The sequence below is a fragment of the Acomys minous genome (genome assembly GCF_964271855.1).
Source record: "Acomys minous genome assembly, chromosome: 6".
Classification (NCBI taxonomy): domain Eukaryota; kingdom Metazoa; phylum Chordata; class Mammalia; order Rodentia; family Muridae; genus Acomys; species Acomys minous.
The window spans coordinates 740,574-1,317,289 of NC_140487.1; the positions used below are offsets into that span (position 1 = coordinate 740,574).

The following is a 576,716-nucleotide window of genomic DNA, read 5'->3' on the forward strand; positions in this document are numbered from 1 at the left end:
CCAGGGCCGGAGAGGACAGCGGTCCCCGACCCCAGCTGAGAGTTCACGTGGGATATGGCCAAAAAGTAATCTTAAAGAGTTTTTCTGTGGGACTGAACGTGTGAAAGAGGAATTACTGAAATGTTTTTTTTTTAATCAATAGCAGCCTAATTGAGATAAATCCATGTCCCAGTACTTAACCCCAGGTGAACGCTTTACTGAGCCCTCCTTATTAGTCAGCTTTTCATAGCTGTAAGGAAGCACCGAAGGCCAGCCACTTTATAAAACGCAGAGGCTGAGGCTGGGGCGACAAAGGGCCCAATCAGTAAAGTACGTGTAGTGCAAACACAGGGCTCTGAGCAGCTCCCAGCACCCAAGTAAAAGCTGGCCATGGGACTTGTAATGCCAGTCCTGGCCGGGTAGAGACAGGGGGATCCCTGGAGCTCACTGGCCAGCCAGTCTAGCCAAATGCAAGAGCTTCCAGCTCACTGAGGGGTTTCCAGCTCTGGTGTGTAGCTGGGCCAAAAAATAGGGTGGAGGGTGACAGAGAAGGGCATCCAGCATCCACCTGCAGCCTCTGTGTGCACACATGCACACACGGCAGCACACATGAACAAATGAATGAACGAAGCAAAGATTGGAGTTTTCTCTGGGCTCGTGGCGCTGGAGGTACCCTGTTCAAACAGCAGGGCATGGGCCCTAGAGAGGCTCCCGCTGGGTTATGTCAGACCATGAGAGGCATGTTTGTGTAGATTAGTCTTGGGGACTCAATCCGAATGACCTAACCTACCCAAATGGTCCCCCAAAGGCCTCGCATGGCCGTACTGTGTGTGGACTAAGCCTCTACACGCCTCTCTAAGGATTCATTTATTTCATGTGTATACGTGTTTGCTTGTGTGTACTTGTGTGTACCGTGTGAATACCCTGAAGGCCAGAAGCGGGTGTCAGTTCCCCTGGAACAGGAATTGGTGTGGGCTGCCATGTCGGTGCTGGGAACCAAACCTGGGTCCTCTTTAAGAGCAGCAAGTGTTTTTGGCTGCAGAGCCATCTCTCTAGACCTCTTCTGCGCTCTCTCTCTCTCTCTCTCTCTCTCTCTCTCTCTCTCTCTCTCTCTCTCTCTCTCTAAAAAAATTGTATTTATTTATTTATTTAATGTGTTTGTGTATATGAGTGCTCTGTCTTCCTGCACCCCAGAAGAGGATACCCAATCTCATTACAGAGGTCATGAGCCACCATGTGGTTGCTGGGAATTGAACTCAGGACCTTTGGAAAAGCAGCCAATGCTCTTAACCACTAGACCATCTCTCCAGGCCTGCTCTCTTCTACTCTTTAATACCGCTAGCTTAAGACTGGGACTTCAACTTCTGTGGGAGTCTTGAGGGGTTGGGCTATATTCAAACTCACCTAGTGCTTTGATAATACTTTTCTCTGTAAGTAGTTTGGTTGTTGTTGTTGTTGCTTTGGTGGGTTCTCCAGGCTGACCTTGATCTATCAGTGTAGCTAAGGGCGACCTTGAACTCCTGACCTCCTTGAAGTCCATTTTCCAAGTGCTGGTATTATGAGCATGTACCACCACACCTTGCTTAAACTCGTGCTTTCAAGACAACACGTATTGCCTGCTCAGTGCCACCACAGGTCCTTTCAAGAGCCAGAGGCTCATGCTAGGATCTGACCTCTGTGGACCACAGGCCACTTTAAAAGAGAACCAGTCCAGGTGCTTGCTCCTTTAAATGAAGACTTATAGGTTCCAAGGGCCCAGCTCCAACACAGTGGTTTGGAATCCTTCATCAGCGACAGTCCCTACTCAGGGCTGACAGGAAGCAGCCTGGGGCTACATGGCCAAGTCAGGACTCACCAGGAGCCCTTGGGAGCCAGAGGGGCCTCACAATCTTTTCCTTCTCTCATCTAGGAGCCTGTGCTTCCCAACGCAGGCCACTCTGGCCATGCCTGAGGCAAAGCCATAGAGCAGACAGACACCTGCCTGGGCATGACGCTCCCTCAGCATGCCAAGCGATGTGGCCAGCAGTCAGGAAAGGAAGGCGCGGCTGCAGACAGCCTGCTTATTTTTAGCTCCCTTTATTGGCTGGAGCTCTGCAGACCAGGGCTCGGCTTGTGCTGCTCTTCACCGCTGATGCTGTTATTTCTCCCCACCAGGGCTGGGAATTTGTTTATTTTCTAGGCAGCCACCTCAGCAGCTGCCCGCTGTAGCACTGGGCCCCAGGCAGGCTGCAGCGTGTGTAGTATGTTTGATTGACTATCTTATGGAGCATGAAACCACCGGAAGCGGGTGGGCAGGCTTGGCGCTGCCCTCGATGCAGCTCCTGGAAGTGACTCCTTACACCATATCAGGGTGATTTTGGCCAAGGGTCTCAGGCTCCCCAGCATTCTCATACTGCTCTGTACTTCAGGCTCCTGTGGAGGTGCTGCAGAGGGCTAATGCTGTGAGGCGAGAGGCACGTGGCTTCTAGCCCCATGTTTGCTCTGGCTGATGCAGCCGTAGGACCCAGCCCGTCATGGCCAAGGCCTTTCTCTTTTCTGCAAAACGAGCAGTGTCATTGCTCCTGAGGGAAGGCTCTAGGGCACCATTCCTTGTTTCTTCTGGCTTCTGGCAAGTGCAGGCATGTATCTCTCGGCGCTTGTCTTGAAGACGTTGTTTCTTTGTGGCTCTGGGGCTCAAGTCTCCGGGCCCCTTCCTTTTTAAAAAAATTACAATACACTAGACTCAGGGCCCTCACAGAGCCCACAATGGTCTCATCTGAAGACCTTTCCCTTGGCTTCACTGTCCTTCTCTGGATGTTTCTGTCATTCACCACCAACCCCCCCCCCCCCCCCATGGAATCCTTCAACTCCAAACTAACTCCCAATACACTTGGGGAAGCTGTGGGAAGACAGGATCTTTAAGGGGGCAATTAGGTGAGAAGGGGGAGCTCTTATAAGAACCTAGAGGGTGCTCTTGCCCCTGTGGTCTGTGAGGACACAGGAAGAGGAGGCCACCCATGGAGCAGAGACCACATTTATCTTGGATTTCCAGCCTCTGGGTGTATGAGCGATCACTTTCTGTAATCTATAAGCCATCTGGTATACAGCACTGTTCCAACAGCTCAACCTAACTGCGCTTATAAGAACCCTACTTCCAGGGCTGAGGATATAGCTCAGTGATAGAGAGTGCTTGCCTGCCATAGGTGAGGCAAGGCACCGGTCAGACTTAGGCATAGCTTTTAGGGGACCATATTCAATCTACACAGCCAAGTCTTTATGGGCGCGCTTCTGGGTTCTCTTCTCTCGAGTAGTGTGACAGAGGCATGCAGTCAGAGGGCACGAGGCTTCTAGGAAAAGAAAAAAAGAAAAAGAAAAACTGATTTCCAGAAAGCAGCTCCTCCCCTGGGATGCTCAACCGGCCATCCCGACGTAAATGGGAAATGTGCCCGTCGTTGTCCTGAGGCACGCGCATGGAGCGAAGGAGGCCGTCACCCCGCCTCCTCCCTCCGTGAATGGCAGGAGATATGAAGACGTTTGAAGGATGAGGGCTTAAACGAAACCCAGTGCTGCAGATTGTGCACCACCTGGGCAGAGAAGGGGGACAGTAAACTGAGGCTCAGGAGAAGGCCTGGCACCTCTGAGGTGCTGCAGCCTTGCCCTGCCTGACCTGGGCAAGGAGCGAGTGGGGCGCTGGTTGGTACCTTGGGATCCAGCATCTCTGGAGAACTAGATGTTTGCCTTCAGCTCCCTGTCAGCAGCTAGAGCTCACATCCTGACGCTCTGCACTGGGAAGCTCGGCCCCTACCTGGCACCTGTGTCTCTGGGACACCCCTGCCTCTCCCGTCCTCTCACTTTCTTGCTCTACACAGATCTAGCAGTACCAGCTCATCCCTTAGGCTTGATTTTCTCAGTTTTCCAGGTGATAGGAGCTAATCTGCCAGACAAACAAACACAAACCCGCCTGGGAGCTAATGACGGAAACTGTTGAGACAGCCAACCACACAGGGGTGGAGGGGCGCATGTTTGCATTTTCAAGAGGAGAGGAATTGATGTCGGTGGGAATTCTCAACCCAAAGAGCTATACTTTTGATGTGAGGACCTTTATCACGGCTCTGGACCTCATCGCTGGTGTGTTGCTTCTATCCCCGAAGTGTGCAGGTGTGTGCACACATCACACCCCCAGCCCGTGCACACACATATGCACTCACACGGGGAGCCTGTTGGGGAGCCAGAGTCAGCCAGTCCAGGAAGTCTCTTCCCCTGTACACCTGGGGCCAGCAGCCACACACAGGGATTTATTTACTAGCAGTTCTTCTTATTTACAGGCTAAAATGACAGTGACATCCTTTACAAGGTCTCGTGGAGGGAGATTTGATGCGATGGGAATCCAGTACTCCTGAGCCCACCTCTCTTAGCTTGTCTCAGTCCACTGCCATCCCCCTCCCGTTCTTCTCCTTGGTGGACCTTTGCTGTTCTTAGACAAGGCCTCACTTTTAAATATGAAAAATAAGGTATGAATTATGAGATATAATAAATGTGCCACAGAAAAGATATGAGATGGAGGGAGAAGGAAGGGGGGCGCCTGAGAGAGAGAGAGAGAGAGAGAGACAGAGAGAGACAGAGAGAGAGAGAGACAGAGAGAGAGAGACAGAGAGAGAGAGAGACAGAGAGGCAGAGACAAAGGAAGAGAGAGAGAGAGAGAGAGAGAGAGAGAGACAGAGAGAGAGAGACAGAGACAGAGAGGCAGAGACAAAGGAAGAGAGAGAGAGAGAGAGACAGAGAGAGAGAGAGAGACAGAGAGAGAGAGAGAGAGAGACAGAGAGAGACAGAGAGAGAGACAGAGAGAGAGAGAGAGACAGAGACAGACAGAGAGAGAGAGAGAGAGAGACAGAGAGAGAGAGAGACAGAGAGACAGAGAGACAGAGAGAGACAGAGAGAGAGAGAGAGACAGAGACAGACAGAGAGAGAGAGAGACAGAGAGAGAGAGACAGAGAGAGAGAGAGACAGAGAGGCAGAGACAAAGGAAGAGAGAGAGACAGAGAGAGACAGAGAGAGAGAGAGAGAGAGAGAGAGAGAGACAGAGAGAGAGACAGAGAGAGAGACAGAGAGAGAGAGAGACAGAGACAGAGACAGAGACAGAGAGGCAGAGACAAAGGAAGAGAGAGAGAGAGAGACAGGTAAGAGAGCAAGAGAATAAGAGAGAGGTTTGTCCTTCTATATACTGGGTAGCTGACCTACCTAGTGGCAGACAGGTAATGATGTCATAACTTGCTGGGCAGACTGGGGGCAATATGCTAACACTCATATAGCCAAGGCTAGCCTCAAACTTGCTGTAGCCCAGGCTGGCCTTGGACTTGTGATTCTCCTGCGTTGGCTCCCCAGCTCCCTCTCTTATTTATTTATTAATGTACTGGTTTTTCAAGACAGGGTTTCTCTGTTTAGCTCTGGCTGTCCTGGACTCATTTTGTAGACCAGGCTGGCCTCGAACTCACAGCGATCTGCCTGCCTCCGCCTTCCATGAGCTAGGATTAAAGATGTGTGTCACCACGCCCGGCAGCTCCCTCTCTCAAAGTCAACTTCTCTAAAGTGTTTGGGTTTGTATGGACACCTGCAAACTGGTGTGTATGGGGTTTTTAATCTACTTGCTACTCGGGGCTGCTTTTAACTCTTCCACATACCCGGATGAGCAATTTCCCTCCCACTGTGCAGAGCCTGCTGTGTTTTGCATCTCATCCTGACTAGTCTCCTAGGCCTCCCCCACCACCACCACAAGAAACAGTGCCACAGCTGCCCTCAGAGCCAACCCCTCTGCGAGTGTTCATGAAGGTTCCTTCAAAGCACTTGCCACGAGCAGAAATAGCTACAGGGTTGTCCTGGCTCGTGTTGGCCTCAGCACAGCTACTTCCTGGAGAGCGGTTGCTTTGGTCAAACGCCCCACCTACACGACTGCGTAGCTTGTCTTTGTAATAGAATACCTAGAGGAATACGTTAATTGAGGAATGATTTATTCGGCTTGGGGCTCAGGGGACACAGCTGACGGTGGGGCTGAAGGCATGGTGGCAGGTAGATCATGGCTGTGGGAAACAGAGTGTGGAGTGGTTGGTTACATTGTGTCAGTATGTCTAGAAGGTTCTACAGGCTCTCAAAAAAAAATGTGTTCAGACACGTGAGTCTGGAGCGGACACAGCACACACAAAACTCAGTAATTGCCTCCAGGATTCCTCTCTACGTGGCCACATGGCCTCCCTGGTCATGAAACACAATGCCTTCTTATACTGAGGAAGTTGACCCTGAGGGTAAGTTCTGGTGGGCCAAAGAAGGAGGAGGGGAAGCCTGTGAAGTTGGCCTGAAGACATAAACAAGCATTGGCATGACAGCAGTTCGTTTTCAACAGATGGCCTTAAATCCATGGCTGGGCTGGTGCTGGGTTTCTTCTGTCTGCACCTGCTCCTCCCACCCCACCTGCTCCTCCCACCTCACCTGCTCCTCCCACTCCACCTGCTCCTCCCCCCACCTGCTCCTCCCACTCCACCTGCTCCTCCCCCCACCTGCTCCTCCCACTCCACCTGCTCCTCCCCCCACCTGCTCCTCCCACCTCACCTGCTCCTCCCACTCCACCTGCTCCTCCCCCCACCTGCTCCTCCCACTCCACCTGCTCCTCCCACCTCACCTGCTCCTCCCACTCCACCTGCTCCTCCCCCCACCTGCTCCTCCCACTCCACCTGCTCCTCCCCCCACCTGCTCCTCCCACTCCACCTCTCCTCCCACCACTCCACCTGCTCCTCCTGCTCTCCCTGTCATCCCTCCCCAGCCCTACTCCACCCGCTGAGCACTGCTTTCATCACCCTTCAGGCTCACCTGTGTGGGATGCTCACTTGGTTTTCTGCTTGGTTGTAGCACTAGGGACAGGTGGAGGGTGAGGTGGGGATTTACCTGTCTCACTGCTCTGTCATCACAGTGTCTCTAGATCCCTTAGGCCTTGTTTTCTCAATTTTGTTATTTTGGGTTTTTTTGTTTGTTTTGTTTTGGTGGCAGCAGTGCCTCTAGTCAGAATAGGCGACTGCAACATGGTTTCTCTAAACTCTGCTCACATTCCTTTACTGAAGGGATGGTGTGACCAGTTCCCCGGGAGACCTGGCTGATGGCACAGTGCTGAGTATTTGAAGTAATGTGCAATCACTTCTTGGCATCTTGGCTAAGATGGAGTGTTAAAAGGAGCATACAAAAATGATGGGCCAGTCTGGATGATACTTGAGCACAGAGCTAGCTCCTCCTCTGAGCCCGTAGTCAAACAATATGCAGAGACAGCTTCGGCTCCAAGCAACACTTAGCTTCATAGCACCTACTCTCTCATGTGTCTCCAGAGCCCAGAGCGGCCTTTTGGTCAGGACCACGGTCCACTCTGCATTCAGATCTCAAATCTCCTCTACCAAAGACTGGATTCTGCTGCCTGCATCCTAGCTGTCACAGGATTGTCAGCTCACCCTGACTGTCCTGCAACGCACTCTGTGGACCAAGGCTGGCTTTGAACTCAGAGTCAAAAAAAAAAAAAAAAAAAAAAAAAAAAGGCATCTCAGCCAAGTTTGAGCAGCCAGGTTCCTCTCTCAGTGTCTGGCCCAAAGCAGACTCTCAGAGGCCTTGGAGTGCATGCTGGCCCTGCGGCATTTCCCCCGAGTCCACCAATTGTGAACATTTACCTCACTCTGACTTGCCTGGGCCCACAGTTTGTCCCTCTTTTGGAAGGGACCAATGACGGATGCTGGAAGATGTAGTGCAGGGAACCTGGGGGCCAGAGGTCTGACACTTTAATTGCATAATTATTTCCACAGCAACGTTGGTGCCGGGGAAGATGAGGCCTGCTGCCTGTAAGATGGATGGGATGGGGAAGAGTGAGTTATATTTTCCCAGATAAAAGCACCGATTGCCTATAAACTCTGATTTTGCCTGATGTAAAAGCCACTTTATTGCACATCCAGAAATTACTACCCGTATAAAAGCACATTATTGTGATGTAAAAATAGATTTTTATATAATTTTTTTCATGCCACCACCTTGTAATTCCTCATTTCCAAGCACCCTGAGATTGCACTGAGGTTTATTTTTCTCTTTTAATTGTTTGCCATGGCATGCCAATTTATGGTGAGATATTCTGCCTAAGATCAGAGCAAGGATAAAACATAAATTTCGGCCATCATTTCTTGACAGGCAGGGTTCTGGGGCACAAGAGGCCATCAAACAAAACCAGGTTCCATATGACGCCACAGTCTGCGGTGTGGAGGGTTTCCATTTCATATTTATTTAAAGTCCTAAAATGGGTAGGAAGGGGAAGGGCCTGTTCCCTGTACATGTAATGCCCTGTGGGGCACGTTACCCCTCACGCCCTCCCTGGGCCCCTGCATGCTTGAATGCAGCCAAGGAAAGCTGGGCTCTGGTCTGTAGTTCTGACGCTACACTGGCCTGGCTAACCATCCACTAGTCCCTCATTATATGGGGACCACACATCCCATAAAAGCTTCTCTGCCAGAAAGTTGGTTTTTTCTTTGTCTTGGTCTCTTCTAAAGTTTAGAAGCCTACACAAGCTCTACCAGGGACACATGACTGTGTGGCCTCCCTTGTCAAAAGCTCTGCCCTGCCGTTAAGTGATGTTTGAATCCGCTCTGCTTCGAAAAGGAAGACTTCAAGAAGACTCTGGGGCCGGGCGTGGTGGCACACACCTTTAATCCCAGCACTGGGGAGGTAGAGGCAGGAGGATCGCTGTGAGTTCGAGGCCAGCCTGGTCTACGAAGTGAGTTTAGGACAGTCAAGGCTACACAGAGAAACCCTGTCTTGAAAAACCAAATCAAAACAAAACAACCAAAACAAAACCCAAAACAAACAAACAAACAACAATAACAAAAAGACTCCGGATGCCCCTGGTGTGTTCTGCATGGGTCAGTCATGGAAACTTGACTGGGAATGAAGAAACAACAGACACACATATAGAGAAGCTGGTGTGTGTGTGTGTGTGTGTGTGTGTGTGTGTGTGTGTGTGTACACACACGCATGCTCTCACTCTGCTCGAGGGCACCCATTCCCATTCCAAACCCCAGGAACTCAGCACAAGAAGGAGGGGTTTTAGGTGGGAGGTCTTTGTAGGGGAGAGTCTCCGCTTGCAAGCACTGAGAGAATGAGACTGTGGTGGATAGTTGATACACTGGTGTTAGCTGAAGATCAATCTTTAGTCAACAAACGTACGTGGATCAAAGAGGCTTTGGCATCTCATGTTGCCATTTCCATGGGTCGCATCACTGAGGTGGTGTTTGGTACACAGGTGCTCTGCCTGCATGTACACCTGCTGGCCAGAAGAGGGCACCAGATCTCATTGTAGATGGTTGTGAGCCACCATGTGGTTGCTGGGAATTGAACTCAGGACCTTTGCAAGAGCAGCCAGTGCTTTTAACCTCTGAGCCATCTCTTCCGCCTCCGCATTTGGGGGGGCGGGTCTTGACAGGGCTATGCCTGTGTCAACACTATGAGTATGAGTTCACTCAGGGCTTCATGCATGCCCCCCACCCCCCCATTCCCCCCACTCCCCCCCACCCCCATTTCCAGAGAGTGTCCTCCTATAAGGACCAAGCAGGGTTGCTTCCCTGTCTGTGTGGTTTTGAGGGTAGCAACTGAGTGCAAGCAAGAGGCAAAACCAGGCAGCTTCTTCTCATCCCGACAGAGTCCTTCCCTTCCAGCCATCCCCTTTCTTTTTTTTGTTTTATTTTTAGTTTTTGTTTTTTCGAGACAGGGTTTCTCTGTGTAGCCTTGGCTGTCCTGGACTCACATTGTAGACCAGGCTGGCCTCGAACTCACAGCGATCCACCTGCCTCTGCCTCCTGAGTGCTGGGATTAAAGGCGTACACCACCACCGCCCGGCGCCATCCCCTTTCTTAGTTTGCATCTGAGACCTACTCTCCGGTTCCAGATGCCGAGGTCGCATCGGACCAACCGTGTGCTAACCAAAAGCGACTAGATAGTCAGCCTGTGCGTGGGTCGCCCCTCCCCCATTGGCAATGCTGAGCGGACCAGTGAACACAGGGAGGAATGGGTGTGTGGATCGGTAGCCCTCAAACTTTAGCATGTCACAGAAACATCGTCTGGGCTCCTTAGGCTTTTCTTACAGAAGATCTGTAGTGGTCCCAGAACGTGACAGACACCGCCTAGGAACCTGCGTGCATCAAGGGCTGCTTGCTGAATTCAGGCCCGCGTATTTGCCAGTTGGAAAGTGTTGTGTGCAGGGTAGACCAACCGGATGGGGATCTGGCCGCATCCCAGCTCTTGATGTGAAAGAACGGTTGGTAGAAATTCCCAGAGATTAAGCAAGATTAGTGCGGAGACCAGGAGCTATAAGAAGTCCGATTCTGTGGCCTGCTACTCCAGGGCCTGTCAGCTTTCACCTGGTTGCTGCGTTTTTGGACCTCAGATTGCCCTGGTCAGAATCCTGGAGCCCTTGGCACTCCTCAACCATGTGGTGTGCGACATGCCTTTGTGAAAGGGGGCAAGAGCCGAATGTCCTTGGCTTAGAGTGGTTGGGCCTCCCAGCAGGAGATCCAGAGGTGGGTGGTGGAGGCCTCAGCCCTCGGGGGCGGAGGAGGGGGGTGAGGGGGGAGGGGCAGAGCACATGTAGTCAGGGGTGAACGCTGAATCCCCACAGGTGCACTGCTAGCGGAGGCTGCAAGGCCCCTCTGGACCAGAACGTGGTCCCTGGCAGTTAGCCCAGGGTGCTGAAATCAGACTCCTATAGGCGGGGAGACACTGTAGGAGGAAGTGGAAGGATTCCAGGCCCGCCCTGTCGCTAAGGATTCTGGGACGTTGGCCAAGTCACTTCCCCTACTACTCTATCTGTAAAATGGGAACTTGGTTGGGGTTGGGGCTTCATGGTCGTTAACTTCCGGGTCTGAAGCTCAGCAGAGACCAGCTGCGGTTGTCTTTAGAAGAGATTCACGACTCCCCTTCTTAGTGGCTCACTACAAGCAAGGCCTGCACAACCCACCCTCTGCTCCTGCTGCCTAGCCTGGACCTCTAGGGGGCGCTGTCTCCCGAGCATGGGCGTGGTTGCCTGGCTCGGAATTGGGTCTGGGACCTTGGACCAGATTACACACCCTGTACCACAGCAGGCTGGTGGTGGGATGCAGGCATGTGACGTGTTTGGCACAGAGTGCCGCATGGGGAAGAACCCTGTGGCTACAGCTATCTGGTCAGTGGGGAACCTAACCAGCCCTAAATTTCGCCAGGCTCTGTAGCAGACAAGTCTAGTATTTGCCAAAAGGATTTGGGAAAGCATCAACCTGGATCAACACAGGGCCAAAGGAGCATGCTTTTCCAACACGTGAAGGCTAGCCACAGGCTTCCAGGCCACCTGGTGCAGATCAAGTTCCTGCCTGGGTTTGGCGGAGAGGCGGGGAGGGTGACATCATGTCGGGGCACTTACTTCTTCTTTCTGCATCTGCCTGGACCAGTCACACACACTCATTCATAATCACTTGCTGCTAATGGACACTGTTCTGGTAACAGGAATACATAAATTTTTTTAAAAAGTGGCTCATCCTGTAGAATAATTATAAACCAAGCAAACAACAACAACAATCAAATAAAAAGCCAAACAGAAAACCAAAAACCAAAAGCAGACCCATGTCCCTTCTAGGAGCTGCCCATGGAGTGTTCAGCTCAGGGCACAGAGACTTTTAGTGGTCACTGCCATTATGGTCACAGGAAGGCTTGCAATCATTGAGCTTACCCTAGAACGTAGTTCTGCCACCACTCGGTGCTGTCCTGGTGCCTGAGCAGCACAGCCCTCTCCCAGGTGAGACTGTCTTGCAAAGCCAGGCCTGTGTCTGACCTTACACCTCGATTTCTGGCTCTGTGTAGGGAGTTTTGTTTGCTCTCAGCCTCCAAACTCAGGCCTGACTGACTGACTGACTCCCAGACTCCTCTACCTAGCCATTTCCTGCTTTTAGTTTCCGATCTGTGGGAGACCTAGAGGAGGACAACGCCTCCTAAGGTGGGCCGGGGTGGGGGGGCCCTCCAAGCACCCTCTGAGTTTAAGGCCAGCCTGGTCTACATAACGAGCTCCAGGCCAGTGGGGCTACATGGTGAGGCTGTGTCTCCAAAACAAAACACCCCCCAAATGAACAGCAATGGGCCCCTGAGCCCTGTAGCATCCTTTCTGTATCAGCATCTGTAGCTTAACAAGGGCCCTCTCTCCAGTGACTCCCAAGCCACTACAATGTGGGAAGCCATGGGAGGGCTGGCTGGAGAGGCCTGCCCCCACCAGACCCAACGCCCGGTGCTTGAAGAGCTCAGCCACCTCTATGTTCAGGGCCTTCATTCTTTCTGCTTCTTGTTGATTACTGATGGCCTACCAATGGCAGCTGCTGACAGGGCAAAAGCCTTGATGGGCTCAGCTGTGGGTTCTGGGTGCCCAGCACACCGTAGGTGCTTACTTATCCCGTGTATTTACCGAACTGATCCTGGCAAACAGTAACAGGCAGGGCAAGCGCTCTCTGGGTTGGCCAGCAGTGCTTTGAGATTTCCAGTCCTCTATTTCATAAGGCCCTGTTCTGCTGTCAGGATGCTGTGTGGTTTTTATCCTTTGGGGAGTAAATATCTTATTGTTATATATATTTATTATTATGCATATGTGTGGCCATGGGTGCTACAGCATTTGTGTGGAGGCAGAGGATGACTTGCAGGAGTCAGTCTCCCTTATGCCACGTGGGTCCTGGAGGCTGGACTCAAGTTGTTCAGCTTGAGGCTAAGTCTTCTCCCACCCACGGTGCAGTACTATGGCAGAATCCCGAAACCTCTGTCCGTGGACGAACAAAGACAAGGGCAGCAAATCCACGGGACCCATGCGACTGTCCCCCTTTCCTGCGCTCTGAGTAGACATCAATAATTGATGACAGCTGACTTTCTGGCATGACCTTCCAGTCCCTTCTCACAGCACCCCAGGGAACCACTATCAATTGATCAGACATGGCACTGTTTGTGATCTTTGCCTCAGGATTCCCTGCCGGGAGCTGCCCTCCACAGATCAGTTCAGATGAGACAAGGCAGTCAGGCTAGAGCCTAGGGACGCCCATGGCTGCCCACCCCCACTAAAGTGCCTATTGTGTGTGCGCGTGCTGCTGCACCCAGGGGGAGGTCCTCACAAACAACCTTCCCCGGGGTGCGTGCGGCTAGACTCACCTTTGCCACACAGGTCTCTCTATAGGTCAAGATCACACATGTAGTTCAGTATAGGCCTCCGGTAGCTTTCTCTATCCACATCGACTCTTCTCACGGGCTGTGTGTACCCTCACCGAGGCACAGACCTCTCCATGTCTGTCTGCTGTCCTGTCACATGGCAATGCTTCCAACCATCGTGAACTGTGGTGTCTCTCAACCCCCAGAGTTTTTGAGAACACCGGAGAGGAAAAAGTGTCCTTATGTGCGTGTCAACATTTTCTGCCTGGCATGGGACCTCAGTTTGTGCCTGGTGGGCTCCCTTTATATAACCGGAAGGCCATGCCAGAAAGACAGCTGCCATCAGTCATTGATGTCTACCCAGAATGTGGGAAGGGGGGGCAGTCACGTGGGTCCCTTGTATTTGCCGTCCTTAGACATGTCCTTTTCATAGCCAATGAGGCCTGTGTGTGTGCTGGGGCTGAGGTAGGAGTGTCGCTTCCCGAATTAGGGCTTTCTTAGAAATGACACCTGTGCCCGAGAGGGTTCATCAGCTGCAGGTGACCAGGGCTGCTAATGAGAACGGCAGTTCAAGACACAGCCAACCCTGCAGCAGCTTACCCTTTTGCCTCCTGAGTCTAGATTTTAGGCCCCAAGGAAGATGTCCTTGGGTGGGTTCTGAGTGGTTAGCATCTCTTTCTGCCAAGCAGAGTGTGGTGAGTGCTCTCAAGGACTCTGCTGTCCCTTGGGCACCTGGACTGTGCCTGCTAGTTCCAGACCACTAGTCTCAGTGGCTCAGCCAAGCAGCCTTGTTTCCTGACACTCTGCATCCCATCTGGCTTCGGCCATACTGTGCTGTCTGGCTGTCAAGAGCAGGGGTTTGCTCCCATGAGTTTGGATTTCATAACATCATTAGTTCCTCTCACTGGACAGTTCAGAGCTGTTTCACCACCCGCTCCCACCCCTGCCCCCTGTCCACCGCAAGCCAGGGACCGGTCACCTGGGTATAAGCACGGAGGCCCACACTGTTTTCCTCAGCTCTGAATCTGTGCTGGTTGCTTTGCGCAGGAACCAGCACCGATGTCTCATCAAATTCTTTTAGGTGTGTGTGTGTACTCATCAGGTAACTTGCAGGAGTGTGTTCTCTGCTTATACCACACGGGTCCTGGAGATGGAACTCAGGATGCCAAGTGTGGTGGCAAGCAAGCACCCTTTCCCACTGAGCCATCTGGCCCACACCTAAGAGTTTTGTCTTCAGCCTCAGAGAGGAAGGTTAACTGGGGTAAAGGTCCTCAGCTATACATGGCACGCAGAACACAGTCCAGTCTGTCATTAAGAGCAGTGTCCTCCAGCACCACGTAGCAAAGCTCCTTGAGGCAAATCTCATTTACAAGTTCTCAACTAGCGTGAACACACGTAGCCTGGCTGACATCTATCTGTATCAGTCTCTGTCTGCGGCCCGAGGCTCAGGAAGACATTCTTTGAAACTCAGATTCTTTGACCACTTGCTGTAGTACAGGCTGGAGAGGGCGGCCTGAGAGGAGGCTGACTCAGGCTGCTGCAGTGTGCTTTCTGTGATGAGACACTCCCGACCGTGACGGCGCTGAGCATATGTACACACAGCAAGGCCAAACATATTTACCACTTACATTAACCATAACTTTGGACTGTTCTTCTCCCCATAATTGAGAATAGGAAATGTTGATGAGACAGTGTCAGTCCCTGGGCCACATTCCTCTGGCCCACATCTATAGTATGCGGCTGGCTGAGGGAGAAGGCCTGTTTGCTAGATCCCAGCAAGTCAGATGGCGCCTATGGATTGAGATTGCCTGCTTACTGGTGTGCTGCATCAACAGCACCACTTCCTGGTACAGTCACTGTGGAGCCTGGATGATGGATCTGCACTGCCAGGCCCCTGGCAGGCCTCAGGGCCCATGTCCTGACAGTCTTGATGAAGGGCCCACCGACAGCTCTGTGAGGCTCTGAGGGTCCCTCCCTTATCCAGGGTCAGTTCCAGCCCTGGGCTCAGGGGCTCTGGCAAAGTTCCCATAGGGCTGTTTCAGGGGGAAATGTCTCTATTTAAATAAAGATTGACTTCCACAACATTTGAATGTGACCAAGGTTGAAAATCTTGACGGGAGCTGCTGGGATGCACTTCCTATGGGTTGATGGGAATTGTTGAAGTACAGAATTGTTGAAACCCACAAGATATAGACTTAAGATCTGTAAGCCCGGAACTACACTGCAGCCTGAGGAGGGAGTAGGAGTGTGCAAGCCTTCCAGCAGCCCCTAACATGGTTTCCTCCTGGTTGTGGCCACAGTGCACTGGGCTGTGGGCAGCATTCTCCAAGGAGAGCGCCCTTTCAGACTTACACTTCATCAGCTACTGCTGGGCCAAGCCCCCGCCCCTTGGAAGCAGCCAGAGCTCCTCAGAAGCGCTCCTTCCACCCCCATCTCCCAGCAAGCCTCCCTTCCTTTGAACTCCCACACAGCACGGACATGTATGATCTGTGTGTGGGCTTGCCAGACTCGACAGGTGGTTTCCAGTCTTCCCAGCATCTTTCTTTTCTCCTCTGCTTTCTTCAGTTTATTATCCATGGATAGGCCTCTAAATGCTCCCAAGTGGTGTCACAGTCTTGATCCAAACATGGACTTGAGTGCTGCCTTTCAACCCCAAAGACATTGCAATTTGGACAGCACGTGTCTAAGCAACACACCATTAAAAAAAAAATGATGTTAAATGTGATGAAGACCTCTGGATGCACTTTACTCAACATATCAAAGATTTCTCCACAGCGCCACACGGCCATGGCTGCGGGTGGCCATCTTTTTGTTGTTGGGAACAAGGCAATAATGCCCATTCTTGCGTGACTCTTTTTTTTTTTTTTTTTTTTTTGGTTTTTCCAGACAGGGTTTCTCTGTGTAGCCTTGGCTGTCCTGGACTTGCTTTGTAGACCATGCTGGCCTCGAACTCACAGCGATCCGCCTGCCTCTGCCTCCCGAGTGCTGGGATTAAAGGTGTGCGCCACCACGCTCGGCTCTTGCGTGACTCTTAACGAGGGAACTTCTAGGGCATCAGTGTCACCTTGAGGTAGTGCTTGCTCACCCACCTCACATCAGCCTCCCTTCATCTGCTCCCCCTTCCTGGGGAACCCCATGAAACTAGGGACCCCCTTAGAACAGTCCCTGCCTGCAACTAGCGGCACAGGAGATGCTAGTGCATAGGTAGACCCACCCCCAATCTCAGAGGAAAACCCTCCAAGACTCTGCTACTGGCCAGCAGCAAAAACAGCTGTGGTTTTTACATGTGCTGGTTTCCACAACAGCTCCACACAAGCTGCAGGTGCTCTGATTACGCTATAGACTGTTTGAGGGCTCCGGGTTTGCAGCAGGAAGAATTGCCTCCTTTGTATACAGACAAGGGCACCCCGGCAGTCCCAACTGAGCCAGGACCCCAGCTCACCCTGAAGGTCCCGGGGGGGGGGGGCAGTCAAGCTTGCTGAGATGGACAGCCACCAAAGGTGAGAGCCATGATGTAGAGGGAAAAAATCACAGGCCTGGGGCCAGGAGAGTTATTTTCTATTCCTGGGCCTGCCATTAATAAGCTGGGTGACCTTGGGCAAGTCACTTTGTCTCTTTTCTCATCTTGTAAAATGAGCCTGGACAGTGACGACTAATGCTTGAACTTGAGAACTCATGAGAACCACGGGGGAAGCACGTTAAAAGTATTTTCCCAGGTCTTATCCCCATACAGCTTGGGGCAGCAGTCCAGAGTGAAATGGGATCAGTACAATATTTGTATGATAATAAACTAAAAAACTGAGCCTCAGAAGCACTTGCCTACGGTTAAAAAATTCAATAGTGCTGCCCCCTCCCGTCCCCTCCCCATAGCTGATATCTACAGGCAACCTGTTTTAATCATTTGTTTTTGATCTTCTGGGGGCTACCATCTTATTGCTTAACAACATGCGGGCTCTTGTTTCATCAGCTTCCAACACTGCCCATTGTCTTCTTGCTCTGATAGATGAGGACTTAGCTCTTTGCCCTACCCCCACTCCCGATATAGTTCTGGCGCTACTTTTGGCAGCTGTATTTTAATACGGGCCCTAAGTGGTTCTGATACAGTGGGTCTGCCAGCCATGCTCTGAGAGCAGCTGCCCTGGGAGACTATGCAGTAGACACGCATGCTCTCTCATGCATCTTAACTGCAGGCTTCTTCCATTTCTTTAAAAATTGTTTTTCCTTTTTGCAGGGCTGGGATTTGAACCAGGGCTCTTGCCATGCCAGGTGAGCAATGCACTGCTGAACTACACACCCAGTTCTGACCCCTGATTCTGCTTGGCTTCGACATCTGCTGGTTGCGGGAACCACATTGCTCTGGGGCTGGGTGGAGCGTGGGACTGTCCTGCTCCTCATTCTGCTGCCTCTTTTTCAGTTGTCACCAGTCCTTCGGGTGCTGATGTTGAGGTCTCTGCTTTAGGGACCGGTGGTGCAGCCATGGCCCCGGCAGACAGCTGAGTTCTGCTTTCACTGTAACAACCAAGTGTGGTGTATTCAGGAAACTCACTCAAAGGAGAACGTAAACACAGATGCTTATGTCATGTCGTGGGTCTAAAATGTACCAAGCTGAAGACGTTAGCACACAGCAGTCGAAACAATGGGAGCCCGCTAAATGAAAACATCCCAACCAGGTGAAACTGAAAGGCAGAAGCACAAAACGGGGAAAGCCCATCCGTCATAGAGGGGTCACCCGTGGGTGGCTGGAAGGGGAGGAGCTGCTGATAGCTTCTAGCTGAGTGTGGTGCTGTTCCTGTGGCTTTGTTCATGCGTCAAGCGGTGCCCTTCTAACCAGTGAACTTTTCTGGCTATGTTCTTTATGTGTGTTGCCTGCTAAACAGGGACAGAACAATACCGAGCAGCTGCCCGTCCACCCTCCTAATGTTCATCGCCATCCACTCACACAGGCGCCTCCCTGGGACTGCTCAGGTAGGCAGAGAAGCCCTTGCTGGTGCGGGCTGGGAGGTGGGGGAGGCTTGGGTACAGCTGGAACTGAAGCGTGGAGCTGCTGCAGGTCTCCTGGACTTCAGAACCCCAGCACGGCAAGCCTGCAGCCTGCTGGGTCAAGGCAGGGGCTAAGCACGAAACCCAAGCATCGTCTCCAGGAAGGATGACAAGACACAGAGGACCAAGACTCACGTGCCATCTTCTCCACCTGCTAGTCAGCCGGGTAGAGGGTGGTGTATGGGCCCCCAGCCCGCCTCCCCCAGGCTGCTGGCCAACCTAGTGTAAATATTATTACACTCCCACGCATCCGAGGGACGTTAATTATTAAAACACATGCCACCCAGGGTAGTGCACTGTAATTAGGTTCAAATTAAATTAGCATCCTCTTGTAATTAGGACATCAATAACCACTCTTGAGGCTGTGGCTCTCTGGCCCCTCCCTATTGCTTCCCAACATGGGCTAATGCAGGAAAGGGGTCCATTTGACTAACTCTCCCCAGGATGTAGAAATAATCAAACCAATAAATAATGCGAGGCAGCCATGTGAGCCCTTTCCGCCACTGCCTGCCTTCTTTGCTGGCCCTATGCACAGCACAGAAAAGATGGTGGCCACCGAGAAGGGCCAGTATCTCCCTGTTGGCCACTAAGCTGCAGAGTTCTAGGAACTCCCAGTACCGAGAGGAGCATGCTGTGCCTACCATCTCTCAGGCCAGCTTTCTCCTCTTCCCCTGCTAAATCTAACTATTTGGGCCAGGGGCTTAGACCCTTGAAACTTCAGGGACTACTGGGCCTTGTTCTTGGATGGCGCGAGCTGCCTCCTTGCCTAGCCTAGGCCCTGACACTTGCTGGACTTTGTGTAGCAAAGGCAGGAAGGGAGAGAGCAACTGGGGACATAACTGGAAAGGCACAGCGAAGGTGCAGAATCCATGGTTCCAAACCCAAAGAGCAAGTCTAGCAGTCCAGATGCTCAGGGGCTCCTCTGGTGCTTCTGCTTGCGAGCATTGATGCTGGCCCAGCATGGACGGACACAGGGCATGCCAGTGCTCTCACACACCAGTGTCTCCTACAATCCTATACCCTTACCACAGGGCTTGCTTCACTCTGGTCTCAAGAGTCTCCTCAGCAGCTCAACAGACATGGTAGAGAGAGGCACAGCAGGCAGGAGCCTGCAGCAGAGCCTGCCCACCTGGTGACTGCTCTGACCTTTGTCTAAACCAGCCTTGGAAGAGAAAGGAAATAAGAAGTGGGAAGGCTCAGGCATAATTTCCACTGGAAAACTAAGGAAGGCTTATCCTTGGGTGCAGATGTAACCAAGGCAACTGTTACGACAGGGAGATGATTTCAGACCCTTCTACAAAGAGTGGGTTGGCATTTTGCCCCTCTGCCGACTGCACTCATTGTGAACGCACAGCGCCCTGCCTTGTGGCTTTACTGGGAGCACTGCAGAGGCAAAGAAATGAGTGAGCCAGGCATTCTCTTTCCTACGCACCAATGCAAAGTGAAGCCACAGTAAAAGTATGAGTGCCTGCTGGGAGCAATGGTGCCTCTAGGAGTGAGGTGACAGGGCCATATCTGGTGACTTGGCAATCCCCCCCCCCAGGGCTGCAGAGTCCTGGGAATGCTGTTCCCTCGACTGTAAATGGTTTGAGTCAAGGAGTGCAGGTGTTCTGAGCAGCCCTGAAGGGCTCAAGAGAGGAAGCAAGCACAGGGTTCTTAGAGCTGAACTTGCTCCATGTTTTTCCCTGACCTTGCTTCTCTTGTTCAAAGATGGATTATTATTGTTTTTCAAGACAGGCTTTCTCTGTGTAGCCCTGGCTGTCCTGGAACTTGTAGATCAGGCTGGCCTTGAACTCAGAGATCCACCTGCCTCTTCCTGCAGGGGACTAAAGGTGTGTGCCACCACCACCCAGCTCAAAGATGTATTATTTTGAATTGTGTGTATGTTTGTGTGGGGGTACATCCATCAGAGTGCAGGTGGCCTTGGAAGCCAGAGGCACCTGAACTTCCTGGAGCTGGAGTTTATAGATAGCTGTGAGCTGGGTGACCTGAGTGTTGGGAACTGAACTCAGATCCTCTGGAAGAACAGTGCAAGCTTTTAATTGCTGAGACATCTCTCCAGCTGTTCCTCCTTGGTTCTTGCCTCTCATCTTACACAGGTACCCCGAGACCATGAGAAGCACTTCCATCTAAAGATGTGTCCTGAACAGAAGCCCACATGATCCTGCCCACTGTGTTTGGATGGGACGTTTGGCTTACGAAGGAGAGCCAGCCCACTTTCACTGGTGTCTCACACTCAGGCCAAGGCAGCTTTGGGGTATCATCCTGGGTCAGAAAGGCAGAAGGTCATACCATCAGATTTCCTTAAAATATGTGTCCGGGAGGGGCAGGTCCACATGGATGAGATGGGTGGTTAGTGTCCAGGGTCTTGTTCTTTGGTCTTTGCCCATCCCTCAGAACTACCTGCAAGCGATGGACTTTTCACGGCCACCACAGGACTATTCTAAGCCTTTCCCAGCCCACAGTTATGGACTACAAGTGGCTTGGCCTTAAAGATTCTGAGACCACTTACTAGAGCTAGAGCTAGCTCACAGCAACAGGCCTTCCTCACTAGGTCTGGGATCCCTCTCAGAGGTGCCTGCTATTTCAGCCCTATTCTCTAAGAGATTGTCTGTGTGTGTGTGTGTGTGTGTGTGTGTGTGTATGTATGTATCTATCTGTCTATCTATCTAAATGGTATTGGAGCTTGAACCTAGGGCCTCATGTATGCTAGGAAAGCAACTATACCATGAAGCTACAGGCCCAGTCGTTTTTAAACTTATTACTTTTGAGACAAGGTCTAGGTTGCTCAGGCTGACCTTGAGCGTATTCTAGTCCAGGCTGGACTTAAATTCATGGTCTCCCTGCCTCAGTCTCCTGAACTACCAGGCCCACATTGCTCTTAATCCAATGTAAGCTCACAGCAGGAACTGGGGGGTCCTCACTGGGCTCATGCTGTGGACAAGGCTGAGAGGCACTGAGTGCTTTGGCTGCTGCTTGAACGCACACATCCTGGAGGATAGCCACAGGCAGTGAGTTGAAGATGTCTGCTCTCCTGCAGAATGGCTGTGGCATCTGCCAGGCCTCAGGGCTGCCTGAACCCTACGAGCAGCCTTGCTTTTAGGGACTGTCAGCATTCTTCCTCCTGGCTGGGGATAAGAACCCAGTATTCTGGCTCTACCATGACAGTAAGGGCTGCGGACAGCAGGTACTATTTTATTGGGTCTCAGAAGCTTTAAATACAGAACAGGCTGGTGTGTGTGTTGGGGGTAGGGGGCCGATGTGGACACATTGGAATTTGAGAATTAACATATCAGAAGTCACATAATCAACACTTGGACAGAGTTCTGGAAGAAGGGTGGTCTTGGGTAGAGGTGGGAGCCAGCTGATAGCCGCCTCTGTGTCACAATTATACCCTTCACTAAGACAGTCTTTCATGGTTCTTTCCTGATTTGAGGACAATTTAAAAAACAAACCACATACACCTCCAAATAAAAATACAAAATCATCTGGGAGAGACTGGCTGGCAGTGCCACTGTGACGGTCGGCCCCCAGCAAGCCTCAGACTCCCCACCCCCAGCTCCAATGCTACCAACCACACAGGAGGTTTCTGCACACTGAAGCAAAGCTGGACCCAATCTATGTTCCCCCAACCAGACCTCCTGGCAGAGGGAGAGGGTCTGGCATCAGTGGTGCTGGACACAGTCCTCCTTAGCGGCTGTAGCCAAACTCATCAGCATCATCAGCTCGGAAGTCTCCGTAGCGCCACAGGTTCAGCTGTGAGAGGGAGGGAGACAGAACAACATGACTCTTCAGGGATGTGTGGCCCCATGGGAGCCACAGGCCACACCTCTCAAACTCAAACCTCCAGAGACCCCAGGTAAGAACTCACTCACCCTGGCACTCTTGGCTGACTCCTGGGCGTTCAGGTATTCTGTGATCTGAGGGACACAAGAGGATGGGAGGCGGTCAAGATGGAGGTATTCCTGAATGAGTAGCCAGAAGCAACTAAAGATGCTGCTGCACGTCAGTGGCCCCTCTAAAGGAGCCTAGTACTCAGAGCAAACTGCCTTGCTCTCTGGGATTGCTCCACTTTGCACTGTCTATCCATGCGCCTAGTCTCTTCCCTTCATGTTGACCTGGATATTTATCCTACCCCCCAAGTCTCTGATAAAATACCGCCTTCTTCGTGCCACAATGCTACCATGACCCCTATTTAAAAGTAGGCACTGTACCCCTGATCCTCTAGATGTGTTTTCTCCTTTCCACCACAGTTATAATCCTGTGACATTTTATTCAATTCAATTATGTTCACTGTCTCATGCAGGAATGTATATGAGGCCCACAAAGTTAGGGTACGTCTGCCTATTCTCATTACCGATGGTGGGCAAGAGTGAACCTGTGGAAGGTGCTCATCTTCCTGAGGTGGGCACATCAGACACATTATGAATAGCTTCATGTGAGGACATTCACATTCAAGATAGCCAGTGCCTCTGACACACAAACCAACATGGCACTGTGTGGGCATCTGGAGTGGGGAACAGAAGGGCCTGGAAAGGGGACCAATGGACTGAGTGAAGAGATGAAAAATGGAGAAGCCGGTGCTCACAGACCATGTTTCTCATCGGGAAAGAAGTGGGTGCCACCTGTTTGTTGTCCAGTCAGGTCCAGCCTGAGAGCTATGGAGCTGTGTATCCTATAAGCACATGTATCTAGAAGGTTCATAAATTTGTGTCAGCTGGGGGGTGGGCAGACTGGCCTGCAATGAGGCCATGGCTAATGCTTGCAGGAGGCTAGGAGACACTCAGATATGCAAGGTGCCCAACGGGGGGCCTGGAAGTGATTCAGAATTCACACTTATCAGCCAATGGATGAAAAAATCAGGATGAACTCCAGGAGTCAAGTCTGCCGACTGTGGTCAGCTCCAGGGAGCAGGTTATAGTCTGTTCATCTCATGAGCAATCGGGCCCAGCTTCTTAAGGGTGAACTCCCGTCTCATCAAGTAACCTGGGCTTTCCAAGTCGGCTGGAGGAGTCTTAGGACAGTCTTGGAACACTTATGACTACCACATGGCTACAGGTGGTCCGGGATAACAGGACTTGGAGACTGTATGCTAGAGAAAAGCACTGGCAGGGAGACAGGTTTTGGCCCTCTGCATCACCCCTGGCAAAGCTCCCTAGCCTGCCGACTGGGGCACATGCAGAGGGAAACTTTCTGCTCTAGTTTGCAGCTGCATTCTCAGCCAAACCCGCAGCCAATTAATTTGTGCTTTAATTAGATTTTCTTTAAACCCCAACAAACCCAAATCCATTATCTTTCCCCAGCAGGACCAGGAGGCTGGTGGGCTCCCTGCTTTCTCACTGGCTCTGGGTGCGGTCCCCAGCTCCTCATCTGTGACACCGCTGATGGTGCAGCGTACATGCTAGGGGCCCGCTTCCAGGGTGGAGCCCCCTCGTATCACATACCACTTTCTGGAACTGCTTCTCCTTGCGGACCTCCACCATGACCAGCCCTTCCTTCACCAGGCCCAGCCCCACGTCACCTTTGGAATCTGCGAACTGCAGAGTGACGTGGGGGCAGCTGGCGCTCAGGTGCTCCACATTGAGCAGGCACTGAGTGTTCTGGATGTCCCGCACCACACTATCCACAGCATCTGTGCGTGCATCCTCCTGGACAGGAATGGAGCCGCGTTAGTGAGGGGGATGGACGAAGGGCAAACCACAGCTGCCTGGGTCTCAGGGTCTGTCCCTGGACCTCCAGCAGAGCCTGTGATGCTCCCTTTATGTCACTGTGAGTGACAAACATCTTGGGCATGAAGGGCCCCTTCCTCTACCCCAACCAACTGTACACAAACCATTCTTAAACTCACCTCCCTTCTGCTTCTGAGGAAAAGCGGCCTCGTCCCCTGACCCCTTTAAGCCTCTATAGTCTTCCTCAGCATGCTGTCCTTGTCACGTCTCTGCTGTCTCTACTATACTAGCATACTGCGTTCTCATCACACAGCCCCCCATCCTCACAGACACCTTCCAGCTCAGCCTGTGACCTGTGCGGTCTAGTGCCCTTTGGCACATCCTGTGAAAACGTAAGAAGTGAATGGTGATGGTCTCTACCTGACTCTGGAGGCAGCGCCACCCACGTTGCTCACGTACCTCTGCTCTGAGCACCAGGCACCTCCTTGAAGCTAAAGCCTCCGTCTCCTTGCTGGAGCTCCGCGAGGGAGTGGATGCTGCTGACTGGTTCTGTCTGAAAACTGAGGCCACTATGATTCTGAGCACAGGTCTGCTACCGTCCCTCCTCCTTCCTCTGGGTTCCCTGCCCTCGCCTGGGGAAACGCCAGCACCTCCCAAGTCTCTCTCCTCCTGCCACACCTTTCACTTGCACCATCAAATACTCTCGTGGGTCTAATGTTCAAATCCTAACTCTAGGTCTTAGTACCCTTCTCTACTGGGCCCTGCATACTACTGTGGAGAATCTACTCGCCCACAGTGTCCCTCCTTCCCTTGGCCAAGAGCGACATAACCATGTGCCAGGAATTCAGTGGCAACTTAGCTTCCTCTGCCCTGTCCCACTACTCTGATATTACCACATGTCTCTGAGCATTGTCCTCCCTAAGGCCTGGCTGCCCTCATCTCCAGCCTCGCCTGTTACGACTGTCTCCAGTAACTCCTTCCAAAGCTATCAGAAACAGACCTGACCACATCAGCTTTGGTGCAAAATGCTGCCACTTCCCTCCCCGCCTAGGGCACAGGGCAGACAAGACCCCAGTGTCCCGGCCCCACATTACCCTTCTCTCTTGCCGCGGCCTGCAACTCACTAGCATCCAGCTGTGGGGAAGGAGTCATTATTCCAGGGCACCTAACTCTGCAGGCCACGCCACTGCCCAAGAACTAACGGATCTGTGGCAGCTTCCCTGAGCTGACCACTCCCAACCCGGAGTCCTATCAGTGACAACAGACAATGTAACATGTTTCCATCTTCTCCTGCCATGCTGCAGCAATGGCCGTGCCGACGGTCAGCTGCTTCTGAAGAGGACAGAGTCTGTACTCACATCTTGGGGCACCTGGATGAAGGCGAAGGCATACTCTGTGGCTTGAGCTGGCAACACGCGAGTGCTGAAGGCAGGTGGTAGGGTGCCCAGGCGGCTAGATGGCAGGATCTCTCTCTGCAGAGGAAGCACCAGGACAGCGACATCACACACCCCGTGACCCAAGGACAACCCTCTGTGCCAGGCTGCCGGGGACGTCTAGCGTGACCCAAGGGCGACCCTCTGTGCCAGGCTGCCAGGAATGTCCACGTTGGGCCTCTCTTGCCTGCTCCTCGGCTCAGTTCCATTTTGCTAGTCTCATTGGTTTCCCTAGTTGGTAAAACCAGTGCTGGTGGGAAGCTGCTATCCGCACGCGCGCTCACTCTGGGCGCTGCGCTGGCATTCCTGGAGGCTCCCATTCCTCCTTCCTTCCGGTACCCTTCTTCCTGCCCACGGGCTTCCTGTCTACCTGACAGTGCTAGGTGTGCTTATGGTTCTAGCCCAACCTGGCAACACCTCTTCACTGTGTGCTCCTGGGTAACCAGGTGAGAGCACAGTCCCAGTTCTAGACTTTCTGCTAGCAGATCCTCATGTCTCATCCTTGAGGGATGGAAGGACAGCTGATAGCCACGGCACACCTCAAGTGTCCATCAGCGTTTGCAGGCCTCTGGCCACACTAACCTGTTTTATGAGGAGCAGAGGTACCCAATGCGTATGTCTTGTCAGTAAGCTTAGCAGGACTTTTGAAAGATGAAATGGACTTGACCAAGGGGGCTACGGTGCCCGGCGGTCCCTGCCTTGCCTGCTTTCCACCCTGGTCCCCAGCACTCACATTGCCGTAGTCGATGTAGAAGACGTGCACTTTGGCAGGGGACTCCACTTTTTCTACCCGGGCGCGATACCTGCAATGGCATCATGGTCAGAGCTCACAGGATAGCTCTAGGAACCCGACCTCCCTGGGGACACAGCACTTCCTGCCCAGGGTCTCAGGGTGTCACAGAGGACAGTTTTCAGACTATGGAGGCCCAGCCTCAGGGAGCTGTGGACAGCATCTATAGGAGTCGGAGCAGAGCTGGGAGCAAAGGAGGGGGGAGGGGAGCCTGTGGAGCAGATGAATGTGTCCTTGGGGCATAAAGCAACAAGAGTAATGACTAGATTGATGTCTGCTGTTTAAATCCAGCACACTAAACAGCGGCTGTAATTAGCCGGCAGATCTGTCTGGGAGGCCGCAGCAGGGAACACATCCAAGTCACTTCGTCACCCTGGGAAGGCCATGGGCTCTACCCTTGGTAGATCATATATGAGTGACCTTCTGGCCCGGAAGTGCTACTGCTTATATCCCAGACAGAAGAGGTGGAGGGCTGGATGGCTGGTTTGTGCTCACAGTGAGCACACCTCCAACTGACTGCTGACATCATCATCCTCCTGTGAGGGGTGAGGGCCAGGTTAGGGTGTCCTCAGGGAGGAGGGAGGGGCACCACGTTGTGAGGCTGGCTAGGTGACAGCCCCCACCCTCACCCCAGGGAAACCCTGCACATCTGGCAGAGGCTGTTACCAGCACCCCCCCCCCCCCCCAGAAAGCAGATGCTTGTGTGAAAGCCTGCCACCTAAGAGCAGCTTTGCAGGCCTGTGCCCCAGGAAATTTCTCCATCCCACTTAAGCCCGGTTGCCCTGCTGGTCCAAGTGGCTCACCATTCTCCATCTACAAATTTGGCAATGCAGAACTCTCCCCGGCGTGGGGCGTAAGAGCCCTCAACAGGGGGGTGGCTGGAGACGTCACTGCGCATGTTCTCCATAAGCTTTTCCAGCTGGGTGCCTGCAGGAAGACAGGGCAGGGAACCTGGAGCTCAGCATGCTGTGGCTGTCCACAGGACACCAAGCACTGGCTCCCTCAGCCCACGCAGGCCAGTCATCGAAGGTTCTCCCTCAAGAGGCCTCACACCGGCCATATTCAAAAGCAACCTTGCATGCACACACTTTTCTAATGTACTGATCTGGCTGCAGGGACCCGGAGGAATACGCCTGGGCCTCCTAAATTCTTTCCCAAGTACTGGAGATGGAACACAGGGCTTGCACATACTAGAAACTGTCCTACGACTGAGGTACATTTCTTGTGGCTAGGTCTTGACTGAGAAGGCAGGAAAATGGACACCTAGCAAGGTGGAGCAGCTTCTAGAATAAGAGCTGGTAACCTGGACTCTATTCTTACAAGAGACAGTTCCCAGGCTGGACCCATGATTGCAGGGGCCACTCTGCCAATGTCTCTTGTGGGCAAAAGGGTGGGAATCGCTTATAACACGGGCAGGAAAGGATCTCAGAATTAGAGCCTTGAAAGGTGAGTGGGGCCCAGAGGCCTCACCTACTCACAGGCACCCTGTAAAATTCATGGGGAATAGCACATCCAGTATGGCCAGCTTGGGCTCCCCTGTCCGACCTCTCCTCAGCCGCCCCACTTTCCTGCCTAGTGTCCCTGGCTGTGAAGCCCTGCCACAGGTAAGCTCCTGCTGCTCACCACTGTTGCCCTGACCAGCTCGGGCAGACCCATGGTCTCATTTTCCTTCTCTGGTTCCTTCCCTACCCTGCGCTTTGCTGGGCATCAGTCCCCTGGGGTCTGTCCTTTCTGCCCCTTTGGTCCAGATGCTAGTTCAGCCTCATAGCCTGTTTGCTCTCTTCTGCCTTATAGGTGAGGCCAGGGCCGGCGATGTGAAGCCTAAGTGTGGCATCCCTCTTTCCCTTCAGGGCTGAGGCCACCTTGTAACAGGTGCAGAATACACGTTTACTGTGGTTAAACTTGCCACCATCCGCCCTGTAAGTTCCTTGTCTGTGTTTATGTTCCCGCCATTACACAGTGAGCTCCTCCAGGGCACAGACCATAGCTCACTTGATTGTTTACTCGCACAGGCCTGGTAGGATCCCTGGTGCATGCAGGGTGCTTAATAATTCAACCATGCTGAAATGATCTCTGCATATGCAACACACGTCTTCTCCTTGGGCTGCTGTGCACCCACAGTCCTGGCACTAGGCCTCTGGGCTGCTACAGAGTGCTCCCTGCCCACAGATAACCAAACTCTGGGGACTGGGAAGTACCCTTTACATTGGCAGATGCTCCTGAAGTTGGTCTACTTTTGACTTATTGAATGTTTAGGTTCCTAGGCAACAGGAAGAAACAGGCTCGTGCCTCCTGCCAGGTCCTTATGTAGAGTCTGACTGGTCCCGTGCAGTTAATGTTTTTATCAGACCCTTCGTGAAGATGGGCTTCAGTGAAAGTGGACAGGGTGAGAGGGTGTGCCTTGAGAGGCCCAAAGGTTTAGAGAGGGAGGCTGCAGATGCTGGGTTTACTGTCATGGACTGGACAGAGCTATCTGAGCATTGCAGCGTCCTCTCTGGTACTTGCTAAGATGTCCTCCCCCAGGCTCTCTGATGGCCATGTTAGCTATCCTCTGCTCACACACAGACCCAATTTCTACTTAGACCCTGTGAGGCAAGACTCCTTTCCCATCATGCAACCTAGTCCTGAGGGCTGGCTGACCTCAGGAGAAGCCAACCTCCAAAGCTTATCAACCTTCACCCATCCTCCACTCTTTCCCTTCCCAAGCAGAACCAGCCAGGGTGAAGCCGTTCTCCTTGGTGAAATGACCACCAAAGCAGCTGCCTGGGAAAGATCATCAGAGGGGAAGTGGCTGAGATGGGCTGTGAGGGTAGGACTGAGCAAGCTGCCTGTGTCTGCACACCCCCCTGCCAGGATTTGGCTCCTTGGACCCAAAGGCAGCTGCTTGTCTCTCTCTCCCCAGTGAGATGGCTTCGCACCCAGAGCACAGTGAAGAGGAGGAGGCCAGAAGAAAGAAGTGAGAGTGGTGGATGCGACTGCTGCCAGAACGGGCTCTCCTGAGCTCTCTGTGTGGGGGGCCCTGGCCGCCGGGTGGTGGAGTGGCAAGCTGAAGACAGGAGATGGTTCCCCCACAAAGACTACCAGGGCATAGCTTCCCCTAGAGCCTGCTTGTTGCCATGGAAACTGGCCACTACACTCCTCTACTAACCTCTGTAGGAGAAACCCATGCCGAGAGAGGGACAGGCTCCCACCCTTCTGGTCCTTCCTAAGAAGAGGGCTCTCTAGCCACACCAGACAATCTGTTCAATGATTCCTCACACACTCAGGCAACAAATCCTCACGCCCAGCCCTGCCAGGGGTGTCTGGGAGTGAGAGCATTACCTAAGAGTCTCAGGGAACCACCCAGATGAATCTGTAATGTCACTGTCCTCAGAGGACCCGCCTGTGGGTTCCTGGGGGCAATCCTTAGGCCCAGTGAGATGGTAGACAGGGGCAGTAGCAGTTGTCAGTCCCTTGGGGGCCCACACCCACGCTGGGATCTGCGAGAAAGCAGCACACAGGCACTCACCGGTCTCTACATCTTGCACATAGAAGTGCAGGTCGTCTGTGATCTCGGTCACGAACACCGGCTTGTAGCTGGCGGAGCGCTCCTTCTCCTCCAGCACAGGCAGCACCTCCTCCACAGGCCGCTCCTCATAGTGGGCCCAGACCTGCCAGGGCGGGAGTGGGGACAGGGTGGCTGAGGACAGCAACTAGGGGCTCTGAGTGAGTGGTGTCACATGGGTTACGTCTGGGGTCACTGCAAGGCTGATCATGAGCAGGAGAGGTAGAGTCACTCAAGTTCTGGGTTAGAGGGTCATGATTCCAGCAGATACCAAATAGGCTCCAGGATCTCACGCCAGCCTTATTAAACTGGAGTCTAAGAAGCCAGGGGGAGAGTCACACAAAACCCAAGCCCAGTTCCAGGTGACCCGCATACACCTGAGCTGCCTGGGCCTTGGGTTGCCTGCTCGGCCCCTCTTGTTTCAGATCTTCATGTCCCTTCACATAGTGCTCTGCAGGGTCACTCTGCAGGCCACTCCTGTGGCCCCCTGTCCCCGAGGCACTCTAAGCTGCAGCTGGGGGAGGGGGACTTGTGTGTGCGCGCGTGCAGAACTGGAGCTCCTCTGCTCTGAGCTCCTCACCTCCAGCAGGTTGCTCTGACCTCAGCTCAGAAGCTGGGCCACCCTTCTCCACCCTTTCCTCTCCTCCTACCTTCCCCAAGCCCTGTGCCTGAGCTGCGGCAGCTCAGAAGCTGATTGGACGTGACAGCGTGTCAAGTCCAATCCTGCGGCCAGGAGATTAGCCAAGTAGTGAGGTCTGTCAGAGCAGGGGAGGGAGGTGGCCCTCCAGCTGAGCAGCAGGAAGTGGACCACACATGGCATCAAGAAGACATGCACAGAGGAAGAGGATGGCTTTTAGCCAGAGACCTGCATGCCCACTAGCGCCGTGAGCCTCGTAAACATTCTCCAGGTATCAATTCATTTGAGCCTCACAACAACCTTTTGAGTGGGGAAACTGAGGCACAGAGGTTTGCAGTCAGAAGCAGGTCCTTGGTGCTGATTGGGCGTCCTGGAGGCCACAGGCAACATGGGCTCCGGGAAAAGCTTAGAAAGCATGCCCCGGCACCCTTTATCTTGTGTGTGATGTTAACAAATGATCTCTGGGTCTGCTTCCTCTGATTAACATACAGTGACTGACTCAGCTAACAGTGAGCAGATTCCTGGGTGGCCCCTGGAAGGAGCTGAAGGGCAGCCTTGCTGCAATTATGGAACCCCCCTTGGGTCACCCCAAAGCGTACACTTCTGCCTTTCCCGTGGCATCAATGCATGTCTTTCTCCGGAAAGGAGAGGCAAACTATGTGGCCTTTCTGAGTTTAAAGGATGCCGAGAGGAGGGGCTAAGACCCACCTAGGCCTAAGTTTCCCACCATGCCACAAACACAAGTGGCTCCTGCAATGACACTTGTAGGGCTGTGCTCTGTGGCTGGCCTCCAGCTGCCAATAGCTGTCTCCATCACGACTATCAGCGCTCTCATCCCATCACCCAGACTTAAGACATACACGGAACCTCAGCCCTGCCTGTCCAGGAGAAGCCACAGAGTGAATGACCCTCTAAGGCCCACATACCTCTAGCTAGTCAGGTTCCTTATGCGAGGGCTTTGTGGGAAGTCACGGATGCTCTCACACAAGGCCTTAGGCTCTTTTCTTAGGCTTCTCTGGCTGGAAGGGTTCTAACTTAGCCAGCCATTCTTATCGATTGGGCTCCCAGGCCCTCTAGAGCCCTTGGAAACCCACAGATCAATAGGACCCACACTGCCTCTAAGACAAGCCTGTCATCACTGCCTTAAGTGGGCTGCAGGCCCCGCCAGCCACCTTCCCTGCCAGCACCCATGCTTCTCACCCTCCATCTCTCAGCACCCGGCGGTTCAGCTGTCTGCAGCGGCCCTGTGCTCCCCTCTCCTGCTCTGCCTACTCTGCTCTAGCTGCACAAGCTCACAGCTTGGTAAAGAGATGAGGCCTCTGTGTGGGCTGACAGAGAGGATCCTAGGTCTGGAAGCCATTCAGAGACCTATCTCCCCCACCCTACTTCCTGGGCTGTGTCTACTGGGGAGGGTTCTCCTCAGCTGCGTGGATGGATCTGGAGCAGACTGACAGGGTGAGAGCAGAAACTGCTAATGAGTCCTCAAGTGAGAGAGCCTCAGGCGACAGCATCAGGTTCCTTCCCTGGGGAGAGGGGGTGGAGCTTTGTTTCTCACAGGCTCAGGTGGGCAGCAGGCTGAGGTCACCAGTGATGCAAATCAAGGCCTGACAGATCCCCTCCCTCAGGTCCGCTAGCTCACCTGGTAGGCGAAGGGCTTACCACTGCCACCTGGGGCGAGAAGACAAGAAAAGCAAGGTGTCTATCTAGCTGTGGACCAGCAGGTGCCAGAGGCTGCTAAGAAGCACCCGGGGACAGAAGAGGATAGAAGCTGCTCCTCAGGGAAAGAACCTTGATTCTAAGAGAAGACTCTACTCTTTGCCTTTGGCTCTTCGGGCAGTGGAGACATGAGGGTTCCTTGTTTCTCTTGGGGGAGAGGAGCAGCTCAGCTCTACCTTGGGACTTGGCAGCCAGTGGTTCTAGGCAGACTGGTAAATGCCGAGGCCTTTTTGTGAACCCCTCTGCTGGGAGGGGTGTGGGCCTCACCCTTAGAATAAGCCTGTGTTGGCTGGTAATGAATGCCCTTGTACAAAGCCATCTTAGGAGGAGAGGCAGACACACTGGCAAGGCTCCTGCAGAACAGGTGCAACTTGCCCACAGGGTGAGCAAGCCTCCTGTGCTCATGCCCTGCGATACTCTTGTTTGGGGGAATCTGTGGCAGATGTCCTCTTCCCAGACCCATGAGGAGTTGATTAGGAAAAGTCAAAGACCTTTTCCAGAAAGTCTAACACAGAGTTAGAGCTTTGCCCCCAGGCTCGTGGCAGAGGTGGGGAGGGGGAAAAGACCCCTTATGGCCAAGATGCCACCTGAGGAAACATGAGTCCGGCCTCAGCAGCAGGGCCCAGGCATATGAGCAGCCTGGCAGAGTTACTCTCTTCTGCTTCAAAGCTAGGATCATGGCGGACCTGTGTTGGGGCAAGGCATTGCTGTGACCCTTCCCAGCTCTGGCTGCACACCTCACCCCTTCTCTCCCCGGATCCTGCTCCCCTCTGCCAAGCAAGTTTCCGATTTCCTCAGGTTCCTTGTATAGCTGGAGCTTTTCAGGGTTTCCTGTTGCTGCAGCTCCCGCCAGGGAAGGAACCATCATGCGGGTGCGCGTGTAAGTCAGAGCGGTCCGCAGCAGAGGCTTTTGCTTCTGCTTCCGTCTTCTTGCCCTCCACCATTCTGTCTTTATGCTTCTTCCTAGGGAGCCCCAGACCCTCCTCCTGCACAGGGAACCCACTGCCTGGAGTCTCCGATGTAAAGCCTATTTAATATCCCTACTCACTAGGCTCCACATGCGTGACTGGCGTGGAGCCAGGGTGGCAGAGGCCTTCAAATGCACAGCAGCGAGGCCCAGCTCAATACAAACCAATCAATGGGCAATCCAGCCCTGTTCAAGGCCCTGCTGCATTGAGAAGGAGGGAGGGAGAGGGAGATGGACGGAGTGCAGGAGCGGGGTAGAGAATACGTGTGTGTGCGTGCGCGTGTGCGTGTGTGCGTGTGCGCGCGCACGCCACCTCTGACTCCCTCCTTCTACACGTCCAGAACTCCAAAGTACAGAGGAAGCGGAGGGTCTTATAGGACACAGGGTGGAATTAAAGAGATCCAGCAGGGAGGCAGCACAATCAGGCCCCTCCAGATAAGACTGCTCTCACAGAGTCTCAGCACTCCCTTTCTTGGTTAGCCTGTACGTATAGACATTTGCACACTGTGAAGGGACCATGCGCTTTTATTCCTCAACAGGGGAAACAGTCGAGGCCATGAGTGGGACATGCCGGCTATGCCTGACAACCCAGGTTACTGCAGCCCAGTTGGCTTTCTGACTCTCTCATCAACTGCCAACTAAAAGAAGTCACCAAAGGCTCTGCAGACAAAGCGGTTCCCTAGAGTCAGCTCACTGGGAGGTGGAAGGCCACGCTGGTTCCTCTGGATGCTAAGTGGACGGGGATTTGCAGGAAAGGAAGGTGGCCCAGTACAGAGAGTGTGTGCTGCATTTTAATTAGGCTGGAATAAAACCATGCAGCTCATGTAAGTAATTAATCACTGGTAATTACTCCTTAGCATCATCAAGTGGCACCAACAGAATGACAACTTGGGTTCTTTCAGACAAGTCTGCTGTGCAGTAAAAAGGATGCCTCATGCTATACCTGGCAAAGACTCTAGCCAGCCCCTCAGCCAGATGCTACTCCTGTCCTTACCCAAGGCCCCCTTGGGTCTCCACTCTGAGTTAACAGACCCGAGGAGGCAACTTCCAGGCTTTGGTGAGTTTTTGTGTGTGGAGTAGTGGAGGGTTGTGCCCTAGGTTCCCAGCCGTGGCCCTCACGGGTGCCATACTGGCCCTCCGTGCATCTATTCTAGGACAGTTCAACCTTGGAACAGGAGACCCTACTCCACTGGGCTTCCAGTCCCCTGCCTCAGACAGATGACATAGGGATGGCAGTCTTAAATTTAGCTTTCATAAAGAATGTCTCTCCTGTGGAAGCTACTTCCCCTCCCACTCTCAGGAGACAGGGTTTAGCGTGAGCAGGAAGTGGAGCAAAGGAGGAGGGAACTTCCTCTGATGGCATGAAGCAGTGGCTCCCCTAGACCACAGACAGTCGCTTGTGCCCAACCTAGGTTTCTGGACCACATCTTTCTGAACTCTGTCCACCTGTGTTCTCCTGCCACCAAAGTGTGTGACACTTGTCCCAATTCCCAGAGGACGACTGAGGACAGAGATCCCAAGGGCCAGTCTGCAAGAGCAAGGAGGTAGCTGCTTTGGCCTGAGGAAGAGCATGGTGTGCTTAGGGCACCAAGCCCCCAATTCCTACTGGCAGGGTGTCTTGGCTTTGGGAAGTGAATCTCAAGCCAGATGGCTGTCCTATGGGGAAGGAAACATTTACTCTTGGAACAATTTATGGTTCAGCATGGCTGTCTCACGAAACCTCTTCAAGCACAGAGGAGCCCTGACAGATTGGTGGCCGGCTGATTTATCCCATTATTAGGCAGGCTGTAAGTCAATGGGGACAGGCTAGTGTGGGAGGGGCCAGCCCAGCTCCCACCCTTAAGCCAGAGTTCCTTAACAGTCAATTTGTTTCCAAAAGCTTCTTTGGATCCACCTCCCTTGTCTCTTCAATGCAGTGTCTGCAGATAGGCTATAAATCTGCCGTCCTGAGGGCATCTCGCTGGGCTGCTGCCCTCTAGGGCCGGGGGAAGGAAATTCAGGGGAGGGTTGCCCAGTCCCTTTGCTGGGCACTGATAGAGAAGGGCAGGCAGACCCCAAGCCCTTCATCAGTGGTGACCTGGTCATTTCTTCCACTACTCTGAGGTCATCTTCTAGACTCTCTGGCTGTTGGTCTGAGACACCACTGGCAATAGTCCAGGCTGACAATCCTGGCCCACGGTAGGTCTACAGTAGGCTTATGAGCACAGGTGCCTAAGCTGGCACCATGTTCTTGGCCCTTTGGTGTGTGGGAAGGGACAGGTAAGAAGAAGCACATGCCAGGGGATGGCTGGCACACTGCCATACTTGGTACCTTCTCTTTCCTCTGCTTGGCGGCTTCCTCGGCAGACAGGAGGGGCTTGTAGTAGGCGCTGCGCTCGGCAGTGAAGTGGACCTTGGAAAGCGCGTGCTCCACCAGCAGGACAGACAGGTTGGCCCCGTCCATGTGCAGCCAGCCAATGAAGTTGCCAGCCTTATCCATGCTCTCCACCTCTACTTCCACCTGGAGACAAAGGGCAGGGGAGGGGACGGTCAGCTTGTGGGCACAGCTCGGCATACTCAGGGGCTGAGAACGGCTGTCAAGCCTCAGCCACCTCTTCGCTCATTCTACGCAGCTGAGGCAGCTAGAACCAGAGAAGTCCTGAGTGAATGTTCTGTTGACATGGGTGCAGCCATGTCAAGGACCCCAATGCCTCAGCCTCGTGCAAGTGGCAAAACTTTCCCCCATAAGGCTCAGAGGGGCGGAGAAGCCCTCCTTGAGTCCGACGTGAAGGCTGACAGTGTCCAGAAAATCTCCTCTGTAGCTTTCTCCTCAACCCATGCTTACAGCTTAAAGACTGCTCCTACCGAGATGAGCTAAACCCGCCTCCTTGCTCAGCTGTGTCTAGCAATCCTGCCTGCCGCCCTGTTCAACTGTATAGAATTAAACAGCCCTGTTTCAGCCTCTCCACCAGAGCCCCGGCCGCCCGATCCCAGCTTGTCTGTGTCATGTGCTTGTCTTTTCTTCACGTCCTTGCTGACCCACTTAGGTCAACCCCTGCAGCCGTGCAGAGCGCAGCACTCAAGGCTCACCATTCTGCTTTCTCTCCCCCGCCCCTTCCATTTGGCAGGGAGCTACTGGGTGCACTTGACTCACTCAGGCTGACGAGGCCCTCTGCTTGGCTGTGCATGTGTGTGCAGCAGTGAGGTGAGAAGCAGGCTGAATGCACCCGGTGCGCCCTACCCTTCCTCATCCACCCCAGCTCCTGTGGGGAAGACAGGCGGCTCAGGAGCAAGAGAATCCCTGGGGAGAGGGAGACTGAATTCTTCTAGAAGAACTGAAAGGATTAATGTTTCATGGAGGCAATTAAGGAGGCATCCAGAAAGCCAGGGGAGGAGAGGGGAGGGCAGGTAAGGGTGGCAGAGGCTGTGGGTGGAGCTGCATTAGCATGTGGGACAGTATGGGGGAGCAGGAGGGTGGCTCCACAGAAGGTCAACCTTCAAATGGGGGACAGACAGTACATAGGTGGGGTCATGACCTCAGACCCTGGGTCAGAGTTTGAGGGGCCTTAGGCACTTTTCATGGACGGCTGTATCCCTAGGCCCTCAGAGCTGGCACACACTGTTCCTCCAAGAGGGTGCCTCAGGGTGGTGACTTTTGGGGAGGCCAAGCTGCCCCTCCCTCAGAAAAGCAATGGCCCACGATAAAAATCCTTCCTGATTCCCTCCCGACCCTCGTTCCTCCTCAGCTAAAGGGGCCCATAATAGCCTTTGCTGCTAAATGTAAAAACTTGTATTAATTTAAATGGCTTCAAGCTCGATTAAGCAATAAAATGGATGTCTAAATACCTGGGAATTCTCAAAGCCTGAGCCGGTGCCAGTGGCAGAGGGCTAGAAGGAATGACAGTGGGCAGTTGGGACATGTCTGGTGACCTTACTCTCCTAAAATAAACAAAGGTGCCAGGGCTGGGGAGGGGCAGAGACAGGATAATGGGGATAAAAGGCAACAGGGGCAGTGGCAGGGAGGAGTCCTGCCTTTATCCTAGTTGTCACCAGGGTCCTGGTCCTTAGGCCCACTCCTAATCCTCTGAGGAGAATGGCAGTTTAGATTGGGGAACGGCAATGAAGGGATATGCAGGCCCATGGGGGTCTCAAGAAAACACTGTTGTGCAGACTCCACCTGGCTCCACTGTCAGTCTGCAGGGAAACCAGGAGCGATGCAAGTGGAACTAAACGACGGTGGCTTGCCTTGTCTTTTTACACTGCCTGCAGCAGGCCGAGCTCACCCTCGCCCTGGGCTTGACCCAGGAGCAGCCCCTCCTCCTGCTGAGGTAATGCTGGCCCCTCCACAAGCCAGACTTAGGTCCTTGTAGCTCTTCAGCAGAGCCTACATGTCGTGGGAAGAGCCAGCAGTTAGCGTCTGCCAGGTGTACAGACAGGTTTCTCCTTTCTCCAAGTCTAGCAATTAACTTGTGAGGGTTGGGTGCTATGATCCACCTCGCAAAAGCCCAGGGCACTGCAAGCTTGAGTGCCCCGCAGGGAGAGGACTGGGTGGACTGCAGAGGCCACAGGATAAAAGCTGTGATGGGCAGGATGTCACTGTGGAAGACCACCTTTCCTGATTTGCCAAGTTTTACCAAACAGGCCAAGGCCAAGAAGCAGTAGGTCTCAGAGGAACTCGGGGGCGGCAGTGGGAAGAACAGACAGGCTGTTTGCCTTGTATTTCGAAGCTCGGGGGACAGGTGCCCAGCCAAAAGCAAATGAGGCTGGTTCGGTTCCCAGCCAACATGGAGCCCAAGCCCACACCAGTTTCCTCCTTCCCTGACCCGCAGTGTTCCGCAGTTCTAATAGCCAAGTGTTTCGTCCCCCTAAAACAGAGGATGGCTCCCCTACACAGCCACACAGCTTCCCTCCAAGCTCGGCAGGCCCCCAGGCAGCTTGCAGTGGGCCAGTGTGGTTTTTTTTGCAGTGGGTTGGGTTGTTGGCACTGATGTAAGGAGCTCAGAGATGGGTTGCTGAGGCAACCAGGCAGGAACAGTCTCTCTCATCCTACACAGTGCCACGCTCAGACCTCACTACACATGGCAAACCCCAACCTGACAACAACTTTTCTGAAGCCAGAATCCAGATGCTTCTTCAGGATTCGCCTGGGAGAACCTGCAAGCAGTGGACACACCTGGGGCCAATACACGAAGGAGCAATGGATTCTCCCTGGCAAGCAAGCCCAGACCTCACATGTATTCAGCTTCTTTCTGCCTGCAATCGATGTGCTAACTTGGGCTTGACAAGTCCCTAGGCCCAGCTAGCAGCAGAGGAAAGAAATCTCTGGCCTTGGGCAGTGTGCTGCCACTGGTTCCATCTGGGGCTGTAGAGGGAGATAAAGCTGTCGCCAGTGGGGCTCAGCTTCCTCTTTCATTACAGCTGCCAACGACATAGTAATTTCTCAATCAAACAAAGGCTCTCGGGGGAAGGCAGCTGGGCTACTGTTTCTGCAGGCTCCGGAGTTACTTGGCTCCTGGTCCCTGCAGTCAAGTTCCATGCTATAGGTCCACCGTCCTGCATGGGCGCTGGAAGTCTGTGAGTCTTTTCTGGCAGAGAGACCTTTGGGCCTCGTGAGGAGAGGCTAATGAGGGAGCTCCTGCGGTGGGCTGTTTGTCCAGCCCTCTCCACTTCTTTACACTGAGTGCCAGGCATCTGTGGTGTAACTGTAGCAGCATCTGCACCTATACAAATTCTACTCTCTGTTTAGCTCCAGGGCTCCAGCTTCTGACATTTCCTCCTCATTCCCCCAAAAGAGCCAAGCACGGCTGTGCGTATTTATAGTCCTAGCTCCTTAGAATATTTAGAAGACTGAGGCAGGGTGGTCATTTGAGCCCAGGAGTTCAAGGTCTAGCATAGGCAACACAGGCATCTGTGTGAAACAGACATGCTCACGGAGAGGGAGAGCAAAAAAGATGCTACACAGAGACCTTCTTTTGTTTAGAGGCAGGGGGTCTCATGTAGCCCAGGCTGGCCCCAAACTCACTTTGTTGCCGAGTGTGACCTTGAATTTTTGATTCTCTTGCCTCTATCTCCCAAGTGCTGGCATTACAAGAGTGTGCCATCATGTCTGGTTTATTCTTTCTTCTTATAGTGGTATGTGTATACTAGGCTGCTGCTCTACCACTGAGCTACGGCCACAGCCCACAAAGTCTATCCTTGCTATCCATGACAGTTCTATAAAGTGACCATGAACACTGAATTGAAACACCTAACTGCCACGTGTGGTGGCATATGCCTTTAGTCCCAGGACTCAGGAGGAAGAGGCAAGGGGAGGATATTTGTGAGTTCAAGGCCAGCCTGGTCTACAAAGCAAGTTCCAGGACAGCCAGGACCATACAGAGAAACCCTGTCTTGAAAAAAGCCAAACCAAGCCAAACAAAAAAGCAAAACAGAAAGGAAGAAAGGAAAAGGAAAGTACTGAACCATTATTCCCAGAGGGAACAAAAGCTTTAGAAACCTGGGAGCCCTTATTATTACCTGTTTGTCAAATGATTAATATCTAACCTTGCTCTAAATGTGTTTCTGTTTAAAGATATGTTATTTAATATATATCACTGATTCATTTACATTGAGCTCTCAGACAATAGCGCTGTAAGAGGTCAGGCCTGAATGACAGTTATGTAACATGTACTTTTTCTTTAAGCTTTCTTGAAGCATTCTCGATTGGGACTATTTTCTATGACCAAAAATAAATAAATAAAAAATAAATAAAAATAAAAAAATCACAAAGAAAAAGCATTGCCCACCCCCACCCCAACTCAAGACACTTAACAGATCACAAAGAGCTAAAACAAGGAGGTGAGATTGCCCAGGCATCCTACACTGCCTGCAAGTGGGAGGCAGAGGCAGACAGATCTCTTCTAGGCCACCCTAGTCTGCAAAAAGAGTTCCAGGCCAGCTACAGCCACAGTCTAAAAATAAATAGACAGATAAAAGGCTCAAAGTGCTAAGCATTGTGGTCTATGCCTGCACTCCTGGTACTTGGAAGGGAAGGTGCATCCAGGGGACCAGGAGCTCAAGGTTGGCCACCCCTCACACCCCTTCATGAGACCCTATGTCACCAAGAGAGCTGCAGTATTGTCTTGTTCCACCTGCCAAGTAACTCAAGCTTCTCGCCACTCTGCATGTTTACAAGCGCCTGCAGGAATTGCTCTTGGGGTTAGTGAGCATGCAAATTTGCAAACACAAAACCTACAAGTGATGAGGACTGAGTACATATGGACTTATCTAGGGAGAGCGATTCCTTACAAGTTGTCTCCAATTACAGACAGTAGCTCCTGGAGATTTATTCTTGTGAAGTATACAAGAAGCGTCTTCTTGCCCAACTGGCGACTGCAAGCATTAACTGGGATCTTACCCATGGAGTGCTGTGTAAACTGCAAAGAAAGCTATCTGTACAGTCTCTTCAGCACCTCAGAGTGTTCCTCAAGTGATGTGGACTCTAGTTTCTGAGAGAGGACACTTACAATGCAGGTGACATCAAGGAATTGAGATCGTAGGTGATGACCATGGGTAGTCATCCTCTGGGAGTGGGCATTTGCTGTTTTCACACATGGCTACTCATGGTCCTGGAGGTAGCTCAGGATATGTGTATGTTTATATATAAGCAGACAGATGGTGGCTCCTCAGTCTCTCGCTGTGAGTATGATAGAGCGGAGAGCTAAGGAAACACGGTACTTGAAGAGGTGAGGACTTCCTGGCAGACTCTGAGAGGCAGTGGCTTGGGGTAGCTAGCTAGGCGGATGAGCTGAAGGTCAGGTGTACCCCTCGGGAGTTGAGAGGCACTTCAGCTTGCCTTCCTGGTTCTGCCAGCACCTCTAGGCCTCTGCCCTCGATGGTGACAGAGTGACTGTGGGTTTTGTAGCTGCTAGATACCAGAGCTAGACCAGCCCCAGCGAGCTGTGCTCTGCTTGGTTTCAACATTACCTGCACCACCTGCAGAATGTCACCCTAGGAATGAATACATGGGGACTCATTCTGCTCCTTCTGGCTTTGAGGGTGCCAAGTGCTGCACGGCAGCTGAGAATGTGGACTGTGGAGATGGTAGGTGGCCAGAGTTCAAATCCACTCACTACTTGCTTGCACTTTGGTGAGTCGCTTAACCCCTCCGTGCCTACCCCATAGGGTTTGTTATCATCAGTAAATGAGTCCAGTATAAATAAATTAAATGCACAAAGGGTGTGGGTATGTAAATGTTTCTTCACGACCACTATCATCACCATTTTCTTTGCTGCCTGCTCAAGTGTCTTCATCCTGTAATTAGAACATCGGTTCCACCAGGGAATGAAGCTTTTTTACACTCAAACCCTCCCCAGAGCTTGGGAGCGCCTGCTGCTTGGGTTGGGAGGGGCTGGAAAGCGCATGCATTGGGGAGCTGAAGGGCAGTGGCTCAACCCTTAGCACTTGCTGAGAATTCTGGGGCAGGACAAAACTACTCTTCCAGATTTGTCTCCTTAACTGTAAGACAAGGAGAGGGAGTTCTGGGTACTAAGTGGGAAAACATGGAAATGCTTCTTCTCCATCACTAACGCCGAGAGCTCGTGGCTGGTTCTACATGTCTGGGTGGGTCACATGCAGAAGCAGCCCTGCTTGGTCAAGCTATGTACTGAGCTCTGCACAAAGAAACCTACTCTGGGGGTCCTTATGGAAGAGTGAAAGTAAGCCAAATGGGTTGACAGGAAGTGATGGGTGACTGTCCCCAAATCCACCTGAATAGACAGATGCCTACCTGCAGTGTGTGTGTGTGTGTGTGTGTGTGTGTGTGTGTGTGTGTGTGTGTGTGTGTGTGTGTTTTCCTTCATCATCAAGCTAAAGGGGGTGAGAGCTGAGAGCTAATCATGCCCAGGGGGACAAAAGGACACACTGGACCTGGCCTGTTTGTGGGCTGGGGCAGTCAGAGGGACCTTCTGCCTCACAGTGGGACACACCCTCCTGCTCCCAAGCACATTAATGTGCCACTAATGAAATTGTTCTGGCTTATTTACCAAATTAATAAAACGACACAGGCTGTTAATCTGCAAGTCTCCTAATTACCGAGGAAGAGCTCCTGGTGCCCAGGCAACGCACACACCTCAGTGCCCACCCAGCTGGGCTGTGTGCTCTTTCTTATTGGCAGAGGCTGGGTAAGGAAGGCAAGAAGAGGGAGGAGGAAAAGACAACCTGGGAGCGACCACCAGTGCTTGGAGCAGAGGGAGGATGGTGGTGGCCAGCAATCTGTGTCATTTTTACAGCTACTCTCTCAGTGGCCTCGGTGCCCTCACTTCCAGAAATATATACTCAGTTTCTGTCTCCGCCTCCAAGTTGTCCCCCTTTCCCCTCTGGTCTGGATTCTGCCCAACTCCTTAACACAGGGACTGCTTCAGCAGATAGGCAGTGGGCTGAGTCATTCTCCTGCTCTAAGCGGGAACATACGCCCTGCCTGGGGTGCAGTGCAGGCTAGGGAGCCACTTGGGGTTTGCCAAGGGTGTGGAGGAAGGGAGAGAAGAAAAGCCAGGCAAGCCTGATCGGTTCATAAACGCTAACACCTTCCCTTAACTTCTGGCCTTCCTAGCCACTTAGCTTCCCCATTCTATAATCTGTCCTAAAGTGAGGGAGGGGTGATGTGTGTGTGTGTGTGTGTGTGTGTGTATGCGTGTATGCGCGTTTGCTCCTAAGGTGGGAAACATTATAAAACTGCCCAGGTATTAAACCACAAAGGGAGCCCTAGCTCAGCCTGGGGGTTTGGTGTGTGCCCTGACTTCTATTGCAGACGCTGCTCTGGATGCCTAGAGTTACTAAAGGGCAGAGGGAGCCACATTCTCCTCCTGAAGCTCTTCCACGGGACCATGGGGGGAAAAAAAGAAAGTATTCATTAGAGATTGCCTCTGCTGAATTAAGTAAGGCAGGTAGGGCACCAAAGGTGAGAGGTGGAACCAGGGAAGGGCTGTGCAATGAATGTGGGCAGCCCAAGTAGATAGTCCCATGGGATTTAGTGCCTATGGGCAGAGGACCACACACATATAAACTAGCCTTTCCTGTGTTTGCCAGGAAGATGGGGCAACAGTAGTCTCTCCCACAGGGGACTGGCAAGCCTATGCCTAAGGCAGTACAGAAAATGGAGCCTCCAGTCAGCCTGAGCTCTAGGTAGGGCTTGGGAGAAGGCCTGGAACACAGCCCCCTGGGGTTGGAAAGGAAGTCTGACCTGCATAGTTCAAATGCAGGTTTCTCCACAGGGTGGGCCAGGAAACCTTGGGGCTAGCTCTGGGGAGATCATGTTGGGGGTTCCAATGACAGGCTTTAGAGGCAGAAATCCCCACCATTCCCATACTGGCCACACTCAGGCTTTCCACTCCCTCAAGTCATCAGGGACAGGCAGGGTATAAGGCCCAGATAACCAATGAGGGCTAGAGAGAAGCACTGGACGCCATGGTTAACAGAGCTCACTCTCCCATTGGTTGGTGCATCACCCCTGCTTTGGGCTCAGTGAAGCGAGAACTGAACCATTTCTGAGGTTCTCTTTGGTCTGGATGGTCTGAGGCTGCGGTAAGGGAGCAGACACGGAAGGTGCGAGTGTCAAGAGAAGAGCAATGGCTCACATGAGAAAGGAGGGCACGCAGGGAATGTCCCAGAGGGGAAATGATGGAAGGGAAGTGGGTAAGCGGAAAGATAGATTACGTCATAGCGTGAGCTCCGGGACTCTCCAGCTTCTTCCTCTATGGCTTGGCTATGGTTGGTTGTCAATAGGTTCATGTGGTGCAACCTTGGTCTGAAAGCCTGGGTGTATCCTAGGCATGGTAGTGGGAAAAGTGGGGAATCTTTACAACGAGGCTAAAGTGGGTATGGTAGTTCATACATGTAACCTCAGAACTTTGGAGGCTGAAGTAGGAGGACTGTGAGTCTAGCTTGGTTTACACAATGAGATCTTGTCTCAACACACCACCATCACCAAACCAACCAACCAACCAAAAAGTGGGAGCTGGTGGAAGGGTATCGGGTCACAGGGACACCACCGCTGGAAGGATCAGCTTGTTTTACAGCGGAGTAGGCCAGTCCCTCCCTTCTTCTCTAGTTTTCTGTTTGTATTTCATACATTGTTTTTCCTTTACAGGTGCTCCAGATATAATGTCACGCACCACTATGATGCCAGTGCTGGTAACAATGCGTCCTCTTGGGTTTCCCAAACTGTGATTCCAAATAAACTAATTAAAAAACAAACAAACAAACAAACAAACACAAAACAAATAAACCAAAAGACCCCCTCAACAAAATAATAAACTATCTGAGTCAATTATTCCGCTACATCATCACCAGTCAAAGACTCCAAGCCACTCATTCTGCCCAGCTTTTTGTGAGCAGAACTGAGATCCTTGTATGACACAGACAGGGAGCCATGCCATACAGCTGGGTTTTCCACTGTCACTGATGCTGCATGAAAGCTGTAGTGTTGCTGGCATGGCCGGAGTGTGAATGCGAAGAGACACTTCACCTTAATATAGTAGCAGTTTAACACGGCTAACTCAAGGCCTCCCCTCGCGGCCACACACATACCAACTTCTTTCAGAGACGATGAACATTAACACAATGCAATTAATAATTCAATGCTCTGGGAGCTGGGAGGCTGTGCCTATGAAAGGCCTCCTGGGTCTAATTACCGGCGGCAGCAGCGTGGTGCAGTGGGGAGTGGGCAGGCTGGAGGCAGGCAGCAGCAAGCTCTTTCACAGGCCGCTGGCACAGCATGGCTCCATCCCCACCAATGCCTCCTTGAGATGCCCTTTCACCTCCACACCACATAATCTCTCACTTCTAATTCATATTGATAATGGCTTTTCCAAACAATCTCTTTTCTGACATCTTAGCCCTGAGCCATGCCAAAGCCCTAGGAGTGCCCAGAAGTCCAGCCAGGGCGGCACAACAGCAAAAGGGGCCAAGGAGCTACTGGAAACGGTAGCAGGGAAAGCCTGGGTAGCAAGTGGGATGACTGGGGTAGAAGGCTCCCTTCTCTCCAGCCTCTACTGTGAGGGCAGGATGATGGGAGGGTGGGAACACACTTTCCATCCTGCCCGAGGCGGAGAGGCAGAAGCCAAGGCGGTCAGCATCGTTGGCGTCTGCTGGGAAATGGGAACCTGCTGACTCCAGGCCTTTGCAAGCGGTAACACAGTTTACAACTGACGCAATCTGTTCCTTTGGTGCAGACAATAAGGAAAGCAGACTGTTCATCTTCCCAGGAAAACCCCAGGCCGGAGGCCGGAGGGAGAGTTAACTCTTTCTTCCCCAAGCTTCCTGCAGGAGGTGTGACCGAGCAAGAGGCAGGCTTTGAGGTCTTTGGAATGGTCCAGTTCCTTCGGTGGCTTGCTAGCTGCTGTGGAGAGCGGTCCTAGTCAAAGGGAGGTGGGAAAGACTGCTTTCTATTGGGTGCCTCCAGACAGCTCTGTTGGAGGTTGGTCGGATGCATTTTGATGCTAATTACTGCTTGCAGGTCTCTGGCCCACCAGTACCTTACCTGAGAGCCTAACCTATTTGACCAATAAAAGGCCATCACACCTGGGCAGGGCAAATGGGATAGGTGTGGGTAAGGTTCCCAGGCTGGGGGAGGAGAGAGAATCTGGGGAGGAAGAGAGACCAGAAGAGAGGAGGGGAGAAGGAGGCTGCACCATCATAGGTTAGGTGGAGAAGCACATGGCTGGCGTGGATGGAGAATCTGGCCCAGATGAAGAGCATCATCAAGTATATGGGATTATGGATGGGAGGTAGCTTGATAGAAATTATTAGAACCAGATGGCATAGGATTGGGACAGGAATTCCATACCTGCCCTACTATGGGAAGTAGTTTAGGGGATTAATATCTGTCAAGTCCCAGGTTAACAAAGGCTATTTTAAAAGCCTAATAATAAACATTTAACCGCAACACAACACTCTGTTACAGACCTTGGCTTGGGCCATGAGGCCACTCCGAATGGCCTCGTCCAAGCCCAGCTAGTGTATTCTCTGGCTTCAAAGGTATATCTGCCTTGAAGGGACAGAGCTGGGCTTCAGCCTATTTTTGTAGTAGGAAAATCAATGTGTATATGATCTGTGGTGTAGCTGCCTGAGGCTGCAAATCTCTTGCATGGACATTAAGTAACTAAATGTCCTATCAGGTGGTCATATTCAATGTCAGCTTTCCACTGCAGGCCACAGTTCTCACACTCCTCCACCTGAGGCACAGTGGGCAATGCCACTGAGAGGACCTACGCTTTGCTTAGCTAGAAGAACCACTTAGATTGTCACCCGTGGCTATTTCTCTCCCTTTCATCCATTTTGAAGGGAAAAAGAAATCAGCCAGGCACTAGATCACACCCTCTTTCTGTTTCCTTGGACACTTGCTTCTGTCAGCTATCTTCTATACTGCCTTTCTGATTGCTTTCTATCACTGCCTACTAAATCTTACCTTTCAGGAAGCCTGGCCTGGCCACCCTTTTCTCTCCATCCAAAGAGCTTTCTGTACCTGCTTACTCCCTTCCCTCCCAATGGAGCCAGCTCCTGTGGTCACTATTTCCACTTGTCACTATTACTTCAAAAGGTCACCCAGGACCTCTTAATTGCCATTTTAATAATTTCTTTGTAGACTTTATCATTTCTGACCTTTCAAATGATCTGACCAAGCTAAGCAACCCCTATCTTTTTGAAAGGGTCTGTTTTTAGGTCTCTGGTTCTCAGTCTTGGCTTTTTCTTAATCTCAGCCAGGAGCATAGATATTCCCAGGGAACATTTCAAGCCGTGGCCAGTTCCTGCAGCCTCCTGCTCTAAGTGGCCAGATATACTGACAACCTACGCCTCACTACCAAATCCATCCCTGCCAGGCAGAGATGAACGGAATGACCCCGGTGCCGGTCTCTTACCTGCACTATGAAGCCCACTCCTCTCAGGTGTCAGCAAGGGGCACATCCTGGCCTCCACTGTCACAGAGGACCTCCACTCACACTGTTCTATTCACTGGGATTCTTCTTCCGTTTATTACTCTTGCTGTTCCACACTCTAGGCTGGGTCTTGGCTGTAGGTCACAACCCCCCTCATCAGCCCCTCTGCCTTCCCGAGGGCTGTGGCTTATTCTAGGCAATGTAGTACAGTGGTTGGGTGCAGGCTTTAGAGCAAGATGACCTGTTGCAAATCTTGTCTTACTGACTAGCAACATGGCTAAACGTAACATATTTAATCATTATGGGCTTAGAAAATCCTCTGTGTCAAATGAGCAAAGGGGCTTTGATGAAGAATATGTAAAACACTTAAAAAGAGCCTAGCTTAGAGTAAGTACTCAATCCATGTTAATTTTTTAAAAATCTGTATCTGTCGCCATTCTGCTAAAGTTCTTTCTTTATTCTCTGCTGAAATTCAAATTTCTCAACATAGTACAGTATTAAGCACCTTCATAACTACGACTGGCTAGGTCTTACGTCCCTCACTATTTTAATCTAATTATGCCAAGTGCCTCCTATTCCACACATGCTCTGCGGTTCCAGACCTCAGCACACGCAACTCCCTTGGGTTAGCATGTTCCTCCTACTACGTCAGCGGCAAACTCCTGCCCACTGGAGTTGGCAGTCCCCATTTCACATGAACCGTGTCAGCATACACTTAGGCTCATCTCACTCCACCACAGCAGAATGGACACTTCTGAACGGTCCCTGGTAAGCATCCAGTATGCAGATGGAAGAGAAAAGATCCTGTTTCCTCAGATCGCCACCAGCAGACTGGGAGGAAGTACTTAACCACTGTATGCACACAGTGTCATGAGATGACGAGAGACGCCACACGGAGACACGCCCTGTCACACGGAGACACACTCTGCCACACGGAGACACACTCTGCCACACAGGCTGGCCCACCGCTGCCTGCTGTAGCAGACCTGCCCATGGGAGGCCAGTGGGCCGAAGCCTGGCCTTGGTCAGGGCAGTCAGTGCTGATGACTCAGAAGCAGCCCACACATAGCAAGCAGAAGGGGCTCTTTCGTACTTGGCTTTGCCTGGGCTGAATATTAATTGGAGCGAGGATGGATTCCTCTATTTATCCAGGCATGAGTGCAGGCAGCAGCCGTGTAGACCTCCTCCTGGACTCCTGGTTACTGATCCCTCAGCAAGGAAGGGGTGAAGAGCAAGGCAGACATGACACACGAGGAACAGTGTGCAGGAGCTAAGAGGGTAAGGCAGATGCTGGCGTGAGGCCGCAGAGGTCAGTGCTAAATCTTCCAAGCAAGGAGTCAGGTGATATAGGTCAGGCCTGTCACTTAGGGAACAAGGACTGAGAAAGCTTTATGCTACAGGTCGCCTGTGAGTGCCAGGAGGTCTTAGGCCTCTGGGAGAATGCAGAATAAACTTGGGCTATGGCCATACGGTCTACTCACAAACTATCGGGGTGTTTTTCTCTACTACGACCTGACTTCTTAGCAAAAGGGACTCAGATACTCATTCCTCTTACGGACCATAAAAAGGGACACAGCAAAAAGCTTGACTGCCTGCTTCCCTTACCACCCATCCTCGCAGACCATCTAGAGGAAGCCCTGGTCCTGCATTCCTCCCTACCTTCTTTAATCCATCCTGCCTCTGTGTGCCAACCCATGCACTGTGCATGCAGTGTACACGGAAGGCACCCTTTACTGATCTGTGCTTGGTACATTAAGTTACAGTCCAGGAAAGTGTACACAAAAGAACAGAAAGTCCTAGGCTCGTCTTGGACCCCATAAAGGAGTTGCTTTTAGACCTAGGAAAGAAGAGATTGGAACACTTTTAAGGCTATGGCCCTGTCTGCTACATGCTTCCAAATGGTTTCAAATCCCTACCACAGAGAAGAGGAAACAGCCTTTGAGATGCTGCCGAGCCTGGAGGACTGGTCTTTGAGCCTAAGCAGTATCAGTGCTAGAGGGCTGTTCTGTGTCCACCCTTCTGCACAGAGAACGACTTGATTCTTGCTTTCTGTGACCCAAGAAGCGCATGATCTCTCTGGCCTTTCAGTAATGCACAGAAAAGCCCATGGGTAAAAGCCACCATTATAAGGTTTGAGCATGTACATGTGAAATAAGGATAAATGCAGCCTGCCAGAGGCCAGATTGGCCTGGTTAATGACTGGGCCCTGCCCTCATCTATGTGGAGAGGCTGGGCTTCCTTGCTGCTGACTTTTTATTGCTAATGACAATTAAAATATGGCATCACTTACCCTCTCAGATTGGAGCCCTAATTGGCTATAAGCCCTTCCAAACACTTAGTGTAGGCCTGGAGTTTACATTAAGACACTTCTGGATTACAGTCAGCAGTCCTGTCCTGAGCTCTGTCTGCCTTATTCTGTGGCAGGTCTCAGTGGTCCCTGCCCAGGGAGGGGACTGGAAGGAACAACGGGCAGGAGATACATTGTATGAGGAACCATATTCTTCCTTCATTGTGCACACAGCCCACGAATCAGGCTTTCAAGCTCTTCTTGGGCCTGATACTCGGCTTCTGAGAGTATTCAGGTTACTACAGTGAGACTAGATGCAAAACTAGGGAGCTGTTAGGGGCAGGAAAGACCATGTACAGAGTCACATCTTGGCCGCTGAGGGACTCTATCTTCCTGACATGAACCAGTGTTCCATTAGTCTCGGTTTTTTCCTTCCTTCTAATCTCAACCAAATGTCCCAAATACAATTCAGTATAACAAAGTCCCAGGAGCCACTTGGTGTCCCTTCGCCCTAATATATCTGTTCAGGCTGACTCTGCCCTGTTCCAAGACAGGGGTAGCTGGCTTCATTCACTCTGCTCCGCCTCCTGGCTCTGTGGTACTAGGCAGAATCTCATAGCTCTCTGCTCTCTGTGTGGAGGAGTGCCCTAAGGAAGGTGGGCTCTTAAACTGCAGAGAGGAAATAAGGATGTCAGTGTCTCCTAAGATCACCCAGAAGTCACAATTAGCATCTGAATCCTTTTGACCTGAAGGAGGTACAGTGAACTGACCTGTTGAGCTGCCTCTTCCTACAGAGGACACTTGGAAGCAGCCTCTGCTGTCACCACGGCTTCTCCTGCTGTGGCCTTCCTGCCGCGGTGGCCTGGACAAAGCTCTGAGACTCCTGCCACCGCACCACCACTCAGAGTAAAGACCATGTAAGCAATATGATTTCTTTCAATGCCTTCTGGGGGTGCTCTCTATGGCCCGCTGCCCCTGAGCTGCTGCTAAGAGCCAGTGGGGAGAGAGGAAGGGTCAGAGGCAGCAAGCAAGAAGGAAAAGGCCAACCCTAATCTCCATCTAAGCAGGGACTTACTGAGCCGCTGCAAGGAAGATGGGTTGGGGGTGGGGGGTGGGGGAGTAAGGGGATGCAGGGTGGGGTAAGCCTAGAGAGGCTCTCACCATCTTTACTTTCTCCAGATGAAGCGTGTTAGACTACGGGGCTGATGCGCCCACCCAACCAGCCTCATTTCTTCTGGTATTTCTTCACGGACGCTCTGCTCTGGGTCAGCTGGTTGCTTGCTGTGTGAGCTGCCCATTCCCATCTCTTACAGCTCTTCCCGTCTCAGGGCCACACACCCACATCAGGGTCGTGATGGGTGGGCGAGGAGTCTCCCTGCACAGCTAAGGGGAGATAAAACTCACTCTGAGGAAACTATCCATTTAGGACTGGTCCGGCTGTTCTGAAAGGCGCTAACCAGAATCTAGACTGAAACTATGGGCAGCAGTTTGCAAGGTGTCTTCCAGGAGGCTTTCCTTCACTTCCTGGTCAACTTGCTCGTGCTTCCCATGGCCTTCTGTTTATGTGCTCTGCCTTCTGAATGAGGTGGTGGTTCTCCTGTCTCTGTTTAACCCATCTGGGCCCCCAGAGCTTGCACAAACACAGCAGGATTCTAGGTAGTGCTGGAAGAGGCCTGAGGAAGAAAGAGCCTGCACTCCTTGGGGAGAGACCATGCTTGCCAGGGCTCTTCTGCTTCTGGGCAGTGCTTTCCATGTGGCTATACTCCTGTCATCCAGAGCTTTCTTTATACAGATAGCTTCCAAGGCCAGTCAGGCAGCAGTAAATACAGGTTCATAGTGTCACAGGGGCCTGAGTCTACTGCAGGGGAATCAGTGTGCCTCAGGAAGATACAGAAGAACTGCAGAAGCACCAGGGTTGCCCCGCTGAGCTGATGACAGTGATAACATCCAGCCATGACTATGGCTCTTCAAAATGAAAAGACAAATGCCAAGGAAACAGGACCATATAAAAGTCGCTAAGGATATATAAAGAGGCTGAGGGCTCGCTGTAATCAACCAACCAAGGAGAAGTTTTTTTGGCATTTGTCAAGTAGAAAAGCATGGCATAGGACTCTGCAGCTGATCTAAGCGGGGGAGGGGTCGGTTAAGAGCCTGAGATTTAGCTGAGAAGACACAATGAAGTCACATCATGTCAATTAGTGACAAAACGTCATGTAAAACACATAACAACTCACTGATATGGACAGCAAATGCTGGACAGGTTCAGGGGAGAGTCTCAGACAGCTTTGATGGAGGGAGAAGGAATCAGAGCATGCTTTAGAAAGGGGCGGGGTTTTAAAGGCCAGGGTTGACTTCTGATAGAGGAGAAAGACAACCCTGTTGTAGTCTAAGGCGCAGTTTTGAAAGCCATGTGTAACGGGCAGGGTAAGAAGGATGACAAGATCAGCAGGAACATAAGCAGATGTTAGCAGGAGGAAGAGAGGGACAGTGCAATGTGCAAGGGCCAGGGGCAAATGCAAGCAGACTGGAAGCAAAGCTCGGCAGGGCTGCCCTTCAGAGGAGGCCAACACCTCCTCACACAGATCTGACATGCATGAGTCAGAGGCTGGATTCTGGATGCCCCTAAGAAGGCAGGAAGGAAAGAAGGAAGCATGGGAACTCGGACAAGGTGCATAATTGTCCTGCTGTGATCATGATGGGGACAAAGGAATGAGAGGAAATGAAAATACACCATGGTCGCTTGTGAATGGACCATGGAGTACTCTCACCCCAAGTCAAAACGTACAGAACAAGATCAAAGAAGAGGGAGGGAGGAAAGAACAAATAAACAACAGTGCCGTGACAGTGACACAGCCAAGGCTAAAGGCCCAGGCACTGCTGGGCTGGAGAGTTAGCTCTAGTTTCCACTCCTTCCCTGCAGGAAGCACAAGCAGTGTGGTTGTCCTACCCGCCTGCCTCCGTTCCGCATATCTGTCTTTGGTGCTGGGATGCCTAATGACTGCCCCGGTTATCAGTAAGAGTTGCAGAGTCAGACTATTTGGGCTCAAATTCAGAGTCTGTCACTTCTAAATTCAAAGAAAGGCATTTCAAACCTTTGCTTACACTTAGTCAAGCTGTGACAAAAGAGTAAGGAAACAGAAAATCTCCATAATGTTTAAGTGAGCTAATGTATATTAAGCTCTTTGAACCATGTCACATATACAGTAAATGCTTAACAAATGCTGGTGGCTCTTCTTACTGACTGCGCACACACAGTAACAGAAACCTAATTCTGATACACAGGGCAACCAAGTTCTATAGCTTTCCATGGAAAAGGTCTTGGCTTCTGGCCAGCGTGTAGCCTGGCTTATGATGCTTTGGGCCTTGGCTTCTAGATTATGCAAGGAACTCCCCCTGAGAGGACAGTGCGACCTGGAGAGCTGTTTCTTGCCCACAGGAACTCTTGCTTGGCTGAATTAGCGGCAGACGTGAGGCTTAGCGGGAAGGCGTGGGGTGTGTCCCCTCCTCTAGTCTCATTTCTATCGCCTGCTACCCCCTCATGCCACATGGCCTCTGACCTGTCCTAAACACACCCTGCAGCCTGCGCCTTTCCGTCCTGCCACTTGTGGTAGAGATATCCCAAGAGCCTCCTTCCTTTCTATTCTCGTTATCTTGGCATTCACACGGTCAGCTCCAAGATTACGGCTCCCAGTCTCTCCTCTCTGTATTAACACTGGTGAGATTTAGCAGAGATCCTGGGGCAAGACTTGGAGCAAACAGTTGCTTCTTTGTGCTTTCTCCTCTTGACTCCCCGGCTAGGAAAAGCTGAATGGCCACAGTCCTTTGGAAAGCTTTTACCTTGAGAATGGCGGGTACAGAGCGGGGTAAAGGGACCTCTCTACACACACAGAGGAACACGCGCCCTGTTGACACTGGGAGACACTATACCTGGCCACCTGCCTCTGAGCTTCTTTTATGAGAATGCAAGACAGGTTTACTCACAGTTAAGCACATACTGCTTAGATCTGCACTGAGACACGCACGCGGTTAGATGAAATTCTGACTGTGTGTCGTAACCTCTCTGGAGTGCATGCCTTTCTCTCTCCCTGCTGAGAGCTAACACCTACTTGTCCTTACTGACTCCTGCAAGAAGTCTAACCCAGTCCGCTGTTGTGCTCCCACAGAATTCTGGACAACACACAGCACAGACCATCTTCTCTGACTGCGAGGTGCTCGTCAGCCCAAGGCTCCTGTATGGTGTCTGATCCGCACAGTAGGCCAACACAGGTAAAGTGAGTGGAACGAAAAGGACATACAAATGTCTACCACTGGCAGTTATCGATTTCTTTGCTTCTAAAGAATGTCTGGCTCAGAGAAACAGGCTCTTTTCTGTTTTATTAACTGATGAGAACTCAGAGCTGGGCCCATACTTAGTCCTGGGGCACAGTGTGGCACATCAAGGCTGTGTCTGGAGCGTAGGCTTTGACTAACAGCCGGGCTCAGCAGGGGCGGGTCATCAGTGTTCTAGGTAAGAGCTGTCAACTCCACATCTGAAGGGAAGATCTGGGAAAAGTGAAGGTGTGGAGGAATGCTGAGTGAGTGTATCAACCGGCAATAACAGCTGTTTAGCCAATCAGCTGGGCAGAAGGACAGGAAGTGGAAGGCTGGGCTTCCTGGAGGGAAGAGGGAGCATTTGACTGTTGGAGGAGACGGGGAAGAGGACTTGATAGGACCGGCCCAGGGATCACAGTGTCAAGTACTTGGAATATATGTATGTAATAAGGTTTAGAGTAGTTTGTTTATTTACGAGTAGATTAGAATCAGTTCAGGTTCTGCCTGGGGAAGTGCTGGCAGCATTAAAGTACTTTTCAGTCTCCCTGTGTCAGTTATTTGCTTTGTAGGCGGAATGGATACAAATTACTGCAACATGAAGGAAATCCACATTTCTTGAGATCTGGCTAGGAGAACCATTAGACACAACACAGACTAACGTAGTCCTAACAACCATTTATAAAGTATCTTTTTTATAGGCCCATTCTAATGATAAGGAATTGGAGGCTCACACAAGTTAAGCAGCTTGTTGAAAGGCTGATTACTGGATACTACTAGCCCGGGGACCATGCTCTATGGTAGAACACGTGCCTCGCAGGTACAAAGCCTTGTGTTAGAAGAGGCAGGAAAGGCGAGAAGAGAAGGGCGCTCTGAGGGTACTGTTATAGTTAGACAGAAGCAAGAAGTTCTCACACGCTGTTGCATAGTGGGATGACTATAGATAATAATGATGTGCTGTGCATTTCAGAAGGACGGGAGAAGGGACTTGGACAGCTTTCACCATAAAAATGATGTTTGAAGTTGGTCCTGGTGGCGCATGCCTTTAATCTCAACAGTTGAGAGGCAGAGGCATGTGGATCACTCTGAGTTCAAGGCCAGCCTGATCTATAGAGCTCTAGTACAGCCTGCCTCCAAGAAATGAAAATGTAAGTGATGTTTACATTGATTTAAAGACATTATAGTGTATACTGCATAGAAATATCACATGATGCCCTGGTTAGCATGCACTGGTTAAATTTAATATTTTTTTTTTTTGAAGGTCTGGTTTTTCAATACAGGGTTTCTCTGTGTAGCCTTCGCTGTCCTGGACTCACTTTGCAAACCAGGTTGGCCGTGAACTCACAGCAATCCGCCTGCCTCTGCCTCCCAGGTGCTGGGATTAAAGGCATGCACCACCACACATGGCTGGTTAAATTTAATTAAATGTGGATTTAAAAAAACAAAGATGAATCTGCCCAAGGTCATCTGGTGAGAGTAGAGGCCAGGATGTGAACTCAATTCTGTTTGCTCTTAGAACCTCCCTCTTGTCATTAACCTGTGGCCAGAATGATTCTGTGGGCTTCTGGAAGCATCACACTCCGAAATGCCTGAATTTCCTGAAGGAATTGAGGTGAGGCTCCGGCCAGCATGTGGGGAGAGGCATCTGTCTTCCTGCTGTCCTGGCTGCTTTGCTCTTGGCCTGGGTGACTCGTCCTTGGAAGCAAAGTCATTAGGAAAGGCGGGTCCCTCAGCAGGATCTGCCTGAGTGGCTCTCCAAAGGACCCCTGCAGAGCACTCCACTTAGCAGCTCTGGGCTCATTACCCTCTGGGACACTCCCTATCTTTTCTCTGCTTGCTGCTCAGCATGGGTCAAGCCCCAGAAATTCAGTCACCTCCTTGACAGCCTAGGAGCCACTGCAGCAGCCAGGTTTTCTTGGGTTTCTATCTGGAGGTGGCCAGCCAGGGTACCCCGTTCCTGGCCTGTCATTTCATGTCTCTCCAGCTTTTCTCCCTGTGTTGAAGCAACCCCCAGAGAGGGGCTTGACCTTGGTAACAGGGACTCCTTTAGATCCCTATGGGGAGACGGAACTGACAAAAGCAGAGGGAACTGGTCCCCACAGGGCTGCACAGGAGGGATGGAGAGGTTCATGCTCAGTGTGCCTGCCTCCTTCCTTCCCCAGCCCATACTCTGTCAGCTGCTTTTCACCTTGACCAAAACAAAATTCTTCCAGCTTCCCCAACTGAGAAGAAGTGAGTTTATAATTGAAAAGCCCAGAGAATTTATTGCTGTAGAGATGAGGAAATTTAAAACTCATAACTACCCTGCAGGCCGATACATCAGGTAGAAATCCATCCTATTAGAACAACTCGGCACTGTAGATATCCATCTTATTACACTAAATGGTTAAGAAAGCCTGGCCTCACATCACAGAGATGCTCCACATCGTTTTCTGCTCACTTCCCTGGGTACATTCATCAGGCCCGTTTTGTCTCCTCTGCTGAGATCGGCCTCAGAATCACAAACTGCTGAGAGGCAGCAGAAGTTTTAAATTAAGCATTCATGGGCGTAGGTGAGCTTGGGAAATGATGGTGGGTCGCAAGGCAGGCAGGCAAGATTTAGTGCCTCATGTGTGTGTGCGGGAAAGCCGAGGCTCATCAACATGTCTGGATCAAGTCTGGGGATAGAGAAGCCAGGGAGAGGGAGAGGAGAAAAAGGGCTAGGGAGAGGAGTCTAAAAGCTCCTCTGGTCAAAGGGTCAGACACGCTGTATGACAAAATGAGACTTATTGGAGACTTTGACCCACTGCTAATGCCATGTTCCGTGCAAGGCATAAATATCTGCTGCTCAGACCAATGCACGTGTGAGGTGGGACCTGGGTAGAGGCGCCAGGCAGGGCCAAGGCACTCTTCTTTGGCCTTTCCAGACTACACCTCTTCCAATGAGTTTTCTACCAGCACCTGCCATAGATACAGCGGCGACTCTGCGGACAGTGACTTCTGCTGTCCTTTGGGACTCTCTTGGGCAGGACTCCTCTCCTCTCCTCTCCTCTCCTCTCCTCTCCTCTCCTCTCTCCTCTCCCCTCCCCTCCTCTCTGGTTTCCCCTGCCCTTTTGCAGAATGTCATCTCCTGAGGCTGAATCCTGGAGGACACACCCAGACTGGTCTGTTCCCCTGCACAAGCTCTCCTGTGTCCACGCTGCAGCCGCAGCTCCTGCTGACCACTGGAAAGGAGGCCTGCGAGAAGCAGATGCCTCCCTGACAATAATCTTACAGGTGATGGGTGGTGGTGGGGAGACAGGCGGCAGCAGGCCCCGTTCTCTGGGGAGCTGCCCCCTGCACTAGCCATTCCCATTACCTTGTTTTATTTTCTTTTATTGCAGAGAGGCTCCAGTGTGCAGGCAATAAAGATTTGACTGCTGCACTCCACAGGCCTGGGGTGAGGAGAGTTCAGCTTGACAAAGTAGGGCAGTGCGGAGAGGAGGCCCAGGCAGGGGGCCCATTCCAGCAAGTGCATCCCCAGCACCCCCAGGGCAGTTATACCAGAGAATCCTGGCCTGCTTTGAAAGGCCCTTTGAGGGTGGGCAGGGAAAGGAGCCCTCTGGAACTGTGGCTTTTCCCTGGCCTGCCATTCAGCCAGAATCCCCATACTTGTGGGTTTTGCAAGGCAGCCCTTCTCCACCAGAGAAGCATCACCTCTCTCAGTTGCTCTGATCCACCCCCTGCTCCTGGACTGACCTCTTTCCTCTGCTGCCCAGATGGCCAGCCCACTTGTATCTGTCCAACAATTTTGTGTTCTGCTCTTCCAAGGAGGGAGAAAAAAAATACCACCTTGCTAAGAGCCAGGCCGCCTGCTGCACTTTCCTCTTGGATGCTAAGAACTGTTCAGACCCTGACAGGAGGGGAGGCGAACGGACAGAACCACCAGCTTAGCTTCAGACAGAGGTGGGACGGGCCCTGCTCTTCACTCAAGAGCCTGCAGTGGAGCAGCCTGGGGATGGGAGTGCTGGAGTGGCTGAGGGCCGGTGAGGGGCTCCTTGAAGGTTCAGGTACAGGCTTGCAGGGGATAAAAGAGGCTTTAGGGAAAGGAGAGAGGTAGTAGCTGGCTAGCTGCCAAGACACAGGGAGGCAGAGCTTTCTGCAGTCCCAAATGGTTTACAAACATAGAACCTTTGCCAAAGTGTGTCCCTGTCAAGTCTGAAAACCTTAAAGCCCCGTAATTGCCTCTCTAATTAGACTCTCCAAAGAGCCCCTTTCCTACCAATTGTCTACAACCTTTACATTAGCTATGTCCTACTCAATATAGGCTTGCAACTTAAAAAAAAAATGAAAAACTCATTTATGGTTTATCTTGTACCCGTTTAGGATGACTATGTCAGTTTTTATGCTCTGGACGTATAGCATCCATACAATGACACTAGCAGTGACAAAAGGGAAGTTGCTCCAGGGAGGGGGCTGGGAGTATTCACTGACTATAATTCTCCTGCCCAGGGGACCCACCAATAAAACACTGAAATTCCAAGAGCAATGGTTTTCAGGGCATGAACGCAGGATGGAGTATAGGACTGCATTCCAGGCACAGCCCGTCGGGATGCTCTTTGGACAAGAAGATGGATTTCGTCTGATTTCCCTTGACGGACGAGCTGTGTCCAGCAAACAGCCCGGCACGCAGCTGTCACTCTGATGCTGAGCTCTGACAGGCATCGATCAGGCTGCAGTGTGAGCATGCAGATCCACACACAGCCTCATCAACACGCCTGCTGGAAGACAGCTCTGTCTGGACCAGGATGTCTGTGCCCTCGCCTTCCTCCTGTGGATGCTTGGATGTTGATGACGGGGAGCCTGTACCAATGGAGGGAAGGAGGGGGGCGGAACTTCTTCAGAGAACCTATCCCTAGGTAGGAAGACAAGCTGTGGAAATGAAGCATAGTTAAAAACGGGAGGAGGGCAGATGTATCCTTGACAGACAAGCTGCCAGATGGATGCCTGTTCAGACAGTTGAGATGAGCGAACAGGGGCACTAGGCTAAAGCTGGGCATAAATGGCCTATAATCTGTAAGCTTGAGCAGGGAAAATGAACTGCTGGCAGCACGCTAGTGTTCTCTTCCTGCCTAGGGGCTATGCTTCATGCTACCTTCTTAAAGTCTTAGGGAATTCCAGAATATTCTCCGGGAACCCGAGGTCACCTTTCTCTCCCCCTCCTCCTGATGTGGACATCCCCATACCTCTGACAGATCAATTTCTATTAAGTGGTTCAGTACCTGGGAGCTTTCTTCTATAGGAGCCCATCTTGCTGTTAGGCCTCTTCCTCTTTCAGGCCCTCTAATCTCTCCAGTCTGAACTCCTAGTGGTCTAGGTTTTGTACTCCAGCACAACGTAGAACTAACAAGATTCCTTTTTCTTATTACCTGGACAGGTTCCCCGAATCCAAACTTGACTTAGCTTAGCTGCTTTTAGGACTGAAGGAGAAAACACAATGGAGTGGTCCTCACCCCACACACAGAATGCAACGTAGCACAGTACACACGGCACACAGAGTGTCCCTGCCCTGTCTCCTCCCACTGCAGAGCCACGCACTGGGAATGCTTGTTCTGCTCCCCTTTTCTCTCCCCTAGTGATTTCCAGTCCACGAGCAAGTCCTGTAAGTGACACCACTCGAACCCCTTCTTAGCAATGTCCTGAGTGTACTAAGAACTCTCTAGGAGGAAGGGGGCTGAAGAGATGCCTCAGTGGTTAGGGGCACACGCTGCTCTCAGAGGACCCGCATTCAACTCCCAGCTCAAAACAGCCTGTAATTCTAGGAGGACTTGATGTCTCTGGCCCCTGCTGCTACGGGCATTCATCTATCTCCATACATAGACCCACACACAGACATACAGCTAAGAATAATAAAATAAATCCTAAAAAAAAAAAGAACCTCCAGGGCTGGTGAGATGGTCCTGAGGACTGCTTGCAGAAGTCTCAAGATCTGATTGAGTTTAACCCCCAAAACCCACATAGGAGAAGGGAACTGGCTCCACAGAGTTGTCCTGTTATCACAGTAATGTTGTGGACCAACATATTACACACACACACAGAGTTATAACAGCAGTAGAATGATTTAAAAATGCAGCACTAGCTAACAAGAAAACACCGTGTCCCAGGCTTAACAGCGGGGAATAACTACCTCCTTCAACCCATGCTATTCCCCTGTCAATACAATTTTTATCAGTCACTTCATACTGTTGTTAGTGTACAGTTTACAGTACACAAACCCCCCGGGGTAATTTTCAGATGAACTGTTGTCAAGCTGGGTCACCTTCATCTTGTAATTGTGTAACTGATTTCTGAACTTAAACACAGGACTGGGCTTTGCTATGTATGGCAAATCGTGTTTCACATCTAAGTTGTAGTCCTTCTCTCTCCATCCTTGCCAGTGATGTCAAAGCTTAGTTTTCAGCCTAAAAGAAAATGATCTTGTTAGTGTCAAGTGACCTTCTAGGCCACTACCCAAGTCTTTAGAAGGGCAGGCTCAGGGTCGGAAACTTGCACGGTGGCTCCAAGATGCTCCATGGAGCAGAGCACACGGGGCAGGACTGGAAGGGCCAGGCTGCACTCACAGCAAAGCCACTGCTACCCACGGTCCTAGAGATGCACTTGCCGAGCTCAGACTTACAATGGAGGCGAGACAGAGCAGCTCAGAAGTATGGAGGAAAGAGCGGCCTTCCTCAGACAGCCTCCTCTCCTCCTCCTCCTCACAGCAGCGCCACCCACACAATGGACTGGCTGGATCACTGGTAGATGATGTGGGAACCAACAAAAGGGCCTCGGCAGAAGCACGGACACTAGAGTTACATGAGGAATGGAGACTGTGGGAGGGGCAGGGATGCCGAGATGGGAAGGAGCAGAGCTCAGCCAGGACCCAGAGGCCAAAGCGAGCTTTCGGAAGGATTGCTCCAGGGGTCAGAACTGCTGGGAATGTGAGCAGAACGTGGATCTTAGACAACACAGCAGCAGCAGGACACGCCTTGCTTCAGCGTGGTCACTGGCCTGTAGAAATCAGTCATGATGGGACTTGTAAGGGTCAGTGGGGACCCTGGGGGTCACCTGGGAACACAGGCAAGAGGGAGGTACATTAATGTGGAGCTCTTGGGATTTTCTTTTTTCAAGATCTATTTGATCCCATTTTTCCAAAATTATGAAAAATCGAGTTAAGACTGTCAAAACCCAGAGATTTTAGAAAAAAAAAAAAAACAGAACAAAAAACAAAACTTGTCTTCATGGGTGTTCAAATAAACATGGGAAAAAAGGAAGATGAGAAAGAAAAGGAAAAAAGAAGCAGGTAGATAACAGTGTTTTAGGTCTCTTCCTGTCAGTCCCTCCCCTGCAGCCTGCGCCCCACCCCCACACTGTCGGGGTCCCCTTGAGGTTATGGAACAGAGAGGCCTACCAGGGCCTATGGCTTTTGGTTCAGACAGCAGTGCTGTCTGGGACACACTTCCTCTTCAGCTTCAGCGAGGCTTTCAAGGGAAGGTTCCAAGACAATCACAAATCCTTCTCCTTGTCTCATTGCCCCAAGACCCACTGTGCCCTGGACCTTACCACTCCACTGCTCCCTGGCACACTTCCGACTGTATCCTGACTCTGTTAGCATCCCTGCTTTATGGGTGAACCTGGCTTTGAAGAAGTGAGGTGCCTGAGGTCTGAGACTGTAAGGAGTGGACAGGGCTAGTGTTCCTGACCCCACGCCTGTGTGTTGGATGGGAACGCCACCCTGGTGAATGGCTTGAATGCTGAATCATGCTTAGAATCGTGGTGGAGGTGGTGGGAGGGTTGGGTGAGAACAGAGAAGAAAGATGGAGCTGCTGGCCTTGTGTCCAAGTGACATCTGAAGAGAAAACTGTCCTTGCTGGGACGGCTGGGATACTTAGGTAAGGAGATGCAGGGGAGGGGAGGACCAGCGGGGCTTTGACAGGTGATCTATCAATCATGGAACCCTCTACAATATGGAAAGGCAGGCTGGGTAAAAAGGTGACAGCAAAGAGGAGGCAGCAGACTTCGTAGGCCTCGACCATGTGCACCCTACGCAGTACCCTGTGAGCCAGCGCAGGGACAGTGTCTGTAGTTGCCCATAAGGAGCTTCAAAACGCTCTGTGACGGCTCACAATCCCCCAAAGCTTCTGCTGTTTGGTAGGCAGGAAGACCATGGGCAAACAGTCATGTGAACAGCTGTGAGAAGCCCGAGGCAGAGGGCATTCTCTGTAGCCCGAGATCACGCTGTGCTGCACTGGCAGGGCAGGGAAGACACACAAGGGAGTGCTGACTGTTTGGAGAACTGACACTCTAGCAGCTGGGAGGAAGCACATACACCTCACCTCATTTGAGAACCTGATGTCACACCTCCCCTGGAGGCTGTCTGCTCTCCCATCTATCCCCAAACAAAAGACTGCTCTGGGTAACGCTGTCTCCTAGCCGAGCAGCTGGCCAAGCCACCGTGACCATTCTTAAGGGGAGGAATATTACCTTCCTCCTCCTCTGTTCCCAAGGCTGTTCCCAAATCAGCTGCGAGTTTCCCTAGTTTTTCCCACTCTTTCCAATCACAGCTAATTGAACCGCTTAGCTTAAAGACAGTAACATTTGTCGTTGTGAACCATTAAGACATGTTTCTGAATTGAGATGTAATATGTGTGGCCTGCTCCAAGGCTGGCAGCATGCACAGACACACAAATGTGCCCACCAAGGCCTGTAGGCACACTCACCACGTAAACACACAACTGACAGCCCAAGAAGAAATGTTGTAAAAGTGCAGCCCATCAGTGTCAACTGGCTCTTCTCTACAGGGTCGATGAATTAAAGACAACAACACAGGCTGGCCAGTTCTAACTCAGGACCTAGAATTACAGCTGGGGTGTCATCCCCTCCCCCACCCCACCCACAATGCTTTTGATCCCTGCGGTCAGAAAAAGGTGCAGAAAAGGAATGGGGATGAGACCTCAGATTTCATGTGGCAATCAAACATGTTCAGGGTAGAAGAGGTTGAAAAAAGGAGGGAAGGGGAAGCCCCTCCCCCACCGCTGCGACAGGGTTTCCACTCCATCTCCCAGAGGCCCCCACTAGTAAGCAAGCGCGTACAGGAGGGCAAGAAGCACAGGGCCACAAAGAACTCCTGTAGTGTCAGTATACAGCCCGATCAGGCCTGGGGGAGGTGTAGCTAAGGGAAGGACTGGGGCCAGGTGTTTGCCGCTTTAACCTTCATCAGCTCTGGTGAGGGAGAGACAGGCACAGTGAAGAGGGGTATAGTAGGAAGATGGAGGGATGGTTTTAATGCTTTGGCAGAAAGATGAAAGTGTGCCTCCCCCTGAGAGTGTCTTCACACAGTGAGTGGAAACAGCTCCAGGCAGCCCTTGGCCCTGCTACTAAGTGTGACTACGAGGAAAGCCACTTAGGTCTCTGTCTTTGCGGTACCTCACCTCTTGCTGGGGGATGGGAGTGAGCTCCAGCTTCCTTCCGCCTCTCAAGGGCCTAGTCTAATCCATCGGGCTGGTTTCTGGAGGCAACGGGTGCACGCTCTGGGGAGTGTTCCACACAGCTGCCCCCCACCCCCCCACCCCCGTCACAAGGCTCTCCCTTCATGTCACCTAGTAACACCAATCCTGTCAGTTAGCCAGTAGGCGCTGATCACAGCTGGCATGTGTTGGGGGGTCACTGAGATCAGACGAGACGCTGCTAGAAGGGAGGGTCAGATGTTAGCTTGACTTTTAAGAGGGAAAAAGGCGTGTGAGGGAAGCAAAGAAAATAAAGACATTCTATAGTCAGAGGTGAGGAAGCCCCAGACCAAATTTTGGAACCAGTAACTCAAACAGGTTTTTGTGAGCACAAAGAAGAGAAGAGAATCATTAAAAAATGATTCATGTGACTAAAAACTAAGTCACATGGATCTCCTTGGTGGGTGTGTGTGGGGGTCACTAATAGTTAAGACAGGGAGTGGATCATAAATCTGCTTTTGCCCACACACTGAATTATTTTAGGTAGGTCATTGACAGGGCACTAAATGGAGAACCACAAACTGAGTTACTCCATTTTCAATTATCTCTCAGCTCTGATTATATTAAGGAGCAAGTCCCAGTGTGCTGCTAATCTGTCTTTAGCATCTCCTTAACAAAAGAGGGGCAGAGCCTTGAGGGCAACTGGGATCACCAGAATTCGGTAATACGCTTCTTTATTCTATGCACTCTATTTGCTTTTTTAAAAAGGTTTTCTTTCACTTATGGTTAAGTGACACTTTTCTATTTAAGGAAATAAAAATTATTTTAGACAGACTGGAGTGGTTTTAAATGAAAATATTAAAGAGTTAACAGGTGGTGGCAGAGAGAGGACCATGCCGGTGGCACTTAGGCTACCTGATTCTGTGACAGCACGCAAAGGCCCACTGGTCACCCCTCCCCCCAATCCACAGCCATTTCCCCCTTTCCCACCATTAGCCCTGAGTGTGGATCAGGGAAGTGCTATGGACCTTCCACAGACAGGAAACTGATTGCACGTGTTTTCTAAAACCCTCCCAGATCCCGATTTAGTAAGAGCCCTTACCAATACACTGCATCAGGCCCCAAGCCCACCAATAGTTTGTAAAGCTTTTCATTAGTTTTCTTTTACTGTATGTATGTTTTTGTCTGTGTACCACATGCATGCCTGGGGCCTGCAGAGGCCAGAATAAAGTAATGTTCCCCTGGGACTGGAGTTACATTTGGTTGGGGGTGACTGTGTGGGTTCTGGGAACTGAACTCTGGTCCCCTGGAAGAGCAGCCAGTGCTAGGTGCTCTCAACTGTTGAGCCACATCTCTCCAGCTCCTTCCTAAACCATCATGATTTCAAAGAAGTAACAAGTCATAGCTGCAATACTATGATTTGTTGCTTACACTCATATTCAAATGAAATGCTAGTTATGGCTACTAAAAATAAGGATGTGTTTTTCCTAAACCCCAGCCTCAGCCACTCATTGCGTGCAGGAGGAGAATTCCCTTTCTGATTCCACAAATTGCTTTTGGGATATGTCATCCCGATCTGACCGATGCAGGTAAAAGGGGTCAGATGACAGCCTTTTATGAAGGGGTTTTGTTTTGATTAAAGAACAAAATAAAACAGGATTCTATACTTTTCCTGTGTCTGGAGATTGGTGTGTAAGCATGAAATTCCTGGAGCTACGGCAACCATCTTGCAGCCAAGAAAGACATGTGCGCTCACAGCAAACTAGAAAGGTGGAAGGAACCGGGAGCCAGATCCTGCTAAACTAGTCCATTCTGGAGGTGCTGTACTTTTCAGAGTGATTTTACATGAGATATGATTATCCTCACTGTTAAAGCTGCTTCAAAGTTTTCTTATTTGGATAAAACAGCTTACTGTGATGCATGGATTTTTAGCAGTTATGTATGACCTTTTCAACCCCTGGATCCCCCTAACAGCAGCAGGGGCTGTTGTACCCCATCTCTGTCCTTCCCAGTCTCTCTGGCTCTGCAGGGTAGAGAAGTGACAAGGTGGAGACCACAGGACTGCTGGCGACAAGGAGAGCTTGCATAGATGCCACCCACAGTGTGGGCGCTTGGCTCAGACTTCCACTCCTCCACTCTAGGGGCAACTGATGAGAGTGGGGGAGCGGGAGGGAGTGGACAGCTTGGCATAGTTCTGCAGTCATGCAGTCGGCGGCGGCGGCGGCGAGGTTTCAAGTTCTCAACTGGTTGTGATGCACACATCAAGGCGGGCACCAGTGCAGCTCTCCCTGAGAGTGCCTCTCCTTAGTTTGTCCCCAGTAGCCTGTATCTGGCCCTAGTTTCCTTCCTATCAGTGTGCAAAGTTCTCAATTCGTAGCCATAAATCAGATAGAAAGCTTGGAGAAGACATCAGACAGACCCTATAATCTCTGCTAATCCTGTAATCGGGAGCTAAACCTAGGACACAAATGGATTTGCAAAATAAGGATTTCAGAAACTCAAATGGCATTAGCAGGCCTCCGAGACAAATGCACGTAACAACCGAATGAAATCCATCAATATAGACACAGATAGAGTCCACACTAACCACCTGGAAAAAATAAAGGTGCGGATGCATGCCAGAGGTTGGCAGACCCAGAGCTGACAGCAAAGCCATCTCCTCTTTTGAGAGGCTTCTTTTCTCAGTTTGTATGCATTTTCAAATTTTAGCTTTCAATGAACATAATAATTGTATATATTTATTTTTATATGTGCATGCACTGTATAATGATCAGATCAGGGCAACAAGTACATCTACCACTTTACACATTCTACTTTGAAGTACACAATGTGACTGGAGAGGTGACTGAGTGGATACAGCACCTGCTGCCAAGCATGATGGCCTGAATTCCATCCCATAATCCACGGAAGGTAGGAGAGAACTGACTCCTCAAAGTTGCCCTCTGATCTCCACATGTTCTCCCTCGCATGCATCCCCAGCGTGCGCGTACACACACACACACACACACACATACACACACACACACACACACATGAACTACAGCCATTCTACCTTGCAACAGAAGTCCTCAGACTTACTCCACCACTGCTACTTGGCAGCTGCTGACCAACATCTGTCTGTTGCTCCCACCCAACACGGCCACTTTGGAAGACTGTCTTCAGTTGTTTGGGAATGGAAGAGCAGAGGGAGAAGGGAAAGAAAGCTCTTTGTAAAATTCTGAAACCCCTTTTTAATGATCATCTTTGGTGCAAAAAACTATGAATGATTCCAGCAAGGTGAAAACAAGGAAGGAGTTCAATGGCTGTGTTATAAATTTATTATTTATAAACTTTAATTTATTATTTATATTTATATTATTTATATTATTTACTTTATATATTATAAATATATAATATACAAATATATAATATATTATTATATAATATTTATATTTATAAATAATAAGAATTTATTATTTATAAACTATAAATTATTATTGAAATAAACTTTTAAGGCACTGGTTTCAGATTTGCTGCCACCACATCCTAGTGCGGGGGCAAAGGCCTCTAGGAAGCAGCAGGCTGGCTTACTCTACAAAATTTGCGTCTTTAGGAGCCCACTAGCCCCTGTGTGGAAGGGCCTGAGTATAGTTGTCTGTCCTACCCACCAGTGCGCTTATCAGAGCTGCAAAGCTGCCTGACTGCATGGGGCAGAGACACTACTATAACACACAGATCTTAAATACCAGGGGCCTCCAAGTACCTTGATGTTGAAAGCAACAGTACAAGGCATTGCCTTGACTTGGGTGACATCTTTGTTCCTTTCTGGGAGCAGATAATGTTTAGGAGAAAAGCACAAGCCAGTGCAGGGAGCCCTATTCTGCTGGCTTCCGTTACAAGGTGGCCTTCCTCAGGCCTGTAGTCCTCTCACCCCTCCCCTCCCCTCCCCCCCTCCCCTCCCCTCCGCTCCGCTCTGCTCTGCTCTGCTCTGCTTGACCCTTCTGTTGGTGGCTTCAAGAATAAAATAAGGGAATTTGGTCTGGTAGAAAAGAGAAAAGAGGGGGCTGGGGAGATGGCTCAGAGGTTAAGAACACTGCCTGTTCTTCTAAAGGTCCTGAGTTCAATTCCCAGCAACCACATGGTGACTCACAACCATCTATGAGATCTGGTGCCCCCTTCTGGTGTGCAGGTGTACATGCAGGCAAAGCACTGTATACTTAATAAGTAAATCTTAAAAAAAAACAAAAAACTTGAAAAAAAAAAAGGTAAAAGATTGTCTGATGATGCTGTCCTGTTCTCACATGTAGGCTGTGGGTGTCTGAGCTCATCTATGTGGTACATGGTGTCACTTGTCTTCCTCGGTCCTTCTCCACCTTCTCCACTGACACAAGGTCTCTCGTCGAGCCTGAAGCAGGCCAGCATGCTCGGGGGCTCTCTTTGCTTTCTACACTGAGATTAGAGACAGGTCACTATTCCTGCCCAGGCTTTATGTGAATCCCGGGTCCTCAAGGCTACACAGCAATCACTTTGTTCACTGAGCTGCCCATCTCTACAGCTCACTCCAGTTTAGCCCGTGTTTCTGTCTCTAGCAGACATCTGGGTCTTTGATCAACATATTCAAAATAATCAAGGCAAATACAATATATGGAGGCAGCAAATTGTGAAAGGTGAGGCCTGTAATGAGAAAACCAGTAATCTGAAGTGTAGGTTTAGGTTTGGCTGGTGTCAGTTGAGGTGGGCCACCCGAGCAGACAAAAGGCAGCCCCCTTCTGTGGCCGTCTCGGGAGGAGAGCAGATAGAGGGAGGTGAGGACCTGCAGGAGGCCAACCACTCAGAGCCACCCCTCCCTCCTCAGTCCTCTTGTCTTCCAGGCTCACAAGTGAGTGTGAGACAGTAGAAGACTCCTCAACACCCACTTAATTCTTTTCCTTCCTAGAAAACAGTACCTAATGCGGATGGTCTCGTTCACTGAAGCAAGTGAGTCGAGCTTATGTGTTTAGAAAACTCATTAATAACAGAGAACATCGAGAGAAGTGTCAGGTGGGGACGGTAGTGGCAGGAGCCAACTCCGTAAGAGGCATCAGGCACTGGGGCTGGTAGTCACTGGTGTCTGAGCCTGGCTGTGCTCGGCTCCTATCAGCACCAGGACGCTTCTTGGTGTTAGTTTGATGGAGTCTTATTCTGCAGCTGTCGGCTCATTTCTTTCCTTTTTCAGGCTTGGGGACAACAGGCAGCTTTAGCTGATTAGGAAATGGAATGGCTCAGGTCCTGTTGGAAGAAGTGATGGGCGAAAGTTCCTGAACAGTGTGGTTCTATCCCCCCCAGGGCTCTGGGGGTCCCACCAGAGAGAGGCTCCTGACTTTGCTGGTGGTTGGTCTGCTCAGTGACCTCCTGAACAGTTACTTCCTGCCCCTCATCTGCGCACAGACTCAGGCCTGAATAGATCCCACTGACTGGCACTTGGAGGCAGACTGCCAGAGCCTGGGCAGGAAGGACAGAGCTCAAGTGGCTTTATGTGTCTGGGATCCCAAGATGGTCTCTTTTGGGGGAGGGATCCCCACAAGTGCACTGTGCCAGAGCCAAAGCACCACCAAGTTGGCTGGCTAGAGAGGACACTGGCGGGGAGGGAGAGAGCCCTGTCCAGCTCACACGCTGCTCATTTGCACAAAGAGCCCTTTCAGAGTTATTGGCTGGCAGGGTTCCTCCTGGGCTTTTCTCAGTGCACGTGCACAGAATACCAATCAAGCAGTCTCACTGGGCTTCCACACAGACTAGCCACAGTTACCAGAACAAGGCACAGAATGGGGGCTCCTCTAGCCAGGTTCCCGGGAGGGAGCCAGGACCCTCAGCTGGGTGGGGCTTCACCGTGCTCACTAGAAGCAGAATCAACTCAGTCTGGTGTCCTACACTGGAAAAATGTAAATGGCCCCAGGCCAGGAGTTCCCAGTGCTTCTCACTTATAGTACCTGTGGCTGGCAGTAACACAGAAAAATGGAAAGATGAGGGTTTATGGTGGGGTATAGTATTCTGGGGGCAGGAAAGAGTAAATTTCAAAAACCCATGCTAGTTTAATTAGAAAGGAACAAATCTATCTATTGGCTCCAGTCAAACGCAGACTTTGTGGTGAGGTAGTAAGTAAATAGGAAAAAATACGTATGTGAAGAGCTCAGCTAACCAAGTGACCAGGGACAGCGCCCACCCCCACCTGTCTAAGCATGAATGAGGAGCTGAGGACTCCAGTTCCTTTATGTCATCAACACCCACACCCTCTGAACACAAAGGTCAGTCCCACCGGCCGCATTTGCAGGTAAAAGCTGCATCTGAGGAACATGAACCAAGAACAGACCAAACGCTGAGTGAACCCAACTCCCCCAATAGCTCATATCATAATAAAAAGGACAGAGCATCCAGGAACCTGGGTGCTAGCCAACCCACCCGTAGCTCATCTGATGACTCATGGGGAAGCCAGTGGTGTGGCTGGTTGTGGCACTCCTCTCCACCCTTTGGTTAAAGACAGGATGCAGACAGAGTGGTCACCCCAGACACTGAGAGATCACGCTGGCCCTATAGTTTGTGTCACTTGATCCCCACCCCGCAAAGCCCCTAGGATACGCCAATGAGTGCGCGGTGGAGGAAGCCGGGTTGCTAAATCAGTGCAGACTGACAAATGGAAGTTGCTCCATTTGCAGCTAGGAAACCCTAGCCATAGCTACAGCTGGCCGTGCAGGGCTGAAGGCAGTTGACGAATTATATAAAGCAGCCTGGTGGCCAGAAATGATGATCCAGCTATAGAAAAGAGGCAGGCAAATCAAGGCGGTTGGCAGAGTGAAGGCAGTGGCCATGGTACAGCTCTATAGACTGAGGGGTAAGCATGGCTGGGAGGCTGTGCAAGAAACACGTGAGAGGACTCGGCAGGCCAAGCTGGAGGGATTAGAAACACGCAAGTTCCAAATTTGATCAGACCTCTTAAACTTAGCCCAACATTGCAGAGAGAGAGTGTAGAAAAGTAGGCTGCCACTCACACATTCTAAATACTGAATTCTCAGTAAGGGCTTCTAGAATGTTCCTGGGAGAGTGGCCTTATCTTAGTGACTGTTTGTTTTTGTTAAAAACCACCCATGGTGGAGGGAACAAGATGAAACATCTTCCCTTAGGCAAGAGAAAGTCAAGGCAACAGAGAAGTATCCAGGGGGTCTGGGCTCCCAGTCAGACTTGATCCTCAGTTGTTTGGTACCTCCTCTGGAGTGTTTTATGTTAAATTAAGAGTTTGTTTATGGAATTGTTTGTTCTGTTGTCATGCAAAATTTAGGGACTGACATATCAGAGAAGGGACAGAAGGAGACAGCACTGGGACTCCTGTCACCCAGCCGCCCCCAACCGTGCCTAAACTCAGGAGCTCAGTGGGGTATTTATAGCTGCCTTTAAATTTCCCCAACTCACCATAGAGAGAGGTAATGGGGCGCCCTTTACTGCTGCTAGTGGTGATTGTCCTAACATTCTTTAATTAGCAAAAAGCGTTGGCACAGCCACTTTCAAAGCATTTGATCTCACTGTCCTGGTGTTCTCTATTTCAGGCTCAACAGCCTTCACTCCCTCAGCAGAAAATGCACTTTAGCAAAACTGAAAATGACAGGCACATGCAGATGTGAGCATGGGTATGTGTAGACACCTTTGGCTCACCCCTTTCCACTCACAGCTGCCAGGACCCTGCATGCCTTCATGTTGCCTCCACAGAACTGTCTCTCAGAAACCTGTCAGCAGGAGCTAGGAAAGTAAACAACTGAGAAGTGGAGAAATCTTGAGATCACTAGGATCCACTTTAATTTTTCTTGTATTAAAAAAAAAAGCTGATACATTCTCAATTACCTTTGCAGAGACTATAACAGAGCAGTTAGGACTAATGATGTCCATGGTGGGTGAGGGGTTTGAGTTCTTCCTCATAGGCCTAAGAGCAGTTCGTGTTACGAGATAGTTACTCACTAGTGAGATGAAGGGATGAAAACAAGGAAGGAAGGGCCAATACTGCTCTTCCATGGGGGTGTGCAATAAACACATAAACAAGTGCACAAACAGGATAATCTCTGAAAATAGTACAAAGTAAATAAAGTTGGTGAATGTGATTACAACTGGAAGGTCACTTTAAATCTCTATTGGGAGACCTGCTCAGGAAGCTGGGATGTGGGGAAGAACAATCTAGGAGGAGGACATAGCAACATCCTCAAGGAGAGAATCAAATTAAGAATATTCCAGCAAGCCTGTAATCCCAGCATTCAGGAGGCAGAGGCAGGTAGATCTCTGTGAGTTCAAGGCCAGCCTGGTCTACAGAGTGAGTTCAGGATAGCAAGGCCACAAAGAGAAACCCTGTCTTCAAAAAAACAGGAAAAAAAAATCCAGCATATGACAAGCAGTGTAACTGTCATGCTGGGAGTATGGAGGAGTCTGACGAGATGTCAAGGCAGGGGTTGAAGGGATGAGGGCTTAGGAGCTGTGGTAAGCAGTTTGGTTGCTATTCCACTTATGAGGTGGTTGGTTGGAACATTTTAAGCAAATCAATAACATAATCTGATGTAATGTCACCAAGATCACTTTGGTTGCTATGGAGAATAGAGTGTAAGTGGCACAGGTAAAAACTCATGCCTAAGATTACGTTAGCAGCTCTGAGTATATGTTCTGTAGGTCATGTGAGATGTTGACACACTGGTAAGCTAGGCAGACTACATCAAAATTTGTAAATATTTGAGACCTGTCTCAAAGTCTAGGATTACCTCAAATAAAGAAACAAAAGTATTAACTACTGGGTGTGGTGGCACCTTTGTGGCAGAGGCAGGCAGATGAGTTTGAGGCTAGCCTGGTTTACATAGAGAGTTCTAGGTAAGCCAGGGTTATAGAGTAAGATCATGTCTCAAAAAGTATTAACTGTTAGAAATAGAAAAACCACTTTAGACCTTGAATGAAGAATTAGATGTTCTAAATTAGGAGCAATGCTAAGAGCCGGTGATCCTAGATAATAAAAAGACAACAGAAAAAGATTTCAGTCAAAAACTGACTAAACAAAGCAACTCTATTCTATATTAGCTCCCATATTAAAAACAATAGATTCATCAGGTGGTGACGGCAGCGACACATGCCTTTAATCCTAACACTTGGGAGGTAGATGCAGGTAGATCTACAGAGGGAGTTCCAGGACAGTTAGAGCTGTAGAGAGAAACCCTGTTTAAAAACAACAAACAAACAAACACCCAAATCCACCACAACAAAACAAAACTGCTGGGCACGGTGGCGTACACTAGAGGCAAAGACAGGCAGATCTCTGTGAGCTTGAGGCCATCCTGGTCTACAAAGTGAGTCCAGGACAGCCAGGGCTGCACAGAAAAACTAAGTCTTGAAAAACCAAATAATCCCCCCAACCTTGCAAAAACCCCAAACAAACAATAGATGCTATTATTACTATTTGCTGAGACCAGTTATAAATCCCAAATTTTGCCTGTAACCCAATAAGGTGGGATAGTTAACCACTTTACACATGAGGAATCATAAATACACTTTATACTTCATAAGAAGCATATCTAAAAGTTAAGCCTAAGTGTGTGATTCCAGAGATAACTTCATAGTTACCTCTGTGCTCTAACTCTTGCTACATGCATGCATGTGCGCGCGCGCACACACACACACACACACACACACACACACACACACACACGCACACACTGTATGTGATATAGCTTGGGTACATGCATAATAGATACATCACATATGCATCTGTGAAGCAACTGTAGGTGTGGATCCCTGATTCATGACCTAGTTTGTACTAGGGGCACTTGATTAACCTGGTGGCTCCTAAATCCAACCATAAGTGTCTCTTTAAATTACACAGAGAAAGAGAAGAAAATGAGACAGTGTGACCGTGGAAGCACAGCCTGAAGCGATGCACTGACAAGGCAAGGGGTGCCTCCAGAAGTCAGGGCCGGTCAAGATTCTGGAAGGAGCAAAGTCTTGTTAGACTATGAGCTTTGAGCTTCTAGATCCCCAAGAGAATTTGCTGGCTGAAGTCACTGACTGTGTGGAAATGCTTTATACCAGCCACTCATTACTTCTGTAACTGTAACAAAACTTTTTAAGCCTACCTGCAAAATGGAGAAATCTAATAGTTTCCAGTTCACAGAGCTCTATGTGTTAACAGCCTAAGTACCTATCAACAACCAGGAAATGTTACTAAAGTTATTATTGCTGCATACAGGTGATTAAAGAAGGCAAGCTGCTGGGGCCTGGATGGGCCAGTGTGCCTGCAAAGGGCGGGCAGAGGGGGGAGGGTGGTTTATATTGCTGGCCCACATGTGTGATTGTGACAAGAATGGCACCCAAGCTCCCTTTCTCAAGAAAGGAAAAGGTTTTTCTCTTCACTCCAGCTTAGTAGCCTACCCACAAAGAAGCCACCAGCCCTGGTGAAACTAGTTACAGTGGAAAAAGTGGCCTTTGCATTCTGCATAGCTCCTTGTAGCTCCCCCTCCCCCACCCTTTTTTTTTTCTGGAGAGAGGGCCTCATATATGCCAGGCTGGCCTCACACTTGCTATGTAGCTGAGGATGACCTTGAACTCCTGAATGCTGGGGTTATAGGTGTGCTTCATCACACTGGGTTAATGCAGTGCTGGGGAGGGAGCCCAGAGCTTTTGTTTATGCTAGGTCTGTCAGAGCTACATCATAAGCCCACTTCTTTGTAACTGTTATTAGCTACCTTGTCTTATTTCAGCTGAGGTTTTAGAAAATCACTCCTGGTAGGCTGGGGACTGAATCCAAGGCACTGGGAATGCCATGTTAGACATAGACTACCAAGCTACACTCCTAGCCCACTCCCTGACGTCCCCTTCTTTAGTTTTAACACTTTCCACCAACTCTCTATGAAAGAACAGAGATTTTAGAGAAAACAACAGTGAAATCTGGGGCACTAGGGAAAACAGGTAACGTTTGGAGCGTCTGTGTTGCCCCGAGCCATCCACTCAAGGGTGTGTGGGGGGGTGCCGGGAGGGGGGGGAGCGGGGCGGCATTTTACTTATGATTGTGGGTAGTAACAACATAGCCTCATGGCAAGATCACAAGCAATTGAACGAACCTCCTCTTACAAGGAACAGAAACTTCCATGACCAGGTGGTCCTCGAGAGGTGTGTTTGTGCTTGGCAGACATGTGAGAACCATGGAATTCCATGTGCTCACTCATTGCTCTGGGCAGGAGGGCTGACTACGCCTACACAGAACATTCATTTATTATGTTTTAAAATCATTACAACTTCACCCACCAAGACCTTTCCTTGTCTCTTTGGAGAGTAATTTTCCTATTATTTTTCCTTCCTTCTTCCTGTCTCTGAAATCCCTTTCTTTTCTTTGCCTTTACTGAGTCTGTTCTTGTTGTTACCTCTCCAGAAGGGACCCAGAAGCTCACTGAAAGCAAGATGGTACCCTGCTATTCCTGGCAGACCCCATGAGGCAGCATGGACATCTAGTGGCTGCTTAGGATAATGCCTCAGGGACAGAGGTATTGTCAAAGTAGGGAGTGGGATAGTCGGACAGTCCAGGGCCCCTCTAAATGACCGGTTCTTATTGGAGATCCAAGTCCTTTGGAATGGCATATCAGTACTATCAAAACACACCCTTATCCCCAAAGTGGCAAAATATAAGACATCTGCTCACCAAGCCCAGAGTTTAAAGGGCAATTAGCCACTTTTCAGCATTGAAGGACTGGGCTCAGAAGGGACTGACTTTGATATTAACTAGTCATGTGATTTTAGGTAAGTCACTAGTCACTATTAAGTAGTCATGTGGTTTATCGTCAGTAAAGCAAGAGGCCAAACCAAGATGCTCTCCTTAAGGGTTCTTTAAGAGTAAGAACCCTGCTCTGCCAGCTCTCTTAGTGACCAGCGCTGCTGCAGTCCTGCGGGCGTCCACACTAAACTGAAGGAAGCATCTCTTCTCAACTCCACAGCTCATCTCCAAGGCTGGGCTACAATCCCAGAGGATCAGCCTGCTTCCCAAAGCTGTCTGTCTGAAAAGCAGTGAGGAAGCACCATGGGAATCGAAAAGAACGTTCTAGTCCATTTCCTTGATTTTATAAATGAAGAAATCAAGGTTTATTTTATGATCCATTGTGTCAAATCACTGACAGAAAAATCAATCAGAACCTAACCTCAGTACAGTGCCCATTCTTCAAAACCGAGATGCCAACCTAGGCCTGGCCCAGCCTCTTCAGCTTCCTTGGGCACTCCCTGTGAAGCTGCCCACGTCCTCAGCCCAGTGTTCCTTCTCATTTAAGTGTAAGTTGCCTTCTCTTATTTTTTGGTGGTACCGCTCCAAATCCAGGCACTAACTAGAAGCACCAGCTGTGAGGGGCAAAACATCACAGAACTCAGTTTATGAAGAGTAGAGGCTGCAGGGCCTTCAGGTCAGGGCTGTGTGCCGCGGTGCCACAGCATCTTCTTCAGTCTACTCTGCAGGTTCAAGGGATTTTAGCAGCCTAGCTGTCCCATAGAGGGCAAAGCAGTCCCACGTAAGAGCTCCACTGGGTTTGGGAATGATTGCCTTCCCCAACAGCAGCCACATTTACTCATTCCCATGTAGTGGTTTGATCCAGCTCAGCCCACCATCCCAACTACCTTCACAGTGTGGGGGCAGCAGCTGTCATCTGCTGGGCCTGCAGCTGAACAGATGGGGCCCCGAGTCTGCCTACACAGGCAGGAAACCACTTCAGGTGGAGCCCCCTCTTGTGCCCAAGGAAGGAGAGGCCCCGGACTCCCGCGTGCCACCTAGATTCTGGTGATAGCCCTTTCCCTGCTCTGTCGCAGCTGTGTCAAGGACAGACGCTTTCCCCCACAGATCCCCAGTGTCCCAGGCTCCTATCTCCTGGGTCCAGGACACAGTGGCATCTTGCTGACACATGGTCTTTAATGACGACTGCAAAGAAGGACTGGAGGCACAAGCAGGCTCATGCCTGGAATTCAAGCACCTGGCAGGCTAAGGCCAGAGGATTACTATGAGTTCAAGGCCAACCTGGGCTTTAAAATAAAACCCTGTCTCCACATGGGAATGGGGGGGTCGGTGAGGGGAAAGGGGAAGAGCCCCTACAGAGCCAAATGGAGTTATGCCTTGGCGTGAGGGTGTGACTTACCTCAACCTCTCCCCCTTATTTTCTTAGTCCCTCCTGTCACACTCTTTCTGATTTCTCATGTACCTTTCACTGAATGGTCAGTCTCTCCCCACCCCTGCTGCCACCCTTGGCCTATGTACTGGATACAGTGGATATTTTGTTAGTGATGAAATCACTGGTCTCATGAGCTCAAGACTGGCTTGAAAAGCTGACAGTCACTAACTGGCAGCAGGTTGGTAAGCAAGATATTGCTTGCCTGCCTGAGTGAAGTGCCTTCACGTGGAAAACGGAGACAGCAGGGGGCAATCATTTCACTGGGGGTAAATAAAGATTTCAGCAGAACAGACACACAGGTTCTTAGTATGGTGGGCAGGCACACAGACACCCTAACAAGGACTGGTGAGTGGGTGGGTAAAATCTGACTGCATTCCTCTGACACCAATCTCTGTGAGGCCTGTGAGGGCTCAAGACTTGGTGCTACAACTTACTATATGTGACCCTACTCACACATGTATTTTGTCCATTCATAAAATGAATGAACCATAAAGAAAGGGCTTTAAAAGATTGTCTTTCCTTGACAGCAAATGTAAACTTGAAGGTTGCCGACACTGGAACTTTCCAGGACTGAAAAAGGTTCAGATTTTTGGGCAGCAGGTAATAATGAGACTATGGCTGTGGTAAAGTTCAGGAAGTTGGGAAATCCTGGGCTTCCTCATTCTGAGGCAACAGCCCACCTGGGAACAATGGAGTTAAACAAGTAGGCTTGTTAGATAACAGAGCGGTAAGGAGTCGTCAAGGGGTGAGGCTGGAAGGAGGGCATGATAAACTCATGTCATATTCTCTGGACCTACATAGCGCTAACCTATGGATTGTTTCATCATCACCTAGCTGAGAAAGGAGGTTCTTTTATGAAGGGAATGGGGTGGCAAGTGATGATCTACGCTTTTTCATTAGCCTATCAAAGCAGGGTCCAAAATTCCCTTTCCAGCACACTGCTAATGCAATGCTCAGGGAGTCCCAGAGAGAGGTTGGTGCAGCTCCAGGGATTGGTTAGAAGGCATAAAGCACCCTACAGTGGAGGGAGAGGGGGCGACAGGGCGGCAGGGCTGGAGCTCCTTGAATGAACCATGGGTTGCGCCATGAGTTCTGGTGAGCTCACCTTAAACCTTGCCAGGTTGTCATTTCCCCAGCTCCTTGAATTTGGTCTTTCTTTCCACTGCTTCCCGCCCCCACAGCCCTCATTAAGAAAACTATCATTTAAAGCCCTAGTTACGGGGGCGGGGGTGGGGTCGGGTGGCGGACGGTAAGAAAGTGTGCGAGGGAGGGGACTGGAAGGACAGGAATAGAGTACGGCGAATCTTAAGAGGCTCGTGGTCTTCTGACTCTACGCAGTCCTTGCGTCGACTAGGCTAGCAGCCCCTGAGTCCCCACTATCCTGCAGCTCCAAACTCCTGGCCGCGCGGCCAGGCACCCCGTCAGCATTCAGCGGGGGTGCGGATGACGCGGGCGCTAGCAGGAGGCCGGCCAACTGCGGCAGCCCCACCGAGGGCCGCCGCACTCGGGCTCCTGAGCCCAGCACTCCAGGGCCGGAGGGTGCTGGGTGGCCCCGGGTGGGGGCCGCGCAGTCCCCCGCTGCAGCCCCGCACCGCTCCAGCCTATCAGCGGCCATCCAGCCGCTCGCTCAGACCTGACCAAAATAGCTTGCGAACGCCTGCGACTAGCGCGCAGCCCCTCACTTGACGCTCACTCCGACTCGCTCGCCCGGGCCGCTCCGTTCGTCTGGAGGGGGCGGGGAGGAAGCTGCCGGGGAGGGGGGAGGGGGGTGGGGAGCAAAGAGGAAGGGAGGAAGGAAGGAAGGAAGGAAGGAGGGAAGGAAGTAGTGAGGAAGGCAGGCAGCCCTACGCGACTCGGGGCTGCGCGGCGCGGGCCAGCGCGCGCTGGAAGGCGCGGCGTTAACCCCTTGAGGGCAGGCGGCAGAGGGGGAGCGGTGTTAATACATAAGAGCACTGCATCACGCTAATCTTCTCCCCAGAACAGTATGCGTCAGCAGTACATTCACGTTCTGACTGAAGGACAAAAGGATGAGAGAGCAGTCTGCGTGGCTGCCGCCTGCAACATCGCGAGCCCGGCGCGAGGAGGAGACGGTGGGAGCCGAGCGCAGGGGCCCCGCTGCTGCCGCCGTCGCCGTCGCCGCTAGCCAGTGGGGACCATGTTCACGGGCTCCGGAGCGTTTCCCGCAGCCGCGACCCCCACTGCTCACGCCGCCGTTGCCAGTGCTCCGGCCGCTGCAGCAGCCCGCTGGCAGCTCCGCCGCTGAAGGCTCCGGGAGCCCCAGCGGCGAACTCGCACTCTCCGCACAAAGCCGGGGCCGGCGGCGCGCCGGGAGCCCAGCAGTGGCGGGCGGCGGCGGGCGCTTGCGCGCTGCCGGGGGCTGCGGCCGCCGCCGCCGGACCCGCGCCCGCCCCCGGACTCCCTGAAGGGGCCTGCGGTGCGGGCGCGACCGCGGGCGTTGCGCGCTCCTCCGCTCGCCGACCGGGTCCCGAAGCCGCGTCCACGCCACTGCCCCTCCGGGGCCGGACGGATTACCGCTCCTTGCGCCAGCAGACGGCGGGACTGGAGAACTGAACCCAGTTTTTGTCTTTTTTTTTTTTAACCCTTCTGAGAACAGGCGAGGAGAAAAGGGGGTGTGTGCCTGGGGAGGGCGAAGGCGCAGCGAACACCTCTTAACTCTCGCAGCCCCGCGAGCTCACGACTGCAATCAGCTGCCGCCAGCTCGGAGCGGCCGACGCCGGGAAAGCGGAGCGGGGAGCAGCGCAGCAGCCAGCGAGCGCGGCCTGGGCGGCTTCGGGGCGCCCCCGCACCCCCATCCCCGGTGGCGGCCCAGGGAGAGGGCTGGGGGCGCCGGAGACACACTTTGGCGATGAAGCGCCTTCCCCCGCGGCTGGAGCAAGCTGGTGCCAGGGTCCAAGGACAAAACAGGGAAGCGCTGGTGGCGCCGCTCCTCGGGCTCTCGGGGGGGCATGCACCTGCATAGCCCGCCGGGCCTTGGCTCTCCCTGGCGCGCCTCAACTCCGCGGCTTCGCCGGCTCCGGATTTACTAGAAGCCATTTTGTCTCCCCTACCCCTCCCCTCCCCTCCCCTCTGCCCTCCCTGCCCCCACTACTTCCCCCTTTGTTAATTAAAACTAAAGTCAGAATGGGAACGACGTGCCCGGCTCCCGTGGAGAAAGCTTAAGGACACAGTGCTAATTCTTTCCTGCTTTCCCTCCGAGGTAGGTGACAGCGAATTGGGTGGGGATGGTTGCAACGTGGAAGAGAGTCTTAGCTTTCTATGGGCTGGCCTTGAGGGTGGGCTGGTGGATGAGGGGCCGCTCTGCTCTGTAGTTTGGCAGGATTTTTCTAGGCCGATCTGCTCGTCTCTAATCGCCCCCTCCCCACCTCCTTCTCCAGATGGAAAGAGGAGCTCCTAGCTCACTTAAGCCGGGGTAAGGCTGGTTCTCTTTTCCAAGCCAAAATCCCAGGCGATGGTGAATTATGAACGTGCCACACCATGAAGCTCTTGTGGCAGGTAACTGTGCACCACACCTGGAATGCCGTCCTGCTTCCCGTCGTCTACCTCACGGCGCAAGTGTGGATTCTGTGTGCAGCCATCGCTGCTGCCGCTTCAGCTGGGCCCCAGAACTGCCCCTCCGTCTGTTCCTGCAGTAACCAGTTCAGCAAGGTGGTGTGCACCCGCCGGGGACTTTCTGAAGTCCCGCAGGGTATTCCTTCCAACACCCGGTATCTCAACCTCATGGAAAACAACATCCAGATGATTCAGGCCGACACCTTCAGGCATCTCCACCACCTGGAGGTCCTGCAGCTGGGCAGGAACTCCATCAGGCAGATAGAGGTGGGGGCCTTTAACGGCCTCGCCAGTCTCAACACCCTGGAACTGTTTGACAACTGGCTGACTGTCATCCCCAGCGGGGCCTTTGAGTACCTGTCCAAACTGCGGGAGCTCTGGCTTCGCAACAACCCCATTGAGAGCATCCCCTCTTACGCCTTCAACCGGGTGCCCTCCCTGATGCGCCTGGACTTGGGGGAGCTCAAGAAGCTGGAGTATATCTCGGAGGGGGCTTTTGAGGGGCTGTTCAATCTCAAGTACCTGAACTTGGGCATGTGCAACATTAAAGATATGCCGAACCTCACACCCCTGGTGGGGCTGGAGGAGCTGGAGATGTCCGGGAACCACTTCCCCCAGATCAGGCCTGGGTCCTTCCATGGCCTGAGCTCCCTCAAAAAGCTGTGGGTGATGAACTCACAGGTCAGCTTGATCGAGCGCAATGCTTTTGACGGGCTGGCTTCCCTCGTGGAGCTCAACTTGGCCCACAACAACCTCTCATCTTTGCCCCATGACCTCTTCACTCCCCTGCGGTACCTAGTGGAGCTACATCTACACCACAACCCCTGGAACTGCGACTGTGACATTCTGTGGCTAGCCTGGTGGCTTCGGGAGTACATACCCACCAATTCCACCTGCTGTGGCCGTTGTCACGCTCCCATGCACATGCGAGGCCGCTACCTGGTGGAGGTGGACCAGGCCTCCTTTCAGTGCTCTGCCCCCTTCATCATGGATGCACCCCGGGACCTCAATATTTCTGAGGATCGGATGGCAGAACTTAAGTGTCGGACTCCCCCCATGTCCTCTGTGAAGTGGTTGCTGCCCAATGGGACAGTGCTCAGCCACGCCTCCCGGCACCCACGGATCTCTGTTCTTAATGATGGCACCTTGAACTTTTCTCGTGTGCTGCTCATAGACACTGGAGTATACACATGCATGGTGACCAACGTGGCAGGCAACTCCAATGCCTCGGCCTACCTCAATGTGAGCTCGGCCGAGCTCAACACCCCCAACTTCAGCTTCTTCACCACAGTGACAGTGGAGACCACAGAGACTGCGCCCGAGGACATGACACGGAAGTACAAGCCTATTCCCACCACATCCACTGGTTACCAGCCGGCATATACCACCTCTACCACGGTGCTCATTCAGACCACCCGTGTGCCCAAGCAGGTGCCAGTACCCTCGACAGACACCACTGACAAGATGCAGACCAGCCTGGATGAAGTCATGAAGACCACCAAGATCATCATCGGCTGCTTTGTGGCAGTGACTCTCCTGGCTGCTGCCATGTTGATTGTCTTCTATAAACTTCGCAAGCGGCACCAGCAGCGGAGTACAGTCACAGCTGCCAGGACAGTCGAGATTATCCAGGTGGATGAAGACATCCCAGCAGCACCTGCGGCAGCAACAGCAGCTCCATCCGGTGTATCAGGTGAGGGGGCAGTAGTGTTGCCCACAATACATGACCATATTAACTACAACACCTACAAACCAGCACACGGGGCCCACTGGACAGAAAACAGCCTGGGGAACTCTCTGCACCCCACAGTCACCACTATCTCTGAACCTTATATAATTCAGACCCATACCAAGGACAAGGTACAGGAAACTCAAATATGACTCCCCCTCCCTCAAAAAAACTTATAAAATGCAATAGAATGCACAAAAAAGAGCAACTTTTGTACAGAGTGGGGAGAGACTTTTTCTTGTATATGCTTATATATTAAATCTATGGGCTGGTTAAAAAAGATTATATTAAAATTTAAAAACAAAAAAAATCAAAACAAAACTATTTTCTAACTTGTAAGTTCTATTTAAAGGGGGAGGGGAGGGATCTTGGCAATGTTGTGGGTAGGAGCCTCAAGTCATCTGGTGTAAGGTGGGAACTGCTAAGCTAAGACAAGCTCAACCAACCGACACCCCGAAAGAGGAAGGTGTGGGCTGCAGGGGCAGGAAGGGTTTTCAGAAGATGCTCACAGGAGGAAGGAAGACCATTTCTACAGACATCGTTCTTACGCTGAGAGCTGTCTTTACAGATCTATCTTATTAAAATAATTTAAAAGAACATCACAAATTTGTACTATGCCAAAATGTTGAGAGGCAATAATTATTATTATTTCCTTCAGAGGCAAAGAGGAAGATAGATCTGTAAATATATTTAAAGTCGGAAACCCACCAGAGTTCAAATGAATCCTAAAGGGGCTGTTTCTTTGTCCATGTGCCCAAGCCCTCCCCTGTCAGTGCTTCAGGACAGCTAAGAAGGAAGGGAGCTGGCGTAGCTCTCAGTCAGATGCTTTCACATTGCACCAGATTCCTGCAGTTGGGCATAACCCACTCTGCAAGGCGTGTGTCTATTCAGGGTTTCCCGGGAGGAGGAGGCGGCCTGAAGGGGGTGCGGCCCTGGGGAAGGAGGAAGCAGAGCAGTAGAGGGATGATTCACAGGAGGCCATAAATTAGCATTGTGCCGTGTCCACCTGTTGTTCCGGGTATCTGACAAATGATTGTAGACAATGATGACATTTTATGATTTTTCAAAAAACGATCTTGTTTGTTTAAGGTGAAAAAGGAGGAGAGGCTGGGAGTGGGGGGACTTGGGAGTGGAAGCTTTTCTCCTGCTTGGGATTTGCTGACTATTCTAAATGCTGATTCATTAGGGATTATTGCAGCTGATGCCAACTGGTTGTGGTGATACAGTGGGGGCAGAACATGAGTACAGAGGAAAAAGGAGAGCTAAAAAAGGACACAGGCTCCATTTAAAGGAGCCTTTGACAACCAGGGTGTTTCTGGGGTTGGGTGGGGGTGCATGTGAAATGCACAGGTACAGCAAAAGTGACAATGGGGCACACACATGGAGTCCTGTGGAGTGAGGCCCCTGGAGGGAAGCTTCCCTCCCCTAGGCCTACCTCCAGTAGAGTTATGAGCAGGGGCAAGATCTGTTGTTCTGGTCCATTTAATGATGTAACTTTCAGTGATTATTTTAGCTTTAAGAGGAAATAAAGGGTTCAGATTTGAAAGGGGGTGGCACGGGTGGGGGGAATGCCAACAAAAGAACACTGATTGTAATGTGAGAAAAGTGTATTTTTGTATTTTAATAAATATTGTTCAATTTTTAATTCACTGTCCCCAAAGGGTTAAATTGAATAAGACCCTAAACCTATACAGTCATTTATATTTACATAAAGGGGGAGGGGGGAAGGAAGAGGCTCAACATGGGGAGGGAGACAATGTTAATTTTCTTTTAAGTGTGGGAAAATGCTGAAAGCTGTCAACCACCTTTCTTTAGTTTAAATAAATGCAGCCCAACTCCAGTGCATCTTCCTCAAGCTAAGTGTGTTAGTCCCTGGCTTTGTTGGGGATATGACCAAATTCCCCACGCCCTGGGAAGGCAGGGGAAATGGGTCAGCCTCAGCTCCTGGGACCTGGCCAGAAGCGAACCGCTGCCTCAGCAGAACCCTATGGTCAGGCAGTACCAGCTCAACCCAAGGACCCTGGGAGGCTTGGATTTAAGAGGGCTGCAGTAATGGAGTTTGGCTGCGAATTCCCACAGGCAGTGTTGCTTCCCCGAGTGCTGAATAGTCAGATGTGCTTTGGAGGAGATGGGGGGGGGGGGCCCTGGCTCTTGAGGCTCACAGAGCAATGACTTCCAGGGAGGTTCCACGAACAAGGGCCTGGTGTTTCTTCCGCACATATTCATACTGATGCGGGGAATGGGGGCTGAGTGGGTGTGATCTATCTGGCTCTGAGACGGGAGAGAGGCAGGCAGCACTTTGCAGCAGTCGGCTAAGAAATGACCAGTTTTGAATCTTCCTAGGCATACAGATCATTTCTGGCTATCAGTGCTATGGCCCCACATACACGCTGGTGTGCACTTACAATGCAGGCGACTATGGCTGGTTCTTTCTGTCATTCGTTTACAACTCTACCCCTAATAAAGAAAGAGAACTGCAGCAGTGCAAAGGGTGGGACTTGGCTAGGATCTGAAGAAAATCCAAGAAATGACTGTTTCCTAAAGCCACAGGACACAACTCAGGCTGTTGGGAACAGCTTCCTGGGTATACACTCTGAGGCAAGTGAGGACGAAGTTGCTGCCTCAGCACCACAAGGTGGGGCGCCGATTTCCAGTTTCCTAACATCCTCTCTTTTGGCTGCTGTCTGGGAAAGTCAGAAATGATGCAGTAGCTGCAATGACAAAGGGTCTCAGGCTAAACGAAGGTCTGATGGCAGAGGTAGAGAAACGGGAGGAATGCTGGGTAGGAATGAATGCCTTCGTCGACTCCGGTCTTGGAAGCCGAAGGGCGAGGGTGGGCTTATCCTCTGGCCTGGCACTGTTCTGGGCAGGTAGAGAGGTAGTGCTCTTTTGCCATAGAGCTGGGGGTAGATCCTGCCTAAGCAGGAGCTTGGGACAGTTTTTGGAAGAGCCCCATGAGCACTGGGAAGGCTGCGTTAGTGACTCACTCTCAAGCCTGGCCAAGCTGTAAGGCTGGTTACCTGGGAATGGGACGTGGGCTGGTAGCTCTTCAGGGGTAGTTATAGCAACACATTAGAGCAAAGACTGTGGCTGAGTATATGGGATTACAGAATTTTCATTATAGAATTAAGGTCATGAAAATTACTTAGCCTAATTAAAAAAAAATATTTTCTAGTCAAGGAAACTGAGTGCCACAGAACTGGAAAGACACCTCCAAGGTCACACTGACAGTGGAAGAGTGAGACTAAAACCTGGGTCTCCTGACTCCCAAGACAAATGTGTCTTTTTCCCCATGCTAATATGCGACTAAAATGGGACTTCCTACGGATACTTCTGTGTTCTCTTCTCCCACAAAAAGCTATTCACTTTCCATCCCAATGAGCTCGGCCACCCTGTAAGGCTTGACCACAATTCTGACATCCGGAGCCCCGCTCTGTAGGTGCATAAGAGGTTGGAGTCTCAGGAGTGCACATCCAGATTATGGATTCTTAGCCCAATGGCAGACAGAGACTGCAGAGTCCCACAGAGGGTGACAGCTACAGGAAAAAGATGACTTGGCTTCCTCTCAACCTAGACTGGAAAGCTTTGCGAAAGTAGATGACTGACAAGGTCTTCATCTCCTATTAGAGACAGTGTCCATAGGGAGTGGTGCCTGCCTACTTGGCCCAGCAATAGTAAGACTGGGATGGGAGAAGAGGAGCCCAGTTCCTCTCCCCTACTGCACATACTTACCTAGTCTTAGCTCTCTTAACATGTTCACATCTGTATTTAGTGGGGGCGGGGGCATGTGTGGCTTTCAGAGGACAGTTTGTGGGAGCTGCTCCTTCCCTTCCCTAAGGCCAGAAGCTCACTCAGGTCATTAGGCTTAGCAATGAGAGCCTTTACCTGCTGAACCATTTAGTTCTTTAAATGCCACACTGTGGTCACCATTTCTAAATCTACTGCAGGACTTCTCACCACCCTTTGGTGTAATGCTGTACCCTATTATCAATGGAGGTAGGCAGGCTCGTCTCTAAGGCTTAGAGACATTAGCTTTACCATGGCTATTTAACATGTACTGGGGCCAGCAACTTGCTGGGTGGAACAACATGCAGAGTCCCTCCTGCAAGACAATTCCTACTGTTGGCAGGAAAAAGGGCCAGAGTCAACTGCCTTTGCCTTCCTTCTCTGGCCGATGACTAGGGGCTGCAAGAGGGCGAGGTGGGTCTGTCTTACTCCAGGCTTTCTACCTCAAGAGGGAAGAGCTCAGAATTTAGGGTCTACCATTTCAGCACACCAGAGCAGCAAGGGCTTAGAATTGGAGGAGAGAAAGTAGAGAGAACACTTACTCTGAACATATGTCTGATTTTATCTCCTCTGCTGGCACTTAGCACACCATGCCATCGCCTAATGCAGGCGCTGTTCATGCCATTTCTAAAGCCTGTCTCAGCTAAACTGCAAGGCAGCTTTTGGCTCAGGGCGACTGTCTTTGGTCTCCATCCACACAGAAAGCACTCTTCCTTTGCAGGGGGAAGAATGGCTTGGGTACTGGATTGTTTCCATCTTCTCTTTAAATTCAAATAAGTAAATTACATCTTGAGCATATTTCAGGAGATAGAAAAGTAGGTCAGTATTGTTACCCCACCCCATCAGCGCGCGCGCACGCACACACACACACACACACACACACACACACACACACACACACACACAGAGTTTGCAAAGAGACTCTGGAGCCAGTGTCCTGGGCTGAATTCCGGCTCCATCATTTCCCAGTTTTGTGACTTACCAAGTACTTAGTGTCTACATCTGTAAAATGAAGACAATGTGAATTACTACCTCACTAACTTATAGGCTGCTGTAGATGTTGGTACATTTACCACACACTCTGTGGTGGCTGATGCTGTATAGTAGGCACTTTATTTGATGAACCTGAAGTCTACTCTCACTAGTCCAGAGAGAAAAAAAAGGTTTTGTAGGAGTTGGGAGGACAATACTACCTATAAGAACAAACATGAAGGAGAAGATGGTTATATTTTGTTTTGTACCTAACTGACTCTGCAGCTGGCCCACAACACTGTCTTCGTCTAGGAATGGATTAATTCTTTATGAAGGTGGTTCTGCTAATGGTGATGTAAAGACCGAGGGCCAGGCCAGGATATTTCTACCTAGAGAGCCGTGGTTTTTAACAAGATGGCGAGTGCCTTATGGACTCTTCATTTGTCTGTGGTTCTCCATCAGGGGTCTATGGAACCACTGTTATCCAGGTCCATGGTAAAAACACTTCCTTGTTGTAAAACCTCAGCAGGCCTGGAGGTGAAGGAGGAAACACGGAGATGGAGAAGGTTCTTGGCACAGAGAGAGCTGCTGGGCTCTTGGAGAGAGGGAGCCAGCACCGTGATTTTAACAAGGGAGAGAGAAACGAAGCCATGTGGAAAACACACAGGCAAGGGTCTGCAGTGCACTTAAGAAGGAAAGCCAGGGAGATTTTTTTTTTTTTATTAACTTAGTAAGCAAGATGCTGGTTGGACCCTGGATGGCAGAGGACAGGTAGTGACACTGATGGCATGAAGCCGAGGAGATGAAAAGCAGGGAAGTCAGCTAGTTTTCCAAGGGAGCCTAAAGGCCAATGCAGTTGCTTTCCTAATGAAAATCTAGAATTAGACTTCAGGATGATCATAGGTTCTGTCCTCTGGAACAAGCCAACTTTGCTGCCCAGGACTTGGGCCAAACCACATCTTCCCACAATAGTCCTGCTCCCTCTCCTACAGGCTGTCCACTGTTGGGAAAGCAAGCCAGTCTTCAGGTGGTATCTTAGCCTGGACTCTGACAGCTTCCTTGGGTCTGCTGTAAGCCCATCCCCTCATTTCTATTAAGGTACAGACAGTCACCAAAGGAGAATTAGAGGGCACAGTTTAGTATTTATCCACAAGGCAAGGTATTACAGAAATTATGATTACTGAGTTCACTGCATATAAAGACTTGTAGTGAGTCAGAGTGGGCCTACCCTGTGGGGAGATCCTGGAGGAGCTGTCTTGTCAAAGCAAGTTAGCACTTAAGAGGGCAGCAACATCTCAGAGAATCTAGAACCTCTGTCTGGGAAGCAAGGAGATGAGAGGCCACTCGCTAGCACCAGGTGTGAGGGCTGCTGGACCACACAGTAAGACTCAGCCTTTCAAGCTCACTCATTCTATGTCCCCAGTTATCGTTATTAATGGTCACATCATTAACAGAACAGTCCTTGATCTATTTGTTTCTTTAGTATCCACCTACCTTATATACCCACTAATAACGACACCCCTCATTACGACATCAGCTTTTCTTTCACAATCTCCATTGTGGTCTACGCATCTCCACAACAGAGCTTCAGGAACCCTGACTGATCCTTCCATGGGAGAATGATGGCTCTTTCTTACCTCTAACATGTGCATGCTATTGCCTCTCCAAGGCAGCTTCTTAAAATGCTAGCTCTTACAGTTCCTTTAAGGTCTCAACTCTGGTTTTCCCTGTCTCTGAGCTGGTGGTATTTTAGTCATTAGATAAGTCACTCGACCTGCTCAGTGAGTCAGAAAAGGAGGAGAAAGGCTTTCACACACTGTTCCTTGGGCAAAGTTTGGTTTTCTGGCCTCAGGCTACTTCTTCCCAGTCTTCAAGGTCTGGATTTCTTCCCTTATCTAGCCACTCATCTGGGTTCATTAATACCATTCAGACAGCTGCTCTAACTCAGGGACCCTCTCCTCCCCCATGGGTAAACTGAACGAGTTACAGAGGATCCTCTGCACAGGCAGTCTCTGTCAGCCTTTGGTCTTAACTGGAGGAATACTCACTGCAGCCCTCATAAGAGCTCCTGGGTAGAGTGGAGGCTTCAGACACCAGCAGCCTGCTCCTGCAGCCTGGCAGCCACACTGGTTACAAGTGATAATCTATTACCATTCCAAGAAGACTTAATTTCTGGACTTAAAGGAAGTCGGATAATACTTTATCCTATTAGTGTCTGCCTGTGTGAACTGACAATGGCTTCCTTCTGACATGACAGTATATTCTTCCAGTTCCTCTCTAAGGTTGGGGAGAGGGAAACCTGGAGTTTGAAAGGAAGGAGGAAAAGAAAAACATGGAAGAGACTGTTAGAGGGGCCAGGGAAAGGGAGACAATTTCCTCCTATTAAAAACAAGGACAAAGTAGTCAGGGCACAACTGAGGTCTCTCCAAACATCTACACCTGGCGTATGCATGCCAGACTGTCTCTGAAGCTATAGAGAAATATGACTATAACAAGACTAAAGTGTTGGCCATTACAAATCTGTATTTAATTCTACTGTGTCAGTTATAGCATTCCCTTTCTTTATCTCTCTTCCTCCTGCTTGTTCAGGTATACATCAGCTCCAGTTGGAATCATGGGGATTTTACCAAGGCTAGCTAGCCTTGGGGCAACAATGGCATGGAGACAGCATGGGTTTATTATGCTTTGTAATGTCAGGGACGGGAACACAGTCAACAGAGCCCTCCAAATGCATTAGAGAATTCTGCTGAACTACCCCAGTTAATATATGAAGAAGACGAGAATGTGATTTGCTAGTAATAGTGTAGACCAGATCTCTGGTCAATCCAGCAAGGTCACCATAATGTTTGACTCTAGGGGGTGCCACGTGTGCAAAGTAACTAGTGACTCTTGGCATTTGCAATTCTGTGCAGTCTCTAGTAGTTCCTTTGTAGGCGGAGAAGGACTTTCCATCCAGTTCTGACTTATGCTTAATGCTGAAACTAATGGTATCCACTCAAGATTTCATCCAGTTAAGAGTTGAGAAACCAGGCACCTCTGCTTTCTTTACAGCTCTAAGTGTTCCAGGGCATGTGGGTTTGATGGCAGTACAAAACAGATGATCAAAAGCGGCCTTTGTTGCCCAAGTACTCTTCCCCTTCTCTCCGAACTGGGGGAGGGCAGTAAGACAACACCTGCCTCTGTATAGGGAAGGCTAGATCATTTTTGGTTGTGAGCCTAGTCTTTAATGGCTGAGCCATCTCTCTAGCCCAGGAAGGCTAAATCATATTAGAGGCTTGTCGAAGTCACAAGCTATCGACTGTTCTGCTTCTCCCTCCCTGGCCTTTGCTGACTTGAGGGACCTACTCTGAACCACTGGGGCCAACAGTCCTATCTGGGGAAGCAGAGTGGCCCTAGCTATAATTTTATCACATATATTTAATCACAATGTGCCTCCTTCATGGTGGTTTCTCATGGAGTCCCAGGAGAAGCATTCTAAAAGAACAGAACTTTCAGCAAAGGCTCTCTCTTGACCAAGTTAATTTAGCAGACATTTGCTGTCTTGGATAGGGTGGAGTTGCTTCTCTTTTCAACTTCAAAGCTGAGAAGAGAGGGGAGGTGGCAAATGCAGAGAGATAAAGAGGAGGGCGGGGGCTTCGAGCAAATGACTTTCCATCTATTAGGGAGTGGTAATTTCTGTTGGTTCCCCTAGAGACCGGTCCCCTTCAATAATGGCCTGACTCTAGTGATTCCCACTCTTAAGCAACAGCCTATGTTATGCTGGTGTTGAGACAAACTGTGCCAGAGAATTCTCTTTCTCTCGGAGGAGCTGCTATCATTGTGCAGGCAAGATCAGCCAGCAAGGAGGAAGTGTTCTTGGTACTGAGCTGGGAGGATGAGCAGAGAGAAGGTTCTTCTCTGGAAGGCTTAGTACAGCTGACTAGAAGCAACCTGCCTCTCTGCCCCTCCCCCCCCCCAAAGTGGAGATAAGAAGATGGTAATAGGCAGAAGGGCTCCCTGTGGCGGTCAGATCAATGGACCAGGGGAGATGGCCTAGGAAAGCCTATGTACTTTGTTACAAGCTGGTGAATCTCAGGTGAGGAAAGCACTGGCTTATCGGTTAGGAGGTACAGGCAGGTTTTTGGGGGGTGAGGTGTTAGTGCAGGTAGCACAGTGGGTAAAAGCTGATGAGTACCTAAGTTATGAAAGGGGAGTAAGTTTTTTTGGGACTTTTAAAGGAACCTTTTCAGGTCCCTAAATCAGTCATATCCAGGGCAGATGCACATGGATGTATGTGGTCTAAAAACTCTGAAGTTAGGGCCACGGCTGTCACTGAGGCTGTAGAGACTGTGAGGGTGTGTGAGCTCATCTCTGTTCTAACAGACTGAAGTCTGGTGAGAGCTAATGTGGCTCCAGCTATTGTGGAAACCACTGCCAGCCAGTCTTGACCAGGGGAGCAGGGAGTCCCCCTCATTTCTGCCCCTATTGGCTTTCCTGTGATGGAGTCAGACTGCTTCCACAGGCTGCTTTGCCAGATGTGTCAGCAGGCAGCCTGGCCAGAGAGCCTGCGGTGCAGACAGATGCCCTGGGCTGTATTCAGGATGGCAAGACCCTTTATGGTACTGTGGCTGAGCTCTGGGGCAGCGCCAGATAGGCAGGGTAATTTTCCTCAGCCAGATCCATTCCCCCCCAAACCTCTTCAAATATGTGGGCCACGGAGGGAGGCAAATTTAATTAAATTACTGTGTCACGGACTGCCCTTCCTGGGCAAGAGCTAAAAATGGGCTCATGCTGACATGCAAACCGTGTGTGTACTGAGAGCATGTGTGTGTTCGTGCTGGGCTGTCGGCAGCTGGAAGGGGCTGGCAGTGCCTAGGGCTGCACAGTTAGCTGGCCCTTCTTTGCTGCAGCGAGGCAGAGACAACAATCCAACCTGGGCCCCACACAGCTCCACTCACCCTTTCCTTTTCCCTTCGATGGCTGAGTGGCACCCCCTTTCTGCATCAGTTCATTTCTCCTCAGACACCTCTGTAGTTGGCACTCGGGACTTTCCCGTAAGGCCGCATCCTGCACTGTGCTGCGAGAAAGGCATGGAACTGCTGGGAGATACTATTCATGAGCGCACAGGCAGGTTTGTTTGACTTGGCAGGAGATGGAGGGGTCTCCCGGGCGACTCTCAAGAGTGCTACTTCAGCAGTTCCCTACTGGCAGTGCTTTGCTGGATAGAGAAATCTTGTCAGGTGCCAAAGTACAGCACAAAGTTCCCCTCCTTTGCATGCACAAGTACCACTGTGTAGGGCCTGAGCATCAAAGTCGAGGAAGGCTGGGCATTTAACACATGGAAATCACCAACCCAAACAAGTGATAGCTTGGCTGGGCCTGTCAACCAGGCCTCACTGCTCCAGTCTGTGTACTCTACACGTATACAATGCTGCTGCGGGAGCTGGATGAGGGCTTCCCTCTGCTGGTGGGAACCAGCCTGTGGTGGATCCGTGTGGAAGCGTGAAAACAGACACACGGCAGCACAGTGGCTTTCCCAGCTGGGGGATCTTTTCTCAACTTCTCCCCAGAGAAAACAGCAGATACAGTATCTGGAGCATTGAGGGGTGGTCCTGTACCCGCTGTCAGGAGATCTTCCTGGGAGACTAGTTGTATTCACATCTCCTCGCTCGGGTCCAGGGCGTTCTGGCACCTAGACGGCTACAGTGTAGTGCAGGTGGCTGTGGAGGCGAAGGCAGGCTTATGGAAGGTTTTGTGACAAGAGAGGGAAGAACTTCCCTACTCGAAACTAGAAGCCTCTAAGATGGCAAGAAAAGAAGGCAGTGACTCTCCTGGAGCCTTGCTGTACTGACAGCGCACTGAGCGCTCCAGCCATTCCCTGAGACGTAATGGGCAGTGGATATGATGGTTCCTTTTAGGACCATGACAAATGCTGTCTTGGGATTCACCTCAAGAAGCTGGGCTATGCCTGTAGGTTGCCTGCAGTCCAGCATTTCCACACGACTAGACTTAATGGATTAAGAAGAACCAGTGGACCATGTTTCCTATAGTTAAAAGGGTAAATAACCATTGTAACAGAAAAGAGAATGACACCTCATTCCAGATAATAAGGTCCAAGCAGTCACAGGGAACACAGAAAGGACAACGCTGGTGAGACCTACTGTGTAGCGGCTCCTGAGTGTCCTACTATGACAAGGAATACTTCCTCTGTACCAAATGAGCGAGAAGATGCCAGACTGCAGCCCTCAGCTGCAGGTCACTATGGAATTTTAGCAGAACAAGGCCTGTTAAGCCCATGCCACTAGCGCAACCTCCTTCCACTTAGACCGAGAGCATACAGGTGAGCAGGACACAGGCTCATGCCTCTTCAGGCCTCTGTCTTTTTTAGTCAGGACGTTATTGGTCTTTAGATGCGCATGATCGATGACTCCAATGACCCAATGACTGAAATTAAGCTTGCCCTTCAGCAGACACTCCACGTTGTACAGGGTAAAGCACAGGAGAGGCTGGCCTGAGGTTTCTGATCCTCCTGACTTAAACAGCCTGGGTCTAGAAGACTCTCTAGTGCAGAGCAGCTGCCATGGCCCCCCTCCCTGAGCAGCCTGTTCCCAGAGATGACTGTGGGGCGTCACTCAGGTGGATTCTGGTACACTATGGCCTCCCATGGAGTTTACAGTCCAGCTGCCCAGCAGTGAGCCACCCTGAGAAAAGGCTGAGGGCTGTCCTGAGGTTGCTGCCTCATTTCTTCCTCTAAAAGGTCAGCCACAACCCTCCGCATGCTTGTTATTGGTGACTTGATGTCTGTTAGAAGGGGACAAGGTAAAGAGAAACTAATTGATCACACAAGTGTGCCACATCGTACTGCTACCTTCAACACATTAAAGTGCGCTGAGAAAATGAGCAGTGCTTTGAAATATCCCCAAAGTCTGTAATGATGGGGACAGGAAGGCAGCTTCTGATCCTGGCTCTTCCCTGGGTTCCCATCCGGCTCACACTAGTCCTGAGGAAGCTGAGTGGGCACTGCTAAGGCTATTTGCAAGTCACAAGCTAGAAAGTACGTCTCACAGAGCATGACCGTGAGCCTTGCCCTGTTCTTTGCCCCTTGGGTTCAGTTCATTTTGTCTTTAAGATCGCGCAGGAGGCTTAATGTGCTAGAACGTGAACTAACCATGTGTTGTCTTCATCTTGGCCCAGGCTGACTTGTAGGCAAGTCTGGTTCAGCCTGCCCCCTCATCTCAGCAAAGCAGGGCAGGAGAGGATGGATAGGAGTGGCAGACGTCTCTGGGTACGGCTGGGGCCATCTGCACTACTTTGAATCAAGGTTGGCTCAGACAGAAGGCGCGAGGGAGGAGGTACAGCTGCTGATGGCTCAGACAGCTTGGACCTGTCCAGGCAAACAAGCCGCTCAAGTGCAAGAACAGCCAGCCAAGTAGGCAGAGCACAGATACGGACTTAAAGCTTGAAATCTGACAAGGTACAGAGAGAGGGTAGGACGCAGTCTGGTATTTCTACAGTGCCCTGCCTTGCCTGTCTCTCACTGCTGTGGCAGGTTCCTTTGTCACTGCGGGGTAGGATGTGAGGCTGAGGAAGTAGGGGTTGGAGGCAGGTAGGCAACCCTTGAGCTAGAATTTTAAACTGTCTGGGGATTGTAGAGTCACCTCTGGATTATTCTTTCTCATCGGTATCTCTGAAAACAAACCCAAGCTCTTGTCCACAGACACATCCATCTCCTCCCTACTTCTGTGTTCAAAGTGAAACAGTGGGCACTGGGGATGCGCTGTCTATCTGCCATACTGCTGGCTACACAGTGTGAGGGACCTGTCTGAGAACCACCTAAGGAGAGAATGCAAGGGGGCTCGGTCCCCTTGTGTGGAGGGAGCCAACAGTAGGCTGTTCAGGGAATGAGGCGCTGTCTTGTTTCCTTCTACTGAAGACTCTCTAGGCAATGCTCCCTCTCTTAGGTGCACTTAGCTACACTGGGGGAGCATTAGGTACCAGTGTGTAGCCATTTTTCTCTTCAGGTGGTTTCTTCACTTTGTTTTAATCTACCTTTGCTATGAAAAAAAAAAAAAGAAGTACTAGCATTTAAACTTTAGGCCACACATCTCTAGGGGTGACAAACTTCAGTGTCTTTAAATCATCCAGGAGATTAGACACTTCTGCTCGAGATTTGAGAAGGCAAAGGGAAGACCAGTCAGACTGACAGCCCAGGCAGCCTTGCCACTGGCTGAGGACGCATGAGCTCCTACCCAAGCCTTCCCTCAGGTTCAGCAGGAGTCACCGCTCAGAGAGCTAGCTGGGTGTCGATGAGTGTCCTAGAAACTAAGAGAGAACCCATGACTGGTGTAGCACCGTCTTCTGAGGCCAAGTCAAGGGAGGAAAGATGGTTTGGACCAAAGACTAACAAACGGGAAGGACGGAGGCAGACCACCTTTTATTCTGCAGCAAGGAGGAGAACGAAACAGCTTGCTTCTCTGCAACTGTGTACACAGGAACCTTCCTAGTCAGCCACAGGCTCCTTTCCTGGTGATCAGGGCAATCTACATTGCCCCGTGGTTCAGGCCCACAGGCCCAGGAGAAGATGGACTAGTTTTCAATTGAGGCTTCTGGCTCAGTGCCACTGCACTCCTGGCCTTAGCACTTCCTTGGTATCCTACTTTGCTTTCCTGTTGCTGTGATAAAATATTATGCCCCCAAACAGACTAGACAAGGAGAGAGTTTATTTGCATATACTTCCAAGTTACAATGCATCGAGGGAGCCAGGGAAGGAGCTGAAGGCAGGAATGAGGAGGCAGGAACAGAAGCAGAGACCATGGAAGAAAGCTGCTTACGGACACACTCCCTACTGCTCTCTCAGCACGCCTTCTTATGTAACCGAGGAGCAGCTGCCCAAGGGTGGTCCTACTCGCAGGATTGTGCCTTTCCATGTTAATCTGTGATTAAGAAAATGTCCCATACAAGTGTCCACAAGACAATCTGATGTGGCAATTCCTCAAATGAGATTCCTTCTTTCCAGATATGCTTAGGTTTGTGTCAAGCTGACAAGAACTAACCAACACACCTGGCTTATTTATTTGTTTGTATGCTTTTGTGGAGCCAATTCTGCGGCCAGGGACAGGCCAAGCGCAAGGGAAGAATAAAGACTTGATCCATGCCCTTGAGGTTACTCAGCATAGCTGGGCTGGGAGGGATGACAGTAAGGGTGGGAGGTGACGGGCAAACATGGTAGAAATGTGTGCTTAGAGCAAGCCAGAGGCAGGAGAAATCTCAGCTTCCACCTGCTTAAAGAATTCTATGGAGAAACAGTGCAGGGTATGTAATGGGCTTGCAGCATACCCACTGCAGTGTACTTCAAGAAGAGGACAGGAGAAAATTCACCCAGTTTGGATTGTGAACACAGGCAATATGAGTGTGTTGTTAGGGCCAAGACTGCCTTTCAACCCTGTAGGGAGCCAGAGATGCCCCAGTCCTTTGGCACAGGCACAGGGTGGGTAGATGACCTCAACACTTCTCAGGCAGGCATCTGCTAAAAGGGCTGCCCTGGGAGTTGGAAGCTTGGCAGCCATGCTCTCAGTAAATACTCTGGTAAAACTGTATTTATTCTAGTCCGATAAGTGACCTAGATCGTCTGTAGTCTCACCCCCTCTGTAGGACCCTGTAGCAACTCAGAGATTAGCTTAATGCTTAGGTGTAGGTCACAAGGCCCCCTGAATAAAGATTAACCAACAGCTTGCCTCTGATGAAGGGGTGCTTAGGCAGTGTCCTCATCAAGGCCACAACGCGAATGTAGGCTAGAAGCTCCAGCCTGCCTCCAGAATCCATTTAATTTGGCTGTACAAGCTGCTATTGGTCTCACCTGCTAAGCAGCCAGAACAAAATAGCACTTGGGAGTTGGAACAATGTTGAGGACACAATGAGTGTGCCTGCACAAGCACGTCTCTCTCTCTCTCTCTCTCTCTCTCTCTCTCTCTCTTTCTCTCTCTCTCTCTCACACACACACACACACACACACACACTGGGGGTGGGGAGAGAGAGAGACAGACAGACAGGCAGAGAGAGAGAGAAAGACAGCTGAGAGTATGTGGATTTCTCGGAGTGTAGGGTTGGTACAAATTGCAGGTCACATCTTCTGTGGTCAAACATTGTTGGGTAAAGTGCTCCAAGGAAATGGGAACTTTCTTCTTCTACCGTGTGTCACAGCATAGGTGCGACTATCATTCACTTCCCTGAGGTGGCCAGAAAAGTTCTAAGGATGGAGCATGCAGCACTAGCAAGGGACAGGTTGGAGCCCCAAGGCACAGCAGCTCTCCATAATAGTTGTAGGGAATGCAGAAGACACGAAGCTGTCTACTCCTGATTCTAACCTAGAGGTAGAACTTAGTTGTTCTCTGTGCCCATCCTGTCCCCAGGCATGCACTGTATATTAGCAGAGAGATCAAGTCTATGCTGAGGGAAAACCAAAGTTATGAAATTAGCTAGGGTGTGGTGGTTGGAATTTAAATAAGCCAGTAGTTCTTAACCTTAGATGAAAACTGGCATTTTTGGGGGGAGTTAAAAAACAAAACAAAACAAAACCCCAACTTAATAAAAAACATTTTAATTATACAAAAACTCCTGTGAAATTAAAATTTTGAAACCCCCAGCGTGGAATACTATCAAGGACCCCACGAACCCGCCATGTGGAGTCCTACAGTCCTCATGGGGCTTCTATCGCTCCCTCTTTTCTTTGCTTCAGCGTTTTAAAGTATATCCTAGATGCCACTTCAGCTTTACATACTTCAGTATGCATCTCTAAAAATACGCGGTCATTTTCTTACATAACCACAATGCTATTATCACACCTACCAAAATTAACAAAGCTTCCCCTTGGTATCAGCTAATGCCCCTGGGGAACTTGGGGGGAACAAAGCTGGTGGTTGATGAAGCTAGGTTCTCTGCAGGGAGGCCTAAGCATCAGCTTTCCTATGCCTCCTTGACCCTTGGGTGTTGCCAGGGTGACGAGTCGCTGGCATGTCAATCCAGAATCCTGCCATGTCATCTGAAGCAAGTGCAGTGAATACCCTCTAGTCCTTGCTCAGTAAGACACAGGACAGTAAAACCCCCTATAGAAACCTCAAACACACACACACACACACACACACACACACACACACACACACACACACACACACCCCAAAACCAAGCCAAAAGACAGAAAAGGAGAGCACGACAAAGTCACAGGATAAAGATAAGGAAAATAAAAGCAGAGAACAAAACAACAAACAAAAACCCCAGCCCGCCCCCCCCCCCAGCAAGTCAAAGAACGGAATCCCAATCCCGCGCAGCACAAGGGTGCCTTCTGCTCAGGAGTGGAAGCCCACTCACTCGATGCAGCAGAGGCCCAAGCAGCCTGAACGGAGGGTGGTTCCCAGCTGCCCACGCTGCACCTCGACACTAGGCCAGACTGCATTATTCCTCCTCTTTGCTGGCTTTTCTTGCCTCCGTATGTGCTCTCTCTCTCTAATATTCTGACTAATACTGTGCCTCAGCACCTGGGTTTTAGGGAGAATTAATTACATGGGACGTGGTGAGGGGGTGCGCCCAAACTTCTTGGGTGTTGGCACTGGGGTATCCGTAGTACAGTCTTCAGTTTTACTTATTTGTTTCATTTAAGGAAGTAACCAAACAAAACACCCTGCAAAAGGATGAGGCTGTATAACTGTAGCTAAAAATACCTCCACTGAAGGCGGCCGCTCACCAGCTCCTCCATTAGAGATGCTACAGGGGCCTTTGTGAGCTGTGCAGGGTTGGCAGCTCCACAGGGGACAATCTCAGGAGCAGTGACTTTCTACCGCTGGGTGGAGAGGGACTGGTTAACAGCCCCGAGGCAGCATGGAGCCTGGAGACTGCAGGTAACTTGTATGTCCTTCTTGCTTCATGGACCTGAGCCAATGAGGCCAACTGATAAACCCGAGAATGACCCAGAGTCCTCAGGGTTGGCTGTTCTTGACTTCCTCGCAGGTTACATGTGTGCCATACCCAAAGCAGGCAACGGCGCCATCCAGCTCGCCTCAGCACGTCGGGTGCTGGACAGCAACCTGAAGTGTGTGCTCCAGGGTTACAGAACCCAGGTGAAGCCTCTTGCAGGGAGGGGCCTGAGGTGAATGCTGACACTTGAATAGGGATGCCATACAAAGGGACAGGGCTTTGCAAGCTTTTCTCTGGGTTTCTTTTCTTCATTGTCTAAATGTGTAAAGGTCATTTAGTCCAACAGTCATTTTTACTGGGGGAGACCAGTAAAACCTCATGGAGGTCAGAGTTGGATAATGCAGCATCCTGGAGTTTAAGAACATGGATTTCTGATTCTGAGTCTAGTGTTCCACTACATTGTATCACCCCAGTGAGTGGATTCTTAACTTTCAACAAGTTAATAGAGCTGTGGGGAAAGGTACCTGCAGTTCAGTTGTCAAGGGAAACCATGAACGCGAGAGCTGCCTGATGACCTGCACCCCAAAGGCCTGGGGAAGCACAGAGTCAGACACAGCAACTGAGTCGGGCCATTCCCTGCTTCTGCCTGGTGTAGGCATGATTAGCATCTGTCAGGAGAAGGGGGCAGAGGCAAGGCCAAGGCTGAGGAGGGGGCTGGAGAGACAGCTCGCATTTAAGAGCACTGGCTACTCCTGCAAAGGACCCAAGCTCAATTTCCAGCAACCGCATAGCAGTTCACAACTGCACTCTCCAACACTGTGACTACTAAAACTTAGTTGAAGATTCTGTTTCCCAGGTGAAGGTGAGGGTGTGTGTGTATGTTTGTGTGTGCCGGTGCACATAAACTAGTATCACATAAACTGTATTCTGTATCTCCATGTGCCTTCTGGCCACAATGCTGGACAGCACAGATAAAGAACCTTTCAGATACAGAAAATTGTGCTAGCATCACTTGACCCTGGTTGTCTTTCCTCATCTCTTGCTGGTAAGCAGTGGTTTCTGAAACTTCTATGAAGCAAGAACTGAACTTAGGAAAGCTAATGGGCTCTACAAGTCACTTTACAGCAAACCCAATAATCCTGGGCCCTTGAAGAAGCAGCTAACTGACCACACAGATCTGCCAGGGCAGTAGGCTCCCTAGGCCCTAACCCCTCATATCCTAGTGCCTGTCTACTTACTCACAGCTATTCTGACCTTTGCATATTTTGCTCAGTTGCTATTTTACACTATTTTAATTGATGTTTAATATAGCTTAACTCTGCATGGTGTTCCAAGCCCCTCACCAGGGGGCCGCTCACAGGCAGAGTCACAATTAATAGCAATCCCCAGAAAATTATGCCCTGTATCAAAGTTGTCATTGCACCGTATAAATGCTTATTATTACTATTGAATTCTCAAGCCCTGACACCTCCCTGTGTTTACTAGGTAGCAGATAAACCTCTCTGTTTGTGCCTTTCTACTCTACCACACCATCAGGACTAAATATAGTCCCTGTGTGTATGTTTAGCTCCATTTAGCTATGCTTTGAAAAGGGGGTGGGGGGGAGATAAGCTAATAAAATTAAATTGCTGGAAAATGGGATTTGTTCCTCCCCAACTTGAAAGACAAACTCCTTAAAAGACAAGCAAGAAGACTGAAAAGATGGGGCACGGGGTGTCTTAGCATGGAATGAGAAAGTCTTCCAGACTCTGGCAATGTGGCACAGCTCTCCAGAAGCCCTTCTGTGAGGACAGAGGAGCAAGACCCTGGACATATGATCCTGGGACATGGACGGGGCTATGTGCCAAACCTGTGCCAGGGACTTTAAGGACATTCTCAGCTAGGCAGGTTGAACTTACCCCTGTCTCTTAAACAAAAAGCCCAAATCAAACAACGTGCCTTCCTCCCACAAGAGATGGACGCTGCCTTCACCGGCAGCAGCCGAGTGCCCTCAGGTACTCACTTCGGCTACAGCTGTGTTTAGATTTTGGCCTGAACAGACAGCAGCTTCTCTACGACTGTTCACCAGGAGCGATGAGACAGTCCTGGTTCAGTGCCCTGTGTGCTGCTAGGGGCAGAGCCTCCTAGTGCCTTCTCTCTGGACTTAGTCTCCTGGCCTTGTCGCACTACAGTAATACGATCTGAAGAGAACCCTCCTGTTTACCTGTCTGTCTGCTTCAGGCACACACACCCACCCCTCTGTAGACACCACTGTCACATTCTTATGTTATTACTTGAACTTCAACTGGATGACTAGGGGATGGCGGCGGCCGCTGCCTCGGAGGTTCTGTGAAGGAGACGGCCGTGGGAAACTGCAGCTGCACCCTAATTCACTAAGGGGAATGTGCTCAAGTGATTAACTTCATGCTTCAGTTGTTTCACCTGCAACAAAATGCTTGGCTTGGGCTCCATAACCTCAGCGATTTTAGCTACAAAATGCTCTAAAATTCAGAATTATGAATCCTAGGCTCACGTCCTTGGAACTGAAAGGGTCACAATTACTTCTATTTATATATATATTTTTTGCACTCAATGCTCGATGGAGAAATGTAGATTTCTATTATAAAATTTTCTAGCCAACAAAGGGAAAGTTCTATTTTAGTTCGTTTGACATGGAAATGTCTAAAATGAGATTGAATTTCCTGTATTATATTTGCTTTGCCTTCTTCTTACATCTTTGCCTAAAAATGGAGTTTCTAAAAAACCAGAAATGCTTTCTGCACTCAGGCCTAGCAGGAATGAGACTGCCTTGGCTGGAAGAAGAAGATGGTGTGAGCCTCAGGCCCCGGTGGAGCAAGACGATGTGCCATCTGCTGCACTCGTCGTTCCGTCTCCAAACCATGCCCCTCCTGTAGTCTGCTGCCTGTAGTAGGAGTGGAGCCACCAGCATTTCCCACCCATGGCAAGCCTTGAACCTTTGTACTGTGGCTGCCAACAAGATGAGAAAGTGGCGGGGGTGAGGGGGCACTTTCCAGACTAGGAGAAAACAGTAAATAGAAATACAGCCATTTATAAGGCTTTGGCTCAGAGAGCAAAGTTGTTGAACAAAGCGGGGCGGGGGGGGGGGCAGGGGGAGGGAGATGGTGGGACTGCCAGGCTACTCCCATGCTTATTAATGATCCGTGGGAAAGAAGCAATCCTCCTTCACAGAGAGCTGGCTGCCTTTACAGATCTAGCACCCAGAACTACCTGATGCAGTCACGCTGGGCTTCTAGTGACATCTCCCTCCTGGAAAGAGGGATATTCAAAATGGTGACCTCAACCCACTAGGCGCTCAGGAAGTCCGTGAAGGTGGCACTGCTCTTCTCGAGAAGCCTGGCTGAGTGCTGGGCTACCACGAGAGACTGCAGCCCCTGAGAGCGACAAGCAGCCAGCCTCGGGAGCAGCGCTCTACATGAACTACATACTCAGGTAAGTAGCTATGCAGGGCTACCCTCCAGGAAGCCCCCAGTATCACTTCACACCAAAACTCAACCCAGGAAGATGTTTCTGGCAACTAGCCTTCTTTGCACAGCAGCAGTGAACCTCAGCATGGATGGAGGGGCGGACAGGAGAGCTGACGAGCTTGCATGAGAGCTCTGGGTAAGAGGCAACAAAATTCCTCTCCTCCTATCTCTAAAAGAGAAGCAGCAGCTGGGCTAGCCACCTGGGCTCTGCAGTCAGTGCGAACGTCCCGCTGTAGAGTCCTGGGATTAAAAACCAGTCTTTCCCCAGGTGAGTTGTCATTTGCAACACTGCACTTTAGAAACTGTTGTGAAATGGCCTTAGTCGTACACTTACCACTTGTTCTCCACCACTTCCCCAGTGACAGAAGACGTGACCAGGGAAGGTGAGCAGCGTGCACACGTACACACACACTCCTTCCGTGCTTGTTTCTAAGATGAAGATAAGCTGATGAGGACTGCCCCTGTGTTTGATCCCCAGCCTTAGCCATAAGAACCCTTCCTTCACGTCCCAAGCGTCCCTAGAGCCAACCCTGGCACCGCACGGTCTCCAAAGTTGAGCCCAGTCAGTACTGAAAAGCCACGGAGGAATAATAAGCTGTCACTTCAGCAGAAGTGGAACCACATACAAGGGTCATGTCCTTTTCATTCACCTCATTCCATTTACATTCTGTAGAAAACAGACAATAAAAGAACGCCACATACTTCTGGAAAATGAGAGGGGATACTGCTGAGTGACAGAGCAATGTTCACTAACTGATGCCAAGTTGTCTGTCTTTCATGGCACAGCACATGTGGTGTGCTCTTCAAATAAGCCATGAAGCCAAAGAGCAAGTCCCAAAGCATTTTTAAAAAAATCTGTCTGTCTGTCTATTCATCTATCTGCCTACCTAGATTTGTTGTTTCTTTTTGTGTCCACCTTTGATTAGAAGAGCCAAACACAGTGATTCTTTCATTTCCATTAAGGAAGCCTGGAAACACAAGTAATACACTTGCAGACCAGCAACCCAATAGGTGGTCAGTAGGTGGTGGCGCAGTAGGAAATGGATAACTTATGATAAGTGAACTGGTATTGCCTGCCATTTTTCCTTGCTATCACTTTAATCAATAAGGGAAAGAGTGAATTGCTATTGATCTCTTTAACACCCTTGGACGTTACTGTACAAATTACAGAAACACAAGGTGTAGGTAAAGAACTGAAAAGAGGAAGGACGGAAGGACAGAAGTCTGTGCTGTGCTGTACTTTTCTGAAACAGTCTTCTACTCACTGGGGTAGGCATGCTTGGGTGCCCTTGGGACTCTGGCATGAACAGCTCTCCCCCTGCCCCATCCTCATACCTTCACAGGCTAGCACAGAGCATCTCAGTGCCTCCACCTGCTTTTCACATGCTGCTGTGCTTCTGTAGGGCGGTGGGCTCCATAAACCACACAAGTGTTTTTGATGCAAAGCTAAAAGCCTATGCATTGAGACGTGATAGGGGTCCTAAGGTCTCATGAATTTCTGAAGTTGCCATACTTTATTGGTGTTGAGCTGGGGTTTCTCAGCCACTGACTACAACTTGGTATGGAAAAGCAGGAACCCACAGCATCAAGGACACTCTCTAGCAAGACCTTATTAACCCATTTCTGGGCCACATGCCAAGAAAACATAAGTAGGTATAAAAAATGTGAAGCCTATACTCACTAAGACCAAATAGCGTGGTTAAAGGGTTCTAGGTATTTTCTTAATTCGGAAGGGGACCTGATCATATGGAGACAGGGAAGAAGACAGATGTGCAAATATGGTCTTATCCAGACAACCAGAAAAAAAAGGAGTGTCAGATATTCATGGGCACAGCAACCCATAACAGGAAGATAAAATATTTAGTGGCTGCTTTTCATCTTCAGCCCAGAGCTTCATCCAACAAGTTAATTACAAGGGAGACTCTGAGACTTACTATATCCTTTGGATTGGATTATGCTAAGATACACTGCTTTAGCAGGACCCGACTAGTATCTTGCTCGTGTAGAAAACACGAAGACATCACAGATTTGATGTCAGAGAAAATGGAACACCCCCCCACACACACACACTTTAACCCAATAGGTCACAGCTCTGCTAGTCTATCTATTGGCCCTGATTATTGAGAAGTTGGTGAGAAGAAAACAAAAACAAAAGCAAAAAACACACACACTCACAACAAACAAACAAACAAACAAACAACTTTGGCCAGCATTCCCCTTTAAGGCCCCATAACATTCTCAGGATCACTGTGGGGACTAGGGTATAACTGCATAATTGTGAGAATGGTGACCCACAGCTCACCAGTGTCCCCCGCCTCCCCCCCACAAATACCTGAAAGCCCAAAACACGGAGCAAAATTAAATGCAAGTTCCAAAGCTGCTGATGTGCTGAGAGTGAGGTGCTGAGATTAGGAGGAAGAAGTGCTTAAGTGCACCCCAGGCATTTGGGAATGGCCACGTCTGCAGCCCTGGAAGCTGACGGGAGAGCAGGCTGAGAACTCGTCATACATTCAGGAGATGGGGCACACAGCTATGGGAGGGCAGGACAAGAAGAGGCAACTAGTCCCTCCTACAAGGAGTCCTCCTACTCTAAAACTGACCCTATTCTAAAATTACCAAGTGGCAGGTGGCCAGACCAAAAATCCATATCCAATCAGTGGTAATGGACTGTTTGTTGCATTTCCTCATATATGGTTACACACAAAAGCCCCAGGTCAGTATTTAAACTGAGCTAGAAGGTAACAGCACCCTCGTCCCATAAACTGGGGAGACTACAGAGCTACAGAGCTGTAGCAACCTGGAAAGGCAATGCAGACATGGCCCTCTGCGAAGAGATGGGAGGACCTGCAGTAGCTGTGCCATCTTCCTCCTCTAGCCAACGTCTTTCCTTACCAGCAATAATTCCACCATATCACGAGACAGAAGATGAAGAAAAGGAAAGCATGTTGTGAACCAGGGAAAACACAGGCACGGGGCACAGGCGCGGGGCACAGGCATGGGGCAGGCTTCCCCGGCACTCCTTCCTTCCTGCTTCAGTGACAGCGGTCACCTCGTAACGATGGTTCCACACGATGTTCCTGAAGGTTCTTTTCCTGTCCCTTTCTGTCTTAGGTAACACTTAGATCTTTCTTTAGGGCTCCTGCTGGCACTCTGCTAGTTCCAACTCTTCCAATTTAATACACATCAAGGACAAACATATGGCGACCTTAGACTGCTGTGACTATGGATACAGGGCTGGGCCAGCAGGAAAGCACAGCCCCCCATCTGAGAACAAGGAAGCCTGCGCTACCTGGAGTCTAGAAGCCATTCCTCTCTCACCCTCAAGTTGCTGTGACCTGAGGGGTCACAGAAGGCCAGGATTCTTATGTAAGTAGTGAAAAGCAGGGGACCGCATGGTAGCTGAGGCAGTAAGGACACTTAGCCATTATTTCTCAGACACCTACAACATGTCTGGCTTCAGACATGGATCAGAGGTTAAGAGCATCATCTGTTCTTCCAGAAGTCCCGAGTTCAATTCCCAACAACCACATGGTGGCTCAAGATCATTTGTAATGAGAGCTGGTAGTTGGGCAGGTGCACATTCAGGCAGAATACTGTATAAATAATAAATAAATCTTAAAAAGAGACAGAGACAGAGAGAGAGTGTGCGCACGAGAGAGAGAGAGAGAGAGAGAGAGAGAGAGAGAGAGAGAGAGAGAGAGAGAGAGAGATCTGCCTGCCAAGTGCTGGGATTAGAGATATATGCCACCAAGCTTGGCTCAACTGGTAGTGGTTTTGAAGAATAGGAAGAGGATCAGAGCCCTGGGCCAGAGCATGCCGTGTTTGACGAGCAGAGTCCGTCATAGCGTAAGACTGGATGAGGGGTAAGGGGTATATTTGCATTGCTGACATGGGCTTAAACAGGTTGGGGTTGAGGTAAACATTACTTGTGTTGACTCTAACGTGAACACCGATCACAGCACACGCACCTGTATCAAGCCTACCACCACACTGTGCGTATAGTGCTTATTCCACCTTGGAGTTTGAGTCCCACGTTAGCAAAACCAATAGAGAATTAGTGTCACTAATAAAGTAATGCTGCAAACTGCTGTTCGTGGAGTGTTTACTACCCACAGGTCCTGTGTTAAGCATTTACATAGACATTCCATTTTCATGTAGCCTTATGGAGAAGGTCCATTCTTTATACAAGTGAGGCAATTAAATGCAGCAGGATGGCCACAATGCTCACCGTGAACTGTGAACGGTGAGACTGCCTGGCTCAGAGGCCAGGGAGGAGACGGGCACGAGAATTCAGGTCTGACTCGTCACATGCTATTCAGCTTCTGTTCAGTGACCAAGAAGTAAAAGAAATGAAAAACCAAAAATAAAAAAAATAAAATGTAGAGGCCCCCCTGTGACTGTGAAACCCTGTTGTTTGGGCCAAGTTTAGGGTATCTCTTCTGTTAATTCTCAGCCTTGCTCATAATCTTATTTCATGCACGAAAGCATTTCATAACAGACCATTGGTCACTTTCATTTTCAAAACCCATTTAAGTTCAGCTGACCAGAAACTGTCACGGGTGGAGAGGCAAGTGGGAAGTTCGTCGGCAGAGCGGCGTCTGGGAACAGAGGCTCCATCGTCCTCGCTAACAGACTCAGGGAGCGGGTGAGAAGAAGGCAGAATTAAGGTCAGCTCATCCACCAGAACAGTTATGCCTGTGTCCTTGGGGGAGTCACACGTGGAACAGCAGGATGTTAGTGCTACCTGGAGAGCAAATGCAATCTACAATCTGCTTGTCCTCTGTTGGCGGTTCAGGCAGACTTGCTATTATGTATTATGAGCTGTGTTCTAAAACGGCATCAACTGAATTATGCAATGCCAAGGGGTGTGGGACATTCAGGCAGAGGGTGTGGCTTGGAATGCTTAAGACAAAGGAAACAGGGAGAGGCTGGGACTGAAGACATTAATCAGGCCAGCGTGACTGTGGCTGGTGTGGGTGAAGTGTTGGGGTCCTGCATGGAGCGCTCCTCACAAGCCAGGGGCAGTTCTGAGTGAGGTCACCCTCCTTGCCCTGGCAGCTCCACCTGTGGGTATTCATGATGACTGCAGGGCAAGAGAGTCCAGGAACTCTGCTCACGAGCATCTCCCCACCTCGGTTAAAACACATGGTACCCAGCTCCCTTGGCCCAAACCTTACTTTGGGAGCATTTAGCTGCCATACTTTTCTGTTTGTTCTGGGAGCCCATGTAGCTCCTGGTAGGCCAGGAAGACGAACATGGTGGGTAGCAGCTGTCTTCCACAAGGACTGCTCATAACGAGCATGTCCTGTCAGAACAGACAGTATCAAATTTGGTGAGGGGTAGGGGCTCCACTTGGTATGTCTCTGTGTGACACAGGTTTTCAGGACCCTGTGTCTGCACTAACGCTCTCAGAGCCAGCAAGTACACTAGGCTTGCTTGAGGTCTCACTTTAAATGACGTGCAAATGAACACCGTGGAAAGACGCAAGGAGAAGCCACGTTTGAGTCTTTCCGTCTTCACCCTGGGACTGATCTGGGTCAGGACTAAAGATGAAAAGAGAGCAAGGTGCCAGGAACGTCTTGGCATTGCCAAGGGTGCTGCTGCTTCTACTTGGAGAAGGAAAGTACAACGTCAAGTCCAAGCGCTATATTTCTTACTTAATTTTTGATGGAACAACAGTACAAGAAACAAGCTGACCTGGCAGAGAAAAGTACAAAAGTCTCTCAAAGAAGAGTTAGAGACAGTGGAGACCAGTTCCTGAGGGAACGGGAGGGCGTTTCTGCTGAGTAGGACTTTCCTTCCAGGGACAGAATCACGCCTCTGAGACCCTTTTCTGTGTCCCAAAGAGGCCACGTCTCTTCTGTTCTACACCACGCCTGTCCCATCCTCACTTCCAGCACTGGCAGAGACAGATGTGGGCAGCATTTTCTGGAGGGCACCGAGGCCTATCAAACCCACACTAGACAGCCCCTGTGACACACAGGCAATAGGATCTTGGCCAAGCCAATGACAAATTAGCCCCAGCAACTATTTCAGAAGATTGGATGTAATTCTATGCTTGACTGGCTATGAACGTTCTCAGCAGAACAGAGGAACAGCAGAGCCGAGCCAGCAGCTCCGCAGAAAGGGTCTCCACTGGAGCCAGCATGCAGGCTAAGCTCACTAAGGAAGGCCACTGGAAGCTGTCCTAAGAGTTAAAACTGATAGGGGGAGCCAGCAGGGGAAGGAGAAAGCAAATGAGCATTGTGACAGCAGCACTCACTTAAAACCTTTACCATAATCCTATACTCCCCCTTGAAACAAGGGCTCACTATGTAATGTAGCATCCTGCCTCTTTCTCCTCAATGCTCCAACTGAAGGTGTGCACCACCATGTCTGGCTTCTTGACATCTTCTTATGATACAGTTTCCATTTAGAAGCTGGGGTGGGGTTTGAGGTCTTGTCTCCCAGGGGATTTAGAAGCATCTGAGAAAAGCTTGAAGCCCAAAAGTGAAGGGCCAAATAACAGTTTGATATTCATGTAGTGTTTACAATTCATCCCGGAACAGGAAGTTGTGGGGGCCTAGACTTTAAAATGATCCATTGGGCTAACAGCAAAAGTAGAGGACAGAAACACACAAGGGAGGGAGACGAGGAGCTGTACTAGAAAACTGAAGGGACACTGGTGGCTTCTTTTAGACCACTGGAAGCTCTGTTGACTTTTGTGTAAGCATATGCCTAGAAGGACAGGGAAACCCAGAGAGGACCTTCTGCCGTAAGCACACAAGCTTGTGGGAAGTCTCTCGGTTAGAGGCCACACATTCAGCCTCAGAACTCCAATGCCGTCCCCTTCCTCGCCCACTGCGTGTAGGGCTTTCCTGGAGAAGCATAAGTAATAACAGAGCAGGTCTTCTTCCCAAGCCCTAACCCTGTGGAGGAATAAGTCACTTCACTGCATAAAAGCCAGAGCATCTCTCCCACACGGATACAGATGGGAACTACAAGCGTTAGAGGGCTGCTCTGATAAGGTGCAGACATGAAACCAGCGGTGACACCCATGGCTAGAGAAGCGGCTACGGAGATGTGCAAATCAGAGACGACACTTTATGCAGAAGCAGGAGAGCCATGTCTTCTTAAATAGATGCCTATCCAGCGTCAGACTTGCCTCCTAAGAGAAAGACTATAGACAGGAATATGGGCATACATTATCCAATGGAAGGAAGTGCTCACGTAGACAGCAAGGTGCAGAGAAGTTAGACAGCACATGAAGCAAGGAGTCAGATGGCCAGAAGGTGGAAGAACTACACAAGAGCAAACACCCAGGGAGGCAGGACTGCAGTAAATCGCTCAGGCCCAAGAGCAGAATCAGAATGGAACATTTCATGGAAGAGTAACAGTCAGTATCTGACCTTTGGGAAAATCCTTTAGTGCGAGACACTTTGGAGTTGGGGGTGGGAGGAAGATAAAAGTGATCTCTTTCTAAAAGGAAAATTAGCAATATTTTTGAGGAACAAAGCACTTGATATTTCTATTTTAGTATCTGTCTTAGCGCTAGCTATGAGAGGAACAGGTGTAACGGAGTTTCCTGGACTGCGAGATGGGGATAACATTTTTTTTTTTGCATACATTTGTTGTAAAATGTGTAAAGAGACTGAAAAAAAAAAAACCCACATAGAAATGGCTATAAAGTTAAGGATTTTTCCCTGAATCCTTTTCTATGAAAACAACAGTGAACTTTGGAGCCATCATTGGTATGCCCTGAACTGCCAAGGGTGGGCTAGCAAACCCTACTCTCCTCCCAACGAAAGGCTCTTAAGCACTTTGGGGGAAGAGAGCTGCTTAGAAATGGGTGCACATGCATCTCCCTTTCTCCTGGATGGTGGCTATGATAGTCTAGAATGAAGTAATTTCTGCACAAAAAATGAAGCACAGCTGAGCAGCCTGCTTTTTTTCCTAGCAGGCAATTATTAGTGGCTCATGAGGATTCCTAGTGGACATGTCAATCAGTGTGGGAGAGTAGCTCTCACTGGAATCACTCTCCTGGATTTCCCAGGACCCAGCTATCCTCACCACTGTGTGCTACCCCTCTTCCTCCACAACTCCTGGGCAGGGAGTAGGCTACACGAACAGATGGAACAGGAGGCTGAGAGAGCACGCTGCACAGTGCTGGTGGCGAACTGGGGGGCTAAGCCAGAGGGTGCAGAAGAGGCGCCGAGTTAGAGCAACCTTCAACCCCCTTTTCACACAAGAGGCAGTACAAGATGAACCCTAAATGAAGGAGATGGGGCCCATCTGTCTTTGTATGCTGAGCTTTCTTTCCTATGTATCCTGCAGTCCTCCTTAGACTGACTGTTATCAGGGTAGGGCTACATCCCCCACATACGCATTTTTTTCTCAACAGCAACAGTTGCTTATAATGCTTTAGTCTTTGCTTTGGGGGTCAGAGGAAAACTAGGGCTGTGCCAGGGTTACTGAAGCTGCAGTGAGTTCCCTAGGGGGAGATCTTCCCTTCTGCCAGCAAGGAGGGGAAATAGGTCAGGGCAGCAGCCTGAGTGTTCAGCTGGAGCTGTCCAGCATGACGGTGTCATTATCCAGGCATCATCAAAGAACAATGTGGAGGTCTTAGAGAGGATGAAGGGGTCCTCAAAACACACTGGCAATGATTACAAGCCCCTGTGCACTCTTCTTCCTCCAGAGCTATACCCAATACAGCCTGGAACTAGGAGAGAGTTGAATGTAAAGGTAGGAGGATCATCAAATCGGCCTGGGCTACATCTCAAGTTAGGACGTGACACTGAGCTTTTATTAATATCTTACAGCTCTTTCTTTAAAAGTCCAGGTTTCTCCACAACAGCAATAATCGGCATGCTGGCATGTTGGTGAGTATATGCTGGCTAGCTGGCCTTTTGGAAGATGATGTCAAAGGAGCACAAATGACCTGCATTCACGACAAAGGCCTCAAAAGGATGGTTAGATTGCTAGATCAATCTTTTAGACAGAAATACCAAGGCAAAGCGGCAAGAAAATCATATTCTCAGGACCACATGATAACCAGAGTGTGAAGCTCTGGGAGTTTGCACTTTTTAAGCCGGTTATCTACCCATTAGCTAATGCTGTCTCTCATCACTACTTCTGGGAAGACACTAGCAACAAGTGCAATTCCCTGTCTGGGAAATTACACCAGATCTTCCTGTCCTTGGCAGTGTCGCAGGGAGTTGCTTTAAAAAGGCAGCTGCATGGTGGGGGTGGGAGGGGATGAGCCATGTCAGGAAGCACAAGCTAGCCAGTGAGACGCAGAGCGCAGAGCCCACAGCTCACCTAAAACAACAATTTTATGTTGCGTGCCTCACAAGTAGCCCAGCGCCTCAAGGTCAGAGACTTCTTGAAGCTCCACGTGGCTATATGAGCCATTTAACCCAATTTAGCATAGTCTATAGTACAGGGACTGTAAGCAAACTTGTCTGCAGCCCACATGACTTCTGACACCATTACTTGACTCCATTACACTGACTTATGGTATAAAAGCAGTCACAGACAACACACAAAGAATCAGCATGGATACGTTTCAACAAAACTTTATTTGCAAAAAACTGGCAGAGGGCCAGATTTGCAGGGCCCGAGCGTGTGTATTTTGGTCAGGCTGGGAAGAGATGTTGAGGGCTTTGGATTTCCTTTGACTAAATTTAAATCCTCAGAGAAGCCCTGGTGATAGATAATCTGTCTTGGGGCTGGCAACAGCACCTGCATGCCGGCCCATCATCCAGGACCAGGATTCCTAGATCCAAGAAAACCAAGCCAGAGGGACCGGTGGCTAAAGGGGAAGCACCAGGTAGAAGACAGGAAAAGAAGTGGTGCGGTGAAAAGGACAAGAGAGCCATGTGGGAAAATAGGACTGAATGGTGACTGCAAATGTCAGTAGTTCTACTGTAAGGGAGGCACAGAAACAGCGCTCAGGGTATGCAAGGCCACGTGAGATGCTGAGGAAAGCCTTGTCTGCCCTTGTGGGTTCCACACAGGGATGAGGTGGAAAGGAAAACAGTTTTTTTATTCACTGAAAGCGGAGGGGAGATAGAAGTGCATCTGCGCTCTGCTCACCCAAGCCCAGGAAAATAGACTTAGCAAACAGGGCAGTGTTTTTCAGTGTTAGCACCTGGCAGCCAGCTGCCCATCCCTTCCTTGACTGCCTAGTGACAGTGACCATGATGCTTTTTCTCTCATTCTAGATCCTTCTCTGGTCATGCTGTGCTTCCTCCTATGGGGAATCCAGGGAAAACTCTGAAATGTGAACTGTGTTTCTTTTCCCTTACTAATGCAGATTTATAGTATCCGGGGGAAAGTGGGCCAAGGTAGAGAAATCCCAGGCCCAAATGAGATAATGTGAACAAAGGTTTAAAAACTTAAAAGGAGAGATGAGGCAGAGGCAAGGACAGTCGGATCTTCAAAATACCCAGTTATGCTTGATTATCAAAGGGAGAGAGACACAAGCACTGCACCAAAGCTCACTGCAACCCCTGCGGCAGCAGCGCAGCTCCTGAGGGCCGCATGGTGCTGCCCTTGGCTCCCAGGAAGCCACACAGTCCATTTCTTAACAGGCAGGGCACCTGCCTCCATGTCTGGAGGAGTGGAAGGCAAGAACTTCATTCTCTAAGATGTCCTCTGGAGTAGGTGAAGCCACTACACAGGCATAGTAAGTAAGCAACACTCTTGCTAAACAAAAACCTCCCTCAACTCTCACCATTAAGAAAACGGTTTTCCTCTATTCTATGAAGGGAAATGCCCAGGAGAGTTGCCTACAGCTGGTTCCCTTAGTCAACATCTTAAATTATTTGCAGTTTAGGCCACATCCCATTTCCTCTGAATAATGACCTTTCAAAACAGTTTGACCAAGTCATCATATCGACTGCTAAAACTATGCAGAATATTCATTACGGACAGGCCCTAAACAAAGGGCTATGGAAGATTGGGCCACTACAATCAAGAAAGATAAATATCAACTTTGGATTAGACTAAGGCTCTGCAAACTCATGTGGCATCGGTATCAATGAAAGTGAAGAAAAGTGCCACCCTTCCCCACCAGTAAGCATTAAAAACACACAGATAAAGGCCACAATGACCAGGAGGGGGTGAAAGAACACTTGGCCATTACTTTCAGCTGTCACTGTGGGGGGTGGGGTGGGGGTGGGGTAGAAACATGGCCAGGAAGAAAAGTACCAGGGAAACAAGATTTGAAAAGGAAAGAGAAAGTCACTTTTAAGTCAGCAGTTCTCAACCTGTGGGTTGTAACCCTTTGAGGGGTGAATGCCCCTTTCACTGAGGTCATCTGAGACCATTGGAAAACACAGATATTTATATCATGATTCTATTATTTTTTTTCTTGTTTTTCCAAGACAGGGTTTCTCTGTGTATCCCTGGCTGTCCTGGACTCCTTTTGTAGACCAGGCTGGCCTCAAACTCACAGAGATCCACCTGCCTCTGCCTCCCGCGTGCTGGGATTAAAGGCGTGTGCTACCACACCTGGCTTTACACTATGATTTTACATTATGATTCTTAACAGTAGTAAAATTACAGTTATGAAGTAGCAGTGAACATAATTTTATGGTTGGGGATCACCACAGCATGCGGAACTGTGTTAAGGAGTCGCAGCACTGGGAAGGGTGAGAACCACTGATCTAGATGTTAGTCAGAAGGAAAAGGAGGCAGGGGAGACATGTGATGTAGACAGTCCAACTTGTCACAAGTGTCTCAGGGTTCCCTCCCCTGTCTAAGCACAAGAAACCAGCAAGAACTTGCAGCTGTGTCAGGCTAGTGGCACGCGCCTTTAGTCCCAGTACTTACTTGGGAGGCCTCTTTCGAGGCCAGCCTGCTCTACACAGTGAATTCCAGGACAGCCAGAGGTACACAGTGAGACCTTGTCTCAAAGCGAGCCAGAAAAGAAAAGAGAAAGAAAAGTAACTGCTGCTACTTCCTCTGTGATGCCTTCAGGCCACAAACTACAATGGGCTCACCCGCTTCCCAGCTCCTTTGCAGCACAATCCTGAAAGGTCCACACAATCACAGAGTCTACAACATTTACTCGGTCCACCTCATCCTCAGGTGTCGCTAGACAATAGGGTGTGTGGATTCAAAGAGTAGTGGAGGCTGGGGGTGGACACTGCTATCCTTAAATGATGAAAATTCAGGCTTTATTGTGTGTCTACAGGACGTGTGTATGTGTAGGGGTAAGATGTGTGTCACCACCATGGGCGGCTGCTTTTCAGGGTAAGTGCAACTTAACAGTGAGGGCAGAGAGCAGTGTGAGGTTAATGAGATGACCAAGTGCTGCACACCCCAGCCACTGGATGTGCACAAGTAGCATTACTCAGGTAGCTGTAGTTGATGTTTGGGAAGTGGAACAAATATCACTTGAACAGAGGAGTCAGGATTTGTTTGGACAAATTAACTTCTTTTACTAAAACAAGAAGGCGAAATGTTTGGGAAATCCCAAAGTGGCAGCCATGGGTATGATGGGTATGAAGAGTACTGTTGAGTTAAAAAAAAAAAGGGGGGGGGGCGTGGACCTTGCAGAGCCTGGGTACCCCAACATAAACCTCTAGGGCTGACTTGTTCTTTTATAGCCCCCAATATTAATGTAATGGCTGATGGTTCAGAGGAAATGAGATGCTGAAGTTTCTACCCAGGTTTGTCCAACACTGAACATCTTGAAGCCCATACATCTGCTCTCAAGGATTGGAGTGAGCCGGGAGAGAAAGCCTCCAGACGCACAGAACCTGCAGCTCTGTGTGCACTCTCTAACTGCAGAGACCTGATACTCTGACTAAGGAGGAAGGAGGGACCAAGGCAGGTCCCCAATCCTAAGTCTAAGTGAGGCACACACATTCCACTGTTACTTCCTTATGCTCATCTAGCAGGACGAATGGCTGACCTACTCCTAGAAGGAAGATAGATCTGTTGACGAAGGCTGGAGTAAAACAAGCAGGTAGAAAGGCACCATGGCAGCAGAGAGTCTAACTCCTGCCTGCAAGAGTCAGCCCAACAGGCAGATACAGAAATACAATTAAATTAAGTCAGAAAACCCGCTACAGAAAATGCAATTACTCAAAGATACAAATAAATGTTCAAAGAAAATTGGCCCCTGACAGGGTTAGTCAAGCTTCTAAATCCAGCTGGAGGCAGGCAGCTCAGGCTAATTCGCCAAGGAGGAGGACTGCAGAGCTTAAGCTCTCTGCATCAGGATCCTGGCCGGGCTGGCCTCATGTGCCAGGTAACCAGTGAGTGGGAACAATTTGGGGGTGGCTGACCAATGTTGCAGGGCTCAAGGAAACAAGATGTGGGCAGACATAGGAATGGCTCATGGATGGCAAGGCTGGGCACAGAAAAGGCAACAACAGACTTCTCTCTGACATAGCAGGAGACTATAAGATCCGGGGAGCAGGGCTGTATGCCTCTCCCACACAAGAAGCTACCGGAAACCAGGAAACCACCCTACCTCTCGCTGCAGCACTAGTTCCTTGGTGAAAAGAGTGGCTTCCTCGCTGAATGGCTCTCCTTCCTGCACCAAGCCTGGGAGGTTTCGTGGTCCTCTGGGACATTCAATGCCTGTATCAGGAAAAAAGGAAAATGTGTGACAAAGTGTGCAGAGACACTTCCCACCCCACACTCCCAACCTGGGCCCCACTATGCTCCCCTTGGCCCGCTCAGACCCTTAGCCTCACTGCTTGTATAACTGGCTTTCCTCACCTAAATTACATGGCCAGCCCAGCCACTGTCGCTGGAGAACAACTGCAGCTGCTCCCAGGCATTTCCCTGTGTTATTTGACTTTATGCCAGAATCCAAAGTGTTAATGCAGTGTCAGTTTCCTTTTCAAATAAACACCCCCTCTGTCCTTAGGCTGTGCTTTGTATACCAGAACCATCAGCTTTCATTCAGAATGAGAGGCAGAAGAAAACAGAATACTGATGAAATAGTAGGTGTCTAGAGCCAGAGACAATGGCTTCACATCCTATTCTACCATTTATTATCTTCACGGCCTTGGCTGGATTACTGAACGAAGGCTCAGCTCCTTGTTTGTAGAAGAGACACAATACACCCACTTCTTAAAGGTGCTGTATCCGCCCAGGAGAGACCACGTGCGTAGACAGTGGAACAGTGCTAGCTACGCAGTGGTGCCCATCATCTTCATCACTAGCATTATCATGCTCAGCAATTCTCAATGTTGAAATCTCAAACATTTCTTTGACTCCCATAGTAAGCCTATAAGATTCATGAGCACAGAAACCTAGCCTGTATCCTTGTTTGTTTCCAATGATGGTACTTTGTGCAAAACACACATCCACTGACCAACCTAGACTGCTGGCTCTTTCTCTGATTCAAGCACTCATTTTGAAGATATACTTATTAGTAATAGTGGTCATATGTGATAGACCATAAAGTATGCTGCATTTTGATGTCTGGGTAAGATATAAATATTTCAAAGTGATTCAGATTGCAACTGTAATTATGAAGGAGAAACTTGACCCAGGCTAGAGACAGACAGGAACATAAAGTGCTGACAATTCCTGAAAAGAAAAGTGGTGAAACTGTGTCTCAGGGTCTGACCTCTGCTGGCCGCTGGTTCCCATCACCAGCAGAAGAGGTCTGCGTGCTTATGAGTAAAGCTGCGTGGCCAGTCACACTTCCAGGTAGATTCAAGATACCGAAGCCCAGAAGAAAAACAATAGGCCCCATGCTTGGTTCTCAGCAGATGCAGAACACAGCTTTCTCTCTGAGCCTCTTGGCCTCCAGTGGAACAGACTATGCAAAGTGTAGTTCTAGGTAGTGGTGGTGGTGGTGGTGGTCGGGCACAGCAGCGAGAGAGCCCACTGCAGCAGTGGGCAGCTTCGGCTGGCAGCAACCAACATTCTCTGACCCTCACAGAGATGGAGTAGCTGAAGGCTCTGTGCAAGCTCTGTGGCTGGAAGAACAACAGGGCTGCTTTCCCCAGGCGTCAGTGCCTACCACAGGTGTAGAACTCCATGTTCTAAGATAGCAAGAACTCAGGGGCCAAGAACCCGAGAGTAGCCCTGAAGGAAGAGATGGGCTACAGCGAAATGAGATGAAAGATAGCCTGTGCTTTTCACAACATCAATAGCCAAAAACACTTTTCATTTTAGATCTGCAAACTAAGCAAGAGGAGAATTGCCAGGGAGAAAAATAAACAATTTTGTTGAACTATTTTGCCACATACCCATAGATAAAGCATTGCTGCAGAGACAAGAATAGTGCAAAAACAAGTGTTTGGTCTGTTCCTGAGCCTCACAACAGAACTGGGGTGCTGGGGGGAGGGGGGGGCAGGCGCTGCTACGTACCAGGGACTAGAGCCAGCAAGGTAAAAAAGATCTGAAGGGTGGGAAGGATTTTTCCCCCTAGGTTACCCCAGGTCTCAGAGTCCCTATAGAAAAGTTCCAGCTTTAGCCCATGTCACTTTCTTTGTATTCTGAAATAGCAAGAAACAGGTCCAGCTGCCAGGACCTGGGTACACCCTAGGGGATCCAGACCACCAGATGACAGAGTCGAGGAACCATGACAGCTCCATGGGCCTAGGCAGGTAAGAAGACTTAGGAGACCTGCATCAGAAGAGCCTTTTTGGGCCTGTGAGACAAGTCCGTTCATTCTCTATGGACAAAGAAGAAAGTTCTTCGCAGTTGCTTATCCATTTCCTAGCAGCTGGGCTTCAGCTTACCTAGAGGAGGAAGCCTGTTCAGGGTGTTTCTCTCTTTGTGGGAACCTCTGGCCAAGGGGCCAGTGAGCCCTAGGTGGAAAACAAGCAAGGAGCAGACGGAGAAGCGGAGCCCGCTACGAGACCGAGATCCGCAGGTGGGCAGAGCTACGAGAGCAAGACAGTGACAGATGCAGGTAAAGGCTACTGTAGGCCCGAGGGATGGCTCAGAGAAGAGAGACGCTTGCTGCCAAGCCTGACAACCTGAGCTCAACCCCTGGACCTACCTGGTCATAGGAGAGACTTCTGCTCATAATTTTTTCTATGCTCATGCTGGGGCACACACAGATAAATCAACATGGAGGTCAGAGGACAACCTGGAGGAACTGGCTCTCTCAGTGCAGGTTGTCAGGCCTGGTGGCAAGCACTGTTACCCACTGAGCCATGACAGCAGCCCCACACGTGTACATAAGTATACATACTTACATATAACTAAATCCCCACACATGTACATAAGTATACATACTTACATATAACTAAATCCCCACACGTGTACATAAGTATACATACTTACATATAACTAAACCCCCCACACGTGTACATAAGTATGTATACTTACATATAACTAAATCCCCACACGTGTACATAAGTATACATACTTACATATAACTAAACCCCCCACACGTGTACATAAGTATGTATACTTACATATAACTAAATCCCCACACGTGTACATAAGTATACATACTTACATATAACTAAATCCCCACACGTGTACATAAGTATGTATACTTACATATAACTAAATCCCCACACGTGTACATAAGTATGTATACTTACATATAACTAAATCCCCACACGTGTACATAAGTATACATACTTACATATAACTAAATCCCCACACGTGTACATAAGTATGTATACTTACATATAACTAAATCTCCACAAATGGCTAATCTTGGCTAGATGCTTTACACGATAGTCTATTGTGCTGTAGTTCATTAACGACAATAGCTCAGATAGCCTTTGGCCACTGTAGTGAAGAACCGAGTGGGTGGCCACACACAGCTGCACAGCAACTGAAAGTGAGGTGTGAGGACAAGGCTGGAGGGTAGCCTCACAGCCTCGGAGTACCCAAACCCAGAGGTTTATGAGGCTCCAGACTTGCTTTTGTGTCCAAAAGGATCAAGAAACAAAGAGTATTCATCTGGTGGGGAACAGGGCATTGTGGTGATTCCGACCTGCAAGAGTCAGGAAGGACGTGGCTAGCCACGGCTGTAATCCAGGTGAGCACACGGTGCAGCACGGGCCCTGTGTCCCCTTCTGTAGAGGGTCCGTCCATGGAGCAAGGTGGCCCAGAGTGCACTGCACCTTGCCTCAAAGGTCTGTTGTGCTGCTGGGCCACTATCCCAACTGAGCCTTTTTTCCACCAATAAAAAAGAGAAAGAAAACAGACAGCAAGAAAGGTTGCTTTTCAGGAAGGCCGCAGCTGTCGGTCTGGGCCTGGTGACAGGCAGAAAAGAGAGAGTTCCAAGCTACGGAGTGCCTCAGACTAGAGACAGGGAGAGCGAGTCCTAGACGCTCTCTGGCCAGCGCCTGCAGTTCTGGACAGCACCAGTAAATGCTGCCTTCTCTGATAACAAGCTGGAATGGTACTGCCTGCTGATAAGGAGGTATAGACTCAGCTGTGCCTCCCATGTCGCAGGTCCAGGTACCGGGCTTACCAGTAACCGTGGCAAACTACTCAAGAAGCAAAGCTATTTCAACCTGAAAAAAAATTCCTATCATTCTCCTTCCCTGTGGTGTGCTGGTGCGGTGATGTGGTGATGTGCGACTTCTGCTACCTCAGCTCAGAGGCTGGGGAGTCGCACACAGTCCCTCCAGCTCGTACAGACCTTAAGGCCCATTTGCCTAAAGGCAAAACCCACTGTTCTTCATGCTTCTCACGGGCTTTCAAGCATATGAGTGGCCGGACAAAAGTACTTCAGATAAAGCACAACATCAAAGAACACTTGCTTGACTCTTTGGAGGGCTCAGGAAGGGATGTCAGGACATCGTGACTCTGGCTTCCACGTTGCCACTGGAACTGTTCAATGTCACTGGGCTCACCATCTCTGTCACTGACAGGAAGGGTCTACAAGGTCTAGAATGGCCATAAAAATCCTACAATTTGGTATGTCCTTTTGAGCACCCAAGGCCTGAGTTTAGGAGTACAGAGTGCTTCATTTGAAAGTTAAAAGGATGGATTGTGGAATAACCAATCTATTAAAAAATTATACATTTATAGACACTGACTAACTGGCTCAATTAACAACAACAACAACAACAAAAAAAAAACCACACTGATCAGTCAGTTTTGGAACAAGAAGAACAAATTCTTGCTAATGACAATATAATGGCCATATGAGAGACTCCACTGATGGTCAAGTCAGGGTTATGTACCACTCTGAATATTTCAGGATGTAGGTTGAATTTTGTGATAATTAAGCTTCCGGACTCAAAGTGTATCTGTTCTTTCCTGCATGGCCTAGCAGGAACTGAGGGGAAACACGGCCAGTTTGCTTTGCCTAGAAGTGACAGCTTCGCAATGACCATGAGTCCAGCAAACAAGCCAAGCATTAGCAGAAGCAGAGAGAGCTAGTGGAAACGAAAACCAATCTGAAAGGTTAGCCAGTGGTGCTGACAGCATGTCCAGTGTGCGCTCTCTGCTGCCCTGCCCACCAGAGGGAGGAGAGCAGCAGCACCTCGTTACACGTGCATGGGACACTGAAAACAAACAAACAGACAAACAAAACAACTCTCAGTTCTCTCAAGTCTTCCTCCTTCTATTTCACTAATGCCATCTAGCCCAGGCAGGGGCATCAGCATGGGAAAGACTGTGCTCAAACACCTAAGTTAGTTAGTTAACAGAAAGTAGCTGCTTTACTGCTGCCTGAGGCACATTAGTGGAGGGTAAATGGGCTTCTCCAGAGGATGTAGACTGTTGCCACCCGAGAGACAACTGGCGTCTATTAGGCAGTCAAATGCACGCTCATCTATCAGAGTGCAGGTGGAATGCTTGGCTGAGCCAACGGTGGGGCTTACCAGGCCTCGCAGTGGTGTTCTCCCACCCCACGATACAGCAGGGAAGGCAAGTAGGAGCAGAAGTGGGGTAGCAAAAAGGATGGGTAGATGTGGCCATGCCAGTTTCAGGGAAGGTCAATCTGTAGTAGTTAGGCCAGCAAGAAAGCTGTGTCCTAACAAAGGTGGTGGATAGAAGGCGATCCAGCACAACCCTCTTTCTGGTACTGGGTCTGCGTACGACACGTGTAAGATGTAAGCCTACTGAGGAATCACAGGAAGGAAGCAATAAACAGAGAGGTCCCTGGATTAGCAGAGCTTTCCTCACATGTATCACCCAGGTTCTAGGATTCGTGAGATTAATCCTACTTAGGATCCTTAAAATGACTCTCACTGACATTGCTGCACGCCTACCCTATGTGCTCACTGTCACCGTGGGTTATGGGAATCTAGTGATTTCAAGGGAAGTGAAAGGAAAACTAACATACGATTTGCTTTTGAAGGGGGAAGTGTGTCATATTCAGATTTTATATTTTTTCTGTGCTAGGTACCCAATACAATGTCAAGCAAAAAGTAGATTCTCCACAAGTGTTGAGAGAATAGGAGTGATGCTAATATAACATACTTATGTAGTGCTCTATACTGTGCCTTACAGGTAACCCATCCCCTTCCCGCAGTGCCCATAATGCACTAGACAGCGTTAGCGCTTAGGTGAGCGAGTGAGTTCTGGAGGTAGAAAGCAGGTTCGGCTTGATAAAGGTCTAGAGTGACCTGTCTGGAAGACAGAGGTGTTTTATGTGAATACCAGAAGAGGTGCTGACAGAGCCTTAACTACAGACATCTCGGTTTCCCATGGTTACATAACACCCTAAGCTGAGACACACAATATAGCCACACCTATGTACCCCACTGGTCTCTTAAGTGCCACATCTAGGAACACAGTTTAAATCCAGAGATAAAATAATCAGCCATGACTGGCGCTGTCTGAGACATTGAGACACAGCTGAGATGGTTAGCTTGTAAGGCAACGGGACAGAAAATGGTCCCTACATATGCTCAGCACTGGAAGCTATGTGGCCACAGGGAGGTGCAGGAAACTGGAGCACCCTTAAAGAGAGCAGGAGAAAATGACTCAGGGCGGGAAGGCCTGCCTTTAAAGGAAGATAAAAGGTGCTAAATCTGTACAGCTCAGCTAAGCGGTGACTAAGAGGGTGACACGATAACAATCTGCAAATATTTGAAAGGTGTAAACACCAGAAAGGAGGGGAAATGCTTAGCTTGAGAGCAGGGGGTATAATTATTAAGGGAAAGAGAATCTGGACAAAATATCGGAAAAACAGCGTGGAGATAACCACTAGGTTATAAATAAGCTTCCCAACGGCAGTGAGAACGTTGTTATTGGATCCTGAAGCTCAGAGGTGCGCAGCCACCCACTTTGCTTACAATCGAAGGAGCACACACCAGTCAACTGTGACTTCATTTCCTACATTTAGGGACAGATCTTAATAATTCAACTCTAAGTATTTTTGATTTATGCGCTACTGGCCCCTGAAATTTCTACACAGTTTTTATGATCTAATCACAAGACACAATAGCAGTTCTAGTGGGATTTCTAGGACAACAAAAAAGGCTTTATCTGCTAACAACATGCCTAGTAAGTAGTTAGAGCAGGTTTGGGTACAGACACAGGGACAGACAGTACGACAGGGACAGCAGACTGCAGGTCATACTCCTCTAGTTTCTAAGGCCCCAGGTGGAACTGTCAAGGACAGGGCAAGGCAAGAGAGAACACCAAAATAAGCTTCCTGTCACACTGACTGCACTGCAATCCCTTTGCCCACTGCTGCAGCTACTCAATTTATAATCCACAGGCTCTCTGCAGAGGTCTTACCCCAGGTGTAATTAGTTCCATTTCTGTATCTTCCTTGCTACCTTTCTCCTACCAACAAACAAGAGTGAGAAAGGCCCACTATACACAGAGCACAGAGAGCACAGCACATATGCATATAGACCCGGGTGTCGGGGTGGGAATTCCCTTTCTAGGTGCTAAGAACAAACTCCTTAATGGTTAACACAAAAGGCAGAGGCCGGCTGGCCACCTGCCTAGTCTACGGGAATATGGTTATCACTTAAAAACCGCATCAGTTCAAGCTGTTGGTTCTCAGCACTGTGACAACTCACGCAGCAATGGCTTTTCTTCAAGGTCTGCTGACAGGTGTAAGAGCGATGCGCTGCTGATGGATCAGTTAAAGACCAAGGAAGAAGAGACAGCAGCACACTTAGTCCATTCCTAAGATGGCCCAGAGTGGAAAGTAAGCTCGGGGACCAGCTGGCTGCAATAGTTAGTTCTGTGTGGCTTTAGGCCTCGATTTATATTAAAAAGTTCAGAAATAAAATAAGGATTTTTACATCGCCTCAAATCCTTTACTCCCTCCCTTGTTCTCTAAAGCTCTGCTCTGTTTCCTCAGGGGAAGCCAGAACTCTGTGGCAGCTTTGGAACTTGCCACGGCTAAGTTTTCTGAATGATGAGAACAAAGGGAAAGAAGAGGAGAGAAGGATCCTAATCAAGGGATCAAGCTCCTCAGGTAACTGCAGTCAAGGGAGCCAGAACTGGGCAGGAGCTAAAAATGAATGCTTTTAGTTTAGAGCGTTAAGGACAGCTTTTATTAGGTTGTTCTGGCTTTGTGATGTTTGATGCATCTGTTGAAAGACCGGGGCCTGAGCTAATTGGGCACAGGAAGAATAAGGCTGAGTCTCCACACTGCAGTGGGAGCTGCAGCTCGCCAGCTCTGAAGAAAGAGAGGGGAATAAGAAGGAAGGTGGCCACAGAGAGCTGGTGGCGCAGAGCCGGCCATTAAGCATACTTTCGGTTTCTCTGGTAAAAGTTGTAATAGATGCTGTTTGTCTGTTACTACACCCCACTCTGCTGTCAGCCGGGGAAGCAGACCCCTAGTGCACAGCAGAAGCTCAGTGACGGTCAACAGGAATGCCAGGAGGAAAGAACCTAGTAGAAATAATGTAGCAGACCTGTTGCCTCAGTCTCTACACGGAGCTTTGTATGCATCAGAGTTAACACTTGGAGAATTAAAGAGACATCCCAGCCACACTTACATCCAGGACTTCAAGGTGAGCGTGTGCATAATGCCAATCACTGGCTGTGGGGAGTGGAAGAGACTGGAAGGGCTCGGTGACACTGGAGTTCTCATTCTCAGTCTAGCTGGGCAGCGTGCAGAACCCGCTCCTCCAAGCCTGATTTACAACCAGCTTTAGACATCGAAGAATCACTCCCCAAAGAGAGAAAAGCTTTTCAGATGGCGCTGGCATAGTAGATAACAATCAAGCCCGCATTGGAACAACTTTTTATAATCCTACCGATTGCACAGCCAGATCAGAAAACAATGAGTTTTAAAGAGGGAAAAACAAAAACAAAAACAAAACAAAACAAAAAGACCAACCCAATTCTCCTGATTATTGAGTCCTTTCTTTGCCTTCCTGTGGCACTCCAAGAGCATAGCTGTTAAAAAAAAAAAAAAAAAGCGCAGCAGGCTGTCTCTGGTGGTGTGGTAGAGCAGACCAACTGGGCATGGGGTCATCTGGAACCCTCTTGTATGTCCTTCCTGGGGTCTCTCCTCCTCCCATTATCAATCAACAGCCCATCTTTCTATTAGCAGGCAAAAAAGGTCACAAAGTGGAACCGAGATAGCCTTTCAAGTGACAGTAAGGTTCCTACAAGGCGCTGGCTTTTACGTGACAGGCTGTGGAGACAGCATCTCACCAGAACAAACACCCTGCGCCTCAGCAAGGAGGGGGAAGCTGGTTTCTATGAGAACCTCAACTTGGCTTTTACTGATTTATTTTAAATGTGGAACTTTATCTTTGAATCAAACAGAACGTAGATTTATTTTCTTCCTTTTCATTTCTGGTACTAAAGAGTTCCGTGTCTTGGTTTCTTTTATTCTGTGCTAATGAATAAAGAGAAAAATCTGACTCTCCCATCCAGACTCCAAAAGCGATTAGCTTTAGGGTAGGAAAAAAGCCACAGGAAATACTCATGTGGATCTTGCAAGTACAAGCTTCCAGAAGGTGTTCTGGCACACACCTGGCAGCCAAATGTAAAAGCTACTTACTTGCATAAATTTAGAGTGACTTTTTCTAAACCAAGCTGTGTGGTGTTATTTGAACAAAATGATTTTGAGATGCGTTCAATGTACTTTCAAACTATTGCCTTTCTTGAGCTTTCACTCAATGAAAATTGCTTTGGGCTCCTCCTCCTGAGGAAAGTGAATTCCAAATGTCTAGAAATTAGTACACTCAGCTAGCAAAACAGAGGAAGAAGAAAAACAGTGTCAGAAATACTAAGGCCCATGAATAGAGAGAATGGATTAAAAAAAAACTGAGAGCTGACAGTCCTTTCTTACTAACTTTAAAGAAACAAGAAAAAGAAGAAAATGAAGAATCACCAGCCAGAAAAAGCAAAGGCATGTGAAGAGACAGTGCTCTCACAAAGTGCAGGCCCAAGCCGAGCATGGTGGCGCACTTGGGAGGCAGAGGCAGGTGGATTGAAGTGAGTCCAGGACAGACAAGGCTACACAGAGAAACCCTGTCTCAAAAAACAACCAAACAAAACAACAACAAAAACCAACCAACCAATACAAAAAAAGAAAAACAAGAGCAAAAACAAACAAACAAACAAAACCCACAGGCCCACCTTGGACACACAGAGACAGAGACACAGATAGAGACATAGACAGACACAGCCAGAGACACAGAAGCAGACACAGACAAGAGATGCAGACGTAGACAGGGCCAGAGACACAGACACAGCCGGACACAGACACGAACATGGACATGGATACAGACCTGGGCACAGACACAGTCACACTCGGACAGAGACAGAGACACGGACACAGACACACACAGATAGAGACACAGACACAGGCACAGGCACATACACAGAGACATGGACATGGACACGGACACATACACAGACACAGGCACACACAGACAGAGACACAGAAAAAGACACACACAGACACAGGCACACACAGACAGAGATACAGACACGGACACAGACACAGGCACACACAGACAGAGACACAGACACAGACGCAAACACAGACACAGATGTGCCCTGATAGGTGACGCAGCTTGAATTCTGGGGTGTGGGTAAGGAACGACATTCACTTCTCATCCCTTTTCTGTTTGGATTTTCTCTTGAGAGTCTCCTTATTATAGTCCAGGCTGGCCTGGAACTCATGATCTCCCCGCCTCTACCTCCCAAGGGCTGGGATCACAAGTTTTGTGTCTGCCCCCGACTCCTCCCGCCTTTCTTTTTGGGTTACCACACTCTGAAGCAGGGATCAACAGACAATGTTTTTAGAATTAGATTTGCCCACCATCTATTCCCCAGCCCCCAGATACAGTCTCACTATGTTGCCCTGACCACCTAGAACTTGCCGCACACCACATTTTGTATAGCACACAAACTAAAATGAAGACAAGGTTTTAACACTTTTGGGTGGCTGGGAGAAAAAAACAAATCAAAAGAATAATATTTTGAGGTATTTGAGAATCATGAGAATCAGATTTCAGCATCCATGAGTGAAACTCTGTTGGAAAATGGCCACATTCACATGCTGTCTACGGCTATTTTCATGGTACAGAGACAGCAGTACAGTGTGACAGACGCTGTAAGCCCCAAGTAACCCAAGTAATTTACTGTCTGGCACTTTACAGAAAAGTTCACCAACATTTATTCTCGAGGATGTCATTTGCTATAGAAACAAAATTAAAGAAAACAGCCACACAAGGTAGAGTTCACCTAGACTAGAACAGTAGAAGCCACAAACAGCATAAGGACTACATACACCAGTATGTGCACCAGTAAAAACCATCCCACAGTCACAGAGCCTAGAAAGTAGAAAGGAAGGACACTGGGTAATGTGTGTACCCCCTCACCGCTCCCCCTTAGGCGCTGCCCTATGGTAGCTTCTGCCCTGTACCTGCCATCACTGTTCCCCTTACTCATGATTCAGATTTCCCCACGCAAAACATGCATCCGGAAGTTCAACTCCATGACCGGCTCTGAGAGAGCCTTCTCCTTGGGTGGCCTTCTCCTGGGTGGCCTTCTCCTTGGGTGGCTTTCTCCTTGGGTGGCCGGCTGATGCCTCAGGTGCTCCTGAGCTAAGCTCTTCTGTGGCTGCTTCTCACCTCACGTTGTCTGCCTCTGGGTCAGTCACGTCTTCCCACGCTGGAGAAAGCACTCAGGACTGTTGCTTCTTTCCTTCTCTACCCACATGAGGCAGGGCATGCTTCGCCCTAGCAGTTCTTTTTACTTAATCTCCACAGCTCCTGTCCTCAGTAGTCAACATGGCTCTCCCTGTTCAGACTCCTGCATTCCGGCCAACGATCTTCTGGTTTCCCTGCCTGCCATCCATCTTCTCCCATAGAGATTTTTCATACACACACACAGCTACCAGAATAATCTTCTAAACGTACTCTTTGCCCAAAACCCTTGAGTGGCATCCTGTATTTCACCAAATAATATTAGAATTCAACAATCTGACATCCCAGGCCCTATAAGACTGTGTGTAATTCCTTGGGACCATATAAAATCTCTACTACCCGTCTGTCAGCCTTCAAATATTTGAAGATACAACATCTATTTTTTCTCTTCCTTATGTCTTATTTTCTCTAGGCTAAACATTCTCAGGACCCTCATGAGACAAGCGCTTTGATTTCCTACTGTCTCATTCTTTTCCCCTTTAAACCTACATAACATGAAGAGGAGCCTTCCATCTGGAAATATCTTTCTGGCTGATTTAATTAAAAAAGGTCTAAAGGGGTGTAGGGTGTACAGTGGGGAGCACTTTCTTTTTTCACTATTGAGAGTCAAGTTCAGGAGCTTAGAGATGAGTTGCTTTAGGGATGACTGGGGGGTGGAGTGGAGATGGTGTGTGATTCTCGCCCTGTGACTAGGCCTTCGGAATTCTACTCTGGCAGGCAGCTACAGCGAAAGCGCAGGATTTAGCCAGCAGAGGAAAAGCCATTCCTAGCGGTGGGGGAGGAGGGGCCTGTCCTCTCAGAGGCTTCTGGCCTCCACTGGCCCCTTTCCATTCTCATATCTCAGCAGCAGCCCAAGGCACAGTGGAGACCCTGGTGGTATTGTGACAAGCAGCCTATTCATTTCCTTCTCTCAGTCAAGCGCTCTGGGGATAAAAAGGAACAGCAAAGCCAAACCACTGCCCAGAATCCACTTTGCAGAATTCAGGGGGAAACTGCTCTACTGAAGCAATTATGTCCCGTTTGGAAGACCTGAAGGGGAACGCAAAGGAGCTCTTTTAGCTTTCACTGATGCCAGAACACTGCAGTGGAGACACTTCAGGCACCACTGTGGCCAGTGCTCAGGAGGCACAGTGTGCCCTTAGTAAGGCTTTTAGCTCCTGTCACACAGTGTGCTGTGACACTGGGCAGATCCCAGAAACACCAGCTTCCCCAGATGAGCCTGAGCCAATAGGCTGAGCTTGTCGGTGTAGGGACAAAAGAACACACACACACACACACACACACACACACACACACACACACACACACACACGGCACTACTGAAGAACGACCTAGGCAGGACGCAGCCCCAGTCAGGATGCACAGCGAAGTGTGTGTTTGGTGGGGGCGGGGCATTAAACAGTGGTGGCAGAGTGCTTAGGACAGAAGGCAGAGGAGAAGTTCCTCAACACAGCTCTCAGTCCAGGTCATTTCCTGATAATGATGCCCAGTGCTAATCACAGGCAAAGAGTGTAGGCCTGGGGTAAGGGGCGTGGGGTAAGGAGTAGGGAGTAAGGGGTAGGGGTCGGTGGACGGGGGAGGGATAAGATGCAAGAGCAGGTGTGAGTGCACACAAGTATGTGCGTGCTCATTTACCCAAGGAAGGAGGACAAAGAAGGGGAAGGAACAGTGAGGGGAGAGGGGCTGAAGAAATAGTGTTGGCCTTTCCTAGGGCTGAAATCATAGGCAGAGGCCTACCATGGAGATGTCCCCAGTCACTCAGAAGGCTTGGCACGGGCAATGTGTACCAATCACAGGTGCAGTGGGAACACCTGCAGGACAGTGGAGCAGGACAGCCACAGCTGGTTACTTTCTTCTAGGGACACCATGCTAGTCTCCTCTAAAGCCTCATACAGTATGCCTACTCCTTTTCACCAACTTGGTAGATGCTGGATTTCTCTCTATCTCTCTCACATTTACTAGCAAGCAACCAAGCTAGCTCAACACTTCTTCTGAGATGTGTGCCATAATCCATGTCTTTTCTACTACGCTCAATGCTGGAGTATATGCAAGAGGCTGGTGACAAGACCCCTAAATTATTATAAAGAGAAATACAGGGCTAAAGACCTTGTGGAACCTTGGAGGACCTGGGAAGATGCATGCTTTGTAGTTATCTATTTGATAAAATAACATATTTCATGTAAAAACAAATCATTAGTGCCTGTAGCTTTGGTCATAATTAACTGCATGTTCTCTTTGAATATAAAACAAAGCAAAATAAAATAATAATAAAAGTGGCCAGTCCTGGACAGGTATCTTTCTGGGCTTTGCCTTCCACAATGTTTAAGTGCCTGGACATTTCATGACCCATAAATGAGTCTCTCTAGATCAGAAGGTAATTAGATCTCTACACACGAAATGCTCACGCTAGGGCCATATAACAATGTGTGTGTCGGCATTTCCATCCCAGGCAGCCTTTCCAGAGACAGCAGCTCCTGAATGGCAGAGCACAGCTGCTAGGAAAGGGTGGGCTGCTGACGCAAATTCCTCAGCAGAACAGCCATAAGGAAAACAAACAACACAACAAAACAAAACAACCCAACGCAGGTAAGTGCTTCCTATGGAGGCTGTTGCCCTGAAGGTCATTAAACCAAAACACCTTTGTTTTGTGTTTCACCCAGCCTTAGTAGACAGTTGTTCAGGCTGGCATGAGCAGACAGGTGGAGGTTTGGTAGGGGGGCATCCAGGTTCAGTCAATAATGACAGATGCATTCTGGGCTGCCAGAATATGGACTCATTTACTTTTCGGCATACTCAGACACCTACCTGCCCCATACCTAGGGAACAAAAGAATGTCATCTCTCTCTTCCACAGAAGTGCACTAGGGCTCTGCAGGCAGGCAGGAGTGAGGACACAGAGTGACAAATTCCAAGGGATCAGGATGGATGGAAACCACTGAAGTGACCTTGTGTGTTCAGACACAGTTGGCATTTATAATTTGTAGGGCCCCTAAAATTCTTATTTCCCTTTTACCAGTGCCCTGGCAGAGATGTTGTAACATATTAATCCTTGTAGTTGAGTGATACGGTTTAAAATACTGCAGGCTTGGCTGCCATTCCCTCCCCTGGGGTCTCAAAATAACTCCACACAAATCATCTTTGCTAAACACTCACTCCGGCAGCTCTCTTCGGCTAGCACACACACATCTTACGTAAGGGAAGAAGCCACCCAGCCTGCTGGAAGACGGTGGCACTCCCAGAGAGGCAACACTGTTTGCTGCCCTCGGCAGAGCTAGGTTTTTAAGGCTGCCACAGTTTGGTGGCTGAGCCTGAGCTTCCTCAGTGAGAGGACATCCAAGGAGTCTAAGGCGAGAAGACTGCCCTGTTCACACTGTCTGATAAATAAATGCAACGCAGCCATTTAGTGACCTCTTATTACAGAGAAAGTCTACTCAGCTAGATTTGGGAAAGTAATGAGGAGAGACGCTAATGCAATCTTGCATTAGCATCCACATAGTTCGCAGAGGAAGACGGGTGCAGATCTGAGGATCCCAAAGAAAAAAGTTGGAGAGCGAGGCAGTAAACGGGGGCAGCTGCAGAGACTCTCAATATCTCTCCGTACTGGTCCCTGGGCCACATTCATCTGGCCCACACCTATAGTGTGGCTGGCTGAAGAAGAAAGCCTGTTTGCTAGATCTCAGCCAATCAGATGGCGCCTACAGACAGAGATCACCTGCTTACTGGTGTGCATCAAGAACACCACTTCCTGGTACAGTCAGTGCTCTCAAGACCCCCAACAAGTCCTTTATGGAGTCTGGGTTATAGGTCTGCACTGCCAGACCCCCAGGTAGGCCTCAGGGCCTTGTGTCCTGATGGCCTTGACCAGGGTCCTGCTTGATGAAGCTCTGAGATTCCATCTTACCCAGTGCCAACTCTAGCCAAGCTTAGGGACTGCGGCAAAGGGTGCCAGAGACTACGAGGTAGCTTCAAAGCCCTCACTTCTCAAGGCTAGAGACAGAAGGCCATGTGTATGAAACGCCATGCTGGAGCTTTGTTACCCCTTTCTCCTGGTTCTACCCGCCCCTGCCACCATGGCACCAGGTCCCTGCTTTCTCATCCTTTCTCCTGACTGTTTCTGAAGAGCGAGAGCGTCATGGTGGCTCATTCTTGGCTTTTATTCCAGTATTTATCATCACTGAGCAGTCAGATGTTCAGCTGGGCTTCTATTTCACTATAAGCTGAAAGCGATCTAAGAACTGATGCTCATTTCTGAATTCACCCGTGCCTACAAAAGTCTACAGGCATCTAACATACAAGCTTTCAAAACTAACCTCAGCAAACCCTTCATCATTTACAACCTAGAAAGTTGATGCCCTGTTCTCACTGATGATCACCAAGCAACTAACAAAGCCCCACAGATCCCAACCCCACTGGGCTACTCTCGGGTCAGGTCTGGCCTGCCTCTGCCGCCCTGCTCTGCCAGGCTGCCTCAGCTCTTGGCTGACCCAGTCCATGGCAATCGCAGCTAGCTCCACACACTCGTGTTGGTTCAGGGCGTCCCAACGCTACTCTCTACTGGAGTCAGCGGGATCTAAAGCTGCACAGTGCACTGGAAAAGAAGAACCCTTTGCTGCATCTAGTAACATGGAGGACCCATAGTCAAAAGTTGCCAAGTGTTTAAACTGATTTCTGTTCTGAAGTTCAAAGCAGACGAAACTAAGCCATGATTAAAGAGCCAGACATTGGCTATGCCTGAGCAGAAGGCCACAGAGGAGCATACTAGGGTGCTAGAAGTGGGTGCTATTTCCACAGGATTGTTACTTGGGGATATGTACACAGATAAAAACTCAACAAAGTGCATACTTAAAACTTTTATGTGATACCTAAAATTAAAAAAAAATTATATATATAATGCCTCAGCCATCTCCTACTGTGTCATGTTTTCATATGAGCTTTAGTGGACCCAGTGAACCTGCATGAAAATCTTCATGTGTGCACCAATTTCTTGAAGCAAAGATAGTGTTTTCCTATTAATCCCTGAGAATTGCCACGAGTTAGTCATCAATAACTGATCTATAAGGCACAATCCAAACAAAGCAGCACAGACTCAGGCCCTTCTGAGACTGTCCCTCTAGGAGCAGCTAGCCAGCCAGCCACACTGAACTATATGTGCTTTTGACTATCAATGTTTTGTCACCATTTCTGGTCACCATTTTTTCCTTTTTAAAATCAAGGGATTTTAGAGACTACAGCTTTTTAAGATTTGTAAAACAACAGCAAACAAGCTCAATAGCAAAGAAACAGCAACACAATGAGACTGAAAAAGAGGCTAGGAAACCAGAGGAGGCTGAAAAAGAGGCTGGGAAACCAGAGGAGGCTGAGGGATGACTGTGAAGGAAGGCCAGTGGACAAGGCTGAGTGAGCACATGTTTGTTATACACGTGAGAGTTCAGGCTTCAAATACTCAGCACTGACCTAACAGCCAGGCATGGCTGTATTCCTGGAATCCCAGTGTCAGAGACGCCATGGGCTTACTGTACCTAGTCTAGTCCACAAGGTAGTTCAGAAAGACTCTCTCAAAAAATACAGTGGAGATGTCAACACTGGCCTCCACATGCACTGGCACACCCGGCATAAAACATAGTGCTCCCCACTCAAAGCAAAACAGAAGGAACGAATTAATCCGAGCCCTAAATCAACTGATCTTGTGACCCTATAAAAATGTGATGATATTCCACACTCGGTGAAGGATTTGCAGACCTACTCTTGATATGTGTAACACATGAGATTGAAAACACCAAGAGAAAAGGTAAGATAAAATCAAAATAACACTGGAAAGGCCTAAGAACAAATGTTTAACGATGTCCATGTGGAAAGCACTTGCACCTGACCATAGTTCATGATACTCAGAGCCTACTGGCTAACTTGAGAAAACAGCAGTGCTTAGGTTTCTTTCCCAGACTATTAAATAAGTACATGCCAGTAAAGGCATCACCACACATCATCTAAACATTCACAGAATTTTACAGCTGGAAAGAACCTTAGAAATACTTTCGCCTAAATTCCTTATTCTAATAGAGGAGGGCACTAGAGCAGTTCAGTGACCTACGCAAGTTCACATGGGAACCAAGTGCAGATTATAAGCCCTATCTTCTGACAGGCAGGTGTTTCCACTGGATCCTGTCAGTTCAAGCTGAATGCACTTCATCTCGTGTGGGTTGTCTGGAGTCCTGGTTTATTTTGCAGAATTCTGCCTTTTGGTATCTTTTCCTGAATTAACAGATAATCTGATATTGTGTACTTAAAAAAAAAAGTATTACAGCTAGGTTCACATGTAATTTAAAAAGTTTCAAAGTGCAAGAAGAGACCAGATGGCATATTTAAGAAGAAATTAATGGAACAATGCTACAAAATGGTAGGTGTTGTCTTGGGCGCTGGACTGAGTACTTTTGAAAAACATGTACCTTGCTACTTAATGCTTAGGGTTATTATAACTTGCACATGAGAAAAATAAGACAAAGATAGGTTAAATAAAGGAGAGATAATTGAGCCTATTCTGGTTATTCCACAGCTCATGCTTATGGGGAAGAGTACTGAAGTGCCTCCCTCAGCATAGGATACAGTAGAGTTTCCAAGGATAGAACTCAATTGACAATTATTTTATTCCACCTTTCTCATTCATAGTCAGTGAAGCGAACCCAGGAGCAAACAGAGCATCCTATTACACAAGCGGCCTCCCCACAGAGCATGCTTCTGCAGCAGTGCTCAGCAGGACACAGTGCGGGCTAGCTGTCTGGCCAGACATGAGGGTCCTTGAAGAATGCTTACTGAACCATGATCTTCTGAACCTGGGCCTTACTGCACGTGTAGGATGATCAGTTTACCACCAATTTACCTGCCCACCAACTAGTTACTAAGTCTCTACTGTGTACCAGCTCTGGACTTTCTGACTTAGCAGGCTCATGCACAGATGGAGGCAGCACATCACCTTTGAGAAAGCTGAGAACTGAGTGGAGACCAGTTAGAGGAGCTTGCTCATGCACAGCTGCGGGCGGCACTGGTGGATGCCAGTGATAGTTCCAGTGACAGAAAGATGTCTGACATTTGGGATGCAGGACAAAAGCAGGGAAAACTCAAGAGTCTCCCTCTGAGAATTAGCAAACTGGGCTTTGGGTAGAACATATCTCCATGTGGAAGAAATCTGGTGAATGCTGGATGCTTGGCGTCTTAGCTGCCCTTGAATGCCATAGAAACAGTGGGGGCACCAATAAATCACTCTCAATTTCTACTCGGCTCCCTTTGGAGAAGTACAAGAGTTAGTTCTGTTATTCTCTTGCTTCTAAGCCTTATTAAGGCCCTCGCCTCAGGAAAAAAACAACATCTGTATCCTATGCTTGTTCTTCCCAACACATTTTGTGGAAATTTCAGACATAAAAATGATTATTTCAACTCTGTATAACCAGTATTTAAACACAGATTTTCATGTTATCAGATTTAGTTTTAATTAAAATTATGAGCTATCTCAGAACTACTATCACAGCATTCACCTTCCCTTTGTTGATGTCTAATCATCAAACTTTCCAAGCAAAAATTCAAAGGGAAGTCAAGGTTAAAAGTGGGCTATCTTGAGCTGGAGAGATGCCTCAGCCGTCAAGAGCACTGGCTTCTCTTCCAGAGGATCCACATTCAATTCCTAGCACCTCCATGGTAGCTCAAAAAACCTTCATTAACTCCAGCTCCAGCGGTTCCAACAGCCCCACACAGACTTACATGTGTGTAAAACACCAATGCACATAAGATTAAAAGATAAATAAGTAGGCTATTTTATAATTACCCACATCTTACAATAATCTTTAACTTCTAATTCTTAACGGAAACGGCTTTTACTATATTACATATGCACATCAAACACCATGGGCCACAGTTGTTGTTGCTGAGATAACTTCTAGGACAGAACAGAATGGGTTAAAGAGGGGTGGCGATGTATGACTGACAGGAGGCCACAATCGTTGGCAGAAGCGTAAAGAACTTGTCTCAGTGGAAGATTGGAATTGAAAAGCTTAAAATATTCATTTTAAAAAAAGAAACATTGTTTTGACATCCAAAAAGGACAAATCAAATTGGTCTCCTCCTCCGTCCCTGAAGAGGCCAGGCAGGAAGTGCTCGAGTAGGAAGTGCGGGTTTCCTCGCCTTAGCGAAGCAGTGTGACCTTGGCCAAGCAACATCCTCACTGAGCCTCCCACTTTCACTTGTTACGCGCTAACAACAGCCCTTCTTGAAGGGCTCCACAACAGACACCCGAGGAAGGGGACAAGGAGGGGGACATGGGAAGCCAAACACCATGAAGAGAAGTGTTGTTTCATAAACGAGCCCTCAGGGAGGTGAAGGTTCCCTCTAAGTTTTAGCTGACTTGTTCAATCTTCTTGATCCCCAAAAGATGCACAAGCCAGGGGAAGGCTGTGAGGCAGAGGCATCCTGCAGCTCAATGGGGCATCGCTCATAAGAACTGCTTCCCCTCAAGTATCACGGGGTCCTCTTGAGAGATCTCTAACTCTAGGCTTTACTTCTCTTTTTCCATCTACATTACTCCAAATGGACACCTTGTCTCTGGCTTCTGCAGGTACCTGCACTCATCACACACATGCGCGTGCACACACACACCATCCTTAAAAAAAAAACGTAAAAAAAAATCTCAGATTTTTTCAGATCAGAATATAATCTTTTTTTTTCTTAACAGTATTTAACAACTTAAGGAAAATGTTGGCAAAATGTTCTTGTGGACTGTGTTCAGTTTACCTTTGTTCATTCAGATGTTGATCTCTCCACTCCACTCTCTGTTTATTCTAAGTATCTCCTGTTTCAAGTTTGTGTAAACATGTCACCATTTGTTCTCTGTAATGCCAACAAAACCCAACTAGCCAAAACCCAGCAATAACAGAATAGGGTGGGGCACCCTGGTCCAGTGAGGGGAGGAGAAACAGAAGGAGGCAGAGAAGGGATGCCGGTGGAGAAGCCGGGGAAGCACCAGGAGGAAGGAGCCGGACCTAGGAAATGAGTAAAAAGAAAATACAAAATGGGAAATCAGAATGGGAGGAAATTATACTAGCATGAGGTGTTGGGTGGAGTAATTTTTGTGCAGCACTGTGCTATAGGCTAACTACATAAATCCTGCTCTCTCTCTGTCATTAGTTGGGCATAAAGCTGGTAAAGGAGTAACCACTGATATTACTAAAATAGTAATTCAATATTAAAGATTAATAATCATTCAACACCTTATCAAAATGAATGAGAGAGCAGCTGCTGTTTTGACTTGAGGCCAAATATATTTCACTCTAGCTTTCTATAGACTCTAAGAGATTATAGCGGTGGCTGAGTTGATGTTCTATTTAGCTTTCGTTCTGAGGTGAGAGCTATCAGTTCAACAAAGGTAAGTTAAGAACATTTTATGCTTGCATACAAAATGCTGAGCTGAGACTCCAGTGCACTGGTTTTCAACCTGTAGGTTGTGACCCCTCTGGCAAACCTTTATCTCCAAAAATATTTTCATTGCGATTCATAACAGTAGCAAACTTGCAGTTATGAAGAAGCAACAAAAGTAACTTCATGGTTGGGGTCACCACGACATGAGGGCCTGTATTAAAGGGTGGCAGCAATAGGAAGGTTGAGAACCACGGTTCCGGTGGGTGAAGTCTCTGCTTGGGATTGAAATAAGGCCACCTCTTTTCACTGGCTAAACAGACTTCAACCCTTACATCAGAAAGGCCGGCAGGGGTGCCTATGGGACAGCTCTACAGAATAAACACTCTGGGCTAGGTTGATATGCCTTATACTGTGACCCAATCTTCCGGTATTAACATATGGAAAATGGAAAAACAATAAGAAACACAACTCTCTCTAACACAGACCACTTATGTGTGTAAACACACATGCATGCACATGTATGCACAGAGGCATGAGAAAAATTTTTGAATGTAGAAAATAGAAAAACACATGCATCCTGCTCCCTGCTGTGAACAGCTTTGTCTACATCCGATGAAGGTTATCCTTGTTTGGCCAAACACATTCTTCAGTTTTTTTCTCCATGGAGGATGCTTGTTGCTCTATGGCAAAGAAGTTTTCAACCAAGGGAAGTGCAACAACTCTCTGTACACGTCAAGAGAAACACGCACACGCACAAACAGTCTCTTTCCTGTCAGCTTCAACTAAGCTCGTGTACTCTGTAGCAAACACTTCTCTGTTTGATTTGTAGTCAGCTTGGTTACTCGGCACTATTTGGGTTTCAAGGCTTAATTTATTTGATTATACTCATTCCTGCTCCCCATCTTCTTTCCAGCACAGCAATCCTAAGTAGTGAGGGAATCCATCATATTCCCTTATGCAAAGAGGTTTTCAGCTTTATGCCAGCACTCTCTGGAATTACCCCCTTTTAAAACAGCAATAAGAAAAGGCCCACCTTATGTGCACTGATGCAGCTATCATGTTTAAAAACTACTGTTATTTCCTGCGTTATGCAGCGTTCTATTAATATGCTTATGGACCAGGCTCTGCTCCTCACAGGCGGTGCTGAGACAGCTGCCTTCTGCTTGAGACTCTCAGCCTCCGCCCCCCACGTGGTGAAGCACACCTCTAGGCTTCCACGCAGGTCTAAAGGCCAGCCGAGAGCGGACACTGGCGTTTGGGTTGAATTATTATGGTTGAGAAAATGGGGCGGAAGCTTGTTCCAATGCAAGTACTCTTTCTGCTTTCACAAGACTATGAAGAAACGAAAATGGAAGGAGCAGAACAAACAGAAGCTGATGATGGCAGGAGAAGAGAGGGAGGCTGACGAGACGATCTCACGCGGCAGAAGCAGGATTCAAACTGTGCTTGTTCTGGCTCTAGATTTTGCTTTCTTCCCTCCCTCCTTTCTCAAAAATGAGTGTCTGTGCACTTAAAAAACAAACAAAACAAAAAACAGTAGCAAACAATCAAGAATTTATTTGTTGTGCTATCACCTAAAGTTTCCAAGCTTGCTTTTCATATAGGTCTGAATGAAGCAGCCTAAATCTAGATCCCAATATCATGTAGCGTCATTTGTAAAGAATTATGCAAGTAAACGACATGTGTATTTCCTCTATGAAAAACCTGCTACTAAGTATTTTAAAAATATATTTAGGTAGCAATGCTCCCTGCTTAGCCACAGCTTTAGTTATCAACAGTCAGCTGCAGTCCAAATGTATTAAATAAAAAGTTCCAGAAATAATTGATAAGTTTTCTACAGCGCGAAAGTCTGGGCCGTGTGCTGTCCACAGTCACTTAGCTGCCACCATGCTGATCGGGTCTGACTGTGCGGGCTGTGTGGCACTGCAGCACTGTGTTCAAGCAGCTCTTATTTACTTAATAGTGGCCCCAAAGCACAAGAATATTGATGCTGGCACCTCAGATATGCCACAGAGCTACAGTAAAGCGCTTCTTTCAGATGAAAAAGTCAAAGTACAATAAGACCTTGAGAGGCAGAGCGGCGGGGGATTAGGGAGACTTGAGTCCACATTCATGAGAGCCAATTGCTTTAATCTACATTTCTACTTGTTGCAATACTGGTTGCTGCTAATGGCTTTTAATAAGTAAGGACAGCAATACCAAGGCTCCCAGTATGGCTAGAACATCAACAAAGTCTGTTCTAGAAACCTGAGAAAAACAGAGTGCCTATGTCAACAATTATAATATTGGCCTGGATATTGTTTCATGGACCCAGTCAACTCCATAGGCAGCATGGGTAGCTGCCAAGGCAGCAATCTTCTCCAGCTCTTTCTTACCTAGGCGAGGAGGGAGAGATGAGTGGAAGCAAGAGACAAGAGATGGGAAGCGGAGACCACCAATGGACTCTTGATGCTTGCCAAGTAGTAAGAAATGAAAGCCTATATTTATGACATAATTTCCCATACTTTCATACCATGCAAGACTACACTGAATACTAATAAGCACTGAATACTCATTGAGCAAATGTTTAAGAAGCCCTACCTACTATGGGCTTTTATGTTCAACAGAGTATTTGCTTTCCTACATACTGTGTTAGATGGTGACAGTCCTAGAGATGGGGGGTGGGTATGGGGTAAGGCGGGGGGAGTTAGACACGGCAGGGTGCTGAGGCCAGTTTTGCAACTCTAAAGAGGGATCCCTAAAACTTTATGGAAAACGTGTCATCTGACCAAATGGGAGAACTGAGTTATTCAGGGCAAAGTGTGCAAAGTGCAAAGGTCTCAACTCAGCAGCAGACAGTGCAGTGGTAGGAACTGAAGATGAGGCAAAAGGGAGGAGACACAGGGACGGGTAGGCAGGCCGGAGTAAAAACCAGCTTGTACTATGCTGGCAATGGAAAGCCACTGTTAGCATGGCATTCCAGGATGAAGAAAAATATAGACAGCTACGTGAACTATGAATGTGGGCAGAAAAATGTGATAGAATACGTGGGGAAAACGGCGAAGTGGTATCCCCAGGACCCATGCTGCAGAGTCCAAGGGCAGATACCACCAGGTGTCTAGCTATGGCGTATTCCCCGTGTTCTGAGTGAAGACACAGGGCACACAGCAACGCCTGGGAAAGCTCTGCTGGAGAAATCACCCCACCTTCTCCTGAACTCGTGGGCTGCTGCTATTACCATCAGTAACATCCTAGGTTGGTGTTAAATTAGCCAATTTAACAACAGCAACAAAGAGCCCCACACAAATGTAGCTTCTGATGGCATATTCATTTTTATTAATTGGCTAATTGAACAGTGCCTTAGAATTGCACTAAGGGTGGTAATGCGTGAACATACTAGCATGCCGCACGCTCTCACTCACGATCTCTGTACTTTTACTGTCATTTCAGGCCACATTTCCCATATATGTGGAGAATCTGGGGGCAGAGAAGACACTGTGTGTACTCTGTCCTCATGCCGAGTGCCTCTCACATGCTGCTTGCAGCCTTACTCCTCTGCGGCTCGCCCTTACTTTTGCATTCTGCAGAGGTTCCAGGGAAGGAGATGGTTGCGGTCAGGGAGAGCTCCACTTGAATTTTCCCCCCAAATGCAGCAGGCAGGGCTCCACAGAGAACAAACAGATACGCTGAGCAGAAGCACGGCTGAAAACAAGCACCACATGAAGAAGAGACGCCGTACTTCAAGGGCTTCAGATACACGGCACTCACACGGTGAAACACGGTTGGAACAAACAGACTCTACAACATGCACAGATCCCTGATGGGGAGCCTGAACCCCAGCCCTGCAAGACTCTGTTGTTAATGTCCCTGCTATTTTTGTACTCAAATGCAAAGTGTCATGGTCTATCTTAGTTTTGTGTTTCAGGGCCGTCGTGCACAGCTATGACTGGGCTCTTTTCTCAGTAAAATAAGAATGAAAGTTAAAATGAAAACAGAATTGTTACATGTGTAAAATTATTCATTGTAAAGCATGCAAAAGCATTAGTAAATGCAGAATGTCTACAACAGTAATGAGACCAGGTGATTGGACGGGGATGAAGATCTTAGTAGCTGAAATGAAACCTGAATCTGATGGAGCTTTAATGTTTGTTCTTTCAGGAGCTTCTGCTGTGGACGAGAACGGCCCCCACAGACACAGACACAGACACATAGGTCCCTAGCTGGTAGAACTGTTCAGGAAGGATTCCTTGTTGGAGGAAGTATGTCACCCAGGACAGGCTTTGAGGTTTCAAAGCCTCCTGAGATTCCCAAGGTGTCTCTGTCTCTCTGTCTCTATCTCGGAGCCTTGTGGCTATGGACCAAGATATGATCTCTCAGAGAGAGAGAAGGAGAGAGAGAGAGAGAGAGAGAGAGAGAGAGAGAGAGAGAGAGAGAGAGAGAGAGAGAGAGAAACCTCCAGCCCAGTGCTTCCCAGAATGCCTGCTAAAAGGCATGCCCACAGGCCATGCCATCAGTCTCTGTTATGAATCCACAGGGTGGCAGTTGTGGTTTCCTAGGAACAAGAAGCAGGAGAGACGCCGACTCCTCCAAGGCACTCTCAGCTGGCCATGCCCCCACAGGGCAGGCGTTCCTCAGGAAGCTGAGCGCCCTGCAGGATTCCCAGGCATAAGGGCTGCTATGGTGCCTCTCCAGGACTTCAAGTGGTCTCCGCACTGTCGTTTCTCTGTTCCAAAGCTTAGAAGCAACAGGGACAAGTTGGCAAGACAGCTCTGAAGAAAAATGACATATTTTTTAGGGAAGCTAGATATAAAACTCCAGGGCCACCGTGTTTTCACTCTTCATTGTTCCAGGGCTCACTGGACTCTGAAGAGGGACACTGATAGATGCTAGGTCTCTAGGTGGCTTCCCAAGATTTCCCTGTTCAGAAAACTGGTCCCTTTAGATTAATACCCACCACTTCCTAAGCCATGCCTGAGACAAGACTGTCTCCACAGGCATGGAATTCTGAAGAGGAAAACATGCTCAGCTAGTATATTATACAGTGTTGTCGAATGTGGCCCAAACAGGAATTGTGTCCCGCTGCCCCCTCCCCGCCCCCATCTAAAATCATGCATGAACACTGATGACTACACCTGGGTCACCACAATGCTTGACTGCAGTGTGCATGTCTTCAGTGACCAGGAGCTGATCTGTTCTTTACTGTGATTTGTGCTTATCCTCGGAGCTTAGAAGCAGGCCAGCAGTAACTGTTGGCAGAGCTAGAAACAGCTCTGGAGACTCTCTTGACCACTCTATCTTTTCACTTGCATCACACATGAAGTTCTGAAGACAGCCTACCCCTTACCCCATTTGCATTTAGATGCTCATTATGTCAGCTAATGTGACTTAACAAAGCAGCCTTTTACCTGATCCTTGTTCCTATAAAAAGTACTTACTTAGTATTGCTCATGCTGTCTGATGCTACACACAGTGGGGAAACTGGAGGAAGTGGAGTATCTAAGTTCCTGATCTCAGAAAGCACGCAGAGCCCGCAGCAGGAGGTGGGTAGAGCTAGCAGGGGATTACCCCAGGGTTTCTGTCCAGTTGGCATGCACAAATGCAGAATGTGCAGTGAGACACACTATGCGGAACAGTTGAACAGAGAAAAGGCACAATGAACAAACCAACAGGCCAGTGACGTGACCCGTGTGATGGCAAAGCATGGTTGGAACAGATTCCTCAGAATGCATGGATTCCTTGGACTATGCCGGAGGCAGTCCTCACAGGGCACCCAAAGGAGAGCCTATTAACAGCTGCATTTTTTGCATCCTACTATTTTAAGTCCTGGATAATTTAACTACCAAAGACTCCATTGTATGTAAGCCATGTACACACGCTTCCCTACCCTCACCCAGAGCCCCCGGCTGGGAGGTGAACAGGAGGTGAAGTGGTTTCCCACACTGGTAGTCTGGTGCCAAGATGAGTTATAGGTGCACTCTCATCTCTCTCTCTCTCAAGATAAGGTGCAGCTCTCTGTGGGAGATGCAGGCAGATATATATCAGTGCCCTAAGCAACAGAGATAAATGTCATAACTCCAGCCCCTGTCCATAAATACTCAGCGGCGGGAACAACCTTAAACAGCCCACTGTGCCCAGAAGAGGCAGGATTTAGTGGGCTTTGTTACTTGCTCATGTGCTGAAAAAGCGCTTTTAGGAGTGTTAAATAGGCACATTACGCAAGCTCATGGACCCAAAATAAATAAGGCATCCTCCTTCTGTGGACACCACCCACACTGAGAGGCTACATGCACAGCAGGGAGAGGAGGAGACTTTACACAACTGCCGGAGCCTGCTCTTGAGCTGGTGACCTTCAAACCAGTGCCAGTGGGGTAGCAAGAGGGTAGGGAGGAGTCTAGGGAGAGTCATTCTGAATCAGTGGTGTTGGAACGAGGACATGTGCTGGCTGTCACCTGCTGCCACATACCTCCTAGAGACTGGCAACTTCTTGAGGTATGTCCAGTGAAGACTTTTTTGTATAGTACCCTTTACGATCAAGGTGGTTGCATGTCACCTGCTCTTTGCCTCTATGATCAGGACAGCTTGGCTTTTTGTACCAAGCTCTGCCCCTAAACAACCAACTGGCTCATCTCCTCAGATCAAGGAAGCTCTCCAGCTCCCTGGAGACAGATATATTAAGTATCAATCATGCATATTATTTCACAATATAATTACCCTGACAATTAATCCACAAGAAATATTGCTCTCCAGATCCCAACTTCTGCCAACACAAATACAAAACTCTTGGAGAGTGGTCACGTGGAGGAAGACTGAGCTTCCACAGGGAGAGCTCTGGCTGCAGCACTCAGAGCTGAGGACCTAGGAGAGAAGGGGCAGATGGTCTCGCCCAGGTCTCTGACAACCCTGCTTCAGAGACCTGCAGAGCCATGTTTACCCAGAGAAATAGAATCAAGTAGAAATGGGAGGATGGGCATCATCTTCCCTTAAGCAGGAAATACCAAGGCTTCTGTATCAGGAGGTTTACACTTAGCACTCTAGAGAGGTTCGTGTATCCACGGGTAAGATCTTCACCATAGACCGCCATACAAAGTCCCTCTGCTAACTTACTGAAGGTGCTGTCCTGTGTAGTCAGGTCTTCAGGAGCATGTATGATCAATGAATACTTGCCCAAGGGAAGGAAAGGTGGCTCTGCTGGGTCACGCCACTGAAGAATACTTGTTTGGCTACCCAAGTACCTTCCAGTCTGCATTACTTGGCCAGTTCATTTTTGTCTATAGAGTGCTTATAGGAAGAGCTGACTTAGAAATTAATCCTGAAAACTTTCTTATTTGTTGGTGTTGAGTTTTGAACCCAGGGACTCCTGTATGCAGAACAGTCACTCCGCTGCTCAGCTACAACCCCATCCTATTTTTAAAGCCAATACTGTTTGTGAAACCTAAATGTTGCCCATCCCAAACTTATAAATTGCCTCATAATCACTGACTGATGAAATGAAATCTGTGTCCTCCCCTTCCCCCTCCTGGTGGCAGTGGGGGAACAATGAAAAGGCTGAGATAAGAGCAGCAGCAGGAGAGACCAGAGGAGGAAATAATAACTGTCAAATTGGATAAGCAGCTGCCGAAGAAATGAAAATTAACAAGAGTTGCTTTCTAGTAGCTTCCAACCTAAGTAAGAAGAATCTGTAGACAGAATAGATAGGGAAAAGATTTCATTGCATCAGAAGCACTTTCCATCGGACTTTTCTTTTTACTGCCCAATTAGTATCATGACAATAAATCAACTGAGGGGCGCTGTGGGAGTTAAGGGAGATGAAAGGAGTGATCCACACACAAACTCAGTGGCAGAGTCAGTGCGCACAGGGCTATGATTCGGATTCCCAGAACCTCCTCAAAGTTTACTCCCTTTCTACCTGTTTTCAACTGGAGAGGATGGGGGTGGGGCGCGGTGGGGGATGGGGCAAAGCATGAATAAATGGAATAGGTAAAGAGGAAATATGCTTAAACTAAAAAACCTGGAAGAGAAGTGGGAACTGAGAGTGCACGTCAGGAGAAGAAAGGCCTCGGCCGAGCGTGTCTGCTCCACTCGCACACCTAGGTTGTCAGGCAGGCGGCCAACTCCTTTTTCCACTGACATCCTTCTCTACCAATAGTTTTTCTTAAAGCGTGCTATAGCCACCCAGCCTAGGAAAATGGACAAGACTCTGTTAATACAGAAAAGATGTTTTACAGGCATCTACGTAAGTACAAATGTCCCAGCTAATTACCGGCTTCAAAATATTGGGTATCTGACACTTTCAATTTTGATAAGCAACTTCAAAAAACAAATCTACATTTTAATAAACTGTCATGTCAAAAATGAGTTCCTAGCACAGAAAGCTACACAAACAGTCAATAAATTATAACATCGGTGTTTTCCTCCATGGCTAACGGTTCTGCTCAGGGATCTCCAGAGGCAGCTAAGGCCATGGGGCAAGAAAAATACAAAAGAGCTAAGAGTTCTTAATTGTCTGCCTAAAGCTGATAGTTTCACACAAGTTTGCTTGCTCCTGTTGCCAAGCTGGCGGCATCAGTCTGCACCCTGTGTGGCTGCTGTGTGCCCTGGAAGTCAGTGATGATCTCTACTTACGCTTGGTCCTTACTCCTGCAGGCGGAACAGTCTCTGGAGACTTACAACCTCAGAGCCAAAGTACTCAGGGAAGGATAGCCAATAGAGACCAAGACCAAAGAATGGGCACGGTGGTGCAGGCCTTTAACTCTTATTTTCTTTTTGGTTCAGAGCTCAGCCTTTATTGGCTGAGATATCTCTCCAGACCTTGTTTTCTATTTCCTATTGAAAAATTGGTACCTTCAAAACTCAGTAGACAGTGTGTCACATGTCTATAATCTGTAAGGCCAGTCAGATAAATTATAAGTTCCAGGTCAGCCTGGCTTTAAACAACAACAACAACAACAACAACAACAACAACAACAACAGCAACAACAAAAAAGGCAAATTTACACTTACTTAGTAACACAATTATTAAGTATTGATTACAAGCCAGGGACTGTTAGGCTTGGAGCAAGCACACGCATTACACCATGAATTTAAGGCCTATGGTAAATAAGCATGTATGAAGCGTGGGAGGACTCAGGGAACACTGGGTGCACAGACAATGAGAAAGGGTTTGTATTCACTAGAATCCACAGGAGAAAGACACTTAAATAAAGGTACAGCAGGAGCTACTTCCTTCAGTGTGGCAAAAGCAGATTCTTTACCTCACAAACTCAAGTAAGACCAGGAAAAGAAATAACGGCTCCTAGGCTAGAGGAAGCAGCCCTTTGCTTTTCCAGTGGTTCCTGGGACCATGTGAGGATGGTACACTATCTTAGAAGAGCCTGGACCAGGATTACAAAGCTTCACAGAAAGCTTTTGGCCTATCCAGGCCCACACACTCATTTCCTGCTTTTAGACACCAGATTCTGTTCCAAACAAATTGTCGTTATATCCTAGAAGGAATCCTACAGCCTATCCAGCTCATGCAACGCCCCCTGTTGGGACAGTCTCTCTACACAGCACAGGCTGACACTGAGCTTGTGGTCACCCTGCCTCAGCCTCTGGAGCGCTGGGGTCAGAGCTGTGGTACCATCTGGCTCTCAACTCCTCTTTTAATAGAGTAAGAACATTTATCATGAGATCTACCCTCATAGCACTTGGGGACACAGTATAGCATTGTCAACAATGGGCACAACATTGTGCAAAAATACGAAGAGCTCTATTCACCCCAAATAACTGAGACTCGAGAGCTGGTGAATGCAGCTACCCGCTTCGCCCTCCTTTAAGCGCTTGGCAATCACTTGCTCTACTCTGTTGCTGTGTTTGGCTATTTTACCTACATATCTGTAAACGCACATAGTACTCGTTCCCTGGCAGTTGACTGGTCTGTTCCATGTGACAATGACCTGAAGGTTGGCCTGTCTGCCTGTAGCTAATGACATGAGCCCCCCTGTAAAAGGCCGCCTAACATTCTTCTGCATGTCTCACCCACGCTTTCTTTACTCACGTCTTGGCTACTGTAAACAGTTCTGCAATGGATACGGGGTAAATATTTCCTGAGATACTGGTCATTTCTTAGGTATGGCCCCAGAAGTTCGACTGATAGACTATATGACATTCTATTTTTGAAGTTTTTTAGGAATCTGATGGATGTGGCAGTACACACTTGTACTTGTTACAACCTGAATGTCAGCATTCAATGGGGGTACATGGGGAACCTGAACTAGCAGTATGAGACCCTACTTTAAAAAAAAAAATCCAAAATGCGAGGGATCTCCACATTGCCTTCCACAGCAGTCGGAGGAGCAGTTTACAAGTCTACCAACAATTCACCAAGGTTCCATTCTCTCCACACTTTTGCCAACATTTATTATCTTTGGTTTCTTTGATAGCATCCGCCGTAACTGGTTGGATCCTTTAAAGACTCTGTAATCTTACACACATCTGAGACTGAATCAGCAGACCACTGTTGGAGTCAGTGCTGCCCTACCCCCTTCCGGGTGGCAAGCTAACTGGCCCTTTCTGTTGCTGCTCACAGACTACCTGACACCAGGCATGAAGGCAGGAAACATCCGTCACAGCTCACCTCGGTGTGGTCCGAATGACAGATCTGCCCAGCATGCTTTGCAAAGAGCTCTGCAAAGAGCCTCCATTTCTTTACTATGGAAATTGAAGTTTTCACATAATAAATGGGAAAGTCCAAACTCAAACTACAGTGAGTAGGCAGGTTCACCAATCTGTGTGTGTATCTGTGTAATATTCCACAGTTTCCAAATCTAGAAGAAAGAGAAGCAAGGAAGAGAAGGATAGACCCTTCCACTCATGGGTGATCTGAGCTATGAATACTCGCATGACTGGAAATGTGTTAGGAATGCCTTAGTCCTGACACACAGGGAGACAAACCAGAGAGGCCCAGAACCCACTGGGGGCCAGTCCAGTCCCTCCAAGCTTTCACCCCACAGTATAAGCTGAGAAGTCCTCACTCAGCATTCCATTTGTCTTAGAAGCGCAGCTAGAGAAAGAGGAATTAGAGGGAAGGGGAGAACGGTCTCTTTATCTTCTATTCAGCATAAAAGGCAGCCCATTAAATAACCAGGGACAGAAAAAAACAAAGTGATGGAGCACTAAACACAGCTGGCATTGGCGCTGACGAAAGCTGAGAGCAGCACTGTGTCCTCCTCTGGAGGATCTAACCTGCATTTAACCTTGCGCTGGGGCCAGATCCTGACACAGGAGCAGGGTAGAAGAAGGCCCTGGGAACAGTGGGACTACCTTCTCAGGCCACGTGTAAATCAAGTGCAGATGACTTCTGAGCACCCAGTGGAGTCCTTCTAGTTCGGGATTTTACACACAGGCACACGGCTGGGGACGAGAGGCTTGTCTTCGCCCTCCCCGCACCCCACCCCACAAAAAAACAAAAACAAAAAACCTAACAACAACAAAGGAAACTATTTTCTCCTGGGCTGTTGCTCTGCAGTGCTGCTGGGAGGAGTGAGTCCACTTAAATGCAATAGTTACAGCTGTAGACGCGTTTTCTTACTGTGTACGCACATCTCCTCCCCACGCAAACATTAAGAGATTAAAACGCTCCTCCTTTAAACTTGGCTCATTAAAGGCAATCTCCAGCTAAGCATTGAACTTGAACTGCTTTTAAGTTTGATGCAAATAAAGGTCAAACTATTTCACTTCCTTCTGAAGGATTTAGAGGAAACAAACTTGCAGGAGGTGGGAAAGCTGAATGAACAGGGGGTTTAATGCTCCAAGTGATTTAAGAGAGAAAAGGGATTCATTGCCAACTCTCCATCTCCTCACCCTCCACTTCAAATCTCTCCTCAGCTGCACTGTTTGTGTAAGATGAGTCAGGGAATGTGAAGTTAAGGCTCTCGTGGCAACTGCTGGTCCCATGATGCACATAGCAGTTTCTGGCAATTACTAATTGGGCTGTTGCTAAAAGGTGAAACTTCAATCCTAACAGAATTTTAAACCTTTCTTTCTCATGTGTTTAAAGCTAAAGAAAACCAAAACTCAGCTGGGTGGTGGTGGCACACACCATTAGTCCCAGCTCTTAGGAGGCAGAGGCAGGTGGATCTCTGCAAGTTCAAGGCCAGCCTGGTCTATAGAAAGAGTTCCAGGGCATCCAGGGACAGAGAAATCCACTCTCAACAAACAAACAAACAAACAAAAACAAATACCAACTCCCCCTCCCAAAATCAGATGTGAGAAATGTCTGCTTTTTTCCCTATCAAATGAAGCTAGCTTGATGAGGGCCAATGTTCATAAGTTTTCCTTACCTGTAAAACTTTTGTTTACTACCCTCTACAACCTGATGGCCTGGAGCACTCAACCTCTCTCTCCCTTTTCCCCTTTGCTTAAAAAAAAGAAAAGCAAAAAGAAAGAAAGAAAAAGAAAAAAAAATGTAGCCTCAGCTGGCCTTAAACTCACAGAGGTGTACTTGCCTCTGCTTCCTCAGAGCTGAAATTAAAAGCATGCACCATCATAGCCTGGAAAGACTCTGAGCATGGACACCAGCTAACGAAGGAAAACCAGTCACCAGCTGCACTGGCAGAAAACCAAGGAAGTTCTTGTTTGTGCTTGCTTAGCCAGGTATGGTTCATGGTACACTTTTTTCACCCCAAAATAAATATTTGCTTAACTTTTGCTTTGTTTCATTACTGAGATTATTCTTGGCTTGTCTCTAATGCAAATAAAACCAAGTTAGCAAAACAAAGCCATAATCCCAGCAAGCAAAGAAGCAGGACTATAAGGAAGGTGGGCTAAGGCAGAGAGGGACGGACCTCAACAATCAGCTTGCCTCGGAGATGCTGGTGAGAAACGCCAGCCCAGCCCAGAGGCTCATGGTCCTCATCTCATTAGGCCCTAATTGCTCTTCTGAGGAACTGGATCGATGACATTAGCATTAGCCCTTGGCTAGCTCACCTTTGAGCTCAGGACACTTTTAAAACTGAGCTCTGTCATCCAATTAGAGGGTTTATCTGATGAACCAAGGGATGACATAGGCTGTCTTCTAAGCTGTCATCTCCTACTCATACAGATCACATTTATGCCAGGGAGAAAATTTAATCAACTCAATTTACTGATCAGCTGACTTGAATTCAAACTCAACATGTAAGAGTAAGGAGGGGAGTTCATAAGATCACGGCCTTGAAGGGACATCAGCTACTACTTGATGCAGTCCAAAGCGACACTGCCAGGCTGTGACCTGCACTTAATGATTTTGGGGGTAGAGCCTACAAAAGTGCAGGCAGTGAGAGGCAGCCATGGGAAAGACATGTTGTATTAGAAGCAGGAGGAACTGAGTGAGAAACACAATCTTTCACTTTCTTATACACCAAACTGTCCTTTAAAATGTTTCTAATTCATCTCTCAGCTATTTTATACCCCGAGTCAGCTCTCTACCAACTCTGTGTGGAACAGCCGCGCTACAAGACAATGTAACTTGACAACCCCAGAGCTCCCCACAGGACCACTGGGTGCTGAGGGATCTGAGTAGGAGAAATCATAGGGTGGCTAGAAAGAACTGGCTTCCACATGTGTGAGTCCCCACCCCCCAACTCAGCCAATGCTCCTGGAGGTAGATGTTAACGGTGCTTTCAATATTTGCTGGTATCAAACCAAGACCATTCTGAGGAATGAGGAAAAAAAAGCATAGTTGAAGATACCTATATATTTTAAGAAGTAAGAAGATATAAGCATGAGTGATGAGAAGGATGCGCATACATTCCAATATGGTATTCATCTCAGCAGGAATTCTGCTGCTGTAACATGACGTGGGTTAGGAGAACAAAAATGACAAGAGTGTGCAAAGTTGAAAAGAGTCTTTTGTTTAATGTCTTGGGCCATGAAATTCTAAATAAGGAGTCTGGGATATTAGCTGCTATTTGCACCTTAAAAAAATTATCACTGTGGGTGCATGTGTTATGTGTACATACACACATGTGCTCGCGAGTGCAAGCATATGCGTGCACATGCACACAAGTAGAGGTCACACACACACACACACACACACACACACACACACACACGCGCGCGCAGAGGTCAGAAGACAACTTTGTAGAGTTGGTTCTCTCCTTTAGTAATCACATGAGTGTTGACGATTGAGCATGGGTCAGCCTTGTACCCCAAGCACTTTACCTGAGCCATTGTGCTAGCCTCTAGTCATGCTGGTAAGAAGTGGGCTTGACAGTCCTCTTTCTCTGGTCAGCTACAGCTGTCAGGAGCTTAGAACCCATCCTTTTATGGTCATCAAGAAATCCCAGAGGTTGCAGGTAAAGAAATTATTTGCACACTTCCAACCCACTATTAGTTGAAAATTAAATATTATAAATCTCCTATCATGTCTAGGGGTAACAGAAAATAACTCAGACAGCAAACATATTGCTATCTAGGACATGTACACTCAATACACAGGCTTTCAGACAATCTGGGAACTATGTTTTTCACATGATATTATTTCCAGATCTTGAACCCTTGAGGACACCTGGGGCTTAAAAAAAAAAACCCAAAGATGCAAGTAAACATGGGAATTGTGAAATCTGGGCCATGGAATGGAGAAAACAACAACAACAACAACAACAACAAAACCAAAAAAAACAAACCAAATTGAACCTTTCTGTCCACTTCTTGTGGATCTCAGCAGGAAGCAATCACACCCAAACCTTCTGATTTTTACAAACACGGATGGCAAATGGGCCAGTTAACAATATAATAATGAATACATGAAGAAACTCTGTTGTTTTTCAAACTTTTCTTTTAAAATCGTAACAAAATAAAAAGGTACAAGAGTTTGTAGGGGAAATACAACTTAAAACCGTATCTTGCACAGAGTGTAAGATGCCAGGAATGCTAAGTAGCATGGACAGCCCCCTTGTTAGTCAACACTGTTAGCATCTCCATGCCATTTAATGCTTTCTTTTACCACACCACTATCCAAGGCCATCTGTTTAACCCTTTTCCCACCAAGTCAGAAAGGAGGGCTCCCTGGTGGTCAGCAGGTCCTCTGTCCCTCCAACCTGTTCTCAGCTATCTACTTAAGTACCCCCAGGACCAGGCAAGTTGCTTGGCCTTTTATTAGTAAAGCAGCTGAATAATTTATAAAGGTTGCACAGGGCCCATTAGAAGTGTCCTGGCAGTAATAACTGGCTTAGGACTTTGCTTACTCAGGGCTAAAGTTTAATTTGTCTATAAACACCCTGGCTCATAAACCCACCCCACAGGTCTGACCTGCTCTTTCCACAATCACATGTCCGAGCCATGCTCTCGTCTTAGGTATGTGTGTTCCTTCTTATTGGAGTCACCTCTTGGGCCAAGAGAACAAATCCAACCCCCAAATGATTACTAAAATGTTCTATCTCCATTGCTGTATTTCCCAGGAGTGGTGGTTATCTCCATCTCCTTTCTAAGCTTTGTTTTTGGTTATGCCACAAGAAAGGCACCATTGGGCTGGATTCTAGCCAGCAAGGGCACAGGAGGATGCAATGAATGAGCAAAGGCTGGGAAACCCCCTTGCTGCCTACAGAAATAAAAGAGGTGAGATCTGGGTAACTGTGCTCATTGCTAAAACGTGCTGTTATTTAGCAGGTTGACACACTATTCTACACCCTGTTCTCTCATTGTGAAACAGGGACTGTACTGGGGTTGGAGCTAAAGCTACAACCACAGCAAATATCCACTAAGCAAATGCTATTATTGGGAGGTCAGACCACTAACAAACCAGAAAAATCCAATTCAGCCCATTTATCTTATGAAAAAGCAGAGGCCACAGAGGCTAATGTGCCTGTTCCGAGCTCTGTAACTTTGGGGCAGACCAAGCATTATGCAGGTTCTCTCAAGAGACTCCCAGTTTGGTCTCTTAGACGTTAGAAGTGACATGGCTTTACCAGTCAGAAGGAACACAGTGGGGGATAATTTATTTTTGAATTTTTAGATAGTCAAAATGTTACCTGCCCAAGCAAAGCTGCCCGCCCCTGCCCCAAAAAACCAACCAACCAACCAACCAACCAACTCACTCCTTCATTAAGTGGTGACAAGGCTGGCAACATCTCTGTCTGCAAGCATCTTACACAGCCAAGACAATGACAGGAGAAGGTGATGGCAGGAACTGGAGCAAGGCGTTAGCCAAGCCTTACCTGAGGTCACTCATGCCTCAGCTGGTCTCTGTAGCACTAGCTTCAGCACATTCATACATGCATACGCATGGACACATGCAGTAAACATCAGAGTGGCCTTGCCCTCTAAGAATTTCACTGTTGGGCCTCCCAGGCTATTCTAGTGAAGATGGGCGGGTTAGGGTAAGAACAGCAGAGTGATCAAAGCTGAGTCACTTCAGACTCTTTCAGGTGAAGTTCATTTCTCTTCCCTCTTGAGGTTGGATTCTTAGCCCCTGGCATTTGGGTTATGCCCCACGAAATTCCTGTCTCGAGAATCTGATCAGGGGATCAAAGAGCTATTCTTAACGTCTCAGTTCAGGCCAAGTGAAGGAGGGAATGGAGGCAGAGGCACCACTCACTCCAGCATTTGGCGGCCCTCCTCCACAACGGGGCCATTGAGCGCGCGCCACAATAGATGGCTGAGAAGAAAAGGCTGAAGGAAAGCATACAGAGTCCCCTTGCACAGACTCGGTCATTCATCACCAGGCAAGTGCCAATATCTGGGAACAGCAATCTCAATTTCTGCAAATCCTCCAACCTGCAACAGCTGCTACTGACTCTGGTGGGCGGCTTTCCTGCTTACTAGAGTTTGCAATACCCAGCCCTGGCCGGGAGCCAAGGAGACATTACTTAGGGTAGAGCCTCGCTGGCTGCAGAGAGCAGCAACAATGGACTTCACAGCTTATAAAGCAGCTTACAAAAGGCTCCCGTGTATTTCAAAAAGCACTTCAGGTAGCTGGTGAGAGAAGCTATCTGCACACACGCAGTCAAGCGGTTTATTCCTAACCCACTTAATTCACAGGGTCTGTCAGAAGCCAGGGCACAGGGGAGGCAGGTACAGGGAACGGAGGACTGGATGGCTGGGAGGCTGCGGGGACACAGTTATAAGGCGCATTCTCCTCCCACGGAGAAGCAGCTCAGCAGGATGGGGAGTGACTGGCAGCAACCAGCACTTGGACTGGCCGGCCAGTGTAAGAGAACTAAGTTAGGCTATGGGATGCCAGGGAGCCGCACCCACAGGCAGCATCTGTGAATGTTACTGAGTGAACGCACAGGGTGCTCTCTAGATGCCGACCGCCACACCACCCAAGTGGACTGCCAAGGTCACACCACCAGGGCAAAGGTCTGGCCTGCCTTGCCACTTGGGTGTCTCTGGGGACCTATCATCACTCCTTGCTCTGTGTGCTACCCTGTAAAGCACAGTTTAGTTCCCTGAGAACAGGTTCACCAGGAAACGGGCTCAGAAAGCAAAAGAAAGTAGTAAAGACTGAGCACAGAATGCCTGTGTCAGTTGCTGTGCTCATGGGTGCTGAACACTGCATGTTCCCGAAAGGGACTTCTCTAAAGACAAGATGCAGAGGTATGGCTGTTTTTAAATTAATAAGCTATGTAACCATGGATGATAAGGATCTCAGATCTTTTTGCCTTTACCTACAGAGGACTGGAGTTAACAGGCGCAGGACACCAAGCCCAGCTTATGTGGTGCTGGGGACTGAATTCAGAGTGTCGTGCATGTTAACAAGTGCTCATCACCTAAGCTGCTGCCCACTGTCACCAGGTCTGAAAGAGAGCTGTGCTTGTGCTTTGTTTGTAGCAGCTGACCAGCCCCAACTGTAACGTGTCAATGGAAGGGCCCCTCATTTGACTTTAAACCCCATTCAGTGAACTGCCTGCTGGGTGTGGATTTCGTAGGAAGAATTCTGAAGTGGCACAGCCCAGGTGATATGTTTATAAGACTAATAATAAAAAGTAGAAACCACACAGAAGCATGTATCAAATACGTGACGTGGAATGCAGGGAAGCAATAAAGCTCAAGGGCTACCAAGCCCCGCCCTTCATATACTAGACTTATCCTCTCAAGGAATAAATAAGTATGATGTGACAGTTTTTAATTACAAATTCAAACTCAGTGCAGGAGGCAGACCATCATGAAAGTAGGCCCAGAATGCTTTTTGTCTACAGCATGTAGTTTCTACACTACGTACATATGACACGTTATGTGCAGCAATAAGACATGTTAAAGGCCCAGGATTTTACTTTATTTTTGAAAATCAGTGCTAAGTACTGAGCTCAGAGCCTTGCACATGCCAGGCAATGGGCAACCAGAGAGCGCATGCTCAGCTGCAGCCATCAGGCCATGAGTTAGTGAGTTAGACATGTGTAGGCCACCAGCCTCACACGTGTTTGTGTCTTATCTACCCAGGAATTCATTAGCAGAGGCAGTAACAGAGGAGGAAAACCTTTAGAAAGAAAGGGAAATATATCAACTGCAGAATTTTGGTTGCCTACCCAGAACGCAACTTTATTTTCAGTATGCATTTCTGAACCCCTTCCATGTTCTTTTAGAAGTGTGTGCGGGGCTTCTTCTTCCTCGGGAAAACATCAAATGGCAGATGACGCCGGTGCAGCGGGAGGGCCCGGAGGACCCGGGGGCCCAGGGTTAGGAGGGCGAGGCGGCTTCTGTGGAGGATTCTGCAGCAGTCTTAGGGGCTGTGGTAGAGGCCACGGGGCTTGTGGAGGAAAAGCCGAAGACAAGGAGTGGATCCCCATCACCAAGCTGGGCGGCCTGGTTAAGGATATGAAGATCAAGTCCTTGGATGAGATTTATCTGTTCTCCCTGCCCATTAAGGAATCCGAGATTATTGATTTTTTCCTGGGCGCATCCCTAAAGGACGAGGTTCTCAAGATCATACCAGTGCAGAAGCAGACACAGCTGGCCAGCGGACCAGGTTCAAGGCTTTTGTCGATATTGGGGACTACAATGGTCATGTTGGTCTTGGTGTTAAGTGTTCCAAGGAGGTAGCCATCATCCCTGTGTGGAGAGGCTACTGGGGGAACAAGATTGGCAAGCTACACACTGTTCCATGCAAGGTGACAGGCCGCTGTGGCTCTGTTTTGGTGCGTCTCGTCCCTGCCCCCAGAGGCACTGGCATTGTCTCAGCTCCTGTGCCCAAGAAGCTACTGATGATGGCCGGTATTGATGACTGCTACACATCAGCCAGGGGCTGTACTGCCACCCTGGGCAACTTTGCCAAGGCCACTTCTGATGCCATTTCCAAGACCTACAGCTACCTGACACCCGATCTCTGGAAAGAAACTGTGTTCACCAAGTCTCCTTATCAGGAATTCACTGATCATCTTGTGAAAACCCACACCAGAGTGTCTGTTCAGAGGACCCAGGCTCCAGCTGTGGCTACCACATAAGGGTTTTTTTTACAAGAAAAATAAAGTGGATTAATTCTGTTAAAAAAAAAAGTGTGTGTGGGGGGGGTGTAAAAGAACTAACAACAACAACAACAAAAAAGGTTGTAAGGAAGAACTCAAAGAAACAAAACCAGACACTGAATTATAGGAAAAGCACAACACGAGTGCAGTCCTATCAGCCAGAGCATGCTTTCTGGCGTCAGTCAGCAACCGCTAGGTTAGGGAGGCTCTGCTCACAGGCCAGGGCTGCAGTTTTCCTCTGGTTCTCAGGATGTGTACAATGAAGTTACCATGTGCCATGAGCAGGAGCTGGACACCCCTCATCTTAAGGGGCCCACTGCTGTGCTGGCATCTTCCACGCTGGAAGGCACTGTAGTCCGTGAAGGCCCCCACCATTTTCATTTCTTCCCCTTGCAGTGCTGAGCACTCACAGGTGTTAGCAAGTAACACTGACTAATCCCTTTAAGGAAGGAGCGCAGTTACTAGCAGAACAAGCCTCCGTTTCCATGTCTTCCCACCCACGACTCTGGGAAGAAGAGAACTCTGCTCCTCTCAGCTCAAAGCAGACTGCTTACAAGGAATACCACGTGAGCGAGAAAGATGGCCACTCTACGCAATGTGCCTATTTTGATATGAAGGGTTGGTTGTTGTTAGCATTTCCCAATCAGTAACACTCACGAGCACGTCTAAACTTGGAAAAGAAGAAAAAAAAATCCCTATTAAACAATGAGAATCAAGAGTAAAAAGAAATAGCAGTTTGCTGAAAAAGAGACTAAAATATATCAGGGCTGTAGGAGAGCTATTTCTGCATTCCCTGCACATACAACATCATTCATGAAGAAGGCAGTGGTACAAATATAGCATAAATGTAGTCTGCTCTAGCTTGTAATTTAAAATGCAAATGCTAATGAGTGAACTGGTGTATCAGTGGAGTTAATAACCGCATGCCTAGCACAGGGGATGCATCCAAAACACACAGAGAGAAGAGACAGACACCATGTTCCAATTTAAAAATAAAAACACCCAAATTAACCCTAGAAAAATCACTAGCAGATGTACAAGCTCAGGAAAAGGAGGCACACAAGGGCAGGGAAACAGGGACTTCTCTGCCAGTCTGCTGACTGTAGACTTACATGTCTTCCTCCACAGTAAAGGTATGCACGGGAGCGCAGTGTACATTTCGGAATTCTATGGTAAAGCAGCATTAGAATACACAGAACGGAAGACTACAGGAAGCCAGAAAGCTCCAAGATGAAGTTTTCCCAAAGCCCATTCTAGAAGCCTGTCAGCCATGCCTGAAGGGAGCCACAGAAGATGTACATCTCATTTTTCATAACACAGGCAAAGAGAAAAGAAACCCTGGTTAAAATTTTCCAAAGCTTCTAATTGAAATAAATGGGGAAAAAAGCTTCAGTGGTGAATGTTGTTTGTGTCTCAGATGCCTTCCACATATGACAGGGACTTCTGTGCCTCACTCTGGCCCCTCTGCATCAGAGAGGGAATGTGTCTACTGCACAGTGATGAGGAACAGCTCCCAGCGCCTCCTTAGTGGCCTCACACATGGCGAGTGCAGGTCTGTGAGGCCTCTCCTTAGAAAGGCCATCTGCAGGAATGTCCAGGCGGCGCACACTGGACAACTTAAGTGTGCAGCACCCACTTAGACCATACGATCTCATTCCAATCCAGAGCGCAGCTGGAGAAACCCCAATAACTTTATGAACAAACTGCAAGAAGAGCAATGACCTGGGGATGAAGAGAAGGACAAAGACTATTTCATTGTTCACTGATGAAGAACAGGTTAAGTGACGTTAAACCTCCTTAAACTGGTTTGAAAAAAAAGATGTGAGACGTAGTTCTCATAGCAACCAAGGAGCGGCTTGTAAGTAGTGTGCACTGTTCAACCCGAGGCTGCCCACTACAAGACGCCATAGCATGCCTCTTAAAAAATAACTATTGTTATGTGTATGCATGCAGGTCTGCATACCACGTGTCCGCCTGGTACTGGTGGAGGCTAGAAGGGGGTGTCAGATCATCTGGGACTGCAGTTACAGAGAGTTGTGAGATGCCCTGTGGGTGCTGGAATCACACCTGGGTCATCTGAAAACAAGTGCTCTTAGCCACTAAGCCATCTCTCCAGACCTCCCTTTAACTTTAAATCATTAAACCATTTTTACGCTCCCTTTCTTGAAGCATCATCCAAGGTTCTGCTTCTATAATCCTTCGGGCCAAACAGACTTCCCCATAATGCAGGCTAGCGGAGAGCAGTCCATACAGGACTGATGTGACCATCAGTCCTAAGTGGTCGACAGAAAACACCAGCAAGCTGACAGAATGGTGCTAAAAAGAAAACCACCACCGCAACCAACCCTCACCAAAATGTATTCTAAGAAAGCCTTGAGATGGAATGGCACAACCAGAGAGACAGGTGCTCTTGCTGAACACATGCCAGTGAGCTATCAGACTTCTGGAAAGCTCCTCCTCTTCATTCAGAATGAGACCCTTTTTAAAGAAGGAAGGAGGGGGCTGGAGAGATGGCTCAGCAGGTAAGAGCACTGTCTGTTCGTCCTGAGTTCAATTCCCCGCAACCACATGGTGGCTCATAAACATCTATACTGGGATCGGATACCCTCTTCTGACATGCAGATAGAGCACTCATATGTAAAATACAGAAATATTAAAGAAAAGAAAAATCTGAAATAAAAAGGAGGGAAGGAGGAGGAACTGAAAAGGAATAAGCTCACAGACCTGCTTTTAGCTCACCCTCAGGGTTTTTATTCACTGTGGATGACAGGCTTTGTCATCCTCTATCCTACCTAACCCTAACCCTGAAGCAGTAGAGCTCAGAAAACACTGGCAGCCTTCTGCAGGGTACAAGAGCTCAGAGAGAATCTTTTCAGTGACTGGCCAAAGGCATTCCGAGGGCCCCTTCCAGTGGAGCATTTTTCAGCACCTACCTTTTTTGGGTACCTAGAACCCAAGTGACATGGTGTGGGTTGAATACCCTGCCTTGGAGACCACGGGAATCTGAGAGACTCCACAGAGGGCACCATGATGACTAGCATCCTTCCCTCAGCTAAAAGCCCCTGGCTGACACAGGCTAGCACAGTACTGCCACAGAGGGTTTGCTGTCTCCCTCACCCCCTGGTCACAGCACCATGCCAAGATAAGCAGGCTGGTCTGATTGAAACAAATAATAAGGACGTTGGAAATCAGAATCCTTAAAATGTTTTAGCCACAAGGTCTGTGGTTGCCTTAAACTATGCTGAACAAATTCATTTCTATTGATGACTTTATTACTTTGCCTCTATCAAAAGATTTGAAGTGGCCACTGAGCAGATCGAGGACCTCCCTCTCTTGCCCTGAAACACCCCCACTAAGTTCTTTGGAGCCCCGTGGTTCATCCCAGATACAGACATTTCCAGGCGATCACTATTCAGCTCTCTTCTCATTGGATCCACTGAAATACCATGCATTAGGCTGCCCCGCCTCAGCCCAAACGCCACTTCTGGCTTCCAGAGCAGGACAGCTTTAGCCCCGAGGGCGTCACAGTGTTTACTTCCAGGTTCAGAACCTCCAAGCGCTTCTCACGTGTCTGTCATTTGGGGTATGTTTCTCCTACCTCACATTTTATCTTGCTGTGATTACAGTTTTGAGACTGTGCTCCAGGCTGGCCTGGAATATGGCACTCTTCCTGCCTTAGCCTCCCGTGTGCTGGGAATACTGATGTGATCCACCAAGCCTGGCTACCCTACCCTTAAAATATGTGCTCCCTTCATGTTTATACATTCCTTCCTGCATTTCTATGTTCCTAAGATGGTCACCAGAGGAGCAAGAGCATTATTAAGTAACCGTGCCGATGAATGTCTCCTAAGCTATGAGCCAGCCCAATTGGGGATGATCTGTGAGTTAAAGATGGTAGACAGAGCCTACTACAGGCGGAACTGTGCACGTCACCTGCTTGGCCAGTGGTCAGCCTGCAAGGACTTCACCTGAGCCACTGCCCTGAAGCTCACTGGCAGGAAAGGCCTTGAGAAGATGTTTATGCACTAACACAGAGGCAGAGAAAAGTGAAGGCGACTGCTGCGTCCTTTCTTTAAGGCACTCTTTTGAGAACTGATACAGGCAAAGGTGCTCTGCCTAGATGAATTATAGACAATGTGCCAAGTGAAAAGCATCTTCTTGGAGGCGCCTTTCCATCCCTCAGTGACCTGTGGTGTCCTCTGTACTTTTGCTGTGCTGGGTTGCCACTCTGTATCCCTCTCCCCCACAGCCCTCCACCCCAGGGAAATTCATGCTGAAATCTGACTGGTACAGTGGCAGTGCCAGGAGGCAGGAAGTTTAACTTTGTTGTAGGAGAAAGCCGTTAGGAGGTGACCTGCTACCCAGTGCTTCCATCACATGGTGAAGCAGCAGGGGGCTGCACCAGAAGCAGATGTGCCGCCTCCAGGGTCTTAGATAATGCAGCTTCCAGAACTGAGAGGCCAAATCCACCTCTTTCCCTTGATAATTACCCATTCTTAGCTTAGGCATTTCATGGTCTTGACACAGAAGGAACTAAGACAATTCTTGTGATATGCTGCTTATATTTTTACTAATTCTAATCTCATTATAACTTGGTTTTATATGGCTGTCTATACTACTACATTAAAAGTTATTTGAGAGCATAACCAATATTGTAAATTTATGTTCATCCTTATAATAACTTGTGAACACTCTGGGCCTTGTCATAAATGTTCCCCAAACCTGTTCCTATAAGTGACTTCTTAGGATGTTCTAAAATGAATGTATCTCCAATTTTATTATGAAAAGATAAAGAACCAGAGAACCTCCAGGAAGGTCTCTTGTTACACTGTTCATTTTAGGTGATGGGTCCCAACTGAAAACACACAGGCAGAGGAGACATCCAAACTGGGAAGTCCCAAGAGAAAGAATACCCCAGTTTACAAATATCCATTAAGTTGCAATTCAATTAAAACATCTGAAAAGAATTCATAAGTATCAGCAGACCCTGTAATTGCTTAATTAAGGATAGAAGCCTAGCAAACACAGCCACAGAAACGGGCTGATTCATTAGCACCTCTGTGATAGCAGAATGGGATTTCTCACTTAAACATACATTGGCTTTAATTGTGTAATTTGGTTAGGCACTGGTAATCAATGGGGATCCACCATTCCTGGGGCCCAGAGATGAGGAGACTCCTGTTTACCTCCCCCACTCCTTCCTCTCATTACAAGTTTTTGGTCGACTGCAACAAGCAGTTGATATTCCAATTACAATGGGCAGGAGAAGAGACTTTTTACAAGTGAAGGAAGGGAATGGAACTCCGTTCAAAGGCATTCAAGGTGGAAGGACAGACACACAGCCACACCTTTTATTCATCAGCAACAAACCCACTACTACTCATTAAAACACAGACATTTAGACCCTTATCACCAGCGGGGAGCTATAATCACAAAGAAAGACAGAAGAGTAAAGCAGATGCCAGAGGGCAGGTGAAGGGAAGCCTCCTTTTCCAGTCCTGGTCCACGTGCCCAGGGAGCTGGTTAATTATAAGTCACCCGCTGTGATCCACATGGAACCCCTCCAAGCACTGCTGCCATCTAGGCAGTTGGTTCTGTGTAAGGTGAGTGCTCTCTACCCTGGCCCCTCACCCGTTCACAGGGGCCTGGGATTCACCTCTAAGAACATGGAAATGCAGAGGCCTGTATGTATCTTAACTTAGGTTGGCAAAAGATCCCAGATACCCAATTTGTGATTCTTTATGCTACTTACCCCAGAAGCCTCACATTCTTCTTCTCTTTTAATTCTGGAGGAGGCGTCTTGTTTACAGGACACTACCTCCACACCTGCTATGCTTAGTCAGTATGGCAATTTCCGAAATTGTGCCCTTAGCATGGCCTTGACGCACCAGAGGCACCACATGATTTACAATGAGAAAACGCCACCCAGAGGTCACAATGTTTGTAAAAGTATGAATCACAAGGTACATGATTTGTAAATATACAATTCAGTTTTTCTTAGACAAGATACCAAAACAAAGCTTAACACACGTGGCAAGTGAGTGAGCACAACCTGAAATCAAAGGCCAAGGTTTGCTGCTTTTGTTCTGGTGGACAGAAATGGGGAAGGCTACCTGAGGAAAACCAGTGCCTTAAACACAAACACACGAGGCCTGGCTTCTCAGCTTCCTGCTAACTCAGCAACAGACAGGAATGGACCGTGACTGGCCTTCAAGACCAAATGAGTGTGCACAGGAGGTCACAGCAGCAGGCTTAGGGACCTTGAACAGTCTCGGCTCTGATGAGCTCAGGTCATCTGCTCGCTGACCAAACCTAGGCCAGGTGCTGAGAGGACCAAAGGGCGAGGAGCTGTGAGGAGGCGCTGACCTGTCAGCTGCAGCTGACGTGCCGGCCCCACCTGCTATCCCATCTGACTAAACAATCACTTCACGTACAGGGGTGCAGGAACCGTGACAGAGAGGCCAGCTGGCTCGGGCCAAATGCCACTCCCTATCAAGCTGTGGGGCCGTCTGCCCAAAAAAGGCCACATAAAAATGGAAAGTGTCCACTCCACCTTCAAGTACAGAGGGCTCTCCACAAGGCTCAGATTAACGAGAGCAGCATGGAGGGGGCTGATCTCAACAAATGTCTGGACGTTCCCCTTGAGAACTGCAATGCAGATTCTTTCCTAGTTGCAAACAGAGACCATTTTTGCAGCGTCATTTTATATGGTGTGGCGTGAGTTGACACGGCGCAGGCCTCCAGGTCTGTGCGTACACCTTTGCTGTCTCAATAGCCTCTAAGCAGACTCACTCAAGCCCTGTTCCAGCTAAGACTCATCTTTTCCAGGTCATTGTGTTTTTCCTTATCCTGTCACAATCTCTCTCGGAATTCTCAGCAGGGCCCCTCAGCACTTTAAACTGCATGTTCCCTAGGAATTTTTTCCAATTTCCCCATGCCCACACTCTCTTTGGAGACCGTCTCGTGGAACCCAGGTTAGCCTTGATACATCGCAGAGACTAGCCTCAAACGCTGGATCATCCGGCCTCCAATTACTTAGTACTGTGATTACAGGATTTTACCACCAGTTCTGGCTACTCTATGTTTCTTTTTTTTTTTAATTGAAAAATGAAATCATTCATATTACATCTCATTTGCTATCCCATCCCATGCATCCTCTCATTCCTCCCTTCCTCCCTCTTTCACCCCATTCCCCTTCCCTATGACTGTGACTGAGGGGACGTCCTCCCCCTGAATATGATGCTAGGTTATCAAGTCTCTTCTTGGTAGTCTGCTATCCTTCCTCCGAGTGCCATCGGGCCTGCCCATCAAGGGGACATGGCCAAATATGGGGCACTAGAGTTTGTGTAAAAGTCAGTCCCCACTCTCCACTTAACTGTGGAGAATATTCTGTCCCTTGGCTAGATCTGGGTAGGGGTTTGATGATGACTGCCCGTATTGTCCTTGGTTGGTGCCATAGATCGAGCAGAACCCCTGGGCCCAGATCCGCCCATCATAGAGTTCTTCTTGTAGGTTTCTAGGACCCTCTGGATCCATCTATTTCCCTATGTCCTATATTTCTCTCACCTAGAGTCCCAATAGGATGTCCTCACCTCTATCCCACTTTGCTGGTAAGTGAAGACTTTCATGAGACATGCCCCTTGGGCTAGTGTCCAGTGTTTCCTGTATGAAAATGTTGTTGAGTTTTATCTAACGTGCCATAACTGTTTTAGGAAAAGCAAGCAGCTCAGTGGTTAGATCCCTAGCTCTAACACGCCACCTTCGTGGTCTGAAAGCATGTATGGACTTTAGAAGTACCTAACGTGCTGACATCCTTTTGCTACATTACCCAGTCAGCTCAGTTTTTCTGCATTCTTTTCCATTCTTGGTTAGATTTTATTTTATTTATTCTTTTTTTGAGCTTAGCAATCTATATCTGGTAAGTCTGCTACTTAACAGCAGCCATAGGTACTTTCTAATCACCTGGACTCTGCCTTTAGTTGACAATTCCTATGAAAATATGACAAAGGTCACTGTGACTTTCTGATTGATAAACAGGAACAAAACCACCTCCCTGTTTGTCCCCTTGCCTTCTATGTGGACTCTGGCAGTGCTGGCTCCTGGAGCACTCTGTCTCCTGAGCGTCCCAAGGCCTCCTCTCCAGGGCTTTTGTGTTTCCCTGGACCGTATCTTCACTGCCGTCTGCATCTGGATCTTCAGCCTATGCCGAGTTCCCTGGTGGTTTAAGTCACATGAGGTGGGGTGAACCACTCCAAAAGCTGTTCTGCAGGCACTCAGAGAGCCTGACGTGCTGAGTACTCTGATCTGAGCATTTGCCCAGGCTCCACTGATGAGTTTCAACATTTCCATGGACACTATAAAGCAGTCACCCATTCCTCTGACCGGGCCCTAGCTCTGTGTTGACTTTGACTATGGCCTCATCAATCTACTCCAAGGTTCATGTTCAGGGTGCTTAACTTTCTCCCCAACACTCATCTTAACACAAGTGAGGTCTACTTCCTAAATATTTGTGGTTACACTTTTTAGCACATACTTGCTGCTATGTAATCTGTCTTTCAGGCTGAAAGCTAACTTAAACAATGTCTTGGAGCCATGACGCTTAGGATGCCAAGTGCACAGAGGAAATGGTTGCCACAGTCAGGTGGTAACATGGCCTCCTTCTAAACAAAGCGGAACAAAAGCAGCTAGCTCCCTGCAGGAACTCTCCTACCAGGCGCACACCTTAGGCTGGCTCCCTTTAAGGAGCTGAGTTTAGAAGGAAGGCAGTGTTTTTCTTCTCTGTGGGTCTGGCTGAGACCAAGTTTCTGGGAAACAACCAGACTTTTTAAACTACTGTTCACCTTGACTAAACTGCCAAGGGGCTGCTTTTGTTTTTCAGGTAGAGCAAAGAATGAGATGAATATACACCTCAAACTCCATAACAAGAAACCTTCCATCTTCAGAAATCTTAAGAACAGGGAGCACAAATGGCCACAGGAACAGACTCATACCGCCCAGCAGTTTCACTTTATTACAACTGCCAGCAGCACAGACACAGGCCCTCCAGTAAGGCGTGGATTTGATTCAAGCCTTCTTTCCACAATTGCCCCTGAACACGGAGTCATACTTCACTGGATGCTTTCAGGAAACCTACAGAGCTGTGTAGCAGCCATCAAACTGGTAAGAGCTCTTGAGGTGCCTGGTCAAGAAGGGATAGTGACGTAGTGTGGTGAGCTGCACAGCCAGTGCTCAGGGAGCGGCTTATTGTACGGAGCTGGGGCCTGAGGGAGCCCCTTAGATGGACAAGAAGTTCTCAGTGCCTTCCAGAAAAAGGGGCCAAGGGAATCTGGCAGCGGACAGACAGAAAGCAAGGCTCCTGCTTCTCTTCAACCACAGCAAATTCTATTCAGGAATTCAACAGAAGTGCTGAGGCAACGGGACAGTAACAGGAAAGGCAGCGTACATCTGGGAACACAACGGCACGTGTGCTTTGTGAGTGGTGGGAGGATGAAATGACAGCGTTCCTTCAAAGACCACAGTTTCTGCAAGGCCTGACTAGAAATAAATATCTTTATTATTTGCCAGCAGCGAAGAAATGAAACGGTTTATTCCCTGAATACATAAATGTAAGTTGTTCAAAGAGCACAGTTCACACAGTCTTGCTAGCTGGGTGACACCAGGCGACACAGAATGGCAGGCTATGAGAGGCAGCTGCACAGGGGGCAGGGAAAGCAAGAGGGCTTGCCCAGCATGTCACCCTCACTCAACAAGAAATCTACAGACATAGGAGCTTGTGAAAGCACTGTCATGGCTAGGACGGGGAGCCTGATGACATTTGAGAAAAAGGGAAAAAAGGAACAAGTAAGCGGCACTGCCTGGGAACTCCAAGGCCAGTTCACCCCTGAGGCCTACTAGACATGGCAGGGGCAGATGACCTTAAATGGTTAATACCAAGTGTGGGAATTCTATAATTCGTTTCCTCGGCTTAGAGTTCCCTCTGTCTAAGCAGGACGAGGTTCTGTGCTGTCTTTCAAACTGTTATCCAAAGGCATGCGCTTGGTGGGAGGGTTGGAGGAAGAACAGGACGGCTTGAGGCTACGGGGAAAGTCCGGGTCAGCTTCCCATAAGGACATTCAGAGTCATATGGGCAATGACACTCACCTGCCAGCAGGAAGGTGATGAGGCAGGTCTCCTTAGGTAAATAGAGCTTGAGGCGAGAGCCACTGAAGACGTACTCCACCACGGCCTCGGAACGCCCTGCCCGTTGAAGAAAGGGCAGGAACTGCTTTGCTTTCTGGGTGTCCTGATGGAGAAAAGAAGGAAAGTCAGTGGAGAGCACTGGACACAAATAGATGGCCCTTTGTTTTTGGTTTGGGATATAAAGTCCAGAGGAAAGTAAGCAAGTAGCCACATAAGAATCTGTAATTTATGAAGACGTGAAGCAGATGCGCTACTCATGTGACATTGTTAGAAGAAATATCGTTAAGCAACGGCTTCTAGAACATTCTTGTTGGCCAATGCTTCCTTCTGCACAGTAACTAGTCACTCACTGTGTAACTAAGTTAGGTGAGTGCTTGGGAACGGAGTTCAGAAAACTAATACTGTCCTTCTGTGGCGGCTAACTGAAACTATAACTTTCTTAACAAAGAAAAAAAGATGTTCAGGCCTCGTCACACAGTACCTACAGTCCTAGACAACCAGTGTATCTTCATATGTTAACAGGCTATATAAGACTCCAAGCTCAGCCAGGAGTGGTGACGCACGACTGTAATCCCAGCACTCGGGAGGCAGAGGCAGGCGGATAGCTGTGAGTTCAAGGCCAGCCTAGTTTACAAAGCGAGTCCAGGACAGACAAGGCTACACAGAGAAACCCTGTCTCGAAAAACCAAAAAAAAAAAAAAAAAAAAAAAAAGCTCCAGCCTTCTCCAGACATGAGCCAACTATCTCAACTATCTCTGTTTCATTTGCATTCTCGGTGTGTGTGTGTGTGTGTGTGTGTGTGAGAGAGAGAGAGAGAGAGAGAGAGAGAGAGAGAGAGAGAGAGAGAGAGAGAGAGAGAGAGCGCACGCAGGGGATAGTCTCCTACTCAGGGAATCTGTAACAGCAGGATGTGTAGCATGAAGGCAAAGACCACACCACATCAGCACAAATAACTGTAGAAACGCGGGGGAAACTCTGACATAGAACCAGCTAGTAGTTCTCAAACATTCCCACCACATCAACACAAGTCCATGCATCTGCTCTCAAGGGGACTAAACACAAGCATTTTGAGTCTCAGAGCTCTTGACCACACAGGCGCTAGGGGCTTTCAAATCCTTTCAGTCTCTCAAGCTAATTAAACAGATGATAGAGGAAGCAAGCATCAAAATATCACATCACATATGCTGGGGGAATAGTCGTTGGATTTGAGAATTTCTGAGGCTTTCAGCCCCGCCAGCAGAACTGCAAACTCCCTCCGAGGACAGCAAGTTCTGCAGATTCCCCTGACTTCTGCGACACAGGCAATCTGCACTCAGCCAAGCTCTTCCATTCCGACGCTTCTCCTAGCAACAGAGCTATTGTATCTAAATTAATGTACATACAATAATGAAAATTTAACAAGCCATCAAGTATTACAGAGTTTCCACAGCAGCCAAAGGTGCTCCTCTCCCTCAGAATCAGTGAGGTAGGCTGTGATGAAAACAATATTTATAGTAATGAGATCCAGCCTCTTTTCAAACAGATTCTTACAGAAGAGGAGAGACAGTCATGCATTCTCACTCATTCTAATGGCATCCTGGTAATAGGTAAGCTAACAATGGGCTGTAGTGCACTGGGAACTCCCCCAGTGAACACTTAAGCGACACATACTCTACTACACACATAGAGAGGAGAAAATGCCTTTCTGGCAGTTGGCTGAAGTCCAGAACAGTCAAGCAAGACAAATGCTCCAAGGGAACAAAAGGACTACCTGATTCAAATCCTTTTGCTATACTAGGCTAAATCTGGGGCATTACTCATGAGCTGAGCCAGTAAGTCAACAACAATTATCAAACATTATTGCAAATCAGGAAGCAACCAATATCACTGAAAAGGAAGTCTTCCTCCAAACCTGGAGCTATCTATATTTTCCAGAAATAGACTTTTGCTCACCATTGTCTTTTGGCTCTATATGGTGGGGGCGGGGGGTGGGGGTAGAGAGAAAAAAAAGATGTTTACAGGACTCTCTCTCCCTCTCTCTCCTACTAACAAGAAAGCAGTGTCCTTATCCTCCCATTTTGCTAAGCTGGCTAAGGACAGGATAAAATATCCCCTGCTTTATCAGAGAGATGCTTATTCAGAACAATCAAGGGAATTCAGGGACCTGACTGCTCTGTGTGTAATGAAATGCACAGAGGCCTCCACTGCGCTGATGTCTCAGCTCACCATCGACCAGGCTGGCTCCAGAGATGACGCATGGAGAGATGACAGAGAAAGGAACGCCACTGCCTATGCAGGAGAGCAGAAGAGGAAGTCAGCCGTGGAAATGAAGGCCTGAGACTTCGACAGCTTCCCATGCTGACTCCAGATGCAAACGTGTAAAATGCTCGTGGAACGCCATGCTCTGGAGGCAAGGCAAGCAAACAGCATGGGACACCCATTAGGAGAAAGAATGGAGACTTCATCCAAGCTGACAGCATCTTAAGAATGAATGGATCTTATGAAGTCAATTAAACTGACTATAATAACCAAGAGATGTCAGCTCTTTCCAATCTCAGTCACAGCCACAGGACCGTGTCTATCTTTTCTTGTTACAGCAAGCACTTCTCTGCTTGGCACGCTCCTTTTCAATAGGAAAATTCTTGAGACCATCTATTTCAGTAGCTCAGATGAAAGAATAGTAAAGAATATTGGTAACTTTCCTCAGGTCATGAACCCTTAAGTCACTCCCTGATGCAGAAATTATTTATCTTAGGGATTCAGAGTATATTACAACAAAGTGGACTGAAAGTGGCTAGGCAAGTTGCCTTTCAAGGAGCTTATGCAAGCATGGAAAAAGTGTTTGAGCCTCAGAGTCATGTTTAGGGCTGATCAGAGAAAGGTAAACAAAGGTAAAATTTGACTACAAGAAATGTAGTACAACAGACACCAGCTTCTACTCTACTGTGAAGTTGAAAATGCAAACAGATCTTAAAGCTAAGACTGTGGTACAGTTCAGAGATGACACTAACATGGTAGGTTCAGTCCCCTCCCAGTAGCACAGAAGTACAACCTACTCAAATTTTGTAATATCAAAGATTTTTGTAGAAAAATGTAGCCCCAAGTTTGTTTTTAAAAATAGACATTAAAGATCTCAAGATAATATTGAGACGTAGCAACAAATGCTCGTTTCCGGGCAGCATTAGGTACTTCTGCGTAGATGAGCAGACTCTAATCTTCAGGCTTTTCTATGTGGTGGCTTACTCATGAAAGGACTGGGAAATCTGCTGCCACAGTTCCCTGGTCTCCCAATGGCTCAAGGCTTTGAGAATCCAAGCAGATAAACTAGATATGGTTCTCTGTTATCTATACCAATATTTTCCTCCACTGGTGTAAAAAATAAAGCAACAACTATATTTCTGGACAAAGCCTTTCCTTTTTTTGTTGCACTGGTAGTTTTCACATTATCTGTGCTCCACAATAAACCATGCGCACGCATCTTTCTGTACTCTTGGAAGAGCTAATTTAAGGTTGCATTAGCCATATTTAGCCTTTTACTGTGGATGGTATCTCTTTAAGGAATGTTTCTGCCTCCTCAATACACCTTGGAATTGAGAAAGTAATGATGCAACAAATGTTCCTGGGGTGACTTCATTTCAAAGCAGTTAATATCTATACCTCAGATTTAGAGGAACAGGGTTCCGAATGACCCCCCAAGAAAGGCTGGACATTCCTCAGAGAGTAAGAGGACATAATGACATCTTAGCTACAGACTCCCATTCTGCCCTGCTCTGGCTTAGGGCCCATCTTTCAAGTGTGGAAACCTCAGAGCTTTCTTTTTTAAACATTTATCTACTGTATGTATGTGGCACAACATTCATGTGGAGGTCAGAGGACATCTTTAAGGAGCTGGGTCTCTCCTTCCACTATGCAGGTGCTGGAGACTGAACTCAGGCCATCAGGCTATTGTCACGTGCCTCTACCTACTGAGCCACTTCAACAGCCTCCCACCACATCCTTCTACGCTATATAAAATCGCTCTGAACAGCTGGGCTGCAACTCTTCGCCGAGAAGTGCTTTCCTGTGGGTTGGGCATGGTGGTGCATACATGTAATCTTAGCACTAGGGAGAAGGAGGCAGGGAGATCAGGAGCCCATGACTACCCTCGGCTACAGGAGACCATGTCTCTAGAAAACAAAGAAACGGGCTGGGGATATGGCTCAGCTAGTAGAGTGCATGCCCTGGGCTCAATCCCCAGGACCACGTAGATGGGGAGTGGGATGCACGCCTGGAATCCATCCCAGCACTGGGGAAGTTTGAGGCTATCCTCAGCTATGCAGTGAGCTGGAAAACAGCCCAGGATACATCAAACTGCCTTAAAAACCAAGGGGGGTGGGGAGAAACCAAGCTAAGCAAAGTACCTTCCTGTGAATACAAGTAGTTTTTAGAAATGATTTTTGCAATCACCAGGGCTGGGAGAATGATAAAATTAGTTGGAAGTAAGAGAACTGATGGAGTGGACCGGGGCTGTGAGGGCAGTCCTCGGGCAGTCAGGGCACCTGCATCTTAGAAGAGCCCAACCTAGAGACACAAGAACTCTATGAAGCTGTCCACATGCTCCTAATGCTAGCAAAAGAAATCCTATCACCTCCCCGCCCCCACAATCACTGTACGGAAGACATGAAACATCACCGTACTCAAAAGAGCATGGGGAACCGGGAAGAGGGTAAGCCTGTTAGCCACCAGGTAACCACTCAGGATTATCATGTGCAAACTTCAAATGATAACTTAATAAGAAAGCTCACCAATGAATTCTCATCAACATGCAATCACTCTTCTATTAACATCAAAGAATAACCTTGAAGCAAACCAAATTAACAGGTGAAGCTGTTAATATAGATGAACTCTATCAGTACCCAGGAAGCTAGCTCAATGCTGAAGAAACTATCGACGAAGGAGCCTTCATGGAGGCACCAGAGGTATTTTCCCTACCTTAGAATACCTCCTCCCGGCAAGAACCGGCTGTGTTACTAGGCCTCTATGGGCCAACCCATCATAATGCATAACCAGTGAAACAAGAGGGCAGACACAGATAAGAATGCGCAGATCAGAACTAATCGCTAAGGACATTGAGTGAACGTGTTTTCTCATTTTAAAGACTATCGCGCTCAGTTGCTGCCATGGTTATGTCTTTGCAGGGCTGTACAGACTAGGTGAGCTGCTTCTGCGGCGGCAGAAGACAAATCACAACTACATCCCCTACCAGAAAGACAAACACACCACCCATCACTCCACACTCTTCCTCCAGGTTCTGTGGCCACACTGACATTTTAACTCTTGGGCCAGGTTTATGATTCTCTGTGACAAGCCAAGTGTACAGCATGATAATCTCTTAAAATAAAGGGGACTCAGATGGGGAGGGCACGTGGGAATGCAGCCCAGCTCTACAGTTACCACAAAGCACTTAAACTCTGAAGCCAACAGAGTTTGGCTGGTTATTAATACTTCATATAAGAGCGTGTGAGGGTCCGGTACGTGTGTGTGCACACATCAGTGAGCTGCACATCCAACAGGAATGAAGGAGACATAGGAGAGAACCAGGGAGCAAATCACTCAGAACAAAACAGCATTACACCACTTTTTCCTCAAGGTGCTGAGTGTAGGCCATCAACAATCTCTCACTAAGTGATGTCTGGCTTACATCTCCTCACACTGCTGGCCTAGTGGCTCATCACATCACGCAGGCTTCCCACATGACAGAGCAGAGAAGCAGCTGTCTGGGCTGGACTCCACTTCTACAACAGGACTTTGGAGCACATTTGTAGGAGCATGAACTGAAAGAAGTCTGCACTCTTATCTGTGGCTCTCTTACAGTTGAAATTTCTGTACCTTTCTCTGTTGTTGAAGGAACAAAACCCAATCAGCTAAATCAAATATCCAAAAAACTTGCAAGCTAAGGACAGACAAAAGACAGGAGAAGCCAGAATGAAGTGCTCACCACTGGAACTGGGAGAGGGCAGACACCTTAGTTCCAGAATGATCTCTCTTCCAAATAAGGAGGAACTAAATCCGTTGTGACTTTGCAGATACACCTACTTCAGGAGTGCCACAAAGAACAGGCATCTATAAATGATCCCATTTGGTTGATCTTGCGGACAATCTATGTCCTTCTTTCTCCCATGTACAATACTGAGGAAAGAAATCAGGACTTGGTAAATGCTAGGAAGACTCATTTTTTTGCTCAGAATGAACACACACACACAAATGGCATCCTGACCGACAATCATAAAAGTCTCAACAGGCCATGCAACAGGTCACAGAATATATCCTGGACTTTGAATAAACATTTAAAATGCAGAACAGCCTAGCAATTCATCAGTTTGGGATAAACCAAGTGTAGACACAACATGTAATAGTACTCTACAGTAGAACTGGTATACACACAATAGGTATTTTCTTGGTTAGGGTGATTACTGCTGTGACAAAACACAATGGCCAAAGAGCAAGTTGGGGAGGAAAGAGTTTACTGGGTTTCTACATTGTGGTCCAACACTGAAAGAAGTCAGGACAGGAACTCAAATAGGGCAGGAATCTGGAGGCAGGAGTTGATGCAGAGGCCATCGAGGGTTACTGGCTTGCTCAACATTTCTTATAAAAATCATGACAACCAGCCTAGGGGTGGTATTATCTACAACGGACTGGACCCCTTCCTATCAACCACTAATTAAGAAAATGCTGTAAAGGCTTGCCTACAGCCTAATATTATGGAACATTTTCTCAATTGAGCCCTCTCCTCTCTGATGATTCTAGCTTGTGACAACCCGACATAAAACATGACAGGATTGGTATAAATCTCAAATATGTAATTCTACAACATAATATTTCTGCCAAGGCTGCTGCAGGAGCTAGGTGGTAGAGTGCTTGTCTAACATGCATGAGGTCCTGGGTTCCATGCCACCATCACATGGAACTGGTCACAGTTGTGTAAGCCTATAATCCTAGCACTCTTGGCTACACCAGGACACTAAGGCCAACCTGGGATACAGGAGACTGTTTTTCAAAAGGGAAAAAGTGAAGGCTCACAGAATTACATGCTTAAGATAATATATTCCTTCCTTAACTGTAAATTCAAGACGTTTACCCTAGCCAACTAACTTATCATTAAGTTCAAAACTATGAGCTCAGTAGTTAATTTTATATGGATTACTTTAATATACTACTACTACTACTACTACTACTAATAATAATAATAGTAATAACAATAACAATAATAATAATACCCATCTAAGCAGAAAATGGATTACACGAGACAGGAAAATAGGGGGAACAACCTCACCAGTTTTGCCAAAGTTGCATAACAAAGCTTCACCTCTTAGGCAACAGGTAAAAGAGAGCAGCAGAGCAGATGCCACCCTCACTTGACAAAGGACATGCGTTGTTCAAATAAGGGAAGAGTGTGAGTTAATCATGGTCCAGGTACGTGGGAGGTGGAAGAGGCAGTTCAGGGCCAGCTTCCTCTACATAGGGAGTTTGAGGCTAGCCTGAGCTACATAGAACTGTGCTTAAGCAAAACACAAAAACAGGAGAGATGGAGAGATGGCTGAGAGGTTAAGAAGCTCTTCCAAAGTTTCTGAGTTCAATTCCCAGCAACCCATGGTGGCTCACAACCATCTGTAATGAGATCTGGTGCCCTCTTCTGGCCTGCGGTGTATGTGCAGGCAGAACACTGTATACATAATAAATAAATACATCTTTAAAACACACACACACACACACACACACACACACACACACACACACACACACACACACGAGGGCTGGCAGAATGGCTCAGACAGTAAAAAGGATGCAGGCTGACCACTTGCTTTCAACTCCTGGGATCTGCATGGTAGAAAGTTTTCCCCTGACCCTCAAACAATTACTGCAGTCCATATTCACCTCCTCCTCCTCCTCACTCAAACAAACAAATGTAAAAAGTTTTTTTGTTGTTGTTGTTGGGGGGAGGTTTAAAAAGATAGAAAAACTTTCATTGAGTCCTTATACCTATCTGGAAACAAAATCAGTTGATACGACAACATGAATGAAATAATAATTCTTAAGTAAAAGAAAAAATCTATACAGGCTTAGTGGTTGTTCTTTTATTGAATGACGTTCAGCTTCCCAAAGTTAAGCAGCTGAAAATAAGCTGTGAGAATCATTTGATTTAACCTTTAGAAATGAAGTTATTGCCTTTTAGTGGTAAAATCTGCATTTTATCATCAATAGGAAATATAATGCCCTCAACCTATTTATAAGTAAGCTACGCTAGGCATTTAAATGGCAGATGATGGCATATGTGCGCTTCACATAAGAAGGATGAGAAAATATACCTAATTTAGAATAAAGAAATACACACACTAACTTGTTCTCTTCTAGTCCTCAAGCCTTCCTTCCTAATGGCATGCACTGTGGCCGTTAGGGAAGGACTAAGGATGCCAAGTCTTCCCGAGACCAGCCGACTGCACAGCCAGAGGGAGGCGATCACTCAGTCAGGGCATCCAAACAAGATTCCCACACACACCCATATTTTCTTGCCCTCTGCCCAGGGTTATCCTAAACTGTCTTCCTTTACCGTTTCCTGTTTGTCGGTACTTGTAACTTGTCAACAGAACAAAATTACAACTTTGGTTCAATTGGCTGTCATGCTTTTTGTCCTACATCCCACACGCCAACAGCTGGCTCTTTGCAGGCCCCCACCATGGCTCTGCACCTCCCTGCTGCTCCCGATGGGGATCTGCCAGCCTTCCTTCATCAAGACCCTGGAGACTCCTCCATGCCCTTTCCTGGACTGTGGTTCTCAGACTCATCCACTTTCCTTTTCAAACCACCACCACAATAACAACAACAACAACACAAAACCATAAACAAACAAACAAACAAACAAAAAACTTCTTCATATTTCACAGAGAAAATGCCTTCTCTCTCTGAGGTCAGGTAAATAAATACAAAATTGCTATTATATTTCTATTCAGAAGAAAGACTGTCAGATAGCCTAGATAGAATCAGTAATAAATCCCTTTCAACTATTCAACAGCACAACAACACATTATACTTTTGATAATGCTGAATGCTTTAGCTATGATGTACAAAAGCATTATTTAATTATAAAACAATTGTAATTTCTCTAAAAATAGCTAGGAGACATGGCAATTTGTTTTCTGCTTCAGAAATACCAATTTGTAAGGGGGAAAAATGTTTACAGGCAGAGCATAACAAACTGAGAGAAACACCTCTCAATTATTTTCCGATTAAATATTCTGCCCAAACATGCAATTTCTTAGTGTAAATGCCTCATTTATCCAAATAAACCTCTAAACTGATGAGGCAACACTGAAAAGAAGCATAATATAGCCAACTGGGAAACCCGAAAACTTTCAACAATTTTTTGCTTCTTTTCTAAAGATCAAATAATGTATATTTATTCATTTATTTATTTGACAGGGTGTCATTATATTGCCTTTGCTGGCCTGGAACTCTTATATTCACCAGACTGACCTCAAAATCAGAGATCTGCCTGCCTCTGTCTCCCAATGCTGAGGTTAAACCCTGCAACACCACACCTGCACAAATAACAGAGTTTTATTGCAACACCACAATGGCGCCTTCAGGACTGAGGCAAGAGAATAACGTAAAAACAGTTTAGCCAGGGCATGTGGCACTAGCACACAGAATAACGCGCATCTGCCAGAGGCTGTGGATGGGTCTCTATTACAAGGCTGGATTAAAAAGTAAGTTACAGGTGTGAAATATTATTTTTCTTTAAAAGTTTCAGACAGAATTTTATTACTTCCAATGTCTTTATAGGTTATAGGTAAGAATGTATTACAGAATCAGAAAATGGTTCAAGAGATAATTAAAATGAAAAGTGCAGAGAAAAGAATTTAAAGATGGCCTGATGAAGCACACATTTTCATTTCATGGGCAAATCAAGAACTCAGGGGCAAGGAAATTGATGTCATGCAAAACTCTGCCCTATTCCACACAAGAACAGAACTTCAGGAAAGGATAGAGGGAAAAAAAATGTCAGCCAGTAACCTACAACACAAAATTCAGAAAACTTAAGTAACTGTCAAGTAGCTATTAGATGGAGACAAAGCCACTTTTGCCCTAAATATTTCTTTATGTAGATGGCTGAGTAGATGTAGAAGCATATGAGAGGTCAACCATATATAAAGTATTCTTTGATCCAACAATGTTAAGCAAAAACATTTTTATTATGTTTAATTAACACTTTTCAGAGACTGGTGTTTCTAAAGTTAATAAAAAAAATAAGATAGTTAAACAATATGGAAGAGAAAGTTCTAGTTTCTGCAATATGGAGGCAAATGTCAACCATTATGACAGAGACTTATTAACTAAAACAGAAGGTAATATTTTGAATGACACAAAATGTATCAAATTGAAAACCCACTTATGTTACTCAATAGCTTTCCATAATAATAAAGAATGCTATTCTTATGGCATATTCTATTCTACTTTTCAGTATTGTTTTAATTACTGACTACGATTTAAAAGTCCTCTTCTAGGAATTGATTGTACAGTTGAGAACAAAATATATCTGAGCTATTACTCCTGTAGAATGTTTAGTCAAGACTTCTTCCCACTCTAACATCACCTCATCACTTACGTATTTCCGTTGGCATGCAGAAATTTTAATTTCATTCAACCCTATTAACTCTTGGTTTTATTTTCTGAACAACTGGGAGTCCTTTACAAACAGCTGTCAAAACAAATGGTCATTAAATACATAAAAATGATAAATGTTCGTAACCATCAGGAAAATGAAAATGAAAACTATATTGAGACTCAGTCAGTATAGGCCTGATGACCTGATTTCAGTCCCTGAGATCCACAAGGTAGAAGAAAGAACTGACAACCCCAAGGGCAGGTGGACAGTTGGACAGACACACACACTCTAAAACCAAAACCAAACAACAAAACCCAAAAGCTGGCGAGGATGTGGGGACTCCTTATATACTGCTGTGGGGATGTAAAGTTGCCAAACACCATGGAGACCAGTGTGAGCGTTCCTAGACAAAACAAGACACAACACAAAGCTGAGAGTACAGCTGCCATCTGACCTGCTCCAGCCCTCTTGACTACCATGACATGCACGTTCACTGCAGTCTCTCTAGGAATCGGGCCACGTGTCAGGACTGCTCCAGGGCTTGAAGGATCTAAGCACAAGGCTTCTTGGTGCAGCTCACAGCAAGTTGCCCTTCTCCCATGGAGCAGAGGTTTTAAAAGTTATGGTTCAGAGCTAGAAGATTAAAAAAAAAAAAAAGCCAACCAACCAACAAAACAAACAAACAAAGCTTACACATCAGCATGATGTTGAGAATTTATTAAATATGTTTGTGGATGAACATATAAAATGTGATATATACACTCATAATGCATTTTAAAAATTTAAAAAGATTTGTATTTAATCTATGTGAGTGATTGTGTGCATGTATGTGTGTGTACACATAAGAGTGTAGGTAGTCTTGGAGGGCAGAAGAGGGCATCAGATTCCCTTAGCTGCAGTCAGAACAGCTACTCCAAGTGGGCCCTGGAGAACTGAACTAACCACTGAGGCACGTGAACACAGGTCCTCTGCAGGAGCAGCCTGAGTCCTAACCACTGAGGCACGTGAACACAGGTCCTCCGCAGGAGCAGTGTGGGTCCTAACCACTGAGGCACGTGAACACAGGTCCTCCGCAGGAGCAGCGTGGGTCCTAACCACTGAGGCACGTGAACACAGGTCCTCCGCAGGAGCAGCCTGAGTCCTAACCACTGAGGCACGTGAACACAGGTCCTCCGCAGGAGCAGCCTGAGTCCTAACCACTGAGGCACGTGAACACAGGTCCTCCGCAGGAGCAGCGTGGGTCCTAACCACTGAGGCATCTCTCCAGCCGTCACAATAGATCTTATTCATCCATAAAGAAAGATATCATGTCATTTCCAGGAAATCTGATCATCATATTAAACAAACTAAAAATCAAACATCATATTCTTTTTCTCATTTTAGATTTTATGCAGACACACAAAATGCTATGTTCCCTCTCTCTCTCTCTCTCTCTCTCTCTCTCTTTCTCTCTCTCTCTCTCTTTCTCTCTCTCTCTCTCTCTCTCTCACACACACACACACACACACACACACACACACACACACACACACACGCCATTAAAAGGAGGGGGGTAAAGGAAGGGCCGGGTGTGGGGCAGGGGAGAAAAAGGAAGTGTGAGGAGTGAATACAGCCAAAGTACATGATATACCTGAAAGAAAATGTCCATCAAGTCTATCGCTTTGTACAACGAACATTTTGCCAACTGGAAAACTATCAATATGAACTTCTAAAAAAAGAAAAAAACCATCCGGTCTATGCTCTGAAAAGAGCTTACAACACTTAAAAAGGTAAAGGAAACGGAGAGGGAGGGTATAATATGGTTAACATGCATCTTTCTGGTATGAAAGCGAAGATGACTTTTATTTTGTCCTTTTCACCTGCTGTTAGATTCAGTTAAAACCAAAGTTTTTCTATGTAAGGAAAAATGTGTTCTTATTTATTATGAACATTTGAGACTAATTCAGCTTTGCTAAGATATGCTTACAAATCTGACGGGTCAGATAACTGTCCCTCCAGTTCTGGAGTCCTCTACAGAGTCTTTATGTTTTGAGACAGGTATTTTTGATGTTGAACAGTCTGTAGAAGATGTGAAAACCTTCTTTGGAAGTTGATGTGGAATTTGCTCTATGATTCAATCAAAGGGTTCTAAGCAGGCTGCCTCCCAGTGCAGCTGACAAACTTAACAGTCCTTTACAGGAATGGAGCTTAACATAGATAATTATGGTTCAAAGTCAGAACGGTACAAAATAAACAAAGCTAACACCGCAGCCTGGTGTGAGAATTAAAACAACAACAACAACAACAACACATGTTCCTAGTAAAGCAGCAGCACTCTGTAAAAGGCCTCAAAGCCATGCTCAGCAACAGACAGAAGTGGGAACGATTGTAGAAGCTGACAAAGGAAAGGAGCAACCCTGCAGAAAAACATCTTTACGGTACTTATAATGTAGATCGTGGTGCCTGGAGGTTTTTGAACTCTTCCTAAGGCTGTATACAGTGCGTACTCCTAGCTCACCCTATAGCTTTAGAATTCAAGCGTGGAGGTAAGCTACACGTGGACCATACGGATGACCTCCAGCTCATCAGTGGAATCCTCACTGGCAGAATGCTGGGGCTGAGATGAGTTCTGGTCAAGTGAAGAGCAATGTGTTCAATCAAGGATCTCCCGTCTCACTTCCATCTCTCTCTCCAGCAAGTGCACTTAGAACTGTAGGCACCCTCAGAGCTTTCAGACACTCAGACTATACAGACACCATTAGCACATGTACACACTGTTGGAAAGTGTGCTGGCTCTTCTGGTAATCCAGTCCGGTTGATTTCTAACTTCTGCTGCCATCGCCATCAGCACTCTGCTCCCTCTGTCCTACACAAACTAAGATCATGGTGCTAAACTACAGTTTAGCAGTTCTCAAGTCTTCATCTCAACTAATGGTGAAGCAGCAGGGTTTATGCAGTGACACTTTTTTGACACTCTGTCTCTTGGGCAACAAGCTTTTAAATTTCCATTGCCAGCAATTTGCTGGCTACTCTATGACCTTTAAAACTGAGAAAAAGGCCAAGGCCTAGACATTCCTTTCCTTGCTGTGCTCCATGGAGCCAGTGGGATGGCTCAGGGGTGGTAATGCTTGTTTATCTGAGCTGGATTCTTGGAATTCATGGAAGGAGAGGCCTACTCCTGAGTCTTGTCCTCTGACCACTACCCATAGGCTGGGTTTGTTGTTCACACACACAGATATCCCAGAAGTATTAAATTTTAAAAATTTAAAGACAGGTGTGGCAATGTGCATCCTTTTTTTGTTTGGTTTCTCTGTGTAACAGTCCTGACTGTTCTAGACTCCCTTTGTAAACCAGGCTGGCCTTGAACTCACAGAGATCCACTTGCCTCTGACTCCTGAGTGCTGGGCTTAAAGGTGTGCGCCACCACGCCCGGCTGGCAATGTGTGTCTTTAATCTCAGTGCTCTGGAAGCAGAGGCAGACGGGCATAACTCTGTAATTCCAGGCCAGCCTGGTCTATATAGCCAGTTCAAGCCAAACAGGGCTACATAATGAGACCCTGCCTCAAATAGACGATAGATAGATAGATAGATAGGTAGATAGATAGATAGATAATAAATACAACATTGAAAAGCTAAGAGGGAGATGGTGAGATCACTCTGTGGGTAACTCAATTCCCAGAACCCACTGTTGAAGAGAATCAGCTCCCAAACTTTGACTTCTACATATATATAGCACATGCCTACAATCACATACACTCTGCATGCATAATAATAGTAAAATTGGATTTAATTTAAAAAAATATTTGAGGTGATTATATGTATGTAATATGCATCTATGCATCTAACAGTTTTAAACTAATGGGTCACGTGTGCCCCTAGACTAGAGACCACAATGGCTCATGCATGCTTAACAGTAACATGTTTGGAAATTCCTAACTTTATTCTCAAATGTACTCTGACAAACTTTGCCATATGGGAAAAGAACAGTTCGATCAAAGAGCTATTTGTGACAGTTAGCTGTATTGTTCCATGAAACCTGATCTAATTCTAATTCTCCTGCCCTGGCCCCTGACCATGCACCAGATTCTACTAGTGCTTTCACTAATTTAGACTCTGCAGTTCCAGCCAGCACTCCCTTGCCAGGCCATCCTGAAGGAATTGCGGTCATTAGTCTATACTCTCACAGGACTCTGCTCAAATCTTCACTATAATTATATAACCAACTATGTGTGTCCATAAAGAACGCATCTGTCTGGCTTAACCCTCAGTGTCCAGCACTGTGCCTGGCATTCAGAAAGCTCTTACTAAATATACACTGTTCGATCACTCATTTACTGACACTGCATGAGAACTGCATGGGGGAAGCCTAAGATGGCGTACATTCAGTGTTAAGAAAGAGGTAAAACAGTGGAAAAGAGCTTAAGGAGGAAGTGCTATGATTTGGAACTTGAACTGGAGGAGTTTGAAGTAGAAATACTACAGATGATGAGAGCTATCACTCGCAGAGGACTTTCCGTGTGCTAGGCAGAATGCTGAGCACTTCGTAGCAGTCACCACAGGGTTAGCCACTGACCTCTGCTGAGCTCTTGCTTTGTCAACTGTTCAGAATTCTCTGATGGATTAATTCATACAATTACATCACCATCTATGACAGCAAGTGCCACCATCACACCCGTTTTACAGATAGGAAAGCCAACAGAAACATTAACAATTTCTTCAGGTGACCAAGTAACAAGCGATGAGTCCTAACGTGAGTTTCGCTGGCCTGAGGCTACAGCAGGCCGCCATTCTGGAAGCACGCAGTCCGCCTATGGCGTCCCCTCACGGGCTGCCTATTTGGATAACCAGTAGGAACTCTGAACTCGGAGCCAGCACTAGTTTTCTTCCAAATACTAGTTCACCCCTGAAGTGCAATACTTGAGAAATCAAATCTAAACAAGGCACTATAAATAAGTATAAAAGTAATTCATTCCTCTTGGGGTTTAGAAGCTAATAAGGAGAATATCTTTAAACAACTCGAAAAGTTACCTATTTGTCAACATTTACAAGATCACAGTAATGGAATTATGTAGATGATAAAGCAGGGCAGTCAGAGGGCAGGGTGGGTGTACAGGGGCCTAAACAGAAGGAGTGAGACTGCGTGGCCCTGAGGAGAGGAGAGACAGCACTCCAGACATAAGACACCGCCCTCTACTGTGATAAAGACTGAACACAATCTAAGTCCTTAATCGACTGTGCATTGACTTTGCAGCAGTACTCAAGAGAACACAGGCCTTTCTCTCCAAATTTAGAAACCTCACTAACAGCTTATGTACTCAGGACCTTCCAAATCCAATATTGTGTCAGAAATTCTATAATTTACCCCTCAGAATAGCATTTTCTGTAGATTAGGGCTGTGTAACTACTGGGCATATCAAAGGTACCCTGAACTCTAACTCAAGAATAGCTGGATGTCAACATTGCAGAGTTCCCAAAATTCTGTGCGACACAGTCTGTAGGGAATATGTTGGAAACATGCTAAATAAAGGCTTAAAATACAAGCAAGCAGAATGTCTATGTTGGTAAAATGACTTTCTTTGAAATGTTTACATAAGCAATAGCCACAGGACAAAAATGAGTTCAATCTAGGGCTAAGCAGCCTGATGAAGCAGGGGTGAGGCAGGGCTGCCCAGGAGCACTTCATGTGTTATCACATCACTGTGGACACGGGATACATCAGACAACCCAGGCCCACACCTTAGCCCAGCAGCCAGGAACATGAGTGAACACCTTGAAAATACCGGTTACATGTGCTTGCTTATGCCATCCTGTGCTCATTTAAACAATCCTCACTTATGCAACAGAATCTCAGAGCAATATCCGGACGTGTTCAGAGAATGGGCAAAACGGGAGGCCGTGAACCAGAGACGGCAGAGTCCATGTGCAGGAGCACTCCTCTTTGGAAAGAAATGGCCTTGGGTTCAGGAACAATGCCCCGGACTCTCTCAGTTTTCTGCTCCTTTCTTTGAACAAAAGCAAGGCTATAGCTTAGTTTACTGCAATGGGATTTAGGGCCGTGTGCTGATGACTTGTTGCCAACTTGACCTAAGCCGGAGGCATCTAGGAAGAAGGATCCTGATAAGGAACTGGCAACAGGTAAATTTGTGGGGGCCTATTTTAAATCGCTGGGAGTGAGGACAAGCCTCCTGGGGATTGCGCCACTGCTGGGTTATGCTAGAACCAAAGACAAAAACCCAACCCCTAACTGGATTGAGCTGCGAGAAGCAAGGCAGAAAGCAGCATCTCCCACGGTCTCCGCTTCGGTTCTGCCTCTAGTTCCCCACGGCCCTTCATTAGACTCTAAGCTGACGATGGACTAAGGCCCCCTCCCTAGGTTGCTTTTGGTCATGGTATTTATCACACCTGTAGAAAGCAAACTTGGACAGATCCTGACGCTATAGAGCTCATCCATGTGTATTCCTATGTAAAGTTATAGTTAAACAGGAAGTCAGAGGGAGCATGGTTAAGTCTGTCTTATCTATAATATAATTCATGGCAAGAACACATCAAGATTTCTGAGTACAAAGGGATTAAAATGTCTTCTTCATAAGAGGCAACAAACAAGACTCCTGTGTTTAACAGTAACCTACCTCCAGGCAAGTCACTTGCTCCAGCATTTCTTCAAGGTCTGAAACAGCAGACCTGGGATGCACTCAACCAACTGTCAAAATCCTGCTCTTTGCCTTCAACATCCAGATTTCCTACACTCAATCTTAACGGCTGCAGTGCCTGGATTCTTCCCCCAACAAAAGCCTGCCAATAAGTGCCAGGCACAGTGGAGCATGTCTATATTCTATCACTAAGGACAGAGGCAGGAGGATTCCACAATTCAAGCCAGCCTGGGCTACCAAGTGAGACCCTGTCTCAAATATCTAAAGGCTTGAGACAGCCCAGTAGTAGAATGCTTGGCTTTCTCTCTGATCTCTATAGACCCCCACCTGCCAAATCCCTCAGTGAACAAAATGGTAGTCCAAACAAGGTATATGGAACCAGACATTTTGCAGATGAAAGAGATATTCATTTTAGAGCTTCAATTTAATCTATTTATTAATGAGGGGGAATAGATTTAGAAAAGAGTAAGGAGCACACATATATAGGACACTAGGAATGCTGAAGAAAACTTGTTAATTTTCACTTTATGAAAATATAGAGTAAAAAAGTCAAACTTGAACACATTTCTCTCACAGTGTGAGATCAGCTGTGTCTCTAAAAAACATGTCTTCAGGAATTACATGTATCACTATCAGCCTTTCATAAGCCATATTCTCGCTCTACAATGGTGCAAAACAGACTAAGAAAACTAACAAAGCAAAACTCAGAATCTCATCACCCCCAAGGAGCTTATAAGGCAGCACCCAGCGTTCTATTGGAAGTACACTCAGTAATCTTCCTGCTTATTTCAAAGTCTTGAACAATTTTCCTGATACCCAAAACTAAATAAAGGCCAGAGACCATGTCCTAAATTTGGTGCCCTACATTGTGCAAAGAACACAAAAGAAATACAACTCAGTCAAAAAATGTATTAAAACTCCCTAAGAAGTACTCGAACACAACCATGAGTGGCTGTAGTCAATGCTGAAATATAATCTTGGGAAAGTTGTCATGAAAACCATAAATGCTTCTTGATTTATTTGGAAGGGGAGAGCGATGTCCCTGCACTTCTGGAGAACTTAATGAGGGCTTTGAAACAAAGGAAGGACAGAAGGAGCAGCATTTGTGTGGCTCTACAGGCCAACCCTCTGTCCTCCCGCAAACCAACAAAACAATGCTTCCACCATGAGAATGAGGCAATGACTAATTCAAACTTTTGGCCACAATCAAGGTCTTCATGATGACATCCAACTTTTCTACAGAGATAGTGAGGGTGGGATTCCAGGAGGGAAAGGGAAACGGAAGAAAAGGGGACAGGGAAAAAAAAGCCTGGTGGCGGCGGCTGCGCACGCTGTTAGTCCCAGAACTGAGGAGGCAGAGGCAGAAGGGTCTCTGTAAGTCCCAGCCAGCTTGCTCTACAGAAAGTTCCATGACAGTCAGGGCTACATAGAAAAAAAATTAAGGAACCAAGGAAAGACCGAGAAGCTAGACACAGTTGTGCATGCATATAATCTCAGCAGTCTTGCTGAGGTAGGAGAATGGCAAGGCCAGTCTGAGCTACACAGTGAGTTCCTGTTTCAAAATAAAACAAAGTGCCTCAGACCTTCTCTGCAGCCTGGGAGAGTGCTAATCCAGCAGTCCCCTGCCATTAGAGATGCTGAGTGCTGCAGAGCTGTGGGGCGTGTTTTTGTGTGGAGACAATCCAAGTCAATTAGCTGCATACTGCAGCCCAACTGTTTCAAGAAAGACAGAACTGAGAAGGCAGCATCTTCTCTCCAGTGTGTACGAACCCGAGCCGTCAAATGCAGCATAGGCACCAGAAAGCCAGGAGACTCCAACACTGCTACCACCACAGCTTCCGACCAAGGTACCAGCTTTGTTCATGGAATACAACATGCTTGCCCCAGACAGTGAACTACCTCTGCTTCTGTTTGCCCTGGACAGCAAATACAGAGCCCAGCAGTATGGCTTATATGCCAACATAGCTCTCACTCCAGGCAACTCCTCCAGGTCAGGGAAACACACTAAGAAACACAGGTCTTGCCCTTGCGCCATCTGTATAGTAATTTAGGCCCCAAGACAACCAGGACATGCTTTGGGACTACAGCACAGCAAAAAAAGAGGGGAATCTCACAAATAAAGTTCAAAGAATGAGATTTGTATCATTATCAGTGCATAGAAAGAAAAGAAAGGCAGCTGAGTAGAACGCTAGAATCCTATGAGAAGAGGTTTAGGGGGTCAAAAGACACAGCGGGGAAATGTAGCAAGCACAGGCCTAGCACAGAAGCGTGACACGAGCTGCTCTTTTACCGAGCCTATCAAGAATTTATTCTCTGCTCAATCTCTTTCAACATCAAAAAGTAGTTTTCATTTTTAGTTATTTACTTGTGCATGTGTGCGCCACAGTGTGAGTGTGGCCGTGAGAACACCTGACAGGAGTCATTTCTTCCCTTCCACAATGTGGATCAAGCTCAGGTCAGCAGCTTTGGCAGGAAGCGCCCTGCTGAGCGATCTTGCCGGCCCTCTTTTTAATACTTCTCAGTCCCAAAGAAGAATGCGTATTTATTTTTTACTCTCTTATCAGGACGCAGGTTGTCTGTGGAGCTGGGGAAAGGCACACTCACAAAGGGCCCGAGGCTACTTCAGAAAGGAAGACAAAGCAGCACTGCTCAAGTAAAAGATGGCGGGAACACCAGAAAAGTGAGGATGAAGCCTGCCCCGCCTACCCAGCTCCTGCTGTGATGGAGGACATCTATCTTTTGATATTTCCAAGTCAAGCCCTGCTGGCTCACTCTGGAAGCCTTCTTTCTATGGCGCACTTCACTCCAGGAGCAATGAGCCCACAGCATCATTTCCTCCAATCTTGTCCCCCAAAGCTAGCCCCTGCACCACTCCAGAATAAACTCACACATGACTTTATCTGTAATGCTGTGTGTCGCCAACATAATCAGTCAGGGAGAGAGATGCTCAGAAGCAGTATGAAACCTAGGCAGGAAACAGTCACAAGTTGACCAGTGTCCAAGAGTGCATAGTGGTTCAGTGAGTACGTAGTAATGAATTAGCAGATGAGTTATCAGCCACACAGCAAGAGACTTAGTTACGGATGATCCCCATCCTGTCAATACCACAACACCTTTCGGATTACAGAAGTACGATCCGACAGGCACGGCCTCCAGCCTCTTGTGATCACCAACCAGCTGACTCACAGACCACCCAATAATCCCACACAATCATCAAAGCTCCTCATGCACCAGAGTAGAAAGACCAGGGCTGACAGGAGAGGACACACGACTGAAGAGGGTATGGGCACAGGCGCTGACCTCTCTTTGTGTTAGCAATCAACAACTCACCATCATTAAAATTTCCCAAGTATCAGAACAAAGAGACCAGAGATGACGGAGAGGAACTGTCAAACACACACCCCGACTCATTACAATTCCTCAGCGCAGATGGGAGAGGAAGAGATGGAGGCGGAGGAAGCAACGCATACTCCAAGCACTGGGTGCCCTGCAGGAGTGGGAAACTTGTGCTTCACTTTGGAATCAGAACTGATTTGTGTCATGTACCAGAACAGCAGTTGGCCATTCACCAGCCCATTTTATTCCCTGTTTTGTGCTCTGTATCTACAGGACACTGTGTTTACTGCAGAACAATAAACAAAACCATACACCTAAGATAAAGACCAGCCTTGTATGTGCCGACATGTAAAGCCTCACTTTTGTGTGCTAGCAAGGAGAGGAGGGGGAGGAGGAAAACAACTGTACTCACTGAGAAGACAGACCGGATGCATAAATGGAGCACTCGCCATAGAACTACTCTTTAAACCAAACGAGATCTAGAGTGGGGCCAGTCACGGCTGTGCCTGGGTTTACTTTAGAGGCACCCTACTCTGAACAGATGATAGATTACAAAACATGGCTAACTCTAACCCGGAAACCTCTTGTTTATGGGACAGTGTCTCACTCTGTAGCCTTGGCTGGCCTGGAACGTATGATGTAGCCCAGGCTGGCTAAACTCACTGGGTGATGCTCTTGCCTCTGCCAACTCACCAGCCATTTCTTTAGAACCTAAGTTACTGGCCCAGTACTTTTCTTCCTTAGAGATCACTCTGAAAATAAGTGCAAAGGATGCAGATGGGCCAACCTCTTACCAAAGTGTGGACAAACAGAGGTCTATCCAATTGATATCACACAGGTTATCTGCTTATATTACAAAGACTCAACCTAGTGCTAAACGTGCCTGATGTTCATAAACAAAGACCTGTTCTTAGAACAGCCCAGCCAGTGCTTCATTTCCTAAGCAGTCCTTTCATCTCCCACTCCATGCCTAGATTCTCTCCCCGCCCCCCATGTCCCACCCCCCCATCCACCACTGCACATGGTCGGTCAAGAAAGCCATTGCTTTTGCTAAGTCTCCACATGAAAGCACTCTAGTGCTCCTACTCCTGGACTGTGAAACTAGAAGCCAAGAGGAGAGACAGGAAGAATGGGCACAACTTGATTTCTAAAGTGAGATGCAGTTAACCCTAGGACAGAACCACGGCTACTTCCTCAGGGTCATAACAGGAAGTCTTCTGCAGAGCACGTTTTATGTGTGTCTTTAGGAGACAAAGTGTGTACTTCTTCCTACCTTTTCTTCTCCAAGGATATGCACTGTGGTGGGAGGAGAGTGGAGGGAGGCATTATGCATAAATAACCATTCACAGTAAATTATTTTGGCAGCATAGTGCATATACTGTCAGCTCAACAAAATCTTCCATTTATCATGACCTAAAACTAAAAGGGAGAGTCAGTCTGGGGCAGTGGGGGGTGGGAGGGGCACAGCTGAAAATCTGAAAGGGATTAAGAAACTTTTATGAAGCTATTATGTAAGTGTGCACACTACACTGTCATTACGGGGGGTCTGTTTTCCATCAGCGGCACACTGCTTGCCCATGACCTTACATGCCCACCTGTCCCTCAGATGGCAAAATTGCCAGCATGCCCTAGGGAGCAGAAAACACATATATCTCACTTAATGGCACAAGGGCACCCAGCCCATACTCATACTTAACACTGATGGAGGGACAGGGAGGTGAGAAGGGGGAAAAGACAAACTTTCTCTATTACACAGGGCACAAAAAATTGCAGCCTTAGCTGAATAATTTGTGATCCAGGCAGACAAGGTCATATCTGACATCTATTTAAATTGAATAGCTTTTCACTCCCAGTCTTCCACCTGCTCAAGCTTTTCCTCTCTTATTTATGTGGTCACTGAGGGACATTTAACTGGCATTTATTTTTAAATAACTTAAGAGCAAACCAATTTTTCCAGACAGAAAAGAGAATAAAAAACAGGTACGAAAATGAGCCCCAGTTTAAGGGTGAGTCGGTGGGTTAGGAACAGTAATATCAGCAGTGATGACTATAAAGATGAAGGCAAGCTTGCACAAGCACCACTGTCAGCAACGAGCGCAACCCAAGGGCTAAGAAACACAACAGAGGACCAGGGCCCGAGGTGGCACGTGAGAGGAAGACAGCACTCAAGATTTCTGACCCTGTCCTCCAAGCTCCTAAGAGAAAATCCACGGCAGCACACCTCTGCCCAACTAACTTCCAGCTTCACTGCCAGGGCAAAGCTGGAGCCAGGGTGCACACGTGAGCTGTTCCTCTGCTGATCTGGGAGGAGGTGTGGCTCGTACTAGTGTGATATACTAACTTTTTTAAATAGGTTTTTAGTTTTAAATTATATATTTTTTCAAGGTTTAATTGAGCTCTGAAAAGGTCCTAGAGTGTGATTTTACATTCCCATGGGCAGATGGTCCTCATGTAGAGGAGCCTCCATTGCATTTTACAAAACAAGTATTTATAACAGTTCTTTCCTTGGAGCTGAATACTCCCCAAATTGCCATATGATTATAGTAACCTCTTCAGCAAGAGAACATGAGGGAAAACATTGTTGACAATACCACTGCACATACCTATAGAAATTAATAACATGTATGCAAGAACAACTCGGCAGGCTATCACAGAGGAAACTGGCTGAAGAGCAGCACGCAGGACGCATCATCCCTGTCAGCAACGAGCCTTCGCAGAGGCGCCACAGACCCCAGGGCTGAAGGGCCATTACCAGGAAGGTTCTTTCCTCGGATTCCCCATCCCCTACCCCCCGCCACACACACACAGGGTTTCTCTGTGTAGCCTGGGCTATTCTGGACTCACTTTGTAGACCAGGCTGGCCCCGAACTCACAGTGATCCACCTGCTTCTACCTCCCTAGTGCTGGGATTAAAGGCGTGTATACCACCAAGCCCGGCCCTTTTCTCAGGATTCTAAGCACCAAAAAAAAAAAAAAAAAGTGATTCACTACATCTCGCCCACCTACAAGAGACCCCCAACTTAGAGACTGACCCCTAGCTCATGTGAAGTAGGCACCCCTGTTTAATCTGCTATATTAATTGGCTATATTGAAGGAAAAATTTAAAAAGCTCACTGAAGTTCCATTGCTTTCTACAGGGTATGAGGACACCCACACACATTTGACCAGACACATTTGCAGTAACATGGCAGAACACTCACGTTCTTCTCTGGTTGGAACCCGGCTGAGAAATGGAAGTTTTTTTGTTTTGATTTGTTTTCTCTGTGTGACAGCCCTGGCTGTCCTGGAGCTCACAAGAGATCCACCTGCCTCTGCCTCCTGAGTGCTGAGCTATGTGCCACCTCGCCTGGCTGGAAGAACTTGTTTTTATTGGTATTAACATCTTGACGTACAAGGCACATTCATTGTGTGTCTGTGCTCAGACTCACCAGTCCTTTCTCCTTCAGTTGCTGGTGCAATGTAGTCCTATTCAGCTATGGCACACAGCAATCCCCTGCTTAGCCATTAGTGAGTGAGTGAGTGCAGGAGCTGAAAAGGACAGTGTGCATTATGGGTGCCTTCCCTAGTCGCCAGAGTAAAATCAATGCTGTCTTCATTCACCTCCCCTGTCTGGTATTACCTATCTTCATAGAAGATAGCACTGTCTGTCTGTCTGTCTGTCTCTGTCTCTGTCTCTCTCTGTCTCTCTCACACACACACTTGAAGGTAGGTCTCGGTCTCTCCCCGCAGCCCCCACTGTTATATTCACAGTGCCGAGAGCAGCCCCACATATAGGAGGCGCTCATTCACTAAGTCTTTTTGGAAGAAATCCTCTCAACAAGCAGGATACTCTCAGTCAGAAGAGATCTTAAATGGGCAAGGCTAAGTCTTTACTGCAAAATGTTGCTAGGAACACAGCCTCATTCTTCTATAAATTGTCTTTATTTATTATCTCTAAGGATGGTCACATATTCCTCCACTCTGTCTGGGTTGACAGGCAAACTGCAAGAAAGAACTCATTAACAAGTCGCAAGTAATTCTTAGACTTTCTCTTATAACCTACACTTGACCTTTTCCCATGAAGACTTCTCATTCACAGAATAAAATAGGTATAAAAAAACCTGAGAGCTAATTTTACTTCGGTACAACAGGAAAGTATAAAATATCTTCTAAACTTATAACAGTTAAAAACGGAGAAGCAACAGAGAGACAGCTCAGGTAAAGAAACAGAATGAGGGCTTTTAAAATTATCCTTTTCCACAATGTAAACCAGAATCACTACACATGCCTTAAAAATACCCTGGGAAATACACATTTAGGGCCTGAAAAGCACAGAGCCACAGAAAGCACATAAGCAGAGTCCTTCAGTGAGTAAGAGACACAAAGGCTCTTTGAGGCTGTGAGGCCACAGTTGGGTTCAAGGGCACAACTCACCCCAGAAATGTCTGCAACTCGGTGGATGGGCACTTCCTTCTTGCTGTGCAGTCCTTTGCCATTCTTAATTGCTCTGTAAGGGCAGAAGAGAAAAATCCATTAAGATAAAAACCATAGCAGGGAAGAGTCTGGGAGTGGAGGGTGAGGGGACTGTTGACTTGGGATATGCCGCGACTTAAGCCCTGGTGTAGGCTGTTGAGCAGCCAGACAGTGAGCAGCAGTGGCTGATGGGCAGTGTAAGCTGCTCTTCTCCCCAGCCTAGTTACCAGTACTTGGATGCCAGTCGCAGCTAACTGTGTGCCTGATAATCAGAGAATTCCCTTACTTGTTTCCAAATTAAAAGCATTGTTTTGGGCACAAAGGAAGAATCGGTTGGAAGTGCGCACTCCTAAGAAGCACAAGTAACAATGTTTCAGCGTTTAATCACATGAAACATTTTAAATGCAAAATATGTAGCTAGTGTTCCAATTCTAATGGAAATACGTTCCTCCCAGGTAAAAAGATAAGTTGCCCGGAATGAAGCAATATTCCACAGAAAAGCCATTTAAGAGAGGGGGGAATTAGCGAGTGCTGTATAGCTGATATTAAGCTTCATCTTGATTAGTTGTGGGCTGGTAACTCCGGAATTCACATCTGACCATGAGTTGGTTGTACCAATCTCCCACCTTTCAACTAACTACCCAGCACTTGGGCGTGGTCACTGGCGAAACAGAAGAGGCGCCGCGCAGAGCTGGCTGGCTAAGCTAGTAAGCCATTCCGCTACTAGAGAAGGCCCCCGTGGGTACTGTTAGCCTCAGACCTCCGCACAGTAAAGGTCCGGGGGGTCCTTACTCCAGCCTCTGTGGAGTATCTGGATTCTAAAGAAAGCTGTTAGAGCAGGACCAGGGCCACACTTCCTCCTCCGTCCTACATAGAAGTTGTGGCAGTACCCTCCTTTCCCTTTTTCTTTTTCTTTTCATGGCTGTTTCCACCAGTGAACAATGGCATGGCTATGGCAAGTGAGTGAGAGGTATAGTTCCAGTCAGTGTGCACAGGGGGAACTCCTGGGGATATAGCTGTTTTTTGAATGGCTCCTGTAAATAACCACAACCACCTCACAGGTTTACCAAAATGGTCTTAGGTAACCGTGGTCTGTGGGTAACCTCCCTATCTGGGGTGAAGAGATACCTATTTTATAAAATTACACTTATGCATGTATTTAATATGTTTGTGTGAGCATGTGCACGTGCACACATACCTTCAGAGATCAAAGGGTAACTTGGGGAGTAGATTTTCTCCTCCCACCGTGTGAGGCCAAAGGATAGAAGTTGGGTTGCATCCTATGTTATAGTAAGGAATGGGCTCTAGCTCTGGAATATGCCCCTGTCTCACCTGGGCAGGCCCAGGCCCTGACTAGGGGGTCACCCCCAGGGAGCGCCTAAGGATTCTTTCTAGTATTCCCATCCTGTAGTGTAGTCCTTATGAGCTGCCGAGGAGCTTGGCAGGGGCTGTTTGACCTGGCAAGTCCTGACTCAGAAGGACCTAACTATTTCCTTTTCTCCTTTCGTTTGCTTTTGGATGTTGGCCAGAGCCCTAGAATGCTTTGAAACTCCCTAATGCTCTGGGCTTCCTTAGTCTTTTTATAAAGCTCGACTCCCTGCCACTGGGCTGACCTCTTTGGCTTAGCTTTTCCACTTGCTTCCTCTGGGCAGCTTCAAGAATTTACAGTCTGCCTACTGTGTGGCTTTTCTTTTAACCTCTAGTAAATTCTTCTTGCATTTCTGATTGAGTCTGTTTTTGTTTTTTTGTTTTTGTTTTTTTAATTAAAGAGGCTAAGAACCCCAGTGGACATCCAACTTCCTCCATACTATATGGTGGCTACATGGGAACTTCCTACTGCTTCTTTTCTTCATTTAAATCTTTTAGTCACATAGAAAATAAATCTGTTGCTACAGACCTAGGGAAAAAGTCCATCAGGTCTGGTGAAGGCAGTTTCAGCAGCAGAGCCTCTAAATGGTCCCTTATACCCTCTGTGGAGTCATAAGGCACAGTCTATTTTCTGCTCTACACTAAAGATAAGTAGATAATTAGCAAGAAAAAAGAATCATACACATTCTGATCGGACACGCACCTCAGTTTCTTGGCTGCCGAGGTTTCTCTTGAGTTGGATCCAACTACAAATGGGTAGAGGGACTCATCACAGTTAGTGTGGGACCCTCAGCACCCTACTGACAGCCTCTGACGAGGGCTGACTGTCAAGGATGGGCTACTCCTGTTCTTAGGATTCACAGCTGACAGGACATGAAGGTTTAGACAGACCCGACAGCTAGAAGCCACAGATAAGGCTCTTCTACTCACTAAAGCCCCAGTCCCACCACCTCCCTGCCACACACGCACTCCTGAATTGGCCATGTAAACCTAGGGACTCGGCCGTCAGAAGGCCTGGCAAACTGACTTCCACCTGGGTGCCCCTCACCCCAGAAGGTAAAACAAGGCGAGGCCTCTGACCTTTCTGAATGTTCCAGGGTACCAGGTGCCTGAAGATGTGCTCTCTCCCAAGGAGAACCACCAAAATAAATAAAAATATTCCTTGGACATACAGGTTCAAGTTAAAAGGCTGCTGAACTGTAGACTTTCCTAGACTGGAATACAACTCTTACACATAAAGAAAAACAGGGCTTGAAAAGTAAATTAGGACAGCCAGGCGTGGTAGTGCACACCTTTAATCCCAGCAGAGGCAGGCGGATCGCTGTGAGTTCAATGCCAGCTTGGTCTACAAAGCGAGTCTAGGACAGCCAAGGCTAACAAAGAGAGACCCTGTCTCAAAAACCAAAAAGAAAAAAAAAAAGAAAAGAAAAGAAAAGTAAATTAGGAAGCCAGGCAAAGGTAGAAGGGTATAGCAGGGGACAATTCTGCTTTCTTTCTGTGGTTCTAGACTTGGGACTTAACCAAGGTGAAAGCAACATGCAGCTACCAAAATGCAAATAGAAAATGTGGACTGCAATGCAGAAGTAACACTGGAAACAACAGAGTTCTTTAAAACTGAGTCCTAATGCTGCTGTTTTTTCCCTTTAAACACAGAGCAAAGATGATGTGCTCTGCTTTGTTCTAAAAGTGTATCAGGCACTTGCCTGCACTCAGGCATTCATTCAAAGCTTCAGGTACGCTGGTTCATGCTTACGCTAGGCTGGTTACATTAGATCAAGTCTAACACGTGTTAAAGGTAGCACAGCCAGGGGGCATGGCAACATCAGGCCTGCTTTTCATTATTCAGAGAAAACTGCTTTCTGTACTCAAGCCCACACAAGAGTATACACATTTACTACAGTGTGCTATCCCTGCAGAAAAAAACTCCAGTTTAATGATTCCAGACCAATACGGTTGTCAGTTTCTGTTTGGTACCAACTAAGCATAGTAAATTGGAATTCTTTCTTCTAAAGTTGACAGCATAGATAATTCCTAAAAGTTCAAGTTATTGTTTTTACTTACACAAAAAGAACCCAATAATAGCAGTATATTATGCATCAATAGAAGCAAGACCTTTTTCAGGTAGAACATCATATTCCCAGATTCCTGTTCCATTTGTGATATCAAGAACTGGTACTCCTGGCTACCGGGAAGGCAGAGCTCAGAAGCTCAAGAATAACTTGGAAAACATGACAAGACTATATTCACAAACAAACAAAAGCAAACTGTAACATACAACCATACCCACTCCCCCCCACACCCATATATACACCTCCCCACACACAAACACACCCATAACACACCCCATATACACACATACACCCCCCCACACGTACAATTGAAAAAAAACTTTAACGACCCTGAAACTGCTCCTCCTGTTTGTTCTTAACAATGAGAAAGAAACTGACAAATCACCGTAGGTGGCTAACTATTCAGGTGTTGCTACCCAGGAAGTACATGGGGTGCAAGCCACAGAGCAAGAGAGATTGTGAGAAGTCTTCTTCCCTGAGCAGTCACTTTGGTTCTTGTGCTCTGCATATTGCTGCAGAAATAACCCACTTGAGACATCTCTGGCAAAATTAACTTGCCTATCATCAAGTTGGAGCTACGGCAGGTACATGTCTTAGAACAAGAATCTGTGGACACTGGTCTGAGTTGGAGCCAGACCTACATTCTTTATAAAGCTATAAACATCCGTATGTCAGGTCTAAAAAGAACACACACCAGGACCAACTATAGGACACTGTATATTTGAAACCAGGAAGAGCACTGCTCTGCTGAGCCAGGCTTGCTGCCCCGAAGGCTCTTCTCAGTGTTGCGCTTGCCATTAGCTCACACTTCCCTTGCTCTGGGGCAGAGCTCCGGGAATATTGTGTGTTGGACCCTAGTGGGTGGGTAAAGAAGTGACAGACTGCCCAATTGTGTTGACAGTTGATGACAGATGACTTAGAAGTGAAAATAATCTCAACAAAAAGGTTACAAATCAGAACAAAGAGAAGGAGAATGCTAACTCTCCAACACTTCTCACTGTTTCCAGCCATATAGATGAGTATAGTACTTCAGCACCAACCAAATGCAGGGATTCCTGAAACATAGCTGCCATAGACAATTCCTTTGGCCTCTCTACTAGCTCCTGGGCAGCTGGAGGGAGCAACGGGGGGGGGGGGGGGTTGTCGGTCTGTTCTTCAGAAAATGAGGCACAGAGCAGACACAGGTGCAGAATGGCAGGTGGGGGGGGGGACCGACTAAGACTATGCAGGTGCATTTTCAACTCAAGTGAGCACCGCTGATAAGACGGACAGAAAAGATGGAGAGCACACAGACTGGAAATGAGGAAATTGAGTGCTGCGGGTCTAGGGAGGCGGGTGGACTAGTGAGTCAGTAGATATCTAAGGCAGTGAAGCAAATAACAAAGAACTCCAGGTCACCCTCTCATCTAAAGCTAATATAAGATGGAAACGAAGGCACACGATGCTGTGCAAGGTGACACTGGGTCTGCAGTGACAACAAAGAGGGGAGCCCAGCTGCAGATAAGCAAACACTACTGGTCCCAGATTAGGATCAAAGGGGTATTAGTAGAAATAAGTGGTCATTAGGGATCAAAAAAGGCTCAGGAAACAGATTACTTAAATTGTCTTAGTTTTTGCTGTCCCCAATACAAAGTCCATCATAAAACAAAAACAAAAGAGAAAACAATGATTCATAATTTTATTCTAATATAAAGGTTCTTAATGTTTTCTGAGAGCCAACACACATATCTTCCCACTAATCCTTTTTAAAAAATGGTATCACTGTGGATAGTTTTGTGCCCTTATCATCCCCAGCCCCCATCACATGGCTAAGTGAACACTTCCTTGTGTCATTGATTTCATTACTTCATTTTTAATGGTTCTCAGTAAATCCATCTCATGGATCCACGGTTCTTTTGTTTTGTTTTTCGTTCAGGGTTTCTCTGTGTAGCCTTGGCTGTCCTGGAAAACTTGCTTTGTAGACCAGGCTGACCTTGAACTCACAGAGATCCACCTGCCTCTGCCTGCCAAGTGCTGGGATTAAAGGCGTGTGCCACCACCTCCCGGCCTCATGGTTCAAATTTAATCAATCCCTTATTGCTAGATAGGTCCATGAAAAGAATACTTATGTTACTATAAAGAAAGCCACAAGGAACAACTGTAAAATAAATTAGTGGGCAGGTGGTGAATTCTTTCTGTTGGCATAATGTTCTTGTGGCCTGTGCACAGCTCACCCGTGTCCATTCAAATGCTGGTTTCTCCAGCCCACTCTCTGGATCAATCCAGACATTGCACTGTGATGTTTATTCTAAGTATCTCCAGTTTCAAGTTTGTGTAAACATGTCACCATTTGTTCTCTGTGTTGTCAGTTCAAACAAACTAGCCAATGCTGAGCAGTAACAGAGAATAGGGTGGGACATCCTGGTCCAGTGAGGGGAGGAGGAGGAGGGAGAGGATGGAGCCATGTGGAGAAGACTGGGAAGCACCAGCAGGAATGAGCTGGACCTAGGAGATGATTTTAAAGCGCCTGCTTTTTAAAGTGGGAAATGAGAATGGGAGGAAATTTTATTAGCATTGAGGTTTAGGATGGAGTAATTATTGTGCAGCATTGTGCTATAGACTAATTAAATAGATTTGGTCTCTCTGTGTGGTTATTTGGGCATAAGACTGGTTAAGGAGAAACTGCTGATATTACTAAAATAATAATTCAATATTAAATATTAATAATCCTTCAACACATTTCCTAAAAACTCTGAGGCATGGAACCGCTGCTATGGCACAGAGTGAGGAGGAAGTGACGCATCTTTGGTGCTCCCCTTCCACAAGGACAGTGGACAGAACACACTGGGCTCTATAGACACTGTTGGTGAATAACGTTAGACTCAGGTGATTGCTGTATGCAGCTCACTCCTCAAGCTGTATCTTTGCTTTTGCAACTACTTACTTACTCATCTAAATCATCTCTATATTTTGAACTCTTGAATTTATCACAATAAACTTGATAAATTATGTTGCTTAACAGACACAAGGCAGCAATAGAATATTTTTACATTGCTTTTTAAAAATTACATTGATTTATTTATTACACAGACAGATTGAAAGTTAGTTCTCTTCCCTCTTTCCATCTAGTGGGTCCCAGGGAATGGAAATCCGGTGCTCAGGCTCGGCAGCGAGCACCTCTACCCACTGAGCCATCTCTCCAGCCCAGTTATAGAAAAGTGCAATGTGTTCTTTGACTTGAGCAAAAAGCAACACATATTTAGCACAGGTTTCAGAAAATGCTTTTCCAGTGTGAGCTATGCTGGCTTGAACCTGCTGGCATCCTCTGGAGATTCAGCTCTCTGAACTTGATGCAAAGGCAGGAGGAATGGGAAGTAATCCTTCTCAATGTCTGGGTCCAAAGCAGGAGGGGGAGCAGAGGCGGCTTAAGATAAAACAGAAATGCATGAGGGAGGTTACTAGAAACTGAGATGCAAAGAAGCTGGCAAATGAAAGAAAGCTATGAAGTGGATTCACAAGCAGCTATACAATACCGTGCCTTGATGGATCAGTGTTTAATTACTCAAATTATCTGCCTTCTAAGAGATTTCCCAGGATTATAGCCAAGTAGGCTAGGGATACACCTAATGCAATCTCAGCTCTCAGGACCACTATGCCACCTGGCATTGCAGAGGAGCTGAATCAAGCAAGCATCATGGCACTCCTGACTATTTCACGCCAGTGAAGAGCTGGTGAAGGCTACTCAGAACCAATAAGACTAAGGAGCCAACACTGTGCATGAAGGAGACCGGAGTCAAGAAGAAAGGAGTCAGGCATGCAGAGAAGTGTAAGCCTGTCAGCTTCGTGCCTTGTTCTCTTTGCTTATAACCATGGTTACAATTGCTAAAGTAATGAAGATTAAATCTGCCATAAAAGGTCACGTAATGGGATTTGCTTTACAGTGGTCATGGATTGTTTACAGCTGTGTTCCTCAATCAGTTATCACCTCACCATTACAGTTTATTTCAGATTAAAATTATATTCACCATATGATGATCTTCAAATGCCTCAACACCCCTGGAAGGACCAAAAACTTAGCTAAGGACAGTGGGAAGGCCAACCGTAGACAAGCTCTCTGAAAAGACCAGCTGCACGCATTGAAGAATGGCGCCTGTGATCAGACGGCCCAGAAAGCAAGTCTGGAACAATGTCCGCTGAAGAAACACAATCAGCACAGCCTAATGATTGCAGGAAATATTATGTAAGATGTGCTCCTTACCAGCTTATTATCTGACCATGACTGGCAGAACTCTCCACAAACCTGGCACACCCAAGGGAGCAAAGAGAGCGGATGGACTCCAGCTTAGCCCCATTCCCCTGGGTCACCAGTGAGCTCTCACAGCTCACATCAGAACCAGGGGGGCGGGGGGGGGGGGAGGAAGAGATGAGGATGGAGGGAGTGAACAGACCCTCTTAATATCCTGAAGGAGAAAACTCATTGGAAACGGAGGCCTTACACAGCTCTCCAGAAGTGGCCATTTGTGCTGCCTTAAATGCAGATTGATTACTGCTATTTGGATGTTGAGTGCATCATCTTTTCTGAAGAAAGGGAAAAAGCTATATTTCCCCACATTCAGCTGTGTCTTCAAATCACTTCCCCAAACCAGCTCTTTTAATGCATTTTCCTGTTACCACATCCACTGGCAATAGCTGATCCAGCCTACTCCCCAACAGTGAACCACCTCCCCCAAAACCCCACCATGTGCGGAAGACAATTAGCAACCTCATGACTGTAACACTGAACTGCAGTCCAAAAATAGGGGGGTGGGGGGGCATCTCCAGAGTTAAGAAGAATGGAAGCCAGCGGCTGTTTCAGAGAAAGGCCACTTTCCAGTTTCAGTGCTGCCCTGGGATGAGGCAGTGCAGCTGTGAAGAGGCTAGACAAGGATTCATCTACTTCTTTCTATGATGCTCAAGCGAAAAGCCAGAAGTACCTTGGTGTTATGGAGTCTGTCCAATCATCAGGGAAGAGAAAAGCTTCAGGTAAAAGCTGTTTTTAACACTGTTCAGTAGTTCCACTTTTATTCAAAGACAATTTTCACTTGTTGAGGTCATTAGATTTAAAGTGAGAAATCTTAGTTTATTTAAAGCTGTAGCATTAAACTACTGAGAAGGTAAGAACAGAGGCTGAACAGAAACGACGAATTTCAAGGAGACACTGTCATGGGAAATTTTAATAGAAATGAGAGATGGAATAGAAAAAGATGTAAGGCAAGCAGTGCTAATGATAAATAGGATGAAAAAGGAAGGGCTAAGAAAACAGGCAAGAACAGAAAGGAAATAGAAAAAATAGTAATATCTAGCAGAACCACTCAAATTATTTAATGTTCATCCTTCTAGGGTTGCATGCTTTGTAAAAAGCTGAGTCCATTCTCTTTTTTTTTCACCATTATTATTCTCAATGCCTGTGATCCAGGACGTACTAAAATGAGGCAGAGAGAATCAAGAGAAGAAATGAATGCAGGATAAAGCAGAGCTGAACAACTGCTCCTGACAGCAAGATCTGCTTTCTTGGAGTTGTTGGTAGTTAACCTGTGTCATCTATACCTTGTGTACTGGTTGATAGTTAACCCATGTCATCTATACCTTGTGTACTAGTTGGTTTTGTGTGTAATTAGACACAACCTAGAGTCATCAAAAAGAAAGGAGCCTCAGCTGAGGAGACGCCTCCATAAGATCCAGCTTAAGGCATTTTCTCCACTAGCGATGAGTATGGGAGGGCCCAGCCTATGGTGGGAGGTACCACCCCTGGGCTGGTGGTCCTGGGTTCTATAAGAAACCAAGCCACAAGCAGCATCCTCCATGGCCTCTGCATCAGCTCTTGCCTCCAGGCTCCAGCCCTGCTTGAGTTCCTGTCCTGATTTCCACCAATGATGGACCATGACCTGGAAGTATAAACTGAATAAACCTTTTCCTTTCCAGCCTTCTTTCTGGTCATGGTATTTTGGTTGCAGAAATAGAAACCCTAGCTAGACATCTTTTGATAGGACATAACAATTTTAACATTATAAATAGACAAATATTTGTAGGAAACACACATTCAAATTCCATACTATAAAGTGATTAGACTTGCTATGTTTTCAGCTCAGCATCTTTATCAAATTGGAAATATGCCATACAAGTACATTGACTTCTTACACTTACCAAGTCATAATGTTTTACATTGCCATTCATTCATTCACTCATTCATTCATTCATTGAGTGTGGATGGGGATCAGGGGAGAACTCTTGGGAGTCTGCTTTTCAGTCTGTTGAGGCAGGGTGTTTCCTGTTACTGTTTCTGAGCTGTAGAGCTGCACACTCCAGGCTAACTGGCCTGGAGCTTTGGGTGATTCTCCTGTTTCCATCTCCCATCTCAAGCAGGAGTGCTGGGGTTGCAGATGTCTCCATCATATCGGGTCTTCAAGCTTTCCCAGCTAGAGCTTTCAACCTCTGTGCCATCTCACTGGCTCTGTTTTGTCTTGGTTTTATGGTGTTGAGGACTGATCCTGTGCATCCTAGAAATGGGCTCTGTCACTGAGCTACACCCTCTCCCTCCTATTCTGTTCATGAAAGCAGCAAGCAAATGCTAGTACCGCTGAAGGTACAGCAAGGAGGACTTCATCTCCTTCCCTTTTGTGTTGAAAGGCATGACGTTTTCCTACTTCTTGAAAGTCTACAGAAAACTTCCTTCTGTGCGAGAACAGCAGGAGAGCAGCTCTGACTGAGCACGTGTACAAGAGCACTTCTCTTCCAGCGGCCCTGAAAACACTTCAGAACATGAAACATGCATTCACTAAGTGAGACTATCAGTGTGTGGATACTGGCAAGTCCACTGTGACCCCTAAGTCACTGCCAAGAGGCATCTGATGAGAGCTATATCCCTTATAATAATGTCACTGATACTGGCTTAGCAAAGGAAGGGTCATCTACAAGCATACAGCCTTTGATCAGAGGCGGATAGAAATGCTCATACACTTTGCCAGCGTTTCGGGTAGAGAAGCCTACAATGGGGAGCACTGCCAATCACACTGGAAAAAGCAAGAGCCTGCCACCTGTGGGATTTGGAGACTGGAGATACAGAACTCGGCAAGACAGGAGCACTTGGTTTTTGTTGTTCTAAAGAGAGACTTTGCTCAATCAGAAAAGTGAGTTCTTGAGGGAACCACGCAGACAGAGAGAAGGGCATGTTTGTGCTTGCCTCTCAGAGACTAAGGACAGCACCAGTTTTTCAAGCTTGCAATGTGCCACAAAGAAACAGAATACACACAAGAAGGTGAGAGAACGCCTGCCCTTTTCTCATGGGATAGCACAAACTGCATTCCCTCTGTCCAGAATGAATCTAAACTAGTTAAATCTGCCCAGGTGCTAGACTGCTCAATACAAGTGTTTCCCACAGTCAAGCTGGGCTATGGATGTTTTTTGAATATATACATCCAACCCTGAAATCACAAAATCTGAGATTAAAAACTGTCTTAAATGAATAAACACCCAACATCTGAGTTTTTCTGCAGTAAGCCACAAATTCTAATCCATTACAGAAATAATTTAAATGGTAGGCTGTAAACTATGTATGGTAGTACATGCTTTTAATCCCAGCATTTGGGGGACAGAGCAGACAGGTGTGTGTGAATTTGAAACCAGCCTGGTCTACATAATGAGTTCCAGGTCAGCCAGGACTACATAGTGGGATGTCTCAAAACAACAACAAACAGAACAAGACACTAAGGGGTCAGCTTTCTGGCTTTTGTTTTGTTTGGCTAATTTTGCTTATTTTGTGAACTCCCTTTCCTCCCGTTTAAGACACATAACTGCTGGGACATGCTGAAACAGGCATGTTTCAGTTTAGAATATTATAGTTCCAAAGAAAGCTGGGTAGCTACAGGAGAGAGAATACACATGGATGTTACTCCCCATTTGTACAGATGCAAAGAGAGCACGGCACCAGCCAGGCTTTGATCTGACTCCAGGCATTGCTGCAATGTGAGTAGCATGTTCAACATAAGCCCACATGAAAAGGTGGGTGTGGCTGCCCACGCTGTCACTTGCACTCTGCAGATGGAAGCAAGCAGACTTCCACCCCTGACTGCCCTAGGGAGCCTGAAGCCTATGCTACAATGTCAACAAGAAAACACAGTAATGGCATCTCCCACGGGAATAAAAATTTCATGTTGGCCTTTACAAAATCAAACTGGATGTGTTACAGCAAATACAGGGGACAGAATATGTGACATTTTCTAGCATTTTTCAGGAAAAAAAAATGGCTGGGGGAGGGGCTTGGAAATTCTTCAAAAGGAGGCAAGGGGAAAGAATTTCCTTCACAAGTCAGGCACTCTGCCTAAAGCTAAGAACCTTCATCCAGACAGCACAGCAAACCAACCTGGGCATTTAACATTTGAACCAGGCAGACAAGAACTGATCTGGGTTGCACCTTAGGGGCCCATAGGATGCCACAAAAAAGGAAACAAATTCAAAGGTGTCACAGTGAACTAAGCGTCAGGTGCACCTAAATTCTTTTTGTAAAAATATTCCAAGGACAAGCAACTTGGATCTGTCAGACCCTGGGACAAAAATCAAAGGCTCCTCAATGGAGCCCAGGAGGAAAACGGGCCTGAGAGCACTCCAGGAAATGCCAAAACCTTATCTTGCCTGGACACAAGGTAATGAGGGAGGAGGTGGCTGATGATGGACACCTGCGCTGGAAAGGATGGCTGCCTCTGGGGAATTAACAGGCTTATTTGTTCTTTAAACAAAGAGCTGTGGCTTCCTCTAGATGAGCCAGCCGTTTGAGACATAATGAGGGTTGTCCATAAGCAGACCGGCAGCTAAATAAAGGCTCCTCCAAGGGTCAGCAAGGCGAAGAGAGAGCAAAGGAGAGCATGTCTCAAGCAAGTAAGTCGTTGTGCAGGAACATCCCTTCATCTCACCTGGACTCTCAGCGAGTGCAAGTATCATTCCTTATCCTTCCTTGAGCTCCTATCAGATAAGCTGAGAAGGGCTGGCAGAGCACACCCCCTTGCAGAGGAAGTAGGAGCCGCAGAGCGAGGAGAAAGCTCATCAACTCTAGGCGGGCAGCATGGCTGACCCGAGAAGTCAGAGGAGTTAACAGGCTGCCCTTTTCCCACAGCTTACAATGTTTCTCTAAAAGGATTAATGGCCAAGCAGTACACTGGAAAGCAAAGTCAATGCAAGAGCATGCTGTGCCACCGCCGATCCCACCAGTGATAACCAGAGAAAAGCAGGTAGCCAAGGTCAGGGGCGAGGAAATTTGTAGCCATCGACACCATTGTGGGAAGAAACTAATGACAATGACAGCCTTGCACTGACCTGAGAGCTCAGAATGACTGACTGACAGGAATGCAGTAGATGCTACTAATTTGGCCTTTGCTAACGCCTTAGATATAGTTGCTCGAGAAAATTTCCTTGGGAAATTAATTCAAGTTGGCTTGGTTCAGTACACAATCACTGAAGATTAAAAAGTGGCTGAAGGAATGATAGACAAAAGACTGTCCATGTTATGAGAGACTTGGGGTCAACACCAAAGCTTTTCTTGTTGAGGGCTTCTATTCATGGCCCAGAAAAGGAGTAAACAACTTACTAATGAGATCTGCAGAGGACGCTAAGCTGCAAGGTAGAGAAACCTAACCGACTAGGGCGCCAGATCACACAGCAGAGTTCAACTGGAAACATAAAAGCTAATCCATCTAGGGGAAAACTGCCCTAACCCTGGGTAATAGTCATCAAACCGGCAGGAGGTGGGACACAGGCACATGCACAAGGAGCTCTGACAAGCTGTGAGTAAGTAACAGGCAAGGGTAGGGACAGAGGTGTCATGGGGGGACGGGGTGAACTGAAGGCAAACACGGTTGGAGACAGAGACTGGCTTGATCATTTGCAAAACAAGTCCACTCTGCATGAGAAATCTTTCCAGTAGCTATAAAAACACCACCACTGCCTGGCAGGAGCCCCTGACTCTCACTTCACCTGACTGGGGGTTAGCATGCTTGAGCCACCATCCTAGGGCTAACTGACAACAGCGGTCCAGTGGAAAATCCACTTGGGCTCCTCTTGGCTGTTTCTCTTAATCCTTTAAGGGCCCTATTGCCTTCGGGCATGCCTCCTGGCCTGCGGAAGTGGTTAATTTCTCTCTATTTACTCAACCAGCAACAGTGCAAAGACCCAAAAACCAATTTTTCCACCATCAGTCTGAAAGCAATGGCTCAACACAATTATCCCTAGGCAAGGCAGCTCACTGCTTTAGCAAGCAAGCATCTTGTTACATTACTTCAGCACAAAGTTTGCACTAAAGAGGCTTGTTTTCTTCTTAAAACATGAATGTCCCCCAAATTTCCTTATCTACGTATACTCATTAGACAACACTCACAATAATCCTCACACTGTGGCTATTTCTAATAGTGTAATAAGAGCTGACTCTGGTTTTCTTTTCTTAAGCTCCTTAGCAAATTATGCCCAAGCCCACCAGCCTGTTAGAATTAAGTGCTTCCTTACAGCACTGTGAACCCAGACCTGGAAATATGGTTATACATTCCACCATTCTGCTTGGTGATGGTGACACTGTGAAAGCCTCACTTGTTCTTCAAGTTGTCATTGGATCAAAATGACCAAGCTGCCCATCGGCCTACCCCAGGAGTTGCACAAGTGTAATGAAAGTGTATTTCCTGAGGGGCCTGGCCTGTAGAGTACTAAGAAAGGTGTGTATGCAATTTCTCATCATGGAGGTTTAGGCCACTGTACTGACTCACCAGAAGGCAGGGCAGATCACCTATCTTTGAGAAATACCCCTTCTGAATCTATACCACATTACTAATGTATTACGATTATTTAAGACAGAGTCTACTTATAGCCAAGGCTGGCCTAGAATTTGCTGTGAAGCCCAGGCTGGAAATCAAGATCCTCTTGTCTCAACCTACCAAGTGCTGAAAAAGCAGGCATAGAGAGCCTTACATTTTAGTGGCTACTGGATACTAAGCATTATATCAAAGACCTGTAATGATTCATTACTAGGCACGACAGTTGAGAACAGCCACAGGAAAGAATCAGAAAGGCCACAACAGGCTGACAGGTTGACTTCCCCGCTGACCTTCTGTATGACATTCTGTAGGTATTTTACCAGGCAGGATGTAACGTGGTGTTAAAAGGGACATGTTGGGTATTAAGACAATGTTCTGGGCCAAAGAGTGAGAGAAATTATGTAAATGACAAGTTGTGAAGCCAAAATTAGGTCATGTGTGCCAACTCAAACCTTCTCTAATGGGATGCACAAACTTCCAGAACTACCAGGTCCTAAAGGCCACTGAAGAGCTGCAGAGTGAGGCAAACCCATGCAACCACCCTGACACATGGGGATAGCTTGTGGGTCTACAGAAGGCTGAACTGCGCACAACTATTTAGCATTAGTTCAGCTCTTACTGGGTCTCAAGAAGTTTGAAAACCATGGAACGACCAGCACCACTGACCAAAGTCTCTTAGAATATGAGCCTTGAGGAATGTCAGTGGCAAGAAACCCAACTGAGCACTACATTTCTCCTCTGGGTAACCAGCCACAAGGATGAAGGACAAAAGGAAAATGTCACAGGGCCTCTCAAACGCTTTCCTGCCAGCTGTTAGAAGTGTTTGAAACCAAAACTCATTTCCTAATAAATGTTTTCATTTCCTTTGTACATGACAAAAGGTCTAGAGGTGATAAATGGGAGAGGATGGAAGAAAGGGAGAGGGAAGGGGGGGAGAGGGAAGGGAAGCAGGGGGGGGGAAGTGGGGGGAGAGGGAAAGGAAGAGGAGGGGAGGAAAGGGAGGGAGAGGGAAGGGAAGAGGGGAGAGGGAAGGGAAGAGGGGGGATAGAGAAGGGAAGCAGGGAGGGGGGAGAAGGAAGGGAAGAGGGGTAGAGGGAAAGGAATGGGGGAGCCTCCGAAGGAAAGACAAAAAGCCAAATGCATTGCACACATGAGCCAGAGTTTCCCAGCAGTCCCAAGGACAGCGATGATCATCATGAGGTGCTCACACCCATGCTTCCTTCCTTTTCTAATGTCAACACAGGGTGGCCACATTCTGTATGCTGCAGATTTGGAGAGGGGGGAGCCTAAGTGTACTTAATCACGGTTAAGCAGAAAGTTCAAAGGATGCTCTCTTGCCATCCACTGGTGAAAGCTGAAAGACAAAAATTATCTAGACTCTACCTGCATGTTGTTTCCAATCTACTCTGCTCAGGTAGAGGCATAGGTCTCAGCATGTTTAGCAATTTCTCGACTTACCTGGCCTCTGCAGCCAGCAACTCATCATAGTGTGAAGACCTCTGGTCATCGTCCTGCCGGTATCTGATCACCGTGGCTAGGCCCTTGCTGACAAGAGCCTCAGCAATGTTTCTGCAACGGAAAAGATAGGTCAGTGAACACTGGGGCTGCAGATGGGGCTCAGTCAACAGGAACAACATCAGTTAGCACCTGGAGGTCACAATGTGTTCCGGCAGTGGGAGGAAGAGGCTGAGGATGTTAAGCTGGAATCCAAATAAAACTGAGTAGCAAAGATCCCCAGCTCAGCACTTTTCTTGCTAGTGGCATCAGATGCTACATCAACCCGTACACAAAACCAGCAGCAGCTGACTGTAGGAAGCCTGCATTAGGCCAGGCTATTGCAGAACGGTATAAACAAGCTACCGCCCTCAAGAAAAGTCTACTATGAAATAACAGGCACACAGATAAAAAATGAGCACATAAATGCACGACCTAAATTTCTCAGGCTCCTTCGCAGCCTTTATGGAACCTAAGGGATGGCTAGGTGTACTTCCACAGTGTGACCAACACTGGTGTAACACGATACTCAGCACGCCTCTCTTCTCACTACTCACAGTAGATCTTCCATGTTAAGTGGGGGTGGAGAAGAGTCAGGAACAAACTGGGGAGAGGGAAAGGCAGAAAGGGGCATTCTGATAGATGAAAACCAGGTGGGGAACAAATGAAGGAGGAGGAATAAAATCTGAGGTGATCAGATTTGGAACAACACTCCAACTGACAACAGACCTCAAATGAGAATTTGCCTTCAAGTAATTCTTGTGCACACTGTGCCCACTACAGACTGTGACATGCCTTTTTAAGTTGTGTCCAACCACTATCCTGAGAATAGTGCATGGGGAATGGCACTCAAATGACTAATGAAGCTCTTTTGATGGTTTCTCCCTAGCCTGGAAAGAGAACTTTGATATGAAAAGCCAACTGCAAAAAAACCAATAATAAAATGTCAATATCAAATGGTGGAAAGTAAGAGACGGTACCACTGAGGGGGAGTGGTGGTTATGTCTTTCTTTGTGTCTGTCATTACTGCACCAAAGGCCCCACTCACACCATCTGGTTCGCTGCCCTTTAGGGAGAGGGTACAGTAAGCAATAGGCTACTGTGCCATATGCTATGATTTAGTACTGCTTGAAAATGGAGTTAACTCTTAGCTCACTGGTGATCCTCAGCAAATGACAGGGTAGGGTTGCTGGCAGCTCCACTAGGCCTTGTCTGTTTAAACCAGGAAGGAGTCTATCCACCTAAACCTAGGAGAACAGACTTTTCAGAGAAGCAGCACAAAATATGGTGGTAAAGGGAGAGATGCTGTGGCTGATTCTGTTCTCATTATATGCCCCTCTGCTGCCTGCTTATCTACTGCCAGCGCGATTATTAATATCTCCACACCGCCATGGAATTAGCACTTCTTAAAATCCACTCCCACAAAGAGGCTGCTCGGCTGGCCACCGTCTCCTGAGTCCCTGCAGAAGCGTGCTGGCATACGCTGTCATTATCACAGAGTTGTGCTTGGCAGCACAGAGAGAGCAACAGCCCCAAATCAGCAGATGTAGATGTTGACTCATGGTGAGGATTTTCACTAAGGTTGTCATCGAGGAGCCCTACGAGGGCAGGAGAATGGCTATACCCACCCATCAAGCTAGAAGGCTAGGGAGTGGCTCACAAGTCATCTCCACTTTTGACAGGTGGAGATGTCTTAGTGATTTTAAATGCCAAGAGAATAAAGAAATGTTTGTTGCTGCATTCTGAATTATGGAGCATTGACATTTTACAGTCAATGTATGAGGTCTAGAGGAGAAAGAGGCAATGGCAGAGCAAGCAAGAAATTTTCATTAAAAACAAGCTTTGATATGAAAATCTGGAGAATACTAAGCAAAACAGTGCAAGTGTTTAATGATTCACACCCATTAATGCACTCAAATTAATTCCCAGAATTACTGAGTACCTGCCAGGCCAACAGAGACCTTGGGTACAATCCTCCCCTACTTATCATCCTTGCCCTCCTCATCCCATCAGCAAATGTTTACAAACCAATTTAAACCTGCTACCAGACTTCCTGAGGCCTCAGATTCCCAATTCACTCCACAGCCTGCCCACTACTTTCCTTTCCCCTCCCCCTAAAGCTCTGCAGCTCTTAGCTTCTTTTCCTAATTACGGATTTTCCCTGAAGGAACAGTTGCCAGTGCTCAGGAATAGAGAGTAAAAGCACAGGAAATAATAACAATCTCATTACCGAGTATTTACTACATTCCAGGCATGTGAAAGTCACATGTCTTGGTGATAAAGCATCAGAAGGCATCATGTAATAACAGTGCATTATAATAACAGCTTTTAACTCACTGTTGATCTGTCTTGGCAATGTGCTCTGAGCGCACAGGCTCCTAGCTATCTTGCACAGCACTTTGCACAAGGTGGAGAATGAAAAAAAAATTTGGGGGGGGGGGGGTTGGAATTAGCTTATGTAGAATTAAAAAAAAAAAAACTAAGGGGAAAAATTACAGCAAGTTAGTTTGTTTTAAAACATCCAGAAAATTGAGATACTCTTTAAAGCATAAGAAAATCTCCTAGTCATTTTGTAAATACAGTGCTGGAATTCTAAAAGGATTTCCCTAGCCAAGCTTGCCTAGCACAGAAAAAAAGGACAAGAGATTTTACAGGCTTTCTCTACTTTGTCTGTCTATTTTCCATTACCTGAGACCACAACTAAGGGGGAAAAATGAGAGCCAGCACAAATAGAATTAGTCTAGATCTAGCACTTGATTGTTTGGTTTATTTCTTCTGGCTGCTAACAAAAGGCTAGGAAGATTTTTCTCCTGGCAAAAGATGGCTAGAACCTAACATGAGTGCATTGATCAGGTGCCCAAGTAAGTAAAAAAGAAAACATTAAACCATATTCCGTGACATTATATTGCTTTCTTGACTGTGTCAGTAATTCTACCACAATTACACGGCTGGCGCAATGGCTAATTCACAACCAGCATATAACAACAGACCTAACAGGGCATTGGCTGTCCGACATTACATCATCTCTCTGCATTGGCCAGAAAGAGCATTAATGTTGGGATTGAAATGCTTTTCCAAACTAAAGGAGACATTAAGGGCTCTATTAACCATTAACTGTTGCTATAAGGCAGCATCAGGTGTTCGCAGAAAACACATGGCACGGGGTCAAGCACAGGCTTTCTCACCGTGCCTACAAGAGTACCTATCCGTTCCACAGAGCATGCAGGTTACAGCAAGCCTAGCTTCCCTCTAGAAGGCAGTTTCAGGCCATCAGACACTATATTCTACAAACGTGGACAAAGGGGCATTAAGCCCATGAAAAGGGAATAAGAATCTTTTTTTTGTTTTGTTTTGTTTTCTGAGACAGGGTTTCCCTGGGTAGCCTTAGCTGTCCTGGAACTTGCTCTGTAGACTAGGCTGAAAAAAAATAAAAATAAAATTTTAATTACAGGAAGCTCTAAGCATGAGAATAGTTTTGTCTACTTTTTCTATTGCCTCCCTAGACTTCAATATTGAAAATACTCCTGCATTTTTATGTGTAGCAGCTGACCACAGATAGTGTAGGGAAAGATGAGTGATGTAATTCAGAATCGAGAGCGCCGTTAAGGTTCTGTATCTCTTTAAAATGAAACCATCTCTGTCTTTGACAGCATGGAGTGGGGTTGTGTCTGCTTTGTTTTGGAGACAGTCTCTCTGTGTATTCCTTGGTTAGTCTGGGATTCACAGAGATCTGTTGGTGAATCCCAGGCTAACCAAGGCTTGAGCCCCCAGGCCCAGGAGAATCAGTAGTTTTGAAAGAGGCCAGTTGTTTTGCCTTTTCTGTTTCTGGTGTGGTAATGCACTGGTGATGTTACCCCTTGACCCCTTGGTTAGAACAGCAGCTGACAGGAGTCTGTACTGTGAGGCTGCTCTTCCTCTTTGGATTAACAGGCAGTTTGTGAAGAAGCACTGTCAACTACATAATTTTATCCCGCATCGCACTCCGCAGTCACTAACTGAGTCAGTTCTCTGTCAGCTCGCAGGCTCTCCTTCTATGCAGCTATAATCTGCTGCTGCTGCTGCTCTTTGTTTTGGTATTAAATTGCTCCCAACTTGGAAATAAGGGCGCCCGCTTCAGTCCCCCACTGATGTCTGAGCATCTCCTCTCCGTTAGCACGACAAGCTTCAGGCTCATCGTGTGTATCTTACCTAGTTCTGGGATTAGCATTTATCGGAGAGCCCACTCTTACAATCTATTATTTCCACATACATTTATTGAAAACCATAAGTGGCAGACATGAAAACAACATGGTTCTTGGCTCTCTGACCACAGCCCTACTACTGTGCCCTAAAATCCATCATTTTGTTTTGTTTGCTTTTTAGGCCAGGTTATGTTTCCCATCAGCCACTACTAGCCCAGTAGAGAGACCTTAAGGCTGTTTAACCACTGAGAGACATGGGACTCCTCTGACACTTAATTTGGACTTGAGAACTTTCTTACCTCTAACAGAATGCCTAGAACTGGATAATTTACAAAGAAAAGACAGGTATTTGGCTCCTACTCTTGAATGCTAAGAAGCCTAAGACCTCGGTGCTTGCATCTGTCAAGGCCCGTCATGCTGAAATCAGCATACAGGGCTAAGTGAGCGCTTTCAAAGAGCTCACTGTGCTGATAACTTAAGCTGGTCCAAGAAAACTATGTTACTCTCTTCACAAAGACTCTGCCTTCGTGAGCCAATCGCCTCTTCTTAGGCCCTGTTTAACAAAACTGTTGTGTTGGAAAGGCAACAAGTAAATTTAGAAGGATACACCGAAACCACAGCAAAGATTCACCATCAGACTTGAGAAGCTGTCCTTCCTACTGCCCCAGGTTGGACTCCTCCTCCCAGCCTTCCATCCCCTCCCTTCCCCACGGAAGGCTTTTCTGGTCGCACGGCCTCTCACAGCTTCCTTCTCATTCTCCTCCAGAAGACACTTCAGGTTCCTCCCTGGCATCTACCTCTTGGAGAAGCCGCACCAATACAAAATGATGTGACACAAGTGCCAGCACGGCGTTCCTCCTTTCCTTCAGTGTGCTTGCCCTCAGGGTACACACTCCTGAAGGGAACCAAGCTTGTGTCACTGCGGTCACCTCCTACCGAGCTGCTGGCCGGGCACTAAGGCTTTGGCTCTGAGCCACCTTCCTACATGGATGTGTGCACCTGCCACACACTCTGCCCATGTACAAATTCCATAACCTCCCATTGGGCCTTGATACTTCAAGTCAGGCTCTCCCGTGAGCAGCTGTGCCTCCTCTGAGCTCTAAGTACCTCCAGGTGAAATTGCTTCCATTCGTCTACAAACACCAACCACCGCTAACTTTTCAGAGCTAAATTATGAAAAGACAGAGAGTTTCTCAATAATGCTCTTACTTCATGAGTTAGCTGATTAGACATGACGCATTTACCCGTCTGGTTATCGTCACAGTCAATGCTAATGCATATTCATCAGAGAGGGTTAAAAGAAACCTCTCTGTATACGCACGCATATACTTCCCTCACGCAGACATTGCGCAACTTCCATTACTCGGTGCCTAGAAGTAGAGCTAACCAAAAATACTTCCCATGATAAATAGAACCCGGGTCAAATGGATAAAGACCTTAAGAGTGGGCAGAAGAGTAACAGTCTCGTCTCTGCAGGCCACCCCCTTCACTCTCCATCTGAAAGGGCTAACAGATAACTCAGTGCTCTAGGCTCTCAGATTTTTATCTAGGTCCTTTGAGCTTAATACTTTCCACTTAAAAACCATCTGCATTTTATCAGTTACTGAGGTGCCCATGGAGATTATAAAAGGAAAATATTTTCCTTAAGGCAAACTCACGTAGGCACATACTCAGAATAAAGCAAACCCACAAAGAAATGCTTTTGCAGTGTATCTCAGTGAAACGGAAGGGAAAGGCCTGCATGGTCATTAAAGCTCAGTATGCTCAGCACAGGCACCTCGCGTATCTCAAGTGTGTGCATACTTGCACACACTCGCCACACACCTTTACAGTAATTCCAGGACTTGATGGTCAAACCGCACGCACAACTTGCACTTCCTGCCTGTATACTGTGAGAGGTGAGGCACACAGTGGAGGCTTCCGCCACCTACACCCCCAACGGCTACACCAGCATGATGCTGGAAGACAGCAGCGACTTCTTTTTTGCATGCTGACTATACTTTTGCTGCAAGTGAAGGCATTCTCACAAGTGCTGGGCTACAGACTCCCCTCAGAGCTCCATAAAAATGGTTGGTCTCACTTTTTTCTCATCAGCTGTTCAGACACATGCTACAGTGGACCTGATACTGAGGCCAGAATCTATCTATAGAGGGCTTATGGCTGCCTTTGCAGCTCAACTGAGGCAGTACAGAAGCAAAGGTTCAATGAAGAAATTCAATGAAAGATTCAAGGAGACAGATCAGAAGACTCCTGGGGACATATGGAGAATGGGGGCTTTCTGACTATCAGTTACTGCTCTTCAAGCTGTGGCAAAATACCTGAGCACGGCTCCCTCAGGCTGCCAGTGTGAGGGTGAGTCTGTGTGGCAGCAGGAGGATGACACAGCTGCTCACACTGCATCCCAGAATGCAGATGTAGAGAGATGACCGCTGATGCTCACCTTGCTTCCGTTCTGTCCCATGTCCATGGGAAGGTGCTGGCCACATTCAGCGTAGGTCTTTCCTGCCCAGTCACACCTTTCTGGAAGCACCCTGAGGCACAGCCAGAGATGTCCTTCCATGGCTATCTTAAGTCCCATAAAGTTGGTAATGAAGATTAACCCTGATACTATTCCAAATGCCTAATGGCGTACAGCCCTTCAAACCAGGCTCCATAAAGATCTTCTGTTCACACAAAGACCTCCAGCATTCATATTCTTAGAGGCAGGAACCCAGCACTTTAGGCTGGTGACAGACTTGGCTTCTCAAAGCTTGGGGAAAAATATGTCTATAAAGGAAAGAGCAAAATTTCAGCACAAGACGGACTGAAAGAGACAATGGACAAGGAAGAAAAATCTTTAGTGGGTATTTTCCAACCAGACCTAAAAAAGGAACAAAATCGCAGGATGTGACAGATAGCGTTTTGAAGCTAATAGGATCACCTTTCCAAAGACTCCCTCGCACATTTCCATAACAATGTCTTTGGTCTCCCAGTTTCTACTGGCTGAATGGCTCCCTGCCCAACCCTTTTCCTACCCCAGACGGCCAGGTGCCGCTCTCACACAACCAAGCAGCATGTGCAGACAGGATGCTTTGTTTCAGAAACATCAATAATTGGGAACATTTGAGGTGGTACATATCTTTTATAGATTTTTCTAAGTTCTCTCCCTCAATCGTATCTTAAAAAACAAAAACAAAACAAACAAACAAACAAAAAGAAAACCATAACCAAACCAAACCAAAAGCTTTCCTCCTTAAATTTATGTAGTTCTAAAACTGATTCAATTTGATATTTAAATCTTTGCCATTTAACAAGTATCACCTTCAGGGAAGTCAGAGAGATCTTGACAGTGCTAGAGACTCTCTGAGCATTCACAATACAGACTGGAACAAGAGGGATGGCTCAATGCTTCTGTGTCCCTTGTCAGCTGCAGTCCTGAGGGTGACTTGGGAGGGGAACCAGAAACCTATCTGAGGCAGAATGAAGAACAGTGAGGCTTGGGGCAAAGCAGCCTCACCAGAGGTTCTGAGTGCCTAGTGTCTGTTCTGACAAACCAGCTGCAATTAAATGACCATGAAGTGCAGCATGGCTCACAAAGAGCCTGATTTCAAACACATGAACATGCCAGCATGATAGTTAGAACTGAGTCTAGTGGCTTATAACCAGAGCATGCAGGAGGCTAAGGAAAGCAGGAAATACAGATGAGGCCTTACCTTACTGCCAAGAGCTATGAAAGCACGTGCACGCGCACACGCACGCATGCACATACACAAACCTAGAAATTCAAATGCCATGATTATGGCCAAGTGTGGTGATGCACGCCTGTAATACCTGCACTCAGAAGACAGAGGCAGGAGGGAAGAACACGCTTCAGGCCAGCCAGAGCTACACACTGAGAGCCCATCTCTAGAAGTGAAACAAACAACAAAGAAACAAGGGAAACGCCTAGGAACAATGATTATGTGTATTAGTAGGTCACAATCACTTCTCCTCATGGGGAAGTGCACTTCCAAAGAAGCAAAACATCTGGGAAAGTTAGAAGGACGATGTGGCTGGAACGTAAGCTGTAATAAAATGACACCCATCTTCTAACAGCTGGTATTTTTCTCTGCTCTTTAACCATCAGAGTAAAAAGGGAAAAGATCACAGGGAAGGGAATGAAAACGATGGAGACTGGTATGAGTGGACTCAGTCAGGCTTAGGAACTCGACAGATGCAGTTAGAAGCCAGTCTACCCATACATAAAAGGACTGGTGAAAATACTTCGGAGTAAAGGTAGGAAGTCAAAGGTAAAATGGGAAAGAGGTTAAAAAAACAAAACAAAACAAACCCCAACAACAAACAAACAAAACCCTCCGTGAATATGCTGCCTCACATATCCACTGAAATTTCATTAAAAATGAATCACTTAATAATGATTAAACTTAAATCCTAGGCTTATCTGGGTGTGGTGGCGCACGCCTGTAATCTCCACACTTGGGAGGCAGAGGGAGGCGGATTACTGAATGTTCAAAGCCAGCCTGGTCTATAAAGTGAGCCCAGGACAGCTAAAGGAACCCTGTCTCAAAAAACCAACCAACCAACCAAAAACAAAACAAAACAAAACAAAACAACACCAACAAAATTAGGCTTGCATTCAGAGGCCATGCTCTACTGAGTTCCAATAGCATTCTTCAGACTGGGAAGAAAAGAGATAAAACCAAAGAGATGCAGGTTCCCACCTTCTAAAAATCAAGTGATGAGATGCTGCTTCACATTCGCCCTGCAAAACAGTGAATTTTATATGCTAGTGTATGCATGAACCAAACTCACTACCTACTCCATGCGTGCTCCACCGACCACGGTGAGCATGCCACACTTGGTCTCCTGAGAGAACAACCGATGGGGGAACAAGATGAAGAGTAGTACAATTAAACAACTAAGCCCCTTCATACATCTGAATAGTGGAGACTGTAGTTCTGAAAATATGGGTCATAATGGGTTAGTAAAGAGGGGAAGAAGCCTAACACCCGACAGTTCTGCTCAGTGCACAGACAATCTTAGTGTGCCCCAGGATGTCTGCAGGGCTGTAATCTCATCACGCCTCCTATTTAACAGACTCACTTGTCCAGCAATGCCAAGGTTATGGCTATGCGACGAGTACAACACAAGTATAACCCGCATTCTACTTGTTACGCCAGCTCCGCTCCAGTACCAGGGCACTTCCAAGTTGGCCAAACCCCTGAGGAAGTGAGGAGAATGACAGATGTGCCTCAAGTGTCCTCATACTTGAGCATATTAAGCAGCAGTAAGACAGACAACACCCATCTTCAAACACCATTCTCCTCTATCTCCAACCATTACAGTCAAGTGGAATAAAATGAAGGCATAAAACCAAGCATGGGCTTGCCTGACTCTTCTTCTTCTCCTATGACAGAGAAACTGCGATAGTGACCACAGGCTTGCTTTATAGAAGAAATGGATGTCTTTCTTTGGAGACAATAGGTGCCTCCTAAATAACATGAGCAAAAAATATTAGAAGTGGCATTTAAAAATTGTGTGTGTGCACGCGTGCAGGTCCCTGTGCATGGGCATTGCATGTGATGTGGATGCCTGCAGATGCCAGAGGCCTCGGATCTCCCTGGAGCTGGAATTGTAGGTGCTCTGAGCCTCCTGAAGTGAGTGCTGGAGACAGAACTGGGGCTCCTCTGGAAGGCAGCAGATGCTCTTAACTGCTGCACCATCCCACCAGCCCTTAGTAACTGCTGCACCATCTCACTAGCCCTTAGTAACTGCTGCACCATCCCACCAGCCCTTAGTAACCGCTGCACCATCCCACCAGCCCTTAGTAACTGCTGCACCGTCTCACCAGCCCTTAGTAACTGCTGCACCGTCTCACCAGCCCTTAGTAACTGCTGCACCGTCTCACCAGCCCTTAGTAACTGCTGCACCATCTCACCAGCCCTTAGAGCTAGCTTTAAAAAAAAAAAAAAAAAGAAAAAGAAAAAGTAAATGGTCTAAAAAACACGTGCCTCCAACTCAGCCAAATCAGTCTACTCACTGCTAAATATGTCATGCATTCACATTTCCAACTATTTGCAGGACATGTGAATTTGCGTGATTCATCATCACATAAAACTCAGCATTTCAAAAATAAAACAGATTCCTAGATTAAAAACTCTGCTGAATTGCACCAAATCACCTCCTCTGTCCACACAGGACTGCCACTGCTGATTCCTGAAGCAGAATCTCTGGCTTCAGACCTCCTTCTTTCTCTAGTGAATGTCTTCTTTCTCCTCAGCCCAGCTGAGGGCCCCACTGTCTTGTCTACAGTCTGCACAGCACCCCCTGCCTGTTTCTCCTGCAGTGCTAAGCGTGGTAACACTGGCAGCCTAGCTGTTTAGGGCACTCAGATGGCACACTCTCCCCATTCTCAAGCTCGGCACCAGCAGCACCTCGATGGAGCACATGCGCAGAGGGTCTCGACACAGAGACAGGCATGAACTTCCTGTACCTGAAGTGATGTTGGTGAGAACAAAGGAAGTATGAGAAGGAAAAGTCAACCAGGGGGACGGGGAGAGGAAGAGAGAGAGGCAGAAAAGGAGAAAAGACAAGGGATCCAGGGCGGCTAGGAAGACTGGTCTTTATTGAGTCCTAGTCTAAATAGCCACAGGATTCTGAGGACACTGGAAGAGAACACAAGTAGCAAGGTGGCATTTTAGTAAACAAAGACCATGCAGAGCGCCTCAGCTAGCACCTAACCTGTCAGTGTCTGATGACACAGCTTAGAGTCACTGAAAGATTTTTGGAGCTGTAGCAGACATCTGCGGGAGCTACTATAGGACTATCATTTTAACACACAGTATCTTGCTTCATATTTCTACGTATACAGAGTCAGACATGCCTTTTGTTTCCCCAAAGAGTAAATCCTTTCAGATTTGCAGCACAATATCCTACTGTAAGTGGCAGAGCTGCAACCAGAAGCCAAGTCTTCCGATTCTAAATCTAGTGTCTTTCTCACTCAACAGTGCCACACAGAACAAGCAGGAGACTATTATTCCACAGATTAGCCTTCGCAGACTTCTCTAGCCCTTCTCCAGGAAGCTCCTTCCAGCTTTCCGGTGTTCACCCATGCAGTGCACTTCTTGGCCACTCCCAGACCTGGCACCCACCCATTCCCTGTGTTCTGTGGTGGCGCACACACTTAGCACTTATCCGTAGTTGTTATGTGTTATTGTCTTCCTTGCTGTACACATCTTGTCAAATCACCTAGATTGTATTCCCTACTGGTCTTTGGAGAGTTGCACACTTAGTAGGCACTCAATAAATATTTATTGGGTAGCAGATTGATTTCACTCACTGAGTTCCCAGGGGGTCCTGTGGGCTGTCAGATGAAAACAAAGTAATAACTGACTGAGTCATAGAATTTTTTTTAGCAAAAAGAGCCCACAGAGATAAACTAATCCAAACGCTTCCATATAGAGATGAAGACAGACCCAGAGATAAACTCAGAAAAATTGTAAGCAAGTTGTTTAAGGGAAAAACCAAGAGAGACACCATCACAGTGGACACCTGAGAGCCCTCTGGGTCTTAGGCCATTTCCCCTTATTATACTGCTGTCCTTTTAACATTCTATAAAACAGGAATAAATATAAGATGCCCTTAATGCATTAAAAATATATCATCACATTAAAAATAATCTACTCATGTTAAGATTATAAATTTGACCACTCTAATACTAATAAGCCGGCTAAAATAGGTATTAGACATTTAATTAAATAACTGCCTGCCAATGGGAGATTCAAAGAACCTACCTGAGGGATGAATGACTTGAAAATGACTGCTGTCTTCTCTTGGTCCCTAAATACATATTCCAACACAAAGCAGAAACACTCCCTGGCAACACCTCAAAGTTTCCTTCATCTTGTACTCCCTCTGCTCCTCCACCCTTTGAGAAGTGGTGTTTCACAATAGATCACTGTTGGCTCCGGGTTGCACCTCAGTGATGGAGCACATGCTCAGAAGGTATAAGGGTTTGGAACTGCTTTAGAGAAAGAGAAATGCAGCATGACAAGTGTGGACTTAGGTGCGAGGGGAAAGCTCCTGCCTTCTCTCAGGGATCTTGCAGACTCCCCCGCAGCCTGGTCAGGCTCACGCCAGGCTCTTTCTTTTGCTGACCACCACCCAGCTCTTGACTCAGATTCTAACTAGCTGGGTATAAAATGACATTGAAATGTGTCTGAAAGCTAACAAATGTCACCTTCCTTCAAGGTGGTAATGTTCCACATCCCATGGAAGAAGATCATCAGTGCACATCCTTGCTCTTATCCCTGGCAGAAAAGTCACTTTGACAGTGACAGATTGAAGGGACAGTTAGAATTTCACCACAGTAACTTGGCCCTGCAGCTGCACCCAGTGAAGCTGGGAAGGCTATTTTGGTCAGGCTACTTCTAATTACAGCCACTCTGATGAACCCTGCTTCTTGGCACTGTTTTGCCACCATCTACTCTAGTCTCAGTTCTGCCTTCCCATAGCTCTCCCCCCTCTAGCTCCGCTACACAACAGGGAGAACTGTCACTCTTCTCTGCATCCAGCATCATCTTAACGGACTTCACAGACTCTGACATCATTCCTAAGAGTTTAACAACAAAAGGTTTGACCCAGCCTGGTGGCAGCGGCCATTATCCCAGGGCCTTGCTACTCAAGAGCCTGAGGATGCAAGAAGATGACACATTCCAGCCTATGAGTTCAAGGCCAGCCTTGAGTCTCTGTTTCAAAATAGATTAAAAGGGGGGCGGGGGAAGGCTCAGTGCAGATGTAGTTCAGTGATAAGAGTGTTTGCCTAGCATTTATGAAGCCTCAGGGCTCAATCCTTAGTACCATGGCTCTCAGCCTATGGGGTGTGTGTGTGGGGGGGGGGGGGAAGGGTTGCCTGAGATCATCAGAAAACACATTTACATTACTATTCATAACAATACTAAAATTAAAATTATCAAGTAGCAACAAAAATAATTTTATGGCTGGGGGGGTCGTCACAACATGAGAAACTGTACAGAAGGTTGAGAACCACTGCCTCAGTACAGCTAATTAAACAAGTAAGTAGCATGAAGTACATAGGCCACACTTTCCTTAACAAGTCACAAGGGAGCTCAGGCCCAGGGTGACAGGCTAGTGACATCTGATAGGCCCAGCAGTGCTTTTTCTACTCCAGTGAGTCCCACACTCCCTGCTGTGGTGGTGGTGGTGGGGTTCAGGGCAGGAAGCTGGAGTAGAGGGAGGGAGTCTGTTCTTCTGTCACCTTAGCACCCCTCATGGTGTGCGCTCCATCTAAACATGAGAAATGCTGTTTGCACCCTCAAGCATCCTGTGACCCAACAGTTCCAGCCACCCTGCTAAGCAAATGAAAGCAAATGAAAAACAGCAATGAAAGGCAGACATTTCTGCTGACACCACTCCAGGTAAAGAATCTAAGTCCAGTGCAGCTATATCTATGAACAACATATTAAAGTGTAGAGTACATGGAAAAGGATTATTGTAAAGTAAAAAAGAAAGCCAAAGGGTCAATTACAGAGGTTTATAAGGAGAAACGAGTAGGGTAAATATGAAGAAGCTACTTTGCTGCTACTTATAAACACAAATTATGCCCCAATGACATTCACCTTAATGGATAAACAGATCACAGGCTGCACACTCCTTACCAGCTAAACAAGCCTGTAGCTGTGGATACCGGAAAAAAAATACTACATTGCAGCTTTGCTTCTGTCATTAAAGCCATGCAAGAAACCAACTTTCTCAAAGACATTTTACAGTATGACAAACTGTTTTGCCTTTAAAGGGCAGCCTAATACAAATAAATGAAGAGGGAGAACACAGAGAAATAGACGCATATGGTGACACACAGCAGGAACACTTGTCCTTTGACTGGAAGGCCTGTGCAGGGCTCTCTCCTTCTCACCTCCCAGAGCCTCAGGGCATCCAGAGCTCATCCCAAACACGGCAAAGCACAGAGGACTGGGGGCCTCACACACATTTTCTCTGGCTCTGTGTGCTTAAGCCTGTGCCAGTTTCCATAACCCGAAGATGAGAAAGTGTATCTAGATGTCTACAAAACACTTTCTAGCTCACATATTGTTGATTTGTTTTTTAAACATGAACTAGGATTTACTGATCAATGGTCATGGAATATACATTCAATGTACACTGTCAGCAACCATCTTATAATACTTGGTGATAACATTCAAGGCTAACCAGACTGTGTGTCATCTCAAAGGGTATTTAACATGACTTAGGGATTACACACTTAGGTTGTGGAACATTGTGGAAGCACTAGGAATTCCCCCTAGGCTCCCATTAGAGACTCCCCAGCTCCTATCTGCTGTGCACACACCATGCTGGTAAAAGGTGCTTAGCAGAGTCATGAGAAAATATTGATTCCTCACCCCCTGCTAATACACAACATATCATCCAAGCTCTCTGTAGTGTAATACAGCAGAGAAGACGAGCACGTGGCAAAGGGGATGGTGTAACAAGCCTCACTAGGGAAACAGACACCGGACCCTCAGGACTCCTTTCTCACTGGCTCGCTTTTACTGTGGCTAATCATCTTTTTTCATCTGTAACTGACCGAGCTCATTAGCAACAATGTGTTCAAGGAATGGATTAAAAGGAGGAGCGCTGGCTTGAATGGAACCGATACTTAACAGTACTTGTCCCTATTTGATGCGCCCGCACTGTGTACTATGTAAACTAGGATACTTAGACATATAGCAGCACTGAGAATGCTGAAAACCAAACTTATCTTCACATTCACACAGCTTGACAAGTAATATTTTGGCTTATTAGTTTATATTGGAAAATGTAAGTAGCAACAGTACGTGAGTAAAACCATCATGCGATACTTCTTAAGTGATGCCTATGAGCCTGACAATATATGAAGGACCACGGGGGATACTAGAACCAAGACAACTTCATCAACAGAGCTAGGAAAAGTCAGTTTTCTGTTTAACAAATCCAGACAATCCTGTCCTTTTATTTGAAATGGACTGAAATGAAGACATTAAATTTAAAAAAAAAAATCAAGTGACAAACTTAGACTAGAATTTGGGTCTCACATCATAAAATCATACATACAGACCAGAAAAATCCAACTGGAATAAATACTAATGCCAGCCGTGACTTAGATGGATTTCAAGAGTATAATCTTAAATGAACAAAGTCCACCTTAGAGGGTGATATTTTATATATATGTGTGTGTGTATATATATATATATATATATATATATATATATATATATATATATTTCATTTATATAAGGACAATTTACAAAAGTATGGCAAGAAAAAGCAAAATTAAAGAGTCAGAATGAAGGGAGGAGAAAGGATACAAAGGTCAACATAGGTTTTTATGATGACTGGATACTTTTCTACCTTGATGTTATTGTATGTGAACTGACAAATGATAAATGGCATCAAAATATAAATGTAAGTGTATAAACATCAATACCCACTTCCTGGTTTTGATACTATACCATATGATACACTATATGATACACTATACTATGTGGTATGCAGCCACCAGTGGAAATGGGTGAAGGGCACATGACTATGCTTGGTGGGGGAAATGGGTGAAGGGCACACGACTATGCTTGGTGTTTTTTAGCCCATCTATAATTACTACAAAATCAGGTTTTAAAAACATCAATAGAATTTGTACTTAAAAAAAAATAGATAAAGGAAAATCATTGAAAGGCCTGTGAAACTTATGTTGTCTGTTACTTTCCTTCTCTACCTCAGCAATACAGCCATTTCCCACCCAAACTTTGCAGTGCGGATTTCCACGCACCCCGACTTGTCTACATCTGGCACTCAGGCTGCCTTTGCATTACTTCCTACTTTACCTCCCACACTGGTCAAGTCATCTTGTCACTGAGACTTTGCTGGACAGCCTGCTGTAAATGTCACCTGCCCCATCCTGCCACATTTCTTTCACCTCCTCTTAGCTTTATTTTTCTCTGCAGTACTTTTTAGCATCAATGTTTTCATTATGTCTTTACGCGCTTCCCCACTGGAAATATTGTCAGCTTTAAAAAAGTAAAAATGATGTCTCTGAACTACATTCACCGCTTTATTTCCAGTGCCAAGAGATGAGCTTGGCAACATCATCATGTACTAAATGATCTACTGATTCCAAAAAAAAAAAAACAAAAACAAAAACCCTAAACAACAGAAATAAAGTGATGACTATGTCATATGCTTGTAGTACATAAGAAATCGGTATACATTGGGGATGGCATGTAAATAGAGTTATAATGTGCTCACATCAGGAATAGAAATTTCACATTTCAATCTGGCCTTAATTAGAGAAACCTAAGAAGAGGTGCTTATGTTTCCAGTCCTGTTCTGCTCCTCTATTACACCGAGGAGACAGACCTGGCAGACCTCAAGGTCCCAGACAGGACTAAGGTTCTAAATGATGCCACGAAAGGCAAAGCTGTCCTCATTTCAGGCTTACCTTAGCTGAGTCTAGGGATAATGAGGTAGGCTATGGGGAACTATGGAAAGAATCTGAGCATATATTAACTCAAAACACTCTGCAGAGTAACAAGTAAGCAGAGAGGTGGGAGTGTGCAGGAAATGACCGGTTCTGAGTTTGGGTTGGCACAGGACCCGGGCATATTTTTTCTTAGCAGTGTGCTGAGTGAGGAGCAAGTTACCAGGTAGGTGGAATGCAGACTCTAGACAGAGCACACGAGCCAAACAACAGCGAGTCTCTTTTCATGGCTCAGTTTCCTTGCTCAGAAATGATGGATGAGAACAGGAAAATGATAAACATAACACAAAGAGACAAACACGGGGCAGATCACAGATCTGCATAATCCCAAGGGCACTGGCGTGATGGATGGAGACACTGAAGCTGGGAGATAACAATCAGAATTGTTTCAAAGAGAAAATTACAATAGTCAAGCAGAAAATGGATCGAAGAAGAGTAAAAGCAGAAACCAAAAGGGCCAGTATCCACTGCTATGCTGTTTCATGCCGACGGGCAGATGAACAGGAAGAGTGACCTGAGCTCACCAGGCTGCAATCGGGAAGTAAGAAGAGCAGGAGGAATGTGTCTGAGCTGCACCGTGTGGGAGTGACGGCTCCCAGTGAGGGGGAAGAGGAAGAGGATATCTCAGCTGGTGAGGGAATGGTGGCGCCATCAGTAGGAAGGAAACCCTCCAAGGAAGGGAAAGAGTCCTGAAGCGCATGTGCAACCTAACAGGTGCTGTCTAGTCAGCGCTGAGTTTGTCAGTGGAAATGCGGGCAGGAAGACCTGGGCTAGAGACGCGGGATCTGCAGCATCTGGGCGGAACTGAGGTAGGATGGAGGTTCATGGAGACAGGTGGAGGTAAGGAGAGGAATGAGAACAACAGCCTAGAAAGAAACACTTGGTTTTTGTTTTTTGTTTTTTTTGAGACAGGGTTTCTCTGTGATATTGGCTGTCCTAGACTCACTTTGTAGACCTTGTAGGCCTTGAACTTACAGTGATCCGCCTGCCTACCAAGTGCCAGCATTAAAACTATGTGCCACCACACGTGGCCTAAGAAACACCTGTTTAGGGGCACTCACCCCTGCCTAAGAAGAGGTCAAAGGCGCAGAGAAACACCAGAAAAGTGGCCTACTAAGAGAGAGGGTCAATTTCCAGTGGTAAAATTTGATGCACACAGACCCAGGAAGGAACAGCTCTCCCAAGAACTACCAGAGAGCAATGCAGCTATGAGCCTTGAAGCCTTTCCACACAGCCATTTGATGATGGTGGTGAGGATTCTACTCTGTCAGGATCCCTGGACCTACCTGAGCTTCCGCTGTGTCACATTAGCAGCCTGAGTTCCTGACACATGAGTCCTTGGCGGACACGTCCCTGCAGCACCTGAGGTCCCCATCATGGTGGAGTCCAACTCCTCCTCCCCTTAAAACTTACTCTGTGGAAGAAGGCAGCAGCGGAGAAACAGGGGGCACTAGCGCATTTGTTTCCTTGTGATGGTCCTGTGCTCACAGTATACCCTGGGTAAACTTCAGTTGCCTTTATTTTTAGTAATAAATATCTCTTAACAGTTTGAAAGAAAGAAAAAAAGAAAGAAAGAAAGAAAGAAAGGAAGGAAGGAAGGAAGGAAAGAAAGAGGAAAAAAGAAAGAAAGAAGCAGTAAAGACATCTTGTGAGTTCGAGGCCAGTCTACTGGTCTACAGAGCGAGTTCCAGGACAGCCAAAGTTACACAGAGAAACCCTGTCTTGGGGGAAAAACAAAACAAAACAACAACAACAAAAATGCACCCTCCCCAACATCCAAAACCCAAAGAGCCAAAGAACAGTTTTAAGCATTACCTTCAAAAATAATTTCAGGAGACTGAGGCAGGAGATTCACAGATTCGAGGCCAGCCTGAGCTACACAGGGAGCTTGTTTTAGCAAAACCAATAATTAAATGAACAAATAAAATGGGATTACTAATGGTGCCAAGCTCCCCACAAAAGACTAGATTCTAGAACACAGATGGTAGAAAACAGTGTGGAAAGAGGAGTATGAAATCTGCATGGTAGCAAAGAGAAGGTAAAAAATTTACTGTGAGAGAAGCAGGATGTCCCTGTCAAATCTGTATTTCCTCCATAAAGCAAGAGATGAGACTGGTGGCAGCAAAAAAGATGCGACAGTAGAGGGTTTGGCTGATGTTATTGTGAAAGCCTCAAATGGTGGTTACAGTAAAGTAGAAGCATAAAAACAGCACTTATGTGGAATTAACTAGCAGCACCACATAGAACTGGAAAGGGGCAAAGCTTATGGTGTCAAGGATTTATCTAGAAAAGTACTGTGTTCACATGGATCTGACTTGTCGAATGTGCAGAACGGAGCGGTGACAGAAAAGACTGGTGACATAATACTTAGTCGCATAATTAAGTAACAAAGATTGTTTTCCAGAAAAGCTTGCCCATCACAACAGCAGGATCAAATTGTTCCTGGATGGAGCCACAGCTACAAATGGGCAAACTCATAGCGTTTATAGACTCCTTGATCTCAAATGCGTTGAACTCAGTTTACCAATCTAAACTGTTTACGACTCATCCCACTAGTCCATTACATGCAAAGAGCATGCCTAGATAAAGCGCAGCCTGTCCGTCCAGCCACAGAGCGCCTCAGAAATGTCCTTCTTTACATGCCCCTCCTCTTCCCAAGTGCAAAACAGGAAAGAAAAAACAAAAACAAGAAACCAACCAACCAAACAAACAAAAAACTGACAGGAAGAAGGAAAGATCATTTGGAAGGAGAAGAGCTAGCCGTGAGGACTGTGTAACCTGGGTGGCAGCACAGTCTGAGGTGTGCTCTGATATGCTGCACAGGTGGTTTTGGTGCCACATTTGAGGTTGAGAACATTAGTTTTAAGCATGTTGGCCTTGAGATGAGAGCAGCACGCACAAGTGGAAATGGGAAGCAGGTGTGTGTTACGGGGGACAAAGAGAAATAAAAGGCAGGTGCTCGGCAGCACACAAAAGGGTAAGTGGAGCCGTGATTTAACAGAGTACACCAGGGAAACCATTTGCAGAGGGAAAAGCTGTGGCATCAGACCTGACCCCTTGGAGAACATAAAGCCCAAGAATTTGCCCATTGTTATTATTATTTTAAATCTTGAATTAAAGGCACAGAGAATGTGTCCTGCTTTTTCTCTTCTCTCTGATAAAATATTTTTGATATGTGTTTGGTATCTTTCTTTGAAGAGAAACTCTGTAATTACATAATACTCGTTTAATCAAACACTACAAGTCTGGGCCTTCTTAATCTAACAAAACAGAAAAATCCCACCTCGTATTCCTTAGAGAGGAGAAAAAAAAAAAGTCCTAAAACTTAGAAAGAGCTAGAACCAAGAACACGTAGGCAGTGAGCGCGTGCGTCCTCAGTGGGACAGAGTGGCGGTGTCCCCTCTCTGACTGCTGGTCAGGCACGAGCTCACTTCCTGCACACCGACTGAACAGTGCCTTGCAGGTGACTTTTCTCTATCATATTTAACAGAATTGTTACAGCAGATTGTCTAATCTCTTACATTTAATAAATACACATGGTTGTCCACCCACACCTCATCAAAACTGGTCCCTCAACTCTGCTGGGGACGGGTTTGATCTGGAACTGACTCCTCCGTATCTTGCAGAAGAATCAAGCACAGGCAAACTAAGTTTGCCAATGGAAAACTTTCCTTCTGTGTTTGACCCAGAGCTGGGCATGAAGCTCTTATCCGAAATATATCAGAAAAGGAACATGCTGAAAATAAAGAAGAAATTATCCATACCAGACCAGCAAAACTTACTGTGCACAAAGGTATGGAACCTTACCAAAACCCTCAATGGTATACAATAAAAGAAAAGGCAAACCACTACCGACTCAGTTCCCAAGAGAAACAAACAGGAGAAAGGTCCTAAAGGGGGTTAGTGAAAATCAGGTGAGCAGTAGCGCAGGGACAGGACTTAACAAGATTCCATGTTGACGCATTCAAGCGTTCTGCTTACAGAGTACCAGGTGGCATGAACAAAGCACAAGGAAATAGATACAAGAGAAACAAGACCGAGCTTGTGGGACCACAGAACCAGAGAACATCGTCCCGAGGAAAGAGTGGGTGCTAGCCAGCCTGGTTCTAACCAGCCATTTCCTTACAAGCTGAGCTTCTGGTCAGGTCAAGAGAAGAGACTACAAGAAAATGCACTTTCATACAGAGCAATTCCAGATGTCTTAAAACAAAAACCTGGGTGAGTTTCTTGTTTATCCTGAATCATTTCCTTATTATGTTTACTAATCTACAATTAAGTCTTATTTAAGCCACTGCATTCAGCTTGACTTATGCTCACACCTGCGTCTGTGATAGAAGAGTCCGTAGCACCAGCATGGAGTTTTCTTTCAGTTTCTCTCCCTACAAAATGATCTGCAGGTGTATGGTCACATCTCCACAAGTCCCCAAACAGTGGCTGGCAAACATGGGCCCGCTGCTATAATCACAGTTTAATGGGGCACAGCCATGTCCATTTGTTTGTGTACTGACTGTGGCAGAGGTGAATAGGTATACTGGAGACCACGTGGCTCTCAGAGCTGAAAGTGTTTACTATTATGGAAAGTGTGCCAGCGTCTATCTTACGGCACTGCTCTTTACACTCACCCTTAAGAGGTTACTTCCAGAACACCAGTCTTACAGTTAGGAGGCCATACCTCAAGAATGACTCGGAGAGTGAATGCTTCAAGTAACTTTCACACAGTACCTCTGAGGCTGTCTTCAATGCAACTGAAGAAGTACTCTGAAACACAGCAGCCTCTATTAAAAACCCTTGGGATAAAGGTGACTTTCATTCTCTTGAAATAATTTTCTGGGGGAGCAAAAAGAACCTGGCATTTATCCAAGGCATTAACACTTTGGCCAAAGACACCGCGGTAAATAAGCACGCACCTCTCTTCCAAAGAACACTCACTGTGCTTCCATTAGGAGGAAAGAGAGCAACCAGCACCATCCTCTTGGCTTTTAGCCGCAGTGGGAGCTCCAGAGAGAAGCTGTGGGGATCACTGGACTTGCTGTGCAGTGTTACCTCCTGAAGCTTCTCTGAGGGAAAAATGAATAACTGACTATATTTAGACCCTGCCTGGCACATAGGAAGCCTAGTGTGTGCTAGGGAATCGCTGCTGCTGCTGTTAATTTTCATTATTATTAACACTGTCTTGGTTGTGTTGCGCCTGCTGGATCCTATGTCCTGTCTGTGGGTGCGGAGGGAGGGGTGCAGGGCAGGGCGAAGGGGTGACAGACGTACACTGCACAGTCTTGGAAGCGGCTTCCAACGGTAAAATTCTATCAGTTAGATGAAAGGAGTCAAAGACAGACATCATGGTGCATGTTCTCAAACACGGCACCTTCAGAGGGGGATGACGAGGCAAGCCCCGACTTCACAAGGCCAGAGAGCTAGCTGGGAGATGAAGCTGTCAGAACAGATTCTTGTTTCAAATCCAACGGTCCTGGGAAGAGGTCACCCTGAGCTGATAGAGATATCATGGCCACCCCTTCACAGCAGAGCACGGCCTGGGAAGCACACCCATCCATCCGCAGCACCGTCAATCACACACGCCACTGCAGAGGCAAGATTCACGGCTCCAGCAACAGTCCAGTGTTATCCAATATGCATGAAATCAAACTTTTCATCATTTCCAGTGGTCAAAGGCCAGTGAGTGTTAAATCCCAGAATACCAAGATTAATGAAGGAGTCATTAAAGAGCCAGCATTAAATCACGTCTGTAGCAAATGCTGAGAGTGATGTCTGCAATACATTACAAGGCTGATTAAAAAGAAACAAGCTCCAATTTAGAAATGAATTACCTGATCTTTTTAAAACAGGTTGGACAGCTATCACAGCAATTTTGTTATAACAAGAGGAAGAGACAGTGGGCAAAAGAAGTTACGTCAGTAATGGGGGATCATCATCCTAAAATCACTGGGCAAATAACTTCCAAGAGACATATTAACAGTGTCATAAGAGTTCTAGAAAATTGTCCAAATTTTACTGCTCCCTTTGACTTTTGTAATTCTGGGGCTGCAGGTCACCAGCACCTTATGCCCAGGAAACACAGGCTTACGTGCAGTACATTTTAGAATAACGAGAATGTGGCTACAGATCTGCAACCCCTGCTTTTTTAGTAGACTCTATAAACGGAGCCATTCTTCACTGGAGGCTTTCCGAGTAACCATGAAGAACAAGACAGAACTTCTGCCCAGTGAATAAAACCAAGGTAAGCTGTAGGTAGGGCTGGGAAGGAGGGCTGTAACGTGCTGACCCTCACAAACCATCTTCAAATCCACAGTGAACAACAAATGGTAGGCACCATCTGTCTATACATAACAGTTACCAAACTGGGGGTAAAAAAAAAAAATCACAGCCCAACAGAACTCTTATTGTTTTAGGTCCCATTTTACACGCAGTCATTTATTCTCAGACATGCTCTGGATAAGGTACTGAAAATACTGTGAATTCAAAGGATTCAAACAAAAACTGGGAATACATTCAGCCCTCTATACATGTAGCTTCCACACCTATGTAGTCAACCAACTACAGGTCAAAACTATTTAAAAAAGAATCTCGTTTATATTGCTTGCCATTATTCCTTCAAAAATACAATGTAACAATTACTTACACAGCGGACATCGTATTAGATATCATATACAATCCGGAGAAGATGGAGTACATGGGGTTATACGTGCAGGCTGTATGTAAACAATGACCACGTATGGATCTTGTAGTCAGTGCCCTGTGGACGCTGAGGGACAACTGTGCTGTGCTTGCCAATCCTCTTTGCTGACTGTTAAGAATGAGACTACATCTCTCTTGAACAGACACCTTGAAGGTCTCAGATACCTCTAAGGCCAAGCGCTCTAATTCTGAAGTCTTGTGTTGTATCACCATAAATGGTGCTCAAAATATTTAACATTATGGCCCTGGATAGTTGGTTCTATCTATTCTGCCTATGCTGGCTGAAAGGAAGACCTGTGTATAAAGAGGAGCACATGACAGAAAGCGGCAAGGGTTATAAATGGGGTTATAACTAGAAGGGCATCAACATAAAAGAGCAAGTCTACTCCAGGATATTAGTATGGACTGAAGGCTGCCACATAATCAGGCTTTAGTCATCAAAACACACATTATTAATTTCAGATACATCGGTCTATCCCCAAACACAACACAATAACTATTCTTTGTGGCTATTTTACTGTTGGCTTAAAATAGAGTTAGGCCCACAAATGGTATTGACTGAGCCTGATACAGGGATAAATGGCCCTGGAATTTGAAAGGTGTTTATTATTTGGAGATGCAGTTTGGACTAATTATCAACAGTGGCAACAAATGAGGTTAAGACCAATACAACCTGAGAGTTTCTGTTGAGGAGGGAATCTTACAATACTACATTGATCACTGGCCACCCTAAGTAAGTAAGTAAATCTGAATCTGATGACCAGTCAAATATAGGATTAAAAGGAACCATACAGGCCTAATCAAACTCACTACACTCCTGAGGCACGCCACTGCTCTCTCAGGAAAGCATCTGCTAGGGCCATATTGGCAGCTAATGGCAACGAGATTATGGAGGCAAAGGTGACACGTGCCTTTAATCCCAATGCTTCAGCCAGGCAGATAGATTCCAGGCCAGCCAGAGCTGTTTAGTGAGAGCCCCTCTTCAGCAAAAGCCAAAACAGAACAAAACAAAGACATCACTAGGAGATAGGTAACTGCTTGGGAGAGTCTGAGTGCAGTCTTGAAGGGTAGGCACCTTGCACAGACCTGTACATCCTGGCTCTCAAGTGAGATAGTCACTTTATGGCTAAGGGACGGGGTATGGCCGGTTATCCGGAAATCCTAACACCACTGGGAAACCCACTCCATGGCTGCTGCTTCTCTCACCCCCAATACAGCAGCAGTGAACACAGCCCCGCTGTCAGTCGTAGATGGCCAGGAGGGAGTGCATGAAGGCGGCAGAACACTAGCAGTTCCATCACACTTCCCTGAGCCGGAAGCAGAGCTGGGAACAGCCTCCAGCAGCTCAGCCCCTACTGCTCTGCCACCCTGTGCGCTCTACAGAGGGGTAGGGGAAAGAAACAGAAGCATAAAAGGCTGTGCTTAGACACCGCAAGTGATGGAACAGGCGGCTATCTGCAAGGGTTTTCATTCATCTTGCTACCTACAACTCGGCTGGGGCCTGACCTGGGAGGACAGGAAGATGCTGCGTTGGGAGGCTTCTGCTTCTTCTACAGGCTTCCTCTGTCACTGCAACCACCATGTAAGACTGAATGGCAGCTCTGTTCCAGACCCAAAAAGCAAAAACCCACAGGCGTGAAATCACTATTTCTAAAACCCCAAGCCTTAGTACTTAATTTTAATTGGGGGCACGTTCCATCGGTTTTTCCAAGTGTCCCACTGAAATCTAAATAAGCTTTGTGAAAAACAGTACAATCTCTCTCTTAGAAAAAAAGCATATATACTCAATTAGTCAATAGATGAAAAACCAAGAATGACTGAGCACAATCTACCCGGCCCCGCCCTAAAATCATAAAGTTGCCAGTGCACCTGATCTTCAGAAAGTAATAGTACCCAAGCAGTACAGATAGGAACAGACCACATGCCATCAATTGTTCAGAAACAGCAAAGCATTCCCGACGCTGCTATTTAGGTTGTAAGAAAGTAAGGGAGTCAGTTGTGATAGCAACCACGGGGAAGGTCCTTATCTTCACAGCAGAACCTGCCAGCTGCCATGCTGCAGTTCCTAGGCGGCTGAAGTGACAAGAACCCCCTCCAAAATGCACCCATCGCTCAGGGCAGGGGAGGGTATGTCTCTGCCTCTCTGAAGAACAGGGACAAATAACTCATGGGACAAAAAACCAGGCCTACGTATCCAGTTTATTATTAGCCTGGCATTAAACACCACTTAAAAACAAAACAAAACCACCCGCCCACACAAACACATACCCCAAGATGGAAAATTACACAATGGCATCTGGAATGATCTGCTCTGACAGAGAAGGCAGAGCCAGCCAGGCCTAGCAATGTCCAAAGTGGGGATGGGACAAGCCCAGGAGTCTCTTCCACACTCCTGATGGTTTGTGCATGTAGTGATGCAAACGGTGCTTCATTCACAGTGGAAAGGTTCAAGGGAATCATCTAGACTCTAGAAGGCTGCTACTCTGCTCCGAGAATACCAAGCCACTACTAGCTGGAAGTGTAACTGTTCTACTGAACCCAGTCATTTTGATAAGACAGAACAAAATTGTTTTGGCACAGGCTGCTTCTCAGGGAGAAAGCTCAAGTTAAGTTTTGTCTTGTTTGGATGAGGGGGAAAAACGGGCAGAATTCTCCAACTTGTCCCTTCACACTTCACGGCCACAGCCCAGTCAGCTGGCACAAGAACAGGGGGAGTATGCTCTTGTTCCCCAGAATTTATTAGCACCTGGACCAGATCCAAGGCCTACCTTTATTGAGGCCCACAATATGGCAGCTGCTATAGACTTTCACTTTTATACAAAGTCTAAAAGGCATGTAATTAAGAGTTCTAGAAATAAGAGCCAGTAAAACCTAACTACACATGGAAACAAAAATGTGGGTAGGGAAACTGGTCAAAAGTTTTCCTAAAAATTGAAAAAACAGAACTTTCTACTTCACTTAAATGTGTTGTCTTTCTCGTGCAAAGGACAAGTGAGCCCAAGAAAAGGTTAAGGCTTCCAAGCACGCTACTTTCCCTCCCTGTGTGGAGGGAAGTGTGACTGGTTTCACGCTTTGAGACACAGTAAGCCAGTAAGCTGCTGAGAGGGCTGTGGTCACCTTCTCTTGCTCTGATGTTTCCCTCGCTGCAGACTGTGCTGAGTGACGCATGGAGGAGCGCACAGCCCGCAGATGGGGAGCAGGGAGAGTGCAACCAGTCACAGCTCGGATGCTTTACTGCTTTACAGGAGGATCAGGATGGCAGGAGAGCGGCAGAAAGCTCCCCCTGGACCTGGCCCGACACCTGACAGCTGATACATCGCAATCTCAACACAATGGAAGCACAAATTAGAGCAACAGCCTGCTGACTCTCTAGTTATTTGTAAGCAGACACATCCAACAGTCAAAAGGCCCTACAAAAAAACCCATGGAAAAAACCCTGAAAAAGCAACCGCAAACTCCTTCACAAAGCCACTGCTCTTAAACACCAGCCTTTATCTCGGAGACCCTGATGTTTACTAAATTTCTCCTAACTTCTTATCTCTTGATATTTTAAATTCATTTTCACTGAGGGCAGAAAAACTCATAAAGGCTTCAAGGCAGAGACAGCCATTGGACAATCTGCCCATCCCCAGTCACACCACGTTGGTAGCCTTCCACTTTCAACAAGTCCCATATGTAGGTGGCTGACAGACAGCAGACTGGGCAGCTAGAGCCGGCCCAGGAGGAAGAGGCCAGCACACTTGGGCTGACTAAGAGTAATGGTATGGGAAGGCTCACGACATACTGAGAGCGGCGCAGTCCACTCCTCTACATTATGCAAGACCTGGCAGGAACTACTGTCTTATGTGGACAAAGGGCTCTAACACTAAAGCAACAGTAAAACCCACAAGCCAGTGGGAGGTGGGTTTTGTTTGGGAGTTTCTTTGGGAGGCAGGACTTGAGGGAGATGTTACAAAATTGGAAGCCAGGATCTGAAATATATTAGGCAAAGAAGCACTCTACCACTGAACACTCAGTTCGGGGAACATGCTAAATGAATGTCTCAGTTAATTTGGTAGGGAAGTATTATCTGTGGCTGAGCCCATAAGTGAATGTGATAAACAAGAAAAAGGTGGCATATAAAACATGAGAGAAAATTTGATGGAAGTGAATATCCGAGGAAAGGAAATGGCTAGAAATATAAGCGGGTGAGAGACGGGAGACACTGTTGATACAGGATCAACAGATACCGGCTGAGTGGAGAGACTGCTGGGCTGGATGTGAAAACGCATCATCATGTTTAATCTTTATAATAGTGGCAGGAGCACACCATTAGTCTCTAACTTGCAGACAATAAGCTGAGGCCTAAGATTATGCAGGCATCTAATAGTAAAATGGATATTTCTTACTTCATGTCTGTTTACGCCCAAAGTCTACCTCGGAAAAAAGAACCATAGAATCTTAGGGACCCAAAAGAGTTAGTTTTAGATGACATCTAACTATTATGCTTCAAGTGGTCAAATTATTTCTATTCCTGGATTAAGTTCCCAGAAAAGGAATACCGTGCTCACCCAAACAAGTGCTACTATTGGGCCTGAGAGAAATGGAAAGAAATCTCCGCTATTTTTAAAAAAATCTTTTTGAAAATGTTTCTACAATTTCTATAACTTTCTAAAAGACCACTCGGTATGAACTGCAGAAAGTCTCATAAGAACTACCACAACTGGGAGATAGAAGAACCTGTAAAAACTCCATTCCTATTCCCCTCGACTGGCTGGCCACAGGCATTCTACATAGAAAAAGTTTGAAAAACAGCAGTTAAAAGACCCAGGCATTTTGGTCCGTGGTAAGCAGGCCACCTGTCCCTCATGTCAACTGCACTAGCCAAAGAAATAAAGAAGGGATGCTGTGGACCGTGAGAATGGCAAGTCTGGAAGGATGCCTGCAAGCCGTCCTTTACGAGGCCCCAACAAAATAAGGCAAAGGCCAACACAGAAATAGAATAATAAATAAAAAGTCTAAAGATAATAGATAGGAAGAGAGCATGGCAACCCCAAAGCAGGAAATGCGTGTGGATTTTGAGAGGTGGAAAGCAGAAAGGACCGGGTAGGTGGAGAAAGGTAGCACGAACACCTGGACAGAAAACCTCACACACAGGACCGTACTGAGAAGGCCCTGAGGGCGCCATCACACTATCAATCTGAAACCCCACTCAGAAGAGTTGGGCAGAGGGAGCACTCCTGGGTCTCCTGAAGCCCACAGAATCCCCAAGAACAGAAAGGCCTGGTCTAACACTTGTCAAATAAGCAGGTGTGCTACCAAAGACATGTCTGCTATCCCATTCTTGAACAAGTTGTTTGCAGAAAATCCTAAAAAGGGCTCATGAGGAAAAGCAGGCTACATATGTTCGCCTTAAGCCCATGGATCTCTGTAGACCTCGGACTGATAAAACTGCAAGCAACACTGAATGTGCACTAACAGCATGGCTTTAAATTCTGCAGGCTCCCTCGCCCCCTGCTCCTTCCAGATGAGGTAACGAAGAGAGGGATGCTTTGGAAACAGGCCATTTTAATCAAAATATAAAAATGACACAAAGTTAGCCTTCTCTGCTCGTCCACTGTTTTCACAGGATACACCTTTCCAGCTTTTCTGTCTGCACTGCCAGCTTGCTACAGAGGTCACCCATAAGACAGAAGACAGCATGAATGTTCTACAAGCGACTGAAGTTCTCACACCTTATACGAAAAGAAGCTGAAACTCTAGATTCCTCAACTTAGAGCCCCAGATTTGTACATAAAGCTTCATTACTCTACAACTCTCTTACAGGAGGGAAAGGCTTCCTTCATCTTTAGTCCTGGTTCAGAATACGCTTTAAATGAATGTGACTTCCAACTTGATAACAAAGCTGGCCTCCAAATTATCACTCAGCAGGTAGGTAGTTTGCTACAGTAGTGCAGACAATAAGTAGGAAATGTAACTTTGGAAGGACCAGATGGCTTGTGAGGCATGACCGAAAAGCAGGGCAGAGGTCTGAGACACCTACTGCACAGCACACTGCAGCCCATTTCTGTCCTGTGAATACTCTCAAACTCCCAACAGAGCGCTGTTTGCCATGCAAACTTCCCTGAGCTCCGTGATTTCTTGCTCTGGGCTGTAAGGACAGCTGCCTCAGAAACAGCCTGTCCAGCTCCTCCTTGATGGTGACAGTGGAACCGCCATCCTAGTTCATCTACTACACATCTGCTCTGCTCCGCACATACATGTCAGAACACACACTATGCTCAGGGGCTTGAGAAGGGCGAAATAAATCAAGAAAGTGTTCACTCACAGAGGAAACAGGGGTGCATCCTATTAAGTAGTATTCGGAGAGATAAAGAAAATTGTGCTTATAAACTAGAGAGATGGGACTATCACAGTACATTTAAATAGAGACAGTCAAACAAGGAAAAAAATAATCCTAGATGTAAGGTTTTAAAAGTCTCCTAAAATCCAAGTGTGGTACTGTGTACATAGTATTTCCAGCATTCAGAAGGATGAGGAGTGTGGAAATGAGTGCAAGGCCAGCTTAAACTATATAGCAGCGTCCTGTTTCAAGACCAAATACAAGACAAAACGTTCAAAAATGAAAGGTTACAGCTGGGCACAGTGGCACATGCCTGTTATCCTAGCACTTGGGAAGGCAGAGGCAGGCAGAAGTCTGTAAGTTCTAGTCCAGCCTGGTCTACAAACCAAGTCCAGGACAGCCAAGGCTACAGAGGAATCCTGTCTCAACAAACAAAAACAAAACAAAGCAGAAACCAAAAAAGAAAAGAAAAAAAAAAAAAAGAATATTTACATTTTAAAGGGCCCAATAAGTATGTGTGTGAAAGTACCCAGCAACAACTTAATAGCATTTCAGAAAACCAAACTTAAATAAATAAAATATTATTTTTTAAAAAATGTCAAGACTTCAAAGTTTATCGGTTAAAAAAAACCAATTGGTTATTTTGAAGCTAAAATAATCAAGAGTATAGCACAAAGAAGACAGTTCTAGACATACAGGAATCCAGAGTGTGCTATTCACACAGAATAGATAAAAAGAAAAAAATAAAGATTTTTCAGTGAGATGAAAGTAAACACCACAGAGAAAACAAGGAGGTGAGTGGCAGCTAAACATGAAGCACAGAGACAGGAAGGGGCGGGGAGAAGCCAATGCACTTCCTGGAAGACTTAGCAACACATATTCTCTGCCATAGGCTTGCTATGGGGAAAGAATTAAACCTTTAGGATGAATTTGTGGACAAATCATAGAAGTCAATTATGGTGACCAGAAGCAGATGAACTGAACACTATAAGCCAACTGTTTGAACGTTAACATCCAGGCTCCACCAACGAAGCCACCTCGAAGGCTCCTGAGAGAACCTGGAGCTAGCTGGCAGCAACAATGGTCATTGGTGGATTTCCCAGAGCTTTTCCATCCTGAATGACCCAGAACAAAGGGTGGGGAGATGTCAGTGAGTGGCACATGAATGCCACTGCTGACCTAACAGTTATAAAAAAAAAATTGTTCTCAAAGTTCACCTATTTCCGAGTGGTAAGGTAAGGTCTCTGCAAAAGCCTGGCCAAACTGGAAAAAAATTAACCCTTTTATGCCCCAAACAAATAACAACACTTCTGCTTCTTGAAATAAAAAAGCCCCATAAACATGGCACAGGCAGTGAATGTCCATGACAGGTGGCATTGATGGCAGCCCTGTCCTCAGGCTGAGATTGCCCTCCGCTGCACAGAGAGCCTGAGGTCAGCTTGGGATATGGGGACCTATTTCAGAGGAAGGAAGGAAGGACGGAAGGAGGGGAGAGAGGGAGGAAGGGAAGGAGGGAAAGGAAGAGGCAAGAGGGGAGAAGAGGGCAACTAGAGATGGTCCAGCAGTTACAAGCTTGCACCAATCTCACAAAGGACGTGAGTTGAGTTTCTGACAACCACATCCGGCAGCTCCTGTTAACTCTGCCTCTCAGGAATCCACCAGCCTCTCCTGGACCCCACAAGCACGTAGGCTCCCACGTGTATATATTCTACCACCACCCACACACATATTCACATACTTTAAATAAAACTAAAACGCAAAAAGATGGTTCAGGGGTTAAGGCTGCTCTTCCAGAAGACCTGAACTCAATTCTAGGCACTTAAATGATGCGCTGGCTCATAAGCATCTGCACACCACTCCTACAGGGTGTGATGCCCTCTTCTGGCCTCCATGGGCACCAGGCTCAAGAACAGTGCCTAGACATACATGTGGGCAGAATACCAGTACACACAAAATTCAGTGAATAGCGTCTAAGACGCACAGTTCTTAGGAGACAGTTTCAGCAGCCCAGCCCCTCCCTTGCTGGGTCTACACCAACCAATATTCCAAAGCAGTCTTCCCTGAGGACGGACTTATTGGTATGAGACAAAGCCTCACTGGCTCTCAGGCTCTCCATGGTCTGCTCGGGGAAAGAGAAAAGGAAGAGTTCTAAATCAACTCAGGAAATATCCAAGTCCTCTGTGGCCAGGCAGTCTACTCTATTGTTGCTGTAAGAGGAAAAATAGGGAAAGAAAAAGCCCTCACATAATTTGCACATCCACAGGTGCCATTATAAAAAGCCACCCTAAAGCTCCATAAAATAGCAATGGCTATCAAGTAATCAGAAACCAAGAGCTTTAAAGACGCAAGACTTGGCAGCATGAGCTGTTCAGAGAAGCCACAAAAGATCTGAACAAAAGAGATGGATTTGTCTGAAACTCAACACTGTTTCCCAGACTCCAGTCCTGAACTTGTCCAACTGTCATGTCCTGGTGGTCTCTAGTGGGAAAAGTCTCTTCAAACAACTGCTATGCTGGAGCTATCAAAGGATAGTGCCAACTAGTTTCTTAAGTATTATTAACTACTTACTAATAGGACAAAACCAACGGAAGTCTTTCTATTACTCAAGGTGATAATTATACAAGGGCATAAATCAAGTAGCCCAAGTAGCGTCCCAGAAAACAATCTAAGGATGTCTTTTAGACACAGGTAAGATCAGTCTTGCCCAGAAAACAGAACATCACGAAGCTACTTTCTTTCCAGGTACAGCTTGAAAGTGAAATAATGCGGCTATGTTTTAGGATTTGAAAACCGAGGAGGAGACTGGCTGACAGGAAAAGCATCAAAGCTATGGAACTCAAACTACAAAAGCTGGAGACTGTACGACACTTATTCTCATTGTGACTTGAGTTGGGGTGGGGGTCAGGGAGGAGAGAACCAACTAGGAATAAAAAAGGATTATTCTAGCACAGTGAGACAACTTAGCCCAATGCTTCAGGGGAACAGCTGGAACAAAAGCACTCCTGAGAAATCAAAACCGAAGAAAAGCTGAAGTCAAGTCAACCTTTTTTCCTTGTACGTTCAAAAGTCTGGCTCATATGACTACAGGGAAGTGATGCTCTGTCTGTGGAGAGTCCACACAGACTCCCTCACAGGAGGGAGTTCACGAACGGAGATGTGCTGGGTGGCACTCAGAGCAAATAGGTCACCTCAGAACCCCTAAACCCACAGGACATGGACAGTCCCTGGGCGACAAGGCCCTGTGCTCACACTGGTGTCAACATGGACAGTCCCTGGGCGGCAAGGCCCTGTGCTCACACTGGTGTCAACATGGACAGTCCCTGGGCGGCAAGGCCCTGTGCTCACACTGGTGTCAACATGGACAGTCCCTGGGCGGCAAGGCCCTGTGCTCACACTGGTGTCAACATGGACAGTCCCTGGGCGGCAAGGCCCTGTGCTCACACTGGTGTCAACATGGACAGTCCCTGGGCGGCAAGGCCCTGTGCTCACACTGGTGTCAACATGGACAGTCCCTGGGCGGCAAGGCCCTGTGCTCACACTGGTGTCAACATGGACAGTCCCTGGGCGGCAAGGCCCTGTGCTCACACTGGTGTCAACATGGACAGTCCCTGGGCGGCAAGGCCCTGTGCTCACACTGGTGTCAACATGGACAGTCCCTGGGCGGCAAGGCCCTGTGCTCACACTGGTGTCAACATGGACAGTCCCTGGGCGGCAAGGCCCTGTGCTCACACTGGTGTCAACATGGACAGTCCCTGGGCGGCAAGGCCCTGTGCTCACACTGGTGTCAACATGGACAGTCCCTGGGCGGCAAGGCCCTGTGCTCACACTGGTGTCAACATGGACAGTCCCTGGGCGGCAAGGCCCTGTGCTCACACTGGTGTCAACATGGACAGTCCCTGGGCGGCAAGGCCCTGTGCTCACACTGGTGTCAACATGGACAGTCCCTGGGCGGCAAGGCCCTGTGCTCACACTGGTGTCAACATGGACAGTCCCTGGGCGGCAAGGCCCTGTGCTCACACTGGTGTCAACATGGACAGTCCCTGGGCGGCAAGGCCCTGTGCTCACACTGGTGTCAACATGGACAGTCCCTGGGCGGCAAGGCCCTGTGCTCACACTGGTGTCAACATGGACAGTCCCTGGGCGGCAAGGCCCTGTGCTCACACTGGTGTCAACATGGACAGTCCCTGGGCGGCAAGGCCCTGTGCTCACACTGGTGTCATCATGGACAGTCCCTGGGCGGCAAGGCCCTGTGCTCACACTGATGTCAACATGGACAGTCCCTGGGCGGCAAGGCCCTGTGCTCACACTGGTGTCAACATGGACAGTCCCTGGGCGGCAAGGCCCTGTGCTCACACTGGTGTCAACATGGACAGTCCCTGGGCGGCAAGGCCCTGTGCTCACACTGGTGTCAACATGGACAGTCCCTGGGCGGCAAAGCCCTGTGCTCACACTGGTGTCAAGGTGAGCGGTAGAGGCAAAGAGGGCTCAAGAAGGGTGTTGCAGAGACACAGGTGGGAAGCACAGAGTAAAACTGTTACAAACCCCTAAATCGTCTCTCTCAAAAAATAAGCCTGTAAAGAGATAGCCCAGCACCTCCCCAGTGCTCACTTTCCCCATCCCATCTATGAGCCGCTTGTGGCCTGTCTGAAAACACCGGCCCCTCCATCACCTCCTGCCGTTGTGAAGTATGCCTCTACTAAGAAGCGGCTCTTGGGGAGAGGGCGTGGCTGACAACTGTATCTTGATAGGAGTTTCCCAGAGATGACGCTGAGGAGATGGCGAGGAGGAGTGGGTATTAGTGTGAGGCTTGACCCTAGTTATATTCTAGGTGTCTTTTAATATGAACAAATATTCTTACAATACTTTTCTTTGAGTACGTGATATGCAGAAAAAAACATGAGCTATGAGCAAATAGATTTTATGGATTTGCCAAATTGGAGCTCAAAATAATTGGGAAGTCCAGCACAGGGAAAGGTCACCCCAGAAAAATCTCACTTTTCAAGAATGCACTGGCAAGAAAGAAAGAATGAGATTTTAATCACTGCAGCTAATTACATAGAAGACTAAATCACAAGAAGAGTTATTTAAGTGTCTTAAATACAATAAAAAGTAATTAACAGGAAGCGCCATCTTGACAGCTTCACTTCAGAAACCAGGCCGAAAAAGATCAGCTAATTCCCAACCCAAGAGCCGGAGAATGAGAAAAGGCTCAAAGTTTGATCTTTTTATTTTTTATTTAAACTGTTTTGATTAACAGATAACAGCTCTTGCCAACTCCACAGTGAAGTTAATCAAGATAAAAAAAATTAATCTATTAAAGCAATGATGAACCCTGTTTGCATTGATTCCCTAGGGGGTAAGACGGGGGAGCTGATGCCTGGGTGACACAGGGGCCTCCGAGTCTCCTCCCTCCCACACACACATCGAGAGGGTTGCACCGAGCCCGACTGAGAATACAGGTAATTCACATGTTCTGCATGTGAGGCACATCTGACAGTCCCCTTTGAAATAGCTCTTTGCAGGACACCATCTCATCTGCCTCTTTTTTCTGGCTTCCCTGGAATGACCACCTTCAAAGAAGCTTTCCCAGTCAGAGGAGTCTGAACAGCAGGAGAGCCTTGAGATGTGGGCAGGCCTCTTGCAGGCCCTCTTCACTGTAGGTTAGTGTGACAAGCAGGGCTAAGCCTGCCTTCCAGAAAGGAAATGCTCACCACAACATCCTTAACCTTTCTTCACCACACCCACGCAACACATGACCAGAGCAACTGTGCTTCTGAGAGGGACACAGGGACACTCTCATAAACCTGGACACCTCACTGAATTTATTTAGTCATTTTCTTTGTCCCCAAGTCAATACTTTACTGGTTGTGCTTGTTATTTTATTGTGTGCTTTTCTTGAAATGTTGTGTTAAGCAGTGAAATGTCACACAAACACAAAGGGTGTTTATGAAAACCTGCATGCCTTAACAGCTGATTAGAAAGGAAGGGCTTTAAAATGGCTGAAAATAATTGAACCAGACAACAGCAGGAGAAAAAGACAAAAACAAAAAAAGAAACAAACAAACAAAAAACAAAAACAAAACAACAAAACAAAACAAAACAAAAAGTTCAAAATTATAAGGATCTGCAATTAGTCTTTTGGAGTCCTTTCAGACATGAAGTTATGCTGTTCACTAGACACCCAGTACTAGAGCTCTGAGAAGCAGGGCCAGTGAGATGGCTCGGTGGGCCCAGGTGCTGCTAACGCCTGACAGAGTAAGTTACATCCCTGGACTCCTTCAAGGAGTCCCCTGACCCCCAGAGGGGCACTGTGGCCGATGCAAGCCCTACCCCCTGCCCCCATATAGAGAAATATTAGCTTAGCTAAAATCATCCTCTCCATACATAACTAAGTCACCATTAAAACAGACAAAGGGGTCTTAACACAGCTTACTTCTGAATATGAACTAAATGATTGGATTCTTATTAATTACTCAATTTTCTACAATATCATTTTAGGTGTTTTTTCTAAACTAAAGAAAATTCAGGGGTGAAAGGAGATAAGTAAAAACAAACCAAGAAGAAAAGAAAATAAATGAAGCTTTTTCAGTGGGAAGCGCGTCTGGGGGTTTTACCTGCGGGGGGGGGGGGGTGGTGTCTGCGTGGGGGGTGGGGGGGGAGGGCACCTACTTTTGTCACCAAGCTTCTAAAACAAGTAAAGGGGGCAAACTTCCAGTGACTAGTCCTGCTTAGATATAAATAACCCAAAGCTGGTAGAGAGACAGCATAGCCTAAAGTCTTTCCTAGACTAGCCCAGACCTGATCCTCAGAACCTAGCGATGAAGGAGAAAGGTATCCAAGCTATCCTGACCTCTATATGCAGCCATACTCCCCTCCCTCTCTCTCAACTGTGACACCCAGGAAGGGGATGAAGCACTCAAGCACTTCTAGGTACGCTTCCTAAAGAAACCATCACAGCATTATAGTTAACAAATCAGTCAACACATTTCCTGTTCTACTGTCCGATGGCTACTGGAGCTTTGACAGGAATAGGCAAAATTCCCTAATGCCAGGGTGGTACCAGTCTAGGCCATGACGGCGTCAGCAATATCGGTAACTTCTGATGTCAAGACAGTACCAAGTCTCTGCTTTCTGGGTAAACCAAGTACAGAATATATGAGAAACTCTTAAGAACTCAATGGCCAAGCAGCAAGTAACAGAACCAAAACAGGCACAGAACTGAAATTGGTACTTCTCAAAAGGCAGTCAGATGAAGACGCTGAAGCATAACCGTCACCACTGGTGATCAGGCACACACCCAAAGGGACAGCAAGGTCTTGTCTCACCCAGTCAGAGGGTCATGATCACAACAGTGAGGAGCCCCAAAGGCTGCAGCAGGGTGTGGGCAGCAGAGCCATCACAGAACACTGGGGACGCGCCTCCCTCGTTCTCTTCAGTGAGTCCTCTTCTGGTGGATAATTAAAGAGAACCTGCCCAGGTTGAGGGAGTTATAAAATAAACTGGGACCTGAGGTCTGGGCAGCCACATCTCTTTCCACAATGTGGAAACACAATGAAGTCGGCTGTCCCAGATTATCCTAAAAACTTAAGAATCCCGAAGAGCCAGTCCCCGAATATCTCCTTTTAGGCAATGTAAATTTATTTTTAAGTCTACTTTGTGGTACGTAAGTGAGACAATCCACTCTGATGAAGTGTTAAATGGTGGTGGAGGCCATCTGCCAAAAATAAAGATGTACGTCTGCACAGATGTAAAGCTTCCCCAGGAATTAGAAAGCAGGAGCAGCAGTTTATGGAGGTGATTTGTACTTCGTCCAGTCACAATTTTCATACAGGAGAAACTAACCTCCAGCATAGCCAATGGAGAACCAAATGCCTGGCCTTAAGGAACTGGTATTAAACTGACAAAAAATATTATAAGATATTTAAATAGAATGCTGACTGAAATGTGACACCGCTTTCCACATTAGAAGACATCATCTGATTTGCAAGAAGCTGGCTTCTTATAAAACCTGTGATAGTGTGAGGTAGTGACATCAAATGCCTATATTGAGATCGTCCCACAGAAATGAAACCTACAATTGCTGTGTGAACATTAGCAACATTAATAAACACTGGAGTGAGAACTGCCTAAAAACAGTCCTTTTCAAATGTAAAAGCAAGAATTCAGGGATGAAGCTCCTGCCTGACAGGAGAGGTCTGGAAGCTACACAGTAAACCTCCATCCTCCTTTTCCGGTTGTTTCTGTCAACTTGGATTCAGGTCTCCTACCAGGCTTCCTGGCACACTCAGTAAGGCAGTCCCTGTTTTTGCTGAAAGCCCCTTCTTTGCTTCCCCTTAAAAGAAAAGAAAAGTACCAGTGTGGTAACAAACAGCACTTAAGATGTTAAGGAGAGAAAGGAACAATGACCATGCTGGTATATTTTATGCAAAATGAGAGGTACTACTGGGGACTGACTGATTGTTTTAATATTTATTGTGAAAGCGCGCCCAGCAGGCTTCCTCCTTCTGCTGTCAGATGCCTCCCTAACACTTCTGTTCATCAGGCAGGCTACCCAGAGACCTAGGAATACAGCTAGGGCACAGCCAGTCCATTATCTCTATACAAAGGAAATACTCAGTTAACCTCTCTCTCCCTTTTCTTTCTCAATTTACTAAAGGGTGGGAGTATCTGAAACTCACCTTCCTAAACCAACATGCAGAAGCTCTTAACTAGTTTTGGATAGCACCTAGGGACAGCTTGATACTCAATAAATAGCATTATTAATAGTAATAATGTACTTCACAGGGCCAAGCACACAGAGCCCAATAAATCTTAAATAATAACAATAATGGAAGTATATGATTAGCTAATGAGTGATTATAAAGTACTTTATAAATATAAAGTGCTACACAGGCACATAATTATAATCCACTGGGTTAAGTGCAGGAGAAAGCAAGGGGGGCAGGGGCGAGATTGACCGGGCAGAGTGCTCAGCTACTGAAACCACAGCCGAGCCTCTGCTAGTTAGAACACTCACATTCCTCCAATGGTGACAGTGGCACAGGTCCGCTCTGAAAAGGCAGGCACAGTTTCTGTGGCTGGGCTGGCTGGTCTAATGTAGTCCACAGTCACATTGACCTGGAAACAAATAATCAAGCGAGTTAGGTTTGGAAGTCTATGCCAGGACACTGGCAGCCATGGCACATGCACAATCAACTCAGGTGGGCTTTATGTATCTAAGATTAAAACAACAATAAAAGCCAGCATGGTGGCGTACACCTTTAGTCCCAGCACTTGGGAGGCAGAGGCAGAAGGATCTCTGTGAGTTCAAGGCCAGTCTAGTCTACAAAGTGAGTCCAGGGCAGGCACGGCTACACAGAGGAACCCTGTCTAAAAAGAAAAAAAAGGGGGGGGGGGGGAGGGGCAGGGACAACAATAACAAGCCAACTAACACATGGCGGAAAAAAATATCTACAAAAGACACTGGATAAAGGACTACCCAGGATGTAGAAAAAAGTTCTCGAAGCTCAATAGGACAATTTGGTTAATGCCGTACGATTTGAACAACTCCAAGACAACATATAGATGATGAGGAAACATTGGCTACAGTGTTCTACTCCAAATGTCCAATTTTAAGCAATGAAATATGAGCTAAGGATGCGCTTAGTAACGAGGTGCTTGGCTGCCCTATACGAGACTCTATATTCAACTGCAGCACTGCAAACATACCCCCCCACTAACACACCATATGCATAATAGGACAGACAAGTTCCACATTAGAAATAACTTGAAGGTTTTACAAGAGCGTGGAACAAAAGAACTCTCATTCAACACTGCTGGGAATGTAAAATGGCATCGGTATCAAGTGTTGGAACAAAGTTCACTAGGTTCTGAAACAACTAAGCATAAATTGTAAATAGTCTGCTGCTGATGGACGAGTACTCAGTGCAGAACTGAGCTGCCATGCCGCGAACAGACACAGAAGAACCTCAAATGTTTGTTGTTGAATGCAAGAAGCTTGTATACAAAGGTCTCAGACTGCAGGGTCTCAACTGTCTAACATTCTGGAAAAGGCAAAACTAGGAAGATAGCAAAAAGGATCAGTGATACCCAGGGAATGGGTTGGCAGAACTGGAGAGAGTTGTGAGATTTGAGGGCTGTAGAAGTATTCTGCCTGTTAGCACAATGCTCTTATGTTTGTCAAAGATGATGGTACATACTCTCATGCTTGCCAAGGCCTACAGAAGTGCAACAATACCAGACACCCTATGTGTGTAGTGATGACTGTATGTCAATGTTGGTTTGTCAGTTTTAGCAAACATCTCTCTCTGGTGTGGGACACTGTGCCTGGGCAGGGGTTAGGGAACAGAGTGCATAGAAAGTCTCTATATATTCTGCTGTGTTTTTTTTTTAAAAAGATTTATTTATGTATGTATATGAACATTTTATTTGCGTATATGTCTGCACAACAGAAAACAGCATGAGACAAAAGTATAGACGGTTGTGAGCCATTTATAGATGGTTACTAGGAATTGTACTTGGGACCTAGGATAATCATCCGAAAAGTTTATTTTTAAATATAAATTAAGCCAGGCAGAGGTGGTGCACAGCTTTAATCCTAGTCAAAGTCAGGTGAATTTCTTGAGTTCAAGGCTAGACAGAGCTACACAGAGAAACCCTGTCTCACCTCCTTCTCCAAAAAATTTAAGGAAAACACAGATAGCTCAAAGAAGCCAATTGGCTAAACAGAAAAGTCCAAAGCAATTCCATTTGATGGTCAAAGATGGCAGAATTCTTGAGCGACTGTCAGATGATATGGCAAAATGTTTCTTAGACCATTTCTCCATCAAAATACCTGTGTCTAAATATGACTTGCCTTCTCAGAGAGGCTGCATGTAATTGCTGTCTGCCCTAACTTCTCTTGGGCAAGTAAAGAGCTATCAAGAAGAACAAGATGGCAATCACAAGGATGCCTGGATCTGATTTCACAGTGTATAAATCAAAGTGACACAGCTAACTAGGTCTAATAGCAACAGAGTTGGAGACAGCAAGGTACTGGGAAGAATTCAGGGCATATAAGATAGAAGAGAGCAAAAGAATATTTATGTTTTCAACTAACAAAGGACACACATACAAACAGGAAGCTGCAGGCATGAGGTTACTGTACAATAAATGAATGAGCGCATATTTATGAAAGACTTGTTTATGTGGGATCCATTAGAAAATACCACAGGTCACATCTGTACGCCATACCCAAGCCTCGCCTATCTACACTAAAGACAGCCCTGACTCAAGCGTTGTGAAGCCACCCGAGCCCACGGTGCCTTCTCTCTGCCCACTGTCAGATCTCAGGACAGCACATGGACAGCACATACTGCAGGCATCACATTCGGCCAGTTCTGGCCAGTGCCATTCCAATCCTTTCACTTTGTCTGTTCTTCATAAATGTTTTAAAAACAGAACAAGGAAGGGCTCAGGAGATGTCTTAGTTGGTAAAGTGTGTCCCACAAATACACAAGGATTTGAGTTCTATCCTTGCGTCCACCTAAAAAAGAACCAGGCCAACATTGCCTGTATATAAACTCAGTTCTGGGAGGTTAAGACAAGAGAGTCCTGGGCTTGCTGTCCAGCTGGTTTAGCCAATTGAGCTCCAGGTTCAATGAGAGAAACTGCTTCAAAAAACAAGGAGAATGGCTGTGAAAGAAGCCTGTGGACAACCTCTATCTAATCTCTACAGACATGTAAACACATGTATGCAAACATGAAAATACATAAAAAGTCAACTGTCAAATCACAAACCTGAAGATCACCAAGCAGAGTATAGGCCCAGCCACCTGTAATCCCAGCACTCGGGAGGCAGAGGCAGGCGGACCTCTGAGTTCCAGGCCATTTGGTCTACAAAGTTAGTCCAGGACAGCCAAGGCTGGACAGAAAAACCCTGTCTCAAAAACAAACAAATAAGACAACAACAAAACCCCAGACTCGGCTCAGAAGAAGTAAGACCAGCTCAATCTTTCTTTGCGACGTCTTAGGTAGTAAGGACGGCCCCTAAAAGCAGGCGTCTGCACTCACATTGTGTAAACATGAGAAAGGTGGACAGGCAGGGGGATTAGCCAACAAATACTTCGAGTGTTTTATGTTTCCCTGATGCAGCTGAACTCAGTTAATACAGGTCAAAGTCAGGACAAGGATGGGAGGGCTGCACCCAGAGAGGGTATGAGTGGCTCAGACTAGGGGGAAGTACTCTAGCTAAGTTAGTTCACCTAGAACTCTTCAGCATACATACAAAACTGAGATACCAGCAAAGTAAAAAGAGTATCTGAAGCCATGAAAAAAACCACATAGGTGGTCAAAATGTCAGCTAAATATCAAGGGTGGCCAAACATGGAATTAAAAGTATCCTAGATCCACAGACTGTGCAGCCTTAAACCTCATCAAAGAAGTTCCTTTGTGCAATGGACAGCACTTACAACTGGCCCAATTACATATAATTACATGAACAACGACTGTGAGGTGCTCAGCCACGATGGGAAATCTCTATCACAACGTTTCCCAAAATCTCAGGGAGCATGGGGGCGGGGGGAGCCAGGGCCATGGAGAAGTAAAGCAAACAGTGTCTTCTGGTCATGATGGGGTGTATGAGAAGCTTGTGGCTGCACAAACTCAACACAGTCAACATTACAGCATGGGATAAAAAGGGGTTCATTAGTTCACCTCAACTGAGAAGCTCTAGGGAGCTGATTGATGGCTTCTGGGGAAGGGAGCGTTCCTTTTCTTTAAGGCTGTGGCTTCTGATAGACATGCTGCTCATACCCAGTGGATAGCTCATACCCAGAAGCACATGGGCTGCAAAAACTAGTACATGGATTTATTAGAGGAGGTGAGGTTGGGGAGGTGAGGTGGTAGGAATGGATCTAGAAGGAACTCGGAGGCAATAAAATGATCTAAGTGTACTGTATGAAAATTTCAAAGAATAAAAATACATGGAAACAACAAAGTAGACATATGCCTGATTTTTAAATAACCCACCCAACAAATTCAAGCCCTTAATTCTACTAGCAGGGGGAAAGCAAAAGAAACCACCACTGCTTAAAAATAAACCAAGTGACTCTCAAAGTTACCTTGTACCTGCCAATGCCAAGCTTGTTCCTCGGCCACAGGTGGGGGGTGGGGTACAGGGCATCAGGGGACAGCTACCAGAACAGAAATACGACATGGAGCATCCTCTCTAGCTCCACAAGGACAGTTCCGGTTATGGTGGAGTTACGACTACAACCAACAATCATGTACACCCGTGCTTCCAGGCCAGGCGGCCAGCCTGAGGTGCTGGCCCCGGGAGACCTGCCTTCCAAGGGAACCCATGGGAACATACCTCCCACCCACACACTTTAACCTGCAATAACCAGAAGAAATAACAACTACGTTCATCTTTCAATTAATTATTTCCTGTATCAAGAGAAAGAGAATTGCAAATGAGTCAGAGATTAAAGAGCTCTTCGTGGCGGCAACATTATTAAAGAAAATCCCAGATACAAGTGAGGTTCTGAGAAGAGCCCACAGCCAAGATACACACCTGCAGGCAACTATGACAAACCAGGAATGAAAGCTAATCATTCATGTCCCTCTCCTGTGGATTCGTAGATCTGTTCCTCTACCTTGGAGTTTTGCATCTCCAGATATTCATCACTGACCTGTCAATCATGCTGAAAAGCTGAAGTTTAAACAGGTTCAATTAAAATGACTGAAAATCTTAGAAATGTCTGTTTGAAGAAATGAATACCTGAATTTTGGGTTTGTGGTAAGTTCATATGAAATGGTCCAAGTTAAAAAGAAGAAACTAATTAATACAAAGGTGGTCTCTCCTGTTTAAGCAAAGATGCTTATGTTAATAAAATGATGAAATATGAATTACCTAGCCTTTAAAGATAAGGTAGAAAGAAAAACAACTGAGGATGCTCCAGGAATGTTTGGTTTACACATGTATGACATCTTCACATGGAAACAGAGAGCACTCCATTGGAATTTATAGTACCATTCGGCTCTCACACTGTGTCAGACAGCACAGCCCAGAATGGTGGGTTATATACTCATTCCTGACATGTTTGTGATGTACACTTTCCTTTTATACAATTAAGTGGAACAGACAGATTTTAAGTGCCAAGAGAAGGACAACCATAGCTTCTGCTCAGTGAAAGAGTCAGCACAGAACTTGCAGCTGAATGTACAGTAAATATTTATTGCATGAATGAACGTATGTAATCAGGAACACATTCAGGCATAAAATCCTGGAGGACACCTTTGAGATGAGGAGGTTGGGCATTTCAAGAACACTCTGAAAAGTTGCTGGCGATTCTGCTGTTTTATGCAACGACAGCAATGACTTCGACTGCTGAGTGTGGTGGTGAGTGCCTGAGGGAGGGAAACATGTTAGGATTGTGATGAAACACCAATGTTTAACCAAAAAAGTAACTACCATGAGAGACAAAACAAGAAAAGTATACGTTATAGCATTTCTCATAAAATTTGTTCTTGAAGCTACAGAAGAACAGCAAACTAACCCATCGTTGGCCACTACAATGCAGAAAATTCTTTGAAAGCAATTTCAGGAAACTTTTGGAGGAACTCAGTCTACATTTCTGTCTCTTGTGAAGCCTGAAAGCAGTTTGGTATAATAAAATCACCTTGGACCACACTTCTATGGACATTCTTCACATAAGCACTGACTAGAAAACACCAAATCGCCAAAGAACTCCATAGATGCTAATTTGTGGGGAAATGTAACCTACCTAAGCATTAAAGATGGTTAAGGAGAAGAGCAATTGCATATCTATAACATTTCCAGGTCACAGTTTAAGTTTAATATAAATAGAGCTGTTATGTGAAGCTATTTTGTATAATTACCACATAATCCCACCTATTAGTCCACACAGTGAATCATGAATTCACAGGAAGCTGCAAAAAATACTCTGCCGTTAGAAATAAGCTCTGTTTTGTGACTGTTCTCATGGCAGAATCTGTGGGTAGATAGAGAAGGCATCTATGAACCTCTGACACACAGAAGACGGCACCGTCTGGGCCTAAATCCAAGTTGCACATAGAGGGTTGGCTCCCAACAACCAGACAGCATTTGTGTGAACTTCCAAGGGTCACTTCGTATCTCATGTCTGCCTTGCTCTGCTCAGAAGAGAAGCATTCGTGTGCATGGGGCGCTACAACACGGGTGACTCAGAGTCAGTTCCATGCAAGTATCACTTATTTTTAGATAAACAGGTACTGATTTTCTCAGAACAGTGCCTGGAACAGAGAAGTGCTAAGTAAGTATGCATGAGATAAACAAACACACCTATCCATACATATATGCATAAATAAGACACATGTTGACTTAAGTCATTAAACTTCTGCAATCATTAGACAGACAGACTCAATTAAACACACTTTTCTCCTTAAGGAGTCACAGCAAACAAGATGTGTACCTCATACATATTCATCCTGGCTCTGAGGGAAGGAGAGCTTATTTTAAAGAACGATACACTATTTAGTATTTATTTAAACATTTTAAGGATTACTTTTGCAGGTCCTAGTTATTAGGTATTTTATTTCCTGAAGATGATGGAAGAGAATGCTGTTAGCCACCTCAATCAGTAGGTTAACTGGAGAAACTCTGTGTAGGATGCTTCTTGACTTATTAAAAATGAGGAAGACAATGAACATCAAAGAAAGACCATGAGTGCACTTGATTTGCAATTAGTAGGACCGTCCATACACAACACTCCTCACTAAACTATGCATCCTTAATCCTTTCCTTGTTAAAAAGCACCTTATGTAATCATTTTGAAAAGAGTGATAGATATTTTAGATTTTTTTTTTTAAGACTGAAACAGGTCAGTTACCCACTCATCTAGGAATGGAATAATCTCAAATCAAGCTGCTATTAATAGGACACCCCTAGTCCTGTTTCCAGACGTAACCTCTGTTTACCATCTAGCAAAATGACTCTTTAACATACAATTGCATATAGAACCATATGACTTTCACAAGACAAACGTATCTACCTCTAGTCAATATGCAAAAGAAACAAGTTAAAACTCAGAGCCATGCATACATGTTTACATTTTTCCTGGTAGCAACATTAAGTATTTAAAAAGAAACATGAAATTAATCTTATTTATTTCACTCAAAATGTACAAACTACTATCATACAAATATAAAGCTAAAAGAAACTTTTTATGTCTAGACTTTAATATTTGGTATGTTTTATATGTACAGCACATCTCTGGACAGTCTTAGTCCAAGTACTCAAAGCCACATGTGGCAACGGCCTGAGTCATTAGTACACACGTGGTACTGAATTCCTAGCCTGAATTTAAGACCTTTGTAGTGCACAAAGATTTGTTTATTTATGTGATCTGTGCTTGCTGTACGAGTTTAAGTATACTAGCTGCTTACAGGAAACTGACCAGAGGGGGGGCACGACACCCCCTGAAACTTGAGTTCCAGCACTTGTGAGCTGTCATGTGGGGGCTGAGGGCTCATGTGAGAGCTCCTGGCCTCTGCGCCTCTCTCCAGCCCTGCTCCTTCTTCTGTTACAGGATCCTGTTTCTTGGTTCTAATTTTCTCCCTTTGCTTTTCTCTGTGAACAGGGTGTCTCTGTGGAGCCCTGGCTGTCCTGGACCCATTTTGTAGACCAGGTTGGCCTCAAACTCACAGAGATCCACCTGCCTCTGTCTTCCTGAGTGCTGGGATTAAAGGGATTACAGGTGTGCGTCACCATGTATGGCTCCCCTGTGAACTTTTACTTTCTTCTGTTTTGATGAGTCTTTGTGAATACTATGAAAATGTTTGAAAACAAAAAATGTTTATCCCTTGTTTTCATTTGAAAATATGATCTGACTAAACTAGAGAAACATAACCCATACTTCTGTTAATTCTAAAAGCCATTTTTGGTGTCTGAATATATTTGTATAAAATCAGAGCGGGGGGGGGGGGGGGAGGCGCCTAGTCTTTTAAGTATAAAACATGCTCTGCTCAACAGTGTTGTTGCTGTCTGTTTTTTCTAGTTTCTGGTTAGGTTTTCAATGGAATCGAGAATCAAACCTAGAGCTTTATAAGGAAGTGATTTGCCACAAGCCACACCCTAGTTCTGCTCAGTAGTTTCTGAAGGTAATTTCCAATGGTGCTTACTAATTCCACAGCTGCAGTTTCAATGCTCAACTTGCCAGCACCAATTCTAGTCTTCTTTACCTAAAAGTCTAAAATTTATTCTAAGATGGGTGGTGACTGAATGGTCACTAATGCTCATGTTTGAAAAATGCTTTTTAAACTTACTGATGAAGAATCTGTTGGTTGCATTTATTATGAAAAAGAAAATGGGCAATTTCTAGATATGATGTGTCTTTTTAAAAGATTATATCCATGAAAGCTGAAACTTATTTGTTTCAATCAGCCGTTTTTGTGTATTTATGTCTCTTAAGTTACAATAGCCTCTACAATAAGCACTCACAGAGCTTACGTACTCTGTTGCTTCGTATACATTGCAGCAGAGTGAAAGAGACAGAGCAGCGCTCCTGGGCTACCTCTGCAACTCAGCCTAGATGGATTCTGGAACACCCTCTTCCAAACCACTGTAATTAGGTGCTAAGGCTGGCTGTTTGTTCTCACTTATTTGTGCTGCTCTCCCATCTACAATCGCCCTGCCCAGCTCCGCACACAGATCTGTATTAGGCACATTTCATCTTCATCAATGGAGAGGTAACCTACAGTGCTTCCAACCTTGAAAAGCCCAGAGTCAAGCAGCTCTCTTACTTGATGCCTTTCTGACAATGAGTCTCCAGCTTTTCCTACTCTACTCCAAGCGCCACAGGAAATGGAAGAGTTCCCACCTGACATTAAGCATTCGTTTAAGTGGACATCATTTCTGGCTGGTAAATCTTCAGCTTGATAAATATTTAATTAGAAGCATACACACACTAGAGATTCAAAAATACATGGTGACACATTTTATGTTAGGGGCCATTTGAGATTGGCAGAGATTTCTCAGTAGTGATAGCTTCCTGACAACAAATATAAAATTAAAATGACCCGAAATACACTTTGCCATTAACCAAGGAAGCAAACAAAAACACATAGAAACTAATGGGGAAATATGGCCTTGAAAATCAAAATTATTTTAATTAAATCTGATGGGGACTTAAAAAAAAGATAGAGATCACCATTTGAAACTATCCTCACAGATGCCAGCATTTTCATTAGACTCCTTGACTTTTTTCTTCTTTTAAAGGATTTAGTTTTATTTTGTGTGCATTGGTGTTTTGCCTATATGTATGTCTGTTGTGTGTGTGTGTGGGGGGGGTTGTCAGATCCCCTAGAACAGGGTTACAGACAGTTGTGAGCTGCCATGTGGGTGCTGGGAATTCAACATTCTTCTGAAAGAGCAGCCAAGTGCTCTTAACTGCTGAGCCATCTCAAGGCCCAAACTTCTGTTCCTTAAGTCTTTATATCCCACATATATAATTAAGGAGTGTAACTGGTGTTTGTCCTAACATTTCATTATCTCATCATTATGTCACTGTCATTCACTATCCATAACTTTTAATGCCAAACTGCTTGTCTCTACAGAAACACTCAGCGGCACTGCCCCAACTGTCCCCTGTGCCCCTTTGTATGCTCCAACTTGTTCTATCTCAAGTATAGCTTCGCACTGCGTTCCCTGGGGGCAGAACTTGGGGGTGGGTCATTTTTCTCTTCTGTACAGTGTCAATCAAAGTCATCTGTGTCCAAAATTTCCAAGGTCACCAGCAGTCAGGGGAGATTAAATCACAATGTCTAGAAGTCTCCCTGGAGGAGTTCCAGCCATGTAAGCAGGAGAAAAACATGGAGATACTTATGTCTTTGCCCTGGTGGAGAATACATACAATGTCACCCAGTCTTTACACCAGCTATCAGTAAGAAAACTAAGAGAAGATGCTTGGGGGGGCAGGGGGATATGCAGAAAGGGAATGTGCTTAATAGCTTGTAAGAATTACTGGGAGGTAGAGTGTTACTAAGGAATGTACAAAAGTAAAAGTTATGTTATATATGTTAAAGCCAGCCTGTGAAGATGTGCAATGTACCCTGCACTTACTACGGGGAAAACTCAGGAAACCCAGCCAACAGTCAGTGAGTGCCTCGAGCATCCCACTGCTGTGGGAGTGAGGCATGCTGAGATGCCCTGTATCACCACAGCACAAAACACTCACTCTCTTTTCTCCGGCATGGCCATGAGCTGACGTAAAGAAGCCTTTCTGAATAAGGATAATATATTCATGGAAGTTAACTGAAGGCCAATGCTAAATGGTGAATTGGCCTCGCAGAGCTGTGGCATGACCTTAGAGGAAAATTGTGGAGACGATATAATCATTCTTTAAGAATTGTTTGCAACAATGTACTGTCTGATAAGAGTGCTTTGTATTAAGAGCTCACTCTGCATCTTAATTATTTTTAGTTCTGTAGCTATATAAGCATTTCAAAATAACTAACCTTTCTATGAGAGTGCTACTTTACCACTGAAGTACATGGATGCAGCTCGAGGCATTTCTTTACATAAACAGTCCTCCAGCCCTCCAGTTCATATCCCTAAGCTATCAACTACATGAAGCAAAAATACTGCTTAGGTTCCTCAAACAGCTAGTCACACCACCTGATCCACCAATTCACTTCAGGGTATACATTTTTTAAAACAGAAAATAGAGTCTTAGAAAATCTGAATGCCCATGTTTGCAGCAAAAATAAATCACAGTAGCCAAAATGTGGAAAGGAGAAATGTGCACCATGGGATGACTGAGTGGCACATGAGAATACCATTCAGGCTCAAAGGAAGGACCCTCTTGACATGTTACATGCTAGCTTCATGCTAAATAAAAAGAAACTAGTCGCAGAGAAGATATATAAAAGGACATAAGTGTCACCATTTAAGTGAAGTGCCAAGAGCCCTTAAACTCAAGAGGGCAGAAGGGATACTGGAGCGTGGCCGGGCTGGAGGGAGGGTGCTTACTGAGTGTGGCTTCCCCACATGAGGACGGCCTAGGAGCGGATGGTGGTGGGAAGGGCACAACCGTGTAAAGGAACACTAGAAGTGCTTCTGAAGGTGACGTTTACGGTGCGCTAGCACCACCAGCGTCGGCTATCCATGCGTGCCATGGCTGAGCAACAGTTTGTGGCAGCTGAGTGGCAGAGGCCAGGCAGACCTAAGCTTATTCTTACAAAATCACGAGTTTCGTGGTTACATCAAGGGGGTAGTCCTAGAATATTCCCAGGGAAAGATGTAGTTCTCAAAGGTAACTGAAATCATGTTTAATAACTTCAATAAATAGAGATCAAAGACACTCTTTATATAGGACAAAATCATCTGCCTTTTCCTGGGAGACAGGGGTAAATAGTGTTGACTGAACTGATCAATCGTTTGCGGTAGTGCTCCCTGACACATTTTCTCTATGAGGAATAGCCTCTCCTCACCCAAGAGACCTGTCACCTACAGGTGTTTACTTTTGTTGAGAATTTTCTGACATCCCATTATAATTTCCTCACTTTGATCTACTTCTTCAGCCACTGGATGTAATAATTCCTACCTGTGTTTTGTCTAATCAACTTGCGTGTTGATGTGCTTCTCCAAAGGGTACTTCCCACCCCTGTCAGCAACCTGATGCCTCACTGTGGTCCTGTTAGCAAGCCTGACAGCATTCAGCCTAGGATGTCCTTGGGCCGAGCAACTCTACTTTTAAAAACTCATTCTAAAAGACCGAAGATGCTAGTGAAAGAGCCATGTCCTTTTGTACTGATGCAGCTTAACATAAACACGTAACTACGTGCTGAGACCAAGAAATCCAAGTTGGAGGAGCCGCAGGCTGTTTTTAGCAATGTATTACGATGAAGCTGTTGGAAGCAAGGGGTGCTCTATACAATCTGTGATGGGAAAATGTTCAGAAAAAAAGTCACTGCTCAACGATACAGAATATGGTTCCAGTTGAGGGAACAAAAGTAAGAGATGCATAGAATCTGGAGGAAAACACTTGGCACAGAAGACCTTATTTCTGAAGTTACAATTAGTGTACTTTTCTTCTGTTGCAAGTTAAAAAAAAAAATAACAGTAGGATAATCTGAAATACACATATAATAAAACATCTACCTTCAAAAGCAGAGCTGAAACAACCTGTTCACAACCAGGATGCTCAGTGTCAAGTATCTATTTCATCACAATTCCCACTTTGAGGCCATGGTCACTGCTCAGTAGCATCTGCCTGAAGCAAGAACTATGCAGTTAGAAGGACATGACCAGGAGGGCTTCCAGGTGCCCAGGGGTGCACTGTTGCCATGGCAGGTGGGCATCACTGTCTGCAAATAAACTGCCAATCTCACTGTGAGCTGATAATGACCCTACCACCACCACCTGCCTGCCATATGTTTCCCCTACTTGTCACGTAACAAGGAGCCGTGTTTTGGCATGCTGATGACTGACAGTTTGATACTACTGGTTGATGTTTGCTGTACCTCACTGCAGCCCCTTCACGGTTAGAAGAGTGGGTGAAGGATAGAGGACACTGCTCGCCCACTGACGATCCATGATGACACAGCACTGTGACAGCGTAGGCAGCTGTTCTCCTTCTGAGCATTCTAGGGTAGCAGGGCTCTGCCCCATCTTCACTCAGCCCAGTGACCATGCTCCATTAGGAGAGAGGAAAAGAGAACTCACTTTCCCAACATAAACTGAATGTCTTCTGTCTCCCTTAAATTATCATAACACAGACAATGAGGACAGGAACCGTGCCAAAGGGCTTCTCTGTGTACTGTGATGTAACACAGAAGTAAGTGCAGGGTGAAGCATCAAGAGTCATAAATGCCAGCCGGTGGGATACTGCTCCAGAGCAGGGCTCAATCTGGCAGCAGATTACAATCGTGGAAAATGTGGTTGTAGACCAGCAAGCTGGCCTGCAATGTGCTCCTTTAATTAGAACCCTAAGTTCATTGTATACAACAGAGAATCTAAAAACACTAGGGTTATTACTACTCTGAGCCAACAAACTACTAAGTATGTCCTGAAAACCAGTTTCAGTAGAGTTTAAGCAGCAGACAGTGGCACATAGCAGATTGCCAGAATTGGCCCCGCATGCTACCTGGAGCCCTTGCACATCTACTGATAATCAGAATGAGAGAAGCACATCCCATCAATTTGGACATCATGCTTCTAAATGAGGATTCTACCCACGTTTAACTGCTTGCTTATACCATCTCTCAGCACTATTCAACGCATTGAATAAAATGCCAGCCATCATGAGTACCAAAAAACACCAAATGTTTCTTCAGTAATTACTCCATATAACAAGCAGATTTACCTTTTAATTTAGATAAAATTCATAACACTTTGATACCATGAAATTCAGCAGTTTAGAATCATAGGTGTACTTATGATACTTCCCAGCCACAGCCACTACCTAATTCCACTACACAGCTACCATTCAGAAAGCAGCCCTGTATCCACCAAGCAACACTCTGCAATTGCAGCTTCCCTTAGCCCTTGGCAATCACCACCCTGGTTACTGTCCCTGTGGCTTTTGCTGTTCTGAATATCTTACAATGAAGCCACATAATTTGTAGCTATCTGTTTCCTTCTTATCAGAGCACGTATCTGAGGTTCACTTATATTGCAATGCGTTAGTGTGATTCGGTGCTTCCTTAGGCAGGTGGTGTGAACTGGTAATACTACTGAGACTGGACTGCACTGTAGGAAAAAGTATAGCAAGAACCAATGTACTAGTAAGAACCCACGACAACCCTGTTTGGAACACTGAGAGCTGGGGCACTGGGAGTCAGTAGACAGAGCGATGGGCAGCAAACACACACAAACTACCCAAGCCATCAGAGTCAAGTCATGGAAATAATGTAATTTCCTATTTGCCAACTTCAGGGTTAGGGTTACATCCATTAAAGTGGGGGGAGGCGCTGGGTGTTACTCTCTAAATAATAAGGAATCAATCACTTCAGAGGAAAGGAAACCTCCCCACAACAGTTACTTGTTTAAAATAAACTAGAAAGTGTGTAGCTTGATGTGGGTATGAAACACAGAACGTCTGCAGAGCCTGCACTCGGAGCTTCAAGGAACCAGCTGATCCAGGCTTCAGGAACTCATTCTCTGCCTTGATCTTCTAGAAACACTGCTTGTATACAGAGGACCTTGCTCTGATCTGTGGCCTGGGGTCATTCCTAGTTAGTCTGATTCCTCTTCTATCTCTACTGGTAGGAGTTCACATTGGGAAAATTAAGATTTCTTTTTATAGCACAGCAGTCAAAGGATAACCAGAAACTCTGCTTAGTAAGTTAACATGGAAAAAAAATTATTCTTTTAAAAGCTACGGCTGAAGAAATGGATTACTGGTTAAGAGCAGAGGACCAAGCAAGGTTTGAGTCCCACATGGTGGCTCACTGTAACTCCAGTCCCAGGGGATCCGACACTCTCTTTTGGCATCCGTGGGCACCAAACACACACACATAGAAAAATAATCTTAGTTTGTGTGTTTGTGATAGCTTTTGGAAGGAAGTTCATTTTCCACCATGTGGGCCCTGGGGATTAAGCGCAGGCTGTCCGGCTTAGCAGCAAGCACTTTTGCCTTCTGAGTCATCTTGTCAGCTCTATTCCTGTGATATCACAAGAGTATCTTCCAGAAAAGTCTTTGTATTTTAGCCTAAGAGTTAATATCTTTATAAACAAGAAAGTTTCGAGCTTTAAACTTAATATCTTGTTGTCAAAACACCAAGCAGAGAGCTTATGATGGTGATTTTTTCAGACTTATTTTATTTCATGTGTATGAGTGTTTTCCCTGTGTCACTGGAGTTAATGTGTAGTTGTGAGCCTTCATGGAGGTGCTGGGAACTGAACCTCGATCCTCTGCAGCAGCAGCAAATGCTCTTGGTGACTGAGCCATCTCTCCAGGCACTTAGTGATGAAATTTAAGAATATTCTACCACTAGAGAACTGTCACAGAACTTCAGGCACGTCTATGGAAAAGAAGAACAAAGCCAAAGCTCACAACACCTATAGAAAATAATGAGCAAATGCACCATCAGTTTCAGAAAACATCCTGACACAGCAACCCAGACAAGAACATCCCCAGGAATCAGCAAGTGTGGCTTCCAATTGCACACAAGAGTTTACAGCAATCACTACCTAAGACCTTCAGGTAAAACACAGACACACATGTCTAAACCCCAGAGACTAGAGTGTGCGTTCTAGTACAAGTAGCAGGATCAGGAAACAGGAGTAAAAACTTGATGTTTAAAAAAAAAAAAAGAGCAAAATGATAACTCAATATATTTATTTACTAAGGAAATGAAACAATACAGTAAAGTTAATAAAATTTTTAAATGACTTGATTTTAGATTAATTATCTGTTAAAATAGATAAAAGAGGACTATTACGTACTGTTTCTTGATTTTCTCCATAAAAGACAAACCAAGATGCAAAGGCATAGTTAAGACTGAATAAAAAATTATGTAGTTATAAATAGAATCTGCATAATGAGCGGTTACAGATGACAGGAGGTCATAATTTGAAATTTTGCATCAAATCTAATGAAATGAGCATTATTTAGTGACATCAGCTATAATTCCTGTGAATATAATATTCAATGATAATTTTGTTGCTAAAGGTCTAGAAAAACATCTCATGGTCGGAAGGCGTTTGTAGGCTTCCCATGAACAAATGGCGGCTGAGAGTATCAGTTGGTGTTGGTCTAGTGGCAAGAGCCACACAGAGCAGCTCCACAGCGGAAGGTAGCGCAGCGCCTGCAGTGAGACCTAGTGCTTCTCTCTGTTTTATCATTACACTTCTTTTGAGCGCTGGGTGAAATTTCTTTAGCTACTTAAGGATAATTGGACTGGAAAATAGTAGGAAGCCACATTAATAACAGCAGTAAAAACAGTAATAGCTATTAGAGATTTGGAAAGTTACATAACTCACTTGGAAGTGATGGGGGGGGGTCGTCTTCTGCAATTCATGAGATAAAAAATTTAAATGACCAAGACTATAATGTAAACAAACAACAACAACAACAACTTGTACGGTGAAAGGCATTAGATGATTAATATTCAATTATATGAAAAATCTATTAGTGTTTATTCCAAATCTTAATTTCTTAACTGCACTTTTAAGGAACAAATATAAATGAATGGTCTTATTTTAAGTATGAAAGAAATCAATCATGGTTATTACCTAAAGCAAATTCACACTCCTACAGAGGTGAAAATCGATTTAGGAAAGCTTCGAGACTTCTCCAAATTTAAACACCTATTAAATAAAAGTTATGACTAGATTCCTACATATCAAAATAAATCAAATCTGCATTGGGATAGTAAGAATCTATAATAAAGGGAAAAGTATTGTTATCATTTCAATAACTCGAGTCTATTATTTGTCTGAACAGCATCACAGTCTAAGGGGGCTGGCCCAGAGTTCCCCCAGATCTGAGTCCCTGTCGCTGGTCTTCACAGAGAATGGCAGCAGGGCCCGTGGTGAAGCACAGGCCTCTGAGAGGTGGAATCCTAGGTTCAATCCCTGCACCCGACAAATAAACCAACAAAACCCAGAAGAGGGTAGGAAGGGTTAAAATCTCCAATTTCTGTTACTGATTTTGGTTATCTCAAACTAAGCACCCTACAACCATACCACATTTGTCTACAGAAAACCAATTCCAACATTAGAATTATTTAATTAAGATAAAAGGGAATATTTTGTTGCTATGTTGTTGTTATATAAAGAATGAAGCCTGAGAATTTAAGCATAAAATAGGTCAAATAAATTTAAGATAAAAATGAATAAAGCTAAAGTTAGAATGAGAGAACAAAACCCTATGAATCATAAAAGTTTGAATTTTCTTGTGAGATAAAATATATAGGATTAAAATGAAAGAAATGTGAAATATCTGTGCCCACCACTTTCTACCTTTCCACTTTCCCAGCTCTCCAAGTCTGTGACTTTGTAGAACACAGATGACTCTGATATATAATATAACTTGCTTATTAACATTTTAAATAAAATCATACAGAAGAAATTAAGATGAATATATACTGGCTAAACAAATCATATAATCAGAATAAAATGACAGAGCCATTAAAGTATTTTATTTCATTTAAGTATGTGGGAAGACACACATACTTTATTGTAAATTAAAAGGCCATAGAAATTGATTCATATATAAACAATTCTAAGTAAACACCCAAAATATTATTTCAATTAGACAGGTTTTCCCCCCTCTTACCCTTGCCGACCATAGCCTGTGTATTACTGACACTTAGGAGACTAAATGTTCCGATTATAATTCTCCTAAATGCTGGTACTAAACAGGTCAGTTTTATTTTAGTGCCTTTAAGTTCCTATTTTTCTATTTTGTACCTGCAAATTTACTTTAGTTATATGTAAGATAAAAAGAAAAAATAACTGACCCAAATTTGGCAAACATCCTACCAGAGCCCTAAGTCAATGTTATTTACAATGAAAGATCAAGATATTTTTTTTTTTTGCAAAGCTTCCTGGAGTCAAGAACTAAGGAAATAAGGCAGTGAGAGATGCCAAAAATGATATCCCTGTTGTCAATCAATTCTCTTTCAAAACAATGTGGCCAGTTAACAGTGGCACACACCTTTTATCCCACCACTTGGGGGGCAGAGGCAAGCGCATCTCTGTGAGTTCATGACCAGCCTGGTCTTCAGAGAAAGCTCCAGGACAGCCAAGGCTACACAGAGAAACCCTGCCTAGTAAAACCAAATCAACCAACCAAATAAATAAAATAAATTTTTGGTTGTGAGCCTAGCCTTTAACAGATGATCTCTCCAGCCCTGTGAGTTTGAACCAGCCTGGTCTACAAAGTGAGTCCAGGATAGTCAAGGCTACACAGAGAAACCCTGTCTCGAAAAAGCAAACAAACAAACAAACAAACAAACAAGCTTTCATGGGTGTGAGGGGATGGGAGTGGTACGGTTCATGGAACTGGCTCACTTAGTAGAATACATGCAAATGCACAAGGCCCAAGTCTTATCCCAGGGCCCACATCAACAACAACAGTCAGGCAGACCCTGCAGCTTGCTGGCTAGCTCATCAACTTAGCCTGATCCGTAAGCCCCCGGGTCCTGCTCAGAGACCCTGTCACAAACAAACAAACAAAAACCCCAGATGGCTTCCACTGAGGAAGGACACCCAGATGACCTCTGCTCTTCACATGTGTTAACACAGTCACAATGAGGGATGTCCAACATAACAGAAGGCTGCCCTTACCAAAAAAGGAAATATAAAATGTTTAGAGCAGTAAAATTGCATATAAATCAGAATTTAACTCTAGGTATTATGGTAAAGTGAATCCTGAACCTAAATTGGTTTGGCCTTCACAGAAAAAGCATAAGGATTTAGCCACAAGGAAGCCCTCAGAGCTGGTGTTAAACCAAGGTCTTTCTCCAGTGAACAAGGAGAGAGGCATTTCACCTGCATCATGGAATTGAGCTTGGATGCTTCAAAACAAAACAAGACTCCAATGCTTTCCTAAAAATGAGAAACTGACTGGCTGACTATAAAGAACCAGGAAGAAAAAAATAATCTGGCAGATGATTTGTCTAAGATGGAAATATGACAGTGCTACTGAAAATGTGTTAGAACTGGGCATTTTAATTCAACAAGGAATTTGGCAAATACGTACTTAATTTTAGAAGTGTTTTTCCTTAAAGACAAGACTACGGCAACGGGCAGTACACTAACACAGCGCTGCTTTTTCCTAACCAGTCTGCCTTAAACAGACTTCATACATTTTTCAATAAAGCAGAATTTCTACTCCATTTTAACTTTCAACATTCTCTATATTTAATACCAGAGTAAATTCTTCACTGCTTAACTGCTGACTATAGAGTCATCGCACATTAAGTCAACCATAGCAGATTTCTCATTCAAAGCATCAAGAGACTTTAGCAAAATATGCTGCCTGTGTGATCAGAAATAATTGACTTCATAATATTACTTCAAATTTAGTCAATACCTGAATTCATCAATGACAGCTCAATTAACAGTGTTGCTTTTAAAAGAAAATATGATAGAGTGGGAGAGAGAGGGAGTGGGGTATGCGGGAAGTGTGCTTCAGGAACGTTGGATACCCTCTGGGAGCTGACAGGAAGGGCAGGCAGCACTTCCTCCTCACTGATGACTAGATGGTTGTTCAGGAGTCAAGGAATCCTTAATCACGAGCTTAAGACTTTCAGAGAAATTCGGAGTATAAGAACAACTGTAGGGTATATTTTGTCCTTTCTTCAACTTCCCTTAGGCCACAGTCCTCAGAAGTCCTGCCAGTTCCCATGAGAAATCTGGAATTCTCTGAGGCTGTGAGACATGGAAGCCTGCTCAGGAAGGCAGGCAGGCACAGTGGAATGTTTCAAATTCTCTCCCATTCTGCTTTCCTCAGGCCAGAGCTACTGTAGGATCCAAGAGGCCCAGGCAGGGCTCATGGGAAGCAAAAGCCTTGCTGAGGGACAGATAGCGTGGGCTACCTCCCTCATAAGTCCTCACCGTATCTCTCTCTCCCCCACTGCTCATTACACACACACACACACACACACACACACACACACACACACACACATTTTGCCCTATCAGGACATAATACAACAAGGTCATTTTATTTGTCATATTATATACTGCTTTCTGTTCTTAATTTTCCTAAGCCCTGACTCAGAAGTTTGCTTATATCGATCGAGCAACTGAGATGTGCCGAGCATCGCACTAAGTACTTAACATATATTATGTCATTTAATGCTCATGACAGCTCAGGTTAGGTAATGCTGCCCCAGGGAATCAAACTCAAGTCTATGTGGTTTCAAAGCCCACCCACCAAACCACTACACCAACCAGCAACAGGATATTGATTAAGCATTCACTTGGTACTAAATGATAAAAGTACCTCATGTAGAAGACTACTTAATGACACATGGAAATCATCATGTTGAAGGTTACCAAGCAGTAAACACCATGTAATTACTAGCTAAAATGAAAATTATGCTAATAGCCAGCCACATGCATAAAGACGACTGGACTAATAGACATTCGAGTGTTAGCAGATGCTGCTCCTGGGAAGCCCAACTTTTCCTTTATCCTTTCCTCTTGTTTTGATAATAATAATATATTTATATAATGAGCAAGTGTTGTTCTTATGATTGATGAAGTTGGCAGTAAGCGACAAAACAGCGAACTAGAAGACAATGTCACAAGCATGGGCAGAGTGGACAGCACTTCCACTCTCAGTGGGATTTATAATCGTATTTTCAAGTAAAAATTATGTCTAGAGAAAATTAGGATAGAATTTTATAGGGTAGCAGCAAGCTTCCCCCAAATTGTAAAGATCAAATAGGCTAAGGCTTTAGTATTTGGATGCACACAGAAACAAGACACAAATGCAAGGACACTACTCCTGGCTACATGCCCCCAGGGTTAACTACAATTATGGTGCTATAATGTGTATAAAATGTGAGAGCATAGCTCTCCGTCCCACAAACATGCTTATCTATGGAGGCCTACAGGGTGTCTCAGGAAATGATTAAAGAAATGACAATGTGGCTGCTTCTGAGGAGATGCTCAGAACAGAAGAAGAGCCAAGCCTAGAGCAGAGTGTGAGGCCTTTCCACAAAGTCTTCATTACAATTTGAATTTTGAAGTAAGTGAACTATTTACTCAAAGTAATGATGAAAAGACAACAGAAAATAAGTTTTCTAGTTTAAAAAATTTAGAGGATAAGTTAAATAATTTAAATGTCTAGTCTGTTTTATTTAACAACTGTGTGGGGGCATTAATCTCATCTCCATATTTTTTTGGCCTTCTTGCCAGTGACTTCGGGGTGTCTGTTTCAAGGAAATAAAACAACAAAATTCACTGATTTGTCTTTATCTGAGTTTGAAAGTCTTTGGGAACAAAAAGAACCACTGCTTTATTCATGTATGTACTTTCTACCCTATATATTTACATTATATAAAACGTTTAAAAATTCTCTTTCTGCCTCTTTAAAAATTAAATACAAAAAGCCTTATACAGAAAAGTATGTTTGGTTGTCTACCAAAAAAGTCCTATCCATGTTAAAAAAATAATAACAAAAAATACTTGTAAGAGAAAGAAAAGAAGCAAACAAGAGAATCGGAGAAACACAACCTGCCCTTTGAGCCGGGAGAGCGTTGGCTCTGTAGAGAAAGGAACCATGCCACAGAGCCCAGCGGGCCATGCACGGAGACGCACGTCACATAGAACCTGAAGCAGGTTATGGGTTATCTGAACAGCTATGTCCACGCACACAGCATGGTATTTGTGTGTGAAGCAGGAACAAAGTGATAATTATCAGTACACACAAGGTCACAGGCACCCTAGACCCGAGTGGGCAACCAGAAGGCCTCAGAGGAGGCTGGCTGGCTAAGGGGCTGGCAGACACAAGTTTTTCCTTGCTCGTGTTTCCCCTCTTCATGAAGAGTAGTAAATGGCAGTCAATATAGAGTTTTAAAGGTACCACACTTTACCTAAGCCTAGAAAGGTCTAGATGTTCATCCAAGAATCCCCCAAACTGAAACAGAAACTGGGACAATTAGGCAAACTAAGTGGGACTTCAGAGAGAGGGTACGGCTCTGTCAACTCTGGTAGTTAGCCAAGCTTCAAGCTGCTGGGAGGAAGAACACAGGGGAAAAAGGATGACATTTAGTAAACATTTAGTAAAATGCTTTCTTCTCAAGGCCAAGTAGATCCCAGGAATCCAGTAGAGCAGCCGAGCCGGGCACTGAGGCAGGCAGAGTGTACACACTGGAAACGAGAGCTCAGCTTGGAGTCTAACATCAAAGGTCTAAGAATTGCCAAGAAAAAGGATAAAAAATGAAAAACAAAGGGGAAAGGGGGGGAAAAGAAAGGAGCAGGGTGAGAAAATGAAGTAAGGTCAGAGAGATAGAAAGGAAGGAAGGAGCTTATGTTTATGAAGTAGGGGATAATTGCTGCTCTCAGGATCTCTTTCAGTCTCTAACTGATGAGAGACATTATAAATCCATCTAGACTCAGCGATTTTGCTACCATTTTCTCCTCGGAAATCTATGGCTAACTACCACCAAATCAGAAAAACTGAAGAATGGCAACATGACTCATCCTGTCTTTCATCTTCAAACCCCTTCCGAGCTGTGGCGTCCATGCTGCTGCGGCCGCTGCTCACACTCCCGCCAGCCAGCGAGCTCCACACTGGGGAAGCTGGAGAGAACTGTGAGCAGCCGCCTGCCCACAGCTGGGCGCCAATCACCTGGATGGTGATCACTCCTAGAGCCACATTTCAACATTCAGTGACCTGATGAGCTGAAGGAAACAAACCACAGACCTCAAACGGGAGAAAGGGATTTGGACACATGGATCTAGAGAGAGAGAAAAGAGGACATTGCTCCAACAATAAATGGACTGAAATCCTAACTATAACCATTAAAAACTTCAGAGATGGCCTTTCGTCATAAATCAGTACCATGAGTGGAGGAGGGGAAGATGGAGTTCACTGTCGGGGGAGGGGGTGCATTGGGAAACACAGATAGTTAACGCTGGATGGGGTGGAGCCATGGCTCAACGATATAGCGCTTGCCTAACATGTAAGACCCAGGTTTACTCCCCAGCTTGGGGATGGGGGTAGGCAAAATTATTTCACAGAACTCAGGTTTCAAAGTCAATACTATCAACAAATAAGATCTGTAACTTTCAAGATTCCTGGTCAGCACAAAGACTCACCCGTAGGGTCATAGGGCTCAGGAAGTGGTTAGACCCATCCCTCTCACCCTCTGTATTTATATTCACCGATCTTTTAAATAAAACAAATCTCTGATGACAAAAAGATTAAACTTTCAGAACTGCAAATTAATCAAGAAGATCAATCAACATAAAAGGGCAACAAATCATCATAACAAAGTTTATGAATAGCTCCTTGGTGCAAGCTAATCCCTTGAGATGAGTGCAGGGTGTGTGTTAGAGAGGGAGGGAGGGAGGGAGGGAGGGAGGGAGGAACTCTGGTCCAGGGATTTAGTGATAGACTGGTAGGGCCAGTGTCTAGCAATAGACATCTGTATGAACCCTCATGGTGGACAGACACACTCTGGGAAAACTACATAATTCTAAGTCAGTGCTGTTAGACTCTGATTAGAAATACCTGGGCAATTAACTTGATTTTGGTTCTTTAGTAAGATTGTATTTTTAGAGGACAAAAGCAAGATTCCTTTGAATTTTCAAAATTAAAAATTACCCTCATCTACATAGCAAAAAAAAAAAAGGAAAAAAGTCTTCCCAAGAGTGAAATATTAATTATTTTTCCAGTCTCAAGGTCACAGACACGTCCCTTCACCTTACCGCAGCTGAGAACGGGTCTGCATTAGCTGTGCTGGCTTCTACCGCTTTCCTTACCTGCTTGGGTTCCCGCCCTGCTCTACACCTGAGGGCTGCGCAGGGCAGCACTGTGGGCACCTCACATGTGATGAAAGGGCACTGTGAACACACACCATGGACACGAAATGTTTCCTCTACCCTGTAGAGATAGAGTCCAGAAAGCCAAAGGACATCCCAGCTCTCCAGATAGATACCCACGGGGTCATCTCAAACATGCTTGTCTCCGCTCTAATCAAAGCCCAGGCCACTCCCGGTTCCCGGACGAAGGCTGCGTGGGGGTCTAGAGGGATGGAGATCTGGCCTGGAAGGGTGCCATGAGTTTCCTTAGGACCCCAGTAAGCATCAGACAGGCTAGGCGGAGCTCAGCTCAGAAAGACCCTGCCAGACAAAAAGGCACACGACACAGTATGGAAGTACCCAACTGGAGCAAGTCACCAATTCATTAGTTTCCGATTTGTGTGGCCTGTGATAAGAGGACAGGAGCTTTATGAACCCCAGCATGGCCCAGCAGGGCATATTCAGGGTCTATTGAACTTCTGTCACTAACAGCAATAAAATAAAAATGGTGAATTCAAGCCAAAAAAAAAAAAAATTAACTTAACTGCCTACTTGTTGAGCAGATCCTTTTGTTATTTTTAGGAAGACCAAATAAAAAGTGCCATACAGTCTCAATTTTGAAGAAAAGACAAGAATAACCCCAAATCGCCACTGACCGTGACTACTCTGCCTCACGTTGGAAGGACAGTACTGACTGCATGAAGCCTCAGAAGTCTTGTAACCCATTGGATGCAGGGCTAAGTTAACAGCTTTAACACAGGAATAGAAAACATAGGAAGCATGTTTATTCTGCCTGGGTCTCAGCCCTTGGCTCACAGTGCTGTCAGGCGTCACCACGCCTATGGTTTCCGTGAATCAGAGCACAGGGTTGGTAAGCATGAAGAAATAAAAAGCAACTGGCAAGAAAGCTCCAGCCCAAAGTAAGCTGTGTGTCCCCTGTATGTCCTCCCTGTCTACACGGCCCCCATCTTCCCGAGCTCCCACAGGCCAGGACCTGCCTCCTCCTGACCTGACTCGTAGCAGCAGACAGATGCCTGTCTGTGGAGGGGGAACAGCTTGGAGGCAGACCAAAAGGCTGTGCGTGCTGCAGGGCATCAGGCCTCTGAGACGGGTTACACAGAGGAGAGAAGAAAGGGAGACTAGAAATGGAAACAGGCACCTTTAACGTTACGGCAAAATGTATACAGCTCCTTTTTAGGCTTTTGTGTTCACCTAAGAGAGTTAGATTCTTTTCGGCAGGCAATCAGGTGTCACCAGAGTGGGTGGCACATCAGGATTGTGCACAGAGAAAGCAACTGTGACAGGAGGGTAAAAGATGGCACATAGGAACAGTTGCAGGAAAATGAGTTAAGGCAGAGCTGTAATAATTAAAATAAGAGATTAGAAACACAGACTAAGAGCTGCTCACTGGGAAGCCCAAGGGAAGGAGGCCAAGGGAAGCAGAGTCAGGCGAATCCAGTGACTAAGAAGCTGGGTTAATGGCCAGGAAACTGCTGATAGGAGGTGGGGGGCGCGAGGGGGGATGACTGGATGGAAGTAACATTAAGACAGATCAATAACCAAGTCAAGGCCATTTATAGGCAGGGAAAAAAAACAAAACAAAACCATCCTATGGAATCTATGAGCTCTATTTTGGAAATAATAGGTGCCTGCTGGCTACTGGAACTGGTGCTCAGGTAACAGCATCCAGCAGCTGGAAACAGCTTGGAGGCAGACCAAAAGGGAAGGTGTGAAATCAGTCACAAGTGAATCAGCAGTATGTGTGGACACCAAGGGCTAAGTACGCAAGGTCAGCCAGCAGGTAAGACCTCTCCAGTCTGTGACAGATAACTGTGATTTGGGCAATTCACATTAATATTTATCAAATACCGATAAGGGACACTGTTCTGTTATCTTACCAGTTATTCAAATTGGTCCTCATTCAATTTCTCACATGTTGATGTCATCTTATTCCAGTTAGATTTTAGGCAACTTTTAAGAGATATTGTATTTATTTTAATTCCCCCCCCCCAAAAAGGAAAGTAGCAAGTGTGCTGGTCTCTTTTAAAATATTAGCTCATGAGAGGCGCTTGTAAGGCTCTGTTCCCAATGCCTGGAATAAGATTTGGACTAAAAAGTACCAGCTGCACAGTAGCAATAAGCTGATTTCATAATGTTGCATTTTAGTTGGTTAACTGAGTGTGCATGACCAAAAATGTCAAGGCCTACAAACTGAGAGAATAACACCAGCTATTATTTTCCGAGCACTACCTGCTCACCAGCCCACACGGGCTCATTCCAGCCCCTCTATTAAGCCAGAAGAGGTGAGAAAGCAAGGTTCCAGAAGAAGGCAGGCGGGCAGAGAAGCAGAATAAAGACAAAACTCTGAAATTCCTGTGGCCCCAAAAGAAAAATCTAGAGTCCATATAAAGCTCACAGTAAGTGCACAAAATACTGATAAAGTTATAACCAATAACGATTTCTCCCAGGGTGTGTCATCTTTCAAAATGCTGGTAATGATCAAGGAGAAAAGTCCTGTGACTGAGAGGGCCACAGGACAACGTAGTGGGCACAAGCACTCATTGTTTAGGGGAGACAACCACAGCCTCAACGTGGTGGGCCTACTGACAAACTGGAAATGCCTTTCAGTTGCTCTACAACTGTCCCCTGGCCTGGAGTAATGGCAAAGCCAAACACAAACTAAGGGAAGAAATTCTCCAGTGAAGACCAGAATCTACTCCATGAGCTGTGTGATAAACAATCTCATTCCTGAAGCAAAACCCAAGAAACCAGGCATCAGCCAACAGGGAGATGAGCAGATACAAGAAACAGATGCACTTCTCTCTGCCTTAGTTCCCAGGCCTGCTGTAACAGCGCACCATAAAAAGGCAGGCAAAAAGAGAGACACGTACTCCCTCAGTGTTCTGGAGGCATCAAGCTAGGGTCAAGGCACAAGCAGTCCCTGTCCCCCTGAAAGTCCCACAGAAGTATCCTTCCTTGGGATCCCCAAGCTTCTAGAGCCACTAAGCAATCACTGTCATAGCTACCTCCTCCACTGTCACACAGCCACCTCCTTCCTATGACCTGACCTTCCTACGCAGAAACCCATTTAACACAGTATGATTTCATTTAAATTTACTTAATTATATCTGCAAAGATGCTGTTTGTTATCAGATCACATTCTAAGACTGCAGACAGATGAGAATTCCGTGGGGAAGGGAAACTGATCAACTCCACTACGCATACATCATGAAAAAAAAAACGGTAACGGATGCTCGTTCAGTAAAGTGCTTTTGATTTCAGAGCCCCAATACCCAATGCTGGGCTCAGGCATGTGTATCTGTAATTGCAGTGCTAGACAGGTGGAGACAAAGATCTACAGGACTTGCTGGCCAGCCACTCTGTCCCCATGGGCAGGCTTCAGGTTCAGGAGAGTCCCCTGGTTTCTAAAATAGTGAAGAAGCAACTGAGTATTGATACTTGACTTCTATCCTCCATGTACACAGACACACACACTGAGGGGAGGGGAGGGGAGCGGAGGGGAGGGGAGGGCACAAACACATCAGAAAGGCTTGTCCAGGCTGGCCACGTGCACGGGACATAACCGCTGCCTGTTAGGCACACCTGAGTAATTGCCAGAGAACAGATATCATAGGAATAAAAGTACGCAAGGCCATTCTAGCTACTGACGAGAGACCTTGCTTCAGCAAAGGGCAAATGAGCACTGTGCACATTGTAAACGCATTTAACCAGGGAGCTCATAGTTTTAAACATACAAATGTATAATTGTATTTATATAAACATACCTCTAAAGTATCACTTCTATGACACAACTAAGGAATCAACAGAATTTCCCCTCAAAACCAACAGCACTTTAACATTCTATCTTCTCATACACGTACAGAGTATTAACACTGGTGAGCCATCTCACTGACGACAGTGCAAACATGAGAGGCATCGGAAACTCAGTGTTCTAAAAGGAAAGGCTCACTATTTCATAATCTGTCCTTTTCACAATGAGATTTTTTTTTTTTAATTAGTAAACCTATGGCTATCCCTGCATAGACCTTTACAGGCAAATGGAGGCCTGGAAAGAAATCAGAGAGAAATGAGAGCTGGCCTCTCCGTCCTGCCGCGCACTCCTCCACGGCACAAGGCCTTCCGGCCTTCCACGCTCCATCGCTGAACTTGAGCTCCCAAGAATCTATTCTCTGTAAACCCAGAGGTATAGGAAGCTGGAAGATCTGCAATTCAGCACATTTTACAGGATTTTTGGCACATAACAGTTATTTTTAAAGTGGGGATGGGGGAGCCTGTGCTCTCCCTACCCCCAAACACAGCTGAGCTGATTCAGCACAATCTCCCCCTAAAATAAAATCTCAGTTTGCAGAAAATAAGTGTGGAAAGTTCCAGCTCCAAGGACGACATTCCAGAAACCTAACATTAAAGACTGGAAGAGGACAGCTTGAGACAAGATGACTGCAGAGCATGTGACAGAGGTAAGAGTTTCCACAAGAACACTGTGACCACCTGGGAACCCAAGGAGGAAAGCCTTTAATATAAGCAGGGCAATGCAGGGTGATCACAGAGACATGGGTGATGAGTCAAACCCACAGGTGAGCGCATAGAAATTTCCAGGAACACAGTCAAAAAGTGTAGTTTCTTAATTTTACTTAGAGATGCCTTTGAAGAGAATATTACAATCTATATCACGCAAAATAGCAGGCTACACCAAAGAGCTGTGCACACAGCTCAACACGATGATCCCCAAAGCACAGAGGCACTTTGCACAATCTGCAGACCAAAGAAGAAACCAGGAACTCTATCGCAAAGAGCGTTTAAGTGCCAGTGGGAGGAAAGCTACCTTGCCCGTCTTCCAGAAACAGGCAACTCCACAGCCATTTTTGTTAACCCTATGCCACCAAACAAGGGATAGTTAATGGCCTGAGGGACAAACAGGATCACTGCTGAGACCTAAAAACTGAAAGACATCCACAGCAGACCTCAGTGTCCCCTGCTGGCAGAGGACATATCTACAGACATGTCCTTCCAAGCATCTCTTCATCTGGTAAGCACAGACACTTGTTCAAAAATTTATAGCCACACTGATGTTAACATCTGGCTTTGGAAGGCAAGGACAAGCCGCGTATAAACTTGTCAATTTAAATCACAATGCATCCCCAACCTTAGAGCTTGTTTTGATCATTAATGTAAAGGCCTTTTCCACCGTATGAATGAATCAAATTAATATGAAATGAAAGAAGTGGAGATGACAAAAGAAATGTTTTGGAAACTCAAACTGAAATGCATCTGAGGTGGTTACAGTACGAGTTCCCGCCCTACTGGCTGCCTGGCTCACACTCAGCGCAGCTGGCTGGGTGACACTCTCCACAGCTGGCCAGCCTCAAGTGAGTGGTTAGCAGAGCTGAGGCCCTCTCCTCAAAAGACTCTCTGCCCTTGAGGAATTCACCCTGGCTCTTCCTGTTCAGGGCACAAGTACCTGGAGCCCCTCGCTGCCCTGACTCTGGGGTGAGGTAGGATAGGAGCGGGTAGGGTGCCTTTGTAATGCTGGAGAAGAGCATGTACTACGATTGTATTCTATGAAGAACAAAACACTCACTGGCTGGGACATCTCAAAGACTAATGAGATCATGTCTAGAGGGCTGCAGGCACTCAGAAGGCAGGTGCATGGTGCCATCATTACCTCCCCAAAGCTGTAGGCTAGGACAAGGCAGATGAAGAATCAACCTCTTGGAGCATGTAAGAGGCACAGACGTTGACACCAGTCAGTATATGCATGAGGAAGTATGTCCTTCTAGTATATGCTAATTCACATAGCAATAAGTGAAAGCAGATGGGTAAAGTATCTCATTTCTATGGCTCTCAGGTCTAACCTGTAAAAGTGGGACTATTATATATTCTTTTCAGGGTGTAGGTAAAAATCAAACATGCAACCCAGTGCCTACTGTGAGAAGCAAAGCCAATAAACAGTGGCTGTAACCGGTTAACATAAACATGTGCAAAAACAGAGAGCTGGCAGGCAACCAGGAAGGGAACAGCTGTGGGGGGTGGGGGGGGTGCGGCTCAATGGTTAGGTTAAGAACACTCGCTGCTCTGGGAAAGGAGCCAGGGTCGGTTCCCAGCACCCGAGTGGAAGCTCACGAATGGCTGTAACTCCAGCGCCAGGTTATCAGTCTCATGGTTTCTTTTGGCCGCTGTAAAAAGCCAGGAATCCATATGGTTCACATACACATATGCAGGTAAACACACATGAAATAAAAATAATTATGAAGGAAAAAAAAAGATGCCTGCAGGAGCCCAAGCCAGAAGAGGTACAAAAGCAGTGCAACAAAACTTAGACACGCGGGCAGCACCTCATGGCTCCACATCTACAGATTCAATCACCCACAGGTTACAAATATGTGAAAAAAGAAATGGGCCTAATGTAAACCCATGCCATGCTGTCTCCTTACTGTTGTTTCTACAGGAATAGTATAAACTGGAGAGGCATTTACACTTAACCTGTGAATATCCCCCGAGAGAGTTTGAATCCTCTCTAAATGTAACCATGGATGGGACCTCTAACTAATGAGTCAAAACATACTGTTTTTCCCTTTCCCTTTATATCAGGATTAACTGGCACAAAGAGATAATTAGTTCCCAAATAACTAGTAAAGAACCAGCAACATGTTTAATACAAGACAATACATCAGTTCTGGACAGGTTTGATTTAGAATACAGGGAGATTTTTCCAGGCTTGCACCCCAAAAATGCATGCTTTAGAAAGGTGGATTCTTAAAAGATGTAACAACTTTAAACAATCTGAAAATGAAATAACCCTCAATGAAGGATTTCTAATCCTATAATTCTAAAATGTCTGTATCAATCAAGAAAAAAGAAGCTTAATTTTAAGAGCTAAGTTAATTCACAGAACACATTTCAACGGCATAAAAATAAAACAAAGGCACCCATTAGTTTACAAATGAGTCTCATCCATAGATTTATTAAAAGAAATGAGGTCTCCGGTGCTCGAAAGCCTACAGTGAACATCTACTGCCGGCCCAGATGCATCCGTGAACTCGGGCTTCCTGCAGTCCCAGCTCCTCCAACCATTTTTGACCCTCAATTATTTAAACAAGTTCCAACTTTGAACACAATGGTTCCCATGGTGACAGAAATTTTGCAATTAAGGGACAAGAGTTATAGAAATGATTCATATGTCACTTGTAAATGTTGTGTGACAAGGGAGAAAATACTGGAACTCAGGGTTATACTCTCAGTGAGAAAGCTGAAGGAAACCCCCAGTGAAGACCCAGTTATTCTACCTACTGAAAACAAAATACATAGGTGGTCCTTTAAAGATGCAGGTCTAGAGGGAATACATAGGCAGCAGGAGCTTGGGGGGAGATAAAGCATATTTCTCCTATCAGTAGTTATAACGACTCCTTTAATAAGTCAGCATCTGATGTAATCCTGGAAAGCTCTAAAGAGACAAACAAACAGCTAAAATCATCATAGCTCCTATTTCACAATGAGCCTCTGAAGACATTGGCAGGAAAGTAATTTGCCATGAGTATTTGTAGTGAAAGGATGGCTGGTGGTCAACAGGGAAAGAGGAGGATGAAGCCAGACATACATTTTCCCACTCCCTCAAGCGCACCTCCCCTATAGGACCGAATGTATGTGGAAAGCTAACATCCTCATCCACCAGCTCGTTAGTTGCCACATCAGCCAAAGTCAATAGAAACACCAACAACAATGCACAAAAACAATGTGATCGTGATGCCAGTTGTATATTCATTTCTCTTGATCTTAAAGCTAGAAATCAACCTGAAAGGGCAGGGCTACACTAGACTCCCACAAAACCAAACCCCACCCTTTCCTGACATCTGGACCAACACAAAAGACTGCATCATCTTGTATTTTCATAGCACAGCTCTAGGAAAGGAGAGGCAAATGAATACTACCCTGTTCCACAAGCCAGGAAAGCAAGACTCAACCTATGCAAATGGATTTAAATCAATGTGAATGACAACCAAAAGCGGGGCCAACAAATCAAATAAAGCACCCCAGCATGTCACCTTCGATCTTAATTCTCAACTTTCTAGACGTCTCTCAGAAATGCCATCAGTGCTGACTCGCTGGGAAGGAGGTAGGGAAGCCAGCTTTACCTGGGACAGGCTGCCCTCATCAGCTTTCGTGCACACAGATACACACGCTTCTCATAGCTGCCCCTAATAACCATGGACCATGCTGAACAGCTGTAGAGGTCTGAAGGGAATTGGCAGGAGTTTGCAATGATGTGCTAGACACCCCCCAACACACACACACGAGGCAGCCACTGCCCTGCCTGCTCCCAGATGCCAGAGCTCATGGGCGTTGACTGCTGTAACTGACAGGCCCAGAAGACAGGCAAGAGGCTTTAGAAGGTGAGTCAGGAAAGTGACCTGCATCGGGAATGCTCCAGCCCAGCAGAGCTGAGATGCACCCAGTAGCCATCATTTACACAATGTCACTGTCAGGGGGAGGACAAAGCTTGATCTCAGCACAAACAACATCTAATCACCTCCGTTGCACAGGAACCAGTGAAGGAGGCTTCTCCTGCTAAGAAGGCACCTAATTGCTTAAGAGATGACATCATACCTGACATGTGAGGTCAGTCCTTTTATCCTATGACAGAGGACTTTACAACAGACTGACACAGTCCTTGAGAGCCTAGCCCTGGCTAGCCCTCTAGGGCTGCCATAAGCTGTGATCTATGTGCCCAGGGATCACACAGAGCCATGGCAGGACAACACTTAGGAAACTAGTGGGTGCCATAACATATGCACAAATCAAATCTGTGCTGTCACTGTGCTGGGCGACCACATGGGTTTCCTTCGAAATGCAGGAAACTCCTTGGTTGTCTATGCTCGACTGCTTATGAGACAGTGAATGAGCACTGTGCTATCAAATGGGTGAGATAGAGATGCTACACATTACATCAGATAACAGGGGATCTGGAAATTGAAGGGGACATAAGCCATCATTTGCACTGCACTTCATGAATGAATATAGCAGTCTGTCAAGCTTTATACAATGACAAATGAGCCTATTTTCTGAAGGAACCTGAGGAGATTTAGTATTCATTTTAGGAAATCCAGTTTGGCTTTAAAAGAAAAAACCAAAAACCTGAAAATTAGCGATTTCAACTTTCCAACTTACATCCATCTTCAAAATATATTGCTATGATTTACCAGACTACCAAGTAAACTTCCGTATATGGTTCATTTATTTAAGATGGGATCCCATGTAGAATTAGGCTGACCTTGAACTCTTAACTTCCATGCCTGAACTTCTCAATTGCTAGGGCCCCAGGCATGTGTCACCATGCCTAGACAAGTGACTATATTTATAATACATTATTTTGATGTTAATTCAAACCTAGGATTTTTTTTTTGTTATTGTTGTTTTGTTTGTTGTTGTTGCTTGGTATGGGAGAACATGCTTGTAGGCCCAGAACCTGGGAGGAGAAGGCAAGAGCTCGGGTAGAGTGTTTACTACATTCCATGTTTGAGGATGTCTTAAAACACCCTGCATCTTATCTTTGGCGGGGGATGGGGGCATGGTACACCGGCCAAGACTCAGAGCTGTATTAAACCTGTCAAAACTGCATCAGCCTAGAGGCAGAGTAAATAACATGGGTCTAATGTTTAAGACGTAGCAAAACGATTATGGTGTTCTGAAGTGGTAGAGTATTTGCAAGATGGTACAACATGAAAATCATGTTACATCATATGAAATCTCTCCTAGAATCCCAAACAAAAGCATGACTCACAGAGCCTTCCTGAACAGGTTCCCTCAGTGCCATTAAAGGAGGCCAACCATTTATTATTGTCTTTGTACATCCATCCGGGACACAAATGGTCCTGGACTTTTAGAATAAGATGCCAGAAAAAAATGAAAGTATGTTTAAAAGCTCACTATTCATGACCCTTGGAGAGTATTGCCATAAACATTTATTTTAGGATGTGCGCTCTAGGTCTCCAGCCCTAAGACCGCAGAGTCAACATACTGCTCACGAAGCAGTCTTCACAGGAGGCCCAGAGATGCTACACAAGCATTTCCGGTTCAAGTCCCTACTGTCCCAGTAGCTAGAGCAACAGCTACTGGGAATTTCAAGGCTAAGCAGCATCCATATACTATGCATTTCCCAATGCATCCTCGTAACACAGGAGAACCCAACTTCACTCTCCTGCAGTCATCTTGTTCCTCTAAAGTAGAAGAAACACACAAAAAAGCAGCAACTTTTCCTTGCTGCTAACTCTCGTGGCCCCAGCCTTCTAATGAGGTGGCTGGAGAGAACCAGAGAGCCAACTGAGCTCAGCATGGGCGGTATGCAATTATTGAAACTGGAATTGAGCCTGGAACCTGCCCGTGAGAGCACTGACAATCAAACTGTGGTCAGGGCCCCAATTTCAAACCTCTCCCAAGGGAACCACTTCCTGGCACATGGACACACCTCTCTTCGTATCAAAGTAATTCCACTTGCCTTGGTCAGGAATGTCCTCTACTGCTCAAGGGCCTACAAGGGGCCTAGAGGAGCTGGTTTAAAACCCCGATTCCTAAAGCATGAGGCCAAGGCCAAGCAACTGCAAATGTACGCTCTCACTCACCTTCTTCCCAATGAGCTTTTTTCGAAGAAACTCCCGGGCCTCAAACATGTAGGGAATGTCATACAGGGGCCGGAGCTTCTTGTTCTTATCCTGCAAACAAAACAGAATATGCTATTAGGGATGAAAAATGTAACACAGGCAATACTGCAACACACAGGAATATGTGCAAAACTAGCTGTCTCCTTGGATCACAAATATCAGCTAAGTACTAGACACCTTATAACTGGTTACTAAATAGTTGGTTGATTTGCTTTATTGGAAAAGAACTTCTTTTTCCATAGCAGGTACCTGTAAGGACCCAAGTTGGAAACAATGTAGAAGAATTCAAGATGCACTGGGACCCACTGGACACACACACAGCAAACCCAAGCACCTACCAACTACTAACTGTACACAAACTAGCTACTGTGCACACTTACAGAGTAAGAGAAGACATCCTAGACGCAAGGCAGCAGCACAGAGCAGTTTTGAATAAGTACAAAACGATGGGATAAAAATTCAGAGAAGCCGGGTGGTGGTGGCGCACACCTTTAATCCCAGCACTCGGAAGGCCGAGGCAGGAGGATCACTGTTGAGTTCGAGGCCAACCTGGTCTACAAAGTGAGTCCAGGACAGCAAAGGCTACACAGAGAAACCCCGTCTCAAAATCAAAAAACAAAAAACAACAACAACAAAAAACAAAAAAAGAATTCAGAGAAATGGAAAGGAAGAAGTGATCAAGAAAAGTTCCACTAACATATAGAATTTAAGGTATTTTCAAGACAGAGGGAAAAACTAGTGTGAAAACCAGAATGGGGGGTGGGGGTGCGGGGAGCAACAAGAAAAGAGACAGAGAGAAGGGAGCGTATGTCAACACGCACGGCTTAGCTCATCACCTTAGGGGCCCCACACTCCGCTCCCATGGCTGATCTAAACAACCATCATCTGCAGACAAGGAAAAACTCTTGAGGAAGGTGACAGGAGTAGGAATAAAGAGAACTTCAGAGATATGAGACCCTTTTCAAAAAATGAATTAAAAGAATATGACAACACAGTGGACAAAGGGGATAAAGGAGCAGAAATCCAACAGTGAGTCATGATGACAGGGCTAAGAAGTCCAAAGCTGCCTGCCTTTGGTGGGGTTTGCAAACATGGGGATGTGCTTAAGAAAGCATCGCATCCAGACCGTCCGACATCAGTACTTCGCTGTCTTTCACATGAGGCTTAAGTTCCAAAACAGCAAAGACCCTATGTGTGGCTTCCACTAACTCTTCAGAGCCGCTCTTCTAGCACACTTCATCTGAGTTAGGCTTAGCGTATACTCGGGACACACTCACAGTAAGTGTGCCACAGGAACGTGAATGCACGTACACATTAACTGTGGCCAAAACCCACATAGTATCTGGAAAAAAGTATATGAAGGAGAAAGCCAGAAACTTCTTCCTATGTAAACCAATGATTTCCATCCTTCGTAGCTGGCTAACCTGGTCCTGCCTTTACCATCTATTTTGCATCTGACAAAGTAAGACGCCTCTGTCTAATTTGTGTAATACTTAAAGAAGGCATTTGCAACTTACTTTTTTCTTAAACAGCTTTCACGTAAAGGACCTTCATCATTTTAATGCTACATTCAAACTCATCCTGAAGCGAATATGAAGGAAAAGGGAAATGAAGTAGGTGTTGCCTCCCAGACACTGACTGAGCTTTGATGTATTGAACACATAATAAGACACTTCAATTCACTGCTATGACCAAGAAAATCTCTTATGAGAATGTAAATAAGTTACATTCAGTTACACGGAATTTTGAGCTTCACATTCATCATTCCACTGTCATTTCCTTCTTCTGTAAAATTAGAAGAAAAAAAAAAGATGATCATTGATCCAGCACTCTGCTAGGAAGAGAAGACACATCTTTTCACAGATCACATGTGGGAATCTACATATGAAAAACAGAAAGAACACAGGTGTCGGGTGCCCATGCTCAGCACAATGTCCTGATATTGTTTAGGTATGTTATGTATGTTTAGGTATGACCCTAAACATAGGAGTTCTACAGGAACATGAGAAGAGGAAAGTGCAGGTGTTTGGTGCAAATTATCCAGTCTAAAGGAATTCTAGGTAACAACAACAACAACAACAACAACAAAGATGTAATATAGATATTTTATAAATGTCCCGGAAGCAAATTAAGAAGTTGCTGTGTAGCAGGAAGTAAACCACCCTCATAGTTACAGAAAGCTGAATTATACCCCATAGCCAATTCCTAGAGAGAAGAGTTGCCCTGCCTGCCTGGCCTGCCCCGCCCCCCAGCCTATCAAGCAGCCTGCTATCTGTGCATGGAGGAACAGTGATCCTGCTCTCACCTGTCATCACTCATGTTAGGGTGGGCTCCTCTGGGGTGTAGTGATCTTTGAGTCACCGCGCCCCTGTGAAGAACCTCATCCACTCCTGTAACGCCAGTAAACTCATTGGTTTGCCAAGACAGCCTTTGCTGGAAGTGTCTCTTTGCTCTGTCATGAATAGATGTTTGCTGCCAAATGCAACACTTAACAGAGAAGTCCTAAGAAGGCAGGCTGACAGACTAGTTACCAATGATGGGCAGGATTCTGCTTATTTTTTGTTTGCTTGGGGATTTGGTTTTGTTTTGTTTTGTTCCCTGTAAGAAGACTCAAACCAAAGTTTGGTTCTCTACTACTGAACTCTATCCCAGTTCAAACAGTATTTTTAATAGAGACAAAATCAATGGTTATCAGAATCAGCCCTCAGGAGTAAAAAGAACCAATGGATTCACACTCACCAAGCAAGAGAGAAAATCTATTTACAATGAGTAGCAGAGTGATTACAGAAGCCTTAGTGAACAAAAATGTTTTAAATTAATTGAGCAAAACAATGATGTTTACCATGCACAGCTTTATGCCATGTCACAACACCTGAACTTCCAACTGGAACTAAAAACGGAAGACAAAACTTCTGGATACTTTTCCAGAAATATCCCAAGGAAGGCCAAAGGATGATACATACGTATGTGTGACAAATGGTTATGTAAACAAGGGTACTAGTTCATGATGTTCTTGAAGGGCTGGACTGACAGAAAATCCCCTCAAAAGAAAGAAAGTGATATACCAGCAAGCACACTAATAAACAACAGGGCAAATTCAGAGTCTGATTATATGTCTCTCGTGAAGCCAGGAAAGAACAAATAGCACAAGCAGAAAACAAGTGCAAACTGAACGATGTTGTTACTCTAACCCTTCAGAGCTAGGAGCTATTGACATCTACAAACATCTTACAGGAGAGATATTAGAAGTCCCTAAGAAGCCACAAAATAAAAGCAATTCCTCCAAATTACCAGGTACATAAAAGCCTTTGAAATCTCCAAGAGGCAATTGAGGTATGGAATGTATTTTGGGGAAACGGGACCGCAGCTGAATCTTCCTGCTAAAAGGGACTGTCTAGTTTAGATTCTAATTTACATGGAAATATTTTTTTTTCCAAAATAAAAATAGAAGAGAATGCTTGCTTTATCTGGTGGGCGGATAATACACAAACCAATATGTGCTGTAATCACCATTCCTCCTGAGAACTGACACCGCGTGTAGGCCCTGCAATGACTCACATTAGAGACGGAAGAGATAACTACAGTCATCTGTCCCTCTCCTCAAGCATGGGCCCCACACCCACAACTCAGCACAGGAAGACATAGCTGGCCTTTTGACAGGAGGCATTTTAGGCCAGTAGCCCAAACAGGGAAGGATGGGGTCAAAGATATTTTAAAGAGCAAAGGGGGTGGGGTCGGGGGGAGGGGGGGGAGAAGCTGACTTCCTGACAGATCCTTGCTTTCAGGCTTTACCTAGCCTGCCCCTAAAATCTGTAGCCATAAAACATAATGACCTTGAGACAGTACAGTACTTCTTGGGGTTCAACAGACACACATTACGAGTCTGGGAGTAAGAAAAGATGGCTAAATATGTTCTAGTAAGACTTTTAAAATTCTCTATCAAAAAGACAGAGCAAAGTAAAAATGGGAATCCAAACTTACTGGAAAATGAAGGAGCAGAGCAAGTTACAGGAAGTTTAGGTGGGGTGCTAGTATAGTGTGCTTGTGGCCACCTTCACTGAGATTATGTTTTCTTACAAATTCAAGAGAAAGATGGTCATCTGAAGACAGGCAAAGAGAACTAAGTGCAAACCAGGATCGTGCCTGGTGGGTCAGACAAGACAAAGGATACTAAGCCCCAGAACAGAAGGCAGGAGGAGAGGTGATAGGAAAAGCAGCTTTATTTCGCAACTACCTCAATTTACATTTCCCACTGGAAATACTTCTGAAAGGGTAGTGACTGCATCTCAATCACCCTGGTCTTTAGGCTGGGGACTTCCACTGTAACAAGGGAAACAAGATAAATTAAGAAATTAATACAGCAATCTAGGTAGGAAGAGATGCTAGATTACAAAAGGGCGGGAGCAGTGAAGAAGTAATGTAAGAATTTCAAAGGTAGATACCAAATAGAATGTGAACTGTCAAAGAAATACAAAAGGCTAAGATAGCTTTGGGTCTGGGTAAGAGCTGAGTAGGGGTCATCAAAGGAAAGGGGGAAGCACAGGTGCTGCACACTAGGGAAAGGAGGTCTGAGCGGCAGCTGAGCTGTGGGCTCCTGAGCTTTAGCTGCTCAGACCCACATGAAGCTGAGCGGGCCGCTGGGTGCACAAGTGTGGAATTGGGGTGTGTGAAGTCGTTTAATAGCCTGAAAGCTACAGCATGCAAGGTGGTAACTGGATCCTCAGTAACCTAACACACAATGAATCTGTACAAGGAGAGAGAGGAGCATCCACTGAACAGACCACAGGGACACTGCCATAGGGCTGTGTCCTGGAAGCCAAGATGGACTATGAAATACCACAAAGTTAACCAAGCACTATGTGGGTTAGGGTTCAAACTCTGCATCCAGCTAAGAGAGGTCTTGGTAGATTCGTGAGGGTACTTCTTGGGGATAGAAGGAGTAAAAGTCACATTAGATCTAGGAATAGGTATACAAGAGAATGGGAAGGAAAAAAATGAAATAAAGCAAGCATATGATTCCTCTGAAAGTTGTGCTGAAAACCAGACAGAAATGAGGTAGCAGCTGCCAGAAGAACAGGGTGGACAGTTTTGGGTTTAAATTTCAGATGAGAGAGAGAAGTGACAGCCCAGCAGTGAAAGATGAGCGACAAAAGCAGAGAGGCAGTAAGTACTAAAGCAATGTCCTTAAGCACCAATGGGGCAGTGACTTACACAGAGGAGATGCAGGTTTTTGTTAGGTGGATGGATAGAAGGTGAGGTGGAACTATCTTCAATTGACTCATGGCAAGAAACTGATAAATTAAAAAACAAAACCAACCAAACAAACAAACCAAAAAAGGATGAAAGAGTGGAGAGGACTATATACAGATACTTCATTAAAGAACTCAGAATGGTAAGTTTATGAAAAAATAATAATTTCAATAACGAGAAAAAGTACATATAACCATCACACTGGCAAAAATACTTGAGGTAAGAATGTGGGGAAATTGGAATGTCCTTTACCTAGTGATACAAATATAAAATGTCACTCTGACACAGTAATGCACACAGATGTTCAGCTGACACACCCCTCTAACTAATGAATGCTCCTTACAGGTAACGATGGATTGCAGAGCCCAGAGAATCCCGTGTGCAGGAGACAAGTAGAACAGTGCCCACATTAACACTGTGTACAGTGTAACTGTGTCATGCAATACAGAGCAATTAAGCTGAATTAGAGCAACATAATCGCAGAATAAATTTGAAAATATCGAGCAGGAAAAGGAAGTTAGAGAAAAACATAGTAAAACCCTATATAAATACAGAATAAACAGGCAAAAGGAGTATTATTTATTCATAGACACACATCAGCAGGAAAGGAAAAAAAGAACATATATACAGATTTCAGGGACACAGCTAATGGTTACTGATGCAGGATGGAGGAAGAGGCAGACAAAGGACAGTGGACAACCAGGGTTAGTGATGATTCCTAGAGACGTTCATATGTTCATAAATGCAATATATGCTGCTAAGAAGCCAATGTGGGATAATGTCGAGGCTGAAGACAGAAGTTCAGCATCTATTACCACTAAACCGAGCTGATGGCCTTCACCCATTCCTCATCATGTCTTGTACTTTCATTCCTGTGTGCAGCAGACTAACTGGTTGTTATTCCCCTCACAAAACGTACATTAGATTCGTTTCCCCTACCAAAACAAGGGAAAAAGAGACGGCCCAGCACAGATGTGGCTTTCCATGATGCAGAGGGAATATTTAACTATAAAATGTGCTATGAAATAAACAGGGTCAATAAGAAGTTTGACTTTTGTCTTAAAAATGAAACAAACTATAATATATTAATTAATGCAGCCAAGCAAAATTACACTCAGTGATCTTAAAACTGACTATTGGATTAAAATAGGAACAGACATGATCAGACTTAAATGAATAAAATTTCAAACAGTAAATAATGGACCAGTCCCAGTAGCTCTGCCTCACATGGCATTTTAATAAACAAAGGCTGCAATTTCCATTTGAATTATAGACTTAAAATAGGAACAGCATCACATGCCCTCGGCATATTTACAATCAAGGACCTTTCAATTCCTTTGGCAGGCAGGAGACAGGACGCACAAGGAGATCCACTGGCTTGTCCTGAACACACAGATAGGAAAGTCTGCTAACCGTAAGGCTACAAAACAGCAAAGGGGAAGCTTAAACCTGTGGCCACCCTGACCAAACAGGAGCCACCAAAGTGTGTCTGCAGGAGTGTGCACACAAGCAGCTTCCAGGAGTTATTGGAGGCTGACAGCTTTATTTCTCAACTAGCTCTATGTATATTTCCCACTTAAAATACATCTTAAGAATAAGCAAGTCTACTACAAAGACATATATGGGTAAATGCTACATTTACAATCTAATGTTTTGTGTATATCCAAGGGAACAAAGGAGGAAAAAGTGAAGGTCTTATAAGCCACAGCGGAAAATGATAGGGACTAGGAAAGGAAAAATGCAAGCATGCTTAGTCTAGTCGCCAATGCCACAAAAGACAAAAGAGATCAGAGGTTTAGAGAGGCTAGAAAGCCAAGGTGGGGTGCTTGACTGATGATTAAAATGGTTCAGTAAAAAGGAACAAGTAGGTTAATCACAACTGGGGAATTCAGTGCTCCTTGACCTTTTGTATGGGTGACACTGGGAACACTCACATACTGGTGGGAAGGCACCATCCCAAATGTCCTCGGTGCAAACTAGTCTGTTGGGAGTAGAGTCTGAGAACACTAGGGAACAAGCCAACTTGACCATATGAGAACAGAGCGGGGCGGGCAGATGCGTCCTCCACTCACCACGGTGACAGGAAAAAGGCAAAGGAAGTGGCGATTCCCTGAAACAGTCCCAGTCCTAAGTGTGCCCTGGCAGACGGCCAGTAGAACAGTTTCACAGAACCAAGAGAGTGAGTGAAGTCAGGCAAATGAAGGCATCCTCGTGTCCTTGACTGGGCTGACCCGTTATCTCCAGTGCACAGCATATGATTATATTCCATAGGAACTTGCACATCCCAAAATTAAAGAACCATTTTCAAGACTATCATGTAAGAAAAAAGCCTCCCTCATGAGACTGCTCTTCTACTCAATTACATAAGCCAACTAAGAGCCTTTTCAGAAGTGCTTGCTATTTATTGCTCAGATGCAGCGAGAAAGGGGAGGAAAGAGAACAGAGAGTGAAAAGTGGGGAAGGGAGGAAATAACAGAAGCCAAATGTCAGGTACCCCACTCCCCCCACCACCACCCAAAGACCCTGTCAAGGATTTACGAATAAGTACCTTGAAGGCTCTAAGGGTCCTCACCACTATTCGTGTGGCAAACCATGTGGTCTCCTCACCTCACTGCGAAAGCTTCTGCATGAAGGTGGAAAGGGTAGAATAAAAGATACTTCACCACACCTCACAGACCCAAATGCCAAAGAAAGCCAAGAATTCCAAGTAAGAAACTATGCAGCCAACAGAAAGGTGGATCCTAGATTCACTGAAGGGAAGTTAAAAAGACGGCGGCCCTGGGGACCTGCCCCTATATGTCCTTCCTGCACAGGTGTGGCCTCCCACATGCAACTGGGCAAAAACCTTTCTCCCACCCACAAACGCTCCCGAAAGAAAACAACCGGCTCTGATGAGGAACAACGGCAGCATCACCTTCCTTAGAGGAGCAGAGAGGATCCAGGAGACACGGCCAGGATAACTAGGCAGAGAGAGCAGAGAGCAAGCCGAAGGCGATACGCTTTTAGGAGTAAGCTACCAGTCATTTGACGTCTGGCTCCTGACAGTGAGTATGGCAGGAGCAACTGGTCTACCTGGCCATTGGCGTCAGATTCCTCCTGAGACTACCAAAGTCATCATAGAGCCCTTTAAATGGTTTTGCAGTGAAAACCAGGCAAAAAGATATATATAGCTGAGTTACAGCATCTAACACGGGTGTCAGCAAGAGAGCTAATGTCAAGAGGCAGAGATAAGACTATGCTACAGTACTAATCACTTTCTACTTTAGTCCTATAATTTAATTACTTGATATAGGTCTTATCTTCCCAGCCATACCTCACGAGGGAAGACTAGTATGAGAAAAAAACCACAACCTCTATGATTTCTAAAAAGAGTCCAACATGGGGCCACATTGTTAGAAAGTGTCAGTGGTGAATACTAAGAGAGAAAAGAGGGAATACGTCTGAAAACTCAAAATGCACTTACTGTGGTTGTGGGGATAAGTGAAACTGATACATTTCCAAGTGGTAAAAAGGAGAGAGCTGTCACTGCAGCTCCATGACATGGTTAGCAAATCCACAGAATCAGGCCTCCCTCACATTACAGCAGCTGACTAAGAACCACGAGCAATTTAATGATCTGACTAGAGCACCTACACTGTGAAAAACAAAATCCAAATAATCAATATACTCTGCTCTAATTTTGCCTTTTTTTCTTAAGACAGAATGTTGCTAGGAAGTCCAATTTGACCTTGCACTTGCCATCCTCCTGCCTCTGCTTTCTGAGACCTGGGAATAGAGGCAGGCACATGTCACCATGCCCTCTTGGCTAAATATTTAAAGCAATCTCCTGTCTCTTTACAAGTTTAACACAATGAACTCTTCCAATCTTTGGGGGGGGGGGGGAACAGGCCAACACAATCCGTCAATAGCCAGTGGTTAGCAATCAGAAATCCTTACAGAACACAAAATAAAAGGAAAGATGAACTGATAAAACTCAAAGTACCTCCAACACTAAGTGTATTAACTTATGATTAACAAACAAGTAACTACCTAAGATGAAGTAAATAAAGAAAGGGAAATAAATAAGTTTACTGCAAAGCCTCACAACATTCCAGATTAAGTCCAAGCAGACTGTGTCCTCCAGTATTTTGGGACTAAGATGGAGGAGAGCTGGGGCAGGAACTCAGAGGAGGAGTGTCTGCAAACTGAGCACAAGGCCCGGGTTCATCTCCAGCACCACAGAGAAAGAAAAAGCTGAGGATGCAGTGGGGGCAGAGCACACACCTAGCCTGTGCGGGCTTTGGGCCTGACCTCCACCGAAACATCACTGAACAAACAGGAGAGCGGAAGGGAAAGAAAGGCAGGCCACAACTGCAGCGTGCTTCCTTTGTTCTAGAGGAGTAACAGGCAGTGATACAGACAGGATGAAGCTTTGCTAAATGGACTGAATTCATCTGCTGTTCACATGAACAGATGGAACAGAGGAGAATGAAAAATAATTAGCGTCACTGAGAAGAGTCTCTTTCTAGCTAGCTAGGAATTCTTCAGATGAACTAGAAACAAGAGTCAGGGTTAAAGGGGGAAACTCCTTCACTGGCAATGACATTAAACATCCTGTAGACAGCAAACCAGGGTTTAAAGGCAGAAGGGACAGGAGTAAGGAGAAAGAGCCCCTCAAAGACAAACGCTCGGCTGGGATGTAGCTGAGGGGTAGAGCTACCACTGAGTCCAATCCCTTGCAACAGAAAGAATGAGTGAGTAAGTAATAAGGACTGTAAGGTGGAAGCAAAGGCTAACCCAGGTCTCAGAGGTAGTTAGAGGTGTGCCTGTGCTAGGCACTACTCAGGGACCAGCTATTGCACAACTGGCTCTGGCCCACTGGCACCACTTCCCTTTTCACTGGAGGCACATAATTAACCAGTTGGCCTCAAACCATGTTTTCTAGTAATGGAGACATTTTCTCCTCCATTTTTTACCCTTCATACCCATGCTAAAAATGGAGAGCCAGTGCCCTCAGAAGAGACAACCCTGTTACTTAAGGCACAGGCTGCAGGCCAGATGAAACCCATCCAGCAGAGGATGTGCCACAGGCCCTCCCACAGTTCTCAGAGAAGAAAGGAACTGGGAAAACACATCTCCTACAATAGGAAGCCGATTTTCTCTATAACACACAGCAGGATGGGATGGGCCTACCCGGAGCATTGTATCACTCTGTTAGGAAAATGCCTTTTTGTGAATGTCTTCCTTTCTTCACCGTATTAAAAAATAATAATTATTATTAAAGTTTCTTCTTGGAATAACACAGAAGGGAAAATGATGCTGGATATGACACTATTATTTAGCTGGTACCAGAGGAACCTTCAATTGAGCCAGAGTTCCAGTCAAATTTGTGCAATAAATTCTTGTGCATTTCAAAACAGGAGACTGAATTATGTAAGTGCACGGCTAAAAGGCCTCCCTTTAGACACTGACTTTCTGCTTGGCCAGTTGCATTCCTCCAAGGTCTAAATCAAGCTGCCATGTCTAGTACCATGTGTTTTATCCACCAAGCCAGCCTACTCTCAGCTATTCTGTGACAAGCACCCAACTACACAATGAAGACCCCTTTCCTTTACAGTGGACACGGTATTAGTCAAAGCCTCTATCATTTGCCACCCCTACTACAATAATGCAAAAGGGGCAAGTGAAGACAAAAAAGACTGACTTGCCCCCACCACCGGGCACAGATCCACTGTCTCAGCAGTGGCATTAAAGATCAGTCTTGACCTACTGCGTGGAGGGATCTTAGCAAGAACTCAGTGTTGGAAGAAGCCTGTCCTTCACCACATCCAAAACTGACCTCACCGCACCTGCTTGGGATCCTTCTCTTCCCACTGGTTGTGCCCTGTAAAGGAGCTCACGAGTAACTAAAGTCCTCAACAGACACTTGGGAGTGGAGGAGAGCAGGCATAGCCAGGGGCTTCTCACTCCACAACTGTTCATCCTGTGAAGAACACAGGACCGGGACGCACATCTGGGAGAGTAGTTTTACAATTCTCCAGGTCAGGCCTTAAAGAAAAACCAAACTACGTCTAAGAATGTTTTGATGCCCAACATATCCCCACTGCACCGTGACAACCATGCCTTCACTTTTCCTGTCACTGGTCTCCTAACTTCCTCAATACACAAGACCAGCACCATTCTCAACTCTTTTAAATTACTGTAAAGAAAAAGGAACTGCGCTGTTGATTGGTGCACTAAACATATTAACTCTGTGATAATCCCTGCAACAACCAACAGAGCTAGAATTATGAGCTTTGCTTCAGAGACCTGAGAGACCTGATACTCAGAGCACCAGCATGCCCAGCCAGGATCACACTGCAGTAGAAAAGTGTTTATGCCAGTGGGTTTATCTTTCCTCTTTCAGTATTCCCATGCTCTGTTACAAATTCTTTATGTTTGCATTATTTAAATAAATCATGTGGTCTGTTTTCTGTGCAGACATGACCCAATAGCCCAAAGTAGTCCCTGTGTAACTGGACTACAGGACAGTAGTGATTCAAGGCTCTCTGGAACCTGGAGCCTCACACATGCTGGGCAAGTGCTTTACGAGCTCTAGTTGCCAAGTCTCTTGATAAACACATTCCTGAAAAATTATTCTATAACACCCATGGCCACCTCCACTGAGCACATGGTCACAAACATCAAAACGAAAGGGCCACTGCACATGAAAATCCTCCATAGTTAAAACATGTGGTGGCAAAGAAATTAATGCTTGAAAGACTTAACTGGCAAGGAGTAAAAGAGAGAAGACTTTCAAGCAAGTGTGTCCCTAATCTACGGAGCCTGCAAGATAAAAAACCACACAGTAAGGGCACAATACAACTGGCCATTTCTCTCTTCCTGCTGTGCTATTAGACACTCTGAATCATTCAGCTGCCTTAAAGCCCAAGCACAAGGAGGGATGGTTCACAGTTTGCAAGTCACCATCACGGTAAAGGGACGGGATGTAAATAAAGTGAGAGTTAGTTCAGACAGCAAAGCTCACCAGAGCCCTGATAACAGCAGCCGAGTATCATTTTTCTACTATAGCGGCTTTGCTATGATGTATGTTGTCATGCAGTGAGCTCTAGAAACATTTCTAAAAGCAACTGTGGGGGTGGGGGTGGGGGGTAGAGTTCACTGGAAATGGAAGTTACTATTTCAGAGTTGGTTACAAGATGAAAAAGGTCAACGCGGGTGTTTCATACTAATGTGTATACTAACATTTCTGAACTGTACTTGTTTTTTACATTTTGTGTGCTTTCCCATAATAAAAAAATAAGTGAGCATATTCAAGATAGTATTTTATTGACTCTTTAATCTGAGAGAAGCATCAGACATGCGATCAAATTCAATTTCCACACTAATATGAGCATTTTCAGATATGATTTGGTTGAGTGCTAAAAGAGATTACTCAGTTACAATTTATGAACATAAGTGAACAAGCTGGCCCACTTCTGGTCCCCAAAACTATCTTCAAGATGTTTACTTCCTGAATAAGCCCCACAAAGGCATGGTCTAGTCCCATTTAATGTTATTTATTTAGCTGAGTGTGACTGTCATCTCAGTGAAAAATCAACTCAATCAACTTATTAATTAAGATGTCAAATGTTCTGCAAGATTTAAAAATAAAAAATCATGTTCAAGCCAGGCACAGTGGCACACACCTTTAATCCCAGCACTTGGGACACAAAGAAAGGTGGACCTCTGGGAGTTCCAAGCCAACAGGGCTACACAGTGAGACTCTGTTCTAAACAAACAAACAAACAAGCAAGCAAGTAAACACAGACACACACAAACATCATAGTCATGTGCCACTACATTTTCCCAGGGAAACTGTGAATTCTCTACTGTCAAACCTCCTGTCTTTCCTCAGAATGTTTGGCACAAACTGGTGCATCCCTACAGCTGACAAAAAGCAAAAGCAGCATGCTGGCTTCTTAATGCTCCTGTTCCCACTTAATTCTCAAAGTGTTTTTTAAAAAAGAAGAGGAAGAGGAGGAGGACGAGGAGGAGGAGGAGGAGGAGGAGGACGAGGAGGAAGAGGCGGCGGCTTAGCGAAGTGGAGACCCTTGGGCACACCACTAAAACACAGACTAGATTTTGGACGAAGTGTAATATCAATAGGCCCTGGGGACTGTAACAAGCACCAAAAGCCCCAATGTCAACTCCCCAGTCATGTCCCTTTTGTCCAAGCAGAGGTCCTAGAAGAGCGGAGCTCAAGTGTGAGGGAAAAGGGACTAAGTTTGAACTGTGCTTTCCCTACCAACCCCACCCTCTGGGAGATGTGCACACGGTGACCTGCTCACCTGGAGGCTGGGCTCTGCCTCACCAGGAAATGACAAGAATGCTGGGCAGCGCCTAGCAAATGTTGCTGAATGTGAGAAAACTACCCAGGGTCACTGCTAATGAGAAAGCCAGAACATCTTGCCACCAAGCTACAGAATGTTTGCCTAATAAATCTTACAGATTTGAACACAACTCAACATCAGGAGGTTACTATTGAAAGAAAGAAAGAAAGAAAGAAAGAAAGAAAGAAAGAAAGAAAGAAAGAAAGAAAGAAAGAAAGAAAGAAAGAATCTCACCCACACCAGCCTAAAAATCTACATCATTACCTCTATATCCCTAAAAGAGACAAAACATAAAGGTTTGGCATCAGAACAAGTCAATTGAAAAAGGAAAGGCTACCCTAAGCCACCAATGCTTCCTTCTGAATACAGTGATGGCAACATGTGACCGCTATTTTGTTTGAGGATGCTCCTCGTTTTGACATATCTTAACTTTATTTATATAACTTTAAGTGAGGAAAAGTACACAGCAGACAAGTCCCCAACATGAGTGGAACAGGCAACTGAGCTGCACAAGCAGACCTTCACATCAGGCACAGGAGAATCACAACAGGAATACCGAAGGTACATGCCGCATGACGGAAGAGCCCACACATGTCCGGTTGCAGCGTGCACACTGGAATTCCTAGAAGGCAATTCGTGTCTTTACATGTTGGGGGCACTGCCTACATGATGATGGCCCCAAATGTCTAGGTTAAAATTAAGTATGGAAACAGTATCGCTATGTAGGATATTTTTCTCTGCCAGAGTGAAAAGTGTAACACTTCCTAACTTTAGCTTTTAAAAAAATTCAATAATTTATCTCGTACTAATTATAAACCCAGATTTCATCAGACAGGGCTAAGCTCAAGTTTGTGCATGTATAACTTATGAATTAAAAAAGAGTTTGCCAATCGATTTGAGTCTAACTAAGGATTATGTTTAAGCTTCTTAGCTGAATTAATATACTGACAGACAATTGATAGAACTATAAATTTACCATTAACAGCAAACCACTTTGGGCTGCTATTTGGCAGCAATGAAAGATCCTGGCTTACAGATCCAGTAAATGGGGAGGATGGGCGGGAGACGAAGGGGGAAACAACAGAGCAGACTGGAGCTGGGAGGAAAGGAGAAGCAAAGCCATCACACAGGCTCCCCTGAGCAAGTGTGAGGTCACTCCAGGTAAATCAATTATATGTTTAAAAAGTGTGTGTGTGTGTGTGTGTGTGTGTGTGTGTGCATGCCAATTACTCAAAAAATTGTCCTTGTTCTCAGAAAAAAAGGGGGGAAACCTTGATATACAGGGAAAGAACTATGGGGCTGGAAAACACTCTGAGGCGTTATGAGCTGCAGAAGGGTGGCAGGACTCCCACTCTTCAGAAGGTGATAGTCTTCACAGCACCACATTTGAGGGCAGGCTTAAAGGATAAGGACTAGTTGCGACAGAGATGTGCAGAAGGAGGGATGGTCTATTTGGGAAGGAGAACGCTGAAACGCCTCAGAAATGGAAGTTTAAGTGGGAGAAGGGAGAAGAGAGGGCAGTGCAGCCCACACGTGGCAGGATGTCAAGGCAATAAGCACATAAAACGCCAGCACGCCTACTACAGGGGGGAAGCGCAACCACAGCCAAATCTAAGCAGCTGAGTAGTTGGGAAAATGGAGGTGTCTAGTTTCTATTCATCTTTCAATAACAAGCATAAAGTTAAAAGAGGGTATTAGAGTTCAGATAAACGCAGAACTTAGGTTTTTAGAAAGTGAAAAAAGATCATCTATTGAATGATCAAAAGGTAGCAAAAGAGACAGAGCTAAAGTCCATCTTATCAATCCAGAAAGATGTGATCATGAATGATTCACCAATCCTCTACACCCTGATCTGCTAATTGCAAACTCTATGATCTGGGAGCTATGTACTTGTCTCCAGCAGGGACTTAAAACTTATTCATCTCTGTAGCCTCCGGCACCCGGTACTGTGTCTAACACATGGTGCACTGCTCAATTAATGTTTGTTGAATAAAATTACTTAATCTCTCTGGACTTCAATTTCCACCTCTGTTAAAAAGAAGAATTGGCTAGATGTAAATGATGTTCCTTCCAGCTTTAAACGCCATGAGCCTAGGAGTGTTACATTAAATGGGTCAGCTCCCGATGATGCTTTGCCATGTTGTACAATTCACATTCAACCAGGGGCATGAGAACATCAAAGCTGCCAAACTCTACGAGTGAGATTACGCACCTTCGTGAGCGGCTCCTTTGAGGTGGAAATGCTTCCATTAAATCAAGTCAAAGAAAGGAAATGGCAGTAAGGGCACTTCAGAAATGTGATGGCACAGCCTTTTCCATCCTTCCCACCCCAGCATTAGCTGTCAGTCTGTCCAGATATGGGGACTACATGGAAATCTTCAAAATGGAAGAGAAGTCTTGAAAAGTTTATTTTCAAAAACTCAAAGGCTGAAGCCATTTAAAAGTTTTAATCCCTTTTGGGAACTATGGAGGGATGAAAAAGAAAGAGGAGGAAGGAAAACAAAGTCACTAGAACACACAAAGCTCCTGGCCTGAAATAAGTGCCATACATCACTCAATCACGAACCTCCAAGTGAACACCAGCTTCTCGCTATGATCAAGAGTGAAACAGCCATGGGTCAGAAAGCAAGCATGTACACACTGTGAAAAAGGAGTCGTGCCAGGCAGTACCTGGCTGATGAGCTAGTAACCCCAAGCTGCGCCCTGGCTGCTCCGGCACCAAAGTTAAACAGATTAGGTGAAGAAATCAGCAGCCAGAAGCGCTGCAGTCACTGTAGGACAAAGCTGGCAACTCTTTAGCTAACTGTCTCTATGCCTAACACCAATGGCTCCTCAAATCTTTCCAGTTCAACCTATAAATTTAAATATATATATGTAATCTCATCCAATGGGAGTGTGAACAGAAGGGAACAATGCCAGCAATTTAATCTAGACTAATCCACCAGAAATATTATAATTACATAGGTTTTAGTAATTGCTTTTGCCTGAGACCATTTCTATTCGGTAACAACTCAAATGGCCAGGTGTCCACAGTTGCTGGATTATAGTCCTTGGTCTTCTCTAGCTCCTGCACTAATCAGCAAACATTTCGTTGACCACTATGTCAATCAATTCAACTAGAAATCAAACAGCATTGTACTGTAAGAGAAAAGACATCTCAACCAAATAAAAGAACGAAATCCTTCTCATTACACAGATAATTTTTAAAGTTGTCTCAATGGCTAAGGATGCCTGCCCCTGAGAAATTTGACCCCCGAACCCACAAAAAGGTGGAAGGAGTGACCTATACCACACGTTGTATTTTGACCTCCACAGTGCTTGCTGTGGCACACATACACATGTGCACACCCACATGCCGTCTCAAGTCTCTATTTGAAGAGCTGCTGTCGTAAAGTTCCTACAGCATAAGCCGGTTTTGTAAATTGGCTGTTGGTACAGTCGGCTGTAATGGCAGAATTTCAGGAACAATACAATGAAGTGCTACACCTTTTCCACTTCCATTGCCACTGCCTTGAAAACATCTCTTTGTAAATTATCATTATTTACTTCATCTAATTTAGCTCTAGTAAAGCTAAACTGTTCAAGAGGAGAGAAGATAAAAGAATGAAGCAAACATTAATGGTTCTGCTTATTTTTTTCATTCCATTTTATTAAGAGCTTTATGTGGTGCTCAATAATTACAGATATTATCCCTTCCAACCACACGCCAACGCTGTAACCTAAGAGTTCGCAGTGGCAAGGCCTTAGGAGAATAAGATATTGTTCCAAATGGCAGATGAACGAATGAATAAAAATGATGAGAAAAGGGTGTGCCCAAACAGTCCCTCACTGAGAGAGGAGGAGAAAATAACAAACAAATATACATATTTGAGCCAACCATGGATGTGCCTTATTCAGTCAACACCACAGGTTGTGTGTACAGCATCATATCAACTTAATCAAACATTCCATCCTCAGACACCACAGATGTGCACGTACACACACACATAGGCAACTAAGAAAAAGACAGCAAAGGATCAAGGGAACACCAGCAACACATCAAAGGAAAAGCATGAGGCTAGTCCTCAGGGTGAGATGCTCCCCAAATCATAGTCTCTATGGCTTATTTAACTCTTCAGAAACGCTAAGGGGACACACGCTTAACAAAGGGTGGACAAAGAAAATGTTTCAAATGAGATTTTAAATGAGTCATGCTCAGTAACCAAGACGATTTCATTTACTTATCTAACTGAAGAATGAATTATCCAAGAGGCCATTCAGAAGACATCAAATATGCCTAAAATACACAACGGTCAATTTAAAACAAATTTCAAGAGACAATGATATGAGCATGAAACAGACCATGAGCTCTACCTTTACCAAACTTAGCCCTCAATTTTTACAATTCGATGTGGCGAAACCCTGGATCCTTATGTATGATCAAGAAGTTAAGCCTTGGAAAAAGGGAAATCAGAAGCAAAAACCGGATGTCAACAAATCACATGAACCTGGTCTGGCTCCATGCTTGAAGCCCGGCAAAACATCCTGAAAAGCATCCCTCATATTTTTTAGATGTCTTTCTAACGCAAGTAGAGATGGAGGTAGAAGCTGAACTTGTTTTATTTTCTTCTGTGCATGCTTGGAAAGCAGAAAAGCCTAGAAAGGTCCGAGACTAAATAAATAGGCAGCACAGCAGGGGTTATTAAGGCAGCTACATCTCCAATCTCAATACAACTTAAATTCAATGATCTGTGCCAAGAGTCAGATAATAGAAAAATTTAAGTATCCAATATATATTGTCCTTAAACACTGTCCTGTCAGCCACCATTAAATATCATTTTGCTAGCCTGTAAAATTGATATTTCATAACTAGGGAGTGTACAATGGCTAGCCCTGGGAAAGAATTCAAGGCTTTAGACACGTATTTGAGGTTTTGCAAATAAACACTAAGAATGAATTCAAGAGCAGGAATGCTAACTAAGTGTCATGACTATCGAACTTTCAGCAATTACAGTCACCCAAAAAGATTCCAAACTGTTAAATTACTTTTAGGGCAAAAAGCTTAAATGGCTCAATTCCCTAGTGGCCATCACAGGTAATATTTCTTAAAGAATTTCATCTCACAATTAATAAACTTGAAAAGGCATCTCCTTTCTTGAGTAGAATGCATCAGATGTCACAAAATGAATCAATATCACTTCTGTCTTTGTATAATCGGACTGGGCTCATGACAGAAGCAGTCATTAAGCAATCTTGGGGGAGGCTGCATGTCTTGCCCTCGCTCATTGCACTGTTCATCTTCCAATTAATTTCTGCTTGGACATCCTTTCTCCCTCCCACTGGTAATCAGAATGCCCGCCTGCCTTTCATATCCACCCATCCCTGATTGTCGAGTTTCCTCAGGCCTGACTGCTGTCAAGGTGCTCACGGCTTTCTCTCCAAATCATTCTCTTGCTATACACTCTCCCTTAGAGTACACCAGACCTTAGGTGTTGCTTTCCCTCTTCACTAACATCCTCAAAATCCCAACATCTCTGTCAATTTCAATGTTGATAAGAGTTCAAGAAAACACACGGTCAGTGACCCTGGGATGGATGAGTTGATGTCCTCCCCAGCGGACACAAAATTTTAAAAAAACGGGGAAGAGTATGCTGAGTCCAAGATAGTAAAGTACTCCAGACTGAAGGACAGTCCATCGCTCTGAAACCATGCATTTTAGAAGTAGTCCTTCACTCTTTTACGAAAGTGTGTCATATGGAGCGGGTAGACACACACTACTCTTTAGCTTTTAGAACTGAATATGAGCTCATAGTCCAAAGGGAGGAAAAGGAGGCGAGAGAGAGAGAGACAGAGAGACAGAGACAGAGGGGGGGAGAGACAGAGAGAGAGAAAGAGGGAGAGAGGAAAGAGAGAGACAGAGAGAGAGAGGGAGGGAGAGAGAAGAGAGAAAGAGAGAGGAAAGAGAGGAAAGAGGAAAGAGAGAGAGAGACCGAGAGAGAAAGGGGGGGAGAGAGACAGAGAGATGGAGCGAGAGACAGAGAGGAAAGAGAGAGACAGAGAAAGGGGGGAGAGAGGAAAGAGAAAGGGAGAGAGGGTGAGAGAGAGAGGGGGAAGAGAGAGACAGAGAAAGAGAGAGGGGGAGAGAGGAAACAGAGAGAAAGGGAGGGGGAAGAGAGAGGAAAGAGACAGAGAGAGGAAAGGGAGAGAGAAAGGGAGAGACAGAAGGGGGAGAGGAGAGAGAGAGAGACAGACAGACAGACAGACAGAGGGAGAGGAGGGAGAGAGAGAGAGAGAGAGAGAGAGAGAGAGAGAGAGAGAGAGAGAGAGAGAGAGAGAGGAGAGAAGAGAGAGGGCGGGGAGGGAGAGGGAGAGAGAGAAGAGCTGAGGGAAAATCGACAAGAGGTCATTCTGGGAGGGAACCAGGAGACCAGTCATGAAGAACCCTCTTGCCTGCTGGTCAGAGATGTTCGCCAGTGGGCAGTGAGGGAGGAACTTTCGGAACAAAGGTGAAACAATGAGAATTTGACAAAGACCAAATAAGCAGCTAGGTAGGGTAGGAGGCAAGATGTGATAAGACAGGAGGTGAAGGCTTCCCCAGACTATGGAGGGTGGCGTGGGGTTCCTGGGACAATGCAGCTTAGCTATACTGTCTATGTCTATATAACATGATTAATATGTAACATGAGGTAGGTGTAGATGTCCACAGAAGTAGGTCGTGTTCTAAGTGGGTACTGTTCTGTTCATTATGTTTGCTTTATAAGATGCAGACATTTTTAGTGTATTGACCATAGGCCACCTACAGTACCATTGGACACTGAAATGAAGATAGCCCAGTATAAGACTGCAAATTAACTTAAAATAGTATGCTTCTTTTATCAAAGAACTTTTTTTTAAATGATGGGAATGCATGATTCTCAAACATGAACTTTAACATAGTAATGCCATGTTCCAATGCCAAAGGTTGGGCCTATCTGCTAAAGTATCAATCTAGGTATGGTGGTGGTTTTCTATAAATAACTAAGAACCCTCAATACTCCTATTTAACACGTTTCCTATCAAAACAATTAAAATATCAGCATTAAAAAGTGGAAATAGCTTGGTGATGGCTCAGCAGGTAAAAGCACTGGTTCTTCTTGTAGAGGACCCAGCTTCCATTCCCAGTAACCACATGGTGCCTTACAACTGTAAGACTGAAGAGATCAGACAACCTCTTCTGGTCGCCATGGGCACAGCACACATGTAGTGCACAGACACACATGCAGGCAAAATATCCACATGCATAACAATAAATAATAAACATTTTAGTCAGATGTGGTGGTGCACACCTCTAATCCTAGCACTTGGGAGGCAGAGGTAAAGGCAAGCCTGGTCTACACAGTGAGCTCCATTACAACCAGCACTATACCTTTTCTCTATAACTTGTTTTTGTTTTGTTGTGTTTGATTTTGTTTTAAAAGAGAAGATAGGTTCTTCTCTTTACGCATAGGAAGTCCAGTTTTTAATGGCACATTTTTGTATTAGTCTTTAAAGCATAGCATATAAAGATCTGGGTGTAGAAGACATTCAATGAATAATTGATAATTAAACATATTCTTCCTCATGAAATGTCCTAAGAAGCAAATGAGTAAGAATAGACGCGGCAAGTATACCTGCACCAGGAACCATGGGAACGGGTGCACATGCTTGGCCCATAGCCTCATTTGGATTCAGCAACCTCAACCATCACTGTGGTAAATGCACCCAACCTCTCTCAAGTGCTGGTCTATAAAATCTAAAAATGGAAGTAAATCCATTTCCCCATGACATCAAATGACTCTGTGGCAGCAAGATGCTGCTGTTTGTCTGCTAACACAATGTTCATCATGGGGAAATGAGAGTCAGTGCTCTGCTAATCACTGTCACCTAACCAACACCTTGTCAATCACCTCATGAGCAAAACATATCCATATCTAATAAGGCTTTAGAAATTAAAAGGGCTGAAGAAGAGAGGATCTGGGATATTGCAGAATTTAGGTAACAGCTGTCAGACATCACTTCCATAATAGTGGGCACATCTGGTGCAGTGTCTGCTGGGGATGACAACCAGTTCTGCATATCCAAATCAAAAGAGGTGCCACACTGGAAGGTGACTCAGACAGCCTCAGTGGGTGAAGCTAAACCAGCCTTTAACAAAAATTAAGCCAGAGTTGTTTTCCTTACTTCCTGTGTCACCTACCAACAGTCCCCACACTCCTGCAGTCAGTACCTCTATTGAATTAAAGAAGAAATAACTGGCCTGCTAGTACTTCTGCTTCAATTTTTCTCTTCCCTACCTAGAAGACTGGGGAGCAAGATAATGCTTCGCCCGCTGGGTCCTCCTACTCTTTGCCATTTCCACAGAAGTAAATGTGCAGCAGATGAAAATCTCAGGCCACTAAGTGCCCATCATGCCCGCTCTTCAGGACGGCCCGGGGCTCCCGTGCGCACAGGCGCAGAGGTTCCATGCAGACGGCAGCTGTACGTCTTCTCCTTCCACACAACTTTAAGGACCTAATAGGCTGATTGAATCATGATTCTCTTGCCAAATTAAAAATCATTACTCTGTACAGTAGCCAATTAAATTCTATTTTCAGCCAACTAACAACCCGTATCTGCCCCAAAGGACTGTAACCTATGACAGAATGAGGTTTAAGTAGAAAAATAAACTCCCAGAGCTGTGTGAGATATCGTAGCCTCAAAGGAATCGCATCCCGTCTGAAGAGCAGAGTCCTGTCGGCATTCCTGGTGAGGACACAGGAACTGAGCCCAGCCTTGCACACCGCCCGCCGCGTGCAATGAATCACACAGATAAAGATTCTACTAAAATAGCTTCACCTTCCTCCCTGAAAATAAGCAAACCCCAACTGCGACTGTACTCACCAACAAGGGAGGTCAGCATTTGAATTCATCTTTGCTTGGGAGAGGAGGTCAAGAAACAACAGAAAGCTAAGGATGCAGCCTGGCGGTAAAGTTACCATCTGGTTTATGAGACCCTGGGCTTGATCACCAGCACAACCCCCACCACCACACTGACAGACAGACAGACAGAGACAGACAGACACACACAGACACACACACACAGACACACACACACACACACACACACACACCCCAGCACACCAGGAGGGTAAGAAGGCAAATAAGGTGTGGAGTAAGAGCTGTCCCTGAGGATGTGGCTAAGAAGGGGAATCCACAGAAGGGTGAGAACACTGCTGCTTGACTGTGAGGACACCTGAGCAGGAACTGGCCTCCTCTTAGATAAACGCCACACAGCTGAGGCTAGCTGGGGGAATCCAGACCAGGTTCTGAGAACAGCTACTGGATTTCCGTATCTTGGGTCTCCCCTTGGAAACAGCTATTGTGAATAGCTTGGGTATTATTCCTGTGTATTCGTAAGACTGAAAACCCAAACATTCTTTAGGACAATTTCGTTACTGAAGAGATACTTCATTGTGACCACTTTTGCTTTGGTTAGTAAGAGAGAAGGGAAACTCTACCAGACACAGAGGCACTTGCCTACCTTGCTGAGTAAGGATAATCAGAAGCTACCTCCTGGACAAAAGTAAGACTCAGGGGCGGGAGTAAAACCCGTCAATCAAGTCATGAGGGTTCACAGCCAGACTTCTATTCCAAATGAAAAAACCATAGCCAAAAATCTCTTCCTGCTTTCCTAACACCTATGCAGCAATGCTTCTGCCATTATCTCCAGCCTGGCAAGTTGAAAGAACTGGGATGAGTTAAAATTACAAAGGAAAGCAGCCACAGTGGCTCACCCCAAACCTTGGGAGGCAAAGGGAAGGGGACTGCTGCCACTTGGGACCAGCCTGGGCTACATTCTCAATTCCAAACAAGCTGGATCTATAGTATAAGATCCTCCCCGCCCCTCAGCCAGTCAATCAATCTGTTTTAAAATTATACAGGAAATTCAATGATTATAGCCTTATATAAACCAGTTCCATTTTTCTTGAATTCAGTAGTTCAATTTTATCAGTTGTTACAAACAAAACTAAGCAAGATAACTGCACTAAGGTATAGACATCTTTAGCAAGAAGCATTTAATATACTATCAGTGTATACAAACATTTAATATACTATCAGTGTATAAAAAGATTAAGAGTAATGCTCTATGTTTATGGTAAATTTAACTGCTCTCAATGTTTTATGATTTTAAAAAGCCCACAGAATCACAGCACTCATGGGCTGTGTGGGAACATGATTTTTCAAATCTCCTCCAGGTTCCTACCACAAAGTTAATGACCCAGCATTTGCCTAAAGCTCTTCAGGGAAAGGATGACAGCGTCCTCCTGTGGATTGCCACTCTTACCAGACACCTTTTCTTAGACAGCTCTTTTTTTTTTTTTTTGCACAGTAAGAAAAAAATATGATTCCGTGTGTCTGATCTGAGTTTTGCTGTCTGCTGTCCTGCAGGAAAACCCCATGTTTCTCACTGACTAGGAAGTGCCAGTGTCTCTGCAGTGTAGCCTAACAAGGAAATCACAAAACTTGAGTTTTCTATAGCTCAGTAGGATTCTAAATGCTACCAGAATCATAAAGAACTCAGTTTCCAGCCACAGGACACCCCAGGGAACCAAATCCCCGTGCACTGTGAAATCACTCTTCACGCACTTGGCTGTCTTTTGCTCTGGTCTTCTAAATGACCCAACTGAATAAAAAAAGAATCTAAAATTAAGGATTTTGTCTTCTCGTTGTCTAATTTGTCGGTTACAGCACTGAGACAATTCTTGCAAAAGAGATAAGACAGACTAATGGTGTCATTATGATTAGTGAGCTAAACTCCAGACAGAACACTGGGATGGGCTTTCATTATGTCAAGAAGAAAAATTACAGTGGAAGATATCTTTGAAGAGGTAGTGATTCCAACTCTGAATCTGAGATGTCAACGAAAACAGCAATACAACAATCCTGAATCATTCCTGTTGGGAGTCACACTGGCGCTCTGGAAAGCCCACGGGGCCTCCCACGGTCACCAGAGCATCAGAAGCCTGGGCGCATGCACTCTAGCTCCTTTCAAAGACTGCCACCCTACTACCAGGAAATTCTCTGGTTGATTTACATATTGGTTCAATTTTCCATCCATAAACTACTGTATCTACTCCACATGATATGAAAGTAATTACAAGACAGACTAATAAACTGACAAACCCTGACTGTACAAATTATTTCGGTCCATTTGGAGGGATTTTCCAGTAACAGTTCTTAGACTTGCTGCTGCCTCCAGGCAGGGAAGACCCTCCTTCCACTCTACAAAGCACCTGCTTACGGCCTGCAAGGGGGTCACCCTACATGCTGGGGTACAGAGATGAATCAGACATGATTCCTACCTTCAAAGAAGCTAAAACTCTGGCAGTGGAGATGAGCCATACACTACAATGTAAGCGGGGTGGGGCGGGGCGGGAGAACATAAAACACGATGTGGATCAGCAGGGGCTGCTGCCAGCACAAGTGTCATGGAGATGGTGGTGTCTGCTGAACACTGCCGAGTGGGAACTGTACAGAGCAGGAACAGCAATCCAGGCAAGCGCTGAACGGGGAGAGCAAAGGCAGAGAACACACGAGACACGCACGGAAAACAGTCTGGCTCAGGGAATGGTGCTGCCACTGTGAGGGGGTCCTGTCTTTAGTAGTTGGGCCCTGCCCACTAAGGGTTTCCCGTGGCATGCATATAAAGTGTCCCCACACCCCACAAACTTCTCTTACGGACCACTCTAAAAGTCAACCACACATAAAGCTAAGTAACAGGGTATAACATGGGCCTTTTTGCTATGAAATGGGTAACTTTTTAACAGTATGGTATATAATGAGTAGCAAAATTGGGAATATTTCTGGAAGATTAATTTTGCAGCCATATATATGTAACTAGATTAGAGAAAAAAAGCAGCTAGAAATAGAGAGCCAATACAGAGGCATTTGTGATGGCAGAAGAAATGCGTATCGGGACCAGACATGTTCAAAAGGTGTTCTGCTCAAAAGCACTATCCAAACAAATGTTAAACGACTCCAACAACCATGAACCCCTAGTTTTCATGACTTACTCTAGCATAATATGTCACTATCACTCTTGTTAGAGAGAGAAAAGATTTCGTTACGTGCTGCAGTGATCCCCTGCCACCACTGAGAAGCTGAGCTATGGGTTTTTACATAGGAAATTTTATATGCAAGTATACGGGTAGGTACCTGGTCTTATTACACATAGACTAATTAGGAAGCAAATTATTTGTTAAGATATTAGCATAACAAATCAAATTAAAATGACACTTGAGATTAAGCCACTCAAAATGAAAGTCAAGAATATCAGGATAGATTTTTCAGTGAAAAGAGAGAAGAGTATCAGACCTAAGAGAAGAAGCCAGCAGCTCTCAGCTAGGTGAGCTGCATCCACAGTAAGTGAAAAGCAAAAGGCTGCAGCTAAGCATCAAAGAGATCCAAAGTAATCGACTCAAGAGTCACTAAATAACCCTGAGAAACACTAAATATTAAGGAGCTCTATAATGTTTGAATGCCTAGCACGTGCAGGCGCTAAGTGAAACCCATTCAGCATTCAGACCAAGAATGACAACATCACCATGTTACAGACAAAAGAAAGTAGAATGCAAAGAAGTTCTACAGCCATTGCTACGCCACACAAACAGACGTAAACCCCATGGCAGGCTGTTTCAAAGCTGCCGTTTCTACAACAGTGGACTCTGAAGTTACTGCACGATAGCAAGGCCACGGCAGCAAGGCCACAGCAGCAAGCCACGGCGTAGAAGGCACGGGTGGGCAGGGATAGTAAGGAAGAGGAGAGCTGCGAGGAGAGACATAAGAAGCCCTAGGAGGAGGGAGAAAAAGAAAGAAAGAAAGAAAAACAATACTAAATTCTTAGAGCTGCCCACATGGGCAAATGTGGCCATGAAGAAAGAAGAAAAAGCCTTTCGGCTATCTTCCAGATAAGTAAAGCAGAGGCACAGACCAAGGGGAAAAGATAAGAAAAAAAAAGAAAAGAAAAGAAAAGAAAAAAGAAAGAAAGAAAGAAAAAGTAAAAGAAAAGGAATAACTTTCACAAACTTTTAAAGGTTTACCGTAAGTCTTCTATACTAGAGGGTAAAAATTTGCAGCAGTCTTAAAAGAAAATCTCAAAACAGGCTGGTTTTCTGGTAGAGGCTGGCACATGCACTGCATTTCCTTTCAGTCTCTCAAATACTTTTCTACTCTACAGACTCCTGTGGATCTACACTTTCAAACCAACAGTCACATCCTATTTCCATTCAGTAACAGCGGGTCCATACAGCCTCCCTTCACCGGTCCTTCCCGTGGACAGTCAGGCTTCCTCCACCATGGGCCCTGAAAGTCAGAGGAAGGAAACCCACCTGCAGTTGGGATACAAAACTATGAAATGTTTCCCAGAGCTTATTTCTGCCATCTCACTTACATACAACGTTAAGCCAGCCTAACACTCTGTGCCTCTCTAAATCCGATGCCAGTGCGAAATGAGCCAAATGAGCCTGGTTTACGTGGTGATTCTCCTGCTTGTGTCCACCCCATGAGGCCAGAGAGTAAGCGGGGTGATTAACAGTGTGTCACAGCCAAAACAACTGTGGCTTTCCTCCTAGCAGGCTGGGTCACGGGTAACTTTTTAACCTAATAATTACAAGATTCACTCAGTTGTGAATAGATGAAAAGGGCACTAGTGACTGAAAATCAGAGGTGAGCATACAGCCGACAGAAGTGTGTGCTAGCCCTGAGCCCACAGATCCTAAGGCTGGAAAGCCCGTGGTGTTTTTAAAACTAATTGGCCCCTGAGCAGAAATTTCCATTCTGAGCTGGAATGAAATGGGACTGAGCTAGCTGGAGTAGCCTTGTGGCCTAGGCAGGAAGAATGAACATGGCCGGCCATTCCCATTGCCTCAAGCCTTTGGTTCACACCACCCGGAACTCAGAAGTCTGACTGGCATAGCAACTGGAACCTGCCCTTCCACCCTCAAATTTTCCTCTTTTCTTCACAATTGAGTGGGGTTTTGTAACTATTGGGTTAAGACATTGTCTAGTGACCAGCCAGTTAGGAAGGAAGTCACAGTGGCTGCTCCTCACTGTTACTCACCTCCCACAGAGTGGCAGCAAACAGGTGAACCATGTCTCATTTGGCACAGGGTTAGAGTTAGGCATGGCTGTAGACTGTTCGCTGTAATTCCTTTGCAGCATCTATACACACACATACTAGCCACTCACTTATTTCACACAGGGCTTCACTACATTAGTCCTGAGAAGACCCTGTGAAGTTTAGTTTCATCCAGGAAACTGCTGTGATGTAAAACTTCACCAAGAGCACTGGTTATCTACTTGAAAACATTACTACCTCTTACATATACCAGCTTCTTAAAACAAAAATTGAAAAAATATAGAAAGAAAAAAGTAGAGGTAAAAATAAGCAATTTTCAGCGAATAGTCAATTCAGCACATGGAAGCCATGAGGGAAAATGGCAGGTCCTTCCATTAGAGTAATTTCAAGGTGTGCCCCACGCTCATAGTCAACTCAAAGGGACGGACTGCTCGGGGTGCTAACAACAGGGAGAAGCAGGGAGCTCGCGCAGCTTGAGAAGGGTGGATGGGTGGACGGGGGCTGCAGCAGCATGGGGCGCCAATCAGTACTGAAATAAGAGCTGGTCTCTGACAGGAGCAGCTCGTTCCAGGGCACTGCGAAGGACTTCTCCCCAAAGACTTAAGCATTTAACAAATAAATAAACAGGGTAGAGAAAGCAAGATTAAAGAGATTTAAACCCAGCTGTGGAAAGACAATAAACTTATGACATGAAATAGTAACAATAAAGACATGTTTTAAATAGAAAAATAAAAATAGTTCAGCAAACATGAATATTTTCTAAATATTCAAATATAGAAAATTAAAAACAATCTAAAAGCCACACACAAAAGAAGACAAAAATATGCAGCCAATAAGATAAGTCTGGCCCTCTTATCAAGGAAATGTCTCTCCGCAACAGCTGGAGTCCATTACAAAAAGCAAACCAATCCAAGTAAGAGCTGTGGAGGCCAGTCCCAGCTGATCCACCTGCAGCTCCCACACAGCCTGCTCAGAGATCACTGCAGAAGAGGGGGCAGGGGCCTGCAAGAGCCAGAAGAGCAGGAGTTTCCTGTGAAGTTGTGCCTCCTAAGGATGTCAGAAGGCACACCACAAAGTCTTACCAACGTGACTGCCTTAGCACAAACCAAACAAAGGCCGTGACCACAGACATGCTCAGGTGGGCAGGGAAAAGACCAGAGGCCTCAACCCAGCACAAAAGGCAACAGGCAGCAGAGGAATGCTGACAGTAGGAGAAATATTCTTCCCCGGGAATACCAAATGGTCAGTCCTGAAGGCATACGTATATACAAGTAACATCACACAGACTGAGTAGGTTGTTTCCACATATTAAGAATATATATATATGTGTGTGTGTGTGTGTGTGTGTGTGTGTATGTGTATGTGTATATATACACACATACATACATACAGATACATATCTGTATGTAACAACAATAAGAAGAAAGGAGATCATGAATTTGAGATTATTTCTATAATAAATAACTCTAAATGGGATGCGAGGAGTATATGTCTAAAGCTATTAAGAAAACTTAAGGTCTGGAATGGAAGATGTATTAGGAAATAGTACATTAACATAATGAAAATACAGATCTGAGTACAAAAATTTAAAGTATGATAATTAAAGCCAAGTATAGAAGTATATTTCTATCCAAAAAAGGTCTTCCTACCTAAAAGAAAGAAGAGGCTCCTGTCTTATGGGGGCAGCACACAATGGTCTCTGCTCCCATCCTATGAGGACAGCATAGTGGCCTCTGCTCTTGTCTTTAGGCTTCTAGCAAAATAAACAAAGTCTGGAGAGGTGGAGGTAGTCAGAGTGCAAGGCACAAACTAGCAAGGGGACGAGGTCAACAAAGAGAATCCCAACTCGATGTAAAGAGCATCACTGGAGCAGAGCACTGATCAGCACGTGAGTGCAGAAAATCTCAGAGGCCAGGAAAAGCACCATTAGAAACATGTTTCTATGAACCAGTCACTACCTTAACAAAGTATGTATACAAGTCAAGAAATACGAGCCTATACATATGTCCATACTATTTACATATAAATACAAAAACCCTGGAAACAAATCACCTAAACCATCACCAAATGGAGGGATGAACAAACCATGCCTATGCCATTGCCATACAATGAAAAAGAAATACTTATGGAGACTCATAGCAATATGGATGTTAAAGAAGCCAGATTCAAAACAAAAGTGCATCTATCTAATTCCATTCATACAAAATTACAGCAAATGTAAACTGATGTATGGGGACAGAGAGCAGATGAGTGGTTAGCAGCTGCAGCAAGGGGACATGGGGATGCATACAAAAGGGCACATGTGCACTATCTTGTCTACAGTTATGTTCCGTGGTTATATATAGTTCCTGAAGTTTTACAAATTGTGCATTTGCATGTGTGTAGTTTTCTTACAACATCAATAAATCTCAATACAACTATTTTTAAAAGCACATGATGCAGGGCTGGGGAAACAGCTCAGTGGGTAAGAATGCTTATTAAATAAGCAAGAAGCTCTGAATTCAAATCCCCAGCACTCGCTTGATGAAAAGTCTAGTGTAGCCTCTTGGATGCACCTGTAACCTTGACCCGAGAGCTGCGATGGTGTCAACAGCAGGCCCCGGCCTAGCTCTAGGTTTCCTCATAGACCTTGTCTCACAGGAATAAGGAACAAAGCGGGACACTCAGCAGCCAGCTCTGGCCTCGAAATATGCTTGCGCACACATGCAACCAATACACCTCTCCCTCCCTGCTTCATGGTGCATGAAGAGCTTAGCAATCAGAAATAAAGCAATGTGTAATATACTGGCCAAAATCAGAGGTGGAGAGAGAGCTGTATAAACAAAGTTTGTTGACATCTTGGAGTGCTGGTTAATCTCTTTAAAAGCCTGACACCTATACATTATAATGGAACCTAAGAGGCCACTGTTATTTACTGGCTGAACTAACCCAGATGGTACAAAAAGAAATGGTATTTCAAAGACAGACTGTACAATTCATCGATGCTGACTGTTTTCTCCATTCACCACTCCCAACCAAGAGTTTCCTGGCATCAATGCTCAGAGGCAGGCGGATTGCTGTTCGAGGCCAGCTTGGTCTACAAAGTGAGTCCAGGACAATCAAGGCTACATAGAGAGACCCTGTCTCAAAAAACCAAAACAAACAAACAAACAAAACAACAAAAAACCACAGCTTCTGAGAAGGGCTGCGTGAGAAAGCGCAGGCGATCCACCACAGGGTGCCTTACACACAGAGGGGCAGCAATGCTTAAGGGCTGGCCTCTCAGGCTCTAGAAATAGTAATTCCTTACTATCACTTGAAAACTCGAAGCAAAAATAAGATACGCAGCCCTACCACATATGTTGTTCACTTAAACGCTCTGTGGTGTTTTTCTTTGTTGTAATTGTTACTTAAAAAGGAAAGCCAGGGCTGGAGAGATGGCTCAGAGGTTAAGAGCACTGTCTGTTCTTCCAGAGGTCTTGAATTCAATTCCCAGCAACCACATGGTGGCTCACGATGATCTATAAAGTGATCTGATGCCCTCTTCTGGTGTGCAGCTGAACATGCAGATAGAATACTCTATACATAAAAATAAATAACTTTTTAAAAAAAGGAAAACCATTCTTTCCTTTTACAGTTTATAGTTTCCATTCCACAGAAAGTAAGCTGTAAAATGAGAGAACTGCCAAAGCAAACTGGATGGCTTCAAACAACTGAAATTTATCCTTTCAGAGTTCAAAGCCCAGACAGTGAGAGAAGACACTGACAAGACCCTGCTTTCTCCTCTGCAGTCTCCGGGCACTTCCTTGGCTCTTCCAGTTGGGTCTGGAGGTAAGGCAAACCTTGACACTCCCTGCCTGACCACCATATCAGCCCAACTTCTGCCTCTGTCCTCACTGGCTCTCTCCTCTGCATCTGTGTCTTCATCTATTCTTAAGAGTGGACCAGTCATAGGGTGATACAGGCAAAGACTACTGACCAAGTGATGCTACATTAACAGGTAGGATTTTAAAGGGCCTCTAAGAAAAGACACAATTGAATACACAACAGAGTCTCTTTAAAGAGACAGTAATGAGGAAGAATGAGAGTTTAGTTAATGTGGCAAGAAGCAACATTACTTCTAAATGCACAGTGATGGTCATGTCATGTGAAATTAAGACATTTCAAAATGGCTGACAAAATGCAAAAATACTCATGACCATAGCCTGACAACTACACAATGAATAAATAAATGTAAAATAATTTCCTTAAAAATATCAGTTCCCATTTTCTTTCTTTTTTCTAATTCTGAAATAATAATTACAACAAACATCCTTGATTATTTCGCCCTAACTCCCTCTTTTTAATAAGAATTTTGATTTGCAAAGACATTATGTGAATTTTCAAGGCTAAGATACTACTTTTACAACCAGAAAGGGGGGGAAATATATATATATATATTCTATGTTTCATTTTATTTTAAATGAAAATGATTTGCTTTTAGGGGAACTGTGAATCTTATCCACTTTAAAGATCTGTGCTATAACATGCTTGTGTAATACTCAGTTGCAGACAACGCTGTGGTAACAACGTCCTGGAGCAAGGGCAAAGACTAAAGGACAAATGGAGGTTTCTCTACCCAGTGTCTGTACCGATCACATTTAAGGCCAGCGTAATCTAAAAGTTAAACTTGATATCTATTCCCTAGACTACCAAGTGAAACAAGTTTCATTATTAATTAAACAGTGAAATCAAGACAAATATAGCAAATAAATATCTGACTCATATAAATTTTGTGGGTTTGCAGGGGGAGTACATGACTGGCTTGCAAGACTAAAGTTGAAGATTGTATTTATAATTCTTGAAAATAAAAAAATTAAAATTAAAAAAGGAAAAACAAAAACAAAAAAAACAAACAAACAAAAAAAAAAACAGAGCTGTGCGTGACAGCACATACTTATAATCCCAGCACTCAAGAGGCTGAGGCAGAAGGATCCTATGTTAGCAGCCAGGCTGGGCTACACAACAGGGTCCTGTCTCGTCAACCAAGAGTTGGAGATGGTCAGTGGTGGCAGAACACTCACCTATCCTGCATCAAGTCCCGTCTGGAGGAAGAAATTCCCGTTTCACGCTTATTTTATTTGAGATGAGATCTCATGTAGCCCAGGCCAGCCTGGAAGTCCTGGTCCCCCTGACTCCACCACCAGAGTGCTAAGACTGTAGGCATACCACACCATGCTCAGGTATGCAGTGCTAGAGACTGAACCCAGGGTTTTACGCATGCTAGGCAAGCACTCTTGAACAACTAAGCTACAGCCTCAGGCCCATTTTTATTTTTAAGTGGTCTGTAAGTCAAGTGTTAACCCTTTAGTAGATCTGCTTTACATTCAGCATATGGCAACACCATGAGAACTGGGGTAATATTTTTATTTGTTTGGGATCCTTTCTTAGACACAGAGCTGGCAAACAATAAACAAAAGACACATCAGATGTAATACATTAATTTCTTCCAACCTTAACAAGAACGATGTTTAAGTGGGAAGATCACAGACACAATACATGTTTTCAAATATACATAGCTAGGGCTGGAGAGATGGCTCATGGGTTAAGAGCACTATCTGTTCTTCCATGAGCTCAATTCCCAGAAACTACATGGTGGATCACAACCATCTATATATAATGTTCTCTGATGCCTTCTTCTAGCATGTTGGTGTACTTGCAAATCGAGCACTCATACACATAAAATAAATAAATAAATCTTTAAAAATATGTGTGGAGCTAAACAAGAGTCACTTTAGAACTGAGGGCACAAAGCCCACTATCTGATATATAGGGTTTTCCTGCCCAAGAAAAGAGTGAATGGTAAGGAAATATGAAACTCTCTCTGTTCACATGGAAAAAGTCCTTTCATCCGAGGTTCTTCAATTTGACTAGTGAAAAAAGACATAAACTCAAGAGTCTCCTCCAGGCCCCAGTCTCCAAGATTCAAGGACACAGCCGCTGCTCTTTCCTTCTCTTGGTAAAGGTAAACAGCATTAAATCTAAATGAGTTTTCACTGAAATAGATGCTCCACTCCCATCTTCCAGTGCCCCTCTGTGTTGATTACATTTATGAAGACTGTTCCCAATGAAGTGTTACATAAATTATCTGCTGGGAGAGCCAACACCAGTGATGAACATTAAGTGTGTGTGTTTTTAAAAGGCCAGCCTGGAATCAAAAGAACTCAAGTGTTCCAGATCAGGTGAACAGTGTTACGTCTGTAGAAACAGAGATGAGAACGGGGCTCAGAACCAAGTAATGATGCCTAATAGAGCTATCACATTTAATCAAATGAGAGATTCTACTTCTAAAACACATCATTATTTCATATGCCACTATCCATTATGGTGCTTAACTGGGGTAGGTAATGAGTGCTTTTTAAGAATTAAGTAAGTGTCGTATATCACCGGTAAAGCCACAAAGGCAGGGTATGTTTCATAAATACAAAGCTCTACTTTTCATCGATCACAGCTGAAAAACCTCACTGGCGAAAGCTGGCATAACTGTGCCTAGACTTCCCACTCCTGTGAGACTCCATCTACCTGAAAGTGGAACTAGGAGAGTTAAACAGGTGTAGAGCAGCCACAAGGGAGAAGAACTCGAATACAGAAGACGCCTGTCCAGGCCTCTGCTTGGCGAACCACCATCCACTCACATCACCTCCACCAACACAGAGATTTAAACGCTTAGATTTGATCCCTTAAGACACCAGTAGCATGTGTACACTAAGAATTAGCCTGTGGCCCCCACGCTGATCATGTTCTTTGCATCAGCTCAGGGTGAGTAATGATCAGAAGGCAACTGGCAGAAACACACAGCCCCCAGCTCTGTTTGATGTATGATCCTGTGACAACATGATTAGCAAGAACCATTTCTCTTATACCAAAATACTAGGTCCAGATGTCACCCTGGTGCCTGGAAAGATGCTACATGGTGACAGCTGTTAGATGTTCACATGCTGAGCAGTGGCATTCTGACGAGACACACGCTTTGACCATCAGATATCGGTGCACTCATAAAACATCACCCCCAAAGAACTCTGCCCACCAAAGTTAAAAATGATCATCCTCTCTTGCTTTCTGGTTTGCTTAAGTCACAGTAAATCAAGGGCAGTTTTGCAGAAAGATGATAAAGGAACTACTGCATTTTGTGTAATTAAGCAATAAGCACACAGAAGCAATTAAGTGTATAGCATGAAATAGCAATAAGCATTCAGCACAACACAAATTACTCAACCCATTCATTTCACTACACGTTTTTAATTGAAAGAACTGGTGACCCAGATAAAGCACTGAACTGAAAGTCAAGCGAATTTGAACAGTAAGATGTAGTGGTTGCAAGCACATTCTTCTGGCCAGGCCTAGGGTCTATCCCATTGGCTCCACTCACCAGCAAGTTACTCTGGGTACATATCTTACAGCAGCCAGCCTCCCAGTGTCCTAGCATCTCAAAATAAAGGTAATAAAGGGTCAACCTTATGGGGCTTTGACTTCTGAGTAATAAGACAGGCAACACAAAGCCTGATGTGAGGTAAATACAAAGGATGTTCTACGCTACAGCATGGATGTTACAGTACCAGCAAAGCACTACCAGAATATGCAACTTTTCATCCTTCAGATTTCTCTATGGCTCTGGGTTCTTTCTTCTCTTCCAAAGCACTTTTATCCTATTGTGCAATGTTTGTATATTATCCCAACTTACCCACCTACCAGCTCCAGCTGCCCTCAGAAACATCTTTGCAGCCTCTTGGTAAGGAGCATGATACTGAAAAATAAAATCTGAGTTCTATAGAGGCGCTAAAGAAATACCTGAGCACTGAATGAATGGCGCATGAATGAACCTAATTGCCAGCCTAAGACCTTTTGGGTGCTGGCACTCACTGCCTGCGACACTGCACACTGAAGGGGAGTGGCAGGAAACGGGACCGCTCGGCGGCAGCGCCGTCTCCGAGCAGTTCTTCCCTCCATTCGGAAGGAAGCTACTATACAAGTGCTTCAACCCAAAGAGACAGAAACGTGCTTCAAAGGAAGGCTGCCAGCCTGACCCATAAATATCCTTATCGGGAGGAGTCAAAAACTACTTAATTCATTACAGGCTGAGAGTTTAAAAGGCAAGAGAGGATTTGGCAGTGCACACTCCAGTAGTGGGCTACAAAGGGCACAGTTCCAGCTCATACAGCTGCCTCTATAATGAAAAAGGAATAAAGAGAGGACTGGGCTCCTCTCTCCTCTTTCTCCCTCCCCCCAAATGAAACTCTATACTCAAACTACATGCACAGAAATACCAAGAGCTTTAAAGTAAGAGTCTACCAATATAATGTAAGAAAAATAAAAGGCATATTTCAGAGAACAGATACCAGGGAAGGGCTGCCAAAAAAACAAAACAAGAAAAAAGACCTGGAATTAATTGTGCTAAAGACACCAAAACAGTCCCCTGAAATCCACAGTAATTCAATAGAGCACGCAGAAGAAGTCAAAGAATCCAACAGAGCTCGGCAAACGCTGACCAGTGGGCTAAACTACTGCACTGTCACTTCTAAAGGCACCAACGCTCTCGCTGCGTCTTGACCACTCTAACTCGCATCAGTCGCTGACGCATTTCCACTTGGGGAATCAAGCCGCATCCTCTGTCCTCAGTTCAATTTCTAATACCTATGTGACCCATGAGGTATTTACCTTTCCAGGGATAAATCATCATAAACTCCAAGGAACACTGAAGACAAAGGAGCTGCCGCACACATGTTTTAACATCTTGGTGCACAAGTCACTCACTCAGTAGGAAAATGGGGTGGGAAGCAGAGAGAGGTGGAATTTAAATATTACTGGCTGGCTGTCTCCCTTCTCAGTCCCACTCAAAAAGAGGAGATTTGACTGTATACTGTCCCTGATATCATGTAATGCGCCTAACAATTCTGAAGCAAATAGATTAACAAGGCTGGCACTAAATAGATTTCAGGGAGAGCCAGACATTACATACAGTCTTATGTTCTGGCCTTAAACTTGGTCACCAAGAAAGGTAATGCTCTACTCTAATTCTGTCACTCTGACATTTTGTCTTTGCTTTCTCTGTGTGTGCATTGCATATGCACAAACCACGACACTTGTGTGGAAGTCAGAGAACAACTTTAGAGGACTTGACTTCCCCTTTCCTTGTTTGTGGGACAGGTTCTTTCCTTTCCTGCTGTGCTAGTTACTGAGTCTCCACCTCTGGCTTCCCTTCTCAGAGCAGGGCTGTTGACATGGCTTCCAGGGACCAGCCCTGAGCTGTCAGGTTTGTTCAGCAACTGCTTTTACCCATCTCCCAGGCTCTTTCTTTCTTTCTTTCTTTCTTTCTTTCTTTCTTTCTTTCTTTCTTTCTTTTTTAAGCCACAACTGAGGCTAGTGTTGAGAACCTTAGAAGTTTAAAAAAAAAAAAAGTACATACTGCTCTTGTAAAAGATAGGAGTTCAGTTCCTAGTACCTACTTCTGACAGCTCATAACCTCATATAACTCCAGATCCAGGGCGGATATCATGCCTCTGATTACATGAGCACTTGCATTTATAAGAATATACAGACAGACAGACAGACAGACACACACAATCTATTTTAAAAGCCACAATTCCCCCTGAGATAAGGTACAAAGAATATGAGCACCAACTTACATTTGAAACTGGGGGGGGGGGGGGGGGGCGGAAATAGCACACACAAAGCCAAGACAAGCACAGAAATGGTTCTCAATAATCCCACTGAGATAGCTATGCTTGTGTCCTCAATAATCCCACTGAGACAGCTATGCTTGTGAAGGCATATGACAAAGAATGGTGAGCCTATATAATAAAGCAGGCTTGGTGACACGCTAAGTCAGCAGGCATACCCACAACTGTTATGGTTACTTCTGTAATCACTTAGTAATCCTTTCTTGGTCAACAGGCAGGCTGGCTCATAAATTCGTTATAAGGGAAAAAAGAAGGTCCTTTGAGAATAAACAGTGAACCAGACAGAAAAATAGTGAAAAGACAGACTTTGATTAAAGTCAGAGAACATAAACACTGACTCTAACAAGGAAAGATGGAAGGTGACAGGCTGCTAATGAGGTGCTATGAGCTAGCCATGGCAGCCCATCCCTGACAACGATTCTATCCCAGATTCCGTGGGTTGAAGAGAGGGAGCACATTCAGTTCTGCAGCTTACTACTAACATGCAGCTGTTCCCTGGGGCTGCCAGGTCTCTGTGGAAAGGGGCTGAGCACACTAAACACTCTTCAAATTGAATTTCAGATGGTGCCTCTGCTGCATTAATTCTGTGTGTTATTCTGCATCTACTACTTACACGCCCAAATCAGTACTCCTAGGCCTATTATTATAAGTTGCAGATTTTGATCCAAACATAGACATTAAGCCACAGAGCATTTAGCTTTATTCAGACCAAGGATGCACCTAGGTTTAAAAATTAAAGAAAATAAGCATTCGCTCCTGTTGATTCTGTAGAATGAGAGAAAAAGGGAAATGGATGGCATTAAAGACTTTATATGACACTGTCATCAAGAAATTATGTTCTTCAAGTCTCTAGCATTGATCACTGAAGATAACAAAGAGATGCTAAGATCATTATTAGAACCTAAGAGTTATTAGAACCTCATTAACAGAGTCCAATTTCAGACAGAAAGTCAGGCTATTTTAGTTGAGCATTCATACCAATGGAAAAAAATAGAGCCTTCTTAATCACTTTCATTATCAAAACAGACTCCCTGCTGGAGCCTTTTAATTGGAAGTCTACCATTTTAAAGACATTTGCATTTTATCAAACTCTATTGACAGGACCAATAGAAATAACTTCTAGCTCCTAGCTTCACATCTTCCAAATATGTGAAGGCAGCTGTGGTGATCCACTGACAGAAAAAGGCAACCGAGACAGGAAGCTGGGCACCCAGCACGCAAGCATCTGGCTAGAACCTCTCCGTGCTGTGAAGCAGCCTTTCTGCTGCCTTTCCTGCTATGTTAAAGGCGGAAGCTGGCATGAGGCAAGAGAGCAGCAGCACCAAGCCTACATTAGCATAACAAGTCTGGGAGATAAAGGGATGCCATCTAATAAATGAGCAAAACCAGAAGCGGTGTAGACACTTTGTGCCCTAGACAGGCATCTCTCTCCTCTCCTCTTTCACACATGCACTCTACCCAAACATGCCGGTGCAGCAGTGTTCTTGCCATGAGCGCTGTTTTGTTATTTATAGAGACTATAAAAGTGCACAGCACTTTACAAACCACAGAACACAGGCACCAGAGCCTGGAGGAGCTGAGCCTAAATGAGACAGGGACAGAACAGGAGGGGAAACAGGAGACTATTAAGTTGCACCAAATCCATGGCAAGAGCAGTTCTGGGAGACAGCAAAGCCAGGGCTAAGACTGTAAGGGAGAGCTCAGAGAAACCACAACCAAGCTAGCTGAAATTTAAGCCCTCACTTTCCAGTAACATCTTAGTCTGGTGGAATGTTTTGTGACAGAATGCGTAGAACTGGATCGTTTATAATGAACAGACTTGGAAGCTGAGTCTACCTTCACACAGGGTCCCAGGAGGCTTGGGGTCTGGTGAAGGCCTGCTCTTTGCCCTTTGCCCCCAAGGCAGCCTCTTGTTAGCACACTCTCCCCGAGGAGGAATTCTGTTGCCCTAACATGGTGGAAGAGCACAGAACTGGCTAGCAAGGAAACAAATTCCTTTATTATCAGCATCAATCTATTCCACTCCATGACCTAAAATCTTCCCTTACATACAAGGGGGCTAAGTTTTCAGTACATAAATTTTGGGGGAAACACTCCAACAACAACAGGCATTTAAACACAAATTGTGGTTTTTCTGTCCATATGATGCAAATTCATCTGAGGGAAATGAAAATGTGAATGGTAAATAAATATCCCAATGCTTACATTGAAGAAAGAAGGAAAGATGGGTTGAGATACGCTCTTCTAATGGGTCTGGGGGAGCGGCAGAGCTATCCATTGTAATGGGCCCACAACACTCATCAGTCCAGACAGTCACCACACCCTCTGTCCCCATCTTGGAGGAATGTGCAGGAGTTACAGAGCGCTGACAGGAATGCTCCCCAGGCCTCAGGCGCAAAAACCTTTAATTGAAGGATTTAAAGCGTGTTCCTTAATTTAGTACTGTCTGCACTTTCGAGCAACTGAGAAAAAATGAATAGACAGATGTTGCTGGTATTGAGTTTTACCAATTACAAAGGACCTAATGTTGCTACACACGTCTGTGATGTATTATTGCCCTGTGGCAAAGAGCTTAAGGGACTTTTTCAAAGACACAGGACATGACTAAGGTCAAAAGAATACCAAATACAAATACTTGCTTGGTGACCTCTGTTCTAAATAGTCACAAACAGTCATCCTGACTTTTTAAAATACAAAAATATAAAAATACAAAAAAAAAAAAAAACAATCAACAGTTGAATGTTAAGTAGGAACAGAATATTTTGGGTAATCCCTCGATCTGAGCTTACTGGTGATGCTCACTGCCTGCTGCTTCAGAGACAAACCACTGGAGCCCACGCATCAGGGTATGTTCTGCAATGTCACTGGTAGTTGATATTGAAAATAATCACCCAGCTGATCCTGATAGTCTTCTCATAAATTTCTCTTTAGTTTCTCAAAGAGCATGTTGCCAATTCATTGCAAAAAAGCCAGACTTTAATCTCCTCCCATCCATCAGCAGTGACACCAGCCCTCTTCTCCATCCAAAGGGGAAACCATGTGCAATAGTTCTGCCCGATTTCCCCAGGATTTTAGCTTCGACTGCTTGGTTTCTAAGCCCTCAGCAATGGGAGCAATTTACCTCGATCGACTTCACCAGTCACTGTTGCAATTTAGCTAAGACATTTCCCAAGGGCCTATTAGGAAAGGTTCCAATTTGAAAAACTCACATCTGATCCTACAAACCAGTGCTGGAAACATCATTGGAAACCAACTTACAAATTATTTTTTTTCCTCTGATCACAAATCCTTTCGTTTAATACATAGATGAAAACAAGAAAGGAGAAAGCAGGATTTCCGAAAATCAACTCAACAAAAGCTCAAATATACTACTATCAAAAGAAATGTCGATACCAACCCCAGCCTGCTATATGGTGCCAAGGCTCTGGCTCCATTTGGCTCTATGGCTGTATCTGCTGCACTCAGCGAACTGTAGGTGGTGGCTGGGCCAGAGGAGCCATTGGCGGCTTCTGCAGCAGCAGAGCAACATCTGGGACCCAGCAAGTACACAGAGTCAGGGTGGAGGGCTCAAATTACACTCCTACGATCCTTCCACACTTGCTCACACACTACCAAGAGAAACACAGAAGTGCACACTAGGTATGGATGGGCAGAAGGAAACAGTCGACTCCTTTGGCAAAGGAAACAAAGAACTTCTTTTTAAAAAAATAATGAATAGGTAAAAAGTCAGCAACTTTAAGATCACCTCTGTGAAAGTCGTGATGTTTGGTACAGAACTGCTACTCCATAGGTAACTGCAGCATTACCTGAAATCATACTTAATAGACCACAACAATGTATCAGTAGGTCTTGGTTTGTGCTTTTCTAGAATACTGGTGCTTTCAAAACAGACTGCAGAAAAAGTATCTTTGTTTAATATAACTGCCACAAAAAATAAGGTGTTGAGTAGAATGCTATCCATCTGGGATTCTCACCCAAAAGTTTAACCAAAAAGAATGTTTGTTAGCAAATGTCAATAAATCAATGAATAGTCACATACTATTAATAAAAATAATTAGAAAAAAAATCATGCTTGGTTTGATATTACTTGGGATACATGATTTTTTTTTAATTCAAAGCACACATGTATCTATTTTACAATCAGAATTGTGCAAGATTAAAATGACAGCATTGCCATCACTTTGTACCACAACTTTTACCAGGTTGTCACCTGAAATTATTTAGGAGTCAGCCTTAACCTAAGTGGTAGCAGAGTTCCAAATGCTCAGGAGAACGGCTGCCATTGGATGTTAAGGGAGGGACCCACAGGCACAGGGCAGTGCAGTGTTCTTGTCTCTGAAGGAGGCACAGGCTAAGATGCGGAGACTGGTTATGTCCCTGCATTCCCAATCTGGCTTCGGGTAGTATTTTATGTGAGTTCCAACTGCAGACAAGAAAAATGACTAGGATGACAGGACAGAGACCAACACCTGATCCTTTGTATTGTGCTGTTTTCTGAGACAGGGTCTCTCTGTGTAGCCTTGGCTGTCCTGGGCTCACACTGTAGACCAGCTGGCCTCAAACTACAACAAGCTGCTTCTCCACGTGCTGAGATTACAGGCGTGCACCACCACTCCTGGCTCTTTTTTTTTTTTTTTAAAGTAACAGCACTGATTATACAATCCACAGCCACTGCCACTTTTCAGTCAAAATCTTTCCATGGGGCATATAGCATGTTCAACATGCTCATCACTTGGGAAATGCTGCTGTTAAAGAGCATCAATGCTGAAACTACAGCCAAAGACTCCTGGTCCTCTCTTCTTTGCAAACAGCATATATCCAAAGCCAGATTTCCTTCAAATACATCAACTAAAATAAGACATCAGAAGAGACACTCCAGAAGCAGATCAGAACACAGTGCTACATACCAAGTCACATTAAAAGCAGATTTGAGCCCCTCAAAAATGTGTTACTAGTCAAATTTTCCCCTGAAAGTGGTTATTTCTATCAAAAAAAAAAAAAAAGCTACTTGTGCTTGGATGATAGGTTTACTAGTTTTAAGTGGGTATTTTTAAATGTCTCAAATGTCTAATATAGTTATCAACTGTTAAATTAATCCATAGAAACAAAAACACCTTTGAGTTACTCTCTAACTTACAATGAGGTTCTTAACTAAAAAGTTTGAGAAACCCTTTTCCCCAGGAACTCAGAGAGAAACATAAAGCACATCCTGTGAGGGGAGTCACGGCTTTCATATGAGATGGTCTCTAGGTCACTATGCATACAGTCTCACAAAGGCCCCCAGAAGCACTTAATTTCACTCAACTCTCACCCAAGCACAGTAGTCTCACTCTGACCAAATCAGGATTTGTCCAGTCCTGCCATATGCTTACCAGTTCAGCACAATGCTAACTGCTGTACAAATAAACTAACTGATCTCTGCTTCTTGATTACTTACCACTAAACGCCAAATTTATAATAATCTTTATAATTTTAATAGATGTAAAACTAAAATACTAACTCTATATAATTTAAAGCACATTTAATATTTCTGCACTTTACTAAAAGTTGTAGCAATTCCAAAATCTTTTACAACCATCAATCATATAGCATTTACTTGATTATGTCTCTATGCCTGGATATTTGGTCTATTTCTACTCTTTCTGAGAGACCATTCTGTAGTGAATATTGTTAGGGACACAGTTTGGCTCTTATTTTAAATCCTAGTAAAAATTGTACTCTAATAATAAAGCCACCAACATATTTAGCCTCTTTCACCACTTGGTCCCCACGGTAAAGGCCATGATCGCACTGCATATACAATCTGTATGTGTGTGTGTGCATGTGTGTGCATCCACATGCAGATGTGGAGGATAAAAGTCTACACTGACTTCTTGAGACAGGGTGTCTTACTGAAGCTTGTCTTTAGAACTAGACTGGCTGGCCAGTAAGACCTCATAATGGGCCTATCTCAAATCAGGCTTTTAGGTGAGATCTGGACTCACTTAGGTCTTGGTCACTTCAGATCCAGTCTAGGCCACAGTCACTCTGATTGGTAGGCCAGGTTGCCTAATGTGCTTGCCTAACTTAGAGGCTGAGCACGCTCCTCCAGAACTCATGCTGAAGGCCTGAGCCTGCACTACATCTAGAAACAGGCTTTCAGAGATGTATAAAATGACTGGTGTCCTCATGAATGTAAACATCAGGGACATACGTACCTTTGAGGGACAAAGAGAACCTCTGAAAAACATTTACAGAGATGAGATCAAGCCCGCTGGGGCAAGAAGTGGACAATCCTGCCCATTACATTACAACAACAATTATAAAGGTATTTCTAAGCATCTATACCATAGATTCACAATTTAATCAATTAATTTCTGGTGAGCATTTGTTGAGATTACCTAGAGCATCCAGTAATTTCAAAAAAAAAAAAAAAAACCAAGATATAAATCTCTAGAGAATACTAAAACAGTCACCTGCTATACAAAAGACATGCTTTCAAAGAAAAATTGAAGATGGAGTAATGTAAAAGGACAAGGGCTTTGAACAAATAAGAGTAAAGACCTGCAGGGCATGAAACTAATTTTAACAGCGTTCAAAGAAAGATTGTGGTTAAAAATGAAACCAAATGACTAATAAGACCAGATGGATGCTAGGCTCTGAACCATGGGGTGGGATTTACCCACAGTGGAACATCAGGACTACCAAAGCTAAAAAGACGTCTAGAAAAACAAGAGAAAGGATGGTGAGTGGTATAGAGAGCTAACAACGTAACTGCAAGCTTAGTCTAAAAGTCTCAAAAACTCCTATCTTTGGTATGTTCTCTATCTGTGTGTTTCACTGTCCCCCCTTTCTCAACTAATAGAGGAGATAAAATACACCTCAGTACACTAGAGCAATGACCAGCGCTTCCTCGTCTTTCACCAGAGTGTAGCTGGCAAAGTGACGGCCGTGGACTGCCTTAGATCTCAACCCCTAGGTCTAGGGATTGCCATTACAAAAGATTTCACATACAGATTTTCTAAAAAGTCTTGTCTCTGTCAATCCTCTCACAACAGAGACACTTGTTTAAATCCAGTGATGATTAACTCAGTTGAAGTCCATGAGGCTGAACTGTAATTAGATACAGGTATTTAAAGTTTTCCAGCATGCTAATCTTGTATCTGATGGCCAAAAAGCTAGAGCTAGGTGGCCTAGAAAACCATATGGAGGTGTGCTGAGAGCTGTGCCTCCCAGAAGCCCTAGTTAAGGCATATATGGGGTGTAACACACCACTTGAGATCTATTTTTAAACCTTGCTATGCTGTTTCAATGTTCCCTAAAATTATATTATGCTCCAAACTGAGACTCAGAATCTACAATTTAATAGGCACACAGTTTGAAACTATAATGTAGATTCCAGTTCAAGTTTACCTCCGTGCAATACAGTCAATACATGCATGGTGATGCCAATGACTCAAGAATAAATAGTTAATACGAATTTGTTGTTAGAAAAAAAACTAACCCTTAGATCTCAGACTCAAAGAATTCCATTAAAAAGAGTTCACAAGATAGGGGTATTCTCAATTGGTAGAGTACTTGCCTAGCATGCATGTACGCCTGGGTTCAGTTCCCAGCACCAGATAAGCCTGGTGTGTGATGCACACCTATAAACCCAACACCAGGCAAGCAGAGGAAGAGCAGAAGTTCAAGGCCAACTTCAGATACACAGAAACTGGGGCCAGGCTGGGATGTATGTGCTTAAAGATTTGGCAAGGAACTTCCCTTCATAATGGCAAAAATAAGACGGCAAGGGCAAACATACAGTGGGAGAAGCCTTCTGAGGCTCTTGCCAAGTTATCCATTGACTAAATCATGGCTAATTTGCCTATTATCATTAAGGTACATAATGACTGTTCTGGGCAAAAGTAGGAAAGTTCAAAATTGAATGGTATAAAGGTCAAACAAAATACTACACCCTTAACTGGCTGTGAGCAAGCAATCCAATTAGTTAGCAAACAAAAAGAAGGAGATGTTTGTTAAAGGAATCCTGGGTATTGGTTCATTTAGCCTTATTTCCTAAGCAATATTCATGGACAGTCATCATTATACTATCAATTTATGTGTTCAAACACAGACTAAGCTTAATATCCTCTCAGTGTCTAAGACCTAGAGATGGAGTTCAGACCCAACTAGCTTGACCTTCACCCAGGATGTCCAACTTGAAGCTTGTGTGGCTGCCTGCAACCCATGTTGTTAAGAACAGTAGCCAATACCAAAGTGTAAGCTCACTTAAAGCAATGTGAATTTTTTCTGTGCGTATGAGTGACTCTGTTTTGTAATAGTTACACAGTTCTCAGACGTGAACTACATAGATAATATGGCATTTCCTCATGTCAAAAGGACATGTCTGCTATTCTATCCCTTTTTCAAGTAATAAATAATTAGTTTAGATTAATGAGACAAATAAATGATTAACAAGTCAAGTCATAGAAGCCCAAATCCAATCCTAGGTAGACTAAGATGGTATTTCTGGCCACAGGCCAAGTTGCTAAGGAGAACCCACAAAGAGCACAGCCTGTCAAGTATCAAAACTCCAAGAAAGGCAAGCAAGGAGGGGACAGGACTATAAGGACCTACGTATGTCCAACAAGAGTTTCTGCTTGGGGGAAGGGGGCTAATTAGGAAAAGAGCTAGTAGCAGAAATGAGAGAACGGGTTACATACAGAAGAAATGGACAAGTTAGTCAGTAACCGAAAGATGACCTCTCACTGTCAGAGAAGGGAGATGAACAACATGGTTTGGAATAAAAACAAAGGTATTGGTTTAAATAAATCAGATGCAACTCTAAAGAGATATAGCTACAAAAATAAATGTGTGTGCATGTCTGTGTGTTCATACAGTTATTCTCTAGTTCTGACTAATTGCCAGGGTCTAGAAGCAACAGTCTAGCACTCCAGCAATGAGAAACATACCTAAAGCCTAGATCTTAATTTTCAGTAGGATTTGCTACTAGAAGGCATAAGTGGCACTTCTTGGAGAAATGTTAACTCAACAGTTGAGGTAGAGCTGTTTTGATTAAGTTGCATTCCAGAACCATGAAGGTAATGACTGGGACATACACAGGAGTCAGCTTTAAAGGTCTATCACTGGCTAAATCAGGGGCAATTTGGGCACCAAAAGATGCTATTAATGCGTAACTCATTAAATAAAGTACAAAAATGTGGCTCTATATTGACATAATCAAAAGAGAATTTACATAATCTCAATAGCCTCCACACAGTATCAATTACAAAGACAGGCAGGCAGGCAGGCAGGCAGGCAGGCAGGCAGATAGGTACACACACTCCCCTACAGAAAATACCCGACAGATACCAGCCTATAATATATAACATTTAGATTATTTTCTGTTCATAAAAAGGTCCTTTACATTGTTTAACAGTCAATATGTTCCTGTTACCTTAACAATCTGAAGGAACAACTGCACCTTCCTTTAAAACTGCTTATTCCAAGTTCTCATCAATAGATTACATATCAGTTGAAATGTAACCATTAGATTTTCCTATAAAAATCAACATTAAAAAAACCACAAGATCTAACAGCAATGTGACTGAAACCAGGATTAACACAGCTGTTACACATCTATCAACAAAAAATTTGAGAAAGTAATCCTACTTTGAACATACAATCTGTTAAGTCTGTAAATTAAACCAAATGTCTTGACATACCATCAATATCTAATGTATCACAGGTAGTATACAATAGCCAGAATAAGAATGTAAATTCTGTAAGGATGGAACTACTTCTCTTACAACTGACTTTCTGAGAAAGCATCTTACACAGAGGAAAAGTGTACTAACAGCATTGTGCAGGACAGATCCCAGCTGTGAGTGAAATACGAACAAGAAGCGTCAACATCCCATCAGGCCTCTCCACAGGACATCTTTGTGCGCTTTAATGTCCTCATTTGTCAAATAGGGATAGTAGCAATACCTACCGACAATGCTGCTTTATGACTTAGTTGTGTATTTTTAAATTTTTGGAATTGTATAACAAGATTTCAGAGGCTGGTGAGCTAATCTTGTTTCTATGTCACAAGACTGATTTACATTTCTCAAAGAGGAATGGGAGTCCAGAATTCAACTGGGAGTCAGAAGCCCCACCCCCACCCCGACCCCAAATGGTCATTGCACACGCGCCTCATACCTGCATTCCACCATAGCAGGAGCACTAATGAGGGAAGCTTTTCAAAACTAAGAAGAAATGAAATTACTTTTCTCTCCTAAACAAAATGAAGAAGTAAGGACACAAAAAATAGTTCCAGAACCATTTAAGAAAACCATAAGCAATTGGAGTTGGTTGAGAGTGTCATAATCTCAGACAGAGGCAGAATAATCACTCCAAGTTCTAGGCCAGCCTGCCTGTGTGTACAGCAAGTTCCAGGCCAGCCAGGGCTACTGAGCTAGTGAGGCCCTGTCTCAAGCATTGCCTGGGAATGGGCACATAGGAATGTTCTGGGGCTCTAAAACTGTTGGACATCTTGGTTTGAATGGTAGATATCCCTGTGTATATACCACTGTAAATCCATTGAATTTAATGTGGTTGCACCTTATCCAATGACTGGATGTTGATCTCAATACAAACCTTATTGGGGGGGGGGGTGTAAAAAAGCTTTTCTAACGCAGCAAAGATAGGCAGAGCAATGCCATTTACATTTAAATGAAGAATAACTTTTATTAGTACTGGGAATAGAATTGGAAATTACTTGAAATCTGTACCACTCTGAAAATATATTATTATCCATGGCAGCAGCTAGCATAAAGAAACTGTACATCTAATTTGTTTGGGGGCAGGTATACAATCAGAGGTTGCCTCATTCTACAGTGTGACAGATTCCAGCAGAGGAAACACTCTGGAGAACTCCCTGGGGACTGGTCAGCACACAGGCTGGTGAAAACAAGGGCCTCAGGGTGTGTAGAAGGTGCATCAAGAAGCAGAGGCAAAGCAGGTAGGAGGCTGGGATGCTTTCTGTTCAGCCTCTGCGTCAGATGGTTCAAGATGGAAGCATACCTTCAATTACTTTCCACTTTCTGGATGCCTTAAATTAGCAAAAATGCATTTATGGTACTTAGCTGCCATACTCCCCTCCTTCTCTGTGCCATACACTTTGAAAATCACACAGATCACATTGGGAGAGCCTAAACCAATCCTAATATTTTAAGGGCAGTACAGGGAAGAGAGAAAAGTATGGTTAACAGGCAGCAATGCCATCACTCACTGGGAGGGGAAACAGTGCACATTATGACCCCCAGATAAACAATATATAATAGTGATACTATTGTCTCATGTGCTGGCTGCCAAAGACTTATTTTTAATAAAAACAAACAACTGGTGGGCTTTTTTTTAATGCAAGACCTTTAAATTGGGGGGGGGGGATACAAGTGAGGGGATAACAATTTAGATGAAATCTGAATAAATTTTTAAATAAAAAAAATTTTTAAAGAGCTTTAAATTCTTAAGGGCCTGTCGCTTTAAGCTGGCATGCTTCCTATCCTGAATCTCAAAGGAATGCACAGTGGTAAGCTGCCCAAGTAGCAGCCTATAAGCTACACTGCTGCACTCCGTAGCCAATGTCCCCAAAGGAGAAGCCATGGAAGTAGTCTCTTTTGTCGAAATTACCCAACATCTGTGGAGCCTTACAGTGCGTGCTGACTCCCTGGGGCTTGAGCTAGGCTCTTTCTCCCAGGAAGCAGCTCTCTCAGGTTCCAGCATCACATGATGCAGAATTCCTAAGACACATCTTTCCTCTTCACCTGAACTAGCCTCACTTCACTTGGATGATAAATTGGTTTCATAAGCATAGTTAATCAATTCTAGTCAACAACCCAAGATCCAACTACCTCAAATTGTCAAGTTCATTTTTAAGACTGAAAGAATTTGAAATTAAAATACTGCAGATCAAAGGCCACACACTGGAAATAAAATCCTTCTCCCCAGAGGGCTCAGTACTGTCCCAACTAAAGACCAAACTCTAGACACATTGAAGACAAAACTCTACTTGTAATTGGTTTGTAAAAAACGTTAAGTTTATCTACTGCCCACTGGCATTTATCAACTCTAACACTTCAAAAGCTGATATTACAGCTCATTTTATTTGAGCTCCATAAATCCCCAGACATTCATAAGTATTTTTCAATTCAAATCCAACTGAATTTCATTTCATTGAAGACAAATGGAAACACTAAACATTGTTTAAAAAAATTAATAGACCGTTTCCATTACCGGGCCCAGACTACAAGTATTTGTGGAGTAGCACACTCTTGTATTTGTGGATAATACTCCTACATTCATATAGCACTGCAATCCCATTAGCAGCAGGCTTAAATTAATAAAATTGTTTGTCTTGTCAGCTTGTGTTACACGTTGTACAAACTTGTTAGACAATCAGCAGAGGCATGACAATTCATTATCCTACAGGGAACCGCTCTCAAACCAGCAGCTTCCGCTTTCAAATGGAGCTACCACGTCAAATTAAACTATCATTTGCAGCCGGCTGCTGTACATTCTGAATGGTACATACACAACAACACTGCACATGCTCTGCTGCTCTTCAGCTGCAAAGATTTTAAGTTTCTCTCCCAAATACAAAGTCTCCTATGGCTGCTCAGCACCACTAGGCCCATACTGTGAGAAGTCTCCCAAGCAGGACAGATTCTACTTTTTGAAGTTTGCACCTTGGCTGGAAAAGGGCATGATCAAATTTTACACTGGACTGTGGCATCAGCACTCACATCAAACACCAAATGCCATTCTCCTAACACAGAGAAACAGGAAAGAGGAGAAATGAGCTTTTTCCTGGACTGCACTGTCTTCTGGCCCATCTTCAGTGTGATCCCCCATGCTAACCGCACAGGGGTGGGACGATTTAGCTGCTGTTCCACTGGCTAAGATGGAACAAGACACAGCTCATTTCTTGGGCTCTGTGCTGTCCAGCATGCGAGCAGTAGTGCAGAGAATTAAGTTAGCATGAATCTACTTTGCTATTTCAAGCCAAAGGAAGTAGATGTCAGTTACAATAGATAATTCTTGGCATCATTTACCCAAAATACAAATTGGTGACAGGTGGAAAACCAGAAGCCAAATGTTTCTCTGAGTTCCAGACATCACCCCCTACGATGTGACTCCAAGATGACGCATACTTTTACAAATCTCAACAAGCTGAAAAAATAAAAAATAGAGAGCTGATAGATAGATAGAGAGACAGACAGACAGATAGACAGACAGAGCAATCAAGCTAGCTAACGTTTGGAATTAAGAGAATGCTAATGAATGCAATGCCCACAGCTTGAATGCTCTATCCCTTTAGCTTCTATGTGCTATGAACTGGCCCACCAAATCAGGGCAAAAACAATTTTAACTTTCTGTCCTCATAGGGAAATGTGGAATCCATGTTCAAGACAGAATAAACTTAGCAACCATCCAGTCTGTGGCATTGTTTCAAAATACTGTCTGTACTTCTCTGGGACCAGATAACTACTTTCCTCTACACTGTCAAGCTTGGCCATGTGGCTCCAGGAAAATTTACACCTCCCTGCTCTGGTATATGTGAGAATCCAGCAAAATCAGGGTGAGCAGGCTCCTAATTGTCGCAGTTCTCTCTCCACACACATATGATACTGGTAAAACAATCCAGCAGCCAAGACCTCAACACGAACATGAGTGAGGCACAGCCACAGCCTGCCTGTGTTAGACGCAGGAGAAGCCACTGTTGTTACTGCAGCACACCTAACCACAAGAAGACTGAGTAAAAGCTGTAGGAAACTTGGTGCCAGCAAGGGCACTGATCTTACAGTACAAAAGCACCAAAACGTTCCCCAAGAGCAGCAGAAGAGAGCTTCTGAAGCACGGTGGCCCACTTGAAGAAAGAAATATATTCTACTCCTGATGGCCTCTTGCACCTGAGCCCTATTCTCAGCCAGTAAGATAATACAGGGACTGGAAAGAGCAGGTAAAGCTCTTGCCACCAATCCTTCCTTCCCTAGACCCACGTGGTAGAGGGGGGATGTGACCTCCACACACGTACCATCACATGTGTATACATACACTCTCTAAGTCATTTTCTATTCTACTAACACAGAAAATTCTGTGGCAAAAATGACATATCATATCAAGTCTAATGTCTGTTCCATCTTTCTTTGCCTCCTAGCCTGCTAGTGGACTCTAGTTCCAACTCACTCCAATTGAGATGTGAACAAAGCAGCATGTGGGTTCTGACTGTCCGGCTGCGCTCTGCTATGTTGCAGGATATCTGATCCCTTTGTGAACCCCGAGACTGTGAACTGTAAAACCCTGTTTCTTGTTTGTCATGGTTCAGCCCTAACACACACCTTTAATCCAAGAGCTTCCTGTTTATTGTAAACAGGTGGTTATGGTACAGCTCAGCCCTAGCACACAGGGCTTACGTAGGCAGGTGGTACTTGGAGAGAAGGGTATTTGAGACAGCATGGAGAAGAGGAAGGGCTGGGTTTTAGCTTTCGCCTTCTTCCTCTTAGGCTGTCAGATGAGCTAGCAAGCTTTTGGCTGTTGGTTCTTTCCTTCTGGGGTGTGAGCTGAGTAGGAAGATCAGCTGGGTGCTTTTTCTGCCCCTCTGAGCTAGTAGGTTTTCACTTTAGCATTTGACTAATGAGTCTCTGTTGGTTTAAAAAAAAAAACAATTTGAGATTGCATTTTTTATAACAACACTGGTATAAACTAACTTTGGGGAGACCTGATGTAGTTCTTGAGGAACCAAAATTATGATCTCACTATGATTTCAATAGGTGAAGTAATAACAAAGAAGTAACCACTTCATAGTGATCAATAGTTATAAGATGGGCAGCATCAAAAGACCAGACATAAAAAGAGTTGAAATATTTATTGGTTAAAAAAAATTAACTGAATCCTTGGAAAGCAAAATGCAAATGGTGCTTTCATGAATACAATAAAGAACAAAATCAAATCCAGAAGGCTAACATGCTCTGACCGGCACAGAGGGAAAGCATGCATACCATGAGTGTGCTGCAAAAACATTAAGAGATCTCTCAGAAATGAGAATTCATGCACATGTGGGCTCCCGAGGGCCTTCCTTGCCCCACCTTTACCCTTGCTCTGCTGTTAAACAAGCAAGCTTATAATAAACAAGATTTAGTAGAGGCAGGTGGATCTCTGTGAGTTCAAGGCCAGCCTGGCCTACAGAGTAAGTTCCAGGACAGCCAGGGCTACAAAGACAAACCCTGTCTTAAAAAACAAAAACAAAACCAAGATTTAGTAGAGGGACTAGGAACTGGGGTTTGTAGATGGCAGAAAGAAAAAGGAGGAATTTCTCCTAATTACAAAAACACATTAGGAAAAAAAAATTCAATTTCCTTCCAAACACTCCTACAAACAACACGTGGCTTGGAGTACTGGAGGCTGCAGGAGCTGTTTCTACACTGCCTCTGCTTTTCAGAGCCCAGCACACTGGTTCCTACTAGCACTACATTGTTCAAGTTTTCCAGTCAGATCATCCTGCCCAAAGCACAGACTCCTCCAGAAGAAGTGAAACCCAGCCTCTTCTACATCAAACTCTGTTGAGCCACTTGACAGGAAGTCATTACTCAGAAGCAGCCACAGGACTTTCAGCACTCTGCAGCTCTGAAGGGGGATGTTATTCGTCCCTACAAAACCAGGAGTGAGTCAAGATCGCTGGGTCAATACCCTGTTTACCTCCATGCTGCCAAAGCACACAAACAGGAGTTCAGAGAACAGCAGCTGATCGATGCTGGCAGTCATGAGGGGACACTCCTCAGGCAGCACGAGGGAGAGGGAGGCAGAGCTGGGTCTGGAAGACTGCCACCCTCTCCGCACCTGAACGGCAGGTAACACTCAGGGCTCCAAGTGGTCCTTACATTGGTTTGGTAGCTTGAAACAATAAAAGGAATAGTATTTAGAGAAATTACCTTTTCCATTCAAAATTGCAGGGTTAAAGTTTAAATGGTTTTTGCTTTTGTTTTTTGGTTTTTTTTTTTGTACAGTCTTTATTTGGGTCATTAGTGATTTAAGCACAAAGCAGTGGTGAGTTGTTACTGAGGTGTAAGAACCCTCAAAACGTAACGCTGGGGGTGGGGAATCCTCCTCATCCCTCTCTCTGAGTTTCTCTTCTGGAGCACATGGGAAGCAACAAAGAGGCCCAGAGCTGGATGGGTCTCTAGGGAAAGGAAAGTGTGCATCTGTACAGGCCAGTCTCCCTTGCTTGTGTGCGCACACATACATGGGTGTTTAACCAGGGGTGCTGCTAAATGGCTTACCTACGTGCCTAGCCTTGGAATCACTCCTGATTTACAGGGGCCAGAGTGACCAGTACAACTCCGGCTATTCAGCTCTACAGCTCTGTTTGGAAAAACTGCATCTTAAATGTTGATTAAAAAAAAAGAAAAGAAAAGAAAAGCTGAGACAAGAGAGGACGAAATGCTACATCTAACAACATGGCGGGCTTTTCTGGATCTCTGCCAACACCTAGCCCCATCGATCAGATATTCACAGAGCAGCAAGCAGAAAGGAAGGGGAGCGGGCAGGCGCCGGCCTTACACCGGATGCTGCTTAGGATTCAGGAACAGCTGCACACCGGGTAGTGCTCCCTGGAGCAGTCAGCTGGGGAGGCGCTGCGCCTCATCCTCACTAAGAGCTCTGGCTGCAAAACCGCACACGCTATTTGGACAGCCAATTGCCCATGACTAGGCCAGTGTCCACAGGGTGCTGAGTAACCAGGGAACGCAATAGGGTCATTTGTTCAAAACAACGATCCTGGAAAACTGCAAGGACTCTGTATTTTTCAAAATGCTCCTCTGGCCACAGATCTGCTACAACAGGGTATTACTCTGAGTCACACCAAACCCACACTTTCATCTTGCAAACAAAGGAGGACACTGAAGCCAGTCTAGAATGTCACCAGGCCAAATGCAGACAGCTTCCCTCAGCCAGCTTCCTTTTTCATATACAAAGCTGCCTTGGAAACCTTCTGAGCACTAACCCCTGGCTCAACCCCTATATAAAACCAGGGGAAATAAAAAGGAAGCATAGGAAGCTGGCCATGGACAGTGCTGACAAAAAGGCAGCTCTGCTGTCTGGCATGTGAAACAATGCACACCACTCCAGCGGGGAAAGGACCTACCCTCACTATGAGGCCCAAATCTGCAAAAGCCCTTTATAACCGGAAGCCTAGCTCTATACTTATGTCTTTGAACAAAAGCGGGGAAATTGAATGGGTCCAGACAAAACAGCCCCTCATGGAGATCAAATGCCAAAAACATTTAAAACAGTTATTTGCTCACGATGTCTAATTTTCTAGTTTGACTTCAAGATCCTCAATGGAGTAGCTATTAGCAAACCAAAAATGCTCTACCATCCACACAGATAATAAGATGCCTGTTACCATCACAAACACAGCGCAAGGAAAACTAGCTCAATTGGAAAGAAATTGTGAAAGAACTCTTGTCCTGAGTATAGAGGAGAGGAAAGCCTCGCTGTGGCTCTGTCTCTGTGCTCTCCCACTGCCAGGTTCCCCAGCAGAACATTCGCAAGCAGCTTCAAAGCCTCGCCTGAGGGTCCATGAGGGGCTTTTAGGTCTTTGTCCATATGATGAGAATATCCCTGTTGCAGTGAAACAACACTAAAGTGCTTAAAATCAGGGGTGCTACCCATACCCCACTGAGGGTAGCATGTCATTAATATACCACATGTGTACTGCATGGCCTTTCCCTGGATTTTTTGCAGGGCACACATATGTAAGTGTGGGCATGACTTTGGTTGCTCTCCACCTTCTATGCTAAGACAGAGTCTCTCACTTGAGGCAGAGCTTACCAATTTGACTGGTCTAGGTAGTCTGCTTGACCAGAGGATCCCCTGGTCAGTTTCCCAGGTGACAGGATTATAGGCAGGCTGCCCACCCCACCCCAGCATTTACATGGGTTCTGAGGATCTGAACTCATGCCCTCGTGCTCACATGGCAGGCTCTTTACGCACTAAGCTATCTCCCCAACCTCCCACACACCCTTTCAAAGACCCAAGAACTTCCAGCAGTCTCAGGCTCTGTGAGAAGGGGTTGGATCTCTACTTCCTTAGCCTTCCTCTCACTTCCACCTGTAAGGCAGCTGTCAGACTCTGTGCTCATGGGAACCAGCACAGTGAAAGCTTCCTCTAGCCAGGTGTGGTGGCACATCCTTTAATCCCAGCAATGGGAGACAGAGGCAGGCAGACCTCTGTGAGTTCAGGATCAGCCTAGTCTACAAATTGAGTCCAGGATGGCTAAGTAAGGCTGTGTTACACAGAGAAACCCTGTCTTGGAAAACCAAAAAGGAGAGAGAGAGAAAGGGGGGGGGGGGGGAAGAAGGGAGAGAGAGAGAGAGGGAGGGAGGGAGGGAGGGAGAGACAGAGACAGAGACAGAGACAGAGACAATCTTCTGGGCCAACCTTCAGGTCTGCTCAGTACTTATTTAATGACCTATCTGCAGCTGGAACAACCTCTACTGGATTGACAAGACTCTTGCATCCACTTTAATCAAACTATTTGTTGCCACACAAAGCATTATGTTGATAAACTGCCCTCATTTTCCATCTTCCTTTTACTGTTTCTATTCAAAACTTGTGCCTTCAAATCAACATGCTTGAACCTGAATTTGTGGCTCTTCAGTTTACTAAACCAACATTAGCTATTTTTACTTAACCAAACACCTAGTCTCCTAGATCGAAATATTAACTCTGTATAGACAATTTTGTACCTACTCATTCAAAACCTGACCCTATCGAAAATTAAAAATAAATAAATAAATAAATAAATCCACAAGCCTTACAGGCTCCCTTTCCATGGTTCCAACCATCATTAAATTAGTAACAGTGACTGCAAATGAGTGTTCGTAATACAGAAGTAGGATCACACTGAATCCCTACTCAAAACTGACAACAAAACCAAACTAAAACTTCTACATTTCATAACCTTTCAATTTTAGTGACATTTATTTTCTTTTTCTCTTTTAAAAATTATTTTTATTTATCCTATGTGCATTAATGTTTGCCTGCATATATGTCTGTGTGAGGGTGTTGTATCCCCTGGAACTGGAGTTACAGACAGCTGTGAGCTGCCATGTGGGTGCTGGGAATTGAACCTGAGTCTTCTGGAAGAACAGCCAGTGCTCTTACCCACTGAGCCACCTCCAGCCCCCACACCTACCTACCTACCTACCTTCCTTCCTACCTTCCTTCCTTCCTTCCTGCCTTCCTTTTTTAGTACATGAGTGCAGGACAGAACAGGTGTGGGGTCCCCTAGAGCTTGAATTACAGGCAATTGTGAGCTGCCCACCATGAGAGTGCGGGAACTGCCGTCAGGTCCTCTGCAGGAACACTGCCTTCTCAAGCTGCCTCTCCAGCCCTCTGCTTGTCTCCTTCAAAAGCAGGTGCACATCTGAATCGCCACGGAAGGCACACCTCGGCAGGTGTCCATGACTGCACGTACCCTTCCTAAGCAGACATTTGGGTTAAGTGGAACAGATGCCATAACGGGTTTCTGGCTTGGTTACTGTAGCCGTTTCTTTTTTAAAACCTCTTTCCTAACTTGAACGGCCACTCATGGATTAGGGGCCAGTGATCCTGAAAACCTTTTTAATATTGATGCCCCACACATGTCATACCTTTTCCTCACCCACCCTCAAGGCCATTCAAACGTCATTTCTTATACTAAACCACCACATGCCAGCAACCCTTTAAACACGTCTTCCTCCCAACAGCTGCAGCAGTCGTGCCGCATAGACCAACGCATGTCAGTCTGCTCACTCTGACTGTGACTTCTAATACATACTTTCCTTCTGAGCTTGCATTTTATTCCTTTTGAGAACACACAATTTTTCGTCTATTTTCACTCTTCAGCAGATCTTTACTCAGTTCTGCCCTGTATCAGAGGGTTAACCGGCTTACAGCTACCAGTTTGGACAAATGGCTACCAGCACACGGTTGGCTGATGTGGCTCTGATCAGAACCACAAGAGTGAGCACCTTTGGGCAACACCAACAGCTCCAAGGATACAAGGACGGCTCAACCAAAGCAAAGGTACAGAGACCTAGTACGCACACACACACATTTTGGTCAGTACTATGGAATCAAAAGGCACACATGAGCCAAGAGGAAGGTGTGAGAGCAGGGACCAGGGAGGACCACAGACACAGCTAGGGGTGCCACATTCATTCTAACCTCAGTGACCTGCTTATCTGCAAGTGCTTTTCCATCAGGCCCTAACAAGGTCACTGCTGACCAAATGTGTAAGCAAGACAGAAAAGATTGAAGTGCTGACTGACCCAGAGTAGTAAGAGACACAAAGAAACAGGTAAGAAAGGGTGATAGTAACTACACTGGCCAACCATCGTTATATAAAATTCAACAATGATCCAAACCTCTTTTTCTCCCATGTCTTCTACAATCTGGCCCCGTACCAGTCAAATAAAGGCAAGAAAAGACAGGACCTCCACTACTGATGATGCAACATGGTGAAGTTGATAACGGAGAAGCCATACCATGTAGCCTTTAGCTAGAGCGCTGCTAAAAATTACTGTAGTAGCATGTTCTGAAAAATTAGTGCAGCTCTGAAAACACCGTGCTGGGGCCTGTGCAAGGGAGTCTTATGTTTGTTGTCGTCCACAGCACAACTAGACTCTGGTAACCGATTCCTAGATGATCTTCCAGGCCAGCTGTGAACTCTCTGGATTATCTGGCCACAGTTCCCTTTTGAAACTGTAGCTGGAGACCATTTTTACCTATTCTCAAAGAAACATCCTAATGAATAACGCTGGCTAAGCCTTGAACAGAAACAATAAAACATGGTAATTTTTTTGTATCAGTGCAACTGTTGCTGCTCTATTTGACAGAAAAGCACAACAAAAAGTTATTTCTAGTCCATGATTCCTGTGGAACAGGGGCAAGAAATGCCACTGGCAACCTTACAGTTTGAGTTCCTTCTGGGCCACAAAAGCTATTTACACCCACATCCAAAGCTTAGGCTCCAAAGCCTAAGATGATTCATTTAAGGACAGGGCTCATAGGCATATCTATAGATTTCAAAGGAACGTAAATATCTGAACATTCGATAGGTAACATATAAGCACTTTGAAGAAATTGGCAAACCTGGAAAACCACCCTGGCAAATTGCACTTTTCTTCAATTCCATGGCTTTCATATGGCACACAAACAATGCCCTACATGTATGCAATCAAATGATCTGTGTGGGTACTGAACACAAAGAGAGTCACATGGCATTTATAGAATTGTTCCAACTAAGTTACAAGACTCAAAACATGTCAATATAGGCTAACAAAGAAATACACAATAATTTGCCTCGACTCATGCTGAAAACAAGTAGACCCTGTACTAGCTGACTACTCAAAATTATTAAAACTGACCGCTAACAGCCTTCCCTGGCCACACATGCAACTCTCAAATATAAGTTCAAAGTGTCCAGCTGCCACTGTAGACCAGAAGGGACAAGAGACTAGGCATCAACAAATCCACAAGTCACAAATCCAAGGTATAGAAAAGCAGGCATTTTTGCTCCAGGAAGGCACTGGTTTTTGACTGAAGATACCACCATCCTAGCATGATGAATGCTCACAGGGAGAACGGAATTAGAAAGAAAAGGCTAGCCTCATAAACTAATCTGAAATAGTGCACAGTGAGGACAGGCTCAGGAAACGGGGAAGGAGGAGACTCACGCTAGCAGCCGGCTCCTGTTCCCACCCTTCCTTCCCGCTCCATGCCCTCCTCTGATGAGTCTGTGACATTACAAACAGATTTCTCACTTAAGCTTTCATTGGCTCCTGCTATTCGCTCCCACCTCAAAGCATAATTCCTGGAGTTTGAGGTACAACAACCGTTGTTATGGAAATGAACGTGAGACTACAAGGGCTAGGGTTCAAAAAAATGGCATAGCAGGCAAGAAAGAGCTGACAGGAATCTTTCACCTTGTTTCTGTGAGAGAATTAAATTATGAGCTCAGTCTTCTTCTGTAAAACCCTGATATGGTAAAGTTATACTACCTTTTAAAGGTAGTTTAAAAAATTGTAACACATGATAATGCCAGACAAGGTATGTGTTATAAAACCAAGAAAATGGGAATTCTAGGGATGTTTAACTCTGCACCATGACATCTCCTTCAGGTACACCCCACTGTTTCCTCACAGGTGCTGATAGGTAAGATACAACACTCGTACACAGGTGTGCACAAACTCAGCATCCTCAGCAAATAAAAGCGCTGACTATAAAAATGCCTTAAAGCTGAATTAGCCGTGCAAAGGACCAAACAGAAGCCAAAAACCCTGAGGTGTGAGGCATGCTGCCACTCCCTCAACCACTGGTGTCTTTAAATGGCGCAAGCCATGGAAAACTATCACTGGCAGTCAGCTAGTAAGCAGACTATGCATGGTGTCAGAAGCTTCGAGGGTACTCAGTGATAACAGGAAGATAAAAATCCCTTGTGCGTAACTCTGTGGCAGCTCTGCTGAGGAGAACAGGAAGCACTATCACCTTAGTCATTTCTCCACTGTCCTAACAAGATGTCTGCCTGCACGACTCAACAACAGTGGGCTAAAGCGGACTACCCGGGGAAGATTCTGGTAACCCAAGTAGCAGAATTCTGAAAACAAAACGCAGTAGCATCCTTAAAGCTGTCTACACTTAAAAAGACAGCAACAACAGGGCTCGGCCAGGTCCTTGCTTCCACACTCTGCCCAGTCATCACTTGTCCCCAGTCCTTCCCTTGCCTAGGGTGCTCCAAACACCAACAGGAGCTATCTATCACTGCTGGACACTGCGTGGTTCTTGGATTCAACCTTCCTAACTACTACAGGATTAGGAAAGAAATCCTGGTCTGGGGTCCTGGAACTTGCAAGGTGTCCCACACACATGAGACATCGGAGCAGACAGGGGAGTCAACTGCAGTCGTAGGTGCAGGCATCTTAAGACCCCAAAGCACTGGGTGCCTATAAGCGGGCTCGCTCTCCACTGCCAACTCTCTCTTCCCATTATTTACTTCATGCTTCTCCAAAACCGTTTGCTTTCCTGTGCCTGTACTTCTGAATTTAGGGCAAGAGGACCAAAATGAAAGATTGCCATCTGACAAGGGGCTTCAGCAAGAACATTACTTTCTTGAAAACAAAAAGGGGGAAATGATGACTGCATTCAGGTGATTACTTTGAGAGAAAGCAGAGAGCACCAAGAGAAAATGAGCACAACATCAGATAATAATGGCTCCGCTCAAAGTGATTCTTGTACAGAGCAGGCCAAAAGCTGCAGAAATAAGTGCCCAACCACACAAGAGTGTTTACTTCATGGCCACTGGACCCTCAGGGTTAGAACCTTGGCAGTACATATATATACACACGAATAAAAACAGACTAACTTAGCAAGTATTTTATCATGAAACATAATGGTATTTAAAAGTCACAACATATATTTGCAAAGGAAAGTAGCCATAGGCGAACGATGTCTTCAAGACCACCTAAAAAAAGACAAAGTGAATGAAAATGTGGAAAAATAATACCAAAGAGCAGGAAACTAAATACACACCTTCATTATCTATTAATTATAAATACGGATCTTCTCTAAATCAATGCTAATTGCAAAGGGAATATTCATGATCACTGCTAAATAAACAGATGTTTGACTAGGCTTACCACTTAATCACCATCATGAAAGATATAATCTATCATTAAAAGTCACCACATACAAATTTTATTTTAAAAAGGTTTTTACAGCAACTCTAGGTTCTTCATTAAAGCCATCATCATTACATATTTTTAAATATTTGTGTCTATATTCAATTTATATGCTAGTGTACTAAGAGACAGGTGCGAGGCGTGTGAAACTAAATGAGATTTCAACAACAGGTAAAATTCTTCCACTGAAACCACCAAGATTGCCTTGGCTAATTTCATTAAGAAAACAACTCAAAACTGAAGTACGCTTCACTTGTGATATAACCCAAAAATGGCAGGGATAAATGGTCCAAGTCAAAAGTAATTCTTTTAAAAACAAACAAGCAAAATACATATCTAGTGCTAGACTTATATAAAGCATGGACTTGCTTCTATGGAAACAAGGTGACCCTGTGAACTGAAATGCTCCTTCAAGGCTTGCCAAGTAAATAAAGCAGCCTCAGGAAGTTCCTGACATTTATAAGACCCAGGAGATACCTTTCTGAAGATCAGTTAGGTGATAGCAACTTCTGGAAAGACAAGCCTCTGTAACTAGGTGAGCTACTACCCAGGTCACAGAATTATGTCTGTCTAATGCTGCACCTCAGCCTTACCATCAAGTAGCACCTCAGACTTAGGGAAGCTACTGCCTTTAAAACACAGCTCCTGTGCATTTTACAGAAGCATCATCCAGAAAAGACAGGTTACACAGATCACAGTGAGGGCGAAGGAGGCACTAGAGGGTAGAGGGTGCTGACCTTTAAATGTGCTACCCAAAGGCCAGGGGCTATTTTGCTACGATGGAAAGGCATCACCTTCGTCCTTGGCATCAGAGAAGTGGCAGTAAATGCCTGCTGACATTCAGGAAAATGACAAGAGCTGCCTGAGGAGTGTCTAGGTCAAAAAGCGAGCATTTCAAGGAAGAACACCTTGCACACTCTTGAGTTTAAAGCCCAAGACTGCACACCCAGTGACCAGCATGGAGTCCGGCTGGCAGAAGCCTCAGTTTCATCTGTGGCATCAATCTCTCTACCAAGCACGTGGCTGATTTGGAAATGTTCCTACTACATTGGTTATGACAAAGGGTTTTAAAATAAGGAAACAAACCAATGGAGCAAAGGGGAAATGGGTGAAACAACCTTGAATATCCCAGAGTCTACAAGATCAGATAAAGCAAAAGCCAAGTCTCCTTTGACCCGACCACCACTCGGGTCCACCTCTCCCAGCCGGTTACCACAGGCTGCCTTGATTGACTTGTATGTGCTCCAGCTGCTCCTACTACCTGACTGTAAATTTCTGACAGTGGGTTAGACCCTGAACAGCTGTGATCTATCTCCACCCTAGCACAACACACTGTTTGGAGCAATGCCAAAAAAGCCACCCGATGGACTAAACACCTCTAACATGCCTAGGGCTCTCTGTTGGTGTAGCACAAGTCCATGCTGCTCAGCACATTCCCTTCTCACACCCTAATAACCATGCCATGCTATGAGACAGAAGTTTATAGGGACTTTTAAAACCTAGCTTAAGAAATGACGATGAAAGACTGACAAGGGTGGTGGCACATGTCTTAACCCCGGCATTTGAGAGACAGTACAAGGATGATCTCTGTGAGTTCTAGGCCAGCCTGGTCTACAAAGAGAGTTCCAGAACAGACAGGTATACATAGACCCTGCCCCCCCCCCCGGGAAAAAAGGTGGAGGGGGAGGGCACCAGCCCTGACTCTGCATATTCCTCTTCGAAGGAAGTCCTCCAGATGAGAGGTTTTAGAACAAGACAGACTCACTGAGCTACTATCCCTAGTGGCCCTCAGGGAAAGTGGCAGTTCCAGAAGCTCAAAGCTGTTAAAAATGACACTAATTCTGCCCTTTGGTGACACGCCAGTGGAGAATGAGAAATACCCTTTAATTTGATGCAATTTAAACATCAGCCAAGACGCATCTTGGTGGCACATGCTGTCCTCTGGTCTCACTGGTTCCGCCTGGGATGGGTCCAGCTTTCATGCCCACTAGCCCTGAGATTACAGCATCCTTCATCTAATACTACCCGCTTGCAGCCACCAGCTGCCAATCAAGTGAATCTCTTCACTCAAGAGGAGAAACAAGTCCTCACAGGGCTGACATTCTGGCTGAGAAAGGTGCTGAATCTGACTGCTCAAGTTACCAAAAAGGCATTCCAGGGACCTGTCCGAACCACCACAGGGAGCAAGCACACAGAACAAGACCACAGGCCAATAATTTCACAGCATTAGACGGAGTACGGAGGACACCTTACAGGACTTAAGGGAAACACTGTAAGAATTAGTAGGAGACATTCAAAGAGGACTTGTTGCCCTAAAACTAATAACATACAATGTTGTGCCATTTATTAAAAGCAAAGTTTAAGGAGTGAAGAAGTCTATTATGTTCCATTCAGGTCTTTCACAATCAGACGCCTATACAAAGGGGTCCGTCTGCCCCACAGGCTTGAGAGGCAACTGAGAGTGGTACTAGCAAAGGGGAGTAAGGAAGAAGAGCTCGCCACCAGGCCACTCCCTCCCTCATGGGCGACAATCCCCTGTGGCAGAGCAAGCCTGAAGATCTGGCTTAAGCCAGCTCCTGCTTGGGCTTGGGGATGACAGCAATAGTACTTAAGCTTCCTGAATGACCATTTTAAATAAAGAACAAGCAAACAAAAGCAGGCAAAGAGCGAAGTTGGAAAAGACATGCCATGGGGAGGTATCTTTAAAAGTTGCAGGGCTGGAGAGATGGCTCAGAGGTGAAGAGCACTGGCTGCTCTTCCAAAGGTCCTGAGTTCAATTCCCAGCAACCACCTTGTGGCTCACAACCATCTATGATGAGATCTGGTGCCCTCTTCTGGCGTGCAGGATTACACGCAGGCAGAACACTGTATACATAATAAATAAATCTTTTTAAAAAATCAAATAAAAGTTGCACCAAAAAACAAAAACAAAACAAAACCTAAAAACTAAAACCCAAAACAATCCTTCAGTCCTTTTCTTTCCCTTTTGTTTTGCTCTTGTCTCTCAGTCCTATGAAACCGGGGTCAGATCCCAGGCCAGGTGAGTGCTCAGCAAGTGTCTTAACACTGAACATCCTTTGCATTTATCTCTTGAGAAAGGACAAACTAGTGCAGGACAAAACACCCATTAAATATCCCAGCTACACTGCACATGCCCTCAGGAGAGAAGCAAGCTTCCCAGACAAGTTCCATGATCAGGCTGTGCTCTGGTTTGTAAGGCGACTGGCCCAGCTACAGGACAGAGAAGTCAGAGCGATTTCTCTCCAACTCCTTCATAGGGAAAGAGCTTTCTGGAAGGGAAACACTTAAGGTTATCGTTGAAGAAATGAGTGGCTATAACACCTTCATTAAAGAATAAGTGAAAATTCCACCTCAGTGTAAAGGAATATGATTTCTTCACACAGTTTTTAAAGTGGACTAATAAAGATTATTTGCTGTGGTTAAGATTTTGTTTGGTCAAGATAACATCATTCTCAACCATGCCACCCCACTCACCCAAAATCATTGCCACCAGCTCTCCAGTGACACTACAGTCACCCCAAAACATGCAAAAAGCATGGGTTTCAGTCACTACTGCACATCAGAAACCTCTCTCTGAGCTCTGAGGAAAATGGTGGAAGAAGAAAGAGAAAGGGAAAGCTATGACCCACCCTGGAAACTCTGAGTCAGGAGTCCTGGGACAGGGTGCTGACTAAGCTCCTCAGGTGGCCCCGGGGTGCAGCCAAGGGCTGCTAACCTGCACATCAAAGCATCCACACTCACCATGTTAGCTTGTGTTCTCGCTGATTGGCAGGCCCCGGAGCAGGCAATGATCAGCTCTGTCCCCTCATGTGCAGATGAGTTACTGCTATCACAGCCTCTAATTTAGTGGTGTTGAGATGCTGATGAGTTCATGGCTTTGTGTCTCATTAGTGTTTTATTGCAAATTGTGTGTGCTTTCTGTTCCATGATCGTGTAAAAAGTAAATGCTTAACAAACACCCAAGCTACCTGGTAAAGAAAGTGGCTTTTATCCACTCAACAAATGCTTGATGAGGAAGAGAAAGAGCCCCCACTGCTTGCTGCACACAAATATGCAAACACATAGAAGTAGGTATATTTCTATAAGAAACAGGCAGGCAGTCATCCTCAGTGCAGGAGAGATTACAGGATGCAGATTTTCTCCAAACCTTAGCACCAGGCCTGTGATGTGCACCTGCAGGCAGAGAGAATTTAGTAAGCGCAGTCCCTGCACAGGCTCAGGCTCAGGCCTGTGTGTGTATGGGGTGGGGGGAGGTAAGAGGTGTGGCTACTTTGTGCTAGCAAATAAGGAGGAGGGCTAGCTAGCACTGTGCCTATCTCCTAGCTCTCCAGCCCTCTTCTCATCCATCTTGTGCCACCGCATCTTTAAGATTTGGGGCAAAAGATCTAGACTCTATTTCCAGAACTGGCCAGACTGGTGTTTGAGCATGCCTGAAGCGTCTTGGCCAGCGGGTTAACCCCGGGGAAACACTCAAAACACAGAAGAGGCTCCCAGCACAAGAGGACCAAGCCAGGTTCCAGAGTGGTGCTTCTATTTCTACGTCTCTTTCGTGGCTGCTCCTGCTGGTCCTTATCCACTAATCTGCCCTATACCCTCCAGGAGCCACACTGCTCCTGGCTGGAACATTTACGTTGGATTTATGTCCATATACCCAGAGGCTTCCTTGAAGCAAGGAGAGTGCCAAGCGGGCCCTGGAGGATGCAGGCCGAGGGAGGCCAGATGATTATCACAGAAGAAATCATGGCGTCTGTCTGGGATCCAAAAGCACCCAGCACGAGGGAGAAGCAAGTTATTAAAAAAAAGACAATAAAATAAATAAATCAGCCTTCTGGGTTCACATAAATATTTCCCTAATCAGTAAAAGGGCAGTAAAGGGAATATAGAAAGAATGCCTAACATTTAATGGCTTTAGGTAAAATATTATACTTTCCAAAAGTTACTCAAGTGTGGTAGGGAGTCTATAAGCTAAAATTATTTTTCCAACTGACCAAGATACTAATTTCTTCTTCAGAACTACAGAGAAAGGGCCATACAGATGTCAAAGCACCACTAAACGATCTCAAGCCCTGAGCCTATCTTCTCTCTTCCTGAAATTGCCAACACATTAACAGCACAAGGTCCTTTCTTCTAGTCAGAAAATGACCGAAGGAAGCCAATGCTGCTCCAAGCTACATACATGTGTACAAAAAAAAGGCCTACGCTCACACTTCACGCATTTGTCCTACCAAAACCCTCTCCTGGCTCCTACAGTTTTCTCTCCAGAGCCATGAAAACAGAAGCAGAGCTGGGATGGGGGTGTCCAGGGTCTTCACAGCAGTGACCTCCAGTAGGACAGTGTCTGGCGACTCAGTTCTTGTCCCACCACCCTCATCATTCCCTGCTATTTTTATGTACAATGACATGATGGCACGGGGAGTTAGCGCAGTGCTGGTCCTTAGCCAGCAGGGAAGCAATCACCCAAAGAAAAGCTTGACCCTTTGAGAAGATGCACGTAAAATAATCTGAGAGGAGAAGGCAAATTTGAATGCGTGAATGTCATAGAGGGTCAGGAAGTAACCTGTAATTATGAGCACAGGCGGCTAAGCGAACAGTGTTGCCAGGACTTCTGGGCGAACTGTTCTAGATGCTCACTATGCTCCCAAGAATCCAAGCAGCCAAACTGTCACAGAGTGCACAGAACACTGACCCTGGAGATGTGGTTACACAGCTGACTACATACTTTAAGTGTTGTTATGATGGGAACTTGGGGTGGTGGAGCATTCAACAATGTGAGGCAACACTGCTTATAAATCTCACATCACAGCCCGGTGCGGTGGTGCACGTCTATAATCCCAGCACTCGGGAGGCAGCTGGGTATACAGAGTGAGTCCAGGACAGCCAAGGCTACTACGCGGAGAAACCCTGTCTCGAAAAAACCCAAACCAAAAAGCAGAACAAAACAAAACAAAAAAATCCCATATCACTTCTTGAGTTCAAACAAGACTCTGGACAGTGCTCAAGTTCATCAGAGACACAGAAGAGCTGTGGGGAGCCCTCATGTCTTTCACTCTCACCCCCAAGAGACATCCTCCTCCTCAAGACAGAGGTGAGCCATACATAGTCCTTTAAAAACTAGCAGCTGTGGTTTTAATTACTTTGCTGGTCACAAGTGCTGTTATATGTTAATTAAATATAATTGTTTTGCATACCCGTATGTGGGGGTGACTGTTTTATCACAATAGGATGCAATTTAATAATCTGCAGTATAATTGTGCAAACTAAAGTGGGCTGAGACACGGCAATGCCGCGGGTGCACACACAAGCATTCCCACTGCAATGCTGCTGTGTCTCCCGGCCAGGGCAGTAGAACTCAGGAGTCTCCTCCCTCCTTTATTTCAAAAGCAGCCGAGTCTCGCTGTTGTGGGAGAGGGGTATGGCTGGCAACAAAACCCAAGGGGCCTGGAGCCCAGCCTGCTTCTAAATAACACACACAGATAAGGAATTAGGTGATTAGAGAGTGTACTGCCAGCGGGACTAAATATCAGCTCCTCTGGGAGCATGCTCTGCAGAGAAATGGCTCACAGTGTGCTCCAGCACAGTCTGCCAGGGGCCACCTCTGATCTGAATGGACCCGGTGCTCAGGCTTTCTACTTCAAGGCACATTTTCAGTTTAAGTGTAAAGAGATATAATCATAAAAATTGGAGATAATTTATATCTCCAAAAATAGGTGGCAACTGGTTAAATAAATTATGGCATATCTATATTATTAAAAACTACATAACCATTAAAAATTCTGTTTTAGAAAATTATTTAAAGGCCAGGGGAAATGTTCTGTTACAACACATGAACAGAGACATCAGTGAAAGGCCATGAGATATTAACAGTGGTGATGCTGCCTCTGGGTTGTAAGACTTAAGCAATTTATATTTGCTTCTTTAAATTTTTCCCCAAATTTATAAATGAATGTTTTACATTTATAATCAGGGACAAATCTGCAGAGCAGAGAATGGTGTAAGCATCCTATCTACACTTGGTATAAAAGTGATGAGTGGAGGAAATTAAACAGGCAGTGAACTGCCCGGAAGCAGGTTCTCCCAGAGCACAGAAACCACTCTAAAACTGACTAATAACTGAGACTACTAAAAAGGGAGACACCAATCCCACAGGGCTGGCCTCCCTATTCTGAATCACCAGCGAGATTACTGTCAAACAAACCTCACAGGGACACAGATGTAAACAGAGAGTGGCCTGGGGCTCGGTGTTCCAGCACCTGCCTGGCATGCTCATGGAGCTGGGTTCAATGCCCAGCACCACTAAAGGAGGGAGGGAGGGGGGAGGGACAACTGGATTACCCTCTTGTCCAAAGTCAAATATTTAGAAATACAAGTTAAGTTTCTTTTTACATGAACTATGCTTTCAAAAACCAGTTGTACAAAATATTTTGATTTTGTAAAATTAGTTTTTAAAAAAACCTATGTCCTATATTAACAAAGATAACCAGTTTCCACTTCTAAAAAATACTGGGGTAAAAAAGGAATATAAAAAGATCCAGTCAGCACTGAGGGAGAAGGCCATCAACCCACCAAATCTGCACCCAAGTTCATATGACCCACTTACCAAAGCAGGGAGCCCACGCAGCCCTGCTTCCTCATTAGTCTAACCAGATGCTGTGGATTCAACAAGTCCAGGGCCTCAATCCCTGCCTGGGGCCACCAAGGCTTCTTCAGTGTTTGTGGCCTTTTTTTTTTTTCCCCAGACTCCATAAATAAAAACTAACTCCCTCCATAAGAAAAAAAAAAAAAAATGTTGGGCTGGAGAGATAGCTCAGAGGTTAAGAACACTGTCTGTTCTTCTAAGAAGTCCTAAGTTCAATTCCCAGCAACTATACGGTGGCTCACAACCACCTATAATGAGATCTGATGCCCTCTTCTGTCATGCAGGTGTACATGCAGGCAGAACACTATAAATAATAAATAAATCGGAAGGAAGGATGAAAGGGAGGGAGGAAGAAAGGAAGGGAGGGAGGGAGGAAGGGAGGGAGGGAAGGGGAGAGAGAGGGAGGAAGGGAGGAAGGAAGGAAGGAAGGAAGGAAGGAAGGAAGGAAGGAAGGAAGACTTATCTCACATAAGTCAGAGGGCTATCAGCATTCTCTACTTGTAGCTAGAGCTCCGAACAGAATGAGCCCTGGACAGACCTGAGCATGCGTCTAGGAAACCCTGACAGGGGACAGGGCCTCTCAGAACACTGGACAGACCTGAGCATGCGTCTAGGAAACCCTGACAGGGGACAGGGCCTCTCAGAACACTGGACAGACCTGAGCATGCCTCTAGGAAACCCTGACAGGGGACAGGGCCTCTCAGAACACTTAGCCCACGCCACACACTTTTGTGCAGCAGCCGTGACTCAGAAGGTTGCTGAGCTGTAGCCAGAGCACTCGAGCACTCACTTCTCCGTTGGTGCATGCGTGAGGCACCTGCGTTTTCTTCCATCTTCATGAGGGCCATTCTATTCGTGCGTGCCAGAGCCAAGCCTGTCCTTTAACTTGTTCCTTCTTCCTGGTCTTACCAGCTCAGCTGAATCACGTTATCAGGGCAGCCCTTCATAATGCTTTCTTTTTGTTTCCTTGAAGTGAAACTGATCCTGAAAAAAATACTAGTCCCCCGCCCCCAACCTCAGTGCCCTAAGAGGATACTCTAAACCCTTGTTCTGTGGCGGACCCTCCTGTCACCTTTAAGCTAAGAGCACCAAGTCTGGTTAGCAGTTGCTCTGTGACCTTGGGGATATGGCAGTGCTCAGACAGGAAACCACTTCTAAATCCAGCTCAAAAAGAAAACTGGTGTTGTCAGAAACCAAACCCTGGGAGACAACTTTGGTAAGCACCCACTCTGCAACTGCTATGAGTAACAACTAGAGCAGTGATTTTCAAGTCAGGGCTAGTGGCTGTGAAAAATGAGCATTCTGAACCCGAGACACAGAGATTTCTACACGAGAAGTCAGTACTGACACCTTAAGAAAAGCTGATCTGGCCTCTTTCCGAAGGGGAAAGCTCAGCCAGAGGTCACTGTGAGAACTAGCAGGGCACACAGCTGTGGCAGGGAGCCGAGGGCAGTCGCAGTCAGGGGCAGACCCTGAGTGCCCACTGCAGCTCGACTGTTCAATCAAAATATATGGCACCAGCAGAGACCCACTTAATCTTTGTCCTCAGAGCAGTCCTGTGTAAGCCCAGAAGGCTTGCAGCTCATTTGCAGCAAATGAGAAGCAATAATGTTGGGTTGCCATATTTGCAGTGAATCTAACGTTAACAATCAAGCGATTTGCCCTTGTAGAACTCTGCACCAGGGGATACCTTAGAAGCGTACATATGGGCATCCATTTCCTAGCAGGGAAGGGGCCAGGAGTAAAAGAGATGTGGCAAGGTCAAAGAACAGCCAGAAACAGCAGCGTTCCTAATGCCCAGCTTCAGAACATGGGGTCAGTTCAGGGCCACCGAGATAACTGAAAGATTCCCCCAGTATCCAAAACTGGCTCTCTGAGACATACCTTATCACCCCCAGTCTCACCCTGGAGGGCCTAGATTGTTTATATGCTTATTTGTTTAAGAAATAATGGCAAACATTTGTGAAATCCTAGATTTGACTCTTAGGACAAGAAAATCAGTGCATGTTGAATACACATGCATGTTTTACTCCCAAAACGTTTTCAATGAATCCATGGATAGGGAACTCTCAGCTGCAGAAATGCAACTGTATACACATGCATGGATGAGAGAGTCAACAGTGTGTCCTCAGAATGTCATGGCCTCTGTGTGTCACAGTGCAAGTAAAATTGGGTAGCTCTACTGCCTACCACAAGAAGCTTTACATCCCTGAAATGGCAAGGCCGCCCACAACAATCAAACAGCAGATCCAAGAGGGACTTAAGGGGAAACAGAGGCAGCAGTACTGGGAGCCATGCAACGGGGAAGGAAGGGGGAGGTAGCGTGGTAATTAGACGGGAAAGAGCCAGGCACATCATCTGAGCATCTAAGAGGCTGCAGCAGAAAGGTCAGGAGTTCAGGGACAGGCACACAGCAAAACCTTCCCTCAAAACTGAAAAGCACAAAGACCAAAGAAACTGGAAGGCCCATCTGTAAAAGGAAGTTGGAACCTGCTGAAGGCTTGCTCCCTCCCACAAGCATCGGCGAGGCAAGCTTACCTTTTCTAACAACTGCAGTTTTGAAACCTCCTACCACAAGTACCAAATAGCAAGTTTGAAGGCTGACATTAAAACAGCTAACATGAGCCGGGTGTGGTAGCACACGCCTTTTACTCTGGCACTCAGGAGGCAGAGGGAGGGGGATCTCTGTGAGGTTGAGGCCAGCCTGGTCTAAATAGCAAGTTCCAGGACAGGCAGGGATACACAGTGAGACCCAGTCTCAAACAAAACAAACAAAAACAAACCCAAAACATTAAAAAAAAAAAAAAGAAAAGAAAAAGAAAAAGAAAGAAAAGAAGAAAGCTAACATGAGGGCCACTCTGCCTTACTCCACACTCACTACTTAAAAGCAGGACTCTTGACTTAACGTGTGGCCTTCTTAAACCTGTATCTAGAAATACCAGCCAGAGATTACACCAATGAAGACATCGACTGATTTAAATTCCAGAAGTAGGACACTAGTCTCTTCAATTGCACAAATGTAGTTTTAGAATACAAGATGGCATTAAATAAGAAGTTTAAATGTTGTTGCTCAAGAAAACCAGCCGGCAGTTTTGCTGTAGCCCCTTTCTGAGGCAGTGAATTAGCGTTTACGAGGCTGCTCCTTCTGGCTGGACTCCGGCACGGCAGCTAAATGAGAGGGAAATCCACAGCACTAAGAATCCACAAGGTTCACTTCAGGGCCCGCTCCGCAGGTACAAGAGCAACACGCCGCCTCAACTGTGCACTAGGAGGGACTCCCTCAGACAAGTCCAAGGGCTCCGCTCTGACTTCTTGTAGGGAAGACATCTCTCCAGGGTAGAGAACAGCAGGTGGAGATGGGAGAACCGGGCCTGGGATGGGGAGAGTGCCTTCCACAAGCACATGGGAGCATGCTCCTGACAGAGAGCCAGGGCAGGGCCAACCATGATAGCTCCAGCCCTCGGAACACTTTGCTTGCTGGGCAGTGTCGGGGAAGTTGCTGCAGAGTTTTACTGCACTGAGTTTTACATTTGTCAGGTTCCTTCACAGTATCAGAGCCTAACTTCTAGTCTCTAGGATTGAGAAATCTCTTTGCAACAAACAGGAACTGCTGCCCCTCTACCTGGTGTCCTTTATGGTATCTTACCCTGAGGAGCAGACATCTCCTAGGACTCTGCTATTTCCGGATCTGAGCAGCCCAGAGCTAACAGTAACCTCACCTGCAAACAAGAGTGTCTCAGCTGAGGACTGCAGCAGGGAGGAAAGCTGGGGGCTAAAAGCTTTCAGAGAGAGGAGGTAGTGCTCAGAGCAATCAGCCAGGCAAGCCACAGCTGTGCTCTGACAGAACAGTTTCAAGGTGGCTCAAGCAGCAGGAAGGAAGTTGGACATTTCCTAGGAAAACACTGAGCTAGTGGTTTAGCACACACTGGAAGGAACTAGCAAAGTACCATGATAACTTCTTTCCTCTTGAAGTGAGTAAGGTGCCGAGTGATGTCTCTCTCCTTGTAAAGTGCCAACTGGCCTAAAAATCTGAACACCCCAACAGCCAACCCACTGTCTGCCAATCTGCCACACAGTGTGCTCCATCCCAACAGCTGCAGTAAAAGGTAAGGAAGGTCCAACAAGAACAGGGGAGCTGGTACAGCCTGACCCCAACTCATGGTGCCTGGGCCTCAAGACAAAGCCAGGAGAAGCCCTGGGCAGCACACATCAGCATCCCTTTCAAAGCTCCACCTACAGCCCTTACACACCAGTCATTCTAAAACCAGCCATCCAGCTGGAGAAGCAGATGCTAAGCAGGCTCCATATGAATAAGGAGGAGGCTTTCTCCTAATTGCAGCCCACCTTGCAAAAGGCAGCCACACAAGGAAAGAGTCTGGCCTTCTGGTCATCAGGAAAGCATCCTTCTGGTGGTCAAATGGCAGAATCACAGTCAAGGGTCAATGTGCTCTGCAGATCTGCAGCAAAAGACTATGAACAAGGAGTTGCAACGGCAACTGAGACGCAAGCGGACGTTACATAACTGAGTACCAACTACATGCTAGGCGGTTCGCCTGCAAAGGACTTAAAGAGATGAGGAATCTACTTGACCTAGAAAATCAAGCTGCATAGAGACAGAGGAAAAGAAGAAAGAGAGCAAACAAGCAGAAACTAGAAATTATAAGCATCTAATACATAGATTCCCCAGAATCTGCACCGGCAGTTGCAACAAACTCTGAAGACCAATGTGCGACCATAGAGATGTACCAGGTGCCGCCATGTGATGCTTCCACTTCGCATTTCCACGTGTGCCACACAGCAGAACAAGGACAAGCTGACGCCAGCAGAGAGATGACAAAGTAAAGGACACGGAGTCTCTAAAATGTCTTCACAGCTAAACTGGACAGAGGCCCTGTTGTAAAGCAGCCCTACACCACCAAGGTGGCCAAAGGATCTTGTACCCCAAACCAGCCAGCCAGCATACAGTGGGTGGATTAAGGACTATACAATGTGAACACCCTATAAAATGACTGCAGATTTTCAGAGAAAGGCTAAAATGAAAAGTGACACCAAAAATATGCCTAACCAATAGGCCTGTCATTTGCTAGGGAAAAAAAGCAAGCATCTGTGTCCTTCAGCTTCCCTTCCTAGTCTCAGCTCTCAAAAGCCTTTGCTGAAAACAGTGGGAGTAAAGCATTGCTGCTTCACCCATAATCCATCACTCCATTGAAGGTCCACCTGCCAGGCAGCACACGCGCGCGCGCACACACCTAAAATTATAAACATCGTGTTAATAAAAATAATTTCCCAGAACCAGAGTCTATGAGGAACTTAAACATTTGGTTTCTAAATAGAAGAAAATTCTTCCAGCCCAAAGCTAATTAGACCACCAAGGAATGAAGCCTACAGCTCTGGCCTGCAAAAGTGCAAAGCACTGGTTGGCTGCACTAAACTTGGCTTGAATATAAATGTTACTTAAAAAAAAAAAAAAGGTAATTTATCTAAACACAGTGTAGTAGTTCTGCAATCAGCACCTCATAAATAAAGAGAGAAAGATGACGGGGAAAGCTCTCTAATTGATTTTAAAATTAGTTCCAGCAAAGAAATAATCTGACAACCAACAAGGTCGGCGACAGAAAGGGGGAAAAATAGCCCTGAGGAAAAAGTACACCTAAAGATGTCAATGAATCAACATACCTGATAGGACGGTGTTTGGAAAAAACTAAGAAAGAGCATAGAGGTGTTAGAAGAAAGGACTCATGTTCAAAGACACCTAAAATCTTGAAATTAACCCCCTTGCTGGCTTGAACTCAAGTTGCACTGTGCTAACACATTACGGGGAAAACCACACAGGGAGATGCAGGACTAGTCAAGCAATGGCAGAAGCAAGACTGAAACAGAGAGGGGAAAAGAAGTTACTGCAAAAATCTAAGCCAGTGCAAACTATCCTGCAAAACAAGCAATGCAATTAGAAGGGAAGCGGGTAAACAGGAAAGCAAAGACTTGCCCTCCTGGGACTTACAACCCAGTACATGGGCCCCAGCTGAAAAGACCTAGCAGAGGCAGCCCAGGGATTAGTAAAGGATTTAGGGTGGGCAAAATGATGCCACCCAAACGCAATACAAGAAATTAAGTCTTACGCCTCAGCAGATGTGACTTAAACATTTGATTGGTGTCTACTACGTCCACAGTACTCTATAAGATTCTGAAAGGGGACATAAAGAAGAGAAATGCCATTCCTGATCTCAGCCACACTGGGACGTCACAGGGGAAAGTAGGCGTGCACACATAGAAATACTACAGCATGTTAAGGAAAGGAAAGTGCTGTGAGTACAGCTGCCTCTGGCCTGCCAGGAGCAGAGCAAGGCAGAGGGCTACCCTTGGCACAGAGGACACACTAAGGGGCCAGAGAATAGCCAATAATGGTACCGCCAACTGCAGAAGCAACAGAGAAATTACTACAGTTCAGTGGGGCTGAGAAACGGAACGAAACATGAGCACACAGCGTGAGCAAGATTTAGATAAGCTGAAAATGTAAAACTGTGTGATAGTGATGATTAAAAGAACAGAGAGGAGAGAGATGGGCTGCAAGAGGTAAATGCACATGGTTCAGAGGATTAACTGCCAAGACCCACTGGGAGGTTGTTAAAATGCCACAAAATATGATTTGAAAGAAAAGGCAGGGGGATCTCTGGCTCAAGGAATGGAAAAGAAACTGTAATTTGTAAGAGGGAGAAGAAAGCGCCACGCGAACAAGACAGGCACGTGCTGCCTTTTCCAGTTTAAAATACCCCGACAAAGATCAGTAGAGTATACATTTTAGGAAACTGCTCTCTGCCCAGATACTCAATGTCCTGACCTGACCTCATCACAACAAGGAGCCAGGCTTGCCCACCGGTGACCTCTGCAGCTGAGAAGCAGATTACAGCAATGCTTTTAAGTGATGGCACCTAGACACTAATCTCAGAAAACAGAAAGTATATAATCTGGAATCTTACAGGTGAGCAAGACCCACCCATCATCTCTAAATAGTAAATTTTTTTTTCAGTCTTCAATAAAGGAGGTTTCAAGCATTCGTCTCAAAATGCCCAGATCAAACAATTTGGAAACGGGCACAGAATGCCTCTGCCAGCACTCTGGCACAGACTATGTCTTTTGATCACACTGTCTCAGTCCCCAAACCTCCCCACTGGAAACCAGGGAAATGCTATATCCATTTCCAAGAGCTCCTGCTTGTCTCCGAGGTCCTCACTGCCAAGCAGAAGCCCCTCTCTAACCTGCTGGCTGCCTTGTGCTCCTGGTTCCACGCCTGAGGTCAGTCAGGGGGCTCATTGCTTTGCCCCTACTTTGCGTGGGGACTCCAACTTCACAGCTTTCTCTTGGTGTGCATCTCAGTGGCCACATGGTCTGCCCGGGCAGCCAGAGGGACCAGTCATCTTTCTTCCAAAAGTCAAAACTAAATGGAATAAGCTGAGAACCCAAGTGTAATTGTGTCTAAATGGCAAAGGGTCCCACACAACGGATAGAGTTATCAGAACCTGAATCAGCCTTGCCTCTGACAAAAGGCCTTTAAGACTGCCAGGGCAGCCCTGATAATACACCTGCCTGCTAATCCTCTACCACCCACCTGACCAAGAGTCCCAGGTGGCACAGACCTGGGAGAGACACCCAAAGTAAAGGCAGCAAGGATACGGGGAGATTAGAAATACCCTTCACTGCCCAGGTCTTAATGTTCACAGGCCCTGCTGTGGGAGAACCTTTATGGTGAGCTCACAGGGAGGAGGCTCAAAGGCGGGTAATGGAAATGAATAGAGGCTCCCAGCTTCTACCCTTGGGTACCAAGCTCAGAGAGAGAGTCCCAGGGATAAGAGGGGGAACTAGACATGCTGCACAAAGCAACCTAGGAAAAGGCTCAGCAGCCAAAAGCAAACTTAATCCACGAAACACTCAGGGGCTGGGCAAATGAAGTGCCTGTTTTTGAGGTAAATTTCAGATTCATCGTTCTGTGCCAAAGACTACAATAGCACTGCAAGAGCAGGCTTCATGGGGGAATAAGTCAGCCCCTTCACTGGATGCCTGGGGGCTGTTTCTTTGTCATTAGCACTCCAAGTGTAACACAAAGCCCATGGAAGCTCTGGGCTGTGGAGCACTAGGCTTTCCAGTGTCAGATCAAAGCCAGGAGCTCCCTAGGAAGCCCTGAGATTGCACAATGTACTACCTCCTTCAAGGCAGCAGCTCAGAGAAGCCAGAGCCTTTCCCTGAGACTTATTTCTGGATAAACCACTGGATAAAGCAAGCTCTACCTTTAGAGAAGTCTGATGCCTGTGCAGGTTCACAAGAGCCTTCAGCCTGAAGGAGTCACAGCTCCTAAGAGCAGACACCAGATCCACCAGGAGTAATCAAGAAGCAAGACCAACCCCGCCAACATCTGCAGGCACACCCAACCGAATGCTTCTGAGGGAACAGTAACTACGTGCTCCTGCATTTAACCCTCCCATAGGACCATCCACCATAAACCAAGTTCCAGTCGAGACACAGGATCTGCCTGGCAATACAGGAAACCCTGGGAGAAAAAAGTCGTTCTGACCAGTGTCTTAAGTGCTTCCTCTTGCTCCAATTAGAACATAACCAGAGCAGGAGGGTAAAGTATACAGTTAGCCTGGAGCAAAATCTTGTCTTCCTGCAAAATTTAAGAGATGGTGCAAAAAAGAAAAAGAGGAAAAATCCAATTTCCCCTCTTTTGCACCCCACCCCGACTCTTGATGTCTCAAGATCTCTTTAACTGACAACGGTTGGCTACTATAAAGTTGCTAGGGAAGGAGGAAGCGAAACCCCACTGGGTCCTCGCCTGGAGCTCAGGAGGTCACCCCATGGCAGGAACTGCTCCAAGGCCACCTGCCTGCCTGTCACAGTGCTTGTCGTCAAGTCTTCCCTCCTGTTCTCCACCAGCGCCTGTATCTGCATCCTCTTCCGCGTGCTTGTTTGCTTAGACGGGGCTCCTACCATAAGCTGCTGGGTTAAACCTTTCTCCATTTCCAAGCCACTGACCCTCAAGAAAGCACCTGTTAGAAGGTGATTCCCAAGTGCACACCTGAAGGCTCTGCGCAATCCATCCACCACATACCTTCATCACAAACAATCCTCTAACATTCACTGTTTCCGCAACCACGAGGCCACTCCCCGTCTCCCCAAAATACACCATCTTTTCCTTGGAGACCAGATCTTGTTCTAACTAGGGCAGGAACATATTCTTGTGCAAGCTCTATCTTACACAAAGGCATCTAGCCAAAGGGACAAAGGCAGAACAGGAGCTGAAACTCAGCCTCCAATCTGTGTACCAAGCACTGACTGGCCTGAGGCTTCCTAGGGGAACGGGCACCCCTTTCTAATCTGCACTAAGATACCAAATGAGCTGGCACAACTACTAAGCTCCAATAACTCTGCCTTGAATACCTTTTTTTTTTTTTTTAATTAAAAAAAATTTTTTTTCTCTCTCTCTCTCTATGTAGCCCTGGCTGTCCTGGAACTCTCTCTGTAGATCAAGCTTGGCCTCCAACTCACAGAGATCCACCTGCCTCTGCCTCCGGTGTGCTGGGGTTAACATTGTGTGCCACTGTGCCTGCTTCCACCTTGAATAACGTGACTGGTCTTCCTGCCTGTCATAGGTATAAACATCGCAAAGTGGTAAAGGAAACTGAAAACCCAAGGCTCTCCTGCCCAGGCCTCACACATCTACATAAATCACAGCACCACTGGGAACCGGAGACAAGTTCTCTTCCCACACCCATACTGTAAATCTCTGCTAACTTTAGAACAGACGTAGAAGAGCTCTTTGGGAGAGCTCGGGGAATTCTTTAAGGAGAAAGGCAAATACTCTGAATCCCCCAAGACCTAGAGGGAGTGCTGGGGGAACAACTACAGTCCTTACTGTCACACACTCTCCCCTGGGAACTTGGTCAATTAAGGCATATCAAAAGAAACCACAACTACTCCTTACAGATCAGTTTTGTACAAATGTAAATTACTTTCATATCTTGTAAATCAAATCACTGACGTAAGAGTTTTAACTCTTTACACCTTTATCCTAAGCTTAAAACTCTGCAAGACAAGCCAGGTGCAGTGCATTCTGAGAGGCAGAAGCAGGCAGATCTCTGTGAGCTCGAGGCCAGCCTTGTCTACAGACTGAGTCCAAGGCAGCTAAAGCTACACCAAGAAACCCTGGGGGGCGGGAGAAGGAAGGCGGGTACAACAACTAAAACTAAAAATACACTATAAAATGTTGACACGTGACCCTTCCCTAACGACCAAGCCCATCTGTTTCCATATCCTAGCATCTATCCACTCTGCTATCTGTGGTTCATCCTAAGGCCCTCAGTGTATCCTGAGATGTTCACAGGACACACACATGCCCTGGCCCTGCCTGGGGTTTCCTGTCACTCACACACTACCCTCAGTGGCTGTCCATCCTCTGGTTCCCCCCAAACTCACCTGATTCTTGTCATCAATGTTTTCCAGCTCAGAAATTGCCTCCCATTTTTTAGCTGACTAACTCTGAACCACCATTCAGGCTTTAAATGTCATTTCCTCAAAGAAATTCTCAGATTATACATTCTCCGTAAACTTTAAACTTTTTTGTACAGCTCTTAACAGCAATGATATTATTTATGTGCGTCTACTAAACTTCAAAATTCATGAGACGGTCGCACATCCCAACAGTACCAGGCAGCTAGTAAATACTGATAGTGACTAATCCGTCCGTCTCGGCTTCTTGAGCTATGCTGTCCATAAAGGTAACCAACAACATCAACAACAAAAAGTCAACACTGCCCATCAGCCACTAGCCTCATGCAGCTACTTAAACCTGGAAGGATGCTGCAAAGAATTGAGATGAGTGTAAGTGTAAAATAATGCTTTAGTGTTCATTAAATGTTGATATAATATTTTGCATAGGTTTTAATAAATGTAAATGAAAGCTAATATTTTCATTTTTAAACGCAGCTAACTGAAGTTTGAAACAACAATGTTTGTGTGGCTTACATAATAGGCCTGAAGTGGCCATCCTCTCATGTGCTTACTTCCTGTCTTTCTTAGGGAAGAGCCAGAACAGCCGCACCTGGGTGCTGCAGGGTGCCCTCCGCTGTCGTGCTTGGGGGTGCTATAGCACCCTTCTCTAGTGGGACCCATTCCCATGTGCCTCCAGAGGAATTTAATGAACAAATGATGACAATCAGTCCTCATGTCTCTCAGAAGCCATATGCTGCTGACTTTTATAGCTAAGCCTTACTTAGAACTTTCTTAAAATGGAGTAAGATCTCAGGAGTGAACAGAAAGGGAGGGGGTAGAGAGCAAGAAGGAAAAAGAGGTTACTCATTCTGGTAGGAAATAAGAAATAGTATAATCAGAATCCAGCCTGAGCTAGGAAAACACAAGAAAATCAACAGCTGCCCATCAGCCACTGAGCTAAGAGAAAACGACCTTTCAGCAGCTAAGGAGCTCCGCAGGAACCTGGGGAAAGTTCTCGGCAGGTTACTTCCTTCTTCAGAAAACGTATTAGTCTACCTAAGCTCAACATGCCCAGGCCCTAAAAACTGCTGAACGTCCAGCCACACAGTCTACATTAACATAATGCTTTGGCTAATGATGCAGACATAAAAACTAACATTCAAGAATTCCACAGTTGTGGCTGCTGTGGGAAGGGCACAGATGCACAATCGTGGACTGCTCCCATCCGCTCACACTGGAGATGTGCGTTTACTCTGTGCAATGAGGCACGGCTACAGTTACTGAGATAACCTCGTCTTGGCATTTCTAAGCTTTCATGCATTTAAATTCTCAACCTTACCACAATACTATCTGCTGCATTAAACTGCCTCCTCTACCAGGAAGAACAGAGTAAAGGAACTGACTGGACAGACACTGTAATCACCATCCTATAAATGATTTTTTAAATGCATGATCTGATTCAAAAAATAATCATGATATTTTGATTTCACTCTTATGTGCTGTCTATAAACTAACTCGCTCACAAATGGCCACAGGGTTTGAATCTCAGCTTGTAATTGCACTGCAACATGTGTGCACAGAACAATGGAAAAGCAAATCTCTCATCTTTAAAACGACAAATGAGGCAAACAGAAAACCTGGCAATGCACAACCCTAGCTTCTACCACAACGTCTAGTGTCTAAAAGCCACTCCCTGGCACGAGCTCACACCAAGAACCTAATTCTATAACCAGTCAACACAAATGCTTACGCTACCAGAGGGAAATGACAGGAGCAAGAACGATGGCCTTAAAAGCAAGATATAACCCAACCCAGGAAAATACTCAATCCTTATCCCTACCAACTCAAATCACACATCCACAAAGTCTAGCCACAAGCTGCCTAGGTACACTGAAGACCTGCTCTTGTTGGAATTTCACACAAAGCATAATCACTTAGAACTGACATACACATTCAAGTCACACGGTCAGGCGAGCACTTACTCAGCTCAAAGTCTCAACAAATAGTACAAAATAATGCAGATAATATAGTTAGCAGTGGTAAGAAATGAGTAGGTGACCCCAGAGAGCGTATACACAAAGATTAATTTTTTTCCCCAGAGCAGAAACATAAGGAACTACCAAACCAAAATGGCCACATGTAAGTCAATACAGAGCATCTCCATCTTATTCTCTCAGAAAGATAAGATCTTCTTAAAATAAGATTCGCCCACCAACTCCCGAATCCCAGTCTTGACTGCTCTCCAGCTCCCTGGGGAGGAGTGCCAATAGGAACTATCTGAAATGGAGCAGAGCAGAGACTAAGCACAATTTTGGCTACAAGTACAAAGGCACAACACTTGCAGAATTGTGAAGACTAATAACCCTTTCCCATATGGGTGTCACCTTTAACTATTCTGGCGTCTTCTCTGGCCTGGCAGAAGTGCAGTTGATGCCTCAGTGACTTCAATGAGAATGGCTCGACAGGTTCTATGTGTGAACAGCGGGCAGTGCTGTTTTGGGGAGGCCTAGGAGGTACCTGGCTAGGACTGTCACTGGGTGTGGGACCTGACACTTCAAAACGCTGTGGCATGTGTGTGTACTCTTACCACCCCACCACCTCTATGTGTGCAGCTCAAGATGAGCTCATGGATCCAGTTCCTGCCACCGTTGCTGCATGTTACCGTTAAGTCCCACCATGACAGATCACAGCAAAGAAACCTTTCCTTCCAGAAGTTGCCTCAGTCGTGGTGTTTTTATCACTGTAGTAGAAAAGTCATTAACACGTTTCCCTGGTCTCACCTGTGTGCTGTCTCCCTCGAGCCTTGGTGGTCGGATGCTCGACAGGTGGATGGTCTTGTAGTCTCCAGAATTCAGCTTCACCACAATGGCGTCAGCATTCAAAACCTGCATTACCTGTAAGTAAGAAGGTAGCGATGTTTAAACTGGCATCCATAGTCCTCAGCACACAGCAAAGAGTCAAGCCTACCACAGTCAGACATGAAAGTGAGATAGGCAGCCAATATTGTAGACCCAATATTGTCTTCCTAGGAACAGTATCAGAGAAAACTACATGATACTAATCAATTCCCAAAGACCTTATAAAGATCTCTCAATAAGACAGAGGCTGTTTCATTCATAAAGATGACCAGTATTCACCTCTTGGTTAACTATAAGGCTGAAGGGCTAAAAATCTGGCCCCGATGCAATGGTTCATGCCTGGACTCTAAGGCCTCAGGAGACAGAAGGAAGAGGACCACCGACCTCGAGGCCAGTGAGGACTGTACTGTAAGCTCCAAAACAAGACATCCGGGGCTGGAGAGATGGCTCAGCGGTTAAGAGCACTATCTGCTCTTTCAGAGGTTCTGAGTTCAACTTCCAGCACCCACATGGTGGCTCACAGCCATCTATATCCCCTCTAATCCCCTCTTCTGGCCTGCAGGTGTACATGTAGATAGAGCACTCGTATACATAAACATAAAAAATAAAAAAGAGACATCCAGGGCTACACAGTAAAAACGCTGCTTCAGTAAAAATAAGAACTTTAAAAAACAACACACTAGGTCCAGTCTTACTGAAATTTTCCTGGATGCAAGTTTAAAACTAAAAATGAAAATCCGACTCAGCGACTCCAGTGAAAGAGGCAAGGGTTGAACTAGAACAGGGTACCACTCTCACTACATGAGAAAGGACCCAGGTAAGGTGCCCAATACAGAGAGCAGAGAGATCAAAGACAGGTGAGGGGCGCAGGAACTGTCATCTCAGCCCAGGAAAGAAGCTACGAAGCTGGAATATTAAATTGCTAAAATACTACCTCACCTACTTTACAAGTTATCTTTCTAGGATGCTACTATGGGCATGTCTGGCTTCGGACACCAAAATCATTACATTGCACGGCACTCTCAGCTGAAAGTAATTAACTTCCAGTCTGGGGCTCAAGGATATTTATTTGAAGTGCAAAAGCACAAATACTCCTGTGTGAAGGTTACAACACCCCACAAGTATATACAGAGTAAAATACACTCACACTGGGACATTACTGCACCACAGCTATGAGCAGAACCTATGATATGGCCAGCAGTCAACAGTTCACCCAATTATACACAGACCCTTGTTGTTTCAAGGCTGTTTGGGATTTTTCTTCTTCTTTCTTTGCAAGCATTACAAGGTTGCTGCTGACTACAAAATATTGCTGCCGTCCACTCCATCTGCAGAGTGAAAATCAGACTCTTCTATGCTTCAATCAGGCCCCATCAGGACCCACCAGGTGGCTGAACTAACGGGTCAGTGGCCACCAGGGAAGGACAACTGGCAACATCGCTCGCCTCTGTTTTGCATGAAACAAAAGCAGCTAGAGTGTCTGTTGCCGTGACAGACAGCACACTGGGCAGTGTTGTAAAGGGAGGCCTATTTCTTGGAAGGCTTGAGATTCTTCAGCATAGAACACACTCATTTATTCGTAGACTCATCAAAAACAGCTATTCTCCACCTTTGCAGAGAACCAGCCAATCACATACCAGAAAGAATAAAGAATGCTCAAAGCGGGGCTGGAGAGATGGCTCAGTGGTTAAGAGCACTGTCTGTTCTTCCAGAGGTCCTGAGTTCAATTCCCAGCAACCAAATGGTGGCTCACAACTATCTATAATGAGATCTTGTGGAGAATCACACATGTAGGCAGAATATTGTATACATAATAAAATAAATTAATTAATTTAAAAAAAAAAAGAATGCTCAAAGGCACAATCGTAAGAACAGGCAAAAGCCAAAAACAAGTTAGAAAGTATGCACAACACAAAATTGCAGTAGCTAAGTACTGTCATATAGAAAGAAAGAGAAAAGATGGCAGTTAGAATCAGACTGTGAGTCCATGGAAGGCTGACTGTGGCTGGCGGATGGAAAGACCTGGGTTTGACCACTGTGAATAAGGGCCAGTGGTCAGAAGCCAGACTAAGCAAATAAGTAATTGTTATCTGTCTACTATACAGTATTAGACTACCAACAGCAAACATTGGTGTCAAATGACCATAACCATTTTCCCATGTCCTTATGACAGAGCTGAGTCAAGAGAGCTAAACCCTAAAACCAGGTCAGAACCAAAAATACTTCTGGCCAGAGAAACTTAAAGATTGGAGGTAATAAAAATATATAAAATAAGGTCAAACCAGGGTTAGGGCTGGTTACCAGAACGGGTTACAGAACAACCAAATCCAAGAGCTTCCTACATCAATTAAAAACAAAACAAAAGTCCATAAGATACTGTCTAGAAGATACAAATAAAAATTTATTCAGGGGCTGGAGAGATGGCTCAGAGGTTAAGAGCACTGGCTGCTCTTCTAAATGTCCTGAGTTCAAGTCCCAGAAACCACATGGTGGCTCACAACCATCTATGGTGAGACCTGGTGCCCTCTTCTAGAGTGCAGGTGTACACACAGGCAAAACACTGTATACATAATAAATAATCTCTTTTTTAATTTATTCAGTTACAAAAACCAAAAGAGAAAATCTTATGTCTGTTACAATCTAGACATATTAATGCCAAGAAAACCTCATGTCAATAGAATATCTTCCCAAAGCTATCAACAGTGACCAGCAGGCCCAAACAGAAAAGGTCCAGTGACTGTGTCTCAATTTTTCAAAATCCCTCATTTGTGTGAAAAGAAAATGTTTGGGTGACAAAACATCTGAGGGACATGGGCTTCATAATATGTGCTAGTCTGCTATTCTAACTGCAAACCAAAGAGTATTTAAAAAAATTCCTCTAAGCCATACCAAGCAAAACTGCTCTACAGCCTGTCAATAACTCCTTCAAAAGGATACCCAAAAGAAAATAAGGTAATCTCTAGTCATCTCAAATGCACACATCTCACAGCATTTCCAAAATATTACTCTTGGACAGATCTGTACTTATTCCCAAACTCAAATTAACTCTTATTAAAATGTCAGTTGCCAAAACCATACAGAATTTCCTTGTATCACAACATGAGAAATATCCTGACAGCCCCGGCTTGCAAGCATACTCAGAGAGCAAGGGCACCAGGGAAGGTATCGCAGGGTCACACCTTCACCTTCACCTCTAAGCGTCCCCTCTGACAAGGCTAGTGTTCGTCACCCTTTATAACACCTTAGGGACAGCAGCAATTGGATTCTTGAAGCTTACATTTTAGGACACAGCAGAAGCCTCTGCTTGGCATATCCCTGATTAGCAACCTCCTCTTCAGAGCTGTGCACTCCAAAGCTGCCAAGGATGCAAGGCTTAGCTTTTGGAAGGAGGGCAGGAGGGAAGAAAGGAAGTGGGGGGGGGGGGAGTGGGGGTCTGGCCCCCCTGTAAACTGTGTCATCACTGCCCAGAAAACAAGCAATTGCTTTCAGAGACATGGAAGAAATAATAAAATACTGGGTATAGACACACACTGCGCAGTAAGTAAAACTCAGCGTGCATTCCTATCCAGAGCCTGCTCGTGGGCTCGGTTGCAGACCACCCCTGAACTGTTCTCAGGGAGTTTCTCATCAGGATGACTGACGTGTGCTCCCACTGATCGCTTCCACTACACACTACAGGTCTCTACCCAAGCCATCTGCATGCAGACACACCTCGAGATCACCCAAGGCTCAGGAGCAGGGCTCTGTGAGGAACAAGTCACCATCTGGACTCAAGGTTACATGCACTAAATCCGATTCCTTCCACACCACTTGAAATCCCAGTAGCAAAGGGAGAAATGTTCTCATGACGGTGAGAGATACAGGCTAAAGTCAGGAGAGCTGTGGACGGTGTCAAGGGAGAGAGACAGCAATCCCTTCTGTGGCCCCTGCCAAAGTGACCACCTACACAGCCCCCATAATGTTGTGAGGCCAGGGGCTGCTGCTACTTGGCTTCTTAGAGCCCTGCAGCCTGCATCAGATGACAAGATCTTACAACAGCCTTCTGGGCTACAGACACTCTCTAATAGCTCCCCAGATACATCCAACAACAGCTCTAGCACTACTACCAATCTTGGTTTACAAAAAAAAAAGAAAGAAAGAAAAAGCAGAGATTATCAAGCTTAACAGGGCTTCTACAGGGATGGCTGGAGACTGCCTGCCCTTTGATGAGGCCATTAGAAATGAAACACATGCCCTTCACCTCACTGATATGACAGCTGGTCTTTCTCCTACACCCTAGGACTGTGCACTGTCGGTTCTCCCTAGTCCATCACAAAAGTACAAATGCAATCTTGCTTTTGGGGAAAAAAGTTAACAATCACAATATTCTGGTACAATCAAACACTATCAGAGATAGGTAAGAGAAAACCATACATCAGACAAAAGTTCTATGGTAACCCTACACAAACTCCTCAAAACGGTCAAGGTCAAAGGAAAGCAAAGAGTTTGAGATGCTGTAAGAAAGACATTAAGGGAAATCTAAATAAAGTAAGGATGTTAACTAATACCAGCATATCAATACGGATTCATGAATTATAACAAATGCACCACACTCACATAAAATACCGAAGGACGCTGGGGTGGCAATGAATGGCAATCCTTTCAACATCCTAAGAACACTCCTGTAGCCCTTCCAACTCACAGCTGCAAAGCAGACTGCTAATGAAACCTTCCAACCACGTCTCAGCCTGTCTGGACCGCGGTTGACTAGTGCACTAGCAAAACCATCCCTACAACTTCCCTTCGCCATGCAGGCCTTTGATAAAGGTCAGGCAAGTGACAAATTTTTCATTTGTTCGTGGTTTGCTTTCTCTGTATGACTGCATGCGAATATACTGGCCAGTTGAGATCTCACCAAACATATTAAGTATCTTTGCTTAAAATGTTATCAAAGAGCCACTTCCACTCAGCATAAAGCTAGAAATTAGGTAAGAAAAGCAAATAAAAAGCATACAAATTGTAAGAGAATAATAAAATTATATTGCTCACAAGACATATATGAAAAAACAGATTCCACAAATATTATTAAACCAATAAATGAATTAAAGTAGTAGAAGACAAAATCAGTTATTTCTATTACACTAACAATAACATTTGAATTTCATCAGAAATAGTAAGCATCAACAAAATGCTTAGGAATAACCAAGGAAGTAAAAACAAAACATATACAATGCAAACTATAAAACACTGTTGAGGGAGATTGAGACCCTCAGTTGAGATCACCCTGCCCCCGCAGCACCCATGCAAAAAGCTAAGTATGGCAACACATGCTTATAACTCCACTGCTGGGAGGCAGGAACAAGAGCATTCTGGGACTTTGGTGGCTAGCCACTTTACCTAACTGGTGTTGAATCAACTTCTGGCCTGAACAGGCACAGGCATACATTCACCATACATACACAGAAAAAGTGTTAGACAACAAAGATAAGTAGGAATACATCCCATGAGTATGAATTAGAAGATCTAACATTGCCAACTTGTCGAGAGTATTTTTGCTGCCTAGGTTGTTGGTTTGATTTTGTCAATTTGTAAATTTAACACAATCCTATCAAAACCACAAATGTAATTACTTTTGCTTTCTTTTAAAATGTAGTGTTTCGAGTATTTGCATGAAATATGTGTGCACGGGCTATGTGTAATACTGTTGCCAAATTGACAAAATCTACAACCAACCCAGAGATTAGTTCCTGAGCATGCCTAGGAGGCATTTAAATGAGTTAACCAAGGTGAGGGGAGTATGAACCAGAACTGCCATCACCACCGCCCCATCTCAGCCTGGGCCCTAGACGGACTGAGGTGGAGAGGAGGAGCTGAGCACTGGCACGCGTGCTGTCTTGTGCTGACTGTGGGTGCCTCAGGCTCCTGCTGGGGTGGAAATCAGCAGAGTGGAGCCGTCGCTGTGATAAGGGACTGTGGTGGTTCTTAGGCCGCTGGAAGTCTTTTGTAAGTGCAACGTGGAGGAGTTTGGTGCGCTAAGCTGGCAGGGCCGATGCAGGTTAGAAGTATTCATTCCCCAGTGTCCTGACTAGAACTGAAAAGTAACAAGTTGCATCAAATTGCTGCTGCCTTGGCTTCCCTGCCCATGGACTGTATGCTGATTTGTGAGCTCTCTCTCCAAAATTGTACTGTCAGGTTATTTTATCATAGTGATAAGAAAACAAAGTAAGATAACAAGCCAGTCTGTGTGTGCTGTTCAAGCTTTACTACATGTACTACTTAAATGAGCAAACAAACAAGTTTGACAGCTTGTTCATTGGTATGACTTTGCCTTGCAGAAATAGGAAAACCTATAATAAAATCCACACTGGAGCTCCAAGGACCACCACATAGGTAAAAGAACAAAACCAGATGACACATGTTTCCTTATCTCAAAACTTACTAGAAAGCTACAATAACAGAAGTTCTGTCATAAAGACTTGCAATTCAGAATAGTGCAAAAGTGCAGATATGAACCTTTCCATATATGGTCAAATGGATATTGACAAGAGTAGAAATTCAGTAAGTAGAAAAAGACAGTCTACAATGAACCATACGCGAAGCTAGAGAAAGGAAAGACTGAGCTGGATTCTCAATGCCACACTAAAGATTGATTCAGACTGGATCCATAACAAATATGAAATTTCAAAAATCTTAAAAGAAATCACAGGGGCAAGGGATCACTGTCTTGATTCTGGCAATGATCTATTAGATATAAAACCCAAGACAAACATAATGATAACAAAAATAGCTAATTAAATTGCCTAAAAATTACAAATAAATAAACAAAAGCAACCACTTTGCACCAAAAGTAAAACTAACAGTAAAAGGCAACCCATAAAATGTGAGACAGTGTTCTAAATCATGTATCTGACAGAGTTAATGCCCAGAATATTTCCAAAATTTTTATAACTCAACAACAACAAAACCAAGCAGTCCAATTAAAAACCCTAAGTTCATAGCCAGCACCATAAACAACTTTCAGGAACTGGACAACAGGCGAAGCAAACTTCCAGAGACATTTCTCTAAAGCAGGCTATACAAACAGAGGGATAGCACAGGAAACCACTAGTCACAAAGGTCAACGTAAAGCAAAACTATAGTGAGATACCATAGTAACCATAGGGATGAATTCTCCAAGAAAATAAACGAGGGTCGGAGATCTCAGAAACATCATAACTAATGTCTATAGCTGTGATGCTGAATAACTCTTGAGCTGGAATCAAAGCACAAAAGTGACTGGTACAAAGTCAGATCCACTCTAACTAAATGGGCCCATTCTGCAGATCCACTGTGCGTCCATCACTACCTTACAGCTTCATGTCTGATGCTGGCCTTGGCTGCCAATGCCAGCCAACTATCTGGGCTCTCGGGCAAGTCTCAAAGGATTAGCTTGAAGGAAGGAGTTTGAGTAGTTTGTTTCAAAGCACAGAGTTGGGTGTTGTTTATGCTATTGTACAGAGAGCTAGCATGAGGTCTCTAACAAGCAGGGCAGTGAGAAGACACCTCTTGGGGACAAGCTCTTTCCCCCTCCCCCCAACAGTGCTATTCAGGTCTGTGAAATCTGCAATGCCCACAGATCCAGCAATAGGGACAGGGAAGCCAAGCCACGTGCTCAGGGGACCATATGGCTACAAACTGCACAGATCAGCTAAAACGCCACAGGGAAGGCAGGCAGGGAACTGGCAGGCCACGACAGGCACAAAGTCTCAGGCAGCTCAGCTAATCGCTGTGAAGGCAACATGCTTCCCGCTAACCTGGAGAGACAAGGAGAGCCCTCCTCTGTACTTCTTTCTTTAGGGATAAACTGCTTAAGCAGATGATGGAAACCAAGCTTTCAACAGGCCACGTGCATCAAGAAAAGCCTTAGCTGAGTTTCCAACTTCTCACAGTGAACCTCTTGACAAACACCTATCTACAGCTCCCCAGAACTCAACTGTTAGACCCAGAAGCACCCTGTTGAAGAGGCCAAGAGTTAGTTACCCTTTGCAAGGATTTCAGGTAATTTTAGTTGTGTCCTATAAAATTAACTCCTGTGAAACACAGTAACTGAGGGGGGGGGGGGAAGAACCCATATTTGGAATTGATTGGCAGGTCTGTGGGACTTCAGACTGTGCTGTGAGGGACCCAGAACCCCGAGGACCTTTTCAGTCCTTCTTGAACACTTCCTGGACATGAACACAGCTTTCTTTAGTGTGGGTGTGGAGGGAGGAGGGGCTGACAAGGAACTCAGGGCTGAACCTAGCCCCACACACATGCGTGGCAACATTCTACCACCTCTTAACATTTTCAATTGTTTAAAAATGACTACTGAGTTACAGCGGGATTTGAGGTTACAAAAAGCAATGACCTACAAAGCCCAACATATATTTATTGTGTGTTCCTTTCAGAAAAAGCTGACCAATCCTTCTTCAGAAGATAATATCAGAAAATAAGCCTATTTCTATCAGTTAATATTTGTGAAGACTTATTTGCAGTATGTTCCAACTACCTCTAAGCAAATAACTACCATTTACAGATACTCACCACACTTTCTAAATATGGGGAAAATTACCAGCTTACATAAATAGCAACCTTCTGGAGTCTGATTAAATAAATTATGGTATAGATTCACAATGGAACATTGAGTACAAATTAAAGAAGTTAATCCAAGCACTTATTTTGGTTCCTTCTCTAAACAATTATTTTTTAAAAATAAAAAAACATTAAAGGATGTGTTTAACCCACCTATTCATCTACTTACATAAGCTCAAGAATATAAAGATAATCGGAGAGACAAATAGTGCCCTAAGATCCTGAAAGCCGGTAGGTAAATGGATGAATATCGGACTCCACAGGCTCATAAGAGACAAATCCTGAGCCAGAAGCGAGGACAGTGAACAGGCAATCTGATATATGGTGCAGAGATTGCTACATCAGGCATCTTAAGTAACAACCAAAGGGCAGAACACTAGGATTGGCTTCAAATCTCTGAAACAGCTGCTACATTTCAAGACATATGCCCAAAATCTACAAACAATTTCAATGCTTATAACCTAGTATTTTAAAACTTTATTCTTAAATGAGAGACAATCAAGGTCCATCAAATACCTGAGAGGCCTCTAAAATGAAAAATAAAGAGCCAAAATAACCAACAGAAGGGCACAAAGAACATGAAAGAAAACTGTAAAATAATTAAAGGTAATTCTTCAGAGAGCTAGGAGATGACCTGAAACAAGTTTTAGATGTTTGATTTTAAATAGCAATAATAAAAGAGACGCATTCAAAGAACAAATGAAATTCTTTGAAACGAAAGGGGGGTGGGGTGCCATGCACGCCTACAGTCCCAGCACTCTGGAGGTGGAGGCAGCCGCGGCATTACAACAATCAGAACATATGATGGGAAGGTCTAAACACCAGTCATAAAGCACAGCACCCAAATGAGATGACTTCTAGGAAAAGAACAGAGAACATAAACAAAAGTAACAAAGCAGTTTAAACAATGAAAAAGACCTGAAACTGAAGGTCTAAACACTGACGCATGACGTCACGTCATGACGGCATGCAGGAAGAGTAGGACTAAAAACATGTCTGTGATTCCTTCTGGAAAGAAAAGGACTCATTCAGAAACGAAAAACAAAAATCAGAATCACCTCAGATCACACACACAAAAAGAAAACCAAATGACAACAAAACCCTAGGAAATTAAAAAAACTGAATGACAACTGAGCAATACTGTATCAATTCTCACGGGAAGTGTCTTCTGACACACACACACCCCTGCATTATTAACCAAGTGTAAATGGAAAATAGACACGAATGGCATCAAAATTTTACCTCAAGTAGTCTGTTGTCATGAAGTTAGAAAACAAGTGTGCCACCAAGTTGATGTAGTAAATCATCAAGAAACAGCCACAGGATGCAGCAAGTATCTCCTGATCTGAGAGCAAGGCAAAGACACCTCTTACGACAGAGGCGAAGGCATTCAAAGGTAAAAACATAGTAGGGGAAGAGCCAACTGGTCCAGGTTGGCGCTGCCCAGGGCTCAAGACAGAATCACAGAAGGTAAGATTAGCAACTGAATGAATATTTTAAAATAAAACTATATAGACAGAGAATATGAGAGTCAAATTAATAAAGTGTAATATATTTGCATATAAATGTTTTTAAAAAGTAGTAACTCCAGGGAAAACAAAAAGTATAGCAAAAGATTAGCTTTATTATGCAACACAGCTCTTAATAAGGAAATGAGCATTTGCAAGGTAAATACTGACAATTTAAACACAGTCATAATCATATTGGAAGAACATGTATGCCCATGTGAGTATTTGTGTTCGAACGAGCAATATAAATCCATTTTCTCCCATGGCATGAAAGAAAGAAGTTATGCTTACAAAGAAGAGGAAATAACAAATAAACCTTATATTCGGAGATATAAAGAGCCAAATCTTCAAAGTGGTTGACATGCCCAGGCATGGTGTCATGCCCAGGCATGGTGTCACATGCCTGTAACTGCAGCACTTGGGAGGCGGAGGCAAAAGGATGAGGAGGTCAAAGTCACAATAGACTTTGTCTAAAACAAACAAAGAGGCTGCCAATCTACAGTGAGATAATGAACTTGTACCAGAATACTGCTCCCTATGGGAGCCGTTCTTTCTTCATGAGAGAACTGCCTGGGCTGTACTCATCTCAAGCTCCCACGTCACGTGATGGCTCTCTGAGCAAGATGAGTGGTACGGCTTGGGTGTACTATGTCCCCTACAATCTGGTATTTGAATGCTTGGTCCTCAGGTGATGGCATTGATTTGGGAGGCTGTAGAACCCTTGGGATGTGGCATCCATTTGGCAGATGAAGGTCACTATGCTGGGCCTTGAAGGTTATACCCACTGGTGGCTCAGATCTGAGCTGACCTCTTTGCTCCCTGTTCCAGCCCCTGTGCAGTCTCTGCCACATGCTATCAACTCCACGGATGGAGTTTTGTTGGCGCCATGCCTTTCCACCCATGACACCATCATCAAAAAACAGCACTCCTCTCTTAAATTCTTTCTGTCAGATATCTGGTCATAGCAATGTGAAAGGAATACAACTTACAGAGATCAGGGACCATCTGATTTTAGGTAAGGAGCCAGATAAGCTTTGCAAATTATTCAACAGCTCAGTGGCAACTACATATCCTATTAACAATCTGATGCTAGAACATGAAAAGTCACGAGCAAGCATGGCAGCACACAACTTTAATCCCAGCATTTGGGAGGTAGAGGCAGGTGTGTGTTTGTGAGTTCAAGGCCAGCCTAGTCAACACAAGGAGTTCTAGGTCAACTGGAACAGCACAGTGAGACTCTGGCTCCAAAGAAGAACAAGAGTCACAGGTGATGCTTAAACAATTACACATAGTTATACCCCATTTACTCATGACAATGAAATTTAATTTCATGAAAATTTTACATGCCACACAATGGTCTTTTTCTTTATAAAATCTACAAGCCATGCAGTGCAGAGGGCAATGCCATATTTGATCCAGGGGCCCATGGTTGGCAAACGTTGAGAAGGTCGGTATGAACAGCCTAGTACAGAAGCAAAGCTCCATCAGAATTCTTCAAGAAAGATGTGTTTTGCTTACCTTCTCTGTGCTTTAGTCCTGTTTTACACACAATAATACTCAAGAATTTTTAAATTTCAAGAAAATATAAAATCTTTTTTTCTATTCACGTGTTTTTCTAAGTAGGCTTCTATTCAAATGACCTAAATGTATTTATTTATTTATTTATTTATTTATTTTTATTATTATTATGTATACAGTGCTCTGCCTGCATATATACCCGCAGGCCAGAAGAGGGCAACAAGTCACATTCTAGATGGTTGTAAGTCACCATGTGGTTTCTGGGAATTGAACTCAGGACCTCTGAAAGAGTAGTCAGCGCTTTTAACCTCTGAGCCATCTCTCCAGCCCCAAATGACCTAAATTATAGAGAGACTATTATCCTTCATAAATCTCACCTTGACAACGTAATAAATAAAACTTCACTGTAGTGATTAAAACACTTATTTTGGTAAAAAACAAAAAACAAAAACAAAAACAAAATCCAGAGAAAAAGGAATCCTGGGTTTAAGAAATAGAAGAAATATTCCAATTGCCATTTTGCCCTTTTCAAGTTGACAACATAGTCACATTTAAAATGAACATGTGCCTGTAATCCCAGCACTGTGAGGCAGAGATAGGATAATGGCAAGTGGGAGGTTACATGAAAATCATGGTGAGACCTTGTGTCAAACAAAGACATACATACGTACATACATACACACATAATAAGTATCTACATGCATACATACACACGTACATGCAAATGCAAGGCTCAGTCACTGACCATTAGAATTCTTCACTCACTAGCAACCCCTTAGTTCCCCAGTCGGTAGGATCTGCTGGGAACAGGGCAGGCCAGAGGGACATTTCCAAGTCTTAGCTCCAGCACTGCTCCCACAGCCTCTCAGAGATGTTAGCAAGCTCTGAGTGGATGGTCACCCTCTGTACAGGTGCACTCTTACTTACAGGTAGGTAGACAAAACCAAATGAGATTCAAGATGGCAAAGCAGCCCACACGCACATACACAACTCCACATTCCTCAGAGAAAGGAAGCAAAGGTCCATTGTGGTCTACCTCAGGATATAGAAGACGCACTGGGGACTATGTCCCCACGGACAAACGTTATTCATGCCCATCACCGAACAGCTGCTTAGACACCTACTTAAGGAGGGGAAGAGGCCAGTTGAGCTCTGTAACCTATCACTTGAGCATGGAGAGGGAGGGAGAGAGGGAAAGAGGGAGAGGAGAGGGAGAGGGAAAGGAAGAGAGTGAAGAAAATCAATCAGGCAATGCCTCAGAGTCTTTACAAAAATGTTCCAATTATAAGGCAGTGTGGGGATTTCTCAAGCTGACAGTGCCACCTAGTGACTTTCCAACCTCAATTCATGGTTAACTGATGGAGACTGCCACTGTCCACAAATATGGCTATTTAACCACAATTTGCCTATAAATAGACCAAATCTTCAGTGCATCTTAGGAAAAGCAAAAACACACTGAAAACGTCACAGGATTTAGAGAAGCATAGAACTCTACTACTCAAATTACTGACACTTTAAAAAAAATTTCTCGCCAGTACCAGTAATATAACCACTTAATCTATTTAACGGCTCTAGCTCCCTTGGAAGCAAGCAATCCACCCCAACACACGTCAGGGCAGGGAAAATACTGAAACCACAAGAGTTCCAGAGAGAATAAAAAGAAAGCTGAGGACACAGGAAATCCCAGAGTGCCAGTTGCAAAGCAAAACAAATAAATAGATATCTCAAGTATGAGAGTTATTTTGAGCTAGCAATGCCCACAACATTAATTCAAGAACTTATAGTGAACTGATGCTAATTTACAATGAGAAATGCAACACACACACACACACACACACACACACACACACACACACACACACACACACTGGAAGAGGCTTCTCTTGAAACAGTCAAGAGCTATAGCATTTCTAATTGTTCAGATCCTTGTGTCATTGCCGGCCTGGCAATGTCCATGTCCACTCTGTGTCTCAACATGCTGAGAATGACTCACCTTGGCAACGAACTGCTTGTCCTTTTGGTCCAAATTAGCAGTGGGAGGCACATAGTCTCTCCATATTCTCAGCCTGCGCTCCTTGGCAAACCTGGCAACAAAGCAAGGATGCAAGATCATTCACAGACTGGTCCACTGCACCTGAGCCCAGCAGCAGCAGCACAGAGCAGGTAAAGCAGGAAACCCTACTACCCTACCCTGTAGACAGATCCAGAGAACACAGACCACAGCCAACCAGAGCAAAGCCCGATGACAAACGTGAAAGGGTACAGCAAATAGAAATGAACAAACGGGGCAGTGTTGGCACACACACCTTTAATCTCAGCACTCGGGAGGCAGAGGCAATAGGATCTCTGAGTTTGAGGCCAGCCTAGTCTACAGAGTGAGTTCCAGGACAGCTAGAAGAACACAGAGAAACCCTGTCTCAAAAAACTGAAGGAAAAAGAAAGATACATTCATATAGTAAACTTATGAATGGCCAACTGAGATCCTGGTGTGCAATGTCAGAGCTTGGAGAGCACAAGTCCACCTAAATAGTTAACTCTTTGGTTTATCTAGTATCTTCTAAGTCAGTACTATAATACAGAGCAATTATTTTCTTAAATAAGATACACATGAAAACATTTTTAATGAATCATAGGCCTGCCTGATTGGCATTTGAACTGTAAAAGTCTGATTCAATTCAGAAAATATCAACATAGTGTATCTAAAGCACACTTGAAAAATAGACAAAATCTGCAAACTTTCATTAATAAAAGTTCAAAAGCCACGTTGTCAGGAATTCATTACAAAATACTAAGCCCAGTAGGTTATTTTCTGAGTCAGACCAAGAGTGGGAAATTGAATGTGTACAATGATTTAAAAAAAAGAAAAAGTCAATGAACAGCTGTCTTAAACTATTTATGAATAAGTGGATGCACGTGCAGCAGGAGAGAACCACCATTTCTGAGCACAGCATTGCAACCGCTCTTTTAAGCAGCACTAAAATAGGAAAAGACAAAGGAGGATATAGTAGTTGTAAAATACATACAGCATTTCCACAGAGAGCATGTAATTGTACCCACAGTGCATGTCACTCAGATATGGGAGGCAAAATAGCAGACAAGCAGTCATACATTGAGATATGATTTGCGTTCTCTGGTCTAAGCCTGTTTTGTAGTGACTCTCTTTTTTTAAAAAAAAATCTATAGTCTCCTACTACTGTTAGAAACCATAGATATTTTAATTGTACTCACTTTCTTCAAAGACAGGCAGGAACTTAAAAAAAAAATGTCAAGAACATTTATCAACCAAAATAATAACTTAGAACAGTAATAAGTAGAAAATAGAAGTTTCTGAACCAGAGCAAGCAAGCAAGCAAGAAACCGAGCATCACAGAATAATCACAAGTACTTGAAATACTTTATCTACAAGACTATTATATCTTTTCAACTTAATTATGACACAATGTAGGCTTGTCATATCTCTTATCAAATGGCCCAGATTAAAATATGTTTCCAGAAAACTCGCAAGTGTCTGCCTACAGACTCAGGAAAATGTAGAAGTACTCAGAAAAGGCCTAACAAGTACTACAGCCATCTTTTTTTTTTCTTTCTTTCTTTCTTTTTTTCCTCCTTCCTTTCTTTCTCTTTCTTCTTACCTGTGAATCTGAATGGCAAAAAACAAATAACAAAGCCACTGTAATTTTAAGGTTCTGCGCTCAGGTTCCAGGCCAGGAGACTTAAGGACTGTCCACAGTCACCAGCACTCCCTGCTCCTGCTCCCCGCTCTCCTGGAACTGGAGCTTCAGGCTTGGATGGCATCGCTCCCCTCCGGGGACTCCTGGCATCTGCTGTATTTTCTTCTCCACCAAATGAGTTCAAAACACCTAGCTAGACTTAACTAGTGAACAAGCCACCAATCTAGGATGTCCATACTCATGTCTTCTGGAAGGTTATCATCACCTCAGAAATGCATGCCCACTGATAATTAAAACACGAGGGTATTCAGCCTGTATGTCCTGGCCCTAGTACAGGACGCACAGGCTCCGCCTCCCCATCATAGCTCCAAACGTGCCTGTTTGGAAACAGCTGACAATAGTTCATTCCATCTCTCATTTCAAACACCTAAAACATAGACCATTTAAAGGGGAACTTTGAGAAAAATGAGGAAAAAACATTTAAAAAGTGAGCCAAGAAAGGAATAATGTCAGCCGGGCTGGCAGACGAGCTTGCCACCAAACCTGATGCCCTGAGCGCAACTCCAGTCCTCATGTGGTGAAAACAAAGAACCAACTTAACACAAGAAGTACACACACACACACACACACACACACACACACACGAAGCTCTCACTCCTAGGCATTAAACTAATATTGACCTAAAGTTTAATGTGTGAGTCACTCTATAGGACAGCCCAGGCTATCCTTCTTTTGGGATTTCCAGTTCCTTTACTGAAATAAAACAGGCAGTAATGCAGCTGGGTGAGAGAAAATGACCAGTTCCTTCCCTGAAATCCCTAGCAAGGAGCCCTGGCAGGCCTTACCTCTCAGCTGCCCTCAGCTTCTCTGCACCCCGGGTATAAACTGCAATTGACCAGTCCACACAGCGCGCAAAGCCTTCCTTCAGGAGCAGTTCAGTGATGTTGCCATTCTACGAGACAAGGCACGAAAGAAGACAGACACGGGTCACACGCTACTTCTGACACAGCAAACACAGCCACCATGTACCTGGTACTTTAATTTTTATAAAATAGGAAAAAGAAGTTTCTCTAACTGAGAAATCAGACGCGGGCCACCACTGTGAGGCTCCTCTCAGCAGCCTTGCCCTCATATCCCAACACCACCCAGCCCAGCAGCTCTATTTAACAGGGGCAGAATAAATGTTAGTGGCATCGGATGGAATTGACATTTCAATAGCTCTTCTTGCGGGCAGAGGAGGATGTTAATCTTCAGAAGAGATTACACCATTTTCCTCTCCTTGCTAAGAATCACCCCTCTCTCCCCTTTCCGTAAGTAGTGAGCTGAGGAGCAGACTGCGTGGGAAAAGCACAGGCCGCATTTTGCCTGGTGAACAACAATTCATATACTGCTGTGGCACAGAACCATCTGGCAGGGCATGGCCAGAGTCAGCACTCCAGACGACACAGACGTGACCTTGGCACCCTGCAAACCAATCCTCCCAGCCTTCGACAGCTGCTGTCCTGGGGTCATCTAGCGGGAAGAGGAACCGCAGATTAACCATGCATTACATCCCTGTCACACAGTGAAAATCCTTAGTTCTCACACCTCATCAAAGTGCACAGGGTCAAACTCCAACAGTCACAACCACAACAACACAAAAAGATAAAAACTCAAAAGCCCCCAAAAGCCCTAGTTCCCACTCAAAAGAGAGTTAGGAGGTAATTAGTTAAAAATAAGAATACAGAAGCTGGAAAGATGGCTCAGAGGTTAAGAGCACTAGCTGGTCTTCCAGAGTTCCTGAGTTCAATTCCCAGCAATCACATGGTAGCTTACTACCATTTATAATGAGATCTGGAGCCCTCTTCTGGCGTATATATGTAATAAATAAAATTTTAAAATATCTTAAAGAAAAAGGAAAAAAAGTGTTTTCCTTTAAAAAAAAAAAAAAAGAATATGAGAAATAATTTTTCCATATGTCTCCTCCTGATTGGTGTGCCAATACCAAGACAGTTGACTGTTTGGCTACATATGAAATCCCCAGGCCTACTCCCCACTTCTGCAGGATGTAGACACCCCCAGCCTTCCGCTGGCAGCTTCCAGACTCAAAGATTTCCCTTTATGAATCCGGGAGCGTTTGAGATTAACTTCCTAAAAGGTCGATGCACGGACTTGTGCAACACCACACAACAAATGGTATCTGCACAGAAAAGGCTCCTGAGTCAATAGATAACACCCAAAAACAAAAACAAAAATCAAAAACAAAAAAGATGCCAAGACTTGAAACAACATTGCACAGAGAGAAAGAGCAGCAAACTGAATCCACGGCAGACCCGTCAAACCCTCGCTGCACTCACTGGATGAAGGATGGTACCCAGAATGTTCTGGTTGTGGCAGCTCTCCAGAATGATTTGAACATCTCTCTGAAGCAGTCGCGACTCCGTGAAAAACTTGGCTTCTGCAGCAAAAGGCTCTGGTGTTTCACTACCATCTGCTTCTCGACGGAAAGTCGGGCACTGAAGGAAAGCAAGGCTGGTGAGCAGAGCAACTTGAGTGGAGACCCCACCCACTGCAGGCTTCCAAGGGGCGTGGGACCACAGCCTGAGCTCAGGAGTTCTCAAAACTGCCCTTCTGACCATCTTTAAAACACCACACTAATCAAGCTTCCTGTTAAAGGCAAATGAAATATACCACATAGGGAAGCATTTTAATTTCCTTCAAAAATGTTCCCTTACCGCGAAAAGATCAGGCAGTTCCTTACTTTCAATGCCTAATTTTCTTTTTTTTTTCTTTTTTTTTTTGGGGGGGGGGCAGGGGTTGGTGGGGTGGGAGAGTTCTAAGACAGGGTCTCTCTATGTTAGCCTTGGCTGTCCTGGCCTCACTTTGTAGACCAGCCTGGCCTCGCACTCACAGCGATTCGCCTGCCTCTGCCTCCCAAGTGCTGGGATTAAAGGCATGCGCCACCTAGTTTTCTTTTAGACGGGTATTTTCCATGGACTCAGTTCATAGCTTCAGAGCCACTCATGACCCCGTTCTCCTACCCTCACATCTCCAGTGCCCTACACCAAACAGACCTTGACTACTTTAAATCTAAAGGAACTATCTCACTATGATGCTTAAACCAAAATAACGATGAAGGGCTCTGCCCAATGGCTCATAGTTTGAAGAAAAGTAGATCCAAAGTCTCCAGGTTTAAAAAAAAAAAATCTACCTATCACTGGACACTCCCACAAATGCCAAACACACTGTGCAATGTCATATGCGGTCTAACCTTAATCCCAGACAGCATAACGGTGACAAGGTAGTGATCTGGGAGCAGCAGGGCCCGGACGACACTGCCATCTCGAACGTGCTCGATGATAGCTGAGTGACAGAAGAACAAAATGACAGCTCGAGAAAGTTGTTCCAGAGTTAGACAGTACCCAGTCCACTCGCATCTAACCATCTCCTCTCCCTCCCAAAAACCTGAAGGGCCTCCCTCACACAAGTAGAAAAACGCTGACAGAGCAGGGAATGAGTCCAGCAGAGTTCAGAGCAGGCCTGCTTCTGTCTCCTAAACTACTAAGGCCTCAAGAACTGCTACTCAACAAAGTCTACGATGCTCACAAAACAGCTAATAACCCACACCGATCTTGCTTATATTTTTCTAAATCTATAGTCAGTAAGGCCCCAAAGGAGCAAAAACTATATAGCATATAAATGTTTACACACACACACACACACACACACACACACACACACACACACACACATAAAATTTATGTTTCCAAGTTTCAGGGTTAGTTTAAACACCCTGAGAGAACACAAACTACACAAGGTGCAAAACGCTAACAATTTATGCTCAGCAACAGTACAGGGCTGAAGTAAGTTCTGTGAACCCATTCACAGCCCCTTCCAATCCCACGGTGTTCTCTCACCCTTAAGGATTCCCTTTGGATACTAAATAAGCAAAAGAAAGGTTCACTGGATCTTATAAACCCCAAGGGTTAAAGAGCAAACAGAAAGAAATGACCCTGAGTCCACTGCCTTCGCCTGCCACCCTCACCATTGACAGGCTTCTGGTGGTGGGAGTCCACGAAGTGCCTCGGGTTCTCAATGGTGTACTTGAGGTCCCGGATGGTATGGGAGCCGCTCCCTTCACTCCACATCCCTTTCCTCGACGCTTTGGCTTGTTCCTCACATTCTGAAAGCCGGTTCTGCTCTGGGCTGGGGCATGAAAGGAAAACAAACTGTGGTTAGTGGTTCACAAACAGGAGCTGTGGAGTTCTTTGCCAGTTGGTTTCTTCATCATCTCCCCTAAAAGAAACCAAGGCATTTACTGAACCAGAAAATCACCATAGGCACAATTTCCAAATTCCAAATTTGTTCCTTCAAAGGACAGATGCGATCCTAAGAGGATCTAATGGGAGGGTCTAAAGAACACGAAGTTCTTCTGCCTGCAGCTACAACAGAACACGTTAATGGCTCCAAGGGGAGCCACTCCAGGGGGTACAAATTCATTTAAGCCTCCCAGATTCCAGAAGCCAGGCCCAGCTCAGCAGGGTAGAGCGCAGGGAAGGTGACTAAGAACCACCCTCCCGCCCCCTCAACCCTTCTCTATCCATGAATCAAGGTCAGGCCAGCTGCAGGGTGCACTGCTGTCACAGAAAATTTTGGCTCCAAATTACTTAGATATCCAACAACAGCAGTATGGAAATAAAGCCTCCTCCTTCATCAGGCAGGAAACCAATAGTAGAGCAGCCCAAGAGGAAAAGATAAAAAACACAAGTTCTTCCTCAGGGAAGAAGAGTTAGCCCAGAAATGACTGTTTACTGTCACGTCTGAGCTACATGTAGGAAAAACCAAAGAACTACAAGGCTTTTGCAGATTCCAAACACCTGGGGCCATCCACAGGCATACACACATTGAATGAACTTCCTCTCCTTGGCTCTAGGAATTTCTGTCCAAGCAAGCATGACCTAACATTTCCCAAACTAGAAATTTGTGGTACCTTTCTTCCTTCTCTTCACCCAAAACATAACCAAGGGATTCAGAGATCTCCAAATTCACAGTTAATAAGAATTATTTAGATTGTGGGGGTAGCAAAAGTAGAAGCAAATGAAACACTGAATAGAGGCAACTTTAGGTCTAGGGGAATTAGTACTCCAGCGGCGGCAGCAGCACAAAACTGTTACGGGGTTTTCCTTTATTCATTCCAGTTGCTAACTGAATTCCAAAAAAAAGAAAAGAAAAAAAAAAACAAAAAACAAAAACAAAAACAAAAAAAAACCACTGGAACAGTAATCATGCCAGTAATTGTCCTTAAGTTAGAACTGTGGCATGCTTCCAAACACACCACCTAAAAACAAATGTCTTAATTTAACCAATTCCCACAGGCACACAACAACAATTACAGAGTCCAGCAAAAGTCTCCTTACAATCAGCCAGGACCGCAGGTTCACAGCAACTGACCTGGCCCAGAGCCTCAGAGGACAGAAAGAAGGCAAAGGAAACAACTGTGCCTTTGGCTCACTCTCATCACGGGTACACCTGACGCAAATACTTCTCCTAAGCCTTTTCTTTGGCTACTGCCCGTGTACAGCCTCCAAATCACGGATGGAGCATATCACTTTCCACAGACGAAAGTGTTAATTAAAGCCAGCTGCAATCCACCCACTGAAAACACAAGTGAACTTGAACATTTATGTTACTAGAAGCCTTACATATCTGTCTTCTAACAAGCTCACACTGCCATTGGCTACACAAATATGCTTTTATCTGTTAACAAAGTACCCACAAATTCAAGACCATGGGTTCAGAAACAATGTAGCCCTGTCAATTAAACAGTTGTTTTTTCACTGCAGTGCTCCTTGCACCTACGTGAAGCCCTATCTTTTTTCACTGTGTCTCCCACCAGAATGCTAGCACAGCCATGTTCTCAGTGCACAGAACACAGCCTGCTACAAACCTGAGGCTCAATAACCATTAGGGTTAGCTGGCTGGGTAAATACTCTGTAATTGCATATCTACGTATCTATGGTCTAAGACCCACTAATTCATAAACAAATTTAAAAAGAAAAAACAACAACAAACCTGCCTAGTCTCCGGGCCTGTTAAAGCAGGTACACATAAATCAAATACCATTAAGTAAATGTTAAGTGACCTCCTGGCTCAAAACAAGCCATGAGCAAGAAGATCTCAGGAGAAATTAAAGCACCTGAAGTTATCTATTCTGTAGGAGAAAAAAAATGAAATGAAACAAAATAGTTTATATTGGCTACCAACCTCTTGGTGCCTCAAAAAAGAATGTCAGGAGAGTGCCGCATACTTACTTATTGGCTCTCATGCCTTCTCTCCGGGTGGCCAAGCCTTCTGCGACTAGTGACTCTGCAATGTTTTCCCCATTAGTATCTGAGGAGGAAAGTTAACCACATTAGAATCTGAGGAAGGAAATTAAACACAAGAGCCACACCTGCCTCTGGAAGCAACCACACACGGGATGGGCCGTTTTCATCCTTGCTCTTCATGGAGGGAAATGCTGTGGAGAAAGGTATCAGCAAAAAGGCCGTGCTCAGCTGTTCAGAGAACTTCTAAAACATCTAGTCTCTAGAACAATCTTTCTTCCCAGGACTTTGTTTCTAATACTCGAGAGTATTCCTAGGCCAAAAGAAACTTGGAAACCACAGGAGACTGACACACATGGCGGGTAGCTAAGGAGACCAGAGAGCACTGCGAAGAAGATGAAGCCATGGTACTGAACTCAAGTCCAGCGTCATGGTGGCTTGGAAAAGATCTCCCAGCACCCTAACGCATCCACTCTACAGCAGGGACTGCACCTGCCCCACTCAATTCTTGTGAGAAGTGAACAGTGTGTGCAATGACCAACACAGTGCCAAGGCAGGGATCACACGGCAGATAAACCCATTAGTGCCATCTATCACACTTAGGCCAAGGGTCCAGGTCCTCTCCAGCCTTATCTCCACTCCACAGGCCAAGACAAACCATGCAGCTTAAGACTGCTGACTCTTGTGCTCATGGAGTAATAACAGGACAGTGTCTAGATTTCTCTTTTACAGAGCAGCCATCAGGACAGAAAAGAAAAAGATGATCACCATAAGCCTTAACCTGATTAAGGTTCCACCTGAGGCATTAATTGCATTTCGATACCACTGAAAATGCCTTTAGTCTTGGTATGTCTCTTAAATCTTTGTCAGCTAAAAACAATAAAGGAAGACATCTCTGCAGAAATCACTACATGGAAGTCTTTAATATGGCAGAGAGAGCTCCCAGATAAAGTGCTGACACAGCAGGCTGGCTGATAGGTGATAGCAGCACAGAAGGAAATCCTGTAAGAGTTATGCCTGGCATGCTGCATACGCACTTTCTCAATACTAGCAAGCATACGCACATACATGCACACAAATGCACATGCCACAAGAGCCACATTTCAACAAAACAAAATTGCATGTTTCTTTTTCTACCAAGAAATGCTGAGGACAATATTTATACAACAGACTTGTCTGCAGCTAAGTACCCGGCCCTTTGCCCTGAGGTTATTGTTGAATCCAAACACAGATATCACTAATATTAATAAATACTATAATGTTTTCCTCAAAACACAAGAATTCTGGGGTGGAAAGTCAAGCAACAATGATGCAACAATGTGGAAACGCCGAGCACTGAGAGGCCAAGAAGTCAGAAGATAGAAAAGAAGGAAGCCCAGGCTCAAACAAAGGAGAGACCCTAAGCCCAGGATCGACAGCACAGCCCAAAGCTCCCGGAAGTGCTCTTCAGAGCCTCAGAAACACTGGAACTTTTAGAAAATGGGTGATGGCTTAGCCAGACTGAGAACCACCCAAGAAACACAACTCCAGGTGTGGTTTTGAAGGAGTTTCCGGAGTGAGGAGGGAATGCCTACCCACAATGTGGGTGGCACCATCAGGTGGCTCCCTGTCTAAATAAAAAAGGAAGAGAAGAAAGTGCGCTGAGCCCCATGATTCACTGCCTTCTGCTTCCAGACCACAGATGGAATGTGACCAGCCACCTCATGGCCCCACTGCTACGTCTTCCTGGCTGTGGTAGACTATATACCCTCACATTGTCAAAGCAAAGCACACCTGCCCTTCCTTGAGCTGCTTTCTTCAAGAAAATTAACATAGACGATTTCTCCTGAAAGGAGAAAAATACATCCCTTTAGATTGAATCTTCAAAGGAAGCAAAAATGTGATAAAAGGAAAGAAAGGTAATACATCTATAAGCAAGGATCTCATTATTCGTTCATGCTATTTATTAAATTATTATGACCAAGAGGGAGTCTCAATTGGGTAGTATTTAGGAGCTGGTAGGTAACTGCCTTGGTGGCACTCACCCTAAACCCCAGCACTCAGAAGGCGTAGGCACTCTGGGTTCCAGGACAGCCTGGTCTGTGTGGCAAGTTCCAGCCTACAAGTCAAGACTTCCTATCTTTCCAGAGTCAGTCCTAGGCGAGCCACAAGCTCGCAGTCCTCCTCCCGCCACAAGAACAGGACAGCACCTCTGCCATTCTCAACTCACTTTCCTAAAACGTGTACAGGTAAGCTCAGTTTAAAGGGTTGTCACTAGCTTTGCCTTCTAATGCTCACCTAGAGGAAGCGCTGCCTTCTCAAGCCAAACAGATAACTGAGTTGCTATGGCACTAGGAAGACTTCTAATAAATCACCCACAGAAAGCTCACTATTTAAAAATCTGCCCAAAACCTATTCATATTCACCTAGCTACTGTCTAGAAAACATCTAAGTTTTTCCCTGTCTTGCTGCCCACTCAAAGCACTAATCCCTCTATCCACCCAAAGAAGACCATATCTCCTAATACCCCAGGACACATTTAGCCTAGCCAAACAGTAAGTGTTTCTGTGTGTGGTGTGTGCACAAAGTTAACAATGATGTACACCATGTCAAAACTATCTGCTTTACATATCTTTAAGCTCTGAAAAGCTTACAAATGAAGAAATTAGGGCTCATAGAGGCAAAAGGACACAGCACGGGAAAGTCAGAGTCCTAACTCATCTGTCCAATTCCAAAGCCTGTTTTCATTCTATTTTATTTCAAACCATAAGACAGATTTTTTTAAAATAACAACTGTCCCCAAATAGATCTTTTGCTAAAGAGTCCCCAGACAGTGAAGAAAAGCAACAAGATAAAAGAATGCAGAATGCAATATAGGAAATCTATAGGAATTCAATTAACACTCTGACCCCAAAACATAAGGCTGCTGAGTGGCCTCCATGGGAAGAATGCTAAGGTACCCACAGGTCCCACACCAAGCCAAGAAACCAGAGGTGAGCAAGACTGGGGGCAGCAACCCCACAGCCCACAACCATGGCCACGGAGGCCGGTCCTGGCCTCCTGCCATATAACACCTGATCCTTGGATGAACTTCAGGCTCCAAGACAAACAGGCCCACTCCTGCTGCTAGTCACCTTTTCCAAGGTAGATCATCCCATACTCTCGTCCCTGGGGAGTCTTGTTTTCTATTGTAAAACAGACTTCTTTCCCAATCAGCTTCTTGCGAAGGAATTCTCGAGCAGGAAATGCCCAGGGCTGAAAAGACAAAACAGAAGTGTTACGGGCAAACTGCCAACTCAGACCCCAGCCAGCATCAAAGCAACTTCAGGTATTCAATGAAACCGCTTAGGCCCCTACCTCAATCTGGCCCTGTGCTAAGCCAAGGACATGAAAAGGAAATACACACACCAACTGCACACTTAGGGCCTCCCAGAAAGGGCCCGGCAGCTGACTAGTACAGGCCTCGAAACAGGCCCCAGCAGCAGCACGTTCTTCCATCACTCCTGCTCAGTCACAGTTCACCTCTGCAGAGCGTCTGCCAGCATTGTCACAGCACCTGCTGCCAGCCTGACAACTTTCAGTGACCGTCCCTGAAATGGAGCCCCTCCAGGAACCACCCAGCCGCGGAACATCATAAATAACTACTACCTGCATCCGCTCTCCGTTCCAGTTTACAGTGCACTTTCCCTAAGGCCAGTTCAAAGCAGAGCTGGGACAGTGACAAGCTTTTAGTGCTGTTACTGTCCAGGAGTGAATCTCTACTCAGGTAGGAAGGAGCCTTATTTATGTCCTTTCTACTGCCGTTTCAAGGACAGCAATAAAGTTTAGAGAGCAGTCCCCAAAATGTTTTCCTCTTCTACTCCAGTCAGAAACCTGGATTTTGGCCAGTGAAACAGCTTAGCAGGTAAAAGCTCTTACTGCACAACCTGGCAGCCTGAGTCCACTCCCTGGACCCACGCTACAGAGGATGGCAGGTGCCTAACAGCTGCCTCTGGCCTCCATGTGCATACTCTTAAAATACACATGCACACACACACACACACACACACACGGCACGCAGGTGTGCGTACATACACAGTAATACTATTGCTAATAATAAACTTTGAAAAAAAAACCTTTAAATGTTTAAAGACCCTAGACTCTTGGGAGAACACCAGTGAGAGGTTTTGATAAGGAGCACCTATACACAGAATGATGGTTCTTCCCTCTCACGCATTCAGGAAAGGCACAAGCAAAGGGCACACATCCCATAATAGGAAACAGAGCCTCCATGTGAACAACAAGGAGACGGTCCTGTCCTCCTCACCACTGCTAGGATGGTCCAGGTCTGTCCAGCCCACAGCCGATATGTGGCTGACGATGGCTATAAATGCTGCCCAGTGTAAAATAGAAAACTCACTTAAGAAACTCTGAGAGTTTTCTATGTGCATGTGACTTCTTTCCCCAACTGCATGGTTCTCAAGTGTCTACTTTGTAGAGGACTCTGTGTCACAAGGTCAACAGGTCAGATATGCCTGACAGAGAGAAGGAGAGTTCTCCTCTAAAGCAAGGCTGTCAGAGGAGCCCTGGCCCTCCTTCATTGACAGTCAGGGCCCAGCTCAGAGTCCCAGGTTCCCTGAGGACAGGAATGGGGAGGGACAGCTCAAGAGGCACAACAGCATCCCATACACCAAAAGTGGACGTATAGAAGGGAGCTCTCCCTTTATGACTGCAGCCTTCATGCGCTGCTGCTGTCATGTCAAGTAACAATTCAGGATACACAGAATAAGATGCAGCTCAGTCAAATTAGTGGCCTGAAAAGCCTGAACACCTTTTCTATCCAGGAAGCTTAATGCATGAGGTCATTCAATAAACTTTGAAAATTTAGAAAATTCATATGCTTTCCTAGAAACTAGAAGCCAGTGGAAGATGCAGTCAGGAAAACAGTACTGTTATTTAACCCCAATCAGTGAGTGGCTCTAGGCAGAACTCAGCTCAGGTAAGAAACCCAATCAACCTCACATTCATCTACCCTGCTAGTCTCTCCTCCAGGCACCAAGGAGCAATACAGAGCTCACCATATTACTCTCTCTCTCTCTCTCTCTCTTTTTTTTTCCCCCTGTTTTTTGAGACAGGGTCTCTCTGTGTAGCCTTGGCTAACCTAGACTCAATTTGTAGACCAGGCTGGCCTCAAACTCACAGCAATCCACCAGCCTCTGCCTCCCGAGTGCTGGGATTAAAGGCGTGCACCACCATTCCCGGGCCCACTGTCTCATTTTTACAGCCCCTTCCTAAACATGAAAAGACACCACTCACCAAAGTGAAGTCTGATATAATTTCAATTATAAACTGTATAAGAGAAAATGGTTCTGAGGCAACAGTACTGAGACTCCTGGTTTTTTTACTACTATAGTGGTCAACTGCCTCTAAAAGTGCACAGAGCCACAGCTGTCTTCACAACACAGTCCTAAGCAGCACATTCATATTCAAACCTCAGTAAGACAACTTCCTAAATACCTGAGAGAGCTCAGCAAGTGCTCCAAAGGGAAGCACATTTATCAGGGGTAACACACTCATCAAGGGTCAGTTCACAAGGAAATCTATCGCTGGCCCCTGAGAGAAATCCTCCAGTTTCTCTCCACCACAAAGAAGCTCTGTAAAAGCTTTTAAGGCTCACACGAGGAGCATCCACTTTTAGGCCCTCATGTTTTACAGCTGATCTGTCACTAGCTGGTCAGGAAGAAGAAAGCCACACTGGAGGCCTTGAAATGAAATATACCTAATACTATGGGGGGGGGGGGGCAGAATCAAGTGTCTACAATCTTTTTTACCCCAAACCAGGCCTTCTTGAAGTTTTGTTCTATCAAAAACTGGGAAATGTGCTACTGAATAAGCTACTACCAACCACAGACAAAGACTGAGAGCTACACAGGCTGGAGTCTGACTGTCCTTCTCACAAGGGCAGGGAACCTCACAAAGGTGAAGCTGGGGTCCACCGACAGCGGACAGCGGAGAGCCAGGGAGGTGGGCTGTCCCAGCACAGCGGGGAAATCTGCTCCAAGCAATGCTCAATTGTCACAATAGCCAATTGGTCCAACATTTCAGACTGTCCCACACAGGACTTCTAATAAGCTTGGAATTTCTCAACATTTAGAGACTAAACCACAAGTGCTATTCCTACCTTGTTTAACCATTTTTCCCAATTTTATGTGGGCCCCTACAAATGTATTATTTGTCTCAAATCAGCAGGAAGAAACCTTAAGAGAATGACACCCATTTCCTTTCAGGGGGGTCGGGTAGGTTTTTGGTTGTTTCCTTGGGCTGTAGATGTTTATTGCCATTGAGTTTGTTATAAATCATTATTAGTCTTATTCAGAGAAAAAAATGAGGTTAGACTCAGAGATTTCTCTCGTCTTTTCCTTTATCTTTCTTTCTTAGTTATGGAGATAGGGGTTGAAAAGAAAGAAGGGGGAATATAGAAATATATAGGGAAGATAGGACAAAAAGTAGATTACTGAATCTACTCCTCAACTTAAGGCCTTAATTGTTACTCACAAATAAGGTTATTTTTACTTCACTGGTATAGAATTTTATGTACTAATCCAAAAGTGAGTTTATTTTTTATACGCTGGTATGGAATTCAAATTTAAGGTTATTCTTCATACGCATTATATATATTTCTACTCTAATATGAGGTATTGTACGCATACACTCAATTAATACAAGGTTTACTTCGAGTACTTTGATAGTGCTATTTCAGGCTGTTTAAGATAATTAAGTAATACAAATCAATTGTTAGTTAATCAACTCATGGTCATATCAAATACTAGTCTATTTTCTTTAAAGATTTATTTATTTATTATGTATACAGTGTTTTGCCTGCATGTAAACCTGCAGACCACAGATGATCTCATTATAGATGGTTGTAAGCCACCATGTGGTTGCTGGGAATTGAACTCAGGACCTTTGGAAGAGCAGCCAGTGCTCTTAACCTCTGAGCCATCTCTCCAGCCCTACTAGTTTATTTTTATCACAACAATACATACTAAGTTTAACAGATAGATAGGATTACATAGATAAATCAGGTAAAATAATTAGATGAGGTTTTTTAAAACCTCAGAGACCTACAGATTATGGCATTTAAAGATGTTTTTATTACTTTAAGGATTCTTTGATAAGACAGGTTAACTCCTGGTAATACCCAGCCTACCTCAAAGAAGATGATGAGCATTAAAAAACTACCTCCTTATGGAGAAGGCTTCAAATGTGGCAAACCAGTCACCGGGCAAAAATGTTCTTGTTTCTGCCACAGACAGAATTCTGCCTAAAAAGGGCAAGCTTGGATGCAGGTGGAGTCGACAGCCAAACTCTGCCAAGACAGGGTAAGCAAGTCCTCAATGGTTCCTGCCTCACAAATGTCTGTCAGATACATTGGGCCAGAGGGCTGAAGATGATGCTCCAACGTTATAGAGAGTTTTTGGGTGACTGTTCAGGCAGCACACTGTCTCTGTCATTTTTTCATTTTGGAAGCTGCTAACCTGCACTCCCTGTTTACTCAGGTAATTAATTTTATTCCTTCTCAAAAGTCTCTGATGGGGTTGAAGACCAGAGAGTTGTTTTACAATTAAACTTATTGTTTAGGGGGTAAGATGTTTTTAGGTCTAGATAAATGTTTTTAGGTTGATAAAGATGAGATATGATAGAGATTGATTTAGATTCAAAACTTTAGACTCACAAAGATAGAATAGATAATATTTTCTTCAAGGTTGCCAAATATTTTTTTGATTAGACATTATGTATATAAGTCTTACTTACTGGTTTTTATAATTTTTCATAATTGTTCTTTATATATATTTTTTTTTAAATATGGCCTTTTTACTTAGACAGAAAAAGGAAATTGTTGGAGGTTTGTCTAATATATTTTGATGCTAATTAATGCTTGCTCTCTCTGCACCCCAAACTGTACACTGTCTAAGAGCTTATTCCTGTTTTGAAGATTTATTATATATACAGTGCTCTGCCTGCGTGTACACCTGCAGGCCAGAAGAGGGCAATAGATCTCCTTATAGATGGTTGTGAGCCACCATGTGGTTGCTGGGAATCAAACTCAGAACCTCTGGAAGAGCAGCCAGTGCTCTTAACCTCTGAGCCATCTCTCTAGACTGAGCTTATTCCTGTCCGACCAATAGAAAGCCATCGTCCCTGGCAGGGCAAACAGGATAGGTGTGGCTAAGGTTCCCTGGCTTCTGAGAGACAGAGACCCTGGGGAAGGATGAGAGAGAACGGAAGGAAGGAGGCCGGCACCATGGGGGAAACGCGGGAAGACGCTCAGGGCTGGTGTGGATGGAGATTGGGCCCAGATGATAATAATTAGCAAGTATTTGGGACTATGGATGGGAAGTAGCTCGACAGAAATTTAAAGAAGCAGATGGCGTGGGATTGGGGCAGCCATGATCTGTTCATAGGCTATTCCAGAGTTCCATGTAAGAAACAAGTACCAGTAAGTAGTTGAGACTTGAACTACCTCTTCTCTTTGGAGTGCCCAATGGCAGACAGGCAGACAGCCTGCTTTTCCTGCTAAGACCCAAGAGGGCCATGATATCTGACATCATGAAATAGAATGTTGTAATTCCCGTCTTCTCTTTGCTCAGACCCCTCAACTAGACAGCTACAGTCTGTCCATGGCACAACACGCAGGACGTTTAGTCTCCCTCTTTTCTAACTGTCCCACAGCACCACCTGGGAACCCTGCTTTCCCACCTCTCCCCTGCCACATCAACCCTCAAAAACTATAATGGAAGTCGGAATTTCTCCTGAAACCAGCACAGAGCTTCACACCCAGCAGGCACTCAATTAATCTGTGGGAAATAAATACCTAGCCAGCACAGTGCCTATCAATGCAGTAGCTAGGCAACGCTGGGGATTAGCCTGGCACAGGGCATGACGGCTGGGACAGACAGGGAACCTGCTTTCATTTCCACAGGACTTATAAGAAAGCTGACAAGCGCTGAAAGAGGATACCAGGAGAGAAGAAAAAGAATAATCAAATGAATGAGATTAGGGCAGTGACACAAAGAAAAGCAACCGAGTAACAGTGTCCTTCATTCTCCTTGAATCTCCTAGATTCTTCTTTATTGAGGAAAAAAAAAGTGGACACAGTTCTCCACGCCAACAGAAAGCCGGTGCTTCAGTGTGCAACGCACCAACCCCCAAAGAGAGCCACTCAGCTTCTTTCCTCAACTACCCAAGAGTGTATTCACTGTACTCCTGTTTTGAGTCAGGTGCTGACCAGACACAAGGACACCGAGATGAGAGAACAGTCCCTCCTTTTGAAGAGGTCACAGCCTAGTACAGAAAAACACACAATTCTGAAATAAAATGCTGTGAATGCTCTGGCAGCACAACGATGGACTAAGGAAGGGACTGTCAGGGCTGTGCGTGGTCACCAGGTCCCACTGGTGAGGAGCATGCTCATGGGGAATGTCAGGGCTGTGGGTGGTCACCAGGTCCCACTGGTGAGGAGCATGCTCATGGGGAATGTCAGGGCTGTGGGTGGTCACCAGGTCCCACTGGTGAGGAAGCACGCTCATGGGGAAAGTAGTACGAGTTGAGGGCAGAAGCCAAGGGCGCTCCAGGAGCCTGTGGGAAGGACTGGGTGCAGCGGCAGCTTCAAGAGGCGCTTCAAGGCCTGTGATAGACAGCCAAGCCGACACCAAGCAGCCTACATGTCATACACAGACATGTATGAGCAACACTGCATCAGCTCAGCAGGTTATATTTATAAGTGAGTGTGGTGTGTGTTTGTGTGTTTGACAATAATAATTAAAGAATAAGAGACCATGAATTTGAAGAGTTGGGGGTGGAGGAGAGGGGGATAGACCGAGAAGTTGAAGGGAGGGAAATTAGTCATATTCATATTCATATATGAAATTCTCAAAAATAAATAAATGGTAAAATAAGTTTGTTTGTTTGTTTGTTTAATTAGGAGAATGGAGGTCAAAGCACAAACGGACTTGTAGTCTAGGCTCAGGCCTGTAGTTTGCCAGAGTAATGAGACTCATTGACGAGTCTGAGAATAGCAATGAGCGAAAGGTTGTAAATTACGTTTCAAAAGGGTCTAGGGTGTGGGGGTACCCGCCTTTAATCCCAGTCCTCAAGCAGAGGAGTGAGGCCAAGCTGGTCTACAGAGGGAGCTGTAAGCCCGCAAGGGCTGCAGAGTAGGAAGCTGTCCCGAGAGGGGAGAAGAGGGATCCCAGAGCTCTGGAGGAAGTCTGAGTGGAAGGAGAAGCAGAGCACACTGTGTAAATGTCCCCAGCACAACAAGAGAGTTGCTAGGCAGTCTGGGAGAGAGAATCCCTAGGTGTTGATGAAGGCCTAGATCTGGAGCAGGGGGTTTCAGGGAAAGTGAAAGTAGCGAAGGGAAATTCAGTTTCTGCTCTGGGCTGTCACGGGCTGTTGTGGAACCTCGTGTCAGGGCAGCAAGGGTGTGAGAGGAAGAGCAGACCACAGAGGGCAAAGACAGACTAGGCCTGAGGACGGAAGAGTTAACAGCTGTGGGATAGCAAAGAGTGGACTCTACGGCTACCAAGCACTCCCTCTCACAGAGGACTCTGCACAGTTCCTGGAAGGGCTAGGTGACAGCAAACTGCTGTAGAAGACAAAGCACCAGCAGATGGAGTGCCCAGCACCGTCCACGCCATCACTCCCGCCACAGGAGTGTGCTCAGCGTCTACTGCCCATTGCCCAGCACAGTTCAGAGCAGCCTTGAGCATCTCAGGCAGATGCTTGTCCACAGAGCAGGGAATCAAGCACAGCCTTCTCTCTTAGAGGCTGCGTTGCTTCTTCCTTCTGGGGAGAAGAGCTTGATGACCTCTAAAAGAGGCAGCTCTCAGGAGCAATCAAGCTGCTCCAAGACACAGCCGAAAGGAAGGGAAATGCTTAAACAGTGGTTTACCCATTTGATGCACACTCAATATTTGAAGAATGCTGAAATAGGCTTAATCTTCAATACTTGATCTAACAGAGCAGTGATTACCAAACATTTATTAAGTACTCTGTAATGCACTAAGCACTTCATGTTTCCTTATTTAATCCTCACTGAGCAATCCAGAGGTAGATACAGACACTACATTAGTCTCAATACTTGTAGTTACTGATGGAGGACCAATGAGAAAGAACTGATTTTAATGTATTCAGTCATTATCTCTAGAATCTAACCAAGTACTGCCAATAGAATAATTACGGGTGATTTTTCTCCATCTCCATTATCTATAATGCTGTTTCACTATTGCCTTATTTAAAAAAAAAATACTATTAGAGATGAAAAGAAACTGCTTTCCTTAAATAAAGGCTTGTAAGCTCTTGCTTCTTCACGTTCTTGAAAGGGAAAAGCAGAGACCAGCTGATTACTAATCTACTCAAAGACGCCAAGCTGGAGCAGAGAACAAATAATTAAGAGTCCAGAAATCCTGTTTCCAACCCACAAAACACTGCTAAAGCAGAACCAAGCACCAACATTTCCAAGCATAGAAACCAAGAAGCCTAAACCACACCAACTGGGAGGGATGGCAGTTGTATGAAGAGGCAATGATGTCAGCAGTCAAAAATCAGATGATTTGAGAAGCCGAGAGGCCACACCCCCGGGTGTTAGGGTTAGGGGTGTGGGAAGTGAAGAGAAGATGATGAGAAAAAGCTCAGAAGTAGCCTCAGAGCATAAAAACAAAGACAAGCCACAGACTGCCCAGAGACTGAGAGAAATTCCACTCAGGGTTAAGCCAGGCACTGGTGGTGCATGCCTTTAATCCTGGGCACTTGGGAGGCAAGAGGCAGCTGGGTCTCTGTGGGTTCGAGGCCTGGTTTACAACTAGAGTTCCAAATCAGCCAGGGCTGTTCTGAAAAAAATCTGTCTGTCTGGGGGGTGGGGGTGGGCGGACAAAAACACAGGGTTAGGGCCGAAGAGATGGCTCAGCAGCTAAAGGCACGTGCCACCAAGCCTGACTCTTACGTCCACATGGTAGGAGAGAACTGACTCCCACGGATTGTCCCCTTACCTTCACACATGAACCTATGCATCACACACACACACACACACACACACACACACACACACACACGGGTTAGGTTTAATAAAAATAATAATAAAACTCTCATGTTTATGGCTGGGTTGTAGAGTGTCTGTCTACCACACATGTAACCCTGAGTTCAATCACACTATCATATAAACCAGACTTGATGGCAACATTCCTATAATTCCAAAACTCAGGAGGCAGAGGAAGGAGGATCAGAAATTAAAAGTCATCCCCTGTTACCCAAATATGAAGTCAGCTTGAGCTACATGAGACTCTATTACTAAAAAAGAAGTGGGGTCAGGAATTGAGAGGAGAAAACAAGCTATCTGCATGTGTGAGACCCTGCATTCAAGTCCCAATGCTGCCCCAAAAGAAGAAAACAACAACAACAAAAAACCACCCACCTCCCATTTACAAGAAGCATTACAGTCATAAACTCAGACAGCTCTGTAGATGCAGCATCTGTAGCAAAGGCTGCCACCAGCACTGACAGAAGGCTAACGTTTATCAAAATTGACGTGACTTCTAATCTATCCCCCAAGAGAGAGTGAGGCAGGCCCACAGGAAAGGGCTGGGGATGGGCCTGGGAGTGCTACTGCAGTTAACTGCTGTATAATGGCTACTCTTGAGATTAGTCAGTCACAAGGTAGAGTCATCTGGGAACTAAGCCTCTGGGCATGTGCAGGAGGGGCTGTCTCCATTTGGTTGGTTGAGATGGAAGACTCTCATACTGTAGAAGGTACCATTCCTTGGGCAAGGATCCTCTGCTGTCGAGGAGGAGGAGGAGGAAGTGGAGTGAACAGGAGCATCCATTACACTCTGCTTCTGGGTTATGTTGGTGTGATCAAATGTTTCAAGCTCCTGCTGCCTTGACCTCCTCACCAGGATGGACTGTGCCCTTGAACTGAGTCAAATAAAGCCTTTCTCCTTTGAAGGAAACTAAAGACAGGCGGTGTGTGTGTGGTGGGGGGGGGGGGGGGGGACAGACCCAGTCACCATGACAAAGAGCACATCAAAATTCCCTAAAAGGGGAGAGCAGGCTGTCACCTAAGGGGAAGCACCTACCTCATCCGGTGTATCTTTCCCATCTGGCTGTGTGGCAGCTGCCCGCCTGGCGAGATTCCCAGCACGAATGTTGCTGAGGTTGATCTGCCTCTCAGGAGGAGGACCACCGCGGGGCTGCCCTCGGACAATGATGGCACACCCAGAGAGGACCTACACAAGTTGAAGAGAGAGAGAGAATTAGTGGCCTGGAAACAGTATGTCCATAACGTAAGTTGCTGCGTTGCCAGTCACTTCCCAACATCTAGAACAGTCGTTTGCACCTCAGATGCCCTCAAACATCTGTGAATGGATAAAGCAGACAGAAGTAGCTTGAGTTTTATAGGAGAAAAACCTCTACATAGAGCCTTAGGCCAGACTCGAAAATGATGGACTCAAAAATATAAGGAATTAGACAAACAACACAGAAGCCATAAAATAAATAGACTGGGATAAAACGGCATATGAGACATGGAGGTTAAGGACCTTTGCAGTTTTATACCAGCATGCACCAACACTGTTCTTTTCAATTATTAACAAGTCAGTATCTCCACACTCTCCACTCTAGAATGCAGCAAACTATGAACATTTAAAGAAAGGGAAAACTAAAGACAGGAGCTCCTACAGAACCAGGGCCAGGGGCAAGGGACACCAAAGCAAGTGCAACAGCAAATGGGAAATGCACAAGGACTGTCCGCTAAAAGCCACATCTTAAACACTGCTCCTGGCTAAGAAGCCAGAACAGAACATCTCTGCAATGTGGAAAGGGCTCTGTGAAGTTTGCCAGAGTTAACTTTTAAATACCTGAAGGGCTATATCAAATAAATAAATAAATAAAGCTTGAGAAGAGACAAAGAGACATGCTGTAAAAATGATGCAGGTTACTCTAACTGCCTCTGCTTCTGAGGCCGCTCTAACAGAATGGCGGGCTCCCTCAAGCTGAACGGCTCTCAACTCTTATGCTTCAAAACAAACAGCCACTGAGAGGTCGGTATGGCAGGCCACAGGGCTCTGTCAGTGGAGAACACTGCTCACACTAGGTCCTTGTGAAGGAAGCTCACTCTGCAGAGTGTAAGGGAAAACTCTTCCATACACCCACTAGCACTCTCCAACTCAACTAACGCTTCAAAGTGTGAAAAAGTATCATTCATGCCTGAGTCAGAGAACAAGTACCCACTATCCAAGGGCTAGAACACTGCCAGAAGTATAGGTAGATCCCCAAAAGCCCTAGGTGGAACGGCAATGTCCCCCACATAGGCCCAAAGGGAGTGGCACTGTTAGGAGGTGTGGCCTTGTGGGAGTGGCTGTGGCCCTTTGGGAGTGGGTATGCCACTGGGAGTCAGTTTTGATGTTTCAGAAGCTCAAGTCAAGTCCAGTGTCACTTTCTGTTCCAGCTGCCCGCTGGTCCAGATGTAGAACTCCTGTTCCACCACCATGTCTGCCTGCATGCGGCCATGGTAACAACAGACTATACCTCTGAACTTGTAAGTACGCACCAATCCAGTGTTCTCCTTTATAAGAGTTGCTGTGGTCATGGCGTCCCTTCACAGCAACAGAATCCTAAGACAGAAGTGGTGCAGGGACCATGTACGGATTGCAGTGATAGGCCAGGCCAGGCTTTTATTTGGAGGAATATGGAACGCACTGGGACTTTCATGTAGAAAAGCAGTTGGATGCTTTAAGAGGGGCTTAACTGGCATGAAATAGAGTGGTACTAAGGGGGATTTGAACTGTAGGGCCCTGCCTCAGGAGGTTTCAGGAGAGTAGTATTAGTGACCTAGAACTAGGCCACTAATGTGATGTTTTGGCAAAGAATGTGGCTACTTACTAACCTTGTCCAAAAAGACCTGCCTGAAGCTAAAACGAAGAGTTCTGGATTAACAGCTTTGGTAGAGGAGATTTCCAGGCAGCCTAGTATTGACTATGTTGTTTGGTTATTAGTGACCAGTCTTATGCAGATCTACAATGAAATGGAGCAAGCTGGGCAAGGAAAAATACAAAATGTGCAGTTTGAGTAGAAAAGGAAGTATAAAGATCTAAATACTATGTTCAAGGAGATAAACAGATTTTTTTAAAGCCTGATGCTAAATGAAATAAAGGGAGGAGTAACCTCGGGGCAAGACCCCATCCAGGTAAATCTCCAACTTGTGAAAAGGAATTAAAAGTTTAGGGCTAGGTGAGGTGGAGCACACCATCAATCCCGGCAGAGGCAGAGGCAGGTGGATCTTTGAGTTGGTTCACAGGAGTTCCATAACAGCCAAGCTTAGGCAGTAAAGGAAAGCTGGTGAAAATGTATTTGAACAAGGAGGCCATGTTCCTGTCCCAGCAAGCAGCAAGACTTGGCAGCATTGGCCATGTGGTCTGCCTTTAGAGTCAGCGATACAGGAAAGGGGCTATGGAATTTCCCTCAACTAAAGAAAGCCCCAGCTTTCTGGGGGGGCAGGCATGTGGCAGGGTGTCCCTGCAGGGAGGCCTAGAGAGACCATTTCATGAAGCCATGAAGGTGAAGCCTGGATGTCCCAAGATGTTGAAGGTGCCAGGGTCGTCCTGATGCCAGATACCTGCCACCCCACCCCCAAAAATGCTGCTAACTGCGTGTGGACCCAGCCCTAGAGAGAGGTGAGTTGCAGTCAACGAAAGTGAAAAAAATTGGAGATCTGAAGAGTGCTTTGATATCAGACATGGGAATGCAGAATTTGAGGTTTGCCCAGTTGGTTTTCCGTCTTGTTTTGGGGTTCAGTATTTCCTCACTATGCTCCCTTTTGGAACAGTAAGGTATATCCTGCACCGTTATATGTTGAAAGTATGTGATCTGCCTTTCCATTTTTACTTTACCGGGGATTACAGTTTATTGCATGAGTCTCAGAAGAGACCTTTTAGACTTTTAAACAGTGCGGATACTATGATAGACTATGGGGACTTTTGAAGTTGGGGTAAATGCATTTTGCTTTATGAGATGGCTATAAGCTTTTGGGGGCCAGGGAGTAGAATGTGGTGGCTTGAATACAAATGGCTCACAGGGAGTGGCACTAAAGGTGGTGGGTGCACTTTGCAGTTTCAGAGCTCAAGCCTCCTCTCTCTCTTCCAGCTGCCTGCCGACGCAAATGTAGAACTCTCAGCTCCTCCTCCAGCACCACGGCTGCTGCCATGCCTCCCACCATGATGACAATGGACTAAACCTCTGGAACTGTAAGCCAGCCACAGCTAAGTGTTTTCTTTAAAAGAGCTGCCATGGTCATGGATCTCTTCACAGCAATGAGTCCTAACTAAGGCGCCCTCTGTGTCTTCTAGTCAGGTTTCTGATGCCGCCGCCACCGCTCTACCACGAGAAAATCACTCCCTTTCTCACCTGCACACTTGTGTCCCACTCATCTAAATTGTCTTTAAGCAGAAGAACTTTGAGATTGTCTATTTTTGAGTCTTAAGATTGTCTACTAGTTGAATCTTCTATACAATGTCTTGTTTCTTTTAACAGTTCTTTTTAGTAAAATGCATCCATGCTAGTGTAATACAATTTATTTTCATGACTATGGTATTTCACTGTATGACCACTACAATTGATCTAGCCACCCTACCACCTTTTCATGAGAATCAAACAATATACAGACCCTGGGTAGTTTTTTTGTTTTTTTCCTTTTTTTTGGTGGTGGTGGGGAGTGGTGGGGGGGGGGGAGCAGGGGGGGTCTTTCAAGACAGGGTTTCTTTGTGTAGCTCTGGCTGGCCTATAACTCACTCTGTAGACCAGGCTGGCCCCAAACTCCAAGATCCACCTGCTGAAGGAAAGGCAGAAACACTCTATCTTCAGGGCACTGTAGAAGAATGAAACCTATCTCTGTTAAGAAAAAAGACTTAATCCCCAACACTTGGGAGGCAGAGACAGGCGGATCACTGTGAGTTCAAGGCCAGCCTGGTCTACAAAGTGAGTCCAGGACAGCCAAGGCTCCACAGAGAAACCCTGTCTTGAAAAACCAAAAGAGAAAAAAAGGAAAAAGAAAAAAAGACTAGTTTCCCTCATATTTGTAGGATCTGAAATCATTCAAAATACACTATACCCTCCTTGCAGTCATCTGCAACCTATTTTCCAAACACTGACAACTCCCTCCACCTGCCTTATCAACAGTGTCTATTCAAGTTCTTCCTCACTAGAAATATTCCTAAGGACTTCCCTTATTAAAGGTTTTCTACCCAATAGAGCCAAGGAAGGGAACGTGCCTAAAATATCAACATGGGCCATGGAAAAGACCAAAGAAGACTTCTATTTCATATGGCATCAAGCCAGTTTTCATAATAAACACTGACGCTGGGTTTTTCAAAGTTAACTCATTGATTGGTTGATTGGTTGATCCACTTTTCATCAATACTTATTAAATACCAGTGCTGTGTGGGACACTGTTCTAGGTGAGCTGCATATTTCAGGGGAAAGAAAGACACTAAAGTCTGTGCTCCTGGGGAGCTGGTACCCAGTGGGGAGACAAACAGTAAACAACACATGCAAAGGAAGCACAGCACTCATCATATTTTTAATTTCAGAAGAATAAAGATTGTGAAGAAACTGGCATGGGTAATTGAACTACCAAAGCGCCACTGACTGATTCATGTTACAAACTTTCATGAATACAGTAATTATCCTTAATTGCTAATTTATAGGGCATAGAAAACAAGTCATATGGCTATGGCTTTATCCAATTAGAATAATAAAGTGGCATATTCCAGAGAAATGATCTCAGGACTACCTGCTACAGCAGGAGGATTTTGAAACCAGCTACCATGCGTCAGTCTGACTGAGGTTATGGATTTGACACTTCTCGCTTCTGCCTATAAAGGCTGCAGAGAGAGAGAGAGACGAGGTGGGATTCAAAGGATCTGGCTTCAAGGCAAAGTCAGACAGCCACAGAGGCCAAACCAAAGCACTGAAAAGAAAAACGGGATTCAAACTGTTCAAGCCCTTTTACAGGTTTACTGGGAGATTTACCTACAGTGAAACACTATATGGGGAGCCATTAAAATGTTGCCCAGCAACAGAACAGGACATTAAATCTTCACTAGGCTCTGATAAATGACTAGGTACACTTAACTCTTGACCATCCAGACCACTGCCATCACAAGACAAGAAACAGCACTCTCACCAGTTTTATCTAACTCGGTGGTACAGAAAACTCTTTTTTTGGTTAGCTGGTTGGTTGGTTTTCAAGGCAGGGTTTCTCTTGTAGTCCTGGCTGCCCTGGACTCGCTTTGTAGTCCAGGCTGGCCTAGAACTCATCAGATATCCACCTGCCTCTGCCTCTACCTCCCAAGTGCTGGGATTAAAGGCCTGTGATACCATGCCCGGCTCAAAACTCTTAACTACATCAGTACAGGCTATTATTTTTCCCAACTCTAGAGCAAAATCATCTTGGCCCAAGAAAGGAATCTTACCAGCTCTGCAAAGACTGGCTTAATGGGGCCTTGCCGCCTCTTGATATATAAAGGCATGTGACATGTGGCAAGGGCAGAACTGGCAACAGGAGGACCAAGATAAAGGGTAAGGACAGGAATATAAAGATAAAACAGATATAAAAGCAAGATAAAGGGTAAGGACAGGCAACTGAAGACAGATATAAAAGCATCCCCCCACCTCGCATCCCCACATTTACAGTGAGTGGGTTTTGAACAAAAGTGCCTAGATAATTCAAAGCAGAAAGAGTAGAACTTTCGATGAAAGGTGCATCTAGACAGCCACAAGCAGAAGGGGAAGTCTGATCTCTACATGAGACTAAACAAAAAAGCATCAGAGATATGAAAGGGGAACTCAATCTTATGAAGGACTTAGGATAAAATATACAGGGAAATCTGCATGAACTCCCATTAGAGAGTTGTTTTTTTAGGTACAACACCAAACGCACAAGCAAAGGCAGGCAGGCAGAACTTAGTCACAACTGAAAGCACAGTTTCAATAAACACTTAGCAACCAGACCATGACAACCAGGCTAGGGATACAGTCCAGCTGCTAGGACCTAAATTCAAACCCCAGTATCACAAGAAATGGAAGGCAGAAAGGGACTGGGAGAAAGAGAGAGGGAGAGCAGAGAATGTGAAAGTTGTAAGGCTTACAGCTCAGAACCGTTTAATATCCAGAAACAGCCTAAGAAAGTGAATAAACAGAAACAACTGAGGAGAAACTAGGTTGGGAAATTTCCAGTCTATCAAAACCTTCCTGATTTTGTGCCCTGTCATTTTTTTCTGCTAAAAACAAGAAGCAAGCCTAAACTACAAGAGCCACCATTCAAAAACAATGAACTGGAAACAGGGCTTGGTTGTAGCACTGCTGCTCCCTGACTTGGGACACACTCGCTCCCCAGACATCTCTACAAACAGGGTCTCGGCTTGTCAATATCAGGATTGCTGAAGAGAAGTCAGAAAAAGAGAGCAGTCAGTCCTTTTTACTCTACAGCTGAAGATGCTGGAAGCAGACAGCTACAGTTAGCTTCAGCCTAAAACCCATGAGGTATCGACACACAGAAAAAGTGCTTGGAAGCTTCTCTGTGGTTGGCAGACTTGGTGTCAGAGAACAAATCATTAAAAACATCAAGCCACCATGAGCTGGCTACTCCATAAATTAAAATACTGTAAAGACCAGGATCAAATCTAGCCCTCTGACCTTGATCTACAATCAAGAGCAAAAATATATTCGTTCTTCTTAACCCTGCCCAATCTGCAGTATTAATATGATATTTGCTACTAATTACAGACTGGCTATAATAATAATAAATACACAGGCTGCCTACATCTCTTATGTAGCTCAGGAAGTGGCAAAGGGTCATAAACTGTCCTTCTCTATCATATTTTCTTTCTTATAGACGAGGAGAACACGGCATAGTAGGTGGTTTCCCAGCATACTTTTTTTTGTTCCCCCAAGACAAGCTTTCTCTGTGGCTGTCCTGGACTCATTTTGTAGACCAAGCTGGCCTGGAGCTCACAGAGATCTGCCTGCCTCTACCTGGGTGCTGGGATTAAAGGCGTGTGCTACCACGCCCGGCTCCCAGCAGACTTTCTAATAAACCCTAAATACTGCATATATGAGAGCCAGGAGCCAATACTGGTAACTTACAAAAGTGAGCCCTGCCAAGCCCTGCACATGAGCAGCTTCCCCAGCAAGGCAGGAGCACATGCTCACGGAAGCCACTCAGCACTGTCTGCAGACCATACTCTCCAGAGTTCAGTACTTACAACCTGCCCGTGGGCTCTCGCACTGCCACAAATCAAGAGGCTACAATCTACTATTCACTAATGAAACAGAAGAACTCAAGAGGAAAGACAAGTGTGTAACAGACCATGTACAGTAAAGAAATCCATCCCAGTTGTCAAACAGCAACAGAATCACAGGACAATAGTCATGTGAGCTGCCCAAAGGAAGAAGCAAAAGTAAATGAAGCCCAGTCACATGGTTACACCTATGACACATTCCTGCATGTAAGGCTCAGGGAGCACTGTGGAAGAGGGAAAGAAAGAATGAAAAGCCAGAGGACCAGGGAGTTTCCTGTGAAGAAGCTACACCCAAAGTCTCACCAACATGGCTGACTGCCCAATCATGAACTGAACAAGGGGAACACCAACACCAACCACTCAGGCGGTCTCAACCCTACTGAGTAAAGCTGGGAGCAGACGAGGTAGTCCTCCCTAGGGAAGAGCACATCAGCTGGTTGTACAGTGCCAGTCAGCCCTGAAAAATATACGTGTAAGTAGCATTACATAGACTCAGCAGGTCATATTTCAAATAGTTATATATAAACAAATGCATATATGCATGCAATAACAATTGACTTGGAAGAGAACACAGAAGGGCATATGCGAGGATTTGAAGGGAAAAGGGGGGAATGTTGTAATTAAGATACAATCTCAAAAACAAACAAACAAGCAAAGTAAATGAGCTGTAGATCCCAAGGCTCCGCCACAGGCAGGAGTTGGACCCTTCTACCGAATGCTGGGGTTGAGGTCTTTGCCTCTGTAGAAGGCGCGAGAGAAGCACAGTGTCCAGGACTCAACGCTCTAACCATGAAGAAAAAAGATTTTCCTTAAGTGTTAGAGAAATACACTGCAGAGAAAGACGAGAGCACCACACCAAAGGATGCAGTACAGATTTAAAAAAGAACGTTACTTTCCTGAGCCATGACAGTGTACTCGCAGTGTATGCCCACGGGGCCCATAGACACGGAGATTTAATTCTGAAGAGCCAGTGAGGACATAGTCTGGCAGTGCTCATAACTCTTACATTTAATATTCTGATAGGAAAAAAGAAACCAAACACAGACTATCAGGAAGAATTAAAAGTCCTCTGGTGAAGAAACATGCTCAATTTAAAAGGAAAAATGAATATTGTTTTTTTTAAACAGTAAATAAAGCACAGAGAGATTTTCTTTTTTAAGTACTTTATTTCAGTTACACACAAACACCAAAGGCACAATTTAGAGGGGGAAAAAATTAACCCAGTTGAAACTTCCAAAAAATTTTAAAAGAATGTTGGGAATATTTCAAAGGAAAGAAAAGCCTAAAAGCAAAGCTTTCTTTCTACTTAAAAAAAAAAAGGCGGGGTTACCAGTTTCCTGCTAGGATTCTGGGTGGTTATAAGGGTAACTATTTGTAATGCCAAACCACCAGTATACCAATAGGTATAAAAAACAAAACAAAGAAGAAAAAAAAACTGATGATGGCATAGCTCATATTTTGTATAGTTTCAATCAATCATCAACACCAAGAAATAAAGCAAACAAAACAAGTATGAGAGAGGCAGAGAAGGAATGAGTGTGCGTGTGTGCTGTCCTCGCTGGCTGCGGGCACTGGGGACTGACTGCTCAGCAGCACGGGTCGCTGGACGCTCAGGAAGCAACTACTGATCATATAGGGGAACAGAGAGCAACAAGAGCAGGTAACAGAAACTGGAGCGGGAAAGGCACACATGCAGAAAGGCCGGGGAACACACGGGTGGACTAGAAACAAACATGAAGCACTGCTGCGGAAAACACAGAGAAATATAGACGCACAGACACCCACGCCACGCACAGACTTCCTGCTTCCAGCTACCGAGAGGTGTGGCACATCCAGAACTGGCTTTCTAAGAACTCTCTGCTAAAAGGAGCAAAAGCTCCTTGAGGAATTGGTTGTTCTCGGTTTGGGTCTTGGACATGTCAGCCTCAGTCAGGCACGTGTGGCTGCTTCATCAACAACAACAAGTGCTCAAAGGACAACGGTGACATACTTCATCAAAATGACTGAGTAGCCTGCTTGGGATACTGTCGTGGGCCAACACTGGGACAACTTGAAAATCAAAATAATCGGGGCTGGAGAGACGGCTCAGCAGTTAAGAGCACTGGGTGCTCTGCTAAAGGACCTGAGTTCAATCCCAGCACCCACATGGCAGCTCACAACTGTCAGGAACTCCAGTTCCAGAGGATCCAACACACACACACACACACACACACACACACACACACACACACACACACACGCAGGCAAAACACCAATGCACATAAATAAATAAATCCTAAAAAAGTAAAATTGATCTACAAAAAAAAAATCAAAACAAATGAATAACTGTGGAACAGAGTTCTAGAGTGACAACTAGGAAATGTATGCTCGATGGTAAAATTAGGAAATTGTTATTTGGGAACAATCACACTAATAACAGACTTGAGCAAGATTCATACAGGTGGGGCTGGTGAAGTGGCTCATCAGGTAAAGGTACCCGCCACCAAGCCTGATGGCCTGAGTTCAATCCCCAGGACCCCATGGTAGGAGAAATCTGACTAGCTCAAGTTGTCCTCTGAACTCCACAGAGTGGCACATGTAAGCCTTCACATATGCACATGCACAGAAAAATAACTATTTTTTTTTAAGTAATTAAGACAGGGGGTGAGGTGGCACACACCTTTAATCCAAGCACTCAGGGAGGCAGAGGCAGGCAGATTGCTGTGAGTTCAAGGCCAGCCTGCTCTACAAAATGAGTCCAGCCAAAGCTACACAGAGAAACCTTCTTAAAAAAACAAAACAAGGGGACTGGAGAGATGGCTCAGAGCTTAAGAGCACTGGCTGCTATTCACGAGGTCCTGAGGTCAATTCCCAGCAACCACATGGTGGCTCACAACCAATCTATAATAAGGTCTGGTACCCTTTTCTGGAGTGCAGTTGTCATGCAGACACAACATTGTATACATAATGAATAAATAAATCTTTAAAAAAAAAAAGAGCACTGCTAAAAACAACAAGAAGTAATTAAAATTACTACAATCAAAATGGTGTTAAGAGTGGCGGTTAAATGAAATAAACAGGCACTTGTATAATCTCAAAATATCTTATCAACGTACTAAATGCATGTTAACTATTAAGTAATACGCTTACTAGCTACTTATAAATTACTTATTGGCTAAAATACACTAGAGAACCTGACTAAAACCAGCTTAACAAAGGAGGTTTGTCCTTGCTGGATTAAGTGTGTCAGTGGGGCAGGATTTAAGAGTTTAAAGACAAGATATTTCCAATTCTTGATCCCTGTTTCCTGTTTGTGCTCCAAGCTTGCATCTCCTGCTGCCATGCCTGCCACTTCCTGGTCATAATGGACTCGCCTCCCTCTAGAACTGTAAGCCTAAAACAAAGGACTAAGGAAACAGTATTTCTTCCCCCCCCCCCCTCAAGACAGGGTTTCTCTGTGTAGCCTTGGCTGTCCTCGAGCTCACAGCGATCAGCCTGCCTCCTAGGTGCTAGGATTAAATGTGTGCGCCACCTCGCCGGCCAGGAAACAGTGTTTTCATTAACATTAGACCTGTGTAAAATTCCCAGCATCCACAGGGCAGCTCACAACCATTTGTAACTCCAGTCCCAAGGAATTAGATGCTCTCTTCTTGTCTCTGAGGTCACTCAGCACATACGTGATGCACAAACACATGCAGGCAAAACATCCATACACATAAAATGAATAGTTTAAAATAAACAGTGGAGGGACAAGAGTCATTATCACAAAACCAGTCACAGATTGCAAGCACCTGTCACTTTGGTTGTACCTCCGCAACGACCATGGCGATGGCATGAAGGAAGAAAAAAGTACTTGATTGAACCCCATCACCTTTCAATAGATGCTGAAGAATAAATGGCCAAGGTGATGATGCTCAGAAAGCCTCTCTGCAGGGGATTACAGACCAGCGACATTCTCAAGCTAATCAGAAACGCAGATCCTCATGCAGCAACAGACCTACTGAGTCAGAGTCTGCGTCCTAATAGGATGCCCAGGGGACAGGCATAAATAGTGAAGTTTCAGGCGTGCTGTCCAATAATTCCCCGCCCTAACTGTGTGGCTTGGTAACTCTCCAGCAAGCAGAGCTTAACCTTTCTTTTCTCAGGGATGCCTTACCAAGCGCGTAAGTCTGAAGCTCTACACTTCTCACCCATAGACCTCAAGACAGTATGGAGTCATAAAGTACACAGTCTGTCACTATTTACATTAGTCTTCCTCTGGGCTGCAAGTTCTATGCATGCAAATGACCATGCAAAGCTTATCCACCATGGTAGGCCCAGAGCACAGAACGAGACCAGACACTAAGCTTTTCCGTTGTTGCTAGTACTGCATTCAGTACTGGACCTTAGAAAGTGAGAACAGACCCCCACTAAGACTCTTATACTTAAACAGTTTATAAGTTTGCTGGGTGTTTGCAGAGCTAACAAGAACCAACCCTAAGAGGGCAGTAACTCTCACAGCTCCTTGTCCTGCTGCCCTACCAAATGATGACACACACGACGCTCTCCAAGAGCCCCAGTCCTCGGCGTGACTGGCAGGCAATCAACGCACCTACTTGTCTTTTGGATCTCCCATCTGCAGCGGACCCCTTACCCACCCTCTCCCTCTGCCTCCAACAACTCCACTTTCCGCAGCATCACTTCATTCTCCCTCAGAAGTTCATGTTATTTTTGGCACTAATCTCTCCCGCTGCTTCTCGAGGTGCTCTTATCATTTGTCAAATTTCCCCTGTTCCCTCCTTCAAGAATGTCTTGGCTAACTCATTTCTAACCACTCAATTGATTTATTTCCTGTGAGCTGTCAAGTCTAGTCTGTTTTCAACAGGAACTACTCAAATCTATAATCCCTGACCACTTTGGAGAATCTTCTAATTAACTGTTCAATATTCAATTGTCTTCCCACTTTCCGCAGTCACTTCCCATATCCCCAGAAGGGATACTTGGCGTCTGAGCAAATGCTATCATCTCTTCCCTAATTATACTTCCCATGATTTTTGTATCTGTTCTTGATTAGTAGACAAGGAGCTCTCAGATTTGCAACCTAAAGCCTATATCCAAATACCATGGCAATAAAAGTGTATTCTGTGTCTAAACTGACAGCACAGAAGAGTAATGAGTGTTTACTTTCATCTTTGTAGCCCACTGAGAAACATAAGTGAATGGGCCCAGAACACAGTGAATGGGGGATACTCAGAGGAAAAGGAACAAGCAAGCTTAGGTCGCCATCAATCAAACTGGATCGGTCTCCCATACACTCAAACTCCAACCCACCTTTCTACCTTAGACTGAAGTTGCAGAAGTTGCCATTTTACATAATGGAACACAATGCAGACTCTTCAGTTTTTTGCTGTTGCTGTGTTTTTGTTTTGACTGCATGTATGTTTGCTTGCCTGGTATCCTAGGATGCCGGAGAGAGTGACATTCCCCGGAACTGGAGTTACAAACAGCCATTAGCCATCATGCGGGTACCTAAAATGAAGCCCCTGGAAGAACAGCCAGTGCTCTTAACCACTGAGCAACCTCTCTAGCCCCCATGAGGTTACTTAGAATAGGACCTTATCATTGCTTCAGGATATGGCCAGACAATGAATAAAGACAGCAACCTTCTTTTTTGTTTGTTTGGTTTTTGTTGTTGTTTTGGTTTTTCAAGACAGGGTTTCTCTATGTAGGCATGGCTGTCCTGAACTCACTTTGTAGACCAGGCTGGCCTCAAACTCAGAGATCTGTCTGCCTCTGCCTCCCGAGTGCTAGAATTAAAGGCATGCGCCACCACACCTGGCTAAGACTGCAACTTTCACTGTAACTACCAACATAAAGGAATGGTACTAATGATTAAAATGGAAACATAACTCAGTTGGTAAACCCTGGGCCTGACCAGCACGTGTAGTTGTACACACTGTACATGTGAGAGGATTAGGAGGTCAGGGTTTTCCTTGGATAGACTGGGCTAACGTGAGGCTCTACCTTCAAAATGTTAGTAGAAGGCAGACGGTGGTGGCAAACGCCTTTAATCCCAGACTTGGGAGGCAGAGTCAGGAGGATCTCTGTCAGTTCAAGGCCAGCCTGGTCTACAGAGTGAATTCCAGACAGCCAGGGGTACACAGAAAAACTCTGTCTCAAAAAAAAAAAAAAAAGTTAGCAGATTGTTCACCGCGCAGGCATGAGGCCCAGAGCTCAGATCCTAACACCAATGTAAAAACCTGGTGTAGGGGACTGGAAAGATGATGGCTCAGTGGTCAGGGGCACCAATTGCTCCTCCATTAGACCTGTGAAATTCCAGCTCCATCCACATGGCAGCTCACAGCCATCTATAACTCCAGTCCCTAGGAACTGTATGCTCTCTTCTTGCCTCTGAGGGCACCCAGCACATATGTGATGCACAAACATACATTCAGGCAAAATATCCACACACATAAAATAAATAGTTAAAAATAAGCAAGCGAGGAACAGCACCTCTACAAACCTAGACTACAGGGCTCTCTACTCAGCCATTCCAGCTGAAACAACAGTCATAAGCTCAGTGAGAGATGGTGTCTCAAAATGTAAGATGGCAAATGACAGAGGAAGATACCAGATAGGACCCTAAGGCGCCCACTGGAGCATGCGCACGCGCACACACACACATGCACGCACATCCTGGGGACAAAAGTTGAGACAAGGTCTTGTTTTGCTTCCCAAGCTGGTCTCCAGCCCCTGGGCCTAAGCTCTCCTCCAGCGTCAGGTGCCGTAGCAGCCGCAGCGCACAAGCCTGTGCTGCCAGATCCATCTGCTCTGGAAATTCTTGAATAAGATCTGATGAGTTTCCCACCTGCTGAACCGAGAGGTGTTGAGAGGGTGGCATGTCTTGAGAGAGCATGGAGGCTCTGCACATCCCCACCTGTCGCATCCATCTCCTCACCTGGAGGTGTGTCCACTGCGGCAGCATCTCTAATAAGCCAGCCAGTGTTTCCATGGCTCCGGAAGACGTCTTACAAATTACTGGCAGGGAGGACGACGCTGGCTTCTAGTTGGTTGGGAGGTGCAGATTACAACCCATGCCTTATGATTCTATCTAAAGTAGTCTCTCTTATGGAAAGGAGTCTTATGGCCTCACACTATCTCCAAGTAAATAATGTCAGAAAGGAATTAACATGTCCACTTGATGTTTTCTGCAGGGAAAAACCTGCTGTGTGGGAATTAACCTGCATCTGTCATTAAAACGTTCTGTGTTAGGCCAGGCATGGTGGCACACGCCTTTAATCCCAGCACTCAGGAGGCAGAGGCAGGTGGATTGCTGTGAGTTCGAGGCCAGCCTGGTCTACAAAACAAGTCTAGGCCAGACTGGGCTACACAGAGAAAAAACAAAACAAAACAAAAAAAGGTTCTGTGTTGAGTCTGAAAACAGAGTGTCCGGGCCTTCCCCTTTCTAGAATACAGCCTCAGCCTATATTATGCATCTTAAATAATGGATCGAGGTTTTTATTCACGTATGTCCAAGGTGTTTCAGGACTAATTTCTTGTGGCACATATGTGCTTTAAGATATATTGCTTCCTGTGTAATTATGTACTAGCACTGCACATAAGCAGTTCTCCAAAGACCATGGTCACCTTTGCAAATACATAAAAAAGCACTCATGTTGGGCAAAGAAACTTTGATTTCAGGGCAGAAAGGTGAGGCAATGGTGGTGAGTAAGGGTAGAAAAACCTGGAATGCCATTCCAGGACCCATCAGCTAACTGAATCCTGTGTCGAGCTACTTTCTGTAAGTGACTCCCTCCTGCCCAAGCCCAGGGCCCAGATCCAGAAGCAAGCACTGCACTGAACAGCCAACCGCCAAAGTGACTATAGGAGGAGAAGCCCTCTGCACCATAAGCAGCCAAATGGACAGACAAGAGACAACAAAATATGATAGAGAAATAAAAGTCCACACGTTGGCTGTTCTTGTTTGTTTTTATAAAGCTAGAAGCTGTGTGTACTTTTCTTCAAACACACGGCAATAAAGGACACTAGATTATTGAACACATTATTTTGTAAATCATTTCTGAAAAACGCTAAGTGCTTATTGTTGCTTTATGTGCACACAAAGGGTTAACAATACAATGAGGGAAGAAATACATCAAGTTGTATGTTACCTAGAAAAACTCTTCCCAACTTAATCTCATGGTTATTTGGAAACATCCTCTACTTGAAATGCTGTCAACTTTAGATCTCAAAGTAATGTACAAATCACAAACCTACCACAAACCTTTCTGTCCTTTACTGATAAATTAGTGTGTCATCCCAGGATTCTTCTTACTGTCGTCCCTAAAGTCCTAGGCAGAGTGTCAGGAAGGCATGAAAGCACAAGCCCCTTGCCAGTTGACACTGCCCGTGACTGCTCCTACAGACAGGCTACTACTCCACTTTTTAAAAGAACTCCTAAGAATTCAATTAAAAACTGTATTCCTCTACCAGACCCGGAATGCTATGGCTAATAGCACAAGGGCAGGGCAGCATCAACATGGGCTGAATCTATGCCCTAGAGAGAGCCCATGGAAGGTCTGGAGAGATTCTAACGCTCTCACCAGAGAGGAGCTTAACAAGGTAACTTGGCTTTTAAGTAATAGAAGCAGCAACCTGGCCTCTGGGCTGTAAAAGGGCTCACCTGCCAAGAGCAATAATGCAAGTAATTACTGCATACAGAATAACAGATCCCAGTGCGACCAGGACCCAGGTCTCTACCTTGCAATATGTGTAGAGGAATAGCATGCACTGTTTTTCTCATTAAGGCTTAAGACAGTCCCCTAATGGGTAAACAGATAAATTTTACTTGACACAATGATTATGCTTTGGGTGGCTGCCCAATAAATATGTTCCTGGCATTAAGGCTGTAAGACAGTAAACCTCCTGGGACAGAATTCAAGAGGTTGAACACTTTGCTGACATCACATACACTTCACTGAGTCGAAGCAAACGCTGTGTGGTCCCTTCCTCTTGTCCTTCTCTAGTGACAAACTTCCAGCCACCCTGAGTCTTTAGACAAGTGACCTTGGCCTTGCTTATGAGTGTAAATGGCTCACCTGAGTGCCCCACCTGTGCTCCACCAACTCACCTGAGTGCCCCACCTGTGCTCCAGGAGCTCACCTGAGTGCCCCCACCTGTGCTCCACCAGCTCACCTGAGTGCCCCCACCTGTGCTCCAGCAGCTCACCTGAGTGCCCCCACCTGTGCTCCAGCAGCTCACCTGAGTGCCCCACCTGTGCTCCAGCAGCTCACCTGAGTGCCCCCACCTGTGCTCCACCAGCTCACCTGAGTGCCCCCACCTGTGCTCCACCAGCTCACCTGAGTGCCCCCACCTGTGCTCCAGCAGCTCACCCGCGGCCTATGTTTTCTGCACCTTACCTCTGTCAAGACATCTGCTCTTTACACCATCTTCTCTGGAACAACACTTTAAAACCAACCAAAACTAAGATGTGACTTTTCCAACCCATTTTACTTCTAAGAAAAGTCATGGACATTTACATCACATGTAATGTAAGCAAAGCTCTGCAAGCAAAGCTACTTCTCTCCAGTTAGCAGCAACTACATGATGCAGGCAGCAAAGTCTCTCAGCCCAACACTTTGGCCAGAATTGCAGAGCCCTGGGTGTCAAGCCCACAAAGGACTCTCACCCATGCAATGCTCTTTCCATCCAGCCATCCCAGGGGGACTCAGAGCCCACCCACCTTGTTCATGCTGCTCCCGGGAGCCACACCACTGCAGACTCTCCTGCACTCCTCCTGGGAGCCACACCACTGCAGACTCTCCTGCACTCCTCCCGGGAGCCACACCACTGCAGACTCTCCTGCACTCCTCCCGGGAGCCACACCACTGCAGACTCTCCTGCGCTCCTCCCGGGAGCCACACCACTGCAGACTCTCCTGCGCTCCTCCCGGGAGCCACACCACTGCAGACTCTCCTGCGCTCCTCCCGGGAGCCACACCACTGCAGACTCTCCTGCGCTCCTCCCGGGAGCCACACCACTGCAGACTCTCCTGCGCTCCTCCCGGGAGCCACACCACTGCAGACTCTCCTGCGCTCCTCCCGGGAGCCACACCACTGCAGACTCTCCTGCGCTCCTCCCGGGAGCCACACCACTGCAGACTCTCCTGCGCTCCTCCCGGGAGCCACACCACTGCAGACTCTCCTGCGCTCCTCCCGGGAGCCACACCACTGCAGACTCTCCTGCGCTCCTCCCGGGAGCCACACCACTGCAGACTCTCCTGCGCTCCTCCCGGGAGCCACACCACTGCAGACTCTCCTGCGCTCCTCCCGGGAGCCACACCACTGCAGACTCTCCTGCGCTCCTTCTGGGAGCCACACCACTGCAGACTCTCCTGCGCTCCTCCTGGGAGCCACACCACTGCAGACTCTCCTGCGCTCCTCCCGGGAGCCACACCACTGCAGACTCTCCTGCACGCCTCCCGGGAGCCACACCACTGCAGACTCTCCTGCACTCCTCCTGGGAGCCACACCACTGCAGACTCTCCTGCACGCCTCCTCCCTGAGCTCACTGCTATTGCACTCACCCTCATCACTCAGACCACACCAACACGCCATTGCTAATAACTACGCAAAGACAACAGGTGCGCAACCTTGCAGTCTTGAGTAGACTGGGATGGAAACCGCACTGTCTTTCAATATCTCTGAGGCCAGGCTCCATTCTGATGTGCACAGAATGGGTTTTGGCTCATTGGATGTATTTCTCCTCCCTGGAAGTTGGCAACAAAAACCAGGAACCCTCAAATAAATCCCAATTACTTAGCTCCCCCTTAAAACAAAGGAAATGTTAAATGTTTTAGACTAAAGTGAAACTGTGTTCTGAAATATCGCAACTTCACTTCTGGGGAGTGTTTTCTTGGGAAGAAGGGGCACATAGGACAAAAAAGCCCAGAAGAGGAATCTTCACCTGCTGGATCTCGGCCTGTCCACCGCCTGCGTCTCGAGCTCACAGCACTGTACACACCACATGTCCACACTCACTGTGCTTCATCTTTCCTAAAAGCATCTCACTAGCCGGCACGTCTGCGCTCAAGCACACATCAGCCAGCTCCCACTACGCCAGGAATCCCTAGAATTTTAAGAATCACAGACCAGTAATGACTCTCTGAGCTTCAAAACTGAAGAACAAGCTGGGCATGGCAACATACTCCTAAAACCTCAGCACTCGGAAGGCTATGGCAAGAAGATCACCAGTTTGGGGCCAGCCTGAGCTACATGGCCAAGATGCTATCTCAAAATAAAAATGCATACAAAAAGTATCACATAACATGATCCTACACTTAAAAGACAACAATGGCTCCACCAGAAACTCCTAAATTTAACAAAAACGTTCAGAAAGTAGCTGAATTATAAAATCAACGCACAAAAATCAGTAACTATGCAGTGAGGACCACAGGATAACATGTAGAGGCCCGTTCTCCCTGCTTGCGGCCTCCTCCTCCTCTGTGCCCTCCTCCTCACTCCAGCATTCCCCTCCCTGGAAAAGGCCCTGCTGCGTCCCACACTTCTCCTCAGACTCTTGTTACTAGACTGTATGTTCTGCTATTCAGCTGAGAACTTGGCCCAGCCTGCCTTTCAAAGACAACGTGAGACTATGGTCACCCTCAGGGCCAAGCCATTCCTACGAGCCAAACACGAGAGGAAATGACCAAAAATCCTAGACCAGCCAGTCTGTCAAGCAAGCCACAAAAGACCATGCCCAGCCCCACCCCTGCCCCGACACACACACACACACACACACACACACACACACACACACACACACAGAGACAGGCACACGCACACACATGCACACACACACACAAGCCCATAGTCACCCAGAGGGGCCATTTGTCTGACTCCAAGTCTTCCTAGCTGAAGGCCAAAGGCCAAAACCAGAAGTAGGCAGGAGCCGGCATCTTTGCTGCATCTGTGAAGCCCCCATGAGCCCTCCCACCTCTACACCTCCACATCTCATACAGGCTTTTGGGGACTTGTACTCAGCGCCAAAGCCATTTACAAGTCTTGCCACAGCGGAAATGAAGTTGACAGATGCAACAAGTACGAAGTGATAAACTTAACCAAGGAACTTCACAGTCAAAACTTCGAAACACAAATCATACTCCTGAACTGGCAGACGGCTATGAAAATAGTTACAGATTTAACTCAATCACTACCAAAACTCAACCATAGTCTTCAAAGAATTAGAAAAGGCAGTCCTCAAAGCCACATGGACACACAAAAGACCCCAAATGGCCAAAGTAATCCTGAACCCAATCCTGGAAGTGCCACCATAACACCTGATCTCCATTATACTATGGAATGGTGGTAAAGCACAATGGCATTGGTAAAAAGACAGTAGGCCAGTGGAGGCGTACAGGGCACAAAAATAAGCCCAAGTGACAGTCACCTGAGTGTCTCCAACAGTGTCAATGCCTTACTTGGAAGAAGAGCCTCCTCAACTAATGCTGCTGGGGAAACTGGATGCCACATGCAGAATGATACTAGATCCAAAGCTGCACAGAAGATTTTGGTCTAAGACCTGAAAACTCTGAAATGATCAGATAACTCTTCTACTATAACCAGTCAAGTTCTTTCTGAAAAGACGTCAACTGCACAGGAAATAATCCCCAAAACTGTTAAGTAAGATTATATGAAATCAAACAAACAAACAACAACAAAAAAACATAAAAAGAAGAACAAAAAAACTTCTCTACCACAAAAGAGTGAAAAGATAGCCAACAAAATGAGGGGAGGAAAAAAATCCGTTGCCAACATGCATGACTGGAGATTAATGTTTGGGATGCATACAACCACAAAAGTAAACACCAAACCAGACATAGAAGCCACAAAGTGAGTTCAAGGTCAACCTGTCTCCAGTAGGCCCTGTCTCCAAAACAAAAGGTAAACACACACAAATCAAGCAATCAATGAATAAGCCTATAAAGAGACCGTTTTCAAGGAAATACAAATGGTCAGTACTGATTGGAAAGTCTTCAATTCTTCATCAGGGAAGCCATTTGAGATTCCATCTCACCGACGACTATATTGAGGAGCAGCCAGTAATCCTATCGTTTGGATAGTGAAAAAGGACAGATCCTGAGCTCAAGGTCAACTTAGCTAGTTCAAGACCAGCCTGGGCTACATGAGACCCTTGCTCAAAAAGGGATTCTGTAGAGACGGCTCAGTAGCTAAGAGGGCTTCTCCAGCACCCACCTCAGAGGCCATGACTCCAGTCTCAGGGATATCTTAAACCATCTTTTGGCCTCTGGGGCACCAGCATGCACACATCACATAAATAAAGATAAAATAAATCCCTGGGACAAACAAACAAACTAGAAATGATAGAGAAGATATGGGGAAAGAAGAGCCCTTATCCATGCCTGGTGGGACACTTGTACAGCCATGATGGAAATGGGTCTACAGGTTCCTCAGAGCACCATGTGACCCAGATACACCACTCTGAATAACATGCCCAAACAACTCTAAGTCAACACACCACACAAACAGCTGTACATTCACATTTATTAGTGCACTATTCTGAGAGTGGAACCAGTTTACCTATACATCCACAGATGAGTGGCTAAGGAAAATGTAGATTATATACACAGTGAAATTTAATTCAGTCATAAAAAAATAAAATAAAATCATGACCTCTGGAGGTCAGTGGATGGAACTAGAAATTATGTTAAACAAAACAAGCCAGATTCAGAAAGACAAATACCAAATGTTTTCTCTCACATTACAAATGTGTTTATGTGTGTGGGTGTGGGGGGGGGGGGGAGAGAGAAGGGAAGGAGGGAGAGAGAAATGAACCTAAGGAGAGGACGTGAGATAGGAGAGCTCTTAGGGAAGGCAAGTGTGGAAAAGGCGGCTCGTGGAGACCCTGTGATGAACGCAGAAATGGAGACTGCCTGGGAGAAGAAAAGAGAACCAGCAAGAGAGGGAAAGCGGCCAGGAGAGCCGTGGGGAGGACGACAAGAACAACACAGTGGGACAATGCGCACTGCCACATCCATGGCAAAATGCCACAATGAAACATTACTTTGCATGTTAAATTTAAGAATTAATTTTACGGGGTGCTGGAGAGATGGCTCAGAGGTTAAGAGCACTGCCTGTTCTTCCTGAGTTCAATCCCAGGTCGTCACACGGCGGAAGGAGAAGCTGCACAACCGGAAGCTGTCCTCTGACATCTCACCTCCACACTGCTCCACAGTGGCCTCCCCGATTCCCACACGTACAAACAAATAAAGGTTTTTTCAAAAAAAGAAAAGAGCACTGGCTACTCTTCCAAAGGACCCGGGTTCAATTCCTAGCACTCACACAGCTGCTCATAACCATCTGTAATTCCATGTCCAGGAAATCCATCACCCTCTTCTGGACACTGCTTGTATGTGGTGACAGGAATACATGTAGTTAACATATTCACACACATAAAATAATGAAATAAAATAAAATTTTTAAGTGCTTCTTGCTCCTCCAGGGGATCCAAGTTTGGTTCCCAGCACCCACAGCAGGAGGCTCTAGCTCAAGGAGACCTGACACGCTCTTGCATACTCCACAGGCGCTCGCTGGAGCCGATGTTTGCCACGCCCACCACCACACACTAGGATATGCTGATGTGGGCCTACTATCAGATCCCAAAAGTTAAGAGAGCAGCAGCCCTGCAAGTCTACTTGATTCCAGGTGTCGTCCTCTGCCTCGCTTTCTCTTCTAACTGACCTGTTAGACACTGGGGTTTGTTAGACACTGGGGTTCTCACAACCATCTTCCCAGGGTTATTAACTTTTAGGAAAGCTTGAAAATCTCTTCTGCATTCTGGGATGAACTGGGAACAGCCAGAGAAGAGCTGCATAGAGTATGGGGTAAGGGTGTGGCTTCCATGCCACCCAACCAGAACCTCCACATAGTCACCAACCCTGAAGCTCACCAAGCCCTCCCAATGTAACTTAAGGGAGGAAAGGGGGTTGCATTATTTAGCCATAGATGACTCATACACTGGCCACAGGTAAGCTCTAGGCTCTCACTTTTCCCTTCCCCCTCCAGCTGGATTAAAATTTCACCCCCTGGCAACCACACCCTAATTTAAGCATTTTCCTAAGTCACTTATGAACTCTATTTTAAAGGCTCTTATGACAAGAGATACTCCCTTTACCTTTGTGCATACTGTGTTGGTGTACGTGTGTGTGTGTGTGTGTGTGTATGTGTGTGTGTGTGTGTGTGTGTGTATGTGTGTGTGTGAGGGGGGGGAGAGTAGGAGGGAGGGAGGGAGGGGGAGGGGAAGGAGGGAAGGAGGGACAGAGGGACAGAGGGAGAGGGAGCGAGAGCAAGCTAAAGTTAAAGTGTGGAAGTCATAGGACACTCTGCAAATGTCAGTTATTTCTTCCACCATGTGGGACTTGGGAGTCAAAGTCATGTCCTCAGGCAACAAGTGCTGAGCCATCCCACAGGTCCCAAATCACAAAGGTTTTAAGAGGACCTTTTTCCAAGATTTAATTCATATTATTGGGTTTGGTTTTTCTTTGCTCAGATTATACTGTATGCTGGTACTTCCCTCTTCCAATAAGAATTTTGTAACTTATCTTTTATTTTACAGAAGCCCAAAGTTAAGAGACTTTGATTTTTACAGAGACTTGGGAAGTTAACAGCAACTTTGGGTATTTTAAAGAAATTTAACAGTTAAGATGTTTGAATTTTTGGAGTCTGGAAATTCTAATAGTTGGAAGGTATTTTTGTATTGCTAAGATGATATTAATATGAGATCTTGGGGATAAACAAAAAATACAATAAATAAAAATATATTTAAAATAAAAAATGAAACAAAGAAACAAAAGGAATTGGGAAAGTTCTGTGGATCTTAAAATAAATGAGAGTTACAACTGTAAAAGAAAAAAAAAAGAGGACTTTGTCAAGGAGTACAGCTACCTAACATCAGGTAAACACAGACCTCCACCTTCTTAGCCAAGAAAAAGGGAACGCCGCCAACTAAGAGCCTACAGTAAGAACCAGACAGTGCTCTCTGCCTGTCAGCACAATTAGAAAGTCACACATTTTCCCTGTCACAAAGCTCTCTACAGATAAAGCAGATAAAGGCAAAAGCCAAAAGGTCCATTTCATCTATGGGTACTGAAACACTAAAGTATCTTAAGATCACTGAGCAGCTAGCTGGCACAGTAGTTACTAAATCTCTCTGTAGTTGAGGTAAAAAGGCTTTCAAGCAATAAAGGCAGGGCCGGGTGTGGTGGTGCACGCCCTTAATCCCAGCCTCAGGGAAGACAGAGGCCAGCCTAGTCTACAGAGTGAGTTCCTGGACAGCCAAGGCTATACAGAGAAACCCTGTCTTGAAAAACAAACAAACAAAAAAAGAATTGGAGGGAGATGGACCTCTTGAGCTCAAGGCTAGCCTGGTCTACCTACAGAGCAAGTTCTAAAACAGGTAAGGACTACACAGTATGTCAAAAAAACAAACAAGGAGTGCTGATCCAGCACACATGAAGCCCAAGGCCTGATCCCCACCACTACATACCCAGGAGGGGTGAGGCAGGAAGACCCAAAGTTAAAGGTGCCCTCAGTACAACCTAGGAGAAAAGATGTCCTCTGAAAAGGAGTGGGGAAGGAAAAATGGGGGGGTGGGGGGTGGGGGGACTTCCAGGTTCCAAGAACAGAATGTGAGAAACTCAAAGTTGTCATATTTGTAACTGACACTAAGGACTTCCATGCAGCCGGTGCCAGGGTGCCGGTGCCAAGTGACAGGAACATCTCAGGATTCTATGCAAATACAAGCGAAAGTGGCAGATGAGTGTTAAAAGGAGCATATGGACTAAGTCAGGCATCTAAAACAACTCCTTGGCTGTCAGGGACGACCCAGCAATAGTTTCTGACAGTCACTGGAAACGGACTCTAATGGCAGCCCAATGCTGAACTGATGAAAAGCAATGCAGTGTCCTGGGAGCCATCAAAACAAACGCCAAAGGAGAGCTCGCTATCTTCCCTCATGGAAGTCTGGCACTCAACTCCACAGGCGTATGTCGTCAGCTACCACGTGCCCTGCCCTCACCACATGACACAGTTTGGGAGTTAAGCAGTCAGTGAGTCCTCACTCTGCCCAGTCTCCAGCCACTCTGCCTTCTAACCACATCTTCTAGGCCACTTCATATCTTTACTCTTCCACACTAAAAAACTGTATCTTAATAATCCACCTTCTCTAAAAGAGTTGCACTTTCTTGTTGTTTAAATTAAAAAGCAGCGGGAACAGAAAGCATGTTTCCTGTGTATAAGCACCAGTTCAGAGTCGAGCCTGCCATAAGGTATTGGATTTCTCAGCTTCGTCGCAGCGTGCCTAAGAGAAATGTAATGGCTTCCAGTATAAGCAGCTTTACGGAACTAGATGATGCAGAGAGACCCTGAGTCACTATACAGATGAGTGTAAAGTGGAATACCTTACCCAGCACAGCACTCAGATGAAAACCAGAACAGGTGTATGCAGGCCAGAACGCCAGCCTCCGGACTCCTAGGTCAGGGAGCTCTGCCACGCTGCTTCCCGGGGACAATATTAATAAGCTGGGTTTTACTAATTCTAGGAAGATTCTCCAAATATCCTTCCTTACCTCCATTATCGGAGGCTGACACTGCATGACCATCCAAAACAGAGCACTTCCTACACGATCAGAACTTAATAAGAAAGAGGAAATGTTGCTATAAATCACTCATCACGTTGACATTTATATCACAAATCTCAGACAATCTCTAAAATAGCATCTGAGGGCTGGTGAGAAGGTACCTGCCACCAAACCTAAGGACCTGAATCCAATATCTGAGACACACATGGCAGGAGAGAACTGACACCCCAAGTTGTTCAGTCCCTCTGCCTCCCCACAACACACACACACACACACACACACACACACACACACATACACACAATTTTTTTGTTTTTGTTTGTTTTTAATATAATTTATTAATTTATTCATATTATATCTCAATTGTTATCACATATACAATTTTTAAATGGCACCGCAAAACAAAACCAAAATTTTCATTAAATTTCCTTTAGCCGGGCGTGGTGGTGCACGCCTATAATCGCAGAGGCAGAGGCAGGCGGATCTCTGAGTTCGAGGCCACCCTGGTCTACAAAGCAAGTCTAGGACAGCCAAGGCTACACAGAGAAACCCTGTCTCAAAAAAAAAAAAAAACAACAACAACAAAAAAAAGGTTCCTACAAGTTGTCTGACTTACTAATTTAAAAAAAAGTAAAAACCAGCTGAAACTGTTCATTTTGAATCATTTAAAGTTAAGTGAGAAAAACAGAACATTAACTTATCATATTAAGTCTCATTGAAAGTGAGTGAAATCCCACAGCACTCCGTCTGCATCAAATGCTCACAACCTGTGAGTCAGCATCAGTTTCTGCTGCAAAAAACAAAAAGCGTATGTCAATCTCCACAAGAGGAAGCAGCAACAGACAGTAGGTGTGCCCCCAGCCCAGCCATGCTCAAAACTGCACCTGCCCAGCACGAAGTGAGTGGGCCACTGCGGCCGGCGACACCAGCACTCAGCTGAGGAAGGATCACAAGGTTTGAGGTCAACCTGGGTCAACCATCACATGACTTGTTTAAAAAAGCAAGAAGCGGCTGGTTAGCTAGCCTGTGCTAACCAGTGTACACCAGAACACAGAACCCTCCCGTGTAATTATTAAAAGGTAAGACAATTTTCTCTTCTGAACATACAAGTGGAAACTAAAAAAGCCTCATGCCCTACACACCACGTAAGCGAGCATACCAACTTCACTGTCCATCTGTCCAACTACAAGCGCTGGCCTCGGGCCTACAAAGTCCCAACCCAGCCAGCCTCAGAAGGCCCGCTGTGCTCCAGCCACTGCCCTCACCACCACCCACCCGGCCAGTAGTCTGAACCGTCCTCCTCATGGACACTAACCGCTGAGGCTTACTAGGCTAAGGAGTGCTGAGAGGAACTCTGAAGCAGCATTCAGTTCCCATGAAAACCCAACACTAACAAAAGCATGCCCACAACTGTGACACACACTACTTAACTCTCACTGAACCTGCTTAGAAAATGAGCACTTAGAGGCACTGTTTAACTCGAGTCTGCTCTGGCTCTTAATAGCATCCATATACCCACCACAGGAAGACATGAAAATACAGGATGCCAGAAAAGTACGACTCTTGGTCCTATAGGAAACAAACACACAACTAAGATAAAGACAGTTCCCTCAGTCTCTCATTCATTTATTCAGAGTTATTGATCTCTCCAGGATACCAGAGCAATGGATACCCCTACTGCCTGGTCCTTTTATCATCCTTAAACACAGGTTATGTGGTAACTCATGTTAAATCACACAGTTCGTGTGCAATACTGAACTTAAAGACACGAAAGAACCACTATAAACCACTGGAGAACCATCACCAGTGGAAACCCCACAAGCCTGGCGCTCGCGTTCCCTCTGCTGGAAACACTTCCCTTGTGGTTGGCTCTTTGATGTCCACCGGATCTCAGCGCAAATGCCAACTGAGCGATTCTTTCCTAAACACACTATTTAAAGGAAGCAGTCCTCTCTTGCTCAAACGCCCTGTTCCAATCCACATGTGAACTCGCTTTCCCTACTGCCGTGCTTACTTAGTCCCTTCCTCACTGTCTGACTCCTCCGTGAGCCACGGGACAGGAACCCAATGCCCAGACAGCGCTTGACAGAGCTGCACAGTAAAATAGCTGTTCAAAAGAAAACGTCCCACAAAGCTGGGCACAGAGGCACGCGCCCACATTCCCACTTCTCAGGAGGTTAAAGGCAGGACTGCCACAAGTGTGAGGCCAACCTGGTCACCACAGTGCTTCACAGTGAGACTTGTCTCATAAATAAATAAATAAATAAATAAATAAATAAATAAATAAATAAATAAGTTGGTTTAGTCCTTATTTATTTATTTAGTCCTTACTCCATTTAGTTAATGGCAGCACTACGGGCAGCACAGCCAGATGGAGGCTTCGTTTTCACTGAAAACTTTCAGAAAGCATTCAAGATGCAAGAATAACTTCATGTTCCTTTACTAATCTTGATGGAAAGCTACCATGCGTAACTGCTGGGAAACGGGTGCTGGTAAACCTACAGCGAAGTCTTCATCTAATTCTACTTCTGTTCTTCAGCTGCCTTATGCTGTTGAATGGTAAACAAGGGTTTGGTTTGCTTTGGTTTGGTTTGGTTTTGAGACAGGGTTTCTGTGTAGTCCAGGCTGGCCTTAAACTCAAGAGATCTGCCTGCCTCTGCCTCTCAAGTGCTGCGATTAAAGGTGTGTGCCACTACACCCAGCTAAACACAGGTATTTTAATTACTTAGGCAAAGGGTAGTTAGTCCCTACATAAAATAAGCACATCCAGAAAGAAGAAAGTCAAAAGCTAACTATGCAGTGCATGACTGTAATCCCAGCAGAGGCAGAAGGGCTGAGAGTCTGAAGTCTCTTGAGTTTGAAGACAGCCTAGGTCATATGACACTCTGACTTAAAAAAGAAGAAAAAGCAAGCAAGCCAACAACATCAAGCCAGGTGTGCTGGTGGACGTCTTTAATCCCAGCACTCAGGAGATAGAGGCAGGTGGATCACTGTGAGTTCAAGATCAGCCTAGTCTACAAAGTGAGTCTAAGACAGCCAAGGCTACACGGAGAAACTCTGCCACGAGGAAAAAAAAAGCCAACATCAACAGGCTACTCTATCCCCACCCAACTCTCAAAAGAAACATGTTTCTTAGCTCAGAAGGCTAAAATATACCCAAGTATAATAAACACAATTATAGGAAGAATCTCCTACAGGTTACACCCTAAAGAAATTTCCACAAAGCTACATGGGAGGAAATCCACAATTTACAACAAGGGGCAGCATGAATCCTGTGGAAATAATAAACTATGGTTACTCTGCCTTTTACGCATCCAGAGGGATGAAGACTGACAAAGGGTCCTCTCCTCCTATGAGGGAGGGAGTGTGGGACAATTCAACCCTCAGGCCTGCCACACAAAAAGCACAGTAAAGTCAAAGACTGAGCAATGTGCTCCATCCACAGCTGTGAAAGTCAAGCTGCCAGGCTGGATGGCTCAGTGGTTAAGAGCACGGACTGCCCTTCCAGAGGTCCTGAGTTCAATTCCCAGCAACCACATGGTGGCTCACAACCATCTGTAACACGATGCCCTCTTCTGGTGTGCATAAAGACAGTGTACTCATAAACATAAAAATAAATAAATCCTTAAAAAAATAATAAATAAATAAAAAAGAAAGTCAAGCTGCCATCCATATGCACCTGTAGAAAGCCATAGAAGGCTCTGTCCCCAAAACATAAGGAGACTGGTCAGTGAAGCCAGAAGACACCCTTTCCTAAACAGCCACTAAATGGGGTGACTAAACCTCACCTCTGGAACATCTGCAGACAATGTTCAGTCACAGCTAAGGAAAAGTCCAGCAAAGTACAGAGTTGGGAGCTTCAGTGGTTTGGGAGTAAGATCTGATTTGACAGAGACAGTTAATTTCCCGAGCTGCTCCTAGCCTACCCGCACCTTTGCTAGTCTTATCCCAACTCAACACACAGAAAATCTGTCTTCCTTTTTCACTCAATTTGAGTTTTTTTTAGTAACAAGACAGCTCCAAAATGCTTGTGTCGACTTATTGCCCACTTTCTCCTTAATGATACCCCAGATCATCCCCAATCTGGACAGCACAACAGACACACTGGCATCACAGTCAGTACTAGAAAGTCTTTTAAATTTGGTTCTCAGAGACCAAAAGAAACAGACTGTCGATGGCCCCCACAACACTTTCTTTTACCAGAGAGAAAAAAGAAGGAAAGAGTGAGAGAGAGAGAGAGAGAGAGAGAGAGAGAGAGAGAGAGAACTATTCCTTCCCAATGCAGAAAAACCTCCACCGTCAATCATTTTTGACCCTCAGACCAGCCCAGTCCACAGGAATCCGAATGCTCCCACTAAAAAGCACAGCTTTGCTTACTCAGTGTTCCAATTCCACACCCTTCCAGAAGACAGAAGAAAGCAGCACCTCTGTGTTCTAACCTATCAACCTGCTTCTTTCTCTCCTTCCTGAAAAAAAAAAAAAAGAACGCACCCTCCTTGGCAGACTTCTTACAGAGCACTTCCCAGTACCACTGGAAACGATTACTCTCCAGGAAAATACAACTTTGCTTAGCAGAAGAGCTTCAGAGAGCAATTTGTCTTTGGTCGATTTTTCATTCCAGATAACGCTTCTAAAGCTGGCACAAATCTGCTGCTACTTACCCACCCTGCTGTAGTGTGGTCACAGCCTGTGGCGGCCCATGCCCGATACAGACTGTTCAAATGACTGAATCTCAAACACCACACAGCAACCATAAGGACCAAATGCAGTCTCACAGCCTCAGCAGCAGCAACCAGCATGTCCTGGAACAGCATCTAAGCTTTTCTCAGCTTAATTACAGTCAGCTTCACTTGCCTACAATTTGTGGCCATGCATCACTGGCCCCACCCTTTACATCAGAAAGTAATACCCCCGAGTCCTGAGTCCTCAGCAGCGTGGTTTACATTAGCTTGTATAGTGGCAAGCAGACCTGGGTTCCAGTTTCAGCTCTGCCTCTTATTACTAATAAAAGGTACCTAGCTGTCTGGGTCAGTTAGCCTATCTGAGCCTCACTTAGACATCTGCTTGCTAGATGACAGAAACGAGACAATGTGGAGACCAGCTGCGGATGTGACAGTGACTGTTGCTAACACAGGAAGGAATCTGTAAGAAGGCGCAATCACTTCTGAGAACGCAAATACCCTGGACACTTCCAACATTGTTAGAAGCAAAAATCACTTCAGCTTCTAAGGGAGGCCTTTAAGAAAAAGTCAAACCTTAGCAGAAAAACTTTAAAAAAAAAAATCTACTGCAGGCCACCAAAACCACAGCAGACAGCTAAGTGTACACTCTGTGTTCCTATGAGGAGAACCGGTACAAATGAAAATGGTGATGAAAGAGGAAGCACTTCAGGAACATCCTTTCAAGAGTAGAGATTTCAAAGAGAGAAAACATGGAGCTCGGAAATCCCCTACTCACTGGACCTGATGAGTTCTGACCATCTATACATAAATAGAAAAGGCAACAGAGGCGATACTGCTCACCCCAAGAACACCCAGCTGCTAGCTGGTTACTATCTAAGAAATAGATATATTAAAATTAGAGGACCCTGGAGGTTGAATTCACACACACACACACACACACACACACACACACACAGAGCTGCAGAATATTCATGTTGAAGAGTTGCACAAGTGTGTGTACATATGTGAGCACATGTTAAGGAACATGTGACCGAGCACCCATTCAGAGGCCAAAAAAAGATATTGGGAGCACAGCAGAGACTGTCAGTGTGTCCCTCTATTGCTCTCCTCCTTATGCCCTGGAGGGTCTCTCAATGCACCTAAAGCTTCATGTTAGTGGGCTGGCCGGCCAGTGAAATCCCGGGGTCTGCCGGTCTGTGCCACACACAAAACTGAGGCAATGGAACACACACACACACACACAGTATATTAATTCTTTGAAAGACGATGGGGCAGCAAAATAGAATGTTTTTAAAACTGGCTCTTTGACAGGGAAAAAAAATCTTCCAGTCTGGAGGGCAACATCAGAGTTAAGATATGAAAAGCAATCCAAAAAGATTACAGCCACCTCAACCAGAAAAATCTATTAACAAACAAGAAATGTCAGATCTGAAGATGTGGGAAGATAAAAAGAGTCGATATAAGAAAAACAAATGTGTTAGGGTGGAAGTGAGGGTGATCGAACTCTAAATTCAGAATGAAGTGAAGTATGCCAGTGGGCCAGATCTATAGTGTTCAGAGCGCCACACAGGGAATTCAAACACCTGGGCTCTCCTTAGTGGCTCCAATCCAAACCGCCATGTGCCCTAAGGCAAGTTAACTTGCCCTCTTTAAAACAGTCCCCCTATCCTTAGGAAGTGAGAAAAATGCTACTCAGTACAAAAGCCCTGCCAGCCTAAATTTTTAAGTCAAAAGTACCTAACGATCAGGAGCTTTCGGGCCTACAAACAAGACACAGGGCTAATGGTGGGAAAGAGAGTTGAGAAAACTTTAAGTAACTGAGAGTCAGTAGAAAGAGAAAAGCTTCATGACAGCCAAGCACTCCCGGAGTTCCAGGAAACGACGTCAGGGTCTCGAAGAACTGCGAACTGATCGGTGTCTGTCAAAATAGGCAGAAAGGGGAGGGAGGGGGGAGGTTGGGAGGAACTACTCATGAACTATCTCCGTTAATGAACCCGTAATAGATCTGCTTCTGGTAACAGCCAGGGGCTCCGAAAGCCACGACCACGGAAATTCCTGTGACCGAACCATGACAGGGTGCACGGGAGGCAAACGTCAAGGGGGGTTCGCGTCGGGTTCTGTCTGGTGAAGATTCCGAGAGCAGGCGAGAGAGTGAGGAAGGGGCAGAGGAAGGGCGAGCTGAGACCATGCAAGCTGTCGGGAGGGCAAGGAGTCGATGCCTGACTCCCGCTCCAAAGCGGCACAGGGGTCCGGGTCCGAGGGCCCTGCTCTCACCATCTTGACGATGCCCCGCTGCACGGTGGGGACCGCGGGTCCCCCGGAGGAGCCGCCGCTCTGCGCGGAGGAGGCCATGTGTGGAGCTGGAAAGGCAGCGAGAGGGGCGGCCGGACGGGCTGGAGGTGTCAAGGTGGGTGTCGGCGCTGGTGAGAGGCTGCCGCGGCGAGGGGCAGGCGGGCGACCGGCTACCGACGGCGGGCTGGATGGACGGCGGCACCAGGCGCACACTGGAGCAGCAGCGGGACTGGGAGCAAAAGAGGAGACGCGATCTCCGCCGCCGCCACACGTTCTACTCGCCGCGCAAGCGTGCCAGAGCGCCACCGCCCTCCGGCCAATTAGCGTCCAGAACCCGCCGGACCTCGAGCCAATAGGCGCTCTGTCTGCGAAGCCCCGCCCTTCGGTCCCCAACCGGGAGGGGAGCTCCGGGAAGCGCTGAAAGAGCTGATTTGCGGTGACGGGCAAACGGAGGGGCGGAACTTCCGGGAAAGTCTGAGACGGTGCTGTCGGGAGGTGTAGTGGGAAAGAAAGGACACGTCAGCATCTGGCGGTGGGGCGCGGGGAGCCATGGGAACCCCGGGGGCGGGGCCGGCCTCGCCCCTCCCGCCTGGCCCCGCCCCCGCCCCGCCCCGCCCCTCAGGCAGCCGAGCGCCCACGTGTACCCCAAGGTTCCGGAGCTGTACACCGGAACTGGAGAACTTGGGACTTGAAGCCATGGAGGCCGTCCGGAGGGAGTCTGGCTGCTCTCGGAGTTCCGAGGTTTCGCTTCAGCAGAGTAGAGGGAACTTTGGAAAGTCGCAGCCGTTGGGCGACCCGCCCATGTTTAGTCTTGACCCGGAATGTGCCCGCGGCTCTCCCTTGCTGAGTGTCACCTGGGTATCACTGCTCCTGAGTTCCACTAACGCCGATTGGAAGTAAATAGCAGTTTTTAGAAGGACGATGCGTTCCTGTTCACCAGGGAGAATGGCCTCGTGAAAACTGGCCCTACACTCAAGACACTACTTCCACGATAGATTTTTTTTAAGTTGTAATTCCAAGCATCTCATTTTCTGATTACAATTACTGTCTTTTTCCCGTACTCAGCCAGTTAATTCTCTTTTGCCTTGTATTAATTTTCTATTTCTACACAACCATTGATCCTACTAGGCATTACTAACAGTCAGATTATATGGAGCCTGCTAAGTACTTTTCCCCTACAGTATACAATGTAGTCCTTAGGAAAAGCCTGCAAAGCACAAACAATCTTTCTTCAAGGGAGGATATTTGATGTTTTGTTTTTATCTCTTTTAAAGTGAACAAAAGTCTCAACAGTTGAACAGGTAAAGGTGCTTGCATGCAAGCCTAGTGACGTGAGTTCAATCCCTGCAACCCGCGTGGTGGAATGAGAAAGCCAACTGTGACGTGTGCACAGATACATAACTAAATGCGGTTTGTAGTTTTAGTATATATTTATTTACAGGGAAAAGTCTAGACCAGTATTCTCTAAAACTTTCTTCAGGAGGCAGAGGCAGGCGGATCGCTGTGAGTTCAAGGCCAGCCTGGTCTACAAAGCGAGTCCAGGACAGCCAAGGCTACATAGAGAAACCCTGTCTCGAAAAACAAAAAACAAAAAACAAAAAAAACTTTCTGCAGTGATGAAATGTTCTCTCTGTGCTCTATCAGACAAGGTGTGGCAAGTGAAACTGAGTGAGTGAATTATTTTTCTTTCTTTCTTTCTTTCTTTCTTTTTTTTTTTTTTTTTTGGTTTTTTTTTTTTTTTTTTTTGTTTTTTTTGTTTTTGTTTTTGTTTTTTGGTTTCTCTGTGTTATCTTGGCTGTCCTGGACTCTCTTTGTAGAACAGGCTGGCCTCAAACTCAGCGATCCACCTGCCTCTGCCTCCAAGTGCTGGAATTAAAGGTGTGTGCCACCACACCCGGCTTCTGAGAGAGTGAATTCTTAATGTCATTTAAGTTTAATTAATTTAGCACACATGGCTGGTAACAATTGTATCACACACCATCAGCTAGGTGATTAAATTTTAATCTTGCCATCATGCCTGTTAGCAGAATCTCTTATGTAAGTTTTTAAAGTGTTTGTATATGCCTCATGTAGCCCAAATTTGATTAAAGTGCATAATGGCATAATACTATTATGCCCTTGGTTTTTTTCTTAAATTGTTTTGTATGATAGGGTCTCCCCAAGTATTCTAAGGCCCTCAACTTTCCTGCCTCAGCCTCCTGAGTCCTGGGATTACAGGCATGTAGCAGCTCTCACAGCTTTATATAATCTTTCTTTTTTTTTTTTTTTTTTTTGTTTGTTTGTTTTTTGAGACAGGGTTTCTCTGTGTAGCCTTGGCTGTCCTGGACTCACTCTGTAGACCAGGCTGGCCTCGAACTCACAGCGATCTGCCTGCCTCTGCCTCTGCCTCCCGGGTGCTGGGATTAAAGGTGTGTGCCACCACACCCTGCATAATCTTTCTTTTTTAAGGAACCATTCCAATTATTTTTTACTTTATAACATTAGGTTTGGAGCTGGGCGTGGTGGCGCATGCCTTTAGTCCCAGTACTCCGGATGCAGAGTCAGGCGGATCGCTGTGAGTTCGAGGCTAGCCTGGTCTACAGGCATGAGGTGTTGTGTGGCTCTGTTTCCCGCATTTACAGGCTAAAGCACTAGGGCTGCATGAGAAGACAGCCTGGGTTTCAGAGCGAGTTTCCAGGCTGTCAGGGCTACAGAGTGAGATCTTGCCTCAAGGAAACTAAAGAGGAAATTGTTTTTAATAATAATGAATAAAAATTATTGGGCTGGAGAGATGGCTCAGTGGTTAAGAGCACCAACTGCTCTTCCAAAGGTCCTGAGTTAAAGTTCCAGCAGCCACATGGTGGCTCACAACCATCTATAATGTAATTTAATGTCCTCTTCTGACCTGCAGGTATACATGCAGACAGAACACTATATACACAATAATAAATAAATCTTTTTAAAAATATATCAAGAAGAAGAAAGAAACTGGATGTGGTAAACACCTTTAATACCAGCAGATCCCTATGAGTTCGAGGCCAGCCTGGGACTATGAACTGAGTCCAGGATGGCCAAGACTACACAGAGAAACCCTGTCTCAGAAAAGAATAAGAAGAAGAAAGAAAGAAAGAGAGGAAAAGGGAGAAGACTTTAGGAGCACAACACCTGGAAGACAGAAACAGGAGGACTTATACAAGTTCGAGGCCAGCCGGGGCTGTATGGTAAATGGTAGGTCAGCCAGGGATACATAGCAAGACCCTGTCATCAAAATGCCAAACAAACAAAAAAGACCATTTGTCCTAAGCTTTGAAGTATAAATATTTTGTAAACCCTAAGTGCAAAGTTTAGATCGACCCAAAGAAGAGAAGCTGCCTTATCATGGAATGGATGCGTGGAGCATAATACTCATCTGTACAGCCATCAGGGTGATGGCTACAAAGTGTCAAGTTTGAACCTGGTCTTACTGCTGTGTAGTGGCGAAGTCAACCTTCCTTTCCTTCCCCTGAATGCCGTTGAGCCACTGTAGGTGTCAGTAGCCTTGTACAGTTACATACTGTCTTACTTCTGCTGTAGCTTGCCTTTGAACACTGTTGGGTTTTATCATGGCAGACTGCCTGCCAGACAGATTCCCTTTTCTTTTCTTTTCTTTTTTTCTTTTCTTTTTTTTTTTTTTTTTTTGGTATACAGATTTCTAAAGACCAAAACATAAGTAAATCTCCAGACAGTGGTATCACCTTTGTTATATGGGAGTGTATTGCTCTGGGTCTCTAACTATAGATGGTCAAGCAAGGATAGAACCAACTTGCGCATTTTTATTTTTTTTTTCTATCCCTAGAACCCTTAAGTCAATGATTAGCAAACTCAGTTACAAAGGTTTCGCCAAATAACAGCAAGCTGTATTAACTTCAAGATAAGCATACTCTTTTCTCTTGTAGATCAAGGAGTTAGGAAAACGTGTTTAGAAGCTCATGTGTGTCGCAGTGTTTAGAAGCTCGTGTGTGTCGCAGAGCGCTTGCAGTTCTCTTGGTTTGTCTTCTACAACTGCAGAACAGCTGCTTCAGCTGAGAGCACTGGAAGAAAAAGAGGAGGCAAGAAAAAGGAAAGACCAGTTCCAGAAATAGCTGCCCTTAACACAACAACAACAGGGGAAGCACGTGGAAGTAGCTGTTGCAAGGCCTCTCCTCACTGCAGAGGCAGCAGAGATGTCATTCAGATTAGCAAGGGAGAAGAAACCAAGAATGGGTACTAAAGTGGCCTCAACACTGGATCTCTTCTTTGCTTCTGGCTCTATTCTGCGCTCTTAGAGCTCTGGCTTGTGCCTCATATCATACCTTCTTCAAGGTAGAATCCTGGTCCCTTGTGCTCTCCAGACTTAAGAAGCTGAAAGTAGTAAGCTTGTGTTTTAACCTTGCTGTCTGTGAACCAAGACTCACGTCTAAGGCAAACTCCCTCAGCCTCCAAGGGAGACACAGAGCTGGGAATGGTTGCCTCGGGTTGCTCACCATGACTCCAGCAGTCCTAGCTACAGTGTATAACTCACTCCAAACACACACTCTCTTGCAACAATGTATCAATCAGTTCAGACACAGCTTTCACTCCAACCGGAAATAATTCTCCCTCTTCTGTATCCCCAGACCCTTTGAACGAGACTTTTCCCAAGTGAGGTGCTTCCTACCCTGCTGGTACTGTAGTCAGTTGTGCCGTGGCTGAACTGACCTATACACTTGGTGCACTCCTTTAATCCCAGCACTCGGGAGGCAGAGGGGGGCGGATCGGTGTGAGTTCGAGGCCAGCCTGGTCTACAAAGTAAGTCCAGGACAGCCAAGGGTAACACAGAGAGACCCTGTCTCGGGGAAAAAAAATAAAGAAGAAGCTATTAGTAATATACTCCCTGTTGCCCCAGCATTGCTTTCTTTAATAATGATGATGATGATAATGTATCAGAACAAGGTATGGCGACTCATTCCTGTAATCTCAACACCGAGCTAAGGCAAGAGGGTAACTGTGAATTTGAGGACAGCCTGAGCTACATAGTGAGTTCCAGGCTAGTGTAGGCAATAGAGACTTTCTTTGTCCAGAGAAAACAACCAAAAAGGAGTCTGGGGATATAGCTCAGTTGGTACATTGCCTACTTAATGTATACAAAGCCCTGAGTTTGATCCCTAGCCATTCATAAAGTTGGGTGTGGTCACATACATCTGTAATCCTAGCACTCAGGACACAGAGGCAGGATATTAAGTATGTTGAGTGTGGGGCCAGCCTGGCTGGGCTACAGTGAGGAATGTGTTTTCAGTCGGTTCAGTTGGCACAGCAGTTGGAGGCAGTCTTCTCTCTCCTTTCCCTTCCATCAGTGCTGGGGGTATTTAGAGGGGAAGCTAAGATTACAGTGCGAGCTGTTATCATTGAACAGCTTGTAATTTCTTTGTGTTCTATGTGTATGAGTGTCTTGTCAGCATGCATGTAGGTGTACTACATGTGTGTCAGCATGCATGTGGGTGTACTACATGTGTGTCAGCATGCATGTGGGTGTACTACATGTGTGTCAGCATGCATGTGGGTGTACTACATGTGTGTCAGCATGCATGTGGGTGTACTACATGTGTGTCAGCATGCATGTGGGTGTACTACATGTGTGTCAGCATGCATGTGGGTGTACTACATGTGTGTCAGCATGCATGTGGGTGTACTACATGTGTGTCAGCATGCATGTGGGTGTACTACATGTGTGTCAGCATGCATGTGGGTGTACTACATGTGTGCCCGCAGAGGCCAGAGGAGGCTGCTGGATCCTCTGGGACTGGAGTTGTGGATGGATGTAAGCTTCCCTGTGGGTGCTGGGGACTAAGCCCAGGTTTGTTTGTTTGTTTGTTTTTCTGCAAGAGCAACACCTCTCCAAACCCTCACTAAGTAAATTCTGACATAGAACAATTCATGGAGACATGGATCTGTTCACTCCTGCTTACAGAGTCTTGTGTTTCCATTTCATCCTAAACCCAAGAAAAACCATGTGTATCTTAATTTTACATAAGGCAGGCTAGCCACTACCATTCTAATCCTGGGCTTCAGAATATAAATGGTTGAGTATCTGGCCACTTCTCCTTCTGAAGGATCCAGCCCCCTTAAGGACCCCCATGCAAAATAATCAACTAGGTGCTGATTCAGAGCTGACCCAAGCTCTGAAAACCGAGTGGATAGATTTATGTCCATCACTGTCTTACAAGAATTCCCAGAAGAGGGAGTGGGCAGCTGCAGCCATCAACTTCTGAGTTCTTTCATATGGAATGTATTATGTTCCTTCCTATACCATACTATTATGACCCGTGTGTGTGTGTGTGTGTGTGTGTGTGTGTGTGTGTGTGTACTTTGATTTGATGAAACAATGCCACTATAGATACTAACTTTATGGCCTGGTTGGTCAGATATTTCCCAAGAACATGATGGGCTGCTCAGACTGACCACATGAATAAGCATGTGGTCCAAGGTTAATCATTTAGTTCATATTAATGGCCAGTTACAGGCTTTATTGATATAATAACGACAGCTTATTATTCTCAGAGGCTTTGTTGCAGTACTATAATGATCCAGTCTATGATTCATCTATATGACCCTGTAAGATTCACTTGACAGCATTATTATCTGCCACTTACAAGTCAAGCCCTAATGGGCCTAATGAATTATATAGCCAAGGGCAGAAAAGTTCACAGGGCAGCTTGGACCAATTGCACAGCCTTCTCTTGTTCTCGGTTCCAAGTAAAACAAGTCATTTTTCAGGACACACATATGGCACGTGGTTTGGAAGTTTGAATCCTGGTCCTAAATGTTTTCTTTTTCTACTTCATGAAATTCAGAGCAATCATCTATGTCATACTTGTTGAGGTGTGTGTGTGTGTGTGTGTGTGTGTGTGTGTGTGTGTGTGTGTATGTGTGTGAAGTGAGACTCTTTAGAAGTATCTGGAGTATTCAGTGCTGATACTGTGCTTATCTGTATTGTCATATCACAACATAGACTATCCATATAATATTTTTTATTAATGGACATGATTGCTAGTAGGTTTATAGTTAATTACATTAATGATCCATTTTGGAACCCACAGAACTATTTTTTAAAAATTCTTCTTGGCAGCTGGGCATGGTGGCACACTCCTTTAATCCCAGCAGAGGCAGGTGGATGCTGTGAATTTGAGGCCAACCAGTCTACAAAGTAAATGCAGGACAGCCAAGGCTACACAGAGAAATCCTGTCTTGAAAAAGCGGAGATAGAAACAAAAATTGTTCGTGGCAGGTAATGTTAACACACACATTTAATCCCAGCACTTTGGGGCAAAAGCAGGCGGATACATCTGAATTTGAGGCCAGCCTGGTCTACAGAGTGAGTTCCAGAACTTCCAGGGCTACACACACACACATACACACACACAAACAAAAAACAACCCTGTCTCAATCTCCACTCCCCAAAATTGTTCATACAATTATTTCCTCCTGGGTGGGGGGAATGACTCAGTTGGCAATCCACTTGCCATGCAACCTGCTCAGATTCTCACAGCACACACAAAAAGCCAGGCACAGTGTCGTACACCTGTAATCCCAGCTGTGATGAGATAGGGGCGGAGCTTGGTGGCCATCGAGCCAAGCACACTTGGTAAAGTGTCCAGGCCTGTCTCAAACAAAAGGTAATAGGCCCCCGAGGAACAACACCCTAGGTTGTTCCCTGACCTCCACACCCACATGCACACTTGCATGCAAACATCCACACATACACATGAATGCATACATGTACACATGCACAATACAAGGTAAAAAGAAATGGTTTATCCCTCTAAAAACTGTCTTGTACCACCGGGTGTGGTGGTGCACATCTTTAATCCCAGCACTTGGGAGACAGAGGCAGATGGATCACAGTGAGTTCGAGGCCGGCCTAGTCTACAAAGTGAGTCCACAACAGCCAAGGCTACATAGAGAAACCTTGCCTCTGAAAAAACAAAACAAGACAAAAAACAAACAAACAAAACTCCTCTGTTAGGTTTATCCAAAGAAACAAAGGGTTTATCTCTAAATCTGTTTCTGTTTATTTAAGAACTAACTTTAAATAATTTTTAAAAGTTATTTATTTTTATTTTTGTGCATTGATATTTGCCTGCATGTATGTCTGTGTAAGAGTGTCAGATAATGGAGTTACAGACAGTTGTAAACTGCCATGTGGGTTCTGGGAATTGAAGCCAGGTCCTTTGGAAGAACAGTCAGTACTCTTAACCACTGGCCCATCTCTCCAGCCCCCAAATTTTTTTATTTTATCTTTGTGTGTATGTGTGTGTGTGTGTGTGTGTGTGTGTGTGTGTGTGTGTGTGTGTGATGTATGTGAGTGCCTGCCAATGCCAGAAGAGGGCATCAGACCTCTGGAGCTGAAGCTACAGTTTGTTGGTGACAGGAACCAAATTGAACTCCTCTGGAAGGGCAGGAAGTGCTCTTAACCACTGAGTCATTGCTTCAGCCCCAGGAATAACTCTTCTAATTAAAAGATTGGCAAACCCAAAAGCCACAGAGCAGGCTGGCGGGCCAGAGATGACACTGCTGAGCATGGATCAGTGAGCGTACATGCTAGGAAAACGCTTTATAATGTAGATACTTCCCCAGCCTGATTATGTAAATATTCACGTAGTTTAACCTAGTAAGGCTTATTTTATTGCTTATGTAGAAAAATGATAACAAAGGAAAAGAGACCATATGAAACATTTTGAGAACATTGATGTGGTCACTTTTTATGCTCTCAATCTGCTCTATAAAGCAGAACATAGAACCAGAAGACAGCAGGCGTCCATGCAAGAGTGACCCTGGGGCCCTTCCCAGGGAAGGCAGTCACCTGAAACCAGCAGAGGCCGAGCCTCTGTGGTGGCCTTGGTTCCTGCCGGGAAAGCAGTGTGGGCTCTCTGAACGAAGGACTAGAGCACGGAAGAGTAACCAAACCTTGCAGGGGTCAGGACTGCAAAGCTAAGAAGCAGCAAAATGACCGTTAGGCTTTGAAGAGCAAAGTAGCTAGAATGTCAGGGTGGGGCAGCCAAAGACCAGAGTCCAGAAAGAAAGACGTGTGGTTGCTCCAGGCAAAGGGCAAGGGCAGAGCCAAGACAGAGCCAGGGTTCAGAGGGCAGCTTAAGAGGTGTGTGGTCCGTTCATGGTGGATGTCAGGTGCTCCTTGCTAGATCTTCTCCAGATTAATTCCGCTGGAAGGTAAATATTTGAAACCACATTCCATCCTTTTTCCCTTCCGCATTCCATCCTAATACCAAAGAGACACCAAAGCCCAGAAAACCATCCCTAAGACTGTTCTTTGTGCTTCAGAGTGGCATAACTTCCAATAAGAAATGCTTTTGTGGGACGGGAAGGCAGTTCTCAATTACAGGACACCTCGTTGCTCAGCGGGGCGTGGTTGCCAGAATTTGCTCTCTGGAGAGTGCTTAGAATGTGTAAGATGTTTCTTCACACTGAAATTGAAACAAGCTTAACAACCTGAGAGGTGATGTTGATACATTTTGAGACACCCACCCTAGGGCCTTTGACCTCTTTCTCTGCCTAGACCTTTGCCACCAAAAAACAAAGACAGGCAAAATCTCTACCTTCTGTAAAATCAGCATTCTATAGCAAAGACCCAGGGTAACGCCATTGTCACCGTGGTCATGACCCCCCCAGGAATCACAAATCAGATATCTTGTACCCTAGATATTTACATTATGATTCATAACAGTAGCAAACTTACAGCTGTGACGTGGCAACAAAATAATCTTATGGTTGGGGGTCACTACAACATGAGGAACTGTATTAAACGGTCACAGTATTAGGAAAGTTGAGAACCGCTGTCCTAGGTAGTACTCCCAACCAAGATGAAAATAAAAATGATAATGTAAGATTATATAAATTTCATTGATCAAAACAAACACTTTACTTGTGGGAAGATCCAGCCATTTCCCTTGATACTGAATTTTAAAGGCATTTATTATACAGTTATATAAAAACCAATATACAAAGGCAGCAATTTAAAGTTTTTTTTTAATATTTTTATTTAACTTTAATTTATGTGCATTGGTGTGTAGGTGTCAGATCTTGGAGTTACAGACAGTTGTGAGCTGCCATGTGGGTGCTGGGAATTGAACCCAGGACCTTTGGAAGAGCAGACAGTGCTCTTAACCACTGAGCCAACTCTCCAGCCCCTTAAAGTTTTTTAAGAGATGGAGAAATAGGCCTTTTCTTGTAAAAAGTCCACACAAAAACCTAAAGAAGTATTTTTTATTGTAAGTTTGTGAAAATTGAATGGTAGAAAAAGAGCAATAGTTATAAAAGAAAAAATTTGCTTTCAAAAATAGGACCAGGGTTAAGGAAATAGTACAGTGCTCACTATGCAAGTGGAAGACCCGAGCTAGACTCCCCAAGAACCCACATAAAAAGCCAGGCATAGCTGTGCATACCTGTAATCCCAGTACTTAGGAGGCAGAGGCAGGCAGATCACTATAAGTTCAAGGCCAGCCTGGTCTACAAAGCGAATCCAGGACAGCCAAGGTTACACAGAGAAACCCTGTCTCAAAATAAAATAAAATCCTCTATTAAGTTTATTCAGAGAAACAACTAAAGGGTTTGTCTCTAAATCTGTTTCTGTTCTTTTAAGAGCTAACTTAAAAGTTTTTTTTTAGTTTGTCTTTGTGTGTGTGTGTGTGTGTGTGTGTGTGTGTGTGTGTGTGTGTGTGATGTATGTGAGTACCTGCCAAGGAAAAAAGCTTTCTGGCTAGCCAGCCTAACCAAATATCAGTGGATGAGTTTCTGGCTCAATAAGAAACCCTGTCTTACACACCTTAAATCCCAGAAGGCAGAGGCAGGTGGATCACTATAAGTTCCAGGCCAGCCTGTTCTATAAAGAGAGTCCAGGACAGGCAGGACTACAAGAGAAACCCTATCTCAAAAAAGAAAAAAGAAAAAGAAAAGAAACCCTGTCTGTAAAGAATTAGAGCAATTAAACGAAAACTACAGACATCTTCCTCTGGGCTTTGGATGGCCTGCACACCCATGTGCACAACACACACACACACACACACACACACTGCACACACAAAAATACCAAAATACCGGCAACCAAAACACCTCAAAATGGGAAAACAAGACTTTCTAAAATCGTGTATGTGGACCCAGAAGAGAGGATACTGTGTAGCCTTTCGTCAATACCGTCCTTATGAATGAGGTGTACAGAGAAACCATAAAATCCGCTTCCGCAGACATGGCAGGATTCTGTCCCTCTACTTAGTGGGCAGAATGGAAAGAGTCCAAAACAAATGTGGTGGGGGTTGAGAATACTGGAGCGTGGCTGTGAGCATGTGATTGTGAAACCTAGTCCACATGAAACTTGCAAGTTGCTTAACTTCTCCAAGTTTCAGTTTCCTCATCTGTAAAATGGGCTGCTGTGGAACTGGATGAGACAATGAATGGAGAGCAACCAGATAGGGTACCTAGGATCTAGCTTAGCAACATGGAGAATTAAAACCACAAAGTTGCAAAGACAAGAAAATACAAAGCATGCTATTTATTTAAATACAGTGAAATCCTAAGTAGCCATTGAAGTTTCACATATACAAGCTATGTAAAATGCTATGTTAAGCATCCATAATTCATATAGGCCAATATGCAATGTGACTTTTTACATTTATGCACGTTTTGCACATTGAGTACAAAGACTTAGTAAGAGAATTCAAAAGTAGAATTCAAAAGTAACTCCTCAAAAAAAAAAAATATAACCCAACACACTTTTTAGAGATGGAAATGGAATTTAACATTCGTTTTCTTGTTGAGTAATGTTTCTTGTGTTCATAATGATTTTTTTCTCCTAATAAATCTAGTATCTAGGCCTGGTCACCTAGGTCTATAAGCCCTAGCTACTCAGGAGGCTGAGAAGGGAGGAAGGAACATCCTGCTCAGCTTAGTTAGACCCTGTCTCCACATTAAAAGTGAAAAGAAGTGAGGATGCAGTTCAGTGGTAAAGATCCTGGGCTCAATCCCCAGTGCAGCAAGCAAAACAAACAAGCAAGACAAACAAACAAGTTGGTTCTCTTTACTAGATGAATTTCGTAACCTTTTTATTATGAAATATCAGACAGACAAGTATCCAGAACAAAAATGTGCCACTCAATGATAGAACAGAAAAAAAGGCTACAATTCACCAGCCAAGTTCAGGAGTGAAGTGTTCATTGTTATCCTTTCTAAATGTGAAGAATTATAAAAAAGAAGTCTACCTGAGTTGAACAATATATATTCCTTGGTTTGTTTAGCACATGAGTAGACTCAGCCAACCGTACCACCATACATTTACCTGTTCTGCTGTGCAAGGCCATTTGACTTTTGAAAGCTCATGTTGTCCAAAGATGGCCACAATAGTATCTCTCAAAACACTTGGGGGAGAAAAAGAGGCCTTTATATGTGTTCTCTTAAGAACTGGGTCTTTGCTCTCTCAACCCATAGAGTACCACAAGAGTAACTTCTTTTTGTTTTGATTGTTGGTTTCGGTTTTGGAGAGAGGGTTCTAGTCTACAGCTTAAGATGGCCTTAGACTCAGGACCCTGCTTCAGCCTCCGTGAAACTGACAGATTTCCAGACTCCAGCCACTACATCCAGCCAGCAGATGTGACTTCTTTTTTTTAAAAGATGTATTTATTTATTATGTTTACAGTGTTCTGCCTGCATGTACACCTGCAGGCCAGAAGAGGGCACCAGGTCTCATTACAGATGGTTTTGAGCGGCCATATGATTGCTGGGAATTGAACTCAGGACCTCTGGAAGAGCCAACCTCTTAACCTCTGAGCTATCTCTCCAGCCCTGTGACGACTTCTTCTTCTTCTTCTTCTTCTTCTTCTTCTTCTTCTTCTTCTTCTTCTTCTTCTTCTTCTTCTTCTTCTTCTTCTTCTTTGTTTGTTTTGTTTTTTGAGACAGGGTTTCTCTGTGTGTAACAGCCTTGGCTGTCCTAGACTCACTTTATAGACCAGGCTGGCCTTGAACTCACAGAGATCCGACTGCCCCTGCCTCTCGGGTGCTGGGATTAAAGGTGTGTACCACCAAGCCCAGCCAGATGTGGTTTCCAAGAGTAGATTATTTTAAATGCTGGATACTTCTATAGTGGTCTTTTAGAATGTTTGCACTCAGAACCCACCCCCTCTTTCCCTTAAACTAAAGATAAACAAATAATATATTAAGCTGATCCCAATGAAAAATTTCACTTCCATGTATTGTTTTCCTTAAAGATTTCATATCAGATTAAAACTTCCTAGGGTCAGGGAACTTGAGAATGAGAAAAAGAGTTGGAACACAGTGGAAGCACAGTAAAACGTTGTGAGCGACTCCAATTTGGAAGTGAAAACTTTCCCCCCACAAAGTGCCCCTGAAGTGTTTGGGCACTCGGAGGTCGCCCTCCTCCTCCTGCCCCAGGGCCACAAGGTAGGACATGCCTCAGTTCCCTTCAGGTAGTGGGGTGAGCAGTGCCGAGTCTGTAAGCCCTGCCTTTGTCGCTCCTTCAGGCCAATACAATGCACCGCACACTCTGAGAGGAGAGCAAATTGCTTCTCGCTGGTGACAGTGTGATTGATGGTTACAGTGCTGTGCTGTTCTAGCCTCCAGATCAGAATTCACCTAGGTGAGAAGTAATAAATAGGAGTGAGTCCCTTGTGGCCATAAAACAACAGCTTGGAAAAGTAACAAAAGGCCCTTTCCTGTGTGCTCTGTTTAGCGTTGTTTGCTGAGTGCCATTTCAGTGCACTGCATAATCCATACGCTCATAATTTTTAGTAGCTAAGCAGCCTCCTGGTGCTAGGGAGATGGCTTGGGGAGCAAAGGACTTGCTCTACAAACATAAGGAGGACCCAGATTTGGGCCTCCAGCTCCCATGTGAAAGCTGGGCATGTCAGCTCACACCTGTAACCTCAGCCCTGAGATCAGAGAGGCCGATCCGGAGCCTCGCTGCCCAGAAGGTCTCACCTAGTCAGTGAGCTCCAGAGTCAAGGAGAGATGCTGTCTAAAACAACAAGGGAGAGAACCAATTCAGAAAGAAGTCCCAGGTCTCCCTCTGGCCTCCACGTGCATCTGCTTGGGCTAGCACCACCCCTATCACCCTTAGCCCTACACATACCTCCTCTTGCCTTATATTGGTGGCTAAATCAATCATACAGACTACCTCCAGCTTTTCAGTATTCAAAGTGGGGAAGAGAGCCTAGCTTGGCGATGCAGGCCTTTAATCCCAGCATTCAGAAGGCAGAGGCAGGTGGATCGCTGTGAGTTCGAGGCCAGCATGGTCTACAAAGCAAGTCCAGGACAGCCAAGGCTACACAGAGAAACTCTTTCTCGAAAAACCAAAGAATAAAAAATGAAAATAAAAAATAAAGCAGGGAAGAGAGGGGGCTGGAGAGACGGCTACGCAGGTTAAGAGCACTGGCTGCTCTTCCAAAGGTCTTGAGTTCAATCCCCAGCAACCACATGGTGGCTCACAACCATCTTCATTTTTTTTTATTTATTATTTATACAGTATTCTGTCCATACATGTGCCTGCCCACCACAAGAAGGCACCAGATCTCATTACGGGTGTTTGTAAGCCACCATGTGGGTGCTGGGAATTGAAATCGGGACCTTCGGAAGAGCAGATAGTGCTCTTAACCTCTGAGCCATCTCTCCAGCCCCAACAACCATCTTATAATGTGTAATTTGTGTGTGTGTGCGTGTGCATACACAAGAGCACTTGCATGTAGACATGCCATGGCACATATGTGGGGGGTCAGAGGACAGCTTTGTAACATATGTTCTTACCCCATCCCCCATCGCTCCATCTTTACATGGTTTACAGTGATCAAATTCAGACCGTCAGGCTTGCCCAGCAAATGCTTTATCCGCTGGAACCATCTCACCAGCCCAACTTTTTTTTTTTTTTGGTAAATTTTAGTAATAAAGTCTCAATGACATGATCGCCTTAGAAGACCTGAGCAAGGGTCACACCATCCTGCATTTTCAAGACTTCAACTTAAAGACCTCCCAGAAGAGGAGAACGGATTAGGAGAGGACACAGAAACCAGGCAGATTTATTTGGGCACCTTAATTTTTCTATTTTGTCCAGGTCTCTTTTACCTTCTTCAGTAGATCCAAGGTCAGGGAAACTTCCTCCAGTCGGGAAAACCTCTCTCGTAGGAGAGCTGCCTGCTCCCATTGTCTACCGGGGTGCTGGGCGTCTCTTGCCTGTCCTCTCTCCCTTGTACTGGGGTACGTGAACCACGATCTCCACAGGTGTTTCCTTGCTTCCTGGATCAACATCTACTGACTTGGTTTCGTTTGCCATCTTCCTACAGTGACATCTTCACTATTACCCATGGCGCATGCGCTGACATCTCCCTTTGTCTCCAAAGCTCACCAAAAGTGTCATAAGAGCTTTTGCTATTTATTGAGACTAGGGTGATGAAGAGGAAGGGAGTAGAACCATGTGAGAAACTCGATCTAAAAACTATCACTGTGGCCCGGCGGCGGTAGCACATGCCTTTAATCCCAGCACTCGGGAGGCAGAGGCAGGCGGATCTCTCTGAGTTCGAGGCCATCCTGGTCTACAAAGCGAGTCCAGGACAGCCAGGGCTACACAGAGAAACCTTGTCTCTAAAAACAAAAACAAACAAACAAACCGAAAAAGATTTAAAAACTATCGCTGTGTACTGGGGGATGTGCCTCAGCAGAAGAAGAGCACATGCCTAGTGTGAGCAAGAAGCTGGGTTTGATGCCCCAGCAAATATCACATAATTCCATGTATGTGTTGGACCTAAAATTGGCAAGTTCACAGAGACAGAAACTAGAATAGAAGCTTCTAACAATAGACAGAAGAGATGTTTTGGTTTTTTTAAGGGCACAAGTATCTGTTTGAGGTAATGAAAAAATTGTACCGATAAAGAGTGGTGGTGTTCATATAGCATTGTGACTGCACTTAATGCCACTCAATTATACACTTAAAAATAGCTAAAATGGCCAATTTGATGTGATTGCCATAATTAAAAAGGAAAGAAAGTTCCAGAGGTAAAACCCACATCTTTCCTACGCATCCAACATAATTACTCCTCTCCCTGGGTTACCAAGATTAGCCTCTTGGAGTAATTATACTGGATAATTTAATTGATCTTCCCAGTGCTTGTTTTGAGACACACATCTATTTTCTCAAGAGAAAAATCTATTCTCAGGCTCAGCTTCCTCTGACAATGCTTATAACCCAAAGGAGGCTAAACTGTGCAAGTCCATAGGGTCTTTTCAATTCCTTCCCTGGAGAAAATCAGACATGTGGCAAGGGATAAGGTCTTTGGGGAAAAGCAGATGTCTCGGAGCTCTGTCTCTTGTCATGTGCCTTGAGACTCCTTTGTCACCTCCATTTACATGCCACCTGCCTTCCTTGACATCACTTTTGCTGTCAGTGGGGGTGGGGGCGGGGGATGCTAAGGAAGGGAAGGAGGCTGCTGCTGGTACCCTCCGGCTGTCACTAGAAAATGCAGGAAGACTGCAGGGGGCGCCCACGAGCTGACCCAGTGCAGCAGCCGGTACCTGCCAAGCACCCAGGTGACTCACCGAACCAGGAGGCAGAGGTCAAGCAGCTTTGTCTCCTGTTCAGCCACAGTATTTCTAACTACACATTCAATTGTGAGAAAAAATTTAAAATTATATATATGTAACTAAGAGAAAGGATGCAAATAGTTGGGAGACTGGAAGGAAACCAGTGTATTCAGTGGAGAGAAGGTGGTCGTGAAAGGTCTAAATGCTAGAGGGGAGGAAAGGAAACAAAAACTCAGAAATTAAAAAGCAGCTGCCCTTCTGTATTGGTCTTAGGTCTTAGGTGTCTTGCAGGCAGGAAAAGAAGAGAAATAGAGGGCAATATAAAATTTAACCAAAGCTTAAAATGTTGATTTCCAGTGAGGAGAATTGAGAGCCAAGAGCTGGTCTGATGGAGAGTCAGGAACACCTGAGGACTGCTAAAGATGGGGGTGAGCTGAGGAGCAGGGTTCAGGGATGCCATCTGGGCTGGTGATGAAACCCATGGCAGTAGGTCATTCAAGTCTGATTGTTGTGTTTAATGGTGCCAAGCCAAAGATAGTAATAAGACTTTATTTATAATTACCTGTCTTTACATAGCTCACTCTCTAGGTAGGGCAGAGCCTCGGTCAGGCTGAGCAGGTGTTGTTTTGGGGATCGTTGTGGACACAGTGAAGATGAAGAGCCCTGCATGTCTGGGACAGAGGTAGGATCCTTATGGGGGGTGGGGGGGTGGGGAGGTGTCCTTCTCACCTCAGCTGGGTCTTGCTAAGCAGTGGAAGGCCAGCCAAGCCACAGCACTCCAGACAGCAGACTGCAAACTTACCTTCAGAGGCGACTAAAGGAGACTAATAGAATCCATTGTCCCTGTAACCTAGGCCCAAAGTCTACAATCCTCAGAGAGAATATAGACAAAAACCGTCGGCCCATCAGTAAACTGTGTCCCTCACTGCCTTCCTTCTCATCAATGCAAATGTGGGCTCGAGGAGATAGTTCACTGGGTAGTCCTCGTCATGAAAGCTCGGGGGTCTGAGTTTAGTTCCTGTGAGCCCACAAAAGCCTGCACCGCAGGATGCAGCTGTAACCACAGCTCTACTACAGTGATGTGGGGAGGCAAAGGTTGGAGAGAGGCCAGGAGCTCACAGGCCAGTTAGCCGAGCTACATGGGGATAAACAAAGACAGCCTGCTTCCAACAAGATGGAGGGCTGGGACTGACACCCAGGCTTCTCCGCTGATCTCCACACTCATGTTGTGGCACGTGTGTGTCTGCACTCACACCCACACACCTATCATATGCAGAGAGAGGTGGGGGGGAGGAAGGGAGAGAGACAAGGAGAGAGAGGGAGGGAGGGAAGGAGAGAGAGAGGGGGAGAAAGAGAGGGAAGGAGGGAGGGAGGGAGAGAGAGAGAGAGAGAGAGAGAGAGAGAGAGAGAGAGAGGTGAAGGATTCTTAAAAGTTCAACTTTTTGTAATTTCAAAAGCAGAAAGTCACCCAACTATTTGCTAAGCAAGGTAACTCTAGATCAACCAAGGGATTTTATAAGATGGGCTACTTAATCCAGAGGTCACAAGGGTCACCTGCAGAAGCAGAGAGCCAGAAGTGACAGGACTACAGAGTTAGGGCAGGGAGGTTGTCCCGGGAATCTCTAAGGCTGGGCTGTTGTTGCGCCCTCCCGCCGGCTTCTTCTCAATTGCACTTTATTGGGAGCGCCCTTGAAGCTGAAGCAAAAGACCCCGAATGCCCACGAGCACGTCGTTTAAATACTGTCTGTACGTGGCGTGTCAAAGTCTCATTGGTTGCATTTGGATGCCTCATTAGCATGCCCCATTAGCATGCCCGCAGTCGAGAGGGCCGTGTTGGAGTGCTTCATTTGCATACCCCTGTTTGGGAGGGGTGCATTGAGAGGGCTTATGTCTGTGCATGCGCGGGAGCGTTAATGGTCGCCGCCAAGTGGTAACGGTCGCAGCCATTATCGGGTGCGGTCGCGCCTTACAGGCTGTACCTAGTCCACTACACAGCAGCATTAAACTCTTGGTGCATGAGCTGTAGCAAACACAGAATGTTCTTGCCTGTGTTAACGTATGTTATACTACGTAACTACATAACATACTACATATACTACAATGACGTAGCCGGATTGTCATTTTCTTTCTTTCTTTCCTTCTTTCTTTTTTTTTTTTTTGGAGAGAAAATCCACTGTGTGGCCTGGAACTCACTTCCTAAAACGAGGTGGCCTTGAATTCACAGAGATCACAGAGAAGGCTACCTCTGCCTTCTGAGGGCTGGGGTTAAAGACATGTGCCACAACACTCAACTCATTTTATAGATATTGGAAAAATACAGAAAGTTGTTCAGTGAATTGTGAGAAAAAAATACAAGGTGGAAGCAAGTGTTCTGTTCTTTTTTTATTCACTATTCTTCTCCCACCTGGCTTGGGCTCAGTAATTATTTGCTGAAGTAGCCATTTAGTAGGTCCACGGTCATGCAGGTGGCACCTCAGGTCTCGGCTAAAACCTTAGCTTTGCTGAGTAAGGAAGTAGCCATGCTGCTCTAGGCACTGTTACGGGGTTCGGACTTTGCGTGTGTCAACTAGAGCTACGTCTGTTTGAAAGCCCTGTCCCATCCTCACCTGACCACGGAGGTCAGCACTACCCTAACGCGAGCACACGTGTATGAACAAACAGACTAAACTCCTCAAGGAAATGTGAACAGAGTGAATCCAGCAGCGCAAAGTGACCAGGCGGGATGTGATCCAGTGATCCAATGCTGGTTAAATATTTAAAAGTCCATTAATGTAACCCACCACGTCAGCAAGCTAGTGAAGAAGAAATCATATCATTATATCAGTTGATTTAGAGGAAGCATTTAACAAAATCCAGCACCCATTCATGACAAAGAACAACAAAGCAGCCACCAACCTCAGAAACCAAATAAAAAGTGAATTTCTTCAATGATTTTAAAAAAAAAAATCACACCCAGCCTACCTCAAAGAGGATGATGAGCATCAAAGAACCTCCTTACAGAGATGGCTTCAAAGGTGGCAAACCAGCCACTGGGAAAAATGTCCTCGTTTTTGCCACAGACAGTATTCTGCCTAAAAATGGGCAAGCTTGCATGCAAGCAGAGTCAATGGCTGAACTCTGCCAAGACAGGGTAAGCAAGTCCTCAATAGTTCCTGTCTCATATGTCTGTCAGATATATTGGGACAGAAGGCTGAAGATGATGCTCCAACATTATAGAGTTTTGGGTGACTGTTCAGGCAGCAAACTGTATCTGTCATTTTTTTTTCACTTTGGAAGCTGATAACCTGCACCTCCCATTTACTCAGGTAATTAATTTTATTCCTTTTCAAGCCTCTGATGGGGCTGAAGATCAAATAGCTTAGTTTCACAATTAAGCTCAGTTGTTTAGATGTTAAGATGTTTTTAGGTCTAGATAGATGTTTTACATTGATAGAGATGAGATATGATAGATATTGATTTATATTCAGAATTTTAGACACACTAAGATAGGAAAGATGTTTTCTTCAAGGTGGCCAAACACAAATAGCCAAAACACTAAGTATGTAACATTCATATAATTCCTGAATTTCATGGTTCTTCTGGCTGTAGATGGTTTATTTTGTATATGTGTAATAATATAAGTGTATATGTAAAAATAATTTTAAAAATTGAAAGAAAAACAAGAAATAAAAAATTTAAAAATCTCCCAAATCCTATAGGCTCCTCAGCTGCAACAGATGTAGCATTATGGTGGGAAACACTGGTAACGGGGAAGGACGTGCACATGAAGATGCAATGTAAAGGGAGTATTTGGGCCCTCATCTCAGCTCTGTTGAGAACTTGAAACTTCTTTAAAACATACAGTCACACACACACACAAACGCGTGCATCCACACATACATGCTAATAATAAACCTAAAATGTAGCCGTTGGTGATGGCACATGCCTTTAATTCCATCACTCAGGAGGCAGAGACAGGTGGATCTGTGTCTGAGTGTGAGGCCAGCCTGGTCTACAGAGCAAGTTCCAGGACAGCCAGAAGAAACCCTGTCTCAAAAAACCAAAACAACAACAACAAAACAAAACTAACATGTAAAGCAGAAAAGCTCTGAACAGAGGGTAGTAAAAAGAAGACTAGCTCTCTCAGCTCCTAAAAGATAGCACAGCACCAGTGCACACTTGGGAGGGTAGTGGTCACACGGATCCACAGCAGAGCAGGAGACAGGACCACTGCACACTTGGGAGGGGAGTGGTCACACGGATCCACAGCAGAGCAGGAGACAGGACCACTGCACACTTGGGAGGGGAGTGGTCACACGGATCCACAGCAGAGCAGGGGACAGGACCGCTGCATGCTTGGGAGGGTCATGGTCCAGAGGTCATGAGTTCAATTCCCAGCGACCACATACATTGTGGCTCACAACCATCTATGATGTGATCTGATGTCCTCTTCTGGCCTGCAGGTGTACATGTAGGCAGAACATTGTATACATTGAAACAAACAAACAAACAAACAAACAAAACCCAAGTATAGCAAGGTCTCAGGATACAAGGCTAATATACAAAGGTGAATTGCTTTCCTTTATATCAATAATAAATTATTAGGATTTTACATTAAGAAAAAGAATACTGGGGGCTGGAGAGATGGCTCAGAGGTTAAGAGCACTGGCTGCTCTTCTAAAGGTCCTGAGTTTAATTCCCAGCAACTACAAGGTGGCTCACAATCATCTATAATGTGATCTGGTGCCCTCTTCTGCTGTCAAGATGTGCATGCAGGCAGAGCACTATATATATAATAATAAATAAACTAATCTTAAAAAAAAAAGAAAAGAAAAAGAATACTACCTACCTCAATGAAGAACCAAAAAAGTGAAATATTAAGATGTAAATCTAAAAACACATGTACCAGATCTATGAGAGGAAAAGTAAACACTCATTAATCAAAGAGAATCTGAACAAGCGAATAAGTAATCAATATTAATGACTGAAAACTCCAGCTGTGTTAAAATGTCCATTTCCCCCAACTTGCTCTATAGATTCAATAAAATCCTAATCAAAACTGCAACAAACTATTTTATGGAGATTGACACACTGATTAAAAAGTTTATAGTTAAGTGTGGCAAGATGGGCTGGTGAGATGGCTCAGAGGTTAAGAGCACTGTCTGTTCTTCCAAAAGGTCCTGAGTTCAGTTCCCAGCAACCACGTGGTGGCTCACATGTGATCTGGTGCTGTCTTCTGGCCTGCAAGCACACATGTGGGTGGAATACTGTCTAAGTAATAAATACATCTTTTTTTTTTAAAGTGTGGCAAGATGGCTAAGCAGGTAAAAGCATCAATCCTGGCAACCCAACTGTGACCCCAGGACCTACATAGCGAAAGGAGAGAAACAACTCCTGTCCGTTATCTTCTTACCCTACATGTGTGCCATAGCATGGATACACCACCACATACACACACACACACACACACACACACACACACACACACACACACACACAGAGAGAGAGAGAGAGAGAGAGAGAGAAAGAGAGAGAGAGAGAGAGAGAGAGGCATGCATGCATGCATGCACACTTTTAATTTTTTAAAGTTTTTTTGAAGCATAGATTATTCAATACAATATTGGTGGAGAAGAATAAACTTGGATAATTCACATTCCTCAACTTAAGACTTACTTTAAAGTTATATAACTAAGAAAGCATAGTATTAGTGAGAAAAAATGGAAGCATATAGATCAATTAAGCAAAATCAATAAGACAGAGATCAATGCCAGCACTGTCAAATATTCCTTTTCAATTTTTCAACTTTTATTTACCTTCTTATGTGCAGGAGTGTTTTACTCCCACATATGTCTGTGCACCATGTGAGTGACTGGTTCACACGCAGGTCAGAAGAGGTCACTGGAGCTCCTGGAACTGAAGTTATGGATGGTTATGGGTTGTCATGGCGGTGCCAGGAATTAAACCCAGGCCCTCCGTGAGCAAGCGCTCTTAACCGCAGAACCGTCTCTCCAGGCCCCAGCCAAATACTCTTGACCAAGGAACAAAGACAAGGCAATGGAGAAAAGAGTCTTTTCAGAGAAATTGAACAATTGGAATATATTTAAAAATGAATATGGGCATAGACTACACAGGTCACAAGTCAACTCAAATTGGTTGTGATCCTAAATGTTCAATGCAAAACTATAAAACTTCTAACTGGCAGTGGTGGTGGATGCCTGTAGTCCCAGCACTTGGGAGGTGGAGACAAGAGAGTTAGCAGCTCAAGGTCATTGTTGGCTACTTAGTGAGTTCCAAGCAAACCGGACTTCAACAGATCCCATCTCAAAAACAAAACAAAACAAAACAAAAACCCAGCAGTGGTGGCACATGCCTTTAGTCCCAACACTTGGAAGGCAGAAGCAGGTGGATCTCTAAGTCAAGACTAGCCTGGTCTACAGAGCAAATTCCAGGACCAAAAGGGCTACACAGAAAAACCCTGTCTCAAAAACAGAACAAGACAAAACAAAACAACAACCAAAAATAAGAAGAAGAAAAAAAAAAGCAAAACCAGGCAGATGTGTCGGCACTTGCACAGGAGGCAGAGTCAGGCAGATCTCTAGGTTACAGGTTAGCAGGTTACAGAGTGAGACCTTGTCTCAAACTAACAATTAGTCAAAACACCACCACCACCACCACCACCACCACAACAACAACGACAAAATATCTACTTAAGCTGGGCTTGGTGGTGCACACCTTTCATCCCAGCACTCGGGTGGAAGATACAGATGGATCTTTGTGAGTTCAAGTCCAGCCTGGTCTACAAAGTGAGTTCCAGATCAGCCAGGGCTACAAAATAGAGAGCACCCGGTCACAACAAACAAGACAGACAACAGCAATTGCTGGCAAGCAGACAAAGCATCGGAGCTGTCCTCTGCTGGTGCTAAGGACGTCGGCTGGTGTGGAAGCATTAGAATGTACTTAAGCAATTTTTTCCTCCAAGACTAAAAACAATCTCTTTGTGTGTTGAAAACTTGTGTGCCCAATAAAACCTGCATATAAATGTTTACAATAGCTCGATTTACAATTGCCCAAACTTTACATTCGTCCCTCATCAGTGAGCTGCGGTTCTTCTATGCAATAGTATTAAGTAATAAAAGGAAAAGAGCAACCATGGCGTGAATAGGCATGGACGAACCTTAAATGAGTGTACAGTAGCTGAAGAGGTGACACATCGTGGATCTATTGTATGGTACTCTGGGAAAAGAGAAACGACAATAATGATTTTTAAAAAATGTTCAATGTTTGCCAGAGGTTTAGGGAAAAGAGAAAGGCTGAACTTGGAATGACAATAATTCTTAGGTATTAAATCTACTGTTCTGTTACAGATATAATTGGGGATACACAGTGCTGCTCATCTGGCACCCCACAGAATGTTACCGCCTAAAGAGCAAGCCCTAGTGTGGGGCAATTTCAGAATAATCATCAAGCGGTCAGAGGGATCTAGGAAGGAGTGCAGAGTGTGTCAGAGGAAACCAGCCACACCATACGTCTGTGAAACGGCCTCACAGATGGGATAGCAATAAAGGTGCTGTTTTAGCTAACTTTGGGTATGAGAGGGGCCTAAAAAGTTAAAGGGGAGATGATTTGTACAGAGGCTGGAGATGGAGTGCAGTGATGGAGAGCTTATCTGGCATAAATGGGTCCCTAGAAACAAATTCAGGCACCAAAATAAATAAGCTGTAAACAAGCTCTGTACTCTCGTTGATAAGGTGTGGCCCAACGCTGGTTTGTGTAAACCATTCTGACACTACAACGGTGTGTGCTTGGATTGAAAAAGTTGGTAAGTAGATGGTGGATTATATTTCACACGTAAACAGGGGTGAAATTAAATGGATCCTGTAATAATGGATTGCAGTTAGCAACATTGTGCTTATTTTACTGTAGATTCAAATGCTTACATGTAGAAACATACATGTAGAAACATGCATATATTTCTTTGTTCTGCCAACTAGAGGCAATAGCATGCCATTAGCAGCTAAAACCCTAGTACCCAGAGTTTGGTTTCTCATACCATTGTTCAGTAAAAGCACTAAAGCTCCTCAGAGAAACCGCTAGTTCAAGGAGTGGGGACAGATAAAACTGAAGTATCTTTCGGTGCCAGAAAGCAAGGGAGCATGAAAGTGAGGGAGCACGAAAGCAAGGGAGCACTGTCTGTCACAGCTACCCCTGAATGGAAAACACAAACCCTATGTGGGTTTGGCCAGTAAAGGCGTGCTGAAGGGAACACAGAAGTGATGGGCAGCCCCAGAGCAAACTGATCAGTAAAACTAAGTAGCACATCTGATTATACCCTAAAGAATAAAAATAAGTTTTCTTAGAAACAAAATCCACCTATACTAAGACCTGGAAGGAAAAGTATTGACTCAGGACCTCCAAGACCAAGTTCTCAGCACAAAGATTATTTGCCCCTCTGGGGCAAATAGAGGAAGAGGCATAATGGAAAGGAAATGAAGCAGAGGGGACAAAGGGGACAAGAGAAAGGATAAAGGACTATCTCGGGATAAAGAGGAGATGTAACACATAGGAAAAATGGTGGTTTATAAAAGTCATAGGGGAAACCTCAGCTCAGGGTGTGTTGTTTAGTTGTAACTGGGCATGCTGATTAGGTGAGCCAAAGGGGCCTTCTGATTGCTGGACTCCCATGTTTTGATAGCTGGACCTTGGTAGTCAGCCTCTGGGTGGAGGAATTGGACAAATAAGGGAACAGACCTTGGGGGCTAGCTTTAGGGATGTAATATAACAGTTTTTTTTTTTTTAAATAAAGAAGAGGGTCATCCTGGTCTTCAAAGTGAGTCCAGGACACCCAGGGCAACACAGTAAAACACTGTCTTAAGAAAAAAGAAAAAAGAAAAAAGAAAGGAAGAGGGAATTGTGGAGAAGAGCAAGTCCTACGAGAGCCTGCTCGCCATGCTTGAGACGGCCAGAGTCCCTTCAATACCTACAACACTTTACATCATGAATAATACTCAAATAAGTTATCAAGTGCATAAACAAGAGAGGAGACAACCCTTCACAGGAGAAGTCCAACTTGACTATGCAGACACTGTGTTCTCAGGTGAGCATAACTCTCCATTGGTTAAATACGACCTACACATAACAATTTCCTTCAGAAACATGCTGTATGGAATGGAAGAGGTAACTTAGGTGGACAAAACAACACACACTACTTCAGGTAGATCGCCAGAGTCAACCTCTACAGCTACAAACCGTGTTAGTCTAGGCACCCTCCGTTTGATGGGATAGAAACAGCCCTGGGCCTCTTGGGTCTTCACCTCTTAAACCCATCAGACTAGTCCAACCATGCGGCATGCACGAGATGGCCAGGTGTGGTGACCTGTGCCTGTAATCTCACCACTGGGGAGGTGGAGGCAGGAGTGCCAAAGCGTCAAGGTCATTTTCAGCTATGTTCGTTTGTGGCCAGCTTAGGCTACATGGGACTCTGTCTCAAAAAAGCAACAAATAAACGACACATTAGGAAGGACCTATGGAAGGAAGGAAGGAGTGAGGACAGGTTAATCAAAGGGACCTAAATTACAGTGAGTTAGGAGCCAGAAGATCTGGAGTGCCACTATTGCAATATATATATTATATATACAGCAATGTAATGCATATTTCCCAAAAAAGTTGCAAGAGAGAATTTCACCATGAAGAAATGTTAAGTGGGGAAGTGAGGATATATATATGTGTGTGTGTAAGCATTTAAAATATTTTTATTTTAAATTAAACAATGGATACATGTATCAGACACCTCTTGATCTCATAAGTACATATGATTTTTAATGTTTGTACACATTAGCAAAATAAGTTAGAAGCTCTTTCAGTAAAGGGGTGGTTTATAAAATGCACAATTCCTTAAAATCAATCCTATTATTAAAAAACAGAGGGAATCTGTGAAGTAGCCGAGTGGAACTAAGGAGACACGATGACAAATGTGAAGTGGTCTCCCGGATGGGATCCTGGAACTGAGAACCGAACATCAGGGAAGAAGTGAGGAAATCAGAATTGAGTACGGGGGTCAGCGAGCAACAGCATCGACATTGTCTATTCAACACAACGCACGTACCACGTTACTGTAAGATGCTCACTGGGGAGCTGGAGGTGGGATATATATCGATCCTCTGTCAAACTTATTGTTTAGTAAAACAGACACCTGGCTATTTGTGCCTCTAGGGTCCCAGGCAAAGTGAGGCACAGGCTTAGCAATTCCCAGGGAACCTCGGTGCCTCCCCAGCCCCTTCCCACTTCTCAGGGTCGGTGGCTGACACGGTGTCACCTTTTGGTTCCGTCTTACTGTGATTTCAGTGTTTGGCCAGGTAGCTCTACATTCTCTTTTCACACCCAGTGGGCTTCCTCGTCTTGTCTCCTTTTGCGAGGGTAGCTCTGGTCTCTATGACCTTCCCGGTTCTGTTGGGAGTTCTTAGGGAAGTGCAAACTCATCATCCTACCGGACCTACCCTAGTCCTGTAAAAAACTTGGGTCAGGCTAGAGCCTCAGAGATTGGGGGCTCTTCATGAAAAAGGACAGAGGGATGGATATTTTCCCCCTGTGCTCCTGCGCCAAAGCTGGATGAAGAGTGAGCTTCTCACCACCTTTCTGGGGAGAGCAGGGGAAGAGACCTGGCGCTCAGAATCTGAGCTGAACAGCACAGCTGTCTGCAGGCGGACAGAGCTCTGACACTGGAGGGAAGTGAGGTCTGGGGTAGCAGAATGATCATGTGAAATCTTGTGAGTGGAGGGTGCAACTTTAGCGCGATTTCCACGCTCGGGAATATCCAGGGAATTCGAGGAGCCCCCATATTTTTGTAGCGGAGGAACCGCTTGGACTTTAAAATGGGAGGTGCCGGCTGCTGGAGAATGATTTTGGATAGGTGGCGCGTGCGCTCTGGAAAGCTGAGGACTGGCAGGGGATGGGGCTCTCTTTAGAAAGGGAAGATGAGGACCAGGATCCCACATCCTACACACAGGCACCTTAGAGAGGGGCGAAACAGTCAGGAACTGGGATCAGCTCCTCCAACAGGAGCTCAGAGCTCCCGGGGAGGTGCCAGACAAAGTCAGCCGGCCAGTGCGCCTGCCGCGCCCTGGCCTCTCCAGCTTTACGCACGGGTTAGCTCGCCTTTTGGCATCACGAGGAAAGCAGGGAGGAACTCCAGCCATCTCTACTAAGGATAAGAACGTTTATCACAGTCACGGGCCCCTAGACCAGCAACTCCCCTAAGGCAGGAGTCAACGATCTAGGCGAGGAAGGAGCTGGAGTGGCCTTGCTGGCCTAGGAGAGGGGCGCACAACCTGGCTGGCGCGTGACAAGACCTCTGAGTTAATGTATAATTGTGAGCAGATGGCGGGGGCTGGCGGCAGCCTGGGGGCTGGGCCCAGCTAATGAGGGACAATTAGCCCCAAACACGGTGGGGGCAGTTGAGAGAGTCAGACAGCGAAGGGAGATATTTGCTTCTCAAACAGTCTGGCGCGCTAGGCAGAGGGCTGAGCGACCGAGCCTTTAGGCTTGCTAGGCCCCCCGCCAGGGCCCTTTCCCCGTTTTTTCCTCTCCCTATCACCTCTGGGTTGAAAGCTTCTGTTTGTTCAGACCCGAGAGCCTGTTGTAAAGACTGAGCGAGAGGGTGGTTTATGGGGGAAATCGCTGCCACCACCATCTGCCAGGGCTTGTCTTTTCTACCCCCCCCCCACACCCCTTCCAACACCCTCAAGCAGCTGTCTATAGGAAAAGCCTGTCAGGGCATGAACCTTGAGCTCCAAGATTCAAGGACAGATTCAGAGAAAGAAATAAGGCAGGAGAGGGAGACTGAGAAGAGGGACACCCACTTCTTGGGGACCTTCTTTCACCAGGCACAGCTCAGTAGACCGCCCAGTAGCCCCCAGCTGCCCCTGTGGAAGGTGGAAGGGCTCTCCTTGGACTGGGGCAAGTGCTGTCCTGCCCTTGGTGCTGAAACCATGCTATGGTCTTCCCTCTGCTCCAGCGCTCTGGCTCAGCCTGAAGATGCTGGAACAGACTGAAAAAGGAGTGGAGTGTATGTCAGGGTAAGACCCTGAAGACCCATTTCTGGGATACATTTGGCCTTGGAAGACAAGAATCTCCAACTCCAAGATCCAAGTTCAAATACAACACCCACTTCTACTCCTCCAAACCCAAAGCATTTACCAATGAGATCTACTACTCTCCCCTCTGACTCCTAGGTCTTAATGCCTCAATAAATCAGAATTGCTTACCTCACTCCTGTGACTGCGTTACAGATTCTGAGAAATAAAACAGACCCAAAAGGCTTTCCGTATCTGCTCCTTCACACCCTTGCAAGGGTCTGCCCACAACTGCAGTAGCAACAAGGCTTCCTAGCACTGAAGTCTGTGTTCACTTCCTGCCACCCACTCTCAAGGAACAACCTACTCAGCCCCTGGATTCCTCACCCCAGCAATGGTCCAGGCAATATGTAGTGGTGTGTGTGTGTGTGTGTGTGTGTGTGTGTGTGTGTGTGTAGCAGTATCATTTTTAAATTTAATCTAAAAGCACCAAGTCGTGAGTGAAAACATGCAGAGACAGAAGAGGGAAGAAGAGATTGTTTCTAAGAACGCATTAGAAACACATGCGCTTGTCGTCATCCCCAGACACGCGTTCCCACCACCCCTCTCTCACACTGCCAGTGCTCTGAAGTCCATGCTGGCCTCATTTCTAGGGACTCACCCCTTGTGTGGTTTCAGTCAAGGAATCAGCTGGAGAATCAGTGAGAATCTCTTCTGGAGAGAACTGCGTACGTGGCATGCTCTCTTCTCCATCCTCTCTCCTTCAAATAGAAGCCGCCTCAGTCTGTACTCAGTCAGGCTATACATATCACTTGTCTTCCGTCATAATACACATGATCTGGGCATTGGTTTAAAAGCCCAGACATGCATTATGGCTGGCAAACTGCGTATCAGTGCTTATGGAATATTCTTTTGTGTTTCTATCATGTGAAACGTTGGGGACATAGTCTGAAGTTCCTCATCTTGCATGTTCTGCATTTTTTCCAAGCATACTGGCCCATGCTTGGGGACACAGTGGCTTGAGAGAGCCTGTCAGAGAATGCATCTATGCCTCCTTCAGGGGAGGTGGACACAAGGTGGACTCTGAAGCCCCCACAGAAGGACACAGTGGGTCACTGGCTGTGGACTGCCCTGCCTCAGGGCCAGTGTCAGCCAGCCCCATGCATACTTGCCTCCTCCTCCTCTGCTCATGGCCTGTGACATCACTGGCTACTCCCAGGAGGCTGCCCTCTGCTCCCGAGCACAGACTCTGTGCAGCTGTGGACCCCCTGGTGGGACTGAAGCGGAGGCAGAGGGGAGGCTGTGAGAAGACCAGACCGACAGCAACCTCTGCAGCCAGCCCAGGACCCGAGCCCTTTCTCTGGGATTCCCACCTCATTCGCTCCACCCAGGTAGCTTGGCTGCAGGCTCACTGTCTGCTCTGTCTCCCATACTGTCTCCATGCCTTTGTGTGGCCAAGCTCAACTTCCTCCCTCCTGTGTCTTTACAGCTACTCACTTCCTGCCCTTTTAACTCCTTAATCTACTTTCTCATCTACTGAGTACCAGGTGTTTTTTGTTTTGTTTTGTTTTGTTTTCTGACAAGTTACCACAAATACTGGTAATATGCGGCAGGCTATTGGAAACAGGGTTTCTGTTTGTGAGTTGCAGTGTGCTTCATTTTGGGTTGGAGGTTTTTTTAGGTTTGGATATGAACTTGGGTACCACAGTAATTTTGGCCCCTTGGTAACTTGGGAAGAAAAATTCTTAGGAAAAATTCAGGGTTAGGCTGATAGGCTAAGCCCCCATCCCCTGCCCTTTACGTTCCTGGATCAAGCTTCCTCTCTCCACTTCCTCTATAGCAATTGCCCAAGCGTGAAGCAAGGACTCGGGACAGAGAAATGGAATCCTGTGCTCAGGAGCCAGACATTGTTACCTCAGCCAGGAGCTGACTTCTGAACCTTGAGTTTTACTCTCTGAGAGGGTCTTGATTTATGTTGATCTCAATCTGTGCCTCTGTTTCCTTTGCAGCGGCGGGGGTGGGGTGGTGGTGGGGGGTGGGGTGGTGTAGTTTAACATTCTAACTGAGTTTCTGGAATGCTAAGAGATTGAAGGAGTAGGTCTCTAGGTGCCTAAAAATAAACTAATAGAGGCCACCTTAGCTGCTGAACACAATGGGCTCTGGATTCTTGGTGTTTCACGCCTGCTGATTTCCTCATCCTATTACACTGAAATCTCCATTTATAAGGAAAGAACTTTAGGGCAGACCCAGCTTTGGCTGGTAGTCTAACCCTGCTCCCTCTCTGAGCATAACTTAACTCTATGTCCTCAGCTGTCCTATTTTTTTTCTCCCTCACTTTATCCCAAACAAACAACAATGTGTTCATGCTTAATGCCCTACCCACTCAGTAATTGCTGCTGAGTTAACTGAGCCAAGACAGCGTGGTTATTTCAGGAAAGTTCCGTGCATAAGCTGTTCCCTGGAGTTACCTACAGCTCTGCCAAGATTCCAGCCATGAAAGGAGCAGCTTCAACTCCTCCTAGTTGCTTTTGAAAGCAGAAAAACTCAGGGCTGTGGCTGGTGCTGCCTGGACTCTGCTCAGGATGGCTTCTGCTCCCGTAAGTGGGCAGCATCCCTTCTTTTCAAAATGCTGCCGGGAAATGGCAGCAAAATACACAGTATCTAAAAGGAGACCATTGCAGAGGAGGTGTCACCGTGATACCTAGACTTCTTCAGTGCTCAAAAGAATCAGCAGCTCCAGCAGCTTTAGATGCTGCTGTGTATGAGGTGTGTCAGCTAGCAGAAGTCATCACCTCAGGCTTTGTGTATTTCTTTCCAATGTGTGGGATCAGAGCCCAAGACCTGAAGGTAGAGCTGAGCCCCAAATTTCCCTGAAGAACTCGAGATACAAAGGTTTGGCTTTCCTTGAAGTGCTCTGAAGCAAGTGTTTGACTGGTAGTTTGGAGAACTGAATCCAGACCAGCCGGCTCATGAAAACCTGAACCTGGGCGCCAGAGGCTCCGCCTCAGGTGTGTTAATCAGGCCCCGAGAGGGCTTATAATGGGATGGGTCGGAGGTCAAGTTGTCCACTTGGGGATGAAAAAGCCTGAGTACTGAGAAGAACGGTCCCTACCACCTCTCCCGCCTCTAACCTTTTTATCGGGTTATCGGAAAAGAGCCAGATCTCAGCTGACCCTATGATGCTCATCATATGAGAACTTATGAGAATTTTAATGTTTTAGTGTTAGCCAGCCTACTGACCCTGTCACAAACGTTCCATCCCATGACCATTTCAACAGACCACACTTAAATTACCCTCTATTGCTGCAGAACCAGCCCCAAATCAGAAGGAACTTCTAGAAGGAGCTCCCCTTTTCAGCTTGCCAGTTGTCTTGCTTGCTAGTCTATGAGGAGGACCAGTGTGAAGCATGCAGCAGGACGGTAAGAGGTCTGAGAGAAGTTGGAAGAATATGGATGGGCTCTCAGACAGAATACTGGGCAGGGCGGTGGTGGCACACACCTTTAATCCCAGCACTTGGGAGGCAGAGGCAGGCGGAGTGCTGTGAGTTCAAAGCCAGCCTGGTCCACAAAGTGAGTCCAGGCCAACCAAGGCTACACAGAAAAACCCTGCCTTAAAAAACAAAACAAAACAAAATAAAAAACAATACTGTTCCTGGGTCTTGGCTTCCACCAACACAGTTTCATTTGTCCTTAGCCAGTGGTCTAGGCAATGCTTTCTCCAGCTGCTCCCTGTTTGTTACCTTCAGATCAGGATATAACCAGCTCCTAAAGAAAGTTTTGGAGACCCCAGGGGAAAAAGGTGGGCACGGTTTCAGAGAAAGGCACACCCTATGGTAGCAGGCCAGTCTGGAAGACAGAGTGACCTTCTGCAGAGATGGGTGGGGACCTGGACAGGTGCGGTGTGCTGAAGCTGACCTTTCATGCCCAGGAGTTAGCACCGTGAACCAGCTGGGGGGACTCTTTGTGAATGGCCGGCCCCTTCCTCTGGACACCCGGCAGCAGATTGTGCAGCTAGCAATCAGTGGGATGCGCCCCTGTGACATCTCACGGAGCCTTAAGGTAGTGCCAAACCCTTTCTTTCTTTCTTTCTTTCTTTCTTTCTTTCTTTCTTTCTTTCTTTCTTTCTTTTGTGTTTTGAGACAGGGTTTCTCTGTGCAGCCTTGGCTGTCCTAGACTCACTTTGTAGACCAGGCTGGCCTGGAACTCACATTGATTCACCTGACTCTGCCTCCTGAGTGCTGGGATTAAAGGCATGAGCCACCACTCCCGGTGCCAAACCCTTTCTTTACATAGTGACAGAGACAAGAACCAAGCACTGAGAACCCATCTCAAGGCTGCAATTCGGGGCTGAACTCCCAGGGTCTCCTTTTAAAAGACCCTCTTGGAGGTTGGGAAGGGGAGTTCTAAGCACCCAAGGATGACATTAGCCCCTCCACTTTATGGCTTGGTCCAGTTAGTCCCACTTTGCCTTGTAGCTTCCTTCTGTGCCGGGAATGTTCACCCCTCTTCTGCCCAGCATGCCTTCTGTGCCCTGTTCTTGCTTCTCCCCCGACTCAGGTATCAAACGGCTGTGTGAGCAAGATCCTGGGGCGTTACTACCGCACAGGTGTCCTGGAACCCAAGGGCATTGGGGGAAGCAAACCACGGCTGGCCACACCTGCTGTGGTGGCTCGAATCGCCCAGCTGAAGGATGCGCATCCAGCGCTCTTTGCCTGGGAGATCCAACGCCAGCTTCGTGCTGAAGGGCTTTGCACCCAGGACAGGACTCCCAGTGTGAGTGCCTTCCCTCTGCTGTGGGCTCTGCAGGTAGACTGGGGAGAAGAAGACCTGCTTTCCTGTGGAAATGTGGGTGTCCTGGCATTAGGGGAAGCGGAAAATAGCCTTTGGCTCACAGATTTCTCTTCTGAAAAGTGGTGGTGGTCAGGGAGCGGGGGAGGAAGTGTGAGGACAGAGGGAGAGGAAGCTGCTCTTGGGAATGGTGGGGAGAGGGGAAAGGATCTATAGGATACACCCCTGGGTTCCTATATACCCTATACACCGCCTTCCTGATGTGTACCCCAACCCCCCCCAGGTGTCCTCTATCAATCGAGTCCTCCGGGCACTGCAGGAAGACCAGCGGCTGCACTGGGCACGGCTCAGACCACCAGGTGAGTCTTCCAGTTGGCACTGGGGATAATCAGAGCCAAATTCTTAGCCTTGTATAATTGTATAGCGCTTCCTTCTGCCCGTCATGAGAAGTTCTCGTTCTTTTTTTCTTTTCTTTTTCTTCTTTTCTTTCTTTCTTTTTTTGAATCACCTTCACAATCCCTTAAAGAGGGGTCACCCACGCCTTTAATCCCAGCACTCTGGAGGCAGAGGCAGGAGGATCTGTGAGTTTGAGGCCAGCCTGGTCTACAACATGAATCCAGGACATCCAAGGCTACACAGAGAAACCCTGTCTCAAAGTACAAAAACAGAACAAACAAACAAAAAGAGGGTCTAGCTCTATTTTTCTCCTGGTAGGATTTGGAAGCAGGAAAATGACTTGCTCAGCCATCAGGCAGCTGTTGGCAGGTCTTAGAACAGAACTCCCTGCCGTAACTCCTAGATTCACAGTATCTGCTAAGGGCGAGGCTAGGCTGGGCCTTTTACAGTCTTCCTCTACTTCCTGCTTAGTTTCTCAGAACCTCCTCCATGCTCTGTGGGGCTGGTCACACCTGGAGCAACTCCGCTTTCCCTAAGCAGCACCACGGTAGTAACCGCGCCATACAGTAACTGCCCAGGAACTTCATATTCCTCTAGCCCCGCTCTGCTTCTGTGCCCGTGCTGCTGCCCTGTGAGAGACCCCGTAGAGCCAGAAAAGTCAACGTCATAAATGCCCTAAGACATTGTCCTTCTTTGCAGCTATTTTGGCTCCAGCTCTTCCCAGTGCCCAGAGTAACTGTGAGGCTCCCCGAGGTCCGCACCCGGGGACCAGCCACAGGAATCGGACTATCTTCTCCCCAGGCCAAGCTGAGGCACTGGAGAAAGGTGCTGGGCTGGGGTAGACAGTGGGCGCACAAGGTCCTTGGTATGGAAGCGATGCTGCCTTGAGCCTTGTGGGTGAAGGCTGAAGGGGGCACAGGTTGTGAGTGGCTTGGCCTTGGGGAGGAAGGTTATTTAGGGGTTTAAGAGGTAGAGAATGAAGCCGGATGTGGTGGCACACGTGGGTAATCCCAGCACTCGGAAGGCAGAGGCAGGTGGATCACTATGAGTTCGAGATCACTGTCTTGAAAAACCAGGAAAAATGGGCATTGACACGGAGACCATGCCTAATTCCCTCCCTTAACCTCACCGTGGGAATCTGTCTCTACAGAGTTCCAGCGTGGGCAGTATCCAGATTCGGTGGCCCGTGGAAAGCTGGCTGCTGCCACCTCCCTGCCTGAGGACACAGTGAGGGTGAGTGAGCTCTGTAACACAGTACAAGGAAACTGCAAAGGAGAAGGCTACGGATCTGCTAAGGTAGAGACGTTGGCAGCAAGAGGGCGAAGAACAGGAGATGAAATTCTTTTTGCTTTTCTGTCGATTGCTCTCCTCTTTTCCCCACTGAAGCCCTTGAAGCGAGGAAGGAAGCAGAGAGCAAAGGGCAGAGAAGGGAGTGAGGGTGTCGGAAGGGAGGAAGGCTCTGCTTTCTGAGTCCAATGCCAAGGGACACATGGTGAGAGCAACTGGCACCAGGTGGCTGAAAACACAGCCAATGACATAGTTCCTCGTCTCTCTTAGGTCTGGTTTTCCAACAGAAGAGCCAAATGGCGCAGGCAGGAGAAGCTGAAGTTGGAAAGACAGCTGCCAGGTGATTTCTGCGCATATTCACCTACCCACCCACCCACTCATCCATCCACCCACCCACCCACGCACGCATCCACCCATCCACCCACCCACCCATCCATCCACCCACCCACCCACCCACCCGCCCACTCATCCACCCATCCATGCACCCATCCATCCACCCACCTACCCACCAATCCATCCACCCATCCATCCATCCACCCATCCACCCATCCATTATTCTGCCCCCAGGATCATCCCTTGGACTTAATCATTATTTCTAGTTCCTGAAGGCCCTAGTTTTGGAAGAAGATAGTCTAAGTTGGTGACATCTGTAGTCGCCACCTTTCCTGGAACCTCTGTATTCTACCACACCCAAGGTCTCCATGCTTATTTCTCCCTCTGAGTGGACCCACCCTTACCTTGTAGGTGCCTCTCAGGATCTGACAGTACAAAGAGTTTCCCCAGGGATCATCTCTGCACAGGTACATCGGAGGAGAGGGGAGTTGTTAACTGGGAAGACTGAAGCACTCATGCCCTATCCTGGGTAAAATCCATGGGTGGCCAGAGCCTTCATAGTGAATTTCTACAAAGTGCTGCTCCATGGACGCCTATATGCATGACACCCCCTGGAGTGTAGGACACAGCCTGAAGTCTCAGGGGTTGTACAGTCCTGGTACCCAGGTTTTCTGAATAGGGAGACTCCCTAGGAGTTGAAGGTCTCTGCTCGCTTTCTCTAGCAGTCCCCTGGCAGCATAGCCTCAGAAACCCTGGCTGTGCTGGAACCTCTCCGTCCTTCCGTCTGTCAACTGTGCTGGGGGACAGCACCCGACAAGTGTTCCAGCAACACCTCACCCCAAGCCTGTCTACCGTCCTGCTGGGGTAAGAACTGAGGACAGGCTTCAGTCCTGCAGGGTGTGGGATGGGGTGGGGCAGTGGCTCCTTTTCTATGGAAGGGTATGACTCTCCAGTTGGGGATACTGAAGAAATTTCTCAGAACAGCCTCCCTCATTTTTTTTCCTGTGTAGCCTTGGTTTTCCTGGACTCACGTTGTACACCAGCCTGGCCTTGAACTCACAGAGACCCGCCCATCTCTGCCTCCCTAAGTGTTAGGATTACAAGTGTGCGCCACAGCACTCAGCCCTTGTAAGGCTTTTTAAAGCTGGGGAGTCTATACTAGATCTGATGCCTGCAGAAGGTAAAGGAAGCTTTGAGTACCAGCGGTCCCTCTCAGTGACCCCGAGAGGTCTGTAGGACCAATCAGCCCCCTCAGGCGCCAGTGAGATAACTCAGCAAGTAAAAGCACTTGCTGCTGAGCTGGATGGCCTGAACTTGGTTCCAGAAACTCGCATGGTGAAAGGGGAGAGTCAACTGCAACAAGCTGTCTTCTGGCCTCCACATGTGTGCTGTGGCACATGCTGGTGCACACACGTGCATTTGAACACACAAATAGTGCATAAATTAATGTGGTGTGTGGGGGGGGGACCCAAGCTCCCCTGCTTGTCCACATGCAGGAATGCATTTGAATACGCCCATACATATTCACAGTGAATATATTAATGTGGGGAAAACATTCAAGCTCCCCTGAGTCCTGTATGGTGACACTCTCATTGCCATCTTTGCTCTTGCTGACACTGGCCCTGTCACTAGCCTTTGTGCCACTTCAGCTGACACTGGCCCTGTCAGTCACTAGCCTTGTGCCACTTCAGCACTAATCTGTCTGGTAACCTATTGTTATAAGACTTGGACTAAGATGAGAGACCCGGAGATGGGTAGGAGGATCTAATGCTACTGTTTCCCCCACACAGATTGCCACTCCCTCCTTCCTGTGGCTTCTTCCTCATACATGGAATTTGCCTGGCCCTGCCTCACCACCCAGCCAGTGCATCATCTAACCGAAGGCTCGGGAGAGGCAGCATCAGCCCATTACGCACATTGGCCATATGAGGCCTCCATTTGGCAATAATAAAAACTTTTTTACAGTTAGCAATAGTTCTCGGTATCATTTTTTCCTCATGAACAACAATGTGCCCTATCTATCTATCTATCTATCTATCTATCTATCTATCTATCTATCTATCTATTTATCTCTTTCTATGTCCTAGTTTATGTATATATGCTTTATATCCAGCCATACTTATCCATCAGCCCCATGTATGTAGGTGTATGTGTACCTACTGATGTATTTAGGTGTTGGGGCCACACATATGCAAACATCATATTACATCTTAGCACTTCACTCTTAAGTCCTCCACAACGTCTGGAAAACACTAGTACATAAGAGCCTTATTGGAATAACAAACCATAATATCACAGCCACACCTAAGAAACTTTACTACAGTTCTTTTATTTGTTTTGTTTTACTGAGAGGGAGTCTCACTCTGTAGCTCTCTGGCCATCTTGGGACTATGTAGACCAGGTTGGCTCAAACTCATAAAGATCTGCCTGCCTCTGCTTCCTAAGTGCTGGGATTAGAGGTGTGCGCCACTAGGCCTGGCAAGACAATATACTGTCATTCTTTGGTCTAAACAAAGTTTCCCAGTTGCATATATATTTTTGCCATAGCAGCAGAATGGGAAGAACATTTTGATGTTCTGCTTTCACATTTATGTCTCAGGGGCAACACTTGAGTCCCCAACTGTCTCAAGCACGTCTGCAGAGAAAGCTCCACGCTTCTCCTGGGTACTCTCTGGATGTGAGAAAAGGGACAGAGCTGGACAAAAGCAGCTGAGTGGATGGATATTTGGAAAGGAAGGCAGGCTTATATTTCTGAGTTCTCTCTCTCTTCCCTTCCCCCTGCCACTTCCCTCCCTATGTAATCCCAGTCTGCCCTTGAACTCATGAAGTACTAGAGCCACAGGTGTGTGCTGCAGACTCCCAACACATCCTTCCTCTTCTGGAAGGCCGGTGTGGGTGGGGGTGTGGGGGGGCTGAAATGGTGGTGGCAAGAGGGGTGGGGTGGGGACACTGAGTCAGGGCTTGCCGTGCAACTAGTCTTATTACCAAACCCTCTGAAGCTGGTTGTTCTGGAACTGGTGAGCACCCACACATCTATTCATAGTAACTCACAGTAAAAAAAAAAAAAAAAAGACAATCAGCTACTGCTTGGTCCAGCCACATTCCAAACACCACCTGTGGGCCGTGGCTACCACGCTGGACAGGAAAGACTATGGCGCACTTCCACCAGCAGAGAGATGCTGGACATGACTGGACGGCTAGTGTAGGAGAACAGTGCCCCTCCCCTGACTTGCCTGCTTTTGACCTGGTGCGATCTGCGTGGTAGAGCGGCCCAAGAAACAGGAAGGTTATGGGAAGACAACCAGCGCCGCACAGCTGCGGAACAAGCTGCTCACTTTAGCAACAGGGTGTTGATGTCAGCAGCAGCGGTTGGAGCTGTCTTACTTCTGTGGAGGGCCGTGCGTGAACAAGGCAAACAGGCGAAGGATGAAGGGGGCTTGCATATAAGATTGCGTGTGTCTGCTCGTGTTTGCACACACACACGTACCCCTCCCAACACACGTTCCAGTGACTCTGTGTGTGTGTGTTTGTGTTTACAGAATGCTGAGGAAGAGGTTCTGTATTAAGTGGCCCGAGAGGCTCTAGTCTTTAGATAAGACCTGCTTTGCAGCAGACTCTCAGGTTGCCTGGCACAGCCTTGAACTCCTGAGACCGAGGACTTCAGACTTCTCAGGCTGCTGGGCCTGCAGGCACTCGCCTCTTCACCTGGCACTGGGCTGCGTTTAACATCCTGCTCTCTAGCATTTTCGACTAACGTTCTTCCACATATCTTGAGAAGAAGTAGTGAAATCTAAGGCCATTTTTCTCCCTCCAAATTGATTTTCTTTTATGTCTTTAATTTTAGCTTTTCTCATCAGTGGACTTTAAAAGTAAGCATTTGTTGTCATAGGGGGCAGTTTGCCCAGAGTTGGAAACACAGGTGCTAGTTTTTTTTTTTTAAACAGTCTGACTTTATTTATTTATTTATTTTATTTATTTATTTTCCGAGACAGGGTTTCTCTGTGTAGCCTTGTCTGTCCTGGACTCACAGAGATCCGCCTGTCTCTGCCTCCCAAATACTGGGATTAAAGTCATGCACCATTGTCACTGCCACCCATTTTATTATGCTCGTTTTTATAGAAAACTTGTATTTATGGCAAATAACTTGGGTTTTGTTTTAGATGACAGTGATAAAAATATTCCTTCCTAAATGAAAGCGTTTAAGAGTCTATGTGAATTAAAACGTTAACAGGACTTAAATGCTAAAGTAATGAAGACAATGCAAGACAGATACACAGTTTGGAAGTCCTGCCTTGACGGCAAGGACAGCAGTCACGTGAGTCAGGTGCTCTGCTGTTGTGGGCCCTTCGGGTTGTGGGCCCTCCCGGCTGGGGGCCATCAGGCCAAGCGCGACAGCTCTCCACAGAGGTGAGAAACGGCGAGGGGTTTACTGTACTTTCCACTTCACTGCAACAAAACTAAAGCTAAGGGTAGCTCAGGGAGACTTGGTGAAAGCCGGACAGGAAGATGAGAGAGAGGGCTGTACAGACGTAGACGTTAATACCAGTAGCTTTGTAAGATTACATCTTAGTTACGGCTTCTATTGCTGTGGAGAGACCGTAGGACCAGGGCAGCGCTTATAAAAGAGAGTGTTTAATTGGGGCTGGTTTACAGTTTCAGAGGTTTAGCTCATTATCGCTGTGGTGGGAAGCATGTGCAGAGGTAGCTGAGCGGGAACAGAGTGACCCTGGACCGGGCTTGAGGATCTGAAACCGCAAACCCCCTCCCTCCCACCGCCCCCCACCACCACCCCGTGATGAACTCCATTCAACGAGACCACGCCTACACCAGCAAGGCCACATCACCTAATAGTGCCACTCCCTGTGGGCCCTTGGGGACCTTTTCCTTACAAACTACCACAGATTAACATTCTTTGATTTGTTCTAAACCTAAAAGACATTTTAATAATCTTTAGTTTTTGAAATTGTAGTATAATTACACTCTTTCCCACCTTTCACTTTCCTCCCTCCTATGGGTCCCCCACCCCTTTGCTTTCAAAATCATGGCACCGTTTATTCAAACATGAGTAAGGGAACCATAATTTTTTTAATTTAAATGTTTTTTGAGATTATAATATAATCATGTAATTTCCCCTTTATTTTTTCACTTCCAAACTTTATCAAGCACTTCCTCCCTTGTACTCTGTCAAGTATTGCCCCTTTATTCTTTGATCTGGTGTGTGTGTGTGTGTGTGTGTGTGTGTGCACATGGGTTTGTGTGTATGTGCATGTGTACAACCTACTCAGCCTGTGTGATGTTACTTGTGTGTTTTCATGGCAGTACATTTGGTATTGGATAACCAGTGGGTGAACTCTTCCCCAGGGAAGACTATTTCTCCACCTCTCAGCATTCCTTAGTCGCCCGAGGTCTCCTGAGATTCCCCATCCTTGTTACTTTAATGTCCTTTGCTGTCATCCATCTTTGGGTCACGTTTAGGCAGCCATGATTACACTGATCTAGTAAAGTGCTGATTGTTAGGTTTCTAACCTGGGACAAATAACTGAGGTGCCTATTTAACATATCAAAGCGGACCTGATCTTCGGGTTCTGGAGCACCCCCATCCCTACCGCCCCTTAGTCCCTACCGAGGCACGCCCTGGCCCCTGCCCTAGACTCTGCCGCCCATGGGCTGGGCTGTCCTTCCGTATACAATCCAACCATTCTGGTTACCTGGCTCCTCTGCCCCACAGACTATAACAAACCTCCTCCTCCATCATACCTGGCCATGTTCCTTTCCTTTATTTTTCTTTGTTTCATTCACCTGGTGCTAAAGCCTGGGACTAGTCATATATTTTCCTTTTTTATTTTTATTTTTTAATTCATCTGGTGCTTAGAATTGCTTTCTGTGGAACTCAGCTACTCCAAGCCAAGCTGCTGACCTGATTCTCCTAAGGTATCATTTGTCTGTGACGTTGCTAAGATTTGTGAGAATCCTCCAAGATCCATGATATCAACAGCCCAGGGTGGCTAGCTAGGTCTTTAGTATGTGATTTCCAGGCATGATGGCACACACACACACACACACACACACACACACACCACACACACACTACACACACATCACACATACACATGCATACACACACACACACACACACACCACTCACACCACACACACACTACACACATACACACACATACACATGCATGCACACACACACACACACACACACCACTCACCACACACACACTACACACACATCACACATACACATGCATACACACACACACACACACACACATACACACACACCACTCACACCACACACACACTACACACACATCACACATACACATGCATGCACACACACACCACTCACACCACACACACACTACACACACATCACACATACACACACATACACATGCATGCACACAGACACACATGCACGCACGCACGCACGCATGCACGCACGCACGTGCACACACACACCCTACTTAGTCCATACAGTGTTATTTATATGTTTATGACTCAGGTCTGACCACTGGGTGTAGGATAGCCAATAAACATGCTAACATGGACAGGGAAGCCCACAAAGCCCCAACCCTAGACAAAGAATTACAGGTGACTAAGGAATGCTGAGGGCAGGAGGAACAGTCATCCCCAGGGAAGAGTCTAAAAGACATTTGAGTCACATCTGCATTCTGAGTTCTTCAAGGCAAGACTGGTTCTCCAAGGGGCCGTTGGGACACGTATTAGTTGGGACTGGGGGTAGGGAGAATGTGGGAACCGTGAGTGCCCTCCCTCCCGGGCAGAACTTACAGCATCCTGGGCACACAAGGTTTGACCTTCAGCCAGACTCCAAGTCTTCTCTCTTTTATTCTTATTTTTAGCTGGTATTCAAAAGAATGCTTGTGTGGCTTGTGTTGTGGTGTGTGTGTATGTGTGTGTGTGTGTGTGTGTGTGTGTGTGGTTTTTACAGGGTCTCACTAAGGCTTGAAACGTTATTAGCCTCTTGAGTACTGATTACAGGCATACATTACCACGCCCAGCTAAGTAATGTTTTATTGACATTTTTATGTGTGTGTATATGAATATATATATATATATATATATATATATACATATACATATATATGTATCTTGCTCTTTTTTTGTCTTGTTTTGTTGAGACAGGGTTTCTCCATGTAGCCTTGGCTGTTCAGGACTTACTTTGTAGACCAGGCTGGCCTAGAACTCATATCAGTCCACCTGCCTCTGCCTCCCGAGTGCTGGGATTAAAGGCGTGTGCCACCACTCCTGGCAGCTTTTCATTTTTAAACGGTCCCCTTCCTTCGTCTGCTTTCCTGTTACACGTATATGTATGTGTATATTTAAATTCCACATATGAGAGAAAACCTGCAACATTTGTCAGTCGTTCCTGCCACTTACCCTCTCATGCTCCTTCCCTTCATCTAGGCCTCCTTCTACCTCCTCATAGCCCCGCCCCCGGCCCCGCCCCAGCCCCGCCCCCAGCCCGCCCACAGCTTCATGTTATTCGTATGTACATGCATGTTCTGCAGTGAGACAAAGTGTCATAGTCCAGACCCTGCATCTCCTGCATCTCCTGAGCCAGACACACTTACACACACACATGCACGAGGATCTTGGGGGTGGCCTGCTGTGATGTATTGTTGCTTGAAACAGGTGTTTTGCTAAACTTGGTAGGAAAAATTGTACAACACATATTCTTCTCTTGGATCTTGACCCTGGGTCTCCTGCTCTGTTTGGCTGAGAAGTTGTTCCTGGAGGATTTAGAGTCTGGCTGATGGTATCCCACTGACCTGGAGAAAGAGGAAGAAATGGCTTCAGAAAGCCTGAAATCCAATAAGAGGAGAGAAAATAAAGTGATTTTTTTTCTCTTCTCAAGGAGGATGAACATTAAGCAAGGTGAAACTAATTCATAGGGAAATTAAAACCTTCCATCAGATTTCAGAGTAAGGAAGGCTGTGCAGTTTACTAAGAACTTGTCTTTTTCTTTTATTAGATTTAGTGCTCAAGTATGTTCATAACAGCTTTATTCATAATAGCCAGAAACCAGAAACAACTTAGATGTCCATTAACCAAAGAATGGATAAAGAAAATATGGTACACTTACACAATAGAATACTTCTCAGCTATTAAAAATAAAGACATCATGCAATTTCCAGGCAAATGGGCAGAACTAGAAAAGATCATCCTGAGGGAGGTAAGCCAGACCCAGAAAGACACACTTGTAAGTGGATATTGGCCACAAAGCCCAGGACAACGAGGCTACAATCCACAGACCCCAAATGGCCAAGGAGGGCCCAATGGAGGGTGCTTGAATCTCACTCAGAGGAGGAAATAAATAGGCACCTGAAATGGATGGAGCGAGGGACCTGGGTTGGGCATGTGGAGAGCAACAGGGGTGGGGATCAGGTGTGGGAAGAGTGGAGGCCGGGAGCGGGGGCGGGGGCCGGGAGCGGGGGCGGGAGTGGGGGCCGGGAGTGGGGGTGGGGGTGGGGGCCGGGAGCGGGGGCGGGAGTGGGGGCCGGGAGCGGGGGTGGGGGTGGGGGCCGGGAGCGGGGGTGGGGGCGGGGGTGGGGGCCGGGAGCGGGGGCGGGGGTGGGGGCGGGGAGCGGGGGCGGGGGTGGGGGCGGGAGTGGGGGCCGGGAGTGGGGGCCGGGAGCGGGGGGCGGGGGCGGGGGTGGGGAGGTGGGGCAAGGACTGGGAGAGAGAACGGAAATCGTAGGGCGGCATCTCTGGGACAGGGCAGGCTTCCTGGTGAGACCCCTTGCAGTGGGAGTTAAGGAGCCTGAAGTCACCACCTCCAGTAGCCAGGTGGGGACTTCCAGTGGAAGCAGCTTGGGAAACTTATGTCAAACCAAACGCTTCATGAACGTGAAGCATAATAGGGTTTCATTTTCTTTTTCACAGCTTGTACACAGTAAGGTGGCTGTGTAGAGGATATGGGGAGAAGACCACATAGAACCAGGTGCGGGTGAGTGTGCTGCACTCAGCACTCAGGGGGTGGAGGCCACGAGGATCCGGAATTCAAAGTCACCCCTGACTACAGAGGAAGTTGAAAGCCAGCCTGGACTATATGACAACAGCAGCAGCAGCAGTGATGAGAACAAACCTAAAGTGCTTTCTACAATGTTCATTTTTGACTTCCCAGCCCAGGAAAATGGGGCCTGTGAAAGGGCAGGTCTAAGAACAACTATCCCAGGGCTGCTCTTCCGAAGGTCCTGAGTTCAATTCCCAGCAACCACAAAGTGGCTCACAACCATGTATAATGAAGTCTGGTGCCCTCTTCTGGTGAGCAGGTGTACATGCAGGCAGAGCGCTGTATACTTAATAAATACATAAATTAATAGATAAATAAATATTTAAAAACAAAGCAAGTATCCTGGAGTTCTGTTTTTGTTTTTTGTTTTGTTTTGTTTTGTTTTGTTTTGTTTCGAGATAGGGCTTCTCTGTGTAGTCTTGGCTGTCCTGGACTCACTTTGTAGACCAGGCTGGCCTCAAACTCATAGCAATCCACCTGCCTTTGCCTCCTGAGAACTCCACCGCCCGGCTTCTGGAGTTCTGAACAGACAACGGTGAAACAGGTTGCATGTTAAAGGATTGGATGGGGAGGAATCTGGGGACAGGAACTGTTACTGGGGGTGGGGTGGGGGTGGGGCAGTTACTGGGGTGCCTAGATTGACGATGGCAGCTATAAAGCAGATGCACTCAAGAATTTGGACAGCCACCGGAAGGAGCTGAGAGAGGCAGTGCTGAGGCTCTGACCCTGGCCATCTGGAAGGGCTGTGGTGTTCAGGCTGGGAAGGAAGACACGGCCGGAGAAAATTACCTCAGAAGGGGAGGACCGTGGCAAGGGATCAGCCATGCTGATTTCAAGCGACTGGAGGGCGAAGTTAAACCACTCTTCTATTAGGAGGTTGGAGGGGAGTGACGCTGGCATTCCAGAGAAGACTCAGGGCCGGAGATAAACCAAGTGGGAAGGACGGAAATGCCTATTCCAGCTACACACGTCCTCAACAATCACCCGTTTTCCCTTAAAATCAGCTAGCCTTCTGAATCTTGAGGGAAACACAGGCCTGCTTGCAGTCCCACAAGTCAGTGCAGCATAATATTAAGAGGAACAGACATGAAGCCTTTCTTTCCTCTCTGGCAAGACCAGGTTTAGAAGGTTGGAAGGAATGGTGGAGATTTGGAACAAATGCCTGGATTTGGAGTTTGGTCAGCTCGTAGGCAGAAGTCGGTCTGCTCCTGCACGGTGCCTTTGTACCATGAGCCTCTGCGCTCACCTCCATCCTCCTCTTGTGCCTCCTGCTTCCCGGGACCTGACGCCGCTCGCTCCCCCTTACCTAAAACTCCCAGATACATTCTTTGGTAATGTGTTCGCTGTCCGCCAATAGTGTGCCACTTCGGTCGGCTCGGATGTAGAAGCCATTGGGTGCCAGCACGGTGAGCAAGCTGCTCCCCTGAAGCTCTATACAGAAGTTGAGGGCAAATTTTCCCCAGGGGCGGAAGGTGCCAAAGGATGTAATTGACCAGAAGGATCCACCCTGTGCTGGGGAGGGAAGAGCTCGGGTTGGTTGGCCATTTGGACCTCCAAGGCGGCTTCCCAGAGGCATGACACACACACCCACCCGGCCCCGCGTGGGGAATTACAGCTTGTCTGCACTAGCAGCTCCTCAGGAGGACCAGCGCAACCTCACCAAATCCTCTTCTGCTAGCCCACTCTAGAGCAAGGAAACCCTGCTTCCCTGTTGGTGATGGGTGGTGCCTGGAGCCTGGCCAGGGGCTGGGGCTGGGCCTGGATAGTGAGTGACCTTTGCATGGGGAGGGGGGGGGGAGAGGGACCACTCACTCTGAAAGTGATAGATGCCCTGGCGGCAGGGCAGGAGCTGAATGCAGTCAGGCTGGTCCATGTCACACTGCATCAGGTCACGGTCTGAGGAGGAGCCTACATACCCATACCGACCTCGGAGGACGAGAAAGGAGCGGTTGGCAAACCGAAGCCCCAGCTCCTCATTTGGGCCTGAAAGAAACAGGACGGGGTTATCTGGATAGGCTGGCTCTGTGTGACTTCCCAGTTGGAAGAAAAGGAGCAGGAAGGATGTGCAAGGTGCTGTCAGTGTTTTTCTGTGTATTCATGGAAGCCAGAGGAAGGTGTCAGGTGTCCTCTCTGTCACTCTTGGCCTTATCCCCTTGAGACAGGTTTTTTTTTTTGTCTTTTTTTTTTTTTTAAGACGGGGTTTCTCTGTGTAGCCCTGGCTGTCCTGGACTCACTTTATAGACCAGGCTGGCCTTGAACTCACAGTGATCCACCTGCCTCTGCTTCCTGGAAGTAGGGCTTTTTAAAAGATGAACCTGTAACTCAGTATTTTTCATGAAGGTTGGCAGCCAGCAAGCCTCAGCAGTTCTCCAGTCTCTGCCCCCTCCCCTCCAGTGCTGAGGTTATAGGTACCCACACAGCGCCTCGCTTTTTATGTGGGTGGTGGGGGTCAGAACTCAGGCCCTCACACTGGGCTAGCAAGTGCTCTGCTCTCTGAGTCATCACTCAGTCCAGCCCCAGAATGTTGTCTATATTTTAACCTTTAATGAACACCGCCTGTGTGCCAGGTCTTACTAGGTGCTTGCGAAATGATTTCAGCTCAATACACAGAAATGTAAATATCCTCCTTTCTTTGAAATGTGTTAATTTACTTAATCCCCACCTCAACCCTGTGAAGCAACAGAACAGAATCCTTGGCCACAGATTTTTTCTTTTTCTTTTCTTTTTGTTTTATTTTTTGAGATAGGGTTTCTCTGTGTAGCCTTGGCTGTCCTGGACTCGCTTTGTAGACCAGGCTGGCCTTGAACTCACAGCAATCCGCCTGCCTCTGCCTCCCGAGTGCTGGGATTAATGGTATGTGCCACCACGCTCGGCCACAGATTTTTTAAATGGAGCTCAAAGAGGGTCTCTTCCAGCAAGCAAGCATGTAGCAACACACAGACAGACAGACAGACAGACAGACAGACAGACACACACACACACACACACACACACACACACACACACACACGTAAGCTCCTGATCCCAACTCAGCGATTCCAATACCTTTAAAAAAAAATGGGCCAATGGGTGGAAACACTTGCCACGGATGCCCACCAACCCATCTTCAATCGCTGAATCCCACAGAGAAAGGGGAAAACCAAGAGAACCGGTTCCCGAGGGTCACCCGACCTCCATGTTCATTCTTTCTCTCCTCACACGTATGTAACAACAATAATAAACACAAACTTAACTGAAAAGTCGTACGTGGCTTGGCTTAGCCTGGAGGAGTGGCTAGGCTCACCTGGGATGGAGGCAGTTGCCATCAGCAGGCCATTGGATGTAATGCTCAGGAACCGCCCATTGGAGGCTGACTGCAGGCTGATTTTCCCACAATTCCAGTGCACCCGGAAGAAGGTGTCAGACTCCATGGGGTGCCCATCAGCCATGATTGCCTTGTGGCGCCTCTGCAGAGAATGTGGATCAGGAGTAAGGATGACAACTGCAGCTTCTCCTGGATCCCATTCCCCTCCCCTGCCCTCCCCGCCTCTCTCCTCCCCTCCTCTCTCCTCCCCTGCCCTCTCCCTTCCCCTGCCTCTTCCCTTCCCCTGTCCTCCCCCTCCCCTCCCCTTCCCCTCCCCTTCCCCTGTTTTTCCCCTGTCCTTCCCCTCCCCTCCCCTTCCCCTGTTTTTCCCCTGTCCTTCCCCTCTCCTTCTCTCCCTAGCCTCTGTACTTTTCTAGAGTATACTTTCAAAACCTCTTTGTAAGGCAATAAAGAAAAAAATTATCTCCATAAAAATAGTGTTGTGACCTCAGCTCTTCCACTTCCTTCACTCTGTAGTAGGCCGAACTGCAAAGAACCCAAGTGCTTAACAACAACCGAGTAGATGAACAAATCATGCTTATAAGAGTTGTACTTATACGAGCAGCCACTGCGCAGCTGCTGAACTGCTGACAGGTGCAACAACACGGGTGGATCTTGGTAAGATTCTGCTCTCCGAAAGAAGTCCATATACCATATATACCATATATACCATTTGAGTACATTTAGATGAAATTCTGGAGCAGGCGAAACTAATCTAACAATGGCAGAACAAACACAGATTGCTGGTGTGAGAAGGCCAAGGCTGGAGCAGAACTGTGAGGGGTAGGCGGGAATCCGTATGGTGGCAGAACTGCTCTCTGACTTGTGGTACGGCTATGGTATGGTTGCACGGTTATACATATTTGTTGAAGTATATTGAATTTCACACTTAAATTAGGTCAATTTATTCATCTAACTTTTTTCATTTATATATTAATGCACAATATATACTGTTATACTATGTCATATAATTTCCATGTTTTAATTATGCCTTATTAAAATAGTTTTTTTTTTATAGAAAAGAGGGCCCTTTCGAGGGGAAATGAGGGTCTACTGGGTTGTCCTGCTACTGCTCACCTAATCTTATCTGACCAAACACGTTAGGGAAGGAGAAAGTGTGTCTAGACAGAGAGAGGTCAGAGTGCACAGTTTCTTACATGGAAGACCAAAGTCTCACCTGGGCTAGGTAGCAGCCATTGGATGAACGGAGTTGTAAGGTAGGACTCTCACTGTCACATTCATACTGGAACAAGGACATTTGGGTCAAGCGCTCAGAAGCAGCACACACCTCAGCGTCTGAAGAGAAAGTAACAAGCAGCCTTTTAGCTCTGTCTCTATCCCTTCTCCAGACTTACCGTTGGGTTTCCCTGTACTTTTCCTCCCTCAACCTTATCATAAAAATCTGGACAAGCCCAGGTGACTTTCCCTTAATGGCTCATCGGTTAGTCTGCCTCACAAGATGTCTCCTTGGGGACCCAGGATCTTTCTTATGACTAGCTTCAAATTTTCTTGCTTGTCCAGTTAGTATTTTGCTGACTTGACACAGGCTGGAGTCATCCGGAAGTAGGGATGACTCTCTGTCGGCAAGTCTGCAGAGAGCATTATAAGTTATTAATTGATGTGCAAGGGCCCAGGGCCCAGCCCACTGTGGGCAGTACCATCCCTGGGCAAATGGTCCTGGGTGGTATAAGAAAGCAGTGTGGGCAAGCCGTGGCGGGCGGGGGGCACAGCCAATAGGCACTATTTCCCTGGCTCTACTTTGAGTTCCTACCCTCATTTCCCACTGTGCTGTCCTATAACCCAGAAGTGTAAGTAAAAAAACAAAACAAAACAAAACAAAACAAAACCCAAACAAACAAAAAACAAAACAAAAGCAAAAACAATCAAAACAAAACAAAACACCCGAACTCCTTTCCTCTTCAAGTTGCTTTTGGGCATCATGTTTATCACAGCAACAGATAGAAACTAGGAAACACGCTGCATACAGTCCCCTCTTTTCAGCCCCCTAGCCCTTTCACCTCACAGGTCGGCACTGCACCCAGTACTTGCCATAGGTGACAGAGATGAATCTCCGAGTCTTCGACCTCAGGCTGACCCAGGTCGGGAAGTGCTGTAGGACGAACCATTCCTCGCCCCTCGTGGGAGTGGAGCCCAAGCCCAGGAGTAGATGTGTGCCCTGTGGATACAACGTGCCTCCTTCCCCATCACAGAGGGCCACAAGTCCTCTCGGCCGTACTTGCATGTGAAAAGCTGTCTGGGATGAGCGTTGAGGGACCAGGCGGTCTACATGAGACAGGAAATGGTGTGTAGAAGTCTCCAGGTGGTAGCATCCGTCTTGGAAATGTAAAAGGAAACCACATTCCTCTAGGCAGGGGACTGGCGCGTCCACCCAGATTCGGCCCACGGTGTGGTCAGCTCGGGCATAGCTGTGGTAGCTGGGGCTGTAGAGAATCACGTGGATGTGCAGGGCTGGCCTGGGGGTCCACATATGGTAGGCGGAGAGAACCCTGGAGTTGCAGAATACATCCTCACCATCGGACTCCAGGTAGCGGCCAGAGATTATGCACTGGAGGGTCCACTTGCCGTTTCGGTGGAAACGGAGCAGGAAGCAGCCATGGTGGCTGGTCCTCGGCCTGCCATAGCACACGGTACCATCTGCTTCACACAGCAGGTAGAGGCCCTGCAAGCTCTTGAGTCGTACCACAGCCTGCGCATCGTGTTCATTGCTCACCAGGAGTTCCCAGGTCTGAAGGGGAAGAGGAGGGAAATCAATGCAACCACGTCAACAGCTGAAGCTGACCCTTTGTTCCACCAGCTCCTCTGACAAGACTTAGTCACCCTCCCTTCCACGTCTGCCTTGGCATCTCTACTTGCTATGAACATCTTCTTGCTCAATTAACATAATTGAAAAGATTTCTGGGCTGCTGCTGCTGCTGGTGGTGGTGGTGGCGGCTGGTGGCACTCAGGAGGCAGAGGTAGGGGGATCTTAGTGAGCTCAAGGCCAGCCTGGTTTGCATAGCCAGTTCTAGACCAGTCAGGGATGCACAGCCAGCCCACTGTGCATCTATGGGCAAATGTTCCTGGATGGTATAAGAAATCAAACTGGGCAAGGCATGGGGAGTTAAGCACTGTTTCTCTCTGTTTCTGCTTGAGTTCCTGGCCTCACTTCCCTCAGTGTTGCGCTGTAACCTGTCTCAAAACAGAACAAAATAAAACAAACAAACAACAAAATGCAACAACAACAACAACAACAACAACAAAGATCATGAGCGCCCACCTCTAGAGCCATAGGGCTTCTTAAGATCCAGTGGGGGGCTGGGCGTGGTGGCGCACGCCTTTAATCCCAGCACTCGGGAGGCAGACGCAGGTGGATCACTGTGAGTTCTAGGTCAGCCTGGTCTACACAGTGAATCCAGGACAGCCAAGGCTACACAGAGAAACTCTGTCTGCTGGGAGGGGGAAGTGGGGGCCAGAGAGATAGCTCAGTGTAAAAACAGTTGCCTCAAAAACCTGACAGCCTGCCATCTGTCTCTGGAAGCTACATTTAAAAAGCTAGATGCAGTTTGGTGAGACGGCTCAGTAAGTAAAGGCACCTGCTGCCAAGACTGATGGCCCGAGTTTGATCCCGGGGTCCCACTTGGTGGAAGGGAAGATATGACTCCTTCAAGTTGCCCTCTGACCTGCACATGGGTGCCATGGTACACCCATGTGTATGCACGTACACACATACACACAAAGACGTGAATAAATAAAAAAAATGTAAAAAAAAAAAAAGCAGACACAGTGGCAAGCGTCTGTAATCCCAGCACTCTCGTGGCAAGATGGGAGGCAGAGAAGGGAGAATCTCCTGGGAGCTCAGAGTGACCATCTAGAGCACACAGGGTGGGCACAGCCAAGAGAGATGGGCTTAACAAGGTGGGAGGACAGAACTGACTCTGGAAGACAGTCCTCTGACCTCACATGTATGTGCTTGTACACACACACACACACACACACACACACACACACACAGACACACACACACACCCCTCAAAACCAACCAAACAAAAACAAACCAAAAACAAAGAAATTCTAGATAATCACCTCAGAGAAGCTAACCCTTCCTCTCTGTCCTTTGCTCCCACTCTTCAATACCTAATTAAAAACAAGCGTTGCTTTATGCTTTCTTTCTTTAACCCTTTCTGCAGTCCCTGCCCGGCTAGCACAATGCCCAGGACCTCCACCCGCAGGGTCCACTTCTCCAACAGAAGATCAAGAAATGCATCCTGACTCTAGGTGTGAATGCCAAGGTACAGTTCCTGGGTCCAATTGTGGTAAACTTGGTTGCATGGGGGAAGACTTTGCTCCTACTTTCTCTGTAAAACAGAGACTAAGGCAGCAAGCACTTGGGTCTGTACTACGGCCCAACTTCCTCTGGATGTCTGGGTTCTGCCTTCTAGCCTGGACTCCCTCCTTCTCTGCTTTGTGATGACATAACCATCCTGTGCTGGGACGGAGTGTAGAAAACACTGATGGCGAAGCAGCCAAGCCGGCACTGAGACTTCATCTTAGGAAAACAATTTTGAAAGGTGGAGCAGTGAAGACCCACGAGCAAAAGTCTGGAGTAGAAGTGTCTTGGTCTGGCTAGAGTGAAGACTGTGCCAGCGATTAGAAGTGTACCACCACCACCCTCCTACACACACACACACACACACACACACACACTGGTTCTAGTCCAGGTTTGCCTTGTTACCTGTCTCCTGCCCAAACTCTTTGCAGTGGCTGTGACTGTACTCTTATCTGCTTCAAAGGAGAGGTAGGCTCCTGCCCAGCTGATTAGCCCAACTCTTAGGTCCTCCACCTTTGGATGCGTGTGTATCCAGTCCTCCTCAGCCATCCGGCCGGTACCACAGGTAATGACTCTGTCAGGCCCAGGCTTCCCCCCAGTGGTGAGGTCCCACAGGCCATATGGCCGGGAATAAGGCCCGTAGTACCCACCAGAAGCCGGAAACTTTCCAGGCAGAGGTCTGGCCTAGGGCCCTGCACCTTTATGACCCGGGAGCATTGTGACTGTAAAGGCTAAAGGCTGCCTTCTATCCCACCATAGTGGGGAAAGGACACTGGCTTGGTAGCATCCATCTATGGGCCAAGGGAAATGGGTCCAGAGCCTTTGGCATTTGTCTTCCTGACTAACTCCAAGCAATGAGGTAGGATTACACTGGGAGTCAGTATTGTGGCTGGTAACTTTAGATCTGTCCCTCCCTCTCTTATTAACAAGATAGGAATCAACCTACTTACTTCCTTACATGGGGTTTCTGCTTGGCTCTCTGTTGCTCAAGTTTCCTTTTTCTTTTCTTTTCTTTTTTTTAAGTTCAAGTCAGCCAAGGGGGAAAATCTATTGGTTTTTCAGGACCTTAGGGAGACAAGGCCAAATGTTTTGGGAATTATTTTGTAAGGAAAGTGAGGAAACCGGTCACATGACCACTGAGAATGAAATTACATTTATGGCCTTAGAGGCTCAGAAGCAATGGCCTATGTGGAGGAAGCGTCAACACTGTGCTTCACCAATACCAACTGTCTTACACGTAAACTGGCTGGGCCGGAAGCCAGACCGGCCAGAATGGACACCAGCCTCTCCCTCCCCCACACCCAAGAGGCTCTGCTGGGTTACTTCCTGCAAAGCTCAAGGAGAAAAATCTCAGCCGAGAGCCTAGACAAACTGAGAACATGAAATGGTATTCGGAAAGCTGTGGTGGTGACAACAGGTCTTGTTTAAGCTCTGCTGGGATCCACAGGGAAGCAGGTAACCAACCCTGCTTGGAGACTAGCCCAGGGCCCTGGTCTGTTACGTGTTGTTTCCTGATTCTGCATAGGATTCATCCCTAGGAGAAAGCGTCCTAGCGGCTCCCAGCACAGACTCCGCCCCTGACTGGTAGGTAAGTGAGGCTAACAGACGCTGACCGGCGCTGGAATCACCTGGGCGATTTAAAACATGCGCACTGTCAGTTGACCAGATCGATCATTTTTCTTAAGTGTGTCTTGGGACCTCTCTTCTTAATATCTGTTTCTCCCCTGTGTGCGAAGCTACAGCTGCTAAGCAGCTAGTTGAGAGATAGGAAAAGACTGTGGCTTGTGGAATGAGAAAGGTTTTCACATCCTTAAATAGCCATCCCCAAAGTGGAGGAAGAAATGGGCGGATGTGTGCTGACCTCACAGCCTCAGCTGCTTTGAGCCTCTCTCACGTCGTTTGTGTTACCCAGAGTATCTCAGCTTCCCAACTTCCAGGCCACAGACCACAGCGGGTACAAACCACAGCAAATTTATTACTCAATATCCAGTTCCATGTCATAGCACCACCCGGAGCCCTCACTTTCCTCCCCCCAAATCCTGGCCCCAAGGGTACACCCAAAACAGAAAAGAACGAAATTAAATCCAGATCCTCGCTCCTCCCCTGGAAGAGGGGGCCTTGGCCAGGAAGCCCTTCCACAGGTCCCAGCAGGCAGGAGAGCAGAGCCCTCTGTGCCAGAGAGCAAGGCTCCAGGCTCCAGCGACGAGCGCACATGCAGGCAGGAGCAGGAGCCGAGGCCTGTCTGTGGGGGGGAGAGTGGGGAAGAAGGGCACTGCCTGAGGAGGCCGGGAGTCTGGTCATCCCGGGATGCACGCGGGAGCTTCCGGGCAGCAGGGGCCTGCCCCTGGCTGGCTAGCGCTTTGACAGCTCATGGGACAGCCAGTCCAGCCCATCGTACAGGCCCGTGCCTTGGGTGGCACAGGTGGCCTGTACGTACCACTGCAGGAAGAGAGAAGGAAATCAGCATTAGGGAAGAGAAGGAAGACCTCTGTACCCCTGCCCAGCCTGGGCTCCCGAGGAAAGGCTGGCCCCAGGGCGAAGGGGACAAGGCCCTTACCGTGCGGCTACGCAGGTGCTGAAGGCCCAGCTTGTCAGTCAGCTCGCTGACAGGCATGGCATTGGGCATGTCCTGTTTGTTGGCAAACACCAGCAGCACTGCATCCCGAAGCTCGTCCTCCTGCAGCTGAGAGGGGAGAGCGGAGGGGGCAACCTGTGGCTGCGAGGATCTCTAGGCTCCTTGCTGACTACATCATTTCTAACTCCCAGGTTCTTTGTAGGAAATACAGAGTACTATGTGTAGTTTATTGCCGAACACAAGACAATTATAAGTGAGCTAAAAACCTCTAAACTTTACCTCCAGAAAAACAAACAAACAAACCCTTCTAACTTAAGAACTTGCTCTAAGCAAACACAACAAAAATTCCAAACAGAAAAAAACAAAACAAGAGCTGGGCATGGGGGCATGGTAGGGTAGGCAGAGGCAGGTGGATCTCTGTGAGTTTCAGGCCAGCCTGACCTACAAAGTGGGTCCAGGACAGCCAAGGCCACACAGAAATCCTGTCTCGAAGAAAACAACAAACCAGAAACAAAAACAAAAACCCCAACCAAACAAAAACCAACAAGTGTGAAATGCTGTCTCACTTTACCATAGATAACCCCTCCTTCTCTCCCAACTCCTTAGACTAAGATGGAACAGTATTTAAATAAATAAAGAAGTCCTGTTCACACTGGGTGAAACAATACTTATCCAGCGCCACTAAGAAAACTTCATACTCCCCACCCTCAGGGTACTGGACTTGCGTGCCAGCTCAGAGAACCTCTGTCCACAAGCCAAGGGCTCCGTTCCCAGGTCTGGACACTTACCATCTTCTGGAGCTCATCAGCAGACTCCTGGACGCGCTCTCGGTCATTGCTGTCTACCACGAAGATGAGGCCCTGGGTGGGAAGGAGAAGGGAGCACTCCCACCTCGGTCCTCCCTAACCCGGCCTTAGTCTGACTTCTCCCATCTTGAATTGTATCAGCCTTTCTCATCTAGTAAATGCCTATCAAGTCTCTGCAGAGACCACGGCAAGGAGAGAGAGGGAGCAAGCTGAAAGATGTGTTGTTCAGAGTCTCATTTGACAGTGTGGCCCTAGAACTCTGTTTCCCAGAATAAGCCTTGGATGACTTCTTAAGGATGAGTAAAATATAGCTAAGCAAAGAGGGCAGGGGCAAGGGTCCAGGACTCAGCCAAGAGCTCAGCCCGGGTCTAGCGCCCCTTCCCCGGGGTTGTCCCTCCCTCCACCTTCTGTGCCCACTCCACCTGAGTGTTCTGGAAATAGTGCCGCCAGAGAGGCCGAATCTTGTCCTGGCCTCCGACGTCCCAGACTGTGAAACAGATGTTCTTATATTCCACTGTTTCCACATTGAAGCCTGCAGATATTTTTTTTTTTGAGGGGAGGGAAAAAAAAAAGTCCTGAAACAAACTCATTAAAAACCACTCGGATCTCTGTAGGCACACAAGCCCAGAAGGCAGTGACCACCAAGGCCAAGGGGGAATTGGAATCCAGAAGGACCAGAGGTCAACAGATATGCCAGCCAGGCTCATGGTCCACACCTCAGGCCCCATCAGGCGTGTAGAGATACTGTGACCCACTTATCAAGTAGCTGTGTCTGGTGTCAGGGTCAGGAACTGATAAGGGCCTCGCCAGAACTGGGAGCAGACCCCGGAGAAGGCCCGAAGAGACATTCTCGCCACCGCGCCGCCTAGTTCCCGGACTCACCTATGGTGGGGATGGTGGTGACGATCTCCCCCAACTTCAGTTTGTACAGGATGGTAGTCTTGCCAGCAGCATCCAAGCCAACTGCAACGGAGAGGGACACAGAATGGCAGCGGAGGCTAGGGAGCCCCCTAGAGACCAGGGAGAGCGAGCGAGCGAGCGAGCGAGAGAGAGAGAGAGAGAGAGAGAGAGAGAGGCCTGGCCAGCTGATGGTGGTTTGGTGATGGGGGCGGAGAGCCGGAGCGCTTCCAGGTGCGCGCTGTTCTCCACCTTCCGGGCCTGGAGGGCAGTCTGGGTGGCGAGTGCCAACTCGTGCCCCTCAAGTGGCGGAGGGGCGAGAGGGGCTTGGGAGGTAGGGAGCCCGGGAGGAAGGCCGTGTTCCCTAGGAAAGTCGTTTCCAAGGGCGGAATCCTTCCTTCTCAGCAGCCGGGCTAGGGCGGAGGAAGCGTCACCCCACCCAGGCCCCAGCTCCGGGCTTCAGGCCCCGGGGCCGACACTGCAGATCCCGGCCTGCACGGGAGCCGCGGCTCCCGAGGCTTGGGCGGTGTGTGGAGGGGTGTCTCGGGGTCAGGGTACCAGGTGTTGGGGGCTGGAGGGGGGACGCGGGGGCGGGAGGGCTGCGGCGGGGCCGGCGCCCCAACCGGGCCGCGCGCCCGATCTGCCTCACCCATAAGGATCCGCATCTGCTTCTTCCCGAAGATCCTCGAAAAGAGCGCGGACACCGTGAGGCCCATGGTGGGGCCTGGGGCGGGGGTGCGGGCAGGGGGACGCGGGGTGAGGGCTGGAACCGGCCGGCCGCGGGGGAGGGGGATGGGGCGCAACAGCAGAAGGAGGAGGCGCCGCCGCCGCCGCCGCCGCCGCCTCCGCGCGTCCGGGCCCGCCCGACGTCACGTGGCCCCGCCCCTCCGGCCCCGCCCCGGCCACGCCCCCAGGCGCGTTTGCGGAAGAGCTGAAGTCAAGCTGCGGGGCTCGGGTCTCCAGTGACTGCGTGACTTTGCTTTACCCTTCAGCCATAGACTCGCATTCTTAAGAAGGCTTCGGCAGGGTCTAAAAGTACCTTAAAAAAAGATTCTCAAAGTGGCTTCTTCTGTTTTGAGACACTATGTCCACTATGTCACTATGTATGTAGCCTTCGGTGGCCTGGAACTTAAGCCTAGTCTCAGACTCACAGAGACGCTGCTGCCTTGGCCCCCGGAGTGGGTTCTTGATTACAGATATACTGTCTTCATCCCTGCTGTCACCCCCACGTCACTACTGTCAATCTTTTTCTTTTCTCTCTGAGGGGTCCTCTCCAGTCTTCCTGTTCCCTTGGTATCTTCACAATGTCATTGGGCGTGGTGGAAAGTGCCTTTATTGCTGAGCCATCTTAGAGGCCCCACAAGAGTCTTGATGGCATCCCCCTGAGATTAAAATCTTGTAGTGTCTCCTCACCCAAGATGAAATCCAAATGCCTTTAAGTTGGGCCCTACCCTGTGTTTCAGCCTCGTCGGTAGCCACCCCCTCTCCCATGCCCTAAGCTACCAATTAGGGATGGTTCTTAACGCTTCCTGAGCCAAGTCAGACTCACTGAAACCCCAGAAACCCCAGTAAACGTTTCCACTTTCCTTGCTGCTTGGGGCAAGGCCATGTTCACGGTGCTATCTGCCATAGCACTTAGTATTTTGAGAGGCAGACTGAGATAGCATTCCTAAACTCAGTAGCTGAGTGACATTGGGCATGTTATCCTTCTCAACTACACGTTTCAATAACTGTAAGCTGGTGCTAATGATTCCCCCTGAAAAGAATCTTGCAAAGACTAAATAAGCAAAAACTCCTGTGGGACCGCCTCCGCCCTCCCTCCCCCCCCAGCATACGCTGGTATTCAAGATGGACCTTATAGCTATATAGTTGCCCCTCTATAAGTAGAACTAAGGAAGGGAACTATTATGCCTTATGCTAACTAGGTGCTGGCCTAGTTTTCCCAGTATCAGTCGTAACTGCTGGTTTTTAGGGATATTTTGGACATTGCCCCAAGTAATCGGATGCGTCTTTCAGCTGGGTTTTTAGGGCAAATGCAGTGCGACGTCGCCCCCTGTCGCTTGCTTCAGGGCAAAGTTAGTCATCCTCTCCAAAACACCGCTCAGGTGTTGGACTTTGCTTTTCCCAACTATCCCCGGCCGGGTTTCCTCCCTCTCCAGGCCGCCGAGCACACCCTGCCTGCGGAAGCCCCGCCCACCTGGCGCCCGCTGTGGGCGGGGTCTGTGGCGTTTTGCCTCCGTCACTTCCAGGGGACCCGGAAGTGCTGTTGTGAGCAGCCAGAGTTAGGAAACCGTGATGGAACCGAGCTTAGCGTAAGCCCTGGGCTGACCCTGGGCCGAGGCGGGGCGGGCCCGAGTTTCGGTGGCTAGTGGGGCGGCTGGGGCGGAGCAGCTTCTGGGCCCGGACTAGGAAGCCTTGGTGGAGTGCTCCTGCTGGGCCAGCCTCACCCCGCCTTTTTGCCCCGCCTCAGCGGATCCTCATCCCGCCTGGACAGTTGGGTGGACCGGGTGTGCTGCCTGTGGCCAGACGGTCCTCCCTGCTTCCCTTCCAGCTGTTTCTGTGGCCCTGTCCAGGGCTGCCAGAACGCTGACGTGGAGCAGCCCACTCCAGAACCCCCATGGAGAAGTTTGGGATGAATTTCGGGGGTGGCCCAAGCAAGAAGGACCTCCTGGAAACCATAGAAACACAGAAAAAGCAGCTTCTCCAGTACCAGGCAAGGCTCAAGGATGTGGTCCGAGCGTATAAAAGCCTGCTGAAGGAGAAAGAGGCTCTGGAGGCCAGCATTAAGGTACTGTCGGTATCCCACGAGGCGGATGTAGGCCTCTCAGGGGTGCAGCCTCCGGGTCTCACGTTTCCTGACTCTGCCGATGACCGGTGCTCCACCCACAGTGAGGACAGTACTGGAACCGCCACCAGCTTGGATACTGCAGCCAGTCTTACGAGCATCAAGGGTGAGTTTGGAGTCGAAGATGACAGAGTGGCCCGTGGACCACTGCCTCCAAAGTCCGAAGAGGCCAGTGGGTCAGAGAGTGGCGTTAGTAGTAGCAGTGGGGACGGGCCAACTGCGGGTAGTGAGATGGACAAACGACTGCAGCAGCTGAAGGCTCAGTTAGCTACTTTGACTAGCTCCTTGGCCACAGTCACCCAGGAGAAGTCCCGCATGGAGGCGTCTTACCTCGCGGATAAGAAGAAGATGAAACAGGACTTGGAGGATGCCAATAAAAAAGCCGAGGAAGAGAGGCGCCGTCTGGAGGGAGAAGCGAAGGTCCTGCAGGAGCAGATTGCAGAAACCAAAGCCCGACTCATCACACAGCAGCACGATCGGGCTCAGGAGCAGAGTGACCATGCCTTGATGCTGCGGGAGCTGCAGAAACTGTTGCAGGAGGAGCGGACCCAGCGCCAAGACCTGGAACTTCGCTTAGAAGAGACCAGAGAAGCCTTGGCTGGGCGGGCATATGCGGCTGACCAAATAGAAGGGTTTGAACTGCAGACCAAGCAGCTGACCCGGGAGGTAGAAAAGCTGAAAGGCGAGCTGCAAGCCGTTCGGGATGAGAAGAGCCGACCAGACCCCAGGCTGCACGAGCTTCAGCAAGAGGCCGCGCGGCTAAAAAGCCATTTCCAGGCCCAGCTGCAGCAAGAGATGAGGAAGGTAATTATTCTTACCCCCTTCCGGCGTTTTAACCAACATAGGAAATGGTAGAATATTAGAATTTTTTATTTTTCTCTTTTTGGTCATTGTAATAGATAACGTGTGTGTGTGTGTGTGTGTGTGTGTGTGTGTGTGTGTGTGTTTGTGTGTGTTTCAGGAGGCAGGGCCTTATCATGTAACCCATACTGGCCTTGAGCTCGCTGGGGTTAAAGGCCCCCCTCTCCCCTCTTAAGACAAGGTCACTGAGCTCTTGTCAAGTATTGCCTGGTGCTTGTTAGTCCCTTGAGTGTTGGGATTGCAGTCTGGTTCCACATTCCCAACATGCACTCTGATGTTCGATGCCAACTGAAAAGTTCCACCAGTGAGTCCTAGGAAGTCTTGTTTTGTGTGGTGTCCTTTCAACAGGACGAGGAGTGTGATTATTTCTGGATCCAAACCAGATAGCTCCATCCAGGCCTCTTCCTGTTGGCATCTCACCTGTTGTACTGTTGGTGGCAATATAGTGACAGCTGTGGAGTGTCAGGTTGTATGCATCCTGAGAAGTGTGTGCTTATAGGTAGGAGTGACTGAAGGAAGCAAAGGCGTTTCCCCTGCCTTCAGCTCAGGTTTGCCTCTTTTGGAAAACTGTTTTATAGGGTCTCCTTTCAACACAGAGAGCATTCCAAGGTGGTTTTGAATTTCCAGGGATGTTGGGAAGGGGAAAGAATGTTACATAGCTTCTTTAAGTGATTTGGAAAGCACATGATTAGCAGGAATGCACTTTGTATTCAAGCTCAGGGAAAATTGGAAAACTCTTGTAGAGAGAGCACACATACAAAGGACCTTCAATAACAAGGAAAAAGCCCCAGTTCCCACCTGTTCCAGGCCATTCCAATCCGTGACCCTTTCACTTGTCTGTCTTGGTCCTCCACAGCCAGTTAGCTGTAGGGCTTTGTGGCTTTTCTGGATGCACACTGTCACCTGCCCTTTGCTTTGCAGACAGCCCTTGTGGAGGACCAGCTTCGCCAGCAGTCTCAGGTAGAAGAACAAAGGGTAGCATCCCTGGAGAACCAAGTTGCTGAGGTGTCCGAACTGCTGGGCACCTATGAGAAAGCCAAACAGAAAGACCAGCTGGCCATACAGAAGCTCAAAGAGCGAATTTTGCAGCTGGACCTGGAGAACAAGACGCTGGCCCTGGCAGCCTCTAGCCGGCCCCCTGTCGACATCCACGGAGACGAATCCAGTCTAGATATCAATGTCCTGAAGGACAAGATGGAGAAGCTCAAGAGGCTCCTGCAGGTTGCAGCCAGGAAAAGCCAAGTGACCCTGGACGTGGAGCAGCTCTGTGACGCCGCCGAGGTGGCGCCCGCCTTGGAGGCTGCCGACGGGGAGAAGGCTACCGCGCGGTACTACCGACAGGAGCTCACACAGCTGAAGGAAGAGTTCGAGCGTTACAAAACGAGAGCCCAGGTTGTGCTCAAGAGCAAGAACAGCAAAGACGGGAACCTGGCGAGGGAGCTGGAGGCAGCGCAGGACCAGCTTGCTGAGCTGAAGGAGAGGTACGTCTCCCTGAGGTTGTCGTGCGAGGAGCTGGAGTGCCAGCACCAGCAGGAGGCTGAGGACTGGAAGCAGGAGCTGGCCCGGCTGCAGCAGCTCCACCGGCAGGAACTGGAGCGCAGCCAGCTGGACTTCAGGGACCGCGCCCTGAAACTGGAAGACGAGCTGCACAAGCAGCGCGGCCGCGCCCTGGCCGTGCTCGCCGAGAAGGACTTGGAGCTGGAGCAGCTCCGCTCTGTGGCCTTGTCCTGCGGCTTGCCGGGGCGCAGAAGCCCCGTGGGCGGAGTGGGTGGTGGAGCGCTCGGCGACCCAGCCGACGCGGCTTCTTCCTCAGACAGCTTGACCCAAGCCTTGCAGCTTGCTGCGGCCAACGAGCCCACTTTCTTCCTTTACGCTGAGCAGTTGGCCCGGAAGGAGGTGGAGATCACGTCCCTGAGGAAGCAGAAGCACAGGCTGGAAGTAGAGGCCCATCAGCTGCAGGAAAGGCTGCTGGAGGAAGGGGAGAGGCATCGCGAGGAAGTGGGAGCCCTTCAGAGCCACATCGAAAAGAACATCAGGGACCAGAGCAGGGAAGGGGCCAACCTGGAGTATCTGAAGAACATCATCTACCGCTTCCTGACCTTGCCAGACAGCCTGGGCCGCCAGCAGACGCTCACGGCCATCCTCACCATCTTGCACTTTAGTCCCGAGGAGAAGCAAGTGATAATGCGGCTCCCAAGTGGCGGGAGCTGGTGGCCTTCTGGCAAGAGATGATAGATACCTTTTGATCGACTCTGGAAATCTCTGTGCCTCTTTCATGTGGGCAGGGCAGGCTGCGACCTCTGCTGCCCCTTCTGCGGTCTCATGTGTTTCCTCCCTGTGTCGAACTCAGAGCAGTTCAAAGTAGGATGAGATTTTCTGCCAAGTGCCATTAATGCATCCTTATCCTTGGGCTCTGGGGATACTGCAGGTGTTGAGACAGCATCCTCTGGTGCTGTGTCCGTGGTGCAGGTTAGGGGGAGAGGCTGGGGCTAAGGGGTGCACGTTAGGGACGGAGTGGTGGTAGTCTTTAGAAATAAGATCTTTTATCCTAGCTCGGGGCTAGGAGTAAGCGTGACTCCCAGAGGACTTCGTCTGACTTTGGAACATACACAGTAACTATGTATGTGTTTCTTCTCAGTCAGAGTCTGGTCTGCTTTTGTCCTAATTCTCTGGGGACACTAAAAAAATCAAGCTAGAAAGAGACCAGGAGGTTATATACAGTAATGGTTTGTCCAGAGGACTGTGGCATAGTGTGTTCACCTCAGAGCCAGGGTCCTTGCTTCCGGGAAGCACCCCCCACTTTGTGACCGTCCTAGAGAGGGTCCTGAGGAGCACTGTGATCTCAGAGATTTCCCCAGGGGTCTGATGTGGGCCAGGCCAGGATTAAAAATAAACCTGCCTCCTTAAGGTTGGCCCGAGTGTACGTGAATGACTTTTCTCTTTCCCTCAGTATTCAACTTGTATTAAGAAATGAAATCTTAGCGTCATCTTACAGATCATTTAAACAGTGAGCCAGGGGCCTGTTTGGATACAAGGAATTTCTGCCAAGATTTATCCCCAGCTGTGTTTGCTTTTGCAGGGACAGGAAAAAGATTCCAAAACACTGTTATGACTCTCACAAGAAAAGCAAAGTTCAGCTCAACTATTTCTGCCCTGTGGGTCTTGGAAAAGGTTAATTCTACCCTTTAAGGAAAGATAGTTCTCAGAAAATGTGGGTCAGAGTAACACCAGTGCCCAGTTCTTTCCTTTGGTCCATCTGTTCTCTTCCTGGTATAAAGACCTTTGGGCCCAAAGACCAGTGTTTGACCATTAATATAGGTCCTTTTGCTATTTTTATTATTAAGATCTGTTTTGTGAAGGATTGGGGTACAGAAGACTTCGGTTACCAATGGTTTGGATGGGAGGTGACCTGATTATCTGTGTGGGCAAACTCCAGTGGGATGGAAGTGATGTATTTATGGTAATAACAATGGTCATTAAACCTGAGAGACTTGAGCTTGTGCTTCCTTAATGCTGGTGTCTATACATCTGGACACAAGTGGAGTATGGCAGTAAATGCTGATGACAAGGCTAGATATATAGTTCCTATGTTGATCTCTGAGCTCGAATCCATGTTCTATTATGCTAATCCATGAGCCTGCTAGGGAGGAATTCCTCAGGGCTTTAACTGCCTCACATAGAACAGATTTCTTAGCGCGCGCGCGCGTGTGTGAGTGTGTGTGTGTATGTGTGTGCGTGTGCGCGCGTGCTGGAATGGAAAAAGTGTTCCAGTGGGTTTAGTGAGTAGGCTTGGTGCTGCCATTATTACTGCTTCATACTCTAGAAGTACTCTGTTTATGAATGTTTATTTAGCCTTAAAATGAGGGCCCATGATACCCTGGCAAATCTTCTCAGGACATCACGCTAATACAGACTGCCTTCATTTCTTCACTTTGCTCCCTTTACATGTAGGATATCCTGTGGTTGCTGTTATTTCCAGGTGGTTCTGGGAAGGACAGAAAGAGCCATGGCTACAGTTGCTTTTCCAGAGCTAGGATTTGCTCAGCTTAATTTTCTTTGTTTGTCCATTTCATACATTTATATAATGAAATTTACTCATTTTAACCACACTCCCATTTCCTCCTCTCTCATTCCCTTCCCCTCCAACTCTCATGTTTTCCTTTTGTGTGAGGCCCAGGGAATTTAATAAAAAGGAGTTTTCTTTTTCTTTTTTTTAAAACTGAAAGTGAAAAAAGAAAAGCTTTGTTTTTATGTGTATGGTGTTTTGCTTGCATGTTTGTCTGTTTCACATGCCTGCCTGGTTCCCCCAGGCCAAAAGAGGTTGCCATATCCCCTGGAACTTGAGTTAGAGACAATAGTAAGTTCCGATGTGGGTGCAGGGAGTTGAACCTGGATACTCTAGAAGAGCAACAATTGTTCTTAACAACTGAGCCATCTCTCCAGCCCCTTAGAGCTTTCTTACCCAAATACTCTGGGCATTTAGGAGTTTCTGTGTTAATCACCTGCTGCAATTAACAGCTTCTCCGATGGTGGCTGGGCTCCACACTAGGCTATGCGTATAAACCCGAGTATTTAGAAGGCAGCTTGGCACCATTATCTAGCTAAACAATAGTAGTGGATTTCTCCCTGAGACTGATGACCACTCTTGATCAAGTTTACAGAACCTAGGAGTATATGACATGGGCTCAACTTCAACCAGAGGAGTTTGAGGCCAGCTTCGCCCACCTAGTAGATCTAGGGCATCCAGGGCTACATAGAAAATCCCATCTTGAAAAAGTTTTATAAAGCAGGCCATGGTGGTGCACGCCTTTAATCCCAGCACTCAGGGAGGCAGTGGCAGGCTGAGGCCAGCCTGGTCTACAGAGTAAGTCCAGGACATCCAAGGCTACACAGAGAAACCCTGTCTCTAAAAACAAATTAAAAAAAAAAAAAAGAAAATTGAAAAAAGATTGTGTGTGTGTGTGTGTGTGTGTGTGTGTGTGTGTGTGTGTGTTTTGTTTGCATCATAATGTGTACAGTTCCCTCAGAGGCTAGAAGAGGGCATTGGAGCCTTTAGTTGGAGTTTAAGAATCTTGTTATCTGCGGTTTGAATACCCATTTTTAAAAAATGTTTCTTTGATCACTTTATAGCCTGATCCCAGCCCCCTCCCTCCTTTTCTCCTGGTCCTACCCTCACGTGCACCCCCATTCCCTCCAGGAGTACCAACCCACCCTGGCATCTCAAGTCGCATCCTCTTACACTGAGCCCAGACAAGACAGCCCAGCTCGGGGAAGGGATCCAGAGACAGGCAACAGAGTCAGAGACAGCCCCTGCTCCCACATGATGCCCAAGCTGCACATCTGCTGCATGTATGTAGGGCTCTAGGTCCAGCCCGTGCTTGCTCTTTGGTTGGTGGTTCAGTCTCTGTGAGCCCCTATGGGCCCAGGTTAGATTACTCTGTAGATCTTCTTGTGGTGTCCTTGACCCCTGTGGCCTCAATCTTCTCACTCTTCCACAAAACTCCTCAAGCTTGGCCTATTGCTTAGCTGTGGGCCTCTGCATCTGTTTCCATCAGCTGTTGGATGAAGCCTCTCAGAACAGTTATGCTGGGCTCCTGTCTGCAAGCATAGCAGAGTTTCATTAATAGTGCGCCACCACACCCAGCTTATTTATATTTCTAATTGGACGTTTTCCTTCTTTCTCCTCCTCTTAATCTTCTTTTCCTTCTTCTCCTTCTCGTCCCCCCTTTTTTTTCTGAGACAAGGTGTCTCTGTGTAGCCTTGGCTGTCCTAGACTGACTTTGTAGACCAGGCTGGCCTTGCATTCACAGAGATCCACCTGCCTCTGCCTCCCTGAGTGCTGGGGTTAGAGGTGTGCCCCACCACTGCCCGGCTTCTAATTGGACATTTTCGACTGATACATAGATGTAAAATGTATACATGTTAATGAATGAGGTATCTTGTATGTTTATAAGTCTGTATAGTGTGTACTATCTACGTCAGGTTAAACATACCTTCTCAAACACTTGTCATTTTTTTTATGATGAAAACATACAGAATCCCAGCATTCTAAAATGTACAGTATGTGCGCCTTACTTATAACCACCCCTCTTTGCAATGGCACAACAGAGTTTCCTAAAACCTATGAGTGCTCATTAACCTCCCCTCCTTTCCTGCAACTTTCCCAATCTGTAGGAACCAGTATTTCACTCACAACTTTGGGTGAGATCCATTTTGTCTTGTTTTTGTTTTTCCAGACAGGGTTTCTCTGTGTAACTTTGGCTGTCCTGACTCACTTTGTAGACCAGGCTGGCCTCAAACTCATAGAGATCCACCTGCCTCTGCCTCTCTGAGTGCCAGGATTAAAGGCGTGCACCACCATACTGGGCTAAAGATGAGTTTTTTTAGTTATTGGAATTTTTTGTTTGTTTGTGACAAAGTCTCACTCTGGTAGCCCTGGATAGCCTTAAACTCTTGAAAATTTAAAATTTATAATTTGTGTGTGTGTGTGCGTGTAGGTGCACATGTAAATGGAGAGGTCATAGGTAGATGTTGAGTATCTTCCTCTATTGTTTTTGCCTTATTTATTTTTAAAATAAGGTTGCTTTTGGGGGACAGGGGGTGGACAGGCTTTATGTAGCCCAGGCTGTTCTGGAACTCACTAAGTAGACCAGGATGACCTTTAACTCATAGAGATCTGCCTGCCTCTGCCTTTCAAGCAATGGGCTAAAGATGTGTGCCACCACGTCAAGCTCCAGAAAGATTTATTTTTAAAAGTGTGTGTGTGTGTGTGTTGGTGGTGGTTGCAAGTGCCCTAAGGCCCGGGCCAGGGTTCCCTGGAGCAGTAGTTAGAGGTGGCTATAAGCAATCCGGCATGGGTGCTGGAAACTGAACCTAGGTCCCCTGAAGAGCAGTGTAGGCTCTTAACCACTGAGCCCCCGGCAGCCCTTCACCTTACTTGCTGACACGGCATTTCCTGCTGACCAGCAAGCCCACAGCATCTCTGTGTTTCTTTGCCTCTTGAGCACTGAGGTTCTAGATGTGTGTCACCGTGCCCTGCTTGTCACACGAGGCCTTGATATGGAAATGCAGGTCATCAACCTTGCAAGGTTAGTGCTTTACTCCCTGAGTCATCGTCCTAGCCCCAGTCTTCACATTTTTAAGATGCATACAAAGTGGTAGGATTCCTACGTCATTTTAATGCCTGCTTAGTTCTGGTTGATTTCCCACCTTCTTTCCCTATAACCCCCATCCCCACATTCCCTTCTGCCCCTAGTATTCTCTCATTTTCATATCACAGCGTCCTATTGGCCTCTCTGTATCCCTCCCTTAAGCCCCCACCCAATCCCACAGACCCACTCCTTTCTAGTCCCTCCCAACACACTTATTTAAACATAAATGCGCTTGCATAACAGTTAGAAGCTAGAAGATTGGTTGTAATTGGGCCGTAGGGTAGTTTTAGTTTTAGTTCTTGGAGAGACCACCACACTGGTGTTTGTAGTGGCTGCATGAGTTCCTGTTTCCCCACGTCTTCAACTCCCCCGCCCCCCCCCCTTTGTATCCTAACCACCGCCATTCTGACTGGGGCGGGATGTAATCTCAGAGGTAGTATTTGCATCGCTCTGGTGGCTAAGGGGTTGCACACTTTCAGGAATATTTATTGGTCATTTGCATTATTTTGAGAACTGCCACTGGCCCACTTATTGGTTGGCAGCGTCTTGGGGGTGGGGGAATTTGGAATAGACTTTTGTAGTCCTTGAAGCATTTCTATATTCTGTATATTAGTCCTTGTCTGAAATGCATCTGGCAAAGGTTTTCTCCCATTCTATAGGCTGTCTTCACTCCGCTGGTTGTTTGTTTTGCTGTGCAGAGGCATTTTAATTTGTAGTCTCATTTGCCAGTTCTTGTGGCTCTTTCCTGCGCCGTTGGGGTTCTAGTCAGGAAGGCTTATAAGCACTTGCCCTTTCTGCCTTAAGCATTTCAGGTTTTAAGTTAAAATATTCCATCCAGTGTGACTTTTGTGCAGCGTGAGAGAGAAGGGTCTTTTGCAGGTGGATATCTTGGTCTCCTCAGGTTTTCATTATGAAGCCTTACTGAATTTTGTTAAGGGCCTTTTCTCCAGCTTTAGAGATGGACATATCATTTCTACATTAAAGTCTATTAACACAGTATATAATATAATAATACAATATATAATATAATGTGTTATTTATTGGCTTGAATGTTTTAAGCCAACTTTGCATCCCTGTGACATGTGATGTGTGGCCTGTCATCTTAAACTTGGTTTTAAGTGTTTTGTTGAGATGTTTGCATCTGTGGTCTTCAGGGAGATCTGTCTGCGTTTTCTCCTGTTGGTCTTTGCCTGGTTTCAGTGTCAGAGTCATATTGGCTATGGAGAGTAAGTCTGATCGTCCTTCTTCTTCTTCTTCTTCTTCTTCTTCTTCTTCTTCTTCTTCTTCTTCTTCTTCTTCTTCTCCTCCTCCTCCTCCTCCTCCTCCTCCTCCTCCTCCTCCTCCTCCTCCTCCTTCTTCTTCTTCTATTTTTAGGAAGAGTTTGAGAAGGGCTGCTATCAGGCCTTACTTCAGGTTCTGTAGAATCCAGAGGTAGCTCCCTCTAGCCCTCAGCTTTTCTGGTGGGGAGACCTCTCTGCTTCAATCTTGTTGCTCATTATGGGTCTGTTTAACTTATCTTTGTCTTTTGATTTTAGTTTCAGTAGCTTCTGTACATCTAGAAATTTACCCATTTCTCTTACATTTTCTAGTTTGTTACAATGTAAAATGTCAAAGTATTCCCTCAGGCTCTGGATTTCCCTGGAGAGTGTTATAGCATCTCCATTTTGTCTCTTTGGTTAGTTTGGCTGAGCTTAGTCAGTCTTAGGCACGCTGGCTCTCTGCTTATCCTGCTTGAATTCTATGGGGGCTGGAGAGATGGCTCAGCGGTTAAGAGCACCGACTGCTCTTGCAGAGGTCTTGAGTTCAATTCCCAGCAACCACATGTTGGCTCACAACTATCTATAATGTGATCTAATGTGCACTGTATACATAATAAATAAATCTTTTTTAAAAAATAGAATTCTAAGCGCCCTGTATTTGTCTAAACATATAGCCACTTTTGCTATTTTCACACTAGGTAGCACCCTAAGTCTAGGTTTGCCTCAACACGAGTATATTACTGTTTTAACAGTAGGCTTGTTCCAAGCCCAGGTTTGTTCCAAATCTGTAATTGGTGTGTTGTCCCTAGCATAGGCTAGAGAAATGCCTAAAAAAGATAGTGTCCGTGCTAAGCCTTCCCATGCGGCCAATGTTTTATATAGTTAAGGAGAATGATTTACCATAGCCACGTCTTCTGTTTGAATGAGGGAATTTGTTAAGGGGAAGGAACACCATTAAATTGGCTACTCAATTTTGGACCATTCATTAGAAACCAACTCTGGAAGCCTCATTAAAGCAGCGAGGTGCAGTTCCCTAACCGAGAGTGTCTAGGGATGAGCAAGAATGTCCCCTCGGCTGATGCTTCCAAGCAAAAGAATAAGTTAAGAGGAGAAAGGGAGCACCATCCAATCAGGAATTTCACACACCCAGCAGGAATGGACTGAGAATGCCCCTTTAAGACAACCGCAGGTGGATCACTGTGAGTTTGAGGCCAGCCTGGTCTATAAAGCGAGTCCAGGACAGCCACAGCTACACAGAAAAACTCTGTCTCAAAAAACAAAACAAAATAAAACCAAATAAATAAATAAATAAATAAATAAATAAAGACAACCACTAGAGTTTCCAGTTGAGAGTCTGGGCCAGAACAGTGTCCTCTCACATGTGGACGCGTCCAAATCAAAGAACAAACAGCAATAGAGAAAGATCACATCAGATCAGGCGCTCATGGCACACAGCAGATACTGAAGGGGGAAGCTGAGGCAGGCTACCAGATTTCCTGGTTGAGCTTTCCTTCTAAGGCAAAGCTTCCCATGGCTGAACTTCCCGCTTCTTTCTCACTGCAGGCGCTTTCATAGGGTAACCAATAGCTACTCCTGTTGAAGTACGTTATCTCCTCGCTGTCCTCAGAGTTGATCTTGCTCTGTTAGGCTGTCCTTTTCTCTACCATGGGGTTAGGGTGGGGACGGGGTAGCTCATCCTCAGACCTTGAAGGTCTTTTGAGACAAATGTGCATAGGTTTAAAATGAGGAGGAGGGGCAGCCTTGCTTCCTGAGCCAGGTGCTCAGGACCTCAGACACGCACGCACAACAGGTTGCCAGTGTAAGTTACCAGGGTATGCCTAGACTTGTGCACAGTCACTAGCCTGTGGTTGGACTCTGCAGACACCAGCTAATCTTCTGTGGCATGCTTGCTTGGGGGTCACAAATGATGCAAAGCCTTGACATACTCTGAGCTCTGTACCCTATCAAGACCAGCACTGTGCTATGGTAGGGGAGGACCAAGGCCTATCATACTGACTGTTGGCTACTGGGGATTTGTAGCTCAAGACGGCTGCAACCATGGGTAATGCTGTGTCTTGTTCTGGGGGTTGTTTCAGCAGGTCTTGTATGTGTGTGTGAGTGTGTGTGTGTGCTGGAATTACAGGCATCTGCAGCCACCTCCAAGCACTCTGGGACCTGTCTCAGAATTCCGTCTGCACCACTGTTTGGGTATGGGGACTGTTAGGGTCTGCCCAGTGTCCCACGAGGCTCTCCCTCACCAGTGGCTAACTGTTGGCAGGGCCAGTCTTGTGCAAGCCTGCTGCCAGTAGCTAGCGGCTGTGAGCCATGATTGCCATGGCTGTGTTGGGCCTAGACAATGACTTTCAGTCTTTTGGCTCTTGAGTTGCTCCTGCCCTCCCTTGACCCACAGAATCTTGTTTCTTGAGCCTTAGAGGGGGTGGTATAACTGTACTGATTAGGGCCAAGCCCAGCAAGTTCTATTTCTAGTGTTTTGAGTAGCCTCCAGACGGATTTTCAAAGAAAATGTGCTATTTCGTACTCTCCCCAGCAGTGGATAAAGGTTCCCCTTTGCCATGTCAACACAAGAATTTATTGTCATTGATGATGGACATTCTGACTGGGTGAGATGGAATCTTAAAGTAGCTTTAATCTGCATTACCCTGATGACTAATGATGTTGAATGAATTTTGTTGTTGCTGTTGTTTTGGAGACAAGGCCTCTCTATGTAATCCTGGCTTGTCCTGGAACTCATTATGTAGACTATGCTGTCCTTGACTCACAGAGATTTTCCCGCCTTTGCCTTCTGAGTGCTGGGACTAAAAGCACTAGCCGCCATGCCCACCTCAGTGTTGCACTGTTGGCTGAGCATTTTAATTCCTTCTTTATAGCCTACTTTACACAGTGGTGGTTTGTTTTCTTGGTATTCAGGTTTTTTTTTGTTTTTTGTTTTTTTAGTTCCCTGTATGTTGTAGGTATTTTTCTTTAATATATTTATTTATTGTATATAAGTACTTTATCAGCAGAAGAGGGCATCAGATCACAGTATAGATGGTTGTGAGTCATCATGTGGTTGCTGGGAATTGAACTCAGGACCTCTGGAAGAGGAGGAGGCACTCTTAACAGCCTCTCTAGCCCGTGTTGTAGATATTAAACCTCTGTCAGAAGCAGAGTTGGCAAAGATTTCCCCCCATTCTCTGAGCCTGATTGGCAGTTTCCTTTGTGGTGCAGAGGTCTTTAGTTTCATGAGATCCCGTTTGCTGATTTTTGGTCCTCTGTTCCCAGGCTCTATCCAGGGAGTCTTTACCTATGCCTGTGTATACGCTGAAACTCATGCTCTACTTTTTCCTGTAGCGGTTTCAGGGTATCAGGCCTTACGTGAAGGTCTTCCATCTATTTAGAGTTGAGTTTTGTGTGGGGTGCAGAGATAAGGATCACATTGAAAATTATGATATGGATTCAAGTGTGAACTTAAGTGGTATCTTCTGGTTTTCTGGGGGCACCCATATCTCTTGGGTAACTTAAATACCAGACGTCTGACAGTGTAGGGAGCTCAGAAAAATGAAGGACGTTTGGAGGTTATGACAAGTAGTTACGATTGGGCAGAGGAATGTTTAAATGCATATAGCGCATGTCAAGGTGTGTATGCAATGCTCTTTCTAGAGACAGTTGGGCCGCAGAGGCATGACTGAGTGGATGAATCCTTTGATGGATTCATAACGTGATATTATTATTAGGAGGTGCTGAAAGGAAGGGGGGGATGGGGCATATTTGGAGGTTCTGGGTATGCCCATGAGAGATTGGATTGATTAATGTTTACTTAGGTCCCATAATTGCTCTTTTCTTTATACTTTAAGTCTCTTGGGTGATTGTCCAGTTTCCACAGGATTAGCTGCCACATGAGGTGCGCCTCCCAGTCCTGCTTTGATTCAGAGTTGGATTCTAGCTTCTTGCCTTAAGTGCAGAGTTACCATGGGGGGGGGGAAGGTGGGAGGATGGGGGGGTCAGCAGTGACACACCATTCTGACCCCATTTGTTCCAAGCCCTTTCCCTATTCATTGACTCTGGCCGTAGTCACAGAATTCCTGTATTCTCTTTGTAGACCAGGCTGGCCTCAAAATGACAGAGATCCGCCTGCCTCTGCCTCCCTGAGTGCTGGGATTAAAGGTGTGCGCCACCATGGCTCTGGCTCTTTTTGTGTGTTTCTTGAGTCAGTGTCCCACAACTTTTTATTTTGGTTTATTATTTGCTTTTTTTGTTTTTTGTTTTTGTGACAGGCCAAGGTTGACGCGACCTTCTGCCAGCAGGAAAGACGCTCGACGCAAGGATTCTTCTCAGTCACGCTTTATTGGGAGCACCCTTGAAGTTGAAGCGAAGGACCCTGAACTCCCCTAGAGCTTGAACTTAAATACCATCTAAAGCAGCGTGTTAGCACCTCACAGGTTCAGGCAGAATGCCTAATTAACATATGAATGCAGATAGGTCAACAGCTTACACAAGCGTAATTACAATTATCATAATCCCCTTACGGGAGGGGGAGCTAGAAATAACTCTAGCAAAAGCATGCGTACTGGCAATTGTTTACAGGTAGCAGCACACAGACTAGCGCCATTATTGGGTGCGGCTGGCACGATCGTGGCTGGCTCCTTACACAAGGTCTCACTGTGTTACCCAATCTGGCCTCGCACCTGCCTTTGCCTTCCCCTTCCCAGGGCTGAGATTACACGCATGAGCCATCATACCTGCTCAGAGGCTTTATTGATTAAAAAAACAGACACTGAGCTGTTCTGAGGGGGAAATAAAGAATGGAAGATATTCACAAAATTACGGCTGGTGGCAACATAGGCATTAACCACTCAGCAGACTACAAAAGCTTGTCTATACCAACTTTAAGGTGCTATGGGCAGATGTCAGGTTACAAAACAGGCACTATAGAGGAAATCATAGGTGGAAATGTGACATATTCAGCAGTGTCTTCCAGATCCTTTAACGTCTCTCTAACATAGGGATCATTCTTTTTGGCCACTTTGCCCTTCCCTGTGCCAAGCCGAGGCCTTGGAAGTCTCCTTGCAGATAGGAAGTTGGTTTGTTCCAGCCCCATCCTTGACCTGCATCAAGTCCAGTCCTTTCTCTCTGTGGCAGTACCCATCAGCTCTGCTCTTTGTGTATTCTGGGGCAAACGAATCCAGAGCCTTTGTTACGACGTCCGTGTGTTTCGAAGCCGCCACTTCTCTTACTCCACCTATTACCTTAGGTCAGAGTCCAGAAAACAAAGAAACATGCAGTGGCTTAGGTTTTCCATTTTGTTTTTCAGGGCTTTGGGTATGATAGTCACTTTCTACTATAAAGCTCCAGCCTTGCCCAAAGGGCCACTCCCCCTAAAAACTGAGCAGTATTCATGGAACCAGAGATGAGCTCGGGAATTGAGACGTAGAATAAGAATCTACACAATAAGATCAGTTTCCAAATGTATGAAATCCGACTCCAGCGTTCCGTTGCTAAAGATACTGACATTTCGACAGGCACGAGGCTCCGGGATGTACTGAAGAAGGTGCCTGGCTTGCTGATGCCGACATCTCCCCTGGCACATTAGTGTGTGGCGTGCTTCCGGGACACCCGTAATGATGAGAACAGTGCCCTAAGCGGCTCTGGCCTCGTTTCTGGCAGCCATGTCTTAATTAGGTGGGTTTTGCCTCCTCATTATGTAGTTGCCACGTTTTCCTTAACAGAAGTACTTTGGTTGTTTCATGTCATTAGAAGGAAGAGGCTCACGAGAGTCATCATCGCATTACACAGTAGATATGCAGAAAATATCATTGCCCTGTCCTTGCTTGCCCAAGTTTCAGCAGTCATTGGGGACTTACGTAAACTGCACCGCTTACATTACTTAGCTGACAGTCTCTAAGGACAATGCCAGCTGGTGGTGCACTCTGCTCTTCCGAAAAGCAGGAGCGATTAGCCTGCTGTCTATCCTAATCATCCAGGAAGTGACTCCCACCGCAGCGCTCACCTATGACTTGGAGAGGTGCAGCACACAGAATGTTGACACCCTAGATTGCACTGCACCCCCTACCCTCCGCCACATTTCTCCAGGAGGGGGCTGCTCTGCACACTGTCCCTTAAGGCCCTCCCCCTGAGAGCCAAGTGAGGGCACTTGAACCTTCGCAGGCTCACCCCTACTTTTCGCTCACTGGATGGACTGAGTCAACGGTGGGGTAGGAGAAGTCCTACAGAGATGGCTGGGGTTCATAGGAGACATTGGGGCAGCATCCAGAATTTCCGTTCAGCCAGCAATACATCTTTCCTGAGAGCCTTGGACATGTGAGGGTGAGGGCTTAATTCAGGACACAAAGGTAGGGAGGTGTTGTTGCTTCTGGCCTCCAGGGGTCTTTTATTTACTCTGGACCATTAGAACTCCAGTTCTCATCCTCAGAAGTGGCTATCTGCCTGGAGTTATGTGCAATCACACCCTTTGCATTAACCTATTGGACTGCTTTGGACTAAGTCTCATGGCTTTCAAAATTCACGGAGGTGCTAACTTTAATGTGTTAAGAGGTGGGGTCTTTGGAAGTAATTAGGCCATGACAGTGAGGCCCCATGAGTACGTAGTATTAGTGCCTTTATGAGAAGCAAGTCAGGAGCTTGCTCCCTTCCCGTGTGTCTGCCATGGGAGGGTTCAAGTGCAAAAAGAGCTATCTGCAAACCGCAAAGAGATACCTCACAAGACATGCCTTCTTGCTCTTGGATTATAAACTCCTAGAGCCATGAACAATAAATTGCTGTTTAGCAAGCTATGCTAGGTGCTCAGTTTTAGCAGACTCGGTGGGGGTCATATTTTCCCCTTGTACCATGTGATCAGTGAGTTTTCTTTCTACCTCGTTCACTCCCCCAGTCTTATGTCTTCCTATCACACCTGGTGGCAGGAAAACAATAACATGACCTATTTAAAATTATTGTATTTGATACATAACAGATCTCGGTAAAGGGCATTTTCTTCACCATTTCCCTTTTCAAGATATTATGCACCTGGAGGGAGCTTAGTTACATTTCTCAGCCCTCAGCAGAGAAGCTTCTTTTTGCAGTGGATGGTGTTGAATGCACAGGCCTGCAATTGGTCAGCAGCCAGAGGGTAAGACTGCTTAGCCTTAAATGGGACAAATTCTGAGCACCCCCGACCCCGGCCCAGGGTTCATCATGGATAAAGGCCAGAAAGTGGCCCTCATATCTGCAGTGGAACAGCACTTCCTAGACATGACAGGGCCACGGCACACATGAACTTGCAGAGCTGTGGTTACATGTGTGAGACCTGCAGAAAATTCCTAGTGTGCACAGGTATTTGCCCAGGGAGTCCTACACCAATCGGTGACTGCGGAGGGAGCGAGAGTGGGTTTTCTTCGGGGATGCGCGCCCTGAGTGGCTACCCACGCGTCAGGAGCTGGTTCTATACTCATGTACACACACACAACACTAAGTGGATTCAATGCCTTAATGAAAGGGGGGGGGACATGGAGCTGAGAAAGAAAAGTGCTGGGGGTGGGGGTCATGGGAGGAGGCGCTGGAGGGGAGGAACTGGGGCCAATGTTTGGTGAAGACACATTATAAGCATTGTATAAAATTCTCAGTATTTTTTAGGTTTAAAAAATTTTATTATAGCCCGGTGGTGGTGGCCCAGGCCTTTAATCCCAACACTTGGGAGGCAGAGGCAGGTGGATCGCTATGATTTTGAGGCCAGCCTGGTCTACAAAGTGAGTCCAGGACAGTCAAGGCTACACAGAGAAACCCTGTCTCGAAAAACAAAACAAAAAAAGTTTTTTTTTTTTATTATAAGTGTTTTGTTTACATGTATGGCTGTATGGCTGTGCACCGTGTTCATGCAGTGCCTACAGAAGCCAGAAGAGGGCAGCAGATGAGTCCTTGGAACTAGAATTTTTTGAGCCACCTTATTGGTGCTAGGAACCCAGCCCAGGCCCTCTGGAAGAGCAGTCAGTGTTCTTAACCTCTGAGCCATCTCTCCAGACCTTCTCAAACAATTAAAAAAAAGAAAAAGACTTAATCTTTTACCACTTGCCTAGAGAAAACAGAGAGGTGGTTTCTAAGGGCTCCAATAGTTTGGTCACGTGGCTCAGAAAGGGACTCCATCCTTACGAAGGATTTGAATTGGGAGCTGTTAATCATGACTAATGTGACTGAATTTTTTGCACCAGCCACACTGAATCTGAATCACACAGGTAGCACAGCAATTACTAGTATTCTAGGAGGCAAAGTGCAGGCCTTTAAGTCCCACGTGAGGCCAAACACACACTCATACACCAAGAAATAAAACTCTTTTGGGTTTGCCTTGAACAGTGTCCTAGCAAGTCCTGATAGCATCGCCATGCACCCCTGCACCCTGAGGAAGGGTAAGGATAAACTGACAAACATTTTGACCCTCCTGCCTAATTTAGACCGTTCTTGGCTCATTATCATGCACACGTGGGGCAGGAGAGGGGGTCATGGTGTTCCCAGCTAGGGCAGTGAGAGCTACATAGAAGTCGCAGGGTATTTTCCCTTCTGGATATTGAGCTGTCTATTGAAAGTCATTAGAAACAAATGTCTTTGGGTGCGTTTTCTCTGGGTGACATAAGTTGTTTCTTTAGCAGGGTTGGGTTTACAGAATTTTAAAGCCTCTATATAGGTCTCAAAAACTCAGAACCAGTTTTCTTTGTACTATGTTGCTATAACCAAGAAGAAAGAATCCAAATAAACCGTGTGAAAGATTTGGAAGAAAATTTTAAAAAACATTTTTTTTTCTTCCCCGGGAGTGAAAAACTTTACTCGTTTGTGTGTTTTGTTTTGAGACAGGGTCTCACCATTTAGCCCTGGCCTGATGCTTCTGCCTCCTGACTGCTGTGCACCACCAGCATCCCCCCCCCCCCAACAACTTGGTTCTTTCTCTCCTTCCTTTCTCTCTCCCCCCCCCCCCCCAGGGTAGCCCAGGTTAGCCTCCAATTGCCTCCAATCCTCTTCATAGCAAAAGCTGGCTTTTAACTCCCGCTCCCACTCCTTTTAAATACTTTCTCATTATTTCCCCTGTCTGCATGCTTTGCCTGCCTGCATGTCTGTGCACTGCGGGAAGAGGGCACTGGCTTCCCTGGGACTGTGGAGTTACAGCTGTCTCTGAGAGGCCATGTGGGTGCTGGGAATTGAACCCAAGCTCTTTAGGAAGAGCAGCCAATGCTCTTATGGGCTGAGTCACTGCTTCAGCGCCCTGTCTCCACACCTCCAAACCCAACTTCTTTTCTTTCTCCGTCCCACTTCTTCCTTTCCAGTGGTGAGATTACAGGCCTGTGTCACCATGAGGGACCGCCGTTTACTTCTTTCCCGGTCTTCCTGCTTTCAGCAATGGAAGGCACGGTAACTCTTCCAAGTTTGGCTGTACAGTTCGAGCTCTCTGGGCCAGTGGTTCTCCACCTTCCTAATACCACAACTATTTAATACAGTTCCTCGCGTTGTGGTGACCCCAATCATAAAATTATTTTCGTTGCTACTTCATAACTGTAGTTTTTGCGACTGTTATGGATTGTAATGTAATTTTCAGTGTTTTTTGCTGGTCTCAGGCTACTCTTGTGACAAGGTCTTTCGAGGCTCCCCAAAGGGTCGCGACCCATAGATTGAGAATGCTGCTTTAGGACAATTATGAAGACTTGCTTATACAGGGTAGTAAATACCTAAATGTAATTTGAGTGATTTATTAAGACCTCAGATTTCTAGGTAAGCATGTAACTAAGAATCTAGAAGGCCACTGGATGATGGTTGGAAGCCTGTGCGGAGTGTGACTTTTTAAAAACCTCATGCTTCTTATTATTAGAGTTGCACGGCGGTCTTTTGTTTCCAGGGTGGCTTTGAACAGCGGCCCAGGGTCTCCCGCAGCAGCAAAAGACTCAGCCCCAACAACCGACTGAAGCGGTCGCTGGCTGCGAGCTGCTGCGGTTCACTCACTCCTATTTGCTGCAGCTGCCGGTGTTTTCAGCGCTCCAGCCCCGCTGGGTCTCTGAAGAGGCAAATTGCACATCTTGCTGCGAACGGCCTACCTTTGTGCGCAGCCACTCGCTTCCTCTATGAAATGTTCTGCGCGCACAAAAGCAGCGGCTGAGGAGGGACAGCTCCGGGGCGAAGAGTCCCGGGAGCCCGCGCCTTTCCGAGCGGGAGCACGCCACGCGGCTAACCCTGCCTGGGAAACTAATGGGGAGTCCCTAAGAGCCCCGAACTCCAGCCGAGCTCATCGCAGCGTGCTCCCCACCTCCAGACTCCCAGGTGAGCCTAAACTTAATACGCCCCTGCCCCCCCCCCCCGCCCCCCACCAATGCTAGCAGACAGCCTCCGATAATCCCGGAATTCCACCTGCTTTTTGAATGTGTTTTGTAGAGAGAAATGGTGCCAGACTGGTTTTTTTCTTTCTTCCTTGCTTTTTTCTTCTTTGTTTTCCTGCACTTTCTTTTCTAGTAGTGACGTCAAATATTTCCTCTGGGACGGGATGCAAAAATCAGGTACAATTTTTTTCCTTTTTAAATCTGAGCGAACGACTTTGTTTTAATGTAGTATATGAAGCCTTTAACCAACCGGTGCAAGTCTTCAAACTGCCGCGCAAGAATGGTGGCTTGAAAGGCCGCGGCGCGCATGCGATGCTGCAGTTTCTGGGTGTCTGTTTCTGCATTTATATTCAAATATATTTCCCTAGAAGAATTTTTAATGGAAGATTTTCGCCTTGAGATGTTCAGATAAATCAGATAGGGAGCCAAACGGAGTTATTTCTCTACGGAACCAACCTTTATTTCTGTTCTTTCTTGTCGTCGTCCCCGCCCCCCCCCCCCCCCCCCCCCCAGTTCTTGCCCCGAAGCGATCTGTAAAGCGAACCTACTCTGATACAGTTTGAAAAGTGCATTTTGTACTTGGCTCTTTCTTTGATCGAATTAATCTGGGCCTTTTTGTAGTTCTAAATGAGGCCTATGGGCTGACAATGTAGCTGTTTAAAGGGGGATTTTAGCGGATAATAGCCAATGCAAATAGTGCCATAAGAATGGCAAGCTGCTTTCGAACTTTCAACCACATAATAACAGCAAAAGAAAGCTTTTAAAAATGAATTGAAATTTTGTGGCATGCCATCTGGGATTATTTGGGGAAACAGTTCTGAATACTGCAGTTGGGCAAAAGAATGGAGGTAGGGACCAGTCTTAAGCTGACACGGCTCAGATGGCAACCTTCTGCTGACCAGCACAAAGTTGGCTAGCTTTTCTCCCTCCTCTTATTTTCTTTCTCTTGGATTATCTGCAAAAATTCTCTTTGATTGCTGGTATTTGGGTCTGAAAAACTTTTCTATTGTTGAAGAATTCAATTCAACCCCTGCAGCTGCTGATCCCCGATTGTCCTGTCGTTGTGTGTACGAGCCTCAGATGAATGTAGCCAAGCCTTTTAGTGCCTTAATAGGTGTCCACATAAAGGTCATTTCTTCTGCCGTACTTGTTTTAACAAAAGTTTATACACAAACAACAACCACAGCTAAAACATTCACATTAATCAATCTCCTCCTGGTGCAAAATCTGCCCAGAGCCATGGCCAAGGCACGGGAAGTGTGTGTGTGTGTGTGTGTGTGTGTGTGTGTGTGTGTGTGTGTATTTGTTGCTATAAAACAGAAAATAGTCCAAGTAGTTTCACCAAGGGCAAAGTGTTTTTTGTGTAGTTGCCATAAGATGTCGTCAGCTTGGATACTTGGAGCCAGGACAAGTTTGCAGTTGTACCAGATGGAGGTGAAGGGCAAAGCAGAATTTGTTGGCTTTTCACTTTTTGCTTTATGCCTGTTATCAGCTGCTGATCCTTTCTGCAGGAAAAGATACGCCAGCAATACCAGAAATGAGGCAAAGACCTGTTTCCGTATAGGTGTAAGTTCTCCTGTTAAAGAAAAGAGGACCTCAGCCCTACCCTTTTCATCTGGAAACCTCAGAAAGAGTTGCCTTTTGAAAGAAAGAGCTGCCAGCTGGAAACGAGGGCGAGGATGCCAATGCATGAAATGACACGCCAGACGGAGAGGCAAGCCCAGGTTTCCCAGGGACCTTAGTGCTGGGAGGGGATGGCCCAGCATGGTCCACGTCACGTGGGAATCCCAGTACTCTGGCCATGTGAGCGTGGGAGTGAGGAGACCCACCCACAATGCCTCCAGGGAGCAATCCTAGAGAGCTTGCCTCAGATAGCAACTAATCCAAAAACCCGCCTCACTTCAGTCTGTCTCAGGATGGAATCTAGTACACATCCTTGACCCTGCCCCCAAGCAAGCCAGACCTTCAGGGATAAAAACAGATAAAGTCTGCTGTGTGGCTTTGATGGCTTAGAGTAGAGAAGTGAGGATTCGAGTTCTAGGATACCTTGGAGGCTTAGAGAGGGCCAAGAGCTCCTGATTTGTCTCTGTGTGCGGCTCAGCTCCTGGCCCTCTTTCACTGAAAGGGCCCGTCTGCCTCTCACATGTAGACAGGTTCTCCTACGGTGGCTCCTTGGCCAATGGGCTAGTTACCGCCTCTCAAACTTTAATGACCAAATGGTGCCTGGGATCTTGTTGCCATGCTCATTTTGAGTCGTCCAGTCTAGAGTGAGGCCTAGAGACGCCATGTTCTCCTTTTCCAGGTCCCTGCTGACAGGAGCGCTAGGTCCCAATTCACCTGAAGACAGGGTACGGTGGGTGTGCGCAATAGGTTGGCATCAGATGACTTCTGCAATGGCTTCTCACCTTATTGCTTTAAGACAGACTTTATGACAGAACCATTACATCTAGATTGGCTGGTAAGGGATCCCCTTGTCTTTTCCTCCCTGGTGCTGAGATGAGCACTTAGCTCTTTTTTAATTTTTTAATTTTTTTACATGAGTGTCCCGGATCAAACTCAGGTTCCAACGTTTACACACCTGGAACTTTATTAATAGAGCCATTCCCAGCCCATATTCACTCATCAAAAAATTACATATATACACACAAACAAACCAGCAAGCGTGCATGTATACAATCTGCCTGCTCTAAGTGACCCGTGCGCTAGGTGCCTTGGGTTCAGGGTGGCAGGTAGAGCTCGTCATCCCCTCTTAGCGGTTTATGTCTCAGCGTAGAACAGTGGAATACAATGCTGCTACCCAGTGTTGGTGAAAGCAGTAGGGAAGGCCTGGGTCCCCTCCCCCTCCCGAAGAATCCAAACAGTCAATTTGGATAAGTCCTACTCATTGGCATTCTTGAGGAGCTTCTTGCAGAGCGTGGTGTATAGCCAGCACTGAGGATTAACCTAGATGCGGGTGCGGACCCTTAAAACAGCCGCCACCTCTGTCTGGACGCCAAAGCTCTCGGAGCGAGCAGTGGGATGATGAGCACCTGAGTGAAAATCTCTTTCCCAAAGCTTCCCATGATGCCTTTCCAGAGCATCATGCCCACTGCAGTGATGGAGGGAAAGGCAGAGTCATCACGTGTGTGCCACCTAACAGGCGTCGCAGCATGCTCACATACTCCCGGCGTGCTCTAACTTACCGCCCAGGGACTTTGCCTCCCCGTTCTAAGTCATAGGAGTGTCCTACTGTTGCTGTCCCCTTCACTGTTTGTCTGGGCTTGGTTTGCTGTGAGGCAGGGGGAAAAAGTCTGTTTCCAGTTGGGATGGCCAGATGCTCTGGTGTGTCTAGGTCTGAGGGGTTTTCCAGGGTGAGGGATTTTCAGTGCTAAAGTCTAGCACGTCCTGGAAAACCCAGATGAGTCAGTCGCCCTTGTCCTAGTACAGTGGCTTTTATTGCAGGCACGTTGAGTTTGACACCCAAAGCAGACTCAGAAAAGGAAATGCTGACAAGTGGCACTAAGCTAAAAACTTTTGCTTCAAGGAAGTATTTGCCAAGAGGATGAAGAGATAGCTGTCCAGGAGACAGCATTTTCAAGCTGTGTATTTGTTTGGAGACTGGCAGTGAGACCACATACAGAATAAAGGGCTGGAGACCTGGTTCAGTCTGTAATGTGCTTGCACAGCAACCGTGACCACCTGAGTTTGGATGCCTGGGCTTGGCGACACACACTGTGATCCCAGAGCTGGGAGTCAGAGATAGGAGGGGCTCTGAGGACTGCTGGTCAGGCATTCAGCCCAAATGATGGGCTGGGCTTGAATGAGAGACTCTGTCTCAAAATATAAGGTGGCAGTCCATAGAGAAGGGCATTTAGTGCCAACTCCTGTTCTCCACACAAGGAAGTACACATGCATATACATGGTATACTACACACACACACACACACACACACACACACACACACAGAGAATTTTAAAATGATACAATTTGAAAATGGGAAAAAGACATGGATAGACATTTTATTGATGAAAGTATATAGAAGGCAAATAAATGTGAACAGATGTCTAGCATTACTAGCAAATATATATATATATATATATATATATTCAAACTTCAATGAGATAGCTACACCCCACATGTCTGTCTCAATGACTAAAATGAAAAAGTAATGACAATGACAAATGCTGGCTATGACGAAGGAAAAAAAATGCATCACTCATGGGTGAGACCTTAGTGCAACAAACAACATGCCTGTGGAAAATGTATCACTCACATCCCACTAGTGAAACTACAGCAGCAGGTATAGTCACTGCAGGAAAGAGTTTGCCAGCTTCATGCAAAAGTAAGCATGCAGCCATTCGATGTTCTGGACATCACTCTCTTAGACATTTATCACAGAAAAACTAGATGACATAAACTCCGTAAGTGTTGGGCGATAGGGGCTTTATTTATGATAGCTAAATACTGGGGACAACCCATATGTTCTTTGGCAAGTAAGGGGTTATCTGTATTTCAGTAGATAAACCTTTCACAACCATGTAGGTTGTAGGAAAGAAAATACAAGGGATCCTTGGGGGCAACAATATTGGACTGTAGTGTACCAGGGCTTGCTAGCTATGCATTGATTTAGGGGTGGCACATTCAGCGAGTCGTCAGCCTGCATGATAAGGAGGAATGCTGGCTAAAACATCATATTCTCACGGAAGAAGAAGACACAGAAAAAGAAGCTCAGCAAATGGAGAAGACTGAAAAGTAGAAAACACAGTAGCAGGAAAACATGCATTGGAGCCTTGGAGTTAGGAAGCCTGCTTCCAGGGTCCAGTTGACTCGCATTCGCCTTTGTCCTTCTGCGCCTGCGTCTCTTAGAGAAGTGGAAACTGATGACGGGACAGTGGTTCTGAAACCTGATTGGATGTCGAAGTGCTGTCTTAATTGTCAGCAGTATCAGGTAGATGTCATTATAGGTTTCTACACACTGTCCCGTGAAGGAGTGTGCCGTATGTGACTTCCTAATGGTGCCCCTTAACTGGTGTTGGCTCAACAGAGCATCTGAGTCCTTGGATATTCAGGGGTTGAAGGTAGCTGGAGCGATGGGGACAAGTCAGCTACTTGCTACATTGCTGACAGAAGGGCTTATTTGTTGGCCTAGTTTATTCATGACGTTGTATTATTGGTCCAAGTACCCTGAAGTGCTAACCCAAGGGGCTCATTCTGTTGGCCATTTGAAAGTGTCATCATACTAGAGTCCCCACAGCAGGGCTATCAGGATGATTAACAGTTGATTTCTACATAGTGCCCACTGTGTGCCAGATGCTCTTCATAATCCCTCATAAAAATCCTCCTTGCAACCAACAGGTGTTCCTCTCTTTCATCTCAGTAACCAGAAGAGGGTAGCTTAGGAAAGCTAGACTGCCCAAAGGTTGGGTTTGGGATCTGTTCCCGTCTGAAGAAGCATGGAAATATTTAAGTTGAGTGCTAAATGTTTAAAAATTTTGATAGGGCCTCAAATTTCTGCAATTTGTTTTGATCCCCTTTTATGAATCAATTCTGGCCATGTTGGGTGGTTCCACGAAGCCCACGGGCCTCTGTTCAGAGCCCTAGTGTGAAGAACAGCGACGTCACAGTAGGACACTCTGACTGTAGATTCTCACAGATGGCAAAACAAGATTAAGATGGACTAATGCTATCCCAAGTGTCATTTGCATCTTAACTGTTTTGATGAGGCTTGTATAATTTACTGGTAATAGGGAGTAATTTTTGAACTGTGTCATTTTCATTTATTTGAGACTTTGATTCACTGTAATGGGTCATTTGTTTATATTAACTATTTGTCATCTTCCCGTTGGGCACCTTGGAAGATGAAGGGCAGACCGGCTGCAGGAACTGCAGTACATTTTGGAGGAATTATGTGGAGTGTATCTGCTGTTCTACTTCTCCAGGTTGAAAATTCACAGATACTCTGACCTATCACCTGCCAGGACATTTAAAATATTATTTTATGACGTATTCATGGGCTTGGAGGGGTTCGAGTAGCCTTCAGTTTAGTTATAGGCTGTTATTTCTTGGTATGACATGTATTCATTTGAAAATAAAAGACAGCCTCATTATCTCACAATGGGGTCCAAGGGAGTTTATTGATATTGCTAGGATTATTATTATTATTATTATTATTATTATTATTATTATTATTATTATTATTATTTTTATTATTATTACTACTATTATTATTAAAGATTCTCCTTTCATTTTATTCTACCTCTCTATTATCTGCAGTAACTGGCCGCTGCATTGAGCGTAAGTGGAGATTTTCCTCTTTTAACTCAGATTGCTGGCTAGCTCTGTGGGGGAACCAATGGTTGGTAATTAAGTTTTAGAAAAATTGCTGCTTGAAAAATAAAAGGGAAAACACCTCGAGAGTTAGAAATCAGCCTGTCAAAACAGACAATGGGAGACACCCCTGCAATCTTGTCATTTTGCAAATGACGACAGTCTTGGTTTCCTGGGTCTAAGCAACGGCAGCTCTGGCACACGGCTACCAGCTGGGACACCCCCACGGCCATCACTGATATGTCCTCCTGCTGCCTCGGCACACAAGCATGGGGAGAGCGGCGTTCGTGGCTGTGGTTCGCCTGGTCTTACAAGCACAGCCATTAAGCTTGTGACCGTAATCCTCATCAGAGAGGGAATCATGGCCAAACCATTGGGAGCATGACCACTGAGAGAAAAACCACCGGGAGCAGCTGAGACCCTGTGTCAAACTTTACTGGACACTTGTTCTGCTGAGAATCAGGCAGCCGGCAGAAGAGATGCCCAGGTCCACACTGGAGGTGTGTACAGAACCCAGGACCTCCTCAGTATTTACTATTTCAATGTCTGCATCATGTCAGCTTATTTTATACCCATTAACCATCTTTTAAACGTGTACTGCCGAATCTGTAATTCTCCCGGAGGAAGCCTTTGGCAGAATGATAACTGTAGTTACACTGTGCTTCCTCCCTGTCAGGGACCCCAGGAAGAGCTATGTAGATGGCTTCATTATAATCTATGAAGTGAGTGACTGGTCCCCAACCTCTCCACAGGGCTTGGTAAGTGAGACTTTATAAGACTGTATAACATAACCACCACCACCATCAACACACACACATACACATGCAGACACACACACACCCCACACGTACACACACAACACACTCACATACTATATATAATATATGTATATATATGTATGTAGTAGTCTTGCTGACACCAATATGTGTACTTGCTGTATACTTACACACACACACACACACACACACACACACACACACACACACACATCCCCTTGGGGTGTGATACTTTGGAAAATACACTGAGTCAGGAGAAGCTAATTCATGTAAAGTAACACACTGCTGATTTTCAGAATCAAAGAGGAGATAAGAGAGGCAAAGATACCATGAAGATCCAGGTGAGGAAGCACTTGGGTGCCAGCCTACCATGCCCCTGTCTTAGGAACTCCCCTGCCCCCCTCTCTATGTTTGGAACCATATGATCCAAAGCTTTCCCATCACCAAGCATTCACAAGCGAACAAAGTCCACACTGAGATAGACTTCATAGGACTAGTGTTTACCTTTTTAAAGTGCAATTCAAAAGGCTGGGGATGTCACTCGGAGGTAAGGAGTTTGCACACACACACACACACACACACACACACACACACACAATCCTGAGTTCAGTCTCCAACACTGCAAGAGAGTAAAAGTATACAAGTCAGTTGTTTATAGCATATTTACAGAGTTGTATGGCCACTCCAATGTTCTAAATCCATGACTTCGAAAAATCCCCCAGACTGATCAGCACTACCCACTTCCTTCTTCAGCATTTCCCAGCAGCCCCCACACCACTTCCAGCCCCTGCACGGCCTGATTATTCTGGTCCTTTTTATATAAATGGAATAGCACAGTTGACAGCAGTTTGTGCATAGCGTTTTTTCACTTAGTGCATATGTTTTCAAGGTTTGTCCACGTGCTAGTAATGAGTTGGTTGTCTTTGAAAAAACAAACAAACAAACAAACCCGTCGACTCATATTCTGTTATATGACTCTACCACACTTTCTTTACCTGTTAATTGGTCGACAGGCTATTTCCATTTTGAGGGTGTTGTAAACAATACTGTTTCTTTGCAAATGCTTAGTGCTAGGAAGTGCTTTGCTTATGACTGCCTGTCTTTTTAGCTATCATCATCTTTGTGGATGTGAAGAGGCATGTAACGGTGGCTTGATTTGCACTTCTAATCGCAGGTGATACTGAACACTTTTTCAGGTGCTTGTTGGTCATTTGGGTATCATAATGCCTATTTACTTTTTCTCCCACTTTTAACTTGGTTGAGTTGTAGGATTCTTTTTTTTTTTTTTTTTAATAACCTATGCTGGATACTGGGGCCCTTATCAGCTATATGACATGCAAACACTCTTCTCACTCCATTCGTTGTCCTCCCACTGTCTTTATGCTATCCTTTACAACTCTTTATTGTTAATGATGCTCACTTTGTCTAATTTTTCTTTTATATGTGTGTGTGTGTGTGTGTGTGTAGATGTGGGTACGTGTGTGTGTGTGTGTGTGTGTGTGTGTGTGTGTGTGTGTGTGTGTGCCAGAGATTAGCCTTGAGTGTCATTTCTCGGGTGCAGCCCACCTTGTTTTTTCAGACAGGGTCTCTGATGGGTGGAGGGGGGCTGCTGTTGGTTAGGCTGACTAGCCAGCCCCAGGATCCTCTCTAGCGACTGCGCCTGCGCCAGCCCTCTTAGCTTTTTATGCAGGTTCTGGGGGGTTGAAATTAGGACCTTACGATTGCACCACAAGTGCTTTACTGAGCTGTCTCTCCAGCCATGTTTTGGTTGTCAGCCTAGCTTTAACGGCTGAACCATCTCTCCAGCCCTAGCCATTTTGTAAAAAGTAGTTTGAGAGGTTTGGTTCTTAAATTTAGATTCATGACAGATTTTGGGTTAATATTTGTATGTGATATGAAGTAAATAGGTTTTTTTTCTGTGCAAATCTGTGAGAATTAATCAGATTGGAAGATATCATTTTGGTTGAAGTATGTCAGGTAATTTGTGGGGCATTACTTGTCTTAAACTGGTTGTAAAAAATATTAGAGTTTTGACTCCAAACTTAAGATTGATTCTAATCGTGGTTTTGTTTGTTTGTTTGTTTCTGAAGTTAGTGTTCCTGAAGTCAAGAACGGAAACTGTCTGCATTTGTTTAGCTCAAACAGGAAATAGTTTTTTATTCAGTAATTTTTGCTAACCTGTGGGAGAGCGTTTTTCTAAGTCACAGGAATACCTTTAACATTTTAAGGAAGTGAATGTTAAGATAAGAGGAAGTGAAGACTTTAACATGCTGTCACTTGCATCGCACTTCCAAACAGACAGCAGGGACCACTAGATACTGCACACAGGACACTGCAGCCCTGTGCATGGGCCGGCTGCCAAGGGAAGGAAAACAGAAGAGAGCAGGAGATGAGGATGGGGTAAAATGAAAAGAAAAAAAGAAAGAAAGAGGAAGACAGATGGTGAGGAGGGTCCACAGGCACGTGGCTCATGAGGCCTCTGCTGGTCCACATGGCTTGGAGGGTCAGGAGGATGAACAATAGGGAATGGAAAAGACATTAAGATAAATGACATAGAAACAAAACAAAACAAGATAAATGGCACTGGATCACACTATAAACATAGCAGATGACAGTAAATTTGGCATCTTCATCAAACCCATAATAGGAATTACACATGGCAATGAAGAGCAAACAAAATTCAAGATGCAACGAACATTCAGAGATACTTATTTATCAAAGCGCGACTAAAGATATCCTGTCGTGGTCCATCACCCTGAGGATGACCTTAGTACACGGGCTACATCGAGCTTTACACTGTCACACCCTGGGACAGTCTCTGTTCTGTATTGCAGATAGGTTGCAGAGCAGAGAAGGAAAAAGTTTCTTTAGTGTGTGTTTTCTGGGCATCCTTGCAACTGTACATTTTCCTGTTTATTTACTGTTTCCTGCAGCTGTGGCACATCAGGTACTTAGAAGAGTCATATGCAAATGTGTTTGCCATCAAGGAACTTACAGCAGTAATACAGGTTAGTAGGTTAAAAAAGTCTAGGTGTCAACCTGGCACTAAACCTGCAAACGATACTGATGAAGATATAAATGCAGACTATACATTCACTAGAGTTCGGTCGTATTGAACTGTTGTGGTCTACAGGCTCTACAGCTTGATAAAGGGATTTGAAATGTCTACAACAAAGTGTTGATAGATACACAACAATATGAGACTCTGCCAGCGTATGACAAGTTTTTAATGTATGAACATTACATTCTTCTGTATAAAGTCCTTCAATAATATTAATTTTCAAGAACATTAAATTCTGTCTGGCATGCTGGAGCTGGTAATTATAATGCATTAAAAATAGCTGAATAACCACGGTAGTGCCAATTACTCTGTCACTCACCACTAATCAATTATTTTTGTGCAGCACAATATAGTTGATGTCTGCATACAAAGCAATAACACACAGCACGTAAATGAAAAACAGTTTTCCAAAAGCAGGGCAGATTAACTAGCGATTCTGGTCATTTCTCTTGGAGGATGGCTAGCTTGAACGGCTTGAGGTGAGATCTCGGTTCTAGGCTGTTCTCCAGGTCAGAATCCCAGGGATGTCGGATACACAGCCTTGCGATATTAAGGCAACACATGGCGAACGAGCAGACTCAGGGTCAGACACTGATGAACAGGCTGTGTGAGGAGTGGAACGTATGGGGTAGCTTGCTGGTGACGACTATATCAGGAGTAGAGTTTCCCTGTCAGTTCCCAGCAAGCATCTGGTGAAGAAGATAAGGGAGTCCTTTCTGAGGTTGATCCTGAACAGCCTTTTTTTTTTTTAGCTGTATTCTTACACACTCACCAAACCCACTGTGTTTGCAGGACCCCAGCAGTATTCCCGTTCTAAGCAATGGTCTTTGTAAGAAAGGAAGCTCTGAGAAGTTGGTAAAATTCAGAACAAGACGAATGCTTTATAGGGCTGTTGTTGCAAATAAATGACATGATTACAGAGCATTTCCCATGTGCCTGACACTGATTTAACACACATTAAATTATTGAGTTATTAATAGTAGTTATACTTTATACCTGATTGCTTATTTCAAGCTCTAACAATTTGTTTCCATCCTGTGGAAAACTATGTAGCTATAAAAGGTGTAATATAAAGGGGCTAGTGAGATGGCTCAGCAGGTTAAGTCACAACCTGTAAATGCTGCGCCTCACTTTAGGCTTATGCATTGTGCTGACTGGTTTTGTGAGTCAACTTGACACAAGTTAGAGCCATCAGAGAGGAAGAAGCCTCAGTTTAGAAAATGCCTCCATAAGATCCAATTAATGATCAATGGGGGGAGGGATCAGCCCATTGTGCATGATGGCCTCCCGGGGCTGGTGGTGGCCCTGGCTTCTATGAGAAAGCAGGCTGAGCAATCCATGGGAAGCAAGCCACTAAGCAGCACCCCTCCATGGTGGTGGACAGCAACAATGACAATAACAGCAGCAGCCACAGCAGCAGTAGCTGCAGCAGCCACAGCAGCAGCCGCAGCAGCAGCCGCAGCAGCAGCCGCAGCAGCAGCCGCAGCAGCAGCCGCAGCAGCAGCTGCAGCAGCAGTTTACTATAAACAAAACAGAGGGGTAGCTGGAGAGATGGCTCAGTGGTTAAGAGCACTTGTTGCTGTTGCGGAAGGCCGGGGTTTGCTGTTCAGTACCCACATTGTGGCTCACTACTAGCATGACTCCTTTTCCAGGGGCTGGATAGGGCACTTTCTTCTGATCTCCGTAGGCAGTAGTAGGGCACGCATATGGTGACATGTGGTGCACATCCCTCCCTCCAGGCAAAGCACTCGTACCCAAAATAAGATGAGATAAATCTAACAACAAAAACAAAGTGCGTGATCATCCCAAGGAATGGCATCCAAGGTTGACCTCTGGCCTCTACACACACACACACACACACACACACACACACACAGAACATATGAGCCTGCATACCTGCACACACCTGTGTACCAGCCCCTCCCCCCAACAACATGCCTCCCAGAGAGTGGTAGGGAGGAATACGATCTGTGAATCTTCTGTCAAGAAGTCTGTCACATAGTGGAGGAATTGGGAAAGAAAAAACACTAGACACAACGCAAGTATTAGAAGGTCCCAACAAGGCAACGGATAAGAAAATAGGATCATTAAGTGTTAGAAAAATCAGAGGAGGTCCTGGGAGAAGATGCACGGGAAATACTCAACAAGCAACTTGAAAAAAGGGAGGACTTGTGCCGGGTGTGGTGGCGCACGCCTTTAATCCCAGCACTCGGAGGCAGAGGCAGGCGGATTGCTGTGAGTTCAAGGCCAGCCAGGTCTACAAACAGAGTCCTGGACAGCCAAAGCTACACAGAGAAACCCTGTCTTGAACTGCCCCCCATAAAAAAGCGGGGAGGGGGAGGACTTGGTAGGAAAGAATGGGAGAGGTGGGCTTTAGCAAAATATCCATGAGGATGGAACGAAGGCACAAGCAAGTGTGTGTGTGTGTGTGTGTGTGTGTGTGCGCGCGCGCACATATGTGTATCGGGGGGTGTTAGGTAACAAAAACCAGGAGTGGAGGGTCAGAGCAAGGGAGGCATTTGGAAAAGAACCTAGCTAATATTATTGCGAGCCACCACGCTGTGTGATGTGGTACATGTGAGCAAGACAGATGAGGCAGCTTCTATCTTCCAGAGCTAGCACTGGGGTAGGACACACAAGACCATAAGTACAGACATCAGCTAGGAGCTATTTACACCAATGTGAGGGAGATCTGGTCATAGCCTGAACTAGGTGTGTCAGAGTCCATAACAGGAAAGCCCAGAACTCTCAGTGGCTTTACACAGTGGAGGCTTGTTTGACGTCCCATAGTGCAATGTGAGTGTTACAATCAGTCGTCTAAGTTTCTACCTCGTGGCTCCATGCTCCATGAAGACCCAAGAATCATTTAGCTGGTGTAGGATAAGGCATGAGGCAGAGGAAGGGCCACTAGCTGTGTAACGCCAAATGATGCAAGCAGTATCTGTTGACATTCCGCAGGGGCAGGGCCATTGTCTGTCCACTCCGCCCCAGGTACTAGGAGCTTGCAAGTGTAGGTCCTGGCTGGAGAGCCGTGGCGGTGCCCTCAGGACAATTCCGTGTTAGGTGGATGGAGGCCAGGCAGGGCTACAGTTGGGCAGGTGAGATTGGAATGAAATAAATCACTACCCAGAATCCACTCGATGACTGATTATATGTCATGACAGAGGGACAAATAGCAGCCACAACTGACTCCTGGGTCGTCGGTCATTTAATTTACAGAGATACGGAAGTGAGTTGAAGCCAGGTGTGCAGGAGACAGCGGGGAGAATAGAAGTTTTTGTTTTGGATTCAGGATTTCATGTGGCCCAGGCTGATTTCAAAGCTGTTTATAGGCAAGGTTGGATTTGAACTCCTGATCCTTCTGTTTCTACCTCTCCAAGTGCTTGGCTTACAGGCCTGTCTGAGAACAGAAATTTGATTTGGTTGATGCGGATTTTGAGGTGATAGACAGAAGGGGGGATAAGCGAGCGGGGGTGACTAACAGTTGTTTGGGGTGTGGGGATCTGAAGTAGGGGAGAGGGCTGAGACACAGGGGCTAGGGAGTTGCCGGCCATAGGTGGTGCCTGATGCGGTGAGAGGAGATGACTGCCTTCTTGTTGTTGTTTTTAAAAGATTTGTTTATTTATTATGTATACAGTGCACATTAGGTCACATTATAGATGGTCGTGAGCCACCATGTGGTTGCTGGGAATTGAACTCAGGACCTCTGGAAGAGCAGTCAGTGCTCTTAACCGCTGAGCCATCTCTCCAGTCACTGCCCTGTTGTTTTGTCCACAGGGGACCAGAGACTCCTCCTCCCCTCCTCCCCTCCTCCTCCTCCTCCTCCTCCTCCTCCTCCTGTAGAAATGGATTGGGGAGCTCTGTGGGGAAGAGCTAGGAACTGTCCACAACACAATGGAGACCCTACGTGGGCTGCACTCTAGTTGGTAAAGTAGGGTGCCTAGAAAGGGGGAGATGACTCAGCACGGGGGTGTGGGGGGTGTGGGACAATTCTCCCGTTTCCACAACGGCTAAGCTAGAGCTAATCAGAGGGTTACACACCGCCCTAACGCAGTGAGGAAGGCGAAGGCTGACGATTGCAGTTCGCATGAGTCTCAGCATGAGGCACTGACAGCCAGACGTGGGGAGCACTGGACGGGGAGTCTGTAGATCCCCAAATCAGTGACAGAAGTAAAAGAGAAGGGTTACAAAGAAGAGAAAACCATTTAAGGACCTGAACCAAGAGTGAGTGTTCAAAGTGAATCGGGAGGACACATCAGTGTGCTCACGCTAGTGTGAGCGTGTGAATGGCAGGAAGAAGCATTTGCCCAAGGGTTAGGTGATGTGCGTGCACACTGGTGCAGCCTTCCTTCTATTCCTGTGCATTTCAGATTGTGTGTGTAAAAAACAAACAAACAAACAAACAAAAACGGTAGCTCTTCCGTATGTACCATGTGCCTAGATCATCACCTTTGCCTGCACAAGTATTTGGCGTGGTTTAGAAAACAAAATGGCACTATAAAAGGTCTAATTTTATTTATAAGAGTTGAAAGGCTAAATGTGAGAGATCATGTATGTGAGTTTGTGATGAATGAAGAACCAAGAACATGCCTGTCTTTAAGATGTTTGCTCAGGAGGAGGGTTTGGTCCACTGATAGCCAACAGATGTCAGTGTTGGGATGCAGCACAGAGCAGGGCTTGGAGTCTCCGCTCACGTTGTAGTACTTTTGACACTTTGATTTGCTGTATGGATTTTGTTAGCTGCCTCTGTCCCTTAAAACACGCCAGCATATACATTATAATGCACGCTTCCTCACACCCAGGGGGTGGCCTCCAGCGCCCTGCAAGTTTCACCTCTTTGCTGCAGAGGAATAGCACATAAGGTTAAGACTGTCTTCTCTCAGCCTCCACTGCACCCTTGTGCTGATGTAAGCTCAGCTGGTGGTGAGAGAGCCCCAGCCGGGAGTCACAGAGCTCAGCTGGTGGTGAGAGAGCCCCAGCCGGGAGTCACAGAGCTCAGCTGGTGGTGAGAGAGCCCCAGCCGGGAGTCACAGAGCTCAGCTGGTGGTGAGAGAGCCCCAGCCGGGAGTCACAGAGCTCAGCTGGTGGTGAGAGAGCCCCAGCCGGGAGGCACAGAGCTCAGCTGGTGGTGAGGGAGCCCCAGCCGGGAGGCACAGAGCTCAGCTGGTGGTGAGAGAGCCCCAGCCGGGAGGCACAGAGCTCAGCTGGTGGTGAGAGAGCCCCAGCCGGGAGGCACAGAGCTCAGCTGGTGGTGAGGGAGCCCCAGCCGGGAGTCACAGAGCTCAGCTGGTGGTGAGAGAGCCCCAGCCGGGAGGCACAGAGCTCAGCTGGTGGTGAGGGAGCCCCAGCCGGGAGGCACAGAGCTCAGCTGGTGGTGAGGGAGCCCCAGCCGGGAGGCACAGAGCTCAGCTGGTGGTGAGGGAGCCCCAGCCGGGAGGCACAGAGGTCAGCTGGTGGTGAGAGAGCCCCAGCCGGGAGGCACAGAGCTCAGCTGGTGGTGAGAGAGCCCAGCCAGAAGGCACAGAGCCCGGGACCAGTTGCTTTGGAGGGTCTGTCAGTTCTGAGAAGAGTAGGAATGGGTAAGGCAGGTGACGCCTTACTGTTCTTCAAAAAGTACTCGCTGTTCGAGGCAATTGTACATCTCACCTGGGTGCCGTTTCCTTTTCTTTTTCTTTCTTTCTTTTTTCTTTTTCTTTTTTTTTTTTTTAACCATTACCCGAAGTGGCAACTTGGATTTTAAGCTTCTAATTGAAAGAGAATACACTTGCAGATAGAATTCTCTCTGACTCTGTCTACTCACTGTGGATCTGAAAGAGTTGCTGACGGAGTAAGAAACTGTCTGGGGAGAGGATAGGTAGGAGGGGACGTGACAGAGTGAAGGTTAAGGATAGAAAGCCATGCTTCCAAGAACCTGCATCTGCCCACCCACCCTGCGGTGCTAGAAATTTTGTAATTTTAATTTTTTTGAGAATTCCGTGCCTGACGTCTCTGCTCTACCCCTGCTCTCTCCTTCCTCCCGACTCCTCCTCTGCTCCTCCCCCAAATTCATGATCTACTGTTTAATTATTTTTGTTGCACATATATATATATATAATACACAAATATACATATGTATATTTCTGTATGCATATACCCCACTCAGTCCATCTAGATTTGCTCGTATGTGCATGTGTCCAGGGCTGACCACTTGGGACTGGACAGCGCATGTGGGAACTAGTTGCCGGAGGATACCGATTTGTGCTTTCTTATCAGGCCTTGGCCACCTCTAGCGCTTCATCTACCCCCAGGGGCGGGGCCATGTGGAATTTCCCCTGTCCACACTGGCATGCCAACTGGTGATAACTGTTATGCTGGTCTTGGTCAGGCGACCATGTTGTTCAGAGCTCACGGCTGCAGCTTTCCTGTTACACACAGAAGACACTACCTCACCACAGCCATCCTGGACTTTTGGCTCTGACAACCACATCTATCCAGTTTCTGTGATTTTCCTTGAGCCTTAGGTACAGGGGTTCATTGCAGATGTATCAGTTGGGATGGGGGTACACCACAGTCACTTATTCTCTGCATTTTAATACGTAGGTATGTAGCTTTGCTTGTTACCTAGTTTCTTAGATAGGACCAACTATTATTCTGAGTAAAAAAAAAATCCTATAGTACTCCTGGAACTGAAGAAAAAATAATCCTCATCTTCAGGACTCAGTTTAGCTACTTATAAATCTAGAAATAAAAATGACTTCCTTAAAAGCTGGAAGCATTTGCTTGTGGCAGTGGGAGTTGGGTATTCCTGCAGCAAGGAGGTGCATCCGGGAGAGCTGAGAAGCTCTTTACTTTTAAGTTAGGTTCATAGCCAGGTGCATCTCACAGCTGATGGCTGTAATCTGTGACTGCCAGAGGATCAGGGTCAGTGACTTCAGTTCACAGGCTTTCTTTCTTCTTCTTTTTAATAAGTTGACTATGTTCCCTGGATGGTTTGGAACTTTTTGTGTAGACCAAGCTGACCTTAAAATGTCCCTTCCCCTGTATCTCCAGTGCTGGGATTACAGGCGTGTACTACGTTACAGGCTCAGCCTACAAAATGGCTGTTGAGTCAAAATAAGACCACTGTTTCTGTAGAAAGTGTGTGTGTGTGTGTGTGTGTGTGTGTGTGTGTGTGTGTGTAAGATAGATAGATAGAGAGAGAGAGATAGATAGTCTCTGGGTATGTAATTCTAGCTAGATGAAATGTGAGCAAATATGCACTTTTATAGTATAAGGCCTGTGTCGGAGAAGGTAGGCTCTGTAGTATACAAGTGGCAAAGTGCACAGAAGGACGTAGAAGATGAGGCTCACAGAGGACTTTGGGTTCAGTGCAGAGAAGCCTTGAGATTGATGCTAAGGTACCTGATGTTGGTTGTAGGAGTAGGAAGAATGACAGGCATAGTTGTGACCTGATACGGACAGAGCAGCATTCTGAAATGTGATGCTGCTCTGGGGATCTGATTTTTAAGTAGTGGCTAGAAACAGAGGCTCTGGTTTAACAGAGGTTGTACGGATGATAGTAGGCAAGGAACTTAAATTGCAGCAGCTGAATTAACAGCAACACATGGGGAATATTTTAGGGTAAAATTTAGGGTTGGTTGGATTCAAAAGTTTAAGTTCTTAGAACTGACTAGCTGATAGTGCCTCCTCTGCCTCTCATATGTTATCTAAAATAAAAACAAAATAGAATTATAACAACAGACATAACAAAACCAAATATGTTTCTATAGAATGAAATGCCTGAATAATTTTAATATAGTTATTATTAATATAGTTTAATATAATTATTTTTTCAGTTTTACATCTTTTTAACAACTAGAAGTTTCAAATTAAAAGAAAACCTTTCCAACTCTTTGGTTTTTTTCTGTTATTCTACACCCAAACTGTGTCTTCTAAATTTTAAAGCAGAAAAGTATCTATTTGTAGGCACTCTGAATCCAGCTTAACTGAAGAGATTGTCTTATGTCACATGAACACAGGGGGAAAGTGCATAAAGAAAGGAAGAGAAGACAATGTGGTTCCTCAGGGAATATGGAGACTCCCAGAAGTTAGTTATTAGCTTGCCACCGAGGACCCATCATGCTGTTCCAAGGACGAATGCACCCTCATCAGTGACTAGCCTGGGCCCTGCAATTTCTCCACGTCTGAATGCAGTCAAAGCATACCCTCTAGGGAGAAAAACACAGCATAAGTAATGCCATAAAACAGCCAGTAACTATATTTACTGAGTGTTTACGTAACTTTCTGTGTGGACATTAACTCATTTAATTACCATATGACCCACTTAAGTAAATCTTTTCCACCCAGTTTCTCAGCTAAAGACCTGGGTCACGAAGGACTTAGGCACACATAAATCATGAAGACCAAGGTTTGGATATGACTCAAATAATCTGATTGGCAAGCCAGAACCCTTAACCATCACTCATCTAGACAAGAGAAAGAGAAGTGTGAGGTCATCAGAGTTGTACACAGCAAAGGCAACAGCAGAATTTCAGCATATGAAGTTATGTCTGATTTAGGAGTTGCTTTCTTATGCCAGCAAAAATTACATTTAATATATACATATAATCCCAGGACTTGGGAGGCAGAGACAAGAAGATCCCTGAGTTCGAGGCCAGCCTGGTCTGCAGAGCAGGTTCCAGGACAGCCAGGGCTACACAGAGAAACCTTGTCTTGAAAAAACAACAACAACAAAAGATAAACATTGGTATGTAAATATTTATAGCAATATAGTATCTGGCTCTATGGGGAACATAAAAATCTGATAAAAAGGAAGAGATTCCTATGATAGGACTGCAGAAGCAATGTAGTTCAGTGGTACAGCACCTGCTTAGTATACTGTTAGTACTAAGTGTCTTTAAAATAATCTGTTCAAGGGATGGAGAGGTGGCTCAGACATTAAGAGCACTGGCTGCTCTTCCAGAGGTCCTGAGTTCAATTCCCAGCAACCACATGGTGGCTCACAACCAGCTATAATGAGATCTGGTGCCCTCTTCTGGCCTGCAGGCATACATGCAGTGTATATATGATAATAAGTAAATCTTTTTTAAAAAGGGGAAAAAGGCATGAAAAAAGTATCTGTTCAAGCTGATAGATGAAAATTATATATATTTATGAGACAACAGATTTATATATGTATATGTATATCATAGTGGCTATATTTAGATATCTAATATATAAATTACCTCACATACTTAATTATTTTTATAGTGAAAATACTTAAAAATCTACTCAATCCCTTACTTCCCTGGCCAGTGAAGCAGGTTGGCTGGCAGTAGCCGCCTCTCCCTCTGTTTCTCCAAGTCCAATCCCTCAGGCTCGTCTCCAGCTCTGTAGCTGACCATGTGCATCAGCCTGTCCTCACTCTCTGACCCCATCCCCAGGGAAGTAAACAGATCCTGGTGGAATATCCTGCTTTACTTCCTCCTGTGGCCTCCTCAGCCTCCACTAGCCCATCCCATTCTAAATGTAATCTTCCAATACTCAGAAACACATTTTACCTAGGACCCCTAGTGCCCACATCCATCAGGATACCAGAAGAATTTCCTACCAGGCAGCACACAGCCACCACATTCTCCTAGGAGCTGGAGAGGGCAATAGAATCCAATAAACAAAACACCCCCCGCCCAACAAAGGCAAGACCAGATATCAGCACCTAGATTTACAATCCTCCCAACCCCAGATGTCTAGACATCAGTAGAAAGCACAGTGATAATGGCTGGGGTTATATGTGCCCACTAGAGGCCAGCAACCCTCCTACAGCAGAGTCTGAGCATTCCAACATAGCTAAAACACAGGGAAAAGACCTTAGAACAGCCTTTACAAATACGATAGAGGTCCTGAAAAAGGAAACAAGTAAACTTCCTAAAAAAAAGTGATGGAAACACAAACAGGGGAAGAAAATGAATAAAACAGTTCAAGATGTGAAAAGTGGAAATAGAGTCCGTAAAGAAAACACAATCTGAGGAAAGCCTGTGAATGAAAAGTTTAGGAGCTCAAACAGGAACCTCAGAGGTAAGCACCGCCAACAGAGTGCAAGAGATGGACAAGGGAACGCCAACCACTGATGATACAATAGAAGAAATAGATAACTTGGTCCAAGAAAATGATAAACCTAAACAAAACAGAACAAAACATCCAGGAAATCTGGGACGCCATGAAAAGACCAAATATATGAATAATAGTAATGCAGGAAGGAGAAGAAACTCAGGTCACAGGCACAGAAAATATTTTTGACAGAATCATAGAAGAAAAAGATTTCCAACCTAAAAAAGGAGATGCCTATCAAGGTATAAGAAGCACACAGAACACCAAAATAGTCTGGACCAGAAAAGAAAAATCCCTCATCACCGAATAACCAAAACACTAAATCTACAGAGCAAAGAAAGAATATTAAAAGCTTCAAGGGAAAAAGGCCAAGTAACATATTAAGGAAGAACTATTAAAATAACACCTGACTTCTCAGTGGAGATTCTAGAAGCCTGGATGGACAGGTGTTCTACAGACGCTAAGAGAGCACAGATGCCAAACTGGACTGCTATACCAAGCAAAGCGTTCAACCACAGTAGATAAAGAGAAGAGAGCAGTCCATTCCGTTTAATGGTCCATATTAAATTTGATAAAACAAAAATGTAACTAGTATATATCTACAAAAGCCAGCACTGAAAAAGGTGCTAGAGGGAAAATTCCAACCTAAAGAGGTTAACCACAGCCAAGAAAACACAGGGAATAAGTAATCTCAGATCATCAGATCAAAAGATGAGAAACACACACACACACACACTCACACACTCCACACTAACAAAATAACAGGCATCAACAAACATTGCTTATTACAGCTTCTCCCCAATAAAAAGACACAGACTAACAGAAAGGATGTAAAAACAGGATCCATCCTCCTGCTGTATCCAATAAATAACACTTTAACATCAAAGATAGATGTCTCCTCAGGGGAAAGGAACAGAAAAAGATATTACATACACTTTAGAGTTCTAGAACAAAAAGAAGAAATTACATCTTAAAGATGGCAAGAAGTAATCAAACTCAGGGCTGAAATCAATAAAACAGAATCAATGAAACAAAGAGTTTGTTCTTTAAGAAAATCAATAAGATTGACAAACCCTTATTAAAATTAGCTAAAAAGGCAGAGGATATCCAAATTGGTAAAATTAGAAATGAAAAGGGGATATAATAATAATAATAATAATAATAATAATAATAATAATAATAATAGTATTTATTTATAATAGTATAAAATATAATAATAATATTATAATATATAATATTAACATACACTGAAAAATCCACAGAATCATAAGGATATACTTTAAAACCTATAGTCCACCAGATTAGAAAATCTAAAAGAGATGGATTTTTTTTCAGTATATGCCACTTAGCAAAGTTAGATCAAGATCAGATAAACAGAGCTAGTGAAATAGAAGCAGTCGTCAGAAGTTCCCTAACCACAACACTCCAGAGCAATATAATTTTAGCTCAGAAATACAAGACTTTTCATGAAGAGTTAACTCAAACACGCCACAAGTTATTCCACAAAATAGAAACAGAAGGAACATTGCCCACCTGGTTATACAAGGCCACAGTTTCTCAACTGATACTCAAACCACACAAAGACCCCCAAAAGAAAGAGATTACAGACCTTGTAAACATACATGCAAAAAATCTCAGTAATTCACTTACAAGCTGAATATAGGAAGACATAAAATATATCATCCACTATGATCAAGTAAGCTTCATCCCAGAGATGCAGGGATGGCTCAACATATATAAACTGATAAATGTAATCCACTGTATAAAAAACTAAGAGAAAAAAGGATCGTTTTATTAGATACAGGAACAATCATTGACAAAAATCCAACACCCCTGTAGAATGAAAGTCCTGGATAGATTAGGGATACAAGGCCGTACTTCAACATAATAAAGGCATTTTACAGTAAGGCCAGCATTAACATCAACTTAAATGGGGAGAGTCTCAAAGCAGTTCCACTAATGTTGGAAGAAGACAGATTGCCACTCTATAAATATCCACTCTACATAATAACACCTTGAAGTCTTAGCTAGAGCATTAGACAACCGAAGGAGATCAAGGGGATACAAATTAGAATAGACTTTTTATTTGCTGAGGACATAATAGTAAATATAAGTGACCTAAAAATCCCATAAGTGTCTTAGTTTGGCTTGTTATTGCTGTGATGAAATGCCATGACCGGTAGGAAACTAGAGAGAAGAGGGTTTATGTGGCTTGTACTTTCATATTGTAGTTCAGCCGGGCGTGGTGGCTTAGGCTTTTAATCCTAGCACTTGGGAGGCAGAGGCAGGAGGATCTTGTGAGTTCGAGGCCAGCCTGGTCTACAAAGGGAGTCCAGGACAGCCAAGGCTACACAAAGAAACCCTATCTCAAAACCCATCCCCCCCATAAAAAAAGAAAGAAAGAAAGAAAGAAAGAAAGAAAGAAAGAAAGAAAAATCATATTGTAGTTTATCACAGAAAGAAGCCAGAACAGGAACTCAAACAGGGCAGGAACCTGAAGGCAGGAGCTGATGCAGAGGCCATGGAGGGGTGCAACTTATTGGTTTGCTTCTAATGGTTTGCTCAGCCTGATTTCTTATAGAACCCAGGACCACCAGACAGGGTGGCCTCACTCATAAAGGGATGGGCCCTCCCCTATCAACCACTAATTAAGATAATGCCCTGCATGCTTGCCTACTGCCCAATCTCGTGGATGCATTTTATTAATTGAGGTTCTCTCCTCTCAAATGATTTTAGCTTGTGTTAAGTTGACACAAAACTAGCCAGCACAACAGGGAAGCTCCTACAACTGTTGAATACTTTCAGTAAAGCAGCCGGATATAAAATTAATTCACAAAAATCACTAGCTGTCCTATATAAAATGACAAGTGGACTGAGAAAGAAACCAGGGGAACAACACGTTTCACAATAGCCTCAAATAATACAAAATATCTTGGGATAACTCTAAACAAGCAAGTGAAAGACATGTTTGATAAAAACTTTAAGAGATCAAAGAAGCTCAAAAATTGGTAGGATTAATATAGTAAAATGGTCATTCTACCAAAAGCAATCTACAGATTCAATGCAATTGCCATCAAATTTCTAACACAGTTCTTCACAGGTTTTGAAATGACAATTTTCAACTTCACATGGAAACACCAAAAAATTGAAGGATAGATAAATCAATCTCAAATAAAAGAACTACAGGTACTAGAGATATGGTTTTGCCACAATAAGAAAAACACGACCAGCACACACTCTCTCGAGGCTGGAGAGATGGCTCAGAGGTTAAGAGCACTGCCTGCTCTTCCAGAGGTCCTGAGTTCAATTCCCAGCAACCACATGGTGGCTCACAACCATCTACAATGTGATCTGGTGCCCTCTTCTGGCCTGCAGGGGTACAAGCAGGCAGAGCACTGTATACATAATAAATAAATAAATAAATCTTAAAAGAAAAACAGCATGGAATTAGCACAAAAACAAACATATGGATCAATGATATTGAATTGAACACCTAGGCATAAATAAAAATACCCATGGACATCTGAAGTCCAAGTGGATCAAAGAACTCAACATAAAACCAGACACACTGAACCCCAGAGAAGGTGGGGAGGAATAGCCTTGAACTCACTGACAAAGGGAAAGCCTTTTTGAACAGAACACCATTAGCACAGGATCAATAACTAATTAATAGGACCTCATGAAACTGAGAAACTTCTGCATGGTTTTAAAAAAACCAACCAACAAAAACAAACAAACAGAAAAACCCACCATCACTTGGACAAAATGACAGCCTACAGAATGGGAAAAGATTTTGACCAACTGCATGTCTGATAGAGGGTTAATATCCAAAATATATAAAGAAAAAAATTGGATATCAAGAAAACAAATAACTCAATTAAAGTGGGGGCCATGGATCTAAACATAGAATTCTCAAAAGAGGAAACTTAAATAGCTGAGAAATACTTAAATATTCAATGCCCTTCGCCATCAGGGAATGCAAACCAGGACTGCTTTTCATCTTGTAGCTGTCAGAAAGACTAAGATCAATAAAACAAGTGATCTCTCATGCAGATAGATCTCCCTAGGACAGGGAAATAGAAGAGATAGTTATGGATGGACTGGAGGGGGGGGCAGCTGGAGTGGGAAATCAAAAGGGGAACGGGAGGGGAGGGGGGGACGAGGGTGGGAATGCAGGGAGAGACAGCTAAGGGGCATTTGAGGAGTAGTATAGAGAGTTGACACAGTGGAAACTTGCTAAATGTGCACAGTTATGAAGGTGATCTAAATGAAATCAGTAAATGGGTGGTGGTGGCGGTGTGTGCAAATGGATGGACAAACAGAGTCCTAGCTGGACATCCCTTGTCACCAAATGAATCTTTCAGTACTGGGATTGGGTTACATCTAATTGAATTGTTGACCAGAGGGGTTCCATAAGAGCCCCCCAAAAGTAACCCAGGCTCTTGCCAAGATGATAGGTTGCTCTCTACAAACGGACAGCAAGACCCCATTGCTGAGGTCAATACCGACACAACTCTTTAAACATGGAGAAGTTGAGCTGGTGTCTGCATAGAGCCGTCACCCCTACATTCTAGTGTCTTTGGTACAGGAAGGTACTCGGTGTGCTCCCAAAGGAGAAATTTCAATACCAACCCAGCCACAAAGCCTTTGGTCTATAATGGTGTCCTGCTGGATGCTAGTGCAACAGTGGCATAAAGCCCGTGGGCGTAACCAACCACTGTCTGACTTGACTTAAGGCCTACTCCACACAATGGAACCCATACCTGACGCTGCTTGACTTTCTAAAACCCTGAGAGTAGATCCCCAGGGACCTAAGGGGGAAAAACTCCTCAGTGATTTTTCAAATATATAGTGCTTTGTGACTACTGTTAGCGTGCTGTACTGTAGTCTTCTTAATCACTTCTACTGTGCAACTGAGATGGTGAATCCTGTCACCAGTGTCTCTCCAATTGTCCCTCTGCATAATCCTGCTTCCTTTTGCTTATAGCAGTTACTCTTCTATTCATTTTTTCATGCTCAGCAATCATATCAGAAATGCATCAGAAAGCGTTGCTTTCTTTAATAAATGCACTTTTAACTGGTACTGTATTATGGTAACTGTAGTTTCACATGCAGTTGTGGGGGCCAGTGGACAACCCTGACTGCTGGCTCTCGTGGTGGGGTCTCTTGTTTTGCCGTAGCATGAACTAGGCTCAACGGCCCATGAGCTTCTGGGGGTTCACCTCAACCCCTTTTCTATCTTGCTGTAGGAGCACTGGGTTTACAGATGTGTTCTGCTCTGTCCTGTTCTGGGGTCTGGGGACTTGAACTTGTGTCCTTGTGGTTCTGCCACAGTGCTTTATCCACTTAGCTTCATTTACAAAGAGTTATGCACAAGCTTAGCAATAATAAAAAATAATTTTATTAGCCATGTGTTGTCATGTACTCCTTTAATCCTAGCAATTGGGAGACAGAGACAGGGGGATCTCCATGAGTTTGAGGCCAGCCTGGTCTGCAAAGAGAGTCCAGGACAGCCAGGGTGACGCAGAGAAACCCTTTCTCAAAAATCCAATATATATACATATACATAAATATATGCACTATATATGTATATATACACGTTCATACAATATATTTTGATCATATTAACCCCGTAATTCCTCCGTGATCCACCTATATTCCTCTTCTATATCCCCCCAACTTCATGTTTTCTCCCTCTCTCCCTCCCTCCCTCCCACCCTCCCTCCTTCCCTCCTTGCCCCCCCCTTCCTTCCTTCCTTCCTTCCTTCCTTCCTTCTTTGGAGACAGGGTCTCACTATGTAGCTCTAGTTGTCCTGGAACTCACTATGTAGACCAGACTGGCCTTGAACTTATAGAGATCCACTTGCCTCTGCCTTCTGAGTGCTCAGATTAAAGGCGTAAGCCACTATGCCTAGCTATGCGCTCTCTCTCTCTCTCTCTCTCTCTCTCTCTCTCTCTCTCTCTCTCTCTCTCTCTCTCATTCCCAACACCCTCTCACTCAAATAACCCATAATTTGTGCTGCCTGTATACTTTTGGGTGCAGATCTATCTACCGGAGCATAGTCAACCCACCAGGAGCCACTCCCTTAAAGAAAACTGTCACTCCTTCCCCATAAGACACCAGCTGTTCATAGCGTCTCAGTTAGAGGTGGGAGCTCCCAAGTCCCCGCCCACTCGGTGCTGGCATGTTGAGCCGCTTGATCTGGTGCAGGCCTTCTGTATTTAAAGTGAGATTTGTAGCACCCTTGCCTCCTGTTCCTTCCCCTCCTTCCCCTAAGACTCTTTGTGACTGTGTTGCTGGATACTGCAGGGTCATCTCTCCGTCTTAGCATTTTAGCTCAGCGACTCTGGCAAAGTCTTCCTTTCGCTTCTGGCCGTGTGAGGTAACACTTTGAAAAGCTCATGACGTCAGAAATGGCATCGTTTGAGGGCCTTTGTACAGTCTGCCATGCTGACGAGCTCCTTTCTTCCAGCTATCGTTTCACACCCCATCACCCACACGCGTGACCCAGGCTCCTCACCCCTTCACCGTGATTTGGTGTCACTGCCGGTTTTTAAATTTTTTTTTTTTTTTTTTTGCTTTTCTGAGCAGGTATGTAGTGAAACCTCACTGTGGTTTGTTCTAATTTGCAGCTCTCAGATGACTACTGGTGTCGGGCATGTTTTCACGTGTTACTTTAGTACCTGTACATAATTTTCATGGAAATACCTGTTTGCGGCTTTGTCCATTTTCTAATGAATTGTTCACTTTTTAGCGTTATGTTTGGAGAATTCATTATATGTTTAGTTACTAATATTTTTTTTTTCAGATAAATAATTTGAGAACTCAGTAGCTTACTTTTCACTCTCCTCACGCAGTCTCCTGCAGAGCAGAAGTCCTTTACTTATCTGGCCATGGTGGTTCATGCCTGTAATGGCAGGCCTTGGAAAGCTGAGGGAGATGGATTATGAATGGTGGCTAGCCTGAGCTACTTAGAGAGTTCCAGATCAGCCTGGGGTAGGTCCTGGAACTCACTGTCACAAGCAAACAGAACAGTCATTAAGATCAAATTAATTAAATCAAATTAATTGCTACAGCCTGGCTTGTCAGGTTTTTCTTTTATGGATCACACCTTTCATGTCATGCCTAAAAAACTTTGTTTTTCTAGTCTAGGCTCAAGCTTTTTATTCTACTTTTTTTTTTTTGTTTATGAGAATTTTATAGTTTTATGTTTAAATTGAATTTCACGATTCATTTTTTTTTTTAGTTACTTTTGCTGGCCGAAAAGTTTCTCTTAATAGAAAAATGCTAGTGTCTTTAGCAGTCGGAGATTGTATTTGTGGTGTCACACATTTAGTACGACTGCCACTTGGTGTCCTAGTAGACATCTACTGTGCAGACAAACTGTCTGATGTCAGGCTTTAACAGCAAAAGGAAGTTGGAATTACGTCTGATGTTTCTGGAGCATAGCACTGGGATCTTTTTTCATGCGTACATATGGCAAGAAATACATGACTTTTAAGATCTTTCCTAAAGAAAAATAATTGGGAAACATTATGTGGCCTTTGGAACCGCGACAAATCCTACTCTACTGGCTTGGCTGTGGGCTTGAGTAATGGCGACTGATGTTTTATTTGAAAAGAGCTCTGTGAACTGGTTTAATTTTCTTCATATTTTCATTACTTTCTGGTCTGGCAAGTGGGAAGTTGGAAGCACCCCTTTCAGTGGTTAAGCACTCGACTAGGCTTCATATTATATTGCTGTACAGTGGTTGAGGTAGGTGGTAAAGTGGGTTTTGGAATGGGATTAAGGGAAGAAGAAATGCCTAAAATTAATTTCCTGAAGGTTGAGACAATAAGATTTATAGACATTAATTCATGGCAGCATTAATATTAAAGGATAACAACAAATCAAGGACACAAGAGTCAGATGCCCTTGGCCCCATCTGTGTTATATGGTAAAGAAACCCAGAAGCCTATCTTATCACCCCTAAGATACCCAGGAGCTTCACTGTTATCAGTTCAAATACATCTTTGTTCTGGTTATCTTATTTACCAAGAGTGGTGTTTTCAATAAAAATGGCCCCCATAGACTCACACATTTGGGATCTTAGTCACCAGGGACTGGTGTTATTTTAAAGGATTAGAAGGATTAGAAGGTGTGGCCTTGTTGGAGGAGGAAGTGTGTCACTGTGAGTGGGCCTTGAGGTTTCAAAAGCTCACGCCACGCCCGTGGACCAGGATGTGGTTCTCAGCTACTGCTCCAGTGCCACATATTCTGCAGTAATCCACGCCACAGAGGTGGTGGACTAATCCACGCCACAGAGGTGGTGGACTAATCCACGCCACAGAGGTGGTGGACTAAGCCTCTGAAACTGTAAGCAAGGCCCCAGTACAACACTTTCTTTCATAAGAGTTGCTTTGGTCATGATGTCTCTGCACAGAGATAGAACAGTGGCTAAAATAAACTTCATGATGGTCTTCATTTCCACGTCTAGAATGACTAAGCCAATGGAATAGAATGTATGTACTCTGAATTTTAAAAAGGTCAGTACAGAAAGTGAAATGGTTTTTGTAATAAGTGTAGTACTATATTAGTAAAGATAATTATGGAGAAATTCTACTATTGCCCTTGAAGATAGATTCTGCTAAAAATCAATGAAATTGCATGCACAGATCAAAGATAGAATATTCATTAATTTTCACATGCCAAATTAAATCATCTCACAAACTAGCAGCTACATGTGCTGGAAGAGCTACTTAAAATATATATAACCAGATCTTTATACTTCTGGAAAAATGATTACTTTCAAAGAGAATATTTCATACTCTTTGGCTGTCAGGGCTGTAATAAAGTAATCTGAATGTCATGACTATACATACCACATCTTGAAAATGATGACTGTATATTTTCAAGGGCTGCCGTGGAGTAGCCAATGTCCACAACTGTAGCTTGATTGTAGGTAATCAAATGAAGGGGATACGCCTCCAATGATAAAGATCCATTACTATGATTGACTGGTCTCTGTGCTTTCAAAACAAAAAGGGAGAAGAAGGTAGGCATGGAGGGCAGAAAGCTCAGGTGAGATGACAGCCCGCTCCCTCCCCCGTCCCCTCCCCGGTCCCCTCCCCCGTCCCCGCCCCCTCCCCGGTCCCCTCCCCCTCCCCCTCCCCCCACCCCTCCCCCCATCCCCCACCCCCTCCCGCTTCCTATTTGGCCCTGCTAGTTGTTCTTTTCTGTGGCTCTCAGAGAATTTGCAGGAAGGTCTTGGGTTTGCAGGCTCCCCACCAATCGGCAGCTTCTCTACGCTGTGCTCAGCTGTGGCGGGACTCCCTGCTCACTCTCCTTCAATGTCTGATCTCAGATGACCACAGTGTTACGAAAGCCCCACATAATGTAGGTGAGAGGTCAGCTGCTACTTACCCGAGGATCTTCACTTCTGCCTTTTCAGATTGCCCCGACACACTTTTCACCTGGCCTCACTGTCTCCTGCTGTTACGCATTTCTGAGACAGAAATGCCCTGGTTGGTCTATTATTTATAGTTTATGCGAGAAGAGGTTCTACAAGGGAAGTGGAACAGTGTTTGCATGATGGCGACTGTGACGTATGTTCACTGTGCACTGAAAGGCCCTTCTCGGGGTCTGTTATGTGGTTGTTTGAGCGTGGCATGTGACTTTCCTGGTCCTTCCTTCCTTCCCTGGAGAGGGAACATTTCCGTAGCTCTTTTAGTACTTTGATTCTCCCATCTGAAGCCTTTTTTTTTCTTTCTCTTTTCTTCTTTCTTTCTTTCTTTCTTTCTTTCTTTCTTTCTTTCTTTCTTTCTTTCTTTCTGTCTTTCAAGATAAGGTTTCTCTGTGTAATAGCCCTGGCTATCCTGGACTCACTTTGTAGACCAGGCTGGCCTTGAACTCACAGAGATCTGCCTGCCTCTGCCTCCCGAGTGCTGGGATTAAAGGCGTGCGCCACCACCCCGCCCCAGCCCCCGCTGGGCCTGCTGTTCTTAAGACCAAATTTTCTGCATTTATACTTTCAAAAGGAGAGATGGCCCCTTTCCTCCCTGTTTGTCTCCTAAGATACAAAATGTACTTCTTGTTCACTAGTACACTGTGATCAAACACCAAAGACCTTAAATTTAGAAGGGCAATGTGTAAAATTCATGGCCCAAGTTTGTTCTGAGGGAGTCACTTGGGTGTCATAGCCTTTATCACCTTACTATTAATATGAAATGATACTGAGAGTCAATATGTCAGATAGCAGGGGATTAGAAACAGCGTGGTGGTCACACACTCTGGTTTTATGGAGAGGAAAATCCATCATTTTCATGTTCAAGCATTATGTAAATACAAATGTGATGATTATTACTTATGCTTTAGTTATTATGAAAACTAGGTTTACAAATCTGGGAGGATATGTTACCCAAGAAAATAGGAGACAGGTCTGGCTTTTCTGGTCATGCCCAGTAGAAGGCTATTGATTTTCTTCCAGGGGTAAAAGGGCCTGTAAGTAGCTGTTCTAAATGCATTAAAGCGACACGTGATTTAGACGAGCACTGAGCTGCTGATTACTTCGGCCCAGGTTCAGTTACTTCTGTGCCTTTTCTTTTCTAATGTAAACAAGCAAATTCCTCCTAATTGCCCCCACATAGCTTTGAGGAATTGATGCTCTGGTTTTTCTTTCTGTTTTTGCATGAAGATTTTATAGTTTATATGTTTAAGGAAGAGACAGAGGGTATGAGGACTCAGGGCACATTTTCTGAAGAGAGTGTGCTAGTATTTATAATTTTCAGCTTTTAAAATCAAATTAAGGTGCTAATTAAGCTATTCATTTACTAGAGCAGAAAATAATTGCACTATGTGTATCTGGAGGAATAAATAGCCTCATGTGCATTCAAATGAGGTAAAAGTGGGCTTGGACACACCCACATAACACGGCACACCAAGCACAATGCATAATGAGGGAAGCAGACCTTCACTATGGTATGTGGCAATTATTTTCCAAAAAGGACATTGACATATGGATGTGTCTTCTTTATATCTCGGAGCTCTCAACATATGAGTTAAATACTGCAACTTTTTTTTTTTTAAACACGTTATCAGGTATTGATGAAATCTGAATGAGTTAATTTCCCTTAAAGCTTGCTGGAACTAGGTATACAACCAGAGGCCTGACAAGGCGTGCACATGAGAAACTGGCGCTATGCCTGAAAGTCTTCCTTCCCCTCGAGTTCTGAGGGGTGCACCCACGCAGCATGTACCAGAAAGTGTGAAAACTCAGGACAGGCGTTATGATCGAGTAGGTCTGTGGTGTGGAAGAGGTCAGCAGTGAAGAGAAGGAGAGTGTGTGCCGGGTGGAGCGGGACGTTCAAGGGATAGCGCTGTAAGCCCCCCTTTCCTCACCATCTAAGGGCTGTTAAGGAGGACCTCTGGAGAGGTCTGGGGTTCTGCCTCATTCTCTGAAGGGAGACTTGGGGTGGCGTGGGGGAACAAAGTTAGCCACTTCTTAGAGCCAGCCACCTGGAAGGAGTGAGAAGGTGCCAGAAAACAGGTTGCTATGTGTTACAGATGTAAAAAGCCAAGTGGGGGGGGGTCGTGGGGGATCACAGTGGTTATAGTTGCATCGACCCCGGACTAAATGTTGCGGGAGGAAGACGCCTAGTGGACGGACAGCGAGCACTGCTCTCTGACCACAAGGCTTCGTGTAAGCACGCTTTGCTTTGCTCCTGTCCTCTTTTCTATCATCTGAGTTTGACACTTCCTCATCCCTGATCAAAACACCAGCCAGAGAGAAGTAGGAGAACAAGGCGCAAACACGTGCCAGCGAGTTAGGAAGGACGTCCATACGATCCTCTCCTCTCTCACTGAAGGCGCGCACCCTGAAGAAGCAAGTGGGGGCGGGGAGAGGTGGGTGAGGGGGGAGGAAAAGGGGGGCTAACCCAAGTCCAGAGTCATAATTACTCCCCAGAATTGGATGTTCTAGTCTCTCAGTCAAGACTGCTTTTCATCCAGGCTCCAGGAAGCATTATCACCCTTACTAAATAAAGCTGAACGGAACAGTGTGGGGCACACATAAAACTGTAATTTTATTCTATTATGATATTTGCTTGAGTAACATTGTAATATTAAAATGTAGTACTAGGAATGTAGGAAAAGACGGAAAAAAGAAGAGAGAGAGAGAGAGAGGAGAGAGAGAGAGAGAGAGAGAGAGAGAGAGAGAGAGGAGAGAAAGAAATTGGAAAAAGAAATGCAGCAGGCAGTCATTTCAGATGCTTCCCCCTTCCCCCTCAGCCCCCTCCCCCCTCAGCCCCCTCCCCCTTCTCCCCCCCCCCCCCCCCCCCCCCCGCCGCTCACCTCCCGGCCCTCTGTAGGAGCAAGGACAGACTTGCTGTGGAGGAATGACCAGTCCCTTAGGGCTGGTGTAGGTTAAGGTCCACTCGACAGAAACTCAGGAGTAAAGGTCCCCAGAACGGCAGGAGTTAAAGGCTTTGTGTCATCACAACAAATACTACAAATGGGGGAGTTAGAGGCCCAATGCAGTCAGACTTTTAGACTTACTGGATACAGAATATTACATGATGCTATACGAATTGTTTAAAGAAATATCCAGGTATCTCTCAGAAACGATAGAGCAATAAGGCATTATCTAAAATAAGCAGGAAGAGATAAAATAAATTGCTTTTCAAAACAGAAACAAGTGGCCAGTGTTAAATTCTTTCTCCTATTTCCTATCTCCTTTTATTTTTGTGCTGCATTATGGGTGATTTCTTTATCTATCCTCATTTTAGTCTTGAATTGTTTAAAATCTATTGTTTCAGCGATCTCTTGTAAAATAGCAGGAGTTATACATTTTGTGCTTTTGTTTTTTTGTTTTGTTTTTGTTTTTGTTTTTAGAATGAAATGCCTATGAAGCTCAGGCTGGTCTTGAACTCATGATCTTCCTGTCTTTGCCTCTCAACTGCCTTGAGTGCTGGGATTACAGACCTGTCCCAGGATGCTCAGCTATTTTTCTGCTGATCTTCTAGGCAGTGGTGCTAGAGTTGTAATTATTAACACAGCGATCTTGTTGCAAAAGTCCATGTCCTGGGGTGCTTAGGGAACCGCGACAACACATAGGAGTTTTCTAAAATCCTGAGTTTTGCTTGAAAAACCTTGAATCTTGTCATTGGCAACACATTCTGCCAGTTGTTTCACTTAAAGGAGCAGGCTTCATTTGATTTTTGAGAAAATGTCTGCCAATTACCCCAGTCTGAATAGCTACAGTTCACCTGTCAGTCAGTCTTTTAAGTAAAGATGGGGTTCCTTGGGAAAAACCGGTGATGTCAGCTCCCTGCTCAATCGCGCCAGGGCTTTTTCCTTGAGACAGCCGCCGCATGCTGGCATTCAGCAGAGGTGGGTTTTGTGCTTTGCATTTGGTCACAGAGAATATTAAAAAGACATTGCTCAAAGGTCAAGATTTAATAAAATTATTTTTTTTCGGCTTCAGCAAGCACATTGTTAGGTGAAACTGGCATCTTAGAGACGTACTGTGAATGTGCAGTAGTGAGGAACGCGATGATTACTAGTGTGATTTGGTGCCACTGCCTTGGCTTGTATTAAGGCACCAGAAATCCTAGTCACCGTTGCTTTCATACCATCAGGTATGTGTCAGCATGGTGAAAAAGACAAAGAACATCTTGGGGTTGGGGTGAAAGTAGCTTTGATCTGAGGGGGGTCCCTGAGAAGGTCTGAGGGGCCCTACAGGTCCATACACCACCTACTGTTCTCAAGAGCAATAAGAGAGATGCCTTCAGGAGTAATTAGATGCGTGAGTTAGTAATAAGATGTGAATTAGAAGCTCTGCCGGGCACCCCTGCACCCCCAGATGATTACCTAACAAGCCTTAGCCACATAAAGTAATAATACCTACTTGTAGAAATTAAACACTAGGGTTAAAATATAGACAACAGCAGCATGTAAACCAGGAAGGGCTGCTTCGATGTTATGTCAGTTTTGGGGACATTCTGGAGAGAGGGCCATGTGGTCGGTTAAAGTTAAGCATAAAGATGTTTCAGGTCTGGAGAGTGTACAGTTAAAGACTGGATTGTGTGTGTGTCCACGTATTTTCCCTTCCTCCCTCAATACAAAATGAAACAAACTGATGTTTTAAAAGCTATGAATTTATTTAACTCAATAGCAAAGGAAACTCCCCAAGATGAACAGAAACTGAGGGCGCTCGTCACCACCCAGACTGTCTTATAAGAAAGTTGAGGAGAGTAATTCAAACTGAAAAGACAGGGTGCTAACCAGAGACAAACACGAACGCCCCAAATTCGGTGACAGAAGTAGGCACATAGCTAAATTCAGAATGCTCTAATTCTGTGTTAGTGGCATGTAAATCACATGTCTTTAGTATGAAGGTTAAGAGTCAAGACAGGCTGGAATATAGTTCGGTTCGTAAAGTGCCTGTTTAACATGCGTGGGGGCCGTGGGTCTGATCCTTCGCACCACATGCGTTTGGTGTATTACTCCTGTAATCTGTACACTTGAGATGGAGCAGACAGGATTATCAAGGACAGTCTTGGCTGTACAGCGGCCTCAGGGCCAGCTCCTGCTGTGTGAGAGTCTGTCTCAAAACAAAACTATCAAAAGGTAAAGTGTACTCAGGTGAGGATAGCTGTAATAGTTTATGAGGAGATATGCAATAAAAAGATATAAATTGTCATAACAATATGTGGTGAGAGGGAAGTGGAGTAGACTTGTGTGTACATATATACACACACATATTTTTTATGGTATTATGTTGATGATTGTATTGATGATTGAACCTGGGACCTTGTATTTGTTAAGCAAGTGCCTACATTCCAGGCCTGTCTATGTACACATGTGTAAACATGGTAAAAATATACCATAAGATTTGTATGTGCATGCAACATCTTAGGTAGACAAAACAATACTGATTAAAAAAATAAAGAAGCCAGAAGCATCATATTCCTTGATCTCAAAATATCCTACAAAGCCGTCATGGCCAGAGTAACACAGTAACGGCATAACTGTCAATGTAACACCCAATGAATCCGAACTGAGGGCTCCAGAAATAAACTCCAACATTTACAACCAGTTAACTTTTGACAGATGCAGCCCTCTTTTTCAGACTCAGATAAGGAGCAGAAATCCCCTCTTGTCATTTCTCGTCAATATTTTCATTTTCAGTAATATAAGAAAGAAACAGGAGAAAAAAGTCATTATTTGCACATCGTATGGAAAGGTGAAATAATCTAGGTTTCTCATAGAGTTAATAAGAAGGTGTCATATAAAGTATTTGTCTCAACAAATAGAAAAAGAAAGACTATCCCGTTTGCAACTACAACAAAAATACTTAAGAATAATTCTATCAAAAGATGAAAATAATGCTTTTGAAGTAAATTATAAAAATTTACATAAAGATATCAAAGAAGACCTAAGCGAGTGGAGATATTCAATATCATTCTAGACAAAGATTCTATGTCATGGGAAATTGCTTCCCCCCACCCCCCTGCACGATGTACAAATTCAGTGTAATCACCACAAACTCACCCCCCCACCAGATGTACAAATTCAGTGTAATTAAATGCTCAGTGGCGAATGCTTTGTGAAACTTGGAAAATTTCAAGACCTGGTAAGACAAGTAGGCACAGTTCACTTAAAGATGACCAGGATGGAAGGCTTGTCTCGCCAGATATAAAGACTATTAAGAAAGTAAAATTAAATTTACTTGGAACAAAAGCTGACCCACGTCAAATGCTCAATAAAAGTTACCCCCCCCAAAGTGCATAATTGTTATGCTGTCTCCAAATTTCAGTATTTATTCCTTTGAAATATTTAACACATTTTGCTTCTCCTAGTATTGGAATTTAAAACCACGTCTCTGGAGAGTTTTAGAATGAATAGATGTAGCTGCTATTCAAAACATATGGCCCTTAATAGACAGGGGACTGAATTTCTATTTCCTTTTCCTTTTGTGTCTGCTAACCTTACCTTCTATGAGTCAAGATGATGAGGGAGTGTAATTATGCAATGCCCAGCTCAGAGGAGTAGGGAAATAAGAAGTTACCATGGAAAGTGAATAAAGAAATACACATGTGATAAAGCACCATTTTACTCATGAAGAAAAGTGGAGGCCTGTCATCTACAGCAAATCAGAGAAAGCTGGAAGACATCATGTTAAGCAAAAATAATCCAGGAATATAATGGTGCCTGCTCTTTCTCATATGTGGAAGCCAGAAAAATTATCCATGTGTTGGAGTGACATAATGAATCCCATAGTATGATTAATTAATATATACTAATTAAAAAGGGACGAAATGGCCAGATGGTGGTGGGACACACCTTTAACCTCAGTACTTGGAAGAGAGAGGCAGGAAGATCTCTGTGAGTTCAAGGCCAGCCTGGTCTACAAAGTGAGTTCCAGGACAGCTAGTGCTACACTGAGAAACCCTGTCTTGAAAAAACCAAAACCAAACTAATTAAAAAAAAAAAAAAGGATAAGGAGGAGAAGAAATGCAATTGGATTTCTTGAACAGTGGGAGAGAAATTCAAAGAAGAAAAAGAAAGACTGAGCCCAAGTGATACATGGCTGTCAAAAAAAGAAAAGAAAAGAAAGAAAAAGAAAACCCATTCATTCAACAAAACACTACTTATTATCCGTGTGTAAAACATTATGGCTGGCTTAAGAAATGTGAAGATGCACCAGACTAGCCATATTCCTGAGAGACACAGGGAAGATGTTGAAGTTTGTATCAAGGGCTGGAACACAGAAGGCACCGAACAGCGCTTTGGGACCAAGAATGGATGAAAGACAAAGTCTGAGGGAGGAAGAAGCAGCAAGTAACCCAAGGCAATGCTATTTGTGGTTGGTCTCGGTTGTTCACACTTCCACCTTTCCAAACCTACTCTATCTGCGGTTCTTCAATACTTATTCCTGCCTCCCAACCCACCTACCCTAGTCAGGAGAGAAAAGAGGAGCAGGAGAGGTAGACCTTTTTAGACTCAGTTCCTTGGAGCGATTGCGCTTTTCGTCATCAGGATTCCAGTCGACCTGTTGAACAGCAAACCAGCAATTCAGCAAAGGTGATGGCAGCTGCAGCGGCCAGAACCTGGAAGCTCGAAGCGTTCATTCTCCGGAGCGCTTCTTTGTAGGAGCGTCTCGAAGTAGAGCAACAAACAGCCAGACGGTAGGAAGTGATACCAAAATCAACAAACAAAAAACCCCCCAAAACAAAAAAATGAAGCCTCTTGTTTGGGGGCTCATGTATATGTCTCCTCTCAGAGTCTGTGTTAGGAATCAACTGTCCTTGTAATTCTATGATTCCATCTGTGATTTAATGTGAGGCTTCTCCCTTACACTTGTGGCCCTGGGGAATGTCAAGGCATAGCAGGATGAAAACTAGTGCAAATTGTGTAAGTGACCCTTTGTGAGTTTCACTCTGGCTGGCATAGGTTTTTTGTTGTTGTTGTTGTTGTGTTTTTTTTTTTTTTTTGTCATCTGATCACACACTCAACAGAGCAGGATTTTGAGACGAAGCAAGTGAATTAAACAGATGCAAATAACCACTGCTATCAAAGAAGCCTTATGGTTAGTGGGAGAACTTTGACGATGGAATGCACTCCATTTCTGGAAGGAGCTGGATTTTGTAGGCCGTGTTATAAGACACCAGGTATGTGGGAAGTGGGTGCTGGGCCAGGAAAAGCTGGGAATGGTGTAGTGTACATGTTTAACAGTGAGCATAGCTCTGAAAGCTGAAATATAGACTATAGGACTATGTAGAGCAGATTTCTCTCTTAGATATTTATCTCTTAGATAAAACCTAGAGTCTTTCTCTAATACAAACCCTATCTACCTGGAATGTTGGATGCTCAGAGTCCATGAAAGTTGATAATAGGAACAGAATGGTAAAGGTTCGGGTATTCTGGAGGCTATGATCTTCCCTATAGCAAAGACCTGGACCTCTAAAGGACACACACACACATACACACACGCGCGCGCGCACACACACACACACACACACACACACACACACACACACACGAGTGTGTCCAAGTGCCCGTATAGGTACGAGGACAGCACTGAGTCTCTTGTAGCTGGACTTAGAAGCAGTTGAAAGCTGCCTCATGTGGGTGCTGGGAACCACACTCAGGTCTTCTGCAAGAGCAGTGTGTGCTCTTACCTGCTGAGCCATCTCTTCACGTCCTCTCCACCTTATTTTGAGACAGAGTCTCGCTTTCTGAAGCCGGAGCTCACCAGTTTGGCTAGACTGTCTGGCCGGTAAACTCTAGGCATCTTCCCATCTTGGCTTCCCCTGCCCCGTGAGCACTGCCGGCATGTGTCACTATGCACAGCTTCCCACATGGGCGCTGAGAACCCAAACTCAAGCCCGTGACTGCCTGAGCCATCTCTCCAGCCTCTCCAGAAGACGTTTTCTGTGCTTCATCCATTGATAGGTCAAAATCTGGGCACACTGTTGCAAGGCACTGGAACCACGGAAGGTAGAGCCCGGCTAGGAAAGGGAAGTCCCTGTGCATGCGCCTTTGTCTCGTTGTTTTCACTCTGCCTCGAATCTTCTGGGATTTCACAGATCTGTTCTACCATTTTTTTTTTCTCCATGCCATGATAAATTGAGATCTCTGGACCCCTGAGCCCGAACGCACTTTCCTCTCTTAGGTGGTATGTCAGGCATTCTGTCATAATGACTAGAAAACTAACACATTCGAGGGGGAGATGAGCTGTGGATTTGCAACCGTGGCCTTTATTGTATGGAGGTGCATTTCTTCTATACCTAGCCTATTGAGAGTCCCCCCTACCCGAGTTATGGATTTTTTAAAGGCTTGTTAAATAAGATAGAATAGAAAAATTTATCTAAAAATTAGCATATTTATTGCTTTATGAATTTCTTTGCATTAGCTTTTAAAATGTGTTATGGCATATAGTAATTTTTTTGTGTGTTCTTTGAGTTTTTTGTTTGTTTGTTTGTTTTTTTAGACAGGGTTTCTACGTGTAACAGTTTTGGCTGTCTTGTAACTCACTTTGTAGACAGGCTGGCCTCGAACTCACAGAGATCTTCCTGCCTCTGCCTCCCGAGTGCTGGGATTAAAGGCGCGAGCCACCACTACCTGGCACATAAAATGTATTTTTTAGTAAAATAAAAATGTTTGTGTGGTGGTTTGAATGAGTGCCTCCTATGGGCTCATATGTTTCATTATTTGGTTCCTAGGAGCTGGAACTGTTTGTGAGGGATTGGGAGGTGTGGCCTTATTGGAGGCAGGTAGGCTTTGAGGTTTCAAAAAGCCCATGTTATTCCTAGTTAGCTCTCACAGCCTTCTAATTGTGGATAAGTAGATAGGTTCTTAGCTCCTGCTTCAGCACCATGCCTTCCTGTCTACTGTCTTGTCCTCTGCCAGGATGGTCATGGGTACCCTCTATAGCTGGGTTTCTTTCCTGAACCCCAGAAACAAACCCCTTTCCAGAAGGAGCCACCAGCAGTAATTTGGTGTGCCTTCTTGTCCCCTTTCCTGTCTGTTTACAGGTATCTGTCAGTGGACAAATAAAACACAGGATCAGGTTTTCACGTTATTGTTCACATTGGTCACTGAAGTTTATCCTTCCTCTTCATGTTTCTCTCACACTTTCCATATCAGAGTATTCGTTCTCATGTAAGTCTTTCAGACCATTGCAGATTTTGCATAGTATGAATTTAATTTTCTTTTCTTTCACTTTTCACCATTAAATCACTGCTAGAAATGATCGATCTATCTATCTATCTATCTATCTATCTATCTATCTATCTATCTATCTATCTATCTATCTATTTTTAGGTTTTTTGAGACAGGGCTTCTCTGTGAAACAGCCCTGGGTTGTTTTGTAGACCAGGCTGGCCTCGAACTCACAGAGATCCACCTGCCTCTGCCTCCCAAGTGCTGGGATTAAAGGCATGCACCACCATGCCTGGCTAAAAAATTTTATACATAGATATTTTCCTATGCTTGAGAGCATAGTTCTCTCGGATCCATATTAAAATGTGAAACCAAGTTAAAGAGAACATACATCTAAAATTTCAGTAGATATTGCCAAATTGTTTTTGAAAAAGTTGTAGCCAATTTATATTTCCACGGACTGTTTCCTGACATTCTTATAATAATCATGAATACGGAACATTTGCAAATCTAATTGTAAAAACATGGAAATTTTGCATCTTTGTTGCATTCATTCGATTAATACCAGCAGCGTCTTCTCATATTTATAGTGCAGGAATTTTTTTTTAAGTACTTGTTGTATCCGTTGCCTGCTTTTAAATTGTGATATCTTTTTCTTACTGATTTTAAAGTGCTGTTACAGATAGGCTTTTTCCAATTTTTTAAAAAGTCCTCCTCAAAGAACGTTCTAGTATATGAAAGTATAATGTTTTGATAGTCAAGTGGTTGGAACATAGCGTCCAGGTCTGATGACAACATTTCACTCTAAGGTTATATATAAATTATCTTGTATTTTCTTAGGATACTTTTATAGTTTTGTTTCTACATTAAAATCTTTAAGCTATTTTTCTTTTGAAACACAAGACATAAGCAATCTAATTGTGTTTCCAAATGGTCAGCCAAGCGTCCCAGTCCCATCTGATCATATCAGACGGTAGGAATCTCTTCTGCTTCTTACTGAATGTATTATGTTTGTCTTATTTTTTTCATTTCTTTCCCTTCTCCCTCCCTCCCTCCCTCCTTCCCTCCCTCCTTCTCTTCTTCTCTCCTTCCCTCCCTCCCTCCTTCCCTCCTTTCCTCCCTCCCTCCCTCTCTCCTTCCCTCCCTCCTTCCCTCCCTCCCTCCCTCCTTCCCTCCCTCCCTCCACCCCTCTCTCCCTCCCTCCCAGGCTCCCACTGTGTAACCCAGGCTGCCGTTTGCCCTGAGCTCCTGCCTCGCCTCCTGACAGGTACTACTTGTTTTAATAAGCAGAGTTGTAGCTTCAAAACCTTGTGCAGCAAATACTGCTTTACTGCTCACTGGATTCAACCTGAGTCTCAAATGTATTCTTACACACTTTCTCTTCTGGATGAGCTTCGTGAGAGAGTGTAAGTTCTGTGAAGACCCACGCTTACACTTGTGTTTTGATGAAGCTTGTATGGAACAGAGTAACAAAGTGGCTTTGCAGTGTGCAGTGTTTTTTTTTTATAAAAAAGTATATCTTATTAATTTATTCATATTACATCTCAATTGTTATCCCATCCCTTATATCCTCCCATTCCTCCCTCCCTCCCTTTTCCAGTGTGCAGTTTTCCCACTCAGTAGTTTGGTATATTTTTTCATTTACACAGGACTTCTTCAGGGTACTCTTTAGAAAAAAAACATATTTTCATTTCCACAGGTTTTATGTACTTATATTTCTTTACAGCAGAAACAAAGTACACACAAACTTTATTACATGCCTGAAGTTCGGGAATATTAGAGCTAAAAAAGAGACAGAGAAAACGACTCTTTTGCAGAGATTTAAGGCATATGATAACTTGGGGTCCTGGGGTGAAGAGGGGGGACTCTTCTGTTGGGGGGCGGGCACATGTACACAGCAAGCCAGGTTCATCATATGTTCAGAACATCTCTCAGGTATCAGCCCCTGCGACGGGGTCCTTGCCTGGATCTCAAATCTCTGTCTCTGGAAAGGTCTCTCTGGGGTAACGTTCTGTAACACTCACCTCAGGAATCATGCAAATCTGAGCCCATCACCCGGAGCACAGGCAGCAGGCCTGCGGGTCTCTCAGGGCGAGGACCGGCTAATGGACCACGGCCTTGATTCTTAAGAGAGGCCTCGGACTGTGCTGGGACTAACAAAACTCTGACAGCCAAAGTGAAGGGCCTGCTTTCTCTGTGTCTAGAGCAGCCTGCTGCCTGCTGCCTGTGCCTTTCTAGTCCCATTCATTTCAACATTCACAAATGGGTTCTAAATTTTATCAAAAAATTTTCTGTACCTACAGAGACAATCATCACAGTTTAGTCTCTGTCTGTAGTAATTTATATCAGCTGGCTTTTCTGATATGAAATATGTTTTCATGAAATGGTATAATATTGATACTATAATAAGACAATTGGAGTCTCAGCAGCATGTGACATAGAAACTGTTTGCCAGGAGACTGAAGGGGATTTGAGTTTTTCTTTCTTTTTTAAAAAGATTTATTTATTTATTATGTTTACAATGTTCTGCTCTGCATGTACGCCTGCACGCCAGAAGAGGGCATCAGATCTCATTACAGATGGCTGTGAGCTGCCTTGTGGTTGCTGGGAATTGAACTCAGGACCTGTGGAAGAGCAGCCAGTGCTCTTAACCTCTGAGCCATCTCTCCAGCCTGGGATTTGAGTCTTGACTGTCATAGGTGACACGGCTCCCATTCATGCTGCGATGGCTCTGGTAACTGAGCCGGCCACTGAAGGAGGATGGCCAAGTTGAGGCCACTGTCAGCAGACTAGACATTGCATGACAGCAGCATTATCAGGAGGTGGACATGGTCCAGTGCTCTGTTCTGGTTTACCAGCTAAGTACAACTTTAAGCTATCTTTTTTGTGTCTGTTGTTTTCTTTGTTTCTTTCTTTGTTTCTTTGTTTCTTTCTTTCTTTCTTTTTAAAAAGATGTGTAGCCCAGGCTGGCCTCAAACTCATGATCCTCCTGCCCCGCCTCCTTCAGCAAATCCTACCCGCATGCGCCACCACAACAGCTGTTCGCTGTTTTCTTAAAACTGGGTTTTTACAATGTATAGCTTAGGCTGGCTTAGAACTTGCTGTGTGGTCCAGGCTGGTCTTGAACTTGAAATCCTCCTTATATGGCAGAATTTTGAGAAGGGAGATTTCTAACACGCCTCCCACTTGGGTGACTTCAAGTCTCTTTCCTTTTTAAAAAAAAATTAATTAAATATCATCTTTGACATCTTCATACATGTATAAAATGCATTTTAATTATGCTCGCCTCCCACCGCTGTTAATTCCCACACTATAAATACCTTTCCCACATCCGTGTCTCTGCCTTTTTTTTTTTTATGACTCAGTAGCTTAAGCCAGGTCCTGTGTGCAGTTATCCATTCTTGGTGGGCTCAACAGTGAGTTTTCAAACAGAGACAAAGACTCTCCCTTCCCCAGTAGCAGGTAGTTGAGCTTGGAGGCGTAGGGTCCCATGAGCCTCCATGTTCATACTGACTGTTTGCAGGTCCAGGATAGTTCGCTGCAGCTGTTCTGTGCCCGGAACACATGCCCAGGAGATGCAGACCGTCTCCCTCACGCATGCCCAGAAGATGCCGCTGTGCAGACCCTCTCCCTACCTTCTGGCTTTTAAAATCCTTCTGTCCAGTCTTCCTCGGTGTTCCCTGTGCCTTAGAGGGAGTGGTATAATTGTCTTGTTGAAGGTTAATAACTTAACTATCATTTATTCTTGACATGTTAAGCAGATACGAGTCCCTGCATTTACCACCATTCGTGGCAAAGGCTTCTCTTCGGGAGCCTTTGTCTATGTGTATAAACAGAGATATCTAGGAGGCAGTTTGATGTTATATCAATTTAACTATAGAACAGTAGTTTCTCACCAGAGCCGATGATTTCCCCAGCCATGTGCTTTGTCAGGCCACCTTCCATGGAATGGTTTTCAAACAGAGAGTGGCTGTCCCCGTAGCAGTTTGCCATTATAGCACAAGCGAGCACATCTTGCCTGGGCGGTTGGCACCGAAGTTCATAGGGTTCACAGCTGGGCAAGGCTGTTGAAGGCTTTTCTCCTGCTGTACAGCACCTTCTGGCTGTGCAAGCGAGTCCCAGGGGCACGCTTCCAATCCAGTTCCAGTTTGTTTTCTCTGTATTCACCACCAAGGTGCAGAGTCACCAGCAACAGGGTTTCACCGAGTTCCAGTGGGCAACCAAGATTCGATCTTGTGGCTTCCCGAGCCTGGGAGAACCAAAAGCAAAGTGACTCTCCCTCTAGGAAAAGGAGGCTTCGTTTCTCTGCTTAGCTCAGTGATTTTGTCTTTTTTTTTTTCCCACAGAGCTGAGGACTGGACCCAGGGCCTTGCCCTTGCTAGGCAAGCGCTCTACCACTGGGCTAAATCCCCAACCCCAGCTCGGTGGTTTTGACGTTCCTTGTATTTCTATTTCTACTTCCATTGGGGCTTATTTTGAAAGCTGTCTCTTCGGAACTTTATATCCGCAGGGTGTGAACTCTTCCTTTGCCGTTTTGAAAAGGAGCTTCCTGAAAGCTCCTGTCTTGGCCCTACTGTTCTTGCATATATACATAGGCGCCTGTAAATACCCAAATCACTGAAGTGAAGGTACAAGAAAGCACCAGAAACAAGATGGCAGACTCCCACAGACTTAAAGGAATGAAGTTGGATGACTTGAACATGCCGTTGGCCTTTCTTGCCTTAGGTTTGAATTGTAAGTACAGACATGCCTATAATGTAACTGAGCATGTGCAGGCATTTTCTTGTCATCATTGCCTGAACAAGTCAGTAAAGCAACTGTTTACGTTATTTATAGTATGTTAGTTGTTATAAGCAATCTAAAAGGGATGGAGCTGTGATCCAGTGGTGCAGCACTTGCTTGCCATGTACAGGGGACTTGATTGAGTCTTAGCATTGCAAACACAAAAGCAATATAAAGAGGATTTAAAATATACAGGAGAGCGAGTGTGGCGGCACATGGCTGTTATCCCAGGACTCGGGGAGGCAGAGGCAGGAGGATCTCTGTGAGTTTGAGGCCAGCCTGGTCTACAAAATGAGTCCAGAACAGCCAAGGCTACACAGAGAAACCCTGTCTTGAAAATCCATATACATAGGAGAAAATGTGCATAGCTTCTATGCCAATACTACCGCAGTCTGTAGCGTTAATGCTGTTTTGTGCCTGGGCTTGGTGTCTGCAGATTTCGGTGTCCTGGAGCAGCCTCCTTAGATTCCGAAGGATGGTATTAGTTGCTCTTGTTTCAGTGGTTTTGTGTGTGAAGATATGTACAGTGATCATAAAAGTGTTCGGGGAAATTATGTGGCTCGTATGTAGATTGTATTTTGAAGCTTTGTGTTGTGTGGAAGAAAGAAAATGTTATTTAGAAAGTAGATATGAAGAAAGAAAAAATGATTGATTCATTATTGTTAACCTTGTGCATTGCATTAGTCTTCATATATGGAGCTAAGTTAGAATTTGCAGGGTAATTATCATGAAAGCGAGTAAGAAGAACTCTTAGATATAATTAAGCATGAGCTAAATGCAAATTGCATAGTTTGAAGTCACCCAAGAGTATAAATTTAACATGACAATTTTTCAAAATATTACTTTCTTGTGTGAGGACCTCAGATTAAACGCGACCATTTTTCAGACAGCACGTCTTTTCATCTCTGCTCCTCGCAAGGTCTTTTGTGTTTTCAAAGCCTTTGCTTTCGTGTGAGACATCAGCAGTCTTCTGATGAGGTGGAGCAGCCACTGCTGCCACGCCACAGTGGCTCTGCCTCTTTATACTCAGCCACCAGGGCACGAGGCACCTTGCTTTCACACAGCACTTTTTTTTTTTTTACCTCTTCAAAGCCTGTTTATATCTTTTATGCTCACAGCTCTGTGAAGTGGGGAGCGTGGCTCTATCTCACCATCTTCTACAGAGGAGAACGTTGAGCCCCTGGGAGGTTAAACGCTGCGTTTAACAGCCACACAGTGCTCCCCTGTCAGCCCACACTGCTTTCTTCGCCTGAGTGGAGTTCTGCGGGCACATGAGTTCTGGAACAATATCAGAGGCTCTTGATACACCTGCGTGGTGAGTCACCCTGTGACGTATGTAGAGACCTGCAGGGAGCACGAATGCATTCAGAGAAAGCTTGCGTGTGAGCTTGAATCCTAGCAATGAGCTGGTTTCCGTAACATCATCTCACTGTGACACTAAGAGCTGCTCGGGTTTTCAAATGAATTGATGCTTACTCATTTAATCTATTGCTAAATGCTTTCATCATATTTTTGAGAGAGGAAGAGGTGTGTGTGCATGTGTGTGTGCGTGTGTGTGTGTGCGTGCGTGTGTGTGTGCATGTATGCGCACACATGGATGCCAGAGGACAACCTGAGGTGTCATCCTCAGGAGGGCTGTCCATCCATCTCCCTTGAGATAAGGTTCATCTTTAGCATGGAGCTCATCGATTTGACTAGATTAACTAACTGGTCATAAAACCCAGGGATCCTCCTGTCTCTGCCTCTCCGATGATGGGATTACAAGTATGTGCTGGACAGTTTTACGTAGATTCTGGATCCCAAGCTCAGGTCCTTGCACTTTCCTGACTGAGAAATCTCGCAATCCCTGCAGCCTCTCTTTTTAAAATATTTTATTGCCATCTGTGAAGTAACATTTAGATAGGAATGTTTTAGTTTTTTAAAAATGTATTTATTTTATGTATATGAGTGCTCTATCTGGATGTATACCTGGACACCAGAAGTGGACATCAGATCACATTACAGATGGTTGTGAGCCATCATGTGGTTGCTGGGAGTTGAACTCAGGACCTCTGGAAGAGGAGACAATGCTCTTAACCACTGAGCCATCAATCTAGCCCAGAATGTTTTAGTTTTAAATAAATGATTTCTTTTATTCTTTTAAGGTTATAATATAATTATATATTTCCCCTCTTTCCTTTCTTTTCTCTGAAGCCTCCTTGATCTTCCTTATAGCTGATGGCCTCTTTTTTTTTTTATCAATTGTTGTTATATACATATGTAATATATGTATATTCCTAAATGCATAGATACAGCAATATAACATTATTTGTACATATGTTTCCAGGGCTGGCCATTTGGATTGGATAACCAGATGGTGTGCTTTTCCCCAGGGAAGCCTGTTTCTCCTACTCTCAGCATTCTTTAATCGACTAAGGTTCTCTGTGTAGGGCTGAGGCCCCGTGGGCTTTCCCTCCACCCATGTTGGCATGTCTATGGTTATTGTTCGACTCATGTTTAGGTAGTCATGTTGGCGCGACTTCTAAGGTACAGTGGCTTCCTGCACTCCTGGGAGGCACAGTCTCACAGAAAACTCCCTGTCCCTCTGGCTCTAAAATCTTCCACAGCGACCCCCGAGCCTGAGGTGTGGGAGCTGTGCTGTGGATGTAGCCACTGGGACTGGGTGCCACAACTGGGCATTTTGAATGTTTTTTGGTTTTCTGTAATTTGGTCTTTGCGTATTGTGAAGAGACATTTTCTTGGTAAAAGGTGAGGACTTCATTTGTCTGTGGACAAATATTTAGAGTGTAGTTGGGGGTAGTGCTGGTTCAGTATGGTAGTGGTTGGAGGTTCTCCTCCAAGACCCACGGCTTTACTAGGCCTGCATGGTTGGCTACGGTTCAGAATCAGGCATGCTCTTCCCCTTCTTGAGAGGGTCTTTAGTCCACTTAGAGAGCTGTTGGCTACTGCCGAGGTGTTTGTGCCATTAGTGCACCTTTACGATCGGTGATCAATGTGGTCCGTTGCGTCATAGCTGGGTAGGACTGTTGGTTGCTCCTCACCTTGGAGAGCCTGCATGGCACCTTCTGGATCCATGAAAGCTAGTCATCATGGGAGGAGGCTCTCAGGTCAACCAAAGCTCAGGGCCTCTGGGCTTTGTCTGAAGTACCATGGTGTCTTCAGCAATAGGGATTTCCTGTCCCCCTCTGGGGGCAACCAAGAGCAGTAACAATAGCTTGAAACTTTTTGTGAGTCTCTTAGACAACCTGAATGTTTTAGTTTCAAAGTTAATTTTTTTTTTAAGCAAAAACCCTAGGTGGCTGACTAAACTTTTGCCAATAGCCAACATGTCTCTAGCTGAGATGTAGGACAATCTCTCCCAGAGTGTGATTTACTTGTGACTGAATTCATGGGTTATCAGAGTGGTAATGATGTAGTTTTAAAAAAATACATAAAGTTCAAAAATACTATTTTGCTAATTACCATATACATTTCTCAAAAGGTGATATTTTAAAAATGATATTCATGCAGTCTATTCTTTGTATTTATTCCAACATCTATATTATAATACTTTATCAAGTTTTGTTCATAGTTGTATCTTTTAATCTATTACATTACTGAGTTTTGCATGAAAGGATTAATAAACTGTAATGCTCTTTGTAAATAAGGGCTTTGATTCCAGAATCAGGCTTGGACTAGTGAATTTTTTTTAGTCTATGATAAGAATTATCATTTCCTCTAGAACAGATAAATTTTCCCTTCCCTTCCCACAATTATGCCTTAACTTAGGACAGCAGACTAGAATATTCATTTTACATATAAAATATTCCTCAGTGTTTTATGTATCTGCACTTGAATTCAAGAGATTCACTTAAAATGATTCCTGGCTTTAGTTTTTTGTTTTGCTTTGTAAAAGATTTGTGTATTTATTTTATGTGTACCAAGGTTTTGCCTGCATCTAAGCATGTGTATCATGTGTGTTTCTGGTGCCCGCAGAGACCAGAAGAGAGCATCACGCCCCCAGGAAATGGAGTTACAGTCCACTGTGAGCTACTGCGTGAGTGCTGGGAACTGAAGGCAGGCTCTCTACAAGAGCAGCCAGTGCTTTTAACCCCTGGCTTTAGTTTTTGTAGAAGAAAAGTAGCAAGGTAAGGTCGGCAGCTGGCCAGCAATGCTGGTAAGGACTGTGTGCTGGAGCTTAGTATCTAGGTCTACCAAGGGATGTAGACTAGACTTGGTAGTGTGTGACTGCAATCAGTGACAGCTAAGTAGCCGGGTGCCAGGCCTGTGTTTATGTAGCTTGGATGAACGCACCAAATCACTCTAAAACTCACACCTCTATCTCATCAAATGGGGATAATAGTAATGTTTCTCAGAGCCATTCTGTGTATCAATGTTCTGTTGCAAAGTAACAAACAATCTCAAAACTTGATACAATAATTTCTTTGCTAAAAATTTGGATGCAGTTTAAGTGGGCAGTTCTGTTTTTTGTCCTCCACCTCCACCCTCGGTGTGTGTGGGGTCACATCCCTGCAGACACAGTTGTCTGTTTCCTGCAGTAAAATAATCCCAGATGGCCTCCCTGTGTATAGCGCCTGGACTGTCAGCCGACCACGCCAGATCTCTCTGTTGCTTTAGCATCAGAGGTGACATTGTCCTGGCTACCCTCAATTGCCAACTTGATACAACCTAACATCATCTGGGAGGAGAAGCCTCAGTTGAGGTTTTGCCAGGATCGGGGTGGTCTGTGGGTGTGTCCGTCAGGGACTGTCTAGAGCTCTCATTGGCGTAGGAGGGGAGTGAAGCCTTGGGCAGCTCGCCCTGGGCTGCATAAATAAGACAGCTAAGTATGAGCCAGCAAGCTGTATTCTTCTGTGGGTTCTGATTCAGGGTCTTGCCTTGGGTCCCTGCCTTGGCAACCCTCAAAAATGGCCTGTGACCCAGAAATGTAAGATGAAATAACTCTTTCCCTCCCGTAAGCTGCTGTTGGCCATGCTATCTCATCACAGCAACGGAAGGCAAGCTGCACACATGGTAAATAATGATGATGACCAGAAGGTAAGCTGCAGCGTCCAAGAGCTTGGCGTGTGTCCACTTGTGTCACATTTGCTGCCTTGAGATCCAAAGCAAGTCACATGGCCAAGTCCATGGCCAATGAGAAGGAAACTATGTTAGGTAGTGAAAGTTAGGTTCGTGTGGGAACATTAGGGCGAAAATATGCCCTGTCCACCAGTCACGTCTGACAGCGCGTGGAAAATGATAAAATAAGTTATTATATAAATATTGTGTGACATGAGTGCATATACACGCATGGGGTAGGAGTAAAGGGAGACGTGGGGCCTGAAAAATACTAGTGCACATTGAATTTATAGTCCTAGAAATAATCACTTAATTTTACTTCTGGATTTAATTATTAAATTAAAAATACTTAGCTCTGGTTGGCTCCATGCAAGCTCTGGTGTTGGGCACTGGGACTTGAGTGTTGTGATCCCTTGAGGGGAAAACCTTGCACCAGACGATATGGGACCCACTAACTCAGCCGGAGCACCTGAGGCTTGGCGCATCCAGAGAATATGGACCCATGTAGTATCCTGGTCACCCATCAGTGTCAGGAGGCACAGCCTATGAGCTTAATTCAGAAGTTAAGGGACATGATTGATGTCGGACTGCATATATCCTGGCTATGGAAAGAGGCTCTGGAGTTGCCAGCCTATCTGAGGCCCGGCTAATGAAAAGACCCAAGGAAGGCAGAAAGCGAGGCCAAGCACAAAACAAGCAAACAAACATAAAGCGGGGAGGAGAACAGCTTGCAAGTGAATTTGGACCGAAACTCAGGTAAGTCATACAAATACTTAAAGTTCACCTGTTTCAAGTGTCCTTGAAGATGGTCCTAACAAGATGAATTTATAGTCCTAGAAATAATTATTCAATTTTATCTCTGAATTTAAATCGTTAAATTAAAAGATACTTAGCTCTGGAATGTTAGAAGCCGAGGAAGCAGGGGGCGAGAATGCTGTGGGAGCTGAGCACTGCATCTCAGGCTGGGGTGTGGCACTGGCACAGAGGCAGAGGCTGCTCTCCTTAGTTAGGAACACCTGTTGGTTGTCTAGGGTGAATGTTGTAGGTGTCATTATGGGCAGTGTGATGAGCTGGAAGTGGGTTGCAAATGCCCAGTGGGGCAACAGTTCTCTAATGTCACTAAGTCCAGAAATACCCATCCATCCCTGGCCTTGCCCCAGAGAGTGTGAGTTTAGCATGGTACCCAGGAATCTGCACGTAAACAGCTCATTGCTGTTAGCATGTGCTGCCTTGTCTACCACACATGTGACTGCTTACATTTAAACCAACTGAAGTTAGAATTTAGCTTTTTGTCCTAGTTTTCTTTCTGTTGGCGTGATAAAAAGCAACTTGGGGAAAGCTAAAGCAAGAACTCAAGGCAGAGTTCTTGAAGCAGAGACCAACAGTGGAACACTGCTTCCTGGTTTGTTACCTCTGGCTTGTTCAACTATCTTTATATAGCCTGGACCCACCTGCCCAGGGATGGCACCGCCCACAGCGGGCTGAGCACGCCTATAGTATTTAACAATTAATAAAATGCCTCTCAGACATGGTTACGGAGCAATCTGATCTAGGCAGCTCCTCAGTTCAGGTTTCCTGTCCCCAGGCAGCTCAGGATTGCATCAAGTTGATGACTGAAGCTAACCGTGACACCTGTCTGTATCTCTGCTTTTCTCATCACAAAACACCTGGCAGAGGCCACTTAAGGGCAATGCGGCTTATTTTGGCTCAGGATCTCAGAGGGTGCCATGTGCCGTGCTGAGGAAGCCATGGCATTGTGGTTAATATGGTGGTTTCTTTCTTTCTTTCTTTTAAAGATTTATTTATTTATCATATACATAGTGTTTTGCCTGCATGTACACCATAAGAGGGCCTCAGATCTTATTACAGATGGTTATGAGCCACCATGTGGTTGCTGGGAATTGAACTCAGGACCTTTGGAAGAACAGCCAGTGCTCTTAACCTCTGAGCCATCTCTCCAGCCCGGTGGTTTCAATCTCAAATAATCCCACGCAGGCTCTTATGTTTAAACACCTTGACTCTAGACGGTAGCGCTGTGTAGTGAGACCTTAGAGAACAACTGGAGTTTACACCCCAGCCTTGCTTCTGGTTCTATTCTACCCTCTTTCCTGGTCCATGAAGACGTGAACCAGCTTTGCCTCGACTCAGCACGCTCAGTGTTTCAGGACTATGGACAACGGCACGCAAAGCTGCTTCTTCCCTCACTGAGTTTAGTCAAGAACTAGTGCAGAAGTCTAACAAGAAAGCAAAAGCCCCCAACTGTGTGGCTAAAGTAATGGGCTCAAGGCAGCAAGGTATATTGACACAAGAGGCTTTGTATTGTATTGTATTTGTATGGTATTGTACTGTATTTGTATTGTATTGACTTTGGTCTCTGCTCGCATCAGCTGTTCTTGGAGAGAAGTCATGGGAAAAGAATCTTGAGCTATTTAGAACAAGTCGTTAACAAATACCACATATATTGATGTAGGCCTCTGAGGTAAGAGAGGCACATTGCGGGGAAAAAAGGATCTATTGTACAGCTCAGTGTCTCCATCTAAATAGGGTCGGTCAGAGCTGTGCAAATCCAACACCCAGAAAAGCTTTGGGGGTTTCCAAAGATCCATGACTAGGATGTCAAGTGGTTATCAGAACCCCACAGCTTGCTGTGTCAGCCTCCGGGTGCTGGGTTACAGCTGCGTGCCATGCTCCTCGGCTTCCTTTTCCTGTCCTTAGTTGTGAGAACCGCACTTTCTGCTACAGGTCACAGTGTTGCCACTCACTGCATATTAGTGAGTTTTTCAAAGCACTGATTTCAAAATTTCAAATTGTAACCTGCTGGTATATTAGAGAGTGAAGGCTGTCACATCATTTTACAATTCTATGTAATTTGAATAGGACTCTGGAGGTTTAAGCAGAACAGGCAACTGCTAGTTTTAAAAGCACCCTTTTATCATGAAACAGAGTGCTGGTGTTTAGGGGACATTGTAAAATGTTTTATCCATGCAGGCAATGCTGTGTTAAAGTTGTTACAGCCCACAGATTGTTTTTGTTTGCATGTGTGGATGCATGATTGTATCTATACATGTTTACATACATGTGGGAACACATGCATGTGCAGTTGCATGTGTATTGTGTATGTATGTGGAGGACTTGGTTTCCTTGAGCTCTTTCCCACATTATTCATTGAGAGGGAGAGTCTCCTAGTTGACACAGAGATCACGTTGTGTGGCTAGTCTAGCTAGCCAGCTTGTTCTGAGGCTCCTCTGTCTCTGCCTCTGAGCACTGAAATTATGGGACGTCCACATGCCCATTTACATGGCTGCTGGGGATGCAAACTCTGCTCCCCATACATGCGCAACAGGTGATCTATCCACAGAGCCAATGGTCCAACCACATAAGCTGTATTTTTAAAAAATTTTTTAAAATTTATTTATTAGTTATAGTGTTCTGCCTGCATGTACACCTGCCCACCAGAAGAGGGCACCAGATCTCATTATAGATGGTTGTGAGCCACCATGTAATTGCTGGGAATTGAACTCAGGACCTTTGCAAGAGCAGCCAGTGCTCTTAACCTCTGAGCCATCTCTCCAGCCCCACATAAACTGTATTTTAACTGGCATTTATGCATAATAATGCAGAAACAATGGAGGATCAGGGTTCATATCTGTGAGGTCATTTTCTGGAGGTGCAGTGTTGATCAAAATTCAGCTTTCCGGAGTCCCCAATGCCTTTACAGATAAGTGGGGATATTGTAAGGATTAGAGACTCAGTGTTTGACCCTCAAATAGTACAAGTGATTTTATATTACATTTATTTTTGGCTAGGAACAATTCTAGAACTACTCGTTTAAAAAAAACATGCTAATCCAGTATTAAAGTCAAATGATAAGTGTTATTGTGAAACCCACTAAACATAAATAAAATTAAGGATAAATTCATATCTTACTACCTTGATTTCATTATTTACCATGAAGATAATTATTTTAAGGATATGCAATAGAAGATTATGTGATCATGGAATGGATTACTTTCAAAAATCAGAAAGAAACCAGACACAGCAGCACGTGCCTGTTTTCCAAACCACTTGAGGAACTGAGGCAGGAAGGCCACTTGAAGCTCAGGAGCTTGAGACCAGCCCAGAGAATATAGCAAGATTTTGTTTTCAAAAACTTAGAGACATCTCTATCATTAAAATTTTTTAAAAAATAATTTATTCAGGCTACATCCCAATTGTTATCCCCTCACTTGTGTCTTCCCATTCCCCCTACGTCCCTCTTACACCCTGTTCCCCTCCCCTAGACCTGTGACAGAAGGGGAACCCCTCCCCCCCCATATGACCACAGCCTATCAGGTCTCATGCAGAGAGCCTGCTTCCCCTTCCTCTGGGTGCCACCAGGCCTCCCCACTAAGGGGAAGAGGTGAAACATGGGGCATCATAATTCATGTCAAAGGCAGTCTCCACTCTCCACACAACTGTGGAGAATGTGCTGTCCATTGGCTAGATCTGAACAGGGGGTCTAGGTTTACTGCATGCATTGTCCTTGGTTGGTACAACAGTTTGTACAGGCCCCCTCCTCTGGGTCCAGATCCACCGGCCTTGATGGTCTTATTGTTGGGTTCCTGGACCCTCTGGGTCCGTCCATCTCCCCATTCTCCCATATCCCTCTCACCTGGAGTCCAGTAGTAAGTCCCAGCATCTGTCCCAATCCCCTGCTGACTGATGACTCTCAGAGGACATCATGTTGGGCTAGTGTCCAATTATGAGTGAGTACATACCATGTGAGTCTTTCTGGGTCTCAGTTACCTCACACAGGATGATCATTTCTCATTCTATCCATTTGCCTGCAAATTTCAAGATTTCCTTGTTTTTAATAGCTGAGTAGTGTTCCATTGTGTAAATGTACCACAGTTTCTTTATCCATTTCTTCAGTTGAGGGACATCTAGGTTGTTTCCAGATTCTGGCTATTACAAATAAGGCTGCTATGAACATGGCTGAGCAAATGTCCTTGTTGTGTGGTGGAGCATCTTTGGGGTATGTTCCAAACAGTGGAATAGCTGGGTCTTGAGGTAGCCCTATTCCTAATTTTCTGAGAAAGCGTCAGACTGATTTCCAAAGTGGTTGTATAAGTTTGCAACTCCCACCAGCAATGAAGGAGTGTACCCAGGGAATATAGCAAGACTTTATTTTCAAAAACTTAGAGACATCTCTATCATTAAAAAACAAAACAAGACAAAAAACCAAAATAAAAAACCCAAAACAAACAAACAAACAAACAAACAAAAAAACCCCACAAAAAACCGAAACAAAGCAAAAAACAAAACAAAAGATTCATAACCCACCCCCTCCCAGGAAATGGGCAAAGAGACACCTTGTTGCTGGTGGTGTTCTTATATCAGTCAAGGGCAGAGCAGTTGGCAGCCCTGTGTTCATCCCAGCTTGATGCCTGGCTTGGTAGCCAAAGCTGGTTTATGCCCAGGACTCATAAAAATCCAACCAAATCAAATCTAGGCAGTGAAGTGTGGAAGGACGAAGACAGACAACTGCAGACTGCCGTGCCACCCACAGACCTGCCCTCCACACACCTGCAGACTGCCGTGCCACCCACAGACCTGCCCTCCACAAACCCCTGAGTGGCAGGGGTGGGTATTGATATCCATGGCTTGCATTACCACTAGAGAAAATGGGGATCAGCGCAGCTGCCAGGAGCCACCTGGATGTCCAGGGGCTGTGCAGAACTGGCTCTTCCCATCCGTCACTGGATGTGGTACTTTGGAGAGATGGCCCCATCTCTCAAGGCTAGCAGCACTTGGGAGAACAACCACTGGAGCTGGTTGTGATGGCAGGGGTGGGGGTGAACCATCCTTAAGGGTGGTAGTTGGGGAGAGCTGACTCTGCCACTCATCTGCCATGGGATGGCATGAGTGATGTCTCCCCGGCCCATTTCACCACCTCTAGCAGTGGGGAAAGCTGTCCACAGGTCATGAGCTTGGGAGAACTAGTCTTCTTCCTTACCTGCTGCACCAGTTGGGGGAGCAGGGTTTGAACCTCTCTGGACACCACAGTAGTGCTGGTCCTGGTCTAGGAGGCACAGATGAGCTAGCTCTGAGGATGAGAGCAAGAGACAGCTGGCCTCCCAACTCTGGCATGGGTGCTGGGGGGGGGTTATAATGCCTCCCCTGTCAACTGCCTGCTCCTCACCACCTGCGATGGTTGGGAGCACTGGCCCCAGGGACATGAAAGCAAGTGAGCTAGCCTTGGCCCCTTCACTGGCTATAATCCTAGGGAGAGTAGGCCCCTTCACTTTGTCTGGGCCACACAGTGGATCTGGCCCTGACGGCAAAGGTAACTGGGAAGAGTCTTCGTAAAGATCCAATATCTTGAATCAGACCAATTAATTACTCATTGCAGCAAACATTTGCAAATGAAGATGCCTGGACAGAGGGACGTACTGTGGGACACACCGTGACATACTATGGCTTCCACTGTGAAATGCTTTCTATACACAGTGGAGACTTTGGTGACTCTTTCTCAGGATGTATGATGACTCTGTTGCTTTTGTTGTTGTTGTTGGTGGTGGTGGTGGTGGTGATGGTGTGTGTGTATTTTGAGGGAAGGTTGCAAGGGCAAAGGTTGGATGTGAGGGCACAGGGAGATGAGCGGGGACTGGGGTACATGATGTGAAACTCACAAAGAATCAATAAAAAGGTTTTTAAGATTTATTTATTTTATTTATTGCATATGAGTGCTTTACAGAAGAGGGCAGCAGATCGTATTATAGATGGTTGTGAGCTACCATGTGGTTGCTGGGAACTGAACTCAGGACCTCTTAAAGAGCAGGTGGTGCTCTTAACCACTGAGCCATCTCTCCAGCCCCCAATAAAAAGTTTTTAAAAGCTTCATGAGTAGAGGGAAATAGTTTCCTTCCAACTTACTCTGAAAGCATGGCCTTCCTTGCCGTGTGCATGACTTATTATCTCATCTCAGTCCGGGAGAAAATGTACCCTTCAGAGAATATATTTTAATTTACTGTGTTTTGATCTGACATGTTACCTGTTAAAATAGTGGTAGTGAAATAATGTTAGAAATAACAGGAGGGGGAAAGATTGTAATTTTTAGTTCTTTTTCTCCAGTTACTTTGACACTAGTGTATTGTTAAAGGGTAAAGGCACCCTAAGAAACTTTTCTTCTTTGCTTTTATGCCAAGAAGCAGGAAATAAAATAGATTATCACTTGGACTTTTCTAGTTATTATGTTTGTCTGCTTTTGGAAGTAAATTTTTTTTTTAACAAATAGGGAGATTTTTAAGGTTTTTTTTTTGCTTTAAGAATATCTTTATAGTAAAACAGAATATACTGCTTAAAATAAATTGTCACTCAAAAATATCACTTGTTTGCTTATTTTCTGTGAGTGTGCATATGCATGTGTGAACATGTGTATGCTTGTAGCTGTGTGCATGTGCATAAACAGTGCATGTGTGCCTGCACATGCACACATGCCATGACACACATGTGGCAGAGCATGGCTTGTAGAAGTTAGTTCTGTCTTTCTACCCTGTGCTGAGACATATCACCAACTCCTCATTAGTTACTTTTCTAGGGATTTTGTCTTTTCTCCTTTTCTCCTGCACCAGTAAAATTTCCCTTTCTTGCAACACAGTTTTGTTCTCCTTTGCACATAACAAATACAGAGAGTTGTTCACAGTGGAGACTGTGGTGACACTTTCTCAAGAGGGAGGATGAGTCTGTTGCTTTTGAAGACCTCAGTCTCTCTGAGGCACATGGTGGTGATTGTGGAATGCAAGAGGAAGCAAGGTAATATATTTCTCTTTTGAGATAACGTATTTCATCTTTATGAGTTAAAAATCACAATGTTCTTTTGTGGAGATTCAATAGAAAAATGATAACCTGTCATTTTGTGTAACAGGTTTTTTGAATGCCTATTAAAGCAAATTGCCCAGGGCTTTCAGTGTTAACTGGTCTGTACGGGAGGAGAAATTCAATCAAGTTGGCTTGCCTTGCAGTGTGAGAAACTCTAGCACTGAGCTGTGGGAGGAGAACAGCTGAGGTAGTTAACGGTATAGAGGACTAGTTTTTAGTTAGAAGGGACGCAGGGAAGTGAGCGGCCACCCATGATGATTAACCCGATTGCCAGCTCGCTAGAGTTTGAACTACGTAGGTGACACACCTATGAGTGGTTCTTGGACGTGCTTCCAGAGGAGGACATTTCCAGATGTTTAATTGAGGAGGGTGTACTTATTCTGAACGTGAGTAACACCACCCATGGCCTGGGTCCCAGACTCGATAAATAGGGACGCAGGAGAATGTAAGCCGAGCACTGGCACTCTTGTCTCTCTGCTTTCTGATGGTCGACACAAAGTGACTTGTTGCTTGACCTTCCTGTTGTCACGCCGTCCCTGCCATGACTGAATGTACCCTCAAACCAGCGGCCAAGATAAATCACCCATTGTTTCTTGCCAAGCATTTGGTCATAGCGTGAAAAATCATCAATATACCACCCGAGTCAAGAAACTGAACTGGAATATTCTGGATACCAGCTTATATTCCTGTAAACTGTACTCCTTACCTCCTGGCTAAATTTTGCACTGTATTACCTTACTCATACTTTTAACCTGATGCTGTATTTTAATCAAATACACCATTTTATATTGTGGAAGTGGGCTCACATATTTATTTGTGTTTTCCTTCTTTGCATTTCCAAGGTCCATCTTTCATTTCCATTGTTGGATATTAAGCCAATATGTGATACTTCTGCTCTGCTGTCTGTGCTGCTTTTGACTGACATATATGTTGGTTTTAGCCCCTTAGTATTAGTAACAGTGGGTGTAACATGCTTGTATGTGGTTCCTTATTTGTGAGTGTCTCCAAAGAGCTGTCTAGTAATGGGAAATCTGGATCACAGGCAATATATTGTCTCCCCATGTCAGGTCACAAAGTAATCTGGAACAAGGCTCAGTACCCTTGGCTCCTCCCAACACCTCTCACCCTGTCCCCCCCACCCCCCACCCTAACCCTCTGGTCCGGGGGCCTGGCCTTCACGTCCCTTCTCCCAGCTTCTGATCGTACATAAGCCATACGTTCTGGCTACATGCTCTTCTGGTTCCCAAGCACTCGCTTGGTTCTCACATCCCCTCTTGGCTCGTGTTCCCCACCCATCTCTGTCTCTCCCTCTCTGTCCTCCCACCTCCTCTCTTCTCATGGCCCAGTTCAGTCTGGACCCTTCCAGATGCTCCCTCATGTCTACAACAAAACCTTCTCCTTGGCCACATTTAGGATGGACCATGTCCTCATTTTTGTTCACCCCACCCCCACCTCGCCCCCCACTGTATAAGTATGTGTGCTAACCTGCTTGGGTGGGCGTGGAGGCCAGAGACTCAATCACTTCTCTACCTTATTTTCTGAGAAAGGATTCCTCACTGATCTGAAACTTTCCGCATTGCATACACTGCATGGCCAATACCCCAACCCCCAACCCCAGGATTTAACCATTCTCTGTGCTGGGCTAACATAGGCATGCAGCCATGCCCAGATGTTTATGTAGTTGCTGATGATCCAAATGCAGATCCTCAAGTTTACATAGCCTCCCCCAGCCCTACAGGGCTACTTTCCATTAAGTGCATTCCTGAGTAGTTGCTGTTGCTGACAGTTATTTCATTTACTGGTTAGGAGAACCACTAATAATTAGTCTTCTACATTTCTTACGTGACTGAGGTGGTCGGGACCAGAGAGACCCTGAGTTCAAATCTAGGTATCCGCATGTGACCCTGGCTTGGTAGTCTCAGCTTACAGAATTCCTCTGATCAAATAATATTGGTTAAAGGATACTCGTATTAACTCACTCACATTCCTACAAAACAACGCTACATATGGGTCAGTTTACAAGCAACACAGACGTCTCAGAGATCCAGAGGCCAAGAACATTAAGGTGTTTTGAAATCTGGTGAGGGCCTGCTTTCTGGCCCACAGATGATACTTGATTTGTGTGTGTGTGTGTGGGTGGTATGTGTGTTTGTGTATGTGTGTGTATCTGTGTGTCTCTGTGTGTGTGTCTGTGTGTATGTCTGTGTGTGTGTATGTGTATGTGTGTGTGTGTCTGTGTGCACGCTCATGTGTATATGTGTATATGTATGTGTGTGTGCACGTGTGTGTATGTGTGTGTGTGTACTCACATAGGAGAAGAATTGGTGGGAGTGATGCCAGTGTTTTCTCTTTTACTACACTTGTTCATGGAAGTTCTGACTGTCTGGCCTAAGCACTTCCCAAAACCCTAAATTCATAACCTCTTCACTTTAGAGCTTAATATTTCAGCATATGCACTTGTAAACTATATATTTTTAAATGATGCATGCGTGTCTTTCTTGTTCCCCTTATCCATGTATGGGCAAACTGAGGAACAGATGACTTCTGTATGTGCCTTGGAATATTCTGTTGGTCTCGTTACAAACAGTGATATTGGGATATTTGGAACTTTATTGTTTTTATTCACTAAATATTTAATCCCAGAAAATTTACCTCTGGCTTTACTTAAATGTACGCAGGGATATCTTAGTTACTGCATTTCTGTTTTTTTAGGTACCTGAGTAAACAGGGTCTCAAGTTCTCCTACATCTTTCTGTTGGTAGCTTTTGTTTTGTTTTTGTTTTTGAGACTCTGTAGTCCTGGCTGTCTTAGAACTAGTTTTGTAGACCAGGCTGGCCTTGAACTCCCAGAGCTCTGCCTGCCTCTGCCTGTTGGGCACTGGGATTAAAGGCGAGGTCTACCATTCCTGGTTCTATTTCTCCCTTTGAGAGATTCAGTTTTCATTTCCTTGAAACTGAGTCAACCTGGCTGGCTTTGGTCCGTGGGCTGCAATGTAACGAATGGCACAGTTGCTATTCTGCCTTTACTCACTGGACAGCTGGGGAGATGACTCAGCATTAGGACTGCTTGTCTTCGCAGAGGACCCAGGCTTACATCCATCCTTAATTTCAGCACTAGGGGATTGGTTACCTTTCCTGGCTTCCTCAGGTACTGGGCACACATGCAGTCATCAGATAGAGCACACACATAAAATAAAAATAAATCAATCTTGTTTTTAAAAAGATACTGGAGCCGGGCATGGTGGTGCACGCCTTTAGTCCCAGCACTCAAGAGGCAGAGGCAGGTGGATCACTGTGTGTTCAAGGCCAGCCTGGTCTACAAAGTGAGTCAGGACAGCCAGGGCTACACAGAGAAAACCTGTCTCGAAAAACCAAAAAAAAGATACTGAAAAGCTTCCTCTGTACTTGGTATTCTGATTGTAAGTCAGCCCCCGCACTCTATCAGATGTGCAGTTGATGAAACTATTTTTTGTGTTCTGTAGGCTGCACTGTGTCCTTTGCTATGCAGAAGCTTCTCAGTTTCATGAGGCCCCATTTATTAATTGCTGATGCTAGTACCTGTGCTAAGAGTGTTCTGCTCAGAAAGTCTTTCCCTGAGACAATTATTTCAGGGCTATTTCCCAGTTTCACTTCTATCAGGCTAAGCATATCTGGTTTTATGTTGAGGTCTTTGACCCATTTGAAGCTGAGGTTTCTACAGGTTGACTAATATAGATATATTTGGATTTTTCTACATGCAGCTATCAACTTCGACCAGCACCATTTGTGCTGTCTTTTTCCCAATGTGCTTCTGCCCTTTTTGTAAAAAAAAAAATGTCCATTGGATTTATGGATTTATGTCTTGGTCTTCAATTTGATACCATTGATCAAGATATCTGTCTTGGTGCCAATATCATGCTGTTTTTATTACTATAGTTGTATAGTACAAATTGAAATCAGGAGGAGTGATACCTCAGCAGTTTTAAAAATTATTATTTAAGATTGTTTTAGATATATTAGAGGGTTAATATACAAAATATATGAGGAACTCAAGAAACTAGATATCAAGAAAACAAATAACCCAATTTAAAAGTATGGTACAGATCTAAACAGAGAATTCTCAATAGAAGAAACTCAAAAGACTGAGAAACACTTAAATAAATGTCCAACATCCTTAGACATCAGGGAAATGAAAATAAAAACTACTTTGAGATTTTAATTTATACCTCACAAAATGGCTGAGATCAACATAGCAAGTGTCAGGCCATGCTGGTGAGGATGTGGAGTAAGAGGAACAATCATACAGTGCTGGAGGACGTATAAACTTGTACAGCCACTGTGGAAATCAGTGTGATGGTTCTTCAGAAATGTGGGTGCTGGGAAAGTTTTGGTTTCTTTAAAAACTCAGTTATGGGGGGCTGGAGAGCTGCCTCAGAAGTTAAGAGCACTGGCTGCTCTTCAAAAGGCCCTGAATTCAACTCCCAGCAACCACATGGTGGCTCACAACCATATATAATGAGATCTGGTGCCCTCTTCTGGCCTGCAGGTGTACATGCAGGCAGAACACTGTATACACAATAAACAAACAAACAAGCAAACAAAGCTTTTAAAAGACCCTCAGTTATGTTATCTAAATAGGTTTTTAATCCCAAATGTGGGTCATGGAACTGCTTTTCGTTTGTCCACAGCTAATAACTGCCTTGTATGGCTTGGACAGGGACATGGTTTTTGCCAGCTGCAGGTAGTGGAATTCTGAGTACTCAGCGAGGGTATAAATATTACAGCCCAGAGAGAGAGAGGGGACCCGCGAGGAGATGGTCAGAGGAGGAAGGCTCTTGTGCACTTGCTGTTTGCTGGGCTGCTGGATACCCGGATGACTAAGATTGGCATTCCCCAAAGAACCCAGTGACTCTAACCAGCTGGAAGTAGCGAAAGAGAACTCTGCTCTCTCTTCCCACTTAAAAGTATACGTAACAGATAGCTGGGCGTGGTGGCACACGCCTTTAATCCCAGCACTCGGGAGGCAGAGGCAGGTGGATCGCTGTGAGTTCGAGGCCAGCCTGGTCTACAAAGCGGGTCCAGGACAGCCAAGGCTACACAGAGAAACCCTGTCTCGAAAAAAAAAAAAAAGTAGACGTAACAGATGAGGATTGATCTACCTAAAGTTCTAACAGTACACTCTTGGGCTACCCAATGGACTCCTCATCCTACCACAAAGACAAACATGTTCATTGATGCCCTATTCCCCTTTCCCCCAAGAGACAGGGCTTCTCTGTGTAACCCTGGCTGTCCTAGAGTTCACAGACATCTGCCTGCCTCTGCCTCTGCCTCCTGAGTGCTTGGATTAAAGGCATGTGCCACCACCACCCAGATAACTGCTCTATTCCTAGTAGTTAGAGACTGGAAACAACTTAGATGTCCCTCAACAGATGGATGGATAAACAATATATTTTATATTTACATAATGGAATATCACTCAGCTTTTAAAAATGATATGAAATTTGTAGAGAAATGGGTGGAAACTAAAAAAAAAAAAATCCAGAGTGAAGTGTCCCAGACTCAGAAAGACAAACATTGTGTGTATTTGCTTGTATGTAGATATTAGCTGTGCAGTCAATGACAACCAAGCTACAATCCATAGAACCACAGACGGCAGGTATCGAGTAAATGACTAATGGGAACAGATAGATTCCATTAGGAAAGAGAAATAGAATAGATAGTTATAGATGGATGGGGGCATAGAGTAGGAAGACCAGGTGGGGAGGAGGAGAGGAGAGAGAGAAAGAGAGTGAGAGAGAAATAAAAAAGGGACATTTGAGGGGTAGTATAGAAACAATACAACAGAAAATTCCTAAAATATATACATATATGAAGGGGATCTAAATGAAATCACCAACTAATGAGAGACAGAGTTCCAGATGGCCATCTCTTATCATAAAAAGAAGCTTCCAGTACTAAGACTTTGTTAATGTCTTATTGAGTTGTTAGCCAAAGGGGCCCTATGGGAGTCCCCAAACAGTCCAGGCTGTTGCCAAGACTGTAGGTTGCTCTCCACAGACTGACAGCAAGGCCCCGTTGCTTAGGAAAACTCCACATAACTCATTGAACATGGAGAAGGGGAGCTGGTGGCTACACATAGAGCCTTTACTGTGACACTTCAGTACAGGAGGCTACTCTCCATGTTCTCAAAAGAGAAGTGTAAACACCAAGCAAGCCCAAACCTTTTATCTACAATGCTGTACCCATGCCTACAGGATATGCTAGGGTAATAATGGCACAAAACTTGTGGAATTAACCAACCAATAACTTTAAGTTAAGGCCTACTCCACAAGATGGAACCCGTACCTGACACTGTTTGGGTGACCAAGAGTGTAGATAGTTCAGGGACCTAGGTCAAAACTAAACAGTTGTCTAAAAAAGGAAAAAGTATAGTGATAATGTGACTCCTAATGATATTCCGCTACACTCACAGACCAGTAGCCTTGTTCAGTCATCATCAGAGAAGCCTCCTCCTGCCGCAGATGGAAACAAACACAGAGACTCACAGCCAGACAACAGAGAGAGAAAGAGAGAGAGAGAGAGAGAGAGAGAGAGAGAGAGAGAGAGAGAGAGAGAGAGAGAGAGAGAGAGAGAGAGAGAGAGAGAGAGAGAGAGAGAGAGAGAGGAGAGACCTTTGACAATTCAGACCTAAAAGGGAGGTCTCCATCAAATCCCTACCCTCAGAGCTCAGGAATCCCTGTGGCAGAGAAGTGGAAAGTGTGTAAGAGCCGGAGGGGATGGAGGAAACCAAGAGAACAGGGCTTCCAAACCAACATGATCAAAGCTCATGTGGACTCGCAAAAACTAAAGCAGCCCGCACAGGGTCTGCACAGGTCTGCATGTGTATTATGGCTTCAGCTTAGTGTTTTCATGGGGCTTCTGAGTGTGCAAAAGAGTGAGTCTCTGATTCTTGTGCCTTCTCTTGGGCTCTTTTCCTTATGTTGGTTTGTCCTGTCCAGTTTTGTTTTGTTTTGTTTTGTTTTTGTTTTGAGAGAGGATTTCTCTGTGTAGCCTTGGCTGTTCTAGACTCACTTTGTAGACTAGGCTGGCCTCGAACTCACAGCAATCCACCTGCCTCTGCCTCCCGAGTGCTGGGATTAAAGGCATGCACCACCATGCCCAGCTTGTCATATCCAGTTTCAATGTGATAGTTTTTGTTTTACCTTATTATATTTTATTTCATTATATTTTTAAATAAATAAATGAATGAATGAATGAAAACCTAGCTACTAGGGTAAAAGTTAACAACTGAACTGTCGTTTATACCTGCTGGGAGAGGAAAAAAAATCAGTTTTATCTAATGCGGTGATGCTGGATTTATCTACTACAGTTATTTTTTAAAACTGTAGTCATGAAACAAAATCATGTCTACAGCAGTTATTAGGAATTTTAGAGACATACTAAGTATCCTAAGAAAATAACGTGGCCCCAACACTATTACTAATGTATGTATGAACTGCCTTTCTGGAAGTGCATAAGCTGTCCTTAGTCATAGGGTGTAAAGCCGTGCAGAGATTCATCCTCATCCACCTGACACGCTGTTGAGAGAGCTCCAAGGCTGACCTACAAACCGTGCTTTCTATGTATTCACCTCTTTATATTAGCATTAAGTAAGGTCAACTTGGGCACAATCTCTGGAGGTTAGCCCTTCTTCATGAAGGGGAAATTGTTCTTAATATCTAGCCCTTCTGCACTTCCTGTCTACTCAGGTAATTAATTTTATTCCTTCTCAAGTCTCTGATGGGGTTGAAGACCAGATGGTTTAATTTTACAATTATGCTTAGTTGTTTAGGAGTTAAGATGTGTTTAGGTCTAGATAGATGTTCTAAGTTGATAATGGTAAGTTTTGATAGATAATGATTTAGATGCACCAAGATAAGGAAGATGTTTTCTTCAAGGATGCCAAATGCAAATAGCCAAAACACTACAAATGTGTCGGGTCCTAGCCTGTGGGAAAAATCGAATCAGGGTTCACCTGAAAGAGGGAGTGGGGATTGAAAGTAGGGTACAGAGACGCGGGAAATAACGAATCAAGTCAGGACATTTCTGATCAAGATTCACTTTATTGCGGACTAGCAGGAACATATATAGAGCAAGGTCAATAGGATCTATTCTAATCTCACTCACCCTAGCCCCCGGGCAAGAATGCAATAGCCTAAATCACTCCCTGTAGAACTTCCTAGTTCTCTGAGTAGTTCCTTGTAAGAACTTCCTAGATCCTCTGGGTGGTTCCAAGTTGAGACTTCTCTACTTCTTTCAAAGGTAAATAGTTCAAGGATAGCCTAGAACACAAGACCTCGTGGTGAGGTAAAGGTCAGCAACTCGAAGGTCACAGCATACAGCCTAAGCACAGGATTTCTGACATGGCGGAATTTGGCATGGGTCCCCACACAAATGTAACATTTATGTAATTCCTGATGGTTTTATGGTTCTTCTTGCTGTAGACAGTTTATTGTACATATGTGTAATAATATAGAGTTGCTATGTCAGGTGATAAGTAAATTTAATATTATAAAGAGTTGGCAACTTGTTTTCTATATTGGGTGAACCAATTTGATTCCTTATGCTAGGGTCTGGGTGAGCTGCTGAAGAAAGACCCCAGACTCAGGCAGTATGCAAAAGCAAAGAGATATTCTGCAGATATTTCCAGCATACTGGGGTCACGACCTTCACAAAATGGCAACCCTAAAATGACCATGCAGGCTCAATTTATAGGCTGTCAGAGGGTCTTGTGATGACCTTTAAACTGATTGGTTAGAAGTGAGCCAGAGTATACGAGGGGGTTCAGGATTGGCTACTTGTTTGGGGTCTCTTCCTAGTTGTTGAATCATTGAGGTTTGGCTTCTACTCAAGCGTTGACCTTTAATTCGATTGGTTAGGACCAGCTTTGTTCTGTTCCGGGTACAACAAAGCCATAAAGTAATGTAAACGTAGATTCTGGCCGACCTGACCTGTAAGCTGATGGGCTGCCCACATTTCCAGGAAGTATTTTCTTGGATTCTGAGAAACAGAAACTCAGGCTTAGTCAGTCAGGCAAAGTGGGGAACTGAAGCCTCTCATGGAGTCAGGCTGGCTTACAAAATTTGTCCTCCTCACTTACTAGAAAGCCATGGCAGTTGTAGTTTTCCCAGTGCCGTCCTGGTGGTGATCAGAGTGTAACTAGGGCCCTTCCAGGCCTTGTGCAGCTCATGATTAACCAACTGAGACGGGAGTTGAGTATCTTCCCCAGCACTTTATCCTATGCAATTTCCGCTTGCATCTTTTGTTCATTTTGAGAATTTGTTTGTTGTGTTAATTTTGATTAATTACCTTTATTCTAGGCATAGCGCCTCATTATATTTAAATAATATTCTGAACTTTGTTTTTGAGTTGGTAGATTTCTTTTGCCTATTCCCAGCAGTGATTTAAAAAAATACGTTTTTAAAAACAAAATTATCAGCTTTTTTTTTTTTTGAAAAACTGGGTTTTGTGTCCTAGTGATCTTTTCCAGCCTGGTTACAGGAGATGACCATTTCAGGCTCTGTATCCTCCACTGCTAGGAATCTTATCTAGTGTCACCGCCATTGATTCCTGGAATTTTCCATTGCCTTAGGTTTCTAGCTCATCCCAGAGATGCCCCTCCCTCATTCCAGTTGTCTGTCCCAGTCCCTCCCGCCTCCTGGCCCCTGGTGGCTCCTGTCTCTCTTCTCACCCCCGCCCCTGTTCCCTCCCCCTGTCTACCCATAATGTCCATTCTGTGTCCCCTACTCAGTGAGATTCGGGTGTCCCCTGCACCCCATTTGAGCCCGCCTTGTTACTTAGCTTCTTCAGGTCTGTAGATTGAGGCAAGATTTCCAATGGCAGGAACCGCTGGTAAGCCAGCCCAGTCACAAACCTTAGACCTACATTATTTTTTTCCTGCGTACAAGATGTTCAGGGGTAAAGATGGAGCAGAAACTGAAGGACCGCCTAACCACTGACTGGGTGGTGAGACCCATTGCATGAGAGGCAGCCTCCTCCCTCTCCGCTAGACTTGCTGACAGGAGCCTAGCATAACTGTCATCAGAGAGGCTTCACCCAGCAGCTGAGGGAAACATGCAGAGAGACCCACAGCCAAACACTAGGCAGAGCTCTGAGATCCTGCAAAAGAGGGGGAGGGAGGGGAGCCTGGGCCCAAGGGGCTCGCAAGGACTGAACCACGAACCAGGAAGCCTGCACGGGAGGGACCTAGGCCTCTGCACATAGGCGACCGTTGCGCAGCTTGGTCTTCAGGGGGACTTCTGACAGTGGGAGCAGGGCTGACCCTGCCTGCCTTTGGGACCCTTTTCCCTGACTGGGCTGCCTCTCCTGTCTTCAGTAGGAGACGATGTGCCCAGCTTTACTGCGACTTGATATGCGGAGACCGGTGTCATCCTTGGAAGGAGGAGAGGTGGACGGGGTTGGGGGTGGGGAGGAAGGACTGGGAGGAGAGGCGGGAGGGAAACTGTAGTCAGGATGTAAAGTAAATGAATAAATTAATAGCAAGTCTTTTTTTTAAAACTGAAGGTCAGTCAGATTGCATAGTTTTAGCTTTAAATATAGGTTTCTAATCCACCTAATGCTCCTTTTTGTATATAATGGATAAAAATGCATATATGTAGGTGTTACATAGGGTGGAAGTTCATTTTTATTTTTCCATATGGATATTCAAATTTACAGCACCATTTGTAAAGGTCACTGTTTCCATATTTAATCATCCTGGCACCTCTGATGAAAATCCGTGAGCCATATGTATTTGTGTCTATTTCTGAAGCCTCCGTTCTGTTTCCTTGATTTCTGTCTGTTGTTAGTTAATCCCACTCTGTCTTGATACTGTAGCTTTACTGTGTATCATGTGAGTTTCTAAACAAAGTATCTGTAGATTGGTTTGTGGAATTGCACTGAATCTACGAAACAGGCTGGGAATCATGAGAGAGATTAGAGCAGTCTTCTCGGGAGTCATTATCACCAAGCTGCTGCAGCAATTCTCCTGTCTCTTGAAACTCAGTGCAAAATGCCTGGGTGTGTCTGTTTAAATTTCATTTTTTGTGCTCCGTAGATCTTTGTCAAGTACGAAGGAACTTTTAGTCTTCCTTAATAAGGCCAGGGGAGAGGTCTTCCCAGAAGTTTATGAGGGCAGGTAACAAGATTTGAATGTGTTCATATGTTATTCAATCACTCATTCTGGAAATATTTATCAATAGTACTTTATATGCCAGGAACTAGTGCCTGGGTTGTAGCAGTAAGCAAAGCAGCTGAACATGTCCTAAGAGCTTGCCTCCTAGTCTTATAAGAAGCACTAGCCAGCTACACCATCACGCCCTTAATCCCAGCACTCAGGGAGGCAGAGGCAGGTGGATTGCTGTGAGTTCAAGGCCAGCCTGGTCCAGAAAGTGAGCTGAGGACAGGCAAGGCTACACAGAGAAACCCTGCATGAAAAAAATCAGAAGGAAGAAGAAGAAGAAAAAAAGAAGAAGAAGAAGAAGAAGAAGAAGAAGAAGAAGAAGAAGAAAAAGAAGAAGTCATTGCGTTGGTTAAAAGCAGAACCTTAAAAAGCACTCTTCTACGTCTTGACCTAGTACAATTGACGCTAATAATTGCCTGTTTTGAGTCAGGGCCCTTCTGTAGAGGCTAGGAGTCCTTCCAACTTGCCGATGCTGGCCTTGAACTCTTGATCTGCACCCACGTCCTGGACACTAGTATTACAACCTTGTGCCACCTTGCTGGCACATCCAGGGAAAATCAGATGTTGCCAAACATTATGAAATAACACACTTGTAACATTTATACCAATAAGCTTTAGGGACAAACGTTCAATACCTCATGACAGTCATTTGGCATATTGCATAATTGCTAAAAATTTAAATTTAGAAGACTATAAGACCATAGGTAATTAAGATGCCAAATAGCTCTCTGGTCAGGTTGAGCTAAGTTTGTGTCTGTTAGCAGGGTTGGGAGTGTCTGCCCACCCTTAGGCTTGTTGTAGTGAATGCCAAAGGAAAGCAGGACGCGGGAGAGCCCTGATGTGTGTGCATTGCTTACTACGCCAGAAAGCTGGTGAGCAGATCTCCACAGCATCTCACCTTCACTTTTGCTCTTCAGTTAGGAGTGATGGGGAATATTTGTTCACCTGTTTAGGTTTTGAGTTTCCTTCATGAGATACTTTTCTTTTTAGAGGAAATTTGGAGCAAGTGTTTTGTTTTGTTTTTGTTTTTGCTTTAGATGGCACCTGTTTACTAAAAGTTGTATTCATTCATTAGAGAACTCATTTGTGGTGTACAATGTAATTTGTGAAAGCTGCTTGGATTTTAATTTTTTTTACTTTAAGATATTGTCGTTTGCCATCCAATTGGGACTCTAGATGAGAGAAGCATGAGAGAATAGCAAAGTAGAAGGATCCAGAGGGCCCTAGAAACCTACAAGTGGAACATTATGATAGGCAGATTTGGGCTCAGGGGTCCTGCTCAAACTAAGGCACCAGCCGAGGACAATACAGGCAGTAAACTTTAAACCCCTACCCAGATCTAGCCAATGGACAGGACATTCTCCACAGCTGA

General features: G+C 46.0%; 6 protein-coding genes, 4 long non-coding RNA genes and 1 pseudogene across 12 annotated transcripts; 6 read left to right on the plus strand and 5 right to left on the minus strand.

The window, feature by feature from the left end:
- Positions 1-21,385: 21,385 nt before the first annotated feature.
- On the minus strand, positions 21,386-428,021 carry SND1 (staphylococcal nuclease and tudor domain containing 1). The gene is made up of 24 exons (XM_084788021.1): positions 427,707-428,021; positions 395,919-396,068; positions 385,941-386,061; positions 382,816-382,894; positions 380,550-380,710; positions 379,776-379,867; positions 378,862-379,020; positions 377,371-377,477; positions 374,848-374,938; positions 361,162-361,275; positions 279,069-279,158; positions 244,984-245,084; positions 206,231-206,341; positions 190,489-190,561; positions 165,448-165,589; positions 114,956-115,065; positions 35,278-35,466; positions 29,611-29,752; positions 26,906-27,029; positions 26,046-26,115; positions 25,238-25,351; positions 23,655-23,858; positions 22,086-22,130; positions 21,386-21,966 (listed from the first exon to the last, which is right to left on the minus strand). Exons 1-24 carry the CDS (start codon positions 427,782-427,784, stop codon positions 21,901-21,903), a joined length of 2,733 nt encoding a protein of 910 aa, XP_084644147.1. The 5' UTR covers positions 427,785-428,021; the 3' UTR covers positions 21,386-21,900.
- LRRC4 (leucine rich repeat containing 4) lies at positions 78,738-82,944 on the plus strand. Its single transcript, XM_084788023.1, has 2 exons — positions 78,738-79,279; positions 79,458-82,944. The coding sequence occupies exon 2, from the start codon at positions 79,558-79,560 to the stop codon at positions 81,511-81,513; it is 1,956 nt and encodes a 651-aa protein (XP_084644149.1). The 5' UTR covers positions 78,738-79,279; positions 79,458-79,557; the 3' UTR covers positions 81,514-82,944.
- LOC311600897 lies at positions 94,799-101,296 on the minus strand. Its single transcript, XR_014780399.1, has 2 exons — positions 101,231-101,296; positions 94,799-95,667 (listed from the first exon to the last, which is right to left on the minus strand). It is a non-coding gene; the product is annotated as an uncharacterized lncRNA (long non-coding RNA).
- Positions 101,667-102,112, plus strand: LOC311600893. Its single transcript, XR_014780394.1, has 2 exons — positions 101,667-101,758; positions 101,850-102,112. It is a non-coding gene; the product is annotated as an uncharacterized lncRNA (long non-coding RNA).
- LOC311599269 (small ribosomal subunit protein uS5-like) lies at positions 154,433-155,337 on the plus strand (annotated as a pseudogene). Its single transcript has one exon. The product of its transcript is annotated as a small ribosomal subunit protein uS5-like (transcript).
- On the minus strand, positions 234,554-239,284 carry LOC311599770. The gene is made up of 2 exons (XR_014780002.1): positions 238,126-239,284; positions 234,554-237,247 (listed from the first exon to the last, which is right to left on the minus strand). It is a non-coding gene; the product is annotated as an uncharacterized lncRNA (long non-coding RNA).
- On the plus strand, positions 318,268-326,655 carry LOC311600898. Its single transcript, XR_014780400.1, has 2 exons — positions 318,268-318,305; positions 325,538-326,655. It is a non-coding gene; the product is annotated as an uncharacterized lncRNA (long non-coding RNA).
- A 29,563-nt stretch (positions 428,022-457,584) lies between the features above and the next one.
- Positions 457,585-465,086, plus strand: PAX4 (paired box 4; the record flags this gene model as incomplete). The annotated part of the gene is made up of 11 exons (XM_084784746.1): positions 457,585-457,725; positions 459,644-459,754; positions 460,263-460,393; positions 460,892-461,107; positions 461,406-461,481; positions 462,218-462,343; positions 462,669-462,751; positions 463,076-463,145; positions 463,550-463,605; positions 463,861-464,002; positions 464,929-465,086. The coding sequence occupies exons 2-11, from the start codon at positions 459,742-459,744 to the stop codon at positions 465,084-465,086; spliced, it is 1,071 nt and encodes a 356-aa protein (XP_084640872.1). The 5' UTR covers positions 457,585-457,725; positions 459,644-459,741.
- Positions 465,087-470,644: 5,558 nt separating this feature from the next.
- On the minus strand, positions 470,645-480,421 carry FSCN3 (fascin actin-bundling protein 3). Of its 2 annotated transcripts, none has more exons than XM_084788024.1 (7): positions 480,260-480,421; positions 477,577-478,273; positions 476,705-476,823; positions 475,468-475,630; positions 473,997-474,167; positions 473,491-473,691; positions 470,645-470,940 (listed from the first exon to the last, which is right to left on the minus strand). In XM_084788024.1, exons 1-7 carry the CDS (start codon positions 480,401-480,403, stop codon positions 470,651-470,653), a joined length of 1,785 nt encoding a protein of 594 aa, XP_084644150.1. In that variant the 5' UTR covers positions 480,404-480,421; the 3' UTR covers positions 470,645-470,650. The 2 variants fall into 2 exon arrangements, with proteins under 2 accessions (XP_084644150.1, XP_084644151.1); XM_084788025.1 differs by having other exon boundaries at positions 470,804-470,940; positions 473,491-473,696.
- A 1,388-nt stretch (positions 480,422-481,809) lies between these two features.
- ARF5 (ARF GTPase 5) lies at positions 481,810-484,977 on the minus strand. The gene is made up of 6 exons (XM_084788047.1): positions 484,782-484,977; positions 484,118-484,198; positions 483,658-483,767; positions 483,218-483,289; positions 482,412-482,537; positions 481,810-482,293 (listed from the first exon to the last, which is right to left on the minus strand). The coding sequence occupies exons 1-6, from the start codon at positions 484,846-484,848 to the stop codon at positions 482,207-482,209; spliced, it is 543 nt and encodes a 180-aa protein (XP_084644173.1). The 5' UTR covers positions 484,849-484,977; the 3' UTR covers positions 481,810-482,206.
- Positions 484,978-485,111: 134 nt separating this feature from the next.
- Positions 485,112-491,333, plus strand: GCC1 (GRIP and coiled-coil domain containing 1). Its single transcript, XM_084788022.1, has 2 exons — positions 485,112-487,781; positions 488,760-491,333. Exons 1-2 carry the CDS (start codon positions 486,750-486,752, stop codon positions 490,068-490,070), a joined length of 2,343 nt encoding a protein of 780 aa, XP_084644148.1. The 5' UTR covers positions 485,112-486,749; the 3' UTR covers positions 490,071-491,333.
- Positions 491,334-576,716: the final 85,383 nt, after the last annotated feature.

Bases quoted from the DNA above. Each gene is read 5' to 3' on its own strand.
- GCC1 (XM_084788022.1), top strand. From the start codon at position 486,750: ATGGAGAAGTTTGGGATGAATTTCGGGGGTGGCCCAAGCAAGAAGGAC. The intron at 487,782-488,759 runs GTAATTATTCTT...TTTGCTTTGCAG, and splicing joins TGCAGCAAGAGATGAGGAAG to ACAGCCCTTGTGGAGGACCA.
- ARF5 (XM_084788047.1), bottom strand. From the start codon at position 484,848: ATGGGCCTCACGGTGTCCGCGCTCTTTTCGAGGATCTTCGGGAAGAAG. The intron at 483,768-484,117 runs GTGAGTCCGGGA...AAATATCTGCAG, and splicing joins CACCACCATCCCCACCATAG to GCTTCAATGTGGAAACAGTG. The intron at 482,294-482,411 runs GTAAGGGCCTTG...CTCTTCCTGCAG, and splicing joins AGCACCTGCGTAGCCGCACG to TGGTACGTACAGGCCACCTG.
- FSCN3 (XM_084788024.1), bottom strand. From the start codon at position 480,403: ATGGCTGAGGAGGACTGGATACACACGCATCCAAAGGTGGAGGACCTA. The intron at 476,824-477,576 runs GCAAGTACTGGG...CTTTCTCTTCAG, and splicing joins ATTCATCTCTGTCACCTATG to ACGCTGAGGTGTGTGCTGCT. The intron at 473,692-473,996 runs GTGAGTGGTCCC...TCCCCAGCACAG, and splicing joins GGGCATCTATCACTTTCAGA to GGTGGATCCTTCTGGTCAAT.
- LRRC4 (XM_084788023.1), top strand. From the start codon at position 79,558: ATGAAGCTCTTGTGGCAGGTAACTGTGCACCACACCTGGAATGCCGTC.
- SND1 (XM_084788021.1), bottom strand. From the start codon at position 427,784: ATGGCCTCCTCCGCGCAGAGCGGCGGCTCCTCCGGGGGACCCGCGGTC. The intron at 35,467-114,955 runs GTAGGGTGGTTT...CTTTGTCTCCAG, and splicing joins AACTAGTGCTGCAGCGAGAG to GTGGAAGTAGAGGTGGAGAG. The intron at 22,131-23,654 runs GTATGTGATACG...TGTGTCCCTCAG, and splicing joins AGAAGCAGTTCCAGAAAGTG to ATCACAGAATACCTGAACGC.